General features: G+C 38.4%; 2 protein-coding genes, 6 long non-coding RNA genes and 3 pseudogenes across 21 annotated transcripts, besides 16 other annotated features; 7 read left to right on the top strand and 4 right to left on the bottom strand.

Moving 5' to 3' along the window:
- Nucleotides 1-16,943: 16,943 nt before the first annotated feature.
- Nucleotides 16,944-25,607, top strand: LINC01621 (long intergenic non-protein coding RNA 1621). Its single transcript, NR_131786.1, has 5 exons — nucleotides 16,944-17,070; nucleotides 17,640-17,663; nucleotides 21,849-21,976; nucleotides 23,142-23,294; nucleotides 25,292-25,607. It is a non-coding gene; the product is annotated as a long intergenic non-protein coding RNA 1621 (long non-coding RNA).
- Nucleotides 21,519-22,718: an enhancer, noted in NCBI's record as "BRD4-independent group 4 enhancer chr6:80516189-80517388 (GRCh37/hg19 assembly coordinates)". NCBI's record gives its function as "activates an origin of replication core promoter dependent on BRD2, P300/CBP, MED14 and CDK7 cofactors, and independent of BRD4, by STARR-seq in HCT116 cells {active_cell/tissue: HCT116}" and the evidence as "EXISTENCE:reporter gene assay evidence [ECO:0000049][PMID:35650434]".
- Nucleotides 27,825-27,994: an enhancer, noted in NCBI's record as "experimental_95971 CRE fragment used in MPRA reporter constructs". NCBI's record gives its function as "activates a minimal promoter by MPRAs in K562 erythroleukemia cells, with activity observed for the non-introgressed 6:80510998 variant allele {active_cell/tissue: K562}" and the evidence as "EXISTENCE:reporter gene assay evidence [ECO:0000049][PMID:34662402]".
- LOC124901349 (uncharacterized) lies at nucleotides 46,927-51,342 on the bottom strand. Its single transcript, XR_007059655.1, has 2 exons — nucleotides 51,241-51,342; nucleotides 46,927-51,155 (listed from the first exon to the last, which is right to left on the bottom strand). It is a non-coding gene; the product is annotated as an uncharacterized LOC124901349 (long non-coding RNA).
- Nucleotides 51,343-125,534: 74,192 nt separating this feature from the next.
- Nucleotides 125,535-291,557, bottom strand: SH3BGRL2 (SH3 domain binding glutamate rich protein like 2). Of its 6 annotated transcripts, none has more exons than XM_047419391.1 (6): nucleotides 291,306-291,557; nucleotides 290,347-290,462; nucleotides 197,684-202,769; nucleotides 155,391-155,576; nucleotides 132,625-132,705; nucleotides 125,535-129,692 (listed from the first exon to the last, which is right to left on the bottom strand). In XM_047419391.1, exons 3-6 carry the CDS (start codon nucleotides 197,726-197,728, stop codon nucleotides 129,681-129,683), a joined length of 324 nt encoding a protein of 107 aa, XP_047275347.1. In that variant the 5' UTR covers nucleotides 197,729-202,769; nucleotides 290,347-290,462; nucleotides 291,306-291,557; the 3' UTR covers nucleotides 125,535-129,680. The 6 variants fall into 6 exon arrangements, 5 of the variants coding, with proteins under 5 accessions (XP_047275347.1, XP_047275348.1, NP_113657.1 ...); XM_047419392.1 differs by having other exon boundaries at nucleotides 197,684-198,426; NR_171675.1 differs by lacking the exon at nucleotides 197,684-202,769.
- Nucleotides 165,229-165,841: an enhancer, noted in NCBI's record as "H3K4me1 hESC enhancer chr6:80373066-80373678 (GRCh37/hg19 assembly coordinates)". NCBI's record gives its function as "activates a minimal SCP1, AML or CMV promoter by ChIP-STARR-seq in naive H9 embryonic stem cells {active_cell/tissue: H9 hESC(naive)}" and the evidence as "EXISTENCE:reporter gene assay evidence [ECO:0000049][PMID:30033119]".
- Nucleotides 219,984-220,278: a silencer, noted in NCBI's record as "tiled region #10526; K562 Repressive non-DNase unmatched - State 6:EnhF". NCBI's record gives its function as "represses a minimal TATA promoter and a strong SV40 promoter by Sharpr-MPRA in K562 cells {active_cell/tissue: K562}" and the evidence as "EXISTENCE:reporter gene assay evidence [ECO:0000049][PMID:27701403]".
- Nucleotides 283,790-284,552: an enhancer, noted in NCBI's record as "OCT4-NANOG-H3K27ac hESC enhancer chr6:80254355-80255117 (GRCh37/hg19 assembly coordinates)". NCBI's record gives its function as "activates a minimal SCP1, AML or CMV promoter by ChIP-STARR-seq in naive H9 embryonic stem cells {active_cell/tissue: H9 hESC(naive)}" and the evidence as "EXISTENCE:reporter gene assay evidence [ECO:0000049][PMID:30033119]".
- Nucleotides 283,817-284,096: an enhancer, noted in NCBI's record as "active region_24770". NCBI's record gives its function as "activates an Ori minimal core promoter by ATAC-STARR-seq in GM12878 lymphoblastoid cells {active_cell/tissue: GM12878}" and the evidence as "EXISTENCE:reporter gene assay evidence [ECO:0000049][PMID:35858748]".
- Nucleotides 290,143-290,716: an enhancer, noted in NCBI's record as "NANOG-H3K27ac hESC enhancer chr6:80248191-80248764 (GRCh37/hg19 assembly coordinates)". NCBI's record gives its function as "activates a minimal SCP1, AML or CMV promoter by ChIP-STARR-seq in naive H9 embryonic stem cells {active_cell/tissue: H9 hESC(naive)}" and the evidence as "EXISTENCE:reporter gene assay evidence [ECO:0000049][PMID:30033119]".
- LCA5 (lebercilin LCA5) lies at nucleotides 290,408-344,199 on the top strand. Of its 5 annotated transcripts, none has more exons than XM_011535504.2 (9): nucleotides 291,760-292,025; nucleotides 303,921-304,026; nucleotides 310,105-310,485; nucleotides 315,449-315,978; nucleotides 335,440-335,577; nucleotides 336,543-336,639; nucleotides 337,460-337,602; nucleotides 339,974-340,106; nucleotides 341,324-344,199. In XM_011535504.2, the coding sequence occupies exons 3-9, from the start codon at nucleotides 310,296-310,298 to the stop codon at nucleotides 342,184-342,186; spliced, it is 2,094 nt and encodes a 697-aa protein (XP_011533806.1). In that variant the 5' UTR covers nucleotides 291,760-292,025; nucleotides 303,921-304,026; nucleotides 310,105-310,295; the 3' UTR covers nucleotides 342,187-344,199. The 5 variants fall into 5 exon arrangements, with proteins under 5 accessions (XP_047274207.1, XP_011533806.1, NP_859065.2 ...); NM_181714.4 differs by having other exon boundaries at nucleotides 291,760-292,074; XM_047418251.1 differs by lacking the exons at nucleotides 291,760-292,025; nucleotides 303,921-304,026 and adding an exon at nucleotides 290,408-290,492.
- Nucleotides 291,247-291,296: an enhancer, noted in NCBI's record as "active region_24769". NCBI's record gives its function as "activates an Ori minimal core promoter by ATAC-STARR-seq in GM12878 lymphoblastoid cells {active_cell/tissue: GM12878}" and the evidence as "EXISTENCE:reporter gene assay evidence [ECO:0000049][PMID:35858748]".
- Nucleotides 291,291-291,864: an enhancer, noted in NCBI's record as "H3K27ac hESC enhancer chr6:80247043-80247616 (GRCh37/hg19 assembly coordinates)". NCBI's record gives its function as "activates a minimal SCP1, AML or CMV promoter by ChIP-STARR-seq in naive H9 embryonic stem cells {active_cell/tissue: H9 hESC(naive)}" and the evidence as "EXISTENCE:reporter gene assay evidence [ECO:0000049][PMID:30033119]".
- On the bottom strand, nucleotides 299,897-303,456 carry LOC124901348 (uncharacterized). Its single transcript, XR_007059654.1, has 2 exons — nucleotides 303,309-303,456; nucleotides 299,897-302,215 (listed from the first exon to the last, which is right to left on the bottom strand). It is a non-coding gene; the product is annotated as an uncharacterized LOC124901348 (long non-coding RNA).
- Nucleotides 302,771-303,970: an enhancer, noted in NCBI's record as "CDK7 strongly-dependent group 2 enhancer chr6:80234937-80236136 (GRCh37/hg19 assembly coordinates)". NCBI's record gives its function as "activates an origin of replication core promoter dependent on BRD2, BRD4, P300/CBP, MED14 and CDK7 cofactors, with strong dependence on CDK7, by STARR-seq in HCT116 cells {active_cell/tissue: HCT116}" and the evidence as "EXISTENCE:reporter gene assay evidence [ECO:0000049][PMID:35650434]".
- LOC100506851 (uncharacterized) lies at nucleotides 339,494-424,143 on the bottom strand. 5 transcript variants are annotated; one of them, XR_001744215.3, is made up of 7 exons: nucleotides 423,968-424,143; nucleotides 422,579-422,758; nucleotides 409,380-409,584; nucleotides 408,553-408,650; nucleotides 406,987-408,152; nucleotides 357,673-357,766; nucleotides 344,821-347,940 (listed from the first exon to the last, which is right to left on the bottom strand). It is a non-coding gene; the product is annotated as an uncharacterized LOC100506851 (long non-coding RNA). The 5 variants fall into 5 exon arrangements; XR_001744213.2 differs by lacking the exons at nucleotides 409,380-409,584; nucleotides 422,579-422,758; nucleotides 423,968-424,143 and adding exons at nucleotides 339,494-340,757; nucleotides 408,786-408,926 and having other exon boundaries at nucleotides 347,750-347,940; nucleotides 357,635-357,766; XR_001744214.2 differs by lacking the exons at nucleotides 409,380-409,584; nucleotides 422,579-422,758; nucleotides 423,968-424,143 and adding exons at nucleotides 339,494-340,757; nucleotides 408,786-408,926 and having other exon boundaries at nucleotides 347,750-347,940.
- Nucleotides 365,124-365,418: an enhancer, noted in NCBI's record as "tiled region #1391; HepG2 Activating DNase unmatched - State 8:EnhW". NCBI's record gives its function as "activates a minimal TATA promoter and a strong SV40 promoter by Sharpr-MPRA in HepG2 cells {active_cell/tissue: HepG2}" and the evidence as "EXISTENCE:reporter gene assay evidence [ECO:0000049][PMID:27701403]".
- Nucleotides 374,725-375,924: an enhancer, noted in NCBI's record as "MED14-independent group 3 enhancer chr6:80162983-80164182 (GRCh37/hg19 assembly coordinates)". NCBI's record gives its function as "activates an origin of replication core promoter dependent on BRD2, BRD4, P300/CBP and CDK7 cofactors, and independent of MED14, by STARR-seq in HCT116 cells {active_cell/tissue: HCT116}" and the evidence as "EXISTENCE:reporter gene assay evidence [ECO:0000049][PMID:35650434]".
- LOC105377867 (uncharacterized) lies at nucleotides 382,268-385,150 on the top strand. Its single transcript, XR_942714.3, has 3 exons — nucleotides 382,268-382,758; nucleotides 384,204-384,339; nucleotides 385,058-385,150. It is a non-coding gene; the product is annotated as an uncharacterized LOC105377867 (long non-coding RNA).
- On the top strand, nucleotides 391,962-392,523 carry DBIP1 (DBI pseudogene 1; annotated as a pseudogene).
- Nucleotides 422,340-423,041, top strand: LOC100418713 (stomatin pseudogene; annotated as a pseudogene).
- Nucleotides 424,325-424,923: an enhancer, noted in NCBI's record as "H3K27ac-H3K4me1 hESC enhancer chr6:80113984-80114582 (GRCh37/hg19 assembly coordinates)". NCBI's record gives its function as "activates a minimal SCP1, AML or CMV promoter by ChIP-STARR-seq in naive H9 embryonic stem cells {active_cell/tissue: H9 hESC(naive)}" and the evidence as "EXISTENCE:reporter gene assay evidence [ECO:0000049][PMID:30033119]".
- On the top strand, nucleotides 493,142-502,659 carry LOC112267976 (dnaJ homolog subfamily B member 6-like; annotated as a pseudogene).
- Nucleotides 493,840-493,889: an enhancer, noted in NCBI's record as "active region_24768". NCBI's record gives its function as "activates an Ori minimal core promoter by ATAC-STARR-seq in GM12878 lymphoblastoid cells {active_cell/tissue: GM12878}" and the evidence as "EXISTENCE:reporter gene assay evidence [ECO:0000049][PMID:35858748]".
- Nucleotides 515,271-516,470: an enhancer, noted in NCBI's record as "MED14-independent group 3 enhancer chr6:80022437-80023636 (GRCh37/hg19 assembly coordinates)". NCBI's record gives its function as "activates an origin of replication core promoter dependent on BRD2, BRD4, P300/CBP and CDK7 cofactors, and independent of MED14, by STARR-seq in HCT116 cells {active_cell/tissue: HCT116}" and the evidence as "EXISTENCE:reporter gene assay evidence [ECO:0000049][PMID:35650434]".
- On the top strand, nucleotides 515,806-521,521 carry LCAL1 (lung cancer associated lncRNA 1). The gene is made up of 3 exons (NR_130915.1): nucleotides 515,806-516,001; nucleotides 516,710-516,822; nucleotides 517,946-521,521. It is a non-coding gene; the product is annotated as a lung cancer associated lncRNA 1 (long non-coding RNA).
- Nucleotides 571,111-572,310: an enhancer, noted in NCBI's record as "P300/CBP strongly-dependent group 1 enhancer chr6:79966597-79967796 (GRCh37/hg19 assembly coordinates)". NCBI's record gives its function as "activates an origin of replication core promoter dependent on BRD2, BRD4, P300/CBP, MED14 and CDK7 cofactors, with strong dependence on P300/CBP, by STARR-seq in HCT116 cells {active_cell/tissue: HCT116}" and the evidence as "EXISTENCE:reporter gene assay evidence [ECO:0000049][PMID:35650434]".

Below are 576,716 nucleotides of genomic sequence, written 5' to 3'. Positions count from 1 at the left end.
TTGGGAATTTCTTAGTCGCAAAGACTACACAGAGTACAAGGAAGCTGTGCTTACTTGTATTACAGTCATCCCTCGGTATCCATGGGGTGTTCACTCCAGGACTCCCTATGGATACCAAAATCCATGGATGCTCAAGTCCCCATATAAAATGGCGTAATATTTACGTATAGCCAATGTACATCCTCTGGTATACTTTAAATCATCCCTAGATTACTTATAATATCTAATGAAGTGTAAATACTGTGCAAATAGTTGTTATACTGTGTTTAGAAAATAATGACAAGAAAAAATGTTTGTACATGTTCAATGCAGACATAACTACCTTTTTTATTTTTAAAATACATTTGATCTGTAGTTGGTTGAATCCACTGATAGAGAACTCATAGATAAGAAGGACCAACTGTATATGCAAGACAAACATACTGGATCAGTGTCTTAAAGAACAAAGGCAATTCAATATTATCTCTGGAGTGCTAAAAGATATTTACAGTTGTCAAGTTTTAAGTGAAAAATTTTTACTCTTCAGAGTCATGATGAACAGTGAGGTTTTTAAACGGCATAAATGTTACAGGAATCATCTAATTATGGAAGTTAATCCATTGTTGTACAAAGACTTGGAAAAATGTGAAAGTGAAAAAACAAATGTGACTTACTTCCCAAAACACTTTACAAAAAAATAATTGAAATAATGAGTGAGTATGTGCAAAATGAAGTGGTAAAATAAACACCATATATTATTCCACTAATATGGATTCTACACTGGATGTGACACACTGAACACTTGGTAATGGTGCAAAATTGTTACCAAAAAATTATGAGTCATTTAAAATTTTTTCCAAATAAAAATAATGTGTTAATTTCTTCAACCAGTGAAATATGTTCTGGGCAATTGTAAACTGCCATGGGAAAACATTTGCCATTGGTTATGTGATAACATAGCAGTTATGAGAGATGAGGACTATGTGAACTCTTTAAAAACATGAATATATTAACATGTGTTGCTTCTTTCCTTCATTTCATCAGATTAAAAATTGCTTCTCAGGATGAGAAGTCATTAATTACTTTGTTATTTTGCAACGATTTTTTTAATAGGCTTTAACTTTTAGAGCAGCTTTAGGCTCACAGCAAAATTGAACTGAAGATACATATTTCCCACATCCCCGCTCCCCTACACCTGCACAGCCTCCCCCGTTATCAACATTCCCCACCAGAGTGGCACATTTGTTACAATTGATGAATCTGCATTAAGAAGTCATTATCACCCAGAGTCCATAGTTTTTACAGGGTTCATTCTTCGTACTGTACTGTCTATCGGTTTGGATAAACTTACAACAGGTACCCACCATTATACTGTCATACAGAATAGTTTCAGTGCCCTAAGAATCCTCTGTGCTCTGCCTATTCATCCCCTCCTCTCCTCAATCTTTTGCAACCACTGACTGTTATTTTTACTGTCTCCAAAGTTTTTCTTTTTCCAGAGTATCATATAATTGGAATCATATAGTATGTAACATTTTCAGATTGTCTTCTTTCACTTAGTAATACGCATTTAAGATTACTTCATGTCTTTTCATATCTTGATAGCTCATTTCTCTTTGTCACTGAATAATATTCAGTTGTCTACATGTACCACAGTTTATCCATTCACCTACTGAAGAACATCTTGGTTGCTTCCAAATTTTGGCATTTATTAATAAAGTTGCTGTAGACATTCACGTTCAGGTTTTTGTGTGGACCTAAGTTTTCAACTCCCTTGGGTAAATATCAAAAAGTGTGATCACTAGATTATACAGTTAGTGTATTGTTTAGTTTTGTAAGAAACTGACAAACTGACCTCTGTAGTGTCTGTACCAGTCTTCATTCTGTAAGCAATGAATGAGAGTTCCAGTTGTTCTACTTCCTTGTCAGCATTTGGTATTGTCAATGTTCTAGATTTTGGCCATTATAATAGGTAGGTAGTGGTATTTCATTGTTGTTTTAATTTGCATTTCCCTGATGACATATGATATGAAGCAGATTTTCATGTTTATTTGCTGTGTATATTTGGTTAGGTGTCTATTAAGGTCTTTGATCCATTTTTTAATGAAGATGTTCATTTTCTTATTCTTGAGTTTTAAAAGTTCTTTGTATATTTTGGATATCAGTTTTTAATCAGATACATCTTTACAAATAATTTCTCCCAGTCTGGGGCTTGTGTTCTTATTCTTTTGACAGTGTCTTCTGCAGAGCAGAAGTTATTTAATTTTTACAAAGTTTGGCTTATCAATTCTTTCTTTCATGGATTGTGCCTTTGGTGTGGTATCTAAAAAGTCTATTAGGTTGGTGCAAAAATAATTGTGGTTTTTACCATTAAAAGTAATGGCAACAACCACAATTGCTTTTACATCAACCTAGATATTTATTTTATACTTCGTGTTTTACATGTAGGTCTATGATCCATTTTGAGTTGATTTTTTTTTTTGTGAAGGTTGTGAGATCTGAATCTATGTTCAACTTTTTACATGTGGATGTTCACTCATTTGTTGAAGACTATCTCCATCATATTGCCTTTTCTTGTTTGTGAAAGACCAGTTTATTATATTATTGTTGGTCTCTTTCTGGGCTTTCTATTATGTTCCACCGATGTATTTGTCTATTCTTTTTACCAATACTATGCTTGATTACAGCTTTATAGTAAATATTGACATGGGGTATTATCAGTCCTCCCACTTTGATTTTCTTCAATATTTTGTTGAATATTCTGGATCTTTTCCTTTTCCATATAAACTCTAAAAACAATTTGTTTATATCCATAAGACAACTTACCGGGATTTTGATTTGGATTATTTGTATCTAAAGGTCAGGTTGGGAAGAACAAACATTTTGAAAAAATTGAGTCTATCCATGAATATAAAATATCTCTTCATTTGTTTAGTTCTTCTTTGATTTCTTAATCAGAGTTTGTAGTTTTTCTTGTATAAATCTTATGAATTTTTATTAGGTTTATACCTGAGTATTTCATTTTTCAGCATGTTAATATAAGTGGTAGTATGTTTTTAATCTCAAATTCTACCTGTTTGTTGTTGGGAAAACAATTGGCTTTTGTATAATAACCTCATATCCTGAAAACTTGCTATATTTACTTAGTAGTTTTTTTTGTTGATTCTTTCAGATTTTCTACATAGACAAAGATGTCATCTGTGGATAAAGACAGCTTGATATCTTCCTTCCCAGTCTGTATACTTTTGTGGGTTTTTTTGTTTTTGTTTTTGTTTGTTTTTTTAATTGAGACAGAGTCTCACTCTGTCACCCAGGCTGGAGTACAGTGGCACGATCTCGGCTCACTACAAGCTCTGCCTCCCAGGTTCACGCCATTCTCCTGCCTCAGCCTCCCAAGTAGCTGGGACTACAGGTGCCTGCCACCACACCCGGCTAATTTTTTTTTTTTTTTGTATTTTTAGTAGAGATGGGGTTTCACCATGTTAGCCAGGATGGTCTCGATCTTCTAACCTCGTGATCCACCCATCTTGGCCCCCCAAAGTGCTGGGATTACAGGCGTGAGCCACTGCACCCGGCCCCCAGTCTGTATACTTTTTATTTCCTTTTCTTGTCTTATTGCATTAGCTAGTGCATCCATTATGACGTTAAAAAGGAAGGTGAGAGGGGACATGCTTGCCTTCTTCCTGACATTAGCACTAAAGCTTCTAGTTTTACACTATTAAATATGATGTTAGATTTTGTAGATGTTCTTTATCAAGTTGAGAAAGTTTCTCTCTATTCCTAGTTTGCTGAGATGCAATACATTTCTAATGTGTCTTAGTTTTTAAATTTAACTCTAGCTATATTTTTCTTTGATGGCCATTCAAATCTAGATGGCAATATATTACCCTCAACTCCCTCCTGGGTGAGAAACTTGAAGCTATACTAGGGAAATTAAAAGCCAGGAAACAGTTTAGTTTTATTCTTAGTAAAATAAAAAGAATAAAAAACTTTCATATAGTCTTGTAAATACTAGACTGCATAAAGCATGTGATAATCACGTAAAAAGCATTTGCATTCTATAGTTACTGACTTTGTATCTTTTCTCTAATCATTAATAAATGAAAAAAACTTAGAAAGTAGTGAATAGAAGAAAATTTTTTAAATCATTCAGAATTAACCACCCAAGAATAACCAAGTTTACCATTTTGATGTATTTCCTTTGATTTAAAAAAAATGCATGCTGCTTGCAAATTTATCACAAGTATATTTCACGTATAATAAATTTTGTAACATTCTGTTTTAGTCTGAAGTTTTATAGTTAAAATGAAAACAAGACTTTTCCCAAATAGCTTTTAAAACATAATTTTTAGTGAGAGTTTAATATCTTATCACATGATTAAATTTTATTTTTAAAATGATTTGAAAAAATTTAAAAATTTCTCTATTATTGTATTTTGTTTTTTTGCTATTATATAATGTTATGATAAACATCCTGAGACTCACACACACTAACTTATTTAACCTTATATTCAGTTATTATCTTAGGATAGATTACTAAAAGTGGAATCACTAGACTAAGAGATAAAAAATATTTAGGGTTGTTTTACATGTTGTCAAAGTCAGTGGAGCTTAAAAAGACTGAATAATTAAAAATTGATTACTGTGAATTTTTTATACCACAAGGAACAGTTCTTAGGGTAAAGGGATAAATTAAAATTTAGGAGAGAGTAAATATATGTAACATGATGGCAACATATTGCAATGCATGAGTCAGCCAAGAAAATGTGATTGAAGATTTCAGAGACCTTTGGGCTGCAGCCAGAGTGAGATTTCTTACGTGTTCTATACTAGGTTATTCTATTCCCAGGTGGACTCCCAGCCCCTCATCTGTCTTCACATGTTTATAAATGGAAACACTGGCTTTCCTCTACAGTTTCTATGATGTGTGGCCCTTTGCATAAGAGTAGCTATTTGAATGACAAACAGATATCACGCACTGAAGAAATTGAAGGTTTTAAATTATGAATTTTAGGTGTGTTTTAAACAGCAAGCTTCGGAAAAAATAAAGGAAACAAAAGCCCATTCTTCTTTTTATCACCACAATCACAAATCAACTCTTCCTCACTGTATCTGGCAATGTTTTGCAGTATATTAAGCCTTTGGGGTTAGAATAATGGTTTAGTTTGATTAATGAATAGGATTAGTTTAGGAAAAGATCAAGGTTGAAGGCATTGTTTATTACTAGATATATTTTGTTATGTAAATGGAAATGCAAATGAATTTTATGTTCCATATACCTGGGGTGCTGTGGAATCATTAATCATAGCTGTCTTCCCTACAGCTATGATTTCCAGCAAGTGCTAGCACTCCAGGTCTGCATAGCCCCCCAAAAAACATCTCATAGATAAAAAGAACATCATTCTCAACTCATGCTGATGCTAAAATTTTTCCAACATATTTTCCAACATATTTTCATTTAGTCTCCTAGGAAAGATCTTTTTCCAATTGTTTAGTGCAATGTTCTTTATTGCTAGCTACTAGGCTTCCGTCTTAGCTTAATGAAAGAAGAAGTTGGAAGATAAGTAATTTTTCACATAAGGAACAGCCTAGAAGCATATATGAATGGAAGCAATTTAGACCACATCCTTTCTTGTGATTTAGAGTAAAGTCTGGAAGACCCGGGTTGCTGTCTCTACAGCTGCTTCATGTTTTTTTCTTGATTGTTTATTTCTTAGATGAAGGAATCAATAAACGCGAATGGAATTCAAACGGAATAAATCTTACTGCCTGAATCACTCAATTCAGAGTAGCCTCCTGAGGATTTCACATTAAATGGTAGCCTTTTGTTCTATAAAAGAAAGTTAATTAACCTGTCTTGCAGCTTCTCAACAAATGTCTAATTTGTTCCCTGAATGTGCCTTATACAGAAGTAAAAATGGTTTGCCAGTTCCCAAGTTCGTGGAGTTCAGTAAAACTCTCCATAACCTTATATTTTTTAAATATATATTTGCCTTGAACAATCTTTTTAACCATTTCTTCAGGACCTTTTTTTTCCTTTCTTCACTTTTTCTAGGCCGAAGATGATTGATGACTCTTCAAGTATAAAAAGGCATTACTTATCATATCAATAGAGGCCATACATAGCAAATCTGTTGGTTCTTTGCCGGTTTTGCTGGGGTTAAAATATCCTGGTCTTAATGAAGTAAGTGACATTATTGTCCTAGTATTTGAAGTCTGAACAGAGATATTTTCTCTTTATGGTAATTCTAAAATTCATATTAAAAATAAAACACGAGAAAGTTTAAAACTAAAATGAAATGAAAAGAAAAAAATTTTAGAGATCAATCTTATTTTTTCTTTTCTTTCTTTCTTTCTTTCTTTTTTTTTTTTTGAGACAGAGTTATCTCAAAAAAAGAGTTGTCTTTTCGCCCAGGCTGGAGAGCAGGAGAGCAATGGTGCAATCTCGGCTCACTGCAACCTCTGCCTCCCGGGCTCAAGTGATTCTCCTGCCTCAGCCTAGAAGAAACGTTGGTCAATGCAGACATTTATAAAAGTTTATAAACATTTTCCCAAACAAAGCTGAAAATCTAGTACAAACACCGTCTTCCTAAGAGTTGTCTTCTGCCTGACTGAGATTTTGGTTGGGCACTGCTACTTACTGCTTCCCCAGGACAATCACTTACCTTAGTTTCAGAAAGTTTAGTAACCACAGGCTAGGTATAAGGAGTACTGGGGCTCCTAATGAGTGCATGTGTCTCCTCCTCTTCTCCCTCCAGCACCACAGAAGTCATGCCAGTTACTAATGTTCATCACTGAACTAGTAAATCCAGGACGGAGAGCACAAATACTTCCAATTGACAGACTTATTTCTATGGCTACAGTCCTTTTCCCAAAGGATTGAAAAATGAGTGTGAAGATATAATTAAGTCCAATGTTATCTAGTCTTTTACCCTTGATCCTGGATCCTAGATAAAGCCTGGGACTGTGGGAGCAAGAAAGAGCAGTGTTGGTGCCCTACAGCTTGAAGCTGTGTGATTACTTTTGCTTTCTCTGGCCTTATGATCTTACTTCAAGATGGTACCAGGTACTGCCAGGTGGACACTCGAAGCTGCACATGATATCTGTGTTTGAAGGCTGTCTAAATAGCCGGTCTCTTATCTTCTGCAGTCCCTCGGAATTCTGACTCAGAGGCCTGCTGAGTCAGAATTGTCTCTGGGATATCCATTGGACAAAACCAGTCCTAAAGGGGAAAACAAATGCAACATACAGAGACCATTAAAGAGAAAAACAAAAACAGAGAGCACATATATGAACAAATGGTAGCAGAGAAATAAAAATCCATGGGCAAGAACTGATTGGTTTACAACTCTTAGATGAACTTTTTATAAATAAAGAATGAGAGAAAGATAGCCCATGCTTATTTTTTAAAAACTTGAAATGAACCCAGAGGATCTTAAAGTTTATTGCTTAAAACATTGACACTAAAGTTTACATATTAATGCATTTATAATTAATATAAAAATGAGGGCTTAGTATTAACTAGGAATTTTTTTTAATGTTCTGCATGAGGCTCAACTGAGTTTCAAACAGATGCCAAAATATGTGCCATTTCCTTATTAAAAATAACATTGTTTAGCCTATTGACATCATTCATACAACTGATGAAGACCATTTGCTACTGGGTATGTTCTGGATACTGAGATATTGTATAATTTAGTGCAGGTATTTATCTTCATGCCATATGAGTCTAGACCATTTTCTCTTTATCTGCTTATTATTTTATTCCTTTCCATTAATATCATGATTTATGATATATGCTAAGAAGGTTAACTACTCCCAGTATTTCCCTGTTACTTGGCAATCTGGTAGTCTCCTTCCTCTGTCTGCCAGAGGCAAGGTACACCAGGAAGACAAGATTATTTTGATGTTCAGCAGTGGAAAGATGTATTTTCTGCATGAAAATTGCAACTCGCTTCTAACCAAGAAGAGTTTTTGTTTTATCTGCAGAGTTGTTCATGTTATCATTAACTATTAGAAAATGCCATTTATTGATGGTGACTTGTTGCATTTCATTCAGATTTTGTAAAACTTAAAGAAACATCAATTATTTGAGATGTCAAATGATAAAAATGTAGCTTTGTATATAAAAGTAACTGTGAATGCTTTCTAGGCTTGAACAATAAAATCCGTTCAATTGGTTGGGTACAGGGACTCACGCCTGTAATCCCAGTACTTTGGGAGGCCATGCTGAGCAGATCACTGGGCCCAGGAGTTTGAGGTCAGCCTGGGAAACATAGTGAGACTCTATCTTCGCAAAAAATACAAAAATTATCCAGGCATGGTGGTGCGCACCTGTAGTCCCAGCTACTCAGGAGGGTGAGGTGGGAAGATCACCTGAACCCGGGAAGGTCGAGGCTGCAGTGAGTCATGACCATGCCACTGCACTCCAGCCTGGGTGACAGAGTAAGACCATCTCTCAAAAAACCCCCGAAACTGTTAAATTATAGCAATCATAATTAATGATAGTTTTTTATTATATAGTGTAATAACAGTTGTAGAAATGTAGAAAATTCAGAACAGTACAAAGCAAAAATTACCTTTAATGTCATAGCCGAGGTCTGCATCTTCAAATATTGTAGGCTTGCCTTATGATATTTGCGACATTTATACATAACTTTTTAAAAATTGTGATCATACTGTGCATATGATTTTATAGATTCGTTGTAGAGTCAACATCTTCCCTTATTAAATATTCATCTAAAATATGATTATGAATAGTTATATAACAATTGAGCATGTGTTTGTACCATTATTTAATAATCTCCTACTAATACTTCCAGGGAATAAATAAAAAATATGAACTATTTTATACCTCATTCTAAGAAAATGTTTTACATAATTATGTGGGTTAGGAGTATAGTGATATATTAATATCTGGGTTATGTTTAGTTTTAATTCTTAATACATTAAGTATCAAAATAACTATCTCTATATCTCTGTGATTTCTTGGTTTCAGTATACTACACTAATATTTTTATGATTCGTCAGAATTTGTTCCAAGTACTATTAATTTTACTGTGGAGTTGGTGTTTAGTTTTTTCTTTTATAAAAGTATATTTTTTCTCTTTTATATATTATTCACAGTATAATATATAGTATATTAGATTATATTTTTCTTATGTGTATGTATTGTGTGTGTTTATATATGTATACACAATACACACATACACACACACACACACGTATATTTCCTGAGGAGGATAGGCGTGAGACTAGTTAAGCAATGCTTTAAATGTTTGTTTTGTTGATTTTTCTGTTTGTTGATGTTTTGTTTTTGTCTTTTCATAAGGAAGAGAATCTGCCATTTGAAGGTTCTCAGGTACATTTCTGCCTTCATTAGGATGGAGACCTCTGTCACTTTGATACAGGTGTCTTCCTTTGGGAAATTCAGTGGAGTGGTGTCCCTTTGATAATATAAACACAGTTAATTCTTGTTACTTGTGGTAGCTATGTTTTCTGAAGTCACCACAAATACTGAATTACCAAATACCGAACCATTGCTTCTAGGAGAAATACAGGATTAGATCCCTGAGAGTCTGGTCAAAACATTTTTGCAAAGTGACCAATACATGCTGTTCTTTTATGTGTGTTTCTGTTTAAAGACAACTTATTTAATATATATTGATTCAGTAACATTGAACTCATAGCCAATAACTCTATGACTCATGCCTGAAGTTTATCCAACATTTTTTTCTCCATAAGCTACATCATAGTCTTCTTGTGCTTAGCAATGCTAGACAGAACTTCATCACTGTGTTTGAGGGGCATTATAAACAGCAAAATCACCAAGAAAAGGCACAAAAATGAAAAAATGTGACACCAAATAGGATGCAAAAAGGACACTTATTTTCAGTATAAGAACTGAGACAAGAAGGCACAGTACTGCCTTGTTTGTTCTCAGCTGAAACATGTGACTCACGTGTTTGCTGCTCTGGGCATATCTGTGAATGACTGAGAAAGGTCCAGGAGTACTGATTTTGGGGTTACAAATAAATGTTATCCAGTAGAAAATTCACAAATATGAAATCTGGGAACAATGAGGATTGACTGTATTAGGAAAGAAGGTTCCCACTGACATACGGAAAGGGTTCGGTAAACTCCTCTGCGGTCTTACCCTTTAAATCTGCCTTTTCTAGTACTTCTTGGGATGCAGATCTAGTAATTAGAAAATTTGTGCATATTTACAAATTTCTTTGGCACAAAGAATTTTCTGGGCATAAAAGGATGGAGAAGTCCTTATTCTTTCCTTATTGTGGTGGAATATTATTCAACTTTATCTTATGGATGGCTAATGATTCCAATTGAGCTTCTCTGGCGGGAAATTTGAGTGGGGCTCCTGAAGAATTCATCATAGGGTTTTCTGAACTACTAATCTGTGCTCAATAGGGAACTCCTTGTTTGACATGGAAGAGGAGTCAGTTTTGAATAGAGTAGCTGAGTCTGGCCTTGTAACTGCAGAACCAGCTTAAACCTATGAACCATTGTTTAAGTTGTTACAGGTGGCACAGAGCCAAGACTGAAAGTCATGTAGCCCTGGCATGTGGAATGAGAGACAGCTTTAACCTTCTAGTTGTTAACACCACCAGCATGGCAGATTAGCTATACTGGAATCATCTGGGACTAGTTAGAGACGCTATAAAAGCTTACCCCACCTCCAGAGCGGGAGAAAGATTTGGGTTTTGGCTCTTGTCTCCTTGCCAGTCAACTTGCAATACAACTTTTTTTTTCTTTTTCCAAAAGCCAGTGCCATATTATTGGCTTCTATGTGTCGGCCAGTGAGGCCATTGCTCGGTGACAGCCTTTCTGATCTAGCCACCATAGTGTGGAGGCATCCATTGAGAATGATGACCATGTGAATGTAAACAAACTATGAGCCATAGCTGTGGCACCCAAGGTCATGGCATGATTTTTTCTGGAGTATAGCATTTAAGGGATGGGATTGTTCTTCCTAAATTAGCTATTATAATCTTTGAAGCCTTAAAAGCACCAGACTTCACTGAAGTCTCCTGGTATCCTTCTTGAATCACTGGCCAAGATTTCCTGCTTCTGCCCAAACAGATTTTGAGTACTCCTGAGGCTTGGTGCTGGTAACATCCATGATAATTGTTGCAGATTTATTTTCTCTTTTGGGAGGTGGGAGTTGTTTTCAGCAGAATCCATCAATTTTCTTAGATTTTTGTGTGATCTTACCTCCCCTTTCTCTGCTCAAACTTTAATTGTTTGAATGCCTGGAACATAACCTCGGGTCCATGTCTTCATGATTTCTTTCTCCCCAGTGATTCGGATCTAGGACTCTCAACTAGATCTAAACGGACTGATCTCTTCTCTTGTGTTCCCATCTCCACATAAAACTGCTTACTGTGCATCTTGGCTTAAATAAGGTATTTAAAACCAAAACTATCCAAATAAAACCTTATTTCTACAGTCTCCACTCACTCTTGTTTCTTTCCCTGTGTTTCTTATCTTAGTAAAAGGCATCACCATTCATCCAACTGCTCAAAACCAGAAAAATTGGGAGTTATCCTTGTTTCCTTTCTTTACTTCATGCATTGTTTCCAAATCCTCAGTAAGTTCTGTCATCCTGTGAAATGCGCCCAGAAGTATCCATTTCTCTGTATCCCCACTGCTAGTATCTTTTTTTTTTTGAGACAGAGTCTCGCTGTGTCGCCCAGGCTGGAGGGCAGCGGCCCCATCTCTGCTCACTGCAAGCTCCGCCTCCCAGGTTCACGCCATTCTCCTGCCTCAGCCTCCCCAGTAGCTGGGACTACAGGCGCCCGCCACTGCGCCAGGCTCATTTTTTTTTTTTTTTTTTTTTTTGTATTTTTAGTAGAGACGGGGTTTCACCGTGTTAGCCAGGATGGCCTCGATCTCCTGACCTCGTGATCCACCCGCCTCGGCCTCCCAAAGTGCTGGGATTGCAGGCCAGAGTCACCGCGCCCGGCCCCCACTGCTAGTATCTTAATCCCAACCGCCATGATTTCTTGCCAGGATGATCTCAATTGCCTCCTACTGGCTATTCTGCTTTCACTCCCTTGTGACTCCTTCTACCAGGTACACAAAAATGATTTTTAAAATGTTGGGTCATATTACTCCTGTTTCACTCTCCCCCTTTTTTTAAGAGACGGGTGTCTCACTCTGTCACCCTGGCTGGAGTGCAGTGGTGCAATTACAGCCTTAAACTCCTGGGCTCAAGGGATCCTTCCACCTCAGCCTTTTGAATAGTTGAGAGCACAGGCATGTGCTACCATGCCCTACTTTTTTTTTTTTTTTTTTTTTTTTTTTTTTTTTTGGTAGAGACAGGGTCTCCCTATGTTGCCCAGGCTGGCCTTGAACCCCTGGCCTCAAGCAATTCTCCTGCCTTGGCCTTCCAAAGTGCTGGAATTATAAGCATAAGCCATGGTCCCGGCTTTGGTTAAACTCTTCTAATGGATCAAATAAATTATTTAAATATTGCTTTCTCAGCAAGGCATTTTCTCATCACCTTTTCTAATGTTGTATGCCCCCTTCAGCACTGTTTATCACACTATCACTTTATCCTCTTTATCAACTCACTTCCATCAGTATGATCTTGTGTATTCTTGTTTATTTGTATATTGACTATTTCCTCCACTACAACATAAATGTAGCGTGCGTGCCTTTTTTTGTTCAGTAGAATATCACAATGCCTTAGCATAAGTCTGAGAAGGTAGTCGCTTTTAAACAGACAATTGCGAATTGGTGAAAGAAAATCTTTTAAGGAGTCTAATACACAGAAAAAGAGCTCAGAGCAAAGCTGTTCTGGTTTTATGGGAAGAACGGAGGGAACGGTTAGTTGTAATGGTAGACAGACCCTCACTCGAACCTTTCTTCTGGTTCCTCCTGAGGCTTCTCAGAGAACAACTTGAAAATCTGGAGCACTGTAGGGAGGGGAGAAGCCAGCAAGACAGAGCTGCCTTGGTCAATAATCTTTAAAATAGTTTTAAAACATCACTGCGATAAATCTGTTGTATTGGTCAGGGGTCTCTAGAGGGACAGAACTAATGGAATAGAGATATATACAAAGGAGAGTTTATTAAGTGTTAACTCACATGATCACAAGGTCCCACCATAGGCCATCTGCAGGCTGAGGAGCAAGGATAGCCAGTCCGATTTCTAAAACTGAAGAACTTGGAGTCTGATGTGCAAGGGCAGGAAGCAGCCACCACAAGAGAAAGATGTAGGCTGCGAGGCTAGGCCAGTCTCTCTTCAAATTTTTCTGTCTTCTTATACTTTAGCTGAGCTGGCAGCTGATTAGATTGTGCTCACCCAGATTAAGGGTGGGTCTGCCTTTCCCAGCCCACTGACTGGAATATTAATCTCCTGTGGCAGCACCCTCACAGACACACCCAGGAGCAATACTTTGTATCCCTCAATCCAATCAAGTTGACACTTAGTATTAACCATCACATTAGTAAAAATAGTAGCCAGGGTCTATTCATGGTTTTATACATTACTTGCAAAATGCCTTTCATTGACACGGAAGCCTCAAATAGTAACAAGCAAACAACTAAAAACTTCCTTTGCTGAGCCGAAACATCTTTGGTAAATAGTTTTGTGATAGGTATTTGAATGTTGCTTGGGAGGGCTATCAGCCAGGCCACTAGCAAACAAATCCTCAAGCCAACTAGGAAAGTCTCTAAAAGTGGGTAGGCAATAACATTGGGAAAACAAACTGTAAGCGTGGTACTGTTTTCTGGCATCAAGTTATTGGTTTTGTCACTGAAATAGTAAACAATTCACTTCCCAAGAAGTTGTCTGGTTTAGAAAATTGCATGTAATAAATTTCTTATTCTGAACATTAAGAAAGCAATAAATAATTTTAAGAAATTATTTTTTCCCATTATCCAAAAATATATAACAAATATTTTCTTTAAAAATATTGATTTGTAGGGCTACCTTTCCCAAAATATTCATACGTCTTGACCTTGCCTGGAATAAATGCATGATATTCTCAAGGGAATACATCTCATTTGACAAAGCCCACCACACTCCTCCAACCATAATGACGTGAATCCTGGACAGATGGCTAGACTCTCTCACAAGCCCCAAAGCTCTATTGAATTCTTGCCTTAATGAAAGAATAATTGCTTTAGACTGTAAACTTCCTGATTGCTCTAGTGGAGATGATACTTAGGATGAGAAATCAAATATTTTTCAAGGCATTTGATTTTTTTATATAGAACCAAATTTTAATTATTTAAAAATTATATTTAAATATTTTGAAATAATGTTTTCACTTAAGTATTACAACTCCAAGAATAGGACAACAGGTTTTGGAAAACAGACCTATGCCTTGTAAGCATAGGCACAATGCAAATGTTGATTTGTTGACAGCTGAAAGTAGGAAAAAAGAAGGAACCGAAAAAGGACCAATCCTTGGTATTAGTCAGGACTTTTTAGTACAAATTCAGAAACCTCATATCACACTAACATTTATTATTATAAAGGCATTTATTGGCTCATAACTGAAACACCCAGCAGTACACATGGCTTCAAACACAACTGGAATTGGGGGCACAAGGGATGTCACCAGGTTCAGTTTCTCTCTATCTCAGCTTTTCTTGCTCTATGGTGACTTGATTCCCAGCTCCGCTTTGCAGAGCTTAGACAGCTTCCAGGCTCACACTGTTTTTACCATTATCTGTGTGAGTGGAAAATAGTACCTGCCTCTTCCTGGACTGTATTAGTGAAAGTGTCAGTGGGTCTTACTGGCTTTCTCTGAGCCAGTCACTGCAGCCTGAGGAATATCACAGATCAGAAAGGACTGCTAAGATCTAGGAGAGTCCAACCATATGTAGGTCAAAGTTACAGGACAGGGACTAAGGTCCAGGGAAGAAGATCCAGTTCCTGCCCCACTGATAGAGGCAGCCTGAATTTGGGCAAGTTTCTTCATCTCTCTCAGCTTCATTTCTTCTTGGATAAAAATTCCTAGTTTATAATGTTTAGAGGATTAAATGAAATAAATAAAGCACCTAACAGAATAGTAGACTCTCAATACATTTTAAAGATGATTTAATTTTTATTCTATTTCTTTTCTGGCCTTTGAGTCCAGTCACTGCATAAGCATCAATGACCACTGTCGCCACTAGGTGGCAATCATGTGATGGAAGGTAATGGCCTGACTTTCTGGCCAGTGAAAAATTAAGAATTGGCTGAAACCTGACAATTGGCAGTGAGAGGAAAGCGTGGGGGACTGTGAGTCCAATTCCTGCTGCACTGAAACCACGCTGTGTGACCTTCATCAAGGTCTGAATTGATCTATAGCCTGGATTTCCTCAAGTAAAACTTGGAGGCCAATTCAGTCTTCATTTGTCTATAAAATCTTTTGAATCTGTAAAAAGAGAGTCTTATAGAGTAATAACTGTGACTGTAATCTCAAAAGCCAAAAACTGTTCAACAGTCTTGATTGTTAATATATAGCTTAAAAATATGATTGTATGAAGCATAATCCATTCATTTATTGCTAAGTTTTAGCTACCCCAGGGATCCAAAAAGAGTTCATGCAATTTTGTAAGGTGACTAATGGGCTCGCAGAGATGCTGTCAAGTTATACACAGCCCAGAAAATCATCCTCTGAGGCATGCAAGTCAGAAAACTCACTATTAAAAAAAGTCACACTGAGCAGCTTCAAAAGTATTTTTCCGCCATGTAATTATGTTTTAATGCTAGGTTCTTAAAATCACTTGGAAAAGAAGAAGCAGCTTAAAAAATTTCAGGTCTGAAATGTGTTAGAAGTATCTGGAGCAGCAGGAGGATGAATCAGGAAGTGACATTTAATTGGGTTTAAGAACAAAAATGATGACTCTCCACTTTTGCATGAATCAAGCCTTTATAACAAAGTTGAAATAAGATGATGTGATAAAAATTAGCATTTATCTGATATAATAGATTGGGGGGATATTGTATTTTCTTAATATGAAATTCTTTAGTATAAGGAAGTTATGTGCTGGTTCCATCTTGATTAGTATAAAAATCCTTGTAAAAGGAGAACCAATTGAAATTCCAGGGGTGTCCACACGTTTCTTCATTCCATGGAGATGTGGAACAGCCTAGTCTAAATACTTGACCTTTATTTCTCAGCATGCTTTTTTTTTAGGATAAAGCCTCCTGAATTCTTAAACCTGGAAGGTAGGGGCGAGGATTTGTTGGTGGCGTGTGGATCAAATGAGTTCAGGTTTTCTTTATCCTTTATAAATCTCAACTTTGCTTTACACAGTGCCTTATCAGAGGGGAGAGATCATTAAGGTATATATGTGGGGTTTTTTTATTTGTTATTTTTTTGCTGCTATAGAGGTATCTGAGAGAATGAGGACTGTTTTGCTTTTACCTCTCTATTTTTCCCTTCTCTATTTAAAGGAGGTAGCCAGAACCGTTGCCCTCTGGGTGGTTTGTTGTGAGGTCAGAGCAGAAAGCCCTGACCTTTAAGATTCCTTTAAGGCTTAAGATGCAGCATGCTGCCTGTGCCCCCAGTTTCTGATTCAGCAAGTCTGGGATGGAGTTCAAGAATCAAGAATTGGCCTATATATATAAACTTTAAGTTCTGGGATACATGTGCAGAACGTGCAGGTTTGTTACATAGGTATACACATGCCATGGTGGTTTGCTGCACCCATCAACCGTCATCTACATTAGGTATTTCTCCTTCTAACTGTAACTACGGGACCCACGTGCTGAGAACCACTGCATTAAGGTAACTGCTCCTCCTGGCCACCTGGAAACCTACCTCCCTTGCCTGAAACCTGAGCTCACTGAGAGGGCTGGCACGGGCGGGAATGGGTCAATGAGTTTGTCCAGGGAACATGGAAGCTTTTGAAATGGGAGGAAGGGACATTCCCAAAGCCCCTTTCTTGGCACTGCCCCCAGTCAAGCTGCTACTCAGGTGAGAATGCTGTTTGAAGGGAAGCAGCTTGGTGCAGAACCAGGAGAGCCAGCCGCCTCAGTTAGAGCCTCGGAATGAAGATTCAGAGCACTCTGGACCCACTGAGAGACTTGCTCATTTTCTGGGCACCAAATAATCCTCCCAATTTTTAGGTAAACCCAGGGAGGAGGGGAGGAAACAAATAATGAAGATTGAATTTCTTGCAATTCAGTGACATAGGGGATGGCAGCCATATTGAATTTGATTTGAAGAAAATAGGTATTTCCTGCCTACCCAACTTTTAGTAGATGCCACATCAACTACATGAATTTCTGGATTAAAACATACAATCTACATATATTAATATTTGTGGCCTTAATACAAGTTCTACCCTTGCCGTGGCTCTGTGTTCACTTGGCAGGGAGGGGCAGAGCTTATAAACTGAGCTGTGCAAATCTCACCCTTGTTCAACCATGTCTTGCTGAGCAGGCACATGGGGGCTGAAACCTAATCAGGCTGAGAGAAAAGGGTGACGTTTGCTAATTTTCTAATGTACCCACATAACTCCTGCATAATCTGACATCATATGAATATATCACACTTAAGGCATTTTCTCATTGACTTCTACGTGGTTTCTACTTTTCATTGCTATAACAAATATCCTAATACGTTTCTCCTGCACTTGTGGGTTTTTTTGAATTAGATACCTGAAATTTTGACTTGATTTTTTTTTTTCTTACAGAAATTCTGTCAATGGGACATGCATGTGAGTTTAGAAGCAATTCTTTCTTTAATATGCAGAGGCTTCTGGGAGTGCTCAGGCCATCAACCAAAGGTGTTCATTAGCCCATACAAGCTGCTTTCCTCAATTTCTAGATGAGATGTACTGTTATGAGAAAATGGAAGAAAAATTACAGGAGAACAAATAGGGAATTGCTAAGATATGTACATCTGTAGTGAGGAGAGGAGTTGGGGGCTTGGGGGCAGGGGTGAAATGCCTAGCGACTTAAATGACATAAGGCACTGATTTCTTGAGTGTTGAGTAAAGGGATGTTAGAAGATAGAAAATTGCCAAGGATTAGTTTGTAACTCAAAATTATAGCTCAGTCCAATCCCATTTCCCACTAAGAGGGGGAAACATCTTTGTCTCCCTCTTCTTTCCCCTCTCCCACAGGAGTAGCTGACTCCTCCCTGTTCCAGGACCCAGGGCTCAGGCTGACTTGTGTTAAGCTTCCATCTGGGTTAAACAGATTTCAGGAAGATCACGTGGAAAATTAAATGCCACCGCAGCATTGTTTCTATAGGAAATGAGTTTCTCTTTGCAAACAATTATTTGCTTTCGGTACACAACCACTTATCATAAGGAGGGAGCCTGTCTGTGCTTATAAAGCTTAAATTTGAAGGACTCCAGTTATCTTAATTTAAAATTAAAATAGCCTAATTTGAGAAGAAACCATGTTCTTAAATTTCCAATAGATGTTCCAATATGTATTTACTGCAATTTCTATGTTGGGGTGGTTTGTTGTCATTTTAAAAGTGAGGCTGGAACACTATAATATGTCCTGTCTTCTTTTTGCCTGTTAAACAAGGCGAGCTAGGGCAGCTTCTCAAAAGGCTCAAGAGGCACAGTCAGTGATCTCAGGCCACCCTGGATGGCGGGAGGCCACGAGAGGGGGCTTGCACCACCAGCTGCAGGGAATTGTTAAATTCCTGACCTAGTTTTTGAAACTATTCAAGGAGAAAGCAGGGACACAAATACTAGCTCTAGCCTCGTTCAATGAGACCACGTTCCTGTTTTCATTTCACTTTAGCCGCATTTGTTCGAGCAGCAGGTGAAGCGCCTTTCAAAAGACTGTCATCTCCAAGGGAAGTCATCTGTTTTACATTAATTGTCCATTAGTCTCCAAGCCTCGATCCATTAAAGTCCTCAGCCACTCATTACGTATATTGTGCAGGAGTCCTGCTGTCAGCTTTTCAATGCAGAGCTGTTTTTCTGCATCTGACTTAATTGCTCTAAGTGCCTGTTCCTTTGAGAGAGCCTAGAGTGTACCAATTAATGCTAACTTTTTCCTTGCTAGGTTGAACACATAAGCCATGGTGAGGCCAGTTCAGCTGCTATTTACTCGAATTTATTAGAGACCCTTCTGCCTTAAGCTCACACAGTGGGTAGTTTACATCAGTACTGCCCTGTTTGCCTGATGACTCCTGGATATGTTTTGAATGGACTTAATTTTCTATAGTGAAAATGCTCCATAAATTTACAATCTATCCATGTTATTTTGAAGAGGGGTTTAAATTCCATTTGCTCCTGATTAGTTTAAACATGTAATTTTTAAATGCATGTGGCATTCTAAACAACAGCTTGGATGAAATTGACTTTGTTGATGGAAAAATTAAGCTTTCATCCTTTCAAATGACAGCTCGAGGGGTGGCCGTACAATAATTTAATTACCGTAGCTTCCTTAATTACAGCCGACTCACCTACCTTTAGCTCCATTACCGTTTTCCTTAATAAACACGAATAAATGGACGAAAAACAAAAATTAAGAAAACCAATCTTAGAGTAGCTTTTATAAAATTTTGATAGGCATAGAGGCAAATACAAATATGTGAGACTCAGAGAAACATATTAACCCCTTCAACTCTAAAAGAACTAGAAAAACCACAATTTTGTTTTTTTCTTTTTAAAATTGTACCATAGTCCCACTTATTAATACTAAATTTTATATTTTATTAATATTCAAAATATCCAATCAATATAAATTCCTGTCAAGATGGTAATATATCTATAAATTCAGATTCTGAGTAATGACCTGATATTAATTGAATTTATTGCAGGTTTTTAAATCTTTACTACAGTTTAATTCCATCCTATAACTAAGTTTGTTAACAAATGGCCCTGTTAATATATAATTAAGTACCTGTGTATTGATTTGCTTAATTACATCTAAACAATACCAAAAAATAAAAACCACACAGATGCACCCAGACTGATTTAAATTGCAGGATATCATGAAAATTAAAGACAGACTTCTGTGTCTTATTTCCTGAGGATTGTTGGGGAAATATGCACTTTTGGCATAAGCAAACTACTTAGAACAAAAATAGCAACCATTCTGGGAAACATTTACATTAGGTGAAATCTGTCTCTGAGGCTGTCTGCCTTCCACCCAAGAGCTCCCTGACATGGCAGCGTCCCCTCTCCTCTCTATTCTCTCACCTTCCTCAGCTGGAGGCCAGTCGTGTATCTCATGTCACATGGCCCTGGTTAGTAACAAGGCATTATTAGCAAAGACAGCTATTTAGAGGTAGGGTTTTGAACTCTCTGAGGATTATCATTTTCTTCATCTTCACTATCTTCATCCTCATCTTCAATCAACAGTTTTGAGAGCAGACTGTGTACAGAGCACAGAGAGCCACTGAAGTTGTTCCCCTCTCCCCAAAATAGTAACCTTTATCATCTAGATGAATGAGCTCCTCTGATAAATTCTACAAGTATTGTTTCTGCTTCATGGGCATTGAGAGTGGCCTCCTCCATCTTTACAGAAGGAAATTATCACCTCCAAGTTAGACTAGTTTATTCCTAGAAAATTCCTTCAATACCCCCTCATCTGTAGGATATTCATTTAAAAATCCTATCAGCTTTTTTTCTCAACAGTTTTCAGGAAGAGAGCTTTGGAAAATACTAAAATATCAGTCTAACAAATTCAAAGACATATATTAGGGCCTTTAAAACCTCATACACTTCCCCTTGGCCTCCCGGATAATGCTCCTTAATCCTAATTAGCTTTTACAGCATGATTAGTGTTTGCCAATGATGATTAGAGGTGCCAAATTCACCAAACCAATTAGTAGCAGAATTGTAGGATCCTGGTGCGGCTTTATTTTGATTCTGATTCACCTTTTACATCATCTTTGTCGTTGCCTCATTTGTCCAAGGTAGCAATGCTTCTATATTTCTGTGTTCTCATTTTGACTGTAGTGTTTTGATTGAGAGTCTGGAATGTTGTTCACACAAGGGGAATCTTGCCCAAAAGAATATTACTTCTAAGGTCTTCACTCAGGAGTTTAGTCATGTACTTGTGCTGCCTTTGTATTAAAACTCTTTGTATTAAAACCCTTCTGATTATGGTTGAATCTGTTCCCCACCTCTGACAGATACACCATAGGGTGACCCCTAATGAGTCATGCTCTTAATCCCCTTGCCATGAATGTGGGTGGAAATCATAACTTGCTTTTAACCATAAGATACAACAAAAGTAAGGAAATACCACTCCTGTAATTATATTTATGGCAAAGTCGAAGGGACTTTTTTCAGGTATAATTAAGATCCCTAATCAAGTGACTTTTAGTTAAACAAAAGAGCATTTACCCTCAGTGGGCCTGGCCAAATCAGTGAGCTTTTTAAAAGAGGGTCCAGGCCCTCCCTGAAGTTCGAGACCTGAAGCAGTAAAGACTCTTATTTCTGTTGCTGGCTTTGAAGAAGCAAGCTGCCATTAATTCTACAGTCATAAAGACATGAATTCTGCCAACAACCTGCAGGAGCTTAGAAGCAGATCCTAGCATTTCCATTGCATCCTCCAGATGAGAATGCAATCCACCTTGATTTCAGCCCTGTGAGACCCTGAGCAGAGAACCCAGTTATGACATGCCCAGATTCCTGACCCACAAAAACTGTGAGATAACAAATGGGTATGGTTTTTAGGCCATCAAATGTGTGATTATTTATTATGCAGCAATAGGAAATTGATGCACCACTCTTGCAATAAAGATACTTTGTTTTATTATCCAGTATCCCATATATCGTTTTTAAATAAGTAGATCATTATACATGAACTCCACACAAGGGCTTCTTATACTTTGTTGTTAGAAAACTTACCCAAGTCACATCTCAGGCTCTAGAGATGACTTACCATCTAACCCTTATGTTTCCTATCGACTTTACTGTTAGATAAACTAGAAGATTTGGTGCCCAGCATGAAGAATAGTTCCTTTCAAGTACCTGTATGTCCTGAATGTATTCCTTCCAGTGGGTTCTTGGTCTCGCTGACTTCAAGAATGAAGCCTTGGACCCTCGTGGTGAGTGTTACAGTTCTTAAAGATGGTGTATCTGGAGTTTGTTCCTTCAGATGTTCAGATGTGTCCAGAGTTTCTCCATTCCAGTGGGTTCGTGGTCTCGCTGACTTCAGGAGTGAAATCGCAGACCTTTGCAGTGAGTGTTATAGCTCTTAAAGGTAGTGCAGACCCAAAGAGTGAGCAGCAGCAAGATTTATTGGAAAGAGCAAAAGAACAAAGCCTCCACAGCATGGAAGGGGACCGGAGCGGGTTACCTCTGCTGGCTTGGGTGGCCAGCTTTTATTCCCTTATTTGGCCCCGCCCATGTCCTGCTGATTGGTCCATTTTACAGGGTGCCGATTGGTCCATTTTGCAGAGTGCTGATTGGTCCATTTTACAAAGTGCTGACTGGTGCATTTACAATCCTTTAGCTAGACATGGAGTGCTGATTGGTGCGTTTTTACAGAGTGCTGATTGGTGTATTTACAATCCTTTAGCTAGATAGAGAGCACTGATTGGTGTATTTACAATCTTTTAGCTAGATACAGAGCACTGATTGGTGCATTTTTACAGAGTGCTGATTGGTGCATTTACAATCCTCTAGATAGAAAAGTTCTCCAAGTCCCCATTCGACCCAGGAAGTCCAGCTGGCTTCACCTCTCACCTGGACACATCTGTCCTTTGGCTACCTTTACATCAGTGGTTCTTTCACATTTTGGTCTCAGGGTTTCTTTACATCAAAAATAATTGAGGACCCAAAGAAACTGTGTTTATTTGAGTAATGTTTATCATCTACTACATTAGAAATTAAAATGGGATGAATTTTAAATCATGAGAATGCACAGGCACACATTCCGTTAGCAGTCAATAACATCATCACTCAGCATGGGAAAACCCACGGGTTGCTTGTGAAAGAGTGAAAGGAAAACACGAGGTAACATCATAGTATTATTACAAATTGACCTTGCAGATCTGAAGGGTCTTGGGAACCCCTGGAAATCACACTTTGAGACCACATCTTGAAAACCATTGCTTTATGTTTTTAGCATTTTTTGTTTTATATTGCATTAAATTTTATTAAGCCAACTTACATAAGTTTATAAAATATGAGGTAAACTTTTTTTAAAAAATGAAAAAGGCAAAATACTAGCTATGTAATTGTGCTGTTTATTCCCCACCTGCCCCACAGATATGTGCTCACCCTTCTCTGCTCAGCTCTGTGCCTGGGAGGCTGACCTCTACAAACTGCATCACCAGGCTTCCGCCCTCTGGCTTCCAGATGGATTTGGCCAATGGGCAGCACCAGTGGGAAAGGAGAGGACAGGAGGAGAGACAGGCTGAGGTCATGTATTTATCCCCCTCTTCCCTACCCCATGACAGTTCTGACAGGCAGCCCCTCCGTTTCTCCAGCTCTCAGCTGAGCTCCAGTAACAAGCTTCCTTCTCTTTCCCCTTTAGGGTTGGGGTGGCAAGAGCCACCACCTGGGTGTCTCACTATATCTTGTTGGCTTCCCTAATCCTGCCTACATTAATCATTTTTTTTAAATTTCAAACTCTCTTGATGCTTCCATTTGTTTCCCGAGGAATCCTGGCTAATGGAGCAAGCTTGGACACATTCCTTCATTTCACAGGTCCTCAGTTTATTTAGCTGTAAAATGAAGGGCCTGAGCAGCCTTTCCCAAAGTGGATTCTGCACATCAGTCTCACCATATTCCATTTTGTATTCTGTGGTCAAATATGTTTGGGGAACACTGAATATAATGTCCCCTTTTGGAGAGCCACAATTTGTGGCACCGTGTCAACAACTCTGAGAGGTCCTGAAGTAGATACACCTGTTTTACCCTGTTTAGTTCAGCATTTCCCAAATATAGTTAACAATGGAACCACTGTTTTTTGCTTGTTTGCTTTTGCAGAAAACCCTAATAACATAGAGAAAACACCAGATCAAGTTGGGCCATGTATGGCATTGTCTTATTCTGTGGAAAGGTATTCATTGCATATTTTTGAATATTTTCTGTTGGCCCCTCAATCCTGAAGTCTAAAATTTCCCACCCATGTGGCTCAGCTTGCTCTAGGCACAATAATGGAATTCTATTTCTGTGACCTCAATACAATGTTGAGCTTCTCTTCTGACCATGACTTTGTCGTGGTAAAGAAGTATCCCTCTAATTAAGATCAGGATTGAAAATAGAATTCCAGGAATAGTTGAATACACAATACACATTTACATACAGCACAATTGCATCCAAGCCCCGTGGAGTGTGGTGGTGCAAAGTAAGGTGTGAATCCCACTGAAACTTTCTGAAAGTGTGTGGTTGTCATGAACAACACTGACAAATCTGAGGCCCTCCTTGCTTCCTGTTACAATAAGTAACTACCTTTTCTTCTTTTTCTTTTGGAGACAGATTGGAGTGCAGTGGCATGATCTCAGCTCACCGTAGCCTTGACCTCCCAGGCTCAAGAGATCCTCTCACCTCAGCCTCCTGAGTAGCTGGGACTACAGGCACATACCAAATGCCCAGAAAATTTTTTTCTTGTGAGGGCTGGTGGGTAGAGCCTGGGTCTCTCACTATATTGCCTGGGCTGGTCTTGAACTCCTGGGCTCAAATAATCCTCCTGCCTTGGCCTTCCAAAATGCTGAGATTATAGACGTGAGCCACTGTGCGCAGCCAGTAACTACCATTTTGATCAGATCATTTCTAGAGAAATATATATCCCCTCCTGATTTTCTATTGTCAAAGCCCCAGTATCAGGCACTCATCTCTTTCCAATGTGGCACAAAGCAGGGGGCTTACCCCACTTCCAGGGCTGAATCCTGGCTGAACTAAGCCCATTTGTATGACCCCATTCTCTTTCCAATAATAGGTTTAGGAGTGGGCTTGTGACTCATTTCTAGCCAGTGGGACATGCAAGAGAGGTGGAATGCTGGGAGTTTAGAGGGAGAGTTTTCTCTGTTTCTGAAAATACAAACACCAGAAACCATGCTCCCTTTTTGGCACCCAATGGTATTTTGTTTCTAGATGTGTTACTTAGGAATGTGGCAGCTGTCTTGCCTCCACAGGGAGGACAGCATCAAAATAGAACTGATGCTGAGGACAGCAGAGGAGAGGACAAGACAAACCTGGGTGGATGGCATCATGGGGCCTCTGATTGTTCCTGCATCCATTCCATGTGGTTTAAGCCAGTTGAGTCAGCATTTTCTGTCTTGAATCCCAGATCTTTATAAATGATAGGTGTACCTTTTAATGGAACTATTCATGGCCTCAAATTCTTCCCAGATATACCCTGTGAGTGTTCAGGAAGCAGCAGAAAATTAAACACTACATTTCTTCATTCACAGGCCTCCCTCCTCCTGTGTCCCTGACATACAGTGACAGTGCTGCCCTGCAGCTCAGGATGGATGCAGTCAAGGACGACAGCGCATGTCCAAAAAAGCTGTCTGCTGAACATTTGCCCAGCAGATTTTAGAAAGAAAGGAAACATCTTAGTGATTTTCTTGCCTCCAGAAGATTCCCTGATCCAATCTTTCCTTGGCACAAACTTTTAGTTATTGTGTTTACATATACATTTTATATATGTGTGGTCATTATTGTATCTGTTTTATTTGGGGACTTTATCTTGATGTGTGTTATACCTAATACACTGCAATATAAATTATGTAATTATGTGCTTTTTTTTTTTGAGATGGAGTCTCGTTCTGTCACCCATGCTGGAGTGCAGTGGTGTGATCTCGGCTCACTGCAACCTCCACCTTCTGGGTTCAAGTGATTCTGCTGCTTCTGCGTCTCAAGTAGCTGGGACTACAGGCGCCTGCCACCACACTCAGCTAATTTTTTTTTTTTTTTTTTAAGTAGAGGTGGGGCTTCACCATGTTGGCCAGGCTGCTTTCGAACTCCTGACGTCAGGTGATCCACCCACCTCAGCCTCACAAAGTCCTGGATTACAGGCATGAGCCACCACACCCGCCCTGTGCTTTCAATAAGTACTTTCTCACTGCTTACTGACTGATACCCCTAGCTTTTGTATCATGAGGAAAAAGAGGCATAAGAGAATGAATCCCTGGCCCCAGTATCAGTCAGGATTTAATCAGAAAACAGAAGTCATGCTAGGTTTTTGATGAGTTGGAGAGAGTTGAAAGAGGAATTAAGGCTTGCACAACCATTAGAAGGGCTGGGTAAGGAAAGGTCAGACGGTTGCTCTTAGGGCATCTGAAATGCAGAGATCTCAAGAGAAATTGGGGCTTCTGTTGTGATCAAGTTGCCCATAGCAGGTGCTTCTCAGCAGGACCCTGAGAAGCTGAGGCTCTGAGTAACCGCCTGTAGCTGGCACTAAAGAAAAATGGCTTCTCCTTTTCTGCCTCAGATGTTTCACGGGGGTGCCTCTCACTGGACAAATGTAACCTCGAGGCACATAGGAAAAGAACTGGGTAGTGAGGTTTCTGGTTTTCCTCCAAGATGGAGAAGAGTGGAGGGCTGGGGAGCATGAGTCACAATGAAGTTGAACTATCAACAGACCACCCAGAAACAAAACCTCCCATATATTAATGAAAAATAAAAAAAGCAAACAGCAATTGATAAACAAATGTATTTAAGTTATACCAAGGGCAAGATTGCTCTGTCAAAAAGCATTTGATAATCAGTTAATTGGTGAGTGTCTGCTATGCAGAATTAGAGGCAGTTATTTTTTTGTTTGTTTGTTTTTGTTTTAGATTATTTCTTGCTCAAAACTCACTCAGGTTCCTGGGCTATAATACTTGAGCCAGACAGAGCAGCTTTGATCTCACTGGCAGTTTGTTTAGAAGCCTGAGATCTGGAGTGGCTTTCTAAAATCTTCAGCTCTAAAAACCAATACAGTTTAGTAAAAATCTATACATTTGCTTGCAATAGTCTCAAGTACATAGTAAAATGACAGAAATGATTTCAACCAAGAAATTAGCCATTTTCTTCCTCTTGATTTAAGAAGGGAGAAATAGCTTTGGAGGGAAGTGGCAATATTTCTAAATTTACACACAAATTCACACCGACAGTATGCTCCTAATGGTTGCCACATTTAGAGCTAACCTGGTTTTCTGAGATTGATCTGGGATGGAAGGAGAAAGAACAGCTAACTGACCGGAAGCTAAACGCCACAAGGCAAAGCCTCTTTGTTAGAAGCTGAAGATTATCATATTTCTAGGGGAGGCTGGATGCTTTGGTTAAGAGAGACCTAGTTATGAATCCAGCCTTCTAAAGACCTCCAGGGAGAACTCTGCAAGTCTCCTCAGGGCAGGGGTTCTGGGAGTTTCTAGGTTCTTGCAATTCCTGCAAGCAAACACATCAACACACAAAAAAGCACTGGGAATTCAGAGTCCCAGAGAAGGACATTTGGGTACATCCCTCAAGGTTAAAATTTGCTGGAAACTTTGATAAGATATTTGGATGTGGAGAAGACTGGGGAAGTGTTAAGTAAAGGAATATGAAGTTGGGAGTCAATTATTCATTATTTTCCCTATTCCTCTCACCCATTAGCATCAATAATTGAAAAAGAACCATCCATGTGTGTATGGGGAAGGCAGTAGGCTTAGAGGCTGCTAATAACAATTTAGTAAATGAGGCCAAAAATGGGGCTCTGCAGGCAACAAGCTTGACTGGGTAGAGCCAGGCCACCTCAAAGCTGAGGCTTTAACCACCATGGCCTGCCATCTGCAGCACATGACTCACTGCATCTTTAAGCAAGACTTTGCCCAAATAAGTACCTTCCACTTTGGTTCTATATTGCTGCCACCAGTGTAACTACTCTGCTGCCTTTCCTAGGGGTGGGGACAAGCTACCTCCTTGAGTTTGAGGCTTGAGCCTACCTTTGTACCTGTGGTCCTTAAGAGGTGCTGTCCTTCTCATTTAGCTCATACAAAGTGACTCGGGCATCCTGCAGCATCCCTGTACAGGTATCAGCCCAGTCCACACTGCTAATTGCACCCATTTTCTTCAAAGTCCATCTGTTTACTTAAGCATGTTGGTGCTCATGCTCAATGTGCAAGGTAATATAGATTGATATGGATTCTTTGGGATTTTTAGTTAAGTGGTTTCTGCTTGTGACATTCTTTCCTTTTTTCTTTCTTTCTTTCTTTTTTTTGAGACGGAGTCTCTGTCGCCAGGCTGGAGTGCAGTGGCATGATCTCAGCTAGGCTCACTGCAACCTCCGTCTCCCGGGTTCAAGCAATTCTCCTGCCTCAGCCTCCCATGTAGCTGGGATTACAGGCGCATGCCACCATGCCCAGCTAGTTTTTTTGTATTTTTTTTTTAGTAGAGACGGGGTTTCACCATATTGGTCAGGCTGGTCTTGAACTCCTGACCTTGTGATCTGCCCGCCTCGGCCTCCCAAAGTGCTGGGATTACAGGCATGAGCCACCACGCCTGACCTGCTTGTGACATTATTTTCTGCCTTTTAAATACAAATAGAAGTATACAAAAGCATATACCTCAGTGCTTCAGGGAGAAAAGTGTGTTAGATAAATAGACTACCTGTAAGGAAGACTTAGTATAATGACAAGCATGACTGCTTGGTATATTCAGAATTTTGATGTGTGACAAATAATGTGTGTCATTCTTTGAAATATAAATGTTAGAGCTTCTTATGTTAAAAGAAGCCATCCTAACCAAATAATACTCTAGGCTTTCAGTGTACCTATAAACATGTTCATCTGGTGGGAATTAAGAGATATGCCAAAAAACAGATTTGAATTTGAGCAAAAGAATAGCAATACATTAACTGCTATATTATAGAGTTTGTAAAGATTGCTATAGTGATTATCAGTGCTTCACGGTGTCATTATTGGCTTCACTATTAAAGATATTGCTGTGAAAATGAAAATTTGTAAATATGAATTTTTGTGTTATATTTTATTTTCTATTTTCACATCTGGCAATTGGTACATGTTGTGTGACCTGCAGAGCTATTAAGTCCTGGGGTTATTGATTAAGGCCCCAAATGAGTGACAAATCTTAGAGCATAAAGACTGTTTCGACCAGGTGCAGTGGCTCAAGCCTATAATCCCAGCACTTTGAGAGGCTGAGGCAGGCGGATCACCTGAGGTCTGGAGTTCAAGACCAGCCTGACCGACATGGAGAAACCCTGTCTCTACTAAAATACAAAATTAGCCAGGCATGGTGTTGCATGCCTATAATCCCAGCTACTCAGGAGGGCTGAGGCAGGAGAATCGCTTGAACCCGGGAGGTGGAGGTTGCAGTGAGCCAAGATCGCACCATTGCACACCAGCCTGGGCAACAAGAGTGAAACTCCATCTCAAAAAACAAAACAAAAACTGTTTCGTGAACATGGGACACTCTTGTAACTCCATCCTACTCATTCAAATACAGGCCATCACCCATGAAAATAAAAAGAAAATAAAAGGTGAATAGCACTGTGCAAAGACAATTGGGCTATGTGTGAAGCAACACATATAAGCATCATTTCTGTGTGCTTAGGATAATGCAAAAGGCATTGATCAAAGTAAAATGATCATAAGAAAACATAGGCTATGTGTCTGCTCAGCTCCCTCAGTAACCACTCAGGAATCAGCCTTTCATTCTGGAATCCTGGCTGCCATTTACAGAGTGCTCGTGCCACTATATTCCAGGTGCTATGCTGAGTGCTTTGCCTGAGGTGCTTAGGGGACTCTTGCATCACCTGGGTAGTGGTTAAAGTGAACTCAGGTGGTCTTGGCTTCAATACTGGCCCCACCAAGTGCTCCTGTGTGATATTATGCATATTATACACTATCTGTTCTTCAGTTTTCCTCACTTGTAAAAGGGGAATGATAATGCCTCAGGAATTAATACATGTAAAAGGGTTAGTGCAATGCTTAACACATGGTAAACATTGACCATATTAAATACCATCACCACTTTTATCTATGAACCATCCCTACCTGCAAGAACTTACAATTTACTTGAAGAACAAAACCCCATGAATCAGTCTGAGAACAATTAAGACTTACTACAGACCACCAAAACTGGAAGACTTCAGGGAAAATAAGAGAGAGAAATGAGAGCTTGAGCTGTTTAGAATCATCTTCGTGGAAAGAATAGGATTTGACTTGAGCTTTAGAGAATGAAAGGAAGATGAAGAGACAGAAAAGAGGAGGAAGGATGTTCTGATAGGGTGAAGAAGAGGCCAAGGCCTACTGATAGCAATGACTGTGTTGAGGGCAGGGGAAGGAGGCAAAATCAGCCAATGAGGGGTAAGTAAGGATGACTAATACCCAAGGATATAAAGAAACAGAAACGAGGGTACAATCCTAGCCAGCCACCAGCCCCCTCCTGAGAGTTTCCAAAAGGATGCTATGGTTCTTAAAGTGTGGTCCCAGACCAGCAGTATTGACATCATCTGGAAATTTGTTGGAAATAAAAATTCTCAGGCTCTTCCCCAGATACACTAAAACAGAAACTCTGGGGGGGTGGGGCCTTGTGGGTGATTCTGATACACAACAAAATCTGCAGACCACTGGTGTGGTGAGTTACAAGAAGACCCATATTCCCACTTTATCCTTCCCGCCCAGGCAGGTGCTCCCTCCCATTGGCAGCCCCAGTGCAGGCTGCTTGGGGTCCACTCCTCAGGCATGTTTCCTTTGGCCTGAAAGAAAATTTCCAAAGGATGAGTAGTGAAGATGGAGAACAGGTCCCTCCTCACATCTTGGGTGACTTTCAAATATCCCATCCTGGTGTCTCCCACTGACGTGTGGGAGGGAGTTAGACCGTTTGGCATCTTGTAGAGTGGATCTTGGATAATGGAGAGTTTGATGAAGAATTTGGGCTGATGGCTGGTACATAGCAGTTAGTAAGCACTTCCTTTTATTTCATGGGTCTATTTAGGAAACTTTATTATGGACAATATTGAAGTGATTTAGATTTTTCCAGAATAGAAAGAAGCTGTAATATAGTCCTCAACTGAATCTAATCCATTTAAGAAATTGTTACTCCTGTGATGGTTTTCTGAAATAATTCATTTCCATCAGCCTCATAAAGATCCATGCATTATCACTGGTTGATACAGCTTTTTAGTCTTTCTTAAGTGCTGGGCTCGTGCAGGTGGCCATTTGGAGGATAGAGTGTGCTATTTGCTGTTAAGAGCAAACAAATGGCCCTTTGATATAAAAAGGAGCATTTGTGAGAGGTAGAGAAGGTCACATGACTTCCCTCAGGAAGGATCTCTGACATCTCCTCTAAGTGCTTTTGCACACTTAATCTGAAAATGTATAATAGGTGATGAAACCGGTAAATTACATTTGCTGGCCTCCTTAATTTACCTTATCTAATTATTTGATTGGTGCTTAAAACTCAGAGACAAGTCTAAATTATTCAAGAGTCTACTGCTTCTGAAATAATTCCAGAGTGTGTTAAATTGCATTTTTTTGTTCTGACACATAAAATAAGTCTCATCTTAGACATAGTTGCCTTTCAGAGGGTTGGAGCGGGGGAGCGAGAGGACAGAAAATTGGGCAGTGGTATTTAGATCTTAAATTCTCATTTTCATCTATTGTGTAAGGGAAGAAAATTAGTTTTTTAGGTGTACCTGCAAAACATTCATCCAAAAGCCTACAGGGAGTCACAGGCATCCCTGTGTTCTTTGGCCAGCAGTTATCCATTTCTGCAGCACCAGAAATCTATACACATTGACAAACAAGAAATTAAAGCAGTGATGTGAAACAGACCTCTAAAACACCTCTCTTTCAATTTAAAATTCATTGCCTAATGGATGAGGTAGAATGGGAAGTTGCCATTTGCTAGTTAATAAAAATTCCTGGTTAATGTCATGTAAAGTGAAACTCATTAGCCAGGATATATTTTTCTTTTCAGAGCTGAGATGACAAGGAAGGGGAGAAAAGAAGACAAAGCCTTCTGAATGGAGTGTGGTTCACTTACGTTTGTCAGATCCAGTCAAGCGCCCAGTCTTGTCATGTAGTTCTTGGCACTGACAGTCTTATATAATAATGAGGATAATTTTTGCTTTATTCACTTGACATAATCCTGGTCCAGAACCTCATCAACCACTCAAAGATTACCGCAACAGTCAACTAATCCATCATCCAGCCATTGGTCTCGCCTTGTTCCCATTTCATGAAGCCTACACTTCCCTGGTTAGTTTTCCTAGTAATTTCAGGGGCTGCCTATTTCCCTGAATATGTATGGTTTATGCACGAATATGTATGTAACATTTATATATATGGCATACAAACTCTCCATAATGACTTTTGATGACCCTCACAAGAAAGCCTCTTTCTGTATCACCAAACCTCAACTACATTGCTGCCCCTTAACTTAGCTGTGTACAGTTTATCAGAATTAAGTGGTGCCCATCTCTTATTGTGCCTCCTTTGCCCCACCTCACAGCCTATGAATGAGCTAAACCAGAAGACTGGAGGTCCAAACAGAACTTCTTTCTAGTCCATGTATGCATGAGGTGCCCTCACTGTTGTCTTTCTTAGCGTGTGCCAATGTCAGGCTGAAAAATACCTACTTCTCTTTTACAACTTTGCTCAGGCATGTTTCCTTTTAGCCTCCTAAATTCATGGCTGGGGCACCTGTAACAAAAGACACATTAACAAGAGAACCCTGTAACAGAAGACACAGTAACAAGAGAACTGCATACAAATGTATTCGGTTAATCTAACTTTTACATGGTGCAGGAGTATTCATAAGGAAATGGCCTGAAAAAAACAGTTAAATCCTAGTGTTTTTGATAGTAGGTTTGATGAAGAGTGAACAGTTGTGGAGAAATATGATAGGGCAAAGAGTATGTGGCGAGTGTAGTAAGCTAGAAGAAACTTAGCAAGGCCTGTGTGTTCAGATTCTTCACTGTGTCCCTTTGTCTTTTGAGATAAGAATGCTGCTTCCCTCTGGTTATAGGGAGGGCACCTTTTGTGCGGGAGTCTTGTGACCTACTTCAGAGGAAAAGGGCAGGGGAAGGTCAGAGAGATCTTCCTGCTTCTGCTGTTTTCTCAACTTCCTTTAGCTTAAAATATTCAATATGCCAAGGTGCCATATTTTCTAGTAGTATGTCCTGAACCTTATCAGACATCACCTCTTCTAAGTGTCTTTCCAAGTCCCTAGGCTCAGGAGCTGCTTTGGGTTTTGTCCCCATGGGCCTACAGCTCTGAAGGCACCCATCACACTTTTTTTGCAACTAATTTGTTTGTGTGTTTACAATCCCCTCTAATATGTAAGTTCACTGAGGACTGCAGCCATGTCTTATGTTTGGTTCCATTTCCAAGGCCTGGCCAGTTTCTAGAATGTGGCAGATTCTTATAAATATCTGGCAAACTAAAATGGATAGAGGGTCCTGCCAGATCAGATGGGAAACATTTAGGAAAAGAGATACCTTTCAGGCCTTGGCAACACAGGCCATCACCACTACATTAAAAATGGTCTTGGTCAAGCAGCAAAATGACTGTGGGAAAGGGGATTTGAGGGAGTCCAGAAGATGACATCTAGATTAAATTAGCCTGGAATCTTAAAGCTTCAGGTTTGAGTTTCAAAGGATAAAACAGGTCTCTGCTCAAAGTTACCTCCTCTGAGAAACATTCTTCCCCACTGACCTCTTAAAATGTGAGTCCGTCCCCCTCCCTCAAACCCCTTGTCTTGCTTTGTCTTCATCATTCTCATCAAAGTCTGACCGTGTATTATGCATCATTTCTCTACAGTCTGGTCCCCACTGGAATGTAAGATCCACAATGGCAAGAAATGTGTTGAATTCACAGAATCTATGACAGCACCAGGTACATGATAGACCTTCAACAATATTTGCTGAAAAAATAATTATTTTTTCCAGGAATCAATAAATCCAGTTTCTGCTTGTCCATAGTATTCATTATGTAATATGCTTGTTTTTAGGGGGAGTTTCAGCTAATGGTAAGAAATGAAATAGAACCAAAAACAACTGTAAAAGTTAAGCAGCCTGAGCCAAGGGAAGGGGTCATCCTTGAATGCGTATTCATCCTCAGCCAATCACTGTTACTTCTAACACTGACCCTAAGTCAAGACATAGCTTGTGTTCTTTTCTCATCATTTATCTTTCAGTCCTATATTTATTGAACTACTCAACGAATCTATCTTGCGCACCTACCATATGTCAGATGATGCTGGGTATGTTGAAGATACAAATATTTCATTCAACAACACTTCTTCCTTTAGGCCACACATTTAAAAAACATGAAGTGATAGGTGCTATGATAAAGCTTCCGTAAAAAACGAAGGGAATACAGCTGTGGGATCATTTATTCTTTCTAGACAGGAAGGAGGTGCCAGGAAATATTTCACAGGGAGGTAATCTTTAGACAGTCTTAAAGGATGAGCAGAAATTCTCCTAATAAATGCTGCTGTCTTCCATCTCCACCCCATCTTTACCATATTCCCTTGAGTCTTGACTATGACCCTAATTACCCCTCCCAGAATTAACCTTAGTGAACCCTGCCATCCTACTTCTTGCATCATAGTAGATGACGCTATAACCTTGTTGATGACTGGTATTGACCTTCCTGCCTCAGTTTTCCAGGGCATCTATCTTAACCTCAATGCCTTAGTTTCCTCACTTGAAAAATGAGAATTTTAAACTTTCTAGCTCTAGAAATCCTTTAATGATGACCGATAGAAAAAGTATTAGCAAAAATATGCAAAGTGAAATCACCAGTTATCCTGAAAGTTATGCTATCCTGAAAATTTATTCACCCAGAAGAACTTGTTCTACCCAATAATGCTTGATCACTGAGGTATTGCTGTGATGATGGTCCTCAGTATTATCTTTGTTGCTGGCAAAATTAAACTTTTGAGTATACTCCTTCCATAGAATGAGCCAAGAAGTTTTTTTCTTTTTTGTGAAAGCCCAGAGAATCTTCTGGCATACACTGTGAGTCTGAGATATCAGATGGTGGCTGCAGAATGCCCTCTAGATTTCCAAAATGCAGAGCCTTGGACAATCTCTAGTCACTTGGTGAAATGCAGGAAATTATGCAAAACTTAAGCTATTACTAAGGTTTTGTTTTTCCTTATGATTCTGTTAATTGTACACGTAAATGGCACAGTTCCTTGGGATCTATCACATTTCAATTCTGGAGGTTGTTTTAACAAGTCTAACTCTACCACACCCTGAAAGGAAAATAATGGTCTGCTAATTACATCAGGCTGCTCTGTCCAGCCATGGGCCATCTATAGAGAAATCTAAATGAATGTTTAGTGCCACTTACTGGGTAAGTATAAACGAAAGAGAGCTTCCATTGGGTTCCTGGTGTACCAAGGGCTTCACTGCGAAGAAGGCTGCTCCTAGTGAACTGTTAATGCTCCGTAAATACCATCACCAATTATAATGAAATGTTGCCTGGGGCCTTCTCTGAAATCCAGGGTACTCTGGCATTGTGACTTTCTCCAAAAACTTAGGACACATGACCAAATGACCAAGACCTTCTATTATTATCATGTGATGGTGTTTTTTATCTTCCTAAATTTAATTTTTCCTTTCCAGGCAAAGTGACATAAGTATAAACAATTAATTACTGATTTGACAACTGTTCTAGTCAAAGCAGACTTTTCAAGTGTTGTTTTTCTTGTCCCATTAGAAATTAAAATTTGCTATCCCTTTCAATTAAATCTGGGACCAGCAATATGTTTCTGGGACTCAATTTAGTTATTAAACAGAAAAATATGCTATTACATAACTGAGAAAATTGCATTGTTTTATAAAGTTTGGTGTTCAAGAATTAAAAATTAAGAGTGCTAATAAAATCATAATATTGGACTTTAATGAAAATATGCATTCCTATTGTTTTAAAGAAGTATTCGATTTTTCTTCAAATACATTTTAAGCTACAATTTGATATATACATTTTTTACTTCTCAAATGAGCAAAGATCTAAAAGCAGAAGGTGTTAGGGAGACAGGTGCTCTTCAACTGGCTGTGGGATGTAAATTCATAGTCTCTCTGTATGGCAATTTGGCAAAAAATTTCAAAATTAAAAACCTACATAGCATTAGGTGGGGGCTGAGCAAAGTAGGCCTCAGCATATGGCCTGAGGGAGATAGAAAAGCCTGAGCAGCAAGAAGGGGGACCACACAAAACAGTGACCAGGCACAGGTGTTAGAGCACAAGCAGTGGGAAGGGTGTCCAGGTGGTTGGATGGTAGTAACAGCTGTCCACTGCAGGGCATCAGAGTGGGATAAGGAGGACATTCACACAGCACAGGGCAGTTTGGCACAGAGTGTCAGAGCCCAAGTAAGGTGAGGAAGGCATGTGTGGGTTTGGGAGTAGCTCAGAACCAGGCATCAAAACCCAGGAAGTTCCAGTGGACAGTGTCAGAGACCTAATGAAGTGAGGAGGGTGTTCATGTATACAGGGTTGGAAGAGGGTAGCAGCAGAGTATGGAGAATAGTAGCATGCAGGGGTTTTGATCAAATTAGTAAATATATTTAGGATAACATGAGACAGTATTCTCACTGTTGGAGAATGGAGTTACAGACATGAAAAGGGAGAAGACTAGAATGAACCTCGTGATGTTGGATTGGAATTGGGGATATTAATATGAACTCATGGTTTTTAGTATGCAGAGATAGTTGTAGACATAAGTATGATGTAAAGTATATATGTGTATGCATGTACGTGTGTGTGTGTGTGTGTATGTTAGGTTGCTAGCTTGGTTGACTGAGAAGGCCTAGGAACAGAAACACCTCAATATCAATGAGCACACTTCATGCCCAAATTACTTTTATGCACTAAAAGGAACCAAAGACCCTAGGGTAAATGGCTGATATCAGGGCAGAGGCAGGAAAAGCAAAAGCCAAACCTGAACGTCTCGTTATGCAAGAAAACCAGGAAGTGCTCAAAGAATGATGTGCATACGTCCAAAATCAAAGCCAGCCTGAATGGGCTCTTATTGACCAAGTCTGGGATAATCTGAGCATCAAAATAAGTAATGATACTAATGGATTATAGCCTATTGAATAAACTAAGAATTCATTAATTCATAATAATATAAATGAATGAATGAATAAATGAATGAATCAAAAGAGTGAAGAGGAATGGGATAGATACATGGTTTCAAAATACCTTCCTACAAAATTCTTATTAATTATCAGGGGCAAAAGAGTCAGTATACAGTATAGAAGACTCATCAACCCCCTAATTAAGCAAAGTTAACACCCTCATTAATAGGACAAATTGACATCATGCATGATGTAATAGGATGTAAAGAGAAGACTGCAGTGAGGCTTCTGTAATGTTGTAAAAGTGCTAACCATGAGGAAACCTCAGACTAACCCCAACCGGGAGACATTCTACCAAATAACTGACCTGTAATCTTCAAAGCATCAAGGTCATAGAAGTCAAGGAAAGCCTGAGGTCCTCTTCCAGAGTAAACAAAACTAAAGAGAAAACTAAATGCAACATGTGATTCTGGACTGGCTCCTTTTGCTGTAAAGGATGTTTGGGACAATTGGTGACATTTGTATAGAATCTAAGATAAACAATGTATCAGTGTTAATTTCCTGATTTTGATGGCTGTATCTGTGGTCATATAGAAGAATGTCCTTGTTCATAGGAAATATACAATAAAGTATTTGGAGGCTGAGGCATCATGTCAGCAATTCACTTTCATACAGTTCAGGGAAAAAATTCTTTGCACTATTCTTGCAGCTTTTCTCTAAGTTTGAGGTTGTTTCAAAATGAAAAGCTAAAAAAATGCACATACAAATTCCTCTTTTATAAGGAAGTTACATATGAAGGTTTCTTCCTACAGACATATACTTCCATTTGTGCAAAATATTGTATGTACCTTAATATTCATTGATGCATTGCAGCAAAAGATAGTACACAGTAAGAGCTCAATAAATGGAAGCTTGTTATTATTACTGCTACCATTCTTCATTACACAGCACCCAGTGAGATTACAGAGGTTGGCTGGGATGAGGAGGGCATCTTTGTGGGGTGGAGGCAGCTTGGCTTGAGCAGGGTGGGATGGCCTAGAACAAGATGTCAAATGGTTGTCAAAATCAAATGTACAGATAGGTAATTTCCTCTTTGCCTACTAGTCTATTAGCTTCACTGTATACTTAACTTAGAATATATACATATGTATATATAGAGAGAGAGGTTTCAAAAGTTAGTCTTGAAGCTCGTTTTGAAGGGAATTGACGACATCTAGTATTAGTGGTTTCCAACCCTGGCTTCATGTAACAATCATCTTGGAAGCTTTAAAAAAATACCCATTCCTGGGGCCTCACACTCAGATATTCTGATTTAATCAGTCTAAAGTGGAGTCTAGTCATCAGCATTTTAGAAAGTTCCCCAGGGTTCTAGGTACAGCCATGGTTGAGATTCACCTTCTGTTACCTTGCCAGTGGAAGGTGCATATCCAGCCTTAAGGATCCTAGAAATGGGCTCTTGAGGTGGCTAAATCAGTACTTCTCAGACATTACTTATTTAAACTACAATTTCATGAATTTTTACCAATCTGTGTGCCATCCACACTCTTATTAAATATTTTAACTGATCCTGTTTTAAGTTTATTATAAAAAAAGTTAAAGAATAAATTATAGCTCTATATGCAAAATCAAAATTGCTTGCCATAAAAGAAGGCAAAGGTAAAACAAATACCAAAATTTATCTGAAATGTTGTTACATTTTTTGAATTTAATAATTATATAAAATTTTTTATGAAAAACAATAAAATAAGTCTAGTTTATTGACATAAAAAGGAATATCTGAAATTTAGCTTCTTCAGTGAGATTAAAACTATGATCAGTCAATAATAAAAGACACCATTTGGTTGGATTTCCCTTAGTTGAAGGAGAAAATTAAGTTCTAGGCCAGAGAGATGATATGATTGAACTTTTCGTTTCACTATTAGCAAGGTCAGAGAAATTCTACTAACATGTTGTATAAAACTGGAAAGGGCATAAAGGCTTAGTTGAGAATATTCAGGCAAAATGTTGTATGGGGCTTTTGTTCAATGAAATGTGGTTTCAGGAAGTAACGGTAAATGTGTTCCAGGAACCAATGAACCAGGAACCAGAAAAATAAATTGCAGTTATTGGTTCAGTTAATGGGCGTGGGTCACCCACCCAACCTTCCTCTTTGCTTCACTCCCACCCCCACCCGCGAGTCTCAGCTACCTCCACTTAAAATCAGCAGTGTATGCCAACAGTCTAGAAAACTCTAACCAGATAGTTGTCTGTTAACCTGTTCTGCCAACAGTCTAGAAAACTCTAACCAGATAGTTATCTGTTAACCTGTTCTTACATGACCGTGCACATTTCAAACATCTCTCTACCTCTTTCTTCTTTTTCCTTGGCTTTTAAGAACATACTATTTTCTGGAATTGGAAAACACTCCTTGACCCCAGTTTCTAAAAAGACAGCTATCCCCAGGCAATATTTTAAACTAGTGTAGTCTTTCTCCTCCTCTCTCTATTATAGATATTTGTCTTTTCTTTGGTTCATTTTGCAACCCTGCCCCTGTACCTAGGGGCTGAAGGTCTCTCTCAGTAATCGAGACTACTCTCACCTCATCAGCCTCAGGATGGAAGCATCCTAGGTCCCTGGACCACTACGTGGAGGAGAGCTGCCTAGATAGCCACCTCGCCCAAAGTGACCTTAAATTTATACATCAAAGAAAAAAAACCTTGAGCCACTAAGATGTCAGGGTTTGCTTGTAAATATTTTGCAGCCTCTCGCAAGAAATACAAACACTCATGCTTATAAAAGACTGGAATTATAGAAAGAAAAATGTACACAGTGGCTGCACTTCAGGGTAGGCTTACCAGTGATTCACACATTCGTTCAGTCATTTCAACAAAGATTTACTGAGCCCACAGAAAACAGCACTGTGAGAGATGCTGAGATTCGATTATGAACATGGTATTGCCTTCACCTTAGAGAAGCTCACAGCCCTTTCACATGTCAGAATAAAATGCAGGTAGGATATTTTTCATATAAAAACTGAAGAAAAAGAAAAGAAAAGAAGCCCTACACACCAAAAGGAGAAAATTCTACATCTGTGGCATGAAGAGCTAGAAGAAACTGGGCCCAACCTTGTGTACCTTTGATGATGCATATTTTGTACAACTTAGTTTGTACAAACTAAGATTAAAAATACAGAGGTCCAGGATGTTCTGTCATGATTGGACAAACTCAGCTGTGAGTATGGTTTGTAAAAAGAGATTTCAGTAGATTGTATAAACATGTCACTTCTGTTTAGGACTAGATGCTTATAATCTTTCTGCTCTATTTGCTGCATGAACATTCATTATTTTAGATCAAAGAAAACAGAGGAAGCCACTCACACTTCCCCAGTGTCTCTCTCATTAAAATTAATTATTTTCCCAGTTCAGTCCTCTTTGTTCACAAACGTGTCCAGTGAGAGAAACAGGTCTTAAGAAACCCAATTATGTCTAAGGCAGTTTCAGAATCAGATAAAAGGGTTGGGGGCTGGAGCATAAGAAAGGCCTAGCAGGGAATAACTCCACATTTCCAACAACCTGCCACATTCAGAATTCTCTTTCTCCCTAGGATTAGTTTTGAAAGCACTTTGACTTAAATATAAACATTTTCCAGTTTTAATTTCTAAAACTGAGAAGAAAGAATTTCATTGAAAAAAGAATGAAACTATTTTCTGTATCACTTTATAGCACATGAATTTAATTAGTACATCAGTCAATAAAGGAATCAATTTATTCAGTGAAGTATGTTGGTAATACTGTGCAGCTATGGGTTTCACTTGTTCTATTTAATGAACCTACAAAATACACATAAATGATTCCTTCAAACAGAGGAATTTGATTCTGAGTTCACTGGGGAATGAATATATTGATTATTATCAATGCATAAACCATGCCCAATTAAATGTTTCAGTGGAAATAATCTTGCAGAAAGGACTTTTGACAGCATAGCTTAATGTAATTTATTTTAGTTCTCATTTGCTAATAGAAAACAAGAGCTTTGTGTTCCAAAGACAAAAATAATGTGTTTAAAATTTCAAAAGAGTGGTGACAGTGAAAAATTAGTGCTATCTCTCACTTGCAGAACTCATCTTGATAGAACAGGAAAGAGTCAGCATCACACAAGAATCTAAGGAGACAGAGGAAGGCACCGGAGAGCTGTGGTGTTGTCTCCAGCTTCCACCTTTCACGCTTGTTAGCGAGGTGCTTACTGGTGCTTTTCATCTATACCTGGAAAACAATAACAATCTTCCTTCTCTAGGATGCAGGCCTAGTATAGTCCCGATGGTGACTGAGGCCTTGGGAAAGGCTCAGGAGGAATCTTCCCCAGGGGAAGGGAGAATGGCCTGGGTCTTGAACTTGATGGATCCTGCCATGCCATGGTCAGGCAGCTGGGCAAGACCTCAGGACATTGGGGGATGAAGGCGGGTAGTGGGAGGACAGGACTTTCCAATGCTGCTGAAAGCAGAAGCAGTGCAGCATGACTATTAGCAAGTCAAAGCCAGGGGGTTGTTGTTTTTCTTTTTACTTTTCATGACAAGTATTGCCTCATTTTTGCTATACAATATCATACGTTCATTGTAGAAAATGTAGATTGCCTGGATTAAGCAGAATAAAGAATATCTTAAAACATGTACATTCCTATCACTTCAAAGAAATAATCATTAATATTTGTGAGTCTGTCATTCTAGATTTTTTCTATATATTTCCTACTTTATAAAATGTATACATTTTGAACATTATTTTTAATTTAATTTTTAAATTCAGGAGTATTTCAACCACATCTTTCTCTATTGCTATGTACACACCTATATAACTTTTAATCACTGTATGTTGTTCTGTTGTATAGCTATAACCTAATTTATTGAAACTAGACTATTGACATTAGGCTGTTCTCATTTTATTCTATTGTATGCCATCCATCTTAAAAATGCTTGCATTCCTATCTTTGTGCATTTGTTCAGTTCTTTACTTGGGATAAAGCAGAAAATGGGAACTGATATATCAAAAAATGCACACTATTTTGTATGCTTTTGATACAAATTGTTGAATTATCCCCTGGGGTTAGCAGCCTCTAAAATGGACCCTAGTGATCCTCCCTCCTGGTATTTATGCCCTCAAATGTATGGATGGAGACCTGCTACCAGTCCCGGCAGGGAGCTGGGAAGTAGAGCTTCCTCTAGATGAGCTTTCAGATGACTGTGGCCCTCACCAACTTCTTGACTGCAGCCTTGCAAAAGACCCTAAGCCCAAGGACACAACTAGGCTACACCCAGATTCCTGACCCACGGAACTTGTGGGACAATAAATGTTTCTTGCTTTCACCTGGCATAAACCTCAGTCCTTATAAGACTACCCTAGCTGTATTTCTCCAAAAGACTAACCTAATTTAGAATCACTTCAGTGGTGGACATATGAGTGCACCTTTCCCACAGACTCAACACTGTGCCTTTTAATCTTTGCCAGACTGTTTGCATGTCTTTTATTATTACCAAAGTATTTATTTTTTATTGAATCCCCCATCCTTAGCCTTTGCCCATTTTCCTATGAGGAATTTGTCTTTTTTCTTACAATTATAAAGAATGTTTTATATATTAGAGTTATTGCAAACTCCCATTCCACCTCACTACATACACATACATGAGTTTTCTATATTTCTACTTTTATTTGATATTTTTGTTGCAATCTTTTCCAATCTGATTGGTACAAATAATAGCTCATATTGTTTTCATTCGCATATCTTTATTCCACATATGAATGTGGTCAAACTTTTACACAGTAGATTTTGTTCTTCCTGTCTTCAATATTATACTTTTAATCCTTCCTTGCTTCTTAAAACACATTTGTATTCTGTTATATTTTCTTCCAGTACTTTTATAATTTATACATTAAAAATCTTAAATATTTCAAGAATATAATTTGGCATAAAGTGTAATGTTCTATTTTAGCTTTTTCTCATGATAATTAACCAGTTGACCTAATACCATTTATTTAATAATTCTCTTTCCAATCATTTTAAGTACTGAGGAATTATAATCTTTTATACTTCACAGAGCAAATTTGCTATTACTCTTTTCTGTGAAACTTTTCTTAGATATTTTCATATATTTATTCTTATAGATCATTTTTAAATTATTTTATAATGGCTCCGATATAGAATTAACATCTTATAAGAGTAACTATTCCTTTCCAGGAGTATAGAATTATCTCCATTTATGCAGTCTGTTCTTTATGTACTACAGCTGAATGTTAGGATTTGCTTTATAAAGATCTTGCACATTTCATTTTTATTTCTTTCTCATGATTTTCTGTTGTTTAAGTTATTATTATTGTGGTGGTGGTGGTTGCTCTGTGGATGGATTTTAAGCTCCACAAGGTGAGGATATAGTCGGTTTTGCTCATCATTATATTCCCAGTATCTCATATTTTCCTTGACTCGCAGAAAGCTTGCCATCTACTTCTGGAATGAATATATGAACAAATAAGGGAGAAAGTAGCCAATATTCCATTATGCTTTCTAACAGGTTATTGATAACATATAGGAAAGCAAAAGGAATAGGAACAAGTGCATATATAATACAACTTTGTTGCACATCTAAAGTATCATTAATAAGTCTATGGCTTGAGGAAAAAATAATTAAAGCTTACATAAAAGGAGAAATCAATACAATCCCTATGAGATGAAGAGTACTTTCAAATCAGAGAAGATAACACAGGAAAAAGTGGACAAAGGACATTAAAAGGTAATTCATAAAAGAAGAAATGCGTATGGGCAATAGTTATATCAGAAGAAAATAAAGATATGCAAACAGCAACAATATGAGCTAGTATTAAATTGGCACAAAAGTAATTGTGGTTTTCCCCATTAAAAGTAATGGCAAAAACTGCAGTTACTTTTGCACCAACCTAATATTTATACCAATCAGTACAAAGATTTTAAAGTTGGATAAAAACTGTTATTGTCATAGATAGAGAAACAGGTAGTTTCCTGTGTTCTCAGCAGATAGGGTTTTAAACTGGGACACCACATACGGAGGGCAATCTAAAAATATATATCAAAATTCAAACTGAGCTAATTAGTTGATGCAGCCATTCCTCTTCCAGTAATTTAATCTTAATTTCATATTCATCTTAATTTAAATCTTTAATCTTAAAATAATTACATAGGAATGTACATCTCAAAGAAATTAAAAAAACTAGCCATTAGGGAAACATCTGCTTGGATAAATCATCTTGTATTGTTTTCATGTGAATCTGTGTCATCATGAAGTTTTCCCTCCTTTCTCTTCTATGCCTTTCTCTTCTTCTCTTCACCTATTTCCCCCCCTTCCTTTGGACACAAATAAAATGAATGTTAATTGCAAACACCAGTAAATAGTAGTTGAGAATGATGAAGAGTTAGTTACTATTTGTATGCCCAGAAATGTAAATTCCTTTAATCATGATACTACTGTTAATAATTCATGTTTATGTTTCTTCTTTTTGTAGGAAAAGTGAATTTACTGTACTGCTTATTATTGTAATTTGTGCACATATGAGATCTCTTCATTCAGAACTTAAGCTAGAACCCAAGCCATGGATTGCCTTGGTGGCAGTGTCCGGACTTATACAGAGCAGGCAGGAAGAAACAAACATCCCTGAATCCAAAACAAGCGTGAAAGCTGTACACATCTCGTGACCTTTTCTGACTTTGAAATTGCAACAGCTGATTTTCTAATGTTTTCCTTTAGCTGTGGCAAGATACCCTGGGAGCTTCAGGAACAGGAGCACTCCCTATTCTATGTGGAATGAGGGATGCTCAAAGGATGAGCCTTACCTTGCCCTGCCTAGAAGAATGATCCTTATCTTGGCTTCCCTAGAGAAGATGCCAACTTAAAAAGTGACTTGATTTGAAATGAATTCAACTCATTTATTCAAGGTAAATAATTAACCAGTCCTACAGAAAGGAACAAACAGCATTGTACCATCCAGTCACTCCTCCCTCACCTCATGCAATGAGTGGCCCTCGGCTGTGGCTCTGCTGCCATCTCTGATACTGTCGGCAACAGTCCCTTTGCAGAGGATCATTTCTAATTTGGCCCTTCTAATTTGAACCATGTCCCAAAACAGAAAATGGACAGATGCTGGGGATTATTTTTAACTAGTCTGTTTTTAATCAGGGATATGGAATCTTGATCGTTGATTTCATGTTGTTTTTCTCCTCTTCCTCTGCAGCAGTGTTTCTCAACCTCAGCACTATTGACATTTGTGGCCATACAGTTTTTTGTTATGGAGGGCTATGGTGAACACTGTAAGATGTTTAGCAGCATACTTGGTCTCTACCCTCTAGATGATATTAGCATTTTCTTTTCCCCAACTGTGACAACCAAAAATAAGTCCAGACATTGCGAAGTGTCCCCTGGAGGCAAAAGCATCTCTAGCTAAAACTATGGCTCCATGCCCAAAATGACTTACTGAATACATTTACATGCATAGCATATGCTAGGCATTTGTAGGAAGGAAGGATGGGTGTATGGAAAGAAGGAAGGAAAGGAGGAAGGGAAGAGAGAAAGAGAGAGGGGGTGGGATGTAGGGAGGGAGAAAGAGAGAGAGAGAGAAAGAGAGAGAGAGAGAAAGAGAGAGAGAGAGAGAGCCCCAGTGCAATATCTCAAGGCACCCGCATTTCAAACAAGATACTACACAGACAAAAATACAGCAAAACTTACTATTATGGAATTGCCTTTCACATTCAAAAGAAAATAAAGGTCAACTTTCCACTCCTCTTTATCCAAAAGAAAGTTAACTTTTAAATTAATATCTTCCACATGAGCCCTAGTTGAGACACTGACATCACTTCTAGATTCTATCAAACTTGCACACTGGTTTAAAAATGCAGAACCAGAAGTCAAGGGGACGAGGTGTCCAATTCTGGTAATGTCACTAATGCAACGATTTAAAAAAAACCATGTCAACATTTTGAACTTCTGTGTTCTCTAAAAGATCATGTATCTCCCAGGACTCCTGCTTATGGAAGCATTTTCAAATGTATCAGGTCCTATCCAAATGGTAAGGAAGATATAACTGTCTATCCTGTGTGTACACCTCAGATTATCTTCTCAAGGGAATGATGCTTTCATTTACTTCTTTTTGTCTTTCTATTAGCTTAGAACATATATTTAGAAGGATTTCATTTTATTTGAGATCATAGAGGGAAGGAAGCCACTTTTTCAAGTGGTCATAAGAGCCACAACAGAAGGCCTCTGAGTCAGAGTGGGATGACACAGTAGGCTGTGAAGCTAGTGCACGACAGAATTGTGCCACTGACTCCACTCTGGTCTAGAACTGGTGGTCATAGGCCCCTAGAGGCCCCTAGTGGAGACCTACTTAGAGGAAGATAGAGTTGAAGCACTCTCTGATGAACAGGGCGTTGGCATTGAATGGTCCTGTGCTTGGTGTAACGCTCTGTGGGTGTTACTTTGAAAGATTTTTTTAGCAGGAGGCTCTCTGCATTTTTTTTTTTTTTTGCAGTGGGCCCCACAACTTATGTAGCCAGTCCTGCCAAAGAAGAATGTTTTCTTAGGGGTACTTGAAAACCAAAATGAGCTCATTCACTTCACTTGAAATTGTCCCTCCATCTGTCCCTTGACAATAACCATTCCTATCTCTGAGGCTCCTTGAACACCAATCGTAATAAGTACAGGTACATCTACTGGGTACTTAGCATGTGCCAGGCACTGTACTAAGCACTTTATACATTCATTACAAATTTGTTCACCTTCATATCTCCACAAATTACTGCTCCTCCATTTTACAGATATAGGAAGTCAAGGAAGGTGCCCAAGGTCACACAGCTATGAAGTGGAGGAGCCAGCCTCCAACTCCCACACCTGCTCCACAGTCTGTGCATTTGTTCACATGATTCTGCCTCCACAGACACCTCCCTGGAGGTCTAAATGTATAAAATCCATACTTCTGGCACTATATTACCTATCTGTGTTAGGCCATTCTTGTACTGATCTAAAGAAATACCTGAGACTGGGTAATTTCTAGGAGTTTTAATTGGCTCGCAGTTCTACAGGCTGTACAGGAGGCATGATGCTGTCATCTGCTTCTGGGAAGGCCTCAGGAAGCTTACAATCATGGTGGGAGGTGAAAGGGAAGAAGGTGTCTCACATGGCAGCGGCAGGAGCAAGACAGGGAGCACGTGGAAAGAGGTGCCACATACTTGTAAACCACCAGATCTCCTATGAACTCAGAGTGGGAGTTCACTTACCACCAAGGGGATGGCCCAAGCCATTCATGAGGGATCCTCCCCCATGATCCAAGCACTTCCCACCGGGCCCTATCACCAACACTGGGGATTACAATTCAATATTAGATTTGGGTGGGGACAAATAGCCACCACATTATATCATGATCACTTAAATGTAGCCAGTAAAGGCCTCGTGGGCCAAACATCCTGGTTATCCTTGCCTCCTTCACCCTTCTTCTCCCACCTCACATTCAATTCCTCACATATTCTGTGAGCTCTATTCCTGAAAAGCTTTCAGAGTTTGACTCCTCATCACCTTCGCCACTTTCCACTCTGTCCATGCCACCACTGTTCCTTCCATGGGTAACATCTGTTCTTGTGGCATTCTGGAGCACCTTTAAAACCAAAGTGTAATCTGTCTCTCCTCTTTCCAACAGTGCCCCGATCACTCAAAATGGAGGCCTTATTGTATGCAGCTGCATGGCCCTACAGAACATAGCCTCATCCCCACCACAGTCTACCTGGCTTACTCCACTCTTATCTCATTGGCCTTGTAGTGGCTCCTCAGAACAAAACAAAAGCACCAGAAACTTTTTTCTCCCAGGTATCATGCAGGGCATTCAATCTCTTTCTTCATGCATGTCTCTGCTCAGATGTCCTCTTACAACGAAGGCCTTTTCAGACAATGCATCAAAAGCAGAGCCCCTCTCCTGCCCTACTTTGCCTTCCTACCCTGCTCCCTCTCCTTAGCACCTAGGTTATGTTCATGAACCAAAGACTGATTCTGTGTATTGAACCCTACCTTGTTTATTTCCTCACTGCAGGTTAAATTGTCAGCTCAAAAGCCTGCTGATGCCAAATGCAAATTTTTACACATCCAGTTATTTAAAAAATAGCACAAACAAGCAGATTTTTAGCCATCTGGAGCCTGCCTACTTTACGTACCCTATGAGGCCTCACCCAACAGCTGTTGCTCATTGATCAGATGGGGCCTTGTACTTATAAGGCCCTGAACACTGTGGCCCTTCTGAGCTCTCTGACCCAGACTCTCTGCTGTACTGCTGAGTGACATCACTTAGATCCTCTAAGCCCCCTTTCTAATCCCCCTCTCTCTTGATTTTCTGTTTGCTCTTCTCCCCTTCTAAACAGTGGCCCCCTTGCCCTAAACCTCTGGATGGTCTCACTAGGAGAGACATCCTCTTTCATGCAACCCCATCCAAGAGCCATTCAGTAAAGCATGTTGTATGTTACTGCCCCCTGTGCTCACATCTTTTTCCTTGATCATCTCCCAGATCCCTCCAACTCAACTCCTACAACAAAGCACCCTTATGTATTTTCTGTCTTTCCTCAAGGTCGGTCTCAAATAGCAGGAATTTTGTTTTGTTCACTGATGCATCTCCAATCCCCGGAACATGACTCCATGTTGCTAGTAGACACCTGATATATACATATGTAATAGGTATCAAATATATATATGTATATTTGTTGTAGTAGGAAATGAGTGAATGAATCATCACTGCATCACTGTTCTTCATTTCTCTTTCACTCATCCCATTCTTTTACACTTCATCATTACCTTCGAATAATCTGTTCTCTTCCACAAGACAGCAAACATTATATAGCCAGCATTATAGTGGAGAAAGATACGGGAACGTACAGTAAGGAAGTAAAGAAGCCACTCCCAGATAAGGGAAGCTAGACTAAAGTCTCACTACATACAGCTGTTGGGTTGAGATTTTCATCCTCCATCTTGCCACTCCCAACAACACTTCTTTCAAATCAAGAGTTGATAGAAGAGAAATGGAGGCTACTGCCTCACAAACCATGTTGTTCAAATTCTGCTACACCTCTTTGGGCTTCGATCTCAACACCGCCATGCTGCCTCTCACCAAGATTTAAAGAAATACAGACAGGCTTCACCATCTTAGAGGAGAACCAAATCACCCACCTCTTATAAGAGATATCAGTGTGCTGGCAGAGAATGTAAGGTTCCTATCATGTGTGGGTACAATTTTGTTTGCCCTGTAATATTTGCTAGCAGGCGTTCATGCATCCCTAAGTGCTTGAGGAAGAATGCTGAATTCTACTGGGCATTTGTTGGTAATGCAGGAGAGAAATTGCAGCTTAGCCCTTTCCTATATTACTCAATAGGAGCTGAACCCCCATGCAGAAGAGCACAGTTGTGGCTATGGTTGACTGGGGTATGCACCATGCATTAGCCCACTTCCCATTTTCAATCACTTGCTCGCAAGGCCACACTCTTGCCTTTATCATCATTTTGAACTATGCCACCAATGACATCTTAAATTCTACCAGAGACACCCAATGTTTATACACAGCATCCCCCACTCTCACAACTCCTACTCAGCCTCCTTTCTTCCTTGTCAGGACCTCCCAGTTCTGTCTGCCCTCCTGGACCACAGAATCACTCCCTTGAACCACAATTATCAGCACTTTCTTCACTTTCTTCCCTGGTTACCCCTCTGCCACACCCATGCTTCCACAGCCTCACCCAAACCACCTCATGCTTTATCTATTTTTGCTGCAGCATCCCATATACTCTGGGAGCAACATGGATATGCCAGCCACACTCCTGCTACATAGCCTTTATGCTGGCTGTTCTCTCCACCAGATTGCTTGTCCTCCGTAGCAACGTGGCCAGCTTCCTTCAAGTCTTTGAGGTCAATGAGAGCTTCCCTGAACACCTTATTTAAATTCTAAGTCACAAGTCCCTCACAACTTCTGATATCCCCTATCCTGATGTGTCTATTTCCACACAGCATATCACCCTCCAGCATTTCATTTTGCTTACTAATTAATCTTGCGTCCTCCCAATCTTCAGTCCTCCTCTCCTTCTAGTATTTAGGAAATACTGGAATATTTCCCAAAGGCAAGGAGTTTTTTCTATTTTGTTCACTGATGTATTCTCACCTCTTGAAACAATGTCAGCACACAGCAGATGTTCAATAAATATCTCTCAAATACATAAATGAGTGAACGATTGGTTTCCAACAACACATAGGCCCTCGTACAAGGCTCAGCCACCTGGCCTCTCCTTCTGCAGTTCTCTTTACCACCACACATGGGCTTTGCCCTTCATATTCTCCTTCTCATTTTCACATATGACATTTGTATCTATCTCATAATGAAAATAGGGAGGAAAACTGGCCGCAGGCCTGCTAAGTTCCCTTCCCTCGAAAAGCATTTTTATTTCTACCCACTTTTGCTCTGCCTTTTCTCCCTTTGCTCTGCCTCAGCAATAGAGGTATCGGGCCTTCCTTTCAAAGTCTGGCCCTTCCATCTGTGCTTCTGGTCATCTACCCTCCTATTTTTTTTAGAAGGGAGGGTGCTAGGTCCATTTTCTGGTAAACTAGTGGGGTTCGCCCCCTGAAGGAAGCACCATGCCTTCTGTGCGAAAAAATAGAGGATTTTCCACACTCTGGGGTTAGAGGGAAAAGCCCTAGAGAGGCAGGAGTTAGAGCTAAGGCGGCCAGAGTACGTGCAGCCCAGCGAGGGCCCCTTTGGACCCAGCCGTGGAGATTCTGAAAGTGTGCTGGGGAGGGTGCGAAGGTTGGAAGGTTCGGGTCGCTGAGTACCTGGAGCTCAGGCCTAGGAAGAGAGGGCACTGTCAGGACAGGGCAGAAAGCTCTGAAAGGAGTAAGCCACGGCGGGACTCCAGAAGAGGCAGGACGGCAGAACTCCAAACATCTTCTCTTCCTATGGCGCCAGCAGCTCTAGAGCAGGGGTCCAGGTGGAGCCCCGCCCCCGGCAACCTCACAGGAGTGTGCTCTTCCTACCTAGCCCCACCGGCCCCGACTTTCCACGGTCGGGAAGGCCAGCGGCCGCCAAAGACTTAGTGCCACCTTGTGGCCACAACAGCAACTGCAGCCGCGGAGCCCGGCGTGGGCGGCTCCCTGTCCCTCCTCCGCGCATGCTCAGGATCCGGTAACCCTGGGTTTGGGAAACCCCCGGGTGCTCAGTTTGATCGCAAAGAGGTAGAGAATGGAAGGGGAGAACCTGGGAAGGGATAAAGACATTATTGTAATAACGAAATGGAGACTCCGGCTATTCTGAATATTAAAAGAGATGTGCTATTTTATACCTGGCATCCTAGTGAAAAATGAAATCTCTCTTGGGTTTTTTGTTTCTCGTTTCTACCAGTTCCTTCCATCTCCCCCACCATGAACGTCAGCCAGTTCCCTTTCTAAGAAAAAGAAAAAAGAAAAAAATGTTACTGAAACTGCTACCCCTTGAGATCAGTCTTGTTTCCTTTTTCCTCTTTTTAAAAATTATGGTAAAATACCCGTAACAGAGAATTCACCATTTTAATGATTTTTAACAGTGTAAAGTTCAGTGGCGTTAAGTACATTTACATTTTTGTGCAACCATCGCCACTGTCCGTCTCCAGAACTTTTTTGTCTTCCCAAACTGCAATCCTGAACCCATGAAACACTAACTCCCCATTCCCTCCTGCCCTCAACCTCTTGCAACCACCGGGCCACTTACTGCCTCTCTGGCGAGTTCACTACCCATCAACCACAGCTTTGCTGAGAAGCCAGGATAGGGAAACATGTTCCCCCACTCCAATCTACATTTGTTTCTAAGTGGTGGTAGGCTTTTTAGGTCATCTTTATTTCTTCATGAAACTTCTCTGTGTTTTCTTTCTTTTTTCCAATAAAATTGCTATTTTTATTTTTAAAAACACGGATAACCTTTTGAAGAAAGAGATGGGTAGGTGTTTACTAAGCAGATGTCTGGGTGGGTGGGGAAGGGCATTCCAGGCAAAGGGAGCGGGAAGCACAGAGGGCTGGAGGGGGCATGAGGAGGGTGGCGTCTTGGTGGAGGGCAGCTTGGTCAACATGACTAGAGTTTGGGGATTACAATGAGGAAAGAGGAATCAAGATATCAGGCTGCCTGCAAAGTGGGCAGAAGTAAGATCTGAAAGGCTTTGTTTGCCACGTTAAGTAGTTGGCCTTTTTAGGCAATAGGAGAAAAAGGATTTTAAACAGAGGAGATACTTGAGCAAAGACTGCTTTAGAAATGAGACTCTAGTGTATGGATTGTAGTGAATGGATGGAGAGGGAGAAGGAGATGAGAGTGGATGCAAGTTAGGAGACTGCCACAATGGTCAAGGGGAGGAGTGCTGAGGGCCTGAGATAGGGAGGAGAGGCAGAGAGAGGTAAACAATTAAGAGAGGCATTAAGAAGGGGAACTGAGGGGACCAAGCAACTGCTAATCTATTAGGGAGTGAGAAGGAGAGGTATTTGGCTGGAGTGACTGAATGGATGGTGGTGTCAGGCACTGAGTTAGAGAATGGAAAAGCGAGAAGCAGATTTCGGGGAAAAGTCCATGAGTGCACTTTGGGACATGTTGAGTTCTGGGTTCCTGGGGGTCACCCAAGAGAAGAATCGTTAGGTACAGTGATTATATTTGCAGGTGGAGAGTTCATGAGAGATCTCTAGGCTAAAGATATAAATAAGGAGTCAAGAACATATGGATGGTGGCTGAAGCCATGAGAGTGAATGGGGCTACCAGGAAGAAAGCCCATGTGCACAGAGGAGAGAAGATACCTTAGGGCAAAGCTCTAGGGTATCTATTAAAGGTCTTTAGTTACAAGTAAAAGAAACCAGATGTAGTAACTGTAAGCACTGTATAAAGAATAACTTATTGGAAACCTGCTGCATAGGTCACAGTATAAACAGCTGAATACTCAGGCCGTGAGAGAACAGAGGAAGGGAGCTCCAGGGTCTCTGGGGAGAATTTGTGGCTTGCCATCTAGGCTGCTGCCATCAGCTGACCCACTTACAACTGCTCCCCACCCCCATGTGTCCGCACTCCAGACTTACATTCCTTGGAATGATCATCTGATTTTCCCTGCCTGTGTTAAATTTCCCAGCCTGAAGTGAGGGGATCAGGATCTTGTATCAATTCCCCACCAAAACCCCAGGAATTTTGAGTGAAACCAGGGAAGGCAACTGAGAAACAACATCTAGAGATGGAGAGGACCCAGGAGACAGCAGTAGTCTTGAAGCCTGGGAAGGAGTTTTAAGAAGGGAGGGATATGTTGTATCAGGTGCCACACACGGGGCCACATTTACCAAGATGAAGGGTAAAATAATAAATTAATTTGGCAACTAGGAAAGCATTGATAAGTTTTTCCCTAGCATATCTGGGGAGTACAAGGGATAGCTAATGGCAGTGGGTTGAAGAGTGAATGGAAAGAAAATAAATGGACTGAGTGTTAACCACTTTACCAGGGAGCCTGGTGGTCTCATGGGGGGAGAAAGATGGTAGCTACAAAGGCCTATATAGTAAGGACAAAGATTTGTTAGTGGCAGTGATGTGAACGTATTTCTAGCTTATAGGGAAGGAACCAATTGGAGGAAGATGTGGAAAGTGGAGGAAAACAGTCAAGAGAGGACTCCCGGCTTCAGTGAGGTGCCAGGGAGACACAGATCATAGGTTACTTTAAAGCAGACACATTTTCCTCTAAGATTGGACAGAGAGAGGTGAGGATGAGTACCTATATACAAGTATGTTGTCATCCCATTTTTTTTTTTAAGGTACCTGTCAGTGTGTGCCTGTACACAGAAACCACTGTATCAGAAACATGTCTGTATTTATTGTCACGTGACTAGATATGGTACAGGGCGTTTTAAGGCAGTTCATTTCTGAGCCTGACTCCCTCGGTTTTATTTCTCAAGTCAGACCCATAGTCATCTGCTGGCATTGTACAAGTGGCCAGGTGACAAGTAGTTTAGGGAAAAAATGTTCTATTTTAATGTCTATGTAGAAGCTATGTACTCTTTCATCATGACTGTGTCTCAGAGAAATGTATTCAGGCATTGTGTGACCTGCTAGTAAGATTAACAAAAACGTTAAGGGAAGTATAGCAGTCTAGGGAGTTGGCTATTATTAAGACAATATAGAAAAAATAAATGAAACTTTCAGAATAGACAGTCCAGGGAGTGATCATGGGAAAAGTTTGCCTAAGTAAGGAATGGAAGCTTTTGGGCCAAAGAAGGTCAAGAAAAGTTTAAGGCCAGGTTTTAGGAGATTGTCTAGGGCAGGGTATCATAGATGCCCACAGGGTTCAAGCAGATTCTACAAACGCAGGAGGCAGCTGTGCCTTGTCTTCCACAGCACATTGTGGAGACCACACAGAAAGGACTAGCATCAAATGTTTATGACCCAGAGACAGTATGGGCTTAGTGTGGCCAGAGCTTCCAGGTTTTCAAAAAAGCCAGATATCTGTATTTTATGCAAAAATCTCTTAATTTTTTAACAAATTGTAGGTTCATTTTTAAAAATTATTTTTAAATGCTTTTTAAAAAATCATTCTACAGGCCAAACTAACAACTAGTGTACAGGATTTTTCTCTTGAACCACCCATTTCCAACCTTGATTCTATATAGCTGTTCCTTATATTATAAATAGTGTGCTAGGATCTGAATGTTTGTGTTTCTTCAAAATTCAGATGTTGCAATTCTAACCCCCCAGGAGATGGCATTAGGAAGTGGGGCCTTTGGGAGGTGATTAGGTCATGAGGCCATGGAGCCCTAATGAATGGGGTTGGTCCCCAAATAAAAGAGGCCCAGAGAGCTGCCTTGCCCCTTCCACTGTGTGAGGACACAGGGAGAAGGCACCATCTAGGAATCTGGTAATGGGCCCTAAATCTACCAGCTTCTTGGTCTTGGACTTCCCAGTCTCCAGAACTGTGAGAAATGAATTTTTGTTGTTTATATGCAACCAGCCTATGACATTTTGGAATAGCAGCTCAAATGGACTAAGACATGAGTTTTTGGTTGTTTTTTCATTTGTTTGTTCATTTTTAGAGACAGGGTCCTGCTCTGTCACTCAGGCTGGAGTGCAGTGGCATGATCATAGCTCACTGCAGCCTCCAACTCCTGAACTCAAGTGATCCTCTCACCTCAGTCTCCCAGGTAGCTGGAACTGCAGGCAAGTGCTACCATGCCTGGCTAAGTTTCTTTTATTTTCTCTAGAGATAGGGTCAAGTCATATTGCTTAGGCTGTTCTCTAACTCATGGCCTTAAGCAGTCTTCCCACCTTGGCCTCCCAAAGTGTTGAGATTACAGGTGCAAGCCATCATGCTGAGACCTAGAAGATATTTTTTCCCCGACTTATATCCTGCCCTTGAGAGAAACCTACTGCTTGCTATTGTATTTGCCTCAACCTAGAGTCCTTTCTTTGTTACTGTAAGCCTTGGTTTAAATGGCGTCTTCATGTCTAGTCTTTTTCTTGAGGGTTCCCAAACCCAGCAACCATAACAAAACATGGATTGTTGTTTTTATTGTTGTTTTTTTAAAATAATGTTTATGACTTTTACTGCTAAGCACTTTACATTCACTACAATTTTGACATCTATATCACCCAGCGTTCAACCAGAAATGCACAAATAACAGAGGATAATATATATATAGATAAATATGGATATAGATTTACTACAAGGAATAGGCTTACACAATTAAGGAACTGGATAAGGAAATCCAAAATCCACAGAGCAGGCCATCAGGAACTCTCCTGCACAGGCTGAAGCTGCTGTCCGTAGGTGGATGTTTTCTTTTTCAGGGAAGTCTCAGCCCTGGTTTTAAGGCCTTTCAACTGATTGAATCAGACCCACCCAGACTATTTAGAATGCTCTCCCTTATTTAAAGTCAACTGATTATGGACTCACATTTACAAAACACAATTTCCACAGCACCTAGGTTATCGTTAGGTTGAATAGCTGGAACCATAGCTTAACCAAGTTAACATATCCAAAAAAAAAAAAAAAACCCATCACAAATATATTCTAAATATTTCACATACTCTAAATATTATCCTAACTATTTTAGCCACGACACTCTTTTGAGGTTCTATGATTGTGCCTTTTTCGTAGATGAGGAAATTGAAACTCAGGATGTAGTAGATAACTTCTCTAGTGTTTTGCAGCTGGTAAATGGAGGTGAGGTGTGACCTAGATAATCAGACTCCTGAACCAACCAGCTGAGCCATGTTTGCCCTGCTGCCTCCTTGGAGCAGAATAGGATTAAGTGCCTTAAAAGGTAGAGACCAGCTGTACTCACTTTTGTATTCTTAGCACCTAGCCTGGCATATAATAGGGACCCAATTGTTGAATTAGCTAGTTAATGTATAAGATTTAAAATATTCTATGTTTCCTCAAGGGAAGATCAATGAAATCCATTTAGCAAGTTCTTCAAACTGAAAATACCTAAAAACAATTTTCTTAATTTCTATTTAAGTGTTCTTTGGTTATCTAAAGGAATTAAGCAGTTATTTAGTTCAGAGCTGAAGATATTAAGTAAAATAGCTCAAGGTAGATTTTGTTTCTAAATTATGCCATTTTCCACAATGTGGCTTTATACCTTTATGCAGGATATGAAGCCAAATTTCATATTTAATTAAAATTCAATATCTTTATGAAAATACAGGAACTATTTTCTTTATGAATTCTTTCTTTGCAAACTACATAGAACGTGTTTGAATTTGTTTGGTGGCAAAAGCAAAATTGAGAGTTTTCCATATTTAACTATTTACTGATTATGGTATTAAAAAATATATTTGGTCTTAGTCCCTGGTTCCTAAAACCCTTGGAATCTCCAGAGTGATGAGTGTCTATTGCATGCTAATGAGATCACTGCTGTCTAGAGGCCCTTAGGTAGCTTCAGAATGGGGACTGGTCATCCAAAAGAGCAAACCTTGAAAAGAAGCTTGGAACTTTCAGCCCTACCCTCCAACCACTGGGGAGGGAAGAGGGACTGGAGATTGGGTTAATTACCAGAGGCCTGAGATTCAGTCAATCATGTAATGAAGTCTCCATAAAAACCCCTAAATGACTAGTTCAGAGGTCTTCCAGGTTGGTGAACACACTGAGGTGCTAGGAAGGTGGCACTACCCCCACCCACCCCATATTTTTCCCTATGTACCTCTTCCATTGGGCTATTCCTGAGTTGTATCCTTTATAAGAAATCAGTAATAGTAGGTAAAGCACTTTCTTGAGTTACGTGACTTGCTCTAGCAAGTTATCGAACTTGAAGTCATAGTGTGGGAACCCCCGGTTTATAGCTGGTCTATCAGGAGTATGGGTAGCCCGAGACTTCTATAATTGGCATCTGAAGTTGGGGCAGTCATGCAGGACTGACCCCTTTAACTTGTGGGATCTGACACAAATTCCAGGTAGATAGTGTCGGAATTGAATTGTTAGACACCGATTTGATGTCAGAGTGTTGTGAGTAAAAACAGCTTACTAACATTAAATCTAGACATAATTAAATTTCAAAATAAATTCTATGTAGCTCACAAAACTCCTTTCAATTAAGAAAAATGAAAGTATAATGATTTATAATTCTAGAAAATCCAAGTGGAAAAAGACTTCACAAAGTAAGTGAGAAACAGACTATTTTCTTCATGAGGCTTCTTTTCAAACTCAAGGAGAGCCGATGTTCTATAGGAATCTAAAAGAAATTAGGCAGAGTGGAGAAAAATCTAAAAACTCTAGGATTTTAGAACCGGAAAGAGACCTTCAAAACACTCTAGTTCTTTATAGGACATTTGACAGATGAGACCTAGAGGCCCAAGAGCATAAATTAAGCAGACAGCCTGTCAAAAGGCATCGAGTGAGAGCTACTTAAGAGGTATAAATGCACAGCTTTCAGTCTTGCCCTGTAAGTCTCCCTGCCCGCCTAGGATGGCTCCTAAAAGGAGAAGTTGCTGCAGGCAAGTATCCATAGCTTCTCCCTCATCAACGAGTCATTGCTATGGACTCACTTCCAGTTACTCCTTCCTTCCTCCCTCAGATGTCCAGATTTCCTCAGATCTACCCCAGTCCTCCAGAGACCTCTCCCTCAATTTGGAACTCAGTTTACCTGCTCAACTCTGTTTTATCCTTTGGTTCTTAGGGTTTGATGGAGTTCAGGACATGCTACTACAAAATATAGCACCTTGGCATTTGAGAAAACAGCAGAAGCAGGAAGGTCACTCTCACCTTCTACTCCCTCTTCTTCCCTGAAGCAGGTCTTAAGACCCTCATTCAAGAGGTGCCCACCCTATACCCAGGAAGACACAGATGCCAAAAAGAATCTGAACAAACAGGCCTTACTAAGTACTTCCCAGTTCATTATCATTAGATCATACTGTTTTGTTCTTTAATTATATTTCTCTTACAATTGTCTACTCTTCATCAAACCTAAGTATAAAAATACACAGGTTTAACCTTGTCTTGGGGTCTTTGTTTCATAAATGTGTATGCTTTTCTTTTGTTATAGGTATCTCAGCCATAAATTTAGTGATGGGTGAGGAAAATATATTTTTTCCTTCCCTACATGTTCTTGGCTGTTTTGGATGAGTATTTTCTGCTCTTCCCCATAAACCTCTGGACAAGGCCAGCCTTCATAAGATAGGGGAGTGAAGAATTCAAACCCAAATACAATAAAAAAGAATTCAAACCCAAATAGAACCAAATGCTATATCTCTTATATTTGAAGTTAAACTTGCTGAAGATGTCTATCTGTAAGATAATGTTTGAGGTTTTGTTTTTTTTTCTCAAGTGAATGGTTATGTTCTCAGTGTCTTATACTCTGAAAGCCACAGAATCCCAGGTTCAGACAAGCCTTTTGGTCGATGTCTTGAACCAATTTTGTGACACTTTGATAGTCTCTGTGGATTGGACAGTTAGTAGTTGCTTAAATAAACCCAGTGACCAGGAACACCTATTCACCCTTTAAAACTGTGACTCTTAGGAACTTCTTTACATTAAGCTAAAAATCTGTCCCTCTGAGGCTGCTGTCCAGGAGTTGGCAATGTTCCTGGGGTCCTGAGAAATAGCCCCCAACCCACGTGCAAAATCCTTTTGCATAGTCTCTTTTTTTTTTTTTTTTTTTTTTTGAGACGGAGTTTCGCTCTGTCGCCCAGGCTGGAGCGCAGTGGCGCGATCTCGACTCACTGCAAGCTCCGCCTCCCGGGTTCACGCCATTCTCCTGCCTCAGCCTCCCGAGTAGCTGGGACTACAGGCGCGCGCCACCATGCCCGGCTAATTTTTGTATTTTTAGTAGAGACGGGGTTTCACCGTGTCAGCCAGGATGGTCTCGATCTCCTGACCTCGTGATCCGCCCGTCTCGGCCTCCCAAAGTGCTGGGATTACAGGCGTGAGCCACCGCGCCCGGCCCTAGTCTCTTCTTACTAAATCAGAATTTGCTTATATTTGGCAGAGCTACTTTAATCATCTCAGCCTATCCTTTGTCAACCTAAATAACAGAGAGAGGCTCCTCTAAAAGAAAATGGTGTTTATTTGAGAATGGAGCACTTTAATGGGTATCCATAAGTAACAGTTCTGCAAAGCTCCAATGCTGACTTGGGAGTCTTGTGTTAATAGTCCTACAGCTCAGCCCTGTGTCAGTCTTCTCTCTGCTCTGACCTTGATGTCCAACAATAGTTGTCCTTCATCCATCTCTCAGAGGTGCTTACCCTTTTACCCCAGATTCTCAGTGCCTGCGCCTTGAACCTGTTACTGCATTTCTAAATAAATAGATTTTTTTCAGCTTTTGTTTTTTAAATTGAGGTAAAATTCCTCATAATATAAGGTTAACCATTTTAAAGTTTACAACTAAGTGCCATTCACTGCATTTACAATGTTGTGCAAACCTCACCTCTATCTAGTTCCAAACCATTGTTATAACCCCAAAAGGAAATCAGATACCCATTAAGCACTCTCCATAACCCCCTCACCCGGGACTCTGGAAGCTGCTAATCTGCTTTGTCTATATGAATTTACCCATTCTGGATATTTCATGTAAATAGAATCAGACAATATGTCAGCTTTTATGACTGGCTTCTTTCACTTAGCACAATATTTTCTAGGTTCATCTACATTGTAATATGTATTAGTACTTCATTTATTTTTACCCCTTGATATGGTTTGGCTCTGTGTCCCCACCCAAATCTCATCTTGTAGCTCCCATAATTCTGACAGTTGTGGGAGAGACCCAGTGGGAGATAATTGAATCATGGGGGTGGGTCTTTCCTGTGCTGTTCTCATGATAGTGAATAAATCTCACAAGATCCGATGGTTTTAAAAATGGGAGTTTCCCTGCACAAGCTCTCTTTGCCTGCTGCCATCCATGTAAGATGTGACTTGCTCATCCTTGCCTTTCACCATGATTGTGAGGTCTCCCCAGCCATGTGGAACTGTAAGTCCATTAAACCTCTTTTTCTTCTCAGTCTCGGGTATGTCTTTATCACCAGCATGAAAACAGACTAATACACTGCTGAATTCTAGTGTATGTATATGCAACATTTTGTTTATCCTTTCCTCATCTGATAGATTTTTAGTTGTTTCTACCTTTTGGCTATTGCAAATAGTGCTGCTGTCATGAACATATGTATACACGTATTTGTTTGAATACTTGTCCTCAATTATTTTGGGCATACTTAAAAGTGGAATTGTTGGGTTATATGATAATTCTATGTTTAAATTTTAAACATTTAAATTATTTTCCACAGTGGCTACACCATTTTAAATTCTAACAAGCAATGTATGAGGGTCTCAATTTCTTCACATCCTCACCAACACTTACTTTCCCTTTTTAAAAATTATAGCCAAACTACTGGGTGTGAAGTGATAGCTCATTGTGGTTTTGATTTGCATTTCTCTAATGACTAATCATGTTGAACTTTTTTTCATATTTGTTGGCCATTTGTATATCTTCTTTGAAGCAATGTCTGTTCTAAAGTCTTGAGCCCATTTTTAAATTGTGTTGCTTGTCTTTTTGTTGTTTAGCTGTATTTTGTATTCTGGATATGAATACTTTATGTATTCTGAATATTCAACCCTTCTCAGATACATGACTTGCAAATAAAATTTCTTCCGTGTCTTTTCACTTTCTTGATAGTGTCTTTTGATGCACAAAGTTATTAATTTTGATGAAGTTCAATTTATATTTTTGTTGTTTCTGCCTGTGATTTTGGTGCCATATCTAAACATCTATTGCCAAAAGCAAACTTATGTTTTTCTGTATGAGTTGTATAGTTTTAGCTCTTTCATTTGGGTCTTTGATCAATTTTGAGTTAATTTTTGTATATGGTGGGAGGAAAGAGTTCAACTTCAGTGTTTTGCATGCAGCTATCGAATGTGTCCTAGCATCATTTGTGAAGGAAATTATTCCTTTTACAGTAAGTTGTTGTAACAGTCCATTCTCATACTGCTATGAAGAAATATCCAAGACTGGGTAATCTATGAAGAAAAAGAGGTTTAATGTACTTACAGTTCCATATGGCTGGGGACACCTCACAATCATGGCAGAAAGCGAAGGAGGAGCAAAGGCAAGCCATGTCTTACATGACGGCAGGCAAGAGGGCATGTGCAGGAGAACTGCCCTTTATAAAACCATCAGATCTCAGGCCTGGCACAGTGGCTCATGCCTGTAATTCCATCACTTTGGGAGGCTGAGGCAGGCAGATCACTTAAGGTCAGGAATTCAAGACCAGCCTGGCCAACATGGTAAAACCTCATCTCTACAAAAAATACAAAAATTAGCCAGGTGTGGTGGTGCATGCCTGTAATCCCAGCTACTTGGGAGGGTGAGGCAGGAGAATCGCTTGAACCTGGGAGGCGGAGGTTGCAGTGAGCCAAGATCACACCACTGCACTCCAGCCTGGGCTATAGAGCAAGACACTGTCAAAAAAAAAAAATCAGATTTCATGAGACTTATTTACAATCACAAGAACAGCACAGGAAAAATCTGCCCCATGATTCAATTACCTGCCACCAGGTTCTCCCATGACACATGGGGATTATGGGATCTACAATTCAAGATGAAATTTGGGTGGGGACACAGCCAAACCATATCAGTGGTCTTGGCACTCTTGTTGAAAATCAATCTACCATACAAGTATGGATTTACTTCCATAGGTCTTGGCACTCTTGTTGAAAATCAATCTATCATTTCATATCGTATGGTAGATTGATTTCCATACAGTAATCTACCATTCCATACAGTATGGTAGATTGATTTTCAACAAGAGTGTCAAGACCACTGGAAGTAAATCCATACTTGTATGGCAGATTGATTTTCAACAAGAGTGCCGAGACCACTGATATGGTTTGGCTGTGTCCCCACCCAATTCTTTTAATGCTATTCAGTTGATATATATTTCTGTTTTTATGGTGGTAATATATTGTTTTAATTACTTTAGCTTTGTGGTAAGTTTTGAAATCTGAAATTGTGAATCCTCCAACTTTGTTTTCATTTTTCCTGATTGGTTTGACTATTTAGGGTCCCTTGAAGTTCCATATGAATTTGAGAATCAGCTTTCCCATTACTGAGAAAAAGGTTGTTAGGATGTTTGTTAAGTATAGCATTGAATCTGTAATTGGCTTGGATAATATTGCAATCTTAACAATGTTAAATCTTCCAATCCACAAACAAAAGATGTCTTTTCATTTGTTTAGGCCTTCCTTAATTTCTTTCAGCAATATTTTGTAGTTTTCTGTGTACAAGTTTTGCCCTTTGATTTCCTTTGTTAAATTGGTTCTCTAAGTATTTTATTTTTTTGATGATTTTTTTAAAATTTGATTTTCAGATTGTTAATCACTAATGTACAAAAATAAAACTTACTTTTATGTGTTGATTCTGTATCCTGCAACTTTGCTGAATTTACTCATTAGCTCAAACAGTTTTTTGTAGATTATGTATGACTTTATATAAGATCATGTCACCTGCAAATAAAGATAATAATACTCCTTCCTTTTTAATTTGGATGCCTTCTATTCCTTTTTCTTGTCTAATTGTTTTGGCTATAACTTCCATTACAATGTTGAATAGAAGTAGGCATCCTTGTCTTGTTCCTGACCTTAGAGAAAATGTTTTCAGTCCTTCACAATTATGTTAGCTATGTGTTAAGCGAATGGATTTAAGAGCCATCAGTTACAACAGAACATGTTGTCTAGTGTAGCCATTTTTCCTAGAATTTTTTCTCCAATGGATAAAGGTATATTCCTAAGTATTAAAAACAGATCATCTCTACAGTTCTATTTCTATGCCTTGGTCAGCACAAGATTGGAAAAATGGCCAATGGTTATAAAACTTTTCATACATGTTAATCAGATAAAAGCTTCAAGGCTTAGAAATAGCCTGTCAGGGGTGCACTGAAGCCAACTCACAAGAGCCAATTATTATCATTTCCCAAACTGTGTTCTGTCACGTTGCTTGCATATCTTGAATTTGTTAATTGTGGGAGTCTTTATACCATGAAAACTGACAAACACTACAAATCAAGACTTTTTTGGAGTGCTTGCTACTGACATAGGATTTTTTCAGGGCCACTTCACCAGCCAGAGACCTCCGTGGCTGGCAGGGCCTCTGCTCAAGTTTCACTCATGCCCAGTGGCCTTGCTCTGCCCACTTGGCCCAGCAGGATGTGCTTGGCTCACATTAGTGGTTCAGATCCTGTGCTCACAGCAGGATCTGAGCTCAGCCTTCAGTTGGGCCATGCATGCTGTGACCTGGTTCCACCTTGGGCTCTGGCTTCTGGATGAGGGGAATGCGGTGGTGCCTGAAAACTTTGAAGACAGCAGCAACCTCAGAACCCCAAAGAGGGTGTTACAGTATGTTTGTTCCCACCGCCCTCTTCCAGCCTGTGGCTTCTGGCCTGGCCCTGCCGTCACTTGCTCTTGCATGGGGCAGCTGCCCAGCACCAGCAGAGGGCAAGAGGGCTACCAATGTTACAGCCCCTTTCTGCCCCACTGTTCAGCAGGTCCCGGGTTCTTGTCTCGCATCCAAGAAGAATGAGGTTATGCAGACAACCACAGTGAGCAAGGAGGGGAAGAGTTTTACTGAGCAACAGAACAGCTGTCAGTAGAGAAGGGATGTGAAGTGGGTAGCCCCTACTCAAAGGCGGGTAGTCCCAATGTGTGGCTGAGTACAGGTTTTTTATGGGATAGGCGAGTGCCTGCTGACTGGTCCATGGGAAGCCTGGAAAAAGCACTCCATTCAGGGACTTTACCCGAAACTGGCAGGTTGGTTTTCAGGTTTCAGGCTGTCTTTGGCTTGGAGGCGAGGTTTCACCAGGGACACGCCCCTATCTGCCTAGGAATTTGTCTGCCTCCTGCCACTATCATTAGCAGCACACCCCTGGGCCTGATCCAAAACTCTGATGTTCACTGTTTGGTAAACTCATGCCGAATATTCCCCTGCGTCATTTGCTGTTAACAATGTGAAATGCTGTGGCTGATGTTGCAGAGGTAGGTAAGGAGCCTTGGTGTAGTGGGACATTTAACGTGGCACCATCCCATAGCAGGAGCCTGAGAATGTGTCTACAAGGTCAATCTGTTCTGTCTTATAGCTCATCTTTGTTTTACTTTATTCACATTAATTTATCTTTATTGGCTTTTTGTGTTTCATTGTTTTGGGAACTTATGTTTGTTGGAATCTCACATCACTTAATAATTAAACAGTTCTATTAACAGTAATTATAGATCCTCTTTTTAGGTCTTGTAAATCTGAAAAGACAGACTGACAGAGAAAACATCTTAAAAGGAGGCATGAAAAAATCTTCTTCAATTAAACTACTGAAAGAAAGTGGAATTCCTTTCTCAGAAGTAAGGGCTAGTAAGTAAGGGCTGTGCAATTTTTGTTGCTATTTTAAGCTAATTATAAGTTGTGTACTAACCTTATATATTACATATATTCAGACTATATTTTTTGCTTGAAATGGTATCCTGGAAAATTCAGAGACAAGGCGAATGTCATCTCAGCTCAGGTCATACATTTCTTTTCTTAAATATCTTGACTTCAGAGATGGTGAATTCCTATTCTATTCCAGGCTGGTAGACTTGCTTTCTATTAATCCAAATCATTTTAATGTGGAAAGACAGGTCCCCTATACTGTTACCCACCAATGAACAGCCCTCAAACTCCTCATCCTTGGCCACAGCATTTAATCTTCATCTGATGTGAGCATATGTAATTGGATTCATTATTCTCTGAAGGGCAATAGACACTGAATTTTTAACTATTCAATCACACTATCAGCCCACTGAATTATCTCTACTTTTTCTGGCTTCCTCTACATTTTCTGAGCAGTAAGCTATTATTTTTAATATTTGGCATAGTTTAATACATAAGGTGCTGTTGGTCATAGAAGACAGGGCAGAGTTTGAATTCACCTCAAAGGAGAATGTAATTTAAAATTACTAGATTTTTCCTAAATATCCAATCGATGCCATAGTGGGGTTTTGAAATAATCACTAATTCTAATAAAAACTGAGACAGAAACCAAAATTACTACAGCATCTATTTTCACAGGTTGCCAGAAATGACCATTTCAGGTCTTGGGTCAATGAGAACAACACATTTTTGAACATAGTAGGAACTTATTTATAGATCTATGTTTGTCTACTTCCCAGTACATGGGCCAGCATTTCTGTTTGGACTGAACTTATCTATAAGTTACTGTAGTAAAAAGCAAACCTCTCTGTGTGCAAACCCCAAGGAAAGAAATGTCCTCCAGTATTCCTGTGGTTTACCATTACGGGAGCTGAAGAGTCAGTCATCCAAGGTATGTGGCCAAGAGGCACCTAGAAGGTACAGGATGACATAAATCACGTAGAATTTGCCAAATAACTCTGCATATGGGCTAAAAACATATGATGCTCTTGAAATAAAACCCTTACCATCTCCATCTCCCAAAATGAAATTTTCTTTTTTTCTCATGCTTTTTTTTCCATAGAGCCCATGCACATGAAGGCTTAATTTCTTTCCAGCATTTTAGCAGAATTTCCAAACTTTTATCTTTTTAAATGTCTATATCCTTTTAAGTAGCAAAAGAAAGAGTCACTAATTAAGTATGCTGAGGGAAAATTCAATTCATTACAAATTATCTAAGAGCTGTACGCACCATTCCAGTTATGAAGAATCAATCCTACTCAGGGAACTAATGAGCCCTAGCTTCTCCATTAAATTGGTGCCTGTCATTTAAAATGATACACAGATGCATATGTACCTGAATGTCGTGTGAATTATTTATATGTAAATAGTACACATATCCCATTTTCTTTTAAAAAAGCAATTCATTTGCTATAGACTTTAAAATCTGTCTTTCTTACTTGTACTTTTTTATTATTTATCAGAGCTCAAATGTAAAGCTATTTCTTCAATCACCAAGTGACAATAATATACAAATCCTTGAAGTGATATGCAATGCAAAAACATGACTGTTAATTAAATCATATTTGTGCTTCTTAAAGCAAGCTTATATCTGTCTCCAAATAGCAAGATAACTTCAATACCCCTCCCCACCTTCAGAAGAAGAATATTAACATACTTGATTCTTTTTCCATTTTTCCTCTTCACTGCTGATGTCCAGCTTCCATCATGCTATTACGGCTACTGAGCATAGTCACATGACAGGATATGTAGACTCCTAATGGCTCAGGTGAAAATAAATGCATAAATAAAGAAATAGGCTTCAGTCCCTGTGGGCAAGGAAGGCGAGGTCTGGAAGAGAAGGCAAGCTCCCTCTAGAGGAAAACTTGGACGAGTGAGCACACTGATATTAAGAACATAGTCCCAAAACTCAGGGAGATTTAGACATCTCAAGAATGATTGCTTTTGTTTTTGTTTCCCATTGCACACTATTTTAAAAATACATACAACTCATTCTCATCACCATATTTTTAAAACAATATAAGAATGCCCACAAATATAGAGGGGAGATGCTGGCCAGTGTTTCCTCCAAAAAGAGAGAGAGAGAGAGAGAGAGAGAGGGAAAGCCTGAACAGTGGCAATGTGAATCACAGCCTTCCATTTATGGGCATTGCCACATGATTAAACCTCACTAAATATAGTGCATCTACCCAAATTTCCAGTCAAATATTAATTCTTGTATTTGACAATACCTGTGAAATGTGAAAAGCTAAAAATGAGAAATATTTAACATAATGCCTCTAATGAGACAGCCCATGAAAAATTTCATGACCAAAATGTACAGGGAAATACCAGAAATCTCTCGCAAAGTTTCACACTCAGCTGACACGGATTTTAAGGTCATCACTGCTTTAATTTTTAAATTTAAAAATTTTTTAATTTTTCTTTGAGAGTTGAGGGGCGTAGGTTGGTGTCAATATCAAAACACCTTTATTAAATGAGTCTGTCCTACATAAAACTTTGAAGGAAATAAAGTTGCATTGTGCATCCTGCTTTGGTGAATTTGTTTTCTACATCTACATAATTTTTTTTTATTTTTTATTTTTTATTTTTTTTTTGAGACAGAGTCTCACTCTGTCACCCAGGCTGGAGTGCAGTGGCGCGATCTCAGCTCACTGCAACTTCTGCCTCCCGGGTTCAAGTGATTCTCATCTCTCAGCATCCTGAGTAGCTGGATTACAGGTGTGTACCACCATACCTGGCTAATTTTTGTATTTTAGTAGAGACAGGGTTTCACCATGTTGACCAGGCTGGTCTTGAACTCCTGGCCTCATGTGATCCTCCCACCTCGGCTTCCCAAAGTGCTGAGATTACAGGCATGAGCCACTGCTCCTGGCCTATACAATATCTTCGGTCTTCAATTTTCATCTCTTTACTTAACAAAAACTTAATCCTAGAAAAGGAGCTGATAAGTTAAATCCTGTTAAGATATAAACAACTGGAAATTGACTCCTGGGGTTAAACCTCAAGCCAACACTAAAAAAACTTCAAACAGTGAAATTTTAAATAAAATCACATTTTAAACTCAAAAATATGTTAAAGAAACTGGAAGTTTTGCCCCAAAGCATAAATAATTTCCATGAATGAAATGCCTTAGCTAAATTCTGCATTTATAAATGGATGTATATAAAATTTTGCAAGTTCTAGTCATTTTTAAATTTATTTAAAATTCTATGGTGAGTCAAAGTCATTTTGGAAAATTTCTTTATCCAGGGTGGATGCATGTGACAATATATAAATGTGTTTACATTCATTACTGCAGTATTTATAATAGCAAATAAAAAAGCAAGGGAAACAATATAAATGATCATCTATAGGGCAGTGGTGAAATGATTGATATACAATGAAATATCATGTAACCTTGTTTTGGCTATTTAAAAAATTGTGGGCCAAGTGTGGTGGCTCATGCCTATAATCCCAGCACTCTGGGAGGCTGAGGCAGGAAGATCGCCTTGAGGCCAGAAGTTTGAGACCAACCTGGGCAACATAGTGAGACCTCATCTCCACAAAACAGTTAAAAAATTAGCTGGGTGTGGTAGTGCCTGCCTGTAGTCCTAGCTACTCAGGAAGCTGAGGCAGAAGGATCACTGGAGTTCAAGAGTTTGAGGCTGCAGTGAGTGGTGATTGTGCCACTGTACTCTAGCCTAGGCGACAGAGAGAGACCCAGACTCAAAACAAATGATAAAAAATTGTGATAAAATACACACAACATAAAATTTACCATTGTAACTATTTTAAGTGTACAGTTTAGTTTAGTGATATGTAATGTGAAAATTGTCAGACTCAAAATGAGGTCATTTGTGCTTAAAAAAACCAAAACCAGCTGGGCGCAGTGGCTCACGCCTGTAATCCTAGCACTTTGGGAGGCCCAGGCGAGTGGATCATGAGGTCAGGAGATTGAGACCATCCTGGCTAACACGGTGAAACCCCGTCTCTACTAAAAATACAAAAAAAAAAAAAATAGCTGGACGTGGTGGAGGGCGCCTGTAGTCCCAGCTACTCGGGAGGCTGAGGCAGGAGAATGGTGTGAACCTGGGAGGCGGAACTTGCAGTGGGCCGAGATGGTGCGGCTGCACTCCAGCCTGGGTGACAGAGGGAAACTCCATCTGAAGAAAAAAAAAAAAAAGCTAAACCCTGACAAATAGAACTGGGAAAGTCTATGAAGGGAGGTTTCTCATGAAAAATGCCTGATAACAAAAACTATCACAAAAGACTGCAAAAACCACAACCTTGCAGTTTTTACTCAAAAAATATTTCTTCAAGAACACCTGCCCAGCAACTGCCTGTTTAACTTCAAACTGGCATCAGTCTTGTTATTGATCCTTGCAGCCAGGGACAATTATCTCAAAACAATTATGTAATCATCCTCATTTTCCTTTAAAAACTTCTGTCTTCTTTTACCTCCCTGAATACACAGCTAGCTGACTATGATACACATATTCCCATTGCCATGCCATGTTCCTGAATAAATATCCTTTCTAGAGAGCTTTTCTCTGTTAGTTATTTAGATTGACAGTAACTATTTTAAAATGAAGTTGATCTACTTGTGCTAAAATAATAAAAACTGAGAAACATAGTAAAATGGAAAAAGTACAGTGCAGAATGGTGTGTATTCAACGAATCTACCACTTCTTCTTTGCTTTTAAATGTCTTATTTGAAATACATTTTAAAATAAGTAATGTACGGATAATAATGCGTCATCCATGAACCTACTCTTGCAACGGGCAATTCTTAACATTGGTCATATTTCTTTCAGAGTGTGTGTGTGTGTGTGTATGGTGAGTGTATATGCAAAAAAAAAAAATCCAGACAAATTTGAAGCCTTTTCGTCCTTCATCCCCTGTCCCTTGCACCTTACTCACCTCTTGAGAATCACATGGGTTTAGTTTGTATCTATTTTTATATTTCTCATACATACATAACATGGATAAAATATTATTATTTCTGTGCCTTTTAAAATTTGCATAAATGCTATGACCTCTTTAATTTGCTTTCTTATTTTTCTACACTCTGAAGCTTGTTTTCTCCATTCAACATAGTTTTTGAGTATGAATGCCAATTGCGTTTTTTGTTGGAAGAATATGTATATATGCTTGTTTCTGCACTACAGCTTCCTGGTGAGACACAAGATGTTGTTAATAGCATTCACATCTGGAAAGAGGTGATGAGAATTAGTAGTGGGAGTTAGGACTTTAACTTTCCATTTTACACCTTCCAAAGAGTTTGAAATTTTACAATTGTTGTCATTTTGTAATAAAATAGTTAATCTAAGGTACAAAAGTTTTATCCTGTTCCTGTGGCAAGGGATGTGAATACATTATGGCAGGTTATATAGGTTAAATGCTTTTTCCCTGACAACACACCATGTTGCCCAGGTGAAATGGGACTGTGCAGTACACGGTGCATTATGATGAAAGCAATGCAATTTTGGAGAAATTATAGGTTCTAAGGGGTGGGGATGGGGCAAGAGATTACACAGAGGGGGCCCACTAACTGAGCTTAGTAAAACTGAAGGAAATCTCTCTGCTAGGGATGCAATTAAGAGGGATGGAGAAGATGACCAACAGGGCCACACATTACATGTACAGAGGAAACACATTGTAATGGGAGTGAATAGATCTGATTTCAAGGACTGGTTTAGTCACTAACAATCATGAGTTTGGCTAATTTGCTTAACTCTCTCATTTTAGTTTTTTAGTTTTTTCCCTCAATAGAATGAGATACAAATTTCTCATTTACTCATTCATTCGTTCATTCAGTAAATGTTTACTGAAGCTCTAGTAGGTGCCAGGCATGCTAGGCACTGTATTAGGTGCTGGCAATATAAAGAGGAACAAGGTGGAGTCCATCCCTCATGGAATTCTCCACCTTGTACTACTGGAGGCTGGCTGTCATTCTGAGTCTAGCCACCAAAGGCTAGAAATAGGCACAGAGCCAACCAACAGACGCTGGTGAGTTCTGAGAACTTCCCTGGGCAGATTTGATGTTGTTACAGCAGAGGCCAGATGATGGAGAAGAGAATAGTTACTCCATGGGTCTCAGCAGGAGTCCTGGGATGAAAACAGAAAAGATTCCCCTTTTTCTTGAAACTGTGGGAACTTGGCTTCAACTGAGGAGAAACAGATGAATTAGAACTATGGCCAGAAGAAGGATATAACATGAGTGACAGAGAAGGGGATATTTGATTTTTTTAAAAACTTAAATCAAGATAAATGAGGATATGAAATTTATTATATATCAGAAGTTCATACTTGAAATCTCTTTAATTTTTTAAAGTGTGTGAACTTCAAAATGGCCAACCGCCATCTCATGGAAGATGGATAAAATGGGGATGATAATAGCTACTTCACAGGAATGTCATAAAAAAAGAATAAATTTTAAAACCTGTTAATACGTGATATAAACTTATGAAGGACTTTATTGTTTTTATTATTATTATTTTGTTTTTTATTATTATTTTATTATTTTATTTGGAGTTCTATTAATATAAGATATAGATAATATTCTTTCTAGAAGTTGTTTCATTCCCTGGGTTCGTGAAAAGACAGTCCAATTGGCCCTATCTATCTCAAGTCTCATTTCCACCTTAAATTCTTACGTATTTCTAAAGACTGTCATTTCTAGAGGCTGCATTATGTGACCTAGTTCAGCAGGGGCCTGGTAACACTTACGGAAATATGACAAAATGCAGGAGGGGAATTCAGTTGGGCATTTAAGTCAGAAACACACAAACGTACCCCAGAACCTTATAAGTCCTTATAGGGTTTGGCCTGTGAGGCAAACGTGAAATTTGTTTTCCTTGGATCCTCTTCTATTATTCCTAATTATAGCACATGTATTTTCATTAGCATCTGAAATATTAAAAACCATGTTCAATGCCTTCTAAGTTAATAATGACTATGGTAAAATTTGTGTAGTATCTCTTTTTAAAAATATATTTACACCATTCTACCAAAAAGACAAATGCACCTGTATGTTCATGGAAGCACTATACATAATAGCAAAAACATAGAATCAGCTTAGATGCCTATAAATGGGCAATTGGATAAGAAAATATGAGACATATACACCATGGAATACTACACAGCCATAAAAAAAGAATGAAATCATGCCCTTTGCAGCAACATGGATGCAACTGGAGGCTGTTATCCTAAGTGAATTAACCCAGGAACAGAAAACCAAACACTGCATGTTCTCATTTATAAGTGAGAGCTAAACATTGGGTACACATGGACATAAAGATGGGAACCATATACACTGAAGACTAAAAGAGGGAATGGCGGGGGGGAATGTTGAAAAACCACCTATTGGGTACTATGCTCACTACCTGGGTGAAGGGTTTAATCGTACCCTAAACCTCAGCATCACACAATATACCCTTGTAACAAACCAGAAAATGTACCCCTTGAATCTAAAAGTTGAGAAAAAAATGTTTACAATTTTTATCACAGAAGATACAGCATTCAATAGCTACATGTTTAGAAATAAATAGGCACATGTTTAGAAATAAATAGGCCCCGAGATAAAATACTTTTGAAATAGCATGTTTTTTTTGTTGTTGTTTCTGTAAACACAGGGAAGGAAATTTCATAGCCCAATACAATCAGTAGCCTCAAAAGATTTTCTGGTATTCTAATGACGGAATGTCTTAAGCATACATAACTCAAATTCAACAATTTCTAGTCATCATTTAAATGAGAGACTTAAGTATGTTAACAATTTAAGAGATGTTTACATAAAAAGAAATCATCTGGACTTTATAATTATCCAGTCCAAAAGAAAATTATGGGGCACTTCTCTGTATTTCCCAAAGGAAATGGAACAGAACAATTGAAAAGGAAACAAATAAAATATAATAAATATTTGGAAAACAAAAAGGGGAAATCATATCATTTGAAGAAAGACAAGTTGCCATGATTTGTGTGATAGCTTTTGGCTAATTCAAATTTTGAGAGAGAATTTTGTGCATGTGAGAGGCACACACATCTTTAGAAAAAGCTCCAAAACTCATTCCCCTTTTGAATTGTTCTCCTCTTTAACCTTAGATGATGTGGAGATAAACTCAAAGCTCAAATGTTAGGAGGAAATATCTGAAAGAAAGTCATATACCAGACCAGCACAATTCCTGGAAACGAAGGACAACTAGAGCAAAATCCAGTTAAGGAAATAACTCTTGGCCGGAAGCAGTGGCTCATGCTTATAATCTCAGTACCTGGAGAGGCTGAACTCAAAGAATGGCTTGAGGCCAGGACTTCCAGACCAGTGTGGGCAGTATAACGAGACCCCCATTTCCACACACACACACACACACACACACAGACACACACACACACACACACAGACACACACGGAAAACACTCTCTAGGTTCCCACCAAGCAGCAGAGAAGGGACAGAGGTGCATTTACTCATTTTGTAGCAAATGGAATACAGCCCAATAAAGAATTCCAACATATCCAAGTACAAAAATGAAAGTTTCTATTTTTTTCCCCCAAAATTTACTACTCTATTGACACTCCACTTAGATGCATTTTTCCAAGTAGGTAATAGATTACCTCAAACACATATCGGACTGATTCCATAACTTGTCAACTTGCTTAGTTATTAAACCAGGGTGATTGTCTTTCTTAAGAATGAATTTCTTTCACTTAAAATTTCTGTTTCTCCTTTAATTTAAAGATCTCACCTTTAATTTAAAGATCTCTTCCACAGATGAGCTTGAAGCTCCGGAGGCTTAGATGGGAGGACATGGAGGGGCTGTTGGGTCAGGGAGGATGGAAATGTCTTTATGCAGCTACACAGAGCACATTGGTTTCCCTTTTATGGTGTTAACAGAGACAACCCTGCCTCCATGGTAAAGAGGTCGCTGTCCTTATTCTTTTGTTGATATAGCTCCATTATCTAGAATTATCCCAAACAGCTTTCCTAGGCACCATGGCCCAACTCGAGGGCCTCAGTCACAGGTACACACTTGGAACTTTGGAGACAGTGCTGTCCTTTCCACCAGGATATGCCGCTATACCAACTTTCTCCCACATGGAAACACTGAAGCAGGTCATCAAGCTCAATGACTAAGTAAGCAGTCAGGAAACAAGAAACTAGTTTTCTCTTCTTATACAAGCTCACAAACCTTAAAAATGATTCTTTTGGCTAGAAAATCATTCAAGACCAGAGATGTACCAAGGGTGGTGGGAAGGGCCCACCCCTTGCAGGCAATAGGCAGCAAATTGTAGAGAATTTAAAAACAACAATAAAATTGACTATAAGTCAGTCTGCTTTTTTATCATCACCACACACTGACAATACTATGTAATGTCAGTGATAAAATACTTCTCCCTATAAATAACTTTTGTTGGTCTAAGTTCTGAATAATAACTGGTTATTGTGTGTATGTGCTTCTGATTAATAGATTTTTATTGTTATCCTTTAGTAAATATTCCATATAGAACTTAATTTGGAGAAATCTCCTTTAATCAGTTGGCTCCCAACACACAGGGATTCAGTAATTTGCATTCTTTATGATGAGTAAGTTTATAAAAAATAAAGTTTGATTTGGACATAACCATTGTGGTACTCCCTATTTCTACTTTTAAATAGTGACTCAAAATTAAATAATGATAGCACAGAGATTGGAAAGAGAAGGAAACAGAATTAGAGAACTTCCATTCTGTTATTCTATGTGGCCCCTTGGAGATTTTATTTGTGTTTCAGATGTAACAGAGTAAAGCAGTGCAAAATGTTAGGTATGGTACATCTGGTTGGTAGATGGTAATTTCAGTTTGAATATGCAGTATTTTAATGAATTTGAATAATAGCTTTAAAGAGTTGAAATATGCTTTCCTTATTAAATTGTTAACTAAAGAATGAATCAAGAAAATAAAACATTAAATCAGTGGTATCATTTAGTAATGGCAGATATTTTTAAAAGCATAATACCTAGGAATTCTTTCTGCTAGCATTCTCCATGCTTCAAACACTGACCAATGTGCAAAGTGGTCAGAGATGACCATGCTGAAGATGGTAAAGTTGAAATAAAGGAAATATTTTATTCTTGGGCTTCTTTTCTATTTCTGGAAGACTGTTGCTGAGCCTTCAGAAGAGAAGTTGAAACAACTGAATGGTGATGGGCAGACATAATCGTCTCTTGTGGTCAATGATATGACAGATACTCACAGTAGTGACAGGCACAAATCAAAGATATAATTCCCAATCTTTATGCATATCTTCTGTAAACAATTATTTGAATTTTTGCAGCGTTCACTCTCTTGGAGGCATTGCTTTACACATAGTTCTTTTGGTATTTCAGAAAACAATTTATTCATTCATTTAATTCTTACCTCATTGATGTGAAACACTGCAGAATGTGCCTGACAATGAAATAGACCTTCCCAGAGTAAATGGGATGCTCATTATAAAGCTGCACAGTCCAAGTAAGTATGAAAAGTTAATTTTGATCTTCAAATACTATACAATCCAAAAAAAATGTGGACCCAAGAGGATTAGTTTAAAATTCTTCTCTGTTGCATGCAATTGTTTTTTCTGCGTTACCTTTCTTAGTTTGAAGTTTTAGATGAGGCTAAGATCCCGCAATATTTACAGGCAGCCCAAATCAGTCTTGAACAATGTACAGTGAAACCAACAAGCTTTAAAGTTGTTGCTTAAAGATCAAGACACAGAAATTATGAAGAAGACTGTAATTATGCCATAAAACATTGAAGGGACCAAAAACCCACCAAAATGGAATCAAAGTGAAAATATCTGAGCTATAGCAGATGCAGAAAGAAATCTTACCTGAACTTTTTTGTCATCTATCTAAAGCAGAGCTTAAGAGAGTCAGCTGCTACAAACACCCTTCACCTCCCAGAGGGGGTCTCCAGTTAGGTAGGTAACTGACCTTAGACGCCAGGACATTTCCCCCAAAAAAGTTGTGTAAACAAGCCTCAGAGAATCTTTCATCCTTCGAAGCCCTAACACCACTTCCACTCCCCTAATTAAGCTGGTACAGAAACTGTAACCCTAGATGTCTGGGGAGCTGCTTTCTCTATACAGCACTCTGACATATGTAACCAATTTTTCTCCTATTAATCTGTCTATTGTCCATTCTCGGGTTCCTGATCATTCAGACCTAAGGTGGCAGAGCAAAAGTTTTCTCCCACAACAGCATGTAAGAAAATGGATATTGATATTTTTAAAAATCAAATTTTGAAGAAGAATGCGAGGAGAAATAACAGGAGATGCTGGTCATACATTGCTAGGTGTTAGAAAAAAGGCTAAAATTGAACCACTTTATTGTTCTTACCAAGAAATGGACATTAGTTCTAAAGCAAAGGATCAAATAAAGTCTCTGATTTTTGTAGCAGAAGAAAAGCTTTGAAAGTTTTAACAAAATATGATATAAACTTATATAAATTTACTTAAGGTACTTCAGTGAACATTTTTTGATTGAGACATTTGAAAGCTGCTAGAATAAATCTCAAAGAAAAAATGACATTCTCAGTATTGCAATTTCTGTATTATCATGAGATGGGATTTTTTTGAATCTTTGCCGAACTTAAGCTTAAGACCTTTCCCTACTATTTGTAGGGAAATTCTCATGTGTTGTTTTGTGTGGAAAAAAAGGCTTTGAAATTAAAATTAATAAAAAATGTTCTTGGATCAACCATGAGGAAAGATAGATTGAAAAATCTGGCTATACAATCATTGAACATGAGTATGCAAAGAAGATCCATCTTGACAAAATTAAGGCTTGAAACTAGAAACTGTAATGTTATTCATTACTGCGACAGGTCAATATGAAGGCATACATTTTTCCCTTTTTTCAAAAAACTCATTAATGTAATTAAAATGTATTAAACCATTACTTTTTCTTTTTTTCTGCAATAGTTTACATTTTAGAATGACCAAGAGGTCCGTTACTCAATCACTTCTTCTGTTGTATCATCATGATCACATTTACAAAAATCAGTACAATGTTTACATTTCTTTTCTGCCCATTATTATTACTTATTTCAGTTTGTGATCATGATAGTGCTTTTCCAGATGCAAAAATGTCATTTGAATATTTTATAAGAATTTGTTTATGTAGACATTCCAATTGTTTATATTCTCAGTCTAGTTACTAAAGAATGACTGGGTAATACCAATGCCTCTTTGGCTTTTTCTACCAGAACAAAGTCACACAACATTATATATTATAAATTATATGATAGTAATTTATAAGTGTTCTTTGTCCACAGAATCAGAAGGACAGAACATTGAACTCTGAAGAAACCCAAGCAAATTAGAAGTCTGTATAATAGAAAAATTCAGCTTAAAGGGGCATAAGCAGATTCAACTAAGATTTAAAATTTATTAATTTCTCTATTTACTGAAGTAATTTTGTCATAGAGGAGTGGAGCACAAAAAAATGGTTGATTCTGGGTGTCAGATGCCCTGGGTGAGCACTGGGTGTGCCAATCATTGAGATCCCTCCTCCTTAGACTTCCCTCCCAAATTTTCCTCCCTCCCAGCCTGTCCCTCATCCCTCTGGGCTTTCTTATTTTAATCAGGGAATCTGAGATTTAAATGGAGGTCTGGTGCTAGCAGGAGAGATCAACGAATCCTTAGACCTATTGATAAATCAAGAAACCATAGACACCCTTCTATTCATTTTTTTGTGTTAGAATGCAGAGGTACTGAGTACCTTTTGTTCTCAGAATTGGTTTTTGTCTCCAATTCTGGAAAACAGGAAAGATTTTGATCAGCCCCTCATACCACCACACAATTTAGAATGACCAGGAGGTCCATTATTCAATCACTTCTTCTGTTGTACGAGGTAGGCATTGCTAAATGTGAAAGCAGTGATTTGGGTTTAATGAGATAATTTCAAAACTTCCCTTAAAAATAACTTTTTCAATTCTCAGCTTTAATTTTAAGTATCTTACATCACTTCAACTTGTAGTTTCAAAATAGAGTGGTAGATAATTTAAAAATATGTAATAATATAACTTTAATGCACAGAGGAAAACAATACGAGAAATTCACTCTTCTTTCCAGCTGCTGCAATACCAACAGGATTTGCAGTAATGGAAAACTCAGCTTTCGTTTCCAGTTGAAATGGATAGAAATGGTGCCAATATGCAGTGTTATTTTGTAAAGATGTACATTTATTAAATTAGATTTTAAAACTTGAGACTACATGACATAAATCCTCTCTAAAATTGTTCGAAGTTGCTCTCAGGCAAGTCATATTCCAATTTCTTCATCTGTTTTTGCTTCCCTAGGCCAGAAACATGAGCGTTTGAGGGCAAGTGATTCTCTTTGTGGTTCCCTCCTGGGGAGAAGTCATCAGTGCAGCCCTGCAAATGAGCAGCTGATGCTGGTTCCCTGGTCGATGAACCAGAAGGCTGGGCAAATGGAAGCCAGCTTTTATTTTTCTCTTTTCCTCCTGTTACTGGCTGGTAATTTAGGGACTTGAGATCAGCGTGTATTTGATTTTCTCTGGGTATCCCAACCCCTTCAGGTGGAGCCCTTGCAATAGCATTGCAAAAAGGGAAAGAGAAAAACAAGATAAAGAAACTTATGTGTCTTTTGATTTGGAAGGAGGCTTATGAATTTTGTTATGCCATATACTGCATGAAAAGAGAAACTAAAAGAGAACCTTAAGGTTTTTGTATGTCTGCTCACCATTTAAAGAGAATATTGGTTCCAGTTCACTAACACAGAGGCAGGAAAATTTGTAAGCCAAATGCAATTATCATGATTAATGGCTTCCTCAGAAAATCTTTAAAATTATGCGTCTTTCTCTTTTAACAAAAGAATATCCAGATTTGATATTTTAAAAAAGAATCCTTAAATGTTGAAGGACTGATACTTACAGCTAAATCATAAAGGGGATAAAATATGGTCTTGATCTACGTAATAAGTGTTTTTAATTTGGACTATTCCAACAGTTATTAGGCCATTTCTTTCCTGTCATTTCTTAAAATATCAGTACTTTAATGAAATACACTGGAACTGAAATAAATATTTTCATATTTAATGAAGAGTAGCTTCCTTTTCTACAAGTCACAAACCATTTGGGTTGAGTGCCTCAAAACTTTTTAAAATTTCTTAAACCTGTCTTTCAGATCAATGCTTGCCTAGATAAGAAATCAATGGTGAAAATATAAATAGATGTGAACTTGAAATAAAATACTAGTTGTGTTAATTTTGTTAATTTATGCCTCATGACATCAACTGAGGCTACTACTGGATTTTGTCTGTTCAACAGGCTTTCTAATCCCCTTCCTTTCAAAATAGACCCTGGTCCTTTGGCCACAGAGATGGGGTTAGGTGTGAGTTTGTTACCCAGCTGGGCCAATCGCCATTCTTCCCTGGATTGATAAATGAACACTCAAGAAAAAAGTTCTCTCTTTCCAGCTGGGCTACAAAATTGGGACTGCCAGAGGATCAGTACCCTGCCATAAGGAGACCAGTAGGAGAGAGTAACCACGCACATAAGACTTGAGGGTAGGTGAAGAGAAAGAATCCTGGCCCCAGTGATCTCCAGGTCTCCTCTCTCAGCCCTGGTTCCTGAAACCCTTTCTTTAGATTCGTCATCTATCACAGTATCATCTCCAGCTTCCTGAGCAAAGAATCAGCTCTTTTTTTTCCTGCTTAAAAATCATTTCAGTTTCTGCAACTTGCAGCCAAAATGTCCAAACTAATATATGTGCCATTTTTACAGCACTTACTTTTTAAATTTAGTCTTTTGTTCACATACAGGAAGCCTTTTTTTTGATGTGCCATTATATCTGATCTGTTAGCTTTGAAAATTCACAGAGATGTGTAAGTACCACCATAATCAAGATATGCAACAGTTTCATCATACCCCAAAATACCCTTGTGCTGCCTACCTTTTTACAGCCAATCCCTGAACCCAAGCTCAGCCACTGGGAACAATCTGTTCTCCATCCCAATAGTTTTGCCTTTTCCAGATTGTATAGAGAATATAGCCTTTTGTATCTGGCTCCATTCACTTAGCAAAGGGATTGGCAAACTTTCTCTGTAAAGGGCCAAGTAATAATTATTTTCGTCTTTGTAGGCCATATAGTCTCTTGCAACTATTCAAATCTGCCATTGTAGCATGAAAACAGCCACAGACAGTGCATAAATGAATGGGTGTTACTGGATTTGGCCTGCAAACCAAAGAGTTTGCTGACACCTACTTTAGCATCATACATTTGAGGGTCATCCATCTTGCCTGTATTAATAGTTTGTTCCTTTAGATTGCTAAGTAATATTCCATTGTGTAGATGTATCACAGTGTATTTATCCATTCAACAGGTAAAAGGCATTCTGATTGTTTCCATTGTTTGGTGATTATAAGTAAAACTGTGCCATAGTCTGAATATGTCCCTCAAAATTTATATGTTGAAACTTAATGACCAATATAATAATATTAAGAGGTGAGACCTTTGGGAGGTGATTAGGTCATGAGGGATCCTCCCACATGAATGGAATTAAGGCCCTTATTAAAGTGGTTTTATATAGGGTTCAGCCCTTTTGCTCCTCTAGTCTTCCACCAGGTGAGGACAGAGCATTTGTCCCCTCTGGAGGATGCAGCAATAAGGTGACATCTTGAAAGCAGAGAGGCTGGGTCCTTGCCAGATGCTAAACCTACCGGAACCTTGATCTTGGGCTTCTCCACCTCCAGAACTTTGAGAAATAAATTTCTGTTCTTGCCAGGTGTGGTACTGTCACTTACGGTACCAGCTACTCAGGGGGCTGAGATGGAGGATTGCTTGAGCATGGGAGTTTGAGGCTGCAGTGAGCCAAGATCATGCCACTGAACTCCATCCTGGGTGACAGAGTGAGATCCTGCCTCAAAAAAAAAAAATCTGTTTTTTATAAATTATCCAATCACAGGCATTTCATTACAGGAGCACAGACAAGATTAAGATAAACTGCTGTCAACATTTGTGTACACATTTTTGTATAAACTTGTTTCATTTCTCTTGGGTAAAATACCTAGGAGTAGGATTGCTGGGCTGTATAGTTGCTTGTTGCTTGTTTAGCTTTAAAAGAAAATTATGGGGGTTGGGGAGGGGCCAAGATGGTTGTCTAGAAGCAGCTAGTGTGTGCCACTCTCACAGAGAAAAGACAGAGTGGCCAGTAAACACTAGCTCTTCAACTGGATCATCCCAGAGGGCACATTGGGATTCATCAAGGAAACAATGTGACCCACAGAAAACAGGGAAGAGCAAGATAGGACAGCTGCCCACCAAGGATTGGCATGGAGCCAAGGGAGGGTACCCACCATGGAAAAATGGTGAATGAGTGAGATGCCCTGGGACCCACACTTCTGCCATGAACCTTTGCAATCCTAGGCACAGGTGATCCCCCCAACCTCTACCCACTAGAGCCTTCAGACTGACACTGAAAACATACCAAGCACTCTCTGAGATAACAAGCACAATAAAATTAGAAATCAGTACCAAGATCTCTCAAAACCATACAATTAAATGGAAATTAAACAATCTGCTCCTGAATGACTTTTGGGTAAACAATGAGATTAAGACAAATATCAAGAAGTTATTTGAAACTAATGAAAATGAAGATGCAAAATACCAGAATGTCTGGGACACAGCTAAAGCAATGTTGAGGAACGTTTATCGTGCTAAATGCCCACATCAAAAAGTCAGAAAGATCTCAAATTAACAATCTAACATCACGCCTAGAGGAACTTGAAAACCAAAAGCAAACCAATCCCAAAGCTAGTAGAAGAAAAGAAATAACCAAAATCAGAGCTGAACTGAATGAAATGGAGATGAGAAAAACCATACAAAAGATCAATTAAACCAAAACTTTATTTTTTTAAAGAATAAATAAGATTGATAGACTACTAGCTAGACTATTAAAGAAAAAAATATCCAAATAAAGACAAATGAAAAAGCGGACATTACCACTGATCCCATAGAAATATAAAAAAACCCTCAGAAACTACTATGAACACCTTTATGCACACAAACTAGAAAACCTAGAAAAAATGGATGAGTTACTGGAAACATACAACCTCCCAAGATTGAACCAGGAAGAAATTGAATCCCTGAACAGACCAATAATGAGTTCTAAAATTGAATCAGTAATAAAAAAAAAAACCTGCCAACCAGAAAAAGCCTTAGACCAGACAGATTCACAGCCAAATTCCACCAGATGTATAAAGAAGAGCTGGTACCATTCCTACTGAAACTATTCCAACAAATTGAGGTGGAGGGAATCTGTCCTAACTCATTCTATGAGGCCAGCATCATTCTGATACCAAAACTTGGCAAAGACACATACACAAAAGAAAACTTCAGACCAATATCCCTGATGAACATAGACTGAAAAATTCTCAACAAAATATTAGAAAACTGAATCCAGCAGCACATCAAAAAGCTAATCCACCATGATCAAGAAGGCTTTATTACTGGGATGCAAGCTTGGTTCGACATATGCAAATTGAATGTGATTCGTAGCATAACTATAACTAAAAACAAAAAACCACATGATCATCTCATTAGACACAGAAAAGGCTTTCAATAAAATTCAACATTCCTTCATGCTAAAAACCCTCAATAAGCTAGGCAATGAAGGTAAATGCCTCAAAATAACGAGAGCTATCTTTGACAAACCCACAGCCAACATCACACTGAATGGGCAAAATCTGAGAACCTTGAGAACCAGAACAAGATAAGGAAGCCCACTCTCACTACTCCCATTCAACATAGTACTGGAAGTCCTAGCCAGAGCAATCAGGTAAGAGAAAGAAAAAAGGCATCCAGATAGTAAAAGAGGAAGTCAAACTATCTTTGCAGACGTTGTGATACTATACCAAGAAAACCCCATAGTCAAGGTAAGGGAGAGCATTAGGACAAATACCTAATGCATGCAGGGCTTAAAACCTAGATGATGGGTTGATAGGTGCAGCAAACCACCATGGCAGGTGTATACCTATGTAACAAACCTGCACGTTCTGCACATGTATTCCAGAACTTAAAGTAAAATAAAAAAAAGAAAAAAGAAGGCCGGGCATGGTGGCTCATGCCTGTAATCCCAACACTTTGGGAAGTCAAGGCAGGTGGATCACGAGGTCAGGAGTTCGAGACCAGCCTGACCAACATGATGAAACCCTGTATCCACTAAAAATACAAAAATTAGCTGGACGTGGTGGTGCATGCCTGTAATCCCAGCTACTCAGGAGGCTGAGGCAGGAGAATCACTTGAACCTGGGAGGCAGAGGTTGCAGTGAGCCAACATCACCACTGCACTCCAGCCTGGGTGACAGAGCAAGACTCTGTCTCAAAAAAAAAAAAAAAAAAAAAAAAGAAAAGAAAAACCCACAGTCTTCTAGGCTTCTAGGTATAGCATCTTTCTTCCAGGGTTTATAAAACCCTAGAAGAAGACCTAGAAAATACCATTTTGGACACTGGTCTGGACAAAGACTTTATGATGAAGACTCCAAAAGCAATTGCAACAAAAACAAAAATTGACAAGTGGGACCTAATTAAACTAAAGAGCTTCTGCACAAAAAAAGAAACTATCAATAAATAAACAGACAACCTCCAGAGAAGGATTAAATATTTGCAAACTATGTATCCAACAAAGGTCTAATATCTAGAATCTATAAGGAACTTAAACAAATCAACAAACAAAAAACAAATCACCCCATTTAAAAATGGGCAAAGGACATGAACAAACACTTCTCAAAAAAGACATTCATCTGGTCAACAAGCATATAAAAAATGCTCAATGTCATTAATCATTAGGGAAATGCAAATCAAAAGCAAAATGAGATGCCATCTCACAGATGTCAGAGAGCTTCTGACAAGCTCTCTCTCTTTGCCTGCTGCCATCCGTGGAAGATGTGACTTGCTCCTCCTTGCCTTCTGCCATGATTGTGAGGCTTCTGCAGCCATGTGGAACTGTAAGTTCAATTAAACCTCTTTCTTTTTTAAATTGCCCAGTCTCGGGTATGTCTTTATCAGAAGCATGAAAACAGACTAATACAGGGAAGGATGTCTTAATCTGCTCAGGCCCTTATAATAAATTTCCATAGACTGCATGGCTTAAAAACAATATAAATTTATTTCTCACAGTTCTGGAGGCCAGAATTCCAAGATACAGATGCCAACATGATCAGGCTCTGGTGAAGGCCCTTTTCTGAGCTGCCCACTGTAGACTTCCCACTGCATGCTCTAACAGTGAAAGGAGCAATGCAGCTCTTTTGGGCCTCTTTTTTTTTTTTTTAGAGACAGAGTCTTACTATGTTTCTCAGACTGAACTCGAATTCCTGGGGTCAAGCTGTCATCCTGCCTCAGCCTCCTGAGCAACTGAGATTACAGGTGCACTACCGTGCTCAGCTGGGGCCTCTTTTATTAAGCGCATTAATCCTCATCATGAGGCTCCATTTCCATGACCTAATCATCCCCCAAAGACCTCACCTCCTGATATCATCACCTTACAGGTTAGGATGTCAACATGTGAATTTTGTGGGTGGAGCAAACATTCAGTCCATTGCAAAAGGGGATCCCCAGTATTCAGCTGCATCCCTTCCCCAGTCTTTTGGCTAGAAAGAGGTAGTTTCTCTTGTAATTTTTGTTGTCCACACCCACTGTGCAGTTCCCAGAATTGGCTTACCTTCAGGTCAAAGTTGGGAGATTAAGGAGAGAAAGAAATACAGAAATACAGAAAGCTCATGATTGTGTTGGGTTGTGCTTCAAGTTTTGATGTTCCTTCCCAATCTACATGCTATTGTTTACTTTTCAAAGTCCTCAAGTAGTTACTTTTTAAATTTTGTCCAGATTTTAGTTATCATCAGTGAGGGATGGTCTATATTGGGCTTACTCAATCTTGGCCAGCACCAGAAGTTCACACTGCTTATTTTTAAGGCTAGTCTTTAAGGTTTTTATATTACACTAAAAATTGAAAGTAATCTTCTTTTTTTCTCCTTATTTGGAAACTATGTTCTGTTTTTGTTTATGATGTCCTATTATGTCAGCCTCTATGCCCTACTGAGATTATGCTCTTAATCTGGCACTTTATCGTCGTAACTATAACCCGAGAAATCCTTATTTCCTTTTTGTGTTTGATTTGTATATTAGACTATAATGAGACAGTTCAATGAGAAAGTGCCAGATTATTAAAAATAAAAATCTTGTATTATATGAGTTTTTGATTCTCTCAGAGAATCTGATCACTTAGAACTACCAAAGATTCAGTATTTATCTGATTTTTCAACTGTATTGGTTTTCTTATGACGTGAAAGATATGAAAGAACACAGCAGGAGAGAAAGCAGAAGAACCGAACTATGTGTGCACATCCTGCTTTCCCATTACCCATGTTCCTGAAACTTCTTAAAAATGCACAATGGGTCATACTCCAAATTCCCAACAGTTAAAAGTATACGACAAGAGAGATGAACTTTAATCCTGAAGCTACCATTTGCTGGTTATGTGACCTTTGATAATTTACTTAATTTCTTGGATTTAATTTTCTTGTTTGTTAAATGGGTTCATGGGACAATGTCTCTAAAACTTTTCTTACATATAAACTATGGAATACTACACAGTCATAAAAAAGAATGAGATCATGTCCTTTGCAGCAACATGGATGGAGCTGTAGGCCATAATCCTTAGCAAACTAACGCAGGAACAGAAAACTAAATACCACATGTTCTCACTTATAAGTGGGAGCTAAACAATGAGAACACATGAACACAAAGAGGGGAACAACAGACACAGACAACCAAAGCAAAAATTGAAAAATGGATTAAATCAAGCTAAAAAGTTTCTGCACAACAAAGGAAACAATCAATGAAGTAAAGGGACAACCTATAGAATGGGAATAAATATTTGCAAACCATCCATTTGACAAGGCATTAATAACCAGGCTATATAGTGAACTCAATTCAATAGCAAAAGAACAAATAATCCAATTGAAGAATAGCCAAAAGATCTGAATAGACATTTCTCAAAAGAACGCATACTAAAGGACAAAAAATGTGTGAAAAAAAGATCAACAGGGAAATGCAAATCAAAACCACAATGAGTTATCATTTCACCCTAGTTAAAATGGCTGTTATCAAAAAGACAAAATAAATGCTAGCAAGATTGCAGAGGAAGGGGAATGCTTGTACACTGTGAGTGGAATGTAAATTAATACAACCACTATAGAAAAGAGTATGAAACTTCCTCAAAAAAACTAAAAATAGAACTACCATATGATCCATCAATCTCAGTTTTTGGTAAATATCCAAAAGAGATATCTGCACTCCCATATTTATTGCAGCACTATTCATGATAGCCAAGATATGAAATCAAACTAAGTGTTCATTACTGGATGGATGAATAAAGAAAGAAAGTGTGGTACATATACACAATGGAATATGATTCAGCCATAAGAAAGAATAAAATCTTGTCACTTGCAGCAACATGGATGGATCTAGAGGACATTAAGTTAAAGGAAATAAACCAATCACAGAAAGACAATGTTGCATGTTCTCAATCATTTGAGAGCTAAAAAAATTGATCTCGTGGAGGTAAGGAGTAGAAAAATGTTTACCAGATGCTAGGAAGAGACATCAGAGGATGATGAGAGATTGATTAATGGGTACAAAAGTACATGTAGATAGAAGGAATAAGTTCTATTCAATAGCGCAATAGAGAGATTATAGTTAACAATAATTTATTATATATTTCAAAATAGCTAGAAGATTTGAAATGCTCCCAACACAAAGAAATTATATTTAAGCTGATGGATATACAATTACTCAGATGTGATCAGTACACATCATATACTATATCAAAATATCACATGTCCCTTGTAAATATGTACAACTGTTATGTATTCGTAAAAATTTAAAAATATTTTTAAAGAATTTAAAATTTTAAATAAATCTGAAAAAATAAGAATGCCAAATAAACACATACAATGTTTTTCATAAAACAATTGGAAAAGTCTAAGAAATTGTGACAACAAATCACCAATAGATGAAAATATTAACTTTGGACAAATTTGTTAGGTTTGGCCAATCTCAGTTCCCCTTTCCTTCCTGTGGTTTTATACTTTAGAAATTTAGATAAATATTACCATACCATATGTATATTTTGAAACTTTCTTTTTCCTTCGACTGTAGCCCACTGACACCTGCTCCTCTTGTTCATTCACATGACCTGCTTTATTGTTTACTATCGAACAACTGTACAAACATTTATCCATTCTCCTTTTGGCAATTGTTATATTGTTTACTGATTTATACTACTGCAAACAATAATGTCTTGTTTCTATCATCTTATTTTGTATTTTCTGCTTTATTTTTCTTTTTTTAAGTTTTCCCCTCCAATATTTTATGCATTACAAATTACCCGTATTTTTTTAGCCAGTCAAATTTAGCAGTGGGGGGTAGTATACTACTCTTAATTTTAAAATATAAATATTTACCTATATATTTTTCTAAGAATGTTTAAGATTTTTCAGTATTTTAATCTTACCGTATAGGACATAGGCCTTAGCATGCTGTAACTAGTCATTGAGCAACTCTCCTGTTATTTTCATCTCATTTTAATTTTTACATTTTGTTAACAAAAATTAGGAGAACCTGTATAGTCAATAGCTAATTAAGACTTGTTTTATGATGAATTTTGTTTCTTGTAACTCAGGCCTTTTGAATTTGTTTCTTTTTGCACAGTCCATCCTTTAATAATCTTTTAGTATGGGTTAATGAGTGGTAAACATTTTAGGGCTTGGTATGAAAAATATCATTTTTTTCTTTACAATTCAGTGATTTAAAACATTTATTTATTTATTTTGAGCAATAGTTTTCTATCTTTATTTCTCAGGCACTTTTACCATTAAGAAATTGTTTTTAGATTTTTAATTTTTTATTTTATTATACTTCAAGTTCTGGGGTACTTGTGCCGAATGTGTAGGTTTGCTACATAGGTATGCACGTGCCATGGTGGTTTGCTGCACACATCAACCCGTCATCTACATTTGGTATTTCTCCTAATGCTATCCTCCCCTAGCCCCCCAACCCCCAACAGGTCCTGGTGTGTGATGTTCCCTTCCCTGTGTCCATGTGTTCTTATTGTTCAGCTCCCACTTATGAGTGAGAACATGCAGCGTTTGGTTTTCTGTTCTTGTGTTAGTTTGCTAAGAATGATGGTTTCCAGCTTCATCCATGTCCCTACAAAGGAAATGAACTCATCTTTTTTATGGCTGCATAGTATTCCATGGTGTATATGTGCCACATTTTCTTTATCTAGTCAATCACTGATGGGCATTTGGGTTGGTTCCAAGTCTTTACTATTGTGAATAGTGCCACAATAAAATTACATGTGCTTGTGTCTTTATAGTAGCATGATTTACAATCCTTTGGATATATACCCAGTAATTGGATTGCTGGGTCAAATGGTATTTCTGGTTCTAGATCCTTGAGGAATCGCCAGACTGTCTTCCACAATGATTGAACTAATTTATACTCCCACCAACAGTGTAAAAGCATTCCTATTTCTCCACATCCTCTCCAGCATCTGTTGTTTCCTGACTTTTTAATGATTGCCATTCTAACTGGCATGAGATGGTATCTCATTGAGGTTTTGATTTGCATTCCTCTAATGACCAGTGATGATGAGCTTTTTTTCATGTGTTTGTTGGCCGCATAAATATCTTCTTTTGAGAAGTGTCTGTTCATATCCTTTGCCCACTTTTTGATGGGGTTGTTTGTTTTTTTTTTGTAAATTTGTTTAAGTTCTTTGTAGATTCTGGATATTAGGCCTTTGTCAGATGGAGAGATTGCAAAATTTTTCTCCTATTCTGTAGGTTGCCTGTTCATTCTGATGATAGTTTCTTTCATTTATAATTTATCTAGGCTTAATAAAATTCTGGACTGGAAATTTTTGTTCCTTTAGTACTTTAAAGATATTAGTGTATTATCCTCTGTCATTCATTGTTGCCAGTGATAAATATGCTGTCTAATTGGCATTCCTTTGTAATAATAGCCAACATGTTTCAAGTGCCTACTCTGTACCATATGTTGAGTACAAATTTTAACTCACTTCTACTTCACCACAAGCCTCATAGGCAAGCATTGTTAATATTTTCTTTTACTAGATAGGGAAACAAGAGCACCAAGAGTTGAAGTATCTTGATCAGTGTCCACAGCCAATTAGTGGTAGAGCTGGGAGTGTGCATTTGTCATGCTCTGAGTGTGTTTTGGGGCCAATGAATTATATCTTTCTCCCTTTTTTCTTTTTCTTTTTTAGTGAAAGTAAATTTATTAAGTGAAGGAATAAAGAATGGCTACTCCATAGGCAGAGCAGCCTGTATCTTTCAACTCTGCAAAATTCTGAGCTCAAATCTCTTCAAAATCTGTGCTTTTCCACTATTCCCTTCTTACTCTTACCCAACTCTTATGTTGGCAAAGGCATTGTGCATGGTTGTGCAGATAACACACTGCATGACCCTGGGGGCTGTTCAAACCAGAGTAGTCTATGTGTCTTCTCTTTTTGACTTATTTTCAGGCAATTCACCTAAAGACATTTTCATCAATTATCAAAAAAATGAGGTTTAAATAAAGAAATTTCTACTACATGTTTGTAAATTAGCTGTTACATATCTAGTGTTCCAGGGAAGAAAATTGTTTCAGATCACTAATTGCCAAGTAATTCAGGTTGACCTCAATTTCTCAAATAAAATTAATAATGACAATGATAATAATACCTTTCTCGTGTGTCGTGTTCCACTGTCTTAAAAATAATTCATGCGCAATATTTAACCTAATTTTTACCACAACCCTGTGAGTTCGTTTGGAAGCATGGAACAATTATACCTATTTGACAGATAGGGAACCAGATCTTAGAGAAAGCAATTAGCCTATGTAAGGTTACAAAGCTACCGAAGGCCAATTGGACCCATGTCTTCTGAGTCTTAAACGGTTCTTACAACATTTTAAAGAACTAAAAACATTCACAGAGAGGTTCAAGAGCAGAATAAGAATTTTGGAAATCAATAAGGTCTAGTGTAGCACCACTGACTTATCATTACTATGATTAATTTTACCATAAAATAAACTGTATTAAGTAACACAATAATACTGTATTAAGTAACACAATAATAACACAATATAATACACGGTGAAAAAATTTTATTAGACATACAATTGTTTAATTGCCAATGGTTTTCCATGACTGAATGAAGTCTAGGCACCATAGCATGGTATACATCGCCTTTTACGTTTTGGCTCCTCCTCCCATTTTTCTGGTAGCTTTTCTTATTATTCCTGTTCCTAGCACTCTAATTTTTCATCATTCCTAAAATACCTTGAGCCATTTCAGAGCTGGCATTTCTCTTTTCTCTGATTTCTGCCTCCTCTACAGGGCCCGTGGAGCAGATCACCTGTGAGGTTCCTGTGGATGAGATAACCTAATCTGTGACTTCTTTGCCAGTTATCTTCTTTTTATGTGTCTCTTTCTTTTCCACTGAACTGTGAGCTCCTAGAGAATGGCGGCTAGTTCTTATTTAAATCCACACAGTTCTTAGCACAGGTCTTGGGCCACACACAGTAATTACCTTACATTTTATGAATGAATGGACAAAATGAAACAAAAAAGTACTTCCAATATAACATTTTTATGAAGTTTTACAATTTGAAGTCACCTTTATATGTCAATGCCTGCTATGGTTTGAATGTGTCTCCAAAATTCATGCTGAAGCTTAGTCCCCATTGTGGGGGTATTAAGAAGGGGGGCCTTTGGGGAAGTCATTAAGTCATGAGGGCTCTACCTCATGCATGGATTAGTGCTTTACAAAAGGGCTGGAGACAACCAGCTTAGGCCCCTTTGCTCTTTTGCTCCTCCACCATGTGAGGACACAGCATTTGTTCCCTAATACTGATGCCTTGATCTTGGACTTCCCAGCCTCCAGAACTATCAGAAAATAAACTTCTGTTGTTTATAAATTACCCAGTCTCAGGTATTTTGTTGTAGTAACAGAAAACAGATTAATACCTAACCTTTTACTTTCAAGCTCTCTTAAAAATCCTAAGTGCTACATTAATATATGACAAAGGAAGGATGAACAAAGTAATCAATGAATGAGTTAGTGGATCATAACAATAAAATATTTTAATACTTCCTTTTTTTTTTTTTTTTTTTTTTTGAGACGGAGTCTCGCTCTGTCACCCAGGCTGGAGTGCAGTGGCGTGATCTCGGCTCACTGCAAGCTCCGCCTCCCGGGTTCACGCCATTCCCCTGCCTCAGCCTCCCAAGTAGCTGGGACTACAGGCACCCATCACCACGCCCAGCTGATTTTTTTGTATTTTTAGTAGAGACGGGGTTTCACCGTGGTCTCGATCTCCTGGCCTCGTGATCCGCTCTGCCTCAACCTCCCAAAGTGCTGGGATTACAGGCGTGAGCCACCTCACCCGGCCTTTAATACTTCTATGTGTGGGGTTTAATAATACCTACTTTCACTTTAAAATTTAATGTAGTCAGTTTCATGTGCAACTAATTCTTACTTTGCTGACATTTAAATCTATAAGCTCACAAACTTAATCCCTAAAATAAATGCAATGTAAGAGGTTTAAAATTTGTCAAGCAATCTGAATGAAGGAGTATGGGCAAATACAACTTGCCATGTTAGATATTGATTTCATCATTTCTGACCCTGGAAAATACAATCGATGTTTATCATGGCAGCCGATGAGGAATGGTGGGGGCTAAATGAGCTTCCTGTGTGTATTCATTCTGATTATAAGTGAAACAAAAGGGATCCACCATGAATTATGTCTGTGGTGAAGTTGATTAAACCTGTATGCACCGTCACAGTGTGACTGAAATGTTATCGAATCTGGTGAGTTGCCCTTCTGAATGCTGTTTGCCTTGCGGGAACAGCAGGCAGGCAGCTCTTCCTCAGCTCAGTGATTTTACTGCATGTATACAATCTCAGCCAAGTGCAACAGAAAATACTCGGCAGCACTGGAAAGACAGCCAGGCCATAAATGATACAATGGCTGTTTCAGAGAGTCCCAATGCAAGGAACGGCGCTGTTTGATAAGCGTTAAAAAAAGGGGCAATGTACGCAAGGCATTCCATTACATTGTCAAAGCCAGATTAGAGAAAATCCTGTCTGTTAGTTTTGTAAGCAGGCAAGGAGGGAGAAATATAAGCAAATATTCAAGGAGAAAAAAAATATAAAAGCACTCTTTCACACCTCACCAAGTACATGTACAATTAACTCTTATTTTGCTGACATTTAAATCTACATTATACGAGGAATTTAAGAGCTATTGAGGGAGGTGCTACTACGGAGATAGAAAATTCCATCATGTGGTTCTGTGTGCTGGTCTACTGTCCCTTATCCATTTTAAAAATATTAATAAGGCTCTTGCTAGGATACATAAAAGATGTAAAGGAAGAAGTCTTTGCTTGGTGAAAATGCACTTTGGCATTTTCAATTGGATTATTGTTAGAGGTTATAATGCAGAGCACCAGGTTTTTGCATGAACACATTTCCCCATACAGAGTCCAGACAGTTCTATGTTACACTGCATTCCATGATCAGCTTATCATGGAGATATTTCCTTTGGGAAGCATTTAGCATCTTTGGGGTTTAGGAATGTTGTTTAGGAAATGATTTCTTCAAGTCCCTTAGCATTAGTATTTATTTTAGCAGAGGGCAAGAGTTAGGGGTGTTTTATTTATTTACATGTTCATTCAGCAATTTACTTATTTCCGAAGGCTTTTTATTAATCTGTTCTTTTCTTAGGCCATCTTAGAAATCTCTGTAAAGCATGTCAATAAAAACTGAATTATACTTCCTTTGCAACTAGATATTAATGCTAGGTGTCAGTCACTTATAAAGTCCTGCATCTTTTTTACTAACACAATCATGAGAATGAGCACAGGCCCAAAATCTCATAGGCTAAAATATCTGCCAAAATGGAAATCAGGAGGCACTTTTCCTTGTGTGGGATTCTGTTGGTGGGCTTTCAGAGCAACTGGCTACAAGCGTGTTAATGCAATCATCACAAGTTGAACATGAGAATTGGAGAAGGTAGGGGAAACATCAGGAAATGTGAGTACAATGCATTTTGGAGGCCTTACCTTATTTAAAATAATACTCTGATATGTTATTCTAGGCTTCTGAGGGATAAGCTGCCTCTCTCTGTTTTGACTATGTTTTCTCAATTATTTGGCATTTGGAACAAATACTTTTTACGTTACATTACACTGTTTAATTCAACAAACATTTTAAAGCTTCTGCTTACATTGTTCAACTGAGAAATGCGAACATTTCTTAGGAGACAAGGAGCCCTAAGACCCCACTGGTCCTCCCCTCTGCACCACAGAAAGAGAGTTCACTTCCTTCTCCAGAGTCATGTGTTAGAAAGTCTAACTGATTGGAGCGTAAACAGCGGGAAGTTTCTGGAGTCTAAATTTTACATAGGAGTCTATTTAACCAATTTTATATTAAAATTACTAATACTACATGATAGAACTGAATGTAAAATTCACATGAATTTTTAAGATAAACCACAGCTCCAGAGAAATACCCTCCTGAAAGAGTCTGAAGGCCTCTACTCCTCTGCTGTAAGTGGTACCTAGGGAGAAACGGTGAGAACATTCTCTGCAAGACAAGTTATTTGGCATGGAGCACCGGGAAGTAAAAAGAGTTTAGCCAAGGTCTTTTTTACTCATGGAGCTTATAATTAGGAAGTAGCAGAGGTGTTTACCATGAACACAAACAAAAACTGCAGAAAGATACCAGGGAAAGATCAGTTCTGATCAACAGAACTACCACGTGAGTGTTGGTACCTGAAAAGGGCCTAGAAATTAAAGTAGAGTTTCAACAGGTAGAGTGTGTGGAAGGGCCTTTCCGGGAGGGGTCAGCCTATGCAAAGGCACAGAGGCATGAACCAAGATGACAGATTTATCAAGCCATGTCAATGTGGCTGCAATATAAGGTAGGGCACTCGGAAGAAGACTTAACAAAAGTCATGCTTACGTGTATATTTATTGTGTAATTTCAGACAAACCAATGTCCAGTTTTTAAAGAAATCTTCTAGTGAATAATTGACTTTGTAAAGTGAAAGTGACTTTCCCACTTATCCGTAAAAAAGAATGGATTTTTAAATTGCTTTAGATTGGGGTGCAAACACATGATAGATTTTATAATAGATTTGGTGGGCAATTTTTCCTTCAATTGCCCACAGAGGTATTTTGTTTGTTTATCCCACAAATACGTATGTAATGGTAAATGGTGAATGTGTGTAATGGTAATGTCTGTGATTACCAGGCACAAAGCTGAAACAAACTGGCAAAAAAATGCCTCCCCACTCGACAAAGAATAGACAGAAATGTCAGGAATATTCCTTTCTTTTTTTTTTTTTTTCTTTGACACCGAGTCTCGCTCTGTCCCCCAGGCTGGAGTGCGGTGGTGCGATCTCTGCTCACTCCAACCTCCGCCTCCTGGGTTCAAGTGATTCTTCTGCCTCAGCCTCCCATGTAGCTGGGATTACAGGTGCACACCACCACACCCAGTTAATTTCTGTAGTTGTTTTAGTAGAGATGGGGTTTTGCTGTGTTGGCCAGGCTAGTCTCGAACTCCTGACCTCAAGTGAGCTGCCCGCCTCGGCCTCCCAAAGTGCTGGAATAACAGGCGTGAGCCACCGCACCCAGCCAGGAATATTCCTTTCTAACGACTGATCATCCACTGCCATTCAGAGCACGCCTCTGACACAGGATCTTGGGAAGGCACAAAAGGTTGCTTGACAAAGCATGGATTTGGAACAACGGAAGGTGGGAGTCTGATGGATGAATCATACAGGTCTCAGTGCAATAATACAAAAGTGAATGACTTCTGTTGCATTAGAGGAAGCAGAATAGTGTTGAGTGGGTATATATGGGGTTCATAATTTGAGCACAGCCCAGCCACATACTAACTATATAACCCCTGGGATAGATATTTGGTCTCTCTTAAAGTCTCAGTTCCCTCATTTGTAAAATGTTATGTGAGTAGTAGTAATAGCTAACACTTAGAGCAGCCACAATGAACCAACTAGGCTAAATGTCCGGTGCTTTAGCTTTACATATGTATATATGTATGTATACACACACACACACACACACACACACACACACACACACACATATATATGTATCTCAACTGACAACAACCTTTAGAGGTGAGTGCTATTATTATCCCAGTTTTGTAGATGAGGAAACAGGCACTTCCACTTCCTACAGAAATGATGAAGGCTCATCCCTTCTGTGATGAATTATAAATGTCCCATTTCATGGTAGCAGGCATTATTTTCTCCAGATTTCTCCTGGAAGTGAGTAAACTTCTCTCTGCAGTTGACTCTTAGGGGGTATGGAAGGGCATGAACTTTGGTTCTGTGGTGCTGAGGGGAGGACCAGTGGGGTCTGAGGGCTTCTTGTCTCCTAAAATATCTAAAGTCAAATATACATCATGGCCTAAGATATAATTTTATTTCCTTTTTCATTCTCCAAATTTCCAACTAGTCCATGAAAGTAATTCATATTCTTTTAAAAATATTTTTACCCTTATTTTGTGTCAATTAGTAATCCTGACTTTAATTTCTCAAGCGCATTCCCACCTTCACTTCTCCACAGTGCATTCTTCAGCTTCCCCTCAGACTAGCAGGAAAGGAGTCGCGCCAAAGCATGGCTCCTTCCCTCTTGCTTTCTCCCACACCCTTGACATAATCATGTTTCAGTCTTTTCACCCAGCCACAGAAATTCATCATCTAGTGGCCAAAATATGAACATCTGCTAGATCATGTGTCTTTCATCTCTAACCATCATGGAAAAAAACACTCCCAGGCTCTTTCATAATGTGTATCACACACCCAGATAAGAATAAACCCGGCTGAGGAGGTGCTGTGGACCAAATATTTTTGTGCCCTCAAAATTCTTATGTTGAAGCCCTACCCCCCTACCCCATGTAATGGTATTTGGAGATGGGGCCTTTGGGAGATAATTAGGGTTAATTAGGTCATGAAGTGGGGCACCCAGGATGAGATTAGTGTCTTTATAAAAAGGGACACCAGAAAGCATCCTCTCTCTGTCTCTGCCTTGTGGGACACAATGAGAAAGTGGCCATCTGTAAGCCAGAAAGAGAGCCCGCACCAGAACCCGACCGTGCTGGAGCCATGACCTCAGACTGCCACCTCCAGAACAGTGAGAAAATACATTCTGCTGCTTAAAGCCACCCAGTTTATGATGTTTTGTTATGGCAACCCAAGCTGACTAATGCAGTGAAGAAAGCTTCTAACCTGTTCTTCCTACCCAGATTACCAGAATCTTAAAAATAATGACCAATTATTTTGAAAGGCAGGTTATAATCTAGGTATGGCAAGGCTGACAGATCAGGAAACAATTGCCATTGAAAAGATAATTTGTCATACTCAGAGATTCAGAGAGAAAGAGGCACACCATGCCATGGGGGGCATGTGGAGAGGCACCTGGGTTGGTCAGGAGGCAGAGAGAGCTATGGGGGAAATGTGGACAAGAGCCTTTATTGTGGTTCCTGTGGGAAGAATCTGGTGAGGCAGGGTAACCATGCCTAGAATTGACTGGTTTGAATAATTTCAGTGGGCTCTAGGGCATAGGTACCAGTTGTCTGGTACCTGACCCTGGGTGATTAGGGCAGGTGGATAATGGTCCCATGTGTAAGAGCTCAATAAAGTTGGGTGGTTGAGAGGGTATCGGCTCTGAATTGGTTGGTGTGAATATGATAGGCGCAATTACAGGTGAGTTGTTTAGAAATTAGCTAACCCTGAAAGGAGTAGTCTCTCCAGGGTCATCAAGGACCAAGATATCAAAGCATCAAAGAACAAATGACATGGTGACTACAACAATGTGGTCAATCTGATATAGACATGAATACTAGAGAATCTCATTAATTCAACCCTTAATAAAGATTATAAAAAATCTTTGATAAGTTTCTTTCATAACTTAATGAAAAGAACAACTTAATAGAGACCATATGGAATAAGAACTATAAACTAATTACTCTAAATTAGTTTGTGCATAGTTATTTACTACAAGCTACAAACATTACACACATTGGTATTTATGAGTTCCAATGCACTAGAAATCCTCAGAACCCTTAGCAGCATGGCTAAAGAAAGGTTTCTTTTTTTTTTTCTTCTCTACTTCAGTCCCGATATCCCATTATCTGTTGCTCCCCTCTTCCATGAGTTTGTTGGAATGGTCACATCTTTATATTCATTACAACTAATTTCAAAATGTTTCATGCTCTTGTTCACCAACCACTGAAAACTTCGATTTTAGAAAAGCAAAATCTTCCCCAAGGGCATTTCTGCAACTTTGTCAGTCTATTATTAACTTTAAAACTTGTTCAGGAGTTCCTCATGAAAGGCACATTGACAATTACTTAACCTGGGAATCATGCTGATCGGCAGGGTTACAGAATTCCACTGATTTGTATCTTGCTTAAGAGGTTTTTATCGAATACTTGGTCATGAGACAAATTACAATCTCTTCTATTAGCCTTAGAGTTTTACCTTTCAGCTTAGCTTTAATCGATTTGGAGTCCACCTTGTCCCTGCTGTTCTTCCCTACACTTCATGCAGACTCACTCTGCCTTTTCAGAGCTCTGCTAATCCCATGGAGGCTTTAGTGTGCTTTCACAAGAGGCTTTTGTTGGGGGCATTATTGCATTCTCCCAAATCAAACTCTATGCTCAAATCCTCTTTCTGCCGCTTAACAAATGCATGATATTCAGCAAGTTAACTTAATCTTTATAAGCCTTAGTTTCGTCCTCTATACATGAAGTTCATAATAATAATACTCACTTATAAGGTTATTGTGAGCATTGAATGAGATAATGCACATAACACACTTAGTGCAGCACCTGGTACATAATAAATGCTCAATGATTACAGTTACTACCGCAGATAGCCCAACTTTGTTTTTCCTGAGAGGTTTCCTATATTTTGAGATCATTTTTTGCAAATTATTGACCTCATTCGTTACATTCATTTTACTAATTTAAGTCTCAAAATCTAACTGTCTTTCTAAGTTTAACTACTAACTTCTGGACCTAGAATGCAGAGACTCTTGTAGTGTCTCCCAGGTTTTAACTAATCTGAAGTGTTATAAATTCCTGTACATCTGAACCTAAAGTTGGTAGGGCTGTATTATGACTTCTTTGCTTTCTTCCATAAAAAATAATAAAAATTTATATTTGTGACTGAGTTGGTAAAAAGACAAATATAATCCAGTCTGCATTTATTATTATATTCATTATTGTTATGTTCTTTTTTAATTTTAAGAGACATTAAAATGAAAACATTTTCATGAAGCCCTAAAAGTATCGTGGGCCCTAGTGCCTCCCATACCCAAAGGTGAAGTCAGCCCTAATGGTGGACTCAGACCACAATGAGATTCAAAAAGTCCCAGTGAAAACACACTAAAGATATTGCTGTAGCTCTTTTGTTGATGGGAACAATGGAGCTATTACCAAAATCATTCTTGTAGTAAAATATTATAGAGTGAAAACAGTGTGAAACCTTCTTGAGCACAGAGTTTAAGAGCCATAGTTCACTCATGTAAATTAGATTCATTGTCAACGTGATCAGCTTGGAGTCACAGAGAGGGTAGAGCTAGGACCCAGTTCTCTTGATCACCAGGAGGTGTTTTCTTCACCATACTATCTATTGCTCTTCAAAGTTTTGTTTAAGCTTATGCCAAAATATACTTTAAAATCTTTTGTTCCCACAGCAAAGCAGTATCCTCCAGTTCTACACTGCCATAGATATTATTGACCCTCATGGAATTGAATATGACCTGTTACTTATGTGATGGGACTTGAAATCCCTTTTGCATTACCAGCAACTATTCAGTGTGAACTGACATTAGATTTATTTAAAACAGCTCTTATTAGTTCTCCTACCTGAGACAAACCAATTTAGCCATTAGCAGATGAACATCAGAGCCCTGAAATACTTGATGGCTATAGAAAATGACATGCTTAAATGGGAAGAGTCAAATAGATAGAAAATAGTTAATAATGTTAAATATTCAGTCAGTCAACAAATACTTGTTGATCATCTATCCTGTACCACGTCCTGTGCTAGGCACTGGTCATAGAAATTTGAAATGAAAGAATACCTTTTATCTTAATCTACAACATTATTTACTCAGTGTTACACATATGAGTGGCAGTTTTGATTTCTGATTATAGAAGTAACATATGGTTATAGAGAACAATTTGTAAATTATCCTTTAACTTAGACATTGCATTTTACTTTGTATGTACAGCACTTATAATGAACATTCTTGGCTTTTATTTGTTTGAAAAAATAGTTTCTGTGAGCATACAATTCTAAAAGTTGGTAGTTATTTTCCCGCAGCATTTTGAAGACATTATTTCACTGTTTTCTAGCTTTCATTGATTTTTGTTGAAAAGTTAACATGTTAGTCTAATTTAGCATAATTTGTCCTTTTTTTCTAGAACCATTCATAAACTTTTCTGTGTCACTTTACATCAATGTGTCTAAGTAAAAAATTACTTTTATTTATCTGGTTTGGGATTTGTTTGGGTTTCCTGGACCTGAGAATTTGAACCTTTCTACAAGTTTGGAAAATTTTCAGTATTTTCTTAGACATCATTTTTCTTTATTCCATTGTCTTTTTCTGAAACTCTTAACTGAATATAGTTAAACTTCCTTACTATAGACCTTTCTTTTTTTATCTTACCTCTGTCATTCTTTTTGAGTAACTTCTTCAGATTTAATTTATAGTTTACAAATTTCCTTTCAGCTAGGTCTAACTGCTATTTCACTTGAGTTTCTGATTTAAATCATTATATATTTTTATTTCTATAAGTTTTATTTTTTTAACTTGCTTGGCTTTATTATAATTCTATTGGTCCCATTCATATTTTCAGTACTTTTAAATAATTTTAAAGTACATTAACATTTTATATTCTGGTATCAAATGTTTCCAAAATCCATATTCTAATTCTTCAGTTCATTGTTTCTGCGAACTCTTGGTTATGGTGGCTTATGTATTCTGGCATTTAGTGGTTTTTAGTTTGAGCTCATGTTTCCTGGAACATTCTATATAAGAGTTTTTTGTGTTCTGGATTTACAATACTTACAGTAGAGAGGAATTGCATTTGCTATGTTGTGACACTGCTTGGAGCAGCTTGTACAGAGTTAGATTTTCCCTCCATCCTGCCCACAAATTTCTCTAGGGTACCTCTATTCCATGGAGGTAGGTGGTCTGGTCATGGCATCCCTGATGAAGGACTCCTATAGAGGTGGTACCTCCTTAAGGACTAAAGTCCCAAAAGCCAGGAAGCAAAGGGGAAAAAAGGGAACTAACATTTGTTAAGTGGTTATTACATTACAAGGTCCAAAGTAGTTTTATATGCATCTACTTTTTTTAATTTGGAAAGTTCTTATTGATACCTCATATCTTGAAGATGCCAACAACCTTACATCCACATCACTTGCTAAGGGACTTAAACAAGTAGGGAAGCCTAGAATGAACTGGTCTCCTGAATATACTGGCCCTTTTAGACATCATCTTGGTCTTGACTCACAATTTTTTAGTGAATTCCAACACTAATTTAGCCTCTTGGGTTGTAGATCCAGGTTTCCCCAAGATCCATATGTATTTGAATATCACACCCTCTGGCAGGATGTACCAAGTGGCCAGGCAACAATGATTCCAGCTTTGCAATAATATACAGGTTAATTATATTCTTGTTACAGTTCCAAAAGTTTGGCTTTATAGCCAAAGAAAGATTATGTTTGTCGACAGTGATTAAGTATCTATCGACATTTCTGAGAAATGTCCTGGCACTATTTCACAGCCTTCCTAATCCATCTTGATCAATAATCTTGTAGGCAAACTACCAATATTTCCATAGGATAGTTTCCATATGGATCATCCCATGTTAACTATTAAAGCATTTAAGATGAAATATTCAGCCTAAATGGAGAGCTTTAAGAATGAAGACCAGCTGTTGTGTCTATGCACTTAGTGATTAAACAACTAGAATCGATATAGCATTTGGACACATGACTGAAGATGTACTTTGTGTGAGGAATGTGCTCTTGAGGGAAAAGAAGCTTTGCATTTGCATACAACTAGTATGAAAAACAAGAGAGAAACTTAAAAGCCAGGTACTGGCCAGGCGTGGTGACTCATGTCTATAATCCCAGCACTTTGGGAGGCCGATGCAGGCGGATCACTTGAGGTCAGGAGTTCGAGGTCAGGAGACCACTTAAGGTCAGTTCAGCCTGACCAACATGGTGAAACCATGTCTCTCCTAAAAATACAAAAATTAGCCGGGCATGGTGGCGTGCACCTGTAATCCCAGCTACTCAGGAGGCTGAGGCAGGAGAATCACTCGAGGCAGGAGAATCTCTTGAACCTGGGAAGTGGAGGTTGAAGTAGCTGAGAGCATGCCATTGCACTCCAGCCTGGGCAACTAGAGTGAAATTCCATCTCAAAAAAAAACAAAAACAAAAACAAAAAAGCCAGGTACTATCTTCAGCTACTTGACAGGAGTAAAAAGTGAAAGCTTTGAAAGTTATTGATTACAAGGCAGCCAGGATAAACTGTGGAGTTGTAATTAAATCCTACCCAGTGGCAATGAGGGTCCAGACCCAATATTGTCTTATGTTTTAGGAATCAAGCATTTATAGAGCCTCTAAGGGCATCTAAGTGGCCTGCCCATGGTAGGTCTATGCTGCCCAATGTGGTAGCACTAGCCATGTGTAGCTATTTAAATTTAAGTTGATTAAAATTAAGCATAGTTTAAAATTTAGTTCCTCAGTCTCACTACAGGCTGAGTGATCCTAATTCAAAAACTTAATATCTGTAATGCTGCCAAATGTGAAACTTTGAGTACCAACATGATGCTCAAAGGAAATGCTCATTGGAGCATTTCAGAGTTTTAATTTTTAGATTAAAGATGCTGAACTGCTAAGTATGATGCAAATACTCCAAAATCTTAAAAAAATCCAAAATCCAAAACACTTCTGGTCCCAAGCATAAGGGATACCAAACTATATCTACATTTCAAGTGCTCGAGAGTTACATGTGGCTAGTGGCTACTGTCTTGGACAGCACAGATAGAGAGTAGTTCCATCATTGCAGAAAGTTTTCTTGGACAGACCTGTATTAGACGTTCAATAAACACATGTTGATGGAACACAGTTCCATCATTGCAGAAAGTTTTCTGACAGCACTGTGTTAGATGTTCGATAAACACATGTTGAGTGAATGAATAAATGACTGCCCAACATTCAAAAGGGGAGAAAAGATAATGCTTTTGCAAAAAGTTGATCCAGTCCTTTTAAACAGCACAATCTTATTTGGGGGGAGAAAAGAAAGAGGTGAAGTGATAGAATGACACTGTAGGAAGTGTAATGTCACAGTTCCAATGGACATTGCCTGGATTTCGGGGACAAACTCCTCCTTTGAAATCTTCAGTAAAGTTTGTTTTCTTTAAGAAGACTTGTGTGGGTGGAGACTTCATCAAGGAGCTCACTGGAGAGCGTGTGTTTCCTAGGAGGGTTAGCAAGGTGTAGAAAAGAGGGTTGACCTAAGCAGGAAGGAGCCAGGAGATGCAGGAGGCCATAAGAGCATTTGTCCACCAAAGACAGACAGGAAACTTAGGGACAGCTTTGAAATTCCATAGGCTGTGAAACTGGGCTCAAGCCCATTTTGTCTCTAATTAAAGTACCTTGCCTGACATCTAGGCTCTACTTTTATACACTGTTTCAAGGGTTGGCAAATTATAGTCTGCAGGCCAAATCTGGCCTACCACCTGTGTTTACAAAGCCTACAGTCTAAGAATGACTTTTACACTTTTAAATGATTCTACAAAGTAAAATAAAAAGACTGTTTAATGACCCATAACACTTACAGGTAATTCAAATTTCACTGTTTATAAAACTTTTGTTAGAACATTCACCTCATTTGTTTATGTATTATCTATTGCTGACTTTGTGTTATAGTAGCGGAGTTGAGCAAGTATGACAAAGACCCCATGGCCTGCAAAGCTTAAAATATTTATACTCTAGCCCTTTATAGAAATAGTTTTTCAACATCTATACTATATCATCAATAGTGAGAGCAGGGTTGTGCATATTAGATACAGGGGTTGAGTATCCTTTATTCAAAATGCCTGGGACCAGAAGTGTTTTAGATTTTGGATGTTTTCAGATTTTGAAATATTTGCATTTTATTCAACATCCCTAATTTGAAAATCTGAAATCCAAAATGCTCCAGTGAACATTTCCTTCGAGCATCAAGTCAGTGCTCAAAAACTGTCTGATTTTGGAGTATTTTGGATTTCAAATTTTTGGATTATGGAAACTCTGCCTGTGTCACAAAACATTGAGGCAAGGAATGGGCTACACTAAGATATTCCTGCTTCATGGGAAACCAGAACAAAACAGAAGCTTTCAGAAGATGAGAGACGAGGAGGAGTAGAGAATTAGTTAGCAGGAAAAACAAAACAAACAAATAAAAAATAACAAACTCTGCATCAAATGCAAACTGCTAATTTTTTTTTTAATGAGACAGAGTCTCGCTCTGTCACCCAGGCTGGAGTGCAGTGGCATGATCTCGGCTCACTGCAGCCTCCATCTCCCAGGTTCAAATGATTCTCATGCCTCAGCCTCCCAAGTAGCTGGGATTACAGGCATGTGCCACCACACCTGCTTTTTTTTTTTTTTTTTTTTTTGTATTTTTAGTAGAGAAGGGGTTTTGCCATGTTGGCCAGCCTGGTCTCAAACTCCTGGCCTCAAGTGATCCACCTGCCTCAGCCTCCCAAATTGCTGGGATTACAGGCGTGAGCCACCACGCCTGGCCCAAACTGCTAAATTTTTTTTTATTGATGATAGTATGAAATTGGACAGATAAACAGAAAACTTTGTGAATTAAGCCGATTAATCATCTCAGCTTTCTGCAGATCAGTTCAACATCATATGCTCTTCACTCCTCATCTGGTTATTTTGAAGTTCAAATGCAAAAGTATACATGAAAGCACTTTGTTATACAAGTATGAGGTATAATTCCTACCGGTAATAAGTAGGATAAAGAAGTTGAATACATATTGGAGACAGATCAATACTACTTCACATGGGAGTTAGAGGACCAAGTGTTCCAAAATAACTAACAAGAATATCATTGAGCTGCAGCCGGGGCCAGATGACCTCCCCATAGCAGGCAAATTCCAAGTAGGCCAAGCAGTCAACTGAATTAGCAACTGCCGCTCACATGCTGTCACACCCCCTCCAGCCTGGGGAAAAGGACAAGCTGTCCACTGTGCAGCAGACAACAAATGCCCATCTTTGATACAGAGCAGTCCACCACCAGATGCTGCAGGCCATTTGCTCAACAGACACCTAGTTAGTGCCCCTCATTGGAAGGCCCTGTGCTAAAGTCAGCAGGACAGAAGGATGAGAAGCAGAAATGGTGGACCCTGTTTTTCAAAATGTATAATCTCCTTGGAGCAATAAGAAAATGTGTTAAATTATTTCTGATTATCAAGTGGCAAATGAGAAATTCTGGAAACAAGTTATAGAACTGTTCAAAAAAGAATGTGGTAAAAAGTCAGCAGAAGTAGTCAAGAAAAGCCTCCTAAAGAAGAAAGGGGGAATTGGATTGAAGCTTAAAGACTGATTGGAGCAAGGGGTGGGGAAAAAAGGCATCACAGATGAGGAAATGGAGAAGCCATGGGTATGCATAGGATGGGAGAGAGAAACACTCCAAAAAAGGAGCAGTCAGCAAGGCTGAAGCAGATGGGTATGGTGGGGAGAATCTGGAGATGGAGCAGAGAAGGAAAGCAAAGGATGGGGGTTTTGGAAGATTTTTGAAAGCCAGGATGAAGGATTTGTCCAATTGAAAATGGGGAAACTTAGCATATTTATATAAAGAAGAGGAGTAAGAAATTGGCATTCATCAAAGCAATAGCACAGGAAAGAGTTACGGAAGCACAAAGGAAACAGAAAATTCTGATGGCATTCTAGCAGGAGAGAGATGAGCAGTAAGAAAGAGAGTATACAACTTAGTCCTTACAAGAGAGGAGAGAAAACATCAAATAGAGCTCCTGAGAGTAAGACATAGCAAGGGTCTAGGAATAATCTAGGAATAAAGGTGGAAATTGTGCAGCTAGTGCTGTAAATTTAGGCACATCACAGTGCTTTACTTACAAAAGAACCTGATGAACATCTTTGAAAAGATAATGAGTACAAGCACTAGCCCAGGTTACTTGCTCACCAGAAAAAGTTTCCTATAAAACTGGAAAACCACAGACGTTCCCTACTCTACTGGACAAAGAAAGGATTAGAATAAAAGGTAAAGTGGCTCCAGAGGAGAGAGATTTAGAGGACACTTGCTGCTAAAGTCATTGCTATAGTCTAAATGTTTGCATTCCCCAAAATTCACATGTGGAAATCCTGACCCCCAGGATGATGTTATTAGAAGGTAGGGCCTTTGAAAGGTGATTAGGTCATAAGGGTGGAGTCCTCATAGATGGGATTCAAGCCCTTATAAAATTATAAGAGGCCCCAGAGAGCTGTGTTGCCTTTCCCCATGTGAGGACACAAGAAGAAGACACCATCTACAAAGTAGGAAGCAGGCCCCCTCACCAGACACTGAATCTTCCAGCACCTGATATTTAATTTCCTATCTTCCATAACTGCAAGAAATAAATTTCTGTTGTTTTTAAGCCACCCAGTTCATGGTATTTTGTTATAGCAGCCCAAACAAATTGAGGAAGCCATCAACCTTGACTGACAGAGGGAGAGGCATTCTAAGTGGAGCTCAGGATACGTCTTATTATCTCTTGACACAGCCTTTCCAGAGCTTCTCTCTGAATTTTTGAAGAAAATGTGGAGGAAGTGTAATACTTAACAGTGAATCAAACCCACTATCTTCAGTATTAGGAAAGTTTCAGAAAACACACAGCACAGTCACCCTCTTTTAAAAAAAATTTTTTTTCATCTTCTTTTTTGACCTAAGGTAGCATTTTCCATTTTAGTGTGGTAATAATTAGGGCAACACAGTGGCTACACCAACCTCAGTGGCCCATAGGTGACCACGTCCTCATTGGTTTGTTGAGAAACAGTAATCGAAGCTCTGAAGGTGGGAGAAGACCATCAGAAGGACGCACACATGAAGGTCCATGACCACCTGCCCATGAAGATGATAGGAGGAGTGTAAAGACTCCCGTTTCACTGAAATGGCTAATGGCAGATGCTACTGTTTTGTTGTTGTTGTTGTTGTTGGTTTGAGACAGGGTCTTGCTCTGTCACTGAGGCTGGAGTGCTGTAGTGTGATGATAACTCACTGCAGCCTTGAACTCCAGAAGTCAAGTGATCCTCCTGCCTCAGCCTCCTAAAGTCCTGGAAATACAGGCATGAGCCATCATACTGGCCAGATGCTACTGTTTTTACACTGCTTTTATAACCCAGATTTTAACAATTCAAATTGGTGACCAAACCTAAAAGTTTTGGCTCATACAATAAAGCAAAAAATTTTTTAAATAAATTAAAGAAGAATATTTTTGTTAGTTTTTCCAACAGATTTAGCATTGGGTATAGTTTTTACTAGGAGTCAGTGAGTCTCAAAGGTGATGCTTTAAAGAAGACTTTTACTGCCATGTCAATGACCCCCAGTTTGAGCAAATCAGACTGGCTAGGAATGAATCACCCAAAGGCCAGTTTGATCTTACATGGGGATGCTTGTCAACACTGACATAAATTCACTTATGCTTGTAAAAGAATAACATGACTGGAGGAAAAATAATAATAAATAAAACCTATTCCATGATTAAGATGGCTCTTACAGGTATGAAATAGAAAATAAACAATTATCAGATTGATCTTGCATGCTTAATAAAATGGTCTTGTTAGGAAAAAAGTAAACAAGATATTTAAACGACCACTTCATTATGCATTATGATTCATCGCTTCCATGTACTAGTAAATTTAGTATGGATAGTGAGAAGATGTGAACTATTCAGTTTTATATTTAAGGAGATGTCCAAAACATCTAAACCTTTTGCTAATCAATCCACAATCACTTGAGTAGCTAGAATGGACAAGTATTGATAGCACTGAAGTTGAAACATGGTTCTAGGCTAATTTCTGTAGAATAGAGTGATTATACTACTAAATGCACTAAATTCTATGAAGAATAGAGACGTAGTTATCTAATATCACATGATATATTTCTGCCAACAGAGAGGGAAGGACCATGGTTAAACTTAAAAATAAAAGGTAACTGCTTTATTTCAGAAAGTGAATCCAAAAGCTTTCCCATTGTTCATTTTTTCAAAAAACTTCTGCATTAAATTCTTCCTATTACGTTTTAATGTGGCTCTTTAGGCAATCAGAGTTAGATTATAGAAATTCTAAGAAACTTCCAAAAGTAAATTTAAAAAAATGTCAAGAGAAAAGACAAATTGCTAGCATGGAAAAATTATTTGTTTACCTTTCAGATGAAAATAAAACACATTTAAATGTTCAGGTGCTTAAGAAGGTTATTTTTTAAATCATGAAGTTCAGGTCAGTTTCTACAATGAATACTAATAAGTGGTGAATAATTTTGGTACATTCTTCAATGCCATAAATTCAACAATTGTACAATGTGAAAATAAAGGAATACATTTACTCATCTGTTGGGAGTACCACTTCCTGAACTCTAATTAAAGGACGGTGCATAAAACATTTTCTTGTTAACCAACCTAACATATTTGGAGTTGGGATACTATCCAGGGAATATAGATGCAAATGAAGAAGAGAACTAGTTTGGGTAATCGTTCTACTTGATTATTAAGTGTCTCTCTCTTTTCTGCTTAAAGTTGAATTGCTCTGAGGGAAATGTTTATTTTAAAGCAGGAAATCAGGAAAATGGAGGTAGATACAGCAAAGTCTACAATTTACGGGGTAAAGAAACGCCTGTAGTTGAATTTAAAGTTAAACATAATTTAATTAACATTCATTTTTTGGCTAGGAAAAAAAAAGAAGCACCATCTTTTTATTCAAGGAACATGTGTTTTCAGCACAAGTAAGTCCAGAGGTAGAAACCATGGCATATGTCAGAAGTGCCCAATACAACCCACATAAATGAAGGCATGGTGGCTCTCTAGCTAGCAAGTGTAGGCCACTGAGATGGCTGACTGTGGACCTGGTGTAGGGGGTCTCTGCTCACTGACACAATGTGGAATTCAACAGAGAATAAAACTGTCTCTATCAGAGACTAGAACCATTCATAGAATATTAACAAAATGATGCTTCCAGTAGATAGACAATGCCTAGATATACACTTGGTACACTACCTGGGAGCCTGCGTCCTACAGCCCTGGGAGAAATATATCTGCAGGTCCAGAGAACACTATCGTTGAATGCTAGCATCACAGTGGTTCATCATAACATAAAGCCTCACTCTTTTAGGAAAAACAAGTTATTTAACTGAATTGATCAAGATTTTCTTCGAGTTTTCAGGGGTGGATTTAAATTTTATCAGTCCTGGAACTTACACAAAATGCAGAATACAAAGTTAGATATGAAAATAAATTTTTGTAAGAATGAGAAAATATATCACATCAAATTATAAATTTTTAAAAACAACATTCCCAAATCTAAAAATTAACATATTTCTTGTAATTAAAAGTCTAACACATCTATGTAATATCTTTTTCTACAGTGTTGGTAGTATGTCCTTTGATCACCTCTTCATAAGAAAATTATTTTGTAATCCAATTTGGAGAGAAAATAGAAATAACTTATTCTTTCTTTTAGCATAGTTTATTGAACTTTTAAAAGTTATTGTTCAGAAAATTATAGTTTAAAAAATTATAGTTTAGAAAAGTTTCTTCTGACTTCACAACTCATTATTGGGAATGGCCTGTATATTTGTAGGAAACTTCTATCAAATTTCTTTTATACATGTGTTGTAAGATTTCAGGGCGTTTCAAGTTTTCATACACAGTGACCAATTCATATCATTCTCAGAACTCAATTTTGTGGGTAATTCTGTTGGGAACCACCAGACTATGTCAGGACAGCATGTATTCGAATTGCTAAGATGCAACCCAATATATTGGGATGCATAAAATATGTCATGTCACATACAGATATGCTCACTGATTTGCTACAGGTTTGTTCTTCCAAACACAGGAATTCCAATAAATTTTATTTCGCAAAATTCCAATAAAAAAGGAAAAAAGTGTGTAGTGCTTTTGTAATTACATATGCCACTTATTGTCTATACTCCTGACCAGAGAGAACTTATGTTTTGACAAAAGAACATCAATGAAAACTGAATTCTCTGTCTACAACTTCACACACTGATTATTGGAAGAATTTTCTACAATCTAGCTCATGGCTCTGCACATTACAAACTTTTCTTTTTTCTTCTATGTCTATACACTTCACTGGCAGCTGCTGTTGATTGTGTTCATGGCACGATTCCACTTCTGGCCCTGCATGGTTTTTCTGTGACGCTGTGAGTCAGCACAGAGGGCAGTGGGCGTATTCCTGAAGTTCTTCCACACCTAGCAACTACTTCTCTACACAGAGAAGGGACTGCAGACCACGCAAATACTTCTCAAACTCAGAGTATTCCCAATTCAACTTCCCCTTAGTCATATTTTGACCTATGGCCAATCCAGCATAGTGACACACGAGAAATGGTGACGGAGTACATCAGAAGGGAAAGAGACAACAGTCTTAGTTGGTCTTATGGTTAATTTTACACAAACATATGATCATGTAAGTATATTGCTAGGGCTTCCTCCCTAGACTTGAAAGAAGATTGCACATGAGGAACCCTGAAGCTTAACAATCATGATTAAGTTCATCTCTGCTAGTTATTAACCCACCACAGACTTCTTGGTTTCTCCAAAAAACATTACTTATCATAAGTTAATCTCTTCAAGCTTAATCAGTGAAACTGAGACTAGAATGACATAACTAAACTTGAAGAGCTTCCCTGAAGGTGCTCTAAGCTAAACTCAAATACCTATATTCAGAATTAGCTTGGGCAATTGTAAAACAGTAAGCATCACTTTAGTAATCTGAAACAGCAAATTCCAATTTGGGAGCAGATAAAGTTATGTAATTACTATGTTGGAAAGGCATGTTCTTGACCAAAGTGGAAGAAATCCTGGCACTCTATGCTGTTTCTGACTAGTTCCTTTACAAAGTACTTCAAGGCTTTGGCACGACAGAGAAATAAACTTCCATGTTGTGTAAGCCCTGTAACTGGGCTTTGTCTATTACTTGCAGCCCAAACTAACCTTAACTGCAAGAGGGTAGTATCAGGATTACCTGGGGAGCTTTGCTGAATTATCTCCTCCTCCATTCTGCCATCCTCCAACACATGGAGGGGCAGAGCTCTGAGGCCTGCTGCCGGGAAAGAGGAGTAAGAAGAGAAACACTACTTGGTGCAGTGAAACACACCACCCTAAAAATTTAGTGGATTAAAACAACCACAGTTTATTATAATTTTTCATGATTCTGCAGGATATATCAGCTCGGCTGGGCAGGTCAGTTCCACATGATGTCAGCTGGGATTTCCCGTGTGGGGAGGCTGGCTGGGTCTCTCCACGTGGTCTGTCACTATGCAGTAGTCTAGCCTGAGCTCCTTTACATGGTAGCTGGAGCCCAAGACAGTGAAAGAAAAGGCTGCCAAGTCTCATAAAGCTCAGGCCTAAAATTAGAACTTCCACCACATTGGACCGGTCAAAGTAAGTCACCAGGCCAGCCAGATTCTAAGGGACGGAAAAGAGACGTTCCCTCTTGATGGGGGAAGTGGTCTGTAGGTACGAGGTGGAAAAGTGTATTGGCAGCTGTCTTCGTAGACAGTCTACATGCCTAGAGAAGTAAAATGATTGCTACGAGGACAAAAAGTAGTAATGAAGTGGAATCCAGCTTTTTGTCCTTTTGGCACTAAGAACTCCAGTCTGTATCTGTCAGACTCCCATTCCTCTCCCTCCAGCCACTCAATCACTTGCCCTTGTAGAAAACTGAGAGTGCTGGGAAAAGGGGTGCCATCTACTCTCTGAGACTGGGCCAGCCAGGGTGGAGCAACCATGGCAATCATGTTCCACGGTCTAGCCTTCAGCAGTGCGGGCCTCCAAACTGAATGAGAAGTGTCAAGAGCACTGCACAATAAAAGAGTAAACATCATTTAATATAGTTGTATTATTTGGAGTGTGTTGTGTCTGTGTGTATGTGGTTTTGATATGTGATATATTTCTCACTGTGGCTCATAGTCAAAAAATTTGAAAGCCATTTGCTTAGAACATAGCAGGTGCTCAATATGTGTGGCTTTGTTTCCTGGGTAGAAGATCCCTGGAAGCATACATTTCTTTGAAGATACTAAAGAGTAAATTACTGTGATTTAAAAAATAGCTCAATGTAGCTCGCGGAATATGATAAATTAATACTTAATTAAGAACCTAATGAAGCCTCCCCAGTTTCTAATACACTAAAGAATTACACCTGGGAGTGAAATGCAGCGAGCTTCCAATACACTGTGTAGCATGAACAGCTGACTGAGAAGCTGTTAGTTGTATAAGACAGTAAGAAGGCTTAACTCCACATACCTGTTCTTAATGAGACAGCACAAAACTTATGTCGTTCTAAATGACCAGTTTAAAAAGAAGATTCACTCCTTTCTTTCATCCGTTTTCCTTCTGTGAAAATCTTTATAGAGCCTTAAGCATCTCTGATCTCCATTTTCTCAGTTTTTACCTTATTGCTGGGCTCCCCATGTTTCAGTGGGCTTTTATAAGATTTCTGCCAAAGCATCCTCATGTTTAAGTGGCTAAACTGCTTCCATGAGAGTCCTTAAAAATAACACCTGCTACTAGAATTATACGTGTCCCAACTTACATTGCTTTTAGTAAATTTCTCTGGCTACCACTGGCCCTATTCTATTTCTATTCACTATTGCTCAATTTCAGTAATTATTTCTGAATTTTTGGTACATTAATAATTAAGGAATTCTCCCCAAACTCCCAGAATGTCAAATCTAAAGAATATGCTCTAGTGTTCATTTGACCTGACCTTTCTCTGAGACTTTCTTCCCCTTGGCTTTCCATACAATGCTTTCTACTGGTTTTCCTACTTCTTCAGATTTTACTTCCTTTTCTGTTCTTCAGAGCTTCCTGAATTGTCACAGTCACGGTGCTGTTCAGTGGTGAAATTATCCACCTGACTGTTTCACCTGTGCTTCAAACAATCTCAGGATGTCCAAAAGGAGCTTCATTAAGCTCCCTGTTTTGGGTAATTGCATCTGTCAACCAAGCTAGAACATTTGAGTCCTTTACTCTCCATTTCCCCAAGAGTTAATAAGACATCTCCATGGCCATGACCCTAGTTCAAACTCTTATCATCCATAAATTAACTTTCTAAATGGTCTCTGAGCCTTTATTCTTCCCCACATCACCTTCTCCCATACCTCATCTTCTCTTCTCACTGCCAAACTCTGTGATTTCCTGAAAACACAAATGTGATTGCTTCACATTCTTACTTTAAATCCATCAATGCTTTTCAATATCTACAGGAGTGCTTCTCACACATTAATGTGACCCTGAATCACCTGGGGATCTTGTTAAAATGTGCTTCTAGCCTGGAGTGGAGTCTAGCAAGGTTCATGTGATGCTGCTGGTCCTCGGACCACACTTTGAGTAGTGGGGGTTTATAGGTTAATTTTCAAATCTTATAGTATAGCATACCAGGCTCATTACAATCTAGTCCATTGCCCAGAATACATCTGTGATACCTCTATCATGTGTAACCTTTATTCCACCTCGATCCCTTGCATATGCTATTGCCTCTGACCAATGCTGTCTCCTCCCAGCCTTCTTCCCCAGGAAACTTCCTTCTACTGATTAATTAGTTGGTTGATCATTCATTCATTCATCCATGATTGATCTTAAGAATGACCTCCTCTAACAAGACCTTTCCGGCAGACTCTCCAAGATAGAATTAGGTAAGTGTCCTTTCACTGTTTTAGTAGCACTTTCATCCTGGACACTTTTCAATTATATCATCTGACATAGACAATAATGGAGCTGCTTACACATATATGTTCCCCACCCTTACCCTGCAGCCACTCTGTGGTTCCTTGAGGGCAAACTCTATCTTACTCTCTTTGTTTCCTGCAGGTCCAGCACAATGCCTGGCACAAAATGAGCTTTCAGATATTTATTAAACTTTGTGCTTTACTTATGAAACGCCTCTCACCAACGTTGCAGGCAAGGGGTCTGAGTAGGTCAGGAGACTGAATTAATTGACCTTCACAATTTCCTAGCCACATTTCTTATATCTTTTGTCATTCAGGAAAATAGGCACCAGCTGTAGATTTGTCCATATTAAAAAGATAAAAATCAAATAAAATTTCCCTAATAACAGAGAAATAGATGTTTTACAAGCTGTTAGTATGAAATGGTTCAATAATATCACATTTGTTTCACATTTCTTAACAATTCACCTTTGGGTCTTTATCATGGTGATCTTTTTTTCTTAATAAAAATCTCACTAAAATTTTCATGAGGCCAGTGGTGAGAGAACAGAACTATATTAAGAGCCTTATGAAAAATATATTATACATCTTTCTCTAGAAACTGTCTTTTAATAATTTCATTGGATCATCAACTGCTTATCTTCATTCTAGCTTTGTAGCTCCTTTTTCTTTTATCATTAGAAGTGGCTAATAAAAAGGTAGATTAAAATACATTTGGCTGTTTGACCAGGTTTGAACATAATTTCCAACACCATGAACACTGGGAAGCAATGTTTATGTAAGAGAAGATCAACCTCCTCTTTTTTGAGCCCAGAACAGATATTATCAGAGGAAGAACAATCTTTCTTAACACAGTTGAGCCATTAGGTACAGTTTCATCTTCTGCCACTTTCAGCAACACAATCCAATATCTTGTTAATCATGGAAACTGCTGAGCTGTTTTATACATTTCTATACTTTAGCATATGCTCTTTGCTCTGCTTAAAACTCCCTTTCCACCCATCTGTCTAACTCTTCCTGATTTGTCAGACTTAAGTCAAATATCACTTGCTTGAGGTATGTGAACTGATTGCCTCAGCTGAGCTAGCCTCTTCCTGAGTTATCTGTAGTCTTTTGCACTGCCGGAAAATCTGATTTATTTGCATGACCCCAATCCCATCCCATCAGAGGCAGAGACTTTATATCTCCTGTGCCTGGTTACGTGTAGGCTTATATAATGCTTGTGGTAAGTGGGATATAATGCCTTTGCCCTCCTTCCCTCAAGCCCACCCCCAGAGAGATCACGTCCCAATTTCTGGCACTTGTGAATGCATCGCCTTACATATGCAAAAGTGACTTTGCAGATGGAATTAAGGATCTTGAGATGGGGTGTTTATTCTAGATTATTACGTGGGTGGGCCCAGTGTAATCACAGGGGTCCCTTTAAGATGCAGGTAGGAGTGTCAGAGTCAGAGTGATGCAGCCTTGAGCCAAGGCTTATAGGCGGTCTCTAGAAGCTAGAAAAGGCAAGGAAACGGATTTTCTCCTGGAGTCAACAGAAAGGAAAGCATCCCTACAGACACTTTGATTTTAGTCTGTGAGATTCATTTTAGACTTCTGACCTCCTGAATTCCAAAACATATTTTCGTTGTGTTAATTAAGCTACTAAGTTTGGGTATAGGAAACCAATAAGGTGCTCGATTAATGTTCTTTTGCAGAACGCATGAATAGAAAAGTGCCTCTGGGCTCATCTTCTCTGTCATTATGTTCTATCTCCCTGAGCAGCATGGAAAGCCCAGGTGAAGGGAACCCCAGGTGATGGCTCTCAGACCTGACAAGAAAGGTACCTTTCACACACCCATGGCTTCTGTCCCCAGCGTTCTGCTGGCCCAGCTAGCACAGCAGTGTGCTCCGCACTACAGCACTCCACCAAAACGCAAAGTCATGTTTATGTGCGTATTTTCTATTGCTAACCAATGCAAAATCCTGTGATTGGTGCTATAGGGAATCTTATGTGGTCTATGATTTATTTTAAAATTCTCTAGAACTCCTTGAGAATGAACACTGCAATCATGTGAATTGGAGCATAATGCCTCTGGCCATGGGCTCCTGCTCCCCGTCAGGTCTCCCCCTCCTTGTTCCCCCTAACAAAAGGAGAGGAATGCCCACCTCCTTCCAGAACCCAGGTTTCCTGACCCGCTTAAGTAACTTTCTGAAATACTGCAGCTTCCCCTTCCCCAGACCTTCATTTCCAATTTAACATAAATAAATCTCATATACTATAATAGACTTTTTTAAAGGGTAGATTTTATTTTCACAGCTATCTTCACAGGTTTTTTTATTTACCACGGTGAGGGTTAAAATGCAACACAAAGCCCACCCTGTAACTATACTCAGAGATGAGGCCTCTAGGTGTCGCTACCACCCAAGTCCTGTTATCAAAGGGCACTCGGCTGTACACATATGTGCCACACATTTAGTATTTTTTCAAGATTATACAGCAAATACATATATTATATATATATATATTTAATCACAGAACCTCACCATTTTCTTCTGCTCCATACTAACTCAAGTTTTTTGAGCAAAATTCTAACTGAGAGTAAATGATATACCTGATTACTTTTATATATTGTTCTTTAGTTCTGTTTCCCATGTCAGCACTAGAACATTCTGGATTTGCTTGACTATCAGAAGTATTTGTTAAAGGTGCACCCAGTTCCACAGACACATAAATAATTGTTTTTTTAATACAGCACTATTTTTTTTTTGCGGTATTTTCCCTTCCACTAGATTTGCATGCATTTTTTGGAAACAACTATGAGTTGATTTGGGTTTTTGAAAGCAAGTGGCAGCAAACATTAAAGGGCAGATGCACTTAGAGTTCTGGAAATACCCTGAAACTTCACTAGTCACTAACACTTGGTCCTTTCCCATTCTAAAATTTCAATTTATAAATGTAAGTGTATGGTATTTTGAATCTGAAATGAACGCTGGGTGGGAGAATTTAGAAGAGTTTGGAAAGGATGAAAACCTGCCCTCCAGTACCCCCTTTTCTGATTTCATGAGAATGTTTCTACACATTGCTAAATTTGGAAGACTTGCCTGTCTTGATTTGAAAATATGCGACAAGCTTTTACAAAAACCGTCAGTTCCATTTTTCCTCTTTATGCTAGAATTGTTTCCTTTTTTCATGAGTGTCCTTATTTATGCCATGGCATTGCATGATATTCTTCCTATTACACTGATGTGTAATTATTGCATTTTACTTCTGATGGATGCTGTAGGTCACATTTCATAGCCTAGGCGGAGACCTGAATAATTGGAATGTTTTATTTAAAGACAGTCCTTGCATCACTCTCTCTCTCTCTCTCTTTTGAGACAAGAGTCTCACTCTCACCAGGCTGGAGTGCAGTGGTGCAATCATGGCTCACTGCAGCCTTGTCCTCCCGGGCTCAAGTGATCCTTCCACTCAGCCTCCCAAGTAGCCGGGACTATTGGCGTGGACCACCACACACGACTAATTTTTCTATTTTTTATAGAGATGGGGTTTCACCTCGATGCCCAGGCTTGTCTCGAACTCCTGGACTCAAGCAATCCCCTCGCCTTGGCCTCCCAAAGTGCTGTGATTACAGGCGTGAGCCACCACACCTGCCTCTCACTTTTTTAAACTGAGACTTAGTAGAACTAAAAATTAAGACTAATGTCCCCCTATATATGTACATATGTTCATACACACACACACACACACACACATATATCTAAAAATGAATGTTTTCCAAATCTTACATTTAATATTTATGCAGTCATTTTCTGACAGATTTGCATATAACCAAAGTTATTGTTAGGAAAGAACTTTGACTACAATCAAGGTTATTGTAAGACGAGAGAACATGCTGTTTTTATCATCCACCCACTTGCTCTACCCAAGAAAAATACTGAACAGCAGTTAGCTCATATTAAGGGCTATATCTAGTAACTGCTAAACCGTCAGACTTCTGTCAGGCAAGCAATTCATGTTGATTTCTGACTTTAGAGCTGAAATTAATAAGGAGCCCATGAAGGCCAGAGTTTTTCTCAGGGAAACAACCCAAAGGTTATATTAGTGACAGAACTTACTGTGCTAGTTAAGGGTTAAAAAATGTGTATGAATATAAAAGAACATCAATCAAATGGAAATAAGTGGGCAGTTACATAATAAAATAAAAATAAATAGTCTCATGATTTGGTCTGCTTTCATCGTAAGCCAGCTGTAACTCTTCCTTTTGGCTGTTGGCGAAACCAGAATGTTCAGTTAACTAATACTTCTGTAAAATAATAGTCCCAGATCTCCCTATCTGTCCCTGGCCTCCATATTAATGCCTAACAAATTCTGACGTTATGAGGTGAGGTTAACTAGCTCCTGGAACTAACACCAATGTTAAGCACTGATTTGTAGACATCTGCAAAATCCATAGCATAGAGCCTATGAATTAAGTGGGTCCAGAGGCCTCTAGTACAGCCTCCTTGCCAACACAGATTCTCTGCTACTGTGGGTTTGGCCACAGCACAGTGAGGTAAACACTGCATAATAAGCTCCTAATATGACAGAGCCACACTGGAAGTTACTTTCATATTCATTCCCAACAAAGTCCAGAATGGCAGGGGTACTGTGAATACCTATTTGCTACTCTTGACTTGATAAACATGTCTTGCTGGTAGGAAAAACCCCAAATAGTGATGGGAAAATCAACAGAAAACAGGCGCCTACCAAGGGCTCAAGCATCAAGCCGGAGAGACACTGGTAAGAAATGACATGTCCTAGACAAGCCATCTTTTGAAACCAATTGCTTTCTCAGTAAAATTAATTTTTCTTTTACTTCAGCCTTGCTTAAAGTTAATAAAGGGAAGATGTCTGGCAGGATCATCTATCCATCTATCACCACCCACTTAATCACTAGGCACCATGGACCGAGAGTCTGGGAATGCACAGAATCACCGGATTTAATTGGATCTGGCACCTCCTATTTCCTAATCACCTTCTTTGTCTTCCATTATAAGTAAGACCTTTTAGGGTGAATGAATAGGTCAGAAGCTACAGACAATTTTTTTTTCAATTTCCTATTTGCCACAGGAGTAACTTAAAAACAAAAAGAGAGCCAATACCTAGGTCCTTTATAGAACCATTGGGCTTTTTGTATTTATCATTTTGAAATTAAAGAGAAATTCTAGGGCTGGGCTAAGACCAAAGCTCTAAAAACAGATTTGTGTATATCACCAGAATAACTGATTACATGAAAAGTCATTTTTATAAGCAGTAAGTATGCACTTCAGCACCATGCTTTTTCCTTTAAATTAAATTTCAACAGCTTTGTGGAACCGAGTATAGACCCACAAAGTAAGGATGGCCAGAAGCCCATGTTATATTCCCAACCTTGCATCCTCCTGTCAGTTATATCTCTTATAAGCCACTCATTAGCTTGGTTAATAACTGAGTTGCTAGCTTCCCACAATGAAGTTTTGGATACTTGATAGCAAGGCATCAGTATTTCCTGTAATGCAAATTTTCACTTAAATTACCTACACTTCACAAAACACTGAAACCTTTTGCTGTTAATGAACATGGCTAATTCCAGATGAAAAGTCACTAAGAGAATTCTTTTACAGAATCCTTTTATGACATGTACCAGTTTCCAGTTTATTGCATCTTAACTCCAAATTCATGCTTCAATACCTGTTCTGTGATCATGGACAGAAATCCTTTAAAATTTTCTTCTTCACATTGAGCACAATGTTAAGCCTTTGTGGTGGAGCGTGCTGAAGGGATATTGCAGGAGGGAGGAGACTGTCTTGCAGTGTCTGGTTGCTGCATGGTATGACAGCAGTGCAGGTAGCTCTGCCCCAGCTCAGCGGCCCAAAACACGTGGCCTCTCAGGGCAGGTGCAGCTCTGGTCTGGCCTGGTGATAACCTCACACAGCCCTCTTGATGTGAACACCATGTACTCCAGACCTCCTGTCTTCACTGGTGCCCCTTCTCTCTGCAAGCCTGGCCACTGGCTGAGGCTCACCTGGCCCCAGCTTGCACTCTAGAGGGTTGCTTCCTGCTTGCCCAGTGAACTTCTCTACCATCCTGTGGACTGCAAATACAACTTTACAAGGAGTCTGAAGCCCAGCATTCCTTCCAAGTCTGTCCTTCCTTGGATAGTCTCCCTTACCCCTAAGAAAAAATACAGAGTTTTCTTATATCTGATAGTCAGTCTTTTATTAGAGTTCAGCATTTCTTTATATTTAACTTCCCCTGTTTAAATCACAGTGTGATGTTTATCTCCTAATTGGTCTTAGACTGACAAAAAATATTTCAAACTTTCTAACTGGTAATTGTCAGCAGAAAAGATGACAGGAATCAAAGTTCTAGTGATACAGTAAGAAAAAAACTAGACTTTTCAGTACATGGGCATGTATTTATCAGATAAACACATACTAATAAACCATGTATTTCATTTGACTGTAGAGTCAGTTTTTATATGCAAATTTATTGCATACAAGTTTAAAAAAGGACATACAAGTAATTGCTCTCTTTGGGTTACATAACTGATATGGTCTGGCTCTATGTCCCCACCCAAATCTCATCTTGAATTATAATCCCACATGTTGGGGGAGGGAGCTTGTGGGAGGTGATTAAATCATTGGGGTGGTTCTCCATGCTGTTCTCCTGTTAGAGTGAGTCTCGCAAGATCTGATGGTTTTATAAGTGTCTGATATTTCCCCTGCTGGCACTTCTCTCTCCTGTCACCATGTGAAGGACATATTTGCTTCCCCTTCTGCCATGATCATAAGATTCCTGAGGCCACCCCAGCTATGCAGAACTGTGAGTCTTTCCTTTATAAATTACCATCTCAGGTATTTCTTCATAGCAGCGTGAAAACGAATGAATACAAAAGCTGACCCAAATTAAATAGCACAAAATAAAAAACACCAAAAAAAGCAGCTCCTGAGATACTAAACAGTGAACATTTATGCTCACAGGTAAGTTACAGAGCACTACACTTCCTTCAACAATATAATGCAAGCAAGTATAATACTCAGTATCAACATACTGCACAAAATTGTCTTAATACAAGATAAGAGATAATGGATTTGTTTTTTATAACAACATATTTGGGTTTAAACTGGTGACTGGTGATTATGCCCTTACTGAAATAAGAGAAGGTTTATTTTCTCCTTTCTCAGATGTTCATCAGGTAAAAGACACAAACCAAAGTACAAAGAAAAAAAATTACTTGTTAGCACAAAATTCTCAGGCTTTGGCTGACAGCTTATTTGTTAATGCAAAGGATGCTATTTCAATCAGAAAAATATTGGAATTAAATTATAAGGTACTGAAAAATATCAGCAATAAAAGGGCCATTTGCATCAGGGAGACTAATAAGCAGTTTGCAGTCATGGTGAAAACATTGTGGAAATCAGGTCTTCATCAACACTTAAAATTCGCTTTCTAAAATGTGGCATTTCAGGGAGACAGCTGTCTTTTCAGGTAGACACCACCACCACCTAAATTCCTTTAGCATCAACTTGTCATTTTGCCTGCATCTATCTGATTCCAGCAGTATCTTGCCCATCCACACTGCAGATTTCACTGGTTACATGTTTTGGAGTTTGGGTAAAGTTACCTCTAGAGAACTGGGTCACTCTGGAATGTTTTCACTTAGAGGCAGCCTAGTGCCCTCAATGGGTCAATGATAGGGCAGGGCTTTCCTGCTGCAGTTGTTCAGAAGCCATCCACAAGTCCGAACGCTGGAGTCATTTTAACCTACTAAATATGTAACTGCTAAAATTCTGTTTGCACTGACCCCTTATGACTAGGATGGAAAAACTGTCATTATTCAGCTCCTCATCTACAATTAGGATACAGCATAATAATAAACATTTACTAGGTATGTAAAACGGTACAGTGAGGGAGGCTGCAGTTGGAGTTATTCCTTCTGGTGCCTAGTCTGGGAAGTGAAAATATTGCTGTTGTCATCACTTTTGTTAGCCATACCAGTTGGTTAGGACATGGCTAGGAGCAGATTATTTAAGAGTGGTTCACCACTCAAGACAGGAAAGGAGGGAGAAAAGGATTCCTCTGGGCTAGGGTCACAAAGTCCATGCCAAATTGCTGGTCTTGTAGCCCAGCTATTGATCTCAGAGTTGGTCTTGGAGCCAAGCTCTGGGCTGTCTCAGGGCCCAGAATCCGTATTTCAACCTAGTGATGTTATTAGTACATGACCTGAAATAGGCAGGGAAGAAAATAAAAGAGAATGTAAACAAATGGGATAATCATATCAATAGACTAAATCAAATTATCATGAACAATGTTTGTCTGTATTTATCTGAGACAAGATAAATACAGGCAAACCCAAAAGCTAAATCTCCAAAAGCTAAATCTCACACAGGTGTGTGTAGTAATTCATTAGAATGACAAAGGATGAGACCCAAAGCAACACGTGAAGTAGCTACACCACACAGAGATGGCTGGCATCTCCTGGGCTTGCAAGGGTATAACACAATCACTCTTATTTCAGGAAAGGATCCCAAACAAAATTATGCAAAAAAATTCCTCCACTTAATGAGTGCTGTTACCATCAATTATAATGAAAAAATAATACTGGTTTTCCCCCCAGAATTACTATGCTAAGAGAATAGCAAAAAGAAATGGTTAAAAAGCCTGGGCAGGACAGGCGCAGTGGCTCATGTCTGTAATCCTAGCACTTGGGAGGCTGAGGCCGGCAGATCACCTGAGGTCCAGAGTTCGAGACCAGCCTGGCCAACATGACAAAATCCTGTCTTTACTTAAAAAAAACAAAAAACAAAAAACAAAAATTAGCTGGGCATGGTGGGGCACACCTGTAATCCCAGCTACTTGGAAGGCTGAGACATGAGAATTGCTTGGACTTGGGAGGCAGAAGCTGCAGTGAGCCAAGATTGTGCCACCACACTCCAGCCTGGGCAACAGAGTGCGACTGTCTTAAAAAAAAAAAAAAAAAAAAAAAAGCTTGAGCAGGGAAAGGAAGAATTTTCCCTTAATAATTACATGTTCTGTTTTTAATTTTTGGCAATAATGCCCAAAGGAACCTTTTTTTTTTTTTTTTTTTTCTGAGACAGAGTCTTGCTCTGTTGCCCAGGCTGGAGTGTGGTGGCGTGATCTCAGCTCACTGCAACTTCCGCCTCCTGGGTTCAAGCAAGTCTCCTGTCTCAGCCTCCAAAATAGCTGGGATTACAGGTGTGCATCACCATGCCCGGCTATTTTTTGTATTTTTAGTAGAGACGGGATTTCACCGTGTTGACCAGGCTGATCTCCAACTCCTGACATCAGGTGATCCGCCTGTCTCGGCCTCCTAAAGTGCTGGGATTACAGGCATAAGCCACCACACCCAGCCCAGAATGAAACTTTTAAAAGACAAATTATCCACATATTCTTCTTTTTTTTTTTTTTCTTGTAAGACAGGGTCTTGCTCCATTGTCCCAGCTGGAGTACCATAGCGTGATCATGGCTCACTACAGCCTCAAACATCTGGGCTAAAGGAATCCTTCTGCCTCAGCCTCCCTAGGAGCCTCGTGACTACAGGTGTGTGCCACCATACCTGGCTAACATTTTTATTGTTTGTAGAGAAGGGATCTTGCTGTGTTGCCCAGGCTGGTCTTGGATTCCTGGCCTTAAGCAACCCTCCCACCTCGGCCTCCTAAAACACTAGGATTAACAGGTATGAGTCACTGCACCTAGCCAGATTATTCATATATTCTTACAAGCTCAACTGAGTTTTATAGATACAAAGAATTAACATTTTAGAAAATTTAGGACTAAACCCTATTAATAGTCATCACTGTTCTGCAGATTGTAGATGGTATCCATGTGGTTCATTAAGTTCCCATTTTTAAAAAAAGGAAAAAAATATACAAATGCCACCATGATTTAATTCAGAGATATAGACCAATTCAACAGGAAACATCAACTTTATAAGATGACAGAGTAACAAGAAACTGGACACAGAGACATTGCAGTTGCATTAGTATTGATAAGCTATAGTGTTGGTGTGTATACACACACAGAGAGAGACAGGAATAGTACTCAGCCTTAAAAAAGGAGATCGTGTTGCCACAACATGGATAAACTGGAAAAAAAAAAAAGGTCAAATATAGAGAGAATAAAGCAGTGGTTACTAAGTCTGGGTTGGGGGGCAAGGTGGAAAAATGTAGGTCAGAGGATATAAAGTAGCAAATATGTAGGATAAACAAGCCTAAAGATCCAAAGGCACAGTATTAGGCCTGTAGTTAATAGCATATTCTATTCAGGATTTTTGCTAAAAGCGTAGATTATACCTGCTCTTGCCACAAGGAGCGAAAATGGGTAACTATGTGAGATGATTGATATATTAATTTGTTCCACGATAGTAACCATTTTACTACAAATATGTTTCTTATAACATCATGTGGTATGCCTTAAATATACACAATAAAATTTATTTTTAAAAATACAAACATGCCACTATGAATTAGTTCACAGAAACCAATTCAACAGGAGACTGAGTTTATACGATGATTCAGTAACAACAGACTGGGCACACGAAGAGATGTCACATATTATGAGAACATACAAACATTATTCTGTTTTTCCAGGAAAAAAAAATAACCTTCTCTTTCACTACAAAAAGTGCTTCAACCTAGAGGAACAAAAAAGCAAAATGAGAAAAATATTTATCTTGGCAGCAGTATTAGAAAATTATGTTCCTGAAGATATTCACATTTCCTTTCAGTATTACAAAGGAAAGAAGGTGACATTTTGCCAAAACCCAAAAAGCCTTTTAAAGGTATTAATTTCTCTATTGTAAATTCAGGTAAAGAGGTTTGTACAGAACAGTATTGTCCAGTGGAAACATAATACAAGCCATATATGTAATTTTAAATTTTCTAGTGGCCACCTTAACAAAAAGGAAAAATAAATTTTAATACTTAATTTAACCCAATATATCTAAAATATTATTTCAATATATAACCAATATAAAAATTATTAATGAGATATTTTACATTCTTCCTTTCACACTAAGTCTTCAAAATCTGGAATATATTTACATTCACATCACAAAGTCAACTAGGCACAATTCAAGTGCTCAACAGCTATATAGGGTTTGTTGGTACCACACTGGATAGCACTGTTCTAAACTACAGAGCTTTCGTTTCTATAACATTAGTATGATAGATTCTTGTCCTAGAGCTTTTTTAGTGGAAAGTTTCGTTATAATGAATTTTATTATTATAGGGCCAAAAATGATGTATATTACAACAGTGTGGAGCGCTATTTTACAAAAAGGTCTAAATCTTTGTCCTATTCATTGTACACCAAGTTTTCAGTTAATATGCTTTCAAATACCAGGGTCCTCAGTCTATCAAAAATGTCATGCCCTCAGTTACCAGGGGCCCAGAAGATACAACTGCATTCTAGTTTCTTGTTCTTCTACCTGCCAGTTGGCTTACACATAGGAACATGCTGCCACCACAATACACTGGGTCATATTCAGCATGATGCTGATCTACCTCACTCAGCTTAAGGATTATTTAATTGGGTATGGGTTCAATACAATCTCCTATTACTTAAAGAAGTAATTTTTTAATGTGCATTTACGTGTAACATCATTTTGGCCTATTGCCCTAGGCCCATTATATGGTGACATACTAAGAAGATGTGCATATATAAACATCCAGTCTATATAAAGGTTTCTTGTTGGTGAAATTCTGTAGCAGAAAACTAGATTATAACATTAATAAAATTAATTTATTACTAAATAACTTCAACTGATGAGCTTTAAAATGGAGTCAAAGAAGACACCCTTCTAGAGCCCAGAGGAGCTCCCGAAGTCAACTGTTGGCTGATATGCTGACAAGGTAAAAAATAGCACACAAGAAAAAAATATATATATGTATTTAACTTTATTTTCTCCAAATAGAATAAAGATTCACATGCTTAGCATATTTCTGGAAATGGCCTCAGAAAAGTTTTCTACTCTAAATCTGGTTTCTCTTCACTTTAATGATTAAATAAATGTCGACCAATTAAATATTAAATATAAAGAAACTTTAAAAATTAATCATTAAAACACAACTCAATAGGAAGAAAGGCAAAAGACATGAAGAGGGATTGCCAAGAAAAAGAAACAAGAATTCCCATAATAAAACATGTTCAACTTACTAATAATCAAAAATTTACAAAATGAAACCACAATGAGGTAACATTTTATACTCCCCAGCTTGGCAAAAATGCAACTCTGACAATCTCAAACATTGGCAAAGATTTAGAGTCCTGCAAATTCTAGTATACTGGTGGGGAGCATAAATTAGTACTCTGGAAAGCAATTTGGCCTTATCTATTAAAACTGATGATGTGCTTTTATTGTATAAACCAGCAATTCTATTCAAGGTATACATCCATTCTTCAGTATGTACACCAGAAGTCACATAAAAGAATATTCAGAGCAACATTACCTTTTTCTATTTCAAACAAAGATGCAGTTCAATAAGCACCAGCTGGAGAAGAGAACATGTGATATATTCATAATGGAATAATATTTAGCAGTGAAAAAACTCCGATGGCAATGAACATAAAAAGGAGGTGACAGAAGAATACATTCAGTTTAATTCCATTTATTATTCTTTAAGGATACATACATGGAGATAAAGTGATGAAAGACAAGAAGGCTATGGTCAACACAAAGTTCAGTACAGGGGTTCCCTCTATCAGACAGGGATAGAGATAGGTTCAGGAAACCGCACACGGTACCTCAAAGGAAAGGCAATAAGGTGGGTGGTAGGCACACAGGGGTTTGTTTATTGTCATTATTATTACTCTTTATACTTTAGCATATATATTATATGTGTATATACATATCTATATTCCATTGCATGTATGAAATTTTTTAAAAATTCAAATGGCTTATAACAAAAACAAATTATGTATAATGTCTCAAATGGTGAATCACAGCCTGGAGGCTCTTAATTTACCTCCACTCTATCATTGAACCCTGGCTAAAACTGCTGCTTTGTTTCTATTCCCCTCATACTTGAGAGTAGAGATATTGCCCTGCTCTGACAACACTTACCACATTTTAGGGGCTTGATCCATGCTGACAGAAAGGATGAACAAACAAACCTGACATGTATTTCTAGAAGAACTAGGAAAACTCTGAAGATTTGAATCACAAGTAGGCAGTGATCATTTTGGTTTCACACATTTCTGCAAACCTACAGCTCGTTCCCTCTGATCACTTCCTCCACCCTCCTTCTGTTCTGGTGCGTAGGGCTTGAAATCGTTCAGTGCTGAGATCAACCTCAAACAATGCCTTCAGAAATACTGTTTTCTTCTGCTTTCTGATGTGGCTGCTACAAAGGTAATAGGGGCCGCAGCCACTCTGCCCTTGTCTTCTGCACCCAATTCAGAGAACATGGCCACCAGCCTGTGGCTTCAGTGTACTCAGGAGATCAGTCATCCATTTGAACCACCCCACCCCACCCAGGGGCTGAGTGATTTAACTCCATCCTCAGTCCTGATCACTGTCTGAGATGAATCTGTGGTGTCCTCCCAACACCCTCGTGCAGGACCTCATGTCTGGCTCCTTGAATGATCACACGATCTGTTTGTATTTTTACAATTTAATGTGCTGCTTTCATGCATGAGGTTCACAGGCAAGAGTAAAATCACAGCCTCTCAACTAAACAGAACTAAAATTAAGAGAGGTGTGAAAAATGGCAGGGAACAAACACTCCATTTTCAGAATATGTGTTTTCTGGAATTTATTCTCCTTTATGCTGAATATAAAATATGTGATTTCACCAATGCTTTAAGAGACAAACACATACAAGTTGAAATCTGAAAACAATAATTATATGGAGCAAAGTGCAGCCTGACACTTAACAAAAGCTGTTAAATGAAAAGTATCTCTAGAAAAAGCAAAACCCCTATAGTAAAATCAAACACAACAGAAAGAAGCTTTGGTACTTTTCAATAACGGGAGACAAAAAAAAGTTTAGTTTATTATTAAATTCATGTAATATAAAAACATCTATGTGGAGGTATTGAATTAAATCTATAAAACAGAAACAAATCTAGAATATATTAGAATCTGAGGTGAAAAAATACCTTGCTTTCCTCTTCTTTGATTGTAATAAAACACCGGAATTTGGAAAAACAAGTATTTTCCCAACTAAATTTTCTTCTGGTCTGTACTCACCTAGCAGGATGGCACTCCATATTTTATCTAATTTTAAAATGGCATAAGTTGATTTTTAGCAGCACATTTCCTTTGCTCCAGCAAGCCTACTACAGGAAATAAAAATTCTGTCTTGAAATGCCCTTGATATGAAATCTATGCCTACAATTCCCATCCACTTCTTTCCTAGTATTTTAAGACTGTGATTATCAAAATCTAAAGGCAGCTAGTTAAAGAAGGGAACAAGAAAATCATTATTATATGTTTCAAAATCAGCTGATAAAAGAATACAAGTAAGGACCCCATATTCTCTGAGCTAAGTGTGGTCCCAGAGGGCAACATCTTGGTACTCTGTGGAGCCTGGGTACCATGTAAATGCCACACACTGTGCTGCTGCCTCACTCATAACAAGTACAGCACCACTCGAGACTGGTCTCCTGTATTTCTTTGCTGATCAAAAAAAAAAAAAAAAAAATGGGGTGGGGAGATGGCACATAACTGTGATGGTAATTTAGCATTACTACCCACTAGTCTGTTTACTATAATCATAATAGGTATACTACGGTTAACTCAAAAATTATAATATAAGACAAATCTGGGTAGCTTTGTCTAGCAAGTATGGTATTGATCCTATAACCCCAGCAGTTAACTTGCAAAGCCTCAACCTTACCAAGTTGGTTCTTGGCACTCACTAGCAAGAGTAGACTAAATGTTAGCTGAGTAATGAATTACAACATGACAATTTTTACAACTGCTTAAAAAGAAATTCTGAGTTTTATCAGAAGACTCACATACTCAAACACAATATCCAGTTAAAAAAAAATTCCTGGATAGTCCCTGGGATTTGTCAAATGGAATTTGACCTGGATCTTACTTAATGACAACTAACCAGTAATATCCATAATTTGACAACAGCTTCCCTTGAAGAGAAAATTGTGGATCATGTGTCCATTCTAGTTAAGTAGAAATCTGTCATACTTTCCTTCTGGTTGTAATCCTGGACTACAAATCTCAGGTTGGGATTTCAGCCTTAGCATTCAACAAGTTCTTTAGTCTACATTTAGCAAGGCATGGGGCGGAGTGCTGGGCACATGTGACAGGGCTGTAATTCTTCTGCTCTTTCAATTTCTTATAAATTTCCTGCTCAGAATTATAATGAAAAGTCCAGAATCAGGATGCTAGAAATAAAATATTTTAGGCAGCCCTCTGAAAATTTATCCTATTCAAGGCTGTTCCCATGTTTGGCAATTTAAAACTCTAAGTTAAAAAAAAAATTAAGCATCCCTGTTATAGGGACAAGAATGCAGAAAAATAGCCTCTGCTCTAATGAAGTAGATATGTTCGATGTTCATCAGCATCCACTCCAATAGGAGTATAGATTTTGCTTGACAAGTACAATTCCGGGTTACTCTCTTTCTCATGTGTGTTGCTCTGAAACCTTACTTGTGCTCATATACGGAATGAGAACAAGTATCTGTATTACTCTGAAAAATATGAGGCTGTACATTGGCCAGAAATATGAGCAAGCAAAATTAGAGGCAAATGAAAAGTAACAAAAGGAAAAATTAAATTTTACTACAACATTGGTATATTTTAATATGTCTAATCAAGGGTTCACAAAATATATCTAACTGAGATTTTCCTTTCTCAAAAAATATAGTCCCTTCACAAAATAGAAGCAGCAGCTGTCTGTTAGGGGAGCTGGATTAAAAAATATATGAACTTATATATTATAAATAAATTGCTAGAGCTGAAAATGCCTTCAGATACTCGTCAGATAATTTTCCTATATATTCACTAATTAGTGCACCACTTAAAATATATCTTTCAAGCAGTCTCAGGCATTTGGGTGAAACTTGCCCCTTGCAAGAAATAAAGAAGCATATATTTCAAATAGCAATTATTGTCATCCCAGTAACTTAGTTCTGATCACTTGATGTTACAACAGGGATTTCTGGAAACATCTGTAGGATAATATGTGGAGGTAAGAGTTTCCATTACTAAAACAAGTCTAGAATATCTAACTTTTTCACCAGGTGTTATTACAAAGCATGGGAACTGTGATGTTTGTAACTGATTCTGCAGCAAAAATCTTCAACACCCTTTGTCAACCAGCGCTGCTTTTTTTCCTTCTGATTCAAAGATTCTAACAACTTGGCAGACATATTTCAAAGGTGCAATCCAGGCAGCTTAAAGAGAAGTGGGTTTACGCAATTCCGGCATCTACTATAACCTAGGGCAGATCCAACATTTTCTCTCTGACGGTGCTACCCACTTATCTTTCAGTCATTAAGAAAGTACACCTGTAACAGGTGACGGTATTTCCAGGTGAGTGAGGCAACTGCAGGCAAATAGAATAAGAAAAAAAAAATCCACCACCTGATTTGGTTTAAAGCAATCATGCAATTCTCATTATAGCCACATCTTTCAAAAACACCTTTTCCGTGGCAAGCAAAGTTACTGATAATGCGTGTGGCTTTTGTCACAGTGATGCATTAGGTAAGCATGTGTGTGCTGAGTACCAGGGGTGCTTCAAAATGCATCTCCGTCATCTTCCACTCTTCTTCTCTAAGGTTCTGCCTATAAAAAAAAAAAAAAAAAAAAAAAAAAAAAAGTCAGTTATTGCATTACATCGACAAGAAAATTCACCCTTGGCAGGGGTTTTTTAAATGTCAGGAACAGAGATGTTGGAAATCATAACAGATCACCTCCATGTGATTGATAAGAGAAAATCCTGGGTTTCAGCATCAGAGCCCAGATTTAAATCACACCCACCCGACCTGCCAAATATAAAAGTGGAAAGAAAGCCGCATGTTTTCAATGACCTACTGAGATTCCTCTCAGAGGTACTGTTCCACTTGTGTATGGCTGGGTGGGGGGTTACCTTGCTCAGAGGGCCTGCAGAGATGCCCATTAATAGCAACCCAAGATGAAGAACCACTCTAGAACGACCATATCTGTTAGTAAAGAGTCGCTGCCCCAGTCCCCCAACTGCCACCCCTGCGCACCCTCCCCCTTGAGCCAATGGATAAAGAGCTGACATCTGGCACAGGGGGCCTCTGTGGCCTGCTCAAGCTCTGGCCAGTCAGCACCCAGTGTTGACCGGTTGTTACCTACTTTGGATATTACCCCTGAAAGCTAGGGATCTGAAAGTACAATCTTCTATGACAGGCCCTTCTTGGGGTCTACTAAATTTTAACTTTGATGGTTTTCTACCTAAAAAGTATCGGTGAAATGGCCTCCCTTTCTCAGAATTAGTTGGCTATCACAATGGGCCAGCCACTGTGGGCTCCAGCCAACTACAAGGGAAACTGAGATCCCCCCACCACCCCCACCAGGGATTCCATACCATCTAATATTTACATACTTTAAAAAACCTCTTCACAGGACAAACAACATATCCAGGGCCAATGTGGCCTGCAGGCCACCATCTAGAGACCTCTAACCTACCTTTGCCCCTCCCACTATGGAGGGCAGCCCAGTCAGAGCCTACACTGCACCTGGGCCTGTTGGGCCCATGAATGTCCTCTCCTACCAAGTAAGAGCAATTATAGGTGCTAATGATGTCTTTATGTTTCCTGATAGGCTTTGTTGCCATGTTTTTTATGTGTGTATACTACACAGGGAGTAGGAAAGGAAAAGAGAAAACAGGGCTTTCATCTTTTAGTACATTAAACCTGTGAACACTCTGTCAAAGCCTTAGACTATAGACTGTATGATGAATCACTACCAAGGTAAAAAATAGAAGATTAGAAGAGAGAAAATGCTAAATTGTTCTTGAAGACATTTTCACTTCTCTCATACGACGATGAAGTATGAGTTACTATTAGCTTTTAAAGCCCTAAATGGTTCATGGAGAGTGGCACAGACCTTGTGCTATGGACATCTGCTCTGGTCCCAGATACTCCTGTCCAGGTATAACTGATTTAGGTCCCTGAAAACGGTGGGCTGAATGGGGGCAGTGTCCAGGGCCCTCACTACCTTTAGGATGGTCCCCTGAAATCAAGTTAACTTCAGTGACACCAAGATCAACTTTAATACTGTGGCCAAAAGCCATGTGAGAATGTATATTTCATAGACCATAGATTTCCTGAGAAACTGGTGAGAAAATACATTTCTTTGAAGAATAAAGAAGTCAGCCCACAGTCTCTAAAGAATTTACATATTTGGGGAAAATGGGAACAAGCAGTATTTTTTAAAAGGTTTTTGCATAGACAATGATGCCCGCTGGATTTATGTATCCATTAGACTACTCCATCCTAGTTTTTTCCAGTTCTTTGAAGATAAATCTGGACTTTTAATATCTCTGGATGAAATACGTTATAAAAATACTCTAATTTTCCTAACAAGTATTCAAATGTTCCATCTTTATAAAAGCAGTTTTAAGAACCTTTAAATACGGCATGCGTGGGTTTTGCCTCTGCTTAAAACATGTGCATGGAAACCACCCACAACCATCTGTGGACTAACTGATGTAAAAACAAAGCACGATTTCACATTGGCTATGCACTGCAGATGCTGGTCTATAATTTATGTTATTGAGGGTCCCTGCCTTCTTCCTACAGGTATGCCAGAGATGGTACAAATCCTGGGTAGCCTCAAAAGACCTACTATTTTAAGACATCAAAGTTCTAGGAAATGTACTTTTATTTCGGTTGTGTTAAAAATAGACATATTAGAATTCAGTCTCAATTTGAAACACTCAAAACTTCAATTACTATGTATACAAAGACTGCAAGGAAACACAAAAAATGTCAATGTGGTTAGCTCTGGGTGGTGATTTTAGTTCTTTGTTTTACCCTTTTTTAATATTTTCCCAATTCAAAAAAAGGAGTCTAGGCTACTTTCATAATCAGAAAGAAAATGTGTGTTTTAAAAAAAGAAATAATATCAAAATAGTACCTTACTTAATAAAGAAATGTTTTTTCTTTTTTGAAAGTGAATCTATAAGCTTAATAAAGTTGTGATAACACACATCATTTCTAGTTCTAAACATGAGAAAATATTGGCTCCTTTATGTTTTCTAAAAGACATATGACTTAATAAAAAGTGGCTTCAAAATATTTTGATTAAAGAATTGAAGATTTTTTTCAAGGTTGACCATTTATTATTATAGACCATCTCTTCTCCAATGAAAGTAAATTTAAAACACCTTTAAATATGACTCTGAGTCTGCTATTTCAAAAAATGTAAAGTAAAAAAATTTGCAATTTTAAACAGAAAGCACCTACTAGTTTTTGCTACCTTAAATTCTTGGAGGAATGGGGTATAAATTAAAAATAAGGTAATATTCTAATTTATAGCAACAACTGAAGAATTGGGGGGAAAAACAAAAAACTAGCCTCTGTTGTATGTTTTAACACTGGGTAGTCTCTAATTATGCATCAGAGGAAGCAAAACCCCCAAATCTAAGAAATTATATATGCATTCCTCTAACACCGTCACTCTACATCTCTAAGAAAAATTCAAAAGAGATGAATTCTAAAACAAGAATAAGAAAAGATTTACCTACCTTTGATGCCAACCGTGGTTTCAGGCCTAAAAATGAAAAGACTGTGTTGCTTTCCTTGGATTCAAAAAAACTGTCATAATCCTAGAAAAAAAGGGAAGCAGAAAATAAACCAACAAAAGCAAACAATTATCTTTATATTTGGTACTTTGAACAAATTCTTTATGGAAGTAAAAAATGTACCATTGCTCTGTCCAGATCAGGGAAAAGCTAAATAAATCTGCTGAATTAGTCTGCTTGCACGTAAAAATTTATTTTAGTATGATGAAGAATGTAACAAGTTTTTAACCCAAAACCTATGACAAGATTAAAATGTAAAACATTTGGTGACAGAAATGAAATAGGAACACACTCCTTTTCCTTTGTGGGCCAAACTAACATTTGTCTGTGAATCACTCTGACCTAAGATTTTACTCTAGGTTTTCAGTATGGAAGGCTGCCTCCCAATTCCACTCTTGATATTTTGTTATCTAGGGTTTTGAAAAAATCACTGGGTAAACAAAGCTGTAAAGGTCTCCATGTGTCAATGAAAGTGTGTCTTATTCTGCTTCTGAAGTTTTCCACATTCTTTGAGACCATCTCCTTAGAGGGAATAAAAAGATCAAATAAAAACTAAAGGAAACTATATTCTCTATAATATTTACCTTTGCCTCAAACATATAGAATCATTTTTCTCTTCCTACCTTCACAAGAAGGCATCAAGGAATTCTGGTCAATCTGTTCAACTGTTTCTTTTCAAAAGTTTGCATTTATCATATGTAAAGCAGTCTTAAAATTTGGTAATTTGATAACTTTATCCTAAGGATAAATAATGTAAGCAAATGATGATCACAATCATTTTAGGCATTTGCTTTGTGCTAAGTGTCTTATAAATGTTATGTTATTAAATCTTCACCACAGCCTGCCGGGTTAGAGACTGGCTCAAGGCAAAGAAATATGTTGTTCAAGTTTGACAGCTAATAAGTGAGAGAACTGATATTTGGGCTCATGTTTCACTGACCTTGAAATTCACACTTTCTGTACTCTAGGGTGCATCCTGCCCAAAAGGAAACCAAGTATGGGGCACCACGTGTGCTGGAGTCACTGAGCGCTAATGAATCCATTGTTAAGCCAAGCCAACGGCATCTAGACTTGTAGAGATTCGCTTCCTGCAACGCATGCCTTGTCTGATTAAAAAATCTTTGAATTATTTGGTTCTGTGTACAGATCCTCTTCTCCAAAAGCTTTAGCAATTGAGTCTCGTGGTTTGGAAGGCAGTAGCCTCAGGTTTTTCACAGGCTGCTCCTTCTGTCATTTAGGATCAGCTCTAAAGAAAGGCCTTCCTTGACCAAGCCAAGAAGGAGCAACATGTCTGAAAAGAGCGATTTGGCCAAGTCTTCTTTGAAAACTGGCATTTAAGCTTACATCTGAAGGATGAATAGAGTTAGCCAAGTGAAGGACTGGGATGGGAGCATTCTTGGGCAGGGAGCAGCACTAGTGAAGTGTGAAGCTGGCAGGGTGGACAGGGATAAACATATGCTGGGCTTTGTAAACCAAGAAAATGATCTTGAATTTTATCTTAAGTACCAAAAGAAATCATATAAGGGTTTTGAGCAAGGGAGCAAAATGATCTAGTTTCTTTTAAGAAAATACCTAAATAACTGTGCGGAGAATGGCTCAAAAAAAGGGCAGCAAAAAGGAAAGGAGGGGAAAAAGGGGAGTACTTTGGCAATTGCAGTAAGCAATGGTGGCAGCCGAGCTGACGGCAGAGGGCAGCAGACAGGCTGCAGATACATTTTGGGGGTAGAAGTGATCATACTTGGTTGTGGATTTGATGGGGGTGATTAGGGAGAAATAAGAATTAAAGTGGCTCTGAACTTTCTGGCTTGATGAAAAAGACGAGAAAAAACAATCTGAAGGGAAGGTTGGAGTTCAATTTCAACATGTAATATCTGAGAAACTATATGAAACATTGAGTAAAGAAGATATCAGCTGAGCAACTGGAGGTTCCTAATGGCTCTAGGATGTAGAGATTTCATGGAATTTGTACGAAAATTTGTAATTTCTTGTAAGACAAAATATGATCCTAACTATGCCACAAAAACAGGTCAAAGTTTGACATGAAATACAGGCAAAATCTCATGGACTGAAAATGTTACATTCTTTGTAATGAAGCTATTTCCAAAGAGTTGAGTAATAATTCCCTCATGAGAGTTCAATAAATAATTCTGTTCAAAACATACTTTCTCTGCCTGACAATTTGTTGACTATACTGAACGTGGTAAGAGGAGGAAGAGGGCTAAATTACAGCTAGATTTGTTCCATCCTTTAAGATATCAACTGTATGTAACTTAGTATACCTGTTCTCTCTATACCATATTCAGCCTCTACTCAGTCGAAGGTCTTTCCCTGGGGAAGCTCATTCACAGCCATGGCCCTAATTAAAATCACAATCTCTTGCCCTGACCTCTCTTCTGAGCTCTGGTTCCATAAAAGTCACTAACTGTTCACAGACTCTTAAACACAACAGGTCTTAACGACAATTCATGATCTTCCACTCCACAAACTAGACGTCTCAGAAAATGGCACCACTATTTACTGGGCCCTGTAACTCCAAAATCAACACATCACAGGACTCCTTTCTTCCCTCAACCACTAGTTTATATATCCCTTAAGCCTCTCAATTTTTCCACGTTGGTCTCTACCAACCTGATCTAAGCTAGACTTCTGCAACAGCACCCCAACTTATCAACCTTTGTCTAATCTCACTATTTCTACCCCATCATTCTCTCAAAGTGAAGACAGACTGATGTTTATAAAAACAGATTTGATAAACCGAATCCAGCAGTATATCAAAAAGCTTATCCACTATGATCAAGCGGGCTTCATCCCTGGGATGCATGGCTGGTTCAATATATGCAAATCAATAAATGTAATCCAGCATATAAACAGAACCAAAGACAAAAACCACATGATTATCTCAATAGATGCAGAAAAGGCCTTTGACAAAATTCAACAACGCTTCATGCTAAAAACTCTCAATAAATTAGGTATTGATGGGACGTATCTCAAAATAATAAGAGCTATCTATGACAAACCCACAGCCAATATCATACTGAATGGGCAAAAACTGGAAGCATTCCCTTTGAAAACTGGCACAAGACAGGGATGCCCTCTCTCACCACTCCTATTTAACATAGTGTTGGAAGTCCTGGCCAGGGCAATCAGGCAGGAGAAAGAAATAAAGGGTATTCAATTAGGAAAAGAGGAAGTCAAATTGTCCCTGTTTGCAGATGACATGATTGTATATCTAGAAAACCCCATTGTCTCAGCCCAAAATCTCCTTCAGCTGATAAGCAACTTCAGCAAAGTCTCAGGATACAAAACCAACGTACAAAAATCACAAGCATTCCTATACGCCAATAATAGACAAACAGAGAGCCAAATCATGAGTGAACTCCCATTCACAATTGCTTCAAAGAGAATAAAGTACCTAGGAATCCAACTTACAAGGGATGTGAAGGACCTCTTCAAGGAGAACTACAAACCACTGCTCAATGAAATAAAGGAGGATACAAACAAATGGAAGAACATTCCATGCTCATGGGTAGGAAGAATCAATATCGTGAAAATGGCCATACTACCCAAGGTAATTTATAGATTAAATGCCATCCCCATCAAGGTACCAATGACTTTCTTCACAGGATTGGAAAAAACTACTTTAAAGTTCATATGGAACCAAAAAAGAGCCCGCATCGCCAAGTCAATCCTAAGCCAAAAGAACAAAGCCAGAGGCATCATGCTACCTGACTTCAAACTATACTACAAGGCTACAGTAACCAAAACAGCATGGTACTGGTACCAAAACAGAGATATAGATCAGTGGAACAGAACAGAGCTCTCAGAAATAATGCCACATATCTACAACCATCTGATCTTTGACAAACCTGACAAAAACAAGAAATGGGGAAAGGAGTCTCTATTTAATAAATGGTGCTGGGAAAACTGGCTAGCCATATGTAGAAAGCTGAAACTGGATCCCTTCCTTACACCTTATACAAAAATTAATTCAAGATGGATTAAAGACTTAAATGTTAGACCTAGAACCATAAAAACCCTAGAAGAAAACCTACGCAATACCATTCAGGACATAGGCATGGGCAAGGACTTCATGTCTAAAACAACAAAAGCAATGGCAACAAAAGCCAAAATTGACAAATGGGATCTAATTAAACTAAAGAGCTTCTGCACAGCAAAAGAAACTACCATCAGAGTGAACAGGCAACCTACAAAATAGGAGAAAATTTTCACAACCTACTCATCTGACAAAGGGCTAATATCCAGAATCTACAATGAACTCAAATAAATTTACAAGAAAAAAACAAACAACCCCATCAAAAAGTGGGCGAAGGATATAAACAGACACTTCTCAAAAGAAGACATTTATGCAGCCAAAAAACTCATGAAAAAATGCTCATCATCACTGGCCATTAGAGAAATGCAAATCAAAACCACAATGAGATACCATCTCACACCAGTTAGACTGGTGATCATTAAAAAGTCAGGAAACAACAGGTGCTGGAGAGGATGTGGAGAAATAGGAACACTTTTACACTGTTGGTGGGACTGTAAACTAGTTCAACCATTGTGGAAGTCAGTGTGGCAATTCCTCAGGGATCTAGAACTAGAAATACCATTTGACCCAGCCATCCCATTACTGGGTATATACCCAAAGGATTATAAATCATGCTGCTATAAAGACACATGCACACGTATGTTTATTGTGGCACTATTCACAATAGCAAAGACTTGGAACCAACCCAAATGTCCAACAATGATAGACTAGATTAAGAAAATGTGGCACATATACACCATGGAATACTATGCAGCCATAAAAAATGATGAGTTCATGTCCTTTGTAGGGACATGGATGAAACTGGAAACCATCATTCTCAGCAAACTATCGCAAGGACAAAAAACCAAACACTGCATGTTCTCACTCATAGGTGGGAATTGAACAATGAGAACACATGGACACAGGAAGGGGAACGTCACACACCGGGGACTGTTGTGGGGTGTGGGGAGGGGGGAGGGATAGCATTAGGAGATATACCTAATGCTAAATGACGAGTTAATGGGTGCAGCACACCAACATGGCACATGTATACATATGTAACAAACCTGCACATTGTGCACATGTACCCTAAAACTTAAAGTATAATAATAATAAAATTTAAAAAACAAAAAAAAACAAAAACAAAACAAACAAACAAAAAAACAGATTTGATCTCACCCTCTGCTTAAATCCTTTCCTTTGAGACTTCCCACTCCTTGTAAGATAGAGACTAAAATCCTTAATGTAATATGAAAGGCCCTACATGGCCTAGCTCTAATTCATCAGGTTTGGGGAGAAGAAGGATCTTTTTTGTTGTTGTTGAGATAGGGTCTCACTCTGTCACCCAGACTGGAGTGTAATGGTGTGTTCACAGCTCATGCAGCCTCTACCTCCTGGGCTCAGGTGATCCTCCCATCTCAGCCTCCCGAGTAGCTGGGACCACAGGTGCACACCACCACACCCAGCTATTGTTTCATTTTCTGTAGAAAAAAAATCAAAAAATTCATCTATGTTCATGAGAGAAATTATTGTAGAGATAACCCCTCTTTTTAGAGAAAACCCCCTCTACAAAGAGACCACCTATCTGTAGAGATGAGGTATCATTATATTGCCCAGGCTGATCTTGAACTCCAGGGCTCAAGCAATCTTCCTGCCTCAGCCTCCCAAAGTGCTGAGATGACAGGCGTGAGCCACCATGCCCAGTCAAGGGGGTGTTATACTTCTACTTGCACCAACCACTGTCTGATGCAACCACAGATTCATTTCTGGAAAACTGAGTGGTGTATATGTTTAGTCAACCGTGGATGTGATGTCCAGCAAACCACTATGAATTATCTATGACCTTGATCAACTCCTTTAACCTTCTCAGACTTTCTTTCTTTCTGTATCAGAATACTAGTGAAATCCCTTGGAACGCCAGAATTCTACAAAATAAAGGAGAATCCAGTAGAGTTGCTCCTAAATGGACTGTTAGCTGTGCCCAGGTGTAAAGCCCAGCCTAAGTATTCCTGTTCCTGGAGATATTTATTTGGAAATTGCCCCTGTCTTGTTTAACTGAATAGGTAAGGGAAAAGATATTAATGAGAAAAATTGAGGGCTAGTAACTTGATCATCAAAATGCTGTCCCTGTTCTTGTTTTAAAAGGCTACCATCTGTCTCTATGTGATTAAAAATATCTTATGTGGTCATTTGGGGTGGTTCACATCTGTAATCCCAGAGCTTTGGGAGGCTGAGGTGTGAGGACTGTCTGTGGCCAGGAGTTTGAGACAAGCCTGAGCAACACAGCAAGACCCCGTCTCTAAAAAATATTAAAAAATTAGCCAGGGATGGCAGCATGTGCCTGCAGCTCCAGCTACTTGGGAGGCTGAGGTGAGAGGACCAACTGAGCCCTGAAGTTCAAGGCTACATGCAGTGAGCAATGACTACACCAGTGCACTACAGCCTGCATGGGTGACAGAGTGACGGAGGGCCTATGTCAAAACAAAAACAAAAACAAACAACTCTAATGTCAGTGTGAAATGTAGGAATGAAAAGTTAATGAAATGTAAAAAAGAAAACATAAACAATGCCTCACTCAATCTCTATACATGTAGTATGAATTCTACTTTCAAAAGCTTTAGGTGGTAACACAAAAATATTGTGCATGTAAAAGAGCAAAAGGCAAGGTACAATGAGACTTAATGTTTATATTTCAGGTTTCAGTGTTTATAATTAAAAACCTTAATCTTAAAATGATCCCAATGCCCCAAATCATAACATTGGAAATAAGGTAAATTCTCAAGTGCAAGTTTCATATATATAAACCAACACCTATAAAATAGACAGATTTTGAGGCTGCAGCCTCAAAATTTTGAGATTGTACCACTGCACTCCAGCCTGAGCAACAGGGCAAGATCCTGTCTCAATTAAAAAGAAAAACCGTGTATATGTAACATTTTCTCTCATGCAGAGAAAATATGTAACATTATCAATAATCCATTTGTCCATATTAAATTGAAACCATTCTTAAAGTTTCAGTCACCAAGAAAGGTATTTAGAAATGTCAGATGTTTAGAAATCTCAGAATAGCAACATTTTTTACTTTTAGAAAAGAAAAATTTCTCTTAAGCTGTATTTCTCTCATAATAATTATAAGCGTTATTTTTATGTTATGAACCTTTAATTCAGTGCCCTATCACTATTGCCAGCAGGGTGCTTCTTATCCAAAAATTGAATGGGATCCACCCAAAAGAATAGAAATTTTTATTTAAGGTAATTAACTCCTTCCAAATGACAAATATAAAATTTGGTAATTAGCTTGAAAAAGAGAATGATTTAAAGAAAATCATTTTTAAAAGTCAGTGTTAGACTAGTACCTGACAGACACCAGGTTACCAATAATTTCTGTCATGTAGATAGATGAATTGCATTTGTTAATTAATGACACGCCATGTTTTAGGTATATCATGTTAGTAACAATTAAGTAAATCCTATTTCTATTCTGTTATTTACCAGTTTTAAAGAATTGTGTGAAAAATTCACTTTCTAACATTCAAAAGCTTTTGAGTGGCCTGATGAATCCTAAAGTACATAAATATAAAGTGAAACTATTAATATTTTCTTTGTCATGTTTAAGCAAAAAGTAGATATGATAGAGATAAGTTAAATGCATGTGAAATAATTTAAGATTAATATAGTATTAAAAATTTAAAACTACTTCCTATTAAGATACAAATTCTTATGGTTGTAAGCATTCTTAAATAAAATAAAAAAATCTGCTTTCTTATCAAATTTGTTTTACTTGTCAGGCTTACATATATTTAAAAAATACCTTAGGGTTCCTACTACAAAGGTTAAAAGCACTGTATTTTTAAAACTCACATAAAGTTTCCAAATAGGCTCACTGAATTCCTTATAGTCTAAGGCACTCTCCCTAAAGTGTTTTGTAAATACACATCTGTAGATTGCACATTTCAGGACAATCAACCTTTTGTAATTACAGAATATGATTAGTAAATATTTACTTTGCAGAAAGATATAACCACATAAATCATATTCAAGGTAAAATTGCCCATTTCAGAAGCTGGTACATTTTCATTCCATTTAAGACAAAGGACAAAAAATTCACTTTGTTTATATTGCCAATTGCTGACAAAAAGAAAAATCTCTGAACTGTATAGATAATAGCATAACCAAGCTACTCGAACTCACTAAGGGAACATTTATCTAAATGCTGTAATTTTAAGAATATAGCAACCTGAACAGTTGTGGTTTTTTGTTTTTGTTTTTTTTTTTTTAAATCTCTCATCACCTATACTTCTGTTTATGTTCAAGTGAAAACCACTGTTAGAGACATTTCTAAGCTCATAATAAAATCTACAACAGGTAGAGTTAACAACAGTTTCATTCCTCCACAAGGCTTACTTAAGGACATTATCTGTGCACTCCGATTAGACCATTATGGACTAAGCAAGCATCTGAGACAAACACCTTAATGTTCTTTGCCCTTTCAGTGTCTCTGGAGAGAACAGTTAGGAAAGCTCACAGCAGCCACTCTGATAAGCTGTATTGCTTCCCACAGCTAAGTCAATCACAATTAAGTGAAAGGCCCACATTATTTCTTCATGCCAAGGACATAACCAAATAGAAAACTGGAGGGAACAAAAACAAGGAAATGGCATAGCAACAACCAGTTCTAAATGAGCCCAAGTAAATTTGTTTTACCCAAAAGAAGAATATTTTTTAAAAAGCAATTTTTTAAGACTATAGGAGTTGCTGCAGCTGCTTAAAATGAACAGTGGCTGCTTCTCAAATTTTCTTTCAAGCCGAAGGGTAGCCTCTAAGCAGAAGTTCTTGATTTAGTGGATAAAGGTTGTTAGTGCTATAGTCTACTTTATGAAATCTTGCTATAGAAATCAAAAAACAGTAGACAATTCCAATCCTGGCAGGATAGACAAGATGCAGTTATCTAAAACAGCTTCATTTTGGCAATTTTTATGCCAAATACAAAAATATGAGCAAATCCAAAGGTGAGAATCTCAAATTCCTAATTCATGTTTAATAGTTCTGACCATACAGGTTCAAGACAACAAAGCAAGCAAATACATCTACCTCCCCTCTTACCCAAGAGCCAATTTAAACTGGAGGAGAAAAAAAACTAGGAACAGGAACCAGCCATAAAATTTTAAGAAATACCCAGAATACATAAAATACAACCAAACAGGTAGAGAAAACACAGCAGGGGAAACCACAGCCCAAACCAATAGAAGAACAGTCCTTCCCAAGGAGCTTGCACAGAAATCACAAGCCTGAGACAATGAACACAACAATCTGGAGCAGGCTATGGCAGGGCAATCAATGTATAAAAGAAGTACATTTGTAATGGCTTAGACAGTTTTTTTCCCAGTGTGGCCAGAGCTCCAGAGAAGTGCTCTCCAAACAACACTCGCTGCCTATATGCTGAAAACTCCTGGTGAGGCTTCAGGGGCCTGAGAGGCCAGCACAGTCTGTGGTCACCCTGACCCCACATCAGACACAGAAAGGGAAAAATGGAAAGGAAGTTCACCCTGGAGGGACACGCACTGAAGTCCATTGCTGCCTGGGTGTGGCTCTTTCACGGGCACCTGAGGAGTTCCAGTCTGCTTCATGCTACCCCCACTCTCCTACACAGTCTTATTTAGCCCTCCTGCTCAAAGGAAAGCAGGTCTGTGAGTTACTGGGGGAAGCCAAGCTGGCTCCTAAGAAAGACAAAAACTAACAACTAGAACTAATGCTGGAGAACATAGAGATAACTTACAGAATATACAAAACTTAAAAAAATGCTTTTTAATATCCTTGGAGAGATTAAAGAAAATGCTGCATCCACGAAACAAGAACAAGCCACTATTTTTAAAGGAATAATAAGAAACAAAAGAGCTCCTGAAAATTAAGTTTGACTGCCAAATTAGAAAGTAGATAAAAAGAATAAAAAGCAGGATAGCATAGAGCTAAAAACCAGGCTAGAGATCTAGAAGATAAAAGTTACGAATGCCTTTCAGAATGCAGAATATCAAGACCAAGAGATGGAAATTACTAGATAAGTCAAGAGTATTGAAAGTTAGAACATAAGAGTAAAACTTCATCCAAAAGGAAAAAAGATCCTGAAGATGAAAAGGAAAGACAATGGAAGGGAGGGGGGAAAAAGGGCAAAGAAATAACAGAACTTGCTCTCAAGTGAAAAAAGACACTAGTTTTCAGATTGAGCAGTCCTATTAACTGCTGAGCAGAATGTTTTTTAAAGGCACATACTGATGAAATTCCAAAGCTCCAAGAAAACCCTAAAACTTTCCAGAAAAAGAAGCAAAGCAACCTACCTTTAAGAATCTAATCTAGCAGACATGAAGTCTTCCAATCAATACAAAGAATATGGAAAATGGAACAATACTTCCTGGGGGAACTTGGTTTTAAATCTAGTCTTTTATATTAAACAAAATGATCAATTAAGAATGAAAGACTTACAAAAAATTAAAGCATTCAGAAGGTTTACTAGGTAGGCACACTATGTTAACAAAGTTATTTTCAGGACACACAAATTAGAAGAAAAATACAAGACGGAAAAGTTATTTCTCTAATAGGTTTGCCAGACAAGTGTGAAGTGGAAGAAATGAAAAGGTTAAAATGTATTAAGAGGTTCCCTTGGATATTGACATTTGTGTCATTCTCCCTTAAGCCACAGGGATTTAGTAAAGTAGGATTACATACCCTCCTCTATCTATGGCTGCTCACACTAAGCAGTTCTGTAAGGAAAAGTATTCATATAATTATAACAATATACATATAATATACATTTATATAATTATTATAGTTACAAAAGAGAGTATGACATATACTTTAGCAATTCATGTGTGTATGTGTATTCATATATCAAAATAGGGGAGAAATGAGAATGTCAATTTCTCTTCAACTTTCAAAGGAAAAAGTAAATACTGTCTAATATTTAAAATCAAGGAATATAGATATTAATACATGAATGGCAAGAACTTAGAAAAATGACAAAGCAGAGCCTCATGAAAAGGCTACATATTGGGGAAATGAGGGAAGCTGCAGAAAGAAGAGCAGAGGAAAACCAACTTTTGGTGTCCAAAGTGATATTAACATGGCCTGATTGTCTTAACAGTTTTGTTCTCTCTTCATTAATTGCATAAGATTCAGAAAGAGAGAGAATTTGAAACAGTAAGAAAACCACCAGTTTGGCTATTAGTTAAGATATACTGCTAGCCATGCAACTGGAGAGGCCTCAAACTGTCTGGATGAAGGCTTTCAGTATTCACAGCACAAGTCATCATTTTTATGAAAGTCACATCCCAGGAATTCATCACTGTAGAATATGAAGGCAAACAACTCAGGAAGGTGAAAATAGGAGATTAAACATTTATAGACAGAAGAATAAAAGCTAGAGTTATACTGAAAAGATAAAACAGCAGAGAATATCTAATTACATTGCTGTGCTTCCGGGCATGCAGCTGATCAGCAATCAACCATAAAGGAGAATTTGTATCACACCCTCTCTACTACTCAACTTTTCCCCTCCTGGTATCTGGAAAGATGCCACATATGAATATTTACAGGAAAACATCTGATGGAGAACATTCTCCTTGATTAGATAACTGATCTTTTAGACAGAAGGCCTTGGAATACAGATTTTCAAATGCAGATAAACTTCTCTAAGAAAATGCTACCTGTGGGATAGGTGAGCTTCTAACAGAGTTAGTTTTCTAAACAGATTTCATTGTAAAACTTTAAAAGTAGATTCAATAAGATTGCTTTTAACAATCTGGCTTCGAACTTTATTAATAAAATGGGAATGCGCACAGTCTGGCTTAACGGACTTCAAACCACGTACAGCAAATGCTCAGAACCTTGACAAGGCATGTCCCAACAGAATGGGCTGGCTACCTCCTGAGCTGAAAACACCTGAGCTGAAAACACCATTTACCCATTCATATAACCATGTTTGTTAGGTATGTTCTGTGTTTCTAGCAATCTAATGGATACCAGATACTAAGATAAATAGGGTAAAGGTGAGCACAAGGTACTTGGAAACCAACTGAAGGCAAAGACATTAAAAAAAAACCTATGAGATAAATATCATACTAGCAGTAATAAGGCACAAGTTTGCTGGGCATGAGGGAGAAGAAGTAATAACCAGAGTCCTAGTTAATTACAGAAAGTGTAATAACAACACACCTTTGGATTGAGCTTTGAGAGAGAAAAAGGGCAGAATTATGGAGGATGTAAAAATTACAGGATTTGGTAATCAACTGGGTATATGAGGTAAGAAAGATCAGTGTGGGGTGATTTTTAGGGCTTTCCCTTAAGTATCATATAGTAGATGTAGCCATTAGCCCTAAATAAATAGCATCCATATCTTCGAAATAGAGCACAATCTCCTGTGGCTAACAGTTACAATTTTGGACTTTTGCTTTTTTTGTTTGTTTGTTTTCCTCACTGACTCTAAACAGAGCTCTAGTAACACATTATTACTGCAGATACCCTACAACGTAGGTCAAAATTTCTGTCCATCATTTTGTTCTACTCCATTCTACCAGGTGACACACTCAATTGTCAGGACAGAGACCTGGGAAACAGCCAATCCAGTGTTTCTCAAATATATCCACTAAAGAACTCCAAGAGGCAGAGGGAAATGTGAATGGAATGTCCAGAGCAGGGGCAGACTACGGAAGGGACTGTGAGCTAAGAAGGATGTTTACGGCCGAGCACGGTGGCTCACGCCTGTAATCCCAGCACTTTGGGAGGCCAAGGCGGGCAGATCACAAGGTCAGGAGATCAAGACCATCCTGGCAAACATGGTGAAACCCCGTCTCTACTAAATATACAAAAATTAGCCAGGCATGGTGGCATGCGCCTGTAGTCCCAGCTACTCGGGAGGCTGAGGCAGGAAAATTGCTTGAACCTGGCTGCAGTGAGTGGTGACTGTGCCACTACACTGCAGCCTGGGCAACAGAGCGAGACTCCATCTCAAAAAAAAAAAAAGAAGGATGTTTACATTTCTAAAGGTTGGAAAACAAAATAAAAACAACTAATAAAAACCAAAACAGAAAAGAATATGCAACAGAGAACTACATGGCCCTCAAAGCCTAAAATATTTACCAGGTGGCTTGATCCCTGATCTAGAGGATTGAAGGACAGATTTTGAAGCAGGTCCCATAAATGTGAAATTCCTTTGAATCTTTGTTTAATCTTAAAACTTAATGGAAATGAGACATCTTGCCCTATAATATACCAGTGTTTTTTTTTAAATTATACTTTAAGTTCTAGGGTACATGTGCACAACGTGCAGGTTTGATACATAGGTATACATGTACCATATTGGTTTGCTGTACCCATCAACTCATCATTTACATTAGGTATTTCTCCTAATGCTATCCCTCCCCCAGCTCCCCCGCTCGACAGGCCCTGGTGTGTGATGTTCCCTGCCCTGTGTCCAAATGATCTCATTGTTCAATTCCCACCTATGAGTGAGAACATGCAGTGTTCGGTTTTCTGTCCTTGTGATAGTTTGCTGAGAATGATGGTTTCCAGCTTCATCCATGTCCCTGCAAAGAACATGAACTCATCTTTTTTATGGCTGCATAGTACTCCATGGTGTATATGTGCCACATTTTCTTAATCCAGTCTATCATTGATGGACATTTGGGTTGAAGTCTTTGCTATTGCGAATAGTGCCACAATAAACATATGTGTGCATGTGTCTTTACAGTACCAGTGTTTGTTCTGCTATTAAAAATATTAAGTCTTGCAACATGATGAAAATCTTCAAATCAAGTGGATGTTCCGGGCAGATGGGCAGTCTTCTCTGACTTTGGGCCCCCCCAGGTACTGAGAAACCCAACTCCGGTTTTATCAGCAACACATATAATAATCATCTTGTCATGAAAGGAGACAAGGAGATATGTTAGCATTTTCTCACCATTTATGGAGGCTCAGAAGCAGAGCCCAAGCACAATTAAGTGTATGCAGTTGCAGTTGTTCTCAAGTGCAGTGTTTATGTAAGACTTTTGGGAACGTTGTCTTGTGATCATATATTTTAAGTGCATTTGGGATCTGTTTTGAAGCATGAAGAACCTAATCCCATTATTGGGACTCCAGCCTGGGCTACAGAGAGAGACTCCATCTCAAAATAAATAAATAAATAAATAAAAATTAAAAAGAGGCAATATATAAAGCAAATGTTTGCAGTCTTCTTTGAAAAGTAAAACTGACTGTTCCCCCTTTTTCCCATTCTCATTTGTCAAACTTCCTGTACTTGCATATTGATTTTAGTGCCGGGGAAATGAGCACTAATAAAAATAATGCTGAATAACCAATTAATTCATCATAAATACTTTTAAATATCTCTTTCCAGTAACTTTTTGTCAGACCGTAGTTGAAGACCATATTTTATGTTTGTGTGTGGGCACTTAAAATATGTGTGTGTGTGTAGTGTGTGTGTGTGTAAAATAATAGTGTAGTGATCTTTTTTAAAGTGAAATTTTTTTTTTTTTTGAGACGGAGTCTCACTCTGTCCCCCAGGCTGGAGTGCAGCGGGGCGATCTCTGCTCACTGCAACGTCTGCCTCCTGGGATCAAGCGATTCTCCTGTCTCAGCCTCCCCAGTAGCTGGGACTACATAAAGTGAAATCTTATATATGGATCGGATATTTGTAAAACTGGTAATAATGGGATTAGGTTCTTTATGCTTAAAAAAAGATCCCAAACACACTTCTGATCCCAGGATAGTGTTCCCAAAAGTCTTACATAAACACTGCACTTGAGATCAACTGCAACTGTATATACTTAGTTGTGCTTGGGCTCTGCTTCTGAGCCTCCACAAATGGTGAGAAAATGCTAACACATCTCCTTGTCTCCTTTCATGACAAAGAATGAAGAGGAGAGGAGACACCATAAATACCAACTGCTGGTAATTTACCCTTCATACTCCTGCTGAAAATTAGTCTAATCAGTCTCTAGCCTACTTTCAGGCCTCAATTAACCAAGGCAATATGGGGGAATGCAGGCAGTTAGCCCCAAATCACTACTTCACAAAACTAGTAAAAAGCTTTAACATAATCTTATTTGGTTAGCAACTCGTCCAATGCTAAATCACAAATCTAACATTCCACAAACAGCATCTAAAAAAAAATTAACTCAATAGTTTTAAAACATTAAAACTCATGGAAAATGATATAAAGGTTATTTTTCGGTAAAAACAGTTTGCCATCTGTCTCTCAGCTAAGCTGTTCTCTCTTCATTATAAAACAGAACTTTCCATGGCTAACTCCAACCACATTTTCCACCCCACTTGGTTTTTCTCCCCAGTTTTACCTAATGCCTGACTCTAGATATGGCATCCTCAGTCAAACTGCACCAATCTGTCTTGACTATCTGATTAGCCACTGTGTTTTTTCTCCTTGAGGGTTAATCCACAAACTATTTAATGTGCCCCTAGTCAAATGAAACTTGACTGAATTTCCATTTCCAACCACCAGTTAAAAAATAAAAATAAAAGAACTAATAAACAAATTTAGCAAAGTTGTAGGATACAAAATCAACACACAAAAAAATCAGTTGTGTTTTTAGACACTAATAATAAATAATTGAAACAGAAAATTAAGAAAACAATTTTATTTACAACAGCATCAAAAATAATAAAGTAGGAATAAACCTAACCAAGTGGTAAAAGACTTGTACACTGAAAACTACAAAACATGCTGAAAAAAATTAAAGGAGATTCAAATAAATGGATATCCCATGCTCACGGATTAGAAGATAATATTATAGATGTCAATAATACCCAAAGCAATCTACAGATTCAACATGATCCCTATTAAAATTTCAACAGCAGTTTTTGCAGAAATAGAAAAAAAAATCATCCTAAAATTGATATGGCAAATCAACGGACCCTAAACAGCCAAAACAATTTTGAAAAAGAACAAAGTTAAAGGACTTATGCTTTCTGATTTCAAAACATATTACAAAGCTATAGTCATCAAACAGTGTGATTCTACCTAGAGACAGACATATAGACTAATAGCACAGAACAGAGAGTCCAAAATAAACCCTTCTGTGTATGGTCAAATAAACAGACAAGCATACCAAGACCACTCATTGAGAAAAAAGATGGTCTCTTCAACAGTATTGGGAAAACTGGGTATCTACATGCAAAAGAATGAAGTTAGATCCTAATGTTATACTAGGTACAAAAGCTAACTTGAAACGGATTGAAGACACAAACCCAAGGACCAAAACTATAAAACTCCTAGAAGAAAACACAGGGGAAAAGCTCCATGACACTGGATTTGGCAAACTGATTTTCTGGATATGATACCAAGAGTACAAGTAACAAGAGCAAAAATAGACAAACAGGACTACATTAAGGTTAAAACCTTTTGTTCATCAAAGGACACAATCAACAGAGTGAAAAGGCAACCTATGGAGTGGAGGAAAATATTTGCCAATCAGATAGCTGATAAGGGATTACTACCCAAATATGTAAAGAACACCTACAGCTCAAAAACAAAAAATCAAATAACCTAATTTTAAAATGGGCAAAGAACCTGAATAGATACGTCTTCCAAGATAATATACAAATGGCTAACAAACATATTCAAAAGATGCTCAACATCACTAATCATCAGATGTACAAATCAAAACCACAATGAGTTATCAACTCACACTCATTAGAGTAGATACCATTTAAAAAATAACAAAAAAAGTTGGTGAGGATGTGTAGAAGTTAGAACCTCTCTGCAATGTTGGTAGGTAATGTTGGTAGGCAAAATGGTACAATTGCTATAGAAAATAGTTTGGCTGTTCCCCCCAAAATTAAAAATAGAACTACCATACTATTTAGCAATCTCACTTGTAGGTATATATTTAAAAGAAACTATCAATAGGGTAAACAGACAACCTACAAATGGGAGAAAATATTCACAAACTATGTGTCTGACAAAGGTCTAATATCCAGAATTTATAAGGAACTTAAATCAACAAGCAAAAAACAAATAATCCCATTAAAAGGACATGAACAGACACTTCTCAAAAGAAGACATAAAAGCAGCCAAAAAAAAAAATGAAAAAAAAATGTTCATCATTACTAATCATCAGAGAAATGCAAATCAAAACCACAATGAGATGCATCTCACATCAGTCAGAATGGCCATTATTAAAAGGTCAAAAAACAACAGAAGCTGGCAGGGCTACAGAGAAAAGGAAAGGCCTATACACTGTTGGTAAATTAGTTCAGCCACTGTGGAAAGCAGTTTGAAGATTTCTCAAAGAACTTAAAACAAAGGTATCTTTCAACCCAGCAATCCCATTACTGTGTATATACCCAAAAGAAAATGGATCATTATACCAAAGAGATATATGCACTCATATGCTCATTACTGCACTATGCACAATAGCAAAGACATGGAATCAACCTAGGTGCACATCAATGATGGACTGGATAAAGAAAATGTGATACATATACACCATGGAATACTATGCAGCCTTAAAAAAAGAATAAACTCATGTCTTCTGCAGCAACATGGATGGAACTGGCAGCCGTAATCCTAAGCAAATTAACACAGGAACAGAAAACCAAATGCTGCATGTTCTCACATATAAATGGGAGCTGAACATTGAGGACCCATAGACATAAAATGCAAACAATTGACACTGCGAACCACTAGAGTGGTGACAGAAGGGGATATGCGTCAAAAAACTACCTATTGGGTACTATGCTCACTATCCCAGTGCAATATACCCATGTAATACACCTGCACATGTACTCCCTGTATCTAAAATAAAAGAAATATAAAATAATTCTAAAAATTAAAAGAATTGAAAACAGGATTTCAAAGAGATATTTGCACACCCATGTTCATAGCAGCACTATTCACAATAGCCAAGAGGTGAATTTAATCCAAATGTCCATCAATGGATGAATAAATAAACAAAATGTGGCACATACATACAATGGAATATTATGCAGTCTTAATAGGGAAGGAAATCTTGTCACATGCTAGAACATGGATGAACCTTGAAGATATGCTAAGTGAAAGAAGCCAGTTGCAAAAAAACAAGTAGTGTGTGATTCCGCTTAGTTGAAGTATCTGAAGTAGATATTTTATATAGAGAAAGTAGAATAGTGGTTACCAGGAGCTGAGGAAGGGGGCAAAGGGGAGTTGTTTAAGGGATATAGTTTCAGATCTGCAAGATGAAAAAGTTCTAGGGATCTGTTTCACAACAATGTAAATACATTTAATACTACTGAACTGTACACTTAAAAGTGCTTAAGATAGTAAGTGTTATATGTTTTTATCACAATAAAGAAAATTTAAAATAAAAATAAGAAAAATTATATACAGAAATCCAAATCATCTGTTTGCTGAATAGAGAGAGAGAGAAAAGAAATGAAAGGGGAGTAGGTATTTTCCTTTAGTATAAGTGGATGAGTTTTCATTTCTGATGCATTGCACAAATGCCAGTTCCACAGAGTGAGAACAAAGGGTTAAAACCTTGGCCATGAGGCCCAGAGCTTTCTAAAATCCAAATCAGACACTACAATTCATCATAAAAGCCAAAGTGTTGGCTCCTTTACCTTTAGAATCTCATCACCCACATTCTCAGAGAAGGAAGAATCCTGCTCACAGTAAGGATTGATTCCACTCCAGGGAATCAACAAGAATAAGTTGTGCCAGTTTGGGTTCTTGATGCAAATAACTGAGAAAGATACTAGCAACTTTGAGGGAGAGGAATTATGAATTATGGAGGTATCATAGGAGTTGTCAAGACTCCACATTAAAACTAGAGGACCAGTTTAGAAAACAGAAGGAATTTCCCTGTCTGGGTAGCCAAGAATACACTCATGTCACACCCCAGATGAGCTGCATAAGGACACCAGCCACAGCTATGGTTGGCCCCATCACCCCTGGACACTCACTGCCACAAACAACCTCCAACTGACCTCGTATTTCTACATCATCCCCTCAATGTTCAAATTCTGGGGTAGAAAAAACTGATTGGTCATGCCAGGGAGATTCCATTCAGTGGGGAACTCCTTCCAAAAGGCAAGATATACAACTGCTAAATGAGAGAGAAGGCAATTGTCCACACTGGTTACCAAGTAGCTTAGCAGCTGTTTACTCTATGCCTCACATGCCTAGCTCACCCAGGTTACAATAATAATTTTCTAATTCCAGGAAAGAGAATAAAAATATACAAGCTTTCTGGATCGTGTCACTCGCAATGTGGTAGGTTTCTACAGGTTAACCAACCAGATGACACCAGTCAGAAACTATCACTAGGTAAAGCAAGGTGCACAGAAGCAGGTGAGATGAACAAGGCCTGTGGTTAGTTGCCCTCTAATGCTTATGTCAAAGTCAAATTTACCTAACCTTGATAAGAGCCGACACTGTCTCAAAACTCTTGCCAGAAGAGACTATGATTACAGTGCATACGCCAATAGCTGTCGTGACCACCACCACAGGACTAACACCGTTCAAGCACAGAAGATGCCATTGACCTGGCACAGTTTAATCAATATGTAATATAAACCTCTAGCCAGCTCCCAGATAGTCTACTTGAAAAAATTTCCACAGACTTCAAAGGGCAAAGATACATAGACAGCTAGACGTCATAAAGAGATAAAAATAAGGAGTAAAGTTAACTATATTTTACATTATATTCTTCTATTCATTCAATATATTCCTCTATTCAAACAGCACTGAACACTTCTGCTTTTATCATGATAGAACAAAGACGTCTCTACCTCCTTTCTCTCAGTAAGTCAACAAAACAACAAAGATTTTCAAAAAAGATTATATATATATACACACACACACACACACACACACACACACACACATACATAAAGACATAAAGCTAGGAGATTCAATCTAAAGGCCTAAACCACAATATAAGCAGTAAGTGGGAAGAGAAATGGTGAAAGATCTTAGAAAAAAGAGAATGGTCAAAACTCAATGTCTGCAGGAGCACTATCAGCAAGAAGCAAGGTGTAGGGCTCCATCAAAGGTCAGGAACTGGAGGCATCATCTGTTGTGAAGGTATGGTGAGTGAGCAAAAGCAGAAAACAGAAAAATTGTTTGAAAGTCTGTATAAGCAGCAGTTAGATCCCAGGGTGCCTCACTCTCCTCGAAGGAGCTAGAAGATATTAATACATTATTAATAAACATGGCCTCAGGGATGCAAAAAAATGTATACACATGGGCACTGAAGAGAGACTGAAAATAGGGATAGGAAGTGAAAATCTGCACGCTAGAGAGTGAGACCTTCCATTTCCCTCACCCTAAAGGTCCAGAACTCCAATAGCCAGGCAGAGATTCCCAAAGCAGGAGACTGAAAGGCCACTCTCCAGAAAAATTAAACCACCATCTGAGAAAAGACCTACAGATACTACTATCAATATCTGCAATGAGAATGCTAACAGGCTACTGAGTCATCCCACAGGGAAACAAGGCTGCATTCATGTAAGACACACACGCAGCTTCTAGTGAGCTTCCTAGTCTCACCTCTTACATGAACAAAAGACGAGGATGAACATACATATAAGGAAAGCCCACCCCACCTGAGAAAAATAACCAAAACAAAGTGAAAAAAAAAATCAATGAAAACAGGAACAACACAACTAACAGAAGAAAACTTCAAATAAATCATATTTAATATCTTTAGTTAAGATCTTGTATTCATTTAGTAGAAATACAACATTATTTAAAAGAATCACAGAGCAAGAAATGGGGAGAAAAGGACAAAAATTCAATGAAAGGATTTTGTTCTTTTTCAGAAAGAACAAAAATCGAATAGGTGGACATTAGAAAAAAAGATTAAAGTATTAGAAAATCAATGTAAGAAATCCAATATCCAAATTAATAGGCACTCAAGAGAAAGGGAACAAGGAAAAAAGTAGGGAGAAAATTTTCAGGAAAAATAATATAAGAACACATGTAATCAGCAATCACAGAATTTCTTAAAAGGCATACTGAGCACTCAGCACAATGAATGAAAAATAGCTCATACCATAGTAATTCACCAAAAGATGTGGTGAATGTATATATAAGAGATTAAAATTTTTCATAGAGTAAACTGACAAAAACATAAACAATCAAGGAAAATGGCATTAGACATCTCAATCGTAGCAGCGAAAACCAGAGGACACTGAATCAATATCATCAAAATCCTTTCCAACCTAGAATTCTGTACCCAGAAACTACCACTAAACCATAAGACTAGAATAAAAGCATTTTCAAAGCCTCGAAGTCCGAGGGACAGAAAACTGCTAGATTTTTGTTTTAAGCCTTCTAGCACTATTTGACTTATAGCTTTATTTTATTTTGAACTATATACTTTGCAAACATTTTCAGGTATTACTTCATTTAGGTCTGCAGGCACAAGAGTACATTTTATATCCTTGGTAATCATGAATAAAATACACCCTTGGTTACCACACACTTCTCTCAATAAAATATAAAATAATGATATTAAAAACCCCATAAAATAACAATTTTCATTTTTATATAATATGCTTAAGAAATGCTTTTGAAACGATCACAAAGACAGACATTATCCCTTGCTTAAAGATAAGAAAACTGGGGCTTAAAAAGATAAGTAACTTTCCAAAGGTGTCCCAGCCGACATAAGGCAGTACTAGTGCTCAAACTTAAGTCTAATGCCATGTTCAGGATTCTCCTCAGGATGCTACAGGTAAGAATTCTCTGTATAATCTACACATGGCTTTATATTACAACTTCTCATTCTCCATTACGCACGTGGGGGAAAGGATTGTTTTCTTTGAAGCCACCAAAGGCTGTTATTCCTTTCCTCCACGCTAATTACAGCCTAGCTATTTATTTAATCTCAAGCACCTCAGCTCTGTGGCTCCTTCTTCTTTAGACCGTCCTTAAATAACTATAGTACAGGTCCAAAAATAAACACTGACTTAGATACTTAGAGATATGGCAAAAGGCAAATCCTAACTTACTCATTAGAAAGAAGTTTCTCAATTATTTTTCTTAACCTAAGGAGTACGCAAGTAGGTAAATAGATGAAAGTGACTTTTTCATCTTCTCGTATGCTACATGCAGCAGGAAAGCACCTGATATATGTTCATATATGAGGTGCACTGATATTCTTAATGATCCCTCTGGCTCATTATCATAAGAAATGGAACTCTGGTTTACGATTAGCTATTAGCAGTTATTTATACCATAAAGGGATATTCAAAGATAATTATCCCCCTCTACTACTCTGCCCCCTAAAATGTATTAATCAAAAAATAATTTGATTAATAATTTAATAATTAAAATGATTATTTTTAATGCTTCAAAATTTAGAACATAATACACACATACATACATACATACACACATACACAGAGCTTCCCTTCCTACTTCTGTTTCCAAAGCAAAGACAGAGCTCAGATTGACAGACACACGTGCACTTACATTCACATACCACACAACCCTCGCACATACATACACAGTCCATGACCTTGGACTCACATCCCTTCTCAACTTCACCCTCTGTTAGACATGTGGATCTGAATGGGCATTGGGTGAAGAAGTCACAGTCTTCACTGGAAAAACCCACCTGCACTCTAGGTGGCATGTGTTCTGAACAATAAAAAGAAACAGCATGATAACAGTCTAGCCACTTACTCCACAGTATCGGTCGCCATTAAATATCTGAGGTGGCAGGGGGTTGCCCTGAGTGGGTTTCTTTTCCGGGGGGACGTTTTTGTACATCCATTGCCTCTGTTCTTCTGACATTGTGATATCCACCTCCTCAAACTCTATCTTGTTGGCTTCCAGAAATCTAACCACATCTTGCTGCTTCTTCTTTATCTAAAGAGAGAAGACAAACAAATAAGTAGATACGCTTATCTGAAACAGTATGTATATACTTCCAAACTGAACTAGATTTATGTCATTGATACAAAAAAAGAGGTGATTTATGTAGGTGTCATGCACTGTCCACTCACTAGATATCCAGTGGAAGACTGAGCCAGCCCCAACACAGTCGTTTCTTTGATGTTGTTATTGCTATTTTGAGATGGGGTCTCTCTATGTTGCCCAGGCTGGTCTCAAACTCCTGGGCTCAAGTGATCTACCCACCTCGGCCTCCCAAAGTGCTGGGATTACAGGTATGAGCCACTGCACCCGGCCACTAACACGGTCGTTTCTTCAACCTAGACTCCCCAGAACTCTGGAGCACAATTCAGGTAGCTTGGAAAGAATGGACTATGAGATGACAGAGTGCCTTAGTTCTCAGTGGGCCATAACCACTCCCCATCCCACCCCAACCCCACCCTCACCCTTGCAAGAAGTTGACATCTATGGTCATAAAAGCTCCCTTTGCCCAAAACCATCTGAAAACCACGTATAGACTATCTGAGATGTTGACATTTCATTGATTCATGACAGCAGCAACATTTTTATTCCCCTCAGCAGCCTTCTTCAGAAATTCCACAGCTGTAGCCACTACCATGAAAGCATCCTTTCATCAGTTCACAGGAGAAAAATGTTCTCCACTTCTAAGGTGAGAGTAAACAAAGAATATCATCTTACTTTGAACTCTGTTTCTTAACCCTTTTCATTCCTCTGATCTTTCACTTTTCCTTCTTCAGTCACTAGGGGTCAGATGTGCTCTTGAGGAGCTGCAAATCCATCTCTGCAAAGTTTTCAAAATGTTGCCTACCTTCTTAATTTAAGAGTACATACTAATTGAGATGGAATGAAAACACAATAGTCTCTCCTTATCCATGGGGGATACATTCCAAGACCCCCAGAAGACACCTGAAATGACAGATAGTGCCAAACCCGTATATATACTATATTTTTTCAATCTGATGACCAGGAGGCATGTCCAGGTTTGTGTTTTAAAGAGATCACTTTAATAGTATGCAGCTTAAAAAGAAAAAAAACAGAAGCTCTGTATGTACTGTTAACATTGTTATGAAAAGCTCTCCAAGACATATTAGTAGGTTAAAAAGAAAAGCAGCAGAACTATATGTAGACTAAGCCCACTTTAAAAAAAAATGGAGAAAAATAAGAACGCATTTATATTTGCTTGTGTTTATACTGTTTTAAAAAATTCTTGAAGGTCATGTAAGAAACGAACAGAAGTGCTTATCCAAGGGCTAGAGGAGCAGGAATTGGGTAAGGAAACAAAGTGGGAGCAAGAGTTTTATTTTAAAATGTTTTGAAGATTATAATAAATGTGTTAATATTCAAAAGAGTAAAAAGAAGAAACATATTTTAATGAGAGAGAGGTGGCACCCTAGCTTCCACAGAACAGCTTGGAGGGTGGCAGTACACACCACAGAGATGCCCTGTTTTATACAAATCATGTTTTCCCAATGTGACATGAAGCAGAACTCAAAGCATTTTGTTGAGTCACTGGCCCCCATGATTCACTTATAAGAAAGGGCAGATGATTAAAAAGAAGACATGAAAAAACAAAACAGGTAAAACCTTAGAAAATTAGCTAGTACTAATAGCAAATCACCCAAATAACAAGGTAGGAGAAAGTTAATCCGTAGAAGGAAGTTTTCAAGTGGATGTTTATGATACTAGCATCAGGAAGGAAGATGTGTCACACTACCACAGCCTGTTTGTAAGGTCTGCAGAGGTGAACATGGCCTGGAACTAACAGCACCCACCCTAGGGTGGCGGGGGCAGGCAGTTCAGGAAGCAGGAACTTAGAGAAACACATCAGCCTACTGGGCGGGGCCCAGGTAACAGAGAGGCTTCCCATGCGGTAACAGGAAGCCATCAAGAGCACTTCATGTGCTGGGCTTAATTCCAGAGTCCAAATAGCCATAACATACACAATCATTTCCTTCACACAATGAATTTTTTTATTCTCCCCACATTTCAACTCTTCTGAAATGAAATGAATCTTACAATCAATATCAAAAGGAATTTCCTAAGCAAATGGAAGAGAAGTAAATTGTGGGCCAACAGTCACTGCTTTCACCTATGTCATTTTTTTGTTTTGTTTTGTTTTGAGACAGAGTTTCACTCTTGTTGCACAGGCTGGAATGCAAAGGTGTGATCTTGGCTCACCTCAACCTCCGCCTCCCGGGTTCAAGTGATTCTCCTGCCTCAGCCTCCAGTATGTGCCATCACGCCTGGCTAATTTTTGTATTTTCAGTAGAGATGGGGTTTCTCCACGTTGGTCAGGCTGAACTCGAACTCCCGACCTCAGGTGATCTGCCTGCCTCGGCCTCGCAAAGTGCTGGGATTATAGGCGTGAGCCACCGTGCCTGACCTCATCTATGTCATTTGATCCATGGGTGGAAGGTACCTTCAACTCACCTGGTTTTTTTTTTACTTAAACACCCTTGGAAGCAAAACAATGGTAGTTATTTACCCAGTAACCAATCTCCCTCTCTTTCTAAATACAGAAGGCTGGTTTTACTTAGAAAAGCAATGTGCTCAGCTACAACATCATGTTTACGCAAACACCTCTATTGTTAATCACATGACACAGTTCTGACCAATGAGATGTGAGGCAGACAGTCCTTGGGAAGGCTTCACTTAAATGAATGAAAACACAAAGCAGGCTTTTGCCCTTCTCTAGTCTGCTTACTTGCAGAAACGCAGATATGGTGCCTGGAGGTGCAGAAACCATTTCACAAATGTGAAAACAAACACCATAAATATGTGAAAATAATATATGCTCAAGCAGAAAGACAGTAGCCTGGGTCCTTAATGACATTTTGTAGCTGCCACCCCAGTCTCTTCATGCACAACCTATTCTACACCTTTCTGTATTAGACAAATAAACCCTTAATAAGTTACGCCACTCTTCATCCAGTTTTCTACAGCTTGCACCCAAATGCAATTCTTAATTGCTATTTAAAATGACTTCAGAAATACTGTATTATGATGAAGGATTGAAAATAACAGCTATAACTGCACAGTAGAGCCTGGCAATAAGAGCTGTAAGACATAAACTTAATATATGTGAGTGAATATTTGTCACTGGATAAACAGAGGAATTTTCTTAATTTACTCCATAGAGCAACAACCAACATGTTGGAGCTAAAACAGGCAGGTTATCTAAAAGGACGAAGAGTGCATTTCACCCTAACATTCAAACACTACTACACACCATACAAAGCAATTAAAGGGAACACAGAATCCCTTGCATTAGATTGGGAGTAGGCAAAATATGGCCCAAGGCCCAAATCCAGCCCACTGACCATTTTTACATGGCCTGCAGCCAAAAATGGTCTTTATATTTTTAAACAGTTGGGGGAAAAAAACAAAAGAATAATGGTATTCCATGACATGTAAAAGTTATATGAAATATAAACACCAGTGTCCATAAACAAAGCTGTATGGGAACACAGCAACACCCATTCACTCACATATTGTCTATGTCTGCTTTCTCCCTGCAATGGCAGAGTTCAGAAGTTACAACAGAGACTGTGTGATCCCCCAATGCCTAAAATATTGACTAGCTGCCCTTTATAGAAAAGGCTTGTCAACCTTTGAGCTAGATCACAGATCTTCACTTCCGGATCAAAGTTCCCTTTCTCAGTGAGCCCTCCTTTGACCACCTGATTTTACACTTTTACCACCTACCCCAGAACTCTCTACTTCCCCTCCACTGCTGTATTTTTCACCACAGCACTTGGCATCTGACAGACTGTAGATACTATGTATTTGTTTGTCCATCTCCCCCACTAGAATATAAATCCCCTGGCTGGGTGCGGTGGGTCACTCCTGTAATCCCAGCACTTTGGGAGTCTGAGGTGGGGGGATCACCTGAGGTCAGGAGTTTGAGACCAGCCTGATCAACATGGTGAAACCCTATCTCTACTAAAAATACAAAAATTAGCCAGGCGTGGTGGTGCATGCCTGTAATCCTAGCTACTGGGGAGGCTGAGGCAGGAGAATCACTTGAACCTGGTTGCAGTAAGCAGAGATCAGGCCATTGCACTCCGGCCTAGGCAACAAGGGCGAAACTTTGTCTCAAAAAAAAAAAAAAAAAAAGAATATAAATTCCCCAAGGCCAGGAGATTTTGTCAGTTTTATTAAACATTTGTTAATGACTAGACAAGACGTTCACAGGTAGAAAGGCCTGTGAGATAGGGAACTTTCCTCCCAACCAACAACAGGGCTGATTCTTTTATCCTTGAGGGCTCACCTTTAAGTATCACCTCTTCAAAGAGCCCTCTCTAACAACCTTGCTGAAGTTTTATTGCCTAAATTTATTAAAATTTTATTTATTTATATGTCTCTTTGTTTTTGTTCTCACCTCTCTCTCTACAATGTCAATTCTGGAAGCAGAAGGACCAGCGTGCAGGAGGCCCTCAATAAATATTAACTGAATGGATGATTCAAGAATTATTCCAGTCCTAAACATCAAAGATTTCCAGGTGATGTTCAAGAGAAACTATTCAAACTAAGTGAGTAATTTAATTTAGGAACAAATGTAACTTACATTTAGCCCAACAGGAAAGTGGATCAAATGACAGTATTTCTCAATCCCAAAGCAGCACAGTTTTGAAAAGCATTGTGCTTAGGATGCTACATCTAACTGTACATAGCCGAAATAATTCAGAAGAGTCTCTAGACCCTGATGCGAAAAAAGACTTTGCTTCTAACTCTGACAGTGACTGAAAAAGAAAGTAGTATGTGGTTGCATGTTTAAATAAATTCTATTGTCAGTTAATTTTAATAGTTGCAAGTGCATAACAAAACAAGAAGTGTTTTGTTTTGCTCAAATGGTTTTATTAAATTGTTGATACATTTATAAATATGGCAATTGAGATTCAGGGTATTTCCCTGAATCTGCTTCCCATTACGACCTTAGTACTCTATTACCCTCAACCACTCCCCCCCACTAACTTCAGGAGCTCTGAAGCAAACTCCTCCCTCAGATGTGCTTTGAAGCAGCCTTGTTGGCCACTGAATGGATAAGCCTTTACCCTTTGACTCCAGATCTGTGAATCTCCTGAGGACCCCAATGCCTGCACCCAAGCCCTCGTGACTCACCCCCACAGGGCCCTGGGGAGTAAGCTGCGGGGTCTCCTGACTCCGCATGAAGACTCAATGACCCGTGGAAATCTTAGTGAAGACACTTGGAACCTTCACTGGCAACCTCCTGGCTCCTAGAGTCCCTAGGGATTTGATTGGAAGACAGGCTAAATAATTACCTTGCACGTGACTCAGCCTTAACCCCCTACTCTGTGGCACTGACTGCTAAGTAAACTTGCATGCCTCTACTCTCTTCTTGTAGGATTACTTCTTTCCCGGGAGGATCCCAGTTAACTTATATAATTAAGCAGCCCCTGCCAGATTCCTTCCATAGGCTTCCAGACACGTCTAGCCATGTTTGAATTCCAGGGTATACATAGCTGATGCTGCACCATGGGACTCACTAGCTGATGCTGGAACCTTGGGACTCACTAGGAAATAAAGAGACATAATCAATTTGAATAAGAGTTTTTTTAACATTGAGATTGAATAAGAACAATAATGGGAAACAAGTTTATCTGAAGACAAATGAGCCACAGAGGACAATGAGGAAAACTGGGGGGAGGTGGGGCCGGGGGAAGTATATATTTTAGAGTCAGATTGTCCTGGTTTTAATTTTGACCCTGACAGATGGGTAGCCTTGGAGATATTACTTGGCATCTCTCTTAGCTTCCATTTCCAAACCTGTGAAATAAACTGCTAAATTAAGTTTAGCCTAAGGCCAGGAGCGGTGGCTCACGCCTGTAATCCCAGCACTTTGGGAGGCTGAGGTGGACAGATCACCTGAGGTCAGGAGTTCGAGACCAGCCTGGCCAACATAGTGAAACCTCATCTCTACTAAAAATACAAAAATTAGCTGGCTGTCATGGCATGTACCTGTAATCCCAGCTACTCAGGAGGCTGAGGTGGGAGAATCCCTTGAACCCAGGAGTCAGAGGTTGCAGTGAGCTGAGATCACACCACTGCACTCCAGCCTGGGCGACAGAGTGAGACTCTGTCTCAATTAAAAAAAAAAAAACTTAGCCTAAAGCTACCTCCTTACATATTTTGAGTTCAGCCTAAAGGTTGCTCCATCCATAGTGAACTGTAACCTAACTAGATACGTAAACAGATTGTAACCTACTCTTGGACCAATCACAGCATTTCAGCCAATTAAGGCAGCCAACTATTCGAACTGTGTCCAAACAAGGCAAGCGCCAAGCTGTAACCAATCTAACTTCCATTAGATTATTCCCGTTTTTGTACCTAACTTCCTTTTTCTGTACATAAATTCTTTGTGACTATGAAGCAGTGTCAGAGTCCTTCTGAACCTATGCTGGTTCAGGGGGCTGCCCAATTCACAAAATATTCTTGGTTCAGTAAAACTCTGTTAAATATAATCTGCATAAAGCTTTTCTTTTAATAGAACCCAATTATCTTTTTTCCATAGGTTCACTGGAAAATTAAACAAGAAAAGGCCTAAGCAGTAATGGGCACCTGCTCAATTGTTTCATTCACTCAAACATACTAGCTTTTCTATCTTTGCCCTAGATGTGGCCTCTGTCAAAAATATAGTAACTTCTGAGTGCTTTCAAAGGCTTTAGATATTCAACACAACAGTTCTTTATTTCACCTGCTTTCACACTTCAAACACACAGCTTTCTTTATTCTGACTTGGGGTAGATGTAAGGCTGATTAGGACCTCTTATGTATCTCAAATAGAAAAAAGTCAGACAGTGAGAGAAAATAGAAGGGAAAAGTTTTTTTTAAAACAGCTTGACGAAACTTACAAAGGAGGGCCTGGACTGGATTAAGGAAGGTAGAAGGCCCTAAGTTGATTCTTCCTTTCAACTAACAAGGGAGGAAAGGGCTGAGGCTCTTTCCCTTGTCAAAGACCTCAGGAACTTTCCAGTGATTGAGTAGGGTACCTCAAATATACCTAATTTCATGGCAAATTCTTTAAATAAAACACCATCCTTGGCCTTATTAGGGATTATGCTGTCAAAAAAGAGGATGCAAATGGCAGAAAGTACTGTGGCAGACATTAGCCTAGTTACACCAAAGCCATTCATGATCTGCCCTGTGAAGTCTAAAAAACTAAAGCTCAGTGTACTAGGTGGAGCTTCTGGACAGAGCTTGGCTTTTCTGCTGAAGCCGACAGATTACAATGCTAAGGCCCCTTGTCCCTGCCCTTCCTCATTCTTCCAGCTTGGCATCCAGATGTGAGGGCTAGTGGTGTGGGGCAGCCTTTCCACGTTGAGGTGACAGGCATCAGAAAAGGCCAAGAGAATCCCAGCAAGGCAGGCCCTCGACAAGTTCAGCCTCCAGACTTACCAGGAGAGACTGAAACACCTCTGTTTAAGCTCATGTTAGACAGGTTCTCTGTTACTTGCAAATGAACACATTCCTAACTGAAACCCTCAGCAGTACGCCTCATTGTTGGGGAGCAGGGCAGGGGTGTAGAGTAACCCCCAAGAAGCCATTTGCTAACTGGCAATGTTCTAATGCTGCTTAACTAAATGAGAGATTATACATAAAGTACAGTGTCTCCAGTTTCTATTTCAGTTTATCTTACTAGAAAGCAAATACCAGATTACCAAGCCAAGGATAAAGAGGCTGACTTACAAAAGACTGAAGCTTGAGTTTTACAGAATCCCTGTCAGAAAGACAGATTATAAAATAAAGGTCAATTTTTGAAAAACTGTTAGTACATGTTATAAATTGAAACAATATAATTTTAATGATAGAAAATGCTGTGGTTTTCCATCTATGTATCACTAGCACAGTCCCTGGCACTTACTACATGGGCAAATATTTGTATTAAACAAATAAATATTATTAAGCTTGAATTCATACTTTTAACTTTGGTTTTCTTTTTAACCAGTCAATATTTTTGGTCCTGTTTTCTTGATCAATTTGCATTGGTTTCTTTTTTACATGTTTATAATATGGTAAATCATCTTTCCCATTTGAAATTTTTTAATTTTAAAAAACCCATAATCTCATCACGCTGAGGCTTTTATTTTTCATAGAACCTTCCAGGGAGCCCACATTTAGAAGTAGACTTTATATAGTTGCCATAATAACAAATGTTTTGGGGAAGGATGTTTCTGTTGTATTACGAATATTTTTTGTTTCTAAAATCTCCATAGCTATCTTATTGCATGTATGAATTATATTGAGTACTTATGCTAATGTATTTAAACATTATTCTAACATTGGAGATTTAGGTGTGTTGTAAAGATGGTGTTTCAAATTTGCTGAATTTTTATTTTTTTATTTATTTAGAGACGGAGTCTCGCTCTGTTGCCCAGGCTGGAGTGCAGTGGCTCGATCTCAGCTCACTGCAAACTCCTCCTCCTGGGTTCAAGCGATTTTCCTGTCTCAACCTCCTGAGTAGCTGGGACTACAGGCGCCCGCCACGACGCCTTGCTAATTTTCGTATTTTTAGTAGAGACGAGGTTTCACCATGTTGGTCAGGCTGGTCTCAAACTCCTGACCTCATGATCTGCCCTCCTCAGCCTCCCAAAGTGCTGGGATTACAGACGTGAGCCACCATGCCTGGGCAACTTTTTCAATGATAACAAATGGTTATTAGTAGTAGGCTACCTAGCAGTACTAAAACACAGGGACTTTACACAGATTTTTCTAAATCTTGTCTCCTAAAGTCTTTCAAATGAAATATTTCAGTGAATTGTTTTAATGTAACATCTTTCCGTCTTTCCATTGGTTTCCTGGAATAGCTAATTGACATCATGGAACATAACATGATTTCAACTATCAAACTGTTAACAAAAACCTTTATATGACTGATGAATGGGAAGTAGTTCTGGCTGCTGCAAGTGGGACACTGAGGTCTGTGTGGGACACTGGTTGGTCTGTGAACATGTGGCTTTGCTGGACTGAACACAGTGACAGTGACACCAAAGGCAGCAGCCTGAACCTCAATTGGGCCAGTTGGCTTTATTAATGTTCTAGTCCTGAACAGTCAAAAAGGGTTGGGTCTGTGTCACCTTGGCCAAGATACTTATTCTACCAAAGCCTTGGTTTCCTCATCTGTAAAACACAGATAATAATTCAGCATAGAGAACTGCAGTGAAATTTAAATGTCATAATGTTCATAAAGTTCTTAGTGCAGTGCCTGGCATGCAAAAAGAGCTAAACATTAAATCCAATCACAAGTCCGTTCCAAGGTGGGTGAATAGGAACAGCTCCAGTCTGCAGATCCCAGCGTGATCGATGCAGAAGACAGGTGATTTCTGCATTTCCAACTGAGGTACCTGGTTCATCTCATTCGGACTGGTTGGACAGTGGGTGCAGCCCACGGAGGGCGAGCTGAAGCAGGGTGGGACGTCACCTCACCTGGGAAGGACAGGGGTTGGGGGATTTCCCTTTCCTATCCAAGGGAAGACATGACAGACTGTACCTGGAAAAACAGGACACTCCCACTCAAATACTGTGCTCTTCCTAGGTCTTAGCAACTGACAGACTAGGAGATTCTCTCCCATGCCTGGCTTGGCAGGCCCCACGCCCTGGTAGTCTTGCTCCCTGCTAGCCCAGCAGTCTGACATCAACCTGCGAGGCAGCAGCCTGGCTGGGGGAGGGGCGGCCGCCACTGGGGAGGCTTGAGTAGGTAAACAAAGCCACCAGGAAGCTCAAACTGGGTGGAGCCCACCACAGCTCAGCAGGGCCTACAGCCTCTATAGACTCCACCTCTGTGAGCAGGGCATAGCTGAACAAAAGGCAGCAGAAACTTCTGCAGACTTAAACGTCCCTGTCTGACAGCTCTGAAGAGAGCAGTGGTTCTCTAAGCACGATGTTTGAGCTCTGAGAACGGACAGACTGCCTCCTCAAGTGGGTCCCTGATCCCTGTGTAGCCTAACTGGGAGACACCTCCCAGTAGGGGCCGACTGACACCTCATACAGGCGGGTGCCCCTCTGGGACGACGCTTCCAGAGGAAGGATCAGGGAGTAACATTTGCTGTTCTGCAATATTTGCTGTTCTGCAGCCTCTGCTGGTGATACCCAGGCAAACAGGTCTGGAGTGGACCTCCAGCAAACTCCAACAGACCTGCAGCTGAGGAAACTGACTGTCAGAAGGAAAACCAACAAACAGAAAGAAGTAACATCAACATCAACAAAAAGGACATCCACACAAAAACACCATTTGTAGGTCACCAACATCAAAGACCAAAGGTAGATAGAACCACAAAGATGGGGAGAAACCAGAGCAGAAAAGCTGAAAATTCTAAAAACCAGAGCACCTCTTCTCCAAAGGATGGCAGTCCCTCGCCAGCAATGGAACAAAGCTGGACAAAGAATGACTTTGACGAGTAGACAGAAGTAGGCTTCAGAATGTCGGTAATAACAAACTTCTCTGAGCTGAAGAAGCATCTTCTAACCCTTCGCAAGGAAGCTAAAAACCTTGAAAAAAGGTTAGACAAATGGCTAACTAGAATAAGCAGTGTAGAGAAGACCTTAAATGACCTGCTGGAGCTGAAAACCATGGCACGAGAACTTCGTAGCACATGCATAAGCTTCAACAGCCGATTTGATCAAGTGGAAGAAAGGATATCAGTGATTGAAGATAAAATTAACAAAATAAAGTAAGAAGACAAGTTTAGACAAAAAAGAGTAGAAAGAAATGAACAAAGCCTCCAAGAAATATGGGACTATGTGAAAAGACCAAATCTACGTTTGATTGGTGTACCTGAAAGTGATGGGGAGAATGGAACCAAGTTGGAAAACACCCTTCAGGATATTATCCAGGAGAACTTCCCCAACCTAGCAAGGCAAGCCAACATTCAAATTCAGGAAACACAGAGAACACAACAAAGATACTCCCGAGAAGAGCAACTCCAAGACAACTAATTGTCAGATTCACCAAGGTTGAAATGAAGGAAAAAAATGTTAAGGGCGGCCAGAGAGAAAGGTCGGGTTACCTGCAAAGGGAAGCCCATCAGACTAACAGTGGATCTCTCAGCAGAAACCTTACAAGTCGGATGAGAGTGGGGGCCAATAGTCAACATTCTTAAACAAAAGAATTTTCAACCCAGAATTTCATATCCAGCCAAACTAAGCTTCATAAGTGAAGGAGAAATAAAATCCTTTACAGACAAGCAAATGCTGAGAGATTTTGTCACCACCAGGTCCGCCTTACAAGAGCTCCTAAAGGAAGCACTAAACATGGAAAGGAACAACTGGTACCAGCCACTATAAAAACATGCCAAATTGTAAAGACCATCGATGCTATGAAGAAACTGCAACAATTAATGGGCAAAATAACCAGCTAACATCATAATGACAGGATCAAATTCACACAAAACAATATTAACCTTAAATGTAAATGGGCTAAATGCACCAATTAAAAGACACAGATGGGCAAACTCAATAAAGAGTCAAGATCCATCAGTGTACTGTATTCAGGAGACCCATCTCATGTGCAGAGACACATATAGGCTCAAAATAAAGGGATGGAGGAAGATCTACCAAGCAAATGGAAAGCAAAAAAAATAAAAAATAAAAAAGCGGGGGCTGCAATCCTAGTCTCTGATAAAACAGACTTTAGACCAACAAAGATCAAAAGAGACAAAGAAGGCCATTATATAATGGCAAAGAGATCAATTCAACAAGAGGAGCTAACTATCCTAAATATATATGCATCCAATACAGGAGCACCCAGATTCATAAAGCAAGTCCTTAGAGACCTACAAAGAGACTTAGACTCCCACACAATAATAATGGGAGACTTTAACACTCCACTGTCAGAATTAGACAGATGAATGAGACAGAAGATTAACAAGGATATCCAGGACTTGAACTCAGCTCTGCACCAAGCGGACCTAATAGACATCTACAGAACTCTTCACCCCAAATCAACAGAATATACATTCTTCTCAGCACCATATCGCACTTATTCTAAAACTGACCACATAATTAGAAGTAAAGCACTCCTCAGCCAATATAAAAGAACAGAAATCACAACAAACGGTCTCTCAGACCACAGTGCAATAAAATTAGAACTCAGGATTAAGAAACTCATTCAAAACCGCACAACTACATGGAAACTGAACAACCTGCTACTGAATGACTACTGGGTAAATAACGAAATGAAGGCAGAAATAAAGATGTTCTTTGAAACCAATGAGAACAAAGGCACAACATACCAGAATCTATGGGACACATTTAAAGCAGTGTCTAGAGGGAAATTTATAGTACTAAATGCCCACAGGAGAAAGCAGGAAAGATCTAAAATCGACACCCTAACATCACAGTTAAAGTAACTAGAGAAGCAACAAGTAACAAATTCAAAAGCTAGCAGAAGGCAAGAAATAACTAAGATTAGAGAAGAACTGAAGGAGATAGAGACACAAAAAAGCCTTCAAAAAATCAATGAATCCAGGAGCTGGTTTTTTGAAATGATCAACAAAACTGATAGACCGCTAGCAATAAACAAGAAAAGAGAGAAGAATCAAATAGATGCAATAAAAGATAAAGGGTATATTACCACTGATCCCACAGAAATACAAACTACCATCAGAGAATACTATAAACACCTCTACACAAATAAACTAGAAAATTTAGAAGAAATGGATAAATTCCTGGACACATACACCCTCCCAAGACTAAACCAGAAAGAAGTTGAATCTCTGAATAGACCAATAACAGGTTCTGAAATCGAGGCAATAATGAATAGCCTATCAACCAAAAAAAGTCCAGGACCAGACCGATTCACAGCCAAATTCTACCAGAGGTACAAAGAGGAGCTGGTACCATTCCTTCTGAAACTATTCCAATCAATACAAAAAGACGGAATCCTCCCTAACTCATTTTATGAGGCCAGCATCATCCAGTTACCAAAGCCTAGCAGAGACACAACCAAAAAAGAGAATTTTAGACCAATATCCCTGATGAACATCGATGCAAAAATCCTCAATAAAATACTGGGAAACTGAATCCAGCAGCACATCAAAAAGCTTATCCACCACGATCAGGTCGCCTTCATCCCTGGGATGCAAGGCTGGTTCAACATATGCAAATCAATAAACGTAATCCATCACATGAACAGAACCAACAACAAAAACCACATGATTATCTCAATAGATGCAAAAAGGCATTTGACAAAATTCAACAGCCCTTCACACTTAAAACTCTCAACAAACTAGGTATTGATGGAATGTATCTCAAAGTAATAAGAGCTATTTATGACAAACCCATAGCCAATATCATACTGAATGGGCAAAAACTAGAAGCATTCCCTTTGAAAACTGGCACAAAACAAGGATGCCCTCTTTCACCACTCCGATTCAACACAGTGTTGGAAGTTCTAGCCAGGACAATCAGGCAAGAGAAAGAAATAAAGGGTATTCAATTAGGAAAAGAGGAAGTCAAATTATCCCTGTTTGCAGACGGCATGATTGTATATTTAGAAAACCCCATCGTCTCAGCCCAAAATCTCCTTAAGCTGATAAGCAACTTCAGCAAAGTCTCAGGATACAAAATCAATATGCAAAAATCACAAGCATTCTTATACACCAATAACAGACAAACAGAGAGCCAAATCACGAGTGAACTCCCATTTACAATTCCTACAAAGAGAATAAAATACCTAGGAATCCAACTTACAAGGGATGTGAAGGACCTCTTCAAGGAGAACTACAAACCACTGCTCAAAGAAATAAGAGAGGACAGAAACAAATGAAAAAACATTCCATGCTCATGGATAGGAAGAATCAGTATCGTGAAAATGGCCACACTGCCCAAGGTAATTTATGGATTAAAAGCTATCCCCATCAAGCTACCAATGACTTTCTTCACAGAATTGGAAAAAAACCACTTTAAAGTTCATACGGAACCAAAAAAGAACCTGCATAGCCAAGACAATCCTAAGCAAAAAGAACAAAACTGGAGGCATCACGCTACCTGACTTCAAATTATACTACAAGGCTACAGTAACCAAAACAGCATGGTACTGGTACCAAAACAGAGATATAGACCAATGGAACAGAACAGAGGCCTCAGAAATAACACCACACATCTACAACCATCTGATCTTTGACAAACCTGACAAAAACAAGAAATGGGGAAAGGATTCCCTATTTTATAAATGGTGCTGGGAAAACTGGCTAGCCATATGTAGAAAGCTGAAACTGTATCCCTTCTTTACACCTTATACAAAAATTAATTCAAGATGGATTAAGTATTTAAATGTTAGACCTAAAACCATAAAAACCCAAAAGAAAACCTAGTCAATACCATTCAGGACATAGGTATGGGCAAGGACTTCAGGACTAAAACACCAAAAGTAATGGCAACAAAAGCCAAAATTGACAAATGGGATCTAATTAAACTAAAGAGCTTCTGCACGGCAAAAGAAACTACCAGCAGAGTGAACAGGAAACTTATAGAATGGGAGAAAATTTTTGCAATCTACCCATCTGACAAAGCGCTAATATCCAGAATCTACAAAGAACTTAAACAAATTTACAAGAAAAAAACAACCCCATCAAAAAGTGGGCAAAGGATATGAACAGACACTTCTCAAAAGAAGACATTTATGCAGCCAACGGACACATGAAAAAATGCTCCTCATCACTGGTCGTCAGAGAAATGCAAATCAAAACCACAATGAGATACCATCTCACGCCAGTTAGAATGGCAATCATTAAAAGTCAGGAAACAACTGATGCTGGAGAGGATATGGAGAAATAGGAACGCTTTTACACTGTTGGTGGGAGTGTAAATTATTTCAACTATTGTAGAAGACAGTGTGGGGATTCCTCAAGGATCTAGAACTAGAAATACCATTTGACCTAGCAATCCCATTACTGGGTATATACCCAAAGGATTATAAATCATGCTACTATAAAGACACATGCACACATATGTTTATTCCAGCACTATTCACAATAGGAAAGACTTGGAACCAACCCAAATGTCCATCAATGATAGACTGGATTAAGAAAATGTGGCACATATACACCATGGAATACTATGCAGCCATAAAAAAGGATGAGTTCACGTGCTTTGCAGGGACATGGATGAAGCTGGAAACCATCATTATCAACAAACTATCACAAGGACAGAAAACCAAACAACGCATGTTCTCACTCATAGGTGGGAACTGAACAACGAGAACACTTGGACACAGGGCAGGGAACATTACACACTGGGGCCTGTCGGGTGGTGGGGGCCTGGGTGAGGGATAGCATTAGAATATCTGATGTAAACGATGAGTTGATGGGTGCAGCAAACCACCATGGCACATGTATACCTATGCAACAAACCTGCACACTGTGTACATGTACCCTAGAACTTAAAAGTATAATAAAAATAAATAAAATAAATCCAATCACTTCATTTAGTTCCTTAACTGAAACTTGGGCAGGTGTCAGAATTTACAGTCTACTGTTCTTCAGTTTAAAGGAATATTTTAGAACCGATCAAAAAGAGGTTACTACCGCCCTGCCCGTGGCTGGATGCTTCTTCCTATTAACTTGAATTAAATCTAATCCACTACTAACAAATTATTATCTGTACATATTTTCCAACTGGGAACTGTATTTTCAGAATAGGTTAGTCAATTCCCTTCACATTCCAGATCATACATTAATGAAACAATATTTGCTTTTAATTATTTGTATAATTTAAAAATGGCTAAGTAGGATAATACTAGAAGCAAATTAAAATTTAAAAAAAATTAATTAGCCAGGCATGGTAGCAGGTGCCTGTAATCCCAGCTACTCAGGAGGCTGAGGCAGGAGAATCGCTTGAACCCGGGAGGTGGAGGTTGCAGTGAGCCGAGATCACACCATTGCACTCCAGCCTGGGCAACAAGAGCGAAACTCCGCCTCAAAAAAAAAAATTAAAAAAAATTAACAAGTCTATAAAACCTGCTACCTCAAATTTAATAACTTTATTTCTCAAAACTATGTTTAAGTTTTAATTCCATAATTACCTGTTCATGTCAAAAGACTAAAATCAGCGTCTTCCACAGCCCTTTCTCCCTACAACTCCTCCACCACCAGCTACAAGAGCCACATCCTCTTCTGGTTTCCTAGTAACCACAAAGTCATCTCCTTTTCTTTCTTCTTCACTGTCTCCTTCAGCTACCAAATACTGGAAATTCTACTATTGCTTATATCTTACCTATTTCCCCCATTGCTACAGTCCCTTTCCTATCCCACTGATGCTGATACCTCCAAGAATTTCTTTACTGTCCTACTCTCTCCCATCTAAAAGCAGACAAGAGTGTTCTTCTTAAGCGTATATCACTGCCTTTTCAGAATTTTATACTCCTCATTGGCTCTTGATTTAAAAAAAAAAAGTTCCATAGTCTCCTGGTCCTACTCTCATCAGCGATTCCCATGTTTATCTCATCTTCAGAACCCTGGAATCTAATCTTGCTGCGCATTCCTTTCAGAATTGACTGCAACCTCAAACCTCTCGCCCCATCTCTTTTCTCTAAATTATGCAAATTCATCAGGCTTCAAAAGACTTGTACACACACCCCTAAGTCTAAACAATTTGGTGACACCTTTATTTCCCATTTTCTCATGTATGTTCTTTATTTTAATATATAGTTACTGCAGGTTCAGTGTGTGTGCACACACATTCATATTTATGTTACAGTTGTCCCTCAGTATCTGAAGGGAATTAGTTTCAGGAGCTCTCCCCAACCCCCATACCAAAATCCAAGGATGCTCAAATCCTTGATGTAAAATGGTGTAGTATTTGCATATAGCCTACACATATCCTCCCTTATACTCTAAATCACCTCTAGGTTATTTATAATACCTTATACAATGTGAATGCTATGTAAATAGTGGTTACCCTTTATTGTTTTTTAAATTTTTATTTTTTTATTGTTGAACTGTTCTTTTCTTCTGAATATTTTTCATCCATGGATGGTTGAATCCAAGGATGTGGAACCTGCAAATACGGAAGGGCCAACTGTACTTATGGTCCTTTTATGTATTGTGATACGTCGTCCCAGGAGTATTTTCCACATGGTATATACTCAAATGTTATCCCATGTTTCCTCTAGGAATTGCCTGGAAGAGTGGATTCTAGAAGGAAGAATGGGTGACTAAGATTTACTCACATATCAGAAAACCAGAAAATTCAGAAGATCTTAGCGATGGCACCACCACCCATTCACCAGCTTAATCTAGAAACCTGGACATCATCATTGACTCACCTTGATGATGCAATTAACCAGCAAGTCATGACCTCTCTGCTTTCAAATTTTTTCTTGAAACCATCCATATTTCTCCATTTTCACTGCCACTGGCCCATGCCAAACCCTCATGTCTCCTCTAGAGCTTCCTACATTTTCTTCTAGCTAGATTTCCTCTAAACCACTTTACACAGAAAAGCTAAAATGAATTTCTTTAAAAAACCTAAATTAGATGATTTCATGCCTCTGCTTTAAAAACCTTTCAGTACCTTCTCATTATCCTTAAGATGAAGAAAAAAGTCCATACCCGGGCCCAGGCAGTGATAAGAAGTGCCCAACTCTCCAACTACCTTCCCCTCCCACTCCCTCTGCAGGTGGCTTTCCACCCTTGGGTGAATCTGGGTCACCTGGAGGGCTTGTTAAAGCACAGATTATGGAGGGGTGAATAGCCCCCAGAGTTTCAGATTCAGGAAGACTGGAATGGGGCTCAAGAATCTGCATTTCATATCTTTAAACAATGGAACATTATCCAGTCATAAAAATGAAGTACTGATACATGTACAACATGGATGAACTTTGAGATCATGCTAAGAGAAAGAAGTCAGTCATAAAGGATCACATATCATATAATTCCATTTGTATGAGATGTCTAGAATAGGTGACCATGTAGACAGAAAGCAGATTAGTAGTAGCCTTGGGCTGGAGTGAGAAAGGTGGGGGGCTTGGGGACCCGTTGCTAAAGGGGTGTGAGATTTCTCTGTGGGGTAATAAAATGTTCTTAAATTGTGGTGATAGCTGACAATTCTGCAAATATCCTGAAAGCCACCGAATTGTATAGTTTAAATAGTTTAAATGGTATGCTAATCATATCTCAATAGTGCTGTTTAAAAAAAAAAACTGAATTTGCAAATATAACAAGTTCCCAAGTAATGCTTAAGCTTAAGGGGCCACTGCTCTACACTAACCCTATGCAGTCTCCCTTCATCTGCTCAATCGTACCCATGGTACAAAAGTAGTTTAGGGGAACCACGAACCTTCCTGTATCAAAACTTCCCATAAGGTAGTCAGCAGCCCATGAAACCTCTTTCCAGCTTCACCTAGCTAACTCATATGCTCCCTCTTATGCCCTCAGCTTTAAGGTCACCCTCTCAAGTAAATCTTCCCTGACAAAAGCACCCAGGTATTGCACTACTGCATTCTAGACTGGGTGCTAAAGTGAGACCACATCTCCGACCCCCCCACACAAAAAAAACACCCAGGTTAGGTAAGAGTTTTGCGTGTAAACATTTTCACTGTGTCATTAATTCCCCCTTTATAAGATTAATTACACTTTTAATGAATTAAGTAATAGCTTACTTAAAGTGTACCTTCCTGCTAGGATGTAAACCAGGTTAAGACAAGGAAGAACTGCCACAGTGTTCTCAGACAGATTCCCAGGGCAAGCCATAATAGAATCAGATATCTGCACCGAAGAGGAATAAAAGTAAAAGGGATCAAACCTTAACACCACCCCCCTCAAGCAGGTACATGACACTTCCAATCCCACCTGCTATTTCGTCCTTTTGTCCAGGTGTGCATCAAGTTCTCTAAGAGGAAGACAAAGAAACATCTATCAAAATATTTCTCCTAGACCTCTTGAAGCTTGTAGGGAGAGTAAAAGAATAATACAGCCAAGAACAACAACCAAGATGAAGCATAAATTTATTCGGTGGGTTTAATTCAGCTCACCTTTGGCTTAGCAAACCCAACAAAATCGTGATCGAGATGGAACAACAAAAGCATTTCAAGTTAGGGGGTTCACCATCGGTCTTTATCTGTAAAGGAGTAGAAACTATGAGAAAAGAAAACAGAACAGGGACTAAAACAGCATTTGTAAAAATCAAAACAAAGATTCTGAACTCTGAGCTACAATGCACATATTGTCAAACAAAATCCCACACAAATTCCATCCATTTGTTCACTGGAAAGGACTGGAAAATTCACTTGATCTTTAGCAAAAATAAATCACAGTGTGGTAATGCCACACCAAATATTCTTACCTTTCCTTCTCAAAACTTCAGTGAATACAATCATATTTCATAAATAAATGAATAAAATAGGATTGTAAGCCACAGTACTTCACATCAGCTATGTTAAAATAAGTGGCAATTGATTTGGAGTATTCTTTTAAGATTTGGACTATTAATGAAAAAAATTATTTCTTTTTTCATACACTACAGCAAGTTATAAAAGTGTTCACAAATTCTCTACCTTGTGCATCCACACCCTGACACTGTGACAACGCAACTATTCTCACCAAGAGATGGAGTTTACTTCTCCATCCCTTGAATCTTGATGGATTAGCAAGACTGATATAAACAGAATACTGAAAAGTACTTGGGGCTTTCCTTCTTACCACTATTAGAACCTTGAGACCACCACCAAGTGAAGAAGCTTGAGCTAGCCAGCGGGACAATGCAACATACATGGCTCAGTCACCCTGGCCAACAGCCAGACCATTCTCCACCCCAAAACCTGCTGCTGCCATCTCTGGGGTGCTTTCCAAATCTTTGTCGGTTTCATGTGTTTATGCCCACTCTTTCTTAAGCTCCTTTCAATTACTCTTTTCCATACCCCATCTCTTTCCTCACTTCACTGCTAATTCAGGCACAGACCCACTAACTTCACTATGAAAACAGTGCCAAGGGCACAGGCCTTTCTCTATTTACAGAAAATGTAAATGAACCAAAATGTACTCTCCTTTATTTCTTTAAAGGACAGCTATAAATATTGCCAAATAATCACAAAAGTTACTTTACGCCAGACATTAGACTGTTTACAAATCCCAACAGCCAGGACACACATAATTTGATGATAAGTTCTAAAATATATAAATTATACCTTCGAATAATTATGGTTCCAGGGTAAGCAATTAGAAAGGTTCCTAAGTGGAGATAATCAGATGATTTAAAGACTGAAACCACAGAGACAGACAGAATGATATTAAATATGAATCACATGTGAAAGGGAACACACCCAATTTTATGTTAAGGTGAAACCAGCAGTTTGCTTCTTTTATTAGTAACGTGGATCGATGTTTTCTCAGAATAACTCGTTGTCTTTTTTGCTTGAAATTTTTGATCTTGTCCTGAAGACTAGCTGCTGCTAAAACAATGCTAACCTAAAGATATAGGAGTCTCTTTGACAAAATGACCTTCATGTTAAGGGGAAATGCTGTTTATCTACTCAGACATGCATCTGTGATGTTCATAGCCTTGTTTCAGTTATAATAGTTGTCTTGTTTTTTTCTTAATTGATTTTGTTAATAATACCTTAACACAGGGTAGGGAAAGGTGGCACAGTGTATTGCATTATATACATTTATCATTGATTTACCTAATGTTACATTGTAGATTAAACACTATTAAGTGTTAATACTTGAAAAGGAGCACTTATTATACCATAAGTCTTAGGAAATAATGTTTGTAATAAACTTAACTATGTTACATATCAGCAGGCAAAAATATAGAACGTTACATAGTGTTACATGATGTGATTATAGTTCCTGCTTTAAAAAAAAAATTTCTAAAAGTCACCCCCAACCCAAAATATCCACTGGGTCCCCCCTCCTTACTGCTAGGTCTATTCTCCTCTGCATGGAGGTTTTTCAGGCATTGATTCATCCTGAAAATATTTATTGAGTACCAGGCCTAAGATGTCAGGCACCGTGAGAGATCTCAGAAACCACTCTGACTCCATGCTCCATCTGGGCCATACCTAGCCTACCTCATGTCCTACTGTACACCTGAAATCCAATCTGGTTACAGCCTCTCTCAGAGTCTCAGTGGCCAAGGACCAGTTTGCTGTCGTTCTTATACTAATGTTCCAATCTGTTGCAGAATGATACTTTTATAAAACAAGAAACTAATTTCTAGAAAAATTAAATAACAAAGATAAGCTATAAACCTGAAGTTTTCATTACTATAGTTGATAAAATTACTCAGTAAAGTCGCTATAAAAGTTTCTAAATGATTACCCTCAATGGCAGTACTTACACTGGTAACACAGTTAAGTTCATGGACCACACTTTGAGTAGCCCTGCTGCAGACACACTTCTGAGTCTTCACTTTAAAGGTTCTTCTCCACTAAAATCCCCTCCATATTGTCCATACTTCCTATCCAAGTTCTATTTATTCTTCACAACTCAGCCTCAAATCCACACTGCACTCAACTAAGCCTACCCAGTTGTTCTTAATTGGAGGTGATTTTGCCCTCCTGGGGGACATTTGGCAATGTCTGAAGACATTTTTGGTGGTCACAGCTGAGGGAATTTGGGAGAAGGATACTACTGGCACCTATAAGTAGAAGCCAGGGATGCTGCTAACACATCCTAAAATGCACAGAACAGCCCTCACAATAATGAGTTATCTAGCCCAAAATGCCAGCAGTGCCAAGGCTGGGAAACCCTGATTTATCTAACCACTGCCCTCCAGAATCATCTCCTTCACCAAACTCCCATTTATACCCACGGTCACCACAAACTAGCATGTAATAATATACAGCCTTGCACTGTTTAATAACAGTTGCATGTGTCTGTGCCTCTTTCCCTGACAACCATCAACCTCTCTGGAGGATGAAGACAATGTGCACATCACATCTGCACCCCCATGGGTCTCAGTCAGGTAGCTTCAGAGGGGCTGCTTATACCCAGCAGCTGATTTATTCCCGTTTGATGTAATGCAAGTGGCTCTAACTACTTTCTCCATCAACATGTGTATAACAAACTACTTTTAGTCTGCATTAAAAAAAGAAACCTTAATACTTAGTGATGTAAAGCCTTAATAAAACGTTAGCAGAACCATGGAATGAAAGATGAGGGTGGTTGGATTTTACTGTTTTTACATTTCCTGTCAAGATTGTATGTTTATTTTCTAAAGAAAAAAGTCAGCCAAGCATAAAATATGAATTTACGGTGCCACTATTTGATGAGATTCTCTCTGAAAATTATATACAACTCTTCATACACGTGCCTCCTGTTAATTAGAGGATACTTTGTAGAAGACCAGTTACAGCAAAAATTGCTGTAACAGTCAAAATCCTCCACAGTAAGAAGGAAATCCTGCTGAGGATAGTATTTTCTATAGACAAGAATTGCAGGACTCCAGCCAAAGGCCATGTCCTTATCAATGTGCGTAGATGCCACTCTGCAACACAATGTGTTTTGTAATATGTTGTTCTCATTTCTGTATCAGTCAGTCCTCAATTGTGTGAAAAGTTATCCTAACAGATTATATAAAAACGACTTCTATTTACATTTGAAAAATAATAAAGAACAGGATGATTTCCAGAATTACATTTTAATAGTTATATAATTATATGTTTACATAATTATTTATATATTTATACATTATTTATATATTACTTATATATTTTTATATAATTATTTATCCTTATATAATTAGTTCACATTTCCATAGTAGGCATAAATTGATATACTTAAGGGAAAGTCTGGATGCCCTCACCTGCTGATAATTTGGATATTTGTCTTTCAAATCCCACATTGAAATTTGATTGTCAATGTTGGAAGTGGGGTTTGGCAGGAAGTTTTTGAGTCATGGGGGCAGATCCCTCAAGGATGTCTTGATGCCAATCTGACCACAGTGCATGAGTTCTCACTCTTGTCTCCCCCTTGAGAACTGACTGTTAAAAAGAGCCTGACACCTTCCTCCCTTCTCTCTCTCATGTCCTTCCTCTCTCCATGTGATGCCTGGCATGAATAGATGCTTTCTGAAACCCTCACCAGAAGCAGATGCTGGTGCCATGTTTCTTGTACAACCTGCAGAACTGTGAGACAAATAAATCTCTTTTCTTTATAAATTACCCAGCTTCAGGTATTCCTTTATAGCAACCAAATGGACTAAGACACCTGCATTCTATGGACTCACCTTCTGTCTTGAGTTGGTCATCTCATCGGTACTTTCCTCCCTCCTTGGGCTACTGAGTAATGTTAGCTTCCCTGTCTACTGAAAACTCCAACTATCTAACTTTGGCTGGAGATTCAATGCTATTTCTGTCCTACATAACTGCCACTGGGAACTTTTGTATCTTTCTGAAATCTCTACAGGCACTTGCCCTTCCCTCAGATGATCCTAATTCCTGCATTCCAAATAGAAGAATGTCCAACTTGGAGTGTGCCTGCAAATTCTGGTCTCTCCACCTCAAATTTCTCTATATCTTCAGCCATATAATTCTCCATTCCATCTTGACTCCAAAGAAAAAGTGAAGAAATTAACAAAGGAGAATTAGGGTAACTGTGTGTGTGTGTGTGTGTGTGTGTGTGTGTGAGAGAGAGAGAGAGAGAGTACATAAGAACTAGCATTAAAAATAACAAAACAAAACCCTTTAAAAAGGTCAAGAGGTTCACTCAGACGTTTACAAGGACTTTCATTGTGCTAGACACTTCCCGAGGAACTAGAGAAACACAGGTGACAAAACAAAGCCTCTAATTTGATGCAGTGCAAAGTCTAAAGGGAAGAAACAGAGCTTGCTTACAAGTAACTTCAATTTGAAATTGGCATTAACAGAGGCATGCCTATAGAGCCAGGGCAATCAAAGGGAAAAGTGCATGGGGGCTAAAATGCTATACCTATGTGTAGACAAAGAAGAGAAGCACAGCAGCAGAAACATAAAAAGGAGAAACACAAAAAGAACAGCTCCTAGGATGATGGGAAAAGAAAGTCTGTAAGTATTATAATGAAAGGTAAAAAGAAGAGATGATGAAAGGCAAAAAAAGGTGCTACAAATGTGGGGGCCAGAGGTAGGAGCAAATAACCTACTTTCTCCTGGAATTGGAAATTAAGGTTTTCTGTATACTTGAAGCTCACCCTGCCAAACACAAATTTATTATTATATTTTATTTTAAACTACTTCTATTTAGAAATCTTTCTAAAATATACCACATATGTTTCTGCATTGTAAAGCCAAGACATCAAACCAAAATATGCCAAACCTGATTTAATCTGTTCTAGACTAAGAATCTTCATGATTATCCATTTTTGTACTTTGATGTGGTGTGCTGACATTCCCAGAGTCCATTCAAATGTAAGTCTGCTGTTTCACTCTATGCCAAACACAGTCTAAAACTATGCTTCTGGAATTCTCCAATTCTGCCTTAAGAAGGGAGCTGTCACTTCTCAGAGCTTCCCATTATGACTTCCCTCACTTGGGCTTTGAGGACTTTCTGCCTGTTTCATTAACAGTCCTCTGGGTGAGGTGGTCCTACAGGGTGGCCCTCTGCCATGAAGAATGTAGAATGAAGAGCTAATCACCTCTCAGTGGCTTTTCTGCTTCCTTCCAGGTCTCCTGCTTCATTCTACATGGTTCTAGAATTCTGATATCGAATAGAATTCTACAATAAAGTTATCTTTAATAACACAGATTCTTCCTGCCACTTATTTAAGAGCAGTAAAATAAATCTTGTCCCTCACAGCCTTTATGTTTTCCAAAGTAGACTTCTAGCTACACTCTAATCCCGTTCCTCTTTGACATGGTCATAAACTCTTGATTAGCTTTATTCTGATATGGAAAATACAGAAACAGTGTTTCTTTTGCATTCATTCAATAAAATACTATGTGCCAAGTGCTCTAAAAGGAAACGTGGGGGAATTAAAAGATAAACAGAACAGGTCCCTAACCGTGAAGAACTAAGAACTCAAAGAACCTTGACTGCATTGAGGCCAGGAGAAGACATTCCACAATCTACAGCATGGAGGGAGGTGGAAGAAAAAATCTCTCAGTTTGGAGGGCAAAGGTGGAAGGGAGGGGAAAGAATAACCTTCATCAGGAAATAGCAATGCCACTGGCTTTGAAGAAATGAGGCAATCTTACTAGACACAATGCAAAGTGAGCACAATAAGGCAAAGGAAATAGCATGAGAAAGGGATGGGAAATTGAGAGAAAAAGCAAAAAGAAGCCATATATATATATTATATATATAATATATATAAGTCAAATATTTATATATATATTATATATAATATATGTCAAATATATATATATATATATATATATATATGCCAAAAGAATAGAGAGAGAAAATGTTGCAAAGGTAGGTCAGAATCAGATCACATAGGGCCCAAAATGCCAGACCAAAAAGGCCTTGAAGCTGTAAGCTCTGAAAGGTCAGTGAAGTTTTTCTAGGTTTCTGAACCTAACACACAAGATTTAATCTTGTTAACAAGATGATTTTTTTCCCTTTAATGGAAAAAGAACTCAAAGGTGAATTATTAATCATTTCATTTGTGTTAATTATCTCTCAGAACCAAGCTCACTATTAAAACACTGCTGTGGAATTAACTACAGGGTAGCCACTTGTCTTGCTCTCACACTACAGGAAATACATACAAATGGAAAAAAGGGGTCATTAAGTCTAAAACAAAGGGCAGCGTGGATATACAAATCAAATTTATGTATTTGACAAAAAAGAACAGGGAAAGCAACATCTGTTCCAATTCACAATAAATACAAAATATTTAGGTCTTTTAACTTTCCACTGGCGTCTTTTAAATAAGTAAAATTTTTTAGAATCTTAAAAACAGCCACTTTCCCAATTCAAGATTTGCTATTTTTCTATCTAGCACTGATGACTTTCTTTGCCTTCATCCAACTAGATATACCTGCCTTCCTGACTTACCTATAGGATGAGTACATTTAGGATTATATTCCATATGAGCCTGTGTTGTACCAATTTTCTATGATCATCTTTGCTCCCCAAGATTAAGAGTTGTTTGGGGGGAAGGATCATGCCATATACTCATTCTGCATCCTGAACATGGCTGAACACTGGACAATAGAAGATATTCATAAATACATAGGAGTTGATTAACCCATTAATTTCCAAAATATATATTCCCTAAAGACTCAATTCTGTTATTCATATGGTCTGCGCAAGGAATAGAAGAAAAATCTGAAATTCAGAGCTAGAAGAGATTTTAAAAAAAAAGATACCCACAACCACTTCTTTAAAAAAAAACAACATTATTAGTCATTAGGAAAATGCAAATCAAAACCACACTGAGATACCACTGCATTCTCTAAAAGTGCTACAATGAAAAAGACAAATAATCACAAATGTAGGAGAGGATCCAGAGAAACTGGAACCTGCATACATTGCTAGTGGGAATGTAAAATGAAATGGCCACTTTGGAAAACAGTTTGGCAGTTCCTCAAAAACACAAAATACAGCATTATCATACAAACCACCAATTCCACCCCTAGGTATATGCCCAAGAGAACTGAAAACATACGTTCATACGAAAACTTATACGCAAACGTTCAGAGCGGCATTATTCATCATAGCCAAAAAGTAGAAGCAACCCAAATATCCATCAACTGATAAATGGATAAACAAACTCTGGTACATTCATACCACAGAGTATTATTCAGCCATAAAAAGAAATGAAGTGCTAATACATTCTACAACATGAATGAACCTTAAAAACATTATGCCAAGTGAAAGAAGCCAGACATCAAAGGTTTCATTTATGATTCTATTTACATGAAATGTCCAGAAGAGGCAAATCCATTGAGTCAGAAAGCAGATTAGTGCTTGCCAGGAGCTAGAGGGAGGTGAGAATGGGGAGTGACTACTAATAGGCATGAATATGGGTGATAAAATATTCTGGAATTAGATTATTGTACAACATAGTAAACATACACACACACAAAAACACATTGGGACATACAATTTTTAAAAGTTAATTTTATGGCATGTGAATTATATCTCAATTATGAAACAACAGCAACAACACAACAAAAAACCTGAAGCCCAGAGAAGCCAAGTTTCTTGTCCAAAGACATAAAGCTGATTAAATGGCAACGCCAGAACCAGATTCCAAGTCTCCCAACTTCCAATGCAGTATGCTAGCTCCATAATACACTGCTCTAGAAGTATTAGGACAATGGATCCTGAGCTTGGAAGCAATGTAGACTTGAACTAGTCATTTAACAGGTCATACCTTATCAGAAGAGGAAGATGAATTAAACGATCTCTTCAGTTCCTTCCAGTTTTAAAGCAGTCTGAGTCCTCTCAGATTGAGACCATTTCCTCTCTGATACTGTAGAGTGGTGGTTCTCAACCAGGGGCGATTTTGCCCCCTAGGGGACATTTGAGAATGTCTGGAGACATTTTTGGTAGTTGCAACCAGGAGGAAGGGTGCTACTAGCACCCAGTGGGTAGAAATAAGGCAAACTGCTTTATATCTACGATATATAAGACAAGCCCCAACAACAAAGAGTTGTCCAGCACAAAATGTCAATAATGCCACTGATGACAAACCCTGGTTTAGGGTATGATCAACTATTTTCAAGCTTTTCAAGGCAGTTCTACCCTAGAGTTAATAACCTCAGAGTAGCAGTTTTGAGATTACAGAGTGACTAGAGGCTGACACCATGCTAGCACCAAGCACATAGCAAATAGACAGGTACTTTTTAACCCCACAGTAGTCAACCTCTCCAAAGAATCAAATATTCAAATGCCAACAGAAGTCAGACAGTTAATAATGTGAAATAATGAAGCCAGCAAACAACTAATAACCATTTAAAACTATTATTTCCTTCCTTTAACACACACACACAAACTTGCTGGCTCCCATTCTTCTTGAAACATATATATAGCCTTCTCGATATAATCTTATGGTTTCCCACTTTTGATAGACATAGATGCCAAGAAATACTTTCTATTATAAGATAAAAGAATATACAAGCTCAGTAACAAATGGCTCAGAGTTGGGAAAATGGTGAGAATGATGAGGGGCTGTGTAGACACCAAGGATACAGGCCCTAAGGCAAGGGGGCATCACTACTCAGTTCCAGTGGATCCATGCCAAGATGCCATGATACCACAATGGAGTGAGGTGCCAGGATCAAGTAATCTTCAGATGTCTTAAGAAGAATGGGAAATCCAGGTTATGTTTGTGTCTAAGAAAGGTAACTCCCAGTATTTAAAATATTTGCTCAAAAGAATTTAAAATGGTATATTAACTCGAAAGAGGGTGTTTCAGACTTGCAACCAGATTGTGACTTCCAGCCTACACTAACCTTAATAAACAATGACAGTTTGGGGTATTCCTAAGGCTATGTTCCATTTAACTCAGGACCTATTTTTTTTTTTTTTTTGAGACGGACTCTCACTCTGTCTGGAGTGCAGTGGTGCAATCTCAGCTCACTGCAACCTACTCCATCTCCTGGGTTCAAGCAATTCTCCTACCTCAGCCTCCTGAGTAGCTGGGATTACAGGCGACTGCCAGCACACCCAGCTAATTTTTGCATTTTTAGTAGAGACAGGGTTTCACCACTTTGGCCAGGCTGGTCTCCAACTCCTGACCTCTGGTGATCCGCCCATCTCGGCCTCCCAAAGTGCTGGGATTACAGGGGTGAGCCACCGCGCCCGGCCAACTCAGGACCTATTATCTGATTATTTGAACATTATTTTTTCCTTAATTAAATCTTTATAGCTCATTTAAAGTTGAAAAAAATCAGAAAATTATTGCCAACTTCAATTTAAATGACACTCAATAATAATAATGGCTGCAATTTCATTAAGCTTCAACAACTTTACAAGTAGATTTTCTGAGATCCAGAGAAGTAAAAAGGCATGTTCAGCCACCTTGCCCATTAGAGTATCAGATCCATAATTCAAATCCAGGTCTTCCTGCCCCTGGAGTCTACATTCTTTCTACTCATCACTGCCCTTGTATCACACAAATTTCTTCTATCTACCAAGCTTATGAGGCTCTCTCAATAATTTACATATAAATAATCTAATATTAGAGAGATGGTTGACAATAAACAAAGCACAATGATCTTGGAGCAATTAAACTGGACAGATGAAGAGTGTAAACAGCAGCTTCATTGACCACTCCTGCAGGCCTCCTCCCTACCAGTGTGTGTTGACTGAATCTTTCCCTTTACAGATGGAGGCTGTCTACACTCCCCCAGACCCTCAATTCCCTCCCTTCCACCAACAAACCCAACTCTGGCCTCCTCCTTTCTACTCCCTCTCTTGCATTCAACTCCCTCAGTAGGCTGCAATATATTGATAAACTCCTTCCACTCACAAGAACACCTTTGTGCAGAGCATACAACAGGGCATAATCAGCATAGAGAACATTTCTCCTAGTAACCTAGGGTTCAAGATGTAAAGGATGAGGGCGCACACCTCCACAGCAACCATTTGTCCCCATGGATCTGTTGCCCAAAAGGCCCCAATATATTAAATATCTCTGCCTATGACCCCATCTCTGGGTTACAGCCATCCTGGCCAACCTTTCTTTCCCCGTATTACCTATTGCCCTCCCATCGAATCTTACTCCTTCCAGTTCAACCCATCAAGTTGGTTTTATTCAACTTTATCACACACAGCAAGAGAATCACATTCGAAGGAAATCATACATTTAGTTTCAGGACATCCAACAAAACATTAAACAGTCTCTTCGGAGCACTGCCTATTCTCATTTCCTTTAACTTCTGAAGTCTTCCTCTGGGACATATCTATAGGAGGAAGACGGTACAGATCTGGCTATCTCAACCTTTTGGGTTCTATGACAAGGCAAGTTGTTTAAAGTTTGGGTTTCTTACTCTTCTGTGAGGGGGCAGGGTAATTATGAATAGCTACTATACCAAGTTACTTTAAGGAGTACAAATAACAAATGCAAGCCCCCTAGTACTGCCTGCACATGTGAATGGTACTCATTATTATTATCACGAAATATTAGTTTTCAATTTTAAATCATACTCCTTTTAGCTTCCATCAGTCTCTGAAGAAGCAAAGCCATTGCTATCACATGATCTAAGGACATCATGCCTACAATTATCAGCTCAGCAGCTGAGTGGAGACCTCTGGAACCACTCCTCAGGAGTCCTGCACAATTCCCTCTCTTTATTACAGCTTGAGCTCAGACACTGTTATTCTAGCATGCTTGTTGCGATAGCACAACCCAGGTTCTCACCAGTCTCTTGGTCAGGGGCTCTTCTGGTGAGCAATGTGGGGCAATATAAAAAGTACCAGGCACAAAATCAGAAGAAAAGGGTTTGAATCTAGGTTTTACCGCTGAGCTGAATAATCCTAGACATGCTACTTAATTACCCTGTGTCTCAACACTCTCATCTGTAAAATGAGTATAAGAAATCATAGTTTGTAGGACAATTGTAAAGATGAAATGACATAAAGTAAATATTGTACCACATTGCTGGACACAGATAAAGAGTAATTGTTCAGCTGCCCTTTCAGTGTTCCAAAGCTCAGCACAATGGGTCCCCTCTTCCAGGTGTCTTTTTCCTTCTCCTGTCTCCCACATTTTTCCACAAAGCCCCTTACTGCTTTTACCATCATCTACCTGCCCATCTGCCAGCCCAACTTATGTTTCACAGGTATTCAAAATTCACAGTGTTCAGATTCACAGTCAGGATTCTAGGAAATTCCATTCATCTTCATTAAACACAGAAATCCTGGCCCTTCACTGTCCCCAACCCCCACCAAATTTGGGGTGACAGACAAGGCATGATGTTTGCAGAGGATATCCATCAATTCAACTTGGTGTTTCATATTCCTTTTCCCGGTTACTCACAGACTCAACATATTCTGTATCAGTTACAAGAATCTGAAAGACAGAGTCTAAATACATGAAGTTTAAGGCAGGGATGGCAAATACGTGGCATAAGTCCTGATCCTCTCTCTGGTACCAGAGCAGGCATCAACAATCAATCACACTGTTTTCCTGCTGATCCCAATCAAGGCTCCAAAACCCCTCTCCCGGCTCTCCAGGCAGCTACTATCCAACAGTCAGAGTTGTCATTTGGGATGAAATCTATACATTATTCAGCAATCCTTAGATCAAGCCAGGGCTCTAAAAAAAACATACACAGTATATTTGGTGTCCCTTAGATGCCAAAATCCTTGGATGCTCAAGTCCCTTATATCAAGTCGTATAGTATTTGCATATAACCTATGTAAAACATGGTATAATTTAAATCATCTGTAGATTATTTATAATATCTAATACAACGTAAATGCTATGTAAATAGCTGTAATACTATATTATTTAGGGAATGAAGACTAGAAAAAGTCTGTACATGTTCAGTACAGATGCAACTGTCCACTTTTTTTCTGATTATTTTTGATCCACAGGTAGGTGAATCCACAAATATGGAACCCACAGATACCAAGGGCTGACTGTATTATGTATAGCAAAGAATAGTGACTATGTGCATAGTAGTAAGCACTTTATAGGGAGTGAAAATATGATCTGAATGGGTCGTGCACAACATGCCATGTACCTATAAAATATCCAAACATTACAGCAGAACTCTAACTAATGGTATGTTTGGTGAATGGCCTGCTCAAATTATAATGTTCTTATACATTTAAGTGGAAAACCCTTTACACTTAAATTTACTAAAATCTCTCCTAAAATTATACCTGTATGCGTTCTCAGCCTAGTAAGTAGTATGTACTGTATATAATTTTTGGACTGTTAAGGAACTTACACAGTTCAAGGTCATTGTGATTTTTTTTTACTGTTATTACTACTACTACTACTGAAGATGATTATGATACAGAAAAAGTAGGTAACATGCACTGAGTTCTCAGTATGTCATGGCACTCAGCTAAATGCCTAATGCAAAATCATTCATTTCATTCAAAGCTCATAAGAGCTTTTCTATGCATAAAATACCATTCCTATCCCACTTACACAAATGAAGAGGCTAAGGTTACTTGTCTAAGGTCATGCCTTTCATCAGTGGCAGAGCTAGGATTTGGACTCAGCCCCCGCCTTAACCATAACACTGTTCTCTAATGATAGATTGCCATAGCCAGGACAGAGAGGTAGGTGCATGGGTTGAATATAAACTGACTCCAGAATTAAAGAAATCAGCGCATACTCAACCCAAACATTTATTTTGGCTAGTAAGCAGTTTGTTTCTCATAAAAGAACAGTGAAATCTAAACTCCCATCAATGAAGGGCCCAGGCTTATAAAGGTGGCCAATTCCCATTTGAAGAAACCACGCTAATGAACATAATTATTAAAAGAGAACCAGTGAAAGATAAGCAGAGACTGTGATTTAAAACAAACCACACACACACACACACACACACACACACACACACACACACACACAAAAGGGTGAGAGAACCACTGAGCTTTAATACACATGGGAATGTCATGAATGAAGAAGACCACACTCCCACGTCTTGTGGAACATGCAGAAGGAAAACAAGCTAACTCAAAAGCTATGCTTATTGCTCTTTGGGTTTTTTGTTTTGCTTTGTTTTGTTTTTAATATTAGATCAGTATGTAGCAATAGCTGCTGACTTTAACTATATTTGCATTTACCAAATACCACTGAACTGACCTGTCAATCAAGTCACCTAATTGTATGTCTCTTACTCTCAGTCCTCCACTCTCAAAGCCACTAGACTGAAGATGACAAAAAGTCATTTCATATTTGGGCCATGACCCAGTAGGAAATGGCAAACACATCCTAAATTAGTTAGAACCCCCTGCCCTCAGTCGCACCCAACGTTCCCTGTCTGCTCCAAGAGCTGAGAAGCAATGCTGGCAGAGGGCCCACCAAGACCCCACAGCAAAGCAGACACACCCTGCCGGATACCTTCCACTTCAGGGGTCAGCTCCAGGAAACAACCCCTTGGAGTTCTGCCAAATACTCAACCAGCTCAAAAGAGTAGATCCCCTTGGGAATAAGCTGTCAATAGTAACAAAGGTGACCAACAAAATTGTTCCCAAATTGTCCCAGAGGCTGTGCCAGCCTAAAAGTGCCTAAGTTTGTAGGGAGGTGGGGCCCCATCTGCCTGGATGCTGGCATCTGAGTTCAGCTTTCCATTCCACTGCAAAGCTGTCATGAACCAGAAGGGAAACATTCAATTAAGTGCTTTTCCAAGCTTTATTTCTGTTTTAGAGTTAGAAAATAAACCAATCAAATATAAAAGAGATAGCAATACTAACCCTTTAAATTACCACAGTCCACTGTGAAACTAGCCAGTGCTGACAGATGAAGTCAGATAAGCCTATTAAGAGAGGGAGACAGAAGGGAAACTGCACTGCCTTAAATTGGGTTGTGCAGTTTCTAGCTGGTACAGGCTTCCAACCTCCAGCTCCTCCCCTCCTGCCCTACTCCTCCAAGCCACCCCAGTGCCCCCCAAAAACTAACACATGGCACATATTCATCACTATCTAAAAATGCTAAACAGAAAGGCTCATTGATATGTTCTTAAGCTAAAACTAGAAGGAGGACCCTCAAAAGACAACTGTATATAACCTGAAGTAGAAGAGTCCCCACAAAAGTTAACAAGCACTTGCCATTTCACAGAAGAAAGAAAATGTTCACTAAATTTTTAAGGCTAACCTCTTTTTTTGCATCACGGATAAACAGTATAAAATAAAATCAATCACAGAAAAAAATGAATACAGGAATGTGGCTTAAATAGAACTTAAATCTCTAACTAACTCTCCAGCTAAAATAATACCCATTTAAAGGAATTCCTGCTGAAAAACTCCTGAAGCCTAAAAGGGTCTCCTGAGTTTAGAGCTTGGAGGGTGATTTTTTTAAAAACTGACATTTAGCAGGTGAAATAATAATTTCTAGACCCCATTTTTAAATATGCATTTCAAAATAAAGTATTTTTGTTGTTGGTGGTGATGGTTTTGGGGTTTGTTTGTCTGAGACAAGGTCTCACTTTGTCACCCAGGCTGGAGTGCAGTAGTGCAATCTCGGCTCACTGCAGGCTCGACCTCCCAAGGTTCAGGCACTCCTCCTGCCTCAGCCCCCCAAGTAACTGGGACTACAGGCACATGCCACCATGCCCCGCTAATTTTTATATTTTTTGTAGAGATGGGGTTTTGCCATGTTGCCCAGGCTGGTCTCGAGCTCCTGAGTTCAAGAGATCTGCCTGACTCAGCCTCCCAAAGTGCAAAGATTATAGGCATGAGCCACTGCACCTGGCACATAATAAAGTATTTTAAACTTTCATATATAGTGATCAGTAAGTCATGCTAATTTCTACTTTAGAAAGTGAAACATTCACTATGATTCTAGATTTTTTTCTATTCTGTCACCCATTTCTAATTTGATAGAAAAAAACACAATTCATTTAAGAACTTTTTATAAATCAAAGATGAAAAATAACTAAGGAAGAAATATTGTTTAGTTAATACCTCACACTGCTTCCTGTTGCCTGCTGAGTTTTTCACCATCAATAGCTCTTTTCCTTTTCAATTTTTGATTTTTAAAAATTGAAAAACAGAAAAAAATCAATACACCATCTTACATGAGTCTTCCTGCAATGTGCAAACCACCTTGTTTTTCATATTATAAATATATGTCAAAATTTAGTTTCCTCAACAATCAACAGAGTGAAAAGACAACCTACAGAATGGAAGAAAAGGTGCAAACTATGTGTCAACAGGAGATTAATATTGAAAATATACAAGGAACCCAAACAACAGCAAAAAAATAAATAATCCAACTAAAATTGGATAAGTGATCTAAACAGATAGCTCTCAAAAGAAGACATACAAATGGCCAACAAATAGATAAAAAAAATTCTTAACATCAGTAATCATCAGGAAAATGCAAATCAAAATGATAATGAAATTGCATCTCACCCCAGTTAGACTATTATCGAAAAGGCCCCAAGTAACAAATGCTGATGAGGATGCAGAGAAAGAGGACCTCATATACTGCTGGTGGGAAGCAGTATATGAGTACAGCCATTATAGTGAACAGTATGGAAGTTTCTCAAAAAACCACAAATGGAACTACCATTTGATCCAGCAATCCCACTACAGAGAATTTATCCAAAGGAAAAGAAATCAGTGTATTAAAAAGGTATCTGCACTCTCATGTTTGTTGCAGCACTATTCACAATAGCCAAGACATGGAATCCATCTAAGTCTTGAACACACAAATGGATAATATGGTATATATACTCAATGGAATGTTATTCAGCCATAAAAAGAATAAAATCCTGTACTCATGGCAACATGAATGCACCCAAGGACATTACATTAAGTGAAATAAGCCAGGGACAGAAAGATAAATACATGTTCTCAACTCGATAGGAGGAGTAAGTTCTAGCATTCTATAGCATTGTAAGATATTTCCAGATAGCTATGAGAGATTCTGAATATTCCCAACACAAAGAAATAATATTTGAGGGGACTGATAAGCCAATTACCCTGATTTGATCACTATACATTATATATACAGAAATATCACTAGATACCCCATAAATATGTATAATTATGTGTCAGTTAAAAAAACTTCTAATTCTTCTATTTTCTTAATAAAAATAGTTTGTATGCTACTTATAATGGGTAAAAGAATATTTGCAGAATTTGAAGTATATTCCAGAATTTAAAGCTTATCTTAATGTTTCTTTCTAATAGCATATAATTTTGAAACATTATCATATATGTTTTTCTTTGAATAACTGGGTCAATGAGAATTTCAGGGAAATAAAACACCACCAATCTCTGCACTCAAAGACATAGTTCTTGATCAGCTCGATTTGTTTTCTTATGTAATTGTAAGTGAAATACATTTTCTTTTTTTTTTTTTAGAAGGAGTTTCACTCTTGTCACTCAGGCTGGAGTGCAATGGCACAATCTCGGCTCATGCAATCTCTACTTCCTGGGTTCAAGTGATTCTCCTGCTTCAGCCTCCCAGGTAGCTGGAATTACAGGTGCCTGCCACCATACCAGGCTAATTTTTGTATTTTTAGTAGAGATGGGGTTTCACTATATACTGGCCAGGCTGGTCTCGAACTCCTGACCTCGTGATCCACCTGCCTCAGCCTCCCAAAGTGCTAGGATTACAGGTATGAGCCACTGTGCCCGGCCACATTTTGATTTTCAAATAAATTATTTTATCTTGGCTAAAAAAAAATTAGTTTCTTCAAGTAGATTGAAATGCTTAAAGTATCCAAATACAAATGGGTAAACAGCTCCTAATTTCATAAAGGAGTTCATATCCTTGATTATATTTTTAAGTTTAAATGTTACTGAAGAATGGATTAAAAGCACATCAAATCTGGGAAATACTAAAATGTACTAGAAAAACTGAGGTTAGATCTTCACTTGGGATATTAATAAATCCTATTTTCTAGCAGAAGACCTCATACATAGACTATAGTTCCATATACTTCAATATCCCACTGCTGCCTTTAAGTGTCAAGAAATGTGGCCCAGTCTTTCCAATTAAATGAGAAAAACTCCATAAATTAGTCTTTTTATTTCAATCCTCATGTTGCATGCTATTATGTGTTGAGTTATGTCTCACCCAAAAGATACTGAGGTCCTAACCCCCAGTACCTATAAATGTGACCTTATTTGGAAATAGGATGTTTGCAGATAATCAAGGTAAGATGACATCATTAGGGTAGGCTCTACTCAGTATGGCTGTGTCCTTATAAAAACAGAACATTTGGGCACAAAGATACATGCACAGAGGAAGAATGCCATATGAATGTGAAGGCAGAGATGAGGGTGATACATCTACAAGCCAAGGAATGCCAAAGATCGCCAGCAAACCACCAGAAACTAGGAGAAAGACATGGAAAGGACTCTCCCTCACAGCCCTCAGAAGGAAGCAACCCCACCAACTCCCTGATCTCAGGCTTCCAGCTTCCAGAATGTTGAGACAAATTTCTTTTATTTAAGCACCCCAGTTTTTGGTATTGTGTTAATGACAGCCCTAGAGAACTAATATACAAACTTTCTCACTCTTACCTTCCATCACCACCACATCCTCTCCTTGGGCCCCCAACTTACTCCTGCTTCTTCTGATCACTTGTATGCTCCCAACTCTTCCCTAACCTCACTCCACAACCTCCTCTGCCAATGTCCTTCAGCCCTGTTTCTGTTCACTGGGTACCACTTGCATTTTGGATAGGGCAGTTCTCTGTGCGGAGCTGTCCCACACACTGTAGGATGTGAAGTACCTCTGATACTCTCATTCCCCCAGGATGCTACAGAGCCCACAGGAAGAACTTCTACTCTAGCAGCTCTAAAGCCACCTGCCCACCAGGGTTTGACTAAAGGTCCCCCCACCTGAGTATGATCTCAATCTGGTCAGCTTGCTTCAGTCTCTTCCTCTGGAAAATGGGAATAAATACTAATAATTACCCTGCCATGTGTCAGTGATGATCCAATGAATTAAAGATCCTAAAGTGGCCAGTTATACTCTCATTCGTGTTATTAGAGTAACTTAGGAATTAATACCCACTCTATTCTACATGATCACATCCTGACTTTAACTGATGTTAAACTCATCAGTTTAAGATGTAGAAATCTTTTCTGAGGTGTCCTTACACAGGGAAGCCTCACTGAATACATTCACGGGGATGTAACACCTTACCTGGTAATTGTGTGTATAAAATAGTTATAAATCACCCAAAGCAGTAGGTATGCACTTTTTACAGTTGCAAACAGCAAGACAACTCTGAGCATGGTTTCCATGTGTTTCCCTTCCACACCCACCCTCACTTGAAGTCCTATCCATGATTTCCAAGTTTGCTTCCAATACCTTTCTATCTTTTGCTCCCAGTGATGGTTGCTCTCCAACATCCAGGGATATACTGATGTCTAGCTCATTTCACCCTGCCCCATGGAAACATCTCCCAAGCCAGCATCAGTCCTTCACTATCCTTGATTAAACAGTTTGCATCTCAAGTCTCTGAACTGGAGAGAGACAGCACTGATTTATGCCATGAGGGCAGAGTACATGTCTGTTCTGACCATCATATACACCTAGCACCTTACATCACCTAATACAGAACCTGGGTAAGTAAGTTTTCAGTGATTGTCTGATGAATATATGAGTCATTCAATGCAAGAATGAATGCATTCAGACATCAGGAATCTGGCTTCCTATGAAATCTCAGCTCTGCACTGACTGGACATAAATGGCTTCCGGAAAAGCCACTTAATCTCTATGCCTAAATTTCCTTTTCCAAAAAATTAGGTGGTTGGGCTTCACTAAAAATATCTTTAGGTTTCCGTCCAACTCTAACAGAGCCCAGGAACTTTAATGAGGAGTAAAAGATTTTATTTACATTTTGAGAAATGTTAGTCAAGGCAAGTAGGAAGGTAAAGATTCTTCTGAAATCACACAACTAGGGCTCCCCCACTGCCAGGCAGCTCCATGTTCCCTGAGAAACAAAAGGCTCCAGGCAGCAGACAAGCTGCAGAAACTAAAGACATCTCTGAGATGCTAAGCACTACAGAGTTTGTCACCATGGGCTTCTTTCAGTCTTCTTTCAGGAGTCTACCCTGTCCCACCCAAAGCTCCCCCTTTCCAGCTTGAGCAGGATGGGCTCAAGAACTCTCTCCCAGGCTCCAAATCCAACCCAGTTCCTCTCCCTGCCATCTGCCTAAGGCTGTCACATGCATATTTTATGATTTCTGGCACATTTCCTCTTTATCTGACATCCTGCAATGCATCTCTCTGCCTCCTATATTTTTCTATCTCTGGTAAGAATGTTCCTGCAAGAAGCATGTGTCCTTAGGCTGTACTTTACTACCTTTCCTAACTCATCTCCTACCTGTGAATTCCTTGGAGACACAGATCACACCCTCTATTCTCTGGCTTCCCAGAAGACCAAGGACAGAGCTAGGCAAGCAGCAGACTCTTAGAAAATACTTGTTGAATGAGTAAATGAAATAACTGACTGACGGAATAAATGAAATAATTGACGGATTTCAATGTTTTTAAAGTAAAAAGTCATATTCACATATTTCCTGGACAAAGTTACTAAGACTTCCCCTTTCAGGAATACATCCAGAATAAATTAAATTTTAAAATGACATTTCTATGAATATATTATTTTCTTAGAACTGAGAACAAAAAATTTCCCTACAATACAATGTGAATGAGTAGCAACATGGTCAGTTGAATAAGAAATCCGATTTTTCAGGTATCTGTAGCATAATAATGTGGCATTGCTTTTGTTTCCTAGTAAAAACTGACTTCACCTGGAGCCAGGGAAGACAAAAGAGGAATCATTCCTTGGTGTTAGTTATTCCAACTGCTGAAGCTGGAGAGCTTAGGGGAATCAGAAGAAAACAGGATGATTTTCTCTAAATAGATTGTTTAAATCTATTGATGATTGAAGCGGAGCATCTTTTTGGAAATTCTGGGACTTACTTGGCTAAGTCTAATTCTGGTCACATCCCTTCCTTGTGGTTTAATAAACTTCAGCTAAAACCAAACTGACTCAAGAATCAAATTATTTGTTCTCCCATGCACTTGCTCGTCACAGTTGGGTACCAAATGAAACACTATCAACAGTCAACCCAACACTTCTGGAGGGAACACATCATGGCTACGCCACTAAAGCTTAATATAGCTTAATGCTACTGGCCCCATTAGCCTCGCCAGCCCAAGAATTGACCTAAATATCCTCACTGGTTCTTAGAAATCATTATTCTTACATATGAACATAACCTTAACATCACTAAAAGTATGGATATTACAGATAAACTGTGTACTGATATAGGAGATAAAACTACAATTGGGGAGACTCAATGAATAACTGTATTGATATAAGATATAATTGAGGAGACTGAACAAACAAGGATTTTCTAAAACCTGAAAAGACTGGGTCTTCAAACAGCAGAATATTAAAATAGATAATTAGTGTTTATAGTCTGTAAGCATGTGGTAACTGTGTATGTCTTCTAACTCAAATGAAACCATGTCAGAACACATGCTACGAGGCAGGGCATTGAGGGGATCTGAGCCTTCACAATAAAATGTCCAAGGAAAGAAGACTAATAGGTATATTATTATACTAATAGGTATTATACTAATAGGTATAGGTATACCTATTACCTTGAGACTAATAGGTAGGTATATTGTTCAAGCAAAAGAAGCTGTTATAAGGATTCATCCATATTTACTCACCTGGTGAAGTCAAAATACTTTAAAGCTAGAGTGTGCAATTCTGAGTTATCCATGAAAATCCTTCATTTTACAGAAGAGAAACTCAGGCAGAGATGAGGTACCTTAACCAGGCTTACACTGCACTAGTTGGGGCCCACACTAAAACTTAAGTCTCTTAATTTTAGCTCCATGTGCAAAACACAAAACATTAAATTTAAAAGTTAAAAAGGCACACAGCAGGCAGGCAATAAATATTTGCCAATGGCACTGAAAAAACAAAGATGTGGAGTACCAAAACTATCTCAATATACTACCTACTAATAGAGTAAGCCAAGTCATTACCTTGACTTGGTCCGACTTGCTCCAAAGTAGCCTAGGCTTTATCTCTTGTGGAAGGGATAAAAACCATTCCTTCCATAATCAATATAATGCTATTGGGACAATTATTGAAGCATGCAAGTCGGTGGTGAAACCAAGAGCTTTGTAGCATTCTTAGTAAGGAGTGCATTTGAACAAATCTACCCTTGAAACAGTGCCAGTTTGCAAACACATGAAGTGTGGCTTCAGTGGGGAAATCTACAAAAGGCAGGCATGACTAAGCAACCCAAATAGCTAGAAACACCAGAAACTGTCAGAAGTCTGAGGACCCCAACATGACTGCACATAAGTGTAAGTTGGATTTTCCCATCTATTGTTTCTAGTGCAAATGGGGGTGGAGGGGCTTTGTATGATCGTGTTGGTTTCTTTTTAAATAAAAAACTTCAGTGGTGTACAAGGATTTTCAAACAATATTTTATTCCATCCTCCACTCCACCCACTTAAGAAACAAATTTTGGAACAATCTGACTGAGCTACTGGGCAGACAATTGACCAGACCAAATTTAAGCAATCTACAATGCACTTTTTGATGTTACTTGATTATATATGTCACAAAGGAGGCTCTTAAATCTATAGCTGAACTCTTGGTTAAGGAAACCAAGTCTCAATAATCATGTAAAACACATGTGCTATGTCCCTTAGTGGGCTGTCAAATATACTAACTACTGAATTTTCCTTAAATTCTGACATCTCTAGCTATTTAACTTTCCTTTCTTTAAAAAAATTTTTTTTCTCTAAAAAAATTCAAGAACATCCACCAAAGAGAATAGCTAAAAATAATTAAATAGAAAACCACAATTCATAGATCCCCAGGATAAAATTTCCACAGCATTACAGGTGGAAAGAAAATGCGTGCATACACACACATTTACATAAAGATGTAAAAATATTTATGGCACCCTAAGAAAAAAAATGACAGTGAAAGCAAACAATCCTACCACAACAGGACAAACCTAGTTTTACTATTCTCTTTGCGCAGGTATAAAACTAAACAAATGCACTTGCTGGCGGGGAAGGGAGGACAGAGAGCAATTCCCACTTAAACTTGCTTCATTCAGGAGCTAGGGTAACAAACCAAAGCAGCAGAAAAGGCTCCCGTGCAAAACATAACCAGTCTGAAGGTCCCAAATCGGGAAGAACTAAACTAGGGGAAGGGGGATCCCCGAAGCTCTTGAACAACCCGTTCCCCAAATTTCCATGCCACACAACAGGAGCTGGGGGCTTCCCTCGGACTCCATTTTCAGGCCGCGTTGTCTGCCTTTCAGGCCACGCAGGGTGGGCATTTGGGTGAGGCCGGGGTCCCCCACCCACCTTTCCTCCCCGCCCTCTTCATTGTTGTCGGAGTGTGATGGATCACCTGCCGGGCGCGGGCTCCCGCGGGCGGACCGGCTGAGCGCAAGGACGCGCAGTGACGAGCGCCGCGCGCCTCCCGCAGGACCCGCGCCCCGCGACCCCAACCTACTGCCCGCCCCCACCGCGCTCACCGCCACGAAGCCCGAGGAAGAGGCGATGAACACGCGGATGACCATCCTCTCGCTGCGCCCGGGACAGACCCCTTGCCCCCCGGGCTCCGGGCTGGCGTGGACGCAGAGCTGAACCCAGCTACGAGCCGCCGGCAGCCTCTGGGTAAAGCGCTGCCGTCGGGGAAGATCGCTGGGATCTGGCTCCCTCCCGGCGGGTCCGCAGATAAAAGCCCAGCGCCGCCCGGCCGCAGGCTGAAGGGGAAGGAGAGGGAGGAGGAGGGAGCCGGCTGCGGGGCTTGATGGGATTTGTAGTTTCCGTCTCTCCCTGGAGTGGCTGGTGGACTGAGCTCCCCTCCTGACCGCGCTTCTATCCCGAACACGCGCAGGTGGCTGGAGGGGAGCCACAGCCCGGGCAGAAGCTGTGAGGTGGGTTGGCAAGGATCCTGGCTTGATGAGGAAAAAGCAAACTAGGCAAAAGGGCTCGGTTCAAAGTCCAAGCTTGGGTTCTGTATTGTGGTTTATTGGTTTGGAGCATCCACACCCAGAAATGCCAACAGACACGATCGTGCTGCGGGCACACATCGTCTCAGGGCCGCTGGCGTACCGGGCAAACCCCAGCTACCTGAAGCAGGCGGGATCGGCGAGCCGGGTGCTTGGGAGGTGTGGGCGGTGGGGTTGGGCTCGTTTGTTTGTCCAGTAGCACTGGAGATTGCAGAAAGGTGATTCTTTTGGGTAAATGAGAGGTCTTCTCTTGTCTGTACACACTGAAAATTAGAAACCCAGATGGAAGCACAACCAATATTTTATTTTTCTCAGCAAAACTGTAATTGTAGTAGAAAAAAATAAATACCAAACGAAATTGGAATCCTTCTATCAACATTGGAAATCAGGACCCTACCTGCCCCACCCCTCCCTACACAATGGCTTCGCCTCTGTGCACCTAATATTTACAGTTCAGCCAAATCTGTGCCTTTTTCAGAACCGCTGCACATTCCAGCGCAGTTTCCCAGGAGGATGCTGTTAAATAAAAAGCTTCTATATAGTTGCTAATAGTTTAGGAATAGTTTTTTATCAAGTGCTTTCTGTTTGACAAAAGCTCAAGCCTCTCTCTCAGTTTTGTCGAAAGGAACCAGTTTTCCCTGCTGTACTGTATTTACTTTTTTCCTTTCAACACGGGAGTTTAGCAGAGGTCTGGGAACAATGTTAATTAAGAAAAAGTAAGAAATTAGATGATGAGGTCTCTGGCTCTTTGATACATTTCTTGCACAAAGAGCAATCATTATGAAGTATTTTTTAGAACAGTTATGAATATTTCAAATTTATAACCTTTCCTATTGCTTTTCTTAAAGCCATTTCTGTAGTAGGAATCTTTTTAAATTTCCTTCAATAATAGAAGAGACACTCCTAATGGGACTTTATTTCTTCTTCGTGTTTAAAATTTTAAATAGAAGTTTTGCTGTCTTTAGTATCTCTCGGCAAATGTACTTTAATTTTGCTACCATAAATGTGGAAATGCACGTTTATAAAATAGAAAATAATTTTCTTAAAAGTAGATACCGTATTTCCTATATAAATGCAAATCTTTATAAAAGTCAGCATTTTCTTCAGTTTGGAATTATTCAGCTATGAAGATATAGTTAAACTCAAATAATTGGAACTCAGAGCCTACTCTGTGAAAGGTACAAGAATGGATAAAAAGTTGAACGAGTCATTTCTCTGTCAGCAGAGCACCTATTGTCTAGGAAAGAAAAAGACAGATACAGAAATAGTGACAGAACAAGACACACTGTACTAATACAGTGTTGTGTGGATGTAAAGGAAAAAGGTGGCCATAGAAGGTACTTTAAAGATGAGTAGAATTTCTGTCTGCAGATAGGGAGGATGCAGGGTGAGACTATTCAGGGTGTGTGAGGAGAACAGCAAGGAGTTGGTTTTGCTTCAGAAAGGAATATGAGGGAACTAGTAGAGGACAATGCTGAAAAAGTAGGTTTGAATGAATGCCAACAAAGGACTTTCTCACTGGGTTATCTGCTCAGCTCCTTGGGATTTCTGCTCCTTTCCTCTGATCCTAGAGGTTGTAAGGGTCCCCCAAGCCCTGTACATACAGCAGGGCCTAACCCTCTGACCACAGCTTATTGATCTAGGAGTGAGCACCTAAGCCAAGCAAGGCCAAGCAACATTTCTACCCTAAAGATTCAGAATTGGAACTGGGAAAACAAGAGAGCTTGAATTTGTGACATGGAAGCTCAGAGCTTCCAACATGAGAATCAGAGAAGCTGAAGAAGCTAGTCAGTAGAAAGAGAACAACAGAGAATTTGTAAAAAAGAGTTGGAGATAATAGCTCTAAGTTTTAGAAAGAGTCCTGACAATACTGTAATCTAAGGGTCCTCAAACTATGACCTGTATGTCAAATGCACGTGGCTACCTGCTTTGTAAATAAAGTTTTATTGGAACACATTCCTCTTGGTATTGTCTATGGTAGACTGACAGAGGTCGTATGGCCCACAAAGCCTAATACATTTACATCTGGCCTTTACAGAAAAAGTTTGCCAATCTCTGATCCTGTTCAACCTGTTCCTATATCCCTGCTCTTGAGGGCTGTGTAATATCCCTATATCTGTAAGTTCCTCATCTTGCTTAAGCCACCTGAAATAGGTTTTGTTTCATGGAACCAAAAGTGCCCTGAGAAATTCATAAGCGCTCTGTGTCCAAATGCATTCTGAGGAACAGAAGGATATAATCAGAATTATACTTCAAGAAGAATCCTCTATTTTTTCCACCCTGAATGAAAAGGTTCACCTTTTGACCTTGTATGCAGGAGAAAATATGTTAGCAATCCAGTAAAACAGCAAGGCCGGTATGGAGTTGAGACCCAGAGTTGGTAAACAAAGTGGAAGAGTACCTGAGAGCAGAATGCAATCTAGGATATAAGATAGAGGTCCAAGATCAACACCAGCTTATCAGACCACAGAGAGTATTAGATGCCAATCTGACAAATAAGGTCTACAGATAGAGCGGGTAGCCAAAACTGAAAGATGAGACTAAGAAAATTGAGCAGGTCATTAGGCTTGAAGAAAGTGGCTCCCATGTTGCCTAGGACTTTATCCCCTTTACAAGTCCTGGTAGACCATATGGCTAGAATGTTTTAAAGTAGGGGTTCTTGACCTTTTTTTTTTGTGGGAGTAAGAGGAGTGCCAAGGACCCTTTAGTAGTCTGATGAAATCTATCGGTGGTTTCTCAAAAAAAAAAAGTTTCTAAATATAGAAAATTTGAAAGTATAAGGTTACAAAGGAAACTATACTGCAAAACAATTACCAAAATGTTAAAATTTTGATATGATAATATGTATGATTCTTTATTAATGTATTAAATATTAAGATTGGTGGATCAAACGGCCGTCATGATTTTGAAGTAGTAATGGGAAAAGATAAAATTTTGAGATATTTGCAATCATTGGAAAATATGAAAATGCCTGTGATTTCTATTGGTAACAAAGTCACAGTGTTGTTGCTATTACAATGGCTTAACTACTTTCATAATTGAAGGAATTGGTAAATTTCAGTTAGAGTTTAGTGAAAAGATAAAGATGTGATTTTTTTTCTCATTCAAGTCCATGAACCCCCTAAATTCTATCAAGTCCCTTTAGGCTGGGGGTGAGGGGAGATCCAAGAACCCCAGGTTAAGAAATCATGATGTCTGAATATATCTAAATCTACAGAAGCCTATTATTTTGCCTAAGAAGAAAACATGGAAAGAGACAAGAAGGAGCCATGAAGAGTCCCTTGGAGATCTCCTACACTTAAGAATTGGAAAAAGAATGAGGAATTAAAAATAGTAGAAGAGCAACCAGAATAGTACAAAACTGAAAGAGTATGCTGTCACAGAAACCAAGAGAAGAATTTTAAGTTTCAAAATGTAGAGACTATCTAAGAATGTTAGCCTGAAAGTCAAGAAAGATTATATTGAAAATGAGACTCTCCTTTGGCAAATTTCATCACCTCCATAAGCCTCAAGTTTCTTGTCTATAAAATGGGTATCAACAATGGCTATCAATCAATATTCTAATGATAATTGACTACCTTTAGGATATTATTTAAGTTATGCCATACGGTGCCTGTCAACCCACAGCCCTTCTAAAGGAAACTCTCAGGCTACCTGGTCACAGATATTTGGAATATTTGGACCACATTTGTGTTCTTCCCCCGGCATGACCTATTGCAGCTTGAAATTTACAACATATGTGACCAGGTCGGAAAATACATGCAGGTCCTTCAAATTCCTCTTTTAGGAATTTATAGTTAGAAAATTTAAAGACTAAGGCAGTTAGCAATAGAATAAAGGGGGATGGTATGAGGCTGGGATAGGATTGGGATGAGAAGCTTTGAGCAAGTTGAGGCAATGAAGGGACTGAAATGAGTAAAAAGAGGAAGCTAGTCTGTGGCCCGGGGAAATAGAGTCACTATGTAGTGAGAAGCTGAGACACTAACAAGGAGGCTGACAGCTGTCTTGCTTCCAGTCTCAGTTTTCATGAATCCAAGTCTGCCGTGGTTCCTGCCCTTGAGTTGCTGTTTCATAATCCCCCTCCTTTATCTTGAGCTAGTTTAAGTGCGTCTATTTTCTTTCAACTATTAAATCCTGACCAGAATACCTATGTAAAGCATGGGTAGTAACTCATGCTTCTTTAGGGATCAGGCAGGTGATATTGATTAGAGAGGTGAGGAAGATCCAAGTGCATATATATTCACTTTGTGCATAGGGTGGGCACCATGAGGACTGTAGCTGAAGTATTCTGGTTTTTGCATGTTGGCTTGATTTTTAAAAACCGAGCCCAGTAAACTCAGGTTTGCTTACTAAACTCACCATCTACAGGCACAGCCCTATGGGCATCCAGGTTTCTCTCTCCATTGTAAAGCACTGAGCCCAGGGTTTGGCACCCAATAAATCCACAAGAAGCACTAGCTGTTATTATGATAGTAGTTTATTATCATTACTGACCTCTGTGAGAGTGCTTCCAGTAGAGGGGTAGAGACAGAAGCTAGATTGCAGTGTCTTGAAGACTGGAACCCGATGAGGTAATAGAGGCAATGATACATCCTTCATCTCTCCTCTTTGGAAATTTGATGGTAGAGGGAGAGAGCAAGGGCAGAAGTTATAAAGGGAATCAGGGAACGTAAATATCCTTCATTAAGGTTTATCTACAGATTAAATAAAGAGTTCTTTTAAGCAGTTTGAAGTCTCACCCGTCCTGATTTTATTTTTATTTATTTACTTATTTAGAGACAGAGTGTTGCTATGTTGCCCAGGCTGCTCTTGAACTCCTGGCCTCAAGCAATCCTCCTGCCTCAGCCTCCCAAAGTGCTAGGATTACAGGTGTTAGCCAGCACACCTGGCCCAGATTTTAATTTTAGAATGGAATTGAATCTGACTGATAATTTTGTTCTGTTAGGGCTGCCCTGTTCTTAACTAATATTACCTGACTCCCCAAGGATTTAACTTGTCAAGGGACTTCACAGTGCCCACACCATGCTTGTCACAATCCCTTTCCTATTCTAAGTGGTTGCTCCTTCAAAAGCTGAGTCAGCACCTTTGGCTGTTAGTGGGTGATAGATTTGTGGGAGAGGAGGTTAAGGGAAGGGGTAGGCCAGAGGGGTTAAGGAATGGGAAGCCATACCTGCATTAATGTCACAGCTATATGACCTTAGGCAGCTGGTTTAACTTGCCAATACCTCATCTTCCTTATCTTCCTGGCTGTTGCAAGGCTTAATAGAGATGATGTATGTACAGTGCTTTTTGACACCATGCCTGGCACATAGTTAGGACTCAGTAAGTGTTAGGTATTATTAATCATGCAAAATAAATCAAGGAAGGGCCTGCATTCACACAAAGCATATAAACCCTATAAATATTTGTTTCATGTGTGTGATTTTAACTTTCTAAATAACAGGTATCTGGTTTTGTATAAGCCTCTTTATACAGTGCCATGTTCAATTAAAGTACTTAACAAAGTCTTTTTGATGTTATTGAAGTTTAGAGGCCATAATTAAGATAAAAAGAATATTTGTGAAATGAAGCAGCAATAAAGTCAAATAATGCAGCTTAAATTTCATAAAAAGAGAATTTATCTACTGCTTTATGTTGTTTCATCAGGCCAATTCTGTCTATTCTTGATCAAATAAAATCTTAATTAACAGAAACCATACTAACCAATCCCTCAATTAAATGGAACTTTCAACATTCATGATTAAGGAATGGAAGTAATTATGTGTGTGTGTGTGTGTGTATATATATATGTGTATATATATATGTGTGTGTATATATATGTATGTGTGTGTGTATATATATATTTTTTTTAATAGAGACACGGTCTTGTTCTGTTTCTCAGCTTGGAGTGCAGTGGTGCGATCACGGCTCACTACAGCCTTGACCTTCAGGGCTCAAGTGATCCTCCCACCTCAGCTCCCTGAGTAGCTGGAACTACAAGCATGCGCCACCACACCTGGCTAATTTATTTATTTAATTTTTTTGTAGACACGGAGTCTATGTTGCCTGGGCTCATCTGGAACCCTGGGCTTAAGCAGTCCTCCTGTCTTGGCTTCCCAAAGTGCTCGGATTACAGGCGTGAGCCATGGAGCCCACCCAGGACATATTCTTGAATCAGTTCACATTCCCCCTCAACCAATAGGGTTCTTTATTTTATCTGACAGGAAAAAAAAAACCCAAAAAACAGAAAACACTTTCATTCCCCCAGCACCTTATTCTTACTGTAAAAGTCAGCAAACTGAAAAAGAGAAGAGATGGAAGAGAGGTGACTGGCACAGCTGCCATCCTGCAACTATAACAAGGAAGCTTTGAGATATGCTGGTAGGGTAACCACTGGATAAACTGAAGCCCTTGTGTGCAGTTCATTTCTTGCAGCTATGTTCACTCAGTTTCTGCCAGATGCTATACTAGATGCTGGGGATTCAGCAGTAAATCAAACACAATCCCTACCTTCATGGAAATTATGGCCTAATTGGGGAAGATGATACTGAACATATTGTTACAAGTATGCTTAGTGCTTAAAGGAAAATATCAGATATTGTTTTTGTTCTTTATTTTTATTTTGATTTTTAATCTTGTAGGACTCTCCTAGTCATCTTTTTTGGTTATATATTATCTATATATTAATCAAAAATATTAATTATAGATAGTTTTATGTTTTTGATTAATGATACATATGTATTATGATAATATATAGATGATATATATATGATATACTATATATAGTATTCAATATATATACATTTTTCCAAGATTGCATTCCAGGTCAGGAGATGACAACACTATAATAAAATAAAGATTCAATGTTGATTATTGCTGAAATAGTTCTAGGCAACACAAGTTACAGGGATTTCCAATACTCTACATATTGGTTTTATTAGTCCACCACTTTGTAAATGATTACCATGTTATAATAAACATAAAGTTTGCATTTAGGTTATTGTTGAATTCAGAAACTATTTTGATTCCTCATAAATACACTGCTAATGAGTTTTTAGAATTTGTTATAATTTCTCATTATGCTAGGCATAAAGGCCATTTAAAATAATTGCAATAGAGGAAGTATAAGAAAATGTTTACATATAGATACAATTAGAGAAAATGGAAAAGTCAGCTTAAACAAAACATAAAGTGTTATTATTTATGTAGCAATTATTTTTATTATTCTTTTTCCTGTGATTTTTGAGGGGCCTACTGAATGGAAATTATGAACATTTGCTTTTAGTGCTTTTTAACACCTTAAGCCATAAAGAGTTTAAAAAGAACAATTAAGTCTTCACCTTTAAATTTCTCAAATTTTTCCTGAAAGTAAAATCAGAGATGAGAAAAACCAGACACCTTAACATTAGCTTACCACTTCTTTTCCTCAGTTCTTTGTGTCCATCTCCATCTAATACATTCAGAGGCAACTCAAATTGCAGATATCACTCTAGTCTGTACTGCAATGACAGTCTTTGGGTTTAAATAGCAGCTTTCAAGGGGAAAGCATTTTTGCATTAAATGGAAATAGATTTAAACTGATGTCAGGGAACACTGTCCTGTAAATTCAACATACCCTACTCAGAAGCCCTTATCCAACCCAGGTATCATGAAGTTTATGACGAAACAAAGCACTCACTGACAGCATTTAGTCTTTCCCATGTTAATTGCCCCCGATTGTAAATCAGACATTTTTTTTTTTTTTTTGAGGCAGAGTCTCACTGTATCGCCCAGGCCAGAGTGCAGTGGCACTATCTCCGCTCACTGCAACCTCCACCCCTCAGGTTCAGTTTTCCCACCTCAGGTTCCTGAGTAGCTGGGATTACAGGCGTATGCCACCATGCCTGCCTAATTTTTATATTTTTAGTAAAGACAAGGTTTCACTATGTTGGCCAGGCTGGTCTTGAACTCCTGACCTCAAGTGATCTGCCCACCTCAGCCTCCCAAAGTGCTGGGATTACAGGCGTGAGCTACCATGCCCAGCAATCAGACATATTTTTAAAGCTCATTAAGTTCTTTATGCCCAAAGAACAATGTAGTGAAATGCCTTATTTTACTTTAACCAGTTTACATTTGCCCAGAACACATAGCTTTTTAAAAGACCATTCTGCTCAATTCAGTTTATTTGTTGAACACTTGCTCTCTATCAGTAACTTATCAAACTTCTTCTCTTCAGCAATTTGCATTTCTTTAAATTGTAAATAATTAATTTTTAAAAATCATCTCTCAAAACCAGAAAAATGTTAATATGTCCTGGTAATTCCTAAAAACCCAATGACTTAAGTAGCTATTCAATACAGAGGATATCAGACAATTTTAATTTCATTTATCAAGTTGCTAATATATACTAGACACTGTACTACATGCTGGAAATATGAAGATTAATAAAACAGAGAGGTGTGTGTTGGGGGATGGGGTGAAACACTTTTAGCTAGCACAAACTGGAATCCTGGGTAGAAGCACAAAGGTCATGAGTGAGTGGTTGTGTGAGAACCATGCAGAGACACAGAATCTTGGGCCTTTGAAAGGAATCTTTGAGGTGTGATCTAAAGTTTACTTGCAACACGTATCATTACTGTTCTGGTTTTAGATAGTAAAGTAGAATAAGTAATAGTTTAGGAAATTGAAATCTCATCAGTGCCTATTTTCTTACAATTTGCTGCATTTTGCCACTGTTCCTCAGTTAAGAGTAACAATTGTCTTTGTAGTCAAGGTTGTGGAGGGGAGGTGCTGGAGGAAATGAATTCTGCAGCACTAAATAGCAGCCTATCAACCTAAAATGAAGACAGGCTTTCTGCTTCCCAAATCTGCTTCTGGTCCCATATTAATTGATATACATGCAGCTGCAGGTTTGGTCAAATCTGAGAAATTTCCAACAGCAATAGTGACATTTGATTCTTTCACATAACAAGATGTGTACAGGGAGGTTAAACCAGGTTTATTACATCAGTCTAACAATGTCCTCAAAGCCTCCAACACTCCACTTTCCATTCTGCCATCTTCTGCATGATGCTCTTCCTTGGGCTTGTTACCACCTCATGGTTGCAAGGTGATTGCCACAGCCTCAAATATGGCATCTTTATACCATCATCCCAAATAGGAAGAAAGAAGAGGACAAGCAAAAAATATGATTTCCTCTTATCAGGGAGGAAGAGCTTCCCCAGAAGTACTCCAGCAGACTTCTTATATCTCACTGGTCAGATCTGGGTCACATGGCCATCTGCAAAGGAGGCTTAGAAAGTGTATATCAAGAAGGAGAATGGGAGAGCCACGACGGGTTAAGGTCTGTTATCATTCATCCCCTGGGACTGAAACTACTGGGGTTCTGCTAGCAAGAAAGACAAAGGGGGATGAGTGGCAACAAATAGTGACTGCCACAATCATTTGCTTGGTGCAATCTTGGGTGAATTACTTAACATCTGTTTTGGTCAGCTTGGGCTGGTATAACGAAATACCATAAGCTGGGTAACTTATAAACAACATGAGTTTATTTCTAACAGTACTGAAAGCTGGGAAGTCCAAGATCAAGGCAGATTCAGTGTCTAGTGAGGGCTTCTTTCCTGGTTCATAGATGGCACCTTCTTGCTGTGTCCTCACAGGGTAGAAGGGGCTAGATAGCTCTCCAGGTCTCTTTTATATGGGCACTAATCTCATTCATGAGAGCTATACCTTCATGACCTAATAATCTAGAAGCCCCCACCTCTTAACACTATCACATTAGTGATTGGGTGTCAATATATAATTTTGGGTTGAGAAGGACACAAACATTCAGACCATAGCAGCATCTGTGCCTTGATTTCCATATCAGCAAAATTGAGATAGTGATAAAACCTAACTCCTAGGCTTGGGATGAGAATTAAATGACATAACCTATGCCAAGTGTTTGAATAAGTGCCAGGTACAAGGTCAACACTCATAACTATTAGCTACTAATAAAAAGAGACATGGCTGGGCTCGGTGGCTCACACCTGTAATCCCAGCACTTTGGGAGGCTAAGATGGGAGAATCACTTGAGACCAGGAGTTTAAGACCAGCCTGGCCAACATAGCGAAACCCCAACTCTATTTAAAAACTTAAAAAAACTTTTAAAAGCCACTATATTTCCCAAAGTGCTTGATTTACACCAAATTCCTTAGATTCCCTGGATAGCAAGATGTGCAGAAACAGAATTGGAAAACATGGCTTCCAACTCTCAGCAGATAATTCTTTCCATCAGACTTGTGTCTCTAACATAGTTTAGATCCTTTTTATTCTTCTCTGTGCTATCCCCCAATCCTCTCCCTTTCTCCTCTTCTCTTCTCTCCCTCTTCCCCACTTTTCTCTCACATCTACTCTTTTATCTCCTTTCCCCATACATGTTCTTTTTCTCTCTGAGGACCCCTTCCCCTTTTTTTCAGGCTGGGAAATTATCATTACTTCACCTTCTGCTTGACTTAAAGGTTAAAAAGGATGCCAACCCTCACACAGGACTCTCCAAAGTCCCATGAAACAGTTATCCTCCGAGGACCAATGGGTGATATATTGAGAGCATGGTTAATTTATTCTGCATGTGCTAAAGCATAAGTAATTCACAAGCCAGGCAATAATCATGCGCCTAACATGCATCAATTGTCTGATAAACGCACCTCATTGCACTATTTTCTTTTTGCCATTTCACTCTCATAAAGGTCGGAAGGAAATCAGGCAAAAAAAAAAATCTTTAAATTTAACCAAATTAATTTATCCACCATTTTTTAAAAGAGTAGGACAGAAATAGGACAAACAACCTAAAAAATGAGCTTTGTAAAAGAGATTTGCAAAATAATTATCCAGCAAGAAAGAACATTAGTTTATTATTCCAGGGGAAAAAAAAGGGAGAACCAGGCTTCTATGAGAACGGTAAATGGAACACAGCAGGAAAGAAAAAAAACAACAACAACTGGAGAATATGTGTGCTATGACCTTTGGAGATGAGCAAGGAAAAAAAATCAATATAAAGAGAATTCACATACACACATTTAAAGCTATTCTGAGAGATCAGAAACATTTGTTTTTGAAAAGGGAAGCTCTAGCTTCATTGTGCAATATTTTTCTTTGCTTCCCATTAAAACCAAATGGTGTGACTTCTAAATGTTAGTAAAATCTCAGGTTTCTTTTCTTTTTTAAAATTGCCTTTAAATTAGCACAAGAGGGAAGTGATTCCCACTTATGTCTGCTATAGAAGAGAAAAGGAATAGATGCAGAAGCTAAAACCAAGGTGTATTAAAGCCACACACCTCCCCTCATTCATCCCTCTCCATCTTCCCACCTAAACTTGAAAAAGCTCAGGGTGATGGGGCTGGAAATGGGGGAAACAGCAGCAATGGGGGTCCTGCTTATCTTCATCTCCTGCAAAGGCAAGTGGAGTTGATGTGATGAATTCTCTAGGAGTCAGCTGTACCTGGCATTCTCTGCCTCTGCCCATCTGGAAAGCCTTAGCAGAAACCTCAAATACCAATGAGGACCAGGAGGGTATAAACAAAGGCAACAAGGGCAAGTAAGAAAATATAAACTAAACCACTTGTTTTGAGACTAAATAGCAACAACAACAGCATAGGACTGCTGACTGAAGTATACAGTAACAATAAAGAATGAGGAAGGTATGTATGTACTACATGGATTTTCCAGGATAAATTGCTAATATTGTTAGTGAGGAAAAAAAAACAAAGCACAGAGCAGGGAAGACAGTTTGCTGTCTTTTGTGTAAGAAGGGAAGGAAATTATACATACAGATGTGTAACAAAACATCAAACAAAAAGAGACAAAATAATTGGTTACCTAGAGGGGTCAGGAGGTGGAGAGGAATAGAGGCAGGGTGGAGCAGATATGAATGAATATAGTAGATTTTCCTAATCATGTTTTTTATATAGTTTTGAATTTGAGCTATATGGCTCAAATTCAAATAATGGCTCAAACATGTTTTACCTGTTAAAAATTAAAATTTATTACAGGGAAAAATTAAAGCAAACTGAATTTGAAATCAAACTGAAGCAAATTATCTTAACTGCATTACACACGGGTGACTTTCGAGTAACTTTGCAACACAGTACACTTACTGTTTATCTTTTTTTTTTTTGACAGAGTCTCACTCTGTCACCCAGGCTGGAGTCCAGTGGGGCATTCTCGGATCACTGCAACCTGCCTTCCAGGTCCAAGCATTTCTTCTGCCTCAGCCTCCCGAGTAGCTGGTACTACAGGCACATACCACCACGCATGGCTAATTTTTGTATTTGTAGTAGAGACAGGGTTTCTCCATGTTGGTCAGGCTGGTCTCGAACTCTTGACTTCAAGTGATCCACCCGCCTTGGCCAGGCTGGAGTGCAATGGCTTGATCTCGGCTCACTGCAACCTCCACCTCCCGGGTTCAAATGATTCTCCTGCCTCAGCCTCCTGAGTAGCTGGGATTCCAGGTGCATGCCACCATGCCCGGCTAATTTTTGTAGTTTTAGTAGAGATGGGGTTTCACCATGTTGGCCAGGCTGGTCTCAAACTCCTGACCTCGTGATCCGCCGGCCTCGGCCTCCCAAAATGCAGGAATTACAGGCAAGAGCCACGGCGCCTGGCCCAACCTGGCCATTTTCTTTTGCCAAAAAATGCCCAAAGAATGATGGGGATATCTCAAAAGGACACAGGAGGAAGCCAAATTTGGGTCAATTTGAACACCAAGATCAGTGACTGCAACTGATTATAAAAATTGAATAAGTAAAAAATCCACGTAGTCCATAGAACTGTTGAAAGAGAGACAAAAGAACTAATTTGCCACCCTTGAAAGTGACTGTTGCAGCAACTCCTTATTCTGAAAATTAGCAAAGAGAAAGAATTAAGCACTTAGCCTGGCTTTTTAAAAGGAAATATAATTCATCCCCAATAGGTAAGAAGCTCTTCTTTACATAGATATGCTTGCAAATAAATAAAGAAGAAATTATAATTTAGAAAATTACCATGTTGCACTTATTAAATAATCTACATAATTACATAAATATCAATGGATGTTGATACCATCAAATATAAGGTTACTATGGAACCGATTATTTACCAATTGCTGGCTGCTTCACAGAAATTCCATACTTTTACAATGGAAGGACCTGTGTGTCATCACTGTAGCCAAGTGATCATATTTCATGTCATCATTGTGGGACAATCTGGCATTAAGTGCCTCCTGATTGTTGCAATTTGAAGTACAAATCACCTGTGAAGTATCCCTGCCAAAATAGTTAACCTAATTCCAATTCAGCCTCTAGATTGAACTTCCAGTTTACAGGAAAAATTGGGAGAGAGCAGGGAGTTAACTAACATCACAAGCAAACAATCAGACAAATCCAGAATATGGCTTAATCTACCAAACTTTGGTCTGGACTCTTCTAAAAGTCAATGTCATGAAACAAAACAAACACAGCAAAGTTTGAGGGACCGATCTTGTTTAACTTGCTTAACCAAACACAACAGGTAAAACTTGATTGGGTCTTGATTCAAAAAACAAAAGTATAAAGACCTTTTGAAGAGAAGAAAATGCTAACCTGAACAGGATATTAAACTTCAGTATAAATAGGGAGTGATTGTTCATTCTCTTAGGTGTGATAATAATATTATGATTATGTAAGAAAATGTCCATATTCTTAGGAGAGGCAGAACAAAATATTTAGGGATAAAGTTTCAAGGTACCTACTACTTAATTTCAAAAATCCAGATAGAAGTACATATAGATAAATGCAGAATAATCAAATATGATAAAATGTTAATAATCATTGAATGAAAGTGTTTCATTTTTTCTTTTTCTTTTCTTTTTTTTTTCTTTTTTTTGTTTTGAGACGGAGTTTTGCTCTTGTTGCCAAGGCTAGAATGCACTGGTGCCATGACGGCCCACCACAACCTCCGCCTCCTGGGTTCAAGCAATTCTCCTCCCTTAGCCTCCTGGGTAGCTGGGATTACAGACATGCGCCACCACACCTGGCTAATTTTGTATTTTTAGTAGAGATGAGGTTTCTCCATGCTGGTGGCTGGTCTCAAACTCCCGACCTCAGGTGATCTGCCCGCCTTGGCCTCCCAAAATGCTGGGATTACAGGCATGAGCCACTGCACCCAGCCCTGATTTTTTTCATAATCAAAAGTTGAGTGGAAATTTGTGTATGAATTACTAACCACTCCATGCACTTTCTTTTTCTTCCCTGAACCCCTGAGCAGAGCTTCCCAAAACAACAAGGGCAGCATGTGACAGGTTGAGGGACCATGGAGGTCATCTTGTCCTACCCCTGAATGGAACTGTAAAGAACAAGAGGTATGGTCCTAACACAGTGAGTGCAGACTCTGGACCAGCCTCCTTGAGGCATTGTTGTTCTTTCTAGTAAGAGAATGAGCTCTGAAGTCAGAAAAATCTGGATGCGGAGCCTGTCTGTGTTACCTCAGGCAAGTCACTTAACATCTCTGAGACGTATCTTCCTAATCAGTGAACAAGGATCATAAGCCACCTCTCACATAGCCATTATTAGGATGAAGTGAGAAAAATGTGTACAAAGGGCCAGGAACAGAACTGCCAATAACCAAGAATCTCAATTAATATTGATTCTTATTACTCCTGCCTCCAGATCCTCACCTCCCTTTATTTTTCTGCCTTTCCTACAGTCACCCCTTTCAACATCCACCTCATATGGGCACGTATTAAAAATGCCACATGCAGGATTATAATGCAAATGGGTTCCTGTTTCTTCTTGTGGGTGTTCTTGCCCTGCCATTTGGTGTGAGCATGCTGTGCCACTCTGCTGAGGAAGTGTCATTAATAGCTGTTCAAGGCCTCACTGCCTCCCAAACACAACAGAAGAAGGTGACTTCAGCCCACATTATTACAAAATAAGATTCTTAAGAAAGCAGGAGTGGTTTAGGCCGGGTGCGGTGGCTCATGCCTGCAATCCCAGCACTTTGGGAGGCCAAGGCGGGTGGATCACCTGAGGTCGGGAATTTGAGACCAGCCTGACCAACATGGAGAAACCCTGTCTCTACAAAAAGTAGAAAATCAGCTAGGCATGGTGGCACATGCCTGTAATCCCAGCTACTCCGGAGGCTGAGGCAGGAGAATCTCTTGAACCTGGGAGGCGGAGATTGCACCATTGCACTCCAGCCTGGGCAACAATAGCAAAACTCTTGTCTAAAAAAAAAAAAAAAAAGAAAGAAAAAAAAAAGGCAGGAGTGGTTTAAAAGCAGATTTTTAAAAAAAGCAAATACACAATGTTAGAAAAAAAATATAAAACTAGAAATTATTTGGCATTTAGATGGGTATAGTTTATTGTGTGCTACAACTCACATACAGAAAGAACCAAAGACCCTTAAAGTAAAAACAATAATTTGTGGAGTATTTAATACCTATCAAGTAGTACGCTAGGCATCTTATAGGTGTGATGAAATTAATCATTATAGCAACTCTATGAGGGAGGTATTCCCCTTTTATAGATGAGAATGCTGAGGCTTAGAGAGGTTTGTCTGGTAAGTGCTTTATCTTGTAAAGGTGTAGAACCACATTTGCTTCTGGGTGCCCCTCCAAAGCTTGCATGTTTATTAACCAGTAAGGTGCATCAGGCTATGGAGTTACCCTGCGCAGAAGAGGCTTCACAGAAATCACTGTGGTGACAATGGTCCAGCTGAACTTTTGTTATTTTTTTCGAACAATATCAGCCTGGAAGTTCAGTCAAGGCTGTAAACTTATGGTGTAATCCAGCCCAACTCACTGACTGGCTGAAACAGAATCTCCTTTTGAGCCCTCCCACTCTCAGAAGTGTGATCTTTTGTGAGTCTCCCAAACTTAAAATAACCCAGGGGCCTTATGGCCTCCCAAGCAGTGGGATGCTTCCAACCAATCAATCCAAGACTGTGTGAGTGCTGGTGTCAAAGGCATTGTCCACTGCAGGATGTTGACAGTGAGTCCTCTGGCTTCCTCTGCTTAGTGCCTTATCAGTCGCTTATGCAGGCAACCTATAAGCTGAGCCCTGAGAGGGAACTCAGAAGTGCTTATCTACAGCAGAACCCCCTCTAAGGGAGTAAACTTCTAGGTCGCCTTGGGCCAATTCCACAGCTCTTTCTGTTTCTACTCCCAGAGTCTCACCAAATCAGAAAGTGGCTTTTGGCCCTCCTCTTCTCTGTGTACCTGGCTGCTGTCTGTCCTGGGTTTCAGTCTCAGTCCTTTCTGAAACTACCCCTTTCCTCTCCTGTGGCCACTGGCCTCCGTGACCCACAAAACATATACCTTTTCCCACCAACAAGCCTGACTCAGGGTTTGTCTCAGCTTGAATCAGAGGCTTTTCTACGCCAATACTAGCAATTAGGGGTGAGGGCTTCAACATAGGAATTTGGGAGGACACACTTAGTCTATAATACTGTGGCAGCACCACATCGGGGCAGTCTAATGATTCTACATCTGTCATGTCTGCCTCCCAAGCTGTGTACTCAAGGCCCAAGGGTGTCCTCCTTAGGAGCACCCTGCAGCTAAAGTCTGAAGTCTAGACCCTCCTCAGAGCAGGGCCCAGTTCTGTACAGATCCCAGCAGGGTCCGCAGTGTACTCTCTCCTCCTGGACAGTGCCCTGGGGAAATCCCTTTTGTAATCCAGAGGGAGGCTTGCTCTCCTTCTCGTGTCCCCCAGGCCTCTGCCTCTTCCTCAAACTGTGTCCACTTCCATGGGTTTGGTTCTTGGACAACCAAACCCAGGAGAATCTAAAAACTCTTCTGCTACCCATCATGCCCTGGGTCTCTCCTGAGGCAGTGAAACGAGAATGAGAAGTGGGCAGTGGTAGAGAACAGAAAACGTTTTGGAAAAAAACATAAGCTAATGGTTCAGACTATCACTCAGCCACAATACTATGCAAAGAATATCTGCTCAATACACAGTACAGCGGGGGCGCTCCTCCTCTCTCACTACAGGGACTGTAGGGGCTCTGGGACTCTCTCACTACAGGGACTGGCAGGTGCTCTGGGACTGGGGCCAGAAACTCAGGTCAAAGCCGCCCCTGCTGCACACCACTTAATGCCCCAAACTCACCTTCCTTCAGGGAAAATACGGAATGTCTTTAAAAGAATCAGGTCAAAAAATGTTGCTTTTCAGGCCGGGCATGGTGGCTCACACCTGTAATCCTGGCACTTTGGGAGGCCTGGGCAGGCGGATCACCTGAGTTCAAGAGTTCAAGACCAGCCTGGCCAACATGGTGAAACCCCATCTCTGCTAAAAAATACAAAAATTAGCCAGGCATGGTGGCGGGCACCTGTAATCCCAGCTACTCAGGAGGCTGAGGCAGGGAGAATTGCTTTGACACAGGAGATGGAGGTTGCAGTGAGCCGAATGCACTGCACTCCAGCCTTGGCAACAAAGTGAAACTCTGTCTCAAAAAAAAGAAAAAAAAAGAGTTCCTTTTCAGGAGTAACTGAAGTCGAATTATCTGACAGGTAGGGTTTCCAAAGTTCACACAAACATTGTTTCTAAAGTTTATACAAAAGCCTTATCTCTAGAGTATGAATACTATCAGGTATTGAGAAAGGGTATAACTCTACTCATTTCCCTAAAATGTACCCAGAAACTATGGACTAATATAGTGCATACTATAACCTATAATATTCAGAAGTGAATCTGTTTCACTCAAATAAATGTAGCTCTTTCTTCACTTGGTCATGACTTTCCTATTTCAGACATTTTAGGCACAAAGGCCTGCTTCAGGCACTTGAACAGTTGGATTTTGATGCAGGTTTTGATGCTTGAATAAGAATGAAGAGATGCCCTTCAAAACTTCTCTCCTTTTGAGCTGCAGATTCTTTTCATTTCTGATTCTCAAAAGCACAGCCTGGTCAAATCGTTTATCAGCTGTGATCTAAACAGAATGTTGCTTGTCTTTGGGTCTAACCAGCCTGTAGAGATGTCCCACACCTATCCTCAGGGAATGAAGGTCCCAGGAAGACTGGCATTCCACAGTGGACAACCCAAGGGCCCCTGGGGAAAGCCTCCTTCCACAAGCTGGTGATGGCAGGGTCAGCAGTCGAGTGTCTCTGAGAGCTGCTCCCTGACCTTTATGTGGCCAGGAAGGATACAGATGCATGTGAATGAGATTGGGCAGTGCCTGCTGAATTCATTAAATCAATATTCTGTGCACATCCCACTTAATCAGTAGACATAGTCTGGTTCTGTGCATTTTGTGGATAGCTGAAGGATTTTTGTGGCAAATACTAAACACTGAGCAAAGTGGGCTTCTCTGAAACCAAGTAGGTTTTTGAGCAGCCTCTTTCTGCTTTCAGTTGATGTGAGCTCAGGAAATGGGAATTGATTTTATCCTAGGCAGAACTTAATTAGAGAGGAAGATTGTTGCCAAAACACCCCAAGCTTCATTTCAAAGTCAAATCAAAATGATTTTTGTATTATTCACTGGTTCGGATTGCACAGATGCTCCAGGTTTGTATTTTAGCAGCACTGTATCAGAAAGTAGGTAGCCTTAACTATTCTTACCTTTGGAATCCGCTAAAATTTTCTTACCCACTTATTGTTAGATCCATGATAATAATCTGGAAGTTCCCAGATAAAGGTGAGGTAGGGAAAATAAAACCATCATGGGGAATGCTGGCAGAAATCACTGTAGGGTATAATTGGGAGAATAGAATTTAATACATTGCACATGTTTGTTCTCTCCCATGGATGGTGAGGTTTTTTGATTTTTGTTTTTTGTTTTGAGACAGAGTCTCACGCTGTTGCCTGGCCTGGAGTGCAGTGGTGATATGTGGGCTCACTGCAACCTCCACCTCCTGAGTTCAAGTGATTCTCCTGCCTCAGCTTCTCAAGTAGCTGGGATTACAGGCCCCCCAACCCCACCACGCCCAGCTAATTTTTTGTATTTTTACTAGAGACAAGGTTTTACCACGTTGGCCAGGCTGGTCTCGAACTCCTGACCTCATGATTATCCAGCCTTGCCCTCTCAAAGTGCTGAGATTACAGGTGTGAGCCAGCGCCTGGCAGTGAAGTTTTAAAAGTCTGGGTCCAGCCTTGTCTAACATCACAGACTTGCCATTATAGCTGGTATTTATCAAGCCATTCCTATACCAGGCTCTTTACATATAATTAATCCTCATAGAAAACCAGCAAGAGAGGCATAATGTTGCCTGTTTTACAGATAACAAGACTGAGGTTCTAAGTGGTTAAGTGACCCATCCAAGGTAACGCAGCTAGTAAATGGCTGAGTTGTTACTGGAATCTGGATTTGCCCAACACTGGAGTCTATGACTGAAAATTTTCAAATGAGAGACTTAAGTTGTATACTGTAGGGCCAGGCGTGGTGGCTCACGCCTGTAATCCCAGCACTTTGGGAGGCCGAGGTGGGCAGATCACTTGAGGTCAGGAGTGCAAGACCAGCCTGGCCAACATGGCGAAACCCCGCCTCTACTAAAAAACACAGAAATTAGCTGGGCATGGTGGCAGACTCCTGTAATCCCAGCTACTCAGGAGGCTGAGGGAGGGAGAACTGCTTGAACCCAGGAGGTGGAGGTTGCTGCAGTGAGCTGAGATTGCGCCATTGCACTCCAGCCTGGGTGACAGAGTGAGACTCCGTCTCAAAAAAAAAAAAAAAAAAAAGTTATATACTGTAGTTAACTTAAGATCAATTGATTTAACCTTCATTAGCTAAAATTGTAGAGGAAAACCTGTCATTAATAACAAAAATAGCAACAATTATCATTTTTTGGGTACCTTCTTTGTGTCAGGAATATTGCTAGGCACCTACATTCTTATTTCATTTAAGCCACAAAACAGCCCTATATATTGTTGTACATCTTTATAAATGATGACAACAAAACTCAGAGAGTTTCACTTTTGTGGAGGAGTTCAGAGTATACTGGGTCCCACAAAGGAAGATTAGACTATGGATCCAAGTTTAGGGTAAAGCTGATATATAAAAATAATAAAATCATAGAATTTTAGAGCCAAAAGGGATAGTCAAAATGACAAAGTCTAACTTTCTTACTTTTACATGTGGGAAAACTTAGGTTTAGACCCTCGCCTCCCCAAAACCACACACCAAATCCAAGACTAGAATACAGACTCAATTCAATGAATCAATTTTGTCTTGAGTTCCTACTATGTGCCATATATGGCCAGGTCTCTATCTCCCAAACCCAGGGCTTTTATCTGTCAGATGATATGCAACAGGAAGGACAAGGATGGGGACTGTGCAGCCAGGACGTTCAATGTAAGTTATGGGACTGACCACAGTTACTAAGAAAAATGTTCAGCCTGCCCTGAGGCAAGAGGGGAGGAGCCAGATCAGGAGCATCAGGTAAAACTTGATCCTAAATGTGAATGTCGAAACTACCAGTCTGAATTACTTTTGGAGTGACTTGTCTCCCATGAAGTGAAGTCCAAGCCTTTTGATTTGATCCTCACTGAACCCTAGGGTGATTTATTTTAATGCAGCTAATAAGAATAATGAGAAACATCTGTTTCTATAACAAAGGACCATATTCATCATGTTAGTGACTTATGAACTGCTGTGAGCATTTATGAAGATAAGAGCAGGCCCTGTTGTGCGTAAGGCAGGCACAGGTGCAGCTTCCTTTTGGCTTCAAGGGTATGAGACCTCTCTACCTTTCCAAGCCGAAAGCATGAAGTCCTGAAGCAATTTATTTATGAGACTCTTTTGACTCTAAACAATGGCACATAATTCCAAAAATTATGTTGAATGAAAAGAAAAGTATGACTGAGAAAAGTGAGCTCAATGAGTTAAGAGACTATGCAAGGTTATATGACTAATTAGTGGCAGCCACAGACTTGAGGCCTCCATCTAATTTCTATTTCATTCTCCCAATTTGCCTTTTTGGAATCTTTCACCACTATCAAATAGGATAGTAATAGTGTGCCTTCCTTTTCTCCAGATAAAAATGTCAGCAAAATGTCTTGCAATATTTGAAGGAGCGAATGTAAACTCAGTGTGTGGAAAAGCAGGCATTATCTCAAGCAGCATATCTCTAAAACTATAACAGGTTGAAGAATGATATTTCTAAAATTTTTCAATTTGACATTAGAAATATGCCTTCCATATGCAAAAATGCCATAATAAATCTATTTGTTAGGATACATGAAAAATGAGATTTGAATGGCCTGCCTTCTTTGGTCAGTTAAATGCAATGGCTGTTAGCCAGCCTCATCTAACTGTGTGTTCACAAGCCTATTTCCTTCATTAGTTAAAAATATGACTGTCTTTATAATAAAGGTGACCAGGCTGAGACAGGACTGATTTGGTGTTTTGGAATCCTGACAGCTAATGGGAATATAGCTATGTATTGCTTGGATCAGTATGGCTATTGTATCTACTGTGTATGAACGAATAATAATTGCCACTGCCAAAGAACTATGGCAGTAGTTCTTTTGAACTCAGAACTGTCTGAGCTCAACAGAACTCGGATAGTTCTGTTGACTTACCCATGCTGTAGGGCTGGGGATGGATGAGGCCAGACAGACACATGAGGAGCTGAGGAACGAAAGAAAGACACTTCTCTAATTGAGAGAGTCCCCTGTCAGCAGGGGAGAGGGCAGGGCTGGTGCAGGTCAGGACCCTGAGTCTGGAAAGATAGGATACATTCTTGGATCAAAGCCAGCATCAGGCATGACCATTCCTCCTTTTCCAGTCAAACTCATCTGGATGTTTGCCTAATAGACAGTCAAACATAGATCTTTCAAATAGTACGTTCTTCCTTCCCTTTACATACATTTTCCTCTTAAGAAAATTTCATTTTGCAGCCAATGATACCTAATGACTTTGACTATCAGCACACCAGCCTCAAATACATACCTCAGTGTCCAATGTCATGCATGTAAAAGGAGCTTATCACACAAGGGAAAATTCTGTTGCTTACCAATGAGGAGGCACCTCTAACACCAACAGTCAATGTATGTTTAGTGTAAATGATCAACTTGAATCTCCATCCTGCCTGGTTCCAGTTCTGCTGTGAGGCAATGTGTTAAGACCATAGAGTGCTACACCCACAGCCTCCCCAGCAATTTTGCAGGGTGTGGAAGGATTAGTTTTGCCACATTGTTAGTATAGGGCTCTGCATTTCAGCATTCTGTGGGGGCAGTGTACCCAGTGTACTCTTGCTAGGCATGAGACAATCACTTAGGCAACTTCATTGCCTAGTTTCGAACTGTGTCCTATATCTAATGAATCAAAATTGGTGGTAAGGGGAATGAAGCAGGTGGGACATGTGTAGTTTCAGAAAACATTCCAGGGGGTTCTCACCTATAGGCAGGGTGAGAAGCCAGCTTCCTGGGTTGAAGTCTGAAAAACATGCAACAAAAATTTTATTTGTCACTTTTGCCTCTGAATAATAACTGCTGAGGCATTCTAGGAATCTTTATAAAACTATAATGCCTCATGTTACTGCCCTCAGTTGAACTGTAATCTTTTTGGAGGAAGTTCTGCATCCTATTAAGTCAGAACTTCTTGAAACAGTTACCATGTGCCAAGCCCTTTGTACGACACAGTGAGTTAAACACGTTTCTTGTCTACAGAAAGCTAATGCTGAATCTACACTGTGGAAAATAACACTTTCATATATGAACAATTAGACAGGAATCTAGATTAAAGGAGCAAGTTGTACTGGAGGGATGATCCTGGTACATCTTGGTCCAGGTGCTGTTGGGGACTGTCCCTCTAGGAAGCCAGGGAGGCCTCTCCTGCTACTTCTCTTCCTCCCAATTGAAGAAACACTGGAGGGTGCTGATATGGTTTAGCTCTGTATCCCCACGCAAGTCTCATGTTAAATTGTAATCCTCAGTGTTAGAGGAGGTGATTGGATCATGGGGGCTGACTACCCCCTTGCTGTTTTCGTGATAGTGAGTGAGTTCTCACGAGACCTGTTTAAAAGTGTAGCACTTTCCCCTTAGCTCTCTTCCTCCTGTTCCTGCCATGTAAGACGTGCCTGCTTCCCCTTCACCTTCCTCCATGATTGTGAGTTTCCTGAGGCCTCACCAGCCATGCTTCCTGTACAGCCTGAGGAACCATGAGCTGATTAAACCTCTTTTCTTTTTCTTTTTTTTGAGATGGAGTCTCGCTCTGTCTTCCAGGCTGGAGTGCAATGGTGCGATCTCGGCTCACTGTAACCTCTGTCTCTTGGGGTTCAAGCAATTCTCCTGCCTCAGCCTGTGGAGTAGCTGGGATTACAGATGCCTGCCACCACGCCCGACTAATTTTTGTATTTTTAGTAGAGGCGGGGTTTCACCATGTTGGCCAGGCTGGTCTTGAACTCCTGACCTCAGGTGATCTGCCTGCCTCAGCCTCCCAAAGTTCTGGGATTACAGGCGTGAGCCACCGTGCCTGGCCTCTTTTCTTTATAAATTACCCAGTCTCAAGTAGTTATAGCAACACGAGAACAGACTAATACAGGGGCAGTGCATCTGCAGTGGGTACAGCAGTCCCCATAGGATTAGGATGGGGCAGCACGGAAGGGAAGAATTGAAGAAAGGCTGGAACATCTAACAATGCCATAGATCTATGGGGTAAGTACGCAATAGGACTGTAGGTTAAAAGAAGGGAGGGAGATGGTGATAATGAAAGTAGAAGAAAAGGAAGCAATAAGAGCCCAGAATTCTGCCTTCTGCCTGGTACACTGGGAGCTCAGCATGTGTGGTTTCCCCAGCTGTGCATTTTGAGTGTAATAGTCCAGGGCTCTGCTTTCCATCCCTGGATCTGGCCACTAGACTTCTAGTTTTCTTATTTGTTCATTCTCTATTGCAAGGCTGTGGTTTTGAAGCTACAGGGAATCAGTGGGAGATAGGAAGCTCCAAACTGCAGAAAATTGTAGGACCAGCTGAACCAAACTACAACCACTGAAATCACAATGACCTCGGAACCAAACAAGGCTTATGTGAGAAACGGAACGTTGTGAAACAGGTTATTTATATTCTCATAAAACTATTGCTGGGGGAAAAGGCAAATGGGGTTCTGGTAGCAAAGTCAGCAGCAACATCCCTTTAAAAGTCTGAAGGATTCTAAAAATGTACTGGGAGGAGTGTTTCTATTCTAATAAAGAAGCAAAGTATGTTTTCCTTTTAAACAACCAGGGGAAAAATATTTATGTCTATCTCAAAACTGGAGCCCAAAGTTTAATTTTGAAAATAATGAATGTCTAAAGCTGAAATTGTTTTCTAAAAAAAAAAGAAAGAAAGCAAGAATGCACTGGTAGGTAATAGCATTACTCATACAATGTATATTATTAGCAGGACTTTCCATCCAGATCTTAATGTATAAATAAATCACAAAAATTGTTAATTTACATAAACTCACCAGAAAAAGGAAATTATCCTGAGTTTACATGACAAAAATTACTGTATCAAGTAGGAATGTGGGTTTTTGATTTCTAAAACGTCAAAGATCAAATTTCCTTGACACAGTAACCTGTGACATTTTAACCAAAAAGCACGTGGCTTCTAAAGGGTGTGCCAGCCAGCCAGCCAGGCACCAAGGGCCCAACAGTTTTTCTGTGAGGTACCTGTGTTAGTCCCAGTTGTACTACCCAGCAGTGTTCACCATAGTACGAGAAATTTAATGTAAGCATAGTTGAAGAATCTAAATTCTTCCAGGAAGGGTATCTAACTCTCAATATGGAGAAAATACATTTTTCAGAGACATAAGAATACAAAAGAAGGTAGCTATAGGTGTGTTTATGACTAAGAAGAGTTAGTCATGCATGTCCCACCACCCCAAACCTAAAAATCTCATGTAAGTATTGCCCTAAGACTTCAGGCATTCACAGAGGCTAAGCAGGGCCAACTAGTCCTTTCTTGCTGGATGCCTTGCAATTCCCACCAGAGATCAACAGGGTGCCAGGTGGCTTGGGAGTGCTTCCTTAGTCAGCCACTCCATCTGGCCATGTCCCATCTCTAGAAAGAGCCTTTTTGCCCCTAAGTGTCAGTTTCCCAACTTGCAGAGCCACGTTTAGATGACCAATCTACTAGTACTATAAAATTTCATTATATTATTATTTTAAATTAGAAACCTCTGGATTATTTTCATTGGAAATTAAAATATAATTAAGTTGACAGTTGAATGCTCAGAAAGAAATGAGCAAAGTAAAAATTTCTACTAAGAGTGTTATATTTCCAGACAAAATTTGCTTCCTGGTAACTAACTCTACCATAATGCCTTCAGTCGCTTGTGTTTGTTTCCTGATATACTCAGCAGGGATAATTTCTCTTTTGAATGTGTTTAATCAAACTGACTAGATTAACAGCACATGTTCAAAGTTTTCTTTGCAAAACTCACATTTTGACTTTCATGTGTTGAATACTGCACTAGCAGTCAATTGATAATAAAAATGTTTGTCCAACTTCTTGAATTCCCATGCTACAGATTTCATATTGGCACTTAAAATTTGAAATTAGGCATTCATTGAATTCATTCTCCAGATTTAAAAATGTACTGTAAAGACTACAGATTTACCACAACTTTAAAAATTCAAGGTGGTTTTGGATAATACTCTGTGAAGAAAGTTATGATCTTCTTAATCTTTGTCTAAATAGTTCCTGAAGCAACTTCAAGAACAGGGAGTGGGAAACTAAACTGAAATAAAACTGGATCATGAAGGTATTCATTTACATGATTAATAGTTCAATAATTTTTTTTCCTCACAATTGTGTGGGTTGCCTGGGTGGTTCTTCTGTGATCTCTTCTGACATCATTCATGTGGCTACACCCCTAGAGCAGATGGGCTGCAGGCTGGGCTCACCCGGAGCTGTCAACCACAGCATATTGATCTTATAGCATGTGGTTACTCCGCATAGCCAGCTTGGGCTTTCTTACAGTATGGCAGTCTCAAGGCAGAATTCTTAGAGGGAGCATTTCAAGAGTGTGAAAACAGAACTTTAAAAACTTTAAGCAGAAGCCATAAGACCTGCCGTATTTTATTGGTCAAAGCAAGTAACAAAGCCAGCCCAAATTCTAGGGGAGATGAATTAGACTCCACCTTTTAAGGAGACAAGTGGCAAAATCACCTTGCAAAGAGTTGTGGGATTGGAGATACTGATGCAGCCATATTTGGAAACCATCTAGTACACTCCACCTCCTACCTAAAATAATTCGCATTCCTCTCACATGTAAACTGCACTAATCATCAACCGCCTCCACGGGCACATCCTATTATGGCATCTGCTCAAAGTCCAGGGTCTAGTCATCTCAGTCAGCTGCTAGTGTAGTGGGATGCGGTTCCCCATGTTTCTGTGTGTGCTCAGATGTGCCTTCTCTCCATCTGGAAACCAGTGAACTAAAAAGACAAGTTATCTGCCCCCAACACACTCAACACACAATGATGAGGCAAGGACAGGAAAAGTTCTGCAGACAAATGATTATATACTGTGCACAACTGGGGCCCTGAAGAGAGAAGAGAATAACCAAGGGGAAAAAATGGGGAGGTACTGCCCCCAGGAAGATGGATTAGGAGTCCATGCAGTCTTCTGGCAAGGGATCATCATGAAACCACCACTGTTTCCTGAGCGTTTGCTCCTGTCAAGGCACTGTTTGGAACATTCTCCAACATGCTTTCTCATTTGACCTTCACCACAAATTTAAGAAAGGTGCTTACCTGATAAATGAGAAAAAAACAAGCTAAATCGAGACAACTCACATAAGCTACATGGCAAAAGTGTTTGGAGGTGAGAAAGTGGAAGGTGGCTTTGAACTTCCTAGCTTGGATTTTAACTGGAATAGGGAAAGTAGAACATGTAATAGGATGTGGGAAAGTTGAATTAACCTTTGTCCATGTGGATTTTGAGGTGCCTGCAGGATATTTACAAAGAAGAACTGAGTGAAGGCTGGAAATACAGACTTAGATTGGCTTTCAGGGGACCCTAACAGTATTTCTCTACAGACATTGAAAAGTGGTCAGGCCAGGCGTGGTGGCTCACGCCTGTAATCCCAGCACTTTGGGAGGCCGAGGCAGGTAGAACACCTGAGGTCAGGAGTTCAAGACCAGCCTGGCCAACATGGCGATAACTCATCTCTACTAAAAATACAAAAATTGCCCAGGTGTGGTAACGCGCACCTGTAATCCCAGCTGCTTGGGAGGGTGAGGCAGGAGAATTGCTTGAACCCAGGAGGTGGAGGTTGCAGTGAGCTGAGATTGCACCACTGTACTCCAGCCTGGGTAACAGAGCAAGATTCTGTCTCAAAACAAAAAAGAAAAAAGAAAAGTGGTCTGGGGATGAAATGCTGGCAAAACCCAGCACCTGCCTAATTCTTGCTTGTCGTAGTTGAAAGTTGCTTATCTATGACCTGGCATTTCTAATATATCATTGTGGGCCACAATGGTGGGCTGATTCAGGGCTGATTTTCCTGCCAGCTGTGATACCACAATTCTTATCCCAGATCCTGTGACGTTGCACAAGAAAGCTCTACTTCTAGTGAGTGATATCAGTTTAGAATATTCTCACCTCTGTGCAAGGGAGACTGGAAAGGCGCATCCTTTGCCTGCTCCTACATTTGAGAAAAATTAGATTTATTTTTGGCAAGTGAGAAGTCTTTGTGGAGGACAGACCTTGTGTTTTAGTCTACCTTTGGTTTAATTGTAAATCAATTGCAATTGAAAGCAAATATCAACTGCTGTGACACTGCCTCGTTATAAATCAAATAAAAACAATAGCCTCTTGAGGATTAAAAATCAGGGCAATTGCAGTACTTCAGATATTTCTTGATGCCCTCAAGGGAAATTGTTCTTGCATCTTAGAAAGCTTCTCCTGGAGGTAGACAGAAAGAACAGTAGTGCAGTGTTTTATTTTTACTTAGAGTCACCCTTTTAAAAAATAATAAAAATAACTGGTTTCACTGTAAGGTCCATTTTAACTTTTAGCTGGTTACTAGGTTATATAACCCTTTGGTGTAGGGTAGGCAAGAACACAGATGGTACAATGTTTCCATAGCAACAGCACTTAGGCTTGTTTTCTGCCTGTCAGTTTTTTTCAACATCATATTCCTTTTAAGCAGAGGCTCTCACTCTCTCACCCTTCTCCCTCTCCCATTTTTCCTCCTTTTCTGCCTCTTCTCTTGCAATCTCCTCTACTAACCACTCTGTCTCAGAAGACTAGAAAAGAATAAGGACATTTCAGATAACTTTCTTCTGGGTTTTCAGTCTTTAAATTATTCAAACTTTAAATATGACTCTGAATAAACTATGTTTCCATCATAAAACTGCATTACTTACATGTCTCTCTTTTACTTAAATAGGAGTATGAGGCAATTATGAGGCTGAAAGTTACCCAAATTAGACCATTTTTCTTAACGTTTGAGTTGAGACAAGGTCACATAAGCCCAGATAGGTAGGCATGTATCCTTAAGGACTCCTGGAACAGATTCTGCTACCTCTTTAGGTAAAACTAACTTATAGCCACTCTCACATTAAGTGCCTTCCTTGACTCTATCTCAGTGGGCTCTTACTTAAGCATATTAATTACAAATCTGGAGCCTATATTCCAATTTGCCCCTCTGTAACATTCCTAAGCAGATTAACTGACAAGCACACTTTGGGTTTCTGCACTTGAAAATCAGATCTTTCGTAGGAATACTTCCAGGCCCTGTTCTCCCTGAATCTTATCTATAAGCAGAAACTACATTTTATCTCTTGTTTTTAGAATGTCACCCCCTCAGGGAGGTCTTCCTGGACCCTGGTTATTTTCTTAGTTCCCTGTACACTCCTATAATTGTAATTTATATATTTTTTATTTGATGACTTGTTTATCCTCTGTCTCATCCAGTAGACTCTAAGGTCTATGAGGGCACAGACCGTTTTTGAAATGTTTAACATTGTATTCCTAGTATTTCAGACACAATTTGGCTCATTGTAAGCATTTTAAAAAGTGATTTTCAAATGAATGAATGTTTCCTTTTTGATAAACTCATTTTAGACTTTTGTTGCAAAATAAAACTGAATCTATTTTTTAAATTCGAAGTGTTGGTATGGTTTCTGTTTCCCTTTTTACTTTGGCGGCTAGGAAGCTCAGAGCTAAAGCTGTTGCTCAATGTAGCTACTAAGCTAGCATATTTGTTTCCTGGGTTTTTTTGTGGGGGGTGGGGAGCTTGATTTTTTTCTTTACTATTGTAGTTGCATATTTTTTTAAGCCATCTCAACTACTTCTTAAAAGCAAGCAATGCAAAATAAATAAAATAAATATAATAACCTTCATAGTAAAAATGAATTTTCAGGGATTCCCCCAGAGAGAATGATGTATATTATGATAGGTTAACTCTATTAAATACGGACATGAATGGTGACCAAACAAACTTTAAGTGGTAGAAAATTAAAAGGCTTTTTAACTCTTCAGCTGAATCAACTGAGGACTATATCAAGTGAGAATAAGTATGTATTATACATAAAACTGATCACATTTATCAACTAAATGGTTTAACTTTGTTTTAAAGGGTGAAATACACTTGAATTGCTGAAGCATTACTTTACTAAATTAAAAATATATATTTCTGCAGACACACTTAAAACTCCTTCTCACCAGGCAAGGTTGCTCACGCCTGTAATCACAGCACTTTGGGAGGCTAAGGCAGGTGGATGACTTGAGCCCAGGAGTGGGAGACCAGCCAGGGCAACATGGTGAAACCCTGTCTCTACAAAAACATTTTTTAAAAAAAATTAGCTGGGTGTGGTGCTGCATGCCTATAGTCCCAGCTACTTGGGAGGCTGAGGCAGGAGGATCACCTGAGCATGGGGACATCAAGGCTGCAGTGAGCCATGATTGTGCCACTGCACTCCAGCCTGGGCCACAGAATAAGACTCAGTTTCAAAAAACAAAACATTCCTTCCGTCTGTGGTCTATAGCGTTGCCTCTTGCCTTTTTACAAGGAAGAAAAACTTGTATAAACATCATGATTCATGGGTTTTAATCACTTTAGGTAAACAGTGCTGCCAGATGATCCTGGTTTGCAGATTCAGGACATGAAATCCTTCAACTGACACTGAGATTTGTTTAGAGTTGATGGTGGGAGAAGAGAGAGAGCTTGAGGGGGGACTCCTGAGATGATTTTAAGTATCATGGCTAGAAAAAGAAGCTGTAGTGAGGGAGCAAATCAATGACATCAGTGTCACCTGGGAAGATGGTGTGACAGTGAGGATTTATTAATAGAAAGGGCAACTGGGTAAATGTCACACTTAAAAAATAAATGATTTAGTGGCAAAAGAAGCTGGGAACCCACTTCAGATGAAAGACATAAGTGCTTTTCTCAGCATTAAGGAAGATAGACAGTGTCTATATTCTGTGCCTAAAGGGACAGGAATGAAAATGAGAGGAATCAGTTTGGTTTTCTCCCAGCTCCCGGGTGAGCTGGTGGGGGCCTGGTTAAATGCAGGTTCTGAACCAGATTGAGAATGGAGGGTCCATTGGCTTCCTCTGTCCCCATGCCTGGTTCTGTGGGGCAGGAGACTGTAGTGAGGGACAAATGGAGACTGATCTGCCTTCTGCCTACTGTGACTTTTCCTCTCCGCAGAGCAAGGGGCAGAGTGTCCTTCACCACACAGAGTCCCATGCTGTACCCTGGAAAACACTCAACTGCCAAGCCCCCATTTTGCTTTATCTTCACTTTCTTTCTGTGAATCTGGGCTCACGGCTAAGCTCATAATAGGGTGCATTGCTTTTCAGGAGTTAAAGGGAGTTAAATGTTGTGGGTGAATGGCAATTATCTGGGCCAGTGGCATGGGAGTAAAAAAATTTTAAAAGACAGTTGTAGGTAAAGAAAGGCAGATTCATTAGAGAAAGTAAGAAAATATGTTGCAAGGTTGCAATGGGCAGAATTAGCACAAGAGGAGCTGACTGCAAAGAAACAAAGACTTGCTAGGGATTTTATAGAATAATGCTTGTGCTGAGGAGAGCTTTGTGCAGTACTGATAGTGCCAAGGTTGCAGTGAGCTAACTTGCAGGTGTCTGGTGATAAGATGGGTGCAAAACGATAGTGAGTTATTTGCTCAGGAGGGCCATGTGTCCTAGGCCGTGAAGAAAGTCCGACATAGCTTATCTGCTTTCTTGTTTTGCTTTCTCCTCAGCCCCACCAGCCTAACTCATTTTCGCTAATTAGGACTCCACACTAAGTAATCATACCCATATTGCCTCTGGATTCTGAACCAATTGAATAAAAACAAACAAAAGCTGATGTGTAGAGGGTATTAGTCTTGTTGTAGTGGTGTTTCTTTCTAGCCATTTCCCTGCTCGAATAGCACTCAATTTCTATTTGCAGAATGTCCTCTCCCCTGTTGTGGGCAGTTTTGATGGAACAATTAATAAGATGTCTGCCCCGTCCTAGCCAATTGAATCCGTTCCACAGCTGACAGACGTTTGGGTTGTACTCAGTGTTTTGCTGTAATTAAAAGAGCTGGTATAGGGTGGATCACCTGAGGCCAGGAGTTTGAGACCAGCCTGGCCAACATGGTGAAACCACATCTCTACTAAAAATGCAAAAATTAGCCGGGCATGGCAGCAGGCACCTGTAATCCCAGCTACTGGGGAGGCTGAGGCAGTAGAATTGCTTGACCCAGGAGGCGGAGGTTGCAGTGAGCTGATATTGCACCATTGCACTCCAGCCTGGGTGACGAGAGTGAGATTCCATTTCAAAAAAAAAAAAAAAAGATCTGTTATAAATATTATTACATGTCTCTTCATGTTTAGTGCAAGAAAGGGTATTTGCTGGGTCATAGAGTATACAAGTTGTTGCTAAAGTATTTTCCATAGTGGCGATCCAAATTTGCACTTCCCTAAGAAGTGGATGAGAGTTCTCATTGTTCTGTGATCATGCTAACACTTAGTATTTTCCAAAATTTTAATTGTTCCCACCTGCCTACAGTAAAATACTATAACATTGTTTTTAATTTGCATCCATCTGGTATTGAATGAGGTTGAGCACTTTTTTTTTTTTTTTTGAGACAGAGTTTTGCTCTTGTTGCCCAGGCTGGAGTGCAATGGCGCAATCTTGGCTCACTGCAACCTCTGCCTCCCAGGTTCAAGCGATTCTCCTGCCTCAGCCTCCCTAGTAGCTGCAATTACAGGCATGTGCCACCACACCCGGCTAATTTTGTATTTTAGTAGAGACAGGGTTTCTCCATGTTGGTCAGGCTGGTCTTGAACTCCCGACCTCAGGTGATCCGCCCACCTCGGCCTCCCAAAGTGCTGGGATTACACGCATGAGCCACCGCGCCCAGCCGAGGTTGAGCACTTTTTATTTTTTATTTTTTATAACTTCATTAAGATATAATTCGTCTACCTTACAATTCACTCATTTAAAGTATACAGTTCAATGGCTTTTAGTTTATGCAGGCTGTGCAACCATCACAAACAATTTTAGAATATTTTCATCACCCCCAAGAGCAACCCTGTACCCATTAGCAGTTATTTCTCAGTCCCCCTCAAGTTCCTCTGCCCTGATGACTTTATGTCTCTATAGATTACTTACTGTGGACATTTCCTATAGCTGGAATCATACAATATGTGGTTGTTTGTGACTGGCTCCTTCAACTTACCATAAAGTTTTTAAGGTTTATTCATGTTTTAGTGCATACCAGTACTTCCTTCTTCTTTACTGCTGAATAATCTTCCATTGTACGGATATGCCTCATTTTATTTATCCATTCATCATTTGAATGTTATAAAGAAATACAACACATAGATTGTTTCTACTTTTAGCTATAATGAATAATGTTGCCATGAACGTTCATGTACATATTTTTGTGTGGATATATATTTTTATTCCTTCTGGCTATACACTTAGGAGTGGAATTGCTGAGTCATGTCGTGACTCTATGTTTAACCTCTTGAGGAACTGCTAGACTATTTTCCAAAGTCGCTGCACCATTTCATATACCCACCAGTGTTGTATGAGGGCTTCACTTTCTCCATATCTTCACCAATTTATCTGTCTTTTGATTATAGTAATTCCATGTGAAGTGATGGCTCAATTTGGTTTTGATTTACATTTCCATTGTGGCTAGTGATGTTGAGTATCCTTTCATGTGATTATGGGCCATTTGTACTTCTTCTTTGGAAATATGCCCATTCAGATCCTTTGCCCACTTTTAAATTGGGTTGTCTCTTTATTGTCAAATAGTAAGAGTTTGTAATATGTCTTACATACACGTCTCATCAGATATAGAATTCACAAACATTTTCTGCCATTTGGTGGGTTGTCTTTTCACTTTCTTGATGGTATTCTTTGAAAGACAAAAGTTTTAAATTTCGAGGATGTCCAATTTATCTCTTCTCTTCTGGTGCTTGTCTTTTTGGTGTCATATCTAAGAAATCATTGCCATGTTCAAAGTCATGAAGATTTTTGCTTATGTTTTCTTTCTAGAATTTTATAATTTCAGCTCTCAGGTTAGATTTATTTTGACTTAAATTTTGTATATAGTGTTAGGTATGAGTCCAACTTCATTCTTCTGCATGTGGATCTCCAGTTGTCTCAGCACCATTTCTTGAAAAGACTATTTTTTTCTCGTTGAATTATCTTAGCACACTTGTTGAAAATCAATTGACCCTAAATGTGAGGACTTATTTCTGGACTCTCAATTCTATCCCACTGATCTATATGTCTTTCTTTTCCTTCCTTCCTTCCTTCCTCCTTCCTTCCCTTCCCTTCCTCCCTTCCTTCCATCCTTCCTCTTTCTTTTCTTTTTTCTTTTCTTTTCTTTTCTCTTTCTTTCTTTTCTCTCTCTTTCTCTCTTTCTTTCTCTCTCTCTCTTTCTTTCCTCTTCCTCTTCTTCTTCTTTCTTCTTTTTTTTTGTTGACAGAGTCTTGCTCTGTGCCCAGGCTGGATTGCAGTGGTGCGATCTTGGCTCATTGCAACCTCCACCTACCTGGTTCAAGCGATTCTTGTGCCTCAGCTTTTTGAGAGGCTGGGATTACAGGTGCCTGCCACCACACTTGGCTAATTTTTGTATTTTTGGTAAAGATGGGGTTTTGCCATGTTGGCCAGGCTGATCTCGAATTCCTGACCTCACTGGATCCACCCGCCTCGGCCTCCCAAAGTCCTGGGATTACAGACAGGAGGCACTGCGCCTGGCCTATATGTTTTTCTTTATGCCAGTACAAAACTGTTTTGACTACTGCAGCATTGTAGTAAGTTTTGTAATTGGGAGGTATGAATTTTCCAGATTTCCATTTTCATCTGGAATCTTCTTTTACAAGATTGTTCTGACTATCCAAGGTCCTTTGAATTTCCATATGAATTTTAGGTTCAGCTTGTCAATTTCTGTAAAGAAACCAGCTGGAATTTTGATAAGGATTGCATTGAATCTGTAAATCAATTTGGGGAATACAGTCTGCCACCTTTACAATATTAAGTCTTCCATTCTGTGAACACAGAATGTCTTTTCATTTATTTAGGTATTCTGTAATGTTTTTCAATAAGGTTTTGTGGCACATTGCAATGGTCCATGCCTGTAATCCCAGCTCTTTGGGAGGCCAAGGTGGGAGGATTGCTTGAGCCCAGGAGTTCAAGACCAGCCTGGGCAATATAGTGAGAACCTATCTCTACAAAAAAATTTTTAACAAATCAGCATAGTGGCACATGCCTGTAGTCCCAGCTACTTGGAGGTGCTGAGGTGGGATGATCGTTTGAGCCCAGGAGTTCAAGACCAGTCTGGGCAATATAGTGAGAACCCATCTCTACAAAAAAATTTTTTAACAAATCAGCACAGTGGCACGTGCCTGTAGTCCCAGCTACTTGGAGGTGCTGAGGTGGGAGGATCGTTTGAGCCCAGCAAGTCGAGGCTGCAGTAATCCGTGATCACACCACTGCACTCTAGCCTGGGTGACAGAGCAAGATCTTGGCCACCTTTCCACCAAAAAACCCAGAAGGTTTTGTAATATCAGAGTATAAATTTTATACTTCTATTAATGTACAAGTATTTTAATCTTAAATATTTTGTTCTTCTGATGCTATTTTAAATGGAATTGTTTAATTTTATTTTGTTTGTTTATTGTTACTATCTATAAATCCAATTGATTTTTGTATGTTGATCTGTGTCCTACAACCTAGCTGAACTCACTTATTATTAGTTCTAATAATTTTTTAGTGGAATCCGTAGGATTTTCTAAATACAAGATTATGTCATCTTCAAATAGAGGTAGTTTTACTTCTTCATTTTCCAACTGGATGCCTTTTATTTTATTTTCTTGCCTAATTGACCTAGCTAGAACATGCAGTACAAAGTTAAATAGAAGTAGCAAAAACCAACATTCTTTTCTTGTTCCTGATGTTAAGGGGAATGCAACCAATCTTTTACCATTAAGTATGACAAAAGCTGTTCTTCATAGATGCCCTTAATCAGATTGAGGAATTTCCCTTCTACTTCTAGTTGATTGAGAGTTTTTATCATAAAGGGTGTTGAATTTTGTCAAATGCATTTTCTGTGTCTACTGAAATGATCATATGGTTTTTATTTTTTGGTGTATTATATTAATTGATTTCAGATATTGTTTGGTCATTTTAAAATACATTCACAGGCCATTTGTTTTCTTCTCTGAAATACTATTAATATCATTTGCCCATTTTCTACTGGATTATTTGTCTTTTCCTAACTGACTTGTAAAAACTTTTAATATAGCCGAATATCTTTATCAGTTACATGTGTAGCCAATATTTCCCCCAAATTTGTAGTTTGTTCTTTCCCTCTTTTAATGACATCTCCCGATGAACAGCAGATTCCTTTTTTTTTTTAAGACGATGTTTCTCTCTTGTTGCCCACACTGGAGTGCAATGGCGCAATCTTGGCTCACTGCAACATCCACCTCCCGGGTTCAAGCCATTCTCCTGCCTCACTCAGCCTCCCGAGTAGCTGGAATTACAGGCATGGGCCGCTATGCCCAGCTAATTTTTGTACTTTTAGTAGAGACGGGGTTTCTCCCTGTTCATCAGGCTGGTCTCAAACTCCTGATCTCAGGTGATCTACCCGCTTCAGCCTCCCAAAGTGCTGGAATTACAGGCGTGAGCCACCATGCCTGGCCTGAACAGCAGATTCTTAACCTCAGTGTTATAAAATTTTGAAATCTTTGCTCTGTGGTTTGTATCTTGGAGATCTGTTTATGAAATCCTTCACTTCTTCCCAAGATAAGCACATAATCCTAAATTGTCTTGTAAAGTTTTGCCATTCATGGTTAGACCTCTACTTAATCTGAACTTAATTTTTTTATTTTAAGATGTGAGGTAGGATCAGATGTCCTGTTTCCCATGTGAATATCCAGTTGTTTTGGACACGATTAATGTAGTTTCTCAGATTTGCTAAGACTCCTCCAGGGTCCTCAGCTGATGGCTCTTGAGGAGCTCCTGATAACTCCATGGCTACCGAAGCTGCTGCCTCATCTACCAGCACTGCCAGCTGTCTTGACCTTTCCCATAGAGAGTACCAGCTCCTGCATAGCCTCCATCTACCCATTGCTGTGGGAGCACCAGTTGATCTGACACCCACGCCCAAGCAGAAGGAACACATAGTGTCTCTGGCTCCCCATGCCACTGCCCACTGTAGGGGAGGCAGAAATTTACTTGTACCTATCCTTAGTGCTTAGTTGGGACAGATCCTCATGGTAAAAGACAGATTCACAAGAGAATTAATTATTATTATTATTAATACGTGCAGTGCATATCATGCAGGAGAAGCCTCAACAAAGAATAGCTCAAAGCAGTAGCTTAAAACTCCTGCTCATATAGCATCTTCAACCAAGAACAATAACTTTGTAGAGAAATGACAGGACAAAGGAAAGCAGTTCTAAATAATATCTTCAAATTTGTCTTCTAATTCAACAATGTAGTTTTCAGCTTTACTAAATTCTGTATTTTATTCCAAAATGAAAACATTTTAAATTATAATATTTATTATTTCTGTTAATATAGTCAAGCTTCTCTATTCTTCAAATACATTAAACATTATTTTATCATCTGCATTTGATAATTCCAGTGTCTGAAGTTTTTGGGTTTTTTTTTTTTTTGAGACAGAGTCTGGCTCTTGTCATCCAGGCTGGAGTGCAGTGGCACTATCTCAGCTCACTGCAACCTCTGCCTCCTGGGTTAAGGCTATTCTCCTGCCTCAGCCTCCTGATGAAGTTTTAAGGCCTAATTCTGCCATCTCTTGTCACTGTTTGCTGTCATGTCTTAATTTCATTTGCATTTGAGATGGCTGATTGTAAATGGCTTTGTCTATATTGATTATTTTGAGATTTTTGTTGAAGGATTTGTGTTTATATCTGCCAGTTACCTTGGGCAATATACATTGGCACTACTTTAAATCTTCCTCTTGAGGTTTTTCAGAACACACAGCTTCCATGAAAAATGACTACAAACCTCCATGAAGACTGAATTGTATTTTCTAATATGCAATGTATTTTTTTCCTCCCCACACCAGGATGGAAATTGACTGGCTTCCTCATGGTCTGCTGATCTTACTGCTTACTCATCCATTCACTGAAGGGTCCTTAGAGGTCCCATGTCTATGCAGGTGTCTCTTTTCAGACTCTTCACCCAAATAGACTAGGCTTTACCTTCTGTTTCCTCAACGCTGCCTCTGTAGCTGTCAAGGTAGAATTTCAAAATATCTAGGACTGGGCAGAATCCTATAGAGAAAAGCTGGCCCATGTTACCTTGTCCCTCACCCCTGACACCACTAGGTAGGGTTCTGCTTTAATTTCATTTTTGGCCTCTATGAGTTTCTGCTTCTTGTATAAACACACAGTGTACCATAAAAGATAGTTCTTATATATCTCTAGCATTTTCACTATTTTAATTGGAAAAGTCATGTATTGTCTGTAGTCCACCCCACTGCCTTCAATGAAGGTATACAGTTGTTTAAAAATTGTCATTAGTTAACAACATTTTAAACTAAGATTTCCATGATAATACAGATTTACCAGCCTCTCTTGAAAAATTATAATGTCTTGGCAACACTGGGCTCTCATTTGCCCAAAGAGCTGGAATAAGGTAGTATACCATCAAGAGGGTTTAAATTCACCTATTTGTAAATATCTCAATCACTGTTAATTGTTCTACGCCCAGCAGAAGGCATTTGAGTTTGTGATCCATGCAATTGAGAGAGTGGTCTAGACCTAGACAGCCTGAATTTTATTCTGAGCTCTGCTACTTACTGGCTACAGAAGCTCAGAAAATTCACGTAACTCTTGGAATCTCAGGGTCCTCATATCTAAAATGGAAATAATAATAGGACCTACCTCATACACGTGTGGTAAGTATTAAAGGACGTTATGCATGTCTTTCAAGTCTAAGTTTGAAATTTTTAAGGTGGCTTATATGGTGTCCCCACAATCTGGTCCTGCCGACTTCTCCAGCCTCATTTCTACCCTCTCCCTTTTATTCTATGCTCAAGCAAATGAGAAATCTTTCCATTTTTATCTTGACTTTTTGTATTTATATCTGCTGTCATCTCTGCCTAGAATACTGCCTCCTCCCACACCCCAGGCTAATATCCATTCATACTTCAAGATTCCATTTAACTTTAATTCCTTATGGGTACCTCCTCATAGTCTTAAGACTAGGCTAAATCCCCTATATATAAGCTCCTACTTTCACTTTGTAATACATATCACACTCACAGTTTCTTGTTGTATATCTATTTCTCCTGTTGAAATGTGAGCTTTTTGAATACAGGATCCCTATTTGTCTTGTTCATCCTTATATTAGTGAGGCCTAGTCAAGGACTGGCACAAGGAAGGTCCTCAATAAAGGTTTATGGGATTGAATCAGATAAATGGAGCTGGTATTATCACACTGCCTTGTCAACACTCCTCTTCAAGTGCAACATCAAAATAAAATACAATAATCCAGATATGCCTTCATATAATATGGCCCCTTAATGTGTTCATATTAATGGATATATGTACACCAGGATTGTGCTAACATTTTTGTTTTCATATCTTTTATCATCTCTATTAGAGAAGTAACTGAAGGAATAAAGTAGAATCAGTGTTGTTATCTTTATCTCTGAAAGGCAGCACTTTCTCGGGCTGTGCATAAAAAAATACTTAGAGACATGAAAGACCTATGAGGTCATGAGTTTCTCTTCTTAAATATATATTTTTAAATCTTTCAACGTCATCATTATATAATAATACCAGTGTGAGGATTAGACAGGTATCAGCAGGGCATTTAGTTGTGTTGTTATTTTGGTTGTTCATGAATCTGAGCTAGAATTCTGAGCAGTAGCTCTTGGATAAAGTGGAGTATACATACATCTGCTCAAATAGATTAAATCTCCAATTTCAACCAACTCCTTTGGTATGAAAAAATTCAGATGATAGGGCCGGGTGCAGTGGCTCACGCCTGTTAATCCCAGCACTTTGGGAAGTCGAGGCGGGCAGATCACGAAGTCAGGAGATCGAGACCATCCTGACCAACATAGTGAAACCCCGTCTCTACGAAAATACAAAAAAATTAGCCGGTGTAGTGGCGCACACCTGCAGTCCCAGCTACTAGGATGGCTGAGGTAGGGGAATCGCTTGCACCCAGGAGGCGGAGGTTGCAGTGAGCTGGATTGCACCACTGCACTCCAGCCTGGCGCAGAGCAAGACTCCGTCTAAAACAAAACAAAACAAAACAAAATTCAGAAGATAATTTGAATAAAAAGAAGAGAAGGTAGAAGAATAGGAAAGTATAGAAAGTGTGTTTTTCCATATAAAAAGATTAGATCAATAGCCCCACGTTTTTAAAAAAACAAAAAGATTGTTGATAATTACTGATACACTGACTGATAAAAGATATTTGACTATTATAAAATACTCCTCTATATGCTTGTCTTCTTACAAGGTAGTTTAGTTGTTCAGAATACAGATGAGAAATTGAAGCTGTCGTGGGAATCATCCTCACATCTGAGACTAAAAATATAGAACTATCTTTGTAATTTGATATACACAACACCAGGGCCTAATTCTGGTTTTAATATTGGCTCACTTAATATTCGTATAAATTAATCTGTAAGTAGAGTATAAAGCAAAACTGGTATTCAGATGTTATTATTAGGAAATAGTTAATACTTTGAAATGTTTTAGGGATGTAGATACAAAAATTTTAAAAAATATACTTAACACTATTTGCAGTAGATATCTCTGCATTGGATTAAAAATGTTTGTGTCAAAATATTCCACAGTGAACAAATACTACTTTAATTAATTAATTTATTTATTTTGGATTCAGGAGGTACATGTGCAGGTTTGTTACATGGGTATACTGCATGATGCTCAGGTTTGGGCTATGGATGATCCCATTACCCAGGTATTGAGCATAGTACCCAATAGGTAGTTTTTCCCCCACATTCCACATCCCTCTCCCTCCCTTCTGCCTCTAGTAGTCCCCAGTGTCTATTGTTCCCTTCTTTATATCCGTATATACTCAGTGTTTAGCTCCCACTTGTAAATGAGAACATGCAGTATTTGGTTTTCTGTTCCTGCATTGTTTACTTAGGATAATGGCCTCCAACAGCATCCACATTGCTGCAAAGGACATGATTCTGTTCTTTTTTATGGCTGCGCTGTATTCCATGGCGCATATATATATATATATATATATATATATATATATATATATCACATTTTCTTTATCCAGTCCACCATTGATGGGCACCTAGGTTGATTCCACGGCTTTGCTATTGTGAATAGTGCTGCAATGAACATATAAGTGCATATGTCTTTTTGGTAGAACAATTTATTTTCTTTTGGGCATATACCCAGTAATGGGATTGCTGAGTTGAATGGTAGTTCTGTTTTAAGTTCTTTGAAAAATCTCCAAACTACTTTCCACAGTGCATTCCCACCATTGGTGTATAAACATCCCTTTTCTCCACAGCCTCGCCAGCATTTGTTATTTTTTTGACTTTTTAATAATCGCCATTCTGACTGGTTTTGCAGATGCTACTTTCATACTATAAAAAATACTATTCAGCCTGACAAGGTGGCTCACGCCTATAATCCCAGAACTTTGGGAAGCTGGGGCAGGCAGATCCCTTCAGCCCAGAAGCTCGAGATCAGCCTGGGCAACATGGCCAAACCACGTCTCTACAAAAAAAAACAAAAATTAGTGGGGCGTAGTGGTACACGCCTGTAGTCACGGCCACTTGGAAGGTTGAGGTGGAAAGATCACTTGAGCCCAGGAGGTTGAGGCTGCAGCGAGCTGAGATTGCCACTGCACTCCAGCCTGGCAACAGAGCAAGACCCTGTCCCAAAAACAAACAAACAAAAAATGAAACAAAACAAATATATATTTTTCCAATGTTGTAGTTTTTTTTATTCCACTCTTTTGTACTATAATTATGCTTTCCATAATTATGGAAGCACTAAACAATATTGAACCTAGCGTGGCCATTTTAAGTTCTCTGGGGACCCAGGCTCTCTTTCTCTGAAGACCCAATCTCTTCAACTTAGCAAATATATTTAAATGAACCTATTGCATCCATAAACCATAATAAACAAGTTTTTCTTTAAATTTTGGAACATTAATAAGTTTTGCTCTTCAATGATTTGATTATGATTGGTACTATAGAATGATTGACTGATTTATCACACATCATCAAACATACTTGGGAATTCTTGCCAAGTGAGTAAATCTAAGTTACAAATGGAATGAAATTTTATTAATAGTAAATTAATAAAATCAGTGTAATTTTATATTTTGTAACCATTAAATAATCATTCATTAGTTTATCTTTTATAGTTTCTCTTTCTGTTTTGGAATCAATTATAGTTGGCCTCTCATAACCACAGATTTCACATCCACAGGTTCAACCAACCATGAATCAAAAAAAAAAAATATATATATATATATAGGATAATTTCACCTGTACTGAACATGTACAGACCTTTTTTCTTGTCATTATTCCCTAAACAATAGAGTAAAACAACTATCTGCATAGCATTTACACTGTATTAGATATTTTAAGTAATCTAGAGATGATTTAAAGTATAGGTTATATGAAAATGCTACATCATTTTATATAAGGAACTTGAATATCCTTGGATTTTGGTATCTGCAGGGGGTCTTGGAACCAACCCCCTAGAGATACTGAGAGATAACTATAATTCTTTTTAAATTCTCAAACATTTCTGAATCCTGTGAGCAGCTAATCAGCCCTGGGCACAATGGCTATATGACTTTGGACATAAGAATTAATACCCAATTGCTTCAGCTGCCAAATTCTGATCCTGGTTCTATCCCAGATATACTCCTGGGAAGTGCTCAGGTTCAATGTCATAATCTTTTCTTTATTTATGATACAGTCACTTTATTAATTGTTGTTAATAATACCTATGTGGAAGCAAAGCATTTGTTCTTTTCTTCATTAAATAATGACATATGATTGATACTTTTATACACTTCAAATAATTAATAAATGGTTAAGGGGATCAGAACATGCCACCTCCAATTATGCCACTTTGGTATATTAGTTATTTTGAGCTGAAGGCAATTGAGAAGCAGCAGATGCAGGAAGGGCTCTCTGACCTTCCCGCTTCTACTTCAAAGCAGGGCATACATTTCCCAGAATAAAAGTGCCTTTCCTGTCCCAGGAAGAGCAGAACATTTTTATCACCTGAGATGGGGAGTTAACAGCAAGATGAATCCATACCAACTTACTAAAATAACCCTTCTCTTCCATTAGTTTCCCCCTATATTTCCTAGTTGCTTTCCCATGATTTACTGCTCTAGCCCAGTTTTTTTTTTTTTTTTTTAGACAGAGTCTTGTTCTGTCACCCAGGCTGGAGTGCAGTGGCACAATCGGCTCACTGCAACCTCTGCCTCCTGGGTTGAAGTGATTCTCCTGCCTCAGCCTCCCGAGTAGCTGGGACTACAGACACGTGCCACCATGCCCAGCTAATTTTTTGTATTTTTAGTAGAGATGGGGTTTCACCATGTTAGCCAGAATGGTCTCAATCTCCTGACCTCGTGATCCACCTGTCTCAGCCTCCCAAAGTGCTGGGATTACAGCCATGAGCCACCGCACCCGGCCAGTAGACGGGGTTTCGCCATGTTGGCCAGGCTTGTCTCAAACTCCTGACCTCAGGTGATCCGCCCGCCTCAGCCTCCCAAAGTGCTGGGATTACAGGCATGAGCCACCACACTCAACCCAAACTTCTTTTTTCTTTGTCTTATTGCAACTCAAAAATTTATCATTCTTTGTTAAAATTGCATATAGGCTCTCAGACCTATCTGCTTCTTTAGGTCTTCATTTCTGATATACAAAGGCCTCTATATATACATAAAAATATTGACATCAAGTAAAATGTGTATGCTTTTCTCTTGTTAATTTATCTTTTGTCAGTTTAATTATCAGACCAGCCATAGAACTTAAGAGGGTAGAAGAAAGTCTTTCCTGCCCTACAATGGTAATATATAATACAACAAATACCCTTTTATTAACACATATTTATCAGCAAATTCTAGAATTTCCTTCCTCCAAAATTTTGGCAGGGTAAATTGTTCTACTTTGTTGAAATTAACATATGCATTAAAAACATATCATTTTTCCTTGTCCCATGCTCATTTTATACTTTCTGTCTTCACTGACCCTTGCAGCCTCATGATTAGGCTTTTTAGTCTCTGGACGTAGGTTCTTGGGGATACCAGAACTCAATGTCCACTGGAGTAACAGCTTCAGGACTGTCATTCTAAGGTCCACAGTTACTTCACATCCTTAGGTTCTCTGTGGTGGCTAGACACCCCTACTTCCTATTTCTGCATTATCTTTTTTTCTAAATATTCTCAAATGAATAACTCCTTTTATACTAAAAATTCTCCAAGTTTTGGAAAAATATAGAGGAAAAAAGTTCTGATTTTATAATTTTCTGCCAGATAAACTCAAAGTTGGGAAGAGATTACTTTAATCATAATACAGTTGAATATGTAGGAAAATGTTAAAGACAGGTAGAAAGTACAATGACAACACACTGGGGGGAGTTCATTCAGCCACCTATGTCAGGACCACCTGGGGGTCTAGATAAAAACGTGTTTTTTGGATTACCCCCCAGAACTGAGTCAGATTAAAGTAACATTTTTAATCCGCTCCCTGGCATTTCTGAAACATTCTATAGTTTGAGAACTGGTAGAACTTGCAGTTATAGACACTATTGGCCCACACAACACCTTTTTTGTCCTGCACCCATTCAGAAGCATAAAACTATTTTTGCATGGACTCTATTCCAAGTCATATTTGCAGTGTGAAGAAGGGTGATGGAAGACAGCAGTTCCTCCCTCTGACCACAAGGGAGAATTTCCTTTTGAGGCTTCCAGGCCACCCTATGATTCCAGAGGATAGGCCTTAGTACAGAAGGGCAGAGAATAGCCAGGCTGTTCATGTGGAAAGAGAAGTGTAATAATTCCATATGGTTTCCTCTTCTCATGATGTTACTTCATTTTCAGAGTCACTGTAGATGTAGAAATCATTACAAATTTATGTTGCCTTAAATGTTAGTCTGTTTTACAATCTCAGAAAGCCATTTTATTTATTTTAATGCAAAAATATATTAATACATGCTAGAACTTGTTAAAAGTATAAATGATTTATGAATTATATGTTTTATTTAGTAAACATATTCATATGTAAAAGGTAAAGATAATAATTTTCAAAATAAATGGTGATTCTGATACTAATGTCTTTAGAGCAGAGGTGTTTCTGCTTTTGGCTTCCCTGGTCCATATTGGAAGAAGAATTGTCTTGGGCCACATGTAAAATACACTAACATTAACAATAGCTAATGAGCAAAAAAAAAAAAAAAAAAAAAAAAAAGAAGTCCATACATAAATCTTATAGCTTTTTTTTTTTTTTGAGACAGAGTTTCGCTCTTGTTGCCCAGGCTGGAGTGCAATGGCACTATCTTGGCTAACCGCAACCTCCGCCTCCCGGGTTCAAGCAATTCTCCTGCCTCAGCCTCCCGAGTAGCTGGGATTACAGGCATGCGCCACCACGCCTGGCTAATTTTGTATATTTTAGTGGAGACAGGGTTTCTCCATGTTGGTCAGGCTGGCCTCGAACTCCTGAGCTCAGGTGATCCGCCTGCCTCGGCCTCCCAAAGTGCTGGGATTACAGGTGTGAGCCACTGCGCCTGGCCAAATCTTATAACATTTTAAGAAAGTTTATGAATTTGTGTTGGGCTGCATTCAGAGCTGTCCTGGGCCACATGTAGCTCGTGGGCTACAGGTCGGACAAGCTTGCTTTACAGCTATATCTTGATTAAAAGAAAAAGGAAAAAAAAAAAGCAAAAAAGTAAATTACATCTTTCCCAATGATACAAGGTAGGAAGAAATGAATGTGAAGTATAACACTTAAGAAATACTTCTTAGGGACTTGGCCTAGACCTTACAGAGTGAGCAATATTTGAATTCATGGAGAAGATGGGGAACAGATCACTGACATAGAAACACAGATCTGGCACACTAGAGAGTCGTCAGGAAACTGAACTGCAAGGGTGTGAGTGTGATTGTATTGGGAAACAAAGATCAGAATTAAGAAAAAAAATACTTCAGGAAAACAACACATCAGCAACTTTATCTCCAATTTTAATCTCAATGCCTCTTATTTTATTTACAAATAATTTTCATAAATGTTAGAGATACAAAGTAAATGAAGAAGACTAGACAAATTTTTTTCTGACTTTCCAAGAGTTTGCCATTTATCTTGAAAGACATAAAGATTTTTTTTTAATTTAAAAATTAGTTCACCATTTAAAACAATGAACAATCTAGTGGTATACAAAATGGAAGGAGAAGAAAGAAGGCTATAGGCTTGAAAAATCATCTGCTGTGCAAATTTTCAGATTAAATTGATGGAAAAATTATCCAAGTTTGAAGAATCTATTCATTGTGGCCCTTCTGACTGTCAAACATGTTCCTTGGATAATAAATCATATGATGGCCCTTTATATAATGTGTTTTTATTTAAAATTATCCTTTGTTTAGATTTTTTTTTTTAAAAAAAAAAGGTGGGTTTTGTTTTCTTAATGGTACATAAAATAATAGCACATTTTGTTTTCTTAATGGTACATAAAATAATAGCACACTTTACAATTTAGGGTGTTTTAGATTCGATGAAATATGGTATATTTGTTCACAAGTATGGGTTTATCTGTAAGAGAGAATCCTATAGAAACTGCTGGGTCAAAAGATACATGCATTTAAAACATTGACAGATTCTGCTAAACTATCTTAAAAGCAAAACCAACTAAAGAGTATCCATTTCCCCACACTCTCATCAACACTGGACATTACCAGTCCTTAAAATTTTTCTTATCTGACAGGCTCTCACCACTTCTTCATTTTGGTGTCAATCCGGATAATTTGATGTGATCCCTCAAATTATCATATGTTCCCCTCTATGTGTAATTGGTTCAAATCTGCATCACACTTCCCTAGAACATGGGCCTTGGGACCTACACATCTTTCTCCTCCTAAGAGAAAATAAGGGGTCATTTTCCCAGGGGGTGCTGGTGAGCATCATGGACTATCAGGACAGGAGGGGAGCTCAGACACTGCCAAATGGAGGGGGTTCTGAAAGGCATTCAGGAAGGTCTACAGTGTTGCATTCACGTGGCAGTGGACTCTTTTACATTTCCATTTGGAAAAATAACAATTAAAATAATCCTTTAGCATCCCCCACTACCCATTAAAATGGAAACACTTTGGAAGCCTCTGAATGCATGCTCACCGGTACATGAAGCATACATTCCTTGAACAACAGATATGCATTCATATGACAGCTGCTTGGGTGGCGTCTCATGTGAGCTTTGACTACTCTACAGCAATATTTTAAAAAGTCATATGGTGCTTAATATATACCCATAATGAAATGCTGGCAAAAAGTAGAAAATATAAAACGTTTGCTGGAATAAAGTAAAAATAAAATAAAGTAAATGAGGACCATAAAATCATAATTCTACGATTTTGAACCAAGACTATTTTCATTCACTAGACCTACAAATTGCATTCAGCCCATCAGACTGTTTATATGGCTCATCACAATGTCTCTTGTATCTCTGAAACCAAAGTCATAAAGAGAAAATAGTGACAATTAGATCCGATTTGGCCTCTTGTTATTAGAAATGAAGACCAGCAATACCCACATCATAATATTTGCAGAATGTCACTTGCATACAGCAGTCTGAACCCTTCTGTTTTATCTCATCATTTAGACATACAAAAAGAAAGTAATAAAAATAAACCACTTTTTTAAAAAAATGGAAAATGCATAAATTCCAAACATTCTAGGGTACAGGTGCACAACGTGCAGGTTTCATACATAGGTATACATGTGCCATGTTGGTTTGCTGCACCCATCAGCTCATCATTTACATTAGGTATTTCTCCTAATGCTACCCCTCCCCGAGCTCCCCACCCCCTTACAGGCCCTGGTGTGTGATGTTCCCCGCTCTGTGTCCAAGTGATCTCATTCTTCAATTCCCACCTATGAGTGAGAACATGCAGTGTTTAGTTTTCTGTCCTTGTGATTGTTTGCTGAGAATGATGGTTTCCAGCTTCATCCATGTCCCTGCAAAGGACATGAACTCATCTTTTTTATGGCTGCATAGTATTCCATGGTGTATATATGCCACATTTTCTTTATCCAGTCTATCACTGATGGGCATTTGGGTTGGTTCCAAGTCTTTGCTATTGTAAATAGTGCCGCAATAAACATACTTGTGCATGTGTCTTTATAGTAGCATGATTTATAATCCTTTGGGTATATACCCAGTAATGGGATGGCTGGGTCAAATGGTAATTCTAGCTCTAGATCCTTGAGGAATCACCACACTGTGTTCCACAATGGTTGAACTAATTTACACTACCACCAACAGTGTAAAAGCATTCCTATTTCTCCACTTCCTCGCCAGCATCTGTTGTTTCCTGACTTTTTAATGATTGCCATTCTAACTGGTGTGAGATGGTATCTCATTGTGGTTTTAATTTGCATTTCTCTGATGACCAGTGATGATGAGCATTTTTTCTGTGTCTGTTGGCTGCATAGATGTCTTCTTTTGAGAAGTGTCTGTTCATATCCTTTGCCCACTTTTTGATGGGGTTATTTTTTTTCTTGTAAATTTGTTTGAGTTCTTTGTAGATTCTGGATATTAGCCCTTTGTCAGATGGGTAGATTGCAAAAATTTTCTCCCATTCTGTAGGTTGCCTGTTCACTCTGATGGTAGTTTCTTTTGCCGTGCAGAAGTTCCGTACTTTAATTAGATCCCATTTGTCTATTTTGGCTTTTGTTGCCATTGCTTTTGGTGTTTTAGTCATGAAGTCCTTGCCCATGCCTATGTCCTGAATGGTATTGCCTAGGTTTTCTTCTAGGGTTTTATGGTTTTAGGTCTAACATTTAAATCCTTAATCCATCTTGAATTAATTTTTGTATAAGGTGTAAGGAAGTGATCCAGTTTCAGCTTTCTACATATGGCTAGTCAGTTTTTCCAGCACCACTTATTAAATAGGGAATCCTTTTCCCATTGCTTGTGTTTGTCAGGTTTGTCAAAGATTAGATGGTTGTAGATGTGTGGTGTTATTTCCGAGGCCTCTGTTCTGTTCCATTGTTCTATATATCTGTTTTGGTATGAGTACCATGCTGTTTTGGTTACTGTAGCCTTGTAGTATAGTTTGAAGTCAGGTAGCATGATGTCTCCAGTTTTGTTCTTTTTGCTTAGGATTGTCTTGGCTATGAGGGCTCTTTTTTGGTTCCATATGAACTTTAAAATAGTTTTTTCCAACTCTGTGAAGAAAGTCATTGGTAGCTTGATGGGGATGGCATTGAATCTATAAATTACTTTGGGCAGTATGGCCATTTTCATGATATAGATTCTTCCTATCCATGAGCATGGAATATCCTTCCATTTGTTTATGTCCTCTTTTATTTCATGGAGCAGAGGTTTGTAGTTCTCCTTGAAGAGGTCCTTCACATCCCTCGTAAGTTGGATTCCTAGGTATTTTATTCTCTTAGTGGCAGTTGTGAATGGGAGTTCACTCATGATTTGGCTCTCTGTTTGTCTGTTAATGGTGTATAGGATTGCTTGTGATTTTTGCACATTGATTTTGTATCCTGAGACTTTGCTGAAGTTGCTTATCAGCTTAAGGAGATTTTGGACTGAGACGATGGGGTTTTCTAAATATACAATCATGTCATCTGCAAACAGGGACAATTTGACTTCCTCATTTCCTAATTGAATACCCTTTATTTCTTTCTCTTGCCTGATTGCCCTGGCCAGAACTTCCAACACTATGTTGAAGTGGTGAGAGAGGGCATCCTTGTTTTGTGCCGGTTTTCAAAGGGAATGCTTCCAGTTTTTGCCCATTCAGTATGATATTGGCTGTGGGTTTGTCACAGATAGCTCTTATTATTTTGAGATATGTTCCATCAATACATAGTTTATTGAGAGTTTTCAGCATGAAGCGCTGTTGAATTTTGTCAAAGGCCTTTTCTGCATCTATTGAGATAATCATGTGGTTTCTGTCATTGGTTCTGTTTATGTGATGGATTACGTTTATTGATTTGCGTATGTTGAACCAGCCTTGCATCCCAGGGATGAAGCCAATTTGATTGTGGTGGATAAGCTTTTTGAAGTGCTGCTGGATTTGGTTTGCCAGTATTTTATTGAGGATTTTTGCATTGATGTTCATCAGGGATATTGGTCTAAAATTCTCTTTTTTTGTTGTGTCTCTGCTGGGCTTTGGTATCAGGATGATGCTGGCCTCATAAAATGAGTTAGGGAGGGTTCCTTCTTTTTCTGTTGATTGGAATCGTTTCAGAAGGAATGGTACCAGCTTCTCCTTATACCTCTGGTAGAATTCGGCTGTGAATCTGTCTGGTCCTGGACTTTTTTTGGTTGGTAGGCTATTAATTGTTGCCTCAATTTCAGAGCCTGTTATTGGTCTATTCAGATATTCAACTTCTTCCTTGGTTATTCTTGGGAGGGTGTATGTGTCCAGGAATTTATCCATTTCTTGTAGATTTTCTAGTTTATTTGCGTAGAGGTGTTTATAGTATTCTCTGATGGTAGCTTGTATTTCTGTGGGATCAGTGATGATATCCCATTTATCATTTTTTACTGCATTTATTTGATTCTTCTCTCTTTTCTTGTTTATTAGTCTTGCTAGCGGTCTATCAATTTTGTTGATCTTTTAAAGAAACCAGCTCCTGGCTTCATTGAATTTTGAAGGTTTTTTTGTGTCTCTGTCTCTTTCAGTTCTGCTCTGATCTTAATTTCTTGCCTTCTGCTAGCTTGTGAATCTGTTTGCTCTTGCTTCTTTAGTTCTTTTAATTGTGATGTTAGTGTGTCGATTTTAGATCTTTTCAACTTTCTCCTGTGGGCATTTAGTGCTATAAATTTCCCTCTACACACTGCTTTGACTGTGTCCCAGAGATTCTGATGTGTTGTGTCTTTGTTCTCTTTGTTTTCAAAGAACATCTTTATTTCTGCCTTCATTTCTTTATTTACCCAGTAGTCATTCAGAAGCAAGTTGTTCAGATTCTATGTAGTTGTGTGGTTTTGAGTGAGTTTCTTAATCCTGAGTTCTACTTTGATTGCTCTGTGGTCTGAGAGACAGTTTGTTGTGATTTCTGTTCTTTTACATTTGCTGAGGAGTGCTTTACTTCCAATTATGTGGTAAATTTTAGAGTAGGTGCGATGTGATGCTGAGAAGAATGTATATTCTGTTGATTTGGGGTGAAGAGTTCTGTAGATTTCTATTAGACCTGCTTGTTGCAGAGCTGAGTTCAGGTCCTGGATATCCTTGTTAATATTCTGTCTCTTTGATCTAAGTGACAGTGGGGTGTTAAAGTCTCCCATTATTATTGTGTGGGAGTCTAAGTCTCTTTGTAGGTCTCTAAGGACTTGCTTTATGAATCTGGGTGCTCCTGTATCGGCTGCATATATATTTAGGATAGTTAGCTCTTCTTGCGGAATTGATCCCTTTACCATTATGTAATGGCCTTCTTTGTCTCTTTTGATCTTTGTTGGTTTAAAGTCTGTTTTATCAGAGACTAGGATTGCAACCCTTGCCTTTTTTTGCTTTCCATTTGCTTGATAGATCTTCCTCCATCCCTTTATTTTGAGCTTACATGTGTCTCTGCACGTGAGATGGGTCTCCTGAATACAGCAAACTGATGAGTCTTGACTCTATCCAATTTGTCAGTCTGTGTCTTTTAATTGGGGCATTTAGCCCATTTACATTTAAGGTTAATATTGTTTTGTGTGAATTTGATCCCGTCATTATGATGTTCGCTGGTTATTTTGCCAATTAATTATTGTGGTTTCTTCATAGCATCGATGGTCTTTACAATTTGGCATGTTTTTGCAGTGGCTGGTACTGGTTGTTCCTTTCCATGTTTAGTGCTTCCTTCGGGAGCTCTTGTAAGGCCGGCCTGGTGGTGACAAAATCTCTCAGCATTTGCTTGTCTGTAAAGGATTTTATTTCTCCTTCACTTATGAAGCTTAGTTTGGCTGGATATGAAATTCTGGGTTGAAAATTCTTTTCTTTAAGAATGTTGAATATTGGCCCCCACTCTCTTCTGGGTTGTGGGGTTTCTGCTGAGAAATCCACTGCTAGCTTGATAGGCTTCCCTTTGTGGGTAACTCAACCTTTGTCTCTGGGTGCCCTTAACACTTTTTCCTTCATTTCAACCTTGGTGAATCTGACAATTATGCGTCTTGGAGTTGCTCTTCTCAAGGAGTATCTTTGTGGTGTTCTCTGTATTTCCTGAATTTTAATGTTGGCCTGCCTTGCCAGGTTGTGGAAGTTCTCCTGGATAATATCCTGCAGTGTGTTTTCCAACTTGGTTCCATTCTCCCCATCACTTTCAGATACACCAAACAAATATAGATTTGGTCTTTTCACATAGTCCCATATTTCTTGGAGGCTTTGTTTCTTTTTACTCTTTTTTCTCTAACCTTGTCTTCTCACTTTAATTTCATTAATTTGATCTTCCATCACTGATACCCTTTCTTCCACTTGATCGAATCAGCTATTGAAGCTTATGCATGCATCATGTAGTTCTCATACCATGGTTTTCAGCTCCATCAGGTCATTTAAGGTCTTCTCTACACTGTTTATTCTAGTTAGCTATTCATCTAATCTTTTTTCAAGGTTTTTATCTTCCTTTCAATGGGTTTGAACATCCTCCTTTAGCTCAGAGAAGTTTGTTATTACTGAATTTCTGAAGTCTACTTCTGCCTACTTGTAAAAGTCAATCTCTGTCCAGCTTTGTTCTGTTGCTGGCGAGGAGCTGCAATCCTTTGTGGGAGAAGAGGCACTCTGATTTTTAGAATTTTCAGCTTTTCTGCTCTGGCTTCTCCCCATCTCTGTGGTTTTATCAACCTTTGGTATTTGATGTTGGTGACCTACAGATGGGGTGCTGGTGTAGATGGCCTTTTTGTTGATGTTGATGCTATTCTTTTCTGTTTGTTAGTTTTCCTTCTAACAGTCAGGTCCCTCAGCTGCAGATCTGTTGGGGTTTGCTGGAGGTCCACTCTGGATGCTGTTTTCCTGGGTATCACCAGCAAAGGCTGCAGAACAGCAAATTTTGCAGTACAGCAAATATTGCTGCCTGATCCTTCCTCCGGAAGCTTTGTCCCAGAGGGGCCTCCACCCATATGAGGTGTCTGTTGGCCCCTGCTGGGAGGTGTCTCCCAGTTAGACTACACGGTGGTCAGGGACCCACTTGAGGAGGCAGTCTGTCCATTCTCAGAGCTCAAACATCATGCTGAGAGAACATGCTGACTGCTCTCTTCAGAGCTGTCAGACAGGGACATTTAAGTCTGCAGAAGTTGTCTGCTGTCTTTTGTTCAGCTATGCCCTGCCCACAGAGGTGCAGTCTAGAGGCAGCAGGCCTTGTTGAGCTGTGGTGGGCTCCGCCCAGTTTGAGCTTCCCGGCTGCTTTGTTTACCTACTCAAGCCTCAGCAATGGCAGATGCCCCTCTCCCAGCCAGGCTGCCGCCTTGCAGATTGATCTCAGACTGCTGCGCTAGCAGTGTGCAAGGCTCCATGGGCCTGGGACCCACCGGTCCAGGCACAGGAGAGAATCACCTTGTCTGCCGGTTGCTAAGACCTTGGGAAAAGCATTGCATTTGGGTGGGAGTGCCCCATTTTCCCAGGTAGTCTGTCACAGCTTCCCTTGGCTAGGAAAGGGAAATCCCGCAACCCCTTGTGCTTCCCGGGTGAGGTGATGCCCCGCCCTGCTTCGGCTCACCCTCAGTGGGCTACACCCACTGTCCAACCAGTCCCAGTGAGATGAACCAGGTACCTCAGTTGGAAATGCAGAAATCACCTGTCTTCTGCATTGATCACACTGGGAGCTGCAGACCGGAGCTCTTCCTATTCAGCCATCTTCCCCTTACATCCTTTGTTTAGATTTTAATGTAGATATAGCAGCTTTATTTTTTTTGTCTTTATTCATTTTTAATTTTTAATGTCACTTTACCTTTCTAGTATGTTAAACTAGATCAGTGGAGGAAATGCTAACAATACTTTGATTTCCTTGGAAATTTTATTGATTAGTCTAAGGATAAATATCTAGAAAATTTACCTGAGCATAGTAAAGGGTTTAGTATATATGGCTATATATCTTAATATACATTTGCCAAGAGTTTAATACTAAGGTTTTAACCCTTTATACTTTAAATAGCTCATTGTGCCAAGAAAGGGAAGTGGAGGAAGAGGAGAAAAAAGGAGAAGAACTTACACTACCTGATTTCAAGGCTTACTATAAGGCTGCAGTAAACAAGGAAGTGTGATATTGGCATAAGGCTAAACGTATAGATCACTGAAACAAAATAGAAAGTTCAGAAACATACATACACATATATGGTCAATTAATTCCAGGGCAATTCAGTGGGACAAGATAGTTTTGTTTTGTTTTGTTTTTTCAACAAATGATGCCCGACAACTGACAAGTTATTTTTCAAAAAAGAGAGACAGAGAGAGGGAAGAGAACCTCCACTTTTACCTTGTACTATGCACAAAAAGTAACTCTAAAATGGATACTAAATTTATAAATGTAAAAGCTAAAACTACAAATCTTGTGAGAAAATGTACACTGAGACATGCAACACATGGATGATTCGTAAAAACGTTATGCTGAGCAAAATAAGCCAGATACCAGAGGGTACGTAAAGTTCATTTATAGGAAATTCTAGAAAAAACAATTCTGATCTATAGCGACTGAAAGGAGGAGCCAGGTTTGGGGTGGGGAATGCCTTAGAAGGGGCATCAAAGAAACATTTGGGGTTATGAAAATGTTATCGAGCTTAATTGTGGTGGTGGTTTCATGGGTTTATAAATTTTTTAAAACTTATCGACGTGTGCATTTTAAATGAATACATTTTACTGTATGTAAATTATACCCCAATAATGTTGATTTAACAACACTATAGAAAACTAGATTTAGAGTATAAGTGCAATACACAGATAAATATAAGATCTTTAAAAAGGTCAAGAAAAAATAAACTATTGATTAGACCCAAAGCTGACTTTTCAACAGCAACAAAAAAGGAGGACAATAAACTATCTTTCGAATGCTACGAGGAAATGACTGCTAACCAATGCTTGTATGGCTGATTTAAGATTACCATACAAGAATAATGATGAAATGTAGACATTTTCAAATGAACAAAATCTAAGAGCCTTTACCACTAACAAATGATTACTGAAGCACTTCTGAAGAAGGAAACTACAGGAAGAAGGAAAGTGAACACAGAGAAACACAGTGAGATTCAAGAAGTATTTGTGTTCAAATATAGTCTTAAAATGTGCTTATGCCTAAACAAAGAGATGTCATAAAATGATATTATTTATAATATTGAATTCAGGAAGTTTTAATAAAAATATGTAATCACAAGGCAGGACAAAAATAGCTTGTATGATAGGGTTTGGAATTAAGATATTTTAAGGTCCTTGCATTGTTTAGGGAATAGGCTATCATAGTGATTAACTTTGGCTTTGCTAGTTACATAGCAATGTTTTAAAACAATAAAGGGTAATTACTAAAAGGGCAAAAATAGAATTTCTAACTTCCTTTGGAAAAAAAAACTTATAAACATTTAATATATCCCAAAGAAAATTAAAAATAAACAAAGCAAATGCAAGACAGGGAGCAAAAAGGAAGATGCTAAAAACACAACCAAATATCAGTAATCACAACCAATGAAAATAGACTGACTCACCAGTTAAAGACTCAATTTGAGAATAGATAAAATAAAATATTTTTAAAAATTTAGCTATATGGGAATTTTCTGAAACTAAGGGTTGAGTAACATGAAAGTTTAAAATGGAAAAGGATATAACAAAGTGCAGCTGCTATATCTATATTAATATCTGAAAGAAATAACTTTAAGTAAAAAACTTTAAGTAAAAAAAAAATATTTGAAGGGTTACTTGATCTATTATCCAAAGGATATGTTTGAGAGTGAGAAAGTCCACTCAATAATTTCTCAGGGGCACAAGCATAAACCAGGACTGTCCTTGGAAAATAATTATTATTGGGAATAAATAGCATCATTATATGACATGAGAAAGTACAATTCACAGGAAAATTTTAAAATTTTTAAATGAGTATAAACCTGTCTTCTTAGCTTAAAAATTGACAAAATTACAAAAGATATTAATAAACCCACCAATATAGTATGGGAAATTTTAACTCAGCTCTCGTATAAACTGATAAATCAGTCAGACAAACATTAGTAAGACTATCCAGGATTTTAACAAATAAGAGATACCAGTCAAAGGACACAAAATTTCAGTTAGGTGGGAGGAATAAGTTCGAAAGTTCTACTATACAGCAAGGTGACTATAGTTTTTTAAAAAAAGAACTGAAAAAGCTTCATCTAAATGGACATTGTGGTTGATGAGAGATGGCTGTAGTTCTTTGTTATTCTTCCCATTGAGAGGTAGGTCTTCTTCCTTCCCCTTGACTGCTTAGATCAATCAAGTACAGTGGAATTGACATCATACTCCTTCAGGGACAAATCTGTAAGGACTGTCAGCTTTCATTTTGATTTTTGGTTGACCTGAGATGCCATGTAAGAAGTCCAACTACCCTGTGACCGCTATGCTATGAAAAAATCCAAGTTAGCCACCTAGAGGGGCTTGTGTGGAGAGAAGAGAGAGATGTCCAGCCAGCCCTTAGCTGTTCTAACCCCCAACCATCTGAGTCATCCCAGCTGGGCCCCAGACATCAAAGACCTGTATTTGCTGTGCTTTGAATAAATTCCTAATGCCAGAGTCATAAGATATACCACCAACAAATTGTTGTTACATCACTAAGTGATCTGTTATTGTAGTAAAATGTACATAACATTAAATTTACCATTTTAGTCATTTTTAAGTGTACATTTCAGTGGCATTAAGTAAACTCACATTGTTTTATAACAATCACCACCATCTATCTCCAGAACTTTTTCTTCTCCCCAAACTGAAGGACCACTAGATTTTAGAATAGTTTGTTACACAGAGAAGAAAACCAGAATATTTTACCCCAAAAATGTTTCCTAGACATAAAAATTATTTTTGAGCTGAAGGCAATTGAATAGCAACAAAGAGAGGAAAATCTCTCTCTATCCCCCGCTGTTCTGCCCAAAGACAGGATGTAAATTCTCCTTTACTGGAGATAACTTAGCAACTCATTGATGAATTGATTTCTGGAGAGAAGGCACCAGAGAATCTGCAAACAAACCTCATTCCATTAGTTTCTCCCCATATATTCCCTTCCCACAGTTTCCCACCTGTGGAAGGCTAAAACCACTTTCCTTTGTCCTGTCATTTCTCCACAAATTTATTGTTCTTTGTTGAAGATGCTGTTAATAATTTAAGTCAGAGTTCTAAATAACTGCTTTGAATTACTTTTCAGGCAGGATTCTCCCACATGATGTGCTCTGCAAGCATGAATAAACTTGTTTTTCTCCTCTTAATCTGCTTTTTGTTAGCGGTGTTCTAGCTAAGAACTATAAGGGGCTCAGGAGAAAAATTATTTTTCCTACTCAACAACAGCAATAGCTGACCCAAACAGACACACATAGAATCTTGTACCTAGTAATTAGAGAATTCAAGAGGAAATACACAAATAAAACATACAAAGGGTGCAAATGAAGAATTGAAACTGTGTTATTTGCAAAAAATTAATTTCCACAGAGAAAACCCAAAAGAAACTAATGACAAATTGTTAAACATAGTAATACATTCAGCAAGTTTAAATGTATGAAAATCAATTGCATTCCTCTACATCAGCAATAGTTATACAATATAATTTTTAAAGTAACATTTAAAAACAAAAATAAGGTATCAAAAATTTACCAATAGTTGTGCAGACTTTAAGAAAAATTTATAAGCCTTTATTGATACTTTAAAAGAGACCTACTAATATATCATGTATGTGGATACAAATACTCGGAACATAAAGATATCAATTTTCCTTCAAATTCATCACAATTCCAGATTCCACCAAGTTTTTGTTTTGTTTTGTGGACTTTAACAAAGAAGGAGTCATTAGAATCCTTCCAAAGAAATGAGAGAACATAGGGCAAAAATAACCAGGTCACTCTTGAAGAAAAACTACAAAGTGGGACCTCATCCTGATATTAAGACTTAATAATAAAAATATTATAATTACAATAGTGTGGTATTAGCAAAAGAATAGGGAAAAGAGAACAGTGGAAGGAACAAAGAATCCAGAAACAGATCCAGGCCCGTATGGAAACTTGAGATTTAACATCAGTGGCATTGCAGATCAGTAGGGAAAGATAAACCATTTAATAAATACTGCTGAGATGATGGGTATCTATACAGAGGGAAAAATAAAATTGGATTTCTACCTCACATGATGTACAAAATCTGCCTCAAGTAAAGACCAACATATACAAAGTAAAATCTTCAAACTTTTGGAATAAAGTATAGAAGAATATTTTTGTGCTTTCAGAGTTGGGAAAGATTTTGATATCAATAAATAGAAAATGAAACCTTTAAGGAAAAGATTATGAATCAATTAGACCACATTAACATTTAAAATGTCTGTGCATCTAAAGACACCATTTTAAAAAGTGAGAGAAGACAAACCACTAACTAGAGAAGACATTTGCAATGCATATTGGCAACAAATATTTAGCATAGAGTATGTGTACATATATATAAAATGTCTACAAATCCCTACCAAAAAATCAAATAGCAATTAACATGAACACACATGAAAATGCTCAATCTCACTAGTAATAGAATAATTGTAAATAAAAATAGGCCAGGCGCAGTGGCTCACGCCTGTAATCCCAGCACTTTTGGAGGCCAAGGCGGGCGGATCACGAGGTCAGGAGATCGAGACCATCCTGGCTAACACAGTGAAACCCCATCTCTGCTGAAAATACAAAAAATTAGCCGGGCGTGGTGGCGGGCGCCTGTACTCCCAGCTCCTCGGGAGCCTGAGGCAGGAGAATGGCGTGAACCCGGCAAGCAGAGCTTGCAGTGAGCTGAGATCACGCCACTGCACTCCAGCCTGGGCGACAGAGTGAGACTATGTCTCAAAATAAATAAATAAATAAAATAAAATAAAATAAAATAAAAATAGATGCCATTTTATACCCATAAAATTGGTAGAAATGTAATCTCATGATACCAAGAGTTGGAAAGAATTTGGAGCAGTGGGAAATTTAATATATTTGTGAGACTGTAAATAAATTGATATTACTACTTTGAAGAGCATGCTTTACATATTACGTGCACGAAGATATCATATGTGTATACAACGATATCATCAGGTACATTAATGAAATCTAAACATCTATCAACATAATGAGGAAATAAATTGTAGTGTAATCATACAGCAGAAAAAATGAGTTAATACTAAATGCAATGTGGTATTCTGGATTGAACTCTGGAACAGAAAAAGGACACTAGTGGAAAAACTGGTGATATCCAAATAAAGTTTGTGGTTTAGGTAATTAAAACATACCAATGTGAATTTCTTAGTATGGACAAATGTACCATTGTTGTGTAGGATATTAAAATTAGAAGAGGTTGGGGGAATGGTGTATGGAAATTCTCTGTATTCTGCAACTTTTCTGAAAGTCTAAAATTATTCCAAAAAAAGAGTTTATTTTTTAAAAAATGAATAGAGCTTCTTAGATCATTATGGGTAAACCTCACAAACATAATGCTGAGAAAATAAGAAATTGCAGAACACACATATAGTATGTAACCAAGTATATAAGTTTAGAAGTATTGATACATTATGTTTTATTTAATGATATATATGTATATAGTACAATTTTATACATATACTTAAATCATAAACACCAAATTAACTATGCCATGAAGGTAAAGGGACTTGGCTGTGATCAAAGGGTGTTACCAATAGATTTTAAGTTTTTGCAGTGTTTAATTTCTTAGGTTGGGTGATGGATATGTTAATTAATTTGGCTGTGGTAATCATTTTACAGTGTGCATGTATATCCAATCATCATGTTGTACACCTTGAATATATACAATTTCTATTTGCCAATTATACCTCAATAAAGCTGGGAAAAAAACCTAGTAAGTCTGTCTAGGTTATTTGTCAGTGGTGACAAACAAAGCAAAGCAGAACAAAACAAAACCAGAAAAAAGTGATTTTGACTTCTTACAGGTTCTGTGTTTATAATCTAATAAAAGCAAGTCATCTTAAAAATAATCCTGATTATTTCTTTTACAATGTAAGATGGTTTTACTATGTGTAAATAGATAAACAAGTGGCAATGTCCTTATAAGGAGAAAGGAGAGACGTTCATTCAGGAGAATGTGCTAAGGTTAGGGACAGTTCTCTACCATACACACTGCCTTGTAGAAACTCCATCAGAGACAGAATACCAGCATTAATGCGCTTTCATTCTTGATTACAGAACAAAGCTCTTTTAAGGTTTATTCTTAACTAACAAAGCATCTTTTTTATATCCAGCTGTTTCCTATGCTGGAGAAACAACAATAACAACAAACAGGTTAGTTCTATAAAATGCAATTATGTAATTTTTGGAGGGCTTCGATGTATTTTCAATTTGTTCTTCCATTTGTTGCCACCAGTACTGAGGCTCCACCTAGGGCCCTTTTCTATAATTACATTCATATTCGTTAAAGCTAATCTCCTTTATGATAGCAATATGTAAAGCAGTTATGCAAATAAAACAGAGTGCTTGAGTTTTTGTTTTTTTCCCTGAATCTAATATATGAAAATTAGATTTGCTCACTCCCAGGAACTGACCCACTGCTAAGGCAGTGAACCACCATGGGTTCTTGCCAGGCAAGGAGGTGGTTAACATCTTATCTCTAGCCTTGGAACATTGCCTTCAGGAATGCAGCCAGGTTACTTTTGAAACAGGTGGTCCCAGTTCTGGCAGGGTTGGTAAAGTGGAGAAACAATTACCTTCTTGTGAATCACAAGGACAGATAGAGGAGGCTTAAATCAGATGGAGGCAGAGAAAGATCACAGGGCAGACCTAAAGAATTTGCTTTAGAAGTTACAACATGACATTTACAATTGTGGTTGTCTTCTTTACCTTTTATATTTCTGTGAGTTGAGTTTTCAGTATTTTACTCCTAGTCCAATGTGCAATTTGTTTTTTGATTCCCTATCTTTCCAGCAGTGAGTAATGCAAAATGATTTGAGCTAGCACTCCAGAGTGTTTTGCCTCACACCTGCCATCTGCCTGCTTAGTCACCGTGCAACCATCCTTGCCCTAGATGATGATTTTTATTTGATATAAGAATTGGCAGGCAACAGTTGTTGTGTTAGGAGATTTCTGGATTCCCAGTTTTCTTTATTCTTGTAATGATAGCAGCATGGCACATTAATGTTTCAGATATTCACTTGGCTTTTCCTTGTAACTACCATATGTTCTTAAAGATATTTAGTGTGGGGAGAGTTGTGAAAAAGGAAGGGGAAATGGATTATTTTTAATGTTATTTAAAAATTGTAGACATGAAAACCATTGCTACTCAGCACAAAGCAAAGTAGAAATCTCTCAATTTATCCGTAATCTCAGCCCTCAATTTCAGCAAAACTATCCTTTCTGCGTGTTCCCATTGACAGTCTTACTCTATACAGTTTGGGTGTAAATTCTCTACAAAGGAAGATACAGGTATAAAGACAGAATTCCCTTTACAGACAGTAATTGGAACCAAGCAGACACTGTGATTAAAGAGACTACTGTAGGTATGCATTCGGACAAGTTAGGCAAAGAAACCCACTTTAGAATTAGGATACAAACCAGAAGAAGGTTATTTAGCTTAATACATATGTAAACCAAAAATAAAATTCTAAGCACCCCCCTGACCCAAGGGCATTCCAAAGTTAACCTGAAAAAAGTTGTTGGCCTGAAAAAGTTCAGGCCAAGACAGGATGGGAACGTTGGACATGCCTCATTTTACCCTTCCGCCTTTGGAATTCAGGCACAATTGACCAGCATTAACATTAACACAGAGACCTTAAGACTAACAAAACAGACTCTTAACATAACCGATAGCAGGCCCTGAAAGAAATCAAAGTATTTTACCCCAAAATATATTTCTTTGAAATGCCCTTGCAAAGCTGTCTCTTGGGAGAATCTCTTTCCCTTACCAGGTCTTTTTCCTGACCCAGGAGAGAATTAACTAAGAGTCTGGCACCTTTTTAAGTCTGATAAGAAACATTTACAATCTATTCTCTCTGAAGCCTGCTACCTGGATAAGAATAAGAACCTTGTTCTCCACAACTGCATATCTTAACCCAGACACTCCCTTCTATTCATTCCAGGTCTTTAGGTAATAACTCTTTCAACCAATTGCCAATCAGAAATTCTTTGAATTGACTTATGACCTTGAACTATCCACCCCAAGCTTCAATTTGTCCCACCTTTCTGGACAGAACCAATGTATATCGTACATCTTACAATGTACATCGTACATGTATTGATTGATGTCTTAATTCTCCCTAAAATGCATAAAACCAAGCTGTAGCTGGACCACCTTGGGCACATGTTCTCAGAATCTCTTGGGCTGTGTCACAGGCCATGCTTACTCATATTTGGCTTAGAATAAATCTCTTCCAATATTCTACAGTTTGACTCTTTCCATTGACACATATTATGCATAGTAACAAAAAAATTCATTTTTAATTATTTCATACATACTAAGAATATAAAATAAGTATGTACAATATAGATAAGAAAAATAAAATAAGCCTGCTCCCACCTACCACTGAGCTTAAGAATGAAAACTCTTACCACAATAAAATTCCTACTACAGAAAATTAAAAAGTTAGTTTAAAAAGAGTAAAAAACAAGAAAAGAATGAAGACTCTTAACATATTTTTGAAGTCTCCTGTGTACCCACCTAGCATCATCACTCCTCTCAACTTACTCCCATCCTTGCTTCCTAGGTAATCATTATCTTGAGCTATGGGTTATCATTCCTCCAATTTTTTTTGTTGTAGTTATAAAAATGTATGTATTCCTGAATAATATGTTTGTTGGGTTTTGCATGTTTTTGAATTTCATATACATGAAACTGCAATCTATATATTCTGTCACTTTCATTTTCATCAGCATTATGTCTGAGAGAGTCATTCACGTGGACACATGAAGCTATAGTCTATTCATTTTCACTGCTATATTTTAAATATTTCATTGTATAAATATACCACAGTTTATTTCTCCAGTCTCCTGTCAATGGTCCTTTATGTTGGTTCCAATTTTTTACTGTTAAAAACAGTGCTGCAATAAATATTTTAGTACCTGTGTCCTTTTGCACATATGTGAGAGTTTCTATAGTCTGGGGTGTATACCTACATGTGGAATTGCTGGGTGTTAGGTGTGCGCATCTTCAGGTTTACTAAATATAATCAAATTATTCTCAAAGGGGGTTGGACCATTTAACCCCTCATTAGCAGTATTAGCAGTTCCTGTTGTCCCTAACCTTCACAAGCAAGCTGATTTGTCAGCTTTAAAATTTTTGCCAATGTTTTGGGTACAAAATGATATTTCAGCTTTTTTCTAAGTATGAATGAGGTTGGACATCTTTTTATGTTACTAGTCATTGGTTTTTCCTCTTCTGTGAAATGGATATCCATAGTCGCTGCCCATTTCCTATTGGTTTCTGTGTCTTTACTGGAGTTATAAAAATATAGAGAATACTAATATTTTATTCTAATTAACATGTGTTAGAAAAGTGTTCTCCTAGTCTATGGCTTGTCTTTTGTCTTTTCACATTTTTATGGTGTCTTTCAATAAACAGAAGTTTTAATTTTGATAGTTGTATTTATCTCTTTTACTTTGCAGATTCTGCCTCTTTTTTAAATCTTTTTGTAACATACATTTGCAAAAATAATCTATTTTCTTCAGGAAGTTTTAAAAAGTATAAGTAAATTCCTGCCAGAAATTTATTTTTTGGTTATGACATGGGTCCTTGTGGAAAATGAATTTTCCAGGCACTGTTTATTAAATTGTCCGTTTCTTCTACACCTCTCTAAAATTGCAGCCCAGTCTTCTTTCACATATGTAAAGGCCTGTCACTGAGGTTCCTGCTTTTGTTTCATTGGTATATTTACCTATCCTGTACCAGTAACATACTAGTGAAACTTTAAATAATACTGGAAATATTACTGGCAAATTCTCTCTACTTCTATATGTACATTTCTTCTTCAATAGTGTATTGGCTTTTTTCTTCCTAGATATTCTTGACCTTTTGCTTTTTTGAATAAATTTTAGAATTAGTTTATCAGATTCCACAAAAATGATTTAATAAACTTTTTCTGAAGATTTAGTTTCATTCATTATAATTTTTCTATAACAAAGACTGAATCTACACAAGTAAGAGGTAAGTAATTTTAAAGGAGTGTGGAGAGATTAAGGAATGAATTAACTTGGTGACATAAATCCTAAAAAATTTAATTAGTGAGATTTCATTTTGCTTAAAAAACATGAAACATTACAGCCTATAGGAAACCAGCCAAAATCAATGAATCTTAAATATTTTATCCCAGCTTCCCAGCTAGCTCATTTACAAATCATGCCTATCTTGGGAGAATTTAAGTTTCTAATAAAACTAGTGAACAAGTATTTATTCATAAGCAATTTGTTTCTTTCTTTTTTTTTTTTTTTTTAGAGACAGAGTCTTGCTCTGTCACCCAGGCTACAGTGCAGTGGCACAATCATAGCTCACTGCAGCCTTGAACTCCTGGGCTCAAGCGATCCTTCCACTTCAGCGTTTTGAGTAGCCACCATGCCCAGCTAGTTTTTAAATTTTTTGTAGAGATGGGGTCTCACTATGTTGATCAGGCGTCCCCAAAGTGCCTCCCAAAGTGCCACCACTGGTCCCATAAGTGATTTTTATGTACCCGGCCCTGTTCTAGATATTATGGAAAATATATAAATGGAGTAAAATATAATTTTGGTTTTCCAAAGATTTTATAATTTATCATGGAAACAACTGACAAACGATAAAATTCCAAACTTTGTAGTTCTGATTATGAGCTATTGTGGAGTAAGATATTATAATATTTTTGTTCTGGACCTATTACGTTTGGGACAATAGAATAATATATATAACTGGAAGCATGAAGTGAGAACATACTTGAGATGTCAACTAAGTTTTTAAAAGCTAAAATCATAGTGGGGTCTCAGCCTGAGAACTTGAAGGCGGCCCTATTTGAATGGGGCATGTTTGAGTATAACTTGAGGTCCAGTAGGGACTGCTGCTCAATTAAGGAGGTTTAGTGTATGAATTTAAGTACCAGTAATAAGCCAGGTATCATTCTTGAGAAGTCCATGCTCTCCTAGAATTCAGAATCTGGTAGGTACTGAGATACTCTTGGGAAATAACTATTCTAAGGGAGAAGAATGTTGAACACCGGTTCTGGGCTGAAAGAAGCAAGCTCTCAGCTTCATTCCTCCTCTACTTTCCACCCTCCTCTACCCTCCATCCTCCTCACCCCAAGACTAACCTTGGCATACCACTCATCTCAGTTAATACTAGAACTGTAGGAATGTGAAGGGAATAGGTAAGTTCTGTGAAGTAAGTTGCACCAGTCTGCATCTGGAAAGAAATGTAGCAGGAAAAAGCACCAGTAATAATCAGCTGGATAGAAGGAAATTAGTGGCTGCCTTGTGGCAGTTGAGAGGATTATTTCATGAGCATGAGTAAGATGCCCCATACAGACTCCCATAATTTGTTGGGGGAAGTTTAGAGAGGAGAAGTAGAGAATTTTGGATTTCTCAAATATGCACTGTACCAGTGAATCTCCCTCAATTGGTGACTATACCATATCCCCAAAGGGTATTCGTAAATGTGTGTAGGCATTATTGTTTGCCACAATGATTGTGGGGTTATATAGGCATTCAATGTGTTGGGACTGGGATAATAAGCTAATGCAATGCTCAGAAAAATCCCACACAAGGAATTACCTTTCTGCCTAAAATGATAATAAATAGCGTCTCTACTGAGAAAGTATGCATTGTGATACCAAATAACAGGATAAACTATAAAGTTGTGCTCCAATTCTCTTTGTAATATTCAGATATTTGATAAATCACAAAACATCAACTCCATTTATTATTAATTTTTAAATAAAATATGGCAGTAAATAATAGTAAAAAAACATAGAATTTGCAAACTCAAGAAAGCACAAACTAGTATTAAATTTAAAATTTAAAAATTAAATAAAATGCAGTACCATTTTATATCCTTAAAATTTCTCCTGCCAGGAATAAAGGTCATTGAGGGAGCCTAGTTGTTATTGAATTCATGTTCTGAAAAGAAGGGAATTTTCTCTTTTCCAAATCCCAAGAGAATGGAGATTAATACTGAAATTCAGAGAATAAAGTATTTAAATTTATGTGACCTATGTTCTCTAATTCCAGAGAAAATAATCTTTAAATCACTCCAAGAGGAGCATTCTCTTTCTCTTGTGGAGGGGGAAAAAAAGAGCAATTATCTTAACTGAATGTATTCCTTCCTTCCTAAGTAGGTTTGATATTACAGCCTCCTGTTGTTGAAAATCCATTTCTTCCGTGTTCTTCTGCCAGGGGAAATTCCATTTCATTAATGTAAATGGGAATTTTCAGAATAGAAATAGAGAAAAAAGCTTATCCAGAAAAAGGGGAAAATACTGAGCCAGAAGCAGCAGGAGATGTACCAGGAGAATATTACGGGTCAGATATCAAAGAGAAAGTTCACCTTTAACAGCACAAACCATAATTTCCACCCTATTTTAATTGCAAAAATGGAATGCATATTGTAGCCCTTCATACATAATGTATCATTTTATCAACCATCTTGAATGTTAAAAAGATTCAGACCTGTAAAACTCTTGTGTATTTTTGAGAAGTTTTTAAAATGAAAATATAGTATATATTTTAAGTTAAATAACTTAAAAATTGGAAGCCTCTCCTTGCTGAAATAATTTGGAAAAAAGGAAAGAGGGAAAGGTATTTTGGAAAGCATACTAACTTGGAAGCCAGATAGCTCAGGATCAAATCCTAGCTTTACCACTTGCTGTGTAACTGGGCAAATTTCTTAGCATTAATTTTCTAATGAAACATCATAGCAGAAGTAGTAAAAGACACAGAATTTGCAAACCCAAGGAAAAAGCACAAACTGCTATTGAATTTTTAAAAATCTAAAAATAGAATAAAATACAGTGCAGTTTTACGTTCTTAACATTTCCTCTGCCAGGCATAAAGTCATTGTCTTTTAAATTCTATTTACAAATGTAATCGTTCATTTTTCAGCTGATTTATTTTATTACACTACTTTCTGATATTCAGCTAGCAGGAAAGTTGGTACTGCCCAGAAGTTTTGTCTTTTTTTTTTTCAGATACACAAGTCGTTAGATATATTTTTTGTTTTCCAAGATACCACAGGTGAGTTTTATTAATTGTTTCACTACTATTCAGTATGAGTTACCAGTTTTCCAGCTTGCCATAGCAATCTACTTACTTCTGTTCCAGCCTCCACTAATCGTTTGCTCAACATTTTTCCAGTCTTTGCTAACAGTTTTTTTATAATTATTCCAGTCTTTGCTGATAGCCTGATTGCACAGCTTTTCCAGCTTCAGCATCAGCTGCCTAGTCCTAAAGCCATTGTCATAGATTTTAGATATTTGTCGTGGCAAAACCCCATTTACAGACACAAATTTTTTTATTAGTTAATTTTTGCTTGTATCACTCCAATATATAGTCCCTTAAAAGCATATTCATTGATTAGCTCACAATTCTGTAGACTGGCAATTTTGGTTGAACATGTGGATATTCTTTTTTTGGTCTCACCTAGACTCACTCATGCAGCTGCATTTTGCTTTCATCTGGGGTCTGATTTTTTATGAATGGCCTCACTCACATATTTGGTGGGTGGCTGAAGCTACAGGGGCAATTGGGCTGCATGTCTCCAACCTGTGGCAGACTAGCCTGGGCTACTTTACAGTTCCAAAACCAGCAAGAGAAAAGTTTCTATGTGTAGTCACTTTTCTAGTCTCTGCTTGTGTCACATTTCCTATTTTTTCATTGGTCAAACAAGTCACTTTACTAAGCCAAGAGTCAGTGAGGGAGGTGGCTGAGGGATGGATGGTAGGGACTTAATATAGACCAAGCTAGGCGGGGCGCTGTGGCTCACTCCTGTAATCCCAGCACTTCAGGAGGCCGAGGCGGGGGGGTTAACGAGGTCAGGAGTTCCAGACCAGCCTGACCAACATGGTGAAACCCCGTCTCTATTAAAAATACAAAAATGAGGCCGGGCACGGTGGCCCATGCCTGTAATCCCAGCACTTTGGGAGGCCGAGGCGGGTGGATCATGAGGTCAGGAGATCAAGACCATCCTGGCTAACACTGTGAAACCCCGTCTCTACTAAAAAAAAAAAAAATACAAAAAAAAAATTCAAAAAATTAGCTGGGCATGGTGGCCGGTGCCTGTAGTCCCAGCTCCTCGAGAGGCTGAGGCAGGAGAATGGCGTGAACTCGGGAGGCGGAGCTTGCAGTGAGCCCAGATGGCGCTACTGCACTCCAGCCTGGGTGACAGAGCGAGACTCTGTCTCAAAAAACAAGCAAACAAACAAACAAAAAATATAGACCAAGCTTGTCCAACCCACAGCCAGTAGGCTGCATGCAGCCCAGGATGGCTTTGAATGCAGCCCAGCACAAATTTGTAAACTTTCTTAAAACATTATGAGTTTTTTTTTGCTAGTTTTGTTTTGTTTTGATTTTTGGTTTTTAAAAAAACTTATCAGCTATTGTTAGTGTATTTTATGTATGGTCCAAGACAATTCTTCTTCCAATGTGGCCCAGAGAAGCCAAAAGATCAGACATCCCAGTACAGACAGTATGAAAAGGCCTTCTGCTATTATTTCTTCCTGAATTCTTGTGCTTGAAAGTATAAGTGAATGAGTAGGTATGTGGTCAGTGTGTGTGTTTCTATTGGAAAAGGAGGATGAAACATAATAAAGATTATCTTTTAAGGAATAGTGGGAAACCAACATTGATCTGGTTACTTACTCTCATCTCTATGCCCCTAAACACTGAGATTTTTAAGTCTCAGAAGCTAAAGCAGTACATTTCCACCTAAAATATTCCAAATGACCTAGGAGTTAGTTAGGGACCAATTTGTTTAATAGTTACTAAACTATTTAAGTGGATCTAAAGAGCACACTTACATATTAATATTTTTATGATATTTTTAAACTGATGTTTTATAATACTCATAACTATCTTGTAATACAGGAAGTATCTTCTCCATTTCACAAATAAGGAAACTAAAATTATATATGTGTATACATATGTGTGTATGTGTGGTGTGTGTGTAATGGCTTCACCTTGCTTTTGAGAGTATTTCTACAGGACTACACAAATGTCTTACTCTGAGTTTGTGAGAAGGTACAGAAACTCTAGTAAACTTACTCTACTAGTTCTAATAAAAAAATATATTGTTGTAGAGATAGGAAATAATACTACAGAAAGCAACTGCGGGAAGTAATCAGGCCTTGTAGACACTAGAGAGCTGTGGGCTAGCTTCTCCTTACTCTTGATCCTTTTCTGCAAGCCTCTTAGTTTCTCCTTCCCCATACCTTCTAGTTCTACTTGTGTCTATGACTTGTCATAAAACTGACTCTGGCCTCTACTCAAAGTTCAGTACCCCAATTTCAACCATCTATGTATTTTAGTTTACATTGTCTAGACAGACAGAACATGATTGGCTCAGCTTGAGTGAAGTTTCCATAGGTGATCCACTCAGATTACTGGAAGGGCAAGATCACCAAAGCACAAACATGACTGCCCAGTTCTATCCTGTCAGCAGAGGTGTGCAAAGGGCAATTTCATGGCAGCGTATGCGAGTGGAGAGGCAGTGGCGGTCATCTCAAATGCAACCATGAAACAGCTCTGAGAAGATATCTTGCTCGATCCAAGTCCAGTGTAGTAAAATCTTTATTTTAGTTTATTTAGATGCACGTTTGCTTTCAAGAGTACAGGGTGAATTTTAACAGGTAGCCCCAAGATGTTTGGAATTTTATACTTAGTAGTACTACTTTTTATTTGTATGCCATGTTCACAAACTATTCTGTAATTGAAAGAATTGTGATAGTCAATTGATGATTACAACCATATTTACAATATAGTACAACCATACATTGTTCTCTATTTTCCCAACTCTAACACGTACACAAAATACACCTTCTCCCACCAAATGCTAGGCTATATACATATTGACGACATGTTGAAAATATTTGAGATATTATTAAAATAGTAAAATTATTATTTAAATTAATTTTAGTATTATTAAGAGTATTAAATGTATTTAAAAATGTTTATTACTTATTATTAAAGAATGTATTGTTGGCCGGGAGTGGTGGCTCACGCCTGTAATCCCAGCACTTTGGGAGGCCGAGGTGGGCGGATCACCTGAGGTTGGGAGTTCGAGACCAGCCTGGCCAACATGGAGAAACCCTGTCTCTACTAAAAATACAAAATTAGCAGGGTGTGGTGGCGCATGCCTGTAATCCCAGCTACTTGGGAGGCTGAGGCAGGAGAATCCCTTGAATTCAGGGGGCGGAGGTTGTGGTGAGCTGAGATCACGCCATTGCACTCCAGCCTGGGCAACAAGAGCAAAACTCTGTCTCAAAAAAAAAAAAAAAAAAAAAAAAAAAAAAGAGTGTATTGTTAACATTAATTTTATTTCTTCCACTCTTCTTTTTAAACATGGCTACAAGAAAATGTTAAAGATATATGTGGCCTGCATTCAATTTCTATTGGACAGTGCTAGTTTAAGCCATTTTGAGTTGTACTTTCTGCTCCTTGCAATGAAAAAATACTAACACATATGCCATGTGAACTGAAATATTTTAAACATTTATTTCATCCAAAATTCCCATAAACTCAATAAATTAAATTTTTATGTCTGTTTCTTTTCCCATTTCACAAATATCGATGCCATAATCTTATAGGTCCTTCTAGTTGTTGTCTTTCTGGACAAGGTCTTGCTATATTGCCCAGTCTGTAGTGCAGTGGCTATTCACAGGCACGCTCATAATACATTACAACCTCCAACTCCTGAGCTCAAGGGATACTCCTGTTTCAGCTTCCTAGTACCTGGGACTACAGGCACACACCACCACACCTGACTCCTGCTAGTTATCTTTATTCAGTCTGATGCTACTATATGTTCAATAACTCTACTGTTACTAGGTTACTAATCCTTCTACTGTTGGTAGGTTAATAATCCTTCTAGCCTCATTTCAGTTATGCTAACCTTTATTTTTCCTTTTGATTTGTATTTGTCCCCTTTCACTAATCACAATGTCTAAACTGCTTCCTTTACTGAATTTACACTTTGTTTAGGTCATATTCGAAGATTACTTCTTATTATTAGGTTTTGGTCCCCTCAGTTTCCCAGAATGGTGTATGCTCCCCACCCCCAACATTGATTCCCTTCCTGAACCACAGGCAAAACTGTTTCCTCTGAAATTCCTTCTTCTTCTTCTCTTCCTCTTCTCCTCCTTCTCCTCCTCCTTCGTCTTCTTCTCTTGCACATTCTGTCTCCTATTCTTACCTTTTATTTAGAAACAATTTCAAATCCAAAAAATTTACAAGAATAAGAGTACAAATAACACAATATACCCATTACTCAGATTCACCTATTGTTTACATTTTACTCCATTTGCTTTACATTTGTGTAGTATATATCTATTACACATAAATCTTTTTTTCTGAACCATCTGAGAGGAAGTTGCATACATAATGTTCTTTTACCCCTAAATATCTCCATGTGTATTCTCTAAGAATAAGGGTGTTCTCTTACGTAACTAGAGCATGATTATCAACGTCAGTACATTTGTCATTGATGTAACGCCTTTACTTTTCCTTCTAATTTTGTCAGTCTGCTCAATCATGTCCTGTATAGCATTTTTGTTTCCTCCAGTAAAGGATCTAGTCTAATACGAAGTATTGTATTTAATTGTCATGTCTCTTTAGTCTCTATTCTTGGAGGAACATTTCCATAGTTTTTCTTTGTCTTTTATAATATTGACATCTTTAATAGACCATTTCTCATTTGGGGTTTGTCTAATGTTTACTCATTATTAGATTTGGGTTATCCATGCCTGGCTGGAATGTTGCATGAGTGGTGTTGAGTCCTTTTCCAGTCATATTGCGAGACACAAAATATCCACCTGTCTCACCAACCACCGTGCCCAGTTAATTACAAAAAAAAATTTGCAGAGACGGATGGGGTCTCACCATGTTGCCCAGGCTGGTCTCGTACTCCTGGATTTAAGCAATCCATCCACCTCATCCTCCCAAAGTGCTGGGATTACAGGCGTGAGACATTGTACCTGGTCTATCTGCAGGTCTTAAAGCATATTCTCACAGATTCCTTCATAGTTGTTAATGGAAAAAGTGGTAACTATACAGTGGAAAAATCAGAGAACACCTGGAATGAATGAGCCACTGTGCCGGCCTTTTCAATAATTTATACACATTACTATACTTATTTCAGTGCTCAAATTGTCCCAGATTTGACCAGTGGGAGTTCCCCTCAGCCTGGCTTCTGTGTCCTTGTGACATGTCCTCTTCTCTATCTCCACCACCTCCTTCTTCTCCTCCTCCTGCTTCCTTTTAGTGCTGCTTACTTTCTGGCATATTCAAATGTTTCAGGTTCATTTTGTGCCTACTCTGCCCTAGCCCTAGAACCAGCCATTCTTCCTAGAAGCCCTGATTCCTTCTGTGGGGAATGGCATCAGAGACCAACATTTGAGCACTAGGTATGCTTGATGTTACTGGAATGTCTTCGCCCAGCTATTTTTTGTATTTTTTTTTTTATAGAGATGGGGTTTCGCCATGTTGCCCAGGCTTGTCTCCAACTCCTGGGCTGAAGCGATCTGCCCTCCTCGGCCTCCCAAACTGCTAGGATTACAAGCATGAGCCACCGCACCGGGCCAATCTTTCTTATGTCACAGAGAACTTATGAAGAGTTTTTATTTGTTCTAAGTAAAATATATGACTATATATAGTTAGTGTATTCTGTTGTTTAAATGTCTTCAAATACATTGCCTCCTTTCAAAGCAGGATTTTAAAACCCTTTCTAAAAGGATGTTAAAAATTATATTTATATGATATATTTATATAACCATAGAAAACTGGGCTTGATGCCAGGATCTAGTGCTATCCAATGTATACAACATCCTAAGCAATCACCTATTTATTTTACAGTGGTTGCTGGACCTTCTGGACCTTCTGTGTATATATGACCTGTGCCCTAACTGTGCTGTCTCCAACAGTCCATCCCTCTCTGGAGCCAAGCTGTCTATAGGAGTTTCAGTAGCAGGCTCTGCACACATCCTCTTAATCTGTTATTCATTCCCCATGGTTGTATCTTCTCCTTCCTTACATATATCACTTATTCAAGTGAAACTCATTTGACTGTCACAGCAAAACAATGTGCTAACGTATTTAAATTAGTTTTCTCTTTTAGGAGATTCTATTTATGATATTAATTTGTATGGTGAACATTTTCTTCCTTGATAGTTCCAAGAAAAACAATAGCTCAGTTAGATTTGAATGATCATAAGTCCTTGAATCAGTGAGGTTCAAAATAATAAACTGTAAAATACCTCATAGTCTGTCCATTCCAGACTGATTAGTTCCAAACTCCCTGCAATCAAGGAAACTTCTCCTGGGAGCATCTGGAAAAAGTTATGCCTTCCAAGTGAGACATAAAAATGGATAGCTATCCCATAAAATATTAAAATTTACTTAGAAAAAAGTCATTCTCTGGACATCTAATATTTGCTAGCTGAGGCAAGGTTATATCCTAACAAGCGTATTCACTACTAATTATAATGCACTTTCTTGTACTGCTCATTTAATCCAAATGTAAATATTCCAAACATAATTACCTTTGGAAGACTATTACATGATATTGGGATGGGAACATTCCTAGTGGAATAGCTCCAGTTTCTTCATTTCTCTATTAATAGCTCCCCACATTTTTTCCCCACATTGCTGATGTTTTTTAAAAACCTATACTGGATGCTTTTTGCTGCTCAATTAGTTTAAATTTTTTTATTTTAATAATAATTTGAAAAATTCAACATCTTCTTCATAGTCACAAATTAATTTTTCTTGTCATGAGCTACTCAAATTATCATGAATTAGGCAAAGCAATTACAGATAGGTATTAATATTAATAAAAATTAAAATGTGACCGACAATTATAATTCTGTATTTCCTTTTTCTAATAATTTTATGATCTATAAAAATTATAAAAATATAAATTGCAGAAACTCTTTAAATTTTCTGTTTAAAAGTAAAAAATTTTTATTTTTAAAAATCAATTTGTTGAAATCTATATAATACCATTCTACTTGGTCACCTTGTAGTCTACAGTTGTGCATATGGTCAGGGAAGAAATATAAATTGACGTTTTATCTTGTATGTTTTTTCACGTAGGCAGAAAAGCATGAATGGTTATAAAAGTATATATATATATTTTGGATTTCCAGAAGTACTTTATTTTTTCTGAAATCACATGTTTGACTTTTTAAAAGTCAAATATGTTCAGAATAGACAAATCAGAACATATATTTTAAGAAGTTTTAAAATTCCCATATTCCATTATCCAAAGACAGTTAATGTTTTTGCATATTTATTATACTTTAATATATGTTTCTTTTTAAAAGATGTCATATACATATTTTCCCTCCTTATTATAAATTTTACAAACGTTATTATTTTCCAAAATTAAACCATGTACCATAGCATATTTAACCACATTACTACTCAGGATATCTTCATTTTTATAAATAATTCTGTAAGAATTGTGTGCTTGTATATTACAGGTTTTGTTTTTAGGAAGATCTTTAAGGAGGAAAATTCTAAAAGTGGAACTACTGGGTTAAGGGTTACAGTGATTTTAAGACTTTTTTATGTATTAATAACAAAAAGCTTAAACCAATTTATACTCCCAAAGAGTATAAGAATTCCTGTTTTATTGCACAATTATCAGTATTCAGTATTTTTGTTCTTGAAATATGAAACAATTGGAGAAATAAAAGAGGGATCTGCTTTGATGTTGATAATTTTTTAAAGTTTTCTAATGATGTTAGACTTTCCTACTTTTGCTAACATAGTAAATTCTCTTTGGGTAATTGTTCATAACTTTTGTTAATGTGTTTAGTGGAGACTTTGTATTTTTAATAATCAATTTATGTTATCGTTTTAGACTAATATTTTGTCACATGTAGTGTATCTGTTTTCCTCAGTTTCTTGTCTTTTAGATGTGCTTACATTTTTGTCATAGCAGAAATTGCAATTTTTAAGATCAAATTTGTCAACCTTTTTTGAGTGTAACATCTTTCACTACTTTAATTTTAGAATGTTTCCTTCTTGCAGAAATTTGATAAATATTTGCTTTTATTTTATCTTCCTTTTTGTTTTGAATTTTTATACTTCTTAAATTCACTTGCTATGTGTTTGATGAAATAGTATGAGGTACAGATTATAAACAAAGTTGCCTAAGCCCACGACATGTCCCAGAATCATTTAGTGAATAATTCTTTCTGTTTTCTTTGATTTGGGAAGTTTACTTTATCATATATTTTTATTTTTATGTTGTACTATTTAAAAAAATTTCATAGCACTATATTATTTTAATATTTGGATATGGTACATCTTTCTTCATAATTATTAATTTTCATTTTAAAAACATAGTTTGGGCCGGGCGCGGTGGCTCACGCCTGTAATCCCAGCACTTTGGGACGCCAAGGCGGGCAGATCATGAGGTCAGGAGATCGAGACCATCCTGGCCAACATGGTGAAACCCCATCTCTACTAAAAATACAAAAATTAGCTGGGCATGGTGGTGCACGCCTGTAATCCCAGCTACTCGGAAGGTGAGGCAGGATAATCGCTTGAACCCGGGAGGCGGAGGTTTCAGTGAGCCGAGATCACGCTACTGCACTCCAGCCTGGCGACAGATTGAGACTCCGCCTCAAAACAAAACAAACAGTTTGTCAGTTTATGCGTCCAAGTTTATGCATCCAAGTGCAGTTTAAGATTTTTTTTTCCTTTTTGAGATGGAGTCTTGCTCTGTCACCTAGGCTGGAGTGCAGTACAACCATCTTGGCTTGCTGCAACCTCTACTTCCTGGGTTCAAGCAATTTTCCTGCCTCAGCCTCCTGAGTAGCTGGAATTACAGGTGCCCAACACCACGCCCAGCTAATTTTTGAATTTTTAGTAGAGACGGAGTTTTGCTATGTTGGCTAGGCTGGTCTTGAACTCGTGACCTCAGGTGATCCGCCTGCCTCAGCCTCCCAAAGTTCTGGGACTACAGGTGTGAACCATTGCATGTGGCCTTAAGATCATTTTTAAAAGTTTTAAAACATGGTTTTTAAAATGCCAATTAGCCTATAAATCAGTTTGGGATGACTTAGCACCTTTAAATTATTCCGTTTTCCTTTCTAGGGATATGGTATAATTTTAGATTTTTTTCTTTATGTAGGTCACAAAATATGACTATTGTGAAGAAAATATCTTTTATTTTACATTATCTAGCTAGATATTGCCAGATATAAATAAGAATATCTGTAATAATAATATTTGTGCATATAATAATATTGCCAAGTATATAATGATAATATAATAATATCCACATTCATTGGCTGTGGGGTTTATTAAGAAATTATCTAGTTTAATTTTCAAAACTAACTGAGGAAGTAATCATTATATTTTCCATTTTACAAATAGGGGAACTAAAACCTAGGGACTTTAAGTAACTCGTACCAATTTTCAACTTCTAAGTGACAGACCCAGGTCTCTGACCCCTGACTTCAAAGTCTGTGCTCTTAAAGTCTGATCAAAAATGCAGTTTGGTATTGTACTCTTAACAATACTGAACTGCAATATGAAAGCTATTGAATTTTATATTTTTAACTTACATTCCAATTGACTGGATTTTAGGATTTAGAGGAAAGTACATTTGAATTACAAATTTCAAATCAGCATTCTTTACTCCCTATTGCAGACTCCTCAATAAATCCTCTATTGAATTTCAAAGAATACTCCAGCAACAAGAACCCTCAAATGACTGTTAGTAGATTTGTCAAGAGAAGCTTAGAAAGGCTTATTAATATTTTTGCATACATTATGTCCCTTAGCAAAAACTTTGTGATTTGGAAATTATGTCACCCCTACCCCCTGGAATTTCTTATATAAAAATAACTTCTAGAAATTCCTACTTAATTTTTTTAAACGCATTAGATAACCATCATAATGATATGGTATTAATACACCTACTGTGGTCACAACAGGAAAAATAAGAGGGAAAGACAAGCCACTGCTCTTCAAAGGCCATTGAGAATTATATTTTGAGCTGAAATTTCTCAACATGGCTCGACTGACTACATAATTTTAAAAAGTGATCATTAAGAAATAGATGGTGACACAGATGATAGCTTATGAATAATACTGTAGTATTTCTTCAGGAGGAAGAGTCCTTAAAAAATGGGGTCAGACCATATAATTTTCTTTCTCTTTTCTTTTCTTTTTTTTTTTTTGAGACAGAGTCTCGCCCTGTCACCCAGGCTGGAGTGCAGTGGCACAATCTCGGCTCACTGCAACCTCTGCCTCCCGGGTTCAAGCGATTCTCCTGCCTCAGTCTCCAGAGTAGCTGGGATTACAGGCATGTGCCACCACGCTAATTTTTTGTATTTTTTGTAGAGACGGGGTTTCACCATGTTGGCCAGGCTGGTTTTGAACTACTGACCTCAAGTGATCCACCCACCTTAGCCTCCCCAAGTGCTAGGATTACAGGCGTGAGCCACCACACCTGGCCCAGACCATATAATTTCCTCATAAAACTGTACATTATCAGAGATACTTCACAGAAAGGAGGAAAATGGCTCTGTCTCACAAAATTAAGTCGCCTCTCTTTGGTGTTCTGATGGTGTCTGTTCATTAGGGCTGCAAGAATCACCCTTCTTGTTTTTCTGCATCATTTACTTGTTCATGCAAGTGGTAAAAAACAAAGAAACAAAGTGAAACCAAAATGTACACTAAAGTTTTGTGTTTCTTAATTGGAGCCACAAGTATGGATTATTTTTATTGAGATGATGAACTCTTTCTTCTATATCCAGTTATCTGAACATGTGTGTATCTTGCCTAAAGCTGAGCTTTTGTGATTTTGAAGAAGTTCACTGGAATCCAGTCTTTGCAAATTATTTCCATATTAATTCTTACTAACAAAACATACAAACACCATTTTCCTTAACATCCTACATTTTTGATCCGAGTAACATTGGGACTGGCAGGTACAAGCTCAGAGGCCAAGCAGATGAAATGTTAACTTTGTTCCTTAACTCACCCTGTGTTTTCTTTCTGCATTTGGTTGTGTAGATTATGTAAGTGATTCTCGTAGGAAAATTCCAGTGATGACTGAAAAGCAGCTTCCATTCTAAAACTTGAATACTCTTTGGGAGATGGACTCCTTTCTAATCTACTGCAATCACAATTAAAAGGGTCTAATTCACCAAAGCAATGAAGGAGTTGGTTCCAAACCCTAGGACATAGGGTCTTATGCTTAGAGTAACTGCAATCTGAAGCACTGTTTAGCATGATGAGAACCATCTAACTTAACATGAATACCAAATAACCAGTATAGTATGCTGAGAAGTTAATTGTGAAATTCATAATATGCAGAGCCCCTATTTTGACATCTGAGAACTTTCCCAAAGGAATCTTGGATTCTCCTAAACCAATGCTTTTTAAACTTTACTGTGCATACAAATCACCTGGAATGAAGATTCTTATTCTGTAGGTCTGGATTGGGATCTGTAAACTAAAAATAAAGTCCTAAGCCCCCTCACTGACTGAATGGACCCCTTGTGTCCAAGGGGATCCCAGAAGAACCTTAAAACTGAGTTCCTGGCCAGGACAGGATGGGAGGTCAGACACACCTCATTATACCCTCCCTCTTTTGTGGTAACTCAAATGTAACCAGTTGAGTAGACACAAAAACTGACCAAGATCAATGTTAAAATAGAGATCATAAGACTTACAGAACAGAATCTTGTTGGCAATAAGATCCCAGATTATAAACAGGACCAAAGGCCATGCCAGTCAAGGGTTAAGTCACACTCCCCTAAACTTAAATAACAAACTGTGTTCTAACTGCCACAAGGTTTTTCTTTTTATTCAACAACTAAACAAGCACTGACCTAAAGATAAGCAATGTTAAAATGATCACAGCTCACCCAGTTCACAGACATGAACGGGAACCCTGTTCCACCAGCCGTAACTACAGCTTTGACTGGACAAGAGACTGATTCCAGTAACTTTCTCCTCATAAGAGGACCACTGACCATGGACTGGCTCCTGCCAGGTTACAGAGACTGCACACTCACATGCCTTTGTCCTGAAAATACTTTTGTTTTTTTGAGGCAGAGTATCACTCTGTCACCCAGGCTGGAGTAAAGTGGCACAATCTCAGCTCACTGCAACTTCCAACTCCTGGGTTCAAGCGATTTTGTGCCTCAGCTTCCCAGGCATCCAAGAATACAGGTGCCCACCACCACACCCGGCTAATTTTTGGTATTTTTCGTAGAGACAGGGTTTCTCCATGTTGGCCAGGCTGGTCTCAAACTCCTGACCTCAGGTGATCCACCCACCTTGGCCTCCCAAAGTGCTGGGATTTAAGCCATGAACCACCATGCTTGGCCTGAAAAGGCATTTTTACATATAGGGCTTAATTCTAATATATTTAAGTGTTAAGTCTCCACCACAAAGTGAACATGGGTGGTATGTTACACGTGTGTTTGTTCAATTCTTTAGGACCACCTTCATGAATATTCATAGCTCCTCCTGTAACCAGTTGAGTATGTATGTTTAGCCAAACTGTTTAGCATAAAGCTCCTACCCCAACCCCTCCTCCTTCAATGTGCCTGTTTCTGGTCTTGGCTGGAGGCATATCTCCTAGCCTGCAGGAGGGCCACGTTGCAGGCTGTAACTCTTTATAAGAAATAGTCTCCTCCTCTCCTTTTCTAAAATTATAAAAATTATGTTATTTTAAAAAATTTTTCTGATATTCTGAGTGATTCACAGCATTGATGATACTTCTTGTTTGTGGACCTCACTTTAAGAAGTGAAGTCTTGACCAAAAAGATCCCAGATGACTTTTAGACAGCCCACTGCAAAGTCAGCCATGGCTCCCTGAATATTGCAATACTGTCTACTGCTCTTTATATATTAAATAATTTGGGAGTGAGGTTTTATAATTCAATAGAACTTTTACATTGTTTAGAACGTCCTTGCAGCTTGTAATGGAAAAAGCCCATTGGGGTATTAGAAATATTCCTTCAAAATGTAACAAAATGTCCTTCAAAACTAACTCTTTCAAATCTTGGAAACATTGCAAGAAAGTGGCCTTCACCTGGGATCCTTGAAATGGTGGATATTTCTTTCTTTTCTTTTCTTTTATTTAGCTTTCCCCATAGTAGACTGGCACACTGCTCTTTTGATGTTCAACTAACATTGCACGCTTGACCACTGACTTTTGTAGAAAATCTTCGCTGGTTTTGTGAGAAAATATAGTTTTCCTGGGGCATTGGTAGAAAAGTATGAAAATAAAGGCACAGAGACAGATACCATGATTACGAGACTGAAGTACAAATGAGACAGGTTTGCTGGGGACAGACAGATACCATGATCATGACACTGAAATACAAGTGAGACAGGTTTGCTGGGGACACTAATAGTTCGGCCACCAAGGCTGCTGTGCAAAGGCATCTCCTATGACGGCTATTACTTTCTGATCATACTCTGCACTAACCACACCATACTTGGTGATCATCCTGTAGACGTAAGTACTCAATACCTTGATTCCTTGACCAAGTAGGAATAGTAGTCAGGTGATCATGAAGCTAACTCTATAAGATCATGTCTAGTTGGTGGCAGACATGATTGGTGAGGTCAAAACCAGGAAGCAGTGATCTTTTTCTTCTTTTCGTTTTAATCTCTGTGGTGGTCAGATTTTTATCTGGTTGTGATAAATAAGAGGAAAAAAGGATCTGAAGCTCTCATTATACAGATATATCTACCTAAGCAGAGGATTACCTTAGGGAAAAATCCAGGAGTGGCTTAGTAAACTCCATGGCTGGTCAAACTTTCCATTGCAGTAGACAGTCAGAATTTATTCCTTTCTGATATGGGTTCCAGTTTCCTTCCTTCAGTTCCAGCTTCTACCTTTTCCTGTTACCAGTAGCTGCAAAAGTCCAGCCTTTCCTCTTGGCTTCTTTAATTCTCCTCCTTTCATCTAAATATTACTTCAAATTATTTATTTATATTTATGAAACTTAACAGCAAACCCACGGTCATGACATTTTGTTAATAACTATTTTTTTCTTACCATGGAAGTATTTGAGATAGAGAACTTGGAAAATGCAGAACTGTAGAAAAACAAGAAACATTTTTTTGGTCCATAATTCTTACTAATCAAAAAAATCACTATTAAGATTTTAGCGTATTTCCTCATGTTTTTCTTTTACTGTGCATTTAAAAATTTGTTTTTAATCAAAGAAATATTAAAACAAAAAATTGAAATGACACAAACGTGTCTGTGTAAAACTCTCCTTACCCCTACAGATAATCATTTTTGTCAGTAGCCCACTGAATGTTTTTAAAGAATTCTTATTTGTTTGTGGTGGTTACTCATTAATCTAAAATAATATATTTCAATTTTATTTTTTAACTTACTAATTTTAGACAGTATCTATTAACTCACTGTTATAAAAGATGAGGAGATTAGGATACTTATAGGTATTCCCCAGCTTCCTCCTCCCTGATTTTTGTTATTTTAAAAAGAGTTGTTAGGCTTGCTTGGAGCATCTGTTTAACCCTACTACACACCTCGGCTATATGGTATAGCCTATTGCTCCTAGGCTACCAACTTGTACAGCATGTTACTATACTGAATACTGTAGGCAATTGTAACACAGTGGTAAGCATTTGTGTATCTAAACATATCTAAACATAGAACACGTAGAGTAAAAATATGGTATAAAAGATAAAAAATGGTACACCTCCATTATAATCTTATGGGACCACTGGTGAGTATGTGGTCCATTGACCAAAACATCATTATATGTTTACATTGATGATAGCCTCATCTTGAACTGGCCTTTGCAAATGTTGCCTCTGAACTTGGAATTTCTCTGGGCCTCTTTTGAAAAAGATTCCTCTTACCTATGAAATTTTGGGCTGTAGTTTTTATTTCTTGGTTTGCTCCCTTAGTCTGATTTTATTTAGTTTGTATTTTCCAGAATTTCCTTGAACTTTTGGTGAACTGCTGTCTTCATTCCATGCCCCTCATCCTTAATGTGTGTTTTTAATCTTTACAAATGCTTTTTATTTATTTCATGGCATTTCTGTTATTTCACGGAGACTTTGGGAAACAGAGGATTAGAAACTGTTCAGTTTACCATTGGTGACACTACGAATAATTTCCTCTATATGGCCATTGCTTGGTTTCAGCCATTTTGTTATGAGCTTGATATCTTATTCATTGGATTAATTAATTTATATCTTAATAAGAACAAAGTCATAAGATCATATTGATATTAGCTCTGATGCCAGGGAACTGAAACCCCCTCATTCCCTTCATCTCTGTCTTCTATAGGCCCTGCCATTTTTCATTGTTCCTCCTATTAGATCCAGACTTGCTCTAACCATCTACTTATGTGGTTTCCATAAATTACTGTGCAAAAGCTGACGATGAGGAGTAATTATGTCCCACTCCTAGTTTATACTACCTTCATTTATTTATATTTAAAAGGTATTTATTTAGTGCCTATCCAGCGTTGGGCCCTGTTCTAGGTGCTAGACATATGGTAGAGAATGAAAAAGAAAAGAATTCCCGTCCTTGTGGTACCTACATTCTAGAAGGCAAGGACATGTTATTTCCTGTAGTACTACAGCCCTCAGCTCTGAACAAATTGGCGAACACTAGAAGGATAAAACATGTAGTGCTGCCAGCATAGTAAACACACATAATCAAAACTCCCGCTGGCTGAGCAATACCTCAAACTGTTTTCTACTGAAAAACTAAGTAGTCAGAATCTCTTTGTCCAAAGATCAGTCGATGTTTAATAATGAAAATAATAATCACATTTAAGGGAACAAATACTTTAAATCTTAAAGTTTAAAAATAACATGTGTGCTACAATATAATAAAGATTTAAAAATTTGGCATATATATAATGGAAATATAAACCTACTATAAATGATACTTATGAAGTTTTTTTTAAGATGATAAAATTGTTGTGTAATTAGTAAGTGAAAACTCATGATACAAAATTACGTATGGCTGGGAGTGGTGGCTCAGGCTTATAATCCCAGCACTTTGGGAGGCTGAAGCAGGAGGATAGCTTGAGCTTAAGAGTTTGAGGCCAGCCTAGGCAACATAGTGAGACCTCATCTCTACAAAAAATTAAAACAAAAAATTAGCCAGGTGTGGTGGTGCACACCTGGTCCCAGCTATTTGAGACACTGGGGTGGGAGGACTGCTTGAGCCTAGGAAGTTAAGGCTGCAGTGAGCTGTGATTGTGCCCCTGCACTCCAGCCTGGGCAACAGGGTGAGACTCTGTCTCAAAAAATAGTAATTATTATTATGTATATAGTTGGACTCTATATGTTAATTGAGTAGTCTCAGCTTAGTAGGGTATTAACAAAAATTACATTTTTTTTTCTAATCACTGCTTTCAACTATGCATAGGGGAACTCCAGAGTCTCATCATTGAAACATTTTGGACACATTCTATAATATTCTGATTACTTTCAGTTTTTGAAGTATAGTCCAGTTTAAAACTTCAATCTCATTTCTGATTCAACCTCTTTTCCTTCCGCCACACAGTAGAAGCCAGAACGGACTAATGTTGGGGAGCAGTCTCTGGCGGAGGGAGAGGGAATGGATCCAGCTTCTTACGCGATGGCCCTTGGGTCAGGGGTAGGGAGGCAACACGGGCCTCACTCCAGTTCAGCATGTTCAGGTCAGATGCCAGCGCATCAAGGCTTCATGTGGCCTCCAGACAGGTCAAGTGTGGTGGGTGACCTTGGGCAATGCTCAGCTTTACCCAGCACCCCTCTGTCACTGTGAGGAAAAGAAAGGCTTCCCTCAGGTCTACCAGTAGTGTACCTCCCAGCTTCATCTCTGGGTTGTGCTCTTTACTACCCAGCAGCTCCTTGGGGTGGATCATGCTCCTCTGCTTCTCCTCTAACTCATGGAACCACAAAACCTCAGTGGTCCTTGCCATGTCCTTTAAGGTCATAGAGAACCAGACTGTGGACAGTCTGGTTCTTATCCTCTTCTCAGGCATACTATGTCTTTAAGCCTTAGTGACAGTGGTTTTCCTACTCCCATCTTCAGAAATTTCTAGACTAGAAACAGAGAATAGTCTCTACGGATGCCTCATGAACAACGGGAAACTCTCCCAAGAACTGTCTCAAATGCTTTATTCCAATGGCAACACAAAGTTACAAAAGAGTTTCAACTTAGGCCAGGCCCAGTGGCTCACGCCTGTGGTCCCAGCACTTTGGGAGGCTGAGGCAGGCGGATCATGAGGTCAGGAGTTCGAGACCAGCCTGGCCAACATGGTGAAACCCCGTCTCTACTAAAAATACAAAAAAATTAGCCGGGCATGGTGGCGCGCATCTGTAATCCCAGCTACTTGGGAGGCTGAGGCAGTGAACCCAGGCGGAGGTTACAGTGAGCTGAGATAATTGCACTCCAGCCTGGTGACAGAAGAAGACTTCATCTCGAGAAAAAAAAAAAAAAGAGTTGCTACTTAGCAGGCCTCAGGAAGGGAGATGCCAATCTCCTCTTCTTCAAAGCACCCTATGAATTTCTATGAATTATTTTCTTGTACTTCCTACTCTTAGCCCCATCCACTCTCTCCTTGGGAGAACGAAAACCCTCTCCAAGAAGCCAAATATGGTTTCTTCCCTTCTTTCCATACACAGACCTCTCTTACGGTGAAGTAAAAGTGAAGAGAGGAGTTTCCTAGGGTGATGGTTGCTGGCAGTAAGGTTGGTTATGCACTTTTTAATAAGCCCTGGTGGGAGGTTTTGACTCCTAATTATTTATGGCTCTTTAGAGAATGTTCTCAGCTTTGGGCAGTAGCCACGATTCTGAGGCAGCAGGAAAAACCCCACTAAGCAGGAAGTGGGAGAAACAAGACTGAAGAAACTTTCAAGCTTAATCATTTTTACCCCCCTATTTGTATTATCTGGAAAAAAAAGTTGTTAATTCATCCAAATATTATGATTTTCCTCAATATCTTGGGTAACATCATAGTGTCATAATGTTAGGGTCTACCTGGCTTCTAGTCCCAATAATTTTGGTGTTAGGGATTAGACCAAGACACGTGAAATTGCTACCCTGTTCTTCCTTCCCTGTTGCTTGGTCCAGATATCATGATTTCAACTCCACTTGTTTCACTTGTACTATTGATTATGTATTTTTTTTTAAATGTAAGGAAATTTTACATCCCTGGAAAGTCAGTGTTATTCATAAACAGAAGTTTATATGAAAATTGAGAAAATGGAAACATTTTAACTAGAAGCTATTGCTTACCAAGGTTGTATGCAAAAAGTCTGCCCTTTGTTGTTGTTGTTTAAAAAAACAATGACAGCACGTTAGCAAGGTGCTAAGACTACCATCAGGCTTAGCTTTTCTCTTTCCTGAATACAGAAAGATTTGAAGTCAATGTTATTTAATAATTTCAAGTACCACTAGTATTAAGTGGCCAGCGTTTTGGATGACACAACTTTGTCAATGTTTTACAGTTTTCATCGTTTTCCCTAGTATTATGCAGGTCCTCCATGCTTTACTTAGCCTAATAGTTACTTATATACATGTAGTGAGAGGGAATTGTAAACGACATCTTTTAGTTTCTTTTCTGTTGGAATCTCATTTCTGAAACGATTTTCCTATAATTATGAAGACAAAATTTTCAGGTGCTAAGATCAGATTATTTGAATTTACCAAGGTATAATAATGGTTAAAGAAAGGATAAAAACATAAATATGTTAATTCCTCTTTAATAATTCAAGATTTCAGTGATCTGAAAGTACTGGGAAAAGTCACCTGAGTAATAAAGCATGCATCATTTGACTGGATTAAAGTTCAAATCACTGAAAAGCAGCTTATTTTTCATCCGTCACCATGGATACAAAAGGACAGCTGAAGTACGGGCATCTGACATCACAAGCATGCCCAAACAGGCCTGCAGGGGAGCTGCATCAGCGCCACAAAGGACGAAAAGAAAAGCGGCCAGAGAAGGGGAGGAACTCTCAAAGGGAAACAGGTCATTGTTAAGATGATGAGTCAGAAGTTCAGTTGGGAAGATTAAATACAGGGAGACATGAGGCCAGCTGAGAAGCTTGACGACTTCAGCATTTGTTTACATTGACCTTTCAATACCCTTCCTAGCCAGAAATAGAACTAGAGGGAGACCGAGACACTGCATCAGATCAGTTGCTACTCAAGCAGTAGTTTCTGTAGCTTCTTCTGTTTTCTCCTTATTTTATACTTGGGCTTTAATTTTAAATAATTAAAAACATTTAAAAGTTTAAACATTTAAAAGTAATGTTTTAGACATTTACTTGCCTGGCTCATGTAATGTTAAAAATCATCCCTAAAGTAGCTGAATACTCCAAATAACAACTTAAAGAATCAAAGGAACCAGTATCTGCTACACAACAGGAAATGGTAAATATTGAGAAAAATTGCTATTTTAGGTGTTGTTACTCATGAAGAGACACAATTTCTATTTTGGTTTATTTTTGATTTTTACTAACTAAAATTTTTGTTTCTTATCAAAATGCAGCACATCTATTCTCGGTTGCTGGGTAGAACATAAAGATCCAGACAGGAATGCTGGATTTGGAGGTGTGCTGGTAAAGGTTTAACCAGTGGCTCTGGGGAAGCTATGATTTGTAGCATTTGCTGGTTTCTGTGGTGTAAATATTTTCACCGTGGTTGATTTTGAGCTACCAGGGTGACATCAATTGGCTTGCAAAATTTCTGAAAATGTAACAATTGGCTTTTGCAAGCTAGTACCAGCTGGCTCCAGCACAGCAGTGATTAGGCTCTATTCCAGCTCTGACACCAGCTTGGGGTGGGATTTTTTAAGCACCTCACTGGGACTCAGTTTCCTTATCTGATGAAGGGTTGGAGCTGAGCTTAATCTTTGGTTGTTAAAACTCCATTGGCTTGCTCTAGATGTAAGCCTGTCCAACCCGCTTGATTTTGTTGTTGTTGTTGTTCTGTTTTGTTTTAGGCTTTTAGCAGCCTGAAAAGCCATGGTTTTTAATTTCTGTCTCTAGTGTTAGACAGAAAAGAGGGATGAGGAAGGGGCTTTATTGGCCCAACCAGAAACAGGAACTGAGAACCCATGACTGTATTCTATCCCCTGCAGGGTAGTTTGAAAGAGGATTCTTGGGGGCCACTTATGGAAGATGGTATTTGAGAGATGCTGAGTTGTTAGGGTTCTAATTCCTCATAACCACTTCAACTGTGCAGGGCAATTCTGATTTTAACTACCATATCTTGTTTTATATTTCTTTAAAAGGTTCTGTTAGAAAAGAAGAGTGCCTTAGTAAGGAAAAAATAACATAAGAAGACAACTTGAATAATTGATCTTAAAGGCCCTCTTATATTTATAAATAACTGATGATTCTATGAAACTAAAAATGTGAATCAAACACCAATATACTGATGTCTGTAGAGTACTCGAAGTGTTTGTTGGAGGCTCCTCTCCTTCAACAGAGAGACAGTTCCTATGTTTTAAATATGCTTCTGTTTTTAATATGGGGTTTCCATATAAGATTTTACTTGAGAAAGGGTTCTGCTGCAGGAAGTGGGTGGGGGATTAAAGACAACTGATTGATGCCATTTAACAAATCCAGAAACCAAGCTTTAAAAAAGAATGCCTTATCCTGTATTTCACAACTAGTAAGAGGCAGAGCCATGTATGGAATTAAGGTCTCTGGGTTTCCAGACCAGCAATATTTTCCTTTTTGGAAGCTGGCTACCTGGGACCATTACTTTCTATTATATACCTCTGGGTAAATAATCTAATCCTGTGTTGTCCAATAGGTTAGCTACAACCTGCATGTGACTACTGAGTACTTGAAATGTAGCTGGCCTGAAATGAAATGTGTTGTAACTGCAAAATATATACTAGGTGTCAAAATGTTAGTACAAAAAAAGGTGAAATATCTCATCGATAACTTTAAAATATTGATTGCAAGTTGAAATAATTTGGATATTAAATATTAAATAAAACTAATTTTACTTTTTAAAAACTTATTTTAACATGACTACTAGAAAATCTAAAATTAAGTGGGTGGTTCACATTCTATTTCTATTAGACAAATCTGATTTATCCTCAGGGTCAGTTTCCTCATCTATATTCCATTTCTCAGAGTTGTTTAAGATCATGAGGTCATCTTCATGAAAGTACTCTGTAGAGTGCCAGGCAAATATAAGACCATACTTCAACACATTTTAATTCTTGTGTGGTCACCAACTGTTAGCTGTTCTCTGTAAGATGGTAAGAAGTTTTGTGGAGGATTTTTTTCTTTTGCTGTTGTTTATATGGTTTTGCGGGGTGGGAGGAGAGGGAGGAGATAAAGTAATAGTGTAGGTTGCAAACAAAATAACAAGCACATTCATTCAGTCTACTCATTTATATTCAGTGAGGAAAAGACACATTAGACTAGAGCCAATTGTTGCCTGACAGGAACAGAGACATTGAGAAGGAACTTCTCCCTAACTCCCACCTTCCAACCTCTCCCTAAATGCCCCATTTTGGCAGAACCTACCGATAAGCCAACTAGCAAGGGTGTCTGGGAAATGCAGTTTGTTGAGTCCTAGCTCCTGAACCTTAAAGTAGAATATAGAGGCCAGGTGTGGTGGCTCACGCCTGTAATCCCAGCACTTTGGGAGGCCAAGGCGGGTGGATCACCTGAGGTCAAGAGTTTGAGACCAGCCTGATCAACCTGGTGAAACCCTATATTTACTAATAATACAAAATTAGCTGGGTGTGGTGGTGCATGCCTGTAATCCCAACTATCTAGGAGGCTGAGGCAGAATTGCTTGAACCCAGGAGGCAGAGGTTGCATTGCAGTGAGCTGAGATCGCACCATTGCACTCCAGCCTGGGCAACAAGAGTGAAACCCTGTCTCGGAAAAAAAAAAAAAGTAGGATATAGAAAAGGCAGGCTAGGATCTGAGAAACAAAAGGCATATAACTGGCACAATTCCAGTTCAACTCTGGCACTGGTGTAAGTGGTGGTACTCAGTGACTTCATGATGGCCACCAGCAGAAGTTGCTGGGTCCTGGAGAGAAGAGGGATAGACTGTTGCCTGGCAGAGCAGTGGTCCTGGTATCTTGCCTAGTGGGATGACCAGTAGAGGCAGGTATGTTTGTAAGTATGAGACACTCTCTAGGAAGTCCCAGAAATTATTGGTGGGGAAGTCTTTGGAGGGGAGGGGTGCTATAAAGCAGAGGCAGTCAAAAAATAACAAAATTTGGTTAATCTCATCTGTATTTACAGACTGGGGAACTTGTAATTACAAGAGTTTTTCTTAAATAAAATGTGAAAACAAGCCCACCAGACTGATCTATGAACCTATTTGAATAAAATTATTATCATCACTTTTGGGGACATCTATTAGCTTTGTCCAGTATTTCTTCTTCTAGTAACAGCATTCCAGTTTTCCTGTGGAGAATCACCTCACTATTCTGAGCAAACATGAAAGATAAGGTGACTTTATCATATTCTTTCCCGAAGCAAACTCTTGGCCACAGTACTTACTAATAGTTCATATTCAAGTGTGGGCAGTCAGAGTTAATACCAAGATTTCTGCTGGACCAATCAGGAAAGAGATATTCTTTTTCCACTGGGGTTGTGAGGTAAATAGAATGTAAATCTGGAGCACTGGTGGCCATACCTGGAAGGGAAAGCCTGCCTTAAATAAGACCAACACGTAGAAAAGTACATCCAAGAGACAAAGAGAAGAAAAAATTTTAATAACATTGAGCACTTGGATCCAACCATACGTGGAGCTAGGTCTACTAGATTTTTCTGTTATACAAACCAATGCATTCTTTTTTTTTAAGCCATTCAGAAATTGAGGTAAAATTTACATACAGTGAAAAGCACACATATTTTATATATTTTAATGAATTTTGATAAAGGAAACTTCTTTTTTTTTGAGACTGAGTCTCACTCTGCCGCCCAGGCTGGAGTGCAGTGGTGTGATCTCAGCTCACTGCAACCTTTGCCTCCCAGGTTCAAGCAATTCTCCTGCCTCAGCCTCACGTGAAGCTGGGACTGCAGGCACACACCACCACGTCTGGCTAATTTTGTATTTTTAGTAGAAATGGGGGTCTCACCATGTTGGCCAGACTGGTCTCAAACTCCTCACCTCAAGTGATCTGCCCACTTCGGCCTACCAAAGTGCTGGGATTACAGGCATGAGCCACCATGCCCGGCTGGAAACTCTCTTTAACTACCACGTCAGTCAAAACAGCATATTCACATCACTCCAAAAATAACTTTCAGTCCCTTCCACTTGATCCTACCTCCATCCCCACAGTCAATAACTGTTCTAATTTTTTCCAGTTTAGATGAATTTTGCCTGTTTTTGAATCACTTATTAATGGAAGTATACAGAATATATTCTTTTGTGTCTGACTTCTTTTGCTCAATATTGTCTTTAAAATTAATCCGTGTTAATCAGTAGTTCATTCTATCGATGACCAGCATTATGTTGTAAGTATATACACATTTTTACAAACATCTCAAGTTTTCTTTCTCCATTAACAAAAAAAAACTCGTACATTTCATCAAGTGATCAGAAACTGTATCCTTTAAACAGAGCAATAATCAAAGGCTACTAGCTTTTTGTACTGCAAAATCAAGTATTCATAGCAATCAGATTAGACTACATTTGTTTTCATCAGAGCAGCCCACTTTCTAGGTATGAAATTATACTATTTATTTATTTTATTTATTTATTTATTTATTTTTGAGACGGAATCTTGCTCTGTTGCCCAGGCTGGAGTGCAGTGGCGCGATCTCGGCTCACTGCAACCTCCGCCTCCCGGGTTCATGCCATTCTCCTGCCTCAGCCTCCCGAGTAGCTGGGACTACAGGCACCCGCCACCACGCCCAGCTCATTTTTTTGTATTTTTATTAGAGACAGGGTTTTACTGTGTTAGCCAGGATGGTCTTGATCTCCTGACCTCGTGATCCACCCACCTTGGCCTCCCAAAGTGCTGGGATTACAGGCATGAGCCACAGCACCCGGCCAATTATACTGTTCTTTACACCCAACTCAACCAATCCATTCGATTTCTCTTAAACATGCAGCATATTAGATACTGTTTCAAATTTAGTGTTATATGCTAAAACCAACTATTTACCTAGAATCTATTAATAAATTTAAAATTTCCAAGCAACATGAGATCAAGAAGTTAGAGAAAAAATTTTTGAATTTTTGTTATGTATCACATTTCTGTAAATTATATAAAATTGTGACACTGCTTTTCTTCTTTTGTAGAATGGTATGAAATAGATGACTGAACTTTAGCTAAGGATAATTATACTTATGTGCTTTCCAAGATACTATATATAGTATGTCCCCCCACTTTACAAATTATGGTCATTGTAATTTCTCTGTCTACAGTTAGAGAGTCTATTTATCTACCTATTACTTTTTTGAAACTTCTAACCAACCATTCAAACTCGACACTAGTTTCCCCAAAGGAAAATGAGAATAATCCTACTAGTAAGCATTTGTAGGAATATTTTAGTTACATTATAACATCTACATCATTGCCATATGGCAATAAAGAAGCCAATCAAAGTCCTACAGAAAATGAACATTCAGTTAGCAATGTAGCAAATCTGGAGATATTGCAGTATCAATGGAAGAAGCCCAGGATATTAAAAATAAAACTCCAAAGTGCTTAATGACCATTGCAGAATTTGTTTCATAAACAAAATCTTTAAAAACAAGAGTCTGATTTCTGTTAACTATAATTTCAAGTGGCAGAAATATAAATGTGGTTTTGATAACTTTGTTTCCTTTATTTCTGAAAAGCAGAATCCTGTGTGGTACTGAAATAAAATGTCAAATGGTATCTTAGAAAATTCTAGCCCTATCAAAAATAATATATAAAACCATGTAATGTCATAAAACTTTTAAAACTGCTTTCTCATATTTTGGGGTAACCTTTTAAAATGGTAATTCAATAAACTAGTTTTTACTTCTGTAAATTTATACATTTTTTGGTCTTTTTTCAAGGTCAAACTGATACTGTTATTTTGAATATGAGGGGGTGAATAAAATTGCACACTGTAAGAATCCTGAGACTATGTTACACACAACTAGACAATTTTTTGGATTCTCCCAGCGTCTTAAATATTTTCTTGCTTACCAACAACTTCTTAACCTGTAGGTGAAACACAATGAAGGCACTAAATCCGAAACCACGAAATTTGGAAGCAGACCTAGGCTTGTACTCTGGCATTACTACTTACTACTTTCGTACCTTGTGGTAGATACTTTAACTTCTCTGAATCTGCTTTCTCAAGTATAAACAATGAATAACAATACCTGTCTGGAGTCATGAATGAAGATGGAATGAGATTACACTGCCTGGAGCATTCTGAGTGCTGAATAAATGGTGGTTTCATTCTCAGCTCTCCTTCAGCAATCCTGATCTGACGCTCCTGTGACAGACATTTGTCCACGTAAATACGGTATGTTTTCTGATTCTTCCTAGCAACTTCCTTTATAAGTAATCCACCCATACATTTACATGTTAATTCTAACAGAGTCCATAATAACGAGTGAGCTATTTTAACAGTGTCAGCAGAGACAGATTAAAGAATTGATGAAAAGTAATTCCGTGCAATTTAGGGATTACTCATCTTATTTTCACTAACAGATGACTGCCATCTTGTACAGATGTATTTCGCATACAGAAAATTACATTTAATCACAATATTGTTTGGGTGGGTTAGTCTGTAACTTGAAGTAAAATGTATTGACAGGATAAAATGAAAGCTTTGAAACAGTGCAAAGGTGGAAAAACGAGGTTGAGCGAGAAGCAGGAATTACCAATCTTCATGGTTAGAAGATTCATTAAACGCATTTGCCTTCAAATATTAGATTCTCTACAGAATGGTGGTAAAAAGGCCAGTGAGAAATTAACAATAGTGAGAACACCAGAGTAGTGTTAAACCACCTTGATAATCAGATGGCTCGGAGCAGTTTAAAGCCCTCACGAAAGAGGATTTTTTTTTACCTTCCCTGTCTCCCGCAATTAATGCCATTTCTAAAAGAGAAAATATGTCACACATCAGCGCTCAATAGGCTGACATGCTCCTCAAAACGTTCCTTAAAAAAAAAAAAAAAAAAAAAAAAAAAAAAAAAAAACTTGTGTGCAAATATTTCAGATGCCATTCCACCCCAAACCCGTTCCAAAACCTAAAAATCACTTTCAAGCCAAACTCACGGCTCGTTGGTGATTCACAGCCAGGATCTCGAGGCAGGAACAATAGTGCACTCACCCCGCATCCTCCTGAATCAGCCATTTCGGTAAGAAGATCCAGAAGCACTAGCAGTTTGTTTGTAATTTGTTTACAATTTAAAAGCAAGTTATTTCCCAAAGGAAATCTAAGCAATTGTTAAGTGTTTTACATTACGCAGTCGCCAATTTTACAATTCATATCATGAACCCACTTTGCCCTCCGCCCGCGTCCCTCTCGGAGCCCACGACGCTCAGCAGTCGAGCCCTGGCACCGCACAGCCCGTAGGAGCCTGGAGCGCTCCGCGTTTTGCCCCAATTTCCCTACTTGGGGGTCTCCGCTACAGCTAGAGCGGTCGGCCAATGGAGACCTTCTCCCGCACTCGCCGTCCCGCCTTCCAGTTCCACTGAAGCCAATAAAAAGGGCCGTCTGGAGACAGAAGCCAATGGGAGCTCGGGTAGAGTCATCATGATTGGCTGCGGTCTCTTCGTAGTGCAGTCTAGGCCTCCGCCTCCGTTACCCTGGAGCCCAGGTTACCGCCGCTGCCACCCAGGAGCCCCGATCCTCGCCTCTGTCCCATCCTTGTGTTCAAACCTCCCGCATCTCGGCAACCTCGGCACCCGCCCGGCAGCCTCCGCAGGAACCAGGCACCCGCTCTTTGGCGGTCAGACGCCGAGGCCCCAGCTGGGAGTTTGGTCCTAAGAGGGAAGGCAAGGAGGCGGGACGCCGCATCGGCTCTGCTGAAGAGCCTGCGGGTTGGAGGTGGGCTTTGAAGTGGGCGTGGAGACGGCGGGGGAGGTGGAGGTGCGAGGTGAGGCTGGGTTGAAGCGTCTGGTAGCTAGTGAAGGGGCGTTCGTGGATGGGGGCCTGCGGGTGGTTCTTAAAGCAGGGAAGATGAAGGGATTAGGGATGGGGGAGGATGTAGGGACCGCGAGGAGAAGGAAGACCTAGGAAAATGAGTAAAGAGCTCGGCTTCTGAGAGGGTCCCGAGGAAGGGAGGTTGACCGGCACTGGGGGGACTGGGAAGTTAGGAGGAGAGGAGCTGGGAAAGGGTATTTACTTCCTGGGACCGAGAAGAGAAGAAAGGGAGCAAGCGGATCTAGAGAAGTGGTTGTTATTAAAACAAACAAAACAAAAACCCCGGAGGCCCGTGGAGACTCAAGACTAGAGAGGAGGGGCAGGGCCAAGGGCCAAGACGGAAAAGGAGGCTTTGGTAGCTCTCGGATAATAATAGATGTGTTATTATTAAAACTGTGGTTAGAGTGGAAAGCCGTACTTGTCCAGGCTGTGATACTTCTATACATCCTTCAGGGATGGGATGAGAGGAGTAAAGATGGTTAGAAATAAAAGAAAAAAGAAAGTGCCTTTTTGGCATACTCGAGTTGGAGTCGGTACTCAGATACGTGATGTTTACGTTAGATAGACCGTGGGATAGTGTTTAACAGTGAAGAGCCCTGGTCCAGTTCATCTGATATAAACCCCTTTTTTGTTCACTTTGTTCTTTGGAAAGTATACTTGGGCACATACATATTTATTCCCCTCCTTTATCTTCACGTTAAGAACTTGCATTAGAGATATCTTTGCAATCAGAAGTCATCATTTAGTTTTTGGCAGAGGGAGTGGCTATATGTGTTTTAGAATGGTAAAACCGATGTTTCCAGTTCTTTACTCATTCCCTCTTTCTTTTGCATGGTTATTTTAATCTATGTTTTTTTCCAGTTGTTCCACATTTAAATTCTATATTACCATTTTAAATATTTCACTTTGTGATTTCCCATGTTAGCTAGTATGTTTATCCAAATAAGTTATAGGAAATAATAGTTTGTTTTGATTCTCTAAGTTGACAAAGTATCATTTTAAATATCAAAAAGTAGTTTGTGACTTTGGAAAAGAGATTTTTCTTCTTTTGTGAGTCACATCTCTTCCGTTACACATATTGTGGAACTATAATTCTGTAGGACACAATGGAAGCCCATTAAATAAAGATGCTACCCTTCTCTTGGGTTCTTCATCTGCCTGTCATTCTTCAACTCCTTTGTGGGATCTTCTTCCTCGGCCCACCATATTTCATTATTGTTTTTCCCAATAATCCAGTCTTCAGTCTTCCGTCTTCTATTTTTTACTCTGTGTTCTTGGCTGTGTTCTTCCTCTCCTTTGGCTTACACTATTTGTGTTTTATTAACACTCTCCCAATTTTTTATTTCTGATCTGGAACTTTTGAGTTACTGTCAAACTTTTGTAGCTAATTTTTGGTATTTCCACATAAATTTCCTATCCATAGGCATCCCAAACTCAGTATGTCCAATATTGAACCCATCACCTTTCCCTGCCAAAGCTGTCCTGCTTGAATACCACATTCTCCTAATTTTGCAAGCCCAAAACTTTGGAATTTACTCAAGTTCTTCTCTATTCTCAGACTTCATATTTAATCTGTCACCAAGTGTAGTTTATCTTACTTGAAAAACATTTCTGGAATCAGTTCCGTACTCTGTATCTCTAGTTATACTACTTTCAAAACACTGTCTGTCAGTGATTATCGAGACCAATTGATATTCTTCCTCCAGCTTTCCTGCCCTCCAATTCTTAGATTGGAGATGGATCCTTGCAAATGTCAGATCTGATAATATTAACCCTACTGAAGAGCCTTGGTTTCCAACCAACTTATTAATGACATAGAGATTCTTCTTGTGATATTATCTTCCACCCGATCCAGTCCCACTTATTATTACTTTAGCACTACTCCCCAGCCAGTGCCATCCTTTTAAACTAGCATTGTCCATTTGAAATAGAATGTGAGCTATATCCATTTTTTTCAGTAGACACACAATAAAATACAGGTGAAATTTTAATGTATTTTTAAGTCACATATATCCAGAATATTATTTTAGCATATGTCAATGTAAGAAAGATTATAGAAGAGCTATTTTATGGTCTGTTTTATGTACTAAGTTTTCAAAATTCCACATGTATTTTACACTTGCCGCATATGCCAATTCTGAATAGCTACATTTGAGGTGCTCAGGAGCCACTGTATTGGACAGCACAGTTGTAAAGTATTTGCAGTTTGGTGATATGCCATGCTTATCTAATGCCTTTTACTTTTGCAAATGCTGCATCCTCTTATTGAGACAGGGTCGTACTTCACTGTCTTCTTTTTCTAACCTCATTTACCCCCCCACTTTTCAAACACACACATCCATGAAATTATAATTGTGCTTAACCTCTGCTAATACCGTAAGACTCAATTTAGGCATTATCTCCTCTAGAAACCTTCTCAAACTCCCTCTGTCCTCTAATCTTAGTTCTGAGTTTACTAAGCTTTCTCTGCTTCCTTTTATCATTAGTACTTATAGACTGTCGCATTATTTTTTTTTCCTCTTGGTTGGGAATTACTTAACGGTAAAGGATCAGTTGTATTTTACTCATTTTTGTATCTTCAGCTCCATCTATAATCTAGCGCCTGACATTTCATAGGTGTTCAGTAAATGTCTTATAAATGAATAAATGAATGAATGAACATCTTAGGATGTTTTCATTTGACTGACTAAACTTTGGGAATATGTACTGTACTTAAGATGTTTTAATTTGATCCATTGTTTAAAATGTTTAAAATAAGCTGATTATGTCTTACATTTCAAATGTAGCATTTACTGTGATCTGATTGATCATATTTGATCATACTTTAAATCCAAACTTTATTTTTTGTTTTATTTTTAAATAAAAATAGTTTGATTTTTAAGCAAGATTATGTAGATAAGTAGTATAATAAGGAAAATGCTTATAAATACGTGGGGACATGTTATTAGAAGAAGTGGAACACTTTACTTCATTTCTCCTTTGTGGAAGAGGAGCAGTTACAGTGTAACTGCTCCTCTTCCACAAAGGAGAAAAACCAAATGTAGCAATATGGTTTTTACTTTTATCTCATCTTTTTTGCGGGGAGGAGAAATGTCCTTATTTATATCTTTCTCACTGAAGTTTATTTACATTTTATTTGCCTAGTTGTCTGTTTTGTGAACTCTTTTGCTGGTAGCAAAGGTAGCCAGTCAGCAATGTTTTATCTAAAGAAGCTGAGCACAGGGATATGTCAGGAAATTAACGGTTTGTTGATTTTACAGTTTTTTTTCTTAAAACTAAGATGGTTTCTTAGAGTCAGACGAATTAGATATCATTATGATATTTATATACAATGGACTCTACAGCTTAGATTTGTTTTCTGATTCATTTGTAATCAGAGATAAAAGAAACTTCTGGCACTCGAGGATCTTTAGGTTATCTTCTTTTTTTTTTTGACCTGTTATGTGTAATTTTTACTGTTTGGGACTTTTTACTTTTTTTTTTTTAAAGGAGAGTTTACTTTTGGATGAACAATGTCAAGTATTAGATTTGGTAGCTTCCTATTAATTGCTGTAGTAGCATGTTTAGCCAGCTTTAGGAAATAAACAGTTCTTTAGGAATTGAAATTGTGCACAAGGCTTATAATTTTCCTTTTTTGCTTTTATCTAGTTAATTCTTTGATTAGCATCGAGAGGGAACTAATGGGATACATACAAGTACCCCTCACTCCCTCGCTCCCCCCTCCTCCTGCAACGAACAACTGTTAACTGATTGATTCTTGGTTTAAATTAGTTGCAGAACTACACATGGACTATAAATCTTCAGTGTCCTGTTAATCTAAGATCACTTTTTTCCTTTTAAGAAAAAGAATAATTATATTCATTCAATAGTATTATGTCTACATTACATTAGTCAGAAATTACTGTTGTAACTGCAGGTGAAATTCCTTTTGTTTGAAACCTTATTAGGTTCTCAGTTATTTAAAATTAACCTAGAAAAAAATATTTCAGCTTTGCAATGGCAGTGACTCTGAGGAAAACTTTTTGATTTGCTAACTTTTCTCTCTCAGGAATTCTAGAGATTTAAGTAATTCTTATGCAATTATTTTAAAAGAGGGAAGATTTAATATTTTCTTTAAAACAAAAAGGAAAATTTTATAAAATGGAACTTAATATTCTATTTGAAATAACATTATAATCATTCATTTCACAAATAATGAATGGTGGGTGGTGTGTTTACTATGGTGAACTAAACAGACAAGAGTTCTGTCTCACGGGTCTTATATTTACTAGGATAAGTAAGACAATAAATGTAAGATTATTTCCAGTAGTAACAAGGTCTGTGAAGAAAATAAAGCATAGTAATAGGATAGAGTGACTGGGCTCACTTTAATAGAAAATTGTCAGGGAGCCATTTTTGAGAAGGTGACATTTGTGCTGAGAACAGGAAGAAGAGAAGGAACCACTTTTGTGAAGTTCTAATTAGTGCAGCAAGTACTAAGGCTGTTGGCAAAAATCTTATATGTTGAAGGCACAGAAGAAGGCTAGTTTGCCTGAAAAAGGAGATTTTGAGAGGAAGAGTGATGTAAGGATACAGAAGTAGACAGAAGGACTAGACCTTGTATAAGTTTGCAGGCCTGGTTAAGGACTCTGACGGCCATAGGAGACCATTGAAGTATATTAAGCAGGAGAGCAGTGCTGGTCTGATTTCTGTTTTAAGTTGCTTTTTCTCACTGTCATGTGAAAAACTGACGTGAAGCAAGGATGAAAGTGGAATATCAGGAGGTTATTGCAGAAGTTCTACAGAGGAAACATGGATGTGGACTAGACTCACATGACTTTGACTAGACCAGTAGCACTGTGGACAGTAAGAAATGGTCAGATCTGGAATATAGTATGGAGATTAAAGTGTCTTGTTTTACAGATGGTTTGGATGAGAGATGTAGGAAGAAGGAATCCAGGACAATCTTTAGATTTGAGTCATGAGTAATTTAGTGGATGGATTTACCATTTAATGAGATCAGAAACATAGGAAAGAGTTGAGGTGGAAAAGGGACGGTAATGATTTCAGTTTTGGACATGTAAATTTGAAATGATTTTTAGATATCCAAATAGAATTGTCAAGTAGGAAGGTGAATATATGAATGTGGAAGCCAGGCTAATTGAAGTCTAGATGAAATCACCTAAGGAGAGAGTGTAGATAACATGTGCTGCCCTGTGTATTCCAACATTTAGAGATCAGGAAGAGGAAGCAGATTATTCAACAAAGGAGACTGACAGGAGACAGCCAGCGAGGTAGTAAGCAAACCAGGAAAATAGATCACTATGGAAAAGCAAGTAAGAAAAGAGAGTTTTTAGGAGGGAAGGAATGGTTGGTTATGTCAAACACTACTGTGAGGTTAAGGACCAGTACGACAGAAAATTGGCTGATGGTGGGAGGAGATGTGCAAAAGAAGAAATAAGAAACTTGGCTGATGGATTTGGGAAGGTGAATGTCATTGGTGAGCTTGACAAAAGCTGTTTCAGTGGAGTGGTGGGGATGAAAACCTAACTAGTGTGGGTTCAAAAGGAAATGGTCGGAAAGAAGTGGTGATAGCATTCTAGGTTAAAGATTACTCTTCAAAAAATTATTGGAAAATTGGAGTGGAGAAATTGGGTTGCAGATGCAACAGAACATGGAATCAAGCATCAGCTTCATTAGCACCTCTTCATTGATAGGAATGATCCTGTAGAGAGGGCACAATTGCAGACGCACAATCCTTGACATTGAGAGGTAGTATGGGAAAGAAGATGAGTAAAAGGTTTAGCTTTAAAAAGGAGCAGAAATGCTTCTTCAGTTTTAGCAGAGTTGAGAGGGTAAAGAGGATGGGATAGATACAGGTGGAGGTGGCTTCAAAGATGAGGTAGTTATCACCTGATTGTTATTGAAATATTGAGTAGGTCACTCAACGAAGAGTCAGAAAACTTACAGTCTGTTTCAAGTTTTACTAACGGAGCTTTCTGATCTTAGACCAGTTGTGAACTTGGGTAAGTTTGGGCCTCAGTTTCCTAAATCTTTGCAAAGGAAAGACTTGATTTCCTAGGGTCCTGTCCAGTGATAAATTGTTATGTAATCTTGTTGAGCTATAGTAGTTTTTATTGCTTTATACTTCACAAGAAAACTTAATAATTACTTCCTTTACCTCATCGTTATTTGTTTCTTTTTTTTGGTCTAATTTTTTATGTCTTTTCTTTTTTATTTAACTTATATTCTATTTGCCTGTTTGCTTATTTGAGCTATTTTTCTGAAGTGCAATTAGCCAGGCAGCTACAAGTTTCTACAAGGACTAAGGACTAATTTTTTACAAGTGAATTTTCACAAGTGTCTAAGTTTCCATTCTCTAGGAAAGTTAAGTTATTTGGGTTGTTATATTTCCTAAGGATGTACTTGCTTATTAAATGCAATGATGAATTGTGAGATGATATAAGTATTACGCATAGGTTAGAAAAACCCACCTTATTTCAAAATAGAACCTAAATAATCAGAAGTTTAGCAAAGAAAAGAATATATTGTTTTGTTTTGTTTTGTTTTCTTTCTTAAACTTTTAAGTTCAGGGGTACATGTGCAGATTTGTTACATAGGTAATCTTGTTTCATGGGGGTTTGTTGTACAGATTATTTCATCACCCAGGTATTAAGCCCAGTACCTATTCGTTATTTTTCCTAATCTCCTCCCTCATCCCACCCTTCACCCTTTAATAGTCCCTAGTGTGTGTCATTCCCCTCTATATGTCCATGTGTTCTCATAATTTAGCTCCCACTTATAATGGCATAATGGCATTTGGTTTTCTGTTGCTTTGTTAGTTTGCTAAGGATAATCTTTCTTAAACTTGAGTTAGCACAAACCATTTCAAATATTCTTCACAGATTTAGAGACATCCCTCAAAACCTGGGTTAGAAATAAATGAGTTAACCAATTATTTCTTGTTTATATATATATATTTTTATTATACTTCAAGTTCTAGGGTACATGTGCACAATGTGCAGGTTTGTTACATATGTATATGTGTGCCATGTTGGTGTGCTGCACCCATTAACTCGTCATTTACATTAGGTATATCTCCTAATGCTATCCCTCCCCCCTCCCCCCACCCCACAACAGCCCCTGGTGTGTGATGTTCCCCTTCCTGTGTCCAAGTGTTCTCATTGTTCAGTTCCCGCCTATAAGTGAGAACATGCGGTGTTTGGTTTTTTTTGTCCTTGCAATAGTTTGCTGAGAATGATGGTATCCACCTTCATCCATGTCCCCATAAAGGACATGAACTCATCCTTTTTTATAGCAGCATAGTATTCCATGGTGTATATGTGCCACATTTTCTTAATCCAGTCTATCATTGTTGGACATTTGGGTTGGTTCCAAGTCTTTGCTATTGTGAGTAGTGCCGCAATAAACATATGAGTGCATGTGTCTTTATAGCAGCATGATTTATATTCTGCGGGGTTACCATCTTCCTGGATGTTGCCTAAGTTTTATACCCCTCACAAGGTTACCCTTATAAGGATACCTTATAAGGCTGATGGATTACCCCATCTCCTTCCTCTCTTAAATTTCGATTTCCCAATAACTAAACTTTCTTCCCTTTTATTGGCTGACCCCTCCTCTACATTCTGTTCGCTTATTGTGACCCTCTAGGTGCATGAGCCCTGCGGTTTGTTACATTTGCAGGCTGGCTGCCAGTGCTTAGATTTATCATGCCTTGAAAGTGGACCATTTAAAATGTTTTCTCACTAATTCTCTCCTCTTTTCTATTTACTTTCTTTGGTTGCATTTTTATTTAAACCTTTCTGGTACTTGAATTGCTTTAGAAGTTGTTAACTTTTTTCTTTCTAGGAGAGTGAGTTTAATTTGGTTTCTAATAGTAGCAGGTTATTTTGCTGGTAAGTTATGGGCATTTGCTTATTAATAGCCGTTTTAATTAATCTCTGTGCTAGTCCCCTCACACGAGGGATAATACAACATCCCACTGCTGTTAAGACTCCTGCCACAGTTATGAGAGATGTAAGGATTGAAGCTACCATGCCTTTCCATTTTTTAAACCAACTTTCTAGCCAACCCCTAAATGGGTTATTAATTCCAGCATTTTCTGCCAGTTTGTTGCCTAGAGTTGTTAGTCCTTGTAAAGTTTTCATGATGGTTACATTTGGGGCAGTATTGTTAAGATTGAAAGTACAACGTTTCCCACCCAGCATAACACATATGCCCCACTTTTTTGCTAGTATTATGTCTAGTGCAAGCCTGTTTTCTCAGGCCATTTGGCTGATGGCATTTAACTGGCTAGCTACCCCCTTTGAGGGCATCTGAGTATAATTGATGAGTCTTTGTTGATTATAATAGATGTAGTTAATCTAATCCACATTCTTATTAATAGTTGACCACTAGAAGAGTGCTGACGTAAACCTAGCAAGTATTTGGTTTCGGGCCTTAAGTTCATTAGGCATCTCCCTAGGGACTCCTATTGAGTTAACATGTATATTGGGATTAAAAGAATTTGTTACATCTTTTTGGTTTTGGTGGCCATGTGTATTTTTGGGTATCTTATGGAATGCCAGGGAGAGGGGAATGGCCAATTGGACTAAAGCACAAGTCCCTATCCAATCGGATGGTAACAGGTTACGGAGGTTCCTTTTCCCACAATACCACATGACGTTAGCACTGGGTATGTGGAGAGCTGAGTGATTGCCATTGCCTTACCACTGATGTTTGGGATGTGGGTACAAGTTGAAAATTCTCCCATGGGCTTATTGAACTCTGCCCCCCACCTAGAGAGACAAGAGGGGTGGTTTATATTCCCTATAGAGAACGAGGGAATTGCTCTGGGATTTGACCTCCGCAATGCAGGAAAGAACAATGACAGACTTTTATAAGTTTCATTTTCCTATGCATCCTTGTTCTGGTATAGAGCCAACATGCAACGCATTCCTTCAGGATTGATATTTTATCCTAGAGGAAATGGAACCACCTTTGCCTGAGGTTGTTTCGCAGCACACTTGTAGTGGTTACTCTTGTTGAGGGCTTGTACCGAAAATTTGACCCATTCGACCCAGGCATTCACATCCCTGTACCCTGTCTCAATTTCTAAGGTTTGCCTTAAATTCTTTACCTCAATTATTTTTACCCTTTTAGGGTTATTATTTGGTGGACTAAAGTGTTTATTAGGGTTTGGAGTTGGAGTAGTCTCAGGCAAATGGGAGGTTGAGTTTTTGATTTTTGAGAACGAATTGCCCTAGGGGGTCTTTCCCTGTGATGTCTGCTCTTAACCCATATACCCAAGACGCTTCCTTTGGTTCTTGGTTTAGAATGGCTGGATTGTTAATGGTGATGAGTATAGGATTGCATTTTAAATTCTGGCAGTTATTTGGCAGGGAGCCCTTGGACAGATGTAGTTTATTCTTTAAGGGTCTCCAGCTCGGAGTTACCCACCCCGTGTTTACCGTCCATCCCTGAAATTGGGTAGTTTACCATACATCATCCCAGCTGGGGCGGAGTCATGCGCTGCTGTAATCTGTATCTGGTTCAGGGCAAAGATACTTATTTGCCTGTGAGAGCTGTCTCTGATTTTTCAAATTCCCACAAGGTAAGACCGGGCAGGTATTAAATCTTATAGTTTGTGGTGCTACCATCTTGGTTACGTTGATTACCAACTTGATTGGGTAGGGAGGAGTTCCCTGCCAGTTTCCATTTTGACGTTCTGCTTTTTGTATAGTAGCCCATTTTAGCCATATTAACTTCCAGAAATGGGGCCAGCCTATGTTTTCTTTTTAGATTTTTTTTTAGAGTTAACTTTAAGGGTTCCTTAGGTGACCCAGGCACTTTTTACTGTTGTTTTCCCCTCCCTTCTGGGGTCTGTTTTACCAGTCCCTTGATTGGAGTAGAGTGAATCTGCTGCTGTTCAGCTGTTTGCATGGCTGTTTCAGTGGTTAGGAGCACTTGAGGGTCCTTCCCAGCTTGGGTGGAGCTTGTCTTCTTTCCAAGTTTTAATCAGCATCAAATCACCAGGCTAGAAGTGGAAATCATGAGGCTGGAAGTGGTGAACAGCAAACTTAAGAGGCGGAGTTTGAGTTAGAAGTCCTTTTAACCTAAGGGGTGACAGGGTGGAGGATATGGCCAGTTTATAATTTCTTAAGAATTGATCCTTGGTTTCCATAGTAGGGAGATTTGTAGCTCTGCCAAAATATAGGAGCCCATATAATAGCTTGTAGGGGGACAATCCCAAGTTTTTTCCTGGGGCTGTTCTAATCCTAAGGAGTGCTATTGGGAGACATTTGGTTCCGGGCATTTTAGTTTTTAAGATTAGTTTGGTGATAGCTTTTTGAGAGTTTGATTTACTCTTTTTATCTTTCCAGAGGAAGGGGGATGCCAAGGGGTGTGGATAATTCCATTTAATTTGTAAACTTTCCATAATTCCCTTAACACCCTTTGAGGTAAAGGGGCTCCCATTGTCTGAATTAATATTTTTCACCAGGCCAAATCTAGGTAAAATTTGTTGTTTTGTTTTGTTTTGTTTTTTGAGACGGTGTCTCGCTCTGTCGCCCAGGCTGGAGTGCAGTGACGTGATCTCGGCTCACTGCAACCTCTGCCTCCTGGGTTCACGCCATTCTCCTGCCTCAGCCTCCCAAGTAGCTGGGACTACACGCGCCCGCCACCTCGCCCAGCTAATTTTTTGTGTTTTTAGTAGAGACGGGGTTTCACCGTGTTAGCCAGGATGGTCTCCATCTCCTGACCTTGTTGATCCACCCGCGTCGGCCTCCCAAAATGCTGAGATTACAGGCATGAGCCACCGCGCCCAGCCGTAAAATTTGTTTTAATATTATTTTGACCACATTCCTGGCAGTGGCTATTGGGAAGGGGAAAGGCTTCCACCCCACCGGAAAGGTGATTTATGATTACCAGCAAATACTTTAGTTTTCCTGCTTTGGGCATTTCTGTGAAATTTACTTGAATGCTTTGAAATGGTCTTAGTTCGGGAGGCCTTCCTCCTGTGGCCTGTTTTCTAATCACCTTTTTGTTTACTCTTTGACAAGTTACACGACTTCCACATACTTGTTTAGTGAGGGTATAAATCCCTATACACCCATAATTCCTAAGTATTGCATCACACAGAGCCTGGGGTCCCCAGTGACTCCCTTTGTGTAATACAGACATTAGTTCTTTTATTAAAGGTTTACTCACGCTAGCTTTCCCACACTGTCCACCGTTATCTTGGCTGTCTGCTCCGGCTTGTGGCTCCTGCCGCCCCCACACCTGCAGCTGCACTCCCTGGCCTGCAAGGTCAGTTGTTAGTTACAAAGTTAACTTTCACGAGGCCTTGCCCTACTGGGTCCTCCGGATCTAATCCGGACTATTTTTTCATTTGATCTCTGAGCCTTTGCAGGAATGCAGAGGGAATTTCCTCTTTTTCTTGTTGAATTTCGAATGCCTTTGAGACATTTTGTGTCCTAGGAATGGACTCTTTGATCCCTTTAATTATTAGTTTCCTGAGGTCCTGCATTTGGGCCCAGTCCCTGGGATTGTGATTATTCCAGTTGGGATTGACATTTGGAAATTTTTGTTTGGCTGGCAAGACTTTTTGCCTAGGAGGGTGTTGCCTCTGCCAGATGGCTATGACCACTCTCCTAATTATTCCCCTTTCTTCTCCTGTGAACAGGATATTTATGATAGACGTTGTTTTTAGCCCAGGTGTAAAAGATGGGTCCTAGGAATTGGTCCAGCTGGTCTGCTAAAACGAGGGGATTTCCTAGGAGTGGTCTCATTTCCTTTCCTTCTCTTTTCTTTTTTTTTAAGTATAAATGATCAACCAGAAATTATCTTCAAAGGAATAAAACCAGAAGTATGTAAATAAAAAGCCCAAGATAAAGAAACAGAAAAGCTGACACTACATGAAGCAGAGGTAATTCTTGGATCAGAAGAGACTTTAAACAGAAAATGTTTATGTAGTATACTCAGAGAAAAAAATATATTACCTCAGTAATGCGAGAACAGAATAATTATTTTAAAAATCGGAACAACAAAGAGTTCTTGGAAATGAAGATATTGGCATAATTTTTTAAATGATGGTTTAGAAGATAAATTGAAAAAAACTCTTTGAAAATAGAAGAAAAAAGTAGCCTTATTATTTAACTAGGAGAAATTTCAAAAAGAAAATGAAAAAAAGGTTAATTATCTGAAGAACAATATAAGAAAACCTCTGGTGCTTAAAGATACAGATTTCCAGATTGAAAGGAAGAGGGGGAGAAAGGGTCCCAACACAACAAAAAAGGCTCACTGGTATTTATGTTCTTGTGAAATTTCAGTATAACAAGAGGGAAAGCCCTAAAAGCACCTAGGGAGCGAAAAAAGGAAAAAGATAACCTATAAAGGAATGAGAATCTGTTTTAGTATAACTAGAGTGTAAATTCCCTAAGGGAATTTACTTTCTGTTCATTAATTGACTTTCTGTTCATTACTGCTACATAGAGCTCAAGAAATATATTTTGAATAAAAGAGTGACTGTAACATGTGTCACAAATAATGCTGATATATTTTGAATAAAAGAATGATTATAACATGTCTCACAAACAATGCTGAGGGTTTAAGACAGTGAAGCAGTGTCTTCAAAGTTCTGAGAGAAAATAACCTAGAATTTGGAATGTATGAAAAGTAACAAGTGTGAGGTAAAATAACGACATTCTCAGGCATGCAAGGACTTAGAACATTTACTTCCTAAACCATAAACCCTTTCTGAAGAAATTATTTAAGGATGTGGACCAGTAAAATGATGATGGAAACTAATAAACATGACATGGTCTAAATGAAATAGTGCACTAACTCAGGAATTCAATAAAAGTAATTCCAGAATGACAGCAGTACAATAGGTCTAGAATGTAGTTGGTTTAAATTAGAATAGGAAATTCGAGGAAAATGTCTTTAGGAGGAAGAATGGAATGGACTTCAGGCTATTGGTAGATTAAGAAGCTGGTAGATATTAGTGATATAAGAAACGTTTTTTCCACTTAATAGGAAAAAAAAGACAATTAGGAATTCTAAGAGAAAAACCATGCATAACCAACATGTGGTTGCATGTTGCAATCATATAAAATGAAGGGTGAGTTAAATACTCATCTTTCATAGTCTAAAATTGCTAACTTAAGATATAGCGTACATATAAAGGTATAAGCCATTAAAATGGTTGTTTCAGGGAGCAGGACTTGGATAATGGGACATTGGATATTTCCTTTATTTACTTATTTTTATGGAACTATGTGGAAGTATTTGAGGGGGGGCAGGGAGAGAACACTGTGTGTATTCTTCCCCTTTGCCATAGAAAGTTGGTGGGCCCCTCGGATTTAGATAGGATAGGGAGTTCCTAGGAAGCTACTTCTGCTACGCAAATGTAAGCAGAAATAATTTTCATCTTTACCATGTAACCAACTTTTAATTATATTATTGGAATTTAAACTGAAAGTTGTTGACAAAGAACATCAGTTATAATTTACTGAGCATCTCATATGTGTTTGAATTGCTAATATAATTGTTGATATTTACCAAGTTCTTACTGTGTAATAGTTATTGAATTATCCCATTTAATCCTCACAAGAATTCTCTAAAGTAGTTACTAGTAATATTACCATTTTACATTTTAAAAAGTTAGACTTACATTGAGAGGTAAACGCTCCAGATTTACATAGCTAATGAGTGCTAGAGCCACTTACTTGCTGTTATCATTATCCTTTTTTTCTAGACAATTTTTTTCATGTGTAAATATTTTTTCACTTGATTGCAGAGTGAAAGATTCAGGCTGATTTATGTATATTTTTAATATTAGTACTTGCCATAGGAATTGTTGATTTTAGATACAGTTGCTAATTTTGATAGAGACTGCGATTGCTAGGCACATCAGAAGTAAAATCAAAGTTGTGTTTTTTGTTGCTTTTTAAAATATTTCTTCTAAAGAAAATATCAAACAAATACAGAATTGGAAATATTAGAATAATTAATTCAAAAGTCTTCTATCAGTTTACATAATCATCAACTCACAGTCAATTTTGTATAATCTTTACCCTTACCCATTTTCCTTTGGGTTAATTTTGAAGCGAACCCCAGACAATTTTATTTATAAATATTTGAACATATATCTCTAAAAGATAAAGATTCTTTAAAAAAAAAAAAAGACAGTATCAACATCTCACCTAAAACAATATAATTCCTTAATATTAAATATGTGGTCAGGGCTGGGCGTGGTGGCGCATGCCTGTAGTTCTGGCTACTCAGGAGGTGGGAGGATTGCCTGAGCCCAGGAGTTCAAGGTTGCAGTAAGCCATGATCATGCCACTGCACTCCAGTCTAGGCAACAGAGCAAAACTCTGTCTCTAATAACAATAAATAGTGTTTAAATTTTCTTGATTATAATTTTTTAATACAATTTATTGTAATCAGGAGTGAAATACTGTCCATGGATTGCACTTGGTGGTTGTTTCTTGAGACTTTCTTATTATATAAATACCCTCTTCTCTCCTCTCTCTTGTTCTGCTTGCAATTTCTTCATTAAAGAATCTAGTTTTTCCTGTAGAGTTTGCTACAGTCTGGATTTTTTCTGATTGCTTCTTTGTACCTCGATCTCTCTCCTACTTTCAGTGTCATTTACATTTACAGGCTTCAGTAGATTCAGATTTAATTTTTGTGGGGAGGAGGGGAGATTACTTCAGAAGTATTATTGTGTCCTATCAGAGACATGGTGTCTGGCTGTTACTTTTCTGTAGCAATACAGCCATTTATGATCATTATATAGCTTCATTATTTCATTAGGAGTTGTGAAATGTCACTCGTCTAATTCTGTCATTTTAATATTTTATTTTTTATTTGTTAACTAGAATAATTCCATAAAGAAATACTTCCCCCCATCTAATATTTTGTTATTTTCAGATAATAGCTTTTTAAGAGTATAGGCAAGATGCATGTGTGATTTTTTTTATATATAAATTTTTTAATTAAATGAGATGGTTTCCTAGAATCTTCCAAAGGTGAATAATTAGGTTTTTGTAAAATATATCATATGAACTCAAGGATTTAAACACTTTTGATATGTTTAAATCGTTTGCTGATATAATTCGTATTGATAACAAATTTGCCTTGTCTTTGGCAAGTAGTTCCTTGAAGTTGGCTCCTGAGTCCATTTGACTGACACTCCATCAGTAGTATCTGATAGCGTCCTTGCTTTCTAGGATGACCAGGTTGCTATATTCTTAGATTTATTTTGTGTGTTTCCTCCCTCAGAAATGGAATCAGGCATTTCACAAGGAACTTTAGGTTCTTTCAATGGGAAGTGGCATATAGACACTAGATCTGGGTTCTAGGAATGTTCCTAGTTTTTTCCTTGTTTCTGGGATTTTTCAGTGGACAAAGTGAAGAAGTTTTTTTTAAATAAATAAAAGCCATCATAAATTCATACTGACACTCATAATTCAAATTTTGAATGTCAAAGTTTTAAAACTCACATTAGTTTATATTTACTTCTTCCATGTTGAAAATTCTAGTGCCCAGCTGCACCAATAATAATTACTCATTTGTTTTATTTCACAGTACATGTGTATAAGTCTGAGAATAAAATATCTGAGTAGCAAAATATGATTATTGGAATGGCTTTAAAAATTTTTTTTGGTCATTATGTCTCACTAGGAATATAAAGTCAAGTTATTGTGTTTTAAAGTCATTCGAACTGGTTAATTTGTGTGGTTTTACCACCAACCATGTATGTAGATTGATTTATCTAATTTTATTTTGATTTATGGGAATTGCTTTTCAAAAATCTCATTTCTAAAAATCGTAATTTCCAATGTTAAATCTACAAAAATTATATACAAAGAAACCTAGCTTCTATCCCTTTTCCTAAACTCTGCTTCCTTCCTTCCCCTGTAGCAGTGTTGTTTAGTAAGCTAACTACCAGCACATGTGGCTTCTTAAATTAAAATTAATTAAAATTAAATAAAATTAAAAATTAGTTCTTCAGTTACACCAGCAACATCTCAAGTGCTTGATAGCCACATGTGGCCAGCCACCATCTTGAACAGCACAGACTATAGAACATTTCCATCCTGGCTGAAAGTTCTGTTGGACAGCCCTACCCTAGCGAACCCATTTTATTTTTCTTAATTATTTGATTTCTCCTTCTACTTAAATATATAAAAATTATGTATGTTACCCTTCTTCCTTGATAAATGGTAGCATACTGCAGGCTTTTTTCCATCTTTCTTTTCTCTGTATATCCTAGAGATTATGCCAGACTATGAGCAATACACAGAGATAGTCTTCATTCCTTTAATAGCTTCATAGTATTACATATACTTCATTGTGTGGATGTTTATAGTTTGTAAGACCAGTTCTTATTGGTCATTTTATTGTTTTAGTTTTCTACTTACAATAGTGCTACAATAAATAGTGCTGCCTTGTGCATGTCCTTTCATATGTTATTACTAGAAGAACGATACTTTTAATACTAATTTCATCAGAGATGTTTGTTTCTTCTAAATTGGATTATAAAAGTAATCCAATTTTGTTGTGTTAGAAAACCAGAATATGTTAATGGAGAGATAAAATTATCTAAAATCCATGTTGTCAGGCAGGGACTATTTTGGTGTTCTTGTATTCCTTGCTTGGAAAATGTTTTCAGTTTCTGAATTCAGATAGGGATAATAGTATTTTCAGTATTTTTTTAATGAATGTGTGTAGTTGAGATCATACTGTATGCACTAATTTGAATTTTTTCTTTATGATAATAGTATAAGCATTTTCCTTAAATACAGACTTTTTGTAAACATTATCAGTAGCTTCATGATATTTTGCTGTATGGATTTATAAAATACTTAATTATTCCTCAATGATTAGGCATTTAATTTGCTTCCATTAAAAAAAAAGTACTGTACTACATTAAATATTTGCACATAACTTTTCTCCTAATTTTAGCATTATTTTATTGGAGTCCAGAAATTATTGTATCAAAGGTTAAAGCATAATTAAAGTGACAATACATTTTGCCAGTGTTTTTCCAAAAAAACTCTAGGGATCTTTTTCTGATAGCAACTCTGACAGCATTGAGTGTTATTATTTCGAAAAATCTTTAATAATTTATGTTGCCTTTTTGGAGTCTTATATATTTTGCCCATTTAATTGTTTTACCTCATATTTTTCTCAAAGGATGATATATTTATGTATTGAAGATGATAACAATTTTTTGTCATGTTTGCAAATGTTTCTCATCAAGTATTTTTTCTTTTAGTTTTTAAAAAATGTACTTTAGTTATACATTTTTTGTGTGGTCAATCTTGGATATTTTTATTCTTTATTCTTTTTTTTTTTTTTTTTTGAGATGGAGTCTCATTCTGTCACCAGGCTGGAGTTCAGTGGCGCCATCTTGGCTAACTGCAACCTCGGCCTCCTGGGTTCGAGCGATTCTCCTGCCTCAGCCTCCTGAGTAGCTGGGACTACAGGCGTGTGCCACCACGCCCAGCTAATTTTTGTATTTTTAGTGGAGATGGGGTTTCACCTTGTTGGTTTCTTGACCTCATGATCTGCCCGCCTCGGCCTCCCAAAGTGTATTTATTCTTATTAGCAGGTTTGTTCTTTACTATCACCACTACTTCCACTCCCACTGCCTCCCTGCCTAAAAAAGAAAAAACTGGTGATTTGATCATTATTGTCCATTAAAATTCAGCATTTGCCTCTAGTATAACTCTTAAAATTAAACAGTCAACTTCAGTTAACATTTATTCAGAAGTAGTTGTATGTCAGGTACTTATTATCTATCTAGGCTATGACAGTCTGTATTTTCTCCAAATACTGTAAGTAACTTATCTGTGAAAATATAGATAAATTGTAGCCTCTTTTAAAAATTGTAAGCTATATATTATTTTGCTTTTAGTGTCTTTCATTGTAATTAACTGTAGAAACTGTAGAGACTGTATGATAAGTCTCCTTTCCCCTTCCTTAATTTCAGGGCAAAAAAGTTTATCTTCTGGATGCCAATGTGAATTGTGGTCTACAAATACATTGTGGAGAAAATAGATTGCACAGAAATGAATATTATCAGGATCTGAAGACTGTGAAAATGTTTTTCAGTATTGTCATAGTCTCCTCTGGAGAAAATAATCTGTGAAATTATGTGAATAGAGACCATTTTTCAAAACAATGGGGGAAAGAGCAGGAAGTCCAGGTACTGATCAAGAAAGAAAGGCAGGCAAACACCATTATTCTTACTTATCTGATTTTGAAACGCCACAGTCTTCTGGCCGATCATCGCTGGTCAGTTCTTCACCTGCAAGTGTTAGGAGAAAAAATCCTAAAAGACAAACTTCAGATGGCCAAGTACATCACCAAGGTAAGCATTCTTTAAAAGAGTCTGGTGGACCTAGAAGACTCATTTTGAGTGCTTAAGGAAAATGTGTGTGCATGATACTCTTTTATTAGTATATATGTTGTTGTATACATGGAAGTGGGCTGATTTACGTTTTATAGGTTATATACTTATAAGTATATATAAATGTTGCTTGATGGTACTATTAAATTTGTTATATTCAAAGTCATACAGTATACAGAAGGAAACATAGCTAAGCCTTCTCAGTTTGTTTTTTCTTTTTCCTAAATAAATGCTTGTCTTGGGGTTTCTGAGGTACTGTAAAGGCAAAAAAGTTTATAAATCATATGTACCTTTTTGTATCTTCATTTTTTGAAAGTAGAAAAAGCATCGACATAAAGTGGTTAAGGGACTTTTTAATAGATTGAGTAAAATTACTTACTGTAGGTAATACAGTATTTACTGTAAAAATTCAAATTAAACCTAGGAATGGAATTGGGGCCTTTGGTCTAATTTGCTTTCTTTTGAAGTGTGTTATAATGGAAACTGGATTAATCATTAGAAGTCATTTTTGTTATTAAAATGTTACTAGAATGGAAATAGGCCTTCATACATATTTGACTATGTAATATTCTACAAATATCTTCATCTCAATAAATCTCTGGTCAAGAAAACCCCATTGTAGTTAGTAACAAAATATGTAAGGTTTACAAGTACAGCATAGAAAAATAAGGCAAATGAGGTAATTACAGTACCCATTAATAAAAGTAGCACAGCAGTAGCTTAAAATGGTGAGAGTTTAGATTGCAAGGCCAGGAGTGGTAAAATTGTGGGTGGAAAAGGGAAACAAGGGACCACATTATGAAATGCCTTGCATCCTGTGCTAATGTATTGACTCTGTTTTTGTGGCGAATAGTTAGCCATTGAAAGGATTTAAGCAAGGACATAATTAAGTTTGTCTTTATAAATTTTTACTTCAAAAAATAATATTCGCTTATTAAAAACTGCAAAGAATATGTATTCCTTTTGAAAGAAACCCTTTCATGGATCCCCAGTCTAGCTCCTCAGGGATTTCCATACTTCTAACCATTTATAACAATTGGGAACCTTTTTCTTTTTCTTTTTTTGTAAGTACAATGCTTTGTTGTTGTTGTTATTTTGGTCTCTTTCTCCAAATCTGTCTCAGTGAGGAGCTTGTTATAATTTTGTAGTTGAGAGCATGATCTCTTATTAAACTTTTGCTGTATAATTAAGAACTAACAAAACAGATCTTAAGGTTGAACCTTAGAAAATGCCTGTTAGTCTCAAGAAATACCTAGGGTAGTATTGGTAAGGAATACTTTAATTTTTTTCTTCATTCCCCAGAAACAACTTAGGAGGCCACCCAATTAAGGAGTCTGAACTTTGTAAGCCTTACCTTATTTGAGAAGGTAATTGAGAAAAGCTGTGAAAAACAGTTCCAGCATCAGCCAGAAAATTTCAATTATTTCCTTCAATTTGACTTGTACCGTTTTCTGTTTTACACTGTCCTTTGAATTAAAATCTGTGGTAATTAGTCTGCCTTAGACCAAGTAACAAGACCAAACTGATACGTTTCTGTAAACACTAAATTGCAATCAGTATAGACTAACCTAGGGACAAAACAAATGTGATTCAAACAGCATTTTAAACGAATTTTCGGGTTTGCGTGTTTGATAGCATATTCTTCCTTCCCCTTCCTTAATTTTCAGCATACTTTACTTTTTTTTGCATAAAATTCATGCAGTATCAAAATTTTTCATGGTAAAATTTAATAAGTTTTGGTTATACATGTTCATTTATTATATATTATTCCATTATTTGTTTTTTCAATAATATTAACATATCTTGATTTTTTTGGTGGATGCATAATTTATTTTTACTATGTTAAAAAAAGAGTCATATTATTTTTAACACCTGAAGGAAGAAAAAGCAATTTTCCACCCACTTTTTGGGAGTGACTTAAGAAGGAGAGATGAAGAATGATATATACAACAATCATCTTTCTTCTTACTCTTATTAGCACTTGATGGTTTAAAATATTTTGTCTTATAGTTTTATAAATGAAAATAAAAAGGTAGATGAAAGCTGGAAATATTTGTAAGTTCAGGTTAATGATCAGTTTGTAGTTATAGAATATGCTAAAAAATTTATACTCAGAGTTTTAGGATGTCAGAAAGTTGGTTATGGAAACCCTTTTTTATCTGACTAAAAATTTTTATCCTGATTCTTATTAGGCTTTAACTTTTCATATAAAACAAGTTGCTCTTTCTATGAAGTTTTATGAGCGGTATAATTTTGTACATAAAAACCATATTTGGAACAATTGACATTCATCTTTATACATAATTATTTTTATGTATAAAGTTTCTGTCATTCCAAGAGCTGAGTATATATCCCATAATAGCGTATATATACCAAAATTCCATTAACTACATATGTTGGGAAAGAAAACTGAAATGATGGACATTTCAACTTTAAAATTATATTCTCAACTAATGCTGCCCATTGGAAATATAATGCAGGTCACAAATGAAGCCACATATGTAATTTTATATTTTCTAGTAACCAGGTTAAAAAAAAAACAAATGAAATTAATTTTAATAATATATGAGTATTATTTCTACAGATAGTAAGTATAAAACATTATGAAATATTTTGCATTATTTTTATTTTTGAATCAAGTGCTCAAAATCCAGTGTGTGTTTCACAATTATAGCATATCCCAGTTTGGGCTACCCACTTGTCAAGCTTCTCAATAGCTGTATGTGGCAGTGGCTACCATAATGGATAGCATAGTTTCAAAGTTGCAATAATTAAGCACTCCCTCATTTCTTTTTATTACTGCTTCCTTTCATGTATTCAGTCATTTATAGAGCTGGAATCCCAAATCAGTACACATTCAAAACAGCTTCTATAAAATCTTTTATCTTTTTAATGAAACTTTGTAATGTTAAATTGTAAAAATTACTTGTTATTCTTTACTTGTTTACATAATGGAATCAAGTATCCATGGCTGATGAAATGGGGAAGGAAAGGTTGGATCTTCTAGTGTTTCTTCATTTTTTTACTCTGGAATGCATTTTCTCCTTGGAAAAAAAATGCAGTTACCATGTAGATTAAAGATCATTATTCTTAGCAGACTTTCAAAATGCCTCTTTTAAAGGGCCGGTGCTCTGAATATTGAGGCTTAAGGCTAATGAACTTTTAGTAAAAATAAAAACATTATTTCAAATTTTTGAGAAATGTTGTGATTTAAAATGTATTCTTTAAATATTTCATATACTTATATTTTTTAGGATGTGATTTTTGTTTTCATCTTCTCACATTAGGGTTTTTGATTTGAACATCACAGAAAAGAAATCCTCTGAGGAAGCATTTAGAAACACACCTGTACTTCTGTTTTCTGTTTTCCATCTCCGATAAGTGGAATGTTCTTATTACTAACAGAGAATATGTAGAACATTTAACTCTCCCAACAACCTAGTTGTGTAGATAATATTGTCTTCTTTCTATGGGCTGGGTAAATAGACTTGGAAAGGTTTGATTGAATTGTCCAGAGAGTTAAGTGATAAATTTGAGCCACAAATCTCGCTGTATAATATGCTGTCATCCTGTCCCCAGATGGAGAAAGTTGTAATTAATGTAGAGAAAACATACATTTTCTTTTTTCTTTCTTTTTTTTTTAGTTTTAAGTTCAAGGACACATGTGCAGGATGTGCAGGTTTATAACATGGGTAAACATGTGTTATGGGGGTTTGTTGTATGAATCATTTCATCACCCAGGCATTAGGCCTAGTATCCATTAGGTATTTTTCCTGATCTGCTCTCTCCTCTTGCCCTGCACCCTCCAATAGGCCCCAGTGTGTTTTGTTCCCCTCTGTATGTCTATGTGTTCTCATCATTTAGCTTCCACTTACAAGTGAAATCATGTGTTACTGGTTTTCTGTTCCTGCGTTAGTTTGCTAAGGATAATGGCCTCCAGTTCCATTCACGAACCTGCAAAGAACATGATCTCATTCTTTCTTATGGCTGTATAGTATTCCATGGTGTATATGTGCCACATTTTCTTTATCCAGTCTATCATTGGTGAGCATTTTGGTTGATTCCATGTCTTTGCTATTGTGAATAGTGCTGCAGTGAACATACATGTGCATGTGTCTTTAAAATAGAATGATTTCTTTTCCTTTGGGTATATACCCAGTAATGGAATTGCTGGGTCAAATGGTATTTCTGACTTTAGGTCTTAGGAATTGCCACACTGTCTTTCACAGTGGTTGAACTAATTTATACTCCTACCAACAGTGTATATGCGATCCTTTTTCTCCACAACCTTGCCAGCACCTGTTATTCTTTTTACTTTTTAATAATAGTCATTCTGACTGATGTGCGACGGTATCTCATTGTACCCCATTAAAAAGTGAGGAAAGGACATAACAGACACTTTTCAAAAGAAGACATACTTATGGCCAACAAGCATATGAAAAAAGCTCAACATCACTGATCATTAGAAAAATGCAAATTGAAAACATACATTTTCACATTTGAAATAATGATCCCAAATATCTTGGCATGAATGACTTGAATATCACAATGTTTTGTCCAGTGTTTGTTATGCACCATGCTAATGCTGATGATGCTGATAATGCTCATGTTTGAATTCTGACTTGCCATCTTATCTAAAAAGTTAAAAATGGTTAAAGCCTGATACTGCTGTCTTTTAAAGCTATGTAGAATAATTCCGTATAAACTATTGGGATATCATTTTTCTTAAAATATTGCATACCTTTCTTAATAGAAACCTATTTAGAGCTCTAAATAAAACTTGATACTTTACTAAATATTGTAAAATCCTTTCTTAAAGACAAAAATAACTAAAGAATGTTACGGACCCACTTGTGTTAGGATGAACAAATAACACTGTGTTTGGTACAGCTTTCACTTTACATTATTCCTGTTTCTTTTTTAGCCCCTCGGAAACCAAGCCCTAAGGGTCTACCAAACAGAAAGGGAGTCCGAGTGGGATTTCGCTCCCAGAGCCTCAATAGAGAGCCACTTCGGAAAGATACTGATCTTGTTACAAAACGGATTCTGTCTGCAAGACTGCTAAAAATCAATGAGTTGCAGAATGAAGTATCTGAACTCCAGGTCAAGTTAGCTGAGCTGCTAAAAGAAAATAAATCTTTGAAAAGGCTTCAGTACAGACAGGAGAAAGCCCTGAATAAGTTTGAAGATGCCGAAAATGAAATCTCACAACTTATATTTCGTCATAACAATGAGATTACAGCACTCAAAGAACGCTTAAGAAAATCTCAAGAGAAAGAACGGGCAACTGAGAAAAGGGTAAAAGATACAGAAAGTGAACTATTTAGGACAAAATTTTCCTTACAGAAACTGAAAGAGATCTCTGAAGCTAGACACCTACCTGAACGAGATGATTTGGCAAAGAAACTAGTTTCAGCAGAGTTAAAGTTAGATGACACCGAGAGAAGAATTAAGGTACAATTTCTACAGCTTCTAATTGTACTTTCTTGGGATGTTTCTCATTGGGCATTTAATGTGCTCTCTTAAAATTGCTTATTGCAGTTTGGTATTTGCTTGGAAATGAAAACTATTTTTAGTACTGTTTTGGGAAAATTTGGATTTTATATTTAAGAGGAAGATGCAAAAGATTGTGTACATTAATGAGCTACATGTTGATTGACGGATCATAGTCATTTTGGGAAAATACTCTATTTGGTTATCTGATTGTTTCTCTAAAATTGGAAATGACACTAATAGCCATAGTATATAAAACTGACGTTTTGGGGCCACTGTGTAAGAGATGCCACATGAACAATGACTTCTGTTTTTATATTTATGCACATTATTTATTGAAGATTAATTACAGTACATCTTTTTGGACATGGAATGCACCTCCTCCCCCGAATGAAAAATCTGTTAAAGGATGGGTGGGAGACTGTTGACTGACTAGTCTGAGAATACAGCAGCTCTTTTAAAAGTATTTCTTTCCTGAATGGAGAGAGGAAAAGAGTCCTATCCCATGATTTTTACACAGGGCAGTCAGTTGCCACCTTCTATATATATATGTATCAAACAGAAGCCCTGAGTCAGGTTCTGTTGCTTAAAATTGACAAGCAGTTTGGAAAGCAAAGGTACGAAAAAGTATGGCAATAATGCTTGCTGTGAGCGTGAGCAAAGGAAGCTCAGAACTACAAATAAATTAGGTTTCTGCAGTATATTAATCAGATGTTTTTAATACATGGCATGTTGTGGTACTTACTCTATATAATATGCCATGCCCATTATACCAGTGCCATGCCCAGGGACGGGGACTTATTAAATATGCACCGTACATCAGTGGCCAGAAAAAGCGGCTATTTTTTTCCTCCAAAATTTGCAACTATTGTCTTCTGTTTCAGTGCACAGAAGATATCCTATTATGTAGATTCCAATAATGATCAGCTCATAGTGCAAAGCAAACAGAAACTATTTTTAAGAGCCACTTACCCATGAAGTAGGGTAGGAGTGGGGACTCAGAACAGTTACCGTAAACAACAAATAACTGACATTTTAATTATTTTTAAAGGGAAGCATAAAATGTGCCACATAATGGATTTTAAAATTACGAAGCGCACAGAATGCTAATTAATAAATATGATAAATAGCTGAGTGTGTATATAAAACTACATATAGAGAGAGAACATGAAATTGCAGTGCATACACACACATATACAACTATACACTGCAGTTTTCTCTTATGTGAAGGGGATTGACAGGTGGTGGAGAGGGAGAAGAAAAAGAAGGAATAAGAAGTGGGACGAAGCCTGTGGATTCTGAGTTATACGTGGAGGTAAATTATATGACTGCTCACTTGGGAGCATGAAAATCAGTCACCTATAATGTTAAGTCTTTGAAGTAGTTAACCATATTGTATCCTCATTTTTTTTCATATTGGAAGTTTTTAAAATTTTTATTTTGAGTTCATTGTAAATTGACATGCAGTTGTAAAAAATATATAGTGTAACTATAATATTACAACCAGGAAATTGGTCGTGATACATAGAGTTCATCAACTGCACTCAGCTTTCACTAGTTTTACGTGTGTGTGTATTTAGTTCTGTGCAGTTTCATCACATGTATAGATTCGTGTGACTACCAACATAATCAAGATATAGACCAATTCCATCACAAGAATCCCTTGTATTTTACCATTTTACAGCCACAGCTACCTCCTGCCTTCCCCTCACTAACCTATGACATCAGCTAATTTGCTCATTATTTCTCTAATTTTGTCATTTCAAGAATGTTATATAAATGGAATCACACAGTATCTAACCTTTTGACATTAGCAGATTTTGCTTATACATTCACTCAAATGGTTGCATATATCAATAGTTCCTTTCTCCCTGAGTATTCCATGGTATGGATGTACTATGGAGTATTATGGTACATCTGTTGAAGGACATTTGGTTTGTTTCCAGTTTTGGGCTCTTGACTAATAAAACTGCTATGACCACTTATGTGCACATTTTTGTTTGAATATACATTTTAATTTCTCTGGGATATATGCCTGAAAGTGCACTTGCTGGTTTTATGATAAATGTATGTTTGGTGTTGTAAGAAACTGCCATTCCATTCTCTTTTTTTTTTGTATTTTTTTCTTTGTTGTTGTTTTTTCCATTTGTAACAATCATCAGAACATTCTCTTTTCTAAAGTAGTGGTATCATTTTTTATTGTCCCGTCAGTAGTGTATAAGTGGTCCAGTTTCTCAGCATCCTTGCCAGCATTTGGTGTTAACACTTTTTAAAGTTTTAGCCATCTTGATAGGTATGCAGCATCATCTCATTGTGGTTTTAATTTGCCTTTCCCTAATGGCTAATGATGTTGAACATCTTTTCATGTGCTTATGTGCCATCTGTAGATCTGTGCATTTTTCTGCCCATTTCCTAATTGGATTGTTTGCTTTATCTATTTTTGGAGAATTCTTTATTATAATCCAGATACAAGGGTTTTGTCAGGTATGTGGTTTACAAAAGTTTTCTCCCATTCTGTAGCTTGGTCTTGTCATCCTTTTCACAGTGTCTTTCAGAGGAGAAATTTTTAATTTTGATGTGGTTCAGTTTAGCAGATACATCTCTTATGGATTGTGCTTTGGTGTCAAGTCTAACACGTCACCTATCCCTATTGTCTTTGCCTGTTTGTCCCAAAGACTTTCTTCTATTTTTTCATCTCCCAGCTTTATCGAGGTATAATTGACAAATAAAAATTGATTATTTTTAAGGTGTACCACTTGGTGTTTTATAAAATGGTTATGATTTTAGGTTTTACACTTAAGTCCATGATTCATTTTGAGTTAATTTTTGTATAGAATGTGAGGTTTAGGTTGAGGTTCTTTATTGTTTGTTTGGCCTATGGATGTGTAGTTACTCCAGCACCATTTGTTAAAAAGATATCCCTCCTTTATTGAATTGCTTTGGCACTTTTGTCAGTTGGGCATATTTTTATGGGTTTATTTCTATAGTCTCTATTCTGTTCTGTTGATCTGTGTGTCTATTCCTTTGTTGTTACTATACACTCTTGATTACCTACAGCATCCATAATAAACCTTAACATTAGAGAGACTGATTCCTCTCATGTTATATCTCATTTTAAACATTTTAACTATTTTAGCTACTCTTGATCTTCTGCCTTTCCACATAAATTTTAGAATAAGCTTGTCTACATCTACAAACATCTTCCTGGAATTTTTGTAGGAATTGCATTAAACATAGATCAGTTTGTGGAGAATTGACATCTTTACTGTGCTGAATCTTCCAATCTTGCACATAGTATGTGTCTCCATTTATTTAGGCAATCCGATTTTTTTCCTCATTATTTTGTAATTTTCAGGATACAAATCTGTATATGTTTTAGATTTATACTTAAATATTTTATTTCCTTTGGAGCAATTTTAAAATGCTCTCAATTCTTACTGAATTAGAAAATTACTTTTGAACTTTTATTTTTGAATGTCAAAGCTTATTTTTGTTGTAAAAGTTATTTTCACAAGGGGTTAAGAATGTTTTATGCAAACCAAGGAATGACTTGGTTTTATAAATTTACTCCCAAGTTTTAGAAATACTGGATTTATCTGCTCTATACCTCAAAGTTGGGTTGGTACATCTAAACTGCTTCATTTCTGCTATAATTGACATTATGTTGGAATCAATATTTAATATGTTATTATGAACCTACTTTTTTTTTTTTTTTTTTTGAGACGGAGTCTCACTCTGTCGCCCAGGCTGGAGTGCAGTGACATGATCTCGGCTCACTGCAACCTCCACCTCCTGGGTTCAAGCGATTCTCCTGCCTCAGCCTCCTGAGTAGCTGGGATTACAGGCACACACAACCATGCCCGGCTAATTTTTGTATTTTCAGTGGAGACGGGATTCACTATGTTGGTCAGGCTGGCCTGGAACTCCTGATCTCAGGTGATCCACCCACCTCGGCCTCCCAAAGTACTGGGATTACAGGCGTGAGCCACCACGCCCAGCCATAAACCTACTTCTCTTAACCCAATAACCTCATATCAGCTGTTGTACTATAGTAGCTCTCTTGTTATTTGAGGGGATGGGGGGAGTGTAGCCAGCGCAGCCCACCTGAGGGTAATTGTTCTCTACTTTTTAACCTACTTTTTCATACTTCCTAAATGCAGCCTCTGGTTTTTAACCCATTATGTACATCTTTCATGATCTCATCAGTCAATCCAGAATTTGAAATATTTACTATTGAGTTTCTTACTTTACTGCAAAATTTAGCATTTGTTTTTGTGCCTTATTTTATTTTTCAAATTTTACTTCAGCCAACACTATTGATCCTTTCTCTTCTAACTCAGTTATAGTCAAACCACTAACTGATTAAGGGGAAAAAACAGAAGCTTGATTGTGATGTTTCATTTTGCAAATTAACTAAAACCTAAGAAAATCCTGGGTATCCCTTGAAATTACAGTAAAATCTTAGTAAAGATCTTCGTTATCATTAAGTTCTGTGATGTTCTTTAGTAAGGATACTTGTCTATGTGGTGGTGTTTTTTTTTTTCTTTTGCTGTAACTTTTTGTTTTATTTTAAGATAAAGCTGGAAATTGTGGCAAGCAGCTTTGTTTATTTGTTTATAGCTTGTCCCATTCTAGGATTTCAGGCCACAACTCATTCTTCTTGCTAGTTGCAATTCCTTCTTAAGTGGGGGTGGTGGGGGTGGGGTGAAGTGTCTTCAGGGTTATCTGTAACTAGCTGAGCTGTGAAAAACTTCGCCAGGACATCAGCCTGTAAGTTGGGTACAGGCTTATTTTGTTCGTTGATGGAAGTGACAGAATGCACAGAATCTTAGTAATTTACGAACGGAGTAGTTTAGAAATGGATAACTGGTTAGGGAGGCAAACAGCCAAAGGTATCTATGGGGACAACCACCATGACAGTTGTCTGTCCTCCTTCAGAAATTACAGCCTATCTTGTAAGATGTGGTTTGCTCTAGTTCCGGGCCATAGACCAGGGATGGAGAAATACTTGATGGGATTAAACTTCCTGAGCTCCGTACAAAGGGCAGTTACCTCAGTGTGTATACTTACTTCCTTACTTAGAGTTGACTTTATACCTTTATTTTGGCTTTTATATCAATAAATTTATTGAATAAAGTCCTGTCAATGTATCAGCCTCAATTTAATATTTTGTCACATGGGATACCTATTAACTTCCACAGGAATGGCACCAGGTTCAAGAGTCTGAAAAAGAGATCCAGCGCCAGCAAATGAGACATAAGGTTTACTGAGGGTAACTTGCATACAGGTTGGTCCAGTGGTGGTGGGCTGGACAGTAGAACTGCCACCTTTTGCAGAAAGCATGCAGTTTATATAGCATTTTCACTTAACCTCCACCCCCTAACAACCTCCACCTGGCAACTTCTTTTAACCCAAAACAAAGAGTCTGGACTCCCTGTATGGCCAGCATTCCACGGGACAGGCCAGGGACTCAGATGTTCCTCACAGGTAAGGAATGAATCTCTTGGGTTGGCCACTGCTTGGAACTGTGAACACACATTCAGGTGTGTCTGCCGTACAGGATCATTCTCAAGGTGTGCTTAAGTTCAGTTATTGCTGTCAGGTGCATCTACCATACATATACATATGCCATGCAATATTTAAATAAAACCGTAACACATGTACAGCTAACTTTTATAGAAGAAAAACATTTTTTAGTTATATAAAGTAGTGATTTCCAAACCTTTGCTCTCAAGACCCCTTTATACTCTCTTAAAAATTATTGACACCTCCCCCCAGCTTTTGTTTATGTATATTTAGCACATTTGAAATAAAAATTGAGAACATTAAAAAATTTGTCTTAATTCACTTAGTAATAAGCAGCTCATTATATGTTATAAGATCTTTTAACAAAAAATCTATATTTCCCAAACCAAAAATAAATTAGGACAAGAGTGCATAATTTTCTATTTTTTAATTTTTTTAATGCCTGGCTTAATAGGGGACAGCTGGGTCCTCATATCTGCTTCTGCTTCAATCTGTTGCATTATGTTGTGATTGATAAGTATGAAGAAAATTGAGCCTCACACAGATGTCTAAAGTAGTTAGAAAATGGAGGAGTATTTTGGTAGCCTTTTCAGGTAACTGGATATTGTTTTTTGGTATTATGCTAAAGCTTAACAAGTGATTTCTTAATGGTTAGTTGCAATGGAGGAAGATGAAACCATATTAATGAGCGTTTTGTATTTGGATACACTAACATTCATTGGTCGTCTTTCAATGGATGTTTTACATCACACATTGGTCATTTGGAAAATACTGGTTCATTGAGTTATACAGACTTTCCAAACGTGTATATGTTTCAGTGGAGCCTTTGGAAAACCCCATTGTATATTCATGACACAATATGAGTGAAAATAGCAAATATAATCTTAGTATTATAAAATAGTTTTGACTTTGAAGACCCTCCAAAGTGTCTCAGGGACCTTTAAGGGTTTTCACATCATTCTTTATGAATCACTGACTTAACATAGGCAGTTCTTTGTTAGAAACTTCATTAGTAATTCGGCTAATATGCAGTTTCTTTTAGTGACTGCAAGACTGCACCATTTCTTAGTGGTCTAGAGACTGGCTTCAAATAGGGGGTGAAAGTAAAGGCATCAATTCTGTCCTAACTCCTCATAAGAAAGACTTACTGTTGGGGTTGTATTCCTGATCAGGGATGCAATAGCAGATCAGTCATAGCTATGACCAACAGTGTGTCATAAAGCAAATATCATGAAAGGTAACTATCATAAGAAACCATAATCATGAAATGGGAAACTGTCTTCTAAGCATTATGAAAAGATCATAAATGTGATATTATGTACATTATTATTAAAAGGACCTTAGTAAACTGTAGGGTACACATTTAGTACATATAAAAATTCAACTCTTTTTAAATTAAGTTGGCACAGAGTGAATTACTTTGTTAGAAAAACAAAAAGAAACTATTAAGACTTTTTTAAAAATTTCTAAAGATTTTGGGGAATGCTTGAGTATCATCATACAGCTCAGTATCAATGGAGCTATTAAAGGAAGTTTGAATAAACTTTTTTCTTTCAGTAGATTTTACTATAAGAGATTGGTATTCAAATTCTCTTGACCCTAGAGCTGCCCTCGAGTAGGTGTATTATAAGTGTTGCTTGTTGATTGCTTCCATGTAAACCACTTTCAAAAGTAAGAATTGAAATTCTTCCCTTTACTTACATTGTCTTCCCTTTACTCTTCCTAGTTTATCTTCCTAGATACAGCATTATCTTCCCTTTACTCTTCTTAGTTTATTCAGAACTGGAAGTGAACTGTCTAGTATTGGGCCAGGTAGGATCACTTTCCTTTATCTTTTCCTGCTATATTTTGCTCTAGTGGCTTGGAAGCTGCTCTGAAAGTTTTTCTGCCCTTTCACCCTTCAGAAACCCAAATCCAGAAGCCTGCCTTTGCCTCTTCTACCTCTTCTGCATTTATCTAACAAATGAAGCTAATTAGGACAGAATAATGGTCAAACTGGGTTAGCCCTGTTCTTGTCTAACTCTGAGTTTGTACAGTTCTCCTTACCTCCAGGTTGCAGTCGTTTCATCTGAGAAATTAAACGGAATGATTTCTGAGGTGACATTCCGTTCTGAAATCTGATGAGTCTAAATTCATACTTTCAAACCTTTCATATGCAAAAAGTGTTTTTAACATGGTAAATTATATTTATGCCCCCCAATTAAGTCCTTATTATATCTATTATTTAATGTTGGAGAAATGAAAAATTCCTGTTGTTGAAAAGAATAATTGCTTAGAAGATAAAATATTCATTGAGATTCTACTAATTTTTATTGTATAATCAAAGATTTTATTATTTATGTATATTTTTACCTTTTCTGGAGGGAGAAGATTTATAATGAAATTATGATATTTTTGATTGAAGTGTAAAGCTTAAAACAGTTTCAGAAAATAAGCTTTGCAGTGTCCTTAGAAACTACCCATTTAGGTAGAACAACTGTTAAGGCAATTTTGTGTTAATATCTAAGATAACCTTCCCATTGAAAAAGTAATACAAGCACTAAAACAGGGCTTAAAATTCAAATAATACAAAAGGATAGACAATGAAACATTAGTTTCCCTTCTAGGCTACGCGTTGCAAGCCCCTTCCAAAGAAACAGTCACTGTTAAGAAATTGTTGCTATGTGTGCAATCTCATATCTATATATTAATGTCCATTTTTCATTCTCTTACCACAGATGGGAGTGTACCATACACATTGTTCAATACATTTTTTTCACTGAAAAGTATATTTTGGCACTTTTTACATATTATCATGTTATATACATATATTTAGATAGATATGTATGTGTATTTTTGCACACACACGAAAAAAATCAGTCTCATGCTTTTTAAAGTCTGCGTATTATTCCATTGTGTAGATATATCATAATATGATGAACCCTTTCCTTATTACTGTTAAATTTAAGTTTAGCCTAAAGCTGCCTTCTTTCATATTTTAAGTTTGGCCTAAAAGTTTCTCCATACATAGTGACCTATAATCTAACTGGATATGTAAACAGACTGTTAGATACTCTTGTACCAGTCACAGAGTTCACCCAGTGACCGGTGGCCAACTATTCAAACTATGTTCAAGTAGTGCAGACACCAAGCTGTAACCAGCCCACCTGTTTCTTTACCTCACTTGTGTTTTCTGTATGTCATTTCCCTTTTTCTGTCCATAAATGTTACCTGACCATCTGGCAGCCTTGGAGTCACTCTGAACCTATTCTGGTTCTAGTTGCTGCCCAGTTTGTGAATTGGCTCAAATAAACTCTGCTAATGTGTCTAAAGTTATTCTTTTAACATTAATATATATGTTGGCTTTTGTTTTGAGGTAGTATAAAAGATGCAAAGCATTAAACGTAAGTTTTTATATGTGTATGTTAGTATACTAATGGAAAAAGGCTGGAAGAGGAAGTCCCTGGGTCAGTAGAGCATTTTAAAATCATTTTTGGCTATTTGTTAATATCAGGACTCTAAAGAGTGGTACTGGATGATAGTTGTTCTTGGATCAAAGTTAAATTCTTCATTTTGGGAGGATTAAATTGGCCTTTCTTGTGGTTATTATCATTCCAGGAAATTCTAGAGCATTTACATTTTTTGTTTCCCATCCCCTAGGCATTTGCATTTTTATGAAAGCATCTTTAATATAGAAACATTGATGGACTTTGCTAACTTAGTTGAGTTACAAATTATTGGCTTAGAATTCAAGGTCAAATTTTAAAAATTTTAGCTTATATTTTAATTAGACTATTAGTTAGACTGTTAATACCTACCCTTTAACCTATTAAGTTCTGAGTGGAACTTTATACGCACGCGCACGCGCGCACACACACACAGTTTCAAATTCTGGTTATACACCATTCCAGCTTTATGATGTGTGATACACCACTTAAATTATTTGAACCTTAGTTTCCAGTCTGTATATGTTTGCAGGTGATCGTAAATAGGGTTAGGGATAAAGTTTATAATGAGTCTGGCTCAGCGCTTGGTACTTACTGGACACCTAATATATGAGTGGAAAAAGAGAAATATACTAAAAGTACATGAATTAAAGGTAAATACATTAAAGCATGGTAGCATTCTTGAGTTTGAAAGGCCCCTGGAAATAATTTAGTGCAGTGGTTTTCAATTTGAGCTCAGTGGACTTCAAGAGTTCTACTGTTTTTTTAAAAAAGGTTTGAAACTACTGATTTGGTCTATTGGTTTTTCAAATTTTGGCAGTTCTTCACAGGCAAGCAGATAAAACTGAATTGTTCTGTGGTAGTGACTGAAGAGTTATGTTACAAAGGGGACTTCAGAAACTCACATGCCTAACAACTTGAAGCAACCTCTGAAACACCTCCATGGGGAACTCTCTAGTCCAACTCAAACATTGAACTGTTGAGGAAACTGAGAGATGTTATTTGCCTTCTTCTAGGTCACATAGAATCAGATAGGTCATGGCCGGGTGCAGTAGCTCATGCCTATAATTTCAGAACTTTGATAGGCCAAGGCAGATGGATCAGTTGAGCTCAGGAGTTCAAGACCAGCCTAGCCAACATGTTGAAACCCTGTCTCTACCAAAAATACAAAAATTAATCATGTGTGGTGGTACACACCTTGTAATCCCAGTTTCTCGGGAGGCCGAGGCAGGAGAATCGCTTGAACCTGGGAAGTGGAGGTTGCAATGAGCCAAGATCATGCCACTGCACTCCAGCCTACGCGACAGAGTGAGACTCTGTCTCAAGAAACAAAACAAAACAAAACAAAAAAGAATCATATAGGTCACTAGAAGCTCATGTGTGGGAGTAGAATTGCAGTAATCTGTCTTCTGTTGCTCTATTAATTTGTTACCATTTTAGTAAAATCCTTGGAATTTTATCACATTTAAATGCTGAGTAATAGGTTCCTCTTATAATAGTATATTTTGTGTTTTTTCATAGTTTTAAATGACAGCAGGAATTAAAATATTATAATTTTGGTTATTTTATCAGCATCTTCTGATAAAATGATCTAAAAACTGTAAAAGATACTAATTGTTTTTTCAAAGTCTGTCATCATGCTAATTCTCTATATGTCATTTGCTGAGCAGAAATCACTTCTAAAATCCGTTTTATTTTTGTTGCTAACTAGTAAATACTGTGGAGTAAAATCTATGTTGGAAGACAAAAGCTCAGGGTAAGGAAAGGCTTAAGATTTTTAAAGGAAACAGATTTCTTTAAAGAAAACAGGTTTCATTAGAACAAGAACAAGGTCCATTACTTAGGGCAGACTCGTAATGCACAGAGGAAGCATAACTATTGGATTATGAGTTTGCCTCTGTCTTGTCCTGCTCAAAGCAGATGAAGAAATAGTAAGACATAGATAGCTCATTTAAATGAGCTCAGTCTCCAGATTCAGATGAATTATCCTCCAGAGGACTGAAGAACCTTGCAAATGTGATTCCAGAGCTTTTCTCATTGTACTTTGGAGAGTTAGGAAGACTAGGAGAAGTGAGAAAGTGAAAAAAGGCAAATACCAGTGTTTTCCGAGGTAAACAGAGGTAGGTGTTAGAAATTATCAATCAGTGAGCTTGATGAAAATCTCTACCAGGTTTTTAAATGTTTTGGAAAATATTGCTTACTTAGAACTATTCTTACTTTCTTCCCCCCACTGCCCTGCTTAGGATTGCTAGAATGGTGCATGAAAATATGCTATATCTACTATATTCTCCTATGTGTATATACTATATATTATACATCTGTATTCTATACTACATACTATACTGTTATACTATATACTTATAGAATATACAGTTATAGAACTCTATATATTATACATAGAGAACTATAGAGAACTCTATATATTATATAGAGAGAACTATATAGAACTCAGTATAGTATATACAGTTATAGAATTCTGTTATAGTTATAGATGTATATAGTATATGCCATATATTAATATATAGAATATACAATATACTATATACAATATAGTATATAACTATATTGTACCTATTAGCATATAGTGGATATAATTGGATACTATATAGTAAATTCAGTAAGCCTTTCATGTTTGTATTTTAATGGAGAAGTATGGACTGGTTGAAAATAGTGTTAGAAAGCTTTACAATTGGATCAGTAATTGTACCCAAAGGGTGCAGTTAAATAAATAGCTGTCAACTTGGAGAGAAGGTTTCTAGGTGGGTGCTTTCGAGTGCTATCTTAGGCTCTGTTCCTTTCAGCATATTTATCAGTGAATTTGACCAGGCTCCTTAACAGCAAGAACAAGTCTTATTTAATTTTTTATTTGCAACATTTGGCACTCTCTGGCATAAAATTAGTGTTTCTTAAAAGAATGAATGGATGGATATGTTCTTGACAGGTTCAAAAATAGGAGGCCCAACGAATTTGATGGATGACAAGATCAAGATTGATCCCCCTAGGCTCAAAATCTGGCCTAAAATAAGCAAGATAAAGTTTAGTCAGGTTAACTGTTTCACTTCAAAGTTTTTCCATCTATTTTATGCGTACACTATGGGGAGCCCTGGGTTAAAAGTAATTGAAGTTAAAGCGTAATTTTTTAAGTATATGAACCTATAATTGTATGGCCACTTAAAAAATCAGAAGGGAAGAAGTTAACCCACTATGGTGATACCTTTGTCCTAAGAGGTAATAATAACTCTAATTTTATTGGTCAGATCACATCTAATAGCAAGTACCAGATTTTAGGTAACAAACTGACATATGGAGGCAAACAGGATAACCAGGGGGTCAAAAAGCTGACATAAAAGAAACAGTGGAAGAAACACAGAATCATAGAAAATATAAGGAAAAATGTAACTTACTTCATTGTTTAAAGGGCTGTCACATGGAGCAGGAGAAATGGATTTATTTCCTGAGGGCAATACAAACCTAATGAATATTACTAGAAAACTGGTTTCCTCTCATTCAAAAGAGCCTCCTAATAACTGGAATTGTCCAATAATGAAACCAGTATGCTTTGCATTATCAAGCTTTCTGCTTCCTGAAGTATTTGTGCAGATTCAATGTCTACCTTCTAGGAATACTGTAAAAAAGTATTACTGTAAGGTGGACTGGAGACCTGCAGGGTCCTTGCTTACACAAGGATCTGAATCTTTAGAATTGAGCTATAACAACACTGAACAGATGTTAAAACAGCTGACATTGATAGACTTATTTTAACAAATGCAATATTGTTATTTAAATCTATAATCCTTTACTAATTAATAAAAAATAAATGAAGGTAAAATAACTTATCCTTTGTGTTTGCTTGCAAAAATTTTAAATTATGTTAATCCTTTATTTCTTTCCATTAACAAGACAGAATTCTGTGATATGTCCTTTGGAAAAAATGTTAAGTATTTTAAATTTTATTGTATTATTAACGTGTTTGTTTAAAGATGTTTTGAAATTTACAGTAAAAGTGGGGAAAAAAATTACCCAAAGGACTGTAAATCATGCTGCTATAAAGACACATGCACACATATGTTTACTGCGGCACTATTCACAATAGCAAAGACTTGGAACCAACCCAAATGTCCAACAATGGTAGACTGGATTAAGAAAATGTGGCACATATACACCATGGAATACTATGCAGCCATAAAAAATGATGAGTTCATGTCCTTTGTAGGGACATGGATGAAATTGGAAATCATCATTCTCAGTAAACTATCGCAAGAACAAAAAACCAAACACCGCATATTCTCACTCATAGGTGGGAATTGAACAATGAGAACACATGGACACAGGAAGGGGAACATCACACTCTGGGGACTGTTGTGGGGTGGGGGGAGTGGGGGAGGGATAGCATTAGGAGATACACCTAATGCTAAATGACGAGTTAATGGGTGCAGCACACCAGCATGGCACATGTATACATATGTAACTAACCTGCACATTGTGCACATGTACCCTAAAACTTAAAGTATAATAATAATAAAATAAAATTTAAAAAAAAGGAAAAAAAAAAGTGGGGCAAAAATATCCATAGTCCTGCCAGCCGAAGATAACTACTATTTGCATTTTCTTCCTTATTGATTGTTTCTTTAATTTCTTAAAGTACTTCTAATATTTTTTATGAAATATTTTGAATATACAGAAAAAGAATATTTAAAACATTCATGTACCTACTTGATATTTTTCTATTTTTGCTTTAGATCTTATTTTGCTAAAATAAGCTGACATTAAGATCTTAAACTGAAGTTTCCTTGTATCTTTTCTCCAAACATCCTTTTTCTACTCTCCTTGCTCAGAAGTAACTACTCTTTTGAAGTTGTAGGATATATTTTTTCTAAGCATTTTAATTTTTACTTAAACATATTTTAGAAGCTTTTTTTAAATAAGTAGTACATGTATATATATTTTTAATTAGAGAAAAATTAAAAGATAAAATGAAAACATTCTCATTCTTACCACTCAGATGTCACCACTTTTAGTGTCTTAGTATGTATCCTTCTGGATCTTTTTCTGTGAATTTGTGTGTGTATTTATGTGTAAGGAAATTTTCTTCTACTACTGGCTTGCTAGGGTTTTTGTTTTAAATCATGGATTGTTTTGAATGTGAAACTACTCTCGTTCTTTGCTTCTTGGGATAGGTGCTGTTTAGTTGTGATGCAATTTTTACACATTGCTAAATTCCTTTTGCTAATATTTGTTTGAGACTTTTGCAACAATATTCATATTTTGGAATGGTGTACAATTTTATTTTTCCACTATTGACATCAAGATTATAAAAAAATCTCATCAAAAATGACATAGAGTTTTTCCTTTCTGTTCTCTTTTACAGATAATCTGTTTCTTAAAATTTGTTAGATTTCACCACTGAAAACTGGATTTATTCCTCATTTGGGAGTTTGTTTTTGCTTTTTTGGTTTCTTTTTCTACTTAATCTTTTAATTTTTAACAGTGTTTTTAATTTTTAAAAAAAATTCTTCTTAATATTTTAATAGTATTTTTTAGTTTACCATTATTTCTTGCATGTCACCATTGTTCATTATTGTTCCTTCAGGGTTCACTTCCTTTCTTACTGAAATATATGTTTAAGTGAGGGCTTCTGAGTGGCAACACTTTTTAGTAGTTGTCTGAATGTATTTTATCTTCACTCTTCAATGATAATTTTACTGGGTCTTGCTGGATTCCAGGTTGACAGTTATTATCATTTGGAACTTAAGTATTTTTTAGCCCTGGTATTTTTTTTAACATGTTCTCATTGAGTTTAATGGTTTCCTGTTTTGCTCCAAAATATCTAGGGGGGGATAGGATTTTTTAAATTAATATTTTATATGGAAATAATTTCAAGCTTACAGAGAATTGCAAATCTGAAAACAGTACAAAGAACACTCCTATACAGTTTACCCAGATTCGTCTGTTGCTAACATTTTATCCCATTTGTCTTATAATATGCATGCATGCTCTCTCATGTGGTCTCTCTGTCATATGCATATATACACATACTTTTTTTTTTTTTAGCTATTTGAGGGTAACTTGCATACATCATGCTCTTTACCCCTAAATGCATCAGTGTGTATTTTTTCAGAATAGGGATTATGCCCTTTATAGAACCATAGTAAAATTATGGTTATACTATGATTTACACTTATATAATGATTTCCTCTAATCTACTGTCTGTAGTACAGTTTTTGTCAGTTGACTTAATCATATCTTTCTTTTTTTTTTTTTTTTTGAGATGGAGTCTCACTCTGTCGCCCACTCTGGAGTGGCTCACTGCAACCTCCACCTCCCGGGTTCAAGCGATTCTCCTGACTCAGCCTCCTGAGTAGCTGGAATTACAGGTGCGCACCACAACGCCTGGCTAATTTTTGTATTTTTAGTAGAGATGAGGTTTTACCATGTTGGTCGGGCTGGTTTCAAACTCCTGACCTCATGATCTGCCCGCGTCGGCCTCCCAAAGTGGGATTACAGGCATGAGCCACCGCACCTGGCCATCATTGTATCTTTTATAGTACTTTCTGTTCTCCAGTGGGACCCAGTCTAGGGTCAAGTATTATACTGAATTGTCCACCTTTCTAGCCTCCTTTTATCTGGACCATTTCCACATACTGTTGTTCTTTTATTTATGACATTCACATTTTTTGAAGCATACAGCTCCATACCCCTTTTCATTTAATAGAATATCCTTAACTTCGTATTTCTCTTATGTTTCATTGTGTATAGATGAGGTTTTTGTATTTTTGGTGAGAATACTGAATAGGTGATATTATTTTCCTTCTTAAGGTATCACATCTGGAGCCACATGATGTCGCCTGACCTTCATTAGTAATGTTAATTTTGATCTCCTAGCCAAAGTGTTGCTCAACTTGTCTAACATTTATACATTAACTGTTCTTCCTCTTATAGTGAAATCAATAAGCAGTCTATGTGGAGCTGCCTTAAGAATATGTAAATATCTTGTTCCTCATGAAAATTTAGCATCCGTTGATGATTCTTTTCTGATCCGGTATTTATCATGATGCTCTTTCCAACTTCATCTCTCATTATATCTTCAATTCTGGAAAATTCTTAACTTTTTTGCTTGTTTTGTTTTTCAGTTTGCTTTTTCCTCATTTTGTCGTTATCTTTTAGATTCTTATTACATTACAAAAACATTTCATGAAGAATATGGATGGGCAATAAACATGACAATTAACTTTAGTAGTAATCAAAGAAAAACAAATTAAAATAATTGTATCCTTCTTTAGGCCAATCTGATGGATTAAAGAATTAACAATTTCCTGTTATTGTAAGTATCTAGTGAAATAAAGGCTACTAGACTTTCAAAGAGAATGTAAATTGTTACAGCCTTTTCTAAGGGCATATTGGTAATGTTTTTCAAAACCTTGAAATTGTACTAATGTCTGTCAACCCAGAAGCTTCATTTTTTAAAACTTACACATTTGTTTTTACTGTTTTTTATTATCTATAAAAAGTTTTAATGCCTTTTTGTACTCCTCCCCCTTTTATCAATCCCTGCCCACTACTCCTCAGCTAATCTAATGTTTGTTTCTGTAAATTACTTTGCATTTTAAGAATTTTATATACGTGGAGTCATATAGTATGTATTATTTTATTCCTGGTTTCTTTAGCAAAACTATTTTGAGTTTCAAACATGTTGCAAGTATCAATTGTTCATTCTTTTTTATTGCTAAGTGGTAATTACCCTTATTGTATACATATATATGACATTTTGTTTATCCATTAATCCATCCCATTGATGGACATTTGGATTGTTTCCAGTTTTGGCTATTGCAAATAAAGCTGCTGTGAACATTCATGCAGAAGTCTTTGTATAGACACTGGCTTTTCTTTCTCCTGTGTAAAGACCTAAGTGTGGAATGAATGTGTTATATAGTAGATGTATGTTTTACTGCCCAACTGTTTTCCAAAATGGTTGTACCATTATACATCCGCAAAACAAAAGTGTATGAGAGTTCTGGTTGCTACTCATCCTTGCCATTTTGTATGCTTAGTTTTTCCAGTTTAAGACATTCTGATAGATAAATAGCATTGTTTTATTGTGGCTTTAATTTGTGTTTCCTTTATGACTTACGATATTGAAGCATTGTTCTATATGCCCATTTGTCTCTGGATATCTTTTTGGTGAATTATCTGTTTACATATTTCCTCCATTTTTTTGCTGAGCTTTTTGGTTTCATGTTACTGAATTTTGTGGGACAGATACAGATGTTTGGAGGTAATATATAGTTGACCACTGAACAGCATGGGTTTGAACTGAGTGGGTCTACTTATGCAAAGATTTTTTTTTTCAATAAACACGGTAGGCCCACCATATCCACAGGTTCCACATTCCACAACCAAATGCAGAAATAAAAGTATTTGCAGTGTGTGAAACCTTTGGATGCGGAGGACCGACTTTTTTTTTTTTTTTTTTTGAGATGGAGTCTTGCTCTGTCACCCAGGCTGGAGTGCAGTGGCATGATCTCGGCTCACTGCAACTTCTGCCTCCCAGGTTTAAGTGATTCTTCTGCCTCAGTCTCCCGAGTAGCTGGGACTACAGGCGCGTGCCACCACACCTGGCTAATTTTTTGTATTTTTAGTAGAGACGGGATTTCACTGTGTTAGCCAGGATGGTCTTAATCTCCTGGCCTTGTGATCCCACTGCCTCGGCCTCCCAGAGTGCTGGGATTACAGACATGAGCCACCGCGCCTGGCCCGACTTTTTATATACTCAGGTTCCACAGGACTGACTGCAGGACTTGAGTATGCCTGGATTTTGGTATCCACAGGAGTCCTGGAACCAATCCCCTACAGACACAGAGGGATAACTCTATACATTTCTTCATACAAGTCCTTTAGTACAGCGGTCCCCAACCTTTTTGGCACCAGGCACTGATTTCGTGGAAGACAGTTTTTCCATGGACAGGGTTGAGGGGGATGGTTTCAAGCTGAAACTGTTCCACCTCAGATGATCAGGCATTAGATTCTCATAAGAAGAGCACAACTTAGAACCCTCGCAGGCACAGTTCACAATAGGGTTTGTACTCCTATGATAATCTAATGCTGTTGCTGATCTGACAGGATGCAGAGCTCAAGTGGTAATGCTCGCGCTTGCTCGCTGCCACTCACCTCCTGCTGTGCAAGCCCGGTTCCTACCAGGTCACAGACCAATAGCAGTCTGCAGCCCAGGGGTTGGGGACCCCTGCTTTAGCAGATAGGGGATTTGCACATATTTTCCCTAGTCTGTGGTTTATCTTTTCATTTGCTTAATGGGACCTTTCAAAGGTCAGGAGTTCTTGATTTAGATAAAGTCTAAGACACTTTATTTCTTAACATTTACCCTGAGGAAATAATACATGATTAAAGTTATATGTATTAGGATGTTTACTCTAGGAAAAATTGGAGCACCCTAATAATGAACAGCAGAATTTAGTTAAATTTTGATAATCTGTAAAGTACGATACTATTCCATTGAAAAAGATTGTGTTATTACAGTATATTGACTTAGGTATTTATGGTTTTATTTACTGAGAAAGATATATCAAAGTCTCAAATTATATACATCAAAATGTTGGCAGTGATTATCACAATGTAATGAGATTGTAACTGCTTTTTATTTTCTATTTTTTTGTTATTTTATTTATACTTATAATAAACATTTATTATATTTGTTATCTATCTATCTATCTATCTATAAGATGCTTTAAAAAAAGCCCGCAAGTTAGAAATGATGTCTTGACAAGTTATTTTAAAAGAAAATATTTCAACATGAATTATTTTATAAACCTGATGGGCCATGTTTGAAGACCATGGATGGAAATGGCTATTGTTTTTATCTAGAGATGTTTTACTCTAGGTACTCTCCGCAGCTTTGGTAGTGCTGTGTAATTTTATCTGTCTTGGTATCTTATTTGCCCAAGCAATGTGTGTGTGCTTAAGATTTTTTTTTTTTAAGATAGTCTTGTTTTGTCTACCAAGGCTTCATTTCACTGGCGCAAACTTCCAGGCTCTAGTGATCTTCCCGCCTCACCCTCCTGAGTAGCCGGGACTACTCAGGCATGCACCACCATGCCCAGCTAGTTTTTAAACTCTTATTTTATAGAGATGGGGTCTTGCTTTGTTGTCTAGGCTGGTCTCAAGAGCTCCTCCTGCCTAGGCCTCTCAAAGCACAGGATTATAGGCATGAGCCACCATCCCAGCCTTAAGAATTTATTTACAAATTACTGTGAAAAGCAAAGATAGGAATAACAGGCTTGATACCTTACTAAATTGTTGGTAAATCTGTTTCCCAGCTTATGTACATGAATACTATGCCCAGTCTGATTTGTAGGTCTTGGACAATACCACTAAAAACATCATTTTGACACTGCCATGTGTTATGTTTCATTGTTGGAATTTTTTTAAAGGACTGCTTTTTATGTATTTATACATATAGGAGCTATCGAAAAACCTTGAACTGAGTACTAACAGTTTCCAACGACAGTTGCTTGCTGAAAGGAAAAGGGCATATGAGGCTCATGATGAAAATAAAGTTCTTCAAAAGGAGGTACAGCGACTATATCACAAATTAAAGGTAAGTATTTTAAATTGCATTGTTTTCCATAATGTGTATTAGACGAAAATTAAATATTTTAAAACACTAAATGTTACTATTCATATTTGTAAGTTGGTACAATATAATTTACAAAATTCTGATATTATCTTTAGCACTTAGAAAAGGTTTGTTGGTATAATTACTATAACAAAGTGAAATTAAAAACAAAAACAAAAAAGGTGAAACACTGAATACACCAATAGAAATGATGTAACTGAAGTAAATTGTAAAATCATAGAAGAAAATTATGGGAACTAGAGCTTCACTGTGTTGCATGGTTGAATAATTCAGTGTTTTTCCTCAGATCACCCAATGATTTATTATTTTTGAAGTTGTTTCAAATGATGCCCTTCATTTTCACAGTGTTTAGAGAAAGTATTCAAATTATTTAATTTTGTTAAAACAGGTATTCTTCATTCTACATAGAAGTCATCAATGAGTTCTAGATAGAATGAAATTTTGCACAAAATTTTGTGTAACATAGTGCAAAATTATATATTATCTTATGTTTTCTTTTTGTTAATCAAATTCTCAGAAAAAGCCACAGACCCAAAATGGTCAAGTATGCCTGTGTATGAAAGAGTGGTCTAATTTTTAACTCATCAATATTTCAGAACTTACATTTGAGAGATACTAACTAAATTATTTGTCTCTGTGTCTCAGTTAAGACAGTACTAGCTCTATCAGGTAAGAATGAGTAGAAAATGAAATTTGCCTTAATTTTTTTAATTTCCAGGACATATTAGACTTTTTAGGGAAAATTATTGCTCTATCCTAACCTCAGTATGCTAGAGACATTTCTTTCTATAGTTTGGTAGTTACAAAAGGAAGCTGAACCAGGTAACTTTCAATATGGTAAGAAAATACCAGATGACAAAGTGAGGGGTTTTGTTTTGTTTTAAGCAGAGGCTCTACTTCCTTAATTGTATTGCGTTTGTTTTCAGGAAAAGGAGAGAGAACTGGATATAAAAAATATATATTCTAATCGTCTGCCAAAGTCCTCTCCAAATAAAGAGAAAGAACTTGCATTAAGAAAAAATGGTATGGTAAATATGATTGTTCAAAAACTGATATTATTGCTATTATTTAGTGATAGTACAATAATTCTGAAATGGAAGGGAAGGAAAAGAACCTCATTGAAATATATTTAAAATAAATGTATTTGTTGCAATTTAAATTTCCTAATAATTTTCAGAAATCCTTTTCTGTTTTCTCCATTTTTTTCCCCTGAAGTGACGCTGTTAAAATTGTTTTACATAACTTTTTGAAATTTCCTTATTATAATTTTTTAATGTTTTTGAAAATATGCAAATATACCCCGAAGTAGAGAGAGTAATATGATGCACTTTCATTTACATATCATGTAGCTTTAACAGTTATACTTTTTACCAGTTTTATTTCATCTGTTTTTTTACTTTTCTCCAGAGTATTATAAAGTAAATCTTAGCTGTCAGTTGATTTCACCTATAAATATTTTGTATTGTTATTTGTAGTTTTACTTTCTTTTTTAACAAAAGTATAATTTCCCTTTTATGTGAATTGCAAGATTTTAAAGTATAAATGTTGTGAAATTTAAAGCATTTATAGTCAGAATTCTCCCCAAATCATATAATTGCCAGTAAATCCTAGAAACAAAAATAGTAATAGTGAGTATTAACCAAGCTGAGCAAAACATGCATTATATTTATATGGTGAATATATATAGGTGAATATATATATTCTCCATTTAAATGAAGTGGTGCATATAAATGTACATGTATATGCAAACACACATGCATATATATATATACATGCCAGCTGAATTCCATATATTTTAGCATTATTCATTGTAATAATTTTTTAAAAATAATTTTCACTGTAGCTGCATGCCAGAGTGATTTTGCAGACCTGTGTACAAAAGGAGTACAAACCATGGAAGACTTCAAGCCAGAAGAATATCCTTTAACTCCAGAAACAATTATGTGTTACGAAAACAAATGGGAAGAACCAGGACATCTTACTTTGGTGAGTTTAGCAGTATTGTTATGTACCAAACTCGGTCTGAAGTTATTCCTAAAAACACAATATCAGACATTTTAAAATTTCAGTAATGAAGCTAGTACTATATCTATATGAATATGCGACTAGCCTTTTTGAAGGGAAAGAGGTATCGTGTATTTTGTAAAATTCCTTTGGCTTTTAGGAGATATACCTAATGCTAAATGACGAGTTAATGGGTGCAGCACACCAGCATGGCACATGTATACATATGTAACAAACCTGCACGTTGTGCACATGTACCCTAAAACTTAAAGTATAATAATAATAAAATTTAAAATTCCTTTGGCTTGAGTGTTTTAGTTTACATCACCTATTTCAGGTGCTTCAGAATGATGGATTGTGCTTCCTGGGTTGGGGGCAGAAGAGAAGAATTTGCCTTCTAAGTTTCTCTTATGTACCGACATAGTCTTGGAAAACCCTCAGTACTTTTATCTTTAGTAGCAAGTAATAGTAGTTTTCAAATGATTTGTTAGAATTTGACTAGGTTTAATTTTTTTTTTTTGGTCCTCTATATAGGAGAATTTTACATGTTAACTGACTGAATAATGAACAAGGTAATTGCAGTGGAATCTGACCTTATCCTGTTCAAATTAGAGTGGAATTCAAGGGGTCTCTGTTGGACTTTCATTTAAAAGGACCTTCATTCTGAATCACTGGAAAGTCTCTTTCTCTAAGAGAGTTTTATCTTTAGTGTTTACAACTTAAACCCCAAAGAAAACAACGTATCGGCAACCTAGCATATTTCATACAATGGTATATTTTTATACCTTATAAGTTTCCCAGTGACCCTGAGGTCTCTTCTTGAGGTATAAAACAGAAAGGATGAACTGATTTGATTTCTGTGTATATTCTAGTTTTTTATTTGTTTATTTATTTTTGTTTGATAATTCAGACAAGTTAGTTGTATCCGCTAAGTTGTGTTTCTGTATTTGTGCTGTCATTGAGACTAGATCATGTTGATTTGTCTTTTTGAAATCACAAAGTGAGGAATAACAAAGTAATTGTTAACTTTAAAAGGACTAAAATATAGGTCTTTTTACAGTATACATTCAACAGAAGGAATAGAAACCTGGTATAGTGAAAAGAGTATAAGAGTATATAGCCTTGGAGTTAGCTCTCATTTTAGTTAAATTCTAACATTTTAGTTGTGTGACTTCTTGGAGCCTCAGCTTTCTCATGTATAAAATGAGGGTGGATTACTTTTCAGGGTTGTGACAATGAGTAATCATGAAATTTTTTTTTCTTTTTCTTTTTTAGTCAGATGAAATTGGAAATAATCATGACATTTATAAAGCTCTTTAGACTGAGCCTGCCACTGTAAAGGGCCTCACCAAATGGTAGCTTAGAGTACAAGCTAAGTTGCTATTGGAAAAAGACTTAATAGAGTGGCTCAAGTGAGATAAAAATTTCTCTCTCTTGTAATAGACTGAAGTCAGTTGGTAGTTCACAGTTGGTAGACAGCTTTGTTTCATGGTAGTCACCCCCTGTCTTGTTGATATTCCATTTTAAAGAGTGTAGCCCTCTTGTGTATGGTTGGAACTGGCTTTCCACCCCTGTGGGAAAGGGCAACAAGGAAATGGAGGGGAAGCAGCATTTGGTTTTATAAATGTGATCTGAAGTTGCACATGTACTTCCACTCACCTTCCATTAGTTCTTTCTAGCTGCAAGGGAGGGTAGCAAATGTAGTCTCCAGCTAAGCAGCTCTCTGTCCTGCTAAAACTCAAAGGATTCCATTACTAAAAGGGAGAAGATGAAAATGGATACTAGACAAGTCTTTACTAATAATAGATATTTCACTTTTATTAAGAAAAATCACACACCCATATATTTGAACGTTACCATAGGAAACAAGGAATTTTAAGTTTGTAACATTTTTATTTGATTTGAATATTATAAAATATATTAATTGGGGGTTGGACATAATATTGTCACTGCTCATGTTATAGTTCAACAGCATCTCACTTGATGCACATAGTTGGCGAATAGTCATTTCTGCTTAACTGAATTAATCAGATTTTTGGTGAAAATGCACAAAGCAAGGATACTTCTAAAACTTGTCTCTTCAGGGTTTTATGTACCGTTTTGGCTTTACTTCAGTTATACTGGTTCTAGTACATCTTATGAATGCTTCTTTACAATTTTAACGGAAATAATCCTGTGCGGTTTTGAAGAATTTTTCAAGGAGTGATAACTTGTGATTTACTGATTCATTAATTGAAAATTTGTATTAATTTTTAACTTAGTTGGTAATCATGTTTAATGGATAAATCTGTGTTGCTTAGTTCCCCCCCTTTTCTATAATTTGTGAACTTGCATTTTTTTTAACGTATAATAGGACTTGCAATCTCAAAAGCAAGACAGGCATGGAGAAGCAGGGATTCTAAACCCAATTATGGAAAGAGAAGAAAAATTTGTTACAGATGAAGAACTCCATGTCGTAAAACAGGAGGTTGAAAAGCTGGAGGATGGTAAGAAAAAGAGTTTGTTTAAGCATGTGACAAGTCAGCATCCCTTGAGAAAGAAAGAGTGAGCGTCTTCTAATATCTTCCAGCTTAACTGTGAATTGCTTAGGTAGAACAAAGAAAGGTGGATACAGTGGTAGGGGATGGCTTATCAGGAGCCATACACATTTGAATAATGTTATTAAGGAAAGAAAAAAATTGAACACTCTAAGTCATTTGCTATTTAGGGTTAGGGAATAAGGACAAGTTGCATTCAGAAAATTCTGATGAAGTAGAATTCAGATGCCACTTACTAAAGTTACTATACTTGTGGTGTTCTTACATATTTTAAAATTTTTAATTTTTTCATTTGGAAGTAGTTTCAAAGTTAAAGTGGCAAGAATAGCTAAAGAACTATTTGTGAGTGAGTTGTGTCATGCCCATACCTTTAAATAGTTGTATGTATATTTCCCCAAACTAGGACATTCTCTTAGACTGTATTCTAATGTAGTTTTCAACTTCAGGAAATTTAACTTTGACACAACACATTTATCTGATCTGTCATTCATATTATGATTTTGTCAGTTGATACAATATTGTTCTTGATAGAATTTTCTTCCCTCTGGTACAAGATCATGAATTGCATTTAGTTTTCATATCTCTTCAGTCTTCTTTAATCTAGAGATTTTTGTTACATATATATATAGAGAGAGAGAGAGGGAAGGAAAAAGAGAATGTGTGTGAGAGATTAACATTTTTGATGAATATAGACCCATTTTTAAAAATAGAATGTTCTTCATTTTGGGTTTGTCTGAAGTTTTCTCTTAATTAGATTCAAGTTAATGCATCTTCTGTCAGAATACCACATAAGTCTATCTCAGGATATGACATTGAAAGGTTTCATTTATTTTTAAGTGTAGAGTCTTTGCTCCATCTATCCATCCATCCATCCCCACCATACAGCATTATATTAGTTATAAAAAATAGGCAAAGAACCTTTCTTCCCCACCAGTATCTCAAAGAACAAATTTTTTTATAAATGAGAATCTTAAATGCAATACGTATTAAATATATTATTCTCTAATCCCAGAATATCAAGTATAGAAATGAAATTTATGATGTCTTTTCTCACTTGATTTATAATACCCAAATTAAATATGGTGGTTTTATGAAAGTTGATAGTTTTCCTATTTAAAAATATTGACTGTTACAAAATCCCATTTAAAAAATTTGATTTCATACAGAATGGGAAAGAGAAGAACTTGATAAAAAGCAAAAAGAAAAGGCATCTTTACTGGAAAGAGAAGAAAAGCCAGAGTGGGAAACTGGAAGGTACCAACTAGGAATGTATCCAATTCAGAATATGGATAAATTGCAAGGAGAGGAAGAAGAAAGACTGAAGAGAGAAATGCTACTTGCTAAACTGAATGAAATTGACAGAGAACTCCAAGATTCTCGAAATCTAAAATACCCTGTTTTGCCATTGTTACCTGATTTTGAATCAAAACTACACTCCCCAGAGAGAAGCCCCAAAACATACAGGTTCTCTGAATCCTCAGAGAGATTATTTAATGGGCATCATTTGCAAGACATCAGTTTCTCAACTCCAAAAGGAGAAGGTCAGAATTCAGGAAATGTTAGAAGTCCAGCCTCCCCTAATGAGTTCGCATTTGGTAGCTACGTGCCTTCGTTTGCAAAAACATCAGAGAGGTCAAATCCATTTAGTCAAAAAAGTAGTTTTTTGGATTTCCAAAGAAACAGTATGGAAAAACTTAGTAAAGATGGTGTAGATTTAATTACAAGAAAAGAGAAAAAAGCTAATTTGATGGAACAGTTATTTGGTGCCAGTGGTAGCAGCACCATTTCCTCCAAAAGCAGTGACCCAAATTCTGTGGCTTCCAGTAAAGGAGACATTGACCCTCTAAATTTTCTCCCTGGGAATAAAGGCAGCAGAGATCAAGAACATGATGAAGATGAAGGCTTTTTCCTCAGTGAAGGAAGAAGTTTTAATCCAAATAGGCACCGATTAAAACATGCAGACGATAAACCAGCAGTAAAAGCAGCTGATTCTGTAGAAGATGAAATTGAAGAAGTAGCACTGAGATGACTGACTAGAGTATACATTTTTTCTAATTGTAAATATTGAAATATTTTAATACAGTATTTATTATAAACATTTAGACTTTTTAATGCTAAAATGTCCTTATTAAGGAATGATTTTTAATAGCTAAATACAATGCAGTTAAAAAGAAGTAGATCATACATACACCACATAGATAGTTTGCCAAGAATGAAGGAGGCTTTTTTGAATGAAACCAAAAATAAAAATATGTCTTGAAAAATGAAATAGATTTTAACTCTTCATCCAGTGCTATGGCAAGTTTAACTGCACTGGAGGTGGTATTCCTTTTCTACTTTTATTCCTATTTATGTATTTATTTTTAATCATATTCTCACTGTGCTAAATACAGTCTTCCCACTAATTGTTGAATGAAAATTAAGGGTGAAAGTCTGTGTTGGGAAGTGTAGCTCCGGATGGTGGAGAACCAGTGCTTCTTAGGAGCCCTTCCCTTTATGGATAGGGCCAGGGGTCCCTATCTTACGTGGCAGTCCTAAGCTACTCTTGAGTGATAGCAGTCACAACATTGGGATTTCCCATTCCTCTGAAAGTACCCACAGCTAAACACTACTCATTTCCCAATTTCAGTATTTACTGAAATCACTTACCTACAATTCTGTTAGAATATTATGTTGAGTTCGGAAGACATTTCTCTGTTTGCAAGGACAGTTAGTTGCTCTCTGTCATAGCCCGCAGAAGCTTGGCTACAGTGTAATTCCTCTCCTTGTTCTCCTACACTCTTTGTATCTCAGTGACTGGGTGTAAGATTTCATGCCAAATGCAAGGAATAGTGGAAATACATACCAACTGCAAAGAATAGAAAAACTTTATCCCAATATATTATAGAAAGATCTTCAGTTCAATTATGTCCAGAGTAATATAATTTGGCAATGTTAATGCTTTTAAGATTTGAACTTGTCCTCAAACCAAGGAGACAACAATAGTGTAATACTATTGGACTTACAGGATTAGTTTTAAAGCAACTTTGAATAGAAGTGTTTCAGACATAGGACTTCTGCCTTGTTGACTAGAGTGGATAGTTTTCTGTTTAAATGCATTGGTCTTTTGGCTGTTTGTAATTCACTTCAGCTTATAGAGAAGTTGATGACCTTGGATCATGCTGGGTATGATTGGTCTTTAAAAAGCAGTAATATACCACCAGCCCAAGGAGAAAACATTGTTAAAATGAAGAGTGGTGGAAATAGTGTGTTGGGAAGAATAAAAAATTTAGATTGGCACTTATTCTAAAGTGAGCTGTTTTTTTCAAGAATTTACTAGCATTTGCTCGTAGTATGATTTCTGACGCCAGTCATATATACTGATGAGGGGAAGGAGTTACTGTGTTATTCTGAGTTCTTATAAATGCATATTATTGAATTTCATTGCATGACTATTTGTCAAGACTTACCTGGTTAGGTCTCCAATTAAAAGATGTACCACCTGTCATCTTCTAAATTGTGTTCCTTTCATTTATTGGGAACAGAATCTCTCAAAAGTGCTAAACTATATTAAAAAGTTTTCTTAATAGATTTGTATGTCTGATATGTATAACCATTTACTATAATATGTTGCAAATCATTCTAATATATGTAAAACAATATTATTTGTAATGCAGTTATTGGTAAAATATTATGTAATGTTAATTTTGTTCCTAGCTGCTAATTTTTCTGCCAAAAGTATTCTAATTTTCAGGTTGTTTTAAAGGCTTTTAAAACTTTTTAGTTAAGTTTTTTATTCACGTCATTTAAATTAGTTTTTTGCTTTTTTTCTACCTGATAATCTCTTTAACAAGATGCAACAAGACAGAATTATTAAAATTAAACCTAAAGTTAAGTTACAGATTTAAAGGCATTATGATATTAAGCATTAAAATTGGAGATTAAAATGTACAAAACAGGGTTTTCCTTATGAACAAACCTTACAGGGTAAATTGTTTTTTTTTCTAAATGTCATTAAATTTATTTGTACTCAGAACTGTTACTAATAAAAATTAAAAATGCACTATGACTCTTTATTTAAGTGATACCTGAGGCTACTTAGAAAATATGTAATAGAAACAGGCCCTGCAGGGTTAATTTTTGTTTCATTATACCTTTTTTTATGTTGAGTATTTTTAGTTGAAGTAGATGAATTTTCTCTAAATCAGGTTAGACAGTACGCTAGTCTTATCAGATAATTATAGTTTTAATTAATCCTTTCACCCTTAATGGCTATCGTAATGGCACATATTGCTCATAATTTTTTTTTTTAAAAAAAGATGAGGGTAAAGAGGATTAAATTGAATTGTGAAATAAACACAAATTTATTCCATGGCTGACTTGCCATTTTTCTGATTATCCTCTTCCACCTCATTTTCTGAGATACTCGGCTTCTGGTATCCCCGACTAGTTGTTAGTTGGATAGAGCATGTAAATCTGCCTGATGAAAAGGGGAAGGGAAATTTGTATTATGGGATAATACGGATTTTTTTAGGATTAAAGAAGTTACCATAAATTGCAACGAATCTGCCTTAAAAAGTTTTTCCCCTTCTACACAAAACTTTCTTATGTTAAAGTCTCCTTTTATATCACTTGAAATTGCTCTCCTTTTATTTAGGAGTTTTTTGTTTGTTTGTTTCTTTTGTTTTTTGGGTGTTGTTTTTTTTTTTTTTTTTTTTTTTTTGTTTTTGAGACAGTCTCACTCCGTCGCCCAGGCTGGAGTGCAGTGGCGCAATCTTGGCTCACTGCAACCTCTGCCTCCCAGGTTCAAGCGAGTCTATTCAGGAGAATTTTAAAAAATTAACCACTAGTACTTTCTGGATGCCCTAGACTGTGTTAGATGGCAGGAGAGCGTGGAGAGTAAACCAGACAGGCCCCTGTCTTCACAAAGTGGATGAAGAGCACAGTGAGCCAGACTGCATGAGGTTCCATCCCTGCCCTCCCACTGTTCCCTGTGTGTCCTTGGACCACAGCTTGCTCAGCTGTTATTGGTCTTTAATAGTACTTCTTATGGTGGTTATGAGTAAATGAAATACTTAGGTTTATGCTTGGCAGGTGCCTGGCACATTATAAGCACTCGGTAAACATTAGCTGCTATTACCATGGCTAACTATGAGTTTCTTGTAGGGAAAAAAGAATGAACAAATAGAATACAGGTATGAATGTGTAATACATTAATGCTATACTTTGCACAAGACATAAGCAGAAAAAGCTTTTAAACCTCCAAATTATCTTAAAACCTCTGTACTAAATACATTATGTCTTTTTTATCTGCACTTAGAACTCTCCTTACTTTATTCAGTATTAAATTTGGGAGGGGAACAACACACACGGGCCTGTTGAGGGGTCGGGGATGAGGAGAAGGAGCTTAGAAGATAAGTCAGTAGGTGGGTGCAGCAAACCACCATAACACACATATACCTATGTAACAAATCTTCACATTCTTCACATGTATCCTGGAACTTAAAAGTAATAATAAATCAATAAATTTGCAGTAAGAATGATGAGTTTGTTTCCTAACCCACAGAAGAGTAAAAAAACTAAACTTTGAAAGGATTTTCTAAAGACGGGTTCAGTGACATAAGAAGGAGAGGGGAGTTAACAGCTTCACAGCAAAGAGAGAACAAAATCCAGAAACTTTCAAACCCACGGAACTTTTGGGTTGCATAATGTGATAGGTAATTCATACCTCAGCTGTCCCTTAATGTCTGTGTGTATCCTTGGATAAGTGACAACACCTCTCTGCACCTTTGTTTTCTTCTTTATAAAACAGGGCTAATTAGAGTGCCTACCTCACAGTAATCTAACCTAATTAACTCGAAATTAATACAAGAAAAACTGCTTAGAACCAGAAGCACTCGGACGTTAGCTGCTATTGTTGTTTTGGAAAGACAATAATTGTGGAGAGCAATTATTTTTGCTGAATGCCAGACATGGCAGTTGGCATTTTTATGTGCTTTATTCCTCACAAAGTTTTTCCAAATAAGTACTGTTATTCCCATTTTCAGTTACAGCTAATAGATTGTGATATATGTTATAGGTTACCCATGAGATTACACAGGTAGTAGATTACATTCAGTAGCCTCAATATGAGAAATCTAAAGAAATATTTTAGAAAGAGTTTTGTTTTAGTACTTTTTTTTTTTTTTGAGATGAAATCTCGCTCTTGTCCCCCAGGCTGGCGTGTGATGGCACGGTCTCGGCTCACTGCAACCTCTGCCTCCCGGGTTCGAGCGATTGTCCTGCCTCAGCCTCCCAAGTAGCTAGGATTACAGGCACCTGCCACCACGCCCAGCTAATTTTTTTGTGTGTTTTTAGTAGAGACAGGGTTTCACCATGTTGGCCAGGCTGGTCTCCGTCTCCTGACCTCAGGTGATCCACCTGCCTCGGCCTCCCAAAGTACTGGGATTACAGGCATGAGCCACTGTGCCCAGCCTAGACTCTTTAAGTGGTAACAGAAACCCAAATCAAACAAGCTTAAGCAAAATAAGGAAATTACTTTTGTCTCAAAACCAGAAAGCTTAATAATGTGTGGTTGGATCTGGAGGTTCGAATAATAGTACTTACTTTGTCCACTGCTGGGTCTCATTTTCAGAGAAACTTTACATTTGATAATATTGCAGTTGTTACAGTTGGTAGCCTTGAACCCACATCATTCCTTCATCTGGCATGCCCCTTCTCCCACCCCCTGCAAAAAGAAAGTCTAGTCTGGCAGAAGTCTGATTGGCCCAAGGAATGCTGTGTGCTCAGCATTAAGGTTGGTGGTCTTGTGCAGGGAAAGGATGGATCCCTACTCTTACCTACTTCATGGAATGAACAGGATTTTTGTGGAATGGAGGAGGCATGTTTCCCCTGATGAAGGAATTTTTGACATACAAAAAATATTCTTTTTTTATTAAAAATTTTAATCAAAAAATAATATGGAATAAAAATAATAGGGAATAAACATTAAAAGTTGGTTACTTGTTCAGCACTCCTTATTCCCAGGAACGAGGCATTTCTCTAATAAGATATGATGGGGTTGCACTGTGAAGTTCATTGATTATTAAAGGGTGAACGATTTATCAGCTACAGTAGGTAAGATGGATATGACATCTACATTTTAGAATTCATAGAAAGACTTAGAGACCCAAATATGTATTTTCCATACTAAATGCTACATTTTTGAGATACATATCCATATATAAGTGATTATATTCTATCTACCTCATCTAAGACAAAATAAAAATTAGAACTCAGCAGCCAGAGTAGAATAGTAAAAACACTGACTTTGGAGTCAGAAGTTGGGTTGGAGTGTTTGCCAATTGCTAATTACAACTTTTGTCAAATAATTAACTTTTCTTAACATCTTCCAGAAGTGAAATAGAGCTGATCCTATCTTACAAGATTATTGTGAAGATTAAATGACATCGTGTATTTTTGAGAGAAGAGAATAAGTAACATGATGAAGCATGTCATTAGAGGGAGATCATTATCTATTTAGCATTAATTTCTGTATCAACACCCAAAACTTTTTTTTAAAACAACAGAAGCTTGTCAGTATGGAATCTTAAAAACTACACGTGTTATCTTACCTCATAATCTACTGTCTTTGACTGAAGTGGGACTCTTCTTTACAGATCCATACGGAGGTATTCCATAGAGATGCTTTGCTGCTTTTGTGGACAAGCAGCCTGTGGCAGATGCAGTTTTACACACATAGTTTTGCTTCACCAGCCATTTCCATGAAGGGTAACAGATACAAATCAGGAACCCAGACTGTGTTCTGAAAGCAGAGCATTAGAATTCAGGATGGTCTCCCTGCCAGTAGAACTACGGGGATTCCTTAACTACCATGGCCAATGGTGACTGTCTTTCTTCTCTCTTTAACTGACCTGAATACCAAATTTCAAATTTCTGGTCCCAGTTGATATTGATCCTGGTTATGCATACTTTTTGTGTAGTCTGTAACAGGACATTATAGATGTCAGATTTTTTTTTTAACCCTGATACAAAGAACCCAAGAGTTTTTTATATAGGCAATCACAGCTACTGAAAACTAAGTACACCTAGAAAAAAAGGTTTATTTAAGGCTTTGTTTTGTTCTTCTATAAGAACTTCCCCCAGAGTCTTAAATTTAGCCTCAATATTTGCTTCTAATCTCTGTGATACCTGTAATATTTACTCTTCTAAGTACTTACAGAGGAGCTCCAAGTAATCAGGACAAACCTTCATAGTCTTTATCTAAAATAATTTTCAGTAGAGAAATAGGATCAATACAACCAAAGAATATAGGCCAGGAAAATCTGTTAGTGTTAATGCTTTACACATTATGACCGGGGTCTAGAATATAGAAAAATGGGGCCCATATTTCTGAAGTCTAGTTTTATAATGAATATCATGCACTCTTTCATCCTAGGCAGAAAATTGTGGCATTTCCCTGTACAGTAACTAACGTTTTCCTCTTGAAGAACATATTCAGCATCATTTAAATAAATTTACGTTATACGTTAGGCAATAGTCCTCAAAGTATGACCTCCAGAGCTGCAGCAATGCCCTCTGGGAACTTGGTAGAAATGTCAGTTCTTGCCAGGCACGGTGGCTCACGCCTGTAATCCCAGCACTTTGGGAGGCCAAGGCAGGTGGCTCACCTGAGGTCAGGAGTTAGCAACTAGCCTGGCCAACATGGTGAAACCCCATCTCTACTAAAAATAGAAAAAATTAGCCGGGCGTGGTGATGGGCGCCTATAATCCCAGCTACTCGGGAGGCTGAGGCAGGAGAATTGCTTGAACCCGGGAGGTGGAGGTTGTAGTGGCCGAGATCGCTGCCATTGCACTCCAGCCTAGGCAACGAGAGCAAAACTCTGTCTCAAAAAAGAAAAAAATAAATGAAATAAATGTCATTTCTCTGGCTGTATTCCCAGACCTACTATATAAGAAACTCTGTGGGTAGGGGCCAGCAATCAGTATTTGAACAAGCCCTCTAGGTGGTCCTGTTGCAGCTCATTTGAGAACCACTATTCTAAAGTACTACTCGTTGGGGTGAGTAGGTGTTCCTTTATGTACAGAAATGGCTACCCTGGAAGGTTTTTCTATATTTAAATCTAGCACTTAGGGCTTGTGATCACAATGAGCAGGTGCAGTATATGGACTCATCTTTGCCTCCTCACACTGCACACTGTCTGGACTAGAAAGAAGCCACTGTCTTTTTTATTTTGTGACTGAACCAGTTGTGATCTGTAACTGTCGGTTCTGCATGGTTAACATGTCAGAAAATTTGAACTAGTCACGAAAGAGGAATTCTATTGGAACAATGAACACCAAAAAGATTGAGTAGTTCATATAGCATTCCTCCATTATAACCTATGATTCCCAAACTTTCAGAAAAACTTCAAAACATCATTCTTATAGCATTCCCTCAAGAAGAACAAATCAATGTGATTTAAATTTGATATTCTTTGTGAACATTCATTTTTTAATGCAACAAGTTTCTTAAATGTTCAGGTTTTTGAAAGTTTGAGAAAAGTATGTGGGAGTGTGTGTGTATGTACTTGATGGTCCAGTCAAGTGGTTTCTATGCTTGAGCTTTAAAAAATACTAAAATTAGTCCATCAGTGATAGACTGGATTAAGAAAATGTGGCACATATACACCATGGAATACTATGCAGCCATAAAAAAGGATGAGTTCATGTCCTTTGTAGGGACATGGATGAAGCTGGAAACCATCATTCTCAGCAAACTATCGCAAGGACAAAAAACCAAACACCACATGTTCTCACTCACAGGTGGGAGTTGAACAATGAGAACACTTGGACACAGGAAGGGGAACATCACACACCAGGGCCTATTGTGGGGTGGGGGGAGGGGAGAGGGATAGCATTTGGAGATATACCTAGTATAAATGACGAGTTAATGGGTGCAGCACACCAACGTGGCACATGTATACATAAGTAACAAACCTGCACGTTGTGCACATGTACCCTAGAACTTAAAGTATAATAAAAAAGGAAAAAAAGTAAAATTATCTAAATTAGCCAATATACAGGGAATATTTAAAAAAAAGAAAAATGAGACAGAATTAAGTATTCCCGCTTCTCACGTAGCCACTCCTCAGTGTATGTGAAGACAAAGGTATATAAACAAGAATTTCTACATACATCTAGAAGAAGTGTTTATTTACTAACACAGTCGATCACATTTGAATTTTGTTTGCTATATAAAGTCTTCATATGTCTTTCTTTGGCTTTTTAATTTTTTTTGTCTTAGAAAAACAAAACCCACTTCGTATAGAACAGACCTGTTTCTGTGTAATCTGTTTATATGGTGCCAAGTATCAGGCCATATAAAATATTAATACTGATGACGGAGTGGGTGAGGGGTGGGGATGAAAATAGGTCTATTTCCAAATGTAGAAGAGAGAAGCATATTTCTCCAAGGTTCAGGTGCCATAAAATGCATCTCCACTAGAAAATGGACAGTCTGACAGGCCAGTGAAAATGTAGTGGCAATGCAAGTTTTGAATGTATCCCTAAAACTGATTATCCCAATGTAATTTTGGCTCTGGGACTAGCAATCCCAGAGTTATAAAGTAATGGAGTAATACTTTATATAAAGTATTAGAGTAATACTTTATATAAAGTATTAGAGTAATACTTTATATAAAGTATTAGAGTAATACTAGTTATAAAGTTAGAGTAATAAATATATTGGTTTTGACACCCCCACTGGAGTCGTAACTTCATCAATTTTCTTGTTACTGTGCTTATTGATAAACATTCTACAGAGTAAGGAGTTCTCATTTAGTTATGAAATTTTTCTCTTAGTACCCTTCACCAGTATTTTTCATTTTCAGCTGTAGCATAATTTCTGTTTCTGTTTTTAAGTGTCTTTTTGATTAACTGCAAAGTTTGATGGAGTCCAGCAGCATTAATTAAATCAGTGTACATGGTCAGCTGGGTTTTTTTCTTACCTGCTGAGAGGTTGCTAGGATATTCTCGTAAAGATACAATTCTCTTGATTAACTGCAAAACCCAGATTGCCCAAATAACATTTTTATTAATTCATAAAAATACAGCTGAGGATTGCATTTAAATTAATAGCAAGGTAAGTGCTATATATCTCCAGATGCTTTTAGTATTGCAAAAATGTGTTTAGGTATACTTATAAAGAATGTGTTTTGAATAACAATTAGGAGATGGAGAATTAGTCATTTTTATTTTAGGGAGAGTATTTCTTTGCGTTGCTCAATGTATATGAATTTGAAGCTGAAAAAGTTCTGAATTTTATATCACCATTGGCAAATACATCTCAACTGTATCTATAGCTCTGCAAAAATGCTATTTTATAATGATTATCATGATTATTATTTATTGGTATAATTGATTTCAAAATCTTATATAAATTGCAACCATTGCCCTTGGTTGATTTAGTAAAATAAAATCAAGAAGCATATGAAGAAAAAGAGACCTTCACCTACGGTAGTTTGATGTGATATGGATAGTTGTTTCAGAGGTCAAGGACTAGCAAATGGCTTTATCTGGGTGACATTTTTTCTAGCAATTGTTTTATGGCTCATAAGTATGAAAATAACTATGCCCGATTCTACTCCTGCCCATCTTGCAGTTGTACATTAATTCATTCATTATTAAGCATTTACGGAGCTCCTATTATATAATGCAATTTACTAGAAATAATAAGAGGATTTTTAGATGGCAGTATGACATAAGATTTTCATTTTGAAACAGGCACTTCTATACTAATGTAGAAGATGGATTGAACAGTTTAGGAATTGCAGATAAGAAATAATGGAAAAGTCAGTGGGCATATACTATATAGATGAATGATAGAGTTATTTATGAGAGAGAATTGACACCACTTGGTAATCAACTGAATGTGGGAGAGAGCAAGAGAGAAGAAGCCCCCAGTAACTGAGGAGATGACAGGGACACTGACTGAAATGGAAACTATAAGAAAAACAGATTTAGAAGGTAGGAGTTCATGAGTAGCTCCGTTTTAAACATGATGAATTTGTTGTGGGATATCCATATGGACACGCCTAGCAAACAGAAAGATCTACACCAAAGATATTGATCTTTGTCTTAATCATACATATGTGGAATTTGTAGCAATGTGTGTGCACAAGATTACTCAGTGTGTAAAAAGCATGAATACAAACAACAATAACAAAGAAATGATCATGTCAAACAGCTTCCACTTTGGAAATGGTTTTCCTAAAGCTCATTTCTCCCTGTTAATTTTGAGTTTCATAAATATCTGAATTGTACAAACTTAATTAAGTTGCTGGCCCTTCTTCATTCTCCTCTCTCTGCAAATCCTTCAAGATAAAAAATGTTTCCTTTAATAGGGGAGGCAATCAATTTTTAAACATTTTTAGGAAAATGAGAATTTTTTTATTCTAAAAAGGCTTTGATCCTTAATTGTTTGCCTCTGCCAAACTTGCCAAGTGGTATTAAAGACATTTTAAATTGTTTTTCTATTCATGCAAAAGAAACAAGCTGATACAGGAAATAGACAATACAGATAAGCAAAAGAACATAAAATTAACCTAAAGTTCAACCAGCTCATCCAAAATGCCATTTTTGGTGTGTGTGTGTGTGTGTGTGTCCATGTATGTACGTGTACACTTCTGGACTTTGTATCTTGTTCTAATGATCCTTCTTTTTCTGTATCAGCACCACGTATCTTACTATTTTATGTTCTTTTTTAAAAATCAAACATTTTGGCTAGGTAATACACTCCATGATTCAGAAATCAAAAATGATATGGAAAGGTATACAATACATTCTTGTTCCTTTCCCTGTCCTTAATCTAACTAGTTATGAATGTACATAAATATTAAAAAAAACTATTTTCATTGGTTTCTTGAGAACCAGTGACATTTCCAAAATTTGTGCAAATACAGTATGAATTGTCATTATTTCCATCTTGTAAATATGGCATATTTTATATACTATTATGTATGTTGATTTATTTTTTATTCATTATATTTCTTATTATGATGGTTAGTCTATATGTCAACTTAACTAGCTGTAGTACCCAGTTATTTAATCAAGCCCTAGTGCAGAGGAGAATGCCTTGTGAAGATGGAGGCAGACTGGAGTGATGTCTACAAGCCAAGGAACACCAAGAATTGCCAGCAACCATGCGAAGCTCAGAGAGAAGCATCTTTCCTAGGGCCTTTCAAGGAAATATGACCCGGCCAACACCTTGATTTCAGACTTCTAGTCTCCAGAACTGTAAAAGAATATTCTAATTTCTGTTGTTTTAAAGCTACCCAGTTTGTGGTAATTTGTTACAGCAGCCTTAGGAGAGTAATATCGTGATCCTTTCATATCATTACATAGAAAGCCTCTTCACTTTTAAGAGATAGCTTCATGCTAATCAATTGTTATGGATATACCAGCATTAATTTACCAGTCCTCCTGTGATAGGTATTTGGGTTGCTTCCAGTCTTTGCTATTACAGATAATGCTTCATTAAATGACTTTGTACATTAGTTTTACTTGTGTGTAAGTATAGCTGTAGGAGAAATTTCCAGAAATGGAATTGATGGATCAGAAGGTATATCATTTGTTAGTTTAACAGATACTACAATTTTATCCACCATGGTTTTAACCAATTTACACACTCATCAGTGTAAGTGCCTGTTAAGCCCTTTTGATAGATAGCTCAATATTTGTAAGGAAATTTGCCTTTCCCTTAATTGGAGATTGCATTTAAGAGCCATACACTTCTGAACTACCTATTCATATTCTTTCCCCATTTTACCATTAGATTATTGATCTTTATCTCCAAGATTGAGTTATATATTAGATAGATTAGTCAATTACCTGTGATGTGACTTGAAAACTTTTCTTCCAAATCATCTCTTATCTTTTGATTTTGCTTATTGTATTTTTTTCTTTTTACCATGCTTACTTTTTTATTTTATGTAAAATTTATCAGTCATTTATTTTTAATCATTCTAGGGTTATAAAAGGATTCTCTAATTTTTATCTAACATTCTAAGTTTTATTTTCTATAGAGTTTATACATATATATACTGTGAGATACAGCTTTAACTAATTTTTTCCAAGTGGCAATCCACCTAGCCTGATGCCATTTGTTAAATAGCCCATCTTTGAGTTTGATTAGAAATTACACCTTTATTATATACTAAATTATTTTATGTATTTGGATCTATTTCTGGAATTTTTATTCTGTTCCACTGGTTGCCTGTTTATTCATGTGCCAGTATCACCCTATTTTAATGTTTGAAACTGTAAATTATATTTTAATATTTAGTGACACTAGACTCTCCAACCTGTTACTCATCTCAAGTTTTTCATTCCTTTATGTATACATTTTGCCTATAAACTTTAGTATCATTTTGTTTAGCTTTTTAAAAAAACATTTTGGTGCTTTTATTTAAATATTATATCCATGCTTTTATAATGTTTGGCCTACCTATCAAAGAATATAGTATATGTTTCCATTTGTTTAATTCTTCTCTATACTTCAGTAATGTTTTAAAGTTTTGTTGTAGTTATTGTTTTTGTATAGGTCTTACACATTTCTTGTGATTCTATAGATTTTTAAACCTTTGTGTTGCCATTGTTAATGTGGTCTTTCATATCTTATCTCATTAGTATTTGTATAAGTAAAAGCTATTTTTTTAGTTTTCCAGGTACATAATAATTTTGATAATGATAGTTTTAAGTCTTCATTTCCATTTTAAAGCTCTCTAATTTCTTTCTCTTGGCTAATTGCATTGGCTTCTTCCTCCAGCACAGTATTGTATAATAATGGTGATAGAGGTCATAATTGTCTTGTACATATTTTTTAGTTGGTTTGCCTTCTCCTCTTTTCCCTTTAAGCATGATGCTGACTTTTGGGCTGAGATAGATTTATTACATTAGGCAAATATACATCTTTTCCCATTTTACTTGAGTATTTATAATAAAAACTGGCTGTTCAGTTGTTTTTCATATGCTTTTTTGGTGGCCACAGATAGGCTATGATTGTCTCAATGTAATGTGGTGAATTATGTTAGTAGAATGTATTTCTGTTTCTCCTTGTAATTTCTGTAATGGTTGTTTTATTTAATATGCAAGAGTGTTATTTGATGCATAAAAGATTCATAATTATACCCTCACTGTAAATTGTGCCCTTTGGCTTTAAGAAAGTCCTTATTTTTGTAGATTATTGTTTGCTTTTTGGTCTGAATTCTACCTTTTTTGATATTAAGATCTTGATTCTATTTTTATTTTGAGGGATGCTTGCCTAGTATTTATTTGTAACCTTTCTGGATTGTTTTGTTTTAGGTGTGTATCTTGTATAAAACATAGAGTTGGACGGTTTTGTGATCCAGTCTGAAAATCTTTTTTTCAATGTGTAAGTTAAGTAGCTTGACATTTATTGATATTCAGATACATTTGATCTTTATTCCATCGTATTATTTTATGTACTCTGCTTTAGCAGTGCTTAAAATATCTTTCACTATATGGTTTATCTTCTTTTGTGTGTGTATTTTTTTCTGATATTAAGAAAAGTCTGTTGGGTTTTTTCTCATGCCTAATACCTTTGATCTTCTATTACTTTGGGCAGTATCTATAAGTTCCATATTCAGCAGTGTTGAAAATTAGTGTGTTTCTTTTTCATGACTCCTCTTCAACAATAGATTTTAGTTGATAATATAATATTGTCTTTCTTATTCTTTATACTGTTAAATATTTTTATATTTCTACGACTTGGTTTGTCAGCTTTAAATGATACCTTTCAACTCTAAACTATTACAAATAAGGAAAGCAATATACTTATTTTAGCTGCTATTTTTTCTCCTTTTTCTTCCCAACTTTTATTAGTTTTGTAATTTTCACACCAAGACATAAAACATTTGCACTCTGTTCTGATACTTTATTCTGCATTTGCTTTAGTTTTTATCCTGTAGTTAAATATATTCAGTGCTTATAGGCAATCTTGTTGCAGTAACATCCCCAGTCATCTCTCTGTTATTTGAAGTCATCCCACCACAGTGAAATTCTTTTCGCCATCTGACTGGTAAATTTGGCTCCAGATACCACCCTGATGGTTCGCTTTTCAGGACCGTACTTGACTTACTTATGTTCCAGGGAAAGGGAAAGGTAAGCCTGGGACAAGAGCTTGTGTACAAGTAGTTGGCTGGGGAAGTGATCCCAGAAAGTGGGAGTGAGGGGCCAGAGAAAACAAGGAAAGGAGGGAACTCCAATATGTGCATTCATTAGTGAATTGATAAGGACATTCTGAGGATTGTACTGAATGTGTCTTGGAACTGTCTCCTCAAAAGACAAAGGGGAGAAGTATTTCTCCATTGACTCCTTCTCACAAATCCTACTTGAGAATCCATGAGTACTGAGTATGACTAACTCTTTAGGTGAGCTGCCCTGTGCACAAAACAGTTTGCAACCTATATGGAAATATTTGCCACAAATATAACTGGAATCAGAGATGAGACCAAGAGGATGTGAGGTGGTACACAGGAGGCATCTGATACAATTCCAGTGTCTTAAACTGTGATTTTAATTACCTCTGTGACCAGGTGGTTAAGATTATTTTATATTTCGGTTCCATTTAAAATTTTATTTTGTCATTGTCTTGTATTGTTAATTTCTGATTTTATTTTTATAGTTAGAGAATATGGCAAGTAGAATTGTTACTTTTTGAAATTTATTGAGATTCTATTTGGAGCTTAGTATATGATCAATTTTGCAGATTTTTTTTTAATGAATACATGAAAAGAATGAGAACTCTCTGTAGAATACAAATTTCAGTTCTGCTCTTTGTCCTTTTGCTCAATTTAAGATTGAAAGAGAGCATTCATTTCCTTTTAAAAATGTTATTTTGTCAGCCAGGCATGGTGGTTTACTCCTGTAATCCTAGTACTTTGGGAGGCCAAGATGGGAGGATCACTTGAGGCCTGGTCAACATAGCAAGACCCCCTCTCTATTTATTTACAAATAAAAATGAAAATAAAATGTGATTTTGTCAGTTTCTTCTTATATATTTCTTTAATGTATTTTCAATAAAGTTAATGGTCCCCATTTTGGAGGTTTGGAGGGTGTTAAATACTCACAACTCTTTCCTTTCCAGTTTATAAACTAATTGAGAAAGATACTCGAATTGGATTGGATCGGATGAAATATTAGCTTCTTTGCATGCTACACTGAATTAGGGGACTTCTCTAATTCAGGACTGAATTTCTAACCAAAACAGACTTTCCACTACTTACTCACTTTATTTAGTCATAAATAAAGGTAGATGAGAAAAGGCAGTTGCCCCAGAATTTTTAAATGGTAGGGATAGGAACAACAATGTGATTGGAAGAGCATGCTTGGGAGTGTATCTTGAAGTGGTGTCTGCATAGCAAGCACACTGTTTTATTGTTCATTGGATGGCTTAGGTGGGAGGGCTGAATTTTTCCAAAGCCAGATTTTAATTTTACCATTGTATGATTCAGGGAGGTTTCCACACAGAACTCACGCTGTTTTCAGATGGGTAAGCGAGTGTGTCAATGAGAGTAGTCCACGAATGCAGAATGATCCTTTTCTGATTTCACTGATCAAATAAGTTAACCCTGTGGAAGGAACAAATGAGAGCTAAGGGGAGGCACTTCTGGAGGTGCACCTTAACACTTAACACTTATCAGGGGGAGCACTCAGAGGGAGAAAATAGTATCACTTCCCTTTGTCATTATTGTGTAATTTTTGGCAACATAAAAGTCTCCCTTTTGCTTCAAGTAATTTCTTTTACCTTGAATTTTATTTTGGTGTTGACATCAAGACCCCCTACTTCTCTTTGGTTTGCATGTCTCATGTTTTTGTTCATCCCTTGATTTATTTTATGCCTTCTATATGGTTTTGTCTTTGATATGTTCTTATAAAGAGCATATATTTGGATTTCTTTAAAAGCCAGCATAAGTGTTTTTTGCTTGTTACACTTAGAGTTGTCACTGCTGGGTTTTGTTTAACATTAACCAGCTAATACTTGAAGTTCTTGATTTTTTTTTTCCTCTGTTAGGTTTTGTTTTTTTCTGTCTATTGATTTGAATGTTATTAATCATAGTACTTTTATATTACCTCATCATTAAACACTTGTTCACTCAGTTATTTATTTCCTAAATTTTTCTCTCTGTGTCAAGAATAACCCAAATCTGTTGACCCTCTCAGTGGAAGATATAAAAATTATCCTATTTTCTTCATTCCCCCTTTCCCATTTGCTGGTTTTTGTTCAAATGTTATAGGAATGTAAATTCATATTGTTATTATTATTACTTTACATTCCCTTTCAAGACTTTTACTTGATATGCATACTAAATTTAATAACTGTATTAACAGTTACTTAGACTTTAACTCTGTTGGTTTTACTGCTTACTGGTTTTTTTTCTGTATCTGTCTTCACTTAGTAAATTCCAATCTTTTGTTTTTGATGTTTCAAATGTTTTCTTAGTTATATTGACACTGTACTTTTTCCCTCATAATTAAATAAATTAGTATTTCCCAAATAATGACTGTCATTCTGAAATAAATTTAGGAAACACTTGGGCAAACAAAATTAAGCATACTTCTTTATTGCAAGCTTCTCAGAGTCCGTGTTATGCAACTATGGGTTATAAATCTTAGGGACATGCACTTTTCCCAAATTTGATACCATGCCAATTCTCTTGGTATTAAGTGTTACAGATAACTTTAATTCGGATTTTTTCTCCTTAGTAGATTCTTTGTTTACCTAGATTTTATTTCTTTATTACTGACATGAAAATATCAACAGAACTTGTTTAGTGTAGGTCTCTTTTGTTTTTCCTAGTACTCTGTGCATCAGACAGCATAGTACCTAAGGCAGAAACCTCTAGATACTTTAAACAGAAAGGATTTAATACAAGGAGTGAGGTGCTTATGAAATTGGAAGAACTGGAGGAGCAGGCTCTACATTGGGCTTCTGGGTGTGATTCATAGAACACTGGCTGACCACCTACAGGGGAATCACTTTTCTACTACAATCAGGAGGCCACCTGACTTCAAGAATGCATCATCCAGCTACAACTCAGACAATAAAAGACCAGAATTAGAAAGCCAACATCACCACAGTCGCTGGACACCGGAGTCCAGAGTTTGGCTCCTGCTGCCCCTGAAGCAGCTGCAAACTGTATTTGCCGGTCCCCACAGTCTTGGTTGCCAGCAGAAAAATGCCCCAAATGGGAGGAAGATAGTTTCCAGGACCCTACATTCCAGCAATGTCGTTTTTAGCTTTCCAATTTTTGATGCTCATAAAAGTATGTTTTCCTGATTAATACAACCTTAAGCTACTGGGATTAAATAGACTAATGGAGGCCAAATGACACTTCTTAACTTCTGGGTTTCCTATCTCTGAGAATTCAGTATGTTCAATCCTTTAGTCATGAATCATCACCTTTTCCCTTTCCAGGAATTTTCCACAAGGATGGTGACAACAGGTCACAGTAGGCAGAAGAAACTAGGGCTGAAGTTTCTCTAACACCATTGATTGCCCCTGTAATGAGTAAGACTCTAGAAATATTTTTCAGGATTTAGTTTCTTTCTCTTTATCAGAAGACCGAGTAAGCTATTGTTGCCATGAATACTCTGGACCAATGCTCATTTAGGTACACAGCCCCATTGACTATTATTTCCTTGTCCTATCTCACAAGACCTTCAAAACTTTCCCAGGGCTCCTGCTTTTCTGGACACCAAAATGCTGCTTAAATCTAGTAAAATAAAACTAAAATTTATGAGAATAACTGCTCCATTGTTCACAGGAAACATCCTGAATGACTCCATAGTTTAATAACTGCAGTCACCTTGACAGAGGGTTTTCATACAGATGACTTTCCTTTATCAATGTAGTACCCTTCAAGACCTGTCTCCCAGCAACACCCTCCCCCATCCTGACACGTAGCAGAACCCTGTTATCCTGGCCAGTTTTCATAAACACCCAAAAGATTCTGTGGGTATGTACTCTGAACATCCCATGGGAGACACTAAAAGATGTACATTTACTCCTTTTCGTCAACCTAAAAATCACAACAAAATTCTGTCCTTTCCAGCCTAAAATTTTTACGAAGACAGTGACCATTTTAAGATATCTCCCGAAAGACCTTAGAGAGGAGAGTCTAAGGGGAAGTACTTCTGCTCTCCTCCCTTGAGTGTTTGTTATTTTATTGGATTGCCTCATTGACACATGACCCAAAGTAAAGTGTGTAAGTGACGAAAAGCGAAGAGCATTGGCTTAAAGGGTGGAAACAGGGTTGTTCGCTAGCAGTGTCCTCAGGTCCAGTTATTTAACTCCTCTGTTAGTTTTGCTAGCAGCCAATTGGGGATTTTAATAACTTGCCCTGCCTAACCACGTGGAATTCTGTCCGTGCCATTTTTGTCTGTGTCCAAGTACTGATGACCATATAGTACAGTATAATAAAAATAGCTAACAGGACAAGTGGAGCTGGGTTGTGGCAGTGATAAGCCTCAGTTTTTGTGGGCATCAGCAGGAACACAACAGCCCCTTCCTCAGACTCAGGGCTGTGGCTGATGACCAGGGTACTGAAGGCAGCTTCTCCAACACTCACTTGTACCTAGGCTGTGTCTGTTGCCCAGGCTAGAAACGTTCTTGCTTATTCATCCAGAAGCACCTATGAGCAGCAAACTTCATCTAGAGCCACTGTTCTTGAGCAGGGCCTTGGTTCCAGAAGGGAATTCTGAAAATGCTGAGAGAATGCTGCACATATCTCTTCCATTACACACTGGAGACAGGGCAGTCAGACCTAAGGAATCCTATGGTTCCTGCCCAGCCAGCCACTGTGCCATGCTATGGTGGTGATAAACTCCCTACAAGCACGTCTTTGGCTCCTCCTTTAAATTAGCCTCTTAGCTAAAAATAATAAATTATAGGAGGAGGGGTTTTGTGTTACCTCCTGCCCTGGAGATTTAAAGGAATCTTTGCTCTCTGGGATTTCTCTTTTAAGAGCCATTGGAAGGAAAACCTAAACGAACATTTAAAGTCCCTTTGAACTGTAGCCTGTGAAGTTCCAAATACACCCTAGGAGGCCTGTGAGTCGATGTGATGTGGTGATAACAGTCAGCTGCTTCCAGCAGCTCCTGCTGTCCTTCTGCTCTGATGACACAACTTGTAGCTTTGGTCTCATTTTGAGGAACCTGCTAAAGATGGCTCTATTTGCTTTAATTCTCAGATTACTTCAGACTAATGTGTCACATCTAATTAAGATGGTGCAGTGCTGTCCCCTTGCTCTACTTACCACAGCTTCTCTGCTGAAATGTGCCATTTAACCTGGATTGTCCCAAAAGCTGGGGAACAGCTTGCTGACTGTGGTTGATGCCACGGTATCATCTTAGCAGATTTTTTTATTTCCATTAACATTTAACCTAGTATATCTTCAAGTGTTTTAATATTCCAATCAATAAGTAGAAAAATAGATATTGGAAAATTAATTTTCCCACATAATATGACTCATGCTCCACAAGATTTTTTTTGTCTTGCTCTGCTATTATAGTAGCTGCTCTGCCAACCCCATGAGTTATTGTGAGGCTCAGGTGAAGTGATATATGTATAGTAATATGTCAGGGTAAGTTGTCCAATATTTCAGGGTAAGTTTTCTACAGGTGTACATGCTAAGTGCTGACCTACTCTGTGATCTTTGTTATCTGATAAAGCTGGACCTGAACTCTGGAGGAAAAGTTTTAAAAATGTAAACAGTGCTCTATACGTGTAGTTTTGGTAACAATAAATGAAGTGTTTTCATTCCCAACCATCTCATTATGACAGTAACTCTGCTGCAGCCATTAATATCTGGAGTTAATAATCTTCTGTACTCACTGACTTTTTAATGTCTGTAAGGCAGATAGTAATCGCCAAGACTTGCTCTGCTCCTAATTGGCAATAGCAATATATGGTTTTGCCCAATATTTCTTGTGACATTATCAAGCTATTTGTGAATGGATCTGTGTGTGTTTGAAAAATGGACAGAAGCAAAACCATAAACCACAAAATTAGATGGACAAATAAAAATCCATAAATGTTTCATATCACTTTTTCTTTTCATGCTCATAGGTTTCAGCCAGGCTACACTGCCTGCCCTCTTCTAATTCAGCTAATTTGTCTATCTTTCCCGTTACACAGGTTTTCAGCGATTGCCCTGGGCAAAAGCTGACTTTCTCAGCATTTAATTCTGCAGATATTTTCTTCAGTGTAGCACGTTTTCCCAAGATACCTACTTGGATCTGTTCTGGGGTTCCAATCTCTCCAAATCCTAGGATGTCTAATCCTCTACTTGGAAATTATCCCCTTTTCCCTTTCTAGGAACTTTCCATAAGGATGGTAACAACAGTTCACAAGGGGCAAAAGCAACTAGGACCGAAGTGGCTCTGCCAGCCAGTCCAGCATTGGTGTAGACAGCTACTTGCGATACTTATGACGAGGGCTGGCCTGCATTCTTTTTGTAATTTTTAATCTGTATTATTATAAGTTACAATTAAGTAGCATTTTCGTGGAATAAGTGCTGAATTAAACCTAGATATTGAATGTACCTCACATAGATTTCCTTTAGAGGGCACTATTGATTCTCTGAAACCATGGAAACCTTTCTTCATGTTTTCTTGGTAAAATTGGCCAATTTTGAAATCTTATTGGGTTTCAAATCTACTCCATATAGTACAAAGTACTATACTCGTTACCAATTCCATACTTTGAAGATTGTCCATGTACAGAATAAGAAGTTACACCAGAATGTTGTTTGTTATGACAAGTCATCAACACAATACATATAATTCTATATTTGAAAACCTCAACTGGTTTATTTGCTTTTGAAATAAACCAGTTCAAATGGGAATTTCCTTTTGTAACTTGATGCAAAATTTAAATTAAACAATTCAGTCTTTTTTGTTTAGAAAGACAAATTACTTCTTTGGAAACTAATGTTTCATTCTAGAAATGGGTAATTATTTACATATATTTAGAAGAAACCATATTTATGGTATTTTCATTCAGACATTCATTAACATCTGAAGATACTCTACTAAAATTTTGTGGTCACATTTGTTGTGTTTTTTAGACTCTGCCAGTTTGTTGAATTTTGATAAATGCTGAAGGAGAATGCTTTTTTTTCTTCATTATTTAAAGTTAAGAGAATAGAACTTTGTAAATTGTCTCACTGGCAGCCTTTATCTAATTTCAAAATAATGGGAACCTAAAATACTCCAAAGCTCAGAAACATAATTTTGTGACATAAATACATTCATACCACCATCTACCAATGTTTACTTAGCTTTCATATAATAAGGTACTGTTCCAACATGTATGCCAATATCCTAGGTTAGTGGAAAGCAGTTATCTCATGTTTTATAAACAAACAGATTAACAGAAAGGTCATGCACATTCCAAAGAGAAGAAAATAGGTTTCCATAGTTTAATGAATTACATACAAATTCCTTGAACCAGCCTTTTAAACTCTTCACAGAATGGCCCCAGTTTACCTTCCTAACCTCGGCTTCCTCTACCAATAACCTAAGCTCCCAGCAAATGGCACCACCCACTATTATTCGGACATTTGTGCTTTTCGGTATTCCTCTCTTGACTCATCCAGTCTTTTGCCGAGAGTGCTTTTGCCTCCCCAAATGCAAATTGTAAAGGTCCCATCCATTCTTCAAGCAGCATTTTAACTGAGTCCTCTCCAGAAGCTCCCCATCTTGTGAATTTCCATGGCTGGTTGAGTATAATTTCTGAGTTTATCAATTTTGTTTTGTATTTAAGTGGGTTGGATGCTTGTTTCCTCCCTCTTTCTAGATTGCAAATTTTTTAGAAATCATTTTGGGATCGGTATCAATTCTAGCGCCCAGCATATGGTAAGGGCTCAATACATATTTTTTCAAATGAACTGGGTTAAACCAAGACATTTTTGCCATTTGTCAAATGAGGCACATTGAAAGCAGAACTTGGATAGTGTGGGATCTGAGGAATAAGGATAAATACCAGAGACATTAAAAGTGAAGGGAAAGGCCTTGGAGACTTATTAAATGTGGAAAGCAAACACTCTTACGCTCTCTCTCTTATTTTATTTTAAATCACTGCACTTATATAACACAATTTGTAGCCTAGAATGAGGCTCTATGTGGGAAAGAACTTTAATTCACCACCATATCCTCAGCACATAGTCATTGGTGCAAGACAGATTTTAGGTGCCCAGTGATATTTGATGAGTGAATGAATTAATTGATTAAAATGCAAAGCTGTCCAGCAAGAAGGACAGAATTATTACAAACAGATTAGAAACCAAAGGAGAAGGGATAACTTTGGAGAGTATGGTGACTTCAGTTTTTTTAGAGATGCATAGATGAGCATCCAAGTAGAGAACACAGAGGAAGTAACTGAAAATTGGCATTGGAATTTCATTCAAGAGTCAGACTCAAATATGTAGTTTTGGGACTTACAAATTAGCTATAATTGCTGAAGCCATAATATTGGATGGGATTATGAAGAGGAAAATGTAGGGAGGTCTGTCCAAGCTATATCATTGGGGAGTGCTTCTGTGTAGGTACAGGGCTGAAAGCCCAATAATGAGGCCTGCTTGTAAAAGTCAGGGAAAAAGCAAGCATATTTTATGTCCTTTTCTTGACTAACCACTCTACTATATATGATATTATTGAATTTCTTTTTTTCCTTGGTTTTGCCATTTTGTACTGGTCCTTATTTTCCATACTAAATGTTATAGATTTTTTATTTCCTAAAACATATCAGTATTTGATAGACTTAGATATGGACTAAAACAAGTAAAATATGGCATATGAAGGATTAATATAAAGACCAGAAGCTGAAAAACAGATTGTTGTAGCTGTATGGGTCCTGCTTTGGATTCAAATAATTAATAGAATAAACTCAGATTGGATCAGATGGTTCTTAATAGTTGCTTATGCAGAAACTTCCTGAAAGAGTTTTAGTTAACTTTAAGTTGATATGAATGACAGCTTTTGCTACGCAGAGATCAAAGGAACAAAGAGGTTTACTGGCTTCTATCTGGCCAAAGAACACTTGGAATGCAGGGTCTACTGTGGATGACTCATTTTAGAGGGATGCAAACAACTCCCGGGCCTCCAGGTAAGTATGGTGGGGCCATGGGAGGAGTCAGGAAACCATAAAGAAAGACTGAATAAACTGTCGCCCTGAAGAAAAAAAGATTTAGGAAGAACTGGGAGTTGTCTTTAAATAGTTGAAGCAGTCATGTATAAAGAATTGAATTTATTCCCCACTGCTCCAGAGGGCAGACATAGGATCAGCTAGTGGAAATTACAGGGAGGCAGACACAAGTTAAGAAAAAACTCCCAAATATTTGGATCAATCGGTATATGGAATGAGTTATCTGGTGAGTTAATGAGCAACTGAATTAAGTGATCTCAAAGTTTCTTTGTCTCTAAGAATTAATGATTTATGATCTTCCAAACCATGCCTAATTTATGTAAAGAGAACCACTATTAACCTAGTATGAACATCCTTTCAGTGTTTTCTGTGCATATTGACATATATTATTTATTCATAGAATACATACTTTTTCTTAATCAAATAAGGAGTATTCTGTGCATACTACATTATAATCTTATTTTTTCACTTAACATATAGTAAACATTTTTCTATATCATTAAATATTTTACATCCTGACTTTTATGGGCCACATTGTATGGATGCTCCATCATTATGCAACCAGCCTCCTATTTTGGGGCACTTACATTATCTTTAATTTTTTAAGGATTACAAATAACCTATTTAATAAACCTTCATAATTTCTCTTCAGCAAAAATAGACTCATCTATAAGAACAGGTTTCATGAATACATCAAACAAACCAAAACTCAAACCAAATAAGTGAACTAACTCACTCTTGACATTTTAAAAGCATTTAATTTTCCTAATAATTTCCTTAGCCTGAAAACATTTTGAGGCAGGAATTTTGGCTTTTAAAAGTTCTATGCAGCAGGAAACATATTATTCATTATATGTGTTGGGTTTTTTTTTTTTTTTTTGCAGTTACAAAATTGTCCCCTTCATGTTAAGATTACCTCAAGGTGCAAGTATAAAACATAAAACATCTAATTAAATATATAAAGCAGAACACTTGTCTGGCAGCATGATCAATGTTAATGACAATATGAATGTATAATAATGATTTTTGAAAATGTAGGAGAAAACCCTGGGTTAGTTTTTAGTATATAGGATATGAACTATTTTAAATTACAGTTCAGCATAATAAGTAAGAGTACCACACATGACCATACTAGACACAAATTGCATTATTTTAAAATAATGCCATTTATGTTCCCTATTTATTTCATTCCACAATTCTGAGATAAGTGCACTGAAAGCAAAACGCTTAATTTAAGAGGGTTTTTGGACCAAAGATCAAAAAGTAGGTGTGGGTAAGTAGGAACACATTTGAAATGGTTTCCCTTTGCGAATAATTATCATTTTTGTCAATTCAAGTCCTTTTATTTTTGTGCCTTATGATTTAGTTTGACAAGTGTGTGTGGGAAGTAATTTATTTGCAAATAAAGCCCTTTAGCATTTATAATGTAGGCATAAGCCCAAAGCTGGACCCAGTCTGATGTTTCCAAAGAATAAAAAAAAAAAATTAAGGCAGGCTACTCTTATAGAAATCTCTAAAGATAATTAAGGAAGATCAAAGACTCAAGGTGGTGAAATCTCCTCGTTTTCTGAGAAGGCTTTCCCTGGCTGAGCATTCACTGAAGGAAACAGGGTGGCAAAGAAAGGAATCTCAAATAAAACAAAAAGACACCTGAGAGAGCTTTAAAAGGACCTATTCTAAGGCTGTGAGGCAGCCTTACCTGAATCACATAGTCAATTTATTTAGGGTAATTTAATATTTTTAAGAACTCTCATTGTTTGAGACTATATGACCCAGCATAAATCTTCAGCATGCTCTATCCCTAGTGGAAAGGGGCAATCCCTATGCTGCCATGGGATTCAGACTTTTAGTACTTGGTTTCTGACGTGACTTGTATTTGTTTGTGTATTTTTTCAACTTGAGGAGGAAACTGTCTTGCAAATAACATTCTCCAGGGTCCTGGCACCAGGAAATTTTCCCAGCATACTCTGCGGCGTTTGTCAAACTTAGAATGAAGAGACGCCACTGACCCTGTTCTCAGTACATAGAACCCAGTCACTATGACAGTGACTGGACAGCAGCAGAGGAGAGGGTCTTCTGGGCATAGACTGTTTGGGCATAGATATATACCTTAAAAATTTTGGAAAAGGACAGAAATGAGAAGAAGAAGAAAAGAAAAAGGGGACAAAATGAAGAACAAAATATGTTACCTCAGGGTATAGTAATAAATTGCCCATACCCAAAGAGAAGCCTGGCTTTTTCCTTGGGCCCTGGGAGGTACTCTCTAACCCCTTAGAATGTCATATCTTTGTCTACCTGAGGGACTTGGGCCACGCCAGCAGTCTAATAATGTGCTTTTGGTGGGGCTGGAGACTGAGGTCGAACACATGGGTGATCAACCAGGTCTGTGTGACTGAGTCCCAATAAAAACTCTGGGCACCAAGCCGTGGGTGAGCTTCCCTGGTTGGCAGTACTTTGTGCATATTGCCTCACAATGTTACTGGGAAAGCTAATGCTGTCCACAATATGCTGGAAGAGAACAATCAGTTCTTTGTTGGGGACTTTTCTGGACACTGCCCTATGTATCACTTCCCTTGACTGATTTGATTCTGTAACCTTTCACTGTGATAAATCAAAACCATGAATATAACAGCTTTCAGTGAGTTCTGTGAGTCCTTCTAGTGAACTATGGAAACTGAGAGTGGTCTCCAGAAACCCTGGAATTGCATTTGGTGTCAGAAGTAAGGGTGGTTTTGTGTACTGCTTCCTGACTTTGCACTCAGGATAGCAACCCAGTTCTCTCCACAGTGGAGAGACCCACCTGTGAGCTTTGCCACCTTCTTCTCCTCCACATCTCTTTGGCACCCACCCATCACTCTACAACCGAGCACACCCACTATTCTATAAGATTGTGCCACCAGAAGATTCCTCCTTAACCTCCCACAATCCCCCTCTAGGAGAAATTGTCTGCTGTAGTCTGGCTACTCTCCTTATTACTTCTCTCATACATGAATATATTGCCATTACTCAGGCTGTTCCCTTGATTTAAGTGTCCCCTCCTCCCTCATCCCATCTAAATCCCACCTGTGTATACACTTAAGAAAGGGGATGTTTTCAACTTCTTTGCCTTTGGTTTGAATTTCCTCCCGTAGCTCGGAGTAGTTTGATCGTCTGAAGCCTTCCTCTCTCAACTCGTCAAAGTCATTCTCCATCCAGCTTTGTTCCATTGCTGGTGAGGAGCTGCATTCCTTTGGAGGAGGAGAGGCACTCTGCTTTTTAGAATTTCCAGTTTTTCTGCTCTGTTTTTTCCCCATCTTTGTGGTTTTATCTACTTTTGGTTTTTGATGATGGTGAGGTACAGATGGGTTTTTGGTGTGGATGTCCTTTCTGTGTGTTAGTTTTCCTTCTAACAGACAGGACCCTCAGCTGCAGGTCTGTTGGAGTTTGCTAGAGGTCCACTCCAGACCCTGTTTGCCTGAGTACCAGCAGTGGTGGCTGCAGAACAGCGGATTTTCTTGAACCGCGAATGCTGCTGTCTGATCGTTCCTCTGGAAGTTTTGTCTGAGAGGAGTACCCGGCCGTGTGAGGTGTCAGTCTGCCCCTACTGGGGGGTGCCTCCCAGTTAGGCTGCTCGGGGGTCAGGGGTCAGGGACCCACTTGAGGAGGCAGTCTGCCTGTTCTCAGATCTCCAGCTGCGTGCTGGGAGAACCACTGCTCTCTTCAAAGCTCAGATGGAACTGAGCAACCTGTTCCTGAATGACTACTGGGTGCATAACGAAATGAAGGCAGAAATAAAGATGTTCTTTGAAATCAACGAGAGCAAAGACACAACATACCAGAATCTCTGGGACACTTTCAAAGCAGTGTGTAGAGGGAAATTTATAGCACTAAATGCCCACAAGAGTAAGCAGGAAAGATCCAAAATTGACACTCTAACATCACAATTAAAAGAACTAGAAAAGCAAGAGCAAACACATTCAAAAGCTAGCGGAAGGCAAGAAATAACTAAAATCAGAGCAGAACTGAAGGAAATAGAGACACAAAAAACCCTTCAAAAAATTAATGAATCCAGGAGCTGGTTTTTTGAAAGGATCAACAAAATTGATAGACCGCTAGCAAGACTAATAAAGAAGAAAAAAGAGAAGAATCAAATAGACGCAATAAAAAATGATAACGGGGATATCACCACCGATTCCACAGAAATACAAACTACCATCAGAGAATACTACAAACACCTCTATGCAAATAAACTAGAAAATCTAGAAGAAATGAATAAATTCCTCAACACATACACACTCCCAAGACTAAACCAGGAAGAAGTTGAATCTCTGAATAGACCAATAACAGGCTCTGAAACTGTGGCAATAATCAATAGCTTACCAACCAAAAAGAGTCCAGGACCAGATGGATTCACAGCTGAATTCTAACAGAGGTACAAGGAGGAACTGGTACCATTCCTTCTGAAACTATTCCAACCAATAGAAAAAGAGGGAATCCTCCCTAACTCATTTTATGAGGCCAGCAACATCCTGATACCAAAGCCTGGCAGAGACACAACCAAAAAAGAGAATCTTAGACCAATATCCTTGATGAACATTGATGCAAAAATCCTCAATAAAATACTGGCAAACCGAATCCAGCAGCACATCAAAAAGCTTATCCACCATGATCAAGTGGGCTTCATCCCTGGGATGCAAGGCTGGTTCAATATACGCAAATCAATAAATGTAATCCAGCATATAAACAGAACCAAAGACAAAAACCACATGATTATCTCAATAGATGCAGAAAAGGCCTTTGACAAAATTCAACAACCTTCATGCTAAAAACTCTCAATAAATTAGGTATTGATGGGACATATCTCAAAATAATGAGAGCTATCTATGACAAACCCACAGCCAATATCATACTGAATGGACAAAAACTGGAAGCATTCCCTTTGAAAACTGGCACAAGACAGGGATGACCTCTCTCACCACTCCCATTCAACATAGAGTTGGAAGTTCTGGCCAGGGCAATTAGGCAGGAGAAGGAAAGAAAGGGTATTCATTTAGGAAAAGAGGAAGTCAAATTGTCCCTGTTTGCAGATGACATGATTATATATCTAGAAAACCCCATTGTCTCAGCCCAAAATCTCCTTAAGCTGATAAGCAACTTCAGCAAAGTCTCAGGATACAAAATCAATGTACAAAAATCACAAGCATTCTTATACACCAATAACAGACAAACAGAGAGCCAAATCATGAGTGAACTCCCATTCACAATTGCTTCAAAGAGAATAAAATACCTAGGAATCCAACTTACAAGGGACGTGAAGGACCTCTTCAATAACTACAAACCACTGCTCAATGAAATAAAAGAGGATACAAACAAATGGAAGAACATTCCATGCTCATGAGTAGGAAGAATCAATATCGTGAAAATGGCCATACTGCCCAAGGTAATTTATAGATTCAATGCCATCCTCATCAAGCTACCAATGACTTTGTTCACAGAATGCTTTAAAGTTCATATGGAACCCAAAAAGATCCCACATTGCCAAGTCAATCGTAAGCCAAAAGAACAAAGCTGGAGGCATCACGCTACCTGACTTCAAACTATACTACAAGGCTACAGTAACCAAAACAGCATGGTACTGGTACCAAAACAGAGATACAGATCAATGGAACAGAACAGAGCCATCAGAAATAACACCACATATCTACAACTATCTGATCTTTGACAAACCTGAGAAAAACAAGCAATGGGGAAAGGATTCCCTATTTAATAAATGGTGCTGGGAAAACTGGCTAGCCATATGTAGAAAGCTGAAACTGGATCCCTTCCTTACACAAGGAATTATACAAAAATTAATTCAAGATGGATTAAAGATTTAAACGTTAGACCTAAAACCATAAAAACCCTAGAAAAAAACCTAGGCATTACCATTCAGGACATAGGCATGGGCAAGGGCTTCAGGTCTAAAACACCAAAAGCAATGGCAACAAAAGCCAAAATTGACAAATGGGATCTAATTAAACTAAAGAACTTCTGCACAGCAAAAGAAACTACCATCAGAGTGAACAGGCAACCTACAAAATGGGAGAAAATTTTCACAACCTACTCATCTGACAAAGGGCTAATATCCAGAATCTACAATGAACTCAAACAAATTTGCAAGAAAAAAACAAACAACCCCATCAAAAAGTGGGTGAAGGACATGAACAGACACTTCTCAAAAGAAGACATTTATGCAGTCAAAAAACACATGAAAAAATGCTCACCATCACTGGCCATCAGAGAAATGCAAATCAAAACCACAATGAGATACCATCTCACACCAGTTAGAATGGCAATCATTAAAAAGTCAGGAAACAACAGGTGCTGGAGAGGATGTGGAGAAATAGGAACACTTTTACACTGTTGGTGGGACTGTAAACTAGTTCAACCATTGTGGAAGTCAGTGTGGCGATTCCTCAGGGATCTAGAACTAGAAATACCATTTGACCCAGCCATCCCATTACTGGGTATATACCCAAAGGACTATAAATCATGCTGCTATAAAGACACATGCACACGTATGTTTATTGCGGCACTATTAACAGTAGCAAAGACTTGGAACCAACCCAAATGTCCAACAATGATAGACTGGCTTAAGAAAATGTGGCACATATACACTGTGGAATACTATGCAGCCATAAAAAATGATGAGTTCATGTCCTTTGTAGGGACATGGATGAAATTGGAAATCATCATTCTCAGTAAACTATCACAAGAACAAAAAACCAAACACCGCATATTCTCGCTCATAGGTGGGAATTGAACGATGAGAACACATGGACGCAGGAAGGGGAACATCACACTCTGGGGACTGTTGTGGGGTGGGGGTAGGGGGGAGGGATAGCTTTAGGAGATATACCTAATGCTAAATGACGAGTTAATGGGTGCAGCACACCAGCATGGCACATGTATACATATGTAACAAACCTGCACATTGTGCACATGTACCCTAAAACTTAAAATATAACAATAATAATAATAATAAAAAGAAAGGGGAAAACGGCAATATCTTGGAAATTTTATTTGAAATAAATCCGAAGTCAATTATAGGTCAATCCAAAAATATGGTTGGATCCAAGGAGAGGCGTGATAGTCTACAGTGGGAGGTAATATCATAGAAACAACACTGGGTATCACCAGCCAAAAAGTCTTCTGTCTTTTTCAGAATAAATCTGAAGTGTTATCTTATTCTACTAAAGGTCTCATTACCCAAATGATGAGTTTTATGATTAGTCCTCTGTGCTCACAACCAGTGTTATCCTCACACGTAGACAAGTGGATGACAGTAGATGAATGTTTGGAACTTCGCCTGTTGTATGTTAATATTTCAGGATTTGAGGTCTCTTTATTACAAAAGTACAAATTGATTGAAACATAATTTGTTCTACTGTTTTCTGAATGTATTCTTTGCTTTTTTCCCCTTTTCATTAAGTACTCATTAAGTAATACAATGAAAATACAGATTTATACAGTTGAAACTCAATAATGCCGAAACATAGAAATATGCAAACTACGTAGAACCATCACAGTTTTGGGGTTGCTGATGGGACCATCATGATACTTCCTTGGCCACTTGCCATAATATGCACAGCTCTGTCCCTAGGGCTCAAGTGGGTCCAGTAACATCAGAGATGGGTCATTTTCAGTCCAGAGGATATACTGTCACTCCCAGCTGCACACTGCTGTAAACCATCCTGTAATGGTTTTGTATTATAATTTGGATATATAATGTATATTAAAATTATAGTTATAATGGTAGTTACAAAATGGATAATAACTTCAAGGGTATTTTTCTGTAAACAATTCCATGTCTGGCTCGCTTTCAGTGTTTCAGTTCCTTAATAAATGATCTGTACTTATTTGTTCACTAGCAAAGGATCTTTATGATATTTTTGAAAGTCTTTTTTCACCTCTGTGGTGAAATGAAAGTTCTTAAAATGTCATGTTCTGGCTTTAATAGGATGTTTACAGATTTTCTTGCTGCCCTTGCATCTCAGTATAGACAAGGCAGAGAGACACCTAAAAGAAGGTTACTCGGCCTTGGATATACTGGAAGTTCTGATTGGCAGCTATCCCCTTGTAGTTAGGCAAGACCCAGTTCCTCAGCCTGGAGAAGAAGCTGTAACACAGCACACAGCTCTTTCACCTCCTTGCACTTCAGAGCTGCTCCTGAGTTCATATGTCCTTAGGCAACTGTCAGGTTTATCAGATAATACATGAACAGCTGTCAGGTTTTTGCTTAGCTCACCATAGCCTCAAACACAGTTCAATCCTACTCTTTCTCCAGGGGCTCTTTCTATCATATAGCTTTCCCCCACCAGCATCAACTGCCCTCTTCCTTCTCCTGCACCTGACCAGCCTCTTCCACACCTTTGACATCATGTTTTTCCCACCCAAAATGATGCCTTTTACTCAACCCTTCTAAAAAACCTAGCAGCCCTTCAAAGCAAGCCCTAATGACCTCCTCCATTAGGAAGACCCCTCTGCTAAAACTCCTTCTAATTTTAGTTTCTTGCCTCCCTGACCTCCTGGTGAACTTACATTCATATGCTCATAAAGTGTTTAGTTGGAAGGACTTTGAAGGACTTTCAATTCAACATCCCTCTGAATGCAGTGCTTCATCCCAGGTCACGTTGAATTGGAAAAGGAAACACATTGCCCTCCTAGACTACCAGTCTGACTTTGGGCAGCTCTCTTATTAGGAGTTCTCCTTTACATTGAGCAACAGTCTGCTACTCTGCAACCCTTGGTTTTTTTTCTCTACAGCAAAATCAAATACAATAAAGTCACATTTTTTTGGCAAGGGTTTGTTTTTAAAGTAAACAGATAAGACAGATTCAAAATTACTATTGAAAATACCAGTCATGGGCCGGGCGTGGTGGCTCACACCTGTAATCCCAGCACTTTGGGAGGCCAAGGCTGGCAGAACACGAGGTCAGGAGATCAAGACCATCCTGGCTAACATGGTGAAACGCTGTCTCTACTAAAAATCCAAAAAATTAGCAGGGCGTAGTGGCGGGCACCTGTAATCCCAGTTACAGGGAGGCTGAGGCAGGAGAATCACTTGAACCCGAGAGGTGGAGGTTGCAGTGAGCTGAGATCTCGCCACTGCACTCCAGTCTGGGTGACAGAGTGAGACTCCATCTCAAAAAAATAAATAAATAAAAATAAAAAAAGAAAATACCAGTCATGTCTATGGCCATACCATGCTGAACATGCCTGATCTATGGGATCCACAAAATACCAGTCACTACCCAGAAATTGTAATAAACGCTGTTTTTTATATATAGTGCCTTCTTTTAGAGTGTCCATCATGGTTAGTTTTTTCTCCATTTTTAGAACAGATTTCTATTTATTTGGCTGCATTATAGATATAGTTATTGACTTGTAATTTAAAGGCTATTTATATATAAAAAATTGTTTTTAAATACTATAATCATATTAACATAGACATGCTGACAAGATGAAAGGCAGGGAACTAAGGTCGTTGAGGTAATAGCAGGTATATGTTCACTCCAGGAGACATCTACTCCCTCTCATACATTACAGGCTTCAAATAATTAACAGTAGCTCTTAGCAATCCCCAATTATTTTTGTTACTTTTGTCAATTTGATGATCTCCACTGTTTATTACTGCTCCTCCATGTTTTTACTCCTTTACCAGACAACTCTGATGTGGATATTACAAACGTCTTGGTTTCCTGACAAAGGACATAGTTTCAGGTTTAGAGATGTCGAATTGAGGCGAAGAGTAGGATAATCAAGCAGAGATTGTCCAGGAGGCCAACAGGCAGTTAAAGTTCAAGCAAAAGATCAAAACTGAAAATCTAGAATGTTGGAGTCACTCTCAGGAAGATGACAGTCTTGGCCTCGCGATTAAATTATGCAATTTCTTGGGCAGGGACTACTTCATATATTTCTCAATCCTCACAGTATGAAAGCAGCTCAGCAAGCCCTAAACAAATAGTTGTTGGATGACATTTCAATCTAAGTTCTAGGGAACCCAGAATATCAAAGCAAGTAATTTAGAAAGAAAGGGGGCGTATACTTGAGCAAGTTACATTTTTATGAACAATACAATCACCTTTTTCTCCATACCATCTGCAAACAGGCATGCATGCCTGAACATGCACACTCTGCCCACACAGCCCTTGGAAACTGGTCTCTGCAGAATTCTTCAGGTGCCAGGAGGGGGGATGTGGTGAGAGGCAGATGAAGAAGTCTTCAGGCTCCCCACCCCACCTCCAGCAGAGCAGCTCTGTTTTTAATCTCTTGTTCACATTGAGCCTCCTGGTAAGACTTTCTTGGACGAAAAGGTCTGAGAAGAAGGAGAGGAAGGGTAAGAGGGAGGAGGAAGAAGTGGAGGAGCTAGAGGAGAAGCAGGAAAAGATTAAAACCAGAGCTCTAGCCTACAGCAGAAGACCAATACAAAAGAGCCATCTGGGCATAAGAGGTCTCTAGGCTGGGACTATCCAAGCCATCATTTTTAGGGTTAACAGCTAAAGGACTCAACCTGCTTCTTGCTTCCACTCTACTCATCACAATCCTCATTTTTTTTACATTTTATTATTTATATATACATTGTTGAACTGACAGCATTACCATAGGGCACCACTGCATGAGAGAGAGCAAGAAGATAGCTCTGTCAAGCCTATTTTCCCATTTTGGAAAAACTAAATGATTTTTCTCTTTCCAGGGTCTCTGTAATGGCAGAGAAGTCTTCAGAATATACCTAAACTATGGTTGCTGTTTAGTGAAAATTCCAAATGTACCTTTTCAATATATACACAGAATACATACACAACAACTGGGATGCGTGGTGAGAAATGAAAATAGAAGATTAAGCATGCATGAGTAGAGGCAGGACCTGAGGGCATGGCTGAGTGCAGGCCAGGTGACCTACCCAGCTGGAGTGACAAGTGGCAGATAAAGCTGGAAAGTGAGCAGACATGGGAAGCCCCTGAATGCCCAAACGAACAATTGGGACTTTATTCCTTAGGCAATGAAGGACATCATTTTTTCTCTTTTTCTTTTTTCTTATTTAAGGAATAATCAGATGGGTGCACTTAGAGGATTAATCTGATGGAGGCAGGTGGGTAAGTAGGCCGACTAAACTCATGAGGTGTTTCTGTTCTTCACCTGCTTGAGCCTTGGTTTCCAAATCTCTAAAATACGGATAATGCTACTTTCATGGGATTGTAGTGAAAATTAAAGAGTAGCTGTTGTTGCCATTACTGATCTAGAGACTGTGTGGCAGGAAATTATGCATACAATCTCTGACATTAGACTGCCTGGGTTCAAATCCTAGCTCTGCTTGTAAACTCTATGACTTTGGGCAAGTTACATAAAATAGAGATGATAAGAAGAGTACCTACATCTTAGGACTACTGTGAAGGTTAAGGTTAATAAACGTGAGGTGTTTGGTAAGTACAATGCCATTGTCCAAGTCAGAGGTATAATTAGGATATTGCCGGTGGGAATGGAAAGGAGCAATTAAATTCAAGCAACATTGTTGAGATAAAATATGATGACCATTGTTCATGTGTGAAAGATAAAGGAGGGTTAAAATAACAGTGTGATTATCTTCGTAATGACCGAAAGAGTGGTGTCGTTAACAAGAACAGAGTCAGCAGGAGCACAGGCAGGCCTCGGAGGACAATTCATGAGTTTGTTTGGGGGTTAATATTGAGTATACTTACAAGATATCCATGTAGAGCTACTTGGCAAGTGGTCAGTATTGCAGGACTAGAACTGAAGGACAAGGCAAAGGCTGGATACCTAGGACCAAGGTGTTTATGTAGTAACATCAGTGGTTGAAATTATGACCTTAACTAAGACCATCAAGAAGAGAATAAAGAAAAAAAAGTTATGGCAGAAGATAGAAATTTTGGGAAGTTTAGAAAAGTCTCCTTTATATCTTGTTTTTAATGTATACAGTGTTATTTTTCCAGCTTATTTCAACAACGCCTGGGTGGCTGGGAACAATGGCTCATGCCTATAATCCCTGCCATTTGGGAGGCTGAGGCCAGAGGATTGCTTGAGGCCAGGAGTTCAAGACCAGCCTGGACAACACAGTGAGATCCCATCTCTACAAAAATGTTTTAAAAAATTAGCCAGGTTTTGTAGTGCACACCTATAGTCCCAGCTATCTGGGAGACTGAGGAGAGATGATTGCTTGAGCCCAGGAAGTTAGGACTAGAGTAAGCTGTGATATTGCCGCTGCACTCCAACGTGGGTGACAGAACAAGAATGGGGAGCTAATTTTTAGGAACTTTTCAAGTTATAAAAGTAACTCTCATTTACTGTAAACAGTTCATAAATATAGGATAATGCAAGAGGAGGAATAATAATGATTCCAAGCCCCACTATGAACATTTAGATGTATTTCCTTCCAAATAACTGTACTTTTTTCTTGCTCAATAGGAATTATACTATTTAAATAGCTTGTATTCTATTTTTTTTTCACTTAGAAATAGTATGATTCTCCCATGAGAATTTTCTCCTGTCATTAAAGATTTTAAAGGAGTGAGGAAGCAGGATATTTCCCTGACCCCATTGTGGGACTCGGGACAGGGATGCCTTGTTTACTCAGCCCGCTGCTCTCAACTCCTCGCAGGAGGAAGCATGCAAGCAAAAGAGGTGGGAAGTGGAGTGCACGAGTGCTGGAACCAGCTGACCAATTCAGTGCCAGCAGGATCAAACTTCACTCACTCTGACCTGCCTCATTGCACCCCTTGCGGAAGGGAGCACACAGGTGAGTGGGTGCAGGAGCCACAGCTAGCCCTTTTGGGCACTGGCGCAAGCGAACTCCATGCAGGACCTGCAGCATCTAGTTGGGAGTGCATGAGACCCCTGAAGCCCCAGAGGGTGTGTTACTGTGCTCTTTTAGCTCTGTCATCTGTGGATGGCTTAAGTGTTAACAGCTCAGTGGGCCCTCTGCCTTTTCATCTGAGGCAGCTGCCTTCCTCCAGTGAGGGCAAAGGGCCAGTGTGATAGCCTTTTGTATCCACACTCATGGCTCCCAAGCTCTTGTCCAGTGTCCAGGAAAAATGAGGTTGCATGAGCAAACTGAAGGATGGTAAATACGGGGAATTTTATTGCTGATGGAAGTAACCCTCAGTGTGAAAGGGAGCTGAAAAGGGGATGGGATGGGTAGGCAATCTTCCCCTCAGGTCCAGAAGTCCAGCCATCTCTGTCTGGACTCTTGCCTGAAATTACACTGTCAAGCTGTCCCTCTGAAGTCGAGCCACTTCTCTCTGATGTCCAGCCATAGTCCCTGACATCCAGCTGCTTCTCCTCTCTGCCGGCTGAGTCTAGGGTCCTCATAGGCACATGATGGGGCAGGGCAGGGCCAGGGGTGGCTTAGGAAAAGGCAATATTCAAGCAGGAAAACAGGGATATAAATTCTCACTTTGGGCTGCAGTCTCAGGCTTTTTGTCTTGAGAGTGGGGCTTCACCAGGGACCTGCCCTTTTCTTCCTAGAATTTCTCTCACCCCTGTCCCTATCGGTATCATGATGAATGGTTGCATAGTGCCCACACACACATTTCTTAAGACTGAGAATCAAACATGTGATCAAAGGTACATAATCATTTTTAGTTGAACTTCAGAGGGCAGAGTAGTAGCTAGGACTTCCTGTGATATTACACCTTCCATTTTGGGGCTAGGCTAAATCTCCCTCGCTCTAAGGAAATATAATCACAATGTAAAACATTTAAACTGCAATTAAAAAGAATGGCTGGGAGGCCAGATGCAATGGCTCATGCCTGTAATCCCAGCCCTTTGGGAGGCTGAGGCTGAGGCCAGAGGATTGCTTGAGGCCAGGAGTTCAACACGAGCCTAGGCAACATAATGAGGTCCCGTCACTTCAAAAATTTTTTAAAAAATTAGCCAGGCGTGGTAGTGCACACCTGTAGTCCCAGCTATTTGGGAGGCTGAGGAGGAGAGATGCTCACTTGAGCCCAGGAGGTTGAGGCTACAGTGAGCTGTGATCTCACCACTGCACTCCAACCTGGGTGACAGAACAAGACCCTGCCTGTAACCAAAAATAAAATAAAATAACAGCTGTCAACAAAATCAAGTGTATTATTCACACTCAATCTTTGCCGATTAGAATTGCAACCCAGAAAAAAGTATTAGTGTTTGGAAGCTACGTTATGTACTTGTAACAAAGGTGCTTTCTTGCTTTTTGGCCAAAAGGACTCTACCATCTACACATGAGTATTATAATAAAGACTTGATCTCAAGGTATTTTCATCCTGGCCAGGCACATGTGATCACTTTTCATGTAATTTACAGCAGTACTATGTGGGGAAAAAAGTGTTGATTTTCTTTACTTTATTATCAGAATTTCACAAGCTAAACGGTCTATTCAGGTGGGAGGAAGTGATAAATGTATTTCCTTAGGCTTATAAATTTGCGTTATCTGCAAAGGTATAATACATCAGCTTCTCCCATTAAGTCTCTTTATCAAAACGTCTTCCTTTGTTTACTCACCAGAAAACAGAAGAAGGTGGAATTAAAACTTTGTTGGTTTCTGATAATAAAACATACAGGCCAAACTATGGGAAGAGATGCAAATTCCCCTTGAATTCTGCTTCACCTGCCTGACAAGATAAATCTCTCAGCTAGCACATGTGATGTGTTTTCCAAATTATTTCTCTTTAGTAGATGCTACAAAATTGCTCTGACAGCACGGAAGACTGGCTTGTCAAAAGAAGAGGAGAGAAAATTATAATCAAAATGAATTCAGAATCCAAGGAAATTATATTTCTCCATCTCTCTTTATCAATGTTGTATGGGATTCATGTAGCTCATTCGGTGCAGAAGGGAAGATGACTGTTTCAAAGAATGGGACACACCAGTGTTTTTGACTGAAGCATGAATTTGCTTCACAACCAAGGAATGTTTAATGGATAGTAATGTTTTCTCTATTGAAATTCCAATAAAAATACAAGAATTTAGAAGAACATACAAAACAAAAGGAAATAAAAAACTTAAGAAGAAAAAGCCTTACTTCAAAAGGGACATTAACATTTCCTTGTATTCCTTCCTTTTGCCATGAGAAGAATGTTCCTTAATTAACTGCTGGTCCAAGGAAGATGAGTGACTCGTGTAGCAGACCTGGTCCCAACCTGCAGTGTGAGGCAAGTCTAACCAATCCACAGGTGCAGAGTGGGAAATAAATGCTTATTGTTGAATAACATTGAGATTTTGTGCTTGTTTGCTATGCAGTGTTATTGTGGCAGAGGCCCGCTAATGCAGCATGTATTTACCAGTATTGTTTTAAACTCTTTTTACACATTAGGTCATTTAATCCTCAGAACAACCCTATGTGGTAAGTACTAGTATCATCTCTACAATGCAGAAAGCTGAGACACAGAAGGTAATGAACTTGTCTGACGCTCCATAACAGTAAGTGGTGGAGCATTGGAAGGCAAGCTGCAGGCCCAGGGCCGGGGTGCTTGTGTGCTGGCCCCCATCACACACTGCTCATGCTTCCATTCCCTCTCAAAATTCTTACTCACCCGGAGTTGACTTCCCCCAAGTTAACAAGTGCTAAGTTTACCTTCTTTCTCTAATCCTTTACATAGTGATCTACTTATTTGTTCATATACCTTCTAGAAAATTTGAAGAACAGTGGAATCATATGAAATGTCATTTTATAGGTTAAAACAGTCAAATATCACCAGCCTCATTTGATTCAATCTACCCTGCCACACATTTTTTAAGTAATATCTAAATTTTTTCTTTCTAGATTAAATTGTTATAAAGATGGTAACTTCAAGAATATTGAAAATTCTGAATTTTCAAATAAAAATCCATCATACTGTTAATGTATCCAATGGAACCTAATACCACAGTTTTTTAAATTGAGGTACAATTCACATAACATAAAATTCACCATTTTAAAGTGTATGGTTCAGTGGCTTTTAGTACATTTACAACATTGTGGAACCATCACCTCTATCTAGCTCCAAAACAGTTTCATCATCATCCCAAAAGAAACCCCATATATATTAAACAGTCATTCTCCATTCCCTTCATCTCCCATCCCTTGGCAACTACTAATCTGCTTTCTGTCTCTGTGGATTTGCCTATTCTAGACATTTCATATAAATGGAATCATATAACATGTGGGTTTTTGTGACTGGTTTCTTTCACTTAGCATAATGTTTTTGAGGTTCATTCATGCTATAGTACCTATCGATACTTCATTTCCTTTAATGGCTGAATAACATTCATGGTATAGTTATAGCAAATTTTGTTTATCCATTCATCAGTTGATGGGTTGTTTCTGCTTTTATTTATTATTAATAATGCTGCTATGAATGTTCATGTACAAATTTTTATGTGAACATATGTTTTCAGTTCTCTTGGGTGTATACCCAGGAGTGGAATTGCTAGGACATATGCTGAGATTTGGCTGCTTTTCTTGATTAAGTGTTCCCCTGGTTGTTGTAAGCTTTTGATTACATTCTAGGTTCTGAAAAAGTTGGTTCTGACAGTTGTGCCACTTTATGCATGGCTTTTGTGGAGGGACAGACTTTTGGAATTCATACTCTGCCATTTTTGCTGATACCTCACCTACCAGAGTAACCTGATGCCTGTCTTCATCCATTTACAAAAATACATTTGTGGAAAAAAACTCAGAAAAGTCAGAAATTTTACATTGTTTCTTTTTTTGTCTTCAGCTTACATATTCATTCTTTATTCTCTGTAGAATTTTATCCTAATAAAATATATCTTTATGCTTAAAAGTTTTTTATTAATTACTGTATAATCTCTCTCTGGATATATATAAATTAAATTTTAAAATTCTTTGACTATATGCCCTTGCTATTGAAAAATTTCCCCTGGATTAAATTGGAATTATATTATTATAACTCATCATTAATTTAAATATATTAAACATATGATCATTCTTATCATATTTTTTGGAAACATCTGAAATGAATGGAGCACTCCCTTCCTTTCAGTTTATGTACCTTTGGATGAATCACTTATTGCTAAAATGAGGCAGGGCTCAGAGTGTGGAAATCTCATTTACATAAATAAGTTAACAAAATAGAAAAAGTCTAATTATAACGATGTCACTCATTTCTGTAAACATCAGCTGTATTGGATCAGCCAAAAACACATTATAATAAATAATAATTTTATTTTAATTTTCTATGTGTTGGATATCTTCTATTTACCATTCTAGATCTATACCATCCTCTTCTACCTTACTTCTTGCCTGGAGGCTGACCTGTATGGACTATATCAGCATGCTTGCCTTCTTGCGTCCAGCTGGATTTTACCAATGAGTACCTCTTGGCAGGAGATTAGAGGAAGAGAAGAGATGGCTATTTATTCTCCCAGCTCCTTCCCTGAAAAATTACATCCCCTTTCAAGGTAACCCTATCTATGCTATCTCCTTCTGGGTCCTAGTAAACGCTTCCTTGTATCCCTTTAGGCCCAAAGATATTGACAACCTTCTTGTTACTATTCTCAGGATATTACACTATCTTTGGTTTCTTTACATCCTGCTCACATTTGTAAATAGTTTATTTATTACACATATCTTGACCTTTTACCTAATGCATGCCATGTGTTTCTTGCCATGTGGCCACGGGTGGTTGCCGTGACTAATTCAGTCCGCCAGTGGGCAATACAATTATGTTTCTCTTAAATTCTGTTACAAGAAAAAAAGTATATACCACATAACTTGTAAAAGGATTTGTTGGACCAACACTTGTCCAATATGGTAGCCACTAGTCACATTTGTCTAAATTTAAATTAACTGAATGAAATCAAGTTTGAAATTTAATTCTCAGTCACATAAACCACATTTCAAGTTCTCAATATTCACGTGTGTCTAGTGGCTACAACATGGGACAGGGAAGACATCGGACATTTCCATCATTGCAGAAAGCAATGCTTTAGACAGTTATTTGTATAGTAAGTATGCAATTTAAAATCTACACTGGGACAACATTTATAGTTTTGAAAACTATTTATAAAATGAAAATTATTTTTCTTATATTCATTATCCTATAAAATCATTCCATTCAAAAATTATTTTCAAAAATAAAATTTTTCTTAAAAATTATTAATAAATACTATATATCCGATTTATGTAGACTGAAGCAAAATTTTTGTAAAGCTTATTTATGTTGAGTATCTGAACATTAAAAATAATATAAGCATAATGTATTAGAGTGATTTCAAACATACCTGCTATATTAGTTTCCTGTGACCGCCATAACCAAATACCACAAACATGGTGACTTAAAACAACACAAATTGATTCTCTCACAGTTCAAGGCCAGAAGTCCAAAATCAAGATATCAGTGCTTCCTTCAGAGGCTCTAAGAGATTCTGTTCCTTGTCTCTTTCAGCATCTGACAGATGCCAGCATTCCTTGGCTTGTGGCTGCATATGCCTCAATCTTCACATGGTTTTTCTTCTGCCTGTGTGGCTCTCCTTTGTGTGTCCCTTATAGGAACACTTGTCATTGGATGAGGGTCCCCCTAGGTAAGACAGGTTGATATCCTCATCTCAAGATCTTTAACTTAGTTACATCTGCAAAGGCCCCTTTTCCAAGTAAGGTAACATTCACAGGTTCTGGGAATTAGGACATAAGCATTTATTTGGGGGCCACTATTCAACCCACTGTAAGGACCAAGAGTTTTTTGCATATCATATTTGCTTGTGGCTTCTCTAATCAAGAGATGAGGGTAAACCATATCTGGTCTGATCTTGGGACTTGTTTTGACCAATAGAATACAGCAGACATGACATTCTAGGACTTTTGGGTCCAGGCCTGCAATGTTCACACAGCCTCTGCTTTTGATCAGAGGGAAAAACAGCTGCTATGTGAGGAAGTTCACTTATTGTCCTTGAGAGAGTGGCCACATGGAGAGAAAAAACCTCTGATGCATGAGACACTATGGAGGGATGTAGAAAGAAGCCCAGCCAGCCCCTGAACTACAGGTAAAAACTGGAAGAACAATGGGACTATTTATGGAAGTTAGAAGATCAGTAAGCAAATTATTATTGGAGGCTGGAGAAGAATGCCCAATATTAAGCAGTGAGGAAACATTTGAAAAAACTATTAAATGCAGAAATATAAAGATAGAAAATATACCTAAGGATTTTGTGGATCTGGCTAAGCAGGTTTCCAGGCAATTTTTTTTTTTTTTTTTTTGAGACAGAGTCTCGTTCTGTCACCCAGGCTGGAGTGCAGTGGCGCGATCTCGGCTCACTGCAACCTCCACCTCCCGGGTTCACATCATTCTCCCGCCTCAGCCCCTCTAGTAGCTGGGACTACAGGTGCCTGCCACCACGCCTGGCTAATTTTTTTGTCTTTTTAGTAGACACAGGGTTTCACCGTGTTAGCCAGGATGGTCTTGATCTCCTGACCTCCTGACCTCGTGATCTGCCCGCCTCGGCCTCCCAAAGTGCTGGGATTACAGGTGTGAGCCACTGCGCCTGGTCTCCGGGCAAAATTTTGCATGTGCAACTGGCTTCTGATATGGTTTGTCTGTGTCCCCACCCAAGATGTCCCCTCATCTTGAATTGTAACTCCCACAATTCCCACGTGTTGTGGGAGGAACCTGGTGGGAGGTAATTGAATTATGGGACAGATATTTCCTGTGCTGTTCTCGTGATAGTGAATAAGCCTCATGAGATCTGATGGTTTTAAAAACAGGAGTTTTCTTGCACAAGCTCTCCTCTCTTATCTGCTGCCATGTGAGATGTGCCTTTCACCTTCTACCAGGATTGTGAGGCCACCCCAGCCACGTGGAACTGTAAGTCCATTGAACTTCTTTCTTTTGTTGCAAATTGCCCAGTCTTGGGTATGTCTTTATCAGCAGCATGAAAATGGACTAATTGGTACCAGTAGAGTGGGGTGCTGTTGAAAAGATACCCAAAAATGTGGAAGTGACTTTGGAACTGGGTAACAGGCAGAGGTTGGAACAGTTTGGAGGGCTCAGAAGAAGACAGGAAAATGTGAGAAAGTTTGGAAGTTCCTAGAGACTTGTTGAATGGCTTTGCCAAAAATGCTGATAGCAATATGGACAGGCTGAATTGGTCTCAGATGGAAATGAGGAACTTGTTAGGAACGAGAGCAAAGGTGACTCTTGTTATGTTTTAGCAAAGAGACTGGTGGCATTTTGCCCCTGTCCTAGAGAGTTGTGATACTTTGAACTTGAGAGAGATGATTTAGGGTATCTGGCAGAAGAAATTTCTAAGCAGCAAAGCATTTAAAAGGTGACTTGTGTGCTGTTGAAGGTATTCAGTTTTATAAGGGAAGCAGCACATAAAAGTTCAGAAAATTTGTAGCCTGACAATTCAATAGACAAGAAAACCCCATTTTCTGAGGAGAAATTCAAGCTGGCTTGCAGAAATTTGCATAACTAACTAGGAGCCAAATGTTAATCCCCAAGACAATGGGGAAAATGTCTCCAATGTGTCAAAGGTCTTCATGGCAGCCCCTCCCATCACAGACCTGGAGGCCTAGGAGGAATAAGTGGTTTCGTGGGCAGGTCCCAAGGTACCTGTGCTGTGTCCAGCCTAGGCTGTGGCTCAGGCTGTGGTTTCAGAGGGTGCAAGCCTCAAGCCCTGGCAGCTTCCATGGGGTGTTGAGCCTGCCAGTGCAAAGAAGTCAAGAATTGGGGTTTGGGAGCCTCCGCCTGGATTCCAGAGGATGTATGGAAACACCTGGATGTCCAGGCAGAAGTTTGCTGCAGGGGCAGGGATCTCATGGGGAACTTCTTCTAGGGCAGTGCAGGAGGGAAATGTGTGGTTGGAGCCCCCACACAGAGTTCCTACTGGGGCAACACCTAGTTGGGCTGTGAGAAGAAAGCCACCATCCTCCAGACCCCAGAATGATAGATCCATCGATCACTTGTACCGTGCACCTGGAAAAGCCACAGACACTCATGCCTGCCATGACAGCAGCCAGGAGAGGGGTTATACCCTGCAAAGCCACAGAGGCTGAGCTGCCCAAGAGCATGGGAAACTACTTCTTTCATCAGTGTGACCTGGATGTGAGATTTGGAGTCAAAGAAGATCATTTTGGAGCTTTAAGATTTGACTGACCCACTGGATTTTGGACATGCATGGGGCCTATAGCCCCTTTGTTTTGACCAATTTCTCTCATTTGGAATGGCAGTATTTACCTAATGCCTATACCCCCATTGTATCTAGGAAGTAACTAACTTGCTTTTGATTTTACAGGCTCATAGGTGGAAGGGACTTCTTTTATCTTAGATGAAACTTTGGACTATGGACTTTTGAGTTAATGCTAAAATGAGTTAAGACTTTGGGGGACTGTTGGGAAGGCATGATTGGTTTTGAAATGTGAGGACATGAGATTTGGGAGGGGCCAGGGGCGGAATGTTATGGTTTGGCTGTGTCCCTACCAAAATCTCATCTTGAATTGTAACTCCCATAATTCCCATGTGTCGTGGGAGGAACCTGGTGGGAGGTAATTGAGTTATGAGGGCGGGCCTTTCTTGTGCTGTTCTTGTGATAGTGAATAAGTCTCATGAGATCTGATGGTTTTAAAAATGGGAGTTTCCCTGCACAAGCTCTCTTCTCTTGTCTGCCACCATGTGAGTCGTGCCTTTCACCTTCCACCATGATTGTGAGGCCTCCCCAGCCACATGGAACTGTAAGTCCATTAAACCTCTTTTTTTGGTTACAAATTTCCCAGTCTTGAGTGTGTCTTTATAGCAGCATGAAAACAGACTAATACAGCCTCTTATATTACATATTAAAAGGTATTGCAAAAATGATATTGACTAAGCAGGAATGATTCCATTTTCAAGTCAAATGTAGAGAAAATATTTCCAACTGAGGACTTGCTGAGTAGGAAAATAAAATATTTTCTCATTCCCACATTCTTGAGTTAGAAAAATATTCTAAAAGTGAGAAAGAGCCCCAGGAAAAAGATAGAATTCAGGAATTGTCAATAAAACGTGGCCTTAGTGTAAAGATCAAATCAACAGTGTAGTTACAAGATCCCTAATTTAACTCAGTGCCTCATCAACCTTCTCAGCTAGACAAAACAGCTTGTAAGAATTTTAAGAATATTATTCCACAACACTCTGACTCAAAGCCTGCATTAGAGAAGGTCTTGTCTTGAAGAGATTTGTATGTGTGACTTTTTCACTTATAAGAAGATTTATTTTGGATTTTGGATTTAGAATTTGATACACAGGAAGCACATTAAATTTCTTAAGGTATTATATCAGCTTGAACTAAAAAAGGACATGGAAGGTGAAATATGACAAAAGGTCTTTTTTTTAATTTCATTTTTCTCTGGGCCCTCAACTTGCTTTGCAAAAGGTAGACTGGGACAGCTACATGATGGCAAGCATGGAAAATTTCCTATGAACAAAGGAAATATGATTCAGAGGGTGGAGCCCAGAGCCCTGCAAACAGAAGTATAAGCTATTAGAAGCAATGGATTAGGTAATCACTTCCATATAGCAAAACTGAACCTGAATCAAGAAACATTCCTTGCCTTCAGATTAGGGGACACTGATAAGATGAGCCTGGCTGTAATTCAGAATTTCTGTTGACTAGTGACTGCTTTGTGCCTTCATTTCTCCCTTTTATAAATGAATGTCTAATATGGTTATTCTAGTCTGTCTTAACATTATATTGTTGGGCATGGAGGTACAGATAACTTGCATTTTTGCTTCACAGTTCATATCAAAAGGAGCTGCACTTATGAAATTTCATGCACATCTGTATGATCCCAATGTAGATCAAGAGATACTGGGCATAGGATTTGATATTATAATTTGTTGAGACTTTGGGAGTCTTTGGAACAGTTGACTATAGTTTGCATATGGAAGTAATGTGAGTTTTTGTGGCCAGAGGGCAGACTGTGGGAGATTGTATGTAACTACAGCCAGTAAGAATTATTTATGCACTTGCCAGTTCTCTGACCGAGAGAGCACATCTGTTTACTCATACCTTGAATCTGCACTGAACTTGTGATTTTTTTGACAAGTTTAATGCAGCAGAAGTCATATGCTTGGATTTTTGAGCCCAGACATTCAAATGTCATATAGCTTCTGTTTTCACTCAGAGAGGAAACAAGCAGCTATATAAAGAATCCATGTAAAGAGAGAGCATGTGCAGAAAAAGAGGCCCCAGAGTATAAGAGCCTGTGAAGGGAGAGATAGAGAGGATCAGCCAGGTCCCAGCCACTTCAGTCAAACATTAGAGAAATGTGACATGTGAGCAAAGCTATCATGGATTCTCCAGTCAATGCACATGTTGCAGAAATGAGCTTTCCCTTTTGAGCACTGCTTAAATTCCTGAACAGCAGAACTGTGAGAGTTAAATGATGGTTTTAAGCCAACAGTGTGACACAGGTTCACTGTGCACTGGTTACCAACTTGTCTGAATCCAGTGAGATAGAACTGTCACATACAAGTTCCATGAAGCAGGCTTATTACTTACAGATAGGGAGCAAGGGACAATAGAAGCCTAGGATTCACTATGAGCCAGTCCCCTCTCTACAGGGGGCAGAGGGATATCATACACCCATACCTAAGTAAATGTTTTATTTTAAAGAGTCCAGTTTACTCTGCTGGGAATTACCAGCAAAGAAAAGAGAAGGTATTGAGTCCCTAGTAATTGTAGAGTTTACAAAAAGTAAATTGATGATTGCTATTAAATAAATTATGTATCACAAAACAACATCAAATAGTTGAATAAACACAATAACTGAGGAGTGACAGTGAGCAGGAGATTCGTGTCTCTGTTAAATAAAATAAAGATGATTTTTCTTATAAATGGCCTTTTTGGAAAAACTTGATGCAAGTAAACATGGACATTTTTGTCGCTTCTTCCTTGAAACCATGCACATATGCAACTGAGACACAGGCCATGATGCAGGTTAATAATGCAAATTATCAAGCTCATTCTCACTACTGAGAATCATAAAGATGCAGAGAGAACACACATCTTAACCGACTGGAACTTCCTAGCATGGTTTCCGGTTAAATATTCTAGTTAAATAGATAAAAACCTTTGATAAAAAATTATTTCATAAGTTTGTCACTTGTACAAAATAACACACCTATGCCTTCAATATTTCTTACTGATAATCTCTTTTCTTTTCCTCTGCCAATATATCATATTTCAATTTTGACATTTTAAACCCTTTGGTTTGATGAGGGTTTTTTCCACCCTGGAAAAATGTGTGTAGTTGGATTCAAGAAGAGTAAAAGGTTTGTTCTTGAGTACATTGGGAGAAAGGTGATAGTGGTGAGAGATAAGAGGAGAACTACCAGAGGGATATACTGTAGGCAGGTGTGTTTTAGGAAAGAGAACATATGGAGGGTAAGGACTTGGATTCTTTAAAGAAATTATTTATTAATTTCAACTTTTATTTTAGGTTCGGGGGTACATGTGCAGGTTTTTTACATAGGTATATTGTATGATGCTGAGGTTTAGGGTATGAATGATCCCATCACTCAAGCAGTGAGCATAGTACCCAATAGGTAGATTACTAGTGGTCTCTAGTGTCTATTGTTCCCATGTTTATGTCCATGAGTATCCAATGCTTAGCTCCCACAATGCTTAGTTCTCACTTATAAGTAAGAACATGCTGTATTTGGTTTCCTGTTCTTGACTTAATTCACTTAAGAACCTGGATTCTTTAAAGCCACCCCCCATGACCCCACCCAACATGGTCTCTTAGGGCAAGTCGGCATGTACTCTGATATACCCAGACTCGTTTGAAGAGTGCTACTTTACATTATCTTACATTGGGTAATCAAGCTTTTTAATTGTTTATCCACAATGGGTTAATAGCTACTACACTGTCATAGCCTGCAGTGTTGATGTATTCACTTCTGCCCAGGAAGGCGAGAGTATTTTGTGTGATCCTCATTTTTGTGACTTTAAATCAGATGAGACTTCAAATTTACACATTTTCTTCCATTGCTCTGTGCTTTATTACATGGTTAAGTGCTTTAAGATTTATTAAATCCAGGTGTTTTATTTCTCAGTAATCACCAGAACTCACCTGATTTGATTATGCCAATCTGTTATTTTTAAGAATTGTTTTTTTTAAAATATTCTTTCCCAGTTAATATTGTATATGTGGCTTTCTTGATTTAAAAATATATTAAGAAATGTTGTAATTTTATGAAAGATCATGTGAAAAAGTTTACTGAAGCATTTGTTTTCCTTATGCTATTAACAAAGCTTAATAACAAAGAATGTATTCTAGAGTAATATTTGGGGCTATTTCTAAAACACATTTCTTGCAGTGATCTCTACACTTTCCTCATGAATACAAAGCAATGTGTTTCTGTTTTTCTGGGCATAGAAGTGGATAGCACAATGATATAACTCCTTATTCACAACATCATTGCAGCTCCATATTAAAAACATTTTTGCTTAAATAATGAGCATTTTTGCTTATCCATAAAGAACCCACGAGACACAAAAAAATGTTTTTCCCAGATGGTCCTTTTTGCATGAAAATTACTAACCCAGACATCAAAAGCAAACAATAAAGTGTTGAAATATGTAATTTGGGCCAAAACAACAGAGTCTGGAACTTCCACGGGCTTTGTGATTTTAAGAGAACAGCTGGGTGTGTGCAGGCAGTCAGCCCAGCTATGACTCTGAACCTCTGTTGTGTTTCTTTTTCTATACAGTCACTATGGGTACAGTTTCCTTCTTTTGGAAATGGAAGCATGGTTATAATAATTCTTGAACTTGAGAAAGGCATAGGCATTTGCTTACCTTTTATAAAAGGGGTAAATCATTTTTAGTATTTATGGTGTAATCAGTTGTTTTTGTTTGCCTGCTATTCATTTGCGTTTTTGCTGGTAAAATAACCAATATGTTCCTTGGGGAACTACCCCTTTCTCCACAGACTCAGCCATGGTTGTCCCACAAGACACATAGCCTTGATTTCAAGTTGTCTAGGAATCAGCCATATATAATACAATCACAACCTCAGTCCTTTCGTCAGGATACACCCACAGCGCTGGAGGTACTGGTCCAAGGAAGTTTTGGTATCAGCTGTGCACTAAGTCCAGAATGAGTGCTTCCTCCATCTGATTAAGGCCCTGACACTGAATCAGGGTCACCAATGCAGACTCTTCTCCCTTATCACAAATTCTATCTTTGGACTTAATTACCTTTGCTGGTCATCTTCACCAGGGCTTTGGAGGCCCATCAGGCCATTTTGACAACTCTGAACTTGAGAGTGGAAATCTGAGCTGGACACTCACTTGAGGAGGGCTATGAGACACCATCTACTCAAAGGGCCAGAGCCCTGGTCGAGATCTCACAAAGATCCAATTATCTCCCCTTATCAGCTCATGGGTGGTTATTTCCTTTACATGTATATCACACAAGGAACAATTTGGGGATTCCCCCACCCACCCCGAAAAAGAATCCAGCTCCAAAGGTAAACTGACATCTCCGTTATCAGAGACAGAAAACTATCAACAATTTTTAAGGAACCTGTTACCAGTTTAAAAGAAAATAGTACTATATATACATATATATAGTGCATCTTTAAAAGAATTAGGCAGAGTATACATATTTAATTTTAAAACTATGATGATTGCTTCCTGCTCCTCTCCTCCTCCACGGGCTCCCTGGAGTCCTTGCAAGCTGGCCAGGATGTCTCAGGCTGAGTTTGAGAGAGCTGTGGAAGACGTTAAACACCTTAAGACCAAGCCAGGGGATGATGAGATGTGTTCCTCTATGGCCACTACAAACAAGCAACTGTGGGCGACATAAATACAGAATGGCCTGGGATGTTGGATTTCAAAGGCAAGACCAAGTGGGATGCCTGGAATGAGCTGAAAGGGACTACCAAGGAAGATGCCATGAAAGCTTACGTCAACAATGTAGAAGAGCTAAGGAAAAAACATGGAATGTAAGAGACTGGATTTGGTTGCCAGCCATGTGTTTATCCTAAACTGAGACAGTGCCTTGTTTTTCCTAATACTGCAGATGATGGAAACTAGGGAAAATAACCAGTTAACCCAGCTCCTCAAGGCTGCTCACCATAGGGCTCTAACAGATTAGGGGCTAAAACAATTACTGACCTTCTCTGAGTAGTTTTTATCTGATATCAATTAAAAGTGTATTTGTGTTAAAAAGAGAAAACTATAATGAACGCAGGTTTTGGATAATTAAGAAGCAACCTCAACAAGTTTCTGAGATCCATTATTATAGAAGTATGGAGTAACAATTAACAGGGCATTCTAGTTAACAGAAGCCTGAACACAAGATTATTTCTTGTATTTATTATGTATTTGCATGCACATTGCAAGATCTTAAGAAATTCACTAAGTAGTCATAACCTTTGCTTTCTAGGAATCTAGACTATGACGTTAAAAGAACGGCATTTTCATGATCACCCCAGTGTAAACCTGACACTCCCCATCATTACTAACATTCTTTCAGATAATGTCTGAATTTCCTCCCACTTTCATTGTGGGTATTGGGAGGGCAAAGAGTAGAAAACAACAACTTAGGGAATGCACAAACATGGAATTGGGATTTGCAAACCATATTCAGGAAGAGACAGCTTTGGCTAGAGCAATAGTTTTAATGATTTAATGGTTTTTAATTTTTTTTTAAGGGCTTTGTTTAGATGTCTCAGGATTCTTTGAACTTCCCATGGCACGTGGGGAGTGGGCATCAAGTGGATGGGGCTGTAATGTTTTTAGGCACTACAATGAACTGAATGATTATATTTCTCCCCAGACTCATATGTTCAAATCCTAACTCCAAATGTGATGGTATTAGGAGGTGAGACCTTTGCAAAGTGATTAGATCATGAGGATGGAACCCTCATGAATGGGACTAGTGCCCTAAAGTAACCCCAATTACCTCTCTGGCTTTCTGCCATGTGAGGATACAATGAGAAGTCAGCTGTCTGCAACCTAGAAGAGGCCCCTGACCAGAACCCAACCTTGCTGGTACCCTGTGTTAGTCTATTTTTGCATTTCTACAAAGAAATATCTGAGGCCAGGTGATTTAAAAAGAAAAGAAGTTTAATTGGCTCACAGTTCTGCAGGCTGTACAGGATGCATGGTGCTGGCATCTGCTTCTGGTAAGGAACTCAGGAAGCTTACAATCATGGCAGAAGGCAAAGAGGGAGCCAGTGTTATCACGTGTGAGAATGAGAGCAAGAGAGAGAGAAGGGGGAGGTCCCAGATTCTTTTAAACAACCAGATCTCACAAGAACTAAGGGAGAACTCATTTACTACCAAGCGGATGATGCTAAACCATTCCTGAGGGCTTCGCCTCCATGATCCAATCACCTCCCACCAGGCCCCACTTCCAACACTGGGAATCACCGTTCAGCATAGATTTGGAGGGGACAAACTTTCAAACCATCTCATACCCTGACCTTGGACTTCCAGCCTCCAGACTATAAGAAATAGATATCTGTTGTTTATAAGCCACCAATCTATGGTGCCCTATTATAGCAGCCTAAACTGGCTAAGACAGGTGCTATTTTTTCCATGTTCCAAGTTTCTTGCTCACCATCCTCATAATTTGGAACCTTCTTTTCTAATTACGGATATATTAACAGCATATACTAGGAGGCTGTCAACTTAGGGCCTATCTTTTTAAAGTGACCTTGAATATGTTTTCCCTTATCTAGAAGGATCTCTATAGTGAGTTGTTTCAGATATGTGGGCTCTAGAACTAGACTGATGGATTCAAATACTGCCCTGCCACTTACTTGCTCTTTTACTTTGAGTAAGTTAAACAACCTTTCTGTGCCTTAGTTTTCTCATCAGCAAAATGAAGTTAATATTAGAATCTCTCTCATAAGCTTGTTATGAGAATTAATGCACTAATACAGGAATTGGCAATTTTTTTCTGTAAAGAACCAGATACTAAATAGTTTAGGCTTTGTAGACTATGTAGTCTCTGTTGCAACTACTCAAGTATGCCCTTGTATTAAATAGAGTGGAAGCAGCCATGGATAATACCTGAATGACTTGGTGTGGCTATGTTCCAATAAAATCTTACTTACAAAAACAGGCAGCGGGCTGAATTTGGCCTACAGGATGTAGTTTGCCAATCCCTGGAATACTTGTGCACCAAAACTTAGGCCCATTGTAAGAACTCCAAAAATATTAGTTTTTTTTTTTTTTAAATCATCGTGGTCATTGTCATCATCATCAGCAGCATCATCATATACTCATATACTCATTCAACAAAGGATAATAAATCCTATGTGCTAATTTTACTGTGTAGTTCTCAGTGTTGTTCAGACTTTGCTACTTCTATGCATTTCCTACACTCAGGGCTCAGGTTCTCAAACCTTCCACTAAACTTCCTCTACCAGCAGAAGGAGTAAAACTTCATCCCATGGTTCTGGGGCTGGCAATAGCCCTAAATGCAGAACATGCCTTTCAAGTGTCAGAATTTATCTTAAAAAACCGTGTAGTGTTTGCATTTTACTCCATAGTATATTTATGTTTCCTTTAATACAAAAAAATGACTGAAACCATTCATCATTGAGTAAAACTGACCATGTTTACCAAGCATCTTCTGGTTTTCCATCACATGTACATTTATACAAATTTGAGAAACGAGGCCTATGATAACAGGAACTTAAGCTTTGAGGTAGGTCACCTGCTTAGACTTTAATAGCCTTGGTATTCTCTGTGGGTATTAGATCTTTCTTAAACACAAAGTAAGGGAATAAAATTAGACAACATAGACACCAAAAAGTTCACTGAAAAATTTAGATAACTCCATTCATTGTCTTTCACTTGGCAGGCGACAAAGTACGTGTCTGGACTCCTGCAGCTCTGATCTTACCCTCATGGCTCAGGAGTGTTGACGACATACAGGAAATCAGCATGTGCCCATTAAGTCATACAAAAAATAAAATTATAAAAAAATATGAAAGAGAATGTGTGTGAAGGAGACTATGAGCTGAAGCATATAAAATTTTCAATATTTGAACAGTTGTGGCAGTTTCTATGGTTCAACCTAATACTTCTCCAAAGCTTGTTAACCAGCAATGGGCATAGCACTGATTTTTAAGTGAAATATTACCACTGTAGGTCATAATAAGAATAGCACTTTCGGGCTGGGCACAGTGGCTCACACCTGTAATCCCAGCACTTTGGGAGCCTGAGGCGGATGCATCAGGAGGTCAAGAGATCAAGACCATCCTGGCCAACATGGTGAAACCCCGCCTGTACTAAAAACAAAAATTAGCCGGGTGTGGTGGTGCACGCCTGTAGTCCCAGCTACTCGGGAGGCTGAGTCAGGAGAGTTGCTTGAACCGGAGGCAGAGGTTGCAGTGAGCCGAAATCGTGCCATTGCACTGCAGCCTGGCAACAGAGAGAGACTCCGTCTCAAAAAAAAAAAAAAAAAAGAATAGCACTTTCAGACTCTGTATAAAAAGTGCCCCCAGAATACAGAATATGGAAATAGAAAGCAAAAGTTAGTGGGTAATGCTGAAAACAATCAGAACAGTAGCCTAAGGGTTTGAATTGTGATCAAGGTTCATAGTCAGAATAGATATAGTTTCAGACATTTTTGAGAAATGATCCTTGTGGGTGCTTCTTGATCCAGCAGGTGCTAAGAAATAAAACATCAGGACCAAAAGAATTAGCCTTGAGCATTGTATGAAAACACTTGGAAAGATGAAGTCCCCTGTGTTCTTCATGGCCATAAGCAAAGTGCATTTATTCAACCATTTTATCAGTGTGAGGTGGAGAGAAGCAGATGTTGTTTCACTCTTCCTCTGTTTTAATCAGTTGCCAGACAATACTCTGAAGACATATGACAAATTTCTGTTAGCATTTCCCTTAGTAGCCAGCTTAGCACCCACAGCAGACTTTTCAGACTCTTATATTCTAACCAAGATACATTCTTTCCTAAGTCATTTAAATTCCAGTTCTTATCTCAAATCTTAAGTTTTATATAGGGGTGAATAGACTGGTGATGAAACCACACAGATAGAGAAAGTAGCCAAACAATAGCACCACTGACATATGAAGAGTGTAAGTATGAAATATGCATGAAATTTTGCAAGTTAGGGTAGATCAGCCCTATATGAGTCTTCAGATATTAAATTCCCGAGTCTAGATCTGGAGAAATAGAAGCTCAGAATGAGAATTTGGGTAATCAAGGAGGAAAGCAGAGCGTTTCTAAGCACATGTGAGTGTTTCTACCTGTGGAATGGCACACTTTATGTAGCCTTGGAGTTTAGATTTGCTGCCTTCATTCTGTCTTAGATTGTATGACTTGAAGCTTCAAATGACAAGGCAGGGGGAGAAAAACAAAACAGTTAAACCAATTTCAGAAGAATTTGTGAAAAACTAGTCAACATTTTCTGATGGAAATAACTGTCAAGTTGACAAGAAACTTGGCCTCCTACTATATCAAAAATTTGATCCAAATGGAAAACATTTTCTAATTAAAATTCCTAAACATACACAGAAGTTAAAAAGGATAGTTTAAAAAACCCACCTATATTCAATTTTCAAAATGTTTCCCTTCTTGCTTTATCTACCCCTTTGGTTGTTGAGGTGTTTTAAAACAAATCGCAGTTGCACATCATTTCACTCCCATCCATCATTTCTTAAAAATTAAGGATATTTTCTTTTATAACTATATTGCCACTTGGGAAAAATTTTAAATGATTATTTATCACTAAAAAATGTGTACTGACTGTTTATCTTCCTCCTCATTGCAAAAATGCATATAATAGGAGAAAAAGAAAAATAAGGGTAAGAAAGCAAAGTGAAGCCAGGAATAAGAGTATTGAATATCAGTGTATACAGAAGGTCCCATTCTAATCTTAAACTCAGTCGCTTGCTTCACCAGGACCAAGGCAGGAGGGAAACTCTGGCAGTCACAAGATTTAGTGTTTATGAAGGGGAACGGCATCATTTCTCTGGAGAACATAGCTTTTCCTGTCTGTAAGCTGTGTGGGGAATTTCTCCTGGATGTCTTCATGAAGAAGACGGTATGAGATTTATTGGCCAATATACTTTACAAAATCCCCACAATAAATACAAAAGAGGTTTTGTGCCACTCCTTGTTAGAGTGTCCTCGTTGCATACCAAGGTCTAACGCTGAATCCAGCTGAGTAAAAGTTGTCTGACAAGGGGCCAGAGCTGTGTGTCTTGTCCACCTGGTGGCTGCCATCCCAAGGTACAGCAGAAAGCCCATTCATTTAAAATAAGCTTTTAAATCTCCCTCTCAGACTCCCAGTGTCCCAATTCCTCCATTAATAATACAGCCCTAATTTTAAAAACTTGAATCCAGCTGTTACTACTTTTAAATGCTGTTATCCATTGCAAGTCAGTGTGACACCAAATGTATCTTCCACGTTCGTTCATCATTTCTGAGTTTGGCCCAGCCACTGGGTTTTTTTCCCCTGTTGTTCAGGAGGGTTGCAAATGGCAAAAGCAATCAATCTATGAAGCAAATCAGTGTGAACAGCTATTGCGGGGAGAGCTAACCCTGCAGCTATCTGCTATTTTTTTTTTGAAATAGAAGCTGAGCTTGTCTTTGGATCTAATGACTGGAATACCCATGGACTAAAGGGACTGTCTCCCTTCAGCTTTTAGAAAATTCTCATACTCTGGGCCAGCTTAGCCGATAGTTTCCAAGCTGCAGGAACAGCTTGAGGCTGAGGGCGGTGGTCCTGCTCCATCAGTCGTGGGAACCAGGTGGCTCCCGGCATCCTCGGCTCTCTCACCTCCACGCTGCTGCTGCCGCATTGATCCTCGACTAGCGCTCTGACTCCTCAACACTCTACCACCTACCAGCGATATCTCTGAGAATGGTGCAAAGTGGAATTTATTTGTGCCCTTGGTGTGTGTAACACAGCTCATCATGCTTTTAAAGATCTCCTCCTGGTTTCTGCTAACAGCCTTTGCTTGCTTCCTGCAGTTCTGTTCATCACACAGCTAAATAAACCTGCTTGACGTTGCCATCTCTCAGGAGTCCAACCAGAAAACACACTGAAATCATATACTTAGGTGAGATGACATCAAGGAACAATGAGATAAAACAACTCAATAACTAGGAAAAAAATTTTGAATGCACAAATATTTTCTTGTCAAACTTTAAAAAGAGAAAGAAAACAAAAATATTTTTAGAAATTTGAACATACCCACAGTGGTAAAATATGTCCTGCTCCCACATTGCATATTTTCCTGGGTATAACATTCCTATTTTAAAATCATAGCAACAGATTCAAGAAACAAATGTCTTTGAAAATTCCATTTCATGGAAGTGTCACTGTATGCATTTAAACTTTTTTCCTACTGAAAATTATTGCAAACAGCATGAAAAACGTCAACACAGGAAACAGAATAAAAGTAATGGATGATCTTAAAAAAACAGAGGGATAAAAATGTCCGTGAAATACTATGCTCAAATGACTAATGTTAATATTTAGGTTAAATTATTCCCTGTAGGCAAGAAAATAAGATGCCCACAGAGTAATACATAAAATAATAGTAGCAGGGAAAATAAAGTTAGAAAAGTCAGTAATATATCCAGATCATTTTAGAAAGCTGACAGAGAGAATATCCAACAATAAAATAAAATTTGTTCATATTGCAAAAGAACAGAAAATTTCAGATTATTGTTGATTTTTCCACTATACCAAAAACATTATTAGATGTTTTATGTTGCTTTTGGCCTGTAATATCCAGATTATCTGTTCTATTTCCTCTATCACTTTGCAGATGTCTTACTTTTAATTCTGTCACTCTCTCCAATGTATATACTCATTCACTTATTTTTAGATTTCTACATATAATTAAACAGTATTCATTCATTTTCCTAAATACAGCCTTTTCTTTGGAATCTTTACCATTAAAAAGTCTAGATGTTGAATCCTACTTTCCTGTTTTCCCGTCGACATTTGCTTTCCTAGATTCCAAAATAGCAAGTATCTCAGATGTACCTCACCATTACTCCATTTTAATTGAAGTCTTCCTGTTAGAATTATGTTCAGTACCCTGGGAGTTACAGTACAATGAAGAAAGTCACAATTAAATAAACAAAATAAAAAATAAACTGGAGGGTAATATGTAGATATTTGTCTGCAGGAAGTGAAGTCCAAGCTCCCTGTTAAAGAACAGGAAGGATTTAAGTGTAGAGAAAAGGGGAGGCTGTTTCTATGTACCAGGCTGTCACTGCTTATAGTTGCTTACAGCCAATTCCCATATTAATCTCCTTATATCTTTGTATGTATATCCTAATAGTCCTGTTTCTCTGGAGAACCCTAACTAATACAGAGAGTGAGCTGTTTATCATTATCAGAAGGGCCTTACAGTGACATAGCCTGGCACATAGAAGGGGTGTTATGTATACCACTTAGCCGCAGAGGGGAAACCTAGACACTGGAGGGATGCCTGGCAGAGAGAGGGATAGAAACAGTTTTTCTTTGCTTATGATCGACGATCATAAAAGCCATACTGCTGACAAAGTCCAGCGCCAGCTCTAGAAGCTGTTGTATCCAACCTGCCCTCTTTAGTTCCACTGGGAGAAAGCATGGTCATTTACTCACTAAATATACCCCAAACCACACCAGAAGAAATAGGACCCTGAGGTCAGGGCCCATGATGAGCCACTCCAGGGGAGCCCTGAGCATGATTACAGTGTTTGGTAATGAAATGTTCCACACTACTCTAGATGTTACATTGCATATTGACTACCCAACTCTCAACACACAGAGAGCCCTTCTGGAACTCATCAGCATCTCCATCTACCATCACTGAGTCTTTTTCATTCTAATTAAGGGTTTCCAATTCTTAATTGCCTAAATCTCTCTGAGGGAGTCTCAATACACAAATCACAGATTGATTTGTTTGTAGTGGGACAAAATTACTGTTTTCCCCATAGTTTTAAATTCTCCTCTAAAGATCTATAAGAACCTGTGATTGGGGTCATTCTTTATATAAAGTAGTAGTGTATTACAGGAGGGAAGATTCTGAACAACCCAATCCATCTGTAGACTCACCATAGCACAGGATACCAAGGTTTACAACCAGGCTCCAAGAGTGGAATAAAGAGAGGAATGAAGATTAGAGAAAAGCCTTTGATTTTCTACTCAATATTCGAAGAAGTGAGGGTGAACATTCACTCTTCCTTTAAAATCAAGCCCAGAATCCTTCGTATTTTTGTCAGTGGCCATAGAGTATATTAACATCCTGGAAAGTCAGTTGTTCCAAGGGCACTTTCTAGATCCTCTTGGCCAGAAAACTGTCTTCCTTAAACCCAGAACCACGGCTTCCACTGCTTAATCAATAATAAATGATTGCCTCCATTCTGGCAGAGCTAGATGTCTGTAGAACTGATTGTCATGAAGAAAAACCTTTATCATTTTTTCTCCAATTTTTCCAGCTATCCAAGGACATTTACATTCTCAGTTACGAGTAGCAAGGCATGGGGCTATTATTTTAAATTCTGGGCATCGTTCTAGAAATACAGGAATTAGGAATAATCTTCTGTGGAAGGATGTCTAAGTATTGCAGGGGTTATTTGGACATCAGTGACAGCCTGGTGCATACTTCCAGTTGAAATAGTTAAGAAATCATATACTAGCTTCCACTGAGTTGATCTAGCTAGGGCCTCATTTTCATATCCTACCATTTTGAGAGGTAGGAGTTCTTTAGAAAAAGATTGGTTCTAAGTGTCAGAAATGACAACTCATGTCAATCTGTGTGCTAACTTCCATCAGAATACCTCTTGTTTTAGTATTAGGTATGGTTGAGTTGCACACAATTGTCATATGACTCAGTCATCCTAATGATTTTTCATTCTCTCTCTTTTAATGGTCAACTGATTAAAATAAGATGAACACAGAGCCTCCCAGCAATGAGTATCTCTGGGTGCACTCAGCTCCCTGGCTTCTGCTTTGGCTTATCATCTAACAATGCCTCTGACTCAGACTGTCTCCCACCAAGGCTGTATTTTGGTTGCCTGTTTCTACCGTGTGATCAAGACATTGGATGTGCCCAGATCCCAAGGGCCTTTCGCTGCCCTAGACACTCCTATCTAATCAGTATGAAAAATGTCCAATGTAGTAAATGCCACTTTAATTATAAGCTTGCTTCAACTGGATTAGAATCAAAATAAGCATGCTTAAGACAAAAATTAGGTCTGAGAAAGCAAAATTAGCAAAAGAGCTTCAGGGACAGGAATCCATTTCTATTTCAAGATTAAGTGATTTTCTTCTGTAATTCTCATTTTAATATTCTCTTTTCCACCATAAACCTACACCATCATCCAATGCCATGCATTTTTACTCAAGTAATTGTATTCTTCTTACTTGCCTTTCTGGTATGACTTCAGGTATACTGCCTTTCTGCACTTCAGGGCACCCCTAGTTTTGGATGCAGATGCTAAGCGTTAAAGCTATAACAGTAGAGGTTAGTAAGCAGTGGCAACAGTGGCTTTAGAGTTAGACTTGGTTTAAAATTCTGGCTCCAGCACTTGTTAGCAGTGTAATCTTTCACAGCATATTTACCCCTCTAAGCTTCAATTTCCTAGCTATAGAATAGTAAGAATAATAGTTATTTTGCAGTGTGATTTTAAAGACAAATCAACCAATGTTGATAATGCCTTTGGCAAGAGGCCTGGCGAATGCAGTATACCACCTGACAAATGCTACTTGTTGATATGAGTAGGAAGATGCTCACCAGATCCATGTGTAAATCTGGAATCAGGAAGACTCAAGCTCTGATGCCATCTCTAGCACTTAAGAGTTGTGAGGCTCTGGGCAAGTTGCTTAACCTCTCTTTGTTTTGCTGGCTCTTTTGCAAAATGGAGATAAAAACAGCTGTCTCACAGGTGTCATTTCTGGGTGCTGTGTTGATTAATACAAGCTTCTTCTAAAAGTTAAGGCTCAGCGGTATTTGTTTATAATGAATAAAGTGACCACCACCCGCCTTTGAAATACCCTGCTAATGAGAAAGAAAACATGATCATAATCTAAAGCTTTCCAGCGGCAGGTATTCTTGTTCTGTCCTCATGGCCATAAATAACACCTTCTATTCAATTTGTCCAAATTGTTCCCTACCAGATTTCCGACTACAGGCCAGGATCTCTGGCACTAAAACAGGCAGAGTAATGAACAAAGTGTTCTCTGCTTTTTATGCATGCTACAGATTTGGAGTACAGTAGGAGGGTAACCAGTGAAGCTGAGCCTAGGTCAAGGATGATAAGAGACTCCAAGAAACCACAGTGGTCTATTGTTGAAAATGTTGAAGAACCAGATACCTCAGTTGTTCTAAAAATAGGGGTCCTTTTTCTAAGCAGATATAAAAATACCGTCTAGAAACCAGCTATATCATAACAAGATATATAGAAGACAGAGTGTCATGGTTAATTTTACGTGTCAATTTGACTGACACATTAAGGGATGCCCAGATAGCCGGTAAAACATTTCTGGGTGTGTCTGTGAGGGTGTTTCTGAAAGAGAATAGCATTTGAATCAGTGGACTGAGGTAAAGAAGAGCTGCCCTCGTCAACGTGGTCAGCATCATCTAATCTGTTGAAGACCTAAACAGCACAAAAATGCAGAGGAAGAGCGAATTCTCTCTCTCCCTCTCTCTCTCTATCTCTCTCTCTGTCTGTCTCTCTCTCTCTCCATGAGCTGGGACACCTGTCTTCTGCTCTGAAATACTGGAGTTCCTGGCCTTCTGACTCTGGGACTTATACCAGCAGCTCCTATTGTTTCTCAGGCCTTTGGACCCAACCTGAATTACAGTCTGAATTTGGAGTTCTCCATCTTGCAGATAGCATATGATGGGACTTCTTTGCTTTCATAATCATGTGAGCCAGTTCCCATATTAATCTCCTTATATATGTATATCCTACCGGTCCTGTTTCTCTCGAGAACCCTAACTAATACAGAGAGTGAGATGTTTATCATTAGCAAAAGGGCCTTGTGACAGGTATACTATTGTCCCTAATTATTTGCTGCTACTCTCTGTAAGAAGAGTATACTTCTCCACCCCATTGATGGCAGGTTTGGTCACATGACTTGATTTGGCAAGTGAAATATGAGCAGTATGCCACTTGCAAACAGAATCTTTGAGAGCCACTGGTAATTCTTTGCTCTTAGACATTTCTTCAAAACATCTTCTCTAATGATTTCCTTATGCAGACCAGAAGTCCCTGTTGGACTTAACTGGACTCTTCTTGAAAAGGTTGCAAAGATCAGCTAGTAGTATGTTTAGCATTTCACTTTACAATGTGGGAGCACGTCGTTCTCAACTTTGGTTTTCAGTCAACACAAACTTACACACATACACACACACACACACACACACCCCTCACATATATTTATATTTATATATTCTAGACTGTTGAGTAAATTCTCTGTCTTTTGTTATTTTCTGTGAGATCATGTAACTTCTTAATGCAGTTGGAAAATGTGGTGCAAATGATACTGTTGTAAATGAAAGAACTTCATCAACCTCTAATTAGAAGTTGAATAACTATGTGAACAGCATAATAAAATAGCCCATTTTAGTAATCTACAACAGAAATTAGTTCAGGGAAGACTTTATTGAAAGGATAAGACTAACAAGCCCTTATTAAATGCATTTTAAAAATATTTCCTTAACTTCTGGACCAACACTGTCCAATAGAACTTCCCGCAATGATGGAAGGATTCTACGTCTGTGCTATCTGATATGGTAGCTACTAGCCATATGTGGAGTACTTGAAATGTGGCTAGTGCAGCTCTGAAGATGAATTTTAAATTAATTTACATTTAATTAATTTACATTTAAATTTATATAGCCCCACATATGGATAGTAACAACTGAATTAGTGCACCCTAGAGCCTGCATTGAAAGAGTATCTTTTCCTAATAACTTAAGTATTCTTTATGTTACTATATTTGGAACTAAGAAGCTTATATGTATGTATATCTATAAGCTTATATCCATATACATATAGGCTTCTTAATTGTATGCACACACATACACATATACACACACACACCCATGCATACCCATGTCTATATCTTTCTAGTTATCTATTTATGCAAGTACCAGACAACTTTGCCCTTTTTTGTTTAGGCAACCATTGTATACCATTGCAGAGCTGAGAAATTATTGCCTGTTTTGTTCCAGACTTCCAGGGAGTACGGGTACTCCCACTGGAGATCTAATCTAGCTTTAGGGAGAAAATCTTACAGAAAAGTATTTCCTCAAGATGAAATTTGCAAAAATATAGTACCACATTTTAGAATCATAAGTCAAAGATGTTCTTATTGAATCCATCCATTGATCTAAAAAGAACTATTCCCAAATTATCCTGACAATTTCCAATACTATATTAACCAATCTCTATACTTTAGTTCCTCTTCTTTTTACCAGAAATTAGTTATTCAAATGGCCAGATTTTAGTTGCCCCAGTCCTTAAATTGTAAATGAACTATATTTTTATTTCACTATAGAATTAAAGGAATTTATGTACCTCATTTTTAAGGAACACCACTGCAAAGGTATAATGTTCTGAAATCTGCTGTAATTATAAGAACACGGGATTTGGAAAATAATTTGGGTTGTGAAGACGTAATTATTTGGGAAGCCTGGAAAGCTGGAGGTAGGTCTACTATCAGGGACATTTAGACACTGATGGTCTTTACTATCTGTGGATATGACCTTCCTGGTGGACTTTCTCAGGGAGCAGAGACCAGGGAAATCCTTGTTAGTCAGGCCATATTGGTCCTGCCTTGGAGAGATTTCTTTTTCCTTGGCTAATTAACTAAGACATTTAATCTATTCTTAATGTGGGTGTGGTGTGTTCTTTTTCACTTTATTATAGAGCATCAGAAAGACCTGATTCTACTTCCTAGTGTCAGTGTGAGAATTAATTCATCTATAGGATTTAGTATAGCAACTAATATCATGCCATCAATAAATAACTGCTGATTTTTAAATTGAGTTTTAAAAGTAAAATGTAATTTTAACTAAAGAATAAAAATGCTTCTAAGAAGCATACGATCTTTTGGAATAAAGTAAAGGGCTATTCACTAGAAAAAGACAAAGCTGTACCAAGCATACTGACAACAAAGCCATCCCCAAATGTAAGATTTTAGTTTTCTATTAAAAAATAGAATATAATGGAATTAGTTCAAGATCAAGCTCCTTTCTATGGATAAGATAGGCACTAACAGCATTGACCTTTATTAATATGAGAAAAGGAAATTAATGAATATAAAGCAGGAAAGCTGAGACACTCTGAGGTTTCCATGAACTGCTTATGATTGCTCACATGCCAGACTCTGGAATATTTCCTAGATTTCATCTCTAGTTTCCCTCGGCCCAGCTGAGTGTAATTAATAAAACTCTAAGCACCTGCAAGAAGCTCCCAGTATTGTTTTAGGGAATCTTCTCTGTAGGCTAGTGGGAGAGAATGCTAGTTATCAAGTCTTACCTCCATAAAGGAAGTAATGCCGTCAGTAGGATTAGTCTCAAATAGTCATTGTGACATCTTTCAGTTGGATTTTTCTCAACTTAGAAATCAGGTTTTGAAAATGTTAATACACTTTCAAAAACAAACCTGAAGAAGATAGTGACATTTTCCAAAGTAGCTGAATAGCATCATAACCTCGCTTAAGTAATGAAGAATTCAGACTTGTAGCAGAAGAATATTAAATGTGGGAGCAGCTATTTTTACAATGTTTAATGTAAAATGTCTATCAATCTTATATTGATTATGTCTAATGTTAAAGGCAATACATCAAGATTATTTCTCAAAATGTAAACAGAGCAGCAATCAGAAAGAGTGGATTTATCAGGAATATGTTTTATATTTGTTGTGCCTTTATTCCCCAGGAAAAATATAAAACTATGTGCAGCTAAAGTGTCTACTTGACTGCCTGATGATGATTAACATTTAAGAATTTGCTCTGGGGGAAATAAGGTGGAAATTTAAATAGTGTTGCAATTTGCCATTAGTGCTGTTTTTCACTATTTCCAAATGAGGACACAAGTAAAAGATAGTGGGGAAATCGCATGGACTATATAATATTCAGTCCAACCCTCTTCCTCTCATTGATTCTGTAGATACATGCTGGTTTAACTGCATAGATGACTTTGTTTTTAAGCTGTCTTTAAAGAAACTTTAAATCTTCCTTATTTAGCAAATATCCCTATAGTCTTTGGATGCAAAGTGTCTACATGTACATATAGACACAGAGATATATTTTATATTCATCAAACAGAATATCAATTCATTCCAAGTTGCAGAGTCACATCCTCTAAGAAAACATTGACTCTCCTCATTGCTGATAATATACCTCCCTCCTCCCTTGACGGATTATACCATTTGTCCCTTTACTTTTGAACCCCAGCAAAGGGTCTACTATCCTAAGAGATGAATCTAATTAAATTTTAGGGCATACTCAAGTGCTAGAAATAAACAAAAGTAAGACAAGAGCTCACGTATAATAACAATAGTAATCCCCACAGCAGTCATTTAAATTAATGCTTGTAATCAAGCAACGTAAACACCATAATGCAAAAGCAGAACTAAAATCAACATTCCACCCTATAAAACAGAGGGTGAGGGAGAGTGCTGGTAATATTGACAAAGATACTTTTACTTTACCCATGTAAACATCAGACTGTCTTGTTCTCCCTAGGCTTGCTTTTCATTCTTTGGTATGACAGTTCTGATTCTTCAGCCTCCCCATGAAGAAAAGAAAAATTCTCTTGAAGCTGAACTAAATTCATCAGCAAATGAAATTATATTCATTTGATAAAATGCTAAATGGAAAAGGCAGGTTTATTTTAAGCCGTCAACAGGCTGTTTTAGTTAATCATGCACAGTGCAGAAGACAGGAGTTTGGTTGCTAAGAAAATGTTTGGCATGTTTCCACGAGATCCATGTGACGTGAAATGCATCTGTTCATTTCAATAGTGAAATAGAAAAAAATAAAATAAACAGTGCAGGGTATATTTGGTGAGTCACTGTGGAACACAGGGCCAAAATAACTTCTGTGTTGTCAGTTTATTCTATACAACCTTATTGTTATGATGTTAGCCTTTTCTTATAATTCAAAAAAAATTTATTTTAATAGTGATGTTTTGTTAGCAAATTAATACAAATTCATTGTAGATAAATCAGAAAATACAAAATAAGAAAATTAAAATCTGCTGTAACACACACCCACACAAATACCAATATCTATATTGGTATGTGCATAGTAGGGGCTTAATATTTATTTGCTAAATGAATTAATATATATTTTACTTACAAATATGAGATCATACTGTAATACTTTTATAACATGCTTTAGAAATTAAAAGACATCATAAACATTTTTACTGTGTTATTAAGTATTCTTCTTTAGCATAATTGTAATAGTTTTCATTATTATGGGACAAGTAAGTTATCTGGAACTCCTGCAAAATTTCTTCAGTAGCCAGGAACTGAATGCGAGCACCTCCCAGTAAGACTGATACTGTGGTGCTGATATGATGAAATCTGAACATGTTCAACATTTTTTGCTGGGATGTCATACATATTCTCTGATTACTGAGCTAGTAAATGGAATCTCAGCTGTCCTGATTGTGTGTAATTCTGTCATTTCTACCACCAGATAGAGACCATCACTGCTTACATAGATAACGTGCCATTCACATCCAGGTGTACTAATGTGAGAGAGAATGGCCAAAGATAGCAATGTGCTTGGCACACCCTTGCACGCCATCGTGATCCTCAGAGTGAAGTAAGAATGGCTATTGTCTTCCACAACATCTTCAAGGTTGCTGCTGTGAACAAAGAGGCCAAACAGAAGAGTATTAATTCACAATGTGGAAGAATATATTGATTAATGAAGCTCTTAATTACGTAGTCCAAAAGGCTGAGAAGTTCCACACCCACAAAAAAAGGAGAAGCAGAGAAATGTAGTTGGTATCTCCTAAGAACTCACTTAAATCTACAGTCTTCACTAAGGACAAGGTGGAAAATAAGAAAATTTAAGGCCAAAACAATGACGGAGGGCAAACACAAGATTCTTAAAGGTTCAATAAAATCATTAGCTAGCTAAACAAGAACCAGCCTGCTGAGAAGAAGAATCTGAGTATCAGCAGAAAAGCTGGAGAAGTCTGCAAGATCATCATCACAAGCTGTTACCAAGGAGCTGAAGACATATCAAGAGAAATGGCTTACCAGGGGAAGAGCTCCTCTGTCACAAGGTGCCTCATCTGAAGCCACTATTAAAGCGGGTGTCCATGCTGACCAGAAACAAAGCACATTTCACAGACCTACTGCAAAGTTTAAATATGTGACTAAGTCAGTTCAGTGGCAGTTTAAAACATATTTAAACATAAATTAACCTGTAGACAAATAGATCAGAAAATGTGTAATAGCTCAAACACAACAGAAGTTTATTTCTTGCTCACTTAACAGTTGGAGGCAGGTGTTTCCTGGTTGGTGGACGTTTCTTCTCCACTTAGCAACTCAGGGACACAAACTGATTTTGCCTTCTCTTTGTCAGGGCTTCAAATTCATCATCTGCCTCCAGTCAGTGAAAGAAAAATGAGAGCTTGGAGGTGGAACACCTCCTTCTTTAAAGCTCTGTCCCAGAAATTGTATTCATTACTAGAACTCAGTCATGTGATCTAACTGCAAGAAGGCTGGGATATGTAGTCCAATTGTGTACCCAAGAACAGAAAATGGTTTGTTAGGGAGGGGAGAAACAGCAACCATTATCTGAGGTTGCTTAAATTTGGTCATATTTTGAATACTTTAGTACATGCTGGCAGTGCTGTAAATAAGCAAAAATGAATCCGGCACCCACATTCTGATTGCCACCAACTTCGTGTAATTTTTTAAAGGTATATAAAATTCATGTGTCAATGCATAAAGATCCATTTTAAATTGATACCATAAAAAACAAGTGGAATTGCTGGGTCAAATATTCATACAGAATTCTCTGGCTTTTCATTAAGTCGTGTCTAATTGACCCTGAGAAATTGTTCAATTTACATTCTTACCTGCAGTAGGTGAGAGTAGCTGCCTTCTGTGCTATCATCGACATCATTGTTAACATTGCATACAGCATTCACATTTTAAAGTTTTTTAAGAGACACATTATGATATGGTAATTGAGAGAACAGACCCTAAATCCATACTGCCTGGATCCGAATTCCACCTTGTCTTTTTTCTTCCTGAGACCTTTCTGTGTCTCAGTTTTCTTATCTGCAAAATAGGGTAATAATAGTACCTATTTCATTAGGTAATATTCATCTTTGTGAGGATTAAATGCGTTAATATGTAAAATGTCTTGAACAGCACCTGATGTATAATGTCTAATGTCTTATGTTTTGCTGTTATCATTTTTAATCTGTCATATATGTTATAAGCATCTGATGCATAATGTCTTATGTTTTTGCTATGATCATTTTTAATCTGTCTTATATGTTACAAACATTTTCTTCTGCATATTGCTTGTCTTTTGTCTTTATTTATAAAGCACTGCTTTCCATACAGACTTTAAAATGCTTTTATGGAGTAAACAATATCTAGACTTTCCTTTATAGCTTTTGTACTTCCAATTGTATCTTATAAAGGTCTATCTCTCTCTTTTTTTTTAAGTCATTCATGTCACAGATATGCTTTTTAAATTTTTTCTGATTTTCTTAGTCTGTTGGTATTGCTATAAAGGAATTTGGGAGGCTGGGTAATTTATAACAAAAAGAGGTTTATTTGGCTCATGGTTCTGGAGGCTGTACAAGAAGCAGGGCACCAGCATCCGCTTCTGGTGAGGGCCTCAAGGAACTTCTACTCATGGTGAAAGACAGACAGGAGCAGGCATCACATGGCAAGTGAAAGGAAGAGCTGGGGGAGAGAAAGGTCCCAGGCTCTTTTAAACAATCAATTCTTGTGTGAACTGATCGAGTGAGAACTCACTCACTACCACTAGGATGGCATCAAACCATTCATGAGGTATCTGCCCCACGACCCAAACACTTCCCACTAGGCCTCACATCCAACATTGGGGATCAAATTTCAACATTAGATTTGGAGGAGACAAATATCCACACTATTTCACTTGTTTTCAATTATAACTGAGAGCACAGTTTTTGTTGATTGTTTTGAGAAAGTCCTATCATTATTTTTCCTTAAAGTTTCTACATTAGGGGTTTGCTTAAAAAAACCCTTGCCACCCACTTACAGTTTAATTAATTTACCAACAATTGATATAAGTAGAGATATAACATTGCTTTCTAAATTGTTTTCTAATTATCCCATCATCATTTATTATTCTGTGCTCTGATTAAAGGGGCTCACTGAAGGTTGGTACCTCCCTCATTAACTTGACGGAAGCCACATTCCTTGTTTTGTTTTAAAGTCAGTTAAGAGATAGTTCTGTATGTACAGGCAACTCTCAACTACCAGCCCATAGATAACCCACTTTGGAGATCAATGAAATAAAAAACCAGACTGAAAAAAATCTTCTCAGCCTGGGCTCTTCACACTGCTTTCTACTGGGCTCTGCTCAGAAATGCCAGCTAACTTTAACTTTACATATGTCAGCTCGGAAGAACGATTTTTTAAAGGTATATAAATGTTTTACAGAGCTAATTACAAGTGAGTTTGGAAATTTCTGCCATCTAGCTATCTGTGCATTATGCTCTTCAATGATTACAAGTAATGGAAAGCTGAATGTTGTTTTTGAAAAAATGAAAACCACATGTCATTCCCGGAATCAGACACTGCTATGATTTTATAGAATAGAAATCAGAAGACAGAAGGGACTCAAGGAAATTTAGCAGAAACAAGTCACCCAAAGTAGACATAGATTTTTGACTCTGAAATGTAGAATTAGTCAATCAACAGCTCATAAAACTTTTTCTATAAGACCCCTCCTTTTCATGGAGGGCTCAAGTATTCATGAGTATTCTATGAAAAAGGAGTTCAAAGAATCTCAGATGTCATCACAGCTTTTCTTTAATCCAAAATATCTTAACAGAGGTATGGACCTTGGACTTCGAAACCTAGTCTTGGCTTGGCATGGGGGCTCACGCCTATAATCCCAGCACTTTGGGAGGCCGAGGCAGGTGGATCACTTGAGGCCAGGAGTTCAAGGCCAGACTGGCCAACATGGCAAAACCTCATCTCTACTAAAAATACAAAAATTAGCTAGGCATGGTGGCATGCCTGTAATCCCAGCTACTCAGGAAGCTGAGGCATGAGAATTGCTTGAACCCGGAAGGGGGATGTTGCAGTGAGACAAGACTTTGCCACTGCACTCCAGCCTGGGTGACAGAGCAAGAATGTGCCTCAAAAAAACAAAACAAAACCCAAAAAACAAAAAATCTGGTCTTAAAATAATTATCACTCAGTTATGGTCTACATCAATGCTTCTCAAACTATCTAAGGTGAAGAACCAGGGTTTTTTCCCATCCGAAAGAGAATAGTTCTGTGAAATATAATATAAATTGCTAGAAAGGTGAAATGAAAATATAAACAAATATAAATAGAAGCCCATTTATTTATTATTAGATTTAGCCAGTATAAAATTACTATGTCAAATTGCTGTAACAGTTTGTAAATCTAACTTTTAATTTCTGCTTTTATTTCATTGACAACCTAGTAACAGTTAGCAGGCTGATATGGATCCATGTGTCACACTTTGAGCAGCACCGTTCCATGCCATTTCTGGCCCCAAGCCAATGCATTTTTCAAAGCTAAAAGCTCCTATGACATTAGAGAATGGTGAAGAGAGAACGAATTTAACTGTTGTATATGTAACTAGAACAAATGTTACAACTTCCTTATTCCTGTGATCTGGTTATAGAGTTTCCAAAACATGTCTTTTGACCTGATATTTGGTTCTGAATTGATAAAATTATGATACACTTAGAATCCCTCACTCTGTACGTAATGTCTAAATCCTAAAATGCTGCTTGTATAGCATATTCCCTTTTCCAACTGTAATTTATTCAATATTTGTTTTCTATGCCTAATAACTTTTTAAAAAAATATTCAATGCCCATGAATTTAGTGCCATGTGGAATGGTACATAAAAGGAAACTTTACATTCTGGTTTTACTCCAGGTAAGAATTTTCCAGATTCCCTTTGTTCTATAGTTTCCTAAATGAGGAGCTCTTGGCCTCTTAGGCACTGGCTCAGCCTTTCTCTTAAACACTGAAAAGACTCCTTGGACCGAAATAAGAGCATTCATGGAGATCATTTTACTGACTTCCTTTCCTCTACCCTTACTCCTGCCCTTAAGCTTTCAGCATCTTTTGTTTTGCTTCTGATATATACCGTTCAGTATGATTAGACTGGGGAGGATACTAATAACCAGTTATGTTATCAAACTGTAGGGAACTACATTTCTTGACTTTCCTTGAAAAATATGGACTTAATCTTCCTGAGTAAAGAAGCATCCATTGTTATGTAGTTTATTTTATGCTATGACAATGGCATTTTACTGTTTAGACTTCAAATAGAAATTTTCTTCAGCAGTATTGCTTAATGTAACAAAATATTGGCCTTTAGAATATCTTCAAACATTTGTAGAGATGGAAAAAAATTAAACCATTTATTCACCTTAGGTTATAGTTCTTTCAACCACCTTTGATTAAAGCATGTTTAGAAAAAGTCAGTTTATGGTTAATATAGTAGGTAAAAGAATTAAGCAAAATTTTAGTGTTAAGTGTTCAGTAAAATGTCATTGCACACTGTTGATTTTATCACAATCTATCTTAGCTCATTGACCTTACTGACAGGTCTATCTTAGCATTAACCTTGTAGCTGATCTTGGTTTTTTGTTAATTGCCATCCTCTTTCACTCCTTAAATTTGTTATATTGTTATTTTAAAAAAGAAAAAGTCTGCTAATGTAAAGGTTCACATTTACCCAATAGATACCACTCTGAAAGCATTTATATGCTAATCAAAATATATGCTATGCATGGTTATACATATTAATTAACAACAACTATAAACAGATATTTTCTAAGCCCTACCCTAGATAAGTTTTAATTACTCACCAGAAGGATAAATTCCATTAATAGTCTTAAGAGTTTCTCTGACCGGGCGCGGTGGCTCACCCCTGTAATCCCATCACTTTGGGTGGCCTAGGCAGGTGGATCACATGAGGTCAGGAGTTCGAGACCAGCCTGGCCAACATGGTGAAACCGTGTCTCTACTAAAAGTTCAAGAATAGCCAGGTGCAGTGGCGCATGCCTGTAATCCCAGCTACTCGGGAGGCTGAGGCAGGAGAATCACTCGAGCCTGGGAGGCGGAGGTTGCAGCGAGCCGAGATTGTGCCATTGCACTCTAGCGTGGGCGACAAGAGTGAAACTCTGTCTAAAAAAAAAAAGAGTCTCTCTTGGTCTGCTTCAGAGAAAAGGTTGTAACACCTGGAAGAAAGAAAAGCTTTTCCCTAGGATGGGGAGAGAGGATGAGAAGACCATGGTGGAGTAAACCACACATGCCTGGAGCTATTAATTAGTAAAACTTGGCTCCAATGTCAACAATGTTATGACCTAAAAGGCTTCAGGCAAATGATAGAGTTTATGTCCAGTCCCAAGGCACCCTCCTGTTGTCCAGGACCTGTTCTACCACCTCCATGAAGTATCCCATCTCTTCCAGCCTCCTTCCTCCTCTGGAACCTTATTCCTTTCAATATCCTGGACACATGGCTGCACAGAAATCAAGCCTAGGGAGCATCACCATATTCTTTTACCTTGTTCATGAAACAGTGAGAACACCTCTAAAGCATTTCTAACCCATCCACATAACTTCAATACCTGGAATTTCACAAATGAAAACCTACTTCTCACATTCTTTTCACTAATTATCAAAACCTCTTGTGTTCGAGATAAAAACCAAGGCAACTATAGCTGCCTCTGAAATTTAGCGTTTTGATGAAATGCTACCAAAAACCATTGCTGGAGTATATATTTTCAATTCGAATAACTACCTGCCCTAGGGTCTGGATTAAAATGAAATAGAATAAGTATTTACACATAAATTGTTTGTTGAAGTGTTTTAAAGTAAATTACAGACCACATAGCACATTCCCTTTAAAAAGTCAAGCTTTGTGAAACAGGATTACATTTAGGATGTTCTCTTGCTCATTTCCTATTCATTCTTAACCCACAGCTTTCCAGCTCCCATCCCAACTATCACCTTGAAGGCTCCTGACAAGGCCCTTTATAACTTAGATGCTAAATCCAGTGTCAAGGTCCCAGCACAGTTCCTGAGATATACTTTTAAAGTATTAATGTTCTTTTCTGTAATTTTAGGCAAAGTCAAACATGTCTCAATACTATTTTTCCCTTGTCACGTACGCTCAATGTTTTAATTATAATTTTGAAAAACCTTGATTCAGGTATAAGACAGAAGAGTCTGGAAAAGTAATTAAGTGGAATACACCATGCTCATTATACGGCAATTGAATTTCAACCCCCATGAAATGACCAAAAAAATCCATTTATTTCATTAAATCCCCAAGCTCTTCTGAAAGTGCTGAGACTGACAACCCAAACATATAAAAGCACATGAAGATAATGATTAATAAATGCCTCTGGAAAATCATAGCTAGTAAAGATTCTTTTATGGGCAAGTTAGGGTCCACATTTTTCTAGCAAAATTTGTAGAACAGAGTCTACTAATTGTTAACAACAAGATTCTTTCCTGTATTAAATGTATAATATTTTCCTGTACATATCAGTTTTAACTTCTCTTCAAATACTCTAGACCGAATAAAAGAATTAGAAGTAGGTGATATGTTCATAGAGGCATTTCTAGGCAGGCAATGATTATGTTATAATACATACTGTTCTGAAGTTGTTTGAGTTTTAACTGAATACAAACAGGAAATGCATGTTTTTCCACTCAACACATTTGAGTGCTTTCCCTCCCATAGAATGGAATGTTGGGAGTGCCTTTATTTTCATTCAAATGGGTAATATATATGTGCATGAGATGTGGGAAATGCCACTAGTAATAACTGAAAATTTAACTTGAGAAAAGCTTCAGTTGCAAGGAAATAAGAACAGATTCAGAGTGGTTTTGGGAAGCTGCCAAATCATGAGTAGAAACATGTTAAAAAATCCTTCTCCTATTTTTTCTGACACTCAGAATTTCGAAATCTCCTTTGATAATCTTTGAAGCAGCCCCACCGTTCCCAGAAAAAACTGCAAGGAGCAGAAAGGATAGCTGTGTGAGTGAAAGTCATCCTTTAGGAGGGAGAGAGATTCAGGTTCTGATTCAACTAACATTTAGGGTGTTCCTGATAAGTTTCAGACACCATGTTTGGTGATTTCTCAAATAGTAATATGTTATTGTGTATTATTGTGTACTATTGTGTACTTGTATTCAAATATCCCAGCTCAGGGAGGGAATAAAGAGAAAGTGTATAAGTGCATATATATTTATCTTTTTCTTTTAGATTATGTGTATATATGATATGGGCAGGAGGCAGAGAAGTGCTGAGTAGAGGTGGGTAGTTTCCCGGCAAAGGCCCCATTCTCGAGTCTGGAAACCCGCAGCCCTGAATAAGAACAGGTATTCCTGTTTCCTTGCCCAAATTTTGCCTTTTTTCCCACCACACACCTCTATTCTATACCCATATAAACTCCAAACTGCAGGCTCCATGAGAGGACAAACAGAACAAAAGAGTAGGGAGAAGGAGAGAAGAGAAGGAGCATCTGAACGTCTAGAAGAGTTCAGCTGGGGATGGTTGGAGGGCAGATCAGCCACAGGACAGCCAAATTTCTGGGGAAAATCATCTTCCCACCCCATCCCCTATTTAGCATCCCATCCATCCCATTGAGCCGCCTCCATCACTCAATAAAACCCCCACATTCACCATCCTTCAAGTCCATGTGGGACCTTGTTCTTCCTGGACACTGGACAAGAACCCGGATACCAAGTGGGTACTGAACTGGTTATCACTTAAGTCCTCTGTGGATGGCAGAGCTAAAGGAGCACTGTAACATGCCCACTGGGGCTTCGGGAGTTGCAGGCACCCATCCCTAGATGCTACCGTGGAACCGGAGCCAAAAAGCACTTGCCCCGGCTCCTGCACCTGCCCATCTGAGTGCTCCCCCTCCTGTAAGGGGTTTGAGCATGCACGGTGGTGGCCGAACAGAAAAGCCACATCCCTGTTGCACGTCCCGTGAAGGAGGTCAGGGAACTCTCCCATTTCATATGTATATATATACAGACATGTATATATGTACGTATATATTCATTTAACAATTCCAATAATTCACCTATTGTTTTAATAATGAGTAAACACTACTGTGGAGTTTATACCTGGAATAGGTTTAGTAAAATGTGGAGGAGTCCACTCTCCCTTGGCTAATCTCAGTTCCTAATTACTTCTCATATTGTGAGCATCTCTCTGTGTACACAGTGACGTGGGTGTTTAAAGAGAAGTATTTTTTCATATAACATGACCCTTAAACATCAGCCAAATTTCCCTCATATTCTCTACTGCAGAATTGGTAACTTATTATAATGCTGGAATTAAAACTTGTTGTGTTCTGTAGCCTGGCCTCTAAGTAAGAGGGTTTTTTTGCCTAACGTTTTGAGATTAGAGCCTAATTCTGATTAAAAAAAATATTTCTTCACTGAATATCTGTTAGTTGAATTCTCACAAAAACCTCGTGAGGATTAAGAGGTCTGTTAACAGCTAATAACCATGTCACTCCATCTGTGGCAGTAGCCTTCCCCTTTCTTCAGGGAACGGCATCATCTGGATTCCAGCCTCCTGGTTAAGGTAAGGACCGGTCACTATGGGTTCCTGCTCTCTGGCCATAAGGAAGGTCGTGTGACTCCAGATGACCCAGTGAGACTGACCTTTTAACCTGGTCCCTGTGACTGGTCCAGGGAAACACATGTGCGACTAGGTCCCTCAGTGTCCTCTCCTAGAGATTTTCTGATTGAATCGACAGGAAAGAGTTTTTCTTACATCTCTGATGAGGTTCTGTGAATATGTTATCTTCAAGCGTCCGCATGCCATGTCCCCACCTGATAAAGATATCTGCATACATAAAAACAACACTCAGAGAGGAACAGAGATGTGAGAGGGTCCTGTCAGCATCCTGTGTGCAGTCAGCCTAGAGGCCAGATCCTGCTCTGCTCCTGCCCAAGGCTTATCTTGTTTTGTTTTTCATTCTTTATTTCAGAATCCTAATTATTGCCCCTTTGGCCTTAAGCTAGTTTCCTCCATGGATGATTCAGTATTGCCTGTGCTTCACTGGAGAGAAGAGCTTAGTCCACAGGTAATATAACTTGCTCCATTCCCAAAGCTAGTAAATGACAGAACCAGTCACCTACTAGAACGAAACCCATGTGAGGCACAACATCAAAGTTTACAAGGCTGAGATTCCCTGGTTATTAGTGGTTTTGTAGATTGGGACATATTTTATTTATTTATTTTAAGGGAGAGAAACTCCTTTTCCATTTAGGCACTGGCAGAAAGTCATCTTAGAGGAGATCTTTTTTCTGGGAAAAGTCAGTAAAGTGAGGCCCCTTCTGTTATGTAAATGACAACAATAAACACTATTTCTGGGGGAACATAAGACAGAAACTTTGGGACTCCATGAGGCTTGATTTTGTAGACTCTTGTGAACCCATTTACAAAAGCCTAATGCTTTCTGAAAAGAAAAAAATCGAGACCCAACACTTGCTCCCAGAGATTCAAATTTAGGAAAACTTGTTGGGGTAGATTGGAATGACCCTGACCAAAATCCTAGTCAGGAAAGAACAACAGGGCCTTTATGTTGCTGAACAACAAGCAATTTCAGCTCTTCCAGATGTGACTAATTAGATGTATTCACTCAGCAGTTTTTCACTGAGATGAGGGGACAACTCAGGACCAGCTCTAAGCAGTGCAGATCACCACCTAAGGGGAGGGTCATTTGAATTGACTGACATGCCAGCCTCCCTTAGGATCTTAAATGCCACCCACTGAAATCATTTTTCCTGGGATCTTCCATGTTTAGGGGGCTGCCCAAACCCCCGGGTCAGTATACGGAACCTAATGACAACAATAGACAACAGTTAGTGAGTCCTTCCATGTGTCAGGCCCAATGATAAGAGCTTAACATTAATGTTCACTACAACCATATCTATGGTATTATCCCTTTCACCCCCATCATTCTCACTCCCTTAACTGTGCTGCATGTTTTTCATAGCATGTACTCTTGCTAAAATTATATATTTATTTGTTTTATTTTTTGTTACCTGACTCAAACTAAAATGTGAGCTCTATGAAGAAAGAACTCTGTGTTGTTAACCCTCATAGGCAGGTTGCTGTCAAACAGTGGATTTTCAATCAAAATTTATTGAATGAATGATGGTATTATGTGATTTTATTATAAAAACCTTATGGGACAAGTTTTTGATGGGTTAAGTAAATTGTACAAGATAACATTGCTGGCAAGTTACAGAATCCAGACTCGAATTCAAGTGTGTATGACTCCAAAGCCTTTGCTTTGAGCCACCAAGTTATTCTGGCTCCCAATATATAGAAGTGGTGGCTGGGGTACCCAGAGCATTTAGTAAGTAATGGAAGGAAACAATGAGAGAAGAAGATTAACTTTGCTCATGTTGGGGAGATAATATATATTCTCCTCATGTCTCATAAATTTGTACTTGGTACAGACCCCTGTAACAAAAGACAGATTAACAAGAGAAAAATAAGCAAACTTAATAATTCATGAAGTGCACATCACATGAGAGAAATCCCAGTGAATAGTAACTCAAAGCAGTGGCTTGGAACTCTGGCTTGTATAGCATCTTCAACAAAGAATGATAAAATTAGAGAGAAATGCCAGAATGAAGGAAAGCAGTTTGGGGCTTCCGAAGGCCAGACAATGTGGAAGATAAATACATGAGAAGAAACTAATGAAGTAACATTTGATTTCAGATTCCCCTGGCACTGTATCTAGGCTAAGAGTTGTCTCCTATAAGGGAGAATATCTATACTGTTTTTAGGCAGAAAAGGGGAAGATAGAGAGAGCTCTTCATTTGCTGCTTCATAGTTACCTTTAGTTCAAAAATAATTTTTATATCCATGAGGCATATTTGGGGGTGATATATTCTGGTTTCCTTCACCTACTTCACACCTCTGCTGAGAGACTGGTCTTGCCACCAATATTTACTAAAGCATAGGCTTAAAGGTTAAACCCGAGTTCCAGGAGGCCGAGGCAGGCGGATCACAAGGTCAGGAGATGGAGAGCATCCTGGCTAACACGGTGTAACCCTGTCTCTACTAAAAATACCAAAAATTAGCCGGGCATGGTGGTGGCGGGCGCCTGTAGTCCCAGCTACTCGGGAGGCCAAGGCAGGAGAATGGTATGAACCCGGGAGGCGGAGCTTGCAGTGCACCGAGATCGTGCCACTGCACTCCAGCCTGGGCAACAGAGCGAAACTCCATCTCAAAAGAAAAAAAAATCCGAGTTCCAGGCCCGAGTCTCCCTACCTAGGGGAACTTAAGACCACCTAACGTCTCAGAATCTCTTTCTTCATCTGCTATCTCCTAAGGGTTGTAACAAGATTTAAACATAATAATGATGGCAATGAATTTAGAACAGTTGCTGACTCAATAAATTCCAAATAAATAGTAGCAGTGATCCCAAGGACAGAGATTGGTTGTCACACAAGGAAATGGCCCAGCTCTCTTCTGCCTCCAGCCTGCACTTCGCTGGGTTCCAGCCAGTACTGTTGACGGTCATTTGCTAACTGATCAGCTACACCATCCACTTATATTAGATCCTTTTTAAAAATTCTTCCTGTTTCCTGACGATGCCCCTAGATATGCAATAAGATCCCAAATGTGAATACTTGAAAGGGCCTTGCTTGCAATGAATATAATTCTGTCACAACTGCCCAGTGGAAGAACTATTCCTTCTATGAAGGCGTGCCAGCCCTCTGCTCTGCAAACCGAGAAAAGTTTTAATATGTACTTTCAAGTGTCTATGGAAAACATCTGGGGCTTGAACTATTTGGAGTTATTTACTCAGGGCTATCACAAGGAGCCAGGAGAAGTACACAGTCTTCTGACAATTAGTTGAGGAGGCGTTTACTGCTGTTCTTACATACTGTATAACAGAAGAGGTCACCATTCACGTGTCTATTTCCCTTGCTATGTATCTTCTCTAATTTTCAATCATGAGGACCTCTTCTTGATGTCAAGAAATATTGCATACTACAATCCCTCCCCAAAAGCAGTGGTCACTTGACGGAGGAAATACATTATGAAAAACTGCTACAGTGAATTAACTAAGAATGGAAATTTTATGAATCACATTAACATCTATGTATATTTGGAAAATGGTAGTGCATTTCTGCGTGTAACATTTTAGCTATCCAGTAAACAGCCATCCAGGAAGCAAAGAATCCCTTGCATTAACATCCTGGCGCCACAGAGACCTACATCCTGCAGGCTGGGAACCAATGTCTAAAGGTATTTAACTGAGAGTTTGGAGAAGAAAGTACCACAAAGTTAAGTTGAACATTATCTTTCTGAATGGTCTATAATTCTACTAATGACTGCTGAGTTTAAAAATTAAAATAATGATAGGCTGACTGTAAATAGATTTTTGTTTTTGAAACAGGAAAACATGAATTTCTAGTTGCTTTGGAGTCTAATATTTGACTACGGTAGACTGATCTAAGTCTTGGCAGGATACGAGACATAATTTGAAACCATGAAGGTATAAGCCCAAGGGAACAATGTGTATAATGCTGGAATTATGTTCAAACTGATCAGGGGGATGGCCAGGGGGATTTCTTTATTAAAATTATTGAACAGGAAAGTGCCTTCAACCACAATATAAAAGGCAATTTGCAATTACTGTTCTACTTTTCCTCGACTTTCCATTTTATTTTAGTACACAAGCAGTTTGTGGTAAAATCAGCTTTTGCATCTCTTGGACTTATATTTTACAGAAAAAGATTTACTTTAGTTTTCATTTTAATGCTACCATGTAACAAATTGCTCTAAACTTTAAAAAAAATCTGCTTTCTGGTCTGTTTACTTCCTTTTTGTCATTAAATGATTAGGAAGATAACATTGTTGAGATCCTGAAGATTCTGAGGATGAAACATATATTTATGCTACATTAGGGAAGTGAAGCATTTCTTGAATCAGTATTTTAAAAGTGGAGTCAAATAAAATTTATTTATTTTAATCTCTGAGTTGATTTAGCTCTGGGCTATCCAAAAATGAATTTCTCAATATGAGAAATAGTCAGCTGTTTAAAATAAAATTATGACATTGAAAATTACATACTACAAATCCTAGAATATAGTGGCGCTCAAAAAAGATTATTTTTCATTGGCTTGGGGATAAAAATGCTACTATTTGTTCATTTAGTATTTTTTTCTTTACTTCAAGACTTTTGTTTCAGAATTAAAAGTTAAGTTCTAGAAAAAATGTTTCACGAATGAACAAGAAGCAAAACAGTGTATGAAAGTACTTTGTAAATTAAAAGGTAATATTAAGCCCATACCCATCAATATTTTAATGAAAGCCTATATCACAAATAGGTGTTGACATTCATTTATTCCTTCATTTATCCATTCAACAAGCATTTGTTGAATAATAGGAATTCTGCTGTGTGCTTAGGATTCAGTTCTACACAAGGTAATAGAGAAGCCATGCATTTTAGGCTCTGGAGCCTGCATTTGAATCCTAGCTTTGTCCCTTACTTATTGTGTGACTTTGGGCAAATTAAGTGACCTTTCCATGCCTTGATTTTGCCTTCAGTTAAATGAAGATATTAATGACATTTAACTCATAGAGATGTCCTGGAATGGTGGTTTATAACCTACCTTGGCCGTGTGTTAGAATTACCCAGAGAGCTTTTTAAAAATACCAATATATTCCTCAGCCACTACAGTTCTGGTGAAGTGATAACAGAGACTTGGACTCTGACAGCCAACCGATAGTGTCACCTTGAGGACACCTAGTTATGGTTTTTCCTGACTCCCTCAAGAGGAGCCCACTATAGGCTTGCAGGTGGAGTTTTGACCAATCATAACTTTCTCCATATTATCCTAAAAGAATATGAAAGGGCTGTAATCTTTAGATCAGGCCACATCATATAATGAGGAGCCAAAGAACCTGGTTTGTTTGTTATCCTGCCATGAACGATAGCTTGATCCAAGTAGACGTGAGAACTATTTCATTAGATATTCCACCAGAGGAGAAACTTACCAAGGATTCAGTGACAATTCGTGTGGACAATTTATGTCATCAAATTCAGAATGCCACCATGGCAGATATCACCAATGCCGATTCAAAACCCATATTTAGGCACCAGGAACTTTCTCAGGTCCACTCTGACACAGAAATTGCATACAACATGTCAGGTTCTCTGGACAATGGTACTGATGTCTGAAGGATAGAAGTAGAGTGTGAGGCAATTAGGTATGCAAACTCACCTGTGCAACCCCCTTGATTCACAGATTCAGAAGCAAAAGCATCCCATGAAGTCTAAGCCAAGCTCATTGCAGCTGGGGGAGAAAATGGCTCCATCCTGAGCTCTGAATGAGGCCTCAGTGGTGAGTAACTGATTCCCTAACACCCTTAAATCTGGAATGACCAGGCCCGAAATGACCAGAGTTGCTGAGAATTCTGTGAATGTCTTCCTCTGCTCATGGATGTATGATGAGGCATTGAATTTGTTTCCTATGGTTGCTGAAACAAATTACCACAAATCTAGTGGCTTAAAACAAAACAAATCTATTATTTTATACTTCTAGAAGTCAGAATTTAGAAAATGGGTCTTATGGGGCTAAAATCAAAGTATTGACATGGCCACATTCCTTTCAGAAGCTCTAGGGGAAAACCCACTTCTTTGCCTTTTATAGCTTTACAGGCTGCCCACATTCCTTGGCTTGTGGCTCCTTTACATCTTCCAAGAAGCAATCACATCGTAACCCATGCTTCCGTGGTGATGTATCTTTTGATGACTCTCCTGCCTCCCTCTATCCCTTATAAGAGCTCCTGTAATTGCATTGGGACCACCTGAGTAATCCAGAATAATCTCCCCATTACAAATTCTAAATCATATCTGCAAAGTCCCTTTTGCCACATAGGGTAACACATTTACAAGCTCTAGGGATTAGGATGTGAACACAGGCATCATGGGACAAAACATGGAATTATAGAGGTCAAGGCAGAGTTAACCTTCAATGCTCAGGGAAGAGTAGGGCAGGGTGACTTGAACTTCTCCCTCCCCCTCCTTTGCCAGAAGTTGAGTTTCGTATATCTAGAATGCATAGCAGATAAAAGAATTGTTAGTCTGTAAATGCCAAGAGACATACAGCTTGATGATTTATAGAAAAAATCTCTTAGCTTTTATAATATTTCATAGTTCTTCGTTTTTATTGTTGAGAAGCAGGTTAAATTCCTCTTTCTTTTGGCTCCTATAGAGGCACACTTCACCCTAGAAACAAAGTGCAGTGTGTAGGTTATAACCAACACAGGCCTTCTCCTATCACTCTGCTTACTCCTGCAGAAACTTATTGAAGAAAGGGTTCCCCAAACCTGTTTGGTCTGAAAAACAGTTGAACCCAAACTGTATTTGGAAATAATCCTTACCTGAGCATAGGCATGTCCTTGGCTGTGCCTGCCAGTGATGCAGGGTATTTTCTCAACCCCTTCATAGGACTTGTGGCAAGGGTGCCTCATTTACTCAGCCTGCTCTGCTCAACCCCTCTCGGGAGGGAGTGTGCAAGCAAGCGAGTGTGGAATCAGAGTTAGCAAGTGCAAGAGCTGGTCAGCGGCCCAGCGGGAGCAAACTCCATTCACTTGGGTTCACCAGGCTCCACCTGTTGCGAGAGGGAGCGTGCGAGCAAACAAGTGCAGGAACCAGCTGGCTGCTTCAGTGCTAGCAGGAGCAAACTCCACTGGCAGGAGCAAACTCCGTGCAGGCCCTTGTGACCCCAAGGCCCCAGAGGGTGTGTCACAGTGCTTTCTTAGCTCCGCCACCTGCAGACAGCAGTGTGTTATCAGCTCAGTGGGCCTTTTGCTTTGTCACATGCGGTGGCTGCCCTCTGCCAGCAAGGGCAAAGGGCCAGTGTGACAGCCTTTTTGGGTACTCATGTGGTGCATCCCAAATTCTTGTCCAGTGCCCAAGAGGAATGAGGTCACGTGGACAAACTGAAGAACGGTGAATGTGGAGAATTTTATTGAGTGATGAAAGTGGCTCTCAGCAGAGAGGGAAGCTGGGAAGGGGATGGGAAGGGCAGGTCCCTCTCCCCTGAAGCCAAGCTTCCTCTCTGCCTCTCTCTTCCAAAGTCAAGTTGCCTCAACCCGCCACTGTCTCTGAAGTTAAGTCGCCCTACCTGGATGTCCAGCCACTTCTTCCCTCTGCTGGCTGAGTCTGGGATATTTATAGGCACAGGATGGGAGGCAGGGCAGGCCATAGGTAGTTTTGGAAAAGGCAACATTTGATTGATAAAAAGACATTATTCAGGAAGAAACAATCAGGAGAGAGCAGGCACACACAGGGATGGAAATTCTTCCTTTGGGCCATGGTGGCTTCAGCTTTTCAACTTGAAGGTGGAGGTTTGCCAGGGACCTGCCCTGTCTGCCCAGAGTTCTCTGCCTCGGTCACAATTACCAGCACCAGGGAAGTAGGCAAAACAAATGGCAAAGCTTTTCCAATTGTTCCATGACTTTTAAATCTGCTGTTTTAGATATTCTTAATACAAAAGTACTGATTTGTTTTAATTGTTTTGAGCCTTCCTTATGAGTGAATGATTATACTGTGGATTGTCTTTTGAACCAGGTAAATACTGCCCCAAAATAGCCTAGTTTCAAATATCAGGCTTTAGATCATTTTGTTTTGCTTTTTAAATGAATCTTTCTCTGCTGAGCCATAGAGGTCAGGATAGAATAGCTATTTGAACCAGCTATTCTGAATAGCTATTTGAATAGCTTCAGAACTAATGTGCTTTTTCTAACATCTTTAGGGAAGCAGTGTATTTTACTCCCTGCATGTGGTATGCTATTGTGCACTGTGAAGGCCTGGATTACAATTCCTGGTTCTCACAGTGCACAATAATATTTGCACACCGGAATTCATCATATGTGGGGCACAAAACAGCCAAAGAACTTGGCAGATACCATCCAACTTGTGAAATAGAAAGAAAAATCAATGTAAAACACTCCAGACTATTTGTTTTCTCCCATCCCCCAACATATGATTGATCCTGATCCTGATTGATTCTTACTCTATAACATTGGGCAGCACCTTCCAGATCTCAACAGCCTGTGAATCTGTGTACATGACCCTCCACCTCCTGGGTCTAGGAAACCAACCTTGACATTCATATTATTTCTTCTTTGAGATTCTGAGTTGACCTTGAAAAGTCCAGAACTTGGGCAGTGCTCTCCCAGAGCCACCCTGGGCATCTGTTCTTTGATAGACAAGCCTTGTCAGTCCAATCTGCAGAGGAAGGCTTTCAATCCATCCCTGAGTTTGAACCACACTCTGGCTTCCCACACCCAGGATCTTGGCCAAGATTATTTGAAGACATCTAGAGTTTTGTTTTGTTTTGTTTTTTTTACTTGGAACTCAAGTTGCATGTTTTTCTTATTGAAGTTTAATGTTTGGTTTTATCTGCATTCTCAGAAACAACTTCATCCTCTTCTGGCTGAAAAATCCCTGATTTGATTTAAAATAATGTGTGCATTAAAACATAATAATAATGGAAGCCAATGGAACAAAAAATGTGTTTGTCCTATCTAACCATTTTTCTTAGAAACCTAGCTGGGACTATGATTTTCTTAGCAAATTCCTAAGCTCAGAGAAGTTAAGCGTGTGCATGACAGCACAAAGCCAGGGGCCTAGCCCAGCAAGATAGAGGGGGTGTTTTATGGGATAGTATTTCAATGAATGACTGAAGCCTGGATATCTGGCTCCATGGGGTGCAGTTACCACACAAGACAGTGTGTCTGAGTGGAAGAAGGAAGGCTGGATCCAGGCCTCTGTGTGACGCTCAATGTGGTGTTATTCAGCCGCTACTAAGGAGTACCTACCTGCCTCCTGGGTGACAGAACCTCCAGGGCTTTGCCAATCACAGCTGCAGAAAGGGCAGTGCTTGGAGAGTTGACAGCATTTTAAAAAATTGTAATAGATGCCTATATCTAATACCAAGCATTAAATAAGACAGGAATATCACCCAATGTGTTTACAAACCTTGTTTTTTGAAAGATTTACAAAGTATATTTTTTAGTCATAACTTTTAAAAAGGTTTTGAAGGTAACAAGACCTGCTTAGCTAAAAATCCCAGGGCAAAAGTGCATTGCTGGCCAGCTGGTAGTGGTTGAAGAAAGACCAGAGTATAAGTAGGTGTAGCAAATTAACAGCCCAGGTGATGTAATAAAACTTAAAGGACTGCTATTAAAGCTACTCAACTTCAACTTGAACTTGTCTTTAATTCTTGACATAACTTTATGAAATGCTTACATTTTTGCTCTAATTATTCCTTCTTTCCCTTTCTTCCTCTTCTCCCAATGAAGTAATCAGTTCGATTGTTTGACCAAAATTTATATTTTGAAGTATTGTTTGTAAATAATGAATTAAAAGTTACCCATAAAATCCAGACAATGCAGTGACCTACCCTTTAAAGAAATCACTGCATATGATTTTGAAACAAAATGCAGGTTCTTCAGGGCAACTGACACCATCATTAAACGATATCGTTGTAACAAGTAAATAAAATGCTATCTTGTTAAAGAAAATTCATCTGTGTTGATATAATTTTCCCAATTATAAAGGCTCAAGTTGATATTAGGGTAGAAAATTGGAACAAAAGAAAAACATTTCTGTAATGTTTGCATTCTGACCACCTGGAAGAAAACTAGATTCAAAACAATGATTTCCAGGGAAATGAAATTAATTGAAAGTTCTCAGGAAAAACTATTTAATAGTTGTTCTGTGAGAAAGCCATTATTAAATCTTTAAATAAAATGATATTTTTATTTGAAGGTCATTATAAAAAACTAAAAAAAAAAAAGGATTTTACCAAAGAGAAAGGTAAAAATATTGATAAGGTTCGGGCGTGGTGGCTCACGCCTGTAATCCCAGCACTTTTGGAGGCTGAGGTGGGCAAATCACTTGAGGTCAGGAGTTCGAGACCAGCCTGGCCAACATGGCAAAACCCAGTCTCTACTAAAAATACAGAAAGAATTAGCCAGGTGTCGTGGCGCCACCTGTAATCCCAGCTACTCTGGAGGCTGAGGCACAAAAATCACTTGAACCCAGGAAGCAGAGGTTGCAGTGAGCTGAGATTGCGCCACTGCACTCCAGCCTGGGCGACAGAGTCTCAAAAAAATTTGTTTGTTAAGATAGTAATAAGAAATAATCACATATCAGATGATGGAATTCTTTTTCTGGTTTTCTGGCTTCACATTCATTAACTTCTCTGTTCAGCTGCTGTTTTATGCCACTCTCTTCTCAACTTGATTGTTTTTTCATTTAGAATGAATGACACTGTCTGATTATTTAGCACCAAAAGGCATTTTTATCTATTCCTCTGTAGATAAAAAGTATTCTAAGTGCAGACCACTAAAAGTTTGTGTGCATACATATATTGGGGTTATGCATTCAGGTAATTTTGTTAAAATTGTTTCTCTGGATTCAGAGTTGTGTCGGGAAAGGCAAAGAAAAATCACATAAGCATTTAAATAATTCTCAAGGATTTCAAAAGAGAAATCATGAGGTTCCCTAACTGCTATGATGCAATTCTGTGAGCATGAAAAATGTCAGGAAAATAGTGGGTAGATGTGGTACCATACGAAGAGTACTACACTAAATAGTGTAAATATGGTTTACACTATTATAAAGTTCTTCAAAAAACAATCATGCTCCAATTTCCTTATTTTCTTCAAAAAGTTTTTTTCTCTATTATCATCAATGTATAAAAATTCACATTTCCATTTTATAAGGTTTGATAAGTTGCCTTGTGTCAAACATATTTTTCTGGCTTCCAGATAACCAGTGCAAGGCCAGCATGCCTTTTACATGGCCTCAGCCACAGGTGATCACACTTTATGAGGTCAGACCTTGGGCCTCAGACTGCACAGTGCCAAGTGGTTATAATAGGTCCTCAACCCAAATTGTGCTCCCTGTCCCATACTACAACTTCCTTCAAAATTCTTCCATCACCCTTTCACCTTCTCACAAAGTCAGGGATTTTATTGGAAACCCATACTTCAAGCAAACCATGCAAAGGCAGAATCATCAGTGGTTCTGAAAGTAGTGGTAGGGAAAACAGCTGGGACCCTTTAATGGCATAAAAAGCCCTCCCTCTCAGGTGCTGGAGCCTTCTTCAAGCTAGGTCATTGTGAATGGAGAGCTCACTGCCTATCTGGGTCTTGTCGCCTGGAATTAAGATGTAATTACTATCCTGGCAGACTACCCCTTACCAAGGATAAACAGGTGGGTGCAGTTGGCAGTAATTACCCCTTTTTCTGACTCACAAATAACCTGGCACCTTCCCCACCATGGTTAGCAAATCCCAGAAGCCCTAATCATCAAGTAATTGTTTGATTGGGACTGGATTAGTCCTCAGAGCTAGAAGTGCCTGATAAGAAAAGGGATATACAACTCGGAACTAATTATTTTCCTGTTATAGTTGGCATTTCAGCAGAAAGAAACCCAGGGTTTCATTAGAATGTTAATGAAGAGACTTTTTCACCTGAGTCTTAATGAGACTAACAGGTTCTACTCTCCCACTATGTCTTTCTTTTGCCACACAGGTCTTACCTAGAAGTTGGTGGGTATTCACTGTATGGTGAGGACAATACAGGTTCCAAAAAGAAAGCCTGAGTGTTAAACCTGCTAGACTAGGAAAACAAGCAATTATCTGAAAAATTCTGACCCTTAATCTTTTGTTTCCTCAAATAACTCAGGTAAAAAATGGGGCTTCTCCTAAATTGTCTTAAAATTGCCTCAATTTCCTTCTTTGCTAGTGGAAATTTCCTTTCATTTTGCTTCTTCAGCTGAAAGGCGTTTCAAACAGCAACGAGGCTAGACATTGTCCTTGCATCAATAGGGTGGGCGTGGGTTTTCTGACAGATTAGTGTGATTGCATGTGTTTCTCTTCTCACTGATCTTTGCTCTCAAACAGCCCCAGAATGCTGATGCTGGTACTGTAGCCTTATCTCAGCTTGGCCCTAGACAAAACTGTTATGGAAGAAGAGAGCCTGGTGAGAAGAGAACAGAATCTGTGGTCAGATAGACCTAGGTTCCTATCCTGGCTCTTATACCAGTTTCCTGAGTGGCCTGTAAATTCATTCATCCCTAATTCAGTTGCTGGTCTGAGAGGACAAGCTAGATACGGTTATGGTGACTGTCTGATGAAATAGCATAGATGTAAGCAGCCAAGAGTATCTAGGAAATGCAAACAATTAATACCTGATTTCCCTTCTTTACCACTTGGGAAGGATGGCCAAACATCCTTGTTCTCCTGTTGTGTTGGAGTAATCATTAACAGCGCCCCAAATGTCCCCGTTAGGATGATAAATTCTGTGGTTATGCTACACCCAGGTAAAGTTGGGTTTTGATCATGTTCTTTTTGTTTGTTTGTTTTGTTATTTTATTTTATTTTATTTTATTATTATTATACTTTAAGTTTTAGGGTACATGTGCACAATATGCAGGTTTGTTACATATGTATACATGTGCCATGTTGGTGTGCTGCACCCATTAACTCATCATTTAGCATTAGGTATATCTCCTAATGTTATCCCTCCCCCCTCCCCCCACCCCACAACAGTCCCCGGAGTGTGATGTTCCCCTTCCTGTGTCCATGTGTTCTTATTGTTCAGTTCCCACCTATGAGTGAGAACATGCGGTGTTTGGTTTTTTGTCCTTGCAATAGTTTGCTGAGAATGATGGTTTCCAGTTTCATCCATGTTCTTGCAAAGGACATGAACTCATCCTTTTTTATGGCTGCATAGTATTCCATGGTGTATATGTGCCACATTTTCTTATGTTCTAACCCTCTTTGTGATAACACCCTCTACCTTTGTCAGAGAACTTTAGTGGGAAGGAATGAAACTCCTCCATCCAGCTTAAGCAACCAATGGAATTCATTGGAAAGGTGCAGAAGTGTTCACAAAACAGTCAGGCTTCATGAGGGGCCAGAACTCAGAAACTAAAGTTATGTTTTTATCTCCCCAGAACTGCACGTTCTCCTGATTGCTTCTCTCTGCACATCTGGTTTTATCTTTTCAAAAACTACTGACTTTCACTGCTTTAGCATGCATGTGGCCACCATGATCTCCAGCTTTATACCATTCACAAGTCCATCAGACACTGACTAACGTTAGTTTGTAACTCCAACTTTCATACTCCTAAATTAAAGAATGCCTGGGTTTTTCATGTACACAAATGCATTCCAAACACACTGCCTTGAGTGTGGTATCCACCTATGGTTAAGTCACCTGTGACTGGAGAGGAGATGAGGTCTCACGTGGTTTGCTACCCTTTTCATAGATCTCTGAGCATTTTCTCTGAAAAGGGAGCATGAGAAAGTTCTTGAAGGTTTGCAGGGTGAGTAAATGGATAATGAAGAAAAAGATGGCCTTTTAGTAACCCTACCCCACACATACAATATTCTGATGTCCCACTGAAGCACTTTCCCACTGTTGCTCAACAAGTATGACTTGTATACACCCAGAATTCAAAGTTCTGCTTCTGGGGTCTCATAACTTCAAGTATTTTCTCTGTGCTGGGTGATGTCTAAGGGGTTATCTATCCTCAACAGCTCACATTTTGCAGTGATTGTAAATGTTCCCTCACCACTAATAGTCAACATGTGTTCATTTTCCCAGAGGCTTCCAGGGGACAGGGTGCTGGAAACTAGCACTTCTCAAATTTTTCTAGCAAAGTGGCCCTTATAGTAGAAAGAATTCCTATGCTTAGGGTTCTGAGATTGTAGTGAAAGGTAAATCTGAAATTTCTCGCATTTTAGCTTTTAAACTTAGGTCAATTTGCATCTTATAAAACATTTGCATTTGTTTTGATATAACTTCTCTCAAATTTTGGAGTGAAGCCACTGTTCTCAAACAACGTACCATGATTCTCCTGTAGTATCCCAGGCATACTGCCACGTACCTACTGGGCTGTGCAAGCCCTGGTTTGAGACACATGGATCTAACCCAATGAAAGGGAAATAACAATACTGGAAATTTAGGCATCAGAATAAGTCAGTGGGGGATCCATTCTGGAGTTGATTATTATTATTATTATTATTTTTTGGCATCTCAGGTCACCTAACATTTGAACATCTGGTTATAGGGTTGGGTCTGAATGGCACTCATATTTTCTTCCACTTTCTAGAAATAGATGTGAATTCTAATCCTAGTTCTACCTGTGTTCTCCTAATCCTCCAATTAACTAGCCATGAGATATCGAGCAAGTTGCTGGAGTTCTCTTTACCTTAATTTTCTTATTTATATATTAGACAGGTTAGTAAAGAACTCCTGTGAGAATTGAGTAAGGTACCATATGGTGTCTAGCACATGTTTTTTCTCCTCTTATCTTGCATTCCTTTCTTCCATATGCACATAGATTGCTTTCTTCCCTCCTTTCCCAATAACTTACACCCTACTTTAGTCATGTAAGTGCACTCTTGTCTCTTCAGTTAAAGTCTCTACTCTGGGCCTCTGGAAAAAAGAGGGACAGGCAGGGCCTAAAGTCAGCCTGGATTCCTGCAGTCCTGAGAGTTGCTACTTGCTCCCTCTTTCCAAATGTAAATGAGATATTTCTTGTATAGTCATTGACACCTTCCTTTCTTCCCTCTTCTCCTTACACACACAGTACGAAACCCAGATATGAAAGGGATACCAAAGAGAGCCAGCATGAACAATTTCAGAATTTAAGGCTTTAAAGGAGAAGTATCTGAAAGGCCCATCCAATCATGGAGAAGCCATAGATAACTTAGAGTAGGCACCAGTGACTTCCTTCAGGAATCTCCTGGCTCATCCTTCCTGTCTTGTGCCTAGCTTCTGCCTTTCCACCCAGCCCATGATTCAGTTCCTTTCCTCCTTATCTTCATACGCAGCTCTGGCTCTCACAAGCCCACTATGGTAATTCAGGCTGGTTTCTGCTTGTACAGAAGGCAAACAAAGACAGAGGTGGATTTTGCATTTGTGTTAAAATGCTGATGTTGGTACTGTGGTACTGGTACTGTGTGAAAGAGTTTCTCATGGCAAACAATATAACATGGACTCAAATATGGGACACTAAGGTCTGCAGGCCCTAAAAGAAAGAAGCTCTTTCCATACTCTGATAGGCTTACCCAAATATTATTACCTAAGTAGGGGCAGAACAAGAATGACATAAGACAACCTGCACAAAGAGAATCTTGAGACTATAGCACAGTCTCAAGTATATGTGAGAACCTTGAGACTATAGCACAGTGCCTCCTTCTGAAAATTGTTTTAAAGACATATCAAACAAAACCCAGTAGTTTCTTGAAGATCCTTAGGTTCAAGGCAGTGTAAAGAGGGCCAGTGTATCAGCCAACAGCCACTCACTCATCTCCTTCCTCTGCCCCCACATACTCACATAAGGTGGAATCCCAAGGCAGAGGGGTAGCAGGGAGAATAATGACTTTTAAAAGGGCCAATACCACAATATATATAGCAAGTGTCTCTGTTTATGGTGAACCAGGCATTTGTTAATCAGCTTTTGTCACAATACTGCAGCATAATAAGCCACCCCACTGTTCAGTGGCTTACAATAAGAAGCATTTCTTCTCACAGTCATAGGTCCGGAGATCAAGTCAGGCTCTGCTGATCTAAGCTTGGGCCAGCTAGGCTTGGCTTCAGGCTGCACGTTGGGTTGAAGACTGCTCCACATTGTTGGTTCTGAGTCCTAGGATGAAGAGGCAGTGGCTACAGGGAGCCCCTTATGGTGGATCACGGGGGCTCATGAGCCGAGCCAAATTGAGCAAGCACATTTGAAGACTCTACATGAACCACATCCATTAACATTTCATTGGCCAAAGCTAGTCCCACGGCCAAGCCTGAAGTCAATGAGGCTAAGGAATTATACTCTATCTCAAGAAGGAGCGTAAGTTGAGTGAGTATTTTCTGAACAATAACCCATTGTGCCACACCAGGTTTAGGCATGTTTGGTTCCCACCACCACCAATTCGTTCAACACTAAAAGCTGAGAGTTGGAGGGAAAGTTAATGGTCAGCTAGAACAAACTTCCCTCCACAACACAGGGACACTCTCCACAACATTTCTGAGAGGTAGTGATGGAGCTTCGGTTTTAGCATGTCCACTTGACTTAGAATTTTCACTATCTTTGAGAAAGAATTTTGTGAAGTTCCCATGTAGAAAAATGTTCCTTAAATAGTACATAAATCTGCTTCCTTCTTTCATTCATGGAGTTTGTATCTGGATCTGGAGCCACACACAAATATTTGGTCCCTTGTCTGGAGGGTGGCCTTAATAAGGGGTCTGCCTAAGCAAGCCATGGGCTCTCTAGTAGGCCTCACTAGAAATGGGCTCTAGAATCCAGTTCAAATCCCAGCTTCACCACTTAGAGCTGTGCGTGTTTACCATGTGTCTCCCTTTTATTCATCCATAAAATGGAGATAATAATACCTGTACTATACAGATAGTGTTAGGCTTCAACAAGATAATGCCTGGAACACACTATAGTAAGGCCTTGATAAACATTGGCTATCATACCACAGGGCTGAAGAAAAGCAATTATTACCTCTGTCTTCTTCAGACAAAATAGCCTGTGTTCTTTCTACTGTGTTGTGTACGTGTTTCCTTTTCCCCATCCTCTAATTTAACACTATTTGTCAGCCGTGACTCTGTTAGGCACAAGGGACACCATCCACATTCTCCCTCACTTTCAGGACAGCCAGCTTCTCAGTACATGCAGCCCAAAATAGTGTCAGACATTCTACTGCCCGCACATTATTAACTCACCCAAGCACTCCCTCTTCCCACCCCTGCCTGGCTACTTCCAAATGGATTGTTAGCAAGTAGTCTCCCTTATAATGTCTTTCTACAGGAACTTTTTTAAAAAAATTAAATGAATGTCTTTAAATGTATTTTGACTAAAGTTTGCCTTTTACTTTGCCTACTTTTTATTCTTTTAACATCCTTTTGAATCCTGGGTCTGTTGTATTTTTCTGGGTTTTTTTAACCCCTGTAATTTTGATGAGTGTATCTTTAGGATTTTATTCACATCACTAATAAATATGTTGAACAGGGCAAAGAATCCTGCAGGATTCCACTGAAGTCTGTCCTCTGGGTTCTCTCATTCAATCATCAAGAATGCATTAAACGTATCCTAAATACCAGACTCCTTACAAGGCAAGCTCATTGCAAGGCACAGGGTAAACAATGCTGAGAAAAACAGCCCTGGCCCCTACTCTCATGGAGCTTCCAGTTTAGTAGGGGAAATGGACATTCATTACACTCCTAAGTGCATAATTATAACAGGCAATAAATATTTTAGAGGAAAAATACATGATGCTTAGAGGAGAATCTGGCCTGATCTGAGGATTCAGGGGAGTTCCCTGAGCAGGTGCTGTTTGAGTTGGGAGTCAACAAGGTAAAGAGGGGACAGACACTGCAGGCAGGGGACACAGCACAGGGAGAGGCTTAGCTATGAAGCCTTGCATGGTCACGGTGTAAGTGAAGGCCAGTATGGCTGGCCCACATATACTCAGGGGAATGATGCCACACAAGAGTCTTTATTAGAAGTTGGATCTTTATGGAAAGAGCAGTGGAAAGCTTTGCAAGGCTCTAAGCAGAGGGGTAGCATAGTCAGATCTTCATTCTTAAAAGATCATTCAGTGTGGAGAGTGATTAGAGAGAGGCAAGAATGTTTATGGGGAAACCATTATGGAGGATATTGTAGTAATTTAGGCGAGTGATGAAAGCAGTTTGGACTAGGGTGCCAGCAGTGGAGATGGAGGGAAATTGATGCATTCAATAGGTACTTAGGAATATAATAGACAGAACTTATTGATAGCTTAGGTATGAGGAGTGAGGAGAAGAGGTATAAAGGATAGCCCTTAGTTTCTCATTTTTATAACTGCATGAATGGTGGTGTCCTTGATTGTGGCAATGAATACTGGAAGCAAAGCAGGTTTGCAGGAAGGAATGGGATAGATTTGATTTCAGACAAGTAGTGTTTAAGTACCATTGAAACATCTAAATAAAGATTTTGAGAATTAATAGTAACAGCAAACCCTTATGTGTCAGATGCTGTTCAAAGCACTTTGTATATATGAATTCATTTACTCTTTAACTCCATGTGGTAGGTATTATTATTAATCCCATTTTATAGAGGAGGAAACAAAGGCACAGAGAAGTGAAATGATCTCCCCACAGTTGCATTGCTGGTCAGTAGGTGTATTAGTCTGTTCTCACATGGCTATAAAGACATATCTGAAACTGGGTAAATTATAAAGAAAAGAGGTTTTTAATTAGTTCACAGTTCTGTGGCTTGTACAAGCTTCTACTTCTAGGGAAGCCTCAGGAAACTTACAATCATGGCGGAAGGCAAAGGGGAAGCAGGCACATCTTCACATGGCTGGCGGGAGAGAGAGAGAGAGAAGTGGGAGCTGCTACACGCTTTGAAACAACCTGATCTCATGAGAACTCTATCACGAGAACAGCAAGGAGGAAGTCTGCCCCTATGATTCAATCACCTCCCACCAGGCTCCTCCTCCAACACTGGGAATTACAACTTGACATGAGATTTTGGCAAAAACGCAGAGCCAAACTACATCTTTAGGGGATGTAATATGCAAGTTTAGAGCTGAGAAGAAAGGTCTGGACTGAAGTTATAAATTTGAGAATCATTGCCAAGCATTAGGTATGGAGAAAATTGGTCCAGTGAGAAAGCATAGAGTAAAAAGAGCTGAAAATTGGGAAAGAAAAACTATCCACAATCTGCAAATAAGGCCAAGAGAATGACTACATGTCCTTTCAATGTCATCATGAATAATTGTCAGGCCTACTCATGAATTATTTAATTTTCTAGGAAAATATACCATTGTTTAACTTTGCTTTTTACTATTAATTAAGGGCTTTGATTCTGTGACATTCCCTTCACTTGTACATTTGTATTTGGTGGAGATGCAAATGATTTCTATCCTGTAGAAAAGAAAATCCCAAAGGTTAAAGCTAATGAGAACATTAACCAGTTTTATACCCAAATTGCAATCTTAAGCTAACTTTCTTTTATTAAAAGGACTACATAAACCCCAGTGCCTTAAATATTCTTAGAATCAGCTGTAGCATTTTGCTGGTTCCATCATTAGTGACTGAGTTGAATAAAACCCTTGACACATGTTTATTCTCTATTTATAAGATAATTTATGTTTTGACTTCTGAGAATTGCTCAGCGAAAGAGTGCGCAGTGAAAGAACTGTGCCTTGAACATCTTCAGCAGTCTTTGAGACAGTCATTTTCCTGGCCACAAATCCACCCACTATTACCATGCCTGCATTTCTCTTTCTTTGCATTTATCTATTATTTAAAAAGTGTTACTGGAAAACTATTTAGTACAAGGCGTTGTACTAAAGCTCAGGGCATGGGAGAAAGAAGTTGAAATGTGAAAACAATACCATTGAGATACTAATGGGCTATGGAGGGAAACAGACAAATTGAAAGGAAACCATAATATGAAAAATGCCACCCAGGAAGAATGTTAGGAAGTATATAAGAAGGCTTGGCACTAGGCCCTGAAAGATGACAGAGACTGTGGGAAGTGGAAATGAAAAGGAAAGATGAAAGGAATAAAACAAACAAAGGTGAGACGAGAAAAAGAAGATATCATGGGAGATTTTCTTAATGTTTTGGTGACATTCAACTATTCTTTGCTTTGGTTGTCTCCACTCTGCCAGTTTAGATTCTGTGGGAATGAATCCTTAGCTCATTCCTTAGCTCAGGAGCCCAAGCAGCTCACAGTGCTTCCTGCTGTTCTTCCTGAAGGCATAGAAATGATTTATGGTCACAGAATCTCTGATTTGTTATCACCCTCCCCATTCTAGAACACAGAGGCATATTACATTCAGCCCAATCCCTGCATCTGTCCCTTCACATTGTTGTGGTCATGCCATCTGCTATGGTCTGAATGTTTGTGTCCCACCAAAATTCTTACATTGAAATCCTAATATCTAGTGTGATGGTATTAAGAAAAGGGCCATGACGAGGTGATTAGGTCATGAGGGTGGAGCCCTCATGAATGGGATTAGTGCCTATATAAAAGAGGCCCCAGAGAGCTGCCTTGCCCCTTCCATCATGTGAGAATACAGCTAGAAGGCACCATCTATGTATCAGAAAGTGGGCCCTCAATGGACACTAAACCTGCCAACACCTTGCTCTTACACTTCCAGTTTCAGAACTATGAGAAATAAATTTATGTGTTTTTTGTTTTTTTTGTTTTTATTTTTATTTTTGGATTTATTTTTTTATTTTTATTTTTTTATTTTACTTTAAGTTTTAGGGTACATGTGCACATTCTGCAGGTTAGTTACATATGTATACATGTGCCATGCTGGTGCGCTGCACCCACTAACTCGTCATCTAGCATTAGTTATATCTCCCAATGCTATCCCTCCCCACTTCCCCCAACCCACAACAGTCCCAGGAGTGTGATATTCCCCTTCCTGTGTCCATGTGATCTCATTGTTCAATTCCCACCTATGAGTGAGAATATGTGGTGTTTGGTTTTTTGTTCTTGTGATAGTTTACTGAGAATGATGATTTCCAATTTCATCCATGTCCCTACAAAGGACATGAACTCATCATTTTTTATGGCTGCATAGTATTCCATGGTGTATATGTGCCACATTTTCTTAATCCAGTCTATCATTGTTGGACATTTGGGTTGGTTCCAAGTCTTTGCTATTGTGAATAATGCCACAATAAACATACGTGTGCATGTGTCTTTATAGAAACATGATTTATAGTCCTTTGGGTATATACCCAATAATGGGATGGCTGGGTCAAATGGTATTTCTAGTTCTAGATCCCTGAGGAATCACCACACTGACTTCCACAATGGTTGAACTAGTTTACAGTCCCACCAACAGTGTAAAAGTGTTCCTCTTTCTCCACATCCTGTCCAGCACCTGTTGTTCCCTGACTTTTTAATGATTGCTATTCTAACTGGTGTGAGATGGTATCTCATTATGGTTTTGATTTGCATTTCTCTGATGGCCAGTGATAATGAGCATTTTTTCATGTGCTTTTTGGCTGCATAAATGTCTTCTTTTGAGAAGTGTCTATTCATGTCCTTCGCCCACTTTTTGATGGGGTTGTTTGTTTTTTTCTTGTAAATTTGTTTGAGTTCATTGTAGATTCTGGATATTAGCCCTTTGTCAGATGAGTAGGTTGCGAAAATTTTCTCCCATTTTGTAGGTTGCCTGTTCACTCTGATGGTAGTTTCTTTTGCTGTGCAGAAGCTCTTGAGTTTAATGAGATCCCATTTGTCAATTTTGTCTTTTGTTGCCATTGCTTTTGGTGTTTTAGACCTGAAGTCCTTGCCCATGCCTATGTCCTGAATGCTAATGCCTAGGTTTTCTTCTAGGGTTTTTATGGTTTTAGGTCTAACATGTAAGTCTTTAATCCATCTTGAATTGATTTTTGTATAAGGTGTAAGGAAGGGATCCAGTTTCAGCTTTCTACATATGGCTAGCCAGTTTTCCCAGCACCATTTATTAAATAGGGAATCCTTTCCCCATTGCTTGTTTTTCTCAGGTTTGTCAAAGATCAGATAGTTGTAGATATGTGGCATTATTTCTGAGGGCTCTGTTCTGTTCCATTGATCTATATCTCTATTTTGATACCAGTACCATGCTGTTTTGGTTACTGTAGCCTTGTAGTATAGTTTGAAGTCAGGTAGTGTGATGCCTCCAGCTTTAATTTACAGATTCAATGCCATCCCCATCAAGCTACCAATGACTTTCTTCATAAAATTGGAAAAAACTACTTTAAAGTTCATATGGAACCAAAATAGAGCCTGCATCACCAAGTCAATCCTAAGCCAAAAGAACAAATTTATGTTTTTTATAAGCTACCCAGTTTATGGTATTTTGTTACAGTAGCCAGAATAGACTAAGACAACATCCATATGAGATTTATGTGTTAAGAACTGAAGTTTATCTTAACTGTCGAAAAAGAAAATTAATAACTATAAAAACAGAAGTAAAAAAATAATTACATCTGGGTTTCTTGATATGTTTTTCTGAGAAGGTGCCTTTGAAACTCACACATAAAATGGACAAGCCAACCAGCCCAAGTAGGCTTTAAAGATGATGTTCCTAAGTGAGTCTGTGCTAAATCAGCTGAGGCAGTCCTCTTTTGTGCCCTGCTCAGTGCGAAATGGCTTTTACTTTGTACCAGACATTGTGCTAGCTCCTTTCACCTGCTCATTCTTAGTTCTCACAATAGCCCAGTAGGATTGTTCTTTCCATTTTACAAAAGAGCAAAGCAACTTTCATAAAAAGTATGTAGAGTGCTAAAGGTCATGGAACTGGGGTTGTAACCCAGACCTTCCAATTTAAAGTGCACAAAAGTTGTACTTTGAAGCAATTAGGTGCAAGTGCTATTTCCTGTTCGGGCTTTTGGGCTCCATTGGTAGGTTCCTGTACCTCCACATTCCTCGTATGCATTGAGGATTACTGGCCACATTCTTACGGTGCCAAGAGGAGACCCTGGAGCTCCAGGCCTTTTAATATGATTTATTCCTTAGCCCCAGTCTAGGGCCTTTACTCTTAGAACTTCCTACTAACTCCTCAAAGTATCTTATTTAAAATCTTCATTGTAAGATGGCATCTAACTAGATTGTGCCATTAATATAACTATGTACTTAGTCAGGTACTAGAAATAGGATTCCAATCTACAGGGGCCAGATCAGAGATCTTCCACAAAACCAAATGATGCTTTCTTTGCCTCCAGAAAGAGCCTGGTGTTTTACATCTACACAGTTCATTTTGTTTCCACAAATACTTATCGAACATGTTTGTTACGTGCCAAGCACTGCTCTATGCTAGAAATCACCAGGGACGCTAACATATAAAAGATGTAGTTCCTGCCTCAAGATTATGTTTCCTAGCATCTACTAAGGAAGGTCAAACATGTGCAAAGTGCCACTATTTGAGGGTCTGAAGACTCTGTGGGAGCCTAAATGGGAATAGCCTGTTTGGAGGACAATTTGGCAATATCTACCAACATTTAAAATATGTATATTCATTGATTTAGAAATTTTCCATTTATAAATTTATCCATAGAAATGGTCACATACATACATGAGGATATATTTAAATGTGCATAGCAGGTTTTTTTAACAATAGAATGTCAGAAAACAAATGTCCATCTAAATATTACATTGAAAACAACAAACTACACATTTATGTACTGACATGAATGTTTGTCCAAGTATAATCTCATAGATAATTCCAAAACAATGTAGAGTATGATTTCACTTATTTAAAAAAAAAACTTCTATTATATGTGTGTGTACACATGCATGCATGTGTGCAAATGCCCAAAGAAAGCTCTGGGTGAACACACACAAAATTGTTGACAGGACTTGCTTCTGGAGACAGAAATAGGAGTAGAGTTGGGATAAAGATGGTCTTTCACTCTTCATTATACATACATCTATGTAATTTAAATTATTTTTCATTACCTTAAATATTCATTTAAAATAACTGAAAAGTTGCCCCATGAGAAAAGCACAATGTGCTGTAGGGCTTTGGAAAGGTGAGAGCAGGAATCCTGGAAAAATCTCACAGCAGGTGAAGACGTACAATTAGGTTAGGCCACAAAAAATGAGGAGAAGGGGTTTACATACGAAAGTATTCCAGGCGAGGAAATGGAGTGAGCAGAAGGTATGCCATGCATTCTGCCAAGGGCATTTTGATGGCAGCTAGCAGAGGGCTTGGGTGCTCAGGGAGTCCTTAATGACCCGGCCAATTGTTGAAGCAATAGCATCTCTGAGAAACTTGCTGTGATTTTCTTTTTTGATTTGATATTTTATGTGTTTGCCCATTGCTTGCATTACTGTAGGTGCCTGATAAGTTTTGTGATAGAACAAGAGCAAACATGGAGTTCTGCTTAAAACAAGAAAATAAACCTTAAAACAATTTTTTTAAATGCAATTGACTTTAGCAGTAGCTGAATTTATGCCCAATTGCCTCAAGAAGTCCAGGTATAAAACAGAAAAGTTTTGTCTTTTTATAACCTACAAAGACCAAGGGAATTGAATTATCTGCTAATTCTTCAGTGCATAGTATTGTGTACACATCTCATCATAGCCCCTACTAAACTTATTAAACTCCACTTTAATTGTCTCCCTAACTTGACTATAAATCTTTTGGTGACAAGAAAGATGTCTTTTTTCTTTCTTTTTTATTTTTTAATCTACTGGGTTTAGTAAACAAAACAGATGATTCAAGAAATGTTGAATAAATGAATATGCCAATAAATGAACCAATCAAGATCGAGATGAGAATTAAATAAAGAAACAAATAAAACATTGATATGGTTTGGCTATGTCCTCACCCAAATCTCAACTTGAATTGTATCTCCCAGAATTCCCACGTGTTGTGGGAGGGACCCAGTGGGAGGTAATTGCATCATGGGGGCTGATCTTTCCCATGCTATTCTCATGATATTGAATAAGCCTCATGAGATCTGATGGGTTTATCAGGGGTTTCTACTTTTGCTTCTTCCTCATTTTTCTCTTACTGCCACCATGTAAGAAGTGCCTTTCACCTCCCTCCATGATTCTGAGGCCTCCCCAGCCATGTGGAACTGTAAGTTCAATTAAATCTCTTTTGTTTCTACTTTTGGGTATGTCTTTATCAGCAGCGTGAAAATGAACTAATACAAACATAAATAAGTGAAATGAGGCATGGCACTCAACTGTTTACAGCTGGGAATGCCAGACTAAGGTGCTTGGGCCTATTCTGAGGGCAGTGGGAAGCCAGTAAATAATAATATTGTGTAGGTAACAATATTATTAGAACTGGCTTGGAGGATAGAAAGAAAGAACAGTTAAGGAGCTCTTCAAATAGTCAAGAGATGGAGTAAAGATTAAATTACTCAAATCAGGTCAGAGTTGATTCAGTTGGCAGAAAAAAGCATCAAGGTGAGAACAAAAGGCAATACACAGCATGTTTTGATCAGCATCCAGATGGGGGAATGGTTCAGCTTTTTTCTTTAGGAAAGGGTGGGAGAGAAAAGGAGGACAGTGCCATCAAAATGTATGAAGGGAGAATAAACAGGTAATGGTGTGCTCAATGACAAAGATCACCCGGTTCTCTACTTCCCAGGGCAGCTTCTTTCTTTCAGATCTGCACAAACTATTGCTGATCTGTATGACTGCCTGCTTACATTTGCTATTTCTCAAGGATACTGGTTTAAGAAAACTATGAAATAATGAAAGACTCTTGCTCATTTATTTTAAGATAATATAAGATAGCAAGACTTAGGGGATCCTTTGTTATTTTAACAAACAATGTTGTCGATGGAAAGAGAAGTGGAGAATTAGAAACATAAATGCAAGCCTGAGCTACTGAAGCACAGAAAGTTCCTGAGGTCTCTTACACCAAATGAGCCCATTCCTGCTGTTGCTTCTGTCTTCACTACGTATTTCAGAAAGGAAATAAAATAAAATTGGTGCCAAGTGAAATATTTACTGTTTTGACTAAAGAGGACATGAATAATTGGAAGCTCTTTATACTAATAAATTCTAGGGACCACTTCCTGCTGTCAAATTCCAGTGGTAGCATTTGGAAAAGTCATGCATGAAGCTCTGGTGGCATACTACGGGGTCACCCAAAGAGAAATCCTGGAACACCCAAGGGAATAAAGGGAAGGAAGAGTTACTTCGTGGGCCTGCTTCAGTCAAAGGCCTTTGACAGAACAACAGAAAACATTCCCTTTCAAACAAGGAAATGAACTCTAAAAACAAAAATAAAAAAATTTTTTAATGCAAGTGACTTTAGGGTTAACTGAATTCATACTCATTTTTTCTCAAAGAATCCAGGTATTAAAACAGGAAAATATTTTCTTTTTATCACATAAAAAGACACATTGTTCACGTCCTACTTAGCTCAAAGTGGAAATTGGGATAAGTATAATGATCAAGTAATGGGATAGACTTTTCAGGCAAGCATTAGAATCTAAGCAGCCAGAATTTAATGGAGTAGCCAGATGAGGGCTCCTCCTTTGGGCCACTCAATCCACTTCTGGCCTAATACCAGGAATGGGGCCATTGCTCAGACCAGGATGGAAGGTCCTCTGTAGGAAATGACTCAAGAGTCAACTTACCAGACATGCCAGAAGAGCAGCCCTGTAGCTTTACAATCCCACTATATGTTTTATTTGGTTGATACACTATTAATTTTTTGTGAGGGTCACTATGGTTTTCTTGGGAAAGCTCTGGTACTGTTTCTGTAGGGCAAAGGGGCAGGGGAAGAAAGGAGAGCAGCATTTAGTTATTGATTCAACAAAATAGATGCTAGATAAAATGCTAAATATTGGGACAATATGGCAAGCCAATGACATGTTCTAAAGGAGCCAGCTGAGGTCCCTTACATGTGATTTCTCTGTAGTGTGGTAAATTCAGAGGAGGAACAGCAGTGAGTCAGCCAGCCAGTCAGCCTCTAGGAAGCAGACCCTCTGCTTTTGCATCTGTGCAGTTAACACAGCAGGCCCAAGACTGCTCTCCTTATAAAGGCCTACTTGCAAGGTTGGCCCTTGGCTGGCAGCTGGGGACTTGTATTTTGAGAGTGTTTCCATAACTCCCTCACAGATAAGGGTGTTTTAATGAGGCTCAATTGCTTGTACAAACAATGTCATTTATGCAGAACACCTGCTGCTTTCTGGGAGTCTGGAATTTTGGTATGTGCGAGGCAGAGGGTGCCTAAATGACCAGTGTCCAATACAAACATTGGGCATTAAGTCTCTAATGAGCTTCTCTGATAGACAACATTTCCCATGTGTTGTTTTATCTTGTTGCTGGAAGAATTAAGCATGTCCTGTGCATCTCCACTGGGAAAGGACTTTTGGAAGCTTGTGCCTGGCTTCCTCCAGATTTCACTCATATGCCTTTTTCCCTTTGCTGATTTTGCTTCATATCATTTTTGGTAATAAGTTATAGCCATGAGTACAACTGTATGCTGAGTCCCTTGAATTCTTCCAGCCAATCACCAAACCTGGAAGTGGTCTTTGGGGATTCACTACTCCATCTTTACTGTACCCTATACTTACGGTCAAGTTGCCAAATAAGTGCTATTTTCAGAAGCTCATTCAATGGGACTTTCTGAAGGCAAAGAGTATCAGGGTGAATTTTGAAACAGGGAAAAGAAAATGAAGTTTATCCAGACCTCACTAACTCTTGGAGTTTAGTATATAAAGCTTTTATTGCTTCTTTTGTGTTGTCTTTAGTATTATTTATTATGACTGTAGTTAAAGTTTGGTGTGTGCTTTTCGTAGTGTCATCTCCTATGTTTCTAATATTCAGAAGATAACAACTAAAGTTCATGCATCTCAATAATTACTATCAAAATTGTGTTTGTCCAATTGTTGAGTTCTCCAATATCCAGTTGGAGCACTATTCAACGGCACTTCAGTTTGCTGAGTTTACCACTAAAGCTCCTTTCAGAGTTATTTTCTCTCATTTTAAATGAAATTTCATTTGTGAATCTCTGCATCTTTATTTTTAACAATAGAGACATCTACAATGCAGTTATGTGCTTCTTCTAGAAATTAAGTATATATGTGTTGTGTACTTGTGTGCCCATATACCTATGGGTACATGAGTACATGAAGAGAGGGGAACTATTCATGTTGTTTTAGTTGGGTATTTTTGCTTTATTCCTTTTCTTTAACCTACAGACATGTCTTTCTTTTCTACATCTTATTGGTTCTACTATGCCTTCAGATGCAAATACGAGCCCTTTCAAGAGGCCCTGAAAGTTTTTGAGCAGGAGGCAGGAAAATAGGGGTCATTATTTGCATTACCTTCAGAGCACTAAGCACTTTTGATGACTCTTTTTGGCAATAAACGTGGCAGATACAGGTGGTTAGTACACCCTATAGCCAAACACTTTCTTCTTCCTCCTTTGCTAATAGAATTTGATTTGAGGTAAATGGCAACGTACTAAGCTCTAGGAAGGTAATCATGATTGGTCCAAGGTGCTTCCCTTCTCCAGTGGTTGTTCAGGGACGGTCATATGACCCAGTTTTGGTGAATATATCATAAGGGAAGTCTGCTGGGGGCTTCTAGGAAAGACTTTCCTTTCCCTCTTTTACTTCCCTCCCTCACTTTCTGTTTTAAACAAAATTAGGCAAGGACTTGATTTATGGAGGTGAAGCAGCTACCTTGTGACCATGAAGTTACAAATCTGAGAATGAAAGCTAACATCTCATAACAATATAATGAAAAAATGGAAAGAGCCTGGGCCTTTAATGACTTCATTGAACCACCACACTAATCCTGGGGCTACCCTCCTGGACATTTTTTTTTTCACTTTCATAAATGTCCTCATCATTTAAGCCTGTAGATCAGGTTTTCTCTTTCTTGTCTCTGAAAACATCTTAATACAATCATAAATGCAGTTTGACTCGAAATAATATAACATTGATAGGATACTGTGGATCTCTGTCTAGCTCTGCTCTTTACGTCCTAGGCACCATCCCCCAGCTGCTGGGAATATGGGTGGCTGATGGCTCAAGCTGTGATATGGAATTGCTTCTCCCAAGGATACGGCCCCAAGCAGGGGGTGGCTGATGCGGAGAGATAAAGCCCTGACCCTCTCCCCTCAATTTGAGACAACTCTGAAGGGCTATCTATATGAGAATGGCTGTGCCATGGCATCCTGATTACTTTTTATGTATCCATATAGTGAAGGCTTGAACCATAGCATATCTGAGTCTTGGAGAAATGCCTTGTGATCCTCCCAGAACAAGAGAGGGTGGGAGGCCTGTAAGGAGCTACTATGAGGCCATCTCCCACTTGCCTCCCTAGTTCCCTCGGGAGACTGTTTTGAGTTGGTTGCTTATTGCCTCCTAGGTTCTGATGGAGTGTGGGACTTTCTACCCCATTCACCCCAAAGCAGGGCTGCAGGTGATAAAGCCACTTTTCTGCAATCTAGAATTGGTTTCTCAGCAACTGGGTATCCCACAATTCATGTGTCAGTCATCCAGCCACTTTCATTTCAGTGCCATCCTTTGTGATGTGTGGGACAAGGGCTGTGGGGACTGGAACCTTGGGCTTATTCTTCTTTTTGTTATCTATGTAGGTAATAAAGAGTCTAAATCTAAGTGGCTCATTGAATCTTTACCAGCAGCATTATCAGCTTTTGGCCTTTGGCCCTGTCTTATATGTTTCAACTTGACACCCATCATAGTTCCCAAGGTTTCTGAAGGATTGGCTGAGACCTCAGGAACAACTGCATTGCAGGCCAGTTTTTCTCTATGCCCAATGTACCTTCCTCTCTTCCCTACACATGTTTCTCCCAAGAACATTTCCCAATGAGCCTGCACACAACTCTCTTAGTGTCTGTTTCCAAACCTAAGGTAATTGGTCCTGGCAGTGGCCCTAGAAAGTAGACTGTAAAATAGGAATTTAAAGATGGATTATTCACACATCAGCTGGCAAGCAGGACCTCATCACTTGTGGTAGACAGAACTCTGACATGCTGTAAAGGTGCAGTTGTTAGAATTTTCACCAATGGTGAACTGAGATGGGTGCTCATAGAAAATATGTATTGGATGAAGCAACATTGCTGGTGCTTGAGAGATAAGGATGAAATTGTAACTAAAAGACTGGCATTGGGTGGCTGTTGCTAACTGCTATTGATTTGTCAAAGATAGTTCATGACAGGATCAGTGTGATTAATCATCAATTCAAAGCAAATTATGAAAACCAGAGGGCCTCCTTAATAAACCCTAATCTCCTATATCTAGAGAGCAAATCTAGAGGAAGACTAAAGCCAGGAATGAATTAGATTAGCAAAGTTTCAGAGCAAGTTGAAATCTTAGCCTCAGCAAATCTCCCATGCCAAAGCCAAGGCCCTAATGAGGCAGGACTGCCACCCTGAAATCTGGGGCTATCTGGGTAAATGCATTTGAGATCTTGAAATGCCAGACTACTCTGGACCCACTGGGCTTGCAGAAGTGGTTCCTTTTTGGAAGATAGTGATACTCCTTCCCATGCCTTGGGAAATAAACCTTACAAAGTTTCAAGGGCCTGTCAGGGAAGTTTTAGGAGTGTAGTGATCTGGGCCATGCCAGAATATCTACTCCAAAGTAAAGAAAAAGTTATTGCATCTTTTCCTTCCTATGATCAAGAAAGATACACAGCTCTTGGCAGTCTTCATCAGTTCTGGGGGCAACATATTTAGAACTTAAGAATACTGTCTTGACCTAATTACCAAGTGACATGAAAGGCTACTGGCTCCAAATGGGGCCCAAAGCAAGCCAACCCAAGACACAGCCCTGCTGCTTCAGCCATGTAATTTGGCAGACCTTTAGGTACTATAAGTATCTGCAGTGGGAAAAGATGCCAAATGAAGTTTACAGTAATCCCTGTTCATAGGTCTGGTAGGCTCAGTAGCATCACTGTTGGATGAAAGTGGTACATCTGTAATTGGGCACTAGCGGGGCACAGGACATTAGTAAGCTGCACAAACGGAGACTATGACATTCACCATGGTGGTCCTGACACCTCTGCAGCAGCCCACACCTATGCCTGCAAGAGGAATCTTGAAAAATGCTTATAACTGAGTGTGTTATGGGCTGAGTTGTGCCCCAATCCCCCATTCATATGTTGAAATCCTAACCCTTAGTACCTCGGAATGTGACTGTATTTGTAGATAGGGTCTTTAAAGATGTAATTAGGTCTAAACGAGGTCATTGAGGTGGACCCTAATTCAGTATGACCTGTGTCCTTATAAGAAGAGGGGGTTAGGACACAGACATAGACAGAGGGACGATCATGTGAAGACACAGCAAGAACACAGACATCTGCAAAGCAGACATCTACAAATTTATTTGTTAACACATATGTAAACATACGAGGAAAGAGGCCTCAGAGGAAACCAAACCTGCCAGCACCTTGACCTTGGACTTCTAGCCTCCAGAATTATGAGAAAATAAATTACTGTTTTTTTAGCCACACAGTCTGCAGTATTTTGTTACAGCAGCCCTGGCAACTAGTACAGAGTGAAAAGGAGAATAATATCGCAGTAGCTGGAACAGAATACAAGAGTCAGAATATTTTTCTCAAATTTTATGGACAAGTTTTAAGCATATTTCTTTGCTGAAAGAAGAGTAGAGCAGGCCTAGACTCCAAGGCCAGGGTGGGTTTTTAAATAGTTATCTCAGGGCTTCATCTCATATGTGTCTGTTTCTTGATTTGGCAAGAAATTGATCATATGAATTTGACTATGGCAATGCAGTTGTAACTGCCTGATGGGTTCTTCCTGTCTACTGTACATAAAATCAACTCACTGAGACCATGGCATTAAGTAAAGAAAGAGTTTAATTGATGTGAGGTGGGAGACTGAGTTATTACTCAAATCAATTTCCTCAAAGGCTTGGAGGTTAGGGGTTTTTCAAAGATAATTTGGTGGGCAGGGGGATAGGGTAGGGGGCATGCTGATTGGTTGGGTCAGAGGTGAAATCATAGGGAATCGAAGTTGTCCACTTGTGCTGAGTCAGTTCTTGGGTGGGGGCCACAGTACCGGGTGGCAGGTCCTGGTGGAGCCATCGTTTGTCAGAAATGCAAAAACCTGAAAAGGTGTCTGAAAGACCAATCTTAGGTTCTGTGATAGTAATGTTATCTCCAAGAGTTTAACTGGGAAAGTTGCAAATCTTATGACCTCCAGAATAATGGCTGGTAATTATTCAGAATTCAAGCCCCTCTCATCCTCCTAACTTGGTGGCCTTTCATTAGTTTTACAAGAACAGCTTAGTTTTGGGGAAGGGTGATTATTATTTAAACTATAAACTAAATTTCTCCCAAAGTTAGCTTGGCGCACGCCCAAGAATAAGCAGACAGCCAACCTGTGAGGCTGGAGGCGAGATAGAGTCAGCCATGTCAGATTTCTCTTACTGTCATAATTTTGCAAAGGCTGTTTCACAGTAAGCATTTGTTCATCGAGAGAAAGTGGCTTTTTTAATCTTGAAAAATTCGTCCAATCAATGGGCGGATTCACCCTTGAATTGGTAGATAGGACTTAATGGCCTAAGGTAAAGAAAAATTTTCATAACCAAACTCATTTAATGAGAGTGTGTTAGCCAGGCGTGGTGGCTCATGCCTGTAATCCCAGCACTTTGAAAGGCCGAGGCGGGCGGATCACATGGTGAAACCCTGTCTCTACTAAAAACACAAAAATCAGCTGGACCTGGTGGCACATGCCTGTAGTTCCAGTTAATCGGGAGGCTGAGGCAGGAGAATCACTTGAACCCGGGAGGCGGAGGTTGCAGTGAGTTGAGATCGCACCACTGCACTCCAGCCTGAGCGACAGAGGAAGATTCCATCTCAAAAAAAAAAAAAAAAAGAGTAAATGTGTTAATTAAACATTTTCATCATATTTACGATCCACTGAAATTTTTCAGGTTCCCAATTCATTTTGTGTTGAGTAAGCAAAATCATTTTTACTTTAATATTTAATCAACATTATTTTAACTTTAATTTTCTTTGAGTTAAGTAGATTCTACCATGCAGCAGCATATGGCTTATTTTCATAAATGGGCCACATTAGAATCCACTCTCAATCTAGCTCAGTTCAGATCTACAGTCAAAAAAATTACTTTCAAGATAAGCATTAAAATATGTTTAGATATTAGGATTTCCCAGAAGTTCAGAGATTTTCACTGTGGCTTCTATACATTCTAAGCTTCAAATTATATTATACTACCTTGTTTCATTTTGGTTTTGTTTTCTGTTTGTTTTGCTTTTAAATTATGCAAAGCGTGACACATACATTTTGAATACATTCAGCACAAGAACCCACACTTCTAATGCCCTATATATATTCTATTCACATGAAGAATTTTGAGTATTTTTAATTTTTATTTTAATACATATGTAAAGAGGAAAATAATTTATATTCATTTAATGCAAAACAAAATACCCTACACTATGGTGTTATGTACTATGGTCACTTTCAAAACCAAGCAAAAACAAATTTACTCAGCATAAACTTAGTTATACAACATAAATGTCAGTTCAACTCTGTACATCAGTGAGGCCTGAGAAATAATATAAATTAGAAAGTTTTTAAGCTGTTGTGTTTATTACATTCTCCATTGTGGAATGGGTAGAGAGAAAGGAAAGTAAGCTGAAAATGCTAAGTATTTTAATTGATGTTTATTGTTCACATATATTTTATGTCACAAAGTATTTTAAAGTTTATTAAACAAGCTGTAGGAGTGGAGGATAAATGCTTTCTGCTTTACAGGGAGGGTTTTCTGATATAGGAACCCACAAATAACTGATGGGCAGTTGAACATACTCAAGATCTGTTTTTACAGCCTGTCAGGAGTTTCAGATTCATATCTTCAGTAGTTTCCTCGTATTCTGATTTGAATTGGGTTTGACTAGAAGTCAGGAAGTAGGAAAGATATCTTACAGAAAGGTCTCTCTTCACAACCATAAATATTGTCCAAGGGAAGCTGGGACAAAATTGTATTTCTCTGCTATTGCTACAATTTACAATTTTATTCCCTGACCCTTTCCCCTCCCCCAAAACACACACACTTGAATCATTTACTTTAGTATGCAGGAGACTGTGTCAGCCTCCAGGCCACCCCTGACCTCTTACCCTAATGTCCTCACTCTTTTCCTCCACTGCAATCAAGGAAACCACTTCCTCAGAGTTTTTGCTTAATTCTTTAATTCCAAGTCCTTTTTTGTTTTTTCTTTTCATTGTTGGTATTCCCTCTATGAATTGTCTGTCACTTTGTGTCTCAAAACTCTCTCAAGTCTGAGCTCACCTCCAACCTTAAGTTTCCTGAAGCACAAAGAGAGCAGCCTTCACACTTGTTCAATGTGGAGCAACAAAGTAAACTCCATCCTACAAGAGAAAGGCTCAAGATACAGTCTTAACTGTCTCTCTTTTAGTTATGTGACTCTAGGCAAGTCACTCAACCTCTGGGGAACTTGGTCAGCCAACAGTAATTTTACAAAAACGTTTACAATTTGCAATTTATAACTTTTATATTTTTATAATTATTGTAATGAACGTACAATAATTTTACAATCACTGCTATTTCTAATATTTGTTAATGCATAACAAATTTTTGACACTTTTCTCAAAAATTCTAATTTCCCTTGGCTTTGATATTTCCCCCAGTGGATTTTTGTGTTCTTTGAGTTGCAAGAACTATGACTAATTTTCTTTGAATGATTAATACCTCCTGTCTGGCAATTGCTTTATATTCCAGTAATATTTGCTGAATGAGAAAATGAACAAATTAAATAAAAGTAAATAATGTGTGTAGCAAAAATGTTCCAACATTAAACATGCTATACAAATGTGAGCTGTTATTTTTTCAGTCGTTCATTAAACTAACAATTCTGGAGTGCTTGCCCTGTGTCAGGCACTGTGCTGGGCAGACAGGAGAAATCTCTTGTCCATAGCAGCAGTACTTAACATGGCAGAGTTTATTACTGAGTACTCACAGAAGAGCTACTGTAACTGGATAGTGAAGCATGACTGGAGAGTAAAACATCTGAATAGTAAGAAAGAATAAAACTTTGACTTTATGAGAGCGCTGATGATTAGTAATGCAAACAACATTCTAAGTCTAATATTTAATTAATAAGAACATTTTACCCGAACGTGTCGCTCTCCTTTTCCTGTCTTTTTTTTTTTTACTTTGCAGTGGATAAGTTCACATTTTAATATTTTATTTTCTTTAAGGAATCAGATCAAATCAAAATACATACCAAATATGTATTGAGCCCTTAATTTGTGCATATCATCACTTTTTTAAAATAAGAGAAGAATTTAGCCTTTTGAAACTTCTTCAGTGATAGTCAGTGGGCAAATAGTTCTTTCTATGAAAAATATTGACACTAAAAAATACTGAAAAGGGCTAGTTACAGAATTTAATTCCTCAAAATGTATTAAAATTGTACTAAATACTGGGCCCGTTTCTGAAGGCCATACCAAACTGATTTACATATCACTGCTGCCTTCAAGGAGCTTAACTTTAGTAAAAGAGGTAAGACATGCATTCAAATATCCAGACATAATTGTGGAAAACATATATCATAAGGAAGGAGTTAATTTATGCACTGTCAAATATTCAGAGAGAAATTGCCGTTATTGTAAATGGATCATAATGACAGCCTCACAAGGTGTTAAAATTGCCTATAGAGCCTTGAAATAATTAACAAAGTGTCTCCAGTGGAAAATCAGTCATTTCCTAGTTATTACCCAAGTCTTTACTACTCTGATTGCATGCATAATCTCAGAGGCTTTTGTGTAGTAACAGTAATTCATCTTCTACTTTATGTAGTCTTTTCAGGAACCATTGTTTGTATCTCTAAATACAGTCCACACAGACTCAGCTTTTCAATGCAATATTAATGTGGCATGTGCATAGAAATGTTCTCATTTACCTGTCTTTGCTGCTCTTATTCTAGTACTTTAAAAGCAGTTTGCAGCCGAGACATTTGTTCCTCTTATCGTGTGAGATGGGCTTATAGCTCACATACAGTGGAGGCATAATAGCTAAACAGTTATTATTTTAGCCTGGAGGATCATAGATCTGCCCCCTGGGATTTATGTAGTAGTTTCAAAGCCCAAGCTAAGTGAAATGTGTATTGTCAGACTTGCTTTACTATTCTTTCAAATGAAAGTTTAATCAACTTGACATTTACAGTAAGGAGTGTCTTGGTGACAGCATTTATGCAGCATACAGCAATCTCTATCCAAAAGTAAATATGAAAATATGGAATGAAGAAGGGAGGTTTGAGTGTCTAATTAAGACTCCAAGTCTAAAAACAGTTTTTCAAGGGCTGAGATATAGCTGAAGCCGTATCATGATTTAGAGGCCATTCTTTTTCCTCCACAGAGTTTTCAGGTTTTATGAGGGGGAAAAAAAAAGGATAAAGAGGTCAAATAAGTTTGGGAAACACCTCTGTCAAACATAGACAAAAATTATTAAGAACTTCTGAGAATATTTAGTAGGCTAATGCATAATTTTAATTTCCTTAAAAGAGATACGTTGTGCACTTTCCAGAACTTTTATGATTACAGAAACTTTTTTCTTTTCAGGAAACAGCTTTTGAGACAAATGTTCCACGGAAGGTGTTTTAATGCCAAAGAATTTTGCTTCTTCCCTGGGGGTTGTTTTACCTTGTCATTTTCACAATGAAGACTATTTTTCTTTATTTCTCTTCTCTATTTTCCTCTTAGAGCTTCTTGAAGTTTCTTTAAAACTTTATTTTAAAAAGCGTCTATTTCAGAAGTTAACAGGTAAAATTCAAGTAAATTCCTATTTTATAGAATTTTTATATGCCAACATAGATCTGTTAAATAGGTTTCTATGATTTTGGTTATACTGTGGTTATGAGACTTGATTTATCATTCAATACACTTGTCTTGTAGCATTGTAGTTAACATTTTCTGTGTTATTCCTCCCCCTTAGGACGTGAGCTACTCTAGGAAAAAAATAATATGACTTATTCTTTTAACCCCAGGGCTGAGATCCATAATACGAATGAAAGAGAATTTTCTTTTTTATTCTCTTCTGCTATGTATTGCCTTTTTAAGGTGGACATTTAACTGGACATTCAAACTTGTTTATGACAATGTCTCTTCACACTCATTTACAAGATATTGTCCTTTCTTTTACTTAAGATATAAGCTCTTTCTAAAATTCTAATTCTATTACACCAAATATATATTTTATATAAAATAAAATGGCAATAATATCTACCTGCATTTGGTGATGATGTTTATCTTCCATATAAACAGACAGAATTTCTTTATCAGTGTATTACTATAACACAGTTAAATGCCTTAGTAGAATTTTTAAAAAGTCACCTGTACCTGACTGACTGCAAGTTGTTTCCATGCAGAACTTTGCCAATGACAATACCCTGTTTCATTGAGTAGTTTTCTAAATTTGAGGTATATCTTGTCAGAAACCAGCGGAGAAAAAAAAATATAATTATTCCAAGCTTTCAAGACACAGTTGACTCTTTTACAACCTCCCCTTACCTCCCAAATAATTGTCTAAATGAAAGGAATAAAAACAGTAGGGTGGTTTTGTTTTGTTTTGTTTTGCTTTGAGATGCTTGAGTTAATCACTCAAGGGAGAAAAGAAAGTAAATGATATAGTATAACTCCATTGACAAAGGGACAAAGTATGGGTTAGGCTATAGATCTGAAGATTTCCTGTTTGGTTCCCATTTCAACACTTCTGTCATTAACTGTATACCTTTGCTCACAACATTTTAATCTCTCTTAGACTAAAAAATATACAGAACAATATGATAGCCAATCCTCTTTCCAATACTTCTGCAGTGCTCCCACCTTATAACAAAACCTTTTTCTGTTTCTGTAAACAAAGTACGTTGGTTGGGATTAAATCCTGACCCACCCCATATAGAATTCCAGTCTACACCAAGTAGTATTGCAGGGAAGCTCTAGCATGCATGCGTACATAATCACACTCCATGCCCTCAGGGTTGGAAATGTGGTTATATCTGATGATATAAAGCAGCTTTGAGCTGGTGATAGGTTAACATTAAAAGGATTAAGGCTTGCTTTGACATGGGCTGACATACAAAAATTAGATTTAATGCTAACAGCTGGAATGCTCAAGAAAATAAAGAGTAAGTAAGGGAAAGACAAATGGAGTTAAATTAGAACAAGTGGGTGTTAAAGGCGTGCCCAGGATTATTTTCAACTCAGTTTTAAAATGTTTCAGTCAATGTCTAAAAAAGGTAGAGTTGGCATTAATTCTCATCAATGATTATAAAATATAGAAAAAAAAGTCTCAGGTGGAAATTTTCATCTTGCAAGGTAACTATTGTACCACTGCAAACTTTTTTTTAAAGAGAAGTGACTAATCCTGGAGCTTTTTAAGTACTTTCAGCTTCACCACACTTGAAAAACATGCTAATATTTTAAAATCTAGAAGACCTGTTAAGTCTCAGGAGGCAGATTTATTTTTCTCTCAGCATATTAGCCAGAAAATTAACTTACAGGTCTGAGCCACACAGGTTAACCTTGATTACAAAGCTTTTGATGCTGACGTGGAGTGCACCTCAAGGTATATTTGCTGAGCTGCAGGTGGTTGATAAGAACCAGGACATAAGTATGCACTAATTCCTTTTCCCCTATATACCTCTGTGCTCCGTGAACTACCTGTGTCAGAGTCATGGGGCTAGGGTAGGGCTGATTAAAAGTGCAATTTTTTTGCCTCCACTCCAGACCTACTGCAGCTGAAACTCTGAGAGTGGTGCTTAGGAACAAGCACCCCGAGTGATTCTCATGCTTATCAAAGTTTGAGAACCATTGACCTATTTTCTGACTATTCTCAATATTCTCCACAGCCAATCTCTCGTCTTATTTTTACTGGAAAAAACAAAAACAAAAACAAAATGAAACAAACAAAAAAAACATACTTGATAAACATTGTCTTTCTCTGGCTCGGGTGGTGGGCATTACTAAAGTTTGAGGTCTTCACTCTAGAAAGTCTGGTAGATGAGACAAACATGAAAACAAAATGTGCCCATGCTGTTGACTTTGCCTGAAGTGCCACCATCATCCCTTCCCCATAGAGCCCTGCTAAATTCCTTCCTTTTCATTCTCAAGACTCAGTTGCTATAGCTCCTCCTATTGACTCTGAAAGCAGAGATCATTATCTCCTCCTTTGGGCCATTATTTCATATTACTGTGAAATTGACAAACCATAGAAGTGCCATTACAGTGTGACTGAAACTGTCTCCTCTGTAAAACTGCTCACTTGAGGGCAAAGAGAAAATTTCTTATTATTTTATCCCCAATTCCTAGGTGAGTATCTGGCACAGAATTAATGTTCTATCATTTTTGGTGAATGCATAAGTGATAAAGAGAGTTCACAGGATATGGGGAGGTGATTAAATTTTGAAAGCAGCATGAATTGTGGTGAGATACTAAAATTAAAACATAATACAGTAATCTTCAAAAGTTATAGAGACCCACATTGCCTATAGCAAACACTTTACTGGACATTGGTAAATTTGCCCGTCCTATGATAAATTAAAGGGTGAATCTGGGAAGTTCAAGAACAGAAGACAGAAGCTTGATTTCCTTCCCTTTGGTGGTTCTGGGGACTTGGTAAGGACAATTATTAGCTGTTGCTTAACTCAGTTCCATTAAGAATGCTTATTTTTACTTTCAGCTGTTACCATCTTAAAGTCTCTGACAAGTATAAGGATAAAGATTTGTGGGTCTCTTTAACAATTATTTGATGCACATGGTTATGTGCATAAAACATAAAATGTTTTTTATGCTTTTAGAATTGAAAGTCTCTAATATCTTTAATTCCAGATGCTAATCCATCTAGTTTTACAAATTCCTCTATCCCTGGGCTTTACAGACTATAGCTTATATTTTATACTAGTAAGTATCATTAAAATGCTGATAAATTATCATGTCACTGATTCTAAGATTTACTTTTTAAAATATTTCACATGGCAGAATTCAGAATTGTCTTAAAACTGATGATGTCTTATTTTAAATGAAATACTGTAGCTTTATTTGTATCAATAGTAACACTAAACAACTACAAGGGATATCAAATGTTATAGCTAAAGCTCGTAAAATATATAATTAAATATATACTTAGCACATAAAGAATTTGCTTGTAAGAGAATTGAAAAACAAAATTTAATGAATTTCTGTATTTAAATCCTTCAGGAGTAATAAAGAAGACACAGCACTTTATTTCTTAAGCTATGAAACAGACCTCAAAGTTTAATGTATATCTTTATCTTTTTCTTTCACGCCTGAAGCTATGACTTTGTGAATTGTATGTCTTCAGAAATTAAAGACTGACTGAAAGTTTATTCCAAATCATGCACATAGGGAAGTACTCTTTGGGCTAAGGAATGTAACTTATGTCAGAAATACGAGCATACCTTGGAGATACTGCAGGTTTGGTTCTAGACCACCACAATAAATTGCAATAAAGGGAGTTACACAATTTTTTTGGTTCCCTAGTGCATATAAAATTTATGTTTATACTTTACTGTAGTCTATTAACTGTGCAATAGCACTATGTCTAAAAATAATTTGCATACAGTAATTTAAAAATACTTTATTGCTAAAAAGTTCTAACCATCATCTGAGCCTTCAACAAATTGTAATTTTTTTTGCTGGTGGAGATTCTTGCCTTGATGCCCATAACTGCTGACTGTTCAGGGAGGAGGTTGCTGAAGGCTGCTGTGGCTGTGGCAATTTCTTAAAATGAGACATCAGTGAAATTGGCTGCATTGATTTTTTTTTTCACAAAAAATTTATTTGTAGCATGTGATGCTGTTTGATAGCATTTTACTCACAATAGAACTTTCAAAACTGAAGTCAATCCTCTCAAACCCTACCAATGTTTGATTATAAGTTTGTGTAATATTCTAAATTCTGTTGCCATTTCAATAATGGTCACAGCATCTTCATTAGGAATAGATTCCATCTCAAGAAACCACTTGCTCATCCATAAGAAGCAACTTCTTATCCATTCATGATTTCTTATGAGGTTGCAGAAATTAAGTCACATCTTTAGGCTCCACTTTTAATTCTAATGATCTTGCTATTTCCATCAAATCTTAAGTTACTTCTTCCACTGAAGTGTTGAACCCCTCAAAGTCATCATTGAGGATTGGAATCAACTTCTTCCAAACTCCTGCAAATGTTGATATTTTTACCTCCTCCCATGAGTCACAAATGTTCTTAATGGCATCTAGAATGGTGAACCTCTTCCAAGAGGTTTTCAATATACTTTGTCCAAATCCAACAGGTATGGCAGTTATAGTCTTATGAAATGTGTTTCTTAAATAATAAGACTTGAAAGTCAAAACTACTACTTGATTCATGGGCTGCAAAATGGATGTTGTGTTAGCAGGCATGAAAACAACATTCATCTCTTTGTATATCTTCATCAGAGCTCTTTGGTGACCAGGTAAGCAATAATATTTTGAAAGGAGTCTTGTTTTCTGAGCAGTAGGTCTCAACAGTGGGCTTAAAGTATTCAGTAAACCATGCTGTAAACAGAAGTGCTGTCATCCAGGCTTTGTTGTTCCATTGATAGAACCCAGGCAGAATTGATTTAACATAATCCTTAACGGCTTTAGCATTTTTGGAATGGCAAATGAGCATTGGCTTCCACTTAAAGTCACCAGTTGCATTAACTCCCAACAAGAGAGTTAGCCTATCCTTTGAAGCTTTTAAGTCAGGCACTGACTTCTCCTTTCTAACAATGACAGTCCTAGATGGTATCTTCTTCCAATAGAAGGCTGTTTCAACTCCATTGAAAGCTAGGTGGGCTTTTTGTTAGTTGGCTTTAAAGAAGAAGTAGGTGATTTGTCCAGACCCTCACCCTTAACTGCTGTGATCTACAATCCTCTACAGCCATTTCCTGTGAACCAAGGTAGGGAATAAATTTGATCTGCCTCCAACAATGAGGAGGAGGAGGTTGTGACTGGTGAGTTTTTCTCTTTAATGAAGGCAACAGAGCACAAGTGCAGAACAGGAAAATGAATGTAGGGCCAGAAGGTGTTTTTTGTCAACCTTTCTTTTTATTTTTAAGCCCATGGAAAGAAACATGATTGTGGTCTTTCTACAAGTAGAGGTGTAACCACTGGTTCAAAATATCTTCAGAATGAACACAAATTCACATCCTTAAAACTCTTCTGGCTTCAATTTGTGGGAAGGAGCATTATGAAGGTAAACAACTTGGCAGTTTTATAAAAAGTACTCAGAAAAATAATTATTTCTGTCTCAATTGGGTACATTTTAAAACTGATGTTGATGAAATATGAAAACAAGTAAATGAGTAAAATTTTGAGACAATTAGCATACCTTTTATTTTCTATAAAATAAATATGGTTGACTCAAACAACACAGTATTGAAGTGCATGGGTCCACTTATATGCAGATTTTTTTCAATAAATCTATTGAAAAAATTTCTGCAGATATGTGACAATTTGAAAAAAATAGATGAGTCTTACAGACAAAAATTATTGAAAAAATTAAGAAAAAGTTAGATATGTCATGAATGCAAAAAATGTTAGAAAATATTATTCTACTAGTCACTTACTACCATAAAACATACACAGATCTTACATAAAAAGTCAAGATGTATCAAAACTTATGCACATACAGCCTCACAGGACGCCATTTGCAGTTGAGAGAAATGTAAGCAAACATAAAGATGCAGTATTAAATCATAATTACATAAATTAACTGTAGTATATACTGTACTACTGTCATAACTTCATAGCCATCTCCTCTTGCCACTGTGGTGAGCTCAAGGGTTGTATCTGCTTAAGACACCATGTGATGCTAATCATTTCCACATGAGCAGTTCATCTTTCCAGTAAACTACATATCCTAATAAAAAGTGATCCCTCACAGCTTTCGCATATTTTTTAACTGTGGTTAGTGCAATACCGTAAACCTTGAATAATACCATGGGACTAACATGAAGTGCCACTAGTGGTGGTGGAAGTGCTCCCAAGAAGCAGAGAAAAAGTGGCATTATCAGAAAAAGTTAAGGGGGCAGTTCCAAGATGGCCGAATAGGAGCAGCTCCAGTCTACAGCTCCCAGTGTAAGGATGATTTCTGCATTTCCAACTGAGGTACCAGGTTCATCTCACTGGGGCTTGTTGGACAGTGGGTGCAGGACAGTGATTGCAGCCCACTGAGCGTGAGCTGAAGCAGGGTGCATCCCCTCACCCAGGAAGTGCAAGGGGTCAGGGAATTCCCTTTCCTAGCCAAGGGGAGCTGTGACAGACAGCACCTGGGAAATCGAGTCACTCCCACCCTAATACTGCACTTTTCCAAAGGTCTTAGCAAATGGCACACCAGGAGATTATATCCTGTGCCTGACTTAGAGGGTCCCATGCCCACGGAGGCTTGCTGATTGCTAGCACAGCAGTCTGAGATCAAACTGCAAGGCAGCAGCAAGGCTGGGGGAAGGGTGCCTGTCATTGCTGAGGCTTGAGTAGGTAAACAAAGCAGCCAGGAAGGTCGAACTGAGTGGAGCCCACCGCAGCTCAGGAGGCCTGCCTGCGTCTGTAGACTCCACCTCTGGAGGCAGAGCATAGCTGAACAAAGGCAGCAGAAACCTCTGCAGACCTAAATGTCCCTGACAGCTTTGAAGAGAGTAGTGGTTCTCCCAGCACGGAGTCTGAGATCTGAGAACAGACAGACTGCCTCCTCAAGTGGGTCCCTGAGCCCTGAGTAGCCTAACTGGGAGGCACCCCCCAGTAGGGGCAGACTGACATCTCACATGGCTGGGTACCCCTCTGAGATGAAGCTACCAGAGGAACAATCAGGCAGCAACATTTGCTGTTCAGCAATATTCGCTGTTCTGCAGCCTCTGCAGCTGATACCCAGGCAAACAGGGTCTGGAGTGGACCTCTAGCAAACTCCAACAGACCTGCAGATGAGGGTCCTGACTGTTAGAAGGAAAACTAACAAACAGAAAGGACATCCACACCAAAACCTCATCTGTACATCACCATCATCAAAGACCAAAGACAGACAAAACCACAAAGATGGGGAAAAAACAGAGCAGAAAAGCTGAAAATTCTAAAAATCAGAGCACCTCTCCCACTCCAAAGTCATGTAGCTCCTCACCAGCAATGGAACAAAGCTGGATGGAGAATGACTTTGACAAGTTGAGAGAAGAATGCTTCAGATGATCAAACTTCTCTGAGCTAGAGGAGGAAGTTCAAACCTATCACAAAGAAGCTAAAAACCTTGAAAAAAGATTAGATGAATGGCAAAGTAGAGTAACCGGTGTAGAGAAGCCCTTAAATGACCCAATGGAGCTGAAAGCCATGGCATGAGAACTAGGGGACGAATGCACAAGCTTCAGTAGCCAGTTCGATCAACTGGAAGAAAGGGTATCAGTGATTGAAGATCCAATGAATGAAATGAAGTCAGAAGAGAAGTTTAGAGAAAAAAGAGTAAAAAGAAATGAACAAAGCCTCCAAGAAATATGGGACTATGTGAAAAGACCAAATCTACGTCTGATTGGTGTACCTGAAAGTGATGGGGAGAATGGAACCAAGTTGGAAAACACTCTGCAGGATATTATCCAGGAGAAGTTCCACAACCTAGGAAGGCAGGCCAACATTCAAATTCAGGAAATACAGAGAACACCACAAAGATACTCCTCGAGAAGAGCAACTCCAAGACACATAATAGTCACATTCACCAAAGTTGAAATGAAGGAAAAAATGTTAAGGGCAGCCACAGAGAAAGGTCTGGTTACCCACAAAGGGAAGCCCATCAGACTAACAGCTGATCTCTTGGCAGAAACTCTACAAGCCAGAAGAGAGTGGGGGCCAATATTCAACATTCTTCAAGAAAAGAATTTTCAACCTAGAATTTCATACCCAGCCAAACTAAGCTTCATAAGTGAAGGAGAAATAAAATCCTTTACAGACAAGAAAATGCTGAGAGATTTTGTCACTATGAGACCTGCCCTAAAAGACCTCCTGAGGGAAGCACTAAACATGGAAAGGAACAACCAGTACCAGCCACTGCAAAACCATGCCAAATTGTAAAGAACGTCGAGGCTAGGAAGAAAATGCATCAACTAATGAGCAAAATAACCAGCTAACATCATAATGACAGGATCAAATTCACACATAACAATATTAACCTTAAATGTAAATGGGCTAAATTCTCCAATTAAAAGACAGGCTGGCAAATTGGATAAAGACTCAAGACCCATCAGTGTGCTGTATTCAGGAGACTCATCTCATGTACAGAGACACACATAGACTCAAAATAAAGGGATGGAGGAAGATCTACCAAGCAAATGCAAAAGAAAAAAAGGTAGGGGTTGCAATCCTAGTCTCTGATAAAACAGACTTTAAACCAACAAAGATCAAAAGAGACAAAGAAGGCCATTATATGATGGTAAAGGGATTAATTCAAAAAGAAGAGCTAACTATCCTAAATATATATGCACTCAATATAAGAGCACCCAGGTTCATAAAGCAAGTCCTTACAGACCTACAAAGAGACTTAGACTCCCACACAATAATAATGGGAGACTTTTACACCCCACTGTCAACATTAGACAGATCAATGAGACAGAAAGTTATCAAGGATATCCAGGAATTGAACTCAGCTCTGCACCAAGTGGACCTAATAGAGATCTACAGAACTCTCCACCCCAAATCAACAGAAGATGCATTTTTCTCAGCACCATATCACACTTATTCCAAAACTGACCACATAGTTGGAAGTAAAGCACTCCTCAGCAAATGTAAAAGAACAGAAATTATAACAAACTCTCTCTCAGACCACAGTGCAATCAAACTAGAACTCAGGATTAAGAAACTCACTCAAAACTGCTCAACTACATGGAAACTGAACAACCTGCTCCTGAATGACTACTGGGTACATAACGAAATGAAGGCAGAAATAAAGATGTTCTTTGAAACCAATAGAAAAAAGACACATCATACCAGAATCTCTGAGACACACTTAAAGCAGTGTGTAGAGGGAAATTTATAGCACTAAATGCCCACAAGAGAAAGCAGGAAACATCTAAAATTGGCACGCTAACATCACAATTGAAAGATCTAGAGAAGCAAGAGCAAACACATTCAAAAGCTAGCAGAAGGCAAGAAATAACTAAGATCAGAGCAGAACTGAAGGAGACAGAGGCACAAAAACCCCTTCAAAAAATCAATGAACCCAACAGCTGGTTGTTTGAGAAGATCAACAAAATTGATAGACCACTAGCAAGATTAATAAAGAAGAAAAGAGAGAAGAATCAAATAGATGCAATAAAAAATGATAAAGGGGATATCACCACCGATCCCACAAAAACAGAAACTACCATCAGAGAATACTATAAACACCTCTATGCAAATAAACTAGAAAATCTAGAAGAGATGGATAAATTCCTCGACACATACACCCTCTGAAGACTAAATCAAGAAGAAGTTGAAACCCTGAATAGACCAATTACAGGCTCTGAAATTGAGGCAATAATTAATATCCTACCAACCAAAAAAAGTCCAGGACCAGATGGATTCACAGCTGAATTCTACCAAAGGTAGAAGGAGGGGCTCGTACCATTCCTTCTGAAACTATTCCAATCAATAGAAAAAGAGATAATCCTCCCAAACTCATTTCATGAGGCCAGCATCATCTTTACACCAAAGCCTGGCAGAGACACAACAAAAAAAGAGAATTTTAGACCAGTAGAAAAATATCCCTGATGAACATTGATGCAAAAATCCTCTATAAAATACTGGCAAACTGAATCCAGCAGCACATCAAAAAGCTTATCCACCATGATCAAGTGGGCTTCATCCCTGGGATGCATGGCTGGTTCAACATACACAAATCAATAAACGTAATCCAGCATATAAACAGAACCAAAGACAAAAACCACATGATTATCTCAAAAGATGCAGTAAAGGCCTTTGACAAAATTCAACAACCTTCATGCTAAAAACTCTCAATAAATATGGTATTGATGGGACGTATCTCAAAATAATAAGAGCTATTAATGACAAACCCACAGCCAATATCAGACTGAATGGGCAAAAACTGGAAGCATTCCCTTTGAAAACTGGCACAAGGCAGGGATGCCCTCTTTCATCACTCTTATTTGACATAGTGTTGGAAGTTCTGGCCAGGGCAATCAGGAAGGAGAAAGAAATAAAGGGTATTCAATTAGGAAAAGAGGAAGTCAAATTGTCCCTGTTTGCAGATGACATGATTGTATATCTAGAAAACCCCATCATCTCAGCCCAACATCTCCTTAAGCTGATAAGCAACTTCAGCAGTCTCAGGATACAAAATCAATGTGCAAAAATCACAAGCATTCTTATACGCCAATAACAGACAAACAGAGAGCCAAATCATGAGTGAACTCCCATTCACAATTGCTTCGAAGAGAAAAAAATACCTAGGAATCCAACTTACAAGGGATGTGAAGGACCTCTTCAAGGAGAACTACAACTGCTCAACGAAATAAAAGAGGACACAAACAAATGGAAGAACATTCCATGCTCAGAGATAGGAAGAATCAATATCATGAAAATGGCCATACTGCCCAAGGCAATTTATAGATTCAATGCCACCCTCATCAAGCTACCAGTGACTTTCTTCATAGAATTGGAAAAAACTACTTTAAAGTTCATGTGGAACCAAAAAAGAGCCTGCATTGCCAAGACAATCCTAAGCCAAAAGAACAAAACTGGAGGCATCACGCTACCTGACTTCAAACTATACTACAAGGCCACAGTAACCAAAACAGCATGGTACTGGTACCAGAACAGAGATATACATCAGTGGAACAGAACAGAACCCTCAGAAATAATACCACACATCTACAACCATCTGATCTTTGACAAACCTGACAAAAACAAGAAATGGGGAAAGGAGTCCCTATTTAATAAATGGTGGTGCTGGGAAAACTGGCTAGCCATATGTAGAATGCTGAAACTGGATCCCTTCCTTACACCTTAAACAAAAATTAATTCAAGATGGATTAAAGACTTAAATATTAGACCTAAAACCATAAAAGCCCTAGAAGAAAACCTAGGCAATACCATTCAGGACATAGGCATGGCCAAACACTTCATGTCTAAAACACCAAAAGCAATGGCAACAAAAGCCAAAAATGACAAATGGGATCTAATTAAACTAAAGAGCTTCTGCAGAACAAAAGAAACTACCATCAGAGTAAACAGGCAACCTACAGAATGGGAGAAAATTTTGCAGTCTACTCATCTGACAAAGGGCTCATATCCAGAATCTACAAAGAACTCAAACAAATTTACAAGAAAAAAACAAACAACCCCATCAACAAGTGGGTGAAGGATATGAGCAGACACTTCTCAAAAGAAGAATTTATGCAGCCAACAGACACATGAAAAAATGCTCATCATCACTGGCCATCAGAGAAATGCAAATCACAACCACAATGAGATACCATCTCACACTGGTTAGAATGGCAATCATTAAAAAGTCAAGAAACAACAGGTGCTGGAAAGGATGTGGAGAAATAGGAACACTTTTACAGTGTTGATGGGACTGTAAGCTAGTTCAACCATTGTGGAAGACAGTGTGGCAATTCCTCAAGGATCTAGAACCAGAAATAACATTTGACCCAGCCATCCCATTACCGGCTATATACCCAAAGGATTATAAATCATGTTGATATAAAGACACATGCTCTCCTTGAAGAGGTCCTTCACATCCCTTGTAATTTGGATTCCTAGGTATTTTATTCTCTTTGAAGCAATTGTGAATGGGATTTCACTCATGATTTGGCTCTCTCTCTGTTTTTGGTGTCTAAGAATGCTTGTGATTTTTGCACATTGATTTTGTATCCTGAGACTGCTGAAGTTGCTTATCAGCTTAAGGAGATTTTGGGCTGAGACAATGGGGTTTTCTAGATATACAATCATGTCATCAGCAAACAGGGACAATTTGACTTCCTCTTTTCCTAATTGAATACCCTTTAATTTCTTTCTCCTTCCTGATTGCCCTGGCCAGAACTTCCAACACTATATCAAATAGGAGTGGCGAGAGAGGTCATCCCTGTCTTGTGCCAGTTTTCAAAGGGAATGCTTCCAGTTTTTGCCCATTCAGTATGATATTGGCTGTGGGTTTGTCATAAATAGCTCTTATTATTTTGAGATATGTCCCATCAATACCATATTTATTGAGAGTTTTTAGCATGAAGGGCTGTTGAATTTTGTCAAAGGCCTTTTCTGGAACTATTGAGATAATCATGTGGTTTTTGTCTTTGGTTCTGTTTGTATGCTAGATTACGTTTATTGATTTGTGTATGTTGAACCAGCCTTGCATCCCAGAGATGAAGCTGACTTGATCATGGTGGATAAGCTTTTTGTTGGCTGCTGGATTCAATTTGCCAAGGACCTCTTCAAGGAGAGCTACAAACTACTGCTCAATGAAATAAAAGAGAGTACAAACAAATGGAAGAACATTCCATGCTCAGAGATAGGAAGAATCAATATGTTGAAAATGGCCATAGTGCCCAAGGTAATTCATAGATTCAATGCCATTCCCATCAAGCTACCAATGACTTTCTTCACAGAATTGGAAAAAACTACTTTAAAGTTCATATGGAACCAAAAAAGAGCCCACATTGCCAAGTCAATCTTAAGCCAAAAGAACAAAGCTGGAGGCATCACGCTACCTGACTTCAAACTATACTACAAAGATACAGTAACCAAAAGAGCATGGTACTGGTACCAAAACAGAGATATAGACCAATGGTACAGAACAGAGCCCTCAGAAATAATACCACACATCTACAACCATCTGATCTTTGACAAACCTGACAAAAACAAGAAATGGGGAAAGGATTCCCTATTTAACAAATGGTGCTGGGAAAACTGGCTAGCCATATGTGGTAAGCTGAAACTGGATCCCTTCCTTACACCTTGTACAAAAATTAATTCAAGATGGATTAAAGACTTAAATGTTAGACCTAAAACCATAAAAACCCTAGAAGAAAACCTAGGCAGTGCCATTCAGGACATAGGCATGGGCAAGAACTTCATGTTTAAAACACCAAAAGCAATGGCAACAAAAGCCAAAATTGACAAATGGGATCTAATTAAATGAAAGAGCTTCTGCACAGTGAAAGAAACTACCATCAGAGTGAACAGGCAACCTACAAAATGGGAGAAAATTTTGCAGTCTACTCATCTGACAAAGGGCTCATATCCAGAATCTACAAAGAACTCAAACAAATTTACAAGAAAAAAACAAACAACCCCATCTACAAGGGGGTGAAGGATACGAACAGACACTTCTCAAAAGAAGACATTTATGCAGCCAACAGACACATGAAAAAATGCTCATCATCACTGGCCATCAGAGAAATGCAAATCAAAACCACAATGAGATACCATCTCACACCAGTTAGAATGGCGATCATTAAAAAGTCAGGAAACAACAGGTGCTGGAGAGGATGTGGAGAAATAGGGACACTTTTACACTGTTGGTGGGACTGTAAACTAGTTCAACCATTGTGGAAGACAGTGTGGCGATTCCTCAGGGATCTAGAACTAGAAATACCATTTGACCCAGCCATCCCATTACTGGGTATACACCCAAAGGATTATAAGTCATGCTGCTATAAAGACACATGCACATGTATGTTTATTGCAGCACTATTCACAATAGTAAAGACTAGGAACCAACCCAAGTGTCCATCAGTGATAGAGTAGATTAAGTAAATGTGGCACATATACACCATGGAATACTATGCAGCCATAAAAAAGGTTGAGTTCATGTCCTTTGTAGGGACATGGATGAAGCTGGGAACCATCATTCTCAGCAAACTATCACAAGGAGAAAAAACCAAACACCGCATGTTCTCACTCATAGGTGGGAATTGAACAGTGAGAACACTTGGACACAGGAAAGGGAACATCACACACAGGGGCCTGTTGTGGGTTGGGAGGAGCGGGGAGGGATAGCATTAGGAAATATACCTAATGTAAATGACGAATTAATGGGGGCAGCACAACAACCTGGCACATGTATACATATGTAACAAACCTGCACATTGTGCACATGTACCCTAGAACTTAAAGTATAATAAAAAAAAGAAAAAGAGAAAGTTGAATTGCTTGATATAGATACCATAGATTAAGGTCTGCCTTTGTGGTTGCCAGTCAATTCATGATAAATCTAGCAGAAGAACCACTGTAAGAAAAAAAAGAAGAAAAAAAACTTGTGAAACTGTCACTGCAGCTATGCCAACAGGATAAAAACTTTGCACTTTTTGTGAAGCATTTTTTATCTCATATTGAAAATGCAGCTTTTATGTGGGTGCAGCATTGTTATAAGAAAGGCATACCTATTGGCTCAAATATGATTCAAGACAAAATGAGGTCATTATATGAGAAAAAGGGAAAATAAAGTGAAGGATCTAAATCTAGAGACTTTAATGTCAGCAAGGGATGGTTTGATAATTTAAAAAAGAGGTTTGGCTTTAAAAATGTGAAGATAACAGGAGAAGCAACTTCTGCTGAACAAGAGGCTGCAAATGAGTCCCCAGACACCATTAAGAAAATCATTAAAGAGAAAAGGTATTTGCTTGAACCCATTTTTAATGCAGACCAAAGTGCCCTATTTTGAAAAAATGCCATGAATGACATTAATTAGTAAGGAAGAGAAGTGAGTGCCAGGATTGAAGGCAGGAATTGATAGGCTAACTCTACTGTTTTATACAAATGCAGTCAGGTTTATGATAAGGACTGCCTTTACCTATAAAGCTGCTAACCCCCAAGATTTGAAGGGAAAAGATAAACATCAGCTGCTAGTCTTTTGTTTGTACAACAATAAAGCCTGCACACTGAGAATCTTTTTCTGGACTGGTTCCACTGGTGTTTTTTCCTGAAGTAAAGAAGCACCTTGCCAGTAGGAGACAGCCTTTTAACGTTCTTTTGATAGTGGACAAATTGAACAATGCCCCTGGTAACCCAGAACCCCATGAGTTCAAGGCCAAAGGCATCAAAGGGGTCTACTCACCCCCCAAACACAACATCTCTAAATCCAGGGGGTCATAAGGACCTTTAAGGCTCATTACACACAGTACTCTATGGGGAAAGGATTATCAACACTGTGGAAGAGAACCCTGACATGGAGAACATCATGAAAGTTTGGAAAGATTACACCATTGAGGATGCCATTGTTATTATAGAAAAAAACATGAAAACCATCAAGCCTGAAACAATAAATTCCTGGTGAAGAAAACTGCGTCCAGATGTTGTACATGACTTCACAGGATTTATCACAGAGCCAATCAAGGAAATCATGAAAGTGATTGTGGATATGACAAAAAAAGATTGGGGGAAAGGGTTTCTAGATACAGATCTTGGAGAAAATCGAAAGCTAATAGATATCAGACTAGAATTAAAAGATGATTTGATGGAGATGAGTGTTTCCAAACCTGTGACAGATTATGAGGAAGAAGATATAGAAGGAGCAATGCCAGGAAATAAATTGACATTAGACAATCTGGCAGAACTGTTCTGATTATTCAAGACTGCTTTTGACTTCCTTTACAGCCTAGACCCTTCTATGATAGAGGCACTGAGACTGAAATAAATGGTTGAAGAAGGATTGGTACCAGATAGAGACATTTTTAGAGAAATTAGAAAACAAAAAATTTAGACAGAAATTACAAAGGATTTCTGTAGTTACACTGAGTGTGACCTGCTTCTCCTGCCTCCTCTTTCACCTCCTTCATGTCTTCCACCTCTACCACTACTGAGACAGTGCGATCAACCTCTCCTTCTCTTCCTCCTTTTCAGCCTAGTCAACATGATGACAAGGATGAAGGCCTTTATGATGATCCATATCCACTAAATAAATGTAAACATATTTTTGTTTTCCTTTTGATTCTCTTAATAACATTCTCTTTTCTCTAGCTTATTTTATTGTAAGAATATAGTATATAATACATATAGCACAAAAATATGTCTCAATCAACTATTTATGTTAATGGTAAGGCTTGTAGTCAACAGTAGGCTATTAGAAGTTTTTGGGAATTCAAAAGTTGTACGTGAATTTTTGACTGCACAGGGGGCTGGCACTCGTAACCCTGCGTTGTTCCAGGTTCGACGGTAATCTATACACTCTCTCATCTAAGAAGACCTTCCAGATTTTTCCAAATAGAATTAACTTTGTTCTCGTTTCTGATTCTCATAAAATTTGGTGTATGCTCATTTCAGCCTTCCCAGTACTAATCACTTGGATATCTATATCCCCCAAAAGATTGTGAGTTCCAGGAGACAGGATGTCTGTTTAATAATAATGATAATAATTATTACAACTGAAATTTAAATATTATATAGTTTACAAACAATGCCTACATACATTTTCTCATTTTTTCTTTTTTCCTCACAAGAGCCTTGTAATAGCTTTGCATTCTTTTCAGCACTGCATATAATACTTTGCATATAGTAGGCTTTCGAAAATATTTTGGGGCTTAATTAAAATTAAAACTGGATTGTGTGGGTTGAATTAAAATGCTGCCAATTCTCTGAATTTTTATGTCCTGTAAAGCAATTAAGAGAGGGAAAGAAGATTTTGAGTAATTTCACTTTTTCATTTGTATACAACCAATATATCCCTAAAACAAAAATTAAGAAAGTATTCATTAGACCATTAAAATTAATTATGACAGCATCTAAACAAGGCAGGTTTAAAATATTTATTTATTTATCTATTAGGTCAGAACATCTCTTCTTTTTCCTGCCCCCTTAGCTTGTTCACTTGAATCTTGGTGAGTATTCTATAAGCTCCACATACAGCATGTACATTGGGGAAATGAAAAGTCACACCAGGCTTCAAGAAAGTGATTCTGTTGGTAACTAGGACCAAGCCAGTTATGCCCATTCAACCCATTTTCTTTTAGAAGACACAGCTTCTTATAGCCCTTTGGGGCCTGCTTAAATTCTGACATTTCTCTATTGGAAAATGAACTGAAGTTTTCAAACTGCATTTCACTACACAGATCACTAGTAACTACAGCTGAATTATAATCCCATATGATAACTATCCCATGAGACAAAAGCTTTCTCACCATTATGCACTCGAAGTAATCGGGTTTCTCTGCCGAGACTCTTCTATTTTCATGAGCAATTTAAAAATCACTTACAACTCAGAAAATAGGTCACCGCTTATTTCATTTTTTAAGATAGTTACAAGCAGTGTCTACCCCATGTCCAAAACCACCTCTTATTTTCATGGGACTCAGATTGCCAATGGCTCTCTGGAACAGAAAGGTCATTCAAAAAGAAATGGAATGAGAGGGTGGCTAATATAAAGAACTAGGCTTTTTTTAAAAATGAAAAACAAAACCTGAGAAGAGCACTTAGAAGCTAAATACTATTAGAATGAGAGGTAAGACTCCTGGAAAAAGAATAAAAACAGAACAGAGCTGAGAACCAGAAAGGAAAGCAATGAATTAAGAAATAATTAATGGTATTTGCATGTAGAGTACATGAAAGAAGAGAAAGAAATAAAATAAATGGTCTTGGAATTCCACCTACAACTCAGACATTTTTCCTGTAGGCATTCAGAATGTATTAAACAAAAGTAAAACTCTGCCAACAATAATGGCTGTGTTTCCATAGTGCTTTGATGGATCAGAGCTTGTTTTAGGGAATAAGGAACCAACGAAGGTTTTTGTGCACTTGGTGACATGGTCTATTTGTGCTTTAGAAGGGCCCCTTCTGGCAGCATTATAGAAAAATTATTGGAAGGGAAAAATCAGAATAAAGAGTTGGAAGATACTGCAATATTCTAGAAATGAGAGAAGAGTCTAGAATCCAAAAGTGACATTGAATTACAAGGAGATAATGAATAGAAAAGACATTAGGAGATAAATTCAATTGAACTCAGTAACTCCTCGGCTAAGGAAAGTAAAAAGGAATAAGGTGAAGCTAGGAAGAGAATTCATTATTTTACAGTGCCTTGGATAGATGGTGGGATGTGTGTTGACTACATTAACCAGAAAATGGAAGAAAAGAGAAGGAGATAATGCCTTGAGAAGATGAGCACACTCGATGGAGCTGACCTGCACTCAGCTGCAAATCACGTCATCCACATGAAGGCAACAGCTGAAATAAAAGGAGTGTCCATAATATATTAGAAAGAGTAACACTTTAAAAAAATTGTGGAAACACATTTATACTAATGACGGATTGCTGTTACAATAATTCAATTGATTTCCATTATTCATTAAGTATATAATTAACTTCAGAGGCATTAAGATATAATGGATAGGTGTGTCCTGCTTTACCAGCTTAGAGCACAGGAAACTTCTAACATTCAGAATGTTATGACTGAGCACCTTCCCATCCTCCTTATGACAAGAATGTCTATTTTCCCTCCTCACTACTGAGTTCTAGGGATCTGTCCTTCTTGCTAAACTTCACTGAGAGAAAAATGAAAGCACCTCATTAATCTACCCGAGGCCCCCTTCTCTGCCACACCGCACTACTCTAGAAAGCATTAACCGTTATGCACCCTGGGCAGGCCTCCACCATGGAGAGAGAAGCCTCTCAGAGGCCTGCCTATCTGAAACGAACTAAGTTGAAGCTTCAGGGCCCCTCAACAGCAAGGGCCCCTTCATGTCCCTGGAATGGGCCCTAGCAACTTTATATTCTGAATTTTGTATTCTTTTATTTTTAAAGAAGGAACCTAATATGTTATAAATTCAGGTCCAACAACACCTGAATTGGCCCTTTCCCACACTCTCACTGCTGCTCTGAGAGCAGCTCCTCCACTCTGCGGAAGGAAGAAGCAGTCTCCTGCCTCTCTGTCCAGTTTATGGTTGTGCCATAAGATGATAGACCTGGGCTTCTCAGGTACAACTCTTCAGTGACAGTGGTGGAGTTTAATCATGGACAAATGCAGGAAGCATGCACAGCCCTCACCTAAGATGCTTAGATTATTGCACATGAGCTGTGGTCTGATGCAGTGTTTCCCACATCACCCCAGGCTCTGGTATGAGTGCCAGGCACCAGTTCCAGCTTTTTCTCTTCCAGAAGGGTTCCCCTAAGTGTCTTCTGTGGTTCTTACTGCCAACAGGTCTTAAACTAGGACACCTCAGCAACCAGACATTGTAGTGACATTGAAACTCAAAGCCTCAGGTTCTCCTTCCCATTTCTCCCCAAAGTCTCCTTGGCCTTTATGCAAATTTGAGCAACTTATTCATCACCAGAAACCTTCAAGAGTAATATTTTTAAGGCAGAAAACCAGGCACCACCTGCCTTCAGAGCTAAAGTTCCATGCCTTATAAGCCTAAGAGGGAAATGATACCTTAACACCTTTCCTTCACAAAAAAATGATCCCCATTTCATTCATATAATTGAAATGAGCCGTTAAATTTTTTTCCAGAACAAAAAAAGGCAGCTTCCATAATATATTTTTCTAGATAGAGGTACATATGTTTTGCAACCTTTAAATAGCCTCATCTCATTCTCTTCATTTTCTCTCTCTCTCCCCGCCCCCACTCTCTCTCACCACACCTTGCACCATTAAAATTCTGCTTCATTGTATTTCCCTCAAAATAAGTACATGGGAATAAAATATTTATTTAGAAATGTACCTGATACAAACTGGGGTTATCCACTACCCAGGGCAAGCCTTTATGGTTCTGGGACTTATAAGATCCCTTTGAACTCCTAAAATATTGCTTGATTTTATCAAATACACAGTGGAAATCTTTAGTTGTGAATATACTGAACATAGCACTTTCAATGCTTCTGTAAACCTAATGGAACCTAAACTGAAAGCTACCACCTTGATTTAAACCTTTGGAAGAATGTGAATAATTAAGGAGGCATATTCAGGATTTAACTTTATTTCAGAAGGATAAATGTCTCACATATTAATTTGTCTTCTAATTCAATTAACTTAAATGATGTAAGAGTTAATGTTTCACTGAAATACGATTTTTTCTACTATTTTGATTTTTCTGGAAAAAAATCAAAATATTACAATATTCTGCTTTTTAGAAAATGAATCCAGCAGCCATTTTATCTTTTATTTTTCTACCTTTAAAAAGCCAAGTTGGAGTTTATTTTATGCATTATTTTTAAAACTTGGGGATAAGTAAACTTTTAAATAAGATATCAAAAAGACAAAAGAACAAAAATCTCTAAGAATGTTTTAAAAATGAGAAGTGAGGGGGAGACTAACTCTACAAACTATTAAAACATGTTGTAACGTTAAATCAGGAGCAGTGTGAAGAGGCGAGAACGACCCCAGGACTGACCAAAGCCCGCGCTGGGCAACTACGTTCTGCCGCCATCACCGCCACCATGCCCAAGAGAAAGGCTGAAGGGGATGCTAAAGGAGATAAAGCCAAGGTAAGGGACGAACCACAGAGAAGATCCACGAGGTTGTCTGCTAAACCTCCTCCTCCAAAGCCAGAGCGCAAGACTAAAAAGGTCCCTGCAAAGAGGGGAGAGAAGGTACCAAAAGGGAAAAAGGGGAAAGCTGATGCTGGCAAGGAGGGGAATAACCCTACAGAAAATGGAGATGCCAACAGACCAGGCACAGAAAGCTGAAGGTGCTGGAGATGCCAGGGGAAGTGTGTGCATTTTTGATAACTGGCTACGTCTGGTGACTGTACAGTTTGAAATACTATTTTCATCAAGTTTTATAAAAATGCAGAATTTTGTTTTTTTTTTAAGCTATGTTGTTAGCACACAGAACACTTCATTGTTGTTTTAGGGGGAAGGGGCATATGTCACTAATAAACTGTCTCCAAAGCTGAATTGATATGGGGAAAACCTTTTTCTTCTAGTTTTGAGAGATTTCCTCTTGGCTACCAGGAGAAGGGATTCCCTGACTTTGACACACATGGCCACCTTGGAACAAAAACCTTGTGGTATGGAAAAACAAATTCTTTTTTACGTCCTCTTCTCCTTTTCCACCTTTCAGCATAGACTTAACTCCCTTAAACCCAGACATCTGTTGAGACCTGACCCCCAGTATTTGGTTACCAGTGTGTCAGGCAATCTGGACTGTCCAGTGATGCCACTGAAATGGCACCCCTCAAAAGATCAGTGGTTCTGTTTCTAGATTGTGGCTCTTCAGATAAATTCTGCCATTTTCATTTCACTTCCTGAAAGTCAGGGTTGGCTTGTGAAAAGTTATTAAACAACATGCTAAATGTGAAATGTCAACCCTCACTCTAAACTTTCCCTGTTCAGAGCATCAGATGAAGGCTTCTTTGGATTTTACGGTGGCTTTCTGATTTTTGGTAGTCCATTGAAGAAGGGAGTTTGAAAGTTGTTGTATACTGTTAGAGATTGCCTACCCATGTTCTGCCTGAAATACCATGATTGTTTATGGAAAGTATCTTTAATAAAGCTGGATACAATTTGGCTTGAAAAAAAAGTTAAATCAGTTTGACAGTAACAAAAGCATATCATTAATTAAATACATATTGCCTATTATTTTCAGTGATAATGTTATTAAAAAGACTTCTTATACTCATCCCCATACCCCAAAGCAGCAGTTAGTCACCTAAGGTATCTGAGTCGCCCTTGTCAGAATTCTCAGTTTACCAGATTGCATGTTTGCTTTTACCCAGGAATAAATGCTTGAGTGGCCGCGTCTGACTCAGCTCTGGTGACGTGTCTACAGGAGGCTCCCTTTCTAGGATCCCCTTGAACTCCTAAAATATTGTTTGATTTTATCAAATACACAGTGGAAATCTCTAGTTGTGAATATATTGAACATAGCCTTTTTGATGCTTCTGTGAACCTAATGGAACCTAAAGTGAAAGCTACCACTTTGATTTAAGCCTCTGTTGTAAAATTCTTTTGCAATTCTCCTGAGGAAATTCACTTTTGGAGGAACTGCTTTTGCTTCTGTATGAGTCCCTCAGTGCTGTTGTCTCATCGGTGATCTGTTTGCCTCTGCTTTCTGTTTTCCAGAAACCCTCGCTGTCCTGGCCTGCAGTTGGGGTCCTCCTAGATTTCCAGAGTTGCTACGTGTTTTATTTTTAAAGTTTATACTGTCATTTCATGGGATCTGGGAAGAAGGAGAGGGCTCTAAAATGTGGATATAGTCCAATTTGTTGAAGAACTCTTTTTTTTTTTAATATACTTTAAGTTCTAGGGTACATGTGCACAACGTGCAGATTTGTTACACAGGTATACATGTGCCATGTTGGTTTGCTGCACCCATCAACTTCTCATTTACATTAGGTATTTCTCCTAATGCTATCCCTCCCCCAGCCCCCCGCACCCTGACAGGCCCCAGTGTGTGACATTCCCTGCCCTATGTTCAAGTGTTCTCAGTGTTCAATTCCCACCTATGAGTGAGAACATGTGATGTTTGGTTTTCTCTCCTTGTGATAGTTTGCTGAGAATGATGGTTCTCAGCTTCATCTGTGTCCCTGCAAATGACATGAACTCATCCTTTTTTATGGCTTCATAGGTTTCCATGGTGTATATGTCCCTCATTTTCTTAATGCAGCCTATCATTAATGGACATTTGGGTTGGTTCCAAGTCTTTGCTATTGTGAATAGTGCCGCAATAAATACACGTGTGCATGTGTCTTTATAGTAGCAGGATTTATAATCCTTTGGATAAATACCCAGTAATGGGATCGCTGGTTCAAATGGTATTTCTAGTTCTAGGTCCTTGAGGAATTGCCACACTGTCTTCCACAATGGTTGAACTAATTTACACTCCCACCAACAGTGTAACAGCATTCCTATTTCTCCACTTCCTCTCTAGCATCTGTCATTTCCTGACTTTTCATTGATCACCATCCTAACTGGCATGAGATGGCATCTCATTGTGGTTTTGATTTGCATTTCTCTGATGAGCAGTGATGAGGAGCATTTTTTCATGTGCCTGTTGGCTGCATAAATGTCTTCTTTCGAGAAGTGTCTGTTCATATCCTTTGCCCACTTTTTGATGGGGTTGTTTTTTTCATGTAAATTTGTTAAAGTTCTTTGTAGATTCTGGATATTAGCCCTTTGTCAGACGAGTAGATTGCAAACATTTTCTCCCATTCTGTAGGTTGCCTGTTCACTCTGATGGTAGTTTCTTTTGCTGTGCAGAAGCTCTTTCGTTTAATTAGATCCCATTTGTCAATTTTGGCTTGTGTTGCCATTGCTTTTGGTGTTTTAGTCATGAAGTCTTTGGCCATGCCTATGTCCTGAATGGTATTGCCTAGTTTTTCTTCTAGAGTGTTTATGGTTTTAGGTCTAACATTTAAGTTTTTAATCCATCTTGAATTAATTTTTGTATAAGGTGTAAGGAAGGTATACAGTTTCAGCTTTCTGCATATGGCTAGCCAGTTTTCCCAGCACCATTTATTAAATAGGGACTCCTTTCCCCATTTCTCGTTTTTGTCAGGTTTGTCAAAAATCAGATGGTTATAGATGTGTGGTGTTATTTCTGAGGCCTCTGTTCTGTTCCATTGGTCTATGTACCTCTTTTGGTACCAGTACCATGCTGTTTTGGTTACTGTAGCCTTGTAGTATAGTTTGAAGTCAGGTAGCGTGATGCCTCCAGCTTTGTTCTTTTTGCTTAGGATTGTCTTGGCTATGAGGGGTATTTTTTGTTAATGGAACTTCATAAAGTTCTATATGAACTCAAAAATTTTTTTCCAATTCTGTGAAGAAAGTCATTGGTAGCTTGATGGGGATGGCATTGAATCTATAAATTACCTTGGCAGTACGGCCATTTTCATGATATTGATTCTTCCTATCCATGAGCATGGAATGTTCTTCCATTTGTTTGTGTCCTTTTTTATTTTGTTGACCAGTGGTTTGTAGTTCTCCTTGAAGAGGTCCTTCACATCCCTTGTAAGTTGGATTCCTAGGTATTTTATTCTCTTTGTAGCAATTGCAAATGGGAGTTCACTCATGATTTGGCTCTCTGTTTGTCTGTTATTGGTGTATAAGAATGCTTGTGATTTTTGCACATTGATTTTGTATCCTGAGACTGCTGAAGTTGCTTATCAGCTTAAGGAGAATTTGGCTGAGATGATGTGGTTTTCTAAATACACAATCATGTCATCTGCAAACAGGGACAATTTGACTTCCTTTTTTCCTAATTGAATACCCTTTATTTCTTTCTCTTGCCCAATTGCCCTGGCCAGAACTTCCAACACTATGTTGAATAGGAGTAGTGAGAGAGGGCATCCCTGTCTTGTGCCAGTTTTCAAAGGGAATGCTTCCAGTTTTTGCCCATTCAGTATGATATTGGCTGCGGGTTTGTCATAAATAGCTCTTATTATTTTGAGATAAGTTCTGTTAATACCTAGTTTACTGAGACTTTTTAACATGAAGCTCTGTTGAATTTTGTCAAAGGCCTTTTCTGCATCGATTGAGATAATCATGTGGTTTTTGTCGTTGGTTCTGTTTATGTAATGGATTATTTTTATTGATTTGTGTATGTTGAACCAGCCTTGCATCCGAGGGATGAAGCTGACTTGATCGTGATGGGTAAGCTTTTTGATGTGTTGCTGGATTCAGTTTGTCAGTATTTTATTGAGGATTTTCACATCAATGTTCATCAGGAATATTGGTCTAAAATTCTCTTTTTTTGTTGTGTCTCTGCCAGGCTTTGGTATCAGGAAGATGCTAGCCTTATAAAATGAGTTAGGGAGGATTCCCTCTTTTTCTATTGATTGGAATATTTCCAGAAGGAATGGTACCAGCTCCTCTTTCTACCTCTGGTAGAATTTGGCTGTGAATCCATCTGGTCCTGGATTTTTTTTGGTTGGTAGGATATTAATTATTGCCTCAATTTCAGAACCTGTTATTGGTCTATTCAGAGATTCAACTTCTTCCTGGTTTAGTCTTGGGAGGGTGTATGTGTTCAGGAATTTATCCATTTCTTCTAGATGTTCTAGTTTATTTGCGTAGAGGTGTTTATAGTATTCTTTCATGGTAGTTTGTATTTTGTGGGATCAGTGGTGATATCCCCTTTATCATTTTTTATTGCGTCTATTTGATTCTTCTCTCTTTTCTTCTTTAGTAGTCTTGCTAGCGGTCTATTAATTTTGTTGATCTTTTCAAAAAACCAGCTCCTGGATTCATTGACTTTTTTGAAGGGTTTTTTGTGTGTCTCTCTCTTTCAGTTCTGCTCTGATCTGTTATTTCTTGCCTTCTGCTAGCTTTTGAATTTGTTTGCTCTTGTTTCTCTAGTTCTTTTAATTGTGATGTTAGGGTGTTGATTTTAGATCTTTCCTGCTTTCCCTTGTGGGCATTTAGTGCTATAAATTTCCCTCTACACACTGCTTTAAATGTGTCCCAGAGATTCTGGTATGTTGTGTCTTTGTTCTCATTGGTTTCAAAGAACATCTTTATTTCTGCCTTCATTTCGTTATGTACCCAGTAGTCATTCAGGAGAAGGTTGTTCAGTTTCCATGTAGTTGAGCAGTTTTGAGTGAGTTTCTTAATCCTGAGTTCTAATTTGATTGTACTGTGGTCTGAGAGACAGTTTTTTGTGATTTCTGTTCTTTTACATTTGCTGAGGAGTGCTTTACTTCCAATTATGTGGTCAATTTTAGAATAAGTGCGCTATGGTGCTGTGAAAAATGTATATTCTGTTGATTTGGGGTGGAAAGTTCTGTAGATGTCTATTAGGTCCACTTGGTGCAGAGCGGAGTTCAAGTCCTGGCTATCCATGTTAACCTTCTGTCTTGTTGATCTGTCTAATATTTACAGTGGGGAATTGAAGTCTCCCATTATTATTGTGTGGGAGTCTAAGTCTTTTTGTAGGTCTCTAAGGACTTGCTTTATGAACCTGGGTGCTCCTGTATTGGGTGCATATATATTTAGGATAGGTAGCTCTTCTTGTTGAATTGATCCCTTTACCATTACATAGTGGCCTTCTTAGTCTCTTTGGATCTTTGTTGGTTTAAAGTCTGTTTTATCAGAGACTAGAGTTGCAACCCCTGCTTTTTTTTTTTGTTTTCTGTTTGCTTGGTATATCTTCCTCCATCCCTTTATCTTGAGCCTATGTGTGTCTCTTCACATGAGATGGGTTTCCTGAATACAGCACACTGATGGGTCTTGACTCTTTATCCAATTTGCCAGTCTATGTCTTTTAATTGGGGTATTTAGCCCATTTACATTTAAGTTAATATTGTTATGTGTGAATTTGATCCTGCCATTATGATTTTAGCTGGTTATTTTGCTCGTTAGTTTATGCAGTTTCTTCCTCACCTTGATGGTCTTTACAATTTGGCATGTTTTTGCAGTGGCTGGTACCAGTTGTTCCTTTCCATGTTTAGTGCTTCCTTCAGGAGCTCTTGTAAGGCAGGCCCAGTGGTGACAAAATCCCTCAGCATTTTCTTGTCTGTAAAGGATTTTATTTCTCCTTCACTTATGAAGCTTAGTTTGGCTGGGTATGAAATTCTAGGTTGAAAATTCTTCTGTTTAAGAATGTTAAATATTGGCCCCCACTCTCTTCTGGCTTGTAGAGTTTCTGCCAAGAGATCTGCTGTTAGTCTGATGGGCTTCCCTTTGTGGGTAACCAGACCTTTCTCTCTGGCTACCCTTAACATTTTTTCCTTCATTTCAACTTTGGTGAATCTGACTATTATGTGTCTTGGGGTTGCTTTTCTCAAGGAGTACCTTTGTGGTGTTCTCTGTATTTCTGAATTTGAATGTTGGCCTGCCTTGCTAGATTGGGGAAGTTCTCCTGGATAATATCCTGCAGAGTGTTTTCCCAGTTGGTTCCATTCTCCCCATCACTTTCAGGTACACCAATCAGATGTAGATTTGGTCTTTTCACATAGTACCATATTTCTTGGAGGCTTTGTTTCTTTCTTTTTACTCTTTTTTCTCTAATCTTGTCTCTCACTTTATTTCATTAATTTGATCCTCAATCACTGATATCCTTTTTTCCACTTGATCTAATTAGCTATTGAAGCTTGTGCATGCAGCACAAAGTTCTCATGCCATGGTTTTCATCTCCATCAGGTAATTTAAGGTCTTCTCTACACTGTTTATTCTAGTTAGCCATTTGTCTAACCTTTTTTCAAGGTTTTTAGCTTCCTTGCGATGGTTTAGAACATGCTCCTGTAGCTTGGAGTAGTTTGTTATTACTGATCTTCTGAAGCCTACTTCTGTCAGCTCATCAAAGTCATTTTCCATCCAGCTTTGTTCTGTTGCTGGCAAGGAGCTGCGATCCTTTGGAGGAGAAGAGGCACTCTGGTTTTTAGAATTTTCAGCTTTTCTGCTCTGGTTTCTCCCCATCTTTTTGGTTTTTATCTACCTTTGGTCTTTGATGTTGGTGATCTACAGATGGTGTTTTGGTGTGGATGTCCTTTTTGTTGATGTTGATGCTACTCCTTTCTGTTTGTTAGTTTTCCCTCTAACAGTTGGGACCCTTAGCTGCAGGTCTGTTGAAATTTGCTGGAGGTCCACTCCAGACGCTGTTTTCCTGGGTATCACCAGAGGAGGCTGCAGAACAGCAAATATTGCAGAACAGCAAATATTGCTACCTGATCCTTCCTTTGGAAGCTTCATCCCAGAGGGGTACCCACCTGTATGAGGTGTCTGTTGGCCCCTACTGGGAGGTGTCTCCCAGTTAGGCCACACAGGGGTCAGGGACCCGTGTGAGGCAGTCTGTCCATTCTCAGAGCTCAAACATCATACTGGGAGAACCACTGCTCTCTTCAGGGCTGTCAGACAGGGATGTTTAAGTCTGCAGAAGTTTCTGCTGCCTTTTGCTCAGCTATACCCTGCCCACAGAGGTGGAGTCTATAGAGGCAGTAGGGCTTGCTGAGCTGCAGTGGGCTCCACCCAGTTCGAGCTTCCTGACAGCTTTGTTTACCTACTCAAGCCTTTGCAATGGTGGACGCCCCTCCCCCTGAAGAACTCTTTTATGTTATATAATCAAATCAATTATTGCCCAAAATGAATTTTTTCTTTGATATTTACTTCTATTTTTCTTTGGATAATATTTGGCATTTTATATCTAATTCTTTAATTAGCTTTATTTTTTTCCCCAAAAATGTAACCTATTATCCTAGTAACATTTATAAAATTATTAATCATTTTCTCTTTTTCCCTTTAAGAAAACTCATATATCCATATTTACATAAAAACATGTCTAAAATATAACGATTGAAAAAAAGAAGTTGCAGATAAATTAGTTTATGTTTGAAAAAAGGAGAGAATTTTATGTATAGTTCACTATATATTATGCATTATATATACTTGTGTATAAATAGAAACATTATGGTAGACTGGGAATCAAACTGTTAACTTCTTTTGGAGAGTAGAAATGGGAGAAAGTCAGAGGTGAGAGAATCATAATTTCAAGAGCAGAGATAGTGTAGACTAAGAGAAACAGCAGCCAGCAGCTGGTTGGCAGAAAAAAAGGCTAGGACCAGCTGACTCTAGAGTTTGCTGAAAAATAAAATCACTAGTGCACATGTTTATAAATCGAACATTTAAAAAAATAGCTAACATGTATTGAAATCTTACTATATGCCAGGTGCTGTTCTCATAGCTTTAGATGTACTGATTCATTTACTCCTCATAACAAACTTATGCAGGTAAGTACTACTCATCACAATTGTAAAGACAGGGAAACTGGAGCACAAACGGGTTAGGTAAATTTTCCTGTATATGCTGTGTACGGCACAGCCAGGACTTGACTCCAGTTGATGTGGTATTGGAGCCCCCCTTAATTGCTATGTTCCATTGCACAGCTTTAACCATCACCTCCTGAGACTGAAGCTTTTCTCACACCCTGCTTACAGTCACCAGTGCTCCTAAAAGCAGAACCTTTATTCCAACCATAGAAATGAAAAGCTTCACTTTGAAGAAATGAAATGTACTCTAAAGGTAAATACTATGTTATTTAAACATTCATCTGAAAGCAGTCTGGAAATGAAAGAGTCAACAAGTATTTGAGAAAAACCTAGCGCAAAGAAAACATAAATTCCAACAAAGAGATTTAACTCCCAAGAAAACAGAGTTAACATAGAAAATAGAATAAAATAGCCAAACAAATATCTCTGAAAATCCTATTTTCAGAGATACAAGGGGTTGTGTTCACACATACTACACACAGATTGGAGTTCTTGATTAAAACATGATTACTGAAATTAAAAACAGATTATCTAACAGAATGAACATAAAAGATCAAGTTAGTGAATTGAAAGACTAAGCAATTCTCTCAAGGTATTATGTGAAAGCAAGAGCACAAAAGTACAAGAAAAAATGTTGAAATAGAATCAGAAGTTCTGTGATAGGCAGAATAATGATCCTTCAACGATGTACCACATCCTGCATCCTAATCCCTAGAACCTGTGAATATGTAACCTTACATAACAAAAGTGACTTTGCAGCTGTGAGTAAATTAGGGATCTTGATGTGGGGAGATTATCCTGGATTACTTACACAGGCCCAATGTAAGGACTTATATAAGTAGGATCCCTTATGTAGGGTCCTTATACATGAAAGAGCAAGGAGGATCAGAGGCTTAAAACAATACAGATTTATTATCTTAAAGTTCTGTAGTTCAGAAATCTGAAATGGGTTTCACTGGGATAAAATCAAGGAGTTGGTGGGGCTGCATTCCTTTCTGGAGGATTCTCTAGGGGAGGATCCATTTCCTTGCCCCTTCCAGCTTCTAGAGGCTGCCTCCTTGGCCTTTGGCATCCATCTTCAAAGCTAGCAACAGTGCGTAGAGTTCTCACTTCACATTGTTGACCTCCTCTTTTGACTCCTTTTTCCACATTTATGAACCCTTGGGTCTATCCCAAGAGTCCAAACCAATCTCGCTATTTTAAGATCAGCTGATTAGCAACCTTAGTTTCATCTACTATCTTAAATACCTCTTTGCCACATAATGTAACATATTCATAGGTTCTGGGAATTCGCACATGGACATGTTTAGGGGACCAATATTCTGCCTACTAATCCTGCCCCCTATTCCTAACTTTAAATGCCTCCCAATTTTACAATGTAGATCATTTCAGGCATGCCCAAACTTCTACCTTTAAACTTTCCCATTCCAATATACTCTTGGAAGGTGGGGTTTGGTGGGGGACATAGGGTTGTTTTTTAGTGTACGTAGACAAAAATATATTGGGTGTCCTGCCCAGTGTACTCTTCGGGGTTTTGCAGCCTTTTGTGGGCTTTGAGCTACTTTGCAAGTCTGTAAATTGTAGAAAACTAGAAAGCTGATAATAATGCAAATGACTTTGTTTATAGAAATGCAAATATTGTCTAGGGGAATACAACTGATTACTGCCCTATAGATATTGACCTAATTTGCCAGTTTGTATTCATTTTTCAAGTCTTAGCATGTCTATATATTTGTTTTCTCTTTGAATACTCCTTTGAAATGAGTTGTAACATTTTATTGATTCCCTCATTAATTAATGAGTTAAATAAAATTTTGCCACCCATTCACAATTACACTCCTTTTAAAATTTTTCCTTTAACAGTAAAAATTTTATTATAAATGGATAGTCACTGGAAAATTTTCTTCAACTCAGATGTCCATAGAAATGTAGTTAATTATTTGTTAAAATTTCTCTGATTTCCTTTACAAGAGATCTCACCTACTCACTGGAGATGGAGTGGTGAGCAATCTAATGTTAACCCAATCCAGATTAAAATTTAGTCTTATCCAATAATATAAACTCAGGTTTAACCCAGTCTTTTCCACTCAATCTCTCAGTTTCCCTCTTCTTTTCACTTCTTTTATGTTTATAGAGAACAGGGTAGGATTATAATGACCTAATTACTTCCTTGCTGGATTCTCAGTGGCTCTGCAGACCACTCTAAGTCTTTATTCCATCTTGCACATGGCCTCCAATCTAGAGGTCCATGCTAAAACCTCATTTCTCCCCAGCAGTCTCCATGAGGGGCCCAGTGCTTCTTAACTCAGTGTGGACACCATACTGACACCCAGAGAGGGTTGGGAGAGCCAACTAGACCCTCTTTTGCCATATCACACAATTTGTCTGAGAGGAGAAATGTGGGATTTAGGTATTTTTTTTTAATTTTATGACAACTAGAGATGTTTTAAAGTTGCAATTGAAAGAGGAAAAAAAATCTGGAGTTTACACCCAAAAGCGTAAATAATGGTTCCTCTGGACAGTGGAATTATGATGGCTTTCAAAGTTCCTTTTCCTTTTCTATATTTTCTGATTTTTAGTAAAGAATATATAAAACTTTTTGTTTAGGATTGCCCTGGCTATTGGGGCTTTTTTAAATTTTTGGTTCCATATGAATTTTACAGTAGTATTTTTCTATTTCTGTAAAAAAAATGATGCTAGTAATTTGATTGAAAGAGTGTTGAATCTATAGATAGCTTTGGGCATTCTGGCCATTTTTAATGGTGTTGATTCTTCCAAACCATGAGCAGGAAATGTTTTTCTATTTGTTTGTGTCATCTATTATTTTTCTCAGCAGTGTTTTGTAATTCTTTTTGTAGAGATCTTTCACCTCCTTGGTTAGATGTATTCCTAAGTATTTTATATATTTCTTGGTTATTATAAAGAGGACTGAGTTCTTGATTTGACTCTCAGCTTGAAAGTTAGATTGGAAAAAAGAAAATGTGGTAATATACACCATGGGATACTATGCAGCCGTTAAAAAGAATGAAATGATGTCTTTTGCAGCAACATGGCTGCAGCTGGAGGCCATTACCCTAAGTGAATTAGCACAGGAACAGAAAACCAGATACCACATGTTCTCACTTATAGGTGGGAGCTAAACATTGGTTACTCATGGACATACAGATGGCAACAATAGACACTGGGGACAGATAGAGGGCGGAGGTTGGGAGGGAAAGGGTTGAAAACCTACCTATTGAATACCATGCTCATTACCTGGGTGATGGGATCATTTGTACCCCAAACCTCAGCATCATGCAATATATTCTTGTAACAAACCTGCACATGTACCCTCTGAATTGAAAAGTTAAAATTATTTACAAAAAAAGAATAGATGTAACAAATTATTTATAAAAAAGAATATATAAAAGTAATAAAAGTCATTTTAAAGCAAGTTACAAAATTGTGTGAATAATGTGCCTTCAACATGTTAAAAACGTGTATACAAAAAAGACGTAAATAAATTACACTGAGACGTTAACAGTGATTGTTTAAGATTGTGCGCAATGTTTTTGTGTGTATGTATCTATTAAAATGTGGGGATACAACAAAACAGTTTCTGATGTTGGTTGGACTCAGCTGTTTCCAGCCTGGTGCTAATCAGTCTAGACTTCGGTTGGGTAATAGTCCCTTCAGAAATATTGTGTTCCACAGATATCGACTAAATTTCAATGTATTTAATATGGTCAGGCTTTGTGTCCCCACCCAAATCTCATCTTGAATTTTAATTCTCATAATCCTCATAATCCCCACCTGTCAAGGGAGAGACCAGGTGGAGGTAATTGAATCATGGGGATGGTTTTCCCCATGTTGTTCTTGTGATCAGGAGTGAGTTCTCACAAGATCTGGTGGTTTTATAAGGGAGTCTTCCTACTTCACTCGACACTTCTCCTTCCAGCTGCCTTGTGAAAAAGGTGCCTTGCTTTCTCCTTCACCTTCCGCCATGATATTAAGTTTCCTGAAGCCTCCCCAGCCATGCTGAACTGTGAGTCAATTAAGCTTGTTTCCTTTGTAAATTATCCAGTCTTGGGCAGTTCTTTACAGCAGTATGAAAATGGACTAATACAGTATTTATCAAGGTTCTACAAAGGAACAGAACGAATAGCAATGTGTGTGTGTCTGTGTCTGTGTTTATATAGAGAGAGCATCCAAGTCTTGTTTCTTATTTAAGCAAGAATGATCATAGTGTTTCATATTAAAATGGTGTGTATATATATGTAGTCTCTGATGCATATACTTAAGTTGAAGAATGGTCTTTCTAGCCATAGCTTAGTAATAATGTTTTAGTTTTGTTGCCACTGCTGTTGTTTCAGATAAGGAATGGATGTAATAGGGATTTTTCTTCCAAAATGCATTAAGAGATTTTTTTATTGCAAGCCATCCTTCAATTACTGAGCTAGGTCTTACTTAGCCATGATATATCCCTCATTTTAACATGTGTCAGAATTTTGTTATTTAGGTTTTTTGTATCTATGTTCATAACTGAGTTTGGCTTGTGGTTTTCCTTTTTTCTACTACCCTTGTCCAATTAAGGTATGAAGATCATGCTAGCCTTACAGAATAAGGTGAGAAACTTGTCATCATTTTATTTTATATATATTATATATATATATATATATATATATATATATATATATATATAGAGAGAGAGAGAGAGAGAGAGAGAGAGAGAGAGAGAGAGAGAGAGAGAAATTTATTTTTTTAAATTGGCTAACACAATTGTAGGGCTGGAAAGTCCAAATTTTGCAAGGCAGGCCAGCAGGCCAGAGACCCAGGGGAAGAGTTGACATTGCAGCGTCAAGTCCAAAGTCAGTCTGGAGGCAGAATTCATTTTTTCTCAGGGGACCTCAGTGTTGCTCTTAAGGCCTTCAACCAACTGGATGAGGCCTACCTACTTTATGGAGAGTAATCTGCTTTACTCAGTGTCTACTGATTTAAATGTTAATCACATCTTTAAAAAGGCATCCACAGTAAAATCTAGACTGGTGTTCCACTAAACAACTGGACACCATATTCTGTCCAAATTAGCACATAAAATTAACCGTCACAATCCCTATCTTCATAATTCTTTCTTACCTCATTGTAATCTCTCAAAAGATATTCCGCTCCCTTGTTAATGCTAACCCATCCACACGAGCTCTTGATCTCCCCTGCTTCTGTCTCTTCCAAAAATTTTTCACAATGATTTATTTTTTTCTGTTGTGTTATGAATCACTTCATTCTCACTCATCTCTCCCTCCAGGTAAACTTATTCTAGGCTGCCCTTATTTTAAATAACATTTCCTCATTGTATTAAACTCTCTAGCTACTACACTTTGGTCTGCTTAACTTCATTAGCAAATATCTTTTTAAAAATTTATTTATTATTTTAATTGTCTTTTTCTATGATCTGAAGCAATTCATAATCATAGGGATTGTCTGAACCTTACAGGTTTCCTAGAATTCTTCACATTGGACATGAGACTTTTAAAACTAGATCTTTGACTGCCTATTTAATTTATTCTATTATGGCCTATTTATTTAGGCTTCTGTTTTGTTTTGCTTGTGTATGAGAGTAAATTTATGTTTTACAAATATATCTGAAATTCTGTTAACTCTAGGGTAAGATACAAAGTAATCAAGCTCATTTACACATTCAGATGGTTACAGCTTTAATGAAGCTCTTATTTAACAATTAATTTTGACACCAAAATATAATAAAAACATATGGAATCTGCTATTCTTCTAGCTTGTCACAGATATTAACGAAAATCTGGCTTGTGTTGAGACAGGAAAACATTTTTGTCAATTAAAAAAAAAAATTGTTCACTTCCATTTTAATCTTTTAAATGGTTATTTCTTTCTGTAGTGTTTCTATTCTTACTGCATCCTTTATTTCTAAGTAGTTTTTATTTCTTTTTATTTTCATTTCCTCTGTTTCATGCTGAGAGCTTATTTCTTGTCTTTTACCCATATCAATACATAAGCTTTTGCTATTTTGTTTCTTGCATTCTTTTTTTTCTACCTTAAAGTTATCTGTTTATACTTGTGTTTTCTTTTTCATTTCTCAGAGTTGATTTATTTAACTCTTCTCTATTCAACTTTGGCAATATGTATTTTTCTAAAAATTAGACATGTAAAATTTATTGACTGATTTTTAAAAATCATCAATTTTATCTATTTTATTAAGTTATTGGCACAATGACAAACAGAGCAGTATCATTTTTAACAGTTCCTTTTGCTGTATAATTTTGGTCATTTTTAAGTCTTAATGTGGTTGATATCTTCTCTTTTTTAAATTTTTCAGCCTTGCCTACTTTTATAGTTTTTTTTCAATATCTTTTCAAAACACTAGTTTGGGTTTTATTGATGAAATTAACTAGAGTAAGTTTTTATACACAATTTATAATCACGATTTATATTTTTTATTAATTCCTTCGGTCCTGTTTGTTTAATTTTTTTTTTGGTTTTCTGTTCTTTTCTAATTGGGGGCTTAATTATTGTTTAAAAATTCATAGATGCCTGATAAATATCTAGGAGTACACCTTTTCCTTTGGGAACTATTTCAAATTCACCCTATTAGCAGTGATACCTGCTACTATCATCCTTCTTTATTTTCCAATAGTTGGCATTTTATTTCCTCTTAATCTCAACAGCTTTTTAGAGAGAGATTTTTAAATGTCCAAGAAATTTTTAAAAATATATTCTTTCATTATTAAGTTGAATTTTACTGCATCGTTTTTAGAGATCACATTTCACTGGTACAGTTTTCACTATTTTGCAAGTATCTTTGGCACATTGTTCTGGATAAACTTCTTATAAACAATATCACAGGATTTTTTTTTCTAAATTAAGCCTGAAAGAATTTAACTCATACATATTATTATTAATATGTTTGGGCTTATTTGTACCATCTATTTTATATTTTCTACATAGTATTCTTTTTATTGTTCTAATTTGTTTTCTTCTCTTTTGTCATGCAGATAGCATTTTTTCACTTCATTTACATTTCTCTGGTGCAAGTATCATTGGTAAACATTTTCTGTAAAGGGCCTGATAGTAAATACTTTTGTGGATCATACAGTCTCTGTCACAACTACTCAACTTGGTTAGAACACGAAAGCAGCCATAGACAATACACAAATGAATGAACATGGCTGTGCTCCAGTAAAACTTCAATAAAAAAAAAAATTAGGCATTTGGCCTAAGGGCTTGTTTCAGTGGGTCCTGGCTACCATAACAGTACCATAGACTAGGTGGCTTAAACAACAAACATGTCTCTCTCTCTCACAGTTCTGGAGGCTGGAAGTCCGAAATCAGGGTGCCAGCACAGTCAAGTTCTTGGTGAAGGTCCTCTTCTTGGTTACGCTCTTGCACAGCATAATTAGCACAATAATATGCAGAGCAGTATCACATTTTTAACAGTTCCTTTAGCTGTATAACTTTGGTTTTTTCTCATTCCTAATGTGGTTGATTTGTCTCCTCTCTCTTTAAATTTTACAGCCTTGCTTACTTTTGTAGTTTTTTTTCACGATCTTTTCAAAACACTAGTTTGTGGGGGTGGGGGGGGGCGGGGGTTATCGATAAAGTTAACTAGAGTCATTTTCTTGGTGCATGCACAGAGAGAGATCTTGTGTCTCCTCCTCTTTTTACAGGGGCATTAACGCCATCATGATGCTCCACCCTCATGATCTCATCTAACCCTAATCACCTCTCAAAAGTACCTCCAAATACCATCACAATGGGGATTAGGGTTTCAACATATGAATTTGGAGGGGACACAAACATTCAACCCATAACACGACTATTGTTTCCTGCCCCTGCTCTAGTGTTTTGTGTTGTAAGAACTATTTTAAAGCCGTCTAGTGGAGGGCCTCCCTTCAATTTTCCTTATTGCATCTTTCTGGAAATTCTATTAGGTCATATCTCTTAATCCATTTCTCACATTTACATCTCCTTATTACACTTACTCCTGAAGCTTTTTCTTTTTGTTAATGGCAGTAGTACATGGACACAATAACAAATCAAATAGTAAAGGAAAAGCGACACCCTCCCATCTTATCACTCAGTTCCTACCTACAGGCCCTAACTGCTCTTTGTGCCTTTTTAAAAAATTTTTTTCTGGTCATAATGCCAAGTAATATGTTTATACCTCTATTCCTTATCTCCCTGATATGAAAGATAGTGATTTAGTTGAATTATGTTACCTTCCTCTATGTTACTATGTTCTTGCCTCTCTTCCCCAAATTTGATATCTGTAACATAGCTTTAGCTCTACTAATAGTTATCTTAATCCAATCAACTTTGGCAGGATTTTTAAAAATAGATTTTACTTTTTGGAGCTGTTTTAGGTTCTCAGCAAAAGCAAAACTGAGCATAAGGTACAGAGATTTCTTATATCGCCACTTCAATAGAGTATTTTTTTAATTCCACAGTTTGTAAGAAGGAATATTAATAATCAATTATAATAGTGATCCTAAAACCAAAGACAAAGGGATTATTGTCTTATACTACACTAATTGTTTAAAATTGTGCCTTATTTTCTTTTTAATATTCAGATCATGGCTTTCTTATTCACCTTTCTTTCTTCTCTCTTTTTGCTTCTGTTTTAGTCTGTTTCAACTACTATAATAAAATATGAAGTGGGTGGCTTATAAACAACAGAAAATGATTTCTCACAGTTCTGGAGGCTAGGAAGTCCAAGATCAAGTTATCAGCAAATTCAGTATCTGGCAAGGCCTCTTGGTTCACAGACAGCTATAGTCTTGCTGTGTCCACAGCAGAAGGAAAAGGTTGCTCTCTGAGCCTCTTTTATAAGGGCACTAATCCCAATCTTGAGGGCTCTGCTCTCATGAGCTAGCCCCTCCCACGAATACCTTACACTGGGAGTTAGAATTTAGCAAACATTCAGTCTAAAACACATCTTATCTCCTTATTACATGATGCTCTTTTTTATATACTTTTTTCATCATACCACCTATTCTCGAGTTCCCTGTCATTTTCCTGAAGATGTCTCTCCTGGAAATCTATCTATCCATCCTCTGTTCCTCTCTGCATTGGTTGCTCTTCAGGCCTGTTCTGCAGTTGTTTTCCAAATATCTCTCTTCACTGCCCTCCTGGGCCGAGGCTTCTGTTTGCTGAATTGCATGCTGTCTTCTTCTTGGTCAGTTTGCCCCTAATTTTATTGGTTACATCCTCAAGGGCAATTACATTTTTAACTTCTAAAAGTCTTTTATGCTCTCTAATTGTTCTTTTTCCTAACAACCTTTTATTGACTTTTCTTTACAATATCCCCATGAGAATATTTTTTAAGTTCTCAGTCCTTCCATTTTCTCTACTGCTTCTGTAGTTTGTGTACTTGTTCCTATTGGTCCTCCTTTCATTTAGTTGCTTTTCTTCAAATATTTGATGATCTTTTGTTGTTCATTCTTATCTATGAGTGAGAAGCTTAATTGGTTACCTAGTAATCAATTGGTATGGGTTTTCTCTCCCATGAATGGCAGAGTAGACTGCAGGGCTTATGTAACTGGGTGCAACCTATTTATTAGAAGGCTTCACTTCAGGGCACCTGGGCATGGAGCAGGCAGGCTAGCTGGAGTTCCCAGTTGCTAAAATAAGAAGGGATTTTCTGGCCTGGCACAGTGGCTCACGCCTGTAATCCCAGCACTTTGGGAGATGAAGGTGGGAGGATCACTGAGGTCAGGAGTTCAAGACCAGCCTGGCCAACATGGCAAAACCCTGTCTCTACTAGAAATTCAAAAATTAGCTGGGTGTGGTGGCGTGCACCTGTAATCCCACCTACTCAGGAGGCTGAGGTAGGAGAATTGCTTGAACCTGGGGGGCGGAAGTTGCAGTAAGCCAAGTTCGCACCACTACACTCAAGCCTGGGAGATAGAGCGAGACTCCATCTCAAAAAAAAAAAAAAAAAAAAAGAAGGAATTTTCTGCGACGGTGGCTATCCTCCCTCCTGGACAGGGCTTTTTTATTCCTTTAGTTTGACTGCATTTCTCTCTCAGACAGCTGTACCCTCCTTAGAATTCTATCCTAGCTGGTGTATAAGTTTTCTTTGGCCTGTATCTTGAGGATTTTAGCTTTAGGTTAGTGATGCTTTTGCAATTCAGTTGCTGGGGCTCCTATCCTAATTAAATTATTAATTATATTTTTATTGCCCAGTGCTCTGCTCAGTTCCTGGTATTTCTTCACTTTATTTTTAGAATTTCAGTGGATTTTGTCTTATTGTCTCAGTGGTTTCCTCATGTACATAATGTATTTTGGGTTTCCTCAACTCTTGTCAATCCAAGCCCATTGATTTTTTCTTTCTTTGGGTGCACCTCACAATTTCTGGTTTGCCGATAGTGACTTTTCCTGCTTGCTAGTGCCGATATGGCTATACATGACAAACAGTCTGTAAATGTAAGGGATTTGGGTCGGTATTTACATAGACATCACATTCATTACCCTGGTTTATTTATTCTTATAGAGGTCGTTTAAGCTAGTCATTTGGTGGGATAGTTTTAATTTCTTGCTTCAAGCCACAGTGTTATTGCCCTGCAATAGTTTTATGTGAGCAAGTGGTTCGTACTTACTGGGCAATCATACTTTCCAGAAATTTTAAGTGTCTGAACCCTTATATTTGCACATGGCTATTGCTCTATGTATAGTTGTATTTTTTGTGTGTAATTAATAAGCCACCAGCCCATGATGCTAAATTCTAAGAGCAAAGATGTCTTTAAAATGAAACTGAATGCTTTAGCTTTCCTTTGTAGCACTTTGTATCATCATAGACTCCTGAATTGTTTCTTCAACATGATAGCCTTCAACCAAATAAACATGTGACACCTACTGACTACATTTATTTTTCCACTTTGGAAAGACCCGTCGTGGTAGAAGGGGATGTTAATAGACTTGCCCAGTGGAGCTTATTAAGTTAGTTCTTAAAAGAGGAACTGAATGGAATGGTAATAACACAGATTCTCAATAGCTCAATGGCCCTCCCCAGCAGAGAAAAGGCTGACCTCATTTCTGGATTACTCTCTGACATAAATTTCTCAGTCACAGGATATTTCAGAGAATTTTACATGAAACTCAGGAAAACCACATTCCACCCACATTTGGTCTTGACAGAGACTCATGTTGTGACATATATACTTTTCTATTATGTATACTAGAAAAGAAAAATCTCAGAATGGAAATTTGGGAACTTGCTGGGCTTACCAAAACTGAAAATATAACTGTGGCTGGGTTCTTGTAGAACTGAGTGATAAAGAAATTGTCTTTTATAAGTTTCAGAAAAGAGATGGTATTTTTATGTGGGTAACCTTTGAGAACCAGCAAATCACTAACATGGAAGATACCCAAATTCCCCATCTTAAGAATATAGTAGAAGTGTAATTTTAAGATTAAAATGCAAGTCCACACATATGTAGCTAAGAACACAAGCCCTCTAAGATGAGCCAAGAAAAAAAAATTACTGATGTTTGACTCAGTTAGCTATTCTTTCTGACAGGAGATTAAAGCCGCCTGTGAGATTTCTTTGACTCGTGATTCATTTAATTCGTTTAGACATTGCCAGCAGAGCAAGCTACGACAAAGCAGATCCATCTTAACAAGCTCACTCCTGGCTGTTCTAATAAAGAAAAATAATTGAATTGCTGATTTTGATTTTTCAAAATGCACTCAGCATTTGAGTATTTGGCTTCACACTCCAAATAAACATAGAAATATTTATTACATCATCTTCCCCAGAGTGAATGGGAAAAAAAGCACACACACAGAATTAGCTCCAGGTAGCCTTTAAACTAGTGTAGCACTGAAGTATGTTTGCTGTGTTTAGTTTATTATAATTGAATTTTTAACTTAAAATCTTACTGTCTTATTTGGAAGAAGCACCAGTTCAAAGCACATAGGTCTACGTTGATAAATGAATAACGCTGATGTTAAGCACATTTATTATGAATGTTATTTCTCAAGATGCACCTGCTGCAGCGGAGAAGAATCAGTCCTGGTCAAAGTGAGCAGTAGGTAGAGCTGAAGCAATAAGCTGGTGGTCAGACATATTTATTCAACCTGAGCACTGTTTTTAAAAAAAATGCATAAACATTTGAAAATCAGGAGACTCCACATAAAAATTCAGACATGCGGTTCCCTTGCAAATTTACAGGAATTAGCAACAGGAAAGCTCATTTCCAATCCTCAGGTGCTAAGTAGCAGTAGATTCCTCCATTGCTTGCAGTGTGCGCACATGCACTTCACCAAGCTGGCCTCATTTGTATTTCCTGCCTGATCTGTAACACAGGTTTGGGACCACTGATAAAGACAGTAAAGCATAAAACTTAGAATTAAAAGACCTCTATACTCATTCCACTGTTAGCACCAAGGCAATGCTCATTTGGATGTAGCTAGCATCTAGACAGCTAGATCTTATCCAAATATACTGATGATGGGCTGTGTATCATCATTAAGAGGCAGCTTTACCACAGCTATGTCCAATGCACAGCAAACTTGCTCAATTAATTACAACAAAGTGGATGGTCTCTGTATCTTGACTAGGATGGGAGGGGAGAGGGTTATAATTAAAGTCGTATCTAGAACCTGGAACTTTAGATATTATCTAATTTAAACTTCACAATAAGGTCATGAGGATGGTGTTTTATAGATAGAAAAGCAAAGTTAAGGAAAATAAGATGACTTGATGTTAAACAATTACTAAGTGGTAGGGCAGCTATTCAAAGCCAACTCTGTGTGACTAAAAAAAATAAAATCTACATTTTATCAATTTTATAACATCTCTTTGGAGACATATCCCCTCTCAATAAAATGAGAATGTTAATCCTTTGACTCTCAGAGGTATGCACTATATTAATTTTTATGTTTGTGATTCTATGGGGGGATATTAGCTCATATTACCAATATTTCAGCTTTAAAATATAGAAAACTTTAAACAGAACCCTTTTATACAACCTCCCAGTGAGCAGTTATCCTCCCTTATATGAGTTTGGCAGCAGCTATAATAGAGAGTCAAATTAGCAGTGGCTCAAACACATTAGAAATGTATTTCTTGGAGTTTCATACTTTCTGTGACTCCCACGTGCTTGCACATTAATAAATTTGCATGCCTTTGTCCTATTAAAAAATGTATTTCTCCTCACATAATAGTCTGAGATTAAGCATTTCACAGCCAGTATTATGAGTTCCAAGTGGTTAGGACTCAAGTTCTTTTTAATCTTCTTCCACTGCCCTAGAGTGATGTTCTCATCCCATGTACAAGATGGCTTGCTACCACATTGCACACATTATTTTCACTCATATCTCATTAACAATAATGTAATGAAATAACCACACCTACATATGAAAGAGTCTGGGGAATGTAGTTATTGTCTAAGGCACCCTGTGCCTCGCTAAAATTTTATTATCATGGAAGGAGGAGGAAACCAGTACTGTGAGACAGTGATCCATCTCAGGCAGATCCTTTAAAACTTACACATAAAGTACAACCATACCATACTTCTCCCTTCTGATGTAGATGCCTGTCTGTACTAGTAACCACTTGACTTTTTCTTCTTTCTATTTTTGTGTCACTGTCAAAGTCCTGAGCCTTTAAAAAGTCCTCCTATTTTCTGTGAGTAAAATTAGGAGATGATGAAAGTATGATTTCATGAATCACATGATTTATTGCCACACCAAGATAATTTTTTTCTTAGGTTGGCAATGCTTAAAGAGGGAGAGAATAGCAAGAACAAATGTCGAGGAAATATGCTTGATAAACGTGGTACATTAACCACATAGTGAGTGAGTTCCAAAATTGTTAAAGTTTAGTTGATCGATTATGATGGAGGCAGACCTCTGTGGAAAGTAAAGTCTAATGGAAGTTTGAGGTGTACCTTTATGCAAGTGGTTCTTGAGAGAGGCTGGCTTCACCAACTAGATGGAGGAAGACCACCAAGGTTGGTGAAGACACATAAGTTCCCTCCATGCTAGAGGACAGTGCTGGTGTTGGATGGTGAGGTTTCAGAGATTAGCTCAAAGGCTAACAGGTGTGGCCCTGTCATAGACTGAGCTCTCAGTCTTCAGACAAGTGGCTAACAAGAGTATAGCCCTGTAGTAGACTGAACTCTTCAAGTGTCTGTCAAACTCTTGGGCTTATATGTATTTTGAAGTCCAATCGTTGAGGTCAATAGCTCGTATATGGGGTCTCATAAGGTGTGACATCTCAGTCTTGAGGAGAGGGAGAATTCACTCCAAGTTCTTGTCATAGAAAAATATATGTCACCCAAGTTGCAAACTATGAATCATTTCACAGCTACCTAATACCTCCCTAGGTTAGGTCTTATGTCCACACTTGATCACATCAGATTTCTTCCTGTTCCATTTGTCAGTGTTTCCCTCTCCCAACTCTGTATATTTTGTGGTGGTGTTCTCATTTGGAAATTACTAGCCCTCTATATGTCAACAAGTGTCAATCTTCCTCCAGGTTAACTTTAAAATACAAATTTGTAATACATCTTTGTGGAGGTAGGATGATTTTCTTAGGTGGGGATTTCTTTTCATATTCAATAGCGTACTATTTTGACTGGAAAGGGCAAAACAGTATATGATTACATTTCTTTGGTAGTATCAGGTATATAGATATGCACTTAACAAGTAGCAATCAGCTATAGTCGTGATTCTCATGTTTTGTAGAGCCATTGAGTATCTATTAGACAGAAACAACTGCAATAGTCATCATCAACAATTAATAATCCATAAATTGATCTATAGATTTAATGCAATCCTAATTAACACCTTATCAAGCTTTTTATTGACGTTGACAAGCTGATTATAAAATTCAAATGAAAATGCCAAGGACACGTAAAAGCCAAGACAAACTAAAAAATATTGGAGAACAACTAATACCTAATTTCAAGTCTTATTAAGATACAGTGACTCAGACAATATAGTATTAGCATTAAATAGATGACTGAAACATAACAGGGAATCCAGAAATAGACTCATACATTTATAGACAACTGTTTTTCAACAAAGGTGTAAAGGAATTGAGTGGAGAAAGGATAGTCTTTTCAGTAAATGTAATGAAAGAATTGAAATACATATGCAAAAAATGAACACTGATCTACATCTCACATCATATACAAAAATTGACTTGAAATATAGACTTAAATGATCAAAAGCATGATCCATGAAGCCACAAATTGATAAACCGGACTTCATGAAAATTTAAAACTTCTGCTCTTCAAAAAACACTGTTAAGAGAATAAAGAAACAAGGCACAGACTGAGAGAAAAATATTTGCAAATGATATATCTAGTTAAAGCACTTATATCCAGAAAGTATAAAGAAATCTTGAAACCCAATAATGAGAAAATGGGTAAGTCAAAAGGCTGGTGTGTTGAGGGTTGGGGGGATGCCGGGAGAAAGGCAAGCAAAAGATTTGAACATATTCTTCACCAAAGAAGGTGGTAAATAGGCTCATGAAAAAATGCCCAACACCATTAGTCATTAGGGAAATGCAAATTAAAACCACAATATGACATCATTATGAACCTATCAGAATGGTTAGTATTTAAAAGTCTGACAATACCAGATATTAGTGAGGATGTGGAACAACTGCTGGTAGGAATATAAAATAGCATACTTTGGAAATTGTTGTGTAGTTTCATTTAAAGTTAAGCATACGATTGCCATATGATCCAGTCATTCTATACCTGGGTATCTTTTCCAAAAGAAATGAAATCATATATCACTTGTACATTAAGGTTCATAGCAGCTTTATTTGTAAGAGCCCCAAACTGCAAACAACTCAAATGTCCATCAAGAGATGAGTGAATAAACAAATTGTGCATATCCATACAATGGAAAACTATCTGCAACAAAATGAGATGAGCTATTTATTGATATATGCAACAACTGATGAATTTCAAAGTAATTATGCTGAGTGAAAGAAGTCAGACAAAGAGTACATACTATATAAGTCTATTTATATAAAACTCTAGAAAATGCAAACTAATGCAGAGTGACAAAAATTAGGTCAGTTCTTGCCTGGGGTGGAATTAAAGAGAGGGGCTCATCACAAAGGGGCTGCAGGAAGAAATATTTTGGAGTGGTAGAACTCTTCTGTATCTTGATTGCTGTGGGGGTGGTTACATATTCTGCTTGTCAAAGCTCACAAAACTATATTGCCTCTAGGATAGTATAGCTTAAAATTACCTTTCAATAAATGAATTGATAGGCTCTTGGTATATACCAGAAATAAAATTGATTTTTAATAAAGAAAATGGAATCTAAAATATCCATTAATTTTCCTCATTGTTTTCCTCCATGCTGGGCTATAAGATAACACAAAGTGTAACTGTAGTTAAAAAAATTATTCATTGTTTATTTAAAATTCAAATGTAACTGAATGCCCTAGTTATTGTTTTTGCTAAATCTGGCAACCCCAATATATCTATATCTATATCTATATCTATATCTATATCTATATCCTATCTATCTGTCATTCTGACTGTCTGGTATAAGTGCCATGTCTATTTTTAAGCAATTTAACTTTGTGAAGAATCTTCCAAGATAAACTGTGTGCAAACTGTTTTCCCAGGTAATAAAACACAATGATCAGTGATTTAAAGTTATCTGATATAAATCAATCAAGTGCTGGAGGCCAACTACCAAAAATGATTATTTTTGTTTAAAGTAATTAAAGCATTACCATTGGCAATAATAGGCTGTCAGACCAGTTTTCTCTGAGGCCACTGATAGTTCAAGAAAATAAAACATCATTAGCATATATTGCAAAGCAGTTTATACAAAAGTGGGATAAAATCACTAAGCCACAGGGTAAAAAAGGAAGACATTTGAACAAAAACATTTCCCTGTTTTACTCTGCTAAAATTAATGTCTTGTAAACTAAGATAAGATTCTAGGAAATGATTGCTGCTACCCACCTTTCTACTAACAACTCCAGGATACATGTCTATTTTGAGCCAAACAGCAGTTTAAACCAATGCAGGGCTAGGTGTTAACATGGCCTTGGGTTCTGGGGGTACCCAGGGGAGAAACTGAGGTGAGGGCTTCCCCTGGGTCTGGGCAAGAGCCTGAGACCCACATCAGATTACCCAGGAAGAGGATCAGAAAACAAGATTTGGAAAAAGCTTGCCCCTCAGGGATCCACTTACCATGGAAAGAAGGTAGTGTAAGACACATATTAAAGTCACTGGCTCCCTACCCCTAAAAAAGCCAAGAAATTTGCTGAGTAGTTATGCTAAGTCCTGTGATTCCTGAGGCTAGAGGAAAAGTTTGGGAACCTGGAGGCTTCTTCTGGTAGCTAGAGACTAGCAACTTGCCTGCCATTGCATTGCCAGCCTGTGTGGTGGAGTGCCACCATCCATCACTCACCACACTGCCAGGAGCTTAGGTGCTTCATTAGCTACCCCAGAACATGTTAATGCTGTAAAAACCCTGCTAAGGGCTGGGCACAGTGGCTCACACCTGTAATCCCAGCACTCTGGGAGGTCGAGGTGGGTGGATTGCTTGAGGCCAGGAGTTCGAGACCAGTCTAGACACAGTGAAATCCTGTCTGTACTAAAAATACAAAAATTAGCCAGGCATGTTAGTGCACACCTGTAATCCCAGCTACTTGGGAGGCTGAGGCAGGAGAATCACTTGGACCTGGGAGGCGGAGGTTGCAGTGAGCTGAGATTGTGCCACTGCACTCCAGCCTGGGTGACAGAGCAAGACTCTGTCTGAGACAACAACACCTACAAAAACCCTGCTAAGGGCCCACAGCCCAGAGAGACAAAGATCACTCTGGACAAATACAACATTCCTGGTGAAAGAGAACTGCTGTAAGAGAAACATAAGGGAAAAGTGTTCAAGAAGATGCAGGTGATATACACATGCACACACACACATATTTTCTGGTGCTAAAACAAGCCATAGTTTCCCTATGAAACAACTTAGCACATGAATTGAAGGTGAGGATTGTCATCCCAGAGGTTAAAAAAAAAATGGCCTGAAAGACTATGGAAGAAATAGCTCAAAGGACACTCATGTGAAATCAGGATAGAAATCATGAGAGGACAGAGAAGAAGACTTGGGGACAGATTTAGTAGACATAACATGTAATAGAAATAGAAAGAAATAAATTATAAAACTGATAATATAAGAAAATTTCTGGGAGCTAAAGACCCAAGTCTACAGACTAAAAGAAATTGCAGAGAAATAGGCAGGGTTAATGAGGAAAGAACACACACTTAGGCATATCCAGGGAAATTTGTGAAGCCCTGGAATAAAATAAAGTTGTACAAATTTCCAGCCAGTAAAAGCAAATTATCTACATGAAAAATGACAGTACAGGAAAAGAAAATAATAATTCATGGAATTAATTAAACAAATATAATGGAAAAGTAGAGTTGAATATTTACATTAAGAAGGGAAGACATGGCCGAGTGCGGTGGCTAACGCCTGTAATCCTAACACTTTGGGAGGCCAAGGAAGGTGGGTCACCTGAGGTCAGGCGTTCGAGACCAGCCTGGCCAACATGGTGAAACCCTGTCTCTACTAAAAATACAAAATTAGCTGGGTGTGGGGGTGCATGCCTGTAATCCCAGCTACTTGGGAGGCTGAGGCAAGAGAATCACTTGAACCTGGGAAGGTGGAGATTGCAGTGAGCCGAGATAGCTCCATTGCACTCTAGCCTGGGCAACAAGAGCAAAACTCTGTCTCAAAAAAAAAAAAAAAAAAAAGAAGGGAAGACATAGCACAAATTGTAAGTTGATCGAATCAGCAGAAATGAGAAAAATGAAACAGAAGAAACATTTAAAAAAAAAGACATAAAGTAAAATAGAAAACATAAAAGTAAGTATATCAATCATAACATTAAAGAAAAATGGGCTAGTTTCTTCCATTAAATGTCAGAGATTGTCAAATTTGTTAAAATATAAAACCTAACTGCAAACAACTTAGAACAAAGTGGTTTAAAAAAAAAAGATTAAAACTCAAGAGATAGGAGGTCATACTTCCTGTTTGTTGGAGAAAGGAGAGGAAGGAAAGCATGAGGAGCCACTGTGGCCACCAGCGCAGCTCTGTGGAGCCCTACAGAGTGCTGCAGAGCCCAGAGGAACCTGGAGACCACACCACCCACCTGTCCTGCTACTCACCACCACCACACATCCTCGGACCTGTTCTCACCATGTGTTAAAGCATGGGGGTTACTGTGAGGTTCTAGGCGTGCAGACCTGCCTACCCCAGCATATTAAAAAGGCATATCAGGAAACTGGCACTGAATTGCCACCCAGATAATCCTGAAAATAAGGAAGTAGCACGGAGTAGTGAGGTGTGTGAGGTGTTACCAGATGCTAGAAAAAAAGACACATCTATGACAAATATGGCAAAGAAGGATTAAATGGTAGTGGAGAAGATGGAAGTCATTTTGACAGTCTGAGTTTGGCTTAACATTCCGTCTTCAGGGAAGTTTTTGGTGGAAGGGACCCATTTCCATCTGACTTCTTTGAAGGCCCATTTGGGGGCATTTTTGCAGGGAATGGGGAGGAATTGAAGAGATTCCTAAAGAAACAGAAGCCGAGGGATGGGGCCATTTTTCTCTGCCTTCAGTGTACTCCCATCTTTTGGAATTGGGCTTTGTTCTTTTGGAACAGGGTTTATTTCATTTGGGTCACTAGGTCATGGAGGCATTATTTCCAAGTCATTTGATAGTAATGAGATGGGCAACTTCAAATCTATATCAACTCCTATTAAAATAGCTAATGGCAGAAAAATTACTAGGAAGAGGTTAAGAGACAGTAGAAGTTGAAGAAGATGGCCAGTTAAAGTCCTTAACAATAAATGGTAAAGAGCATCATCCACACTTGGATAACACGTACTTCAATGCATCTATAGAATGGAAATGTTAAACTCTAATAAGCACCATTTGAGGATTAGCAGTAACATATTTTGAAGATGTTGAATGAAGTTGATTTTCAGTATATTGTACCTAATCTGAAGCATTTATAAATAACTCATCAGAACTACTATTTGTCATAGACTTTTGAGTTTATTGTTGGGACCACATAATAGGACCAATTTGCTTTTATCTTTAAAAGTGTTGTAAATCTCTGTATGCACTTTGCTTTAATATTAAACCTACTCCAAGGTGAACAGTGACTCTCTAGAAATTGCTGAACAAGATTGTACACTAACACCAGCATGGATCTGTTTGTCCATTGTGTCTGAAATGTAAACCAAGTAGTTTCAGCCTGCTATGAAGTTAACATTGCCAGGATGAGCCTTTTATAGAAATAATTTCAATTTTTTCAGTATCTCACAGTGATAGATATGAATGCATTAATGGTAATACATTTCTGGCTTAGTATAAATTAAGGGTGTTTTCTAGTTGTGCATAAATGCTGACAACTTAGCAAGTTTTGACAATTGTTTAAATATGTAATGTTAAGCTTGGATTTAAAAAGTAAAGCTGGTAAACTGGGTCTTTGTGATTTTATTAAAAAATATATAAATGCACATGTGTTTGGTGAAAAAAGACATAAAAATAAGCAAATGCAAAGGAAATGAAAGCAAGAGTGATGGTATACTGTCAGACAAGGTTGATTTATGGTTAAAGGCACTTACAAATAAAGAAGGACATTATGCAATTATTAAAGTTTCAGAGCGGTGGAGCCAAGATGACTGAATAGGAACAGCTCCAGTCTATAGCTCCCAGCGTGAGCGATGCAGAAGACAGGTGATTTCTGCATTTCCAACTGAGGTACCGGGTTCATCTCACTGGGGAGTGCCAGACAGTGGGTGCAGGACAGTGGGTGCAGCACACTGAGCGTGAGCCGAAGCAGAGTGAGGCATTGCCTCACCCGGGAAGCACAAGGGGTCAGGGAGTTCCCTTTCCTAGTCAAAGAAAGGGGTGACAGAGGGCACCTGGAAAATCCGGTCACTCCCACCCTAATACTCACTTTTCCAACGGGCTTAACAAATGGCACACAAGGAGATTATATCCCGCACCTGGCTCAGAGGGTCCTATGCCCGCAGAGCCTCACTCATTGCTAGCACAGCAGTCTGAGATCAAACTGTAAGGCAGCAGCGAGGCTGGTGGAGGGGCGCCTGCCATTGCTGAGGCTTGAGTAGGTAAACAAAGCCACTGGGAAGCTCAAACTGGGTGGAACCCACCACAGCTCAAGGAGGCCTGCCTGCCTTTGTAGGCTCCACCTCTGGGGGCAGGGCACAGACAAACAAAAGGCAGCAGTAACCGCTGCAGACTTAAATGTCCCTGTCTGACACCTTTGAAGAGAGTAGTGGTTCTCCCAGCATGCAGCTTGAGATCTGAGAACAGGCAGACTGCCTCCTCAATTGGGTCCCTGAACCCCGAGTAGCCTAACAAGGAGGCACCCCCCAGTAGGGGCAGACTGACACCTCACATGGCCGGGTACTCCTCTGAGACAAAACATCCAAAGGAACGATCAGGCAGCAGCATTTGCAGTTCACGAATATCCGCTGTTCTGCAGACACCGCTGCTGATACCCAGGCAAACAGGGTCTGGAGTGCACTTCCAGCAAACTCCAACAGACCTGCAGCTGAGGGTCCACAAACAGAAACGACATCTACACCAAAAACCCATCAGTAAGTCACCATCATCAAAGACCAAAGGTAGATAAAACCACAAAGATGGGGAAAAAACAGAGCAGAAAAACTGGAAACTCTAAAAATCAGAGTGCTTCTCCTCCTCCAAAGGAACGCAGCTCCTCACCAGCAATGGAACAAAGCTGGATGGAGAATGACTTTGACAGGTTAAGAGAAGAAGGCTCCAGAAGATCAAATTATTCCCAGCTAAAGGAGGAAGTTCAAACCAATGGCAAAGAAGTTAAAAACTTTGAAAAAAATTAGATGAATGGCTAACTAGAATAACCAATGCAGAGAACTCCTTAAAGGACCTGATGGAGCTGAAAGCCACGGCATGAGAACTACGTGATGAATGCACAAGCCTCAGTAGCCGATGTGATCAACTGGAAGAAAGGGTACCAGCGATGGAAGACGAAATGAATGAAATGAAGCAAGAAGAGAAGTTTAGAGACAAAATAATAAAAAGAAATGAACAAAGCCTCCAAGAAATATGGGACTATGTAAAAAGACCAAATCTACATCTGATTGGTGTACCTGAAAGTGATGGGGAGAATGGAACCAAGTTGGAAAACATTCTGCAGGATATTATCCAGGAGAACTTCCCCAATCTAGCAAGGCAGGCCAAAATTCAAATTCAGGAAATACAGAGAACGCCACAGAGAGACTCCTCAAGAAGAGCAACTCCAAGACACATAATAGTCAGATTCACCAAAGTTGAAATGAAGGAAAAACAGTTAAGGGCAGCCAGAGAGAAAGGTTGGGTTACCCACAAAGGGAAGCCCATCAGACTAACAGCTGATCTCTTGGCACAAATTCTAAAGCCAGAAGAGAGTGGGGGCCAATATTCAACATTCTTCAAGAAAAGAATTTTCAACCCAGAATTTCATATCCAGCCAAACTAAGCTTCATAAGTGAAGGAGAAATAAAATCCTTTACAGACAAGCAAATGCTGAGAGATTTTGTCACTATGAGACCTGCCCTAAAAGACCTCCTGAAGGAAGCACTAAACATGGAAAGGAACAACCGGTACCAGCCACTGCAAAAACAAGCCAAATTGTAAAGACCATCAAGGCTAGGAAGAAACTGCATCAACTAACGAGCAAAATAACCAGCTAACATCATAATGACAGGATCAAATTCACACATAACAATATTAACCTTAAATGTAAATGGGCTAAATGCTCCAATTAAAAGACACAGGCTGGCAAATTGGATAAAGACTCAAGACCCATCAGTGTGCTGTATTCAGGAGACTCATCTCATGTACAGAGACACACATAGACTCAAAATAAAGGGATGGAGGAAGATCTACCAAGCAAATGGAAAACAAAAAAAAGCAGGGGTTGCAATCCTAGTCTCGGATAAAACAGCCTTTAAACCAACAAAGATCAAAAGAGACAAAGAAGGCCATTACATAATGGTAAAGGGATTAATTCAACAAGAAGAGCTAACTATCCTAAATATATATGCACCCAATACAGGAGCACCCAGATTGATAAAGCAAGTCCTTAGTGACCTACAAAGAGACTTAGACTCCCACACAATAACAATGGGAGATTTTAACATCCCACTGTCAACATTAGACAGATCAATGAGACAGAAAGTTGACAAGGATATCCAGGATTGAACTCAACTCTGCACCAAGCGGACCTAATAGACATCTTCAGAACTCTCCACCCCAAATCAACAGAATGTACATTCTTTTCAGCACCACACCAAACCTATTCCAAAATTGACCACAGTGTTGGAAGTAAAGCAATCCTCAGCAAATGTAAAAGAACAGAAATTATAACAAACTGTCTCTCAGACCACAGTGCAATCAAACTAGAACTCAGCATTAAGAAACTCACTCAAAACCACTCAACTACATGGAAACTGAACAACCTGCTTCTGAATGACTACTGGGTACATAATGAAATGAAGGCAGAAACAAAGATGTTCTTTGAAACCAACGAGAACAAAGACACAATATACCAGAATCTCTGGGACACATTCAAAGCAGTGTGTAGAGGGAAATTTATAGCACTAAATACCCACAAGAGAAAGCAGGAAAGATCCAAAATTGACACCCTAACATCACAATTAAAAGAACTAGAGAAGCAAGAGCAAACACACTCAAAAGCTAGCAGAAGAGAAGAAATAACTAAGATCAGAGTAGAACTGAAGGAAATAGAGACACAAAAAACCCTTCAAAAAGTCAATGAATCCAGGAGCTGGTTTTTTGAAAAGATCAACAAAATTGATAGACCGCTAGCAAGACTAATAAAGAAGAAAAGAGAGAAGAATCAAATAGACGCAATAAAAAATGACAAAGGGGATATCACCACTGATCCCACAGAAATACAAACTGCCATCAGAGAATACTATAAACACCTCTATGCAAATAAACTAGAAAATCTACAAGAAATGGATAAATTCCTTGACACATACACCCTCCCAAGACTAAACCAGAAAGAAGCCGAATCTCTGAATAGACTAATAACAGGCTCTGAAATTGAGGCAATAATTAATAGGTTACCAACCAATAAAAGTCCAGGACCAGATGGATTCACAGCCGAATTCTACCAGAGGTACCAGGAGGAGCTGGTACCATTCCTTCTGAAACTATTCCAATCAATAGAAAAAGAGGGAATCCTCTCCTCCCTAACTCATTTTATGAAGCCAGCATCATCCTTATACCAAAGCCTGGCAGAGACACAACAAAAAAGGAGAATTTTAGACAAATATCCTTGATGAACATTGATGCAAAAATCCTCAATAAAATACTGGCAAACCGAATCCAGCAGCATATCAAAAAGCTTATCCACCATGATCAAGTGGGCTTCATCCCTGGGATGCATGGCTGGTTCAACATACACAAATCAATAAACGTAATCCAGCATATAAACAGAACCAATGACAAAAACCACATGATTATCTCAATAGATGCAGAAAAGGCCTTTGACAAAATTCAACAGCCCTTCATGCTAAAAACTCTCAATAAATTAGGTATTGATGGGTTGTATCTCAAAATAATAAGAGCTCTCTATGACAAACCCACAGCCAATATCATACTGAATGGACAAAAACTGGAAGCATTCCCTTTGAAAACTGGCACAAGACAGGGATGCCCTCTCTCACCACTCCTATTCAACATAGGGTTGGAAGTTCTGGCCAGGGCAATCAGGCAGGAGAAGGAAATAAAGGGCATTCAACTAGGAAAAGAGGAAGTCAAATTATCCCTGTCTGCAGATGACATGACTGTATATTTAGAAAACCCCATCATCTCAGCCCAAAATCTCCTTAAGCTGATAAGCAACTTCAGCAAAGTCTCAGGATACAAAATCAATGTGCAAAAATCACAAGTATTCTTACACACCAATAACACACAAACAGAGAGCCAAATCATGAGTAAACTCTCATTCACAATTGCTTCAAAGAGAATAAAATACTTAGGAATCCAACTTACAAGGGATGTGAGGGACCTCTTCAAGGAGAACTACAAACCACTGCTCAAGGAAATAAAAGAGGATACAAACAAATGGAAGAACATTCCATGCTCATGGGTAGGAAGAATCAATATCGTAAAAATGGCCAGACTGCCCAAGGTAATTTATAGATTCAATGCCATCCCCATCAAGCTAGCAATGACTTTCTTCACAGAATTGGAAAAAACTACTTTAAAGTTCATATGGAACCAAAAAAGAGCCCGCATTGCCAAGTCAATCCTAAGCCAAAAGAACAAAGCTGGAGGCATCACACTACCTGCCTTCAAACTATACTACAAGGCTACAGTAACCAAAACAGCATGGTACTGGTACCAAAACAGAGATATAGACCAATGGGACAGAACAGAGCCCTCAGAAATAATGCCGCATATCTACAACTATCTGATCTTTGACAAACCTGACAAAAACAAGTAATGACAAACCTGACAAAAACAAGCACTATTTAATAAATGGTGCTGGGAAAACTGGCTAGCCATATGTAGAAAGCTGAAACTGGATCCCTTCCTTACACCTTATACAAAAATTAATTCAAGATGGATTAAAGACTTACATGTTAGACCTAAAACCGTAAAAACCCTAGAAGAAAACCTAGGCATTACCATTCAGGACATCGGCATGGGCAAGCACGTCATGTCTAAAACACCAAAAGCAATGGCAACAAAAGCCAAAATTGACAAATGGGATCTAATTAAATGAAAGAGCTTCTGCACAGCAAAAGAAACTAGCATCAGAGTGAAAAGGCAACCTACAGAATGGGAGAAAATTTTTGCAATCTATTCATCTGACAAAGGGCTAATATCCAGAATCTACAAAGAACTCAAACAAATTTACAAGAAACAAACAAACAACCCCATCAAAAAGTGGGCAGACGATGTGAACAGACACTTCTCAAAAGAAGACATTTATGCAGCCAAAAGACACATGAAAAAATGCTCATCATCACTGGCCATCAGAGAAATGCAAATCAAAACCACAATGAAATACCATCTCACACCAGTTAGAATGGCGATCATTAAAAAGTCAGGAAATAACAGGTGCTGGAGAGGATGTGGAGAAATAGGCACACTTTTACACTGTTGGTGGGACTGTAAACTAGTTCAACCATGTGGAAGACAGTGTGGTGATTCCTCAGGGATCTAGAACCAGAAATACCATTTGACCCAGCCATCCCATTACTGGGTATATACCCAAAGGATTATAAATCATGCTGCTATAAAAACATATGCACACATATGTTTATTGCGGCACTATTCACAATAGCAAAGACTTGGAACCAACCCAAATGTCCAACAGTGATAGAGTGGATTAAGAAAATGTGGCACATATACACCATGGAATCCTATGCAGCCATAAAAAAGGATGAGTTCATGTCCTTTGTAGGGACATGGATGAATCTGGAAACCGTCATTCTCAGCAAACTATCGCAAGGACACAAAACCAAACACCGCATATTCTCACTCATAGGTGGGAATTGAACAATGAGAACACGTGGACACAGGAAGGGGAACATCACACACCGGGGACTGTTGTGGGGTGGGGGGAGGGGGGAGGTATAGAATCAGGAGATATACCTGATGCTAAATGACGAGTTAATAGGTGCAGCACACCAACATGGCACATGTATACATATGTAACAAACCTGCATGTTGTGCTCAGGTACCCTAAAACTTAAAGTATAATAATAATAAAATTTAAAAAAAAGAGTTTCAGTATGATGGTGACATTAGGTTTTGGTCTGCAGAAAAATTACCTGGAGAGAAGACAAAATGAGAAAAATGAAGATGTCCCAAGCATGGTTGGGAAGGAGCAAATGAAGCAAAAGTTATTAACCAGTCAAAGAGAATAAGATTTTGAGGGTGCAGGCCAACACTGCACAAGAAGAGGTAAAGAAAGTGCAGACAATAAAAGAAGGGCCAGAACAGCCTGACAGAAGCTTCAGAGAATGTACAGTGAGAAATTTTCAAGTGTGGAATGACAAATGTGACAAGTGGTTTATAGGAACAAGAATGCTTAATATTTAAGCATTCTTCACAATCAGTCCCAAACTTCACAATCAGTCCCAAAACTTCAGTGGAGATCTGCCTCACATAATATGGCAGCAAAAATATACAGGCATATCTGTTTTATTGTACTTCTCTTTAAGTTTTGTTGTAACCCTGAAGCAAGCTAGTCTGTCCACACCATTCTTCCAACAGCATGTGCTCATTTCATGTCTGTGTCACATTTGGTAATTCTCACAATCTTGCTAACTTTATATCTGTTGTGATCTGTGATCAGAGATCTTTGAGGTTATTTTAATTGTTTTGGGGCACCACAAACCATGCCCATGTGACGCTGAACAGCACTTTCCCTGTCTCTTTGCCTCTCCTCAGGCCCTCCTATTCCCTGAAATAAACAATAATTTGAAAATAGGTTAATTAATAACCCTACAATAGCCTCTAAGTGTTTATGCAAAAGGAAGCATCTCACTTCTCTCACCTTAAATCAAAAGTTAGAAATGATTAAGCTTAGTGAGGAGGGCATGTTGACAGCCCAGATAGCCCAAAAGCTAGGCCTCTTGTAACAGTCAGCCAAGTTGTGAATGCAAAGGAAAAGTTAGTGAAGGAAATTAAAAGTGCTATTGCAGTGAATACATGAGTGATAAAGTGAAACCACTTTATTGCCGTAATAGAGACAATTCAAGTGGTCTGGACAGAAGATCAAACCGCTACAACTTTCCTTTAAACCAAAACCTAATCCAGAACAAGTCCCTAACTTTCTTCAATTCTGTGATGGTTAAGAGAGGTGAAAAGGCTGCAGAAGAAAAGTTGTAAGCTAGCGCAGGTTGGTTCATGAGGTTCAAGGAAAGAAGATATTTCCATAACATAAAAGTGCAAGGTGAAGCAGAGAGTGCTGATGGAGAAGCTGCAGCAAGTTATCCAGAAGATCTGGCTAAGATCATTGATGAAGGTGGCTCCACTAAACAACAACAACTTTCAATGTAGATAAAACAGCCTCCTCTTGGAAGAAGACACCATCTAGGACTTTCATAGCTAGAGGAGAAAAGTCAGTGCCTGGCTTCAAAGCTTTGAAGGATAGGCTGACTCTTGTTAAGAGCTAATATAGCTGGTGACTATAAGTGGGAGCCAATTCTTATTTGCTATTCCAAAAATCCTATAGCCCTTAACAATTATGATAAATCTACTTGGCCTGGGTTGTATCAATGGAGCAACAGAGCCTGGATGGCAGCACATCTGTTTACAGCAAGGTTTACTGAATATTTTAAGCTCACTGTTGAGACCTATTGCTCAGAAAATAAGATTCTTTTCAAAATATTACTGCTCGTTGGCAAGACACTTGATCACCCAAAAGTTCTGATGGAGATGTACATGGAGATTAATGTTGTTTTCATGCCTGCTAACACAACATTCATTCTGTACCCCACAGATCAAAGGGTAGTTCTAATTCTCAAGTCTTATTCTTTAAGAAATACATTTTATAAGGCTATAGCTGCCATACATAGTGATTCCTCTGATGAATATGGGCAAAGCACATTGAAAACCTCCTGGAAAGGATTCACCATTCTAAATGCCATTGAGAACATTCGTGGCAGGGTGCAGTGGCTCATGCTTGTAATTCCACTTTGGAAGGCTGAGGTGGGCAGATTGCTTGAGCTCAGGAGTTCAAAACCAGCCTGGGCAACATGGCAAAACCCCATGTCTATTAAAAATTAGGCAGGTGTGGTTGTGCATACCTGTAATCCCAGATACTTGAGGGGCTGAGGTGGTGGGATCACTTGAGCCTGGGAGGCAAAATTTGCAGTGAGCTGAGATCACATCACTGGACTCTAGCCTGAGGGACAGAGTGAGACCCTGTCTCAAAAAAAAAAAAAAAGAGAATATTCGTGATTCATAGGTAGAAGTCAAAATATCAAATTAACAGGAGTTTGGAAGAAGTTGATTCCAACACCCCTCATGGATGATTTTGAGGGGTTCCAGACTCAGTGGAGGTAGCAGCTAGAGATGTGATGGAAATAGCAAAAGAACTAAAATTAGAAGTGAGGCCTGAAGATTTGACTGAATTGCTGTAATCTTGTGATAAAACTTGAATGAATGAGGAGTTGCTTTTTATAGATAACCAAAGAAAGTAGTTTCTTGAGACAAGATCTCCTGGTGAAGATGCTGTGAACATTGTTGAAATAACAACAAAGGACTTAGAATATTACATGAACTTAGTTGATAAAGCAATGGCAGGGTTTGAGAGGATTGATTCCAATTTTGAAAGAAGTGCTATTGTGGGTAAACTGCTATCAAACAGCATTACATGCTAGAGAAATCTTTCATGAAAAGAAGAGTCAAATGATGCAGCAAACTTCACTGTTGTCCTATTTCAAGAAATTGCCACAGCCACCCCAGCCTTTAGCAACCACCATCCTGATCAGTCAGCAGCCATCAACATGGAGGCAAGACCCTCCACCAGCAAAAAGATTACAACTCACTGAAGGAACAGATGATGGTTAGAATTTTTTAGCAATAAAGTATTTTTAAATTAAGGTACATACCTTGCTGTTTTTAGACATAATGCTTATTTCCAAAGTATGCATGTAAAGCAAAAATATGAAAAATGCAAGGAGAACTTGATACAATTAGAGAATTAAACATATGTCTCCCAGAGTTAAATACATCTAGTATACAAATCAGTAAATTCAATTTACTGTATTTCTCCCATTGATTCAAGAAACATTTACAAAATTAATCCTGTATTTGGCCAAAAAGGAAACCTTGACAAATTAAAGTTGCCAAAAATAAAATAAAGAAAAATGTGTGTTTTTAGGGTTATTTTCCTAATCACACTTCAATAAAATGAAGTGTAAATTATAAAAGTTTTAACTTTTGGAAAGTTAATCGATTAATCAAAAAAATAAAAAATAAAATGTGAAATTACCAACTACTGAGAAAGCAATGAAGTGGAACAGCAAAATCTACACTCAAAATGAACTTATTGCTTTAAATGTCTTTGTTATTAAAGGTAAAAGAGAAAAAACGAATCACCAGAAATTGGGAAACGAATGATGAAAGAAACTAAAAAGGATTGGCTTAATATGAATAGAAGCTGAAATTAATAAAGTAGAAAACCAAAACAAGCCAAAATAAAGCAGAAGGGATAAATAAATCCGAAAGCTGTTTTTATTTTTATTTTTTTGAGACCAATAAAGTAGATAAACTCTCTGTGAACCTGATTAAAGAGAGAATGCACATGGCAAGCACAAGAGGTCACTTGCAAACATATGCAAGGTTACAAACGAGAAGGAAACAAAAACATAGATACAGACATGATTCAAAGAATTATAAGAGGTTGCTGCTTGCAATTCCATGGCTACAAATTTGAAAACACAGAGGAAGTGAATGATTTCCTAACAAAATATAAATTACCTTAAATTGACAATCACTGTAGAAGATGTTGGGCTGGTGATTAAGAATCTATCATGAAAAAAGGCACAAAGACCAGATGGGTTTAATTTTTAAAGAACAGATGATTCCAATGTTATTCAAACATTTCCAGGCCATTGGAAGAAAAAGGGAAAAATCCCCTCAATTTAGAAGCCAGATTAATTTTGTTTCCAAAGCCTCACAGGCTATGCTAGACCCATCTCACTTAAAAATGCACATACAAAAAATTTAAATGTTATCAAATGTACCTATGCTTCCGTCTCAGCTTAGGTTCTCTAGATAGACTGCAAGGTAGAGATATTATGCGTGGCCAAGGTTTATTGGGGAGTGCTCTCAGGAACAACACCTGTAAGAAAGTAAGAGGTGGAGGACTAGTTTGGGGAGAGTTAAACTGTGGTACTGCTACAATAGTGGCTAGTATCTATCCTATTCCATGGAGAGCTGTGAACCAGTCATAGGCTGTTCCCTGAGAAGAAACTCAGCCGTGCCATCAGCAATCCTCAACACTTGGGACAGCTGTGGTACTAAGAGTCTCCTGCTGAAGGTGGTATCTGGGCAGCACACCGTAGCATCCATCAGACTTGAATGACAAGAGTTTCAATTTATACCTGATTACCAGTGTGGTTACCAGTGTGGTTTGCTATCAAGAAATTGAGCATTATAATAATTTTTTGTGTCAAACTTTAAAAAAAAATATTAAGACCACATAATAATTAGATGCTGAAAAGGTATCGATGCATTTGTTAATTCATCAGACACTTCTGATACCTCTATAGTTTTATATAGTGCAGTTTAAATGAATATATCATACATTCTGACATGGGCATGTGCAGTCTTCTTTTCCTTTCTCTTTCTTGGCTTTCCTTCTCCCTCTTTACTGATATCAACCCCAGAACAGTAAGCAGAATAAATAACTATAATATACTGGCCCTAAGTAGAAACAGATTTAAATTGTCCCAAATTTGTTTCAGCAAGAAGCAGTCTGCATTACCTGGTCCCCTTTTACACAGGCATGTGTTAGCGAATTTTTAATTTAATTAAACACATCTTTCTCCAGAGCCATTCTCTAGCTCTCCATTGAACACACTACCAATATTCCCTGGAGATAGTTAACTCTGACAGGATATAAATGAAAATAAATAAGTGAAAGCCAAAAAAACATCAAAGTGTGACCATATGTTTAAACAGAAAGCATGCATCTTGGTAGGAGGACGGTAAGTGTAGAAGTAAATCAACACCTGTTTGTCAGGGAATTGAAACAGATCCATTCAGAAGTTCCCAGCTAATCCACCTTTATTAATGGCAAATACTCTCCCAACAAACAACCCCCCTCCCCTGCCCATAATAAGAGATTTAAAATTAAAAATCTAATTTTAAAAGTATAAAATTTTAAATTAAAAAAGTTTAAAATTTTAAAATTAATAAAGGTATAAAGACCAGGCATGGTGGCTCACACCTGTAATCCTAGCACTTTGGGAGGCCGAGGTGGCTGGATCACCTGAGGTCAGGAGTTCAAGACCAGCCTGGTCAATGTGGTAAAACCCCATCTCTACTAAAAATACAAAAACTAGCTGGGTGTGGTGGCGGGCACCTGTAATCCCAGCTACTCAGGAGGCTGAGGCAGGAGAATTGCTTGAACCCGGGAGGCAGAGGTTGAAGTGAGCCAAGATCATGCCATTGAACTTCAGCCTGGGCAACAAGAGTGAAACTGTCTCAAAAAATAAAAATAAATAAAAAATAAAAAAATAAAGGTATAAAATCTTAAGGATGAAAAAAATAGATTCTAGGTCTCTTTCAGACATACCGTCACACGTATCTGAAATTAATATGGACCCCTCCCTTTGCAGATCCTGTCTGGTGACTTTATAGGTAGAGAATCTCAATCATTGGGAGGACTCAATCCTTCTAAGACTGAGAGGCACATCTGTTCTCAGTAATTGCTAGAACTGTGTTTCCTCATCTGTAGGATTCACCAACTCTGGGCACTCACCCACTCTAGGGGCACCTCAGAGGTGTACTCCCTGAAAGAGAGTAATGACTGAAAGAGACTTAATGGCTGAGTAGTTTAGTGTTTGGTTCCCTGAGGCACATTTGCACATGCCCCCAGCCAGGTGGGGAGCTTTGGAACCATCAGTTACAGTTAGGGAGTGGGACTGGTATCAGCTGTTTCCCATGCACCACCCAGAGCCAAAAGAATTTCTGGAGGTTGCTCTCCCCTACATTTAAGTTCTAGGTAAGACTCCAATTTAGAATTTTATTCTTTGTTTGGAGTAATGTTTATTTTCTTGTTGCAGGCAGCACTGCATGGAAATTCAAATATTAATAATAGAAGTTATCTTGATACATATTCATAAGGGGAATGGCTGTGCTTTAGTCAAGAGTAGGCTGGGACTTCCAGCACAGCATGACTTAGCACATTTGGAGCGCAGGTGTACAACCCCCACACATTACGTAACCACGTCATGTGAGGTGTATTAGGTAAGTACTCACATGAGTTCATGCTTGGCTCAGAGCCACTATTGTCTGTAAAAGGTACAACTACCTTGCTGATGCTGTACATATGGCTCACTTGTGCCCAGAGAGAGAATAAAGCCATGTCGAAACTATCTACGATTCCTTGAGTGTTTTTCCAGCTACCTGCCACTTGCCCACCCACTCCCCTCAGATCTCAGTTAGAACATGACAATTGGGCTCATGAACAGGATCCTGAGGTGAGTGACCCTTTGGTCCCCCCTGATTCCGGGTCGGCCATGAGGCTGCAGCGTGGGTTGTGGTACCTGGTAGCAGCTGTGCTGTTTGGATGGGCTTTGGTGGAAACCTGGGTGGCGATAGATGGGTCCCCTGCAAGCATGGAGAAGGCTCTGAAGCTGCTGGAAGCACAGAGCACTGAGAAGGAGTGAGCTTTTGCTGGTAGAGTTGGATGGGCATTTTGACTGTGCTATGAGAAGCACACACCCAGTCCCTGAGGGATGCAGTGCAGGTAAGCGCCCTTCAGGCAGAGGTGGGGCACCTGGAAACCCAGCTACAGAGCTTGGAAAAGGAATTAGAGGCTGCTGTGAATGTAGGCATGGGTCCATTGTCTCAGCCAGAGATCCCCACTTGGTCTGATACAGAGAAAGAAGAACTCTTGTTGTGGGCTCACCCAGTGGTCCACCAGAAGGTAGATCATGAACAGCTGTTGGGGCCCCAAGAGAAGGCTCAGGGACCCCCCCCCACCCACCGTAATGCAACATACTTCATATACTGCCTATACCCCAACTGAGTTGTGGGAATTAGGCAAGCAGTGCCGCCAGCATCCAGGGGAATGTCTACCTGCCTGGATGCTTCATTTGTGAGACAAGAGAGCAGATAGTATCTCCTGTTCTGCCTCTGAGATGGAAAAGCTGGCCTCTATCACGACTCACCCCTCCCTCTGTCAGTGGTTGCAGGTGAACAAGCAGTTGGCACAAGGGCAAAGTGATCACATCCTGATTGAGTGGCTATGGACAGCCATACAGACTGTGTGGAACAACGCTGGTGAAATACCCAAACCGTGAGTAAATACCAGTCTATGTGATTTGGTGCAAGTCATTCGGGAGACGGGTATGCGGCAGGCTATGTTTGACCTGAATACCCAGGGACCAGGAGATGAATGCTTCAGCTACCACATGGGAGAATCTTGTGTTGGGTTCTGCACCCCTGAGTGCCTTTGACTCCCTAGCTACTGTCCTCAACCTGTACATAGGGTACCACATACATGAAGTGACCACTGCTATGGTGACTCTCAGGGAAGCAGAAGGCCATCGGCAGGACCGAGGGGTCCATGCTGTAAAGAAGGGGAAGATGCCCCACCCACAGGGGGTCCCCCCATGGTAAAAAGGGGGCGCCAACGAGTGACACACTCACAGACATGTATAGATTTTATTTTGGCCGGGTTGACTGAGAGAAAATTGATAAGCAACCCAATGAAGTGCTTTTAACTTTGTGGAGACAGTTGTCTCTGGAGGAGCAATTCCAGAAAATGCCCAAGGGGGAGAAGGACATTGCTGTGTAACCTGGTCCCACCCAGGCGCTTCAGTTCAAAGATGACTTGCTGCAGCCAAGTGGAAATGTAGAGCCTTTTTTGCTTGATTAGGGAACTGGCCAAGGTGCCCAGCTTGCGGGGACACTAAATGACTGGAGGCCACATGTGGAATTAGTGATCCACCAGTCCCCCACCGATGTACAGCGGGTGCTGGTGGATACTGGCACAGATTGCAGCCTTGTTTATGGGAACCCGGATAAGTTTCTTGGCAAACCTGCTTACATTGACAGTTATGGCAGCTGGTCAGTGAAAGTGAAACCTGTATCTCTATACCTTGGCATCACCGTTTGGCTCCCTGCTTATGCGCTGTGTATGTCTCTCCTGAATACATTCTGGGGGTGAGTGTTTCACAAGGTTTGGCAGCTGTCTCATCTATCATGGATTTGATAGACTGCTCGATGATGGAATTGGAACAATACCACTATGTGGTAGACTTGGCTAATGCATTCTTTTCCAGAGAGCCAGGAATACTTTACCTTTATGGGACAGCGACAATGGATTTTCACAGTGTTGCCACAGGGCTATATGCACAGCTGCACCATATGTCATAATCTCATTGATGATATTATGTTAACCTCTGATTCTCTTGCAGATTTAGAAGCAGTAATGCCTCTCTTGCCTGGGACTGGGATGGTGTGGCTGAGACTGCCTTACTGGCAGCCAGGTGCGCTATTCAGCAGCCACAAGCCCTACAAGTAATTAACCAGGGGCACCTGTTTGAGCTGGAGGTGCATGTGGCCACAGACGGTTTTGGTTGAGGCTTGTGGCAATGCACAGAGCGCCTAAGAATGCCAGTAGGCTTTTGGTCCCAACTATGGAAAGGAGCTGAACTCCGGTATTCATTGATAGAGAAACAGCTAGCAGCTGTATATGCTGGCCTTCGGGCTCATGAGAGCATGACAGGACAGGCTGCAGTCATCATATGGACAACTTACCCAATAACAGGATGGATGCGTCTATGTGTAATGACCACCTGGAGTGGGATAGCACAGATGTCCACTTTGGCAAAATGGGGCAACTCCTTGCAGCAGTGGAGTAAGCTGAGTACAAGTCCCATAGCAGCAGAGTTGCAAGAGGTCTTGGGACGTGTAGTCCTAATGCAAGATAAGGCCATGCGGCCTGAGGCACCCCTAGATCCTGAGTCTTCACCATTTAAGGAAGGGCATCCCAGGATTCCTGAGGGGGCATGGTACACAGTAGATGAGGTGCTACTGCTGCCTGGACCACTGTTGCAGTCCAACCTAGTACTGACACCATATGGTTTGAAACTGGGTGCGGACAAAGTAGCCAATGGGCTGAACTCAGAGCAGTGTGGATGGTGATCACCAAGGAGGTGACACCTGTGGTAATCTGTACTGATAGCTGGGCAGTCTACTGAGGCTTAACCTTGTGGTTAACTACTTGGAAAATACAGAATTGGCTAGTGAGCCACAGACCCATTTGAGGCCAAGCCATATGGCAAGACCTTTGGGAAATAGGTCATCAAAAAGAGGTAACTATTTATCATGTGTCAGGCCATATGCCTTTGGCCACCCCTAGTAATGATGAGGCAGATGCCTTGGCTAAGGTCAGATGGTCAGAGTCAGCACCAACACAAGATGTGACCTTGTGGCTACACCGGAAACTGGGACATGCAGGGGGTAAACTGATGCAACAATTCAATAAGTGTTGGGGTCTGTCCCTTCCCAAGCAAGACATTTGTGAGGCTTGTCAGAAATGCCTGGCATGTGTTCAGACATATCCTAAAAAGAGGCAGCTGCCCGGTGTTATACAACAAGTAACAATAGGGTGAGTGCCCTTGACCAGGTGGGAAGTAGACTACATCGGGCCGCTGCCAAAGTCGCGAGGGTATACGCATGCACTAACGGCTGTAGACATGGCCACAGGCCTGTTGTTCACCTACCCTTGCAGGGTGGCCAACCAACAGAACACCATCCAGGCCCTGCAACACTTATGTTCCCTGTATGGTTGTCCTCTGGCCATTGAGAGTGATAGGGGAACACATTTCACTGGACAACAGGTACAATGATGGGCACAGCAAATGGACATAAAGTGGGGATTCCATGTGCCATACAGCCCACAAGCTGAGGTATTATTGAATGATATAATGGGATCTTGAAGAATGGATTACGCTTGCATGTCAAACCCCTGTCTTTGCGGAGCTGGAGTTCCAGGCTGGACCTGGTGCTCCAAACCTTAAATGAATGGCCACAGAAAGGTGGCCCGGCCCCAGTGGAGGCTTTGTTTCACTAGGCCACCACCCCCATTCAATTGGAGATACATACCAAGGATGACCTCCTCCGATCAGGTATGGGGACAAATGGTAACCTGTTGTTGCCTGCCCCAACAACCCTGAAGGCAGGGGAACAGAAAACCTGGCTGTGGCCATGGACCCTCCAAGCTCTCCACTGCTGGTGGTTGGCCATCATAGCTCCCTGTGGGGAGGGCCTACAGTATGACTTGCATGTCACTTTTTGAGTGTTCAATACATGGCTTCCAAGGTTGACTGTTTGTAGAGGAACAGCCAGGGAAGGAGCCCTCCTCTGAGGGACATATGTACTATCTGATGGGCCTATTATGAGCTACGCTGTGACTTTGGCATGGATACAGGATTCAAAGGAACCATGGAGATTTGAGAAGGTGTGGTACCATCACCCAGGGCAAAAGCCCTTGGTGGCTGCATTGTTATCCAGGGATGGAAAGTTAGCCTATATTTTGCCTGAGGGATGTGATTTACCTCTGTTAGTACCTGTGCCTGCTCTGTCATTTCAACCGTAGGTTAACATGCTCCAATTGCATTGTGGACTGACCCCACACCTATGCTGAGGTGACCAATGTTTCCAACTGTTGGACCTGCACTGCCTTTCCAGCAGCAGCTGCAGACAGCTTTCCCTGACACATACATCCCGTGTCTGCAGAGAACTGGACATGCCTGGAGACTTGAGATCCCATGGCTGATGCCTGGAACACAATGTGGCAAGCTTTGGACAAAGGACACAGCAAGACCCATGGCTGGACCGTAGCATTCGTGATGAGTGGGGCTGGCTAGTAGGGGAACATGTAGTAGCCCAAGCCCAGGCATTGCAGTGCACAGAGCAACATTGGGGTAACAGGATGGGTACCTGTCACGGCCTGTGCAAACATAACATGTGTCACCACACTGAAGGTATGGTGGAACAAGTGGCCTCACCAAGGTCGGACCCCAATGGACTTTTTGCCTCTTGGGAGCTTATGGGTCTATGAGGACACAGTAGCCTTTCCTATCAGCAAACTGGAGTGGATGTTGTATCTGGGGGTGGCCTTATGTACCTGCTACTGTTCTCCCCACATTGCCCAGATGCCTGTATAACTGGGAGGCACTGTGCTCTCAGTTTTTGCGAATGTGATGAGCCCCCTGGTGTTTCTACCCTTTGGCAATGACTATCCCTGGAGCAGGTGTCAAAACTGTAGAAGCACAATTTACTGCTCTTGCGGAGCACACCGCTCAGGCTCTGAATTACACCTGAGTGTCCCTCCTCCTGTTAATGAATGAGGTTGATCAGATCAAAAAGTGGTGTTGCAAAACCAAGTGGCCTTAGACATAACTGCTGCCCAAGGAGCCACCTGTGCCCTTTTAGGAACACAATGTTGTACCTTATCCCTGACAATCAGCAGAACATAACAGCAGCCCTGCAAAGGGGTCTTCCAGGAGATTAAGGTGACTGAGAGCCTCACTGTCAACCCCCTGCAGAGATGGTGAGCATCCCTAGGTTCTGGCGTACATTGGGCCCTAATAGTCATAAGTATCATAGCTGAGATCCTAGTAGTGAGCTGTTGCTCTCTGTATTGTTGTTGTGGGTTATGGACTCAGGGCTCCGCCATATAGGCATGTGTCCCTGCCTGGAGGACGCCCTCAGCCTAGGGGGTGTAGTGTAAGGGAAATGGCTGTGCTTTAGTCAGGAGTAGGCTGAGGCAGCCTTCTGGTGCAGCATGACTCAGTGGGTTTGGAGTGCAAGCACACAACCTTGCTCGTTATGTAACCACACCACATGAGGCACATTAGGTAACAACTCACATGAGCTCGTGTTTGGCTCAGAGCCACTATTGTCTGTAAAAGGTATACCTTGCTGATGCTGCACATATGGCTCGCTTGTGCCCAGAGAGAGAGTAAAGCCATGTTGAAACTGTCTACAATTCTTTGAGTGTTTTTTCAGCTACCAACCACTTGCCCACCGACTCCCCTCGTACCTCAGTTGGAACCTGAGTGTTGAATCAGAACAAGGGACCAATTAAATTTCAAGTTTAATGACTACAAGCTAAGTCATCCTGATATACTGTTCTCAAAACAGACATAAGATGCTCAATGTGATCTGAGTAGTTCAGGCCTGACAACTAAGATTCCTTTTCCTCTGGATGGCAACTGAATGAGCACCACTCAGATTTTCTTCTGTAATTTTCCTTTTTCAGTGCTTTCTATTCTGACTAATCCTCCTTTAATTAATCCATATATATATATCAAGCTAAATTAATGTCTGAGCTGAATGTGGTGGCTCACATTTGTAATCCCAGCACTTTGGAAGGCCAAGGCAGGAGGATTGTTTGAGGCCAGGAGTTTGAGACCAGCCTGGCCAACATGGTGAAACCCCATCTCTACTAAAAATGCAAAAATTAGCCAGGCATGGTGGCACATGCCTGTAGTCCTAACTACTCAGGATGCTGAGGCATAAGAATCACTTGAACCTAGGAGGTGGAGATTGCGGTGAGCTGAGATTGTGCCACTGTACTCCAGCCTGGGTGACAGAGCAAGACTCTGTCTCAAAAAAAATTAATTATTTAATTGATTGGTTAATGTCGTTGGGAAAACTTTAGTAAAATGCTGCTGGCCCAATCATTGTCTTAGTATCGATATTATGTGGAATAGAACAAAATAGACCTAAAACTGTGTCTGAAATATGTAATTTCTGAAACAAAGTTTTCTTTAAACAAATCTTAGGAATCAAAGAGAGAAACAGATCTTGACCCTCTGTTTTGTTGTTTGCTTATTTTTAGAAGAAAAAAGGAAAAGAAAAAACATCTTGCAAAGTAGACAAGAACCACTTTATTTCAAGTAGTTGAGGTAGTCATCTGGTTAGACACAGACGACCAGGCAGGATGAGCTCTTTGGACTCTTCTAACTCTATGTTAGATGGCTCATGTGCCCAAAGATACCTCTTCATGTAATGTTCTTCCACTGACGGCGAGAACTTTTCTCAAATGTAAATAATTCTGAAGTGCAACAGATCTCTAATTCTTTATAAGAAACAGATTTTTCAGATAGAGATAATTAATTTCATATTTTCCATCCATTTGTTGCTATTTTCCCCAAGCCTTTATTTCTTTTCATTTTAATTCTCCACAAATTCTTTGCTGGAAAACTGCAATTACATTTAACTACAGAGAGGTAGTTAGATGATGTATGCACATATTTTATGTTTTAATGATTCTTGTATCCTCTTGTGAAATCAGAGTTATATATGTCTATTCAACTGTTCTAATAACCAAGGTCAGGTCAGTTAGGTTGTAATGTTAAAACAACCAAAACCATATTATATTGAATACTTCTCATTGACAACATGATTGCCTTTTGTCTGTATTTTATTCCTTTTGACACAAAACACACACATACACAAATAATATCTAACATTCCCAATTAGAAGAATAATTTTGAGTGGCATTGAATTAAGAAAGAATAATCTAGGTGGAGATTTAGCAGTAGCAACCTGCAAACTTCCCTAATGCAATTTGGCACTAATGAGGATATATATTTACTATGTGTTCTGGCCTCCAATAGCAATACCATCCCAGGAGTGATTCCATGGCTTTACCTCCACAGCCATAATGAACTAGAGAGTGAGATAATTTTATGAGTCCTGATTACTCAAAACTCATCAGTGGTCGGGTTTTATTTCTCTGTTTAAATTGACTGCTTTTCTTTTTACTTGTGCAGATGCTTTGCCCTGTTCTTTTTATTCAACACCCATTCCTTTCACCCGCACTACAAATATAGCAGATTTCTTCTCTTTGGCAGTGGCAAAATTTTTTTATCAGAGAAACTTATGAAGAGCAGTCTGCTTGGAACTGGGAATGGCAAGGACAAAACACTCTGTTTTAGTTAGTTGTATGTTAATTGAAGGTAGGTTTATTGGGGTGATGTTGGAGGATGCTGAAGTAAGAGAGACCTCACAAGCTAGAAATCAAGATTCCTGAAAAGAAATCATATCATAATTTGAGCTGAGACTACCAGGGTAGACGATAACTAAAGCTAGGGTTATAGACAAAGGAGAAGAGCATGGAGTATGGTTGGTGGGAAGCACAGGATTCCAGTAAACACCTCTGAGTAAGGCACACCCTTTTGGCAGATATTGATGCCCATTAATACTACAACTGGGTACCAGACAAGGGAGATACCACAAATAAGGAATTCTAAGCTTCAGTACTGAGAAACGTATCTACTTGAGTTTCTTTCTAACATTATCCTAAGGATCTGCCATGAAACTGATGTGGTACAGGGTCCTCTACCCATTTCTAGTAATGACATGCAAATCTTTATATGGTTTCCAAGGTGCTTTCCAAATCATGTTGCATAACCGACAGTAAAATAGAAGCTTCCAGTGTTAGAGGGAAATGAAGAGAAGAGGTGCCCTTTCTATATCCCTTTCTCATATGGTTTCCTTCAGTATGATAGCTTCACTATTAAGATGCTGAAAATGTGCTGCTTTCCTTTCACTTTGCTTGAATATTTCTCTTGCAATGTGTTCAGAGCTGTGGCCTAGAAGATATGTCATGGGTCCAACCTGCCTTTCTTTACCTTTTAAGAGGCAATATGATATAAGAGATATATGTCCTTAGACTGAAAATCAGCAGTACTAATTACCAGTCCTACTTCTCCTATTTTTTAAATGTGTAACTTCAAACAAGGCACTTTACCACTCTAAGCTCCATTTATAAAACGGAAGAGTTAACTAATTCTCTGGTTTGCCAAGGTTTTTTTCTTTTTCTTTTTGGATTAGAATCCTTATTTGCAAGTGGAATTTTATTTTTAAAAACCCTAACATAAAAAACAGAGCAAAGTGGAATTCCTTAATTTGAAGAGGGTGGGTGGCATGTGGAGCCCTGTCCGTTTGATCCCATGCTCTCCTCTCCCCTTCCACTGTGTTAGCCTCTGAGTCTCTTCTGTGGAATCCAGGAGATGCGAACCCATTTTTAAAAGCACAACTCTAGATGAGCCTTTTGAGTCCGAAATTCTGTGATACAACAATAAGGTACCTCACTCTTCTCTGCTTGGATGCAGAGCATCTGGCTCAATTTCAGTTAGTGTGTGTAATGTCAGAGAAAGGGAAAGTCAGGAAGCACAAACTTTGCAAAAAAGAAAAACACAGCCAGCAGAAAATAGACTTCAAATTTATATAGGGATATTTGTTAAATTGGTTTGAATTCCACTGTTACATCTGCTGGCATCACTTCCTGGGTTTGGATCTATAAACCTAGCTTTGTGGAATTGAGGCTCTCTCTCAATGTGAATACAAGGACAACCTCTCCCTACAGACTCAGACTTGCTCCAGTTCCCTAGCCCTCCTCAATGGAGGAGGAACTCATATTGATAAACTTGCCTCGCCCCTACCTGCCATTTCATCTTGCACCCTCGAGAACTGTCATCCAGAATCCAGTGACATTACCAATGCCCATGTATCTCCACAGGTCTTCTCTATGGCCAGCCAAATAAAGGGCCTAAAGCAATAGGAGGTGGGCAGGTCACTTGAGGTCAGGAGTTTGAAACCAGCCTGGCCAACATGGCAAAACCCCATCTCTACTAAAAATACAAAAAAATTAGCTGGGCGTGGTGGAGGCGCCTATAACTTCAGCTACTTGGGAGGCTGAGGCAGGAGAATTGCTTGAACCTGAGAGGTAGAGGTTGCAGTTAGCCAAGATTGCACAACTGAATGCCAGCCTGGGCGACAGAGCAGGACTCTGTCTCAAAAAAAAAAAAAAAAAAAAAAGCAGTGATGCAAAGAAATCTTGAGCACTAATTATATGCCAGGTATTATGCTAAGAGCTTTATTACTATGCATATTGTATGAACAATCCGGTATGGTGGTTTTATTATCCCCCTTCTCACTAATGAAGAAACTGAGACTTGGAGGTTTTTTTTTTAGAAACAAAGACAATATCTAGTACACCAACAATGAGACCCAAGCACCTTCACTGTCGTCTTTGCAGCCCCTGCATTGTTACTTAGGATTGGGACACCAACCTGCTCAGCTGAGACCCAGAAATCCCAACAGACCCTTGCAACTCTGGTTGACTGCTCGAGTGCAGCTGACAATTGATTACGGGGAGTCAATTAACCAACATAGGCCACTTACTCATAAAATAATCTAATGTTTAAAATGCCACTACATGTTTAGACAATATTTTAGATCACTGACTATGGTGGAAGGTAATTTACATTATGGAAGCAATCATTTAATCATTGCAATTTGCCAAGGTATTACCTATTCAACTAATTATCTTTTAATTATGTAGTTTCAAAAATTAAACACTATATTAGCCAATGCCAAAATCTTATTTCATAATTTCCCAATGAAAAGTATAATTTACTATACAGTACAATGTAATTTCCCACAGAAATTGTTTCATTTTATTCTTAATTACAGGATAAATATTCCTATAATTGCCATAACCTGTACATAACCAATGAGGAATCTTAGCCTTTTAGGAAAATGCAATTGTAGAATTGTAGAAGGGAAAACAAAAGCAGTCAATTAGGTTTTTCCAGACATGTTAAGCAAGCACTGACTTTCCATACAAAAACCACTGATCAGCAACCTAACAGTAGTTCTCAACTGGCTGCACCTTAGACTACTCTGGGGAGCTTTAAACAAACAACCTGATGCTCAGGGGTCACCCTTAGGAATTCTCATTTAATTGTTCTGAATATGTGTGTGGGGGGGCGGGGGTTAGGTTTTTTATAAATCTCTGCAAATGATCCTCCTGTGTGGCCAAGGTTGAGAACCATCGAAAAAGTAATTTTAGCCTGTGCTGCCTTTAGTTTAGTTTTATTTGTTTTGAAGGAAGTTGCTGGTAGACAGTCAAGAAGCATATGTTGGGCATGTAGGGAGCAGTAAAGCGGGAGTTTAAGGATGGAAGTAAGAAGATCCAGAAAACTATCCTGACTATAGGTTTATAAACTAGAGAGTTAGGAGTTTGCAGTGTAGAAAGGTGAGACATAAGGTGCCGGCCAAGATTCTAGGTAATCACGCTCAGTTGCCAAAACATTCCAGTATCATTTGTCATGGACTTGCGAAGGGTCAGGAACTTGAGTAGATAGTTTACCTGTGATGGGACCATGCACCTTGGATCTGAAAGCAAAAGTAACCTGAGTTACAGGCTCCTTATAAAATTCTGGGCCACCCTTACTTTGAATTTAAAGTAAGAATGTAACAATTCTTACTTTTAAGAATTTAATATATGAAGCTTTCTTTGATTTTTTTCAGTTATCATAGAGAAAAAAAATTATTTGAATAAAGTGAATGCCTTTGTGGCTTTGTTTGCTGGGACAAGGCCCACAACCTATGCCTCTCCTCTTGACCCCTACTTTGCATTAAAAGAATATATTTAAAGATTTAATACATGAGGGTTTCCTTGATTTCACCTCAGTTCTCACAGAGATCAAAAATATTATTTGGATGAAAAAATTCTGGGCCAAAGTAAATCTGTTAGTAAATACAATAGCCATAGTTTAGAAGATTGTGGGCTGGAGTGAAGATAGTGAGTTATCTTAATTGATTGTTCACGGTCAGTTACAGATTGAATTCCTTTTTCTACTCTTTCCCCTACTGAACTTGACTAGTCCAAACAGGAAAAAAAAAGAAAATTGTGATTCCACTCAATTCATTTCAGCATACAAATATATACTTGACACACCTGGTCCTGGGTAAGACACTTCCAGGATCACAAAGGGGAATGATGGCTATTTTCTGCTCCATGGGACTCATAATCTTATGATTTCTTGTACTTTCTGAAGTTGCCAAACTGGGGTGGCATCACGCAGTAACAAAAATGGAACCTCAGTGGCAAAAATGGGAAAAAGGATCGAGGAGCCTTGACTACAGGTAGGTTCAGTCCCAAGTGAGAGGGTGGGCATGTTTGGAAGGCTGTCTTCAGCCACCAAAGATGTTTCTATGATGAAAGCTCAAAAATCATGGTATTTCATACACTAAGCAGTTAACTGAGGACTGAACTCTGACCCTTTCTTTTTCTTGCTCAAATTCCTTTCTAAGGGGCCTGGGGAGTCATGCCTTACAAACCATAAATCTTGTTAAACAGGTTTTTTTGACTCATTATATTGTGGCTTACTTTCCAACCTGATTGTGTGTAGCATCACATAACAGATAACAGACCTTTTTATCTTAATTTAAGCATTCCTTTATACTGACTCCAAGTTTTTAGACAAAGCTTAAGTCTTTCAAACAATTGCCAAATAAAGAATCCCTAAACCCACCTATGACTTGTAGGCCTCTGCTTTGAGATGTTCTGCCTTTTTGGGTCAAACCAGTGTATATTTCCCATGTATTGATTTATGATTTTACCTGCAATTCCTATCTCCCTGAAATGTATAAAGCTAAACTGTAACCTCATCACATCAGGCAGACTTTCTCAGAACTTCTTAAGACTGTTTCTCCTAGGCCACGATCATTCATCTTGGCTCAGACTAAACTTCTTTAAGTATTTTGGCAGAATTTGGTTTTTCCATCATCATAACCAACCTGAAGCCTCAAAGGTAGCCATGTATAAAACCTGAGCCCAGACTCAAAAGGGGGCATCATGAGTTTGTTCTTTTTTAAAAACCAACCTTATTGAGGCTGTTGATCTAAATAAGAAAACTGAGGCAAAATTAATATAGAGGGTTTATATATGAGGACTGGCTGCAGTCCTCAACCTTGGGACTAGGTTGTGCACTGGGAAGTGCTCCGGAAAACAAAGGAGAGGCTTGAGTTTTTAAAGTAAAAAGGGCGAATCAGGAGGGGGGTGATTACAAAAGTTGTTTTTCAGGAATTCTCAATGGTTTACAGAAGTAACATTGATTAGTGATTGGCTATACACGGTTGAACTATAGAATATGAGTTATAGAGTCCAGCATGTGGCATTGTTAGGTTAACTTACAGCTACTTGGCGTCAGTCATTCTACAGCCCACATAGCAAGTGGCTTCAAGTAGATCAAGAGGGAGTGAGATGTGGCTGCTGTCACATTTCAATGTCTCTCAGGGTCTGATCATTGAGGCTTGTATTCCTCAGATAAAAAGTTTCTTTTCCTTCTCGACACAATTGACACACAATCAACTGTAGATATTTGAAGTGTACAATTTGATAAGCTTGATACTCCTATGAAATCATTACCACACTCAAGATAATGAATATAGCCAACACCCCCCCAAATTTCCTCTTGCATCTGAAGGTGTTCAGAACACACCCCTCCAAAATATGCTACTTGAACATATTGACTAGTTTAGCTGAACGCCCTTGAGAAACAACAGATGCAGGAAGGGCTTTCTGACCATCCCTTTTCTACCTAAAAGGTTACAAAATTTCCCATGAAAAAGGTACCCTCCCTGTACCAGGAAAAGAACATTCTTATCACCAGAGATTGGGAGAGTTGAAATGGACCTATACAAACAAACCTACAAAATAACCCTTATCTTCCATTAGTTTCCTCCGTATATTTTCTAGTCACTGTTCTACAATTCACTGTTCCTAGTCCAAACCCCTCTGTCTTGTCACATACCTACAATTTATTGTTCTTTTTGTAAAAAGGTACATAAACTTTTGGGTCTAATGGCTTCTTTGGGTCCTCATTTTCCTTCTGAAGATTCTGCTTGCATGTAAAAATATTAAATAAAATCTGTATGCTTTTTCTCCTCTCAATTTGTCTTATGTCAGTTTAATTCTTAGGCCCTGCCACAAAATATAAGAGTAGAAGGAAGTCGCCTTACAGGTCTTGTAATCCCCCTCTTCATTCTGAAGCAACTGCTTATCTGCTTTCTGTCACTATAGATTAGTTTGCATTTTTAAATAGTTTTTTGTAAATGGAATCATGCAGTATGTACTATTTTTCAACTGGGTTTTTCAATTAGCTAATTATTTTGGTATTTGCCAGTGTTGATGGTGTTGATGTGTGGGTCAATGGTTTACTCCCTTTTATTGCTGAGTAGTAATTCATTGTATGCATAGACCACAATTTGTTTATCCATTCCCCAGTTGATAGATATTTTGAATATTTCAAGTTAAGTTGCTATGAACTTTCATGTACACATCTTTTATAAACATATGCTTTCTTTTACCTTGGGTAACAAGGGGAAAATGACTGTGAGCCTGTGGTAGGTGTAGGTTTAACATTTTAAGAAGCTATCTAACTATTTTCCAAAATGGTTGTACCATTTTACATTCCCATTTATAAGATTTCCAGTTCCTCTACATCCTCACAACCACTCAATATGGTCATTCTTTTTAATTTTAGCCATATTAATAGGTATGTAGTTGTATCTCATTGTAGTGTAAACAAGCGTTCTCCTAATGACTCATGGTGTTGAGCATCTTTTCATGTGCTTATTAGCCATTCAGTTATTTCCTTTGATAAAGTATCTATTCAGATCTTTTACCTTTTTAAAAATTTCATTGTTGAGTGTTGAGAGTGTCTCATGTATATTCTGGATACAAGTCCTCTATCAGGTATATATGATTTACAGATATTTTCTCTCAGCCTATGAATTATCTTTTTATTTTCTTATTGTTGTTGTTCAAAATTTCTTACTTCCAAGGTTTTTCACCGAAAATTGGGGTTGCTAAGAGTTAAAATTATAAATGAAATAGAGTTAAAATTACTAGATATAGGAAACAATGTATACAGAGTGTTAAAGGAAAGTAAGATTTTATAAAGTATGAGGATGTGTTTTATTGAGAAAGAGAATGATTTTTGAATAGTTTAGAGATTATTTAAAGGTTTTTTCAGAATAAATGAATGAAGGAAAAATGGTATAGATAAAACTAAGTGGACTTAAACAGTGGGGAAAGGAAGATAACTAAAAAATTGTAAGAGATTATGAAAGTTTATGGAAATTTTATTTTGTGTGGTCAGTGCTGACAGAGATTAGATGGACTGGCTTATAAGGCTTTATTAAAACTAGCTTTAGTATTAAAAGTACACTAATACAAAACTAGAATTTGGTTTTCTCTTTTAAACAAAATTTCATGTAGCATTGATTTAAAAAAAAAAGATTTTTATTCACCTTTGGAGTAAACTGCAAAAAAAGGGGGGAGGGTGAGAAAGAGAGAGAGAGACAAACAGATCTGTGAGCCTCATGCTGTCTTTATTAAGTTCTTTGCTTATTTGGAAAACTGAGTATCTTCTCTATCAAAGAGAAAAGAATTTTGCTTTTTGAAACCTTTTAATTATCACTTTGGTTAAATGAATGCCTATTACTTCACAGTGATCCATGTTCCTATATCAATCAAGAGTTTTAAACCTTTCCTATTTTGATCAAGTGTGCTAAACCTTTGAAATATTTGACATGCTTACCAAAACTCAAAGTGCAAAATCAAAATTAAGTCTTTTTGACTTCAAACTAACTTTGGGATGTTACAGAGGGCTCCTGAAGCATCCAAAAGAGAGATGATAAATAGGCTTATTAGATATGGTAAATTATATCAAATCATTGTAATAAGAAATTATTTTTTTTTTCTTTGAGACAGAGTATCGCTCTGTCGCCCAGGCTGGAGTGCAGTGGCGAAATCTGGGCTTACTGCAAGCTCCGCCTCCCGGGTTCACGCCATTCTCCTGCCTCAGCCTCCGGATTAGCTGGGACTACAGGCGCCCGCCACCACGCCCGGCTAATTTTTTTGTATTTTTAGTAGAGATAGGATTTCACCGTGTTAGCCAGGATGGTCTCCATCTCCTGACCTCATGCTCGCCCGCTTTGGCCTCCCAAAGTGCTGGCATTACAGGCGTGAGCCACTGCACCCGGCCAAGAAATGATTTGTAACCTTTTAGGAAAGTTATATGGAAATGTTATTGACATATGTGTTCCAAAATTGTATGAGCTTCCTAAAAATCTGATGTGTTTTGATATATGTTATGTCACAATTAGGGCTATTATATTAAATTGTAGGCCCCTGAAAATAACCAAATTTCCTTGCCAATTGCATCATTAGCTATTGCCATTTTACAGTTAATTGCTTTATTCTGATGCCTTTTTTTTTTTCCTGAAAACCATTTGCAAATCCTAAAGTGTTGTATCTTCAGGGAGGTTCATGGAAAGATTGAAAGTAACTCTGATAAATACAGGTTTCTGACAACTCTGAGATTGTATCATTGGACTGGGAAAAAATTTCCAGAACTCATCTGGGAAAAAAAAAAAAAAAGACTCATAAAATTGCTAGACTCGTAAATTGCTAAAGGCCCATAAAATTATTTTTAATAACTTTTTTGTTTGAAACATTGCTGATTGTTTTTTACGTTATGCTTTCCAGAATTAAGAAACTTTTTTTTCTCTTAACCTTTACAACAATTGGGTAAAGTATACTTTTGCAAACAATATTTGATATGGTTTGGCTGTGTCCCTACCCAAATCTCATCTTGAATTGTAGTTCACATAATCCCCACGTGTCATGAAAGGGATGCAATGGGAGGTAATTGAATCATGGGGACAGTTACCCTCATGCTGCTGTTCTAATGATAGTGAGTGAGTTATCACAAGATCTGATGGTTTTATAAGGGGCTTTTCCTCCTTTGCTCATCATTTCTCCTTTCTGCCACCATGTGAAGAGGACATGTTTGCTTCCCCTTCTGCCATGATTGTAAGTTCCCTGAGGCCTCCCTAGCCCTGCAGAACTGTGTCAATTAAAGAGTCCCAACACTTTGGGAGGCCGAGGCGGGCAGACTACCTGAGCTCAGGAGTTCAAGACCAGCCTAGGCAACACGGTGAAACCCCGTCTCTACTAACATACAAAAAATTAGCTGGGCATGGTGGCACATGCCTGTAGTCCCAGCTACTCAAGAGGCTGAGGCAAGAGAATTGTTTGAATCCAGAGGTGGAGGTTGCGGTGAGCTGAGATCGCAGCACTGCACTCCAACCTGGGTGACAGAATGAGACTCTGTCTCCAAAAAAAAAAAAAAAAGAGTCAAGTCAATTAAACCTCTTTTCTTTATAAATTACCCAGTCTTGGGTATTTCTTCATAGCAGTGTAAGAATGGAGTATACAATATTTAAATATTTACCTTTTCTCTACCTAATCTCACTAGATTTCAGAAACTATTGCTGCATATTCTTATTTCATGGCATGATAGTTTCTTGTGTAAGTTCAATGAAAACCTGTTCTTTTTGTAAACACAATTGGAACACAACTGGAAATACTGGTTATTTTACCAAGGTTATGACTGGAATGTCATATTTTCAGATATGACCAGCCAGCTTTAAGAAACTGAGGTTGCCATTATGAAGCCAATAGAAACCCTTGGAAAAACCAGACAGATAACTTAAATATATGGTTCACATGGTCATCTTAGAGTAAGTAAAAAATGTCACTTTCTGACAGGCCCAGGAACCTCGAGATATTTCGAGGACCTCAAGAAGAGAGGGATTCACCCAATTCCTGAGGGTGACAAAGTCTGAGGGTGAATCAAATCTTTGGTTTGGCTTTCCTTGTCCTGAAAGGCTTCTGAAAGTCTAATCTGAAATACAAAAGATCCTCAGAGACTACTATGAGCATATTTATGCACACAAGCTAGAAAATCTAGAAGAAATGAATCAATTCCTGGAAACATACAACCTCCCAAGAATGAAACAAGAAGAAACAGAAATCCTGAACAGATCAATAATGAGTAATAAAATCAAATCAGTAATAAAACACCAACCAACCAGAAAAAGCCCTGCACCAGATGGTTTCACAGCTGAATTCTACCAGACATACAAAGAAGTGCTGCTACCAATCCTGCTGAAACTATTCCAAAAAATTGAGGAGAGACTCTTTCCTAACACATTCTACAAAACCAATATAATCCTGATACCAAAATCTGGCAAATATGCAACAAAGAAAAAACACTACAGGCCAATATCCCTGATGAACATAGATGCAAAAATCTTTAACAGACTATTAGCAAACAGAATCCAGCAGCAAATCAAAAAGTTAATTCACCACAATCAACTGGGCTTTATTCCTGGGATGCAAGGATAGTTCAACGTATGCAAATCAATAAATGTGATTCACCACATAAACGAAATTAAAAACAAAAACCATATGATCATTTCAACAGATGCAGAAAAAGTATTTTATAGAATCCAATATATCTTCATATAAAAACGCTTAACAAACTAAGCATCGAAGAAACATACCTTAAAATAACAAGAGACACCTGTGACAAAGCCACAGCCAACATAATACTGAACAGGCAAAAGCTGGAAGCATTTCCCCTAAGAACTGGAGCAAGGCAAGGATGTCTACTCTCACCACTCCACAACATAGTACTAGAGGTCCTAGCCAGAGCAATCAAGAAAGTGAAAGAAGTAAAAAGCATCCAAATAGGAAAAAAAGAAGTCACGTTATCTCTCCTTGCTGATGATATGCTTCTATACCAAGAAAGCCCTAGAGTGTGCCAAAAGTCTCCTAGGCCTGATAAATGACTTCAGCAAAGTCTCAAAATACAAAAATCAATGTACAAAAATTGCTAGCATTTCTGTGCACCTATAATAATCAAGCTGAGAACCACATCAAGAATGCAATCCCATTTATAATTGCTGCACAACAAATAAAATTACTAGGAATACATCTAACCAAGAAGGTGAAAGATTTCTACAATGAGAACTGTAAAACACTGGTGAAAGAAATCATAGATGACACAAACAAATGGAAAAGTATTTCATGCTCATGGATTGGAAGAATCAATATCGTTAAAATGGCCATACTGCCCAAAGCAATCTATAGATTCAGCTCTGTTCCTATCAAATTACCAATGTCATTTTTCACAGAATTAGGAAAAAATACAATTCTAAAATTCATATAGAACAAAAAAAGAGCCTAGGTAGCCAAAGCAATCCTAAGCAAAAAGAACAAAGCCAGAGGCATCACATTACTCAACTTCAAACAATACTACAAGTCTATAGTAACTGAAACAGAACGGTACTTGTACAAAAATAGACACAAGGCCAATGGAACAGAATGAAGACCCTTGAAATAAAGCTTCACACCTACAACCAACTGAATTTTGACAAAGTTGACAAAAATAAACAGTGCCACTGGGAAAACTGGCCAATCATACACAGAAGAATAAAACTGGACCCCTATGTCTCACCGTATAAAAGTTAACTCAAGACTGAATTTTTAACTAAAGACTTAAATGTAAGACCTCAAACTATAAAAACCCTGGAAGAAAACCAAGGAAATATTCTTCTAGACATTGGCTTAGGCAAATAATTTATGACTAAGTCCTCAAAAGAAAATGAAAAAAACCAAAAATTGATAATTGGGACCTAACTAAACTAAAGAGCTTCTGCACAGCAAAATAAACTATCAAGAGGAAAGAGACAATCTACAGAATGGGGGAAAATATTTGCAACTATGCATCTGACAAAGGACTAATACCCATAATCTACAAGAAACTTAAAACAACAAGGAAAAAAACAACCTCATTAAAAAGTGGGCAAAGGCCATGAGCAGACACTTCTCAAAAAGAAGACATACAAGTGGCCAAAAAACATGAAAAATGCCTAATATCACTAATCATCAGAGAGATGTAAATCAAAACCTCAATGTGATACCCTCTCACATCCCTCAAAATGACTATTATTATAAAGTCAAAAAATAACAGAAGTTGGTGAGGTTGCAGAGAAACAGGAATGCTTACACACTGTTGTGAATGCAAATTAGTTCAGCCACTGTGGAAAGTAGTTTGGATATTTCTCAAAGAACTAAAAACAGAGTTACCATTCGACCCAGCAATCCCATTACTGTGTATATACCTAAAGGAAAAGAAATCATTCTACCAAAAAAAATCATTCTACACTTGCACTTGTATATTTATCACAGCACTACATGCAAAGACATGTAATCAACCCAGGTGCCCATTAACAATGGATTGGATATTGAAAATCCACTGTTGTTGGTACTTATACACCATGAAATACTATGCAGCCATAAAAAATAATGAAATCATGTCCTTTGCAGCAATGTGGATGGATCTGGAGGCCATTATCCTAAGCACATTAATGCAGGAACAGAAAACCAAATACTGCATGTTATCACTTGTAAGTGGAAACTAAACATTGAGTACACACACATACAAAGATGGAAGCAATAAACACTAGTGATTCCAAAAGGAGGAGGGAGTGAGTGAGAAACTGTTGAAAAATTACTTACTAGATACTGTGTTCACCTCAGCCTCACACAATGTACCCATGTAACAAACCTACACATGTATCCCCTGGATCTAAATTTTTTTTAAAGTCTAATCTGAGATTACTTATGAAAAGTTCCAGCAAAGCCAACTTTAAAAGGGCCTATATGAAAAAAATCACTGTTTTTACTGCACTTTATACAAATAATCAGGCCAAATTAATGAAACTAAAGGAATTACAAATTAGTTTTGTCATAAATATCTTTGGTAGAAATAGGAAATCAGAGAGAAAAATTATATTTCAGAAGAAAACTATAGTCCATCTGTCATTAGATTCTAGCCTTATTCGTTGTTTTTGAGTTTTTATTATTTGCCTATGATTTGGACCGAATTCTCATTTTTTTTTTCCTGGCTACAAGTTTCCAAATTAACAGGTCCAAATTTTCCTCCCATTTTTCTGACTTGGATGCATTGAAATTAAAACTGCCTTTTTCCTGAAGCTTTACAAGTTGAAGCTAGTCAACTTGGCTTTAAAAAACAATCATTGTAACAACTTATATTTGGACAAACTTTACACACAAACTATGATCCAATAAAATCTGTCAGTTTGCCTTTAGCCTTCTTAGCTGACTGCCCTCCAGATCCTAGGACTGGTTTGTAGACTGCTCCAGACACTGACCTTAGTTTTTCTTCTGTTTACATAGAAATGCCTCATATTAAAGATCTGTTTGCCTGCATCATATATACAGACGTAGCTTTGAGAGCCCATCTGCAATGCCATCTTCTAAAATGAGACACAACTGTTCAATTGGACTGGCCTATTCCCAGAAATAAGAGACTTGTTCAATGGGATCCTTTGCTATTCAGCTACTAACTGAATTTTCTTTCCATAGCTACCAACCCGGCTTTTAGTGTGTGAAACTTCCAGGGAAGCTTCAGACAGGCAAATGTTGGAGCTCATAAATTGCTACTCCAAAATATGGCATTTTGAAATGCCAGACTCAAAAAAGCAGCGTCAGGGTCTCTCTGACCTCCCCTCCACCCCATCCCTAGTCTCTAAATCCCCCTCTCTCCCAAAGCACAGGATGAAGTTGATCTCCAAAATTCTCTTATCTACCTAGAACCCAGACCTGCCAAAAACCAACAATATTGCCTTCCCTGAGTTTTCTTTAACTGAACTCCTACTGCAGAAAGAAAGACTGAAGTCTCTCAACACAACAGACTTTTGTCACACTGCTCTGCAGGCCCAACAGACTTTGTCCTAGGCCATTGCATATTCTCCAATCACATTGAATTCCCTTAAAAATCATTTACTATCCCTCTTAAAATCACCCACATTCCCTTTCTCTTTCTTCCCCTATGAAGAAGCATATATAAGCATCTGTAACTCATTGGGTTATTGGATAACTCTTCTGCTGAGATTTCCCTGTGCTATGCACGCTAAAATGAATTCTGTATGCTTTTTCTCCTATTCTGCCTTTTGTCAGTTGATTTTCAGCAAACCTTCAGGGAGAATAGGGGACGTTTTCCCTTGGCCCCTACAGTGTCTTTCAAAGAGCAAAAGTTATTAATTTTGATGGACCCTAATTTATTCATTTTGTATTCTACGGATAACAATGTTTGTGTCATCCCACAGTGTTGATTAACTGTAGCTTTATAAGTCTTGAAACTAGGTAGTGTTAGTTCTCTACCTTTGTTCTTTTTAAAAATGGTTTTAGCAATTCTACATCCTTTACATTAATTCGAGGCCTTCCTTCTTTTCTAACATAGATGTTTAGTGGTATAAATTTTCCCCATAAGTATTGCTTTAAAAGCATCCCACAAATTTTCATATGTTGTGTTTTCATCTTCAATAAGTTAAAAATACTTTCTTATATCTGTTTTGATTTCTGTAACCTATGAATTATTGAGAAGTGTGTTGATGCCAGCAAAATATTTACAGATATTTTGCCTATCTTTCTGTTACTGATATCTAATTTAATTCCATTGTGGTCAGAGAATATACTTTGTGCAACCTGAATACTTTTAAATGTATTGAGACATTTTAATGGCCCAATCTGTAGTCTGCCTTGGTAAATATCTTGTATACAACTTGAAAAGAATATATACTTTGCTTTTGTTGGATGCAGTGATCTATAAATTTTCCTGCATCAGTTTTAATTGTCTGTTTATGACTAGGTTTTGAGACTAGTTATAAAAACTACCAAAGATTTTTGTAGGCCAGACACGGTGGCTCACTCCTGTAATCCCAGCACTTTGGGAGGCTGAGGCAAGTGGATTGCTTGAGGTCAGGAGTTCAAGACAAGCCTGACCAACATGGTGAAACCCCATCTCTAATAAAAATACAAAAATTAGCCAGGTATGGTGGTGGGTGCTTGTAATCCCAGCTACTCTGGAGGCTGAGGCAGGAGAATCACTTGAACCTGGGAGGCAGAGGTTGCAGTGAGCCAAGATCGCGCTCCAGCCTGGGCAACAGGAGCAAAACTCTGTCGCAAAAAAAAAAAAAAAAAAGATTTTTATTGCATCTATTTTGGAAAAATAGTTTCTTCTTAGCTGTATAATTGTGATGAAATGCTTGTTTTGTTAATGTCTCCTGCTGGCAAGGTACAAAGCTTATTCTTAGTTTTATTATTATTATTATTATATTTTATTATACTTTAAGTTCTAGGGTACATGTGCACAACGTGCAGGTTTGTAGCATATGTATACATGTGCCATGTTGGTGAGCTGCACCCATTAACTTGTCATTTACATTAGGTATATCTGCTAATGCTATCCCTCTCCCTTCCCTCCATCGCAAGACAGGCCACAATGTGCGATGTTCCCCTTCCTGTGTCCATGTGTTCTCATTGTTTAATTCCCACCTATGAGTGAGAACATGCAGTGTTTGGTTTTTTTGTCCCTGTGATAGTTTGCTGAGAATGATGGTTTCCAGCTTCATCCATGTCCCTACAAAGGACATGAACTCATCCTTTTCTATGGCTGCATAGGATTCCATGGTGTATATTAATTTTCTTAATCCAGTCTATCATTGATGCACATTTGGGTTGGTTCCAAGTCTTGCTATTGTGAATAGTGCTGCAATAAACATACGTGTGCATGTGTCTTTATAGCAGCATGATTTATAATCCTTTTGGTATATACCCGGTAATGGGATGGCTGGGTCAAATGGTGTTTCTAGTTCTAGATCCTTGAGGAATTGCCACACTGTCTTCCACAGTAGTTGAACAAGTTTACAGTCCCACCAACAGTGTAAAAGTGTGCCTATTTCTCCACATCCTCTCCAGCACCTGTTCTTTCCTGACTTTTAATGATCACCATTCTAACTGGTGTGAGATGGTATCTCATTGTGGTTTTGATTTGCATTTCTCTGATGGCCAGTGATGATGAGCATTTTTCATGTGTCTGTTGGCTGCATAAATGTCTTCTTTTGAGAAGTGTCTGTTCATATCTTCACTCACTTCGTGATGGGATTGTTTTTTTCTTGTAAACTTGTTTGAGTTCTTTGTAGATTCTGGATATTAGCCCTTTGTCAGATGAGTAGATTGCAAAAATTTTCTCCCATTCTGCAGGTTGCCTGCTCACTCTGATGGTAGTTTATTTTGCTGTGCAGAAGCTCTTTAATTAGATCCCATTTGTCAATTTTGGCTTTTGTTCCTATTGCTTTTAGTGTTTTAGACATGAAGTCCTTGCACATGCCTATGTCCTGAATGGTATTGCCTAGGTTTTCTTCTAGGGTATTTATGGTTATTAGGTCTGACAGTTAAGTTTTTAATCCATCTTGAATTAATTTTTGTATAAGGTGTAAGGAAGGGATCCAGTTACAGCTTTCTACATATGGCTAGCCAGTTTTCCCAGCACCATTTATTAAATACGGAAACCTTTCCCCATTTCTTGTTTTTGTCAGGTTTGTCAAAGATCAGATGGCTGTAGATGTGTGGTATTATTTCTGAGGGTTCTGTTCTGTTCCACTGATGTATATCTCTGTTTTGGTACCAGTACCATGCTCTTTTGGTTACTGTAGTCTTGTAGTATAGTTTGAAGTCAGGTAGCGTGATGCCTCCAGCTTTGTTCTTTTGGCTTAGGATTGTCTTGGCAATGCTGGCTCTTTTTTGGTTCCACATGAACTTTAAAGTAGCTTTTTCCAATTCTGTGAAGAAAGTCATTGGCAGCTTGATGGGGATGGCATTGAATCTATAAATTACCTTGGGCAGTATGGCCATTTTCATAATATTGATTCTTCCTATCCATGAGCATGGGATGTTCTTCCATTTGTTTGTATCCTCTTTTATTTCATTGAGCAGTGGTTTTTAGTTCTCCTTGAAGAGGTCTTTCACATCCCTTGTAAGTTGGGTTCCTAGGTATTTTATTCTCTTTGAGGCAATTATGAATGGGAGTTCACTCATGATTTGGCTCTATGTTTGTCTGTTATTGGTGTATAAGAATGCTTGTGATTTTTGCACATTGATTTTGTATCCTGAGACTTTGCTGAAGTTGCTTATCACCTTAAGGAGATTTTGGGCTGAGATGATGGGGTTTTCTAAATATACAATCATGTCATCTGCAAACAGGGACAATTTGACTTCCTCTTTTCCTAATTGAATGCCCTTTATTTTTTTCTCCTGCCTGATTGCCCTGGCCAGAACTTCCAACCCTATGTTGAATAGGAGTGGTGAGAGAGGGCAGCCCTGTCTTGTGCTAGTTTTCAAAGGGAATTCTTCCAGTTTTTGCCCATTCTGTAGGATATTGGCTGTAGGTTTGTCATAAATAGCTCTTATTATTTTGAGATACATCCCATCAATACCTAATTTATTGAGAGTTTTTAGCATGAAGGGCTGTTGAATTATGTCAAAGGCCTTTTCTGCATCTATTAAGATAACCATGTGGTTTTTGTCTTTGGTTCTGTTTATATGCTGGATTACCTTTATTGATTTGCATATGTTGAACCAGCCTTGCATCCCAGGGATGAAGCCCACTTGATAATGATGGATAAGCTTTTTGATGTGCTGCTGGATTCGGTTTGCCAGTATTTTATTGAGGATTTTTGCATCGATGTTCATCAGGGATATTTGTCTAAAATTCTCTTTTTTTGTTGTGTCTCTGTCAGGCTTTGATATCAGGATGATGCTGGCCTCATAAAATGAGTTAGGGAGGATTCCGTCTTTTTCTATTGATTGGAATAGTTTCAGAAGGAATGGTACCAGCTCTTCCTTGTACCTCTGGTGGAATTCAGCTGTGAATCCATCTGGTCCTGGACTTTTTTTGGTTGGTAAGCTATTAATTATTGCCTCAATTTCAGAGCCTGTTATTGGTCTATTGAGGGATTCAACTTCTTCCTGGATTAGTCTTGGGAGGGTGTATGTGTTCAGGAATTTATCCATTTCTTCTAGATTTTCTAGTTTATTTGCATAGAGGTGTTTATAGTATTCTCTGATGGTAGTTTGTATTTCTGTGGGATCAGTGGTGATATCTCCTTTATCATTTTTTATTGCATCTATTTGATTCTTCTCTCTTTTCTTCTTTACTAGTCTTGCTAGCAGTCTATCAATTTTGTTGATCTTTTCTAAAAACCAGCTCCTGGATTCATTGATTTTTTGAAGGGTTTTTTGTGTCTCTATTTCCTTCAGTTCTGCTCTGATCTTAGTTATTTCTTGCCTTCTGCTAGCTTTTGAATGCGTTTGCCCTTGCTTCTCTAGTTTGTTTAATTGTGATGTTAGGGTGTCAATTTTAGATCTTTTCCGCTTTCTCTTGTGGGCATTTAGTGCTATAAGTTTCCCTCTACACACTGCTTTGAATGTGTCCCATAGATTCTGGTATGTTGTGTCTTTGTTCTCATTGGTTTCAAAGAACATCTTTATTTCTGCCTTCATTTCATTATGTACCCGGTAGTCATTCAGGAGCAGGTTGTTCAGTTTCCATGTAGTTGAGCGGTTTTGAGTGAGTTTCTTAATCCTGAGTTCTAGTTTGATTGCACTGTGGTCTGAGAGACAGTTTGTTATAATTTCTGTTCTTTTACATTTGCTGAGGAGTGCTTTACTTCCAACTATGTGGTCAATTTTGGAATAAGTGCGATGTGGTGCTGAGAAGAATGTATATTCTGTTGATTTGGGGTAGAGAGTTCTGTAGATGTCTGTTAGGTCTGCTTGGTGCAGAGCTGAGTTCAAGTCCTGGATATCCTTGTTAACTTTCTGTCTCATTGATCTGTCTAATGTTGACAGTGGGGTGTTAAAGTCTCCCATTATTATTGCGTGGGAGTCTAAGTCTCTTTGTAGGTCTCTAAGGGCTTGCTTTATGAATCTGGGTGATTCATACACCTCCTGTATTGAGTGAATGTATATTTAGGATAGTTAGCTCTTCTTGTTGAATTGATCCCTTTACCATTATGTAATGGCCTTCTTTGTCTCTTTTGATCTTTGTTGGTTTAAAGTCTGTTTTATCAGAGACTAGAATTGCAACCCCTGCCTTTTTTTGTTTTCCGTTTGCTTGGTAGATCTTCTTCCATCCCTTTATTTTGAGCCTATGTGTGTCTCTGCACGTGAGATGGGTTTCCTGAATATAGCACACTGATGGGTCTTGACTCTTTATCCAATTTGCCAGTCTGTGTCTTTTAATTGGAGCACTTTGTCCATTTACATTCAACGTTAATATTGTTATGTGTGAATTTGTTCCTGTCATTATGATGTTAGCTGGTTATTTTGCTCTTTAGTTGACGCAGTTTCTTCCTAGCATCGATGGTGTTTACAATTCGGCATGTTTTTGCAGTGGCTGGTACCGCTTGTTCCTTTCCATGTTTAGTGCTTCCTTCAGGAGCTCTTGTAGGGGAGGCCTGGTGGTGACAAAATCTCTCAGCATTTGCTTGTCTGTAAAGGAATTTATTTCTCCTTCACTTATGAAGCTTAGTTTGGCTGGATATGAAATTCTGGGTTGAAAATTCTTTTCTTGAAGAATATTGAATATTGGCCCCCACTCTCTTCTGGCTTGTAGAGTTTGTGACAAGAGATCAGCTGTTAGTCTAATGGGCTTCCCTTTGTGGGTAACCCGACCTTTCTCTCTGGCTGCCCTTAACATTTTTTCCTTCATTTCAACTTTGGTGAATCTGACAATTATGTGTCTTGGAGTTGCTCTTCTTGAGGAATATCTTTGTGGCATTCTCTGTATTTCATGAATCTGAATGTTGGCCTGCCTTGCTAGATTGGGGAAATTCTTCTGGATAATATCCTGCAGAGTGTTTTCCAACTTGGTTCCATTCTCCCCATCACTTTCAGGTACACCAATCAGACGTAGATTTGGTCTTTTCACATAGTCCCGTATTTCTTGGAGGTTTTGTTCATTTCTTTTTACTCTTTTTTCTCTAAACTTCTCTTCTCACTTAATTTCATTCATTTTATCTTCAATCAGTGATACCCTTTCTTCCAGTTGATTGAGTTGGCTACTGAAGCTTCTGCATTTGTCATGTAGTTCTCGTCCCATGGTTTTCAGCTCCATCAGGTCATTTAATGACTTCTTTATGCTAGTTACTCTTGTTAGCCATTTGTCTAATCTTTTTTCAAGGTTTTTAGCTTCTTTGCAATGGTTTTGAACTTCCTCCTTGAGCTCGAAGCCTTCTTCTCTCAACTCGTCAAAGTCATTCTCCATCCAGCTTTGTTCCATTGCTGGCGAGGAGCTGTGTTCCTCTGGAGGAGGAGATGCGCTCTGAATTTCAGAATTTTCAGCTTTTCTGCTCTGTTTTTTCCCCATCTTTGTGGTTTTATCTATCTTTGGTCTTTGATGATGGTGATGTACAGATGGGGTTTGGTGTGGATGTCCTTTCTGTTTGTTAGTTTTCCTTCTAACAGTCAGGACCCTCATCTGCAGGTCTGTTGGAGTTTGCTGGAAGTGCACTCCAGACCCTGTTTTCCTGGGTATCAGCAGTGGAGCCTGCAGAAGAGCGAATATTGCTGAACAGCAAATGTTGCTGCCTTATCGTTCCTCTGGAAACTTCATCTCAGAGGGGTACACAGCTGTGTGAGGTGTCAGTCTGCCCCTACTGGGAGGTGCCTCCCAGTTAGGCTACTCGGGGGTCAGGGACCCATTTCAGGAGGCAGTCTGTCCATTCTCAGATCTCAAACTCCATGCTGGGAGAACCACTACTCTCTTCAAAGCTGTCAGACAGGGACATTTAAGTCTGCAGAGGTTTCTGCTGCCTTTTGTTTGGCTATGCCTTGCCCCCAGAGGTGGAGTCTACAGAGGCAGGCAGGCCTCCTTGAGCTGTGGTGGGCTCCACCCAGTTCAAGCTTCCTGGCTGCTCTGTTTACCTACTCAAGCCTCAGCAATGGCAGGCACCCCTTCCCCAGCCTCACTGCTGCCTTGCAGTTCGATCTCAGACTGCTGTGCTAGCAATGAGTGAGGCTCCTTGGGTGTGGGACCCTCCAAGCCAGGAACAGGATATAATCTCCTGGTGTGCCATTTGCTAAGACCATTGGAAAAGCGCAGTATTAGGGTGGGAGTGACCCGAGTATCCAGATGCTCTCTGTCACAGCTTCCCTTGGCTAGGAAAGGGAATTCCCTGACCCCTTGCACTTCCTGGGTGAGGCGATGCCTCGCCCTGCTTTGGCTCACGCTCGGTGGGCTGCACCCACTGTCCTGCACCCACTGTCCAACAAGCCCCAGTGAGACGAATCCGGTACCTCAGTTGGAAATGCAGAAATCACCCGTCTTCTGCATCGCTCACGCTGGGAGCTGTAGACTGGAGCTGTTCCTATTCGGCCATTTTGGACCCACCTTCCTTTTTTTTTTTTTTTTGAGATGGAGTCTCGCTCTGTCACCCAGGCTGGAGGGCGGTGGCGCGATCCGCATTATTCTTAGTTTCTAAATGATGTGCTAGACCAGTGAGCTGGCATCTAAGTGCTAGATCACTAGCCATACAGAGGAAGGGAGTTCTGCATTACCTGGTCCCTTTAATCTGGGAAAGTATTACTAATTTTATTTTTTTACAAATGTTAATTAATATGACTCTTAAGCATTTTTGTCAGTATATTAAAACAATCAAACTTGCAATAACAACTAGGATTGGGATCAACCTAAATGCCATATAATAAAATTGTTGCAATATATTATAATGTATTTATGTAATTGCATATTATGCAGTCATTAATATTGTTTCAAACACTTTTATAAGAATTTTACATGGGTTATGTCACTTGATCCTCACAATTCTACTTTATGATGCAGCATTCATTCCCTCATCTTACAAATAAACAAACTAAAGCACAGACAGACTAAATAGTGGATTCTGAACTCAGGAAGTCCAACTCCAGAACGACACATACTCTTGTCTACCATTTTATGCACACATTCTCATATAATGCTTGGGTATCCCCCACATTCCACCTCAGGGCCAGCTGGTTCTTTAGCATTCCTGGCCCAACTGTTCCTAGGATGGAAAGACTTGGGTTAGTTTTACCAACACCACCTCATGCCTTCTATTTAGTCTCCTAAGCTCAAGAACTGCTCCAGATCACCCTCTCACCACCACCTCCTCCAAACGGCTCTCCCTACCCCTGTCCCATTTAACTCTGCCTAGCAATTTTTGGATTGGTGATTTGAACTCAAAATGACCTTTTAGTTATGATCCAACACTTTATTAAAAGCAGTTTCAGCCAGGTGCAATGGTTCATGCCTGTAATCCTAGCACTTTGGGAGGCTAAGGTGGGAAGATCACTTGAATTCAGGAGTTCAAGACCATCCTGGACAACATAGCAAAATTGTCTCAAAAAAATACAAAAATTAGCCTGGTGTAGTGGCACATGCCGGTAGTCCCAGCTATTTGGGAGGCCGAGGTAGGAGGATCGCTTGAGCCCAGGGGGTAGGGGTTGCAGTAAGCCTAGATGGTGCCACTGCTTTCTAGCCTCGGTGACAGAGCTAGACCCGGTCTCAAAAAAAAAAAAGCAGATTCAGTAACTGCCCCTTGGTTCGAGACACCAGGGCCCCTGGTCAAATGGCATCAGGTTCTAGACCCACAAGCCAGCTGCAATTGCCATCCCCGTGCCTATCCCAAACCTGCACTCTCCCTGCAGAGGTGTCAGGAATTTAGCCTGACACATCTCCATAACTGAGAACTTACTATCTCTAAACGCACCCCCTTCCCCTTTAGACAGTTCTGCTTATTTGAAAAGTAGCTGGGATATGGAACCCAGATCTGTCTGTCTATAGTTTCTACCCGTGGTTCTAGTTATTTATTTTGGCCCAAAGAAGACCAGTTCCTCTGCTATGTGACAGTGCTCCAAGAATGCGAAGAACCCACCTGAGTTTTCTCTTCTATCTAATATCCCAACTACTTGAAGTCACTTCTTAAATGACATGATTTTAAGGTTTTCCATCTTCCTGCTTGCTTTCCTAGAGCCTGATCCTTTGGTCTATATGGCAGGGATAGCCAACTCAATCATTTATGGGAGCTTGGCTGGAAATACAAATAACTGAACTAAGGGCTGGAGAGTACAAGGCCTTCCCTAAAGAGGACAGCACCTACTCAGCACCAAATGATTATTTCAGCAGCAAAGTAGGCTCAGATTTGCCAGATCTTACCAGTTTTCAAGAGAATCTGAAAATCAAAACCATGTGAAATTTTAAAATTTTACTGTTGACAATATTTTACTTTTTGGCTCCTCCTCCACCCCCCAACAACAGGACCAAACAAAGATAAAGCACGTGGCCACAAAATCGAGATTTTTAATCTACAGCTTTTTAAAACAGAGGCAGTCAAACTCAAAGACATTAGGTATGGTCTGAACAGTGCCGAATAGAGCAATTCTTGACCAGTCATTCTCATCCTATGTGGAACAGGGTGGTGCATCAGAACCCCAGTCCAAAAGGCTTATCAGAACCTTGGAAAGCAGGGACTCTGCCATGTGTGTTTTGAAAAACACTACCCCAGATGATTCTAATGTACCCTCCTCTCAGCTAAAAATTGTTGGGGCTCAGGATACACCACCTCAAAATATGACTGTAGGAGACCAGAATATGCTACCCAAAATATACTTCTCTGGCATATTTTGAGCTCGTTATTCTAAGAAACTGCAGACATAGGAGTAGCTCTGAAAAGCTGTCCTGTTGTAAAAGAAATTTACATGTATAAAGGAAATCTACATTAGTAAAACTATCTGTATCAGGAAGAGGGCTGCTTCCTGAGAGACTTTTTTTATCCTTATAACAAGACAACCTTTATTCACCATGCATTTCCTCCGCTCACCCTCCCATAACTGGTGTCACCACCAGCCCCCAGAAGCCTGACCCCATTCCTTTCTGTAGCTCACAAAGCTATGCAATTCTCATCCATCTGACTCTTTTTTGAATCTCATATTCTGTGGGATTCCTGTGCATACCTATATAAGTAAATATGGTTTTTCTCCTATTAATCTGTCTTACGTCAATTTAATTTTTAGTCCAGCCAAAGAATCTAGAAGGGTGGAGGGAAGTCATTTTTTGCTTTCCTAAAAAAAAAAATGATTATTCTATTTCTTGTTTTTGACAAACACTCTCCTTTCACCAAAACTTTACTCTGCTTGGGTAAGCCTGAATTTGGGCTTCCTTCTCTGTCTTTAAAGAATTCAGTTTTAGGCTCAGGCCTATAATCTTAGCACTTCAGGAGTCCAAGGAAGGTGGATTGCTTGAGCCCAGGAGGAGTTCAAGACCAGCCTGAGCAACATAGTGCAACCCCATATCTACCAAAAATTTAAAATTTATCTCAGTGTGGTGGCATATGACTGTGGTCTCAGCTACTTTTGAGGCTGAGAAAGAGGTACTGCTTGAGCCCAGAGGTTGAGGCTGCAGTGAGCTGTGATTGTACCACTGTACTCCAGCCTGGGTGACAGAGCGAGACCTTGTCTCTAAATAAATAAATAAGAATAAAGAATTTAGTTTTAGCAAGAATCCTAAGTCTGTTTAGGGGAGATTCCACACCTTTCATATCTGACTACCCTTGATATTGTATCACCCTGGTCTGCTTTCAGCAATAATCCTATCAAGTCAGTTTGGCCAGAAACCCTCTGTCCATCTATCCTTGATGTTTCCTCTTAGTAATTTTTTACTCACTGATCCCACTGTGTTCTTTGGCTATAAATCCCCACTTCTACTTGTTGGAGTTACAGTCGAGCCCAATCTCTCTCCCCTACTGCAAGAGCCTGTTGCAGTGGTCCCTAAACCTATCGCCATGCCCCTTCTCACCTGAATCTAGTCTGCCTTACTGCCTTCAACAAGTGTTTTGAATTTTTTTATTTAACAGTCTAGATTCTATTTACTTGTTCTCAAAAATTGGATGCACATTGGAATCACCTGTAGAGTTTTTAAAACATAACTGATGCCTAGATCCCACCCCTACAGAGATTCCGATTTAATTGGTACAGAGAATGACTAGAGCAGGAGTTACAAAAATTCCCCAGGTGATTATACTGTGTAGTTAAGTTCAAGAACCACTGTTCTGGATACTATGCTTCAATTAAATCATTACAAACTCATCTCTTTTTGGCAGCCAATTCATGCTGTTGACTCATATTAAGTTAATTATCAACTAATTCCTGTAATTTTTTCTTTCTGCAGTTAATGACTAAGTCACATTAACTCCAACCTGTACTTGTGCCACTGAAAATTTCATCTTTTAAAAATTTTATTTTATTAGATAGAGTCTATGGCTCTAGCTAGTCAAGATCTAGCAAGTCAAGACCTCATCATATCTAATTCTTTTATCTAGTGTATTTTCTATTCCTCTCAGCTTCACTTCATCCAAACTTTTAAAGAGCCTGTCTTTTACCTATGGCATTGATTGAAATGGCAGATACAATAAAGGGTCTTGCTTCTCTCCTATAGGGTCCTCCCTGCAGGATGACACTAGGCATTTAGATATGCTAATTCAACTAGCTCCAATTTGTCTAATTGCCCTTTAATCCAGACCATATTTATTCATTTTTTTCATAAGTAATTTATGGGAAATGAGTCCTCTTCCTGACAGTTCCTTCTTGGTCTCCTTTGTAATTTACTCCTCTTCTTCTCATTGCTGGAAAATTTTGGTCTCTTGATGGTTCCACTTGGATCCATGCTTTTTAATCCATATGCTTTTCTACTTATTTTTAACCACTACTTGTACCCTGATGTACAAGTACTTGGCCCCATTTCCCCCCTAAGTTTCAGGACCATATATAACTTCTTTCTGGAAATCTCCAAATAGATTACCTACAGGTTCCTCTCTTCAACATGTTCAGAACCGAATTCTTCATCTTTACCATGCCCAAACCTGGTTCTCCTTCTGCCTTTCCCATATCAGCAATTGATGACATCACTTGTCTAGGCCAGAAATCTATGGGTTACTCTAGATTTATCATATTCTTGCATCACTAAGTCTAATCAGTTGCTAATTTTTGCCTATCTTACATCCTATATTTCTCGAATGTGCTCCTCCTTTCAACCCATACTAACACTGCCCCAGTCCAGGCACTAACCTCTTTTTGATTGGTTTCTATTAGTAACCCCTGAGCCAGGCTCCCTGTTTCTTCTTTTGTCTCACATCATTGCCAAATGGGCTCATTTAAGTTGCAAATCTGACAGTTTTACTCCAGCAATTAAAATACTTCAGTATATTGAAATACTTTGCTTCTATAATAAAGTTCAAATTCATCAGCATGGCAAAAACATTCCTTCTTTGAACCCGGCCTCAACCTGCAGCTCCTGCCATTTCCCACTTTGCACTTTATAATAATGTCACACTGAATTTTATTCTCCCACTAAACATGTTATCTTGTGCCATGAGCCACTGCTGAAGTGGATCTCTCTGCTTGGAATCTTGCTTCATCTCAGACCTAATTCTTGCTTGTTCTTTAGTCTTTAGTACTCATCTTGCACTTTGTCTTCTTCATGTCTAACCCCATCAAGTCAGTTTGGCCAGAAACTCTCTGGCCGTCTATCCTTGATGTTTCCTCTTAGTAATTTTCTACCCACTGATCCCACTGTATTCCTTTGCTATAAATCCCAGATTTAGTAAACGTCCCCCTCAGAGCTCTTGCACCATTCTGGACACACTCCTCTCATAGCAAGTACTACTTTATTTGGAATTATCCCCTTATGTATGTGGCTCCTGTTCCACACAATTTTTCATCTTTATATTCCGAATGCTTGTTATATAGTAAATACTCAAGAAATGGTGGTTGAATTTTTAGTGAAGACCAGATGCTCAGTGTGAATAACATTTCCCTGTTCTGTCTGGAAAGTCTGACCAAAAAGAAATTATTGTTTCATTGGACGTAACTGTTCCTAGCAAACTCAAGTCCTAGTGCCCAGTGCTTTTTCTACCTAGAATCAAAGTTTTCTATAAAGCAATACATAAGAAGTAAATATTTAGAATTTTGTAGGCCATATGATAATCTTCTCAACTCTGCTATTGTGGCATGAAAGCAGACATAGACAATGCATAAATAAATTGGCATGGCTTCCTTGGAATGTAACTTTATTAACAAGAATAAGCAATGGGTTGCATTTGGCCTGTGGGCCATAGTTTGCCCAATCCTAATCTAGAAGCTTCCAAACAAACTTTTAAAAAATCCACTATTTCTCTCCCACAGGAGGTCTACATGCTACTACCATATCTCTCATAATCCCTGCTATACTCCAGCAATTTTTGCAAGTGCAGTCAGTACTCTCTCTCTGGCTGTGGAGAGTATCCATGGGCTCGACATCTGAGGATTCAACCAACCTTGCATTAAAAAATACCTGGTAAAAATGGATGGTTGTGTTTACTGAACATGCACAGACATTTTTTCTTGTCATTATTTCCTAAATAATAGAGTGTAACAATTATTTGCATAGCATTTATGTTGTATTAGATATTACAAGTAATCAGGAGATGATTTAAAGTATATGAGAATATGTGCATAGGTTATATACAAATACTACACCATTTTATATAAGGGACTTGAGCATCCAAGGATTTTGGTATCCTCTGGGAGTTCTGAAACCAATACACTGTGCATACCAAGGGACGACTGCACTCAACACCAACATCAATGGATGGCAGAAATTTACCATCAGTACCATTAAGAGTGTGAGATGAAAACATGCTCATGTGTTGTTGGGGAAAACAGAGATTGACCTCATCAAGAGGTTAGAGGATTCACTGAGCATGAAGTGATATGTGTGATCATCATCATGCCAAACCCAGGCCAGTACAAGATCCCAGATTGGTTCTTAAACAGACAGAAGGACGTGAAGGATGGAAATTACAGCTGAGTCCTGGCCAAAGGTCTGGACAACAAGCTCTGTGAAGATCTGCAGCAAATAAAGAAGATTCTTCCCCACCAGAGACCATGCCACTTTTTCTTTCTTTCTTTTCTTCTTTCTTTTTTTTCTTCTTTCTCTATCTCTCTCTCTCCCTTTTTCTCTTTCTCTCTTTCTCTCCTTCTCTTTCTTTCTTTCTTCCTTTCCTTCCTTCCTTCCTTCTTTCTTTCTTTCCTTCCTTCCTACCTTTCTTTCTTTCTTTCTTTCTTCTTTTCTTTCTTTCTTTCTTTCTTTCTTTCTTTCTTTCTTTCTTTCTTTCTTTCTTTCTTTCTTTCCTTCTTCAAGACGTAGGATCTCACTATTGTCCAGGCTGTATTGCAGTGGTGGGATCATAGCTTGCTACAGGCTACAACTCCTAGGACTCAAACAAACCTCCCTCCTCATCCTCCTGAGTAGCTGGGACTACAAGTGTGTGTCATTATGCCTGGCTAATTTTTGTATTTTTTTGTAGAAACAGGGTTTTACCATGTTGCCTAGACAGGTCTTGAACTCCTGGGTTCAAGCGATCCTCCCACCTTGGCCCCCCAAAGTGCTGGGATTACAGGCATGAATGACTGCATCCAGCCAAGACATGATACTTCAGCTTTCATGTCCAAGACTAAGCATACTGAGGCCACTGGCCTCTATGGCCACATCATGTTTGTGTCCCAGAAGAAATAAATCTATAAGCCTTGTCTATCAATAAATAGTTTATATACCTTTAAATATCCAACATCTAGTCACTGATGTTTATTATGCAAAATCTCCCACTTCTTCAAAATGGGAACAGTATTTAACCATGCCCAGTTTCCTGCCACTTCTACCACCCTTTACAGTTCTACATTCTTTCCAGATTAGATCAGCAATGCAATTTGAACATCTTCCACAGAACACTGGGATGCAAGTTATCAGAGTTGGGAAACTATTTAGAATATAATTATGTTCTCCCACTTTGGGCTTCTCTTTCTCTTGCTAAGGAGTCTCTCCTTCCCTCCTACTCCTCTCCCTACTCTCCTCTGCAAAAAGACACAAGTAAAACTGAGGTTGAGGAGCTTGGTTTTTTCTAAGTAATCTTTCAGTAATAGATCACTGCTGACTAAACTACACCCAGTAGGCTGCTGCATCTTTGTTTCTCTTTGTTAAATACACTTTAAAAGTTTTATTTATTGTTCCTCGAATTTTTGCAAACCTGAACATATTTCTATCTCTAAGTTTATGCCACCCCTATTTACTTGCTTTTGGTCCTGTTTCCTTTCTTCATATAACACTCTTTATCCTGTAAGAGGACAGTTTCCTTCGCTGCAGTGGGACCACAGACTATAGAGAATTAGGACCTGGAAACAGAATGTGCAGTTATAGGGGAAAGTATCCAGCTGTGGCTGATGAGGAAGCAAGCCAGCTCATCAGACTTCACTATCTATTAGAATGTGAAGCTTCATGAAGGCAAGGGGTTTTTGTTGTCATTGTTGTTGGTTTTGTCTATTTTATTCACTGTTATATTTCCAGGTCCCAGAACAATGCCTGGCATGCAATAAATATTTGTTGAATGAATGAAAAATGGTTATCAATAGGCAGGGCAACATCCACGTGAAAGGTAAGCCAAAAAAGAGTATTCACCACTACATGACCAAGTAGGCAGTGCCCAATTATGGGGGATCCAGGACAGGCTACAAGCAGACAGCACTAGAAAAGTCTGCCAGCAGTTAGCAAGGCTTCAGCACTGCTGACATGTTAGGAAAAAAAAGAAAGACTGAGGTTAAGAAGGGTTCAGGCCCAGAGGCCATGGCCAAACCCAATTTTTAGAAGTAGGCCTTATTCCTGAGGCTAGCAGCAAGGCTGTCTTGATGCTGATTTCCAAGTACGCAAAAGCCCCCTAAATTCCTCCTGTCTAACCTGTCTTCTGATTCTAACCTAAAGATTTGAAATGCCATTTCCCAAAAATCTATCAGTCATAGTTTTTCTTTAGAATCAAAAGACGAACTAAAGGCTTTTTGAGAAATTTCTCTGTAATCCTTCCTTTGTGTCCAAGCAGAGCCCCCACACAGTAAAGCACAAAACTGGATTCAAAGATTTAGCTAGCAGCCATGGTAACTAGGGTCCCTGTAGAGTGACCCATGGGTAGTGATGTTTCAGAGCCCTGGGGAGCAGACCAAGTAGGACCTGATTATTTTTTAGAGCGAAACTCTAATTGGCCTATATTTCCTAAGTTTTGCATTTGCTAAGTAAATTTTTAGAGGGTGAGGGTATGTAGAATATAAATATTAAAAACAAAGAATAAAAGAGTTTTTACAGGCAAAGTAACTAGTCAGGTGTCACATTTTCTTGCAATTGACAAACACCACTTCTTGCTTGGAAGGCTGCATCTTTAGTTCCTAACTCAATGCCTGGTAGGAGACAATAAAATGTATTGAATGGGTGAATAAATGAATGAAATAGCTAGTCAATTAAGTTCATTTCACCATGTTTTGTCTATTCCAATTTTTTGTGTCAGAATTGATGATTTGAATGTAACTCAAAGTCTTGAGAGGTGCCTCATTGCTTATTTGACTCAAGGGATCAATCAGTGATAGGGTCCCCTGCTTAAGGAACAACAGAATGCTGCTAAGAGGTCAGGTACAAATATGATGTTCCATTGACTTACAAAGTCATTTTTCTCTACTATATTTTTTAAAGGCCTTGAGTAAAAATCCTTGAAAGAGCTCTTTAAAAAGACTGTGTCATGTACCAATCATATGGCAGTTGAGGTACTTTCAGTGTAGAAAATAGTGAAAATAAACAAAGATTTAAAAATCTACTACAAATTACATAATACTTTTCATCTATAACTTTTAAATCAAAACACAAAAACATTTGTAAAAAAGTAATACACATATGTAAGAGACATACTTATGTTATGATTAAGATCGTAGACTTTGAGATTAAATGACCTGGATTTGAAGACCAGTTTATCCATTTCCTGGTCTCATGATCTTCAGCAATTTGCTTAACCTCTCTGAGACTGAGTTGCCTCACCTGTAAAATGGGGGTCATAATTACACCTACCTCATAGCATTTTTATGAGGATTAAATGAGATAATGTGTGCAAAGGGCTTAGTACAGTACAGAGTATAAGTACAGTAACTATTAACATTTATTCAGCTTATTAACATACATACTTTATGTAAATATTAATTCACTTGTTCTTGCAGTAATTTGGTGACTTCTCAGGCATCTGAAACACACAGATTGAAAAACACTGCTGGATTCAGTAGGAACTGGGACAAAGGGTATCTTCAGAAAGAATAATGGAGACCTGTGTTGTTGCTGAAGGAGATGGAGCTTGGGACTTGGAAGACTGGCAGAGCTGCTTCTCCTTAGGAGCTCTGGCTGCTACTGGAGCAGCCCCAGGAAGGCTCTGTCACTAGGAACAAGAGCTACCACTAACTGAGTTAGTCCCTGGGAGCTGGACACTGCTGCTGACAAGTACTGCCAAGATGGTCCGTGGTGGTCTGCCTCTGGGACCCTGCTGACTACACACAACAATTGAGGCTTACAAAAGAGGAACTAAGAAAATCCAAAGATTTGGAAGTGTCTGACCCTTTCTTCCCTTTATGGCTTCTCACTTGCACAGAAGAATTTCAGCCCAACTCTCCATGCAACATCCAATAGGGGACAAAATACTATGCTCTATCATTACACCCTCATTGAGGAGGGTCAATAATCATTTCTCACCAAGAAAGTAGGAGGTCAGAAAGTGGATGAGGAATCAACCTAGTTTAGAGGATTGATCTAGAATCTTGTCCTCAGGCTTCTAGGGAATTATCTGAGTCTTTTATCTAAGACAAATGCAACAGTTTTCTTTCCAAATGCTCAGAAAAATAGTGATGATGATGATGATGATGATGTTCATTTGTATACATTTACATGCAACCACAGCATTGTTTTTATTATAATACCTTAGCAATAACTAATGAGAACATGTTAGGTGATGTTAAATAAAATAATTTTTTCCCAAAGACTGAGAACAGAGTTTCTTGGTTCGAATCCCAGGTCTACCACCAAGTAGCTTTTCTCGAGGCTCAATTTTGTCATCTAAAAATGAAGTGGTAGAAGCAGAGGTTCTCGAGGTCACTTTCAGCTCTTCTAGCATTATCTAACTAGACCACCCTTCAATAAGGTGATGGATAAGAAAGTCAAGGTTTGCCCTCCCTGTTACTCCTTTTATGCCTTTGAAATCTTTCCTTATTTCACCTGGTTGTGTTTCTTCCTTGACAACTTTCAACTAACAGTACCCAACACCAAGCCTTCTTTCTCTCTCAATTCTGGCAATTTACTAAGGTTTTTAAATTCTGGCACAAAATTCCATTCCCAAAGTATTACAGAGGCCATATTCTCAGATAGGTTGCAATCCATCAGAGAATTGAGCTTCACTTAGCCCAATTACTTTCTAGACTAAAACTAGATATTACACTTTTGCAGTTCTGTCCTTGTAATAATCGCCAGTTTTCCTACAAAACTATTAGCCCATATGCAACCATTTCCTCCTTCTGATGGAGAAAGTTTGTCTTATTTCCAAAAAATGACCATTTGCACAGCAATTATACATTTTTTCCAGTTCATTTTTATCTGACTTTCTTTATTTAAAAAAATTCCTTAAAACTTCTACTTTGGAATTTTTTGCAGACATTTCAGTCCTTTCATTTCTTTCTTTCTAGATTCAATACCAATGTCTAGAAAAATGGGAATGGCAAGATATTGGTTGTTCCCTGTCTCACCCCAAAGTAGCCATGCACATCAAAATCATACAACAAAGCTAACCTTAGGAGGGATATACAAGTTTCCCTTAAAAAATAAAAAGAATTGTCAATTAGAAGTGAATTAAATATGTTTATAATGGAGCCAGAAGTTATGGTTAAGACAAATGGATTGAAGGTAAAGTCAAAATTTTTTAAGTATAAGGAATATTTACATTAATCATTATACCTTTATGCCTGAAGAGCTATTTTATAGGCTCTTTAAGCATAAAGAGATTGGATTTGAATTCAATGACCTTCCAAATTGAGGGTTTTTTAATGCTACTCCAGAATCATTTAAAAGTGGTGTTAGCTTTCTGTTCATGTTTGGTGAACTTTTTAAATCCAATAGCTTGATTTTACAGTGTAACGTAGAAAAGGCTTTCTGGTTTAAGAGTCTAAGCCTCTAGGAAATAAGATAGTATTTAAATGAACTTTTAAACCAAATAAAAAGTAGGCATTTAGGCTATGTGATTTAATCTTAATATTATATGTCAACATGAACATACAGCTTGTGATATTTAAAGTAAATATTGTTTTGTTCACATGTTGCTTGAGAAATTGAAATGAGTTGAGGTTTAGCCCCAGATGTGATTTTGTATAAGGTACATTGTTCAGCAACACAGAGACCTGATTAAACTGCCTGGAGCTGTCCACATGTGGGCTAAGAGGACAAGTTCTTGAGAGTTTCTTATTTCAAAAACAATGCTATAAAAAATCAGATTCTCAGAGATGTACCCTTAAAATGATAGATTGCTTTAAAAAGGTTCTTCAATTAATCTATACCATTTTGGGGTCCTGTTTATACAAGTTAATACATCTCCTAGACATTAAAATAGTAGACTGACCTCACTAATATGTAAATCATATAAATTTTAAAATACAAAAAACTACATAAACATTAAATTAAAGAAAAGCATCAAGAGTCCATATTCCCATCACTTCCTCCAAGAACCTGGTGTTTGTCAGGCTGCTATAAAAAAGCATCATAGAATAGATGGCTTATAAATAACAGAAACTTATTTCTCGCAGTTCTGGAGGCTGGAGGTCTGAGATCAGGATGCCAGCATGGTCCGGCTTTGGTGCAGATCCTCTTCCAAGTTGCAGACTGCCAAGTTTCTTGTTTTATCCTCACATACTGAAGAGCAGAGAGGGGAGGCAAGCTCTTTCAGGACCCTGATAAGGGCAGTAATCTCATTCATAGGGTCCCTACCCTTATAACCTCATCTAATCCTAATTACCTCCCAAAGGCCCCAACTCCTAATACCATCATATTTGGGAAGCAGGGTGTTAACATATGAATTTTGGGGGAACACAAACATTCAGTGCATAATAAAGCTCAAGTGATCACCCAAAGCCCTCATGGAATTGATAACACTCAATTTTTCTGAAATTCATAAATAGCAGTTTATATGAAATGGAAATATGAGTGGCAGGTGAATGATTTAAATTAGTTGCTCAGAGTACATTTTTCCAGTTGGAAGAAAATCATCATAGGATTGGATATAGGTTTTAGGGAGATGCGATGTGATCTTTTAAGTTGATAACCAAAGAAAACAAAAAAGAATAGATGTTGAAGTTTGAAGATCCCCTAAGAATTGCAGAAGGGGGATCAGCTAAGTGATGAGCCAGGAGCGCCGACACAGGAAGCTCTGATGCAGGTGATGCTCCTGTAATGCAACTTGCAAGAGAAGGTGGGAGTGACCCTAAAAGAAGTATTCCGATAGGTCACAGATAGCCAATGGCCCAAGACTTTTCAAAACCTGGAAGACTCATAAGCATAAGGTAAAGATAACATAAGATAAATGTTAAGTCTTCCTGAGGCTATAAAATCAAAACAAAGTGGTAACAGTTGAGGTTAGTAAGCAATGCTACAACTTACACCTCACTTTTATCATTCCTTTGAATCTTAAACTAAAAAATGATAACTTCTTTAAATGGTTTTGTGGGTATTAAATGAAATAATGTATGTAAAAGACCAGGACCTGATAACTACTCAAGTGTCAGTTCACTTCATACTCTCTTTCCTGGCTTCTCAGGGCTTGAAAGTAGATCTTATTTAAATGACGAAAAAGAGTTTAGAGTTGAACTAGAGCCTACTAGACTAGCTGCTTGAAGCTTGTGTCAAAGTGTGCTATTCAAGTGGAAAAGTTGCTGGATTTTCCTTTACAATACCAAGAATGTATTTACATTTGCTCTCTCTCCTTCCTTAATTTTCATGGCTCTAAGCTGGCTAATGAATGTCACCAGTGATCTCCTCCTTTCCAAATTCAACATATACTTTGGAGTGCTGTGCAGCATTGGACACTTCTTGGTGCTCACTCTTGCCTCCATTTCTGTTGCTTTCCTGGTTTACTTCTACCTCCTTCCATCTTCCTCTTCTTGTTTTCTCCATTAAATGCCAATACTCCCCAGAGCTCTTCAGTCATTTTAATTGTACCCTCATGACTCTCTCCAAACTCCTTAACTTCAACTACAACCTATAGATACTTTTTTTTTTTTTTTTGAGATGGAGTCTCACTCTGTCACCCAGGCTGGAGTGCAGTGGTGTGATCTTGGCTTGTGACAACCTCTGCCTCCAGGGTTCAAGCGATTCTCCTGCCTCAGCCTCCCAAGTAGCTGGGACTACAGGCATGCACCACCACACCCAGCTAATTTTTCTGTATTTTTGGTAGAGATGGGGTTTCACCAGCTGGTCAGGCTGATCTTGAACTCCTGACCTCAAATGGTCCACCTACCTCAGCCTCCCAAAGTGCTGGGATTACTGGCATGAGCCACTGCACTTGGCCTACAACCTATAGATACTCTTATCATATATCACCATTCATACTATCTGCTCCAAGCTATAGCCTATAAATCCAACTGCCAAATGAAGTCTGAGATCAGTTCAGTTCCAACTGAATGTCCCAACACACCTCAAATTAAACATATCCCCAGACACCCCAAATCTCCTTTTCTCCCATGGTACTTTGCTGATGCCTCTTCCTAGCATTTGTCACACTGTACTGCTGGGGTTATTTCATTGAAGACATGGACTATTTCTTACTCAATTTAAAATTCCTAGCCCCTGGCAAAGCACTGCCACACAGTAGGCATCTGCTAAATATGAGTGAGGAAGTACAAATCTTGTGACACTGTTGAATTGAACCTGACACAGAGCATCTCTGCTCTGCCTAGAATGTTTCCTGCTTTCCTTGGCTCTATAGTTTGGGTTATGTTTTGGTTACTGTGTTGCTTTGTTTTTAACTTTCTGATTGTTGCTGGGTAATCTCCTTGGGACTCTCTTGGTTGCTATGCTTCACATGCTGTGAGATTTCCATTTGTAACTAAATGGTCACATTTTTTTTATCAGCCTCTGGCATGGAACAGGGCCTCAAAGAAGCTCGATTGCAACCACACACATATTTGTGGACAGTAACAAGCAGGAAAGGAGTTTGGCAGGAGTTCCCTTATCTCTGCCCAGAGCCATCCCTCGTGTCTCATTTCACCGTCTGCTTCCTCAAAAAAGAGCTCACGTTCTCACTACTCAACACACCCATGTGAATGTTTATTCCACTAGTAATGGATCTATAAATTTATAAAATGAAGTTTATTAACCTCAAAATAAAAATGAGAGGGTTCAAACTTTTTTTCTCTCTCTTTTGTGGGATAAGGTCTTTTTGTAATTTTTTTGTTAATTTTAAAACAGATATTGTATAGCCGACCTTTTTTTAAAAAAATGGAAGATTTCTATTGAAATCCTATTTGAAAGGAGATGTCTAGCTTATTTGCCTTTTATAAACATGTTACAGTAAACTTCCTTTATCTAGAAATGTTGGGAACCGAAGTATTCAGATTAATCGAATACCCTAATTAATCCAAAAATATTTCCTAAATATTTCTCAACACTATCCTAGACATTGAGATGAAATTCGAAGAAGAATTTTACAATACTGTTGGGAGTGAGGAGAAATCTAAGACGTGTAGTAATTTGTGAACAACTTAAGAGGATGGTAGCAAATCAAATAAATCCTTAAATGAGCCCTTGAGGCTGACAAAAATATGACGATGTTTCTCTGGGTAACTTAATCTCCTGTTCTCCAAAATGATTATTCAAGTCTTCTTCACTCTTCTCAAACTGCTGATTCTCTGCTGCGGTGCCACTGTCACAGCCACTGACTTCGCCTACATTTTTACCACCTCCCCCACGCTCAGAGGGCGACCTTGACTCCTACTTCGTATGAGAGAATAAAATACAGAAGCCCTCAGAAATTTCCTCAACTTCTTAAAACCAAATATATCAGCTTACACCCATCCCTTTCACTCCATTCAGATATAATAAAGGAACTGTCCCTTTCCTATCTAAGGCCAATCATTCCAGTGTCCTATATCCCCCTCCTCTTTTCTTCTCAGAATTCTTAAACAGGAATAACTATTCTTTCTCACTTTTACAGACTCACCCCCCTCCATCAGAATTTCTGAACAGTTTTTAACACATCATCAAGACTTTCATTGAAAAACTACCCTTCTCAACTCCCATTCTCCTGCTGATATGATGCTATCTCTCTTTCCCTCTTCACAGACATATTTTCCAGAAAACTTGTCTACACTCACATCTCCACTTTCTGAACCCTCATTCACTCATCAACCCAATCTGGCCTCTGCCTCACACTCCACCAAAAGAGCTCTTGCAAATGTGACTGATGTGTTCCATGTTACTAATAGGTGTTTCTCAGATAGCTTCAATTATAACCTACATGATAATTCACAAATCTATTTATTTGTGAGAAGTGACCCAACTCTGAAGCCAGACTCCCCACATTTGAGTCATAGCTCTACCACTTAATAGTCGCATGCCTCAAGGAAGTTATTGAAACTCTCTGTGCCTTGATATTAAAAATGTAAATAATAGGTAATAATTAACCTCAGATACCTGCAGATATTCAGTGGATTAATTCTTTCATACATATGTATTGAATACAAATGTATTGAAATAGCACCTAGAAATTGCTATTATATGTCTAGCCCAAATCTCTCTTCTGAACTCTAGACTTACATATGAAATTTCATACTGGACATTTCCACTTACACATGTCAAAAATACTGTATTAGTTTTCTACTGCTGCTATAACAAATTACCACAAACATGAGTATAGTTCTGTAGGTCAAAAGTTTGACAAAGATCTCAATGGACTAAAGTCAAGGTCCAAGGTGCTAGTAGGGCTGTTTTCCTTTCTGGAGGCTCAAGGGGAAAATCTGTTTTCTTGCCTTTGCCAGCTTCTAGAGGCCACCTGCATGCCTTGAGTTGTGATCCCTTTTCTCCATCTTCTATGGCATCTCTTTTTCTTACTCCCTTCCTCTGTCTACCTCTTCCCTCTTTAAAAATTGAGATATAATTCACATACCATAAAATTCATCATTTTAAAGTTTAAAATTCAGTGGTTGATGGTATATTTGCAAAGTTGTACAAGCACCACCACTGTCTAATTCCAGAACATTTTTATCATCCTCAAAGGGCATCCCATGCTCCTTAGCAGTAACTTTCCATTCTTGCCTCGTCCAGCCCCTGGCAACAAGGAATCTATGTTCTGTCACTATGGATTTTCCCATTTGGGACCTTTTATAGACATGAAATAATAAGTGGTCTTTTGTGACTGGTTTCTTTTACTTAGCATAATGTTTTCAAGGTTCATCCATGTAGTAGTATGTATCAATACTCCATTCTTTTTTATGGCTGAATAATATTTTATTGTATGGATACACTATATTTGTTTCATCTACTCATCAGTTGATAAACATAGGGATTGTTTCCACTTTTTGGTTATTATGAATAATGCTACTATAAACATTCAGGTACAAGTTTTTGTGTGAACATATTTTTTTTCAGTGGGTGTGGACCTAGGGGTAGAATCATTTTACAGTCTCACCAGCAGTGTATGAGGATTCTAATTTATCCACATCCTCACCAACACTGTTATTTTCTTTCTTTCTTCCTTTAAAAACTTTATATAAGCCTCCTAGTGGCTATGAAGTTTTATCTCATCATCATTTTGATTTGCATTTTCCTAACGACTGATGATGTTGAACATATTTTCAGTTGCTTATTGGCCATTTATGTATCTGTTTTGGAAAAATGAATATTCAAATCCTTTGCTCATTTTTTAGTTTCTTTTTTTTTTTAATGTTGAGTTATAAAAGTTCTTCTTATATTCTGGACAGTTAACTATTTTCAGATATATGATGGGCAAATATTTTCTCCCATAGTATGGGTAGTCTATTCACTGTTTTTGATAGTGTCTTTTAATACACAAACTTTTTTAAATTTTGGTGAAGTCCAGTTTATTTGTTTTTTCTTTCATTGCTTGTGCTTATGGTGTCATATCTAAGAAGCCACTGTCTTGGTCAAAGGTCATAAAGATGCATGCCTACGTTTTCTTCTAAAAATGTTATAATTCTGCCTCTTATATTTAAGTATTTGATCCATTTTGAGTTAATTTTTGCATATAGCATGAGGAAGGCAGTCCAAATTCATTACTTTGCATGTGGATATCAAGTTGTCCCAGCACGATTTGTTGAAAAGGCCATTTCTTTCTCATTGAATGGTCTTATCATCCTTGTCAAAAATCAGCTGACCATACATGTATGGGTTTATTTGTCTAAATTTATATCAGTATTATACTGTTTGAAGTAGTATTTCTTTGAAGTAGGGTTTGAAATCAGAAAGTGTACATCCTTCAATTTTGTTCTTATTTTTCAAGAATAAGGTTATTTTTATTATTCTGGGTTCCTTGTAATTCCACATAAATTTTAGGATCAGCTCATCTATTTCTGAAAAAAAGGAAGTTGGAATTTTGTTAGAGATTGCATTATATCTGTAATTAATTTAGGGGATATTGCCATCTTGACAATATTAAGCTTCCAATGCAAGAATACCAGATGTCTTTCCATTTATTTAGGTCTTCTTTAATTTCTTTCAGCAATATCCAGTAGCTTCCAGTGTAAATGTCTTATGCTTCTTTGGTTAAATTTACTCTTAAGTATTTTTTTATGCTATTGTTAAGTGTAATTGTTTTCTTGATTTTATTTTTAGATTACTCATTGCTTATATATGTGATTGCTCATTACTGGTATGTATAATTACCCCTCACTTTTGTACATTGAGCTTGTATCCTGCAAACTTGCTGAGCTTGTTTGTTAGCTCTGCTAGCTTATTTGTGGATTCTTTATGGTTTTCCACATATAAGATCATGCCATCTGCAAATAGATATATTTACTTCTTCCTTTCCAATCTGGATGCCTTTTTTCTGTTGAATATAAGTGGTAAGAGCAGGTATCCTTGGCTTTCCTAATCTTAAGGGGAAGGCTTTCTGTCATTCACCGTAAGCATGATGTTTGTTGTGGGATTTTCAAAGATGCATTTTACTAGTTTGAGGAATTTCCTTCTACCCCTAGTTTGTTGAGTATTTTTGTTATGAAATGGTGTTGAATATGGGTCAAATGCTTTTTCTGCATCTAGTGAAATGATCATGTGGAGTTTTTTCCTTTATTCAATAATATGCTGTATTACATTGATTCAGTTTTGTGTGTTGAACCAATCTTGAATTCCTGGAATAAATTTCATTTGGTCATGATATATAATCCTTTCTATATGTTGTTGGATTATGTTTACTACCATGCTGTTGAAGATTCATAACAGATATTGGTCTATAGTTTTCTTTTCCTATGATGCTTTTGTCTGGCTTTTGTATCAGGGTAATAGTGGTCTTACAGAATGAGTTAGGAAATGTTCCCTTCTCTTCTATTTATTAGAAGAGTTTGTGAAGGATTAGTGCTAATTCTTCTTTGGGTGTTTGGTAGAACTCACCAGTAAAACCATCTGGTCCTGGGCTTTTCTTTAATAAAAAATTTTTGATAACTGATTCAATCTCCTTACTTGTCATGGGTGAATTCAGATTTTATATTTCTTCCTGAGTCAGTGTTGGTAGTTTGTGTCTTCTAAGAATTTGTCATTTTATCTAGGTAATCTAACTTGTCAGCATACCATTATTTACCATATTTCATTAAAATCCTTTTTACTAAGGAGGAACATTGCTACCAGTGTCCCCCCTTTCTTTCCTGATTTTCATAATTTGAGTCTTCTCTCTCCCTCTTTCTCTCCCTTGAAGTAGTTATCAGTCTAGTTTTGTTGAGTTTTGTTAAGGGCATCAACAATCAATTTTGTTGATGCCCTTAAAGAAACAACTTTTGGTTTCATTGAGGTTCTATATGATTTTTCTATTCTCTATTGTATTTACTTTAGCTCTAATATTTATTACTTCCTTCTTTCTGCTTGCTTTTGGTTCATCTTGCTCTTCTTTTTCTTTTTTCTTAATGTGAAAATGTGGGTTATTTCTTCTTTTTAAAATGTAGGTGTCTACAGTTATAAATCCTCTCTTCACTGCTTTCATTGTATCCCATTAGTTTTGGTATGCTGTGTTTTCACTTACATTCATCTAGAAGTATTTTCCAATTTCCCTTGTGGTTTCTCCTTTGAAAATCATTGGTCCTTCAGATGTATGTTATTTAATCTCCACATATATTTGAATTTTTCAAATTTTCTTCTGTTTTTGATTTTCAATTTCATTTCATTGTACCCATGAAATGTTAATACCATGAGTATACTGTACAGCTGTGATTTATACATAAAAAGAATAAGCTTGGCTCCTCTGCCTATGGAGTAGCCATTCTTTTATTCCTTTATTTTCTTAATAAACTTGCTTTCACTTTACTATATGGACTTGCTCTGAATTCTTTTTTGTGTGAGATCCAAGAACCCTTTCTTGGCGTCTGGATTGGGACCACTTTCCAGTAACATCTTGCTGGCAAAGGACGAAGGGAAAATATTAAGGAGTCTCCTGACCCAAAGGAGATAGACTACAGCACCAATTGGCTGCCTTTGGGTAAGTGGTGGGGTACTAAGGTAAAGGGTGGGATTGGGTTGGAGGTCTAACTTTGGAGGGTTAGCGTCCCTCCTAAGACAGAGTGGGTTAAAGGCCCCTCTTAATAAAAGACAAGGATATTTGACTGAACTTGGGTTCCAGGCCCAACTTAGGAAGGCTTACAGTCCTTCCTAAGATTTAGGGGGTTAGAGGTCCCCCACCTCAGTAAAGTCCTTCTTGGTTAAAATGGATTTGGTACTATGGGATGTTAGTCACTATTCTTTTTGGATTAATCTGCCTTGCGCTCTTTGCTGATGGCTATGGGTGACAGGATTAGACATATGTAGTATCATGGGACATGGGGAACTTTCTTCTCCCCAAAGGGGGACACTTGAGAGCTGATGGGACTGCTGGAAAAGATCCCTTCACTGCCGAGAAGGCTGAACTTTTGATTCAGTGTCGCTGTAATGGATGGGTCTTTCTCTGGTCTCCCTGAGCTCTTTACCTTCTCCACCGCACTGCAGGCAATGATTTTCTCTCTCTTTCTCTCCTTTCCCTTTTCTATCTTTTCTGTTACTCAGAGCGACCATCTTGCCCAGAGATCACATGTTGAGACTCCTTTAATCCACTTTGAATGGATTAAAGATGACAGGGCCCATCCATGGGCAACTTTGAGCCTTGCCATTTCAATTTTGGGTGCTAAGTAGAGTGGCTAATATCTATGTTTTGTCACATGTGTTTTGCACCAGCCAGAATGGAAAATGTTAATTAGGGTTCCCCATGCAGTTGGTTTGGTGGCATCTTACAAAATTGAGAGGCTTTGCCTGTGATTCCATGAAACAGAAAAAAAAAAAAAAAGATTTTCTTTTGTGTTTCAGCTTGGCCCCCAGGGTTATAGTGTGGCAAGGAGGGTTGCTAGGGCCCCTGAGGGAAAGGGAATCCAGAAGCCTGGTATGCCAGCAAAGAGTTAGGAATTTCTTACCAGTCAGGCTTCTGGCTTCTCTTACTTTGTGTAAACTAGTTGAATGAATGGTGAAAATCACTGTTTATCTCTACTGTAAACTTTTCATTAATGGAAAAAAGATTTGTGAGGCTAGTCTGAAGCTGTAGTGAATATGCTGTACTTTGTGCTATGAATTTGTCTGTCTGTGTCACTCCATCATAAAGAGAAGTACCTTAGGATAGAACATGGGCTTAGGACCACATAAGCCAGCTGTTCAAGCCAGTCCAGCAAACTGGTTAGTTGTGTCCTTGGGAGCTTGACCTTGTAATCACATGGCAGTACTTTCTCTTAATCTCTGCCTTCCAGGAATTTTGAAATTCATGACATAGTTAGCTCCAAAAATTATCTTGAGCAGTTAAAAGACTTTGCAAGCTCAAAATTGACTGCTGTAGGCTGCTTCTGGGAAGGGCAATAGAAACCACCAAATGCTGTAGCTAAGCAGCTAAGGTTTCACCATTTTACAATGGTGGCTTGGGTTTAGGTTCAATTCCTGGCTTAGGGAATGCATCCTTTCTGATTTGATATCTGTGTGATCTTTACTGTTTGTTGATTGTCTTCCCCTCCAGGAGCCATCTTGAATTTTCCTTTCTCTGAGCACCTAGGAGGTTACCTTTGGTAAAGTTTAAAAGCCAGAAATATTGGCCATTTGATGTGCCTAAAGTCAGGTAATAAGAGATGTAAAAGGATTTTTTTAAGAGTGCTATGGTAAAAAGTCAGCTTAATTAAAAGCTTATATTCAAGCTCTAATAACCTGGGACTCCTTGGGCAAAACAGGTGCCACAGACCCTGTTTTGGGAAAAAAAACCTCTGTTTTCCTCATGAAACCTCAGGAATTGAAAGTGGATACATCCCTCTCAAAATCTAAGCTCTGTTCTGTTTTGCATTGCATTATCTGACATTTTTTACTTTTGGGGTATAAGAAATTACTTCACGTTATGCGAGGGTTTTGTGTATAATAATTAGGTAGGACATATACTTTTGGGGATGGCTGATGGCAGTTATGGGGAGATACCGGGTTCCTTGCACGTTTGAATTAGAAAAGCAAGCTCTTGGTCACCTGGAAGGTATGGCAACATCCCCACCCTTCTGTTGAGAAATAAGACTCCCATGGGAGATGGAATGATTCCCTCTTTTTGGGATCCAGAATCTGGTATAAAAATAGGACCTTCAGGGCCAAGATGGCCGACTAGAAGCAGCAGTGTTCGGAGGCTCCCAGTGGAATGAAACCATAATAAGCATGTGAATCCTTCACCAGAAACCAAGGTATCCAGGTTCTCTCATCAAAATTGACTAGAAGGCTGGCGTGACTCATGGAGAGAAGGAAGAAGAGTGTGGTGCAGCAGCCCATCTAAGAGCCACAGAGGCAGGGGAACCCCCTCCCCCCAGCCAAGGGAGGTGGTGAGTGAGCATGCTACCTAGCTGAGGAAACTGTGCTATTTCTATGGAACTGTGCAACCCCCAAGTTGGAAAATCCCACTCAGGAACCCATGTGACCGGGGCCTAGCGTCCAAACCCTGGAACATGCAGATTCTTACAGCCTCTCAGCTGGAATCTGTTTAAGCCTACTAAACTCCTGGGGGGAAGGGCAACCAGCACCTGCTGGGGCTGCCTGCTGTCTAAGCCATTTGAGCTCCTTGGGGGAGCGGCAGCAACTAGCACTGGGGCTCACAACAGCCTAACACACTAAGCTCCCTGGGCAGGGGAAAGGCGGCACTCATTTCTATAGCTCCAGGCTGTGATTTTCTCCTGCTGGAGGCAGGGAGGCTGGACAGTTTGGTCCCAGGACTTGTCCCCACAGCCCAACGCACTGGCTGTGGCAGTCTGCAGCCAGAGTGCCTCTTCAGATCTAACACTGACCCATCCTTCCTCATTGGTTGGGGCTTCCCTACCAGAACCCCAATAACTCCAGCCACAGGCTCAGAGACAGAATTCAGATCTCTCTGGGCCTGAGCCCCTAGGGGGAGGGGTGGCCACAGTCTCTACGGACCAGCAGAGTTAGCCTCTCCTCCTGGTAGTTCTGAGGAATCCAGACAGCCGAGATGAATGGGTTTTCACCCAGTGAGGCACACCCCCTCCACCAAGGGAAAAAGTGCTTCATTAAATGGGTCCTGCTCCCTGTGCCACCCAAATGAGTGAGACCCTCCAACAGGGGTTGTCAGACACTCTATACAGGAGCAGTCCTACTGGCATCAGATTGGTGCCACTTGAGGTTAGAGGTCCCAGAAGAAGGAGCAGGCACCATCTTTGCTGTTCTACAGCCTCCTTGAGTGACATCTCCAGGGAGCGAATCAGATGAATATGGCCAGAGGTGAACCTCCAGCAAATTGCAGCAGTCCTACAGAAGAGGAACCTGACTATTGAAAGAAAAACAAACAAGCAGAAAGCAACAACAAAACAGCATCATCAACAACAACAACAAAAAGACCTCCATGAAAACCCATCCAAGGGTCAGTAGCCTGAAAGACAGAAACTAGACAAATGTAAGAGGATGAGAAAGAATCAACGAAAAAATGCTGACAACCCAAAAGGCCACAGTGCCCCTTCTCCTCCAAATGATTGCAGCGTCTCTCCATCAAGGGTGCAGAACTGACAGAGGATCAGATGGATGAATTGACAGAAGTAGGCTTCAGAGGATGGGTAACAAACTATGTTGAGCTAAAGGAGCATTTCTAACCCAATGCAAAGAAGCTAAGAACCTTGATAAAAAGTTAGAGGAATTGCTAACCAGAATAACCAGTTTAGAGAGGAACAAAAACGACCTAATGGAGCTGAAAAACACAGCACAGGAACTTCGTGAAGCATACACAAGTATCAACAGTGGAATCGACCAAGCAGAAGAAAGACTATCAGAGTTTGCAGACCACCTTACTGAAATAAGACATGAAGACAACAGTAGAGAATAAAGAATAAAAAGGAATAAACAAAGCCTCCAAGAAATATGGGACTTCATAAAAAGACTGAACCTACAATATTCAGGATATTATCAAGGAGAACTTCCCCAACCTAGCAAGACAGGCCAACTTTGAAATTCAGGAAATACAGAGAACACCATTAAGATACTCCACAAGAAGATTGACCCCAAGACACATAATCATCAGATTCTCCAAGGTCAAAATGAAGGAAAACTATTAAGGGCAGCCAGAGAGAAAGGCCAGGTTGCCTACAAAGGGAAGTCCATCAGACTAACAGTGGACCTCTCAGCAGAAACTCTACAAGCCAGAAGAGATTGGGGCCAATGGTCGACATTCTTAAAGAAAAGAATTTTCAACCCAGAATTTCATATCCAGCCAAACTAAGCTTCATAAACAAAGGAGAAATAACATCTTTTCCAGACAAGCAAATGCTGAGGGATTTTGTTACTACCAAGCCTGCCATGCAAGAGGTCCTGAAAGAAGCACTAAATGTGGAAAGGAAAAACTGGTACCAGCCACTGCAAAAACAAAGCAATATATAAAGACCAATGACACTCTAAAGAAACTACATCAACTAGTGTGCAAAATTACCAAATAGCATCATGATAACAGGATCAAATAACAGGATCAAATTCACACATAACAAAACTAACCTTAAATGTAAATGGACTAAATGCCCCAACTAAAAGACACAGACTGGCAAATTGGATAAGGAGTCAAGACTCATTGGTGTGCTGTATTCAGGAGACCCATCTTACATGCAAAGAACACACAGGCTCAAAATAAAGAGATGGAGGAAAATTTACCAAGCAAATGGGAAGCAAATAAAAGCAGGGGTTCCAATCCTAGTCTCTGACAAAACAGACTTTAACAAAGGTCAAAAAAATAAAGTGGGCAAAGGATATGAACAGGCACTTCTCAAAGGAAGAAATTTATGTGGCCAAGAAACATATGAAAAAAAGCTCAACATTGCTGATCATTAGAAAAATGCAATAAAAACCACAATGAGATGCCATCTTATGCCAGTCAGAATGGCAATCATTAAAAAGTCAAGAAACAACAGATACTGGCAAGGCTGTGGAGAAATAGGAATGCTTTTTTTTACACTGTTGGTGGGAGTGTAAATTAGTTCAACTATTGTGGAAGAAAGTGTGGCTATTCCTCAAGGATCTAGAACCAGAAATACCACTTGACCTAGCAATCCCATTACTGGGTATATACCCAACAGAATATAAATCATTCTATTATAAAGATAAATGCACATGTATGTTTATTGCAACATTATTCACAATAGCAAAGACATGGAATCAAACTAAATGCCCATCAATGATAGACTGGATAAAGAAAATGTGGTACATATAAACCATGGAATACTACACAGCCATAAAAATGAATAAGATCATGTCCTTTGCAGGGACACAGATGTAGCTAGAAGCCATCATCCTCAGCAAGCTAAAACAGGAACAGAAAACCAAACAACACATGTTCTTACTCATAAGTGAGAGCTGAACAATGAGAACACATGGACACAGGGAAGGAAACAACACACACCAGGGACCGTCAGGGGAGAGAGGTGAGGGAGAGCATCAGGACAAACCACTAATGCATGTGGGGCTTAATACCTAGGTGATGGGTTGATAGGTGCAGTAAAACACCATGTCACACCTATGTATCAATTATATATGTTTACCTATGTATCAAACCTTCACGTTCTGCACATGTATCCTGGAACTTAAAGTAAAATAAAATTTAAAAAAAAAACTTTACCAAAAAAAGGAATTATTTTGTAACAAGACAGTTGGAGAAATTGGTTATTTTACCAAGGCTTTGACTGGAGTGGCTTGCTTTCTTTTAAGGAATCAAACTTGACTTATAGAGCCAATAAAAGGCTCTTTGGAAAACTGGCCTCATACCTTGTCTACACAGTCCCTGTACAGGGTTCCTGACCTGTGGTAAGTAAAGAATGTCACTTTCTAACAGGCCCAGGAGCCCCAGGTTATCTTGGTACCTCAAGAAGAGAGGAATTTACCCTGTTCATAGGTATTTGATGATAAAAACTCATGGCTAGGATCAGGTTTAAAAACAGTCTTATCTGAGATTCCTTTTATGGAACAAAGTTCCATAAAAGCCAATGTAAAAAGCTTATATGAAAAATAAGTATCCTTGCTGCACTTTATACCAATAATCAGGCCAAGTATAATAAAGCAAATTGGTCTTCCCATGATATGTCTTTAGTAAAAATGGGAAACTGGAAAGAGGAAAATTATGTTTCAAGAACTAAGGTATACCTGTTATTTGATTCTAGTCTCATCAGTTGTTTTTGAGTTTTCTTTTTCCCAGCAATTTAGACTAACCCTGCTTATTCCTGTGAACCAACCAGTGATCTCTGGCCAGTGCTCAAAAGAAACAGGAGGGACCGGTAATGTAAAAATCTGGATTAGTATTCTATTTCTGGGTATGTATTGGCATCAGCTAGCAACCCCACATCAGGTTGTTTCCAACAGTTGCCCAGTTCATGGAGAGTCTTGTTATTTAGTTTACTTGGGATAATTTTACTTACTTTGCTTTACTGTTGTGCAATATATTCCTGTTGTACTCGTTGTGTAGGAATGCAGGATAAGCTTACAAAACATTTTCTTAAATCAAACACTTATTAATCTTCCAGATATCACCTTTTGTTGGAACTTGGAGTTATAAGTGGCCATACTGATGCTTTCTGACTGAGCTCCTCTCTACCCCAAATACAAGAGACCCTAATAGTTAAGCAAGAATATCATCACCCCTATTCAGCCTGAAGAAGTTACAGAAGATGGATCTTTGCTGCTCTAGAACACTTAGGATTAAGGGTTCTCTTATAAAAAGGAAGGGTGAAATATGTCAGAGGCGTTTGACCAAGAGCTACTCCATCTTGAATAGGGGCTGGGTAAAAATAAGGCTGGGACTTACTGGGCTGAATTCCCAGGAGGTTAAGTCATTCTTAGTCACAGGATGAGATAGGAGGTCAAATCATATTTTCCAGCAAAAGTAAAACTTAATAACATTACATCAGAGTGAACAGGCAACCTACAGAAAGGTCACAAAGACCTTGCTGATAAAACAGCATATGGTAAAGAAGCCAGCCAAGGGGGTGGAGCCAAGATGGCCAAATAGGAACAGCTCCAGTCTACAGCTCCCAGCATGAGCGATGCAGAAGACGAGTCATTTCTGCATTTCCAACTAAGGTACCAGGTTCATCTCACTGGGGAGTGCCGGACAGTGGGTGCAGGACAGTGGGTGCAGCACACCGTGCATGAGCTGAAGCAGGGCAAGGCATCACCTCACCTGGGAAGCACAAGGGGTCAGGGAATTCCCTTTCCTAGTCAAAGAAAGGGGTGACAGAGGGCACCTGGAAAATTGGGTCACTCCCACCCTAATACTGCACTTTTCCAACGGGCTTAACAAACGGCACACCAGGAGGTTATATCCCACACCTGGCTTGGAGGGTCCTACGCCCACGGAGCTTCGCTCATGGCTAGCATAGCAGTCTGAGATCACCTGCAAGATGGCAGCAAGGCTGGGGGAGGGGCGCCCACCATTGCCGAGGCTTGAGTAAACAAAGTGGCCGGGAAGCTCAAACTGGGTGGAGCCCACCACAGCTCAAGGAGGCCTGCCTGACTTTATAGGCTCCACCGCTGGGGGCAGGGCACAGACAAACCAAAGGCAGCAGAAACCTCTGCAGACTTAAATGTCCCTGTCTGACAGCTTTGAAGAGAGTAGTGGTTCTCCCAGCACACAGCTTGAGATCTGAGAATGCGCAGACTGCCTCCTCAACTGGGTCCCTGACCCCCGAGTAGCCTAACTGGGAGGCATCCCCCAGTAGAGGCGGACTGACATTTCACACAGCCAGGTACTCCTCTGAGACAAAAGTTCCAGAGGAAAGATCAGGCAGCAGCATTTGCAGTTCACCAATATCTGCTCTTCTGCAGCCACTACTGCTGATACCCAGGCAAACAGGGTCTGGAATGGACATCCAGCAAACTCCAACAGACCTGCTGCTGAGGGGCCTGACTGGTAGAAGGAAAACTAACAAACAGAAAGGACATCCACACCAAAAAACATCTGTACATCGCCATCATCAAAGACCAAAGGTAGATAAAACCACAAAGATGGGGAAAAAACAGAGCAGAAAAACTGGAAACTCTAAAAATCAGAGTGCCTCTCCTCCTCCAAAGGAACGCAGCTCCTCACCAGCAATGGAACAAAGCTGGACAGAGAATGACTTTGACGACTTGAGAGGAGAAGGCTTCAGAAGATCAAAATACTCCGAGCTAAAGGAGAAAGTTTGAACCAATGGCAAAGAAGTTAAAAACCTTGAAAAAAAATTAGATGAATGGATAACTAGAATAACTAATGCAGAGAAGTCCTTAAAGGACCGGATGGAGCTGAAAACCATGGGACGAGAACTACGTAATGAATGCACAAGCCTCAGTAACTGATGCGATTTACATCAGTTACTTTCTTCCAGAAAGGGTATCAGTGATAGAAGACAAAATGAATGAAATGAAGTGAGCAGAGAAGTTTAGAGAAAAAAGAATAAAAAGAAACAAACAAAGCCTCCAAGAAATATGGGACTATGTGAAAAGACCAAATCTACATCTGACTGGTGTACCTGAAAGTGATGGGGAGAATGGAACCAAGTTGGAAAACACTCTGCAGGATATTATCCAGGAGAACTTCCCCAATCTAGCAAGGCAAGCCAACATTCAAATTCAGGAAATACAGAGAATGCCACAAAGATACTCCTCAAGAAGAGCAACTCCAAGACACATAATAGTCAGATTCACCAAAGTTGAAATGAAGGAAAAAATGTTAAGGGCAGCCAGAGAGAAAGGTCGGGTTACCCACAAAGGGAAGCCCATCAGACTAACAGCAGATCTCTCGGCAGAAACTCTACAAGCCAGAAGAGAGTGGGGGCCAATATTCAACATTCTTCAAGAAAAGAATTTTCAACCCAGAATTTCATATCCAGCCAAACTAAGCTTCATAAGTGAAGGAGAAATAAAATCCTTTACAAACAAGCAAATGCTGAGAGATTTGGTCACCACGAGGCCTGCCCTAAAAGAGCTCCTGAAGGAAGCACTAAACATGGAAAGGAACAACTGGTACCAGCCACTGCAAAACCATGCCAAATTGTAAAGACCATCGAGGCTAGGAAGAAACTGCATCAACCAACAAGCAAAATAACCAGCTAAAATCATAATGGCAGGATCAATTCACACATAACAATATTAACCTTAAATGTAAATGGGCTAAATTCTCCAATTAAAAGACACAGACTGGCAAATTGGATAGAGTCAAGACCCATCAGTGTGTTGTATTCAGGAAACCCATCTCACGTGCGGAGACACACATAGGCTCAAAATATAGGGATGGAGGAAGATCTACCAAGCAAATGGAAAACAAAAAAAGGCAGGGGTTGCAATCCTAGTCTCTGATAAAACAGCCTTTAAACCAACAAAGATCAAAAGAGACAAAGAAGGCCATTACATAATGGTAAAGGGATCAATTCAACAAGAAGAGCTAACTATCCTAAATATATGTTCACCCAATACAGGACCACCCAGATTCATAAATCAAGTCCTTAGTGACCTACAAAGAGACTTAGACTCCCACACAATAATAATGGGAGACTTTAACATCCCACTGTCAACATTAGACACATCAGTGAGACAGAAAGTTAACAAGGATATCCAGGAATTGAACTCAGCTCTGCACCAAGTGGACCTAATAGAGATCTACAGAACTCTCCACGCCAAATCAACAGAATATACATTCTTCTCAGCACCACACCACACCTATTCCAAAATTGACCACATAGTTGGAAGTAAAGCACTCCTCAGCAAATGTAAAAGAACAGAAATTATAACAAACTATCTCTCAGACCACAGTGCAATCAAACTAGAACTCAGCATTAAGAAACTCACTCAAAACCGCTCAACTACATGGAAACTGAACAACCTGCTCCTGAATGACTACTGGGTACATAATGAAATGAAGGCAGAAATAAAGATGTTCTTTGAAACCAATGAGAACAAAGACACAACATACCAGAATCTCTGGGACACATTCAAAGCAGTGTGTAGAGGGAAATTTATAGCACTAAATACCCACAAGAGAAAGCAGGAAAGATCTAAAATTGACACCTTAACATCACAATTAAAAGAACTAGAGAAGCAAGAGCAAACACATTCAAAAGCTAGCACAAGGCAAGAAATAACTAAGATCAGAGCAGAACTGAAGGAAATAGAGACACAAAAAACCCTTCAAAAAATCAATGAATCCAGGAGCTGGTTTTTTGAAAAGATCAACAAAATTGATAGACCGCTAGCAAGACTAATAAAGAAGAAAAGAGAGAAGAATCAAATAGATGCAATAAAAAATGACAAAAGGGATATCACCAACGATCCCACAGAAATACAAACTACCATCAGAGAATACTATAAACACCTCTACACAAATAAACTAGAAAATCTAGAAGAAATGGATAAATTCCTCGACACTTACACCCTCCCAAGACTAAACCAGGAAGAAGTTGAATCTCTGAATAGACCAATAACAGGCTCTGAAATTGAAGCAATAATTAATAGCTTAGAAACCAATAAAAGTCCAGAACCAGATGGATCCACTGCCGAATTCTACCAGAGGTACAAGGAGAAGCTGGTACCATTCCTTCTGAAACTATTCCAATCAATAGAAAAAGAGGGAATCCTCCCTAACTCATTTTATGAGGCGAGCATCATCCTGATACCAAAGCCTGGCAGAGACACAACAAAAAAAGAGAATTTTAGACAAATATCCTTGATGAACGTTGATGCAAAAATCGTCAATAAAATACTGGCAAACCGAATCCAGCAGCACATCAAAAAGTTTATCCACCATGATCAAATGGGCTTCATCCCTGGGATGCAAAGCTGGTTCAACATACGCAAATCAGTAAACGTAATCCAGCATATAAACAGAACCAAAGACAAAAACCACATGATTATCTCAATAGATGCAGAAAAGGCCTTTGACAAAATTCAACAACCCTTCATGCTAAAAACTCTCAATAAATTAGGTATTGATGGGACATATCTCAAAATAATAAGAGCTATCTATGACAAATCCACAGCCAATATCATACTGAATGGACAAAAATTGGAAGCATTCCCTTTGAGAACTGGCACAAGACAGGGATGCCCTCTCTCACCACTCCTATTCAACATGGTGTTGGAAGTTCTGGCCAGGGCAATCAGGCAGGAGAAGGAAATAAAGGGCATTCAATTAAGAAAAGAGGAAGTCAAATTGTCCCTGTTTGCAGATGACATGATTGTATATCTAGAAAACCCCATCATCTCAGCCCAAAATCTCCTCAAGCTGATAAGCAACTTCAGCAAAGTCTCAAGATACAAAATCAATGTGCAAAAATCACAAGCATTCTTATACACCAATAACAGACAAACATAGAGCCAAATCATTAGTGAACTCCCATTCACAATTGCTTCAAAGAGAATAAAATACCTAGGAATCCAACTTACAAGGGACATGAAGGACCTCTTCAAGGAGAACTACAAACCACTACTCAATGAAATAAAAGAAGATACAAACAAATGGATGAACATTCCATGATCATGGGTAGGAAGAATCAATATCGTGAAAATGGCCATACTGCCCAAGGTAATTTATAGATTCAATGCCATCCCCATCAAGCTACCATTGACTTTCTTTGCAGAATTAGAAAAAACTACTTTAAATTTCATATGGAACCAAAAAAGAGCCCGAATAGCCAAAAAAATCCTAAGCAAAAAGAACAAAGCTGGAGGCATCACGCTACTAGACTTCAAACTATGCTACAAGGCCACAGTAACCAAAACAGCATGGTACCGGTACCAAAACAGATATATAGACCAATGGAACAGAATAGAGGCCTCAGAAACAACACCACACATCTACAACCATCTGATCTTTGACAAACCAGACAAAAATAAGCAATAGGGAAAGGATTCCCTATTTAATAAATGGTGGTGGGAAAACTGGCTAGCCATATGCAGAAAACTGAAACTGGACGCCTTCCTTACACCTTAT

This window comes from Homo sapiens, chromosome 6 (assembly GCF_000001405.40).
Source record: "Homo sapiens chromosome 6, GRCh38.p14 Primary Assembly".
Taxonomy (NCBI): domain Eukaryota; kingdom Metazoa; phylum Chordata; class Mammalia; order Primates; family Hominidae; genus Homo; species Homo sapiens.
This window is presented reverse-complemented; position numbering and strand designations above follow the sequence as displayed.

Excerpts from the sequence above, each read along its gene's own strand:
- SH3BGRL2 (XM_047419390.1), bottom strand. The coding sequence starts at position 291,329 with ATGGCTGATTCAGGAGGATGCGGG. Across the intron at positions 290,463-291,305 it reads CTGATTCAGGAGGATGCGGG|GAGCGTCAGATCAGGATTGC; the intron begins GTGAGTGCACTA and ends TGTCTGTCACAG. Across the intron at positions 198,427-202,657 it reads CTGGAAGCACTCTCACAGAG|TGTGTACAGACAAGAGAAGA; the intron begins GTCAGTAATGAT and ends TCTAATTTTCAG.
- LCA5 (XM_047418251.1), top strand. The coding sequence starts at position 310,296 with ATGGGGGAAAGAGCAGGAAGTCCAGGTACTGATCAAGAAAGAAAGGCA. Across the intron at positions 315,979-335,439 it reads ACACCGAGAGAAGAATTAAG|GAGCTATCGAAAAACCTTGA; the intron begins GTACAATTTCTA and ends TTATACATATAG. Across the intron at positions 336,640-337,459 it reads ACTTGCATTAAGAAAAAATG|CTGCATGCCAGAGTGATTTT; the intron begins GTATGGTAAATA and ends TTTTCACTGTAG.